Below are 572,648 nucleotides of genomic sequence, written 5' to 3'. Positions count from 1 at the left end.
CAAGGCCTCTCCCCAGCCTTGTTGCCCTTCTCTGGACACATTCAAGTGTCTCAATGTCCTTCTTAAACTGAAGGGCCCAGAACTGGACACAGGACTCAAGGTGTGCCCTAACCAGTGCAGAGTCCAGGGGCACAATGACTTCCCTGCTCCTGCTGGCCACACTGTTCCTGATGCAGGCCAGGATGCCCTTGGCCTTCTTGGCCACCCGGGCACACTGCTGGCTCATGTTTAGGCAGCTGTCAGTCAGCACTCCCAGGTCCCTTTCTGTTTGGCAGCTGTCCAGCCACTCTGACCCCAGCCTGTAGCTCTGCATGGGGTTGTTGTGGCCAAAGTGCAGCACCCAGCACTTGGATTTGTTGAATGGACTCTGCCCATCTGTCCAGTCGGTCGAGGTCCCCCTGCAGAGCCCTTCTACTCTCCAACTGATCAACAACTGCTCCAAACTTGGTGTCATCTGCAAATTTACTGATGACTGACTCAACCCCCTCATCCAGATCATCAATGAAGATGTTAAAGAGGACAGGGCCCAGCACTGATCCCTGGGGGACGCCACTGGTGACTGGCCGCCAGCTGGATGTGGCACCATTCACCACCACTCTCTGGGCTCGGCCATCCAGCCAGTTCCTAACCCAGCAGAGAGTGCTGCTTTCCAAGCCATGAGCTGACAGCTTAGACAGCAGTTTGCCATGGGGGATGGTGTCAAAGACCTTCCTGAAGTCCAGGTAGAGTACATGGTGGGTCACCACCCACCATGGGGGTGTCAAGAACCACTTTTGTTTACACAGCCATTATAGATTCTAACCAAAGAGTTCAGGTTCAGGAATTGCCACTGGGAAGGATCTGCTTCATTTACATAAGAGATTCTGTGTGCTTCTAGATGAAATGTACAATATTTTACCTTCTTCTTTGAAAAAAAAAAAAAAAGGTGTGCTGAAAGTGGCTCCAAGAAACATCTTTTGCTATTGTACAATTCATCTTACAATGAACATGCAGATTATTTTAGATTGCATGGTTGTGCTGGGTTTTAATCCACTGATGTTGCACAATAAAGTACTGCTGGGTCTAAGGAATTGTAACAGCTTTGTTGCAACCCCCTTTCTGGATGACAATACAAACATTTCCAAAAGAAAAACACATTTTCTAAGAGTCAACACTATTCAGCTGCCATTAAGCAACACAATAATTACCATAATAAAGCGTGTCTTACACCAAGTTTTCTTGTGGTTCTAATGTTTCAATCATTTTGCTTTAGCAGTTAAGGCCAAATTCTGCTTCCACACAAATCAAGGGGGAATTGTGCAGACTTCAAAGGTAACTCCCATGAGCTGCAGAAACTACTCCTTTGTCTATGGTAGCTCCTCAAGTATCAGCCCTTTCAATTACACTCATAGGTAAACTTGTAGTTTTCCTAAGCTTAGTCAAGCAGGGACCACTACCTTACAGGACTTAAAGATGTCCAGTCTATCTCTACTACATTTTCACAGGATCACAGGATGTTAGCACTTGGAAGAGACCTCTGGAGATCACTGAGTGCAGAGCAGGACCACAGAATCTAGCACAGGTCACACAGGAATGCATCCAGGTGGGGCTCGAAAAACTCCACAACCTCTCTGGGCAGCCTGTTCCAGGGCTCTGGGACCCTCCCAGTGAAGAAGTTCCTCCTCATGTTGAGGTGGGACCTCCTGTGCTGGAGTTTCTCTCCATCACCCCTTGTCCTATCCCAGGGTGCAAGTGAGCAGAGCCTGTCCCCTCCCTCCTGACAACCATCCCTCAGACATTTATAAACATTCATTACCTCCCCTCTCAGTCTTCTCTAGACTAAAAGGCTAAAGTAGATCTGAACCCCACCCACAGCTCTTCACTGGGTTTTGAGGCCTTCTCTTGTGTGTCAGCAGAAAGCACCAACAGCAGCCTGGCTTTTGGCTCCCAGGGGCTGTGCTCTGCCGGCTACATGGCCAGCAGTCAATTGTTCTTTGAAAGAGTTAAAACTTTTATAGTCTACCTGGTGTCAAAGAGGAGCCTTTGTGTCTGCAGAGATGGCCCACATTCAACTGTCTCAACAGCAGCCTCTGCTAGTCAGTGCTGAGTTACACAAGAGCACAGGAGCCGCTAAAGCTTTCTCTATGCATTAATGAGAGGGTGATGAGAAGCTGCTGTTACAACATGTGTGCAAGGCTGGGCACTGTTTGTAACAACAGCACTGACTACATTCATTAGGCACAATCTACCCTTCTCCTTAAGAGCAGAGCAAGCACTTAATTAGCACCATGTGCCCCACTATCAGTCACCACCTCGTAGGCTTACACAGCCTGATGCTTGTGCTGGTAGAGCAGTAATTAAAGAGCCAGGCTTGCAAGCTGGCTAATGTACCACAGCCATGCCACCATGTGCTGGCCAAGAAAAGGAAGTGGGGAGTACTAACTGACCAGAATTACTCAGAGGTCCACTTTTTTTCCCCCCATCATCTGGAAGTGAAGTTTGTCTGTCTGGCCTTTGAATTCGACAACAAAACAACTGGAATGCATTTCAGCTGCCTGTGTTGGCAGGCTAGAGAACGTCGTTGCTTTTTTTACTCTTCACAAGATCCAGCAGAAGGTTGGCAGCATCTGATCCTGCTGCACACTACTGTCCTTGGAGCTGGCTTATTCCAAACCCCAGTGCTTACCAACAGATACCTCCAACCAATCCTGAGCTATGCCAGACCTGTGATGATCAAGGTAGTTTTGTTTTCTCACTGTGATTAGCTTTGCCAAACATCTGACTCCTTAAAGCCAATCAGCATACTTAGACCATTTTCAGAGGGCTGATTAACCCTTTCATGGACACATTTGTCACCAGATAATCTAAGCAAAGTATCAGTACCTAGCCTACTGCACTCTTACCAGGCACTCTAAAGGCTCTTCCTTCTTTGGTTGAGGTATCTTAGAATCATGGAATTGTTAGCATTGGAAGGGACCTCAAGGATCATCTAGTTCCAGCACCTCACACTACAGCAGGTTGCTCACAGCCACATCCAGCCTGGTCTTCAAAAAAACCTCCAGGGATGAGGCTTCTACTACCTCCCTGGGCAACCTGTGCCAGTCTCTCACCACCTTCATGCTGAACAACTTCTTCCTAACATCCAATCTGAATCTACCCATTTCTAGTTTTGTTCCATTCCACTTAGTCCATTCAATCCCTGACACCCTAAAAAGTCCCTCCCCAGCTTTCTTGTAGGGCCCCTTAACATACTGGAAGGCCACAATAGGATCTCCTTGGAGCTTCTCTTTTCCACCCTGGGGCCATATGGTCTCATCAGAGAAACTGACATCTGCTCCTTCTGCAGGTGCATTGCTGGTGTTCATTGTAAACAAACAAGAAATGAAAGCTCTCTTGAGAATAAAAGGATTCTTGTAAGGATGAAGGACTAGACTCACTGCTGAGCCAAGAAGCTTGTGTAGAAGAGGAAGCAATGGAGGGGAGGGGCACCAAATCCAGACATTACCTCAGGCATTAGCGCCTAAGGTCTAGCTAGAGATATGTTAGCGTGTTTGTAGAGACAGATTAACAGCGGATTTCACACCTAGATATCTAGCACACCAAGGGTTATGAAAATCCTCCTTGACTGGTGAAAGCACAATAGCAGAGGCATTGGTTGCCCATCAAACTTGAGGAAGCTTGGCTCTGATTCATGCCAACAGACAATAAAGAAACCACACAATGAACAATTGCTTTTTTACCAGACTGAGATCTCTTTCCCTCTGAAGAAACCTGCTCAAGTGAAGCAGGACAAGATCTAAAGGGTAAACTGATAATGATACTAATCTAACCTGTCTTCTAAGTACACCTCAGTAAACTACTGCTCAGCCTGTGAAACCATGGGTTTACCTCTCACAGGATCACAGGATGTTAGGGGTTGGAAGGGACCTCCAGAGATCATCAAGCCCAGCTCCCCTCCCAGAGCAGGGCCACAGAATCTAGAGCAGCTCACACAGGAGCACATCCAGGTGGGTCTTGAAAGTCTCCAGAGGACTCCACAACCTTTCTGGGAAGCCTGTTCCAGCTGTCCCATGCTGAGGTGGAACTTCCTGTGTTGTAGTTTATATCCATTACCCCTTGCCTTCTCCACAGCAAGCCTTAGATAGCCAACCACTTCTTTAAGCCTTTGAGCAAGCTTTTCCTTCATGCCCTCACCTAACACAGTGGGAACGTCAACATGGCATTCAGTGTGCAGCCCAGAGCCAGGACTGCAGGCATCTTGAGCCACTGCCAGCCCAGCCTGCTCCTTCTCTGAGCTGCCCAGACCAGAAGCAGTCAGTGACAAGGTGAAGCGAATATAGCTATGCCAAAACTAATAACACTTCTCTTCCGGCTGAGCTTAGGAAGCTTTGTGATGCTCCTGGAATGACACAAGCAGAGCCCCATCAGCTTGGAAAATACCATGCAGGTAACTACAGTACAGCTTTCAAAGAAGGCAAGAGATGTATGTGCCTGCAGGCAGAAGAGTGAGGCCTCTGCGTGCTACCTGTACCTCCAAAGGATTTAGCACGTGTCATACAAACCAAGCAGCTCAGCTCCCTGAACTCAGTCACCCTGCAGCAGTAAGGTATTTCCTATTGCTGGCTGCACTACAGGCATGCTAACATGCAGCTCTGGGTACTCCCAGTGATCCAGTAACTTCTCTGCAGTCTGGATCTCAGCTCTTTATATTTAGCTTCTGATCTAAAAATCATGTGGGACCCTACTGAGACAAGATACTGGAAGGGCATTCTCACATGAAAAAAGGAAAGAAAGCAGCTTTAGTATCTCTCTTTGCTCCAATAGAACAGAATCACAGAATGTTAGGGGCTGGAAGGGACCTCAAGAGATCATCCAGCCCAACCCCCCTGCCAAAGCAGGATCACCTAGAACAGGTCACACAGGAACTCATCCAGGCAGGTCTTGAATATCTCCAGAGAGGGAGACTCCACAACCCCCTTGGGCAGCCTGTTCCAGTGTTCTGTCACCCTCACGGTGAAATAATTCTTCCTTCTGTTTCCATGGAACTTCCTTTGCCACAACTTCCACCACTGCCCCTTGTGCTGTCATTGGGCATCACCAAGCAGAGCCTGGCTCCAGCCTCTTGGCACTTGTCCTTCACATATTTATAAACATTGAAGAGGTCACCCCTCAGTCTCTTCCTCCCCAAGCTACAGAGCCCCAGCTCCTTCAGTCTCTCCTCATAAGGAGGATGTTCCACTCCATCATTTCCGTGGCTCTCTGCACTGGACTCTCTCAAGCAGTTCCCTGAGGTCCTTCTTGAACTGAAGGGCCCAGAACTGGACACAATATTCCAGATGTGGCCCAACCAGGGCAGAGTATAGAGGGAGGAGAACCTCTCTTGACCTACTGACCACAGGCCCTCTACACCCCTTCTAATACAACCCAGAAGTTGTGCACACTTCTTTTTCAATCCTATGCTTTATTAACAGAAGCAAGGCACTTCTATGCTGTCTCCCAAAGGGACACTCTTGGATGTTTTCCATTAAACAAAATGAAAAGGTAATATTTCTCCATTATGGTTTTATGTCATTCCAGCTCAAGGAAACTCATAATTGAGACTCTCTCTGGGGTCAAAAAGCAGGAATGACACAGGCTCAAGCTGCAGGGACAATACTCCTGCCTCATAGACAAGAGAAAGAGCTCCATGCCATCAAATTCATGAGTGTTAACAAATCCATGCGTGCATGGAGATGCACTTACAGAGTCACAGCACAGAGCTTAAGGCAGCTGAAGCTTATTGGGAGTATCAGTGAAGCCCAGGGAAGCACTCACATATGGCTGGGCAGTCAGAACTCTGCATTACCGCTATAAACTCTGACTAGGCTTTAGCCAAAGGTTTATTATTAAAACAGCATCTTAGCTGACTTCCCCTCCTGGTTTTGTGCTCTGGATATGCACATTTTTTAAAGTCATTCTCTACTGTCTTCAAGTAGACTGGGCCTTCTGCAAAGGAAATGCAAGGGAACTGTGCCTGCAAATCAGTGCAGCTCTGGCACCTTTCACTACCTGGGACCATTTTTGTAGGAAAATGGCCAGGGGATCACACTTCAAAACACTGGTAAAATCATACAAGCATAACCCTGGAAGGTGTCTCAGGGGGTCAGAGAGTCCAAAACAAGACCAACCAACTCAACCTTGACTTGAGGTGCCTCCAACCTGTTGTTGCAGAGTGTAACCACCACAAGCAATTCCTCTTAATAATGGAAAGATTTTCCCTAGTGTGCAGATGGAACGCTCCTCCCTCCAGCTTGGCCTCTTTTAGTCCTATCTGTCAGAGACAGAAGAAGTAATTCCCTTTGTCTTGCAGTAGCCTTTTTAAATACCTAGCTGAGCTACTTTGTTTGTTTCACGTAGACTGTTCATCCACAACTCAGTTTTCTGTATGTGACTTTTTTTGTCCAAATCATATTTGTCGAAGTCCTGTTGGCTTCCTCTGCTGTGCAAAGCCAAAGAGAGCAGGAGGTGCACACACAGGTTCACACAACTTTAGTGGGACCTTTGCCTTTGTGGTTTTGTTTCTTTGGGGGGTTTTTGTTTTGTTTTTGCAATTACAGTATCACAGTACAGTAGAGGTAGGAAGCAACCTCCAGAGATCACTGGTTCCAACCCACCTGCTAAAGCAGGATCACCCAGGGTAGTCCACACAGGAGTGCATCCAGGTGGGTTTTGAAAGTCTCCAGAGAAGGAGATTCCACAATCTCCCTGGGCAATCTGTTCCAGTGTTTCCTCACCCTCACCAGAAAGAAGTTTCTCCTCATGTTGAAGTGAAATCTTCTATGTTCTAGTTTGTACCTCTTGTTCCTTGTCTTACTATGGCTCACCACCAAAAGGGCTGGGCCCCCTCCACTTGACACCCACCCCTCAGATATTGATACACATTGATCAGACCCCCACTCAGTCTTCTCTTCTCAAGACTAAACAGCCCCAGGGTTCTCAGACTCTCTTCATAGGGGAGATGCTCAAGTCCCCTAAGCATCCTCATGGCTTTCCACTGGATTCTGTCCAGCAGGTCTCTGTCTCTTTTGAACTGGGGAGCTCAAAACTGGGCACAGTATTCCAGGTGTGGTCTCAGCAGGGCAGAGCAGAGAGGGAGAAGAACCTCCCTAGCCCTGCTGGCCACACTTTTCTTGATGCACCCCAGGAGACCATCAGATTGTTACTGACTTATTTTCAACCTGCAATCTATTATCTATAGTGCTTCTGTGTTCCTTTCAAATGCCAGCTTTATTTCATTCCTCAGCAAACACTGAAGTATGTTATCCTGGATCATGAAAGGTACTGCAGCAGGCTAATTTCAGCTGGATAATTGGCTCCCAACACACCAATCCATCTTCCTTAGTGTGGGAGATGGAAAACCACAAAAAATTCGGATATTCTTACAGGAGGCTCAACTTGGGCAAGGTTCTGAGGCAGGCCACAGCTTCTGTACCTACATGTACATAATCCATACACACAGAAACATTTAATTATCTTAAAGTTTGATAAATTAAAGCCCTCTGGGGTTAGATAAGGAAACTTTATCTTTTGGAAGAGGGAATTTCCCAGCATCCCAACACAACACACAACTGTTGCTTCTAGCCATGTAAGGGCCCAAAATAAAACTAATTAAAGATTAAGACCAATGTCAGTAAAATTCCTCTAAAAAGACCCCACTCCCTCCCCTCCCACATTCCCCCCCCCCCCCCCCCCCCAAAAAAAAAAAGCCCAGCCTGAAATACCTCAGCTATTTTATTCTGCTTAGGGAGTCCCTGCTCAACAAAAAGAATTCAAGGCTCTTCAAAAATGTCACTTTTGTAATTTGTGCACAGATTTGCAGTCTGGTTTTGGTTATTCAACTAGGATTATCTGCACATTTAATATAGCTTATCCCCCCTTGAGCCAGCCTTGGGTGTTCCCATGGACTTGACCATAGCATACAAGCAAAGACCTTACCTAGATATTCACACACAGAGAGCAGATGGATGCGCTGTGGGTGACCATTTCTGTGCTGAAACTTGAAACACACTATTTTGAAAACAACCCCCAAAAAGTTTCAACATGTGCAAACTCCAGAGGCATTTGTCTAGGGACTGAGTCATCTGGAAGCACTATAACTAAACAAAGATCATGTCCTGGGCTGCACCAAGAGGAGTGTGGGCAGCAGGGCAAGAAAGGAGATTCTGACTCTGCTCTGCTCAGACCCCACCTCCAATCCTGCCCCCAGCATAAGAATGACAGAGAGCTGTTGGAGTGAGTCCAGAGGAGGCCACAAAGATGATCCAAGGGCTGGAGCACCTCTGAGGACAGGCTGGGGGAGCTGGGGGTGCTCAGCCTGGAGAAGACTCCAGGGGGACCTTAGAGCTACCTTCCAATAGCTGAAGGGATCCTGCAGGAAGGCAGAAGAGGTTGAGAGGGTGTCAAGAAACAGGACAAGAGGGAATGGTGTGAAGCTGAGGGAGAGCAGGGTTAGACTGGAGCTTACAAAGAACTTCTTCAGTCCCAGGGTGGTGAGACACTGGAACAGGCTGTTCAGGGAGGCTGTGGCTGCCTCCTGCCTGGGGGTACTGAAGGCCAGGTTGGACGAAGCCTTGGGCAGCTGAGCCTAGTTGAGAGGTGTCCCTGCCCATGGTGGGGAGGTTGGAGTAGAGGAGCTTCGAGGTCCCTTTCAACCTGAGCCATTCTAAGGTTGTATGATTCTAAGAGTAGGGTTCTTCAAACAACAAAAGATTTCCTTAGAACAGTGCATCTCCAGCTTCTGGAAGTACAGAGCCTATCCAAGTATCTTTGTAGCTATTTCACTCTAACTAGTCAGTGCCCTCAGATTTCAGTGTGTAACTGGACATATTGCACAAACCTCCAAGAAACAGTCATGGGCTTCTTTACACTCCAAGTTGGAAAGCATGTGAGGGGAAAGTGAAAAAGTCGTGAGTAAAATCAGACCTTCAGTATGAGAAGAAAGTACTGGACCACTTGTGAGTTTTAGTGACAAAACAAACCTGAAGAATAAAGCAAAGAGCAGGATCATAGTGAGCATTCTCTAGGCTCTGATGGCTCCACTTCTTGTTCAGAGGAGCAAGACTAAAGGTAATAAAATACTTCTGTTCAGGACATCCTTTCAGAAATTGGGAAAACTGTTAGCCTAGCTCTTTTGTTCTGAGATTTATTTTTTCCAGAGAAATGTGAAAATGGGAGAAAAAACCACAAGGAAAATGGAAAAAGATCCTTGACAAACACCAGTGATTAAAGCTAATTGTTCTGTCTTTAAAAGTGTCTTAGTATGGTGCTGCTGAATGACTATCGTAAGAGTTTGCTCTTTTCAGTACAAAGACATTAGGGTCAACAAGAGAAAAAGTTATTTCTGGTACATGAGGTTTAGCAAACAGTTGCTCAAAGACATCTCCAGAAAGTTTTGGATGCAAAGGAAGCATACAAGAGGAATGTACTGCCTTACTTTTACCTACCCTGACATACACCGTGTTAGAGTAGGAGCCATGTGGTCCAAGGAGCCTCATCCTTCCAACCCTTTTTTCTATCCCTCTTTCAAATCCTAAGACTTTTTTTTTCCTCCCCTGACTCAGAACTGATGTAATTTCATGGAAAGATTAACTTCAGCAGATCAGCACTTTCCATAAACAACAAAATCAGTAGTTTCAGATGATTCTCTGCTGGCTCTCTTATGTATGTCTCCTGAAATCTCTTCTTGGATAAATGACATTCTCCCTGTGACTCCTTGGAGAGAAGCTTTGTGCCAACTTCAGTTAGTTGGAGTATGGGAGCAGAATCTGGCCCTTGCAGTTAAGGAAGGTTGGTGAATGACAACAGGTGGAGCTGCAAAACCTGTTTGCTCCTCAAGCTTACACAATGGCACAAGGAAATCTCCCTTCTTTTGTTCAGCATGCAAATTCCATGCAGGAACAAGCAGTGGACACACAGGTGAACAGGAGGGGGTTGTTTGGAGAAGCTTACAAGAGGCAGTGGTAGCATTAAAGGAGGAAGAAGAGCAGGAAATCTGGGAAGGACACCAAATCCTTGGGATTATATCCATCCATTCCAAGAAGGACTGACTTCATAGTAGAGGAAGTGTATCATCTACAAATCCCATTGATTGCACATACTGAAGTTGCCTTAGTTACAAAATTCCCTACACCATCATCCTGTGCTCATTCAGAAGAGCAACGACCTCACTCCTGTCTTAAATAGCCACTGTGAGGTTCAAAAACTGGAAAAAGATTTTGAAAGCTTGCTCCACAGGAGCAAATTTGAAAGGGAACTGGATTACTTCAAAACAGGCTAACTCTTCAACCTGGATTATAGCCCCCTTGAGCTGAGTAAGATGGAGAACAAAAACCATTTGCAAGCCTTTATTTACAGAGCGCTCTGATGCCTGGCCACAAGGTTATTATTCTCCTAAGTAGAATAGAATAGATTAAACCAGGTTGAAAGAGACCTCCAAGATCATGGCATCCAACCTATCATCCAACACCACCTAATCAACTAAACCATGCAACCAAGCACCCTATCAAGTCTCCTCCTAAACACCTCCAATGATGGTGACTCCACCACCTCCTCGGGCAGCCCATTCCAATGGGCAATCACTCTCTCTGTTACAAAGCTGCTCTGACTTTCACTTCCTACAGGTGGTTTCTTCCTTGCTTGAGGAAACTTTCTGTGAAGTACAGACCAATGTTGCTTCATTCCTCTAAGAAAATGGGCAGCTCCATCTACTCTGAGAGACTGAGTGAAACAGCTTCAGCCAACCCAGATTGCTCTGCTTGCTTCTTAAATGTGTGTGTGTGTGTGTGCGTGTTACAAAAGGGATAACAAACCTGCAATAATTCAGGATAGTTGTGAACTCTGGAGGAGGAACTTCTTCACTGTGAAGGGTCACAGAGCACTGGAACAGGCTGCCCAGAGAGGTTGTTGGAGTCTCCTTCTGTGGAGACTTTCAAGACTCATCTGGATGCATTCCTGTGTGATCTGTGCAAGATTCTGTGGTACTGCTCTGGCAGAGGGGTTGGACCCAATGATCTCCAGAGGTCCCTTCCAAACCCTAACATCCGGTGATCCTGTCATTCCAGTTGGAAAAGACCTTTGAGTCCAACCAGCAACCAACACCTCCATGGCCATTAAGTCATGCCCCAGAGTACCATGTCCACATGTTTCTTGAATACCTCCAGGGATGAGGATTCCACCAGACTTCCAGTCTGAGTTCACCTTGTACTGCATTGATGGAGGCTAAGCACTATTACTTTATCAATATATTCTCATATGGGAAAAAAAAAAAAAATAGATAAGGAGCATGAAGCAAAGGTAAGTTTTCTACCTGGTTTATTTATACCACACAGTGCAGTTAGGAAACCTCTTTTGCTTTAAGCAATTAAAAGGTTAAGCAAGATGCTCAAAGTGTAGGGAAATAACTCATTAGACTGAGCTCCCTTGAAATCTGAGAGGCTGCAATTAGATGCATTCTAGCCTACAGGATGATTTGTTTGATTCATTCTCTACCAAACAAACTGCAGAGCACAAAAGATCTGAAAGCAGACATTTCGCAGAGCTAGCACAATCCTACTGGAGCTAATCTTCCCTAACAACCTAACCATGCTATCCAAATGGCCCGAGGTGAAGGATGGCTCTAAAGGGAGAGTGCACCTCATGTTTCACTGAGGAGAATGTGTGCTCATTTAATTAAAGAAAAAGCCTCCATGGGGCTTTCAAAGGAACCACAAATGTAAACACATTTAATGCCTGCAAAAGTATCTGATAGAGGAGATGGTCCCACTCAGCTGCTGAAACTGCAATGGAGGCATGACTAGAGCCTTCAAGTGAAGTCATAGAATCATGGAGTTATTAGAGTTGGAAGGGACCTCAAGGATCATCCAGTTCCAACCCCCCTGCCACAGGCAGGGACACCTCACACTACAGCAGGTTGCTCAGAGACACATCCAGCCTGACCTTCAAAACTTCCAGGGATGAGGCTTCCACCACCTCCCTGGGCAATCTCTTCCAGTGTCTCACCACCCTCATGGGGAAGAAGTTCTTCCTAACATCTAATCTGAATCTACCCATTTCTAGTTTTGCTCCATTCCCTCTAGACCTATCACTACCTGACACCCTAAAAAGTCCCTTCCCAGCCTTCTTGAATCCTTCTTTGTGAAGTGAGACTTGTTAGGACCAGAACTTCTGGATTGTTAAATGACCACACTCATGTCTCTGCCAGACACTGGCTGTCCTGCACATACTGCTCCATGATGCCTCATGATTGTCACATGTTGGCTCACACACATTCAAGCACCTTTTCTGCAAGCCAGATGAATGACAGCAGAAGTCCTTGCTTACAAAAGCTTTGCTGCTGTATCTCCTGGGCTCAGATAGGAACTTTGGCGCAGAAGATACCTCTTGGCAGTTCATGTCTCTCCATGAGCTCTGAGACAGGCTGCAGATGAGCACTGGCAGACATTTTCTAGAAGCCAGGAAAACTGAGCAGGACACTTTTGCATCATCCTAAGTTTTGCACTTTATCGTGCTCTGAACTAAGTGAAACAACTTCCCCACCCTTGCCCCGAGACACAGAGTTAAATGCATCCTTTCATCAAGATTACTAATACATCTATGAGAACCACAGTGGGTGCTGTCACCTTCAGGGAAGGAGTCATGGCCCAGTCCTGAATTCTGATACTCAGTGCAGCACATGCACAAAGAATTACTAGTGGAAGGGGGAGTTAGCTACAGTTTCCTGAACTGGGCTATAGTCATGCTGGACATCAAAGAAGATGTGAAAAGCAAAAGAAAAAAACAGATGAAAAAAGGAAAATAATTACAGGGATCTGGAGGTGCTGGAATGTGTCCAGAGAAGGGCCACAAGGATGAGCAGAGGGCTGAAGCTACTCTGCTGTCGAGACAGACTGAGGGAGTTGGGGCTGTTCAGTCTGGAGAAGAAAAGGCTCCCAGGAGACCTCATTGTGGACTTCCCATAACTGAAGGGGGCTACAAGAAAGCTGGGGAGGGACATTTTATGCTGTCAGGGAGTGATAGAACTGGGGGGAATGGAGCAAAACTAGAAATGGGTAGATTCAGATTGGATGTTAGGAAGAAGTTCTTCCCCATGAAGGTGGTGAGAGACTGGCACAGGTTGCCCAGGGAGGTGGTGGAAGCCTCATGCCTGGAGGTTTTTGCAGCCAGGCTGGATGTGGCTGTGAGCAACCTGCTGTAGTGTGAGGTGTCCCTGGCCATGGCAGGGGGGTTGGAACTGGATGATCCTTGAGGTCCCTTCCAACCCAGACAATTCTGTGATTCTAAAAGGGAAAAAGGAGAAAGGTAGGGAAATGGGGAATAAAATGGGAAAAGGGATGAGGAAAAAGTGAGAAAAGGGGCAAAAGGAAAGGGGGGGGGGGGGGGGGAAGGAGAAGGGTGAAGCAAGAAAGGGAAAAGGAAGAAACTTGGAAGGGGAAAAGGAGAGGAAGGAAAAGGGAAAGTGGGAGAAAGACTGGGAAAGTAAAAGCTCCATGCAAGACAAGATGTATATCCATACAGCTTGGTCTCATTTGGGTTTATGTTTATATCTCTATGTAGATCCTGACTGCTCCTTTCTCTAGTGCAGCAGCTCCTTATCCTTGTAAGATCAGTGCACACACTAAGGCATTGCACATAGTCAGACTGCAACATAAAGCCCTTATCAGTCACCATGGGAAGGTAACTGCTACAAAAACAAGATGTCATTTTGATAGCAGAGCTTCTGCTGTCACGTAAGCACCATCTTTATTTCCCGTTAGTCACCTATCACACAGGGTTTTACCAGGGAAAAGTAGTCATAGGGACAAGTCCTTGTGCAGAAGAAAATTTCCTTCATCACATCCCCTACTAAGCCACAGCTTAGAATGTAACCTGACAGAAAATGTAGGCTTGTCAGCCCAGTATCACAGTACCACCAAGGTTGGAAGAGAGCTCAAAGATCATCAAGTCCAACCTGTCACCACAGACCTCATGACTAAACCATGGCACCAAGTGCCACGTCCAATCCCCTCTTGAATACCTCCAGGGACGGTGATTCCACCACCTCCCTGGGCAGCACATTCCAATGGTGAACGACTCTCTCAGTGAAGAACTTTCTCCTCACCTCAGCCTAAACTTCCCTTGGTGCAGCTTGAGACTGCGTCCTCTTGTTCTGGTGCTGGTTGCTAGAGAGAAGAGACCAACCTCTTCCTGGCTACAACCACCTTTCAGGTAGTTGTAGAGAGCAATGAGGTCACCCCTGAGTCTCCTCCTCTCCAGGCTAAACAATCCCAGCTCCCTCAGCCTCTCCTCACAGAGCTGTGCTCAAGGCCTCTCCCCAGCCTTGTTGCCCTTCTCTGGACACATTCAAGTGTCTCAATGTCCTTCTTAAACTGAGGGGCCCAGAACTGGACACAGGACTCAAGGTGCGGCCTAACCAATGCAGAGTCCAGGGGCACAATGACTTCCCTGCTCCTGCTGGCCACACTATTCCTAATGCAGGCCAGGATGCCATTGGCCTTCTTGGCCACCTGGCCACACTGCTGGCTCATGTTTAGGCATGTGTCAACCAGCACCCCCAGGTCCCTTTCTGTTTGGCAGCTCTCCAGCCACTCTGACCCCAGCCTGTAGCTCTGCATGGGGTTGCTGTGGCCAAGGTGCAGCACCTGGCACTTGGATTTGTTGAATGCCATCCTCTTGCACTCTGCCCATCTGTCCAGTCAGTCGAGGTCCCTCTGCAGAGCCCTTCTGCCCTCTAACAGATCAACATCTGCTCCCAACTTGGTGTATGGCTATCTGCAGGCAAAGAAATATTTCTGTGTTCTTATTATACCTTTCTATGGTGAAATCTCACTTTAAAATTCTACCTTGAGACTGTTTTTGAGGTTCAGATGTTTCATGAGCCTTACTCTGACTTTCGGCACAGGTATTCATTCCTTCCTTAGCACGAGCAGCTCCATTCACTCCATTTAGAGTAGAATGTTTATAAAATGGTTTCCTTCTGATGCTAATCTTCGTGCAGACATGGAAATGCACACACATTAATAACTTCAGCAAATGTCAGAATGTTTAAGGAAATATTCACTAGTTAATTCATAACAGCGGCCACAAAGCAGAGTTTCAAGAGCAATTAGTTGTTGCAAAGATTAAGACTCCAGAAGACAAAAAGCAGAAGAGGTGTGGCAAAAAAAAAGGAATAAATAAATTCTCCCAGCCTTTCATGTGGGTGGACCATGGCCAGAGGCAGCCCCTTTCCACCTCCTCAAAAAAACCCCACAATAAAATCCCTACTGAAAGCATATAAATGCCTTAACAGAAGTCAAGACTCGGCATGTATCCACTGACCTGGCCATGAGAGCTTTAGCAATAGCTTGGTTTAACAAAACTGTCACAGGCTGGGCTTCTTTCCCTCCTAATAAAGTTTGATGTGCTTTATTTTGATTGTGCAGATGACAGAAGTTGTAATTGCCGCTTCACAAGGATTCTCCACAGACTAACCGTATAAAGACGTGAGGAAGGAGGCAGGGCAGTGAGAGCTGTGCAGCTAAGACCTAGGATTTACTATATCCCTCTCCTAGCAATTTGCTTTTGTTCAAAGTCTGCAGAGCACTGAGCACACCAAAAGTGAATGAAGCTGGAAAGGGACAAGCATTCTGTGCTGGAATGGCCACAACAGCACCCACTGACTGCAGTCCTGTCATTCTCCTTTGTACTGGGAAGGCATAAAATAGCAGTGCAGCCCAGGGGTAATTATGGCAATTGTCTCCTCACTCAGGTATTGCTGCTCAGCCTTTTCAGAAGGCAGTGAGTAATGTCCCAGACCATACAAACCCTCTGTCTCCATCACCTCTTTAGATCAAGATTTCTGTTAGGACACTGTTTATATTTAGCAATAATGGTGGATACAGTCAGAGGAATCCATGAATGAGCATGGGCAGACAAAGTTTTCCCCTACAATCATGCTTGCCTGGGCAAAGATCTTCAGTGCAATAGAGCTACATAAAATTCTTGTGCTATGTGTTGCTCGATAGTAAATTCTTTTCAACATAGGGAAGATAGAATGTGTAGATAGATATTCTCAAACATATCCTCATTAAGGCTCCAGGAGTTAGTTGGAAATGGTGTCCCTCCCCTTCCTCATCATCTGTTATCGTAGCATTGCCATAACCTAAAAGCCAGAGTGAGGAGCACTGCCGGAAAATTCCCCTGGAAGGTGCAGATTTCACTCCTTGCCAAGTGAAACAAAACAAAGAAAGCAGCTTTGGACCTCACCCTGTACATGTGGATTGAGGATATTGGCAGGTACTTCATAGAGGTGCAGAGCACCAGCAGCCTGCTTTCACATTCCAAACAACTGGAATTGCAGACCTTAATTTGGAGTATACAATGTAATACCATAAAAGCAAATTACTGTTTGGGTTTGGTTACAACAGTTCAGCTTTCACAACAGCTGACCCCACCCACACAGACAGTTTCATCTTACAAGAATGGGGATAAGCCCTGCTAGCTCTAATTGTGTCTGTAGGCATCTGCATGGTTACAGTCCCAGGGTATGTTCTGGCCAACAGTCCTTCTGCACACAGCCCTGTCCCCTTCAAGGCTTAACTAACTTCACAGAATGCCAGGTTGGAAGAGACTCCAAGGCTCATATGGTCCAACCTTTCTAGATGATGTTGGAGCTGACCCAGCATCCCGCCAAGCTGAATCTTCAAACTGACCAACGTAGGGGAATCCACTGATTCCCTTAGGAGACGATTCAAATGTCCAGCTGTTCTGGGTTTGAGTGGGAATCCCCAGAGCATCTTGCTTGTCAGCACTCTTCTTAAACAGTCCACCCCTGAAGACCAGCTCATTTCTTTGGGATCCCTTCTTCATGATGGCCACAATCCCCCTTTGAAGTTTTGCTTTGCTACACTCCCCTATGGCCTCCATCCTTCCAGTACTAACTTACTCCACTGTAACAGCACACACACGCAGAATCACAGAATTACCAAGGTCAGGAGAGAGCTCAAAGATCATCAAGTCCAACCTGTCACCACAGACCTCATGACTAAACCATGGCACCAAGTGCCACGTCCAATCCCCTCTTGAACACCTCCAGGGATGGTGACTCCACCACCTCCCTGGGCAGCACATTCCAATGGCGAACGACTCTCTCAGTGAAGAACTTTCTCCTCACCTCCAGCCTAAACTACTCCTGGCACAGCTTGAGACTGTGCCCTCTTGTTCTGGTGCTGGTTGCTTGAGAGAAGAGACCAACCTCTTCCTGGCTACAACCACCCTTCAGGTAGTTGTAGAGAGCAATGAGGTCTCCCCTGAGCCTCCTCTTCTCCAGGCTAAGCCACCCCAGCTCCCTCAGCCTCTCCTCACAGGGCTGTGCTCAAGGCCTTTCCCCAGCCTTGTTGCCATTCTCTGGACACATTCAAGTGTCTCAATGTTCTTCTTAAACTGAGGGGCCCAGAACTGGACACAGGACTCAAGATGCGGCCTAACCAGTGCAGAGTACAGGGACACAATGACTTCCCTGCTCTTACTGGCAACACTATTCCTAATGTAGGCCAGAATGCCATTGGCCTTCTTGGCCACCTGGGCACACTGCTGGCTCATGTTTAGGCGGTTGTCAATCAGCACCCCCAGGTCCCTCTCTGTTTGGCAGCTCTCCAGACGCTCTGACCCCAGCCTGTAGCTCTGCATGGGGTTGTTGTGGCCAAAGTGCAGCACCTGGCACTTGGATTTGTTAAATGTCATCTTGTTGGACTCTGCCCATCTGTCCAGCTGGTTGAGGTCCCTCTGCAGAGCCCTTCTGCCCTCTAATTGATCAACATCTGCTCCCAACTTGGTATCACACAACAGAGTCCTTCATCATAGGGACCATATTTAATATGGCAAAGTGAACCTTTCTGACCTCACCATCACTTTCTTAACAAGGGGCCTTTTAGCACTTGAAAAACACCCTAACAAATGCAAACAAACAAACAAACATCTTCCTTGAAACGTTAATAGCTCACTTGATGGTGGGGGCTGAGGTCAGATTGACACTATTGGAGAAGAAAGCTTTCAGTGATGCATGTGCAGGTTCCAGTTAGACACTGATAGTCCTTTTTGCATCCTCTGCTATCCCTCAGACCTCCCCTCATGAATACAACATGGTGCTGAAGGCATCATCTGGAGAGACCACCTTGAAGCACAGTGTAATCCCCGTGCCAAATGAACACTGAGGTTCCCAGCTGACACTGCCAAGAGAGGTGCCAGTCCTGATGGTCTTTGCCATGTAGATACCTGCCACCCACTGAGACCCAGACTGAGACACCAGCAAATCATAAATTTATTCTATTTATTTTATGACATCACATCAATTAAACTTCTATTCCAAAACCCTGGGCTGTAGCTGGAAATATCTTCAGGCAATACCTTCACATTTAAATTAAAAAAAATATTTCACTTCATCTGGCTTCTTCTTTTCCTCCTTCCCCTTCATTGTGGCTCAGAAATGACATACAACAGATGAAGGAGGGTGGAAACAAACTTAAAATCACTATTTTAGACATTATCCCAGCAGGTGTGCCTGTTTCAATTGGAATTCATGAGAAGTAGTAAATATTGCTAATTCAACTCTGCCCATCATGCCACAGGCTCTTTCTGGCCAGCATCCCATTGCCACTGGTGGCAGTGGATGTGGCCACAAGGATGATCAGAGGGCTGGAGCACCTCTCCTATGAGGACAGACTGAAGGAGTTGGGGCTGTTCAGTCTGGAGAAGAGAAGGCTCCCAGGTGACCTAATTGTGGCCTTCTAGTATCTGAAGGGGCCTACAAGAAGGCTGGGGAGGGACTTCTCAGGATCTCAGGTAGTGATAGGACTAGGGGGAATGGAATGAAGCTGGAGGTGGGGAGATTCAGGATGGATGTGAAGAGGAAGTTTTTCACCATGAGAGTGGTGAAGCCCTGGAATGGGTTGTCCAGGGAGGTGGTTGGGGTGCTGTCCCTGGAGGTGTTTAAGCCCAGGCTGGATGAGGCTGTGGCCAGCCTGCTCTAGTGTGAGGTGTCCCTGCCCATGGCAGGGGGGTTGGAACTAGGTGATCCTTGTGGTCCCTTCCAACCCTGACTGATACTATGATGTAGCTATCAGATCCCACTGTTGTAGGCTCTACAGAGCCGAGGCTTTCTAGTATTGCTTCCCAGTAATATTCCAACATTGTCATTAACGATTTTATATTTCATCTGTTTGAATGTGTCACAGCATTCAGCAGAACAAATCTCTCAGTGAGGTTATGGTTTGGGCCTATTTCTGTTCAGCTGTCAACCATCTGGCCTAAGCAAGCAGCCTGTCACTGCTGCATTTCATTACTCATTTCCTGTCATTAAATGAGATTAATAAATAGAGACTGATAGGAGGCCAGACTCAGCCCTCCAGTGAAACTCATCCCAAAAAAAAAAAAACAGGAGAGAGGCTGGTCAGTGTGTGCTGTGATGATGCTCAAATACAGCTACCAGGATGATTGAGGGACTGGAGCACTGCCCTATGAGGAGAGGCTAAGAGATCTGGGGCTGTTTAGACTGGCAAAGAAAAGACTGAGAGGGGATTTAATAAATGTCTATAAATATCTGAGGGCTGGGGGTCAAGAGGGAGGGGACAGGCTCTGCTCAGTTGCACCCTGGGATAGGACAAGGGGCAATGCATAGAAACTACAGCACAGGAGATTCCACCTCAACATGAGGAGGAACTTCTTCACTGTGAGGGTCACAGAGCACTGGAACAGGCTGCCCAGAGAGGTTGTGGAGTCTCCTTCTGTAGAGACTTTCAAGTCCCATCTGGATGCATTCCTGTGCAACCTGCACCAGATTCTGTGATCTTGCTCTGGCAGGGGAGTTGGACTCAATCTCTAGAGGTCCCTTCCACCCCCTTACATCCTGGGATCCTAATCTCCTAACTCTATTTATCCTAGACAGGCATCCCATTTGTATACCTGGGAAAAAGCACTCCTAGACACCAGGCAGTTTTGAAATTCATGAGAAGAGAATGTAAGCACAGAGCCAAAGGAAGGCTCCACTGGAGCCACTGACACTCCAATGGAACACCACCAGTCACTCTTGTCCTAAGGAGGCCAGAGAGGAGAAAGCATTCAAAAAGAGTGGCACCAAGCAGCCTCACGAAGCTTTCAAAGTTTTTTTTCTCTGCCAGGGTATGTGGTAGTTTTAGGCTGGGAAAATTTTCCCTAGATTGAGCAGAAAGTGTAGAATGCAATTAATTACCATTGGATGTAAAAGGGAAAACAATCATAAGGCCTAAATAATCCCATTGTCTGATAACTAACATAAAGTCAGTTGTATAAGCTAACTCTAGCTCTTTTTGGTTTCTTTGCTCTAGCAGATACTAGCTGGTGCTTTTGCTTAGCTGTTGGCTGTGTTCTGTGTTGTGGCAAAGTACTAACAAGCTACATTCTGCCCTTTCTCTCTCTCTCTCTTCTACCTTATATAGGGTGGGGGAAGCTGTTGGTTTTGCCCAGGGGGGTTCTTGTGTGGTTTATAAATTGTAAATATGGGATATTTTGTACATATTCTTTGCTTTCCATATTTCTACATCGTAGCTGTGCTTGCAAATACAGCTTCATTTGCTTCCACTGAGCTAGCCTGGCAGTTTTATTTTGGGGTTTAATTCCAACCCACCACAGGGTATCCAATGCCACACAACCCACTAGTGCCCATTCTTCCAAGGTGCTGAAACAGTCCCTCACATCTCTGTCTCACCACTTTCCTCCCCAAGATTAGATCACTTGGTTAAGCAAAGTGAGCTATGAGAAATGCTGAAAGAGATGTAAAAAGCAGACTGCAGGTGAGTCTTTGCCCTGAATCTGAGCCTCTAGTGCCTGGGCATGGTGAGACAGAGGAGACTGTTATTATAGCAGGAGCTGGCAGCAGCCCCTCTGTGCGAGTCTCTTGGTGCTTTCCACTATAAGATTATTGCAATCAATTTTTGAGTGATGTTAACACCTCTTATTGTTTGCCTTTGAAACCTGGCAGCAGCAGAGACTGCCTTAGGGCCAATGTCATGCCTTTTGCTGGTACTGGTAATAAATTCAGATTTGGACAAGTAACAGAGGTGTTGAAAATCACCACTTTTTTTACTCTATTCTTCAGAACCCAGAGTTATGTTGGCAAGTAGCTCAAGCCCCCAGAAAGCAGATATAGGAAAGGACCTACAATGTCTCCACATATGGCTTTCTTGGCCTGGGACAGACAGAACAGCCCTACCAGTCCACCAAGGAGGCTGGTGGACTATAGGCACAACATTATAGTGGCCAGCATGAAGACACAGTAGACTAGCAGCTACAGAAGGAGACAAGAAAGAACAAGTCTCTGGGATGAGCTGTGGTGTGTGGGAGCAGCTGGTGAAGAAAAGAGCCTGAAAGGAAACAGGAGGGTAAGGGGCAAAGATGTGGCAAAGACTTCAATGCAAAGCTAACCCAAGGAAATAGAACTCACCATACACATCCCTCAAATGCCCATCTCACACCAGGAATAAAGTTTGTCTAATAAGCTGAGTAACCTGTCTGTTTGATATTGCTTTCATGGTTCAGGCCCAACCAACAGCCAGGCCCCACACAGCAGCTCACACAACTGCTCCACCACCACCCCACTTTGGTGGGATGGAAAGGAGAATCAGGCAAAGCCTAAGGAGAGTTTAACACAACAGCATAAGGCGATAAGGACAGTTAGGGAGAACAGTAGCACTAATGAAATAGTAAACACTGCAAAGGATAGAAAACAGAGCACTAACCTTGATGCTATGCCCCAGCCCAGCAGCCATCACACCACAATCACAAACACTTGTCACAGCCAGCCCTTCCCTTATATAGCAGGCAGTATAGGATCAAGTCTCCACTGCCTGGCCCAGCAGCCTGTCTTGGCTAGGGCTCCTCTCAGGAACAAAACAAAACAAAACAAAACAAACACACAAACAAAAAAACCCTTAACCCTATCCTACCCAGGACAGTTGTTCAGTCAGAAGTTGTTTATTTTTTCATGATTGGAGGTCAGATTTTTATCAATGGAGAGCAATAAAATGACTGTTAGAGGATAACTTTTTGTGTTCAATTTGCTAATTAAAAGCCCACAGTAAATCAAATGACTTGCATAACAATAGAAGGGTGTCCTATGTTCTCCCAGGAATCCTGTGTCAGCCTGGAAAACAACTTAGCTCTTTGTCACCCTGGAGGTGTGGCAACTGCAATCTGGTCCACCAAATGAATTTGGACCTAATGCACCAAATGCTGGGGAAGGGAAGGGATTAATTAAGGAAATACAACAAATCTCCTTAGGCCACATATGTGGTCATCATTTGCTTCTTTTGTATACATTTTTGTGCTTAAAGGTAGACCCCAAAGTAGCAACAGAAAGTGATGGAGAGAAGGAGAGGAGCTCATGTTCAAGAGAAAGCAGTGAACTGTGGAGCGGTCATATTGATGGTGGAAAGTGGAGGTGATGGCAAACCCTCAAAGCATCATGAATGAGGCACAATACCTATGCCTAAGAAAATGGGAAGCAGGGGTGAAACCTAGTCTCCTCTGAACTAGCCACAACTGCTGCTTTTAGCTCAATTAGCCCTGGGGACTCACATCCAGCTTCAGCCTACATGCAGTTCTTGCCCAAACCTGAACAAGCGGTGCTCCCCGGCCCAGCACTCTGGCACGCACTTCTTGTCTGCTACTGTCTTCAAAATCCAGGAGCCCCAGGACTTCAGCTGCATGTTTCCAACTGGGAAGCCAGTTATGGAGTTGCTCTAACAGAAGTTATAGTAATTGAGTACAGCTGGTTTAGCTGAGATTTCTACATACAACGATAGCCTGTAGTTACGTTTTGTAGTTGTTCGGCAGGGGTTGAATTCAAAACATTCCAATGAGGCAGAAGTAAGAGTGGCCTGCTTTGGCACAGGACAGGAAAACTCTGTTCCTGTGCTTTCCATCTCATTTCTAGATCAATGTGATTAAAATCTCACACTCAGCATGCTGTAAAAGCAGATTTACAAACAAGCCTTGCTAAAGCCTTCTGAACTTCCTTGGACTATCTAACAAAAGGGAAGAATTTGCAACTAAAAGTGTGGAAATAAGCAATTCCCATTCTGGCTGAGCCTATGAGAATTGCCTTTGGGATTACTGTTTAGTCTTTTCCAAACAATGCTTAAATATGAATTATTTCCCGGGAAGGTTGTGGCTGCCTTCTGCCTGGGGATGTTGGATGAGGCCTTGAGCAGCTGAGTGTAGTTGAGAGGTGTCCCTGGGCATGGTGGAGAGGTTGGAGTAGATGAGTCCTGAGGTCCCTTCCATCCTGAGCCGTTCTGGGGTTCTGTGAATATTCCAAACCATTTTCCCAAGGGGCTGTGCTAATGTAAGTTTTCTGAACTACTCCTTTGGTTAGCATGTGCCAACCAAAGGCAAAGGCAAACAAAGATTTGACCCCATACAGGTAAGCTCTTTATCCATGGCATGTGTAAGCAGACTAGGAGAACACAGTGTCCATGTTCCACTGAAATGTTCATGAGGGACTGTGCTTTAACTGCAGTGCAGCTTTTGATGAGTGTTAGATCATTTCTCTGTGTGCATTTTCTTGCAATGTTACTGAGTACTGCTAGGCAGAAATGTTTCTCTGTTGCATCCCAATTTAAACAATGAGTAAAGTTATGGTATCTAAGACAGAGCCATCCAAGCTAATGGAAGTCAAAAAAAATCCTTGGGCTCTAGATCAAAGTCACAGTAAGACTTCCAAGTTATGTTTTAAGTCTGCACAGTATTTTAACAGGTCCTGGAAGAAAGGTGCTCTGCAAAGAGCAAAAATCATGACAAGGTGTAGCTGCTCTTGAAGACTAGAATACAGAATGTAGTTTTCATAATGTTTAAAGTTTACATGATGAATTTTCATGGAATCCTAGAATGGCTCAGCTCGGAAGGGACCCTGGAGATCATCTACTCCAACCTTCCCACCATGGGCAGGGACGCCTCTCAACTGCAAAATAACAGCAGCCTCCAATCCATCAAATCCAACCTCCAAACCCACAGTTTCTTACAGTGCACATTAATCATCATTTCACAACACACACACACACACACACACAAAACCCCACTCCTTTTTATAATTCCAAATTAATTCTTTCCATCCAGCAGTTACAGCATAGCGGAGGAACCGGAGCAATTAGAGCATGGAAATAATGGTTCAATAGATATATTTAACTTTAGGGAAAGGGCTTGTTCAGCTCTGCATTAAATGGAGAATGATTAATACTTCAGCTATTGTTTTAATACCTAAAGGCAACAGCTCCTCTTTTCCCATTGAGTATTAGCAGTGACTCAGCGTGCGGTTATATGAGGTGTTTCTCCGCAGATGTGTCAGCTCCAAGGTGAGCCTACAGCAGCGCAGCTCCAAGGCACAGCCAGTGGAAAGAGGCACGTAGTCAGAACCTGACAATCAATCACAGAATCACAGAATTATTGAGGCTGGAAAAGACCTCTGAGATCATCAAGTCCAGCCCATGACCTAACACCACCACATCAGCTAAACCGTGCCACCAAGTGCCACATCCAACCTTGTCTTAAAGGCCTCCAGTGATGGTGACTCCACCACCTCCCTGGGCAGTCCATCCCAGTGCCCAATCAGCCTTTCTGTGAGGAAGTGCTTCCTAATATCCAGCCTAAATCTCCCCTGGCACAGCTTCATACCATGCCCTCTTGTCTGTCACTGGTTGCCTGGGAAAAGAGCCTGGTCCCCACCTGACTACAACTTCCTCTCAGGTTGTTATAGAGAGTGATGAGGTCCCCTCTAAACTTCCTCTTCTCCAGGCTGAACACCTTCAGCTCCCTCAGCCTTTCCTCATCAGACTTTCCCTCCAGCCCCCTCACCAGTCTCATCACTAGTAAAAACTGATTATTTATTTCTGTCAGTGAGGGAAAGTGAGGGAAAGGGGGAATAAGGTGGGGAAAGGGATGAAGGATGAGAAAAAGTGAGAGAGGGGGAAAGGAGAGGGGTGAAGCAAGAAAGAGGGAAAAGGAAGAAACATGAAAGAGGGAAAAGGAAGAAACATGGAAGGGGAAAAGAAAAGAAGAGGAAGGAAAAGGGAAAAGTCTACTATCACATTAAATGTCAGGTTTGCTTTAAGGATTTTTTATGTAACCACACAGAAGAGTCTACCAGTTGATCTTCTGGCTCACCAGTACTGCATACTGCTAGGTGTGTGATGTGCTGGGAGAAACCAGCACAAACTCCCAGTGGTTGCTGTCTAGAGGCAGATGTGCAATTTACAGCACAGATTAGCATTGTGGAGAGCAAAAGCTGAAGTCCATTTTAAGTGGATTTAGTGAGGGAAAGGAGGGAAGGGGAAAGGACTTGCAGCTCCCTCAAGGACACACTGGTTGGTGTGGTAAATATTTCCCTACCACAAGATGCAGTCTCAGACATGAGGTTTCATAACCCCTTGCCAACCCTTTCTCACTAACCATATCAACCCAGAGTTCTCTCCTTCTAGACACATTTTTAATCTTGGATCTTTGGTTGCTTAAAACTTTCCCAAGTCAATTCACTTTGGGATGAAATACCCTGTGCCAAATTTCTACCAGAAGCCAATCACTGTGGCTTAGTTTCAGTCTGAGCAAATCTCATTTCTGTACATGCAAATCTCATTTCTGTGTATCTGTTCTCTCAGCTCACATGCTTCCCTCATGTTCCAATTAAGGTCTTGCACTTTCATAGCTAAAAATCAGAGCGAAAGCTGTAACTTTGCATGTGGATGCAAGCAAAGGCTCCTGCATCTCCTGCTGACATGAAAAATGCCACCAAATAATGCTACAGATTTAATGGGACAGCTCAAGTAAATGGTATAACTGATATCACAGTACCACAGTGTCACAGTACATTAGAGGTTGGAAGAGACCACCAGAGATCACCAGGTCCAACTTCCCTGACAGAATAGGATCACTTTGGGTAGTCTACACAGGAATGCATCCAGGTGGGTTTTGAAAATCTCCAGAGAAGGAGACTCCACAACCTCTCTGGGCAGCCTGCTCCAGGGCTCCCTCACCAGAAAGAAGTTTCTCCTCATGTTGAGGTGAAATCTTCTCTGTTCAAGCTTGTACCTGTTGTTACTTGTCTCATTATTGCATACTACTGAAAAGTGCTTGGTCCCCTCCTCCTGACACCCACTCCTCAGATATTTTTACACATTGATCAGATCCACTCTCAGCCTTCTCTTCTCAAGACTAAACAGCCCCAGGGCTCTCAGTCTCTCTTCACAGGGGAGATGCTCAAGCCCCTTAATCATCCTTGTGGCTCTCTGTTGGATTCTCTCCAGCAGGTCTCTGTCTCTCAGGAGCTGGGAATAAAAGAATACCCTAAATGAGGGAAACTAACTAAAAAGAGAGTGAATGCAGCCTGGAACTGTAAGGCATTTAGCACTACCAAAGCACAGCTTTGGTGAGCAGTATGTGAATTTATGTCAGATCCTCAAAAGTGGAGTGAACACAAGTACTACAGCTCAGGTGCTTACCTCAAAGAGGGTCTCTCCACACAGAAAAGCTTCAGACGCTCCCAGACTCACTGCTCTCTGCAAAGCTCTTCATACCCACACAGCATGCGTGTGTCAAGGATGAGCACAGGTGTGTCTGTGCCACACACACTCCAAATGAAACACACTATTTTTCCTGTCACACCTAAAGCAAACCCTGTCTAGACACATAGATATGGGTTAGGAAAAATCACATTCTCTTTTTAGGCATTGGTTCCCATACAGTCAAAGGATCAGTGCTGAGCAACCTGAAGCACAGCACTCCATTCCATGAGAAATCTTTCTGTGCCAAGTTCCTCAATAAAGTTGAGCTTTTCCCCAGCAGGACACAGCTTAGAATGCTGGGCATGTTTTGGTTTTTTTTCTCTAGCCAGACCACAAAACCCTTTCTCAAGAAAGAATGACCTCATATCTTATTAACCAAGTGAATGAGCTCACACAGACACCAGCATACACACACATGGGCACACACATACACAACCAAACAGCCAAGCAAAACCCAAGAGACAGAGTTTTAGGAACAGGACTTATAGAATCACAAAACTGTTAGGGTTGGAAGGGACCTCAAGGATCATCTAGTCCAACCCCCCTGACATGGGCAGGGGCACCTTACACTAGATCAGGTCGCCCAGAGCCGCATCCAGCCTGGCCTTCAAAAACTCCAGGGATGAAGCTTTTACCACCTTCCTGGGTAAATTCCCTCATGATGAAGAAGGGAAATCAAACATGGATTTTGAAATCTCAGTGTTTCTCTAAAGGTAATGTCTGATGATGGCTCCCCAAGAGTTTTGAAAATAACAACAGATTGCAGACATTCACTTATTTATTCCTTCTCTTATTTGAATCTAACAGACATATAAACAATAATAATAATAATAAATCCCTATTTTCCATCCCTTTGGGTTGCTTAGAAGATACAATAGATTTGATATTTTCCTTGCAAATACTTCAGTAGCACAAAGTAGGCAGAAATCATTCAAGACAAGGATCACTGCAGCTGTATGCATGAGCTTCAGTAGAACAGGGAGGACCTGGACATTACTGTGGAGATGAAATGCTGTAAATGTGTGAGGGAAAAACAGTCTGACTTTTGCACATTCTTGCACTCTTTTGAATAATGTTTTAATTCTGAGTGTGCCTTGTTGATAATGATAGGGCCCAAGTGAATAGAATAGAATAAACCAGGTTGGAAGAGACCTTCAAGATCATCGCATCCAACCTATCAACTAATCCAACACCACCTCATCAACTAAACCATGCAACCAAGCACCCTATCAAGTCTCCTCCTGAACACCTCCAATGATGGTTACTCTACCACCTCCCCAGGCAGCCCATTCCAATGGGCAATCACTCTCTGTGTAGAACTTCCTCCTAGCATCCAGCCTAAACCTTCCCTGGCGCAGCTTGACACGGTGTCCTCTTGTTCTAGTGCTGGTTGCCTGGGAGTAGAGACCAACCTCTGCCTGTCTACAACCTCCCTGCAGGTAGTTGTAGAGAGCGATAAGGTCACCCCTGAGTCTCCTCTTCTCCAGGCTGAGCAACCCCAGCTCCCTCAGCCTCTCCTCATAGGGTTTGGGTTCCAAACCCCTCACAAACTTCATTGCCCTTCTCTGGACTCGTTCCAGCAAGTCAACATCCTGAGGGGCCCAGAACTGGACACAGTACTCGAGGTGTGGCCTAACCAGTGCAGTGTACAGGGGGAGAACGACCTCCCTGCTCTTGCTGGCCACACTGTTCCTGATGCAGGCCAGGAAAGCGGCAAAGACACAGAGCATAACAATTCTGAGAAAAATAAGGCAAGAGAAGATAAATCAGCTACAAGTTCCCAGCTGGGAAAGAAAAAAAGAGAAAAAAAAAAAAGAGATGACAGTGTAGAAATATAATAGGAACTCCAAAATGATGAATGGCAAAGAGAAGATGAGCAGAAAATGACTATTCCCTATTTCTCATAAAACAAAAAATAAGGAGAATTAAGTTCCCTCCACATTAAAAACAAACAAAAGGAAGTGCTTCTTCGCACAGCATCATAATTTAGCTGTGGAAGCCTACCACAGGATGTTGTGGAGGCCAGCACTGTAACCAAGGTCGGAAAAGGCTTTAGTAATGCTCAGAAAGTTTAGTGCAAGTCAGCCTGCTGGTGGCTGCTCAAAAGGTTAGTGCAGCGCAGCCGCAGTTGCTCTCTAAATCAGGGATTACTGAGAGGCAGGAGGATTTAATTGGGGTGATTCATTTTATATTAGCCTGTGTGTCTGCTGCTGGCCCCTGCCACAGGCAATCCAATGGGCAAGCTGCACCTTGATTCTGACCTAATATGGTTATTCTTGGCCTCTCTGAGCCCTTCAGGGCTGGCCACCCAACCAGTGACAGGCACTCTCTGCTTAACCCCTTCCCAAAGAGAAAGAGCAAGGGAAGGAGGGAGCCAGACTTTTGCACTGGAGAAGGAAACTAAAACTACTTGTGTGGAAAGAACAGCAACAAAATGAACTACATGCAGCCCTAAGACTGAATCCAGCCCCCTGATGGCAGACAGTCACCATCACCACTGGTGCTTTGGCAGAGGTACCTGACAAGAGTCAGGGACAGATAGGAATTGGATTCAGTAGCTGGATTCTGGGACTGGACTCAGGGAACTCATGGACCTTATACCGGTCTTCCAGTATCTTAAGGGGGCCTACAAGAATGATGGGGAGGGACTTTTTAGGGTGTCAGGTAGTGATTAGGGCTGGGGGGAATAGAGCAAAACTAGGAATGGGTAGATTCAGATTGGATGTTAGGGAAAAGTTCTTCCCCATAAGGGTGGTGAGAGACTGGAACAGGCTGCCCAGGGAGGTGGTAGAAGCTTCATCCCTGGAGGTTTTTAAGGCCATGCTGGATGTGGCTGTGAGCAACCTGAGCAACCTGATGTAGTATGAGCTGTCCCTGCTGATGGCAGGGGGCTTGGAACTAAATGATCCTTGAGGTCCCCTCCAACTCTAACAATTCTATGATTTTATGACTGGGATTGAAGGCAGAATGAACAGAATCCTTCTCAGATCTCAGATATGAGCCTTTGAAGAAGAGGCCTTGATCTTACAATCCCTCAGCTTTACACTGAATATGATGTGTATGGAATGCAATACCTGGGGGTCACCTGTCCTGTGCACACCTCCCCACATGTGTGGCTGTTTACTCTGAGCCCCAGTGTGGTACCCATGACTCAGCAGTGGCCTTGGCCTGCATACCAGTCCTAGGTACTAACTATAAACATCAAGCTTTATCACTACAAAAAGCAGGCACTGTCTGTGAAAACCACAGAATCAGAATCACTGAGGCTGGAAAAGGCCTCTAAGGTCATCAAGTCCAACCATGAACCCAACACCACTGTTACCACTGACCCACATCCCAATATGTCTTGCCAACATCTTTTTTGAACACCTTCAGGGATGGTGACTCCACTACCTCCCTGGGCAGCCTATTCCAATGCCTGACCACTCTTGCAGCAAATAAAATCTTTTCATGCTGTTAATTGCAGAAAGTGCAGCCACTGAGAAGAGACTGAGATGAAACGTAAAATCACCAAAGTTTGTTCTGTTCTGACTCAAACCAGGACAAAGACCTACGAAACAACACAGGTGACAAGAGAACTACAGCTTCTCCCTTTCCTTTCTGTTGCAGTGTAATATTCTCAAACTGGTTGTGGTGGATTGAAAATTCCCCCCAACATTAAATTGCCAGACCAGCTCAGTTGGAAGCAAATTAAGCTGTATTTACAAGCAAAACTACAGTCTAAAATGAAATTCAATGGGTAAGTATAACATATACAACATTTACAGATAGTTACAGGTATTTACAATTGATAAACAGCACAAGAACCCCCCTGGACAAAATCAGGGGAGCTACTAATAGCCTCCCCTTCCCTGCTCCCTTCCTCCCACACATACATAGTAAAGGAGAGAAAAGAGCAGAGAGTTATTTGTTAGCCAAAACTAGAAGGCATTCAAGGTCAGCAAAAAGCCAGCAGAAGCACAAGTTAGTATCTGCTGGAGTGAGGAAGCAAAAAGAGAGTGAGTTAGTTTACCTTACTGGTCTTATGCTTCTTATCTATCCAATGGGATTGTTTAGAACTTATCATTATTTTCCTTTTGACACCCAATGGTGATTTATTTACATTCTATCACTTCCTGTTCAAGATTCATGGGAAATTTTCAAGGCACAGCCTGAAACTACCACACTGATGAAGAGAGGCAGGTCCCACACATATTGACTGAACCAGCAAAAGCCTTCCCAAGATGTGGTAGAGGGTTATTTCTCCCTTGAGTCTGCAGTTCCACAGCTTGCTCACCTTGGCTAGGAGTGCATGTTTTGACGTGTGAATGCCAGTTAGAAAGAGTTATTTGCAGGCTTCGTGCTGGGCGTGGGCTCAGGCTGCTTTGTGTCCTTGGTTTTACAGCTGAATATCCTTCATGAGTTGCCTTCTTTATAAAATTGCCAAACACACAGCCTAGAGTGATGCAGGACACTTTGTGACTGTCACGGTCATGGAACAGGCTGATACTGTGTGAGGCCAGGTATGCACTGGAAGTTTTCCATGCAGCCCTGTAATGCTTCTCAACCTTGACAGAGCTTCCAGCCCTCTTAGTATTTTAGCCACTGTTGTGCTTGGTTCTGAACCAGAAAAGCTCAGCAGCCTTTCCTTGACTTCTTAGGCACTTGGGTAGTCTCTGTGAAGTCAGTTTGGCTATTTGTGCTTCCTATGTGCTTTGTTTTCTCACAGGTCTAACACAAAAACCTGGCTTTCAGCACACTTTCTGCTCCACTTCTCTGGACTGCCTCAATGTATGGATTTCATGGCAGCTGAATCTTTGTTATTCATTAGGTATCAAGATGAAGAAACCAAACTCATGTCAACTCATTCAGGATGTTAGCCCAGCTCTTAGGAGATGAAAACTCAGTCAGGGCATAACTAAAAGAGCGCTGAACTAAATAAAAGGTTCATAATTCATTCTTAACAAATCCCACTGCAGTTTCCTTAGGAACGCCACACATTTTCTAGGCTCAGCATTGCTTCTGGAGTGCAGAATGCCTAAGTTAGGAGCTTACGTGAAAACTGGGAGGGATAAGTGGGAATTTTTAAATTGCTTCCCTTTGAACTTCTGCGAGCACATTACTCTGTTAGCATCCTTCCCGTGGGCATTGTTGTGTGCAACGCTGGTGAGTTTTCTGCCAGCCCATAACCCCAGGAGCTGCTCAGATTTGAAACACGCCACGCTCCTGACACGCTGGGAAGTCTCACAGCCCGGTATAATATTTGGGCTTTGCATTTTTGTTTCGCAGCAAGAGGACCCACAGTCTAGATCAGCAAAAGTGACTTTGGTTATTATTGGTTATTAGAGTCTGGACATGAACTTGGCTTGCTAATGCCAGAGAAATACAAGAGCCTCCTTTCATGCTCTTAATGAAGTCATTAATTATGTCAGCAGCTCCAGCGATACATCTCCAAACACTTTACATTACTTTGCAAATGGGTAGGCACACAGCGAGCTCAGAGAAAATACTCTCCAGCTGCAGATCCGCCACTCCTCATCAGAAATAGATTTCTGGTGGCAGAGATCTGTACAGTCATTTTCTCTCATCCTCATATTCTGCCATGCTGTGCAATTGCTTCTGGGGAAAGGGAAACTGAACAATACATCTCTAGACTGTTGCCTTATTGCAACAAAAATAAACTTCCTGAGCCTGAAAACGTGCCATGCTTCTGATCAGCAAAGAAACCATTTCAACGGGCTTCTTTCTTTTTGGCTAAGAATTTTCTCTACATGTTAGCCTTGTTGCATTTCCTATTGTTACCAATAGGTCATTTGGCTTAAATAATCAACTTTTTGACAATACTATAAATAATAATTCAATTACTTCTCATTCCTGATTGAAGTATGCATAGCTTTATCTTTCAAAGCAGCCTCTATTACACTACTGAGCTTTTCTATATGACAAATAAAAACAGATTTCAACTCTTTGAAACAAAAGTGGTGCTGGGCAAATCTGTTTCTGATCATAAAGCTCAAATAATCTTGTCCATGGTTTACTCCGCAGCACACTTAGAGAGACAGAGAACTCATGGAGTAAAGCAAGGACAAACGTTCAGGGTGGTTTTGCTCATCTTTCACTTCAAATATAGGATCTAATTCTTTATCCAGAGAAGTGGTTCTATCACTTTACTCTGCTCTGGTGAGATTCCACCTGGTGTACTGTGTACAGGTCTGGAGCTCTCAGTATAGGAAGGACATAGACCTGATAGAGCAGATCCAGAGGAGGGCCACAAAAATGATCGGGGGTTGGAGCACCTCTGCTACAAGGACAAGCTGAGACAACTGGGGGTGTTCAGCCTAGAGAAGAAGAGGCTCCAGGGAGACCTAAGAGCAGGCTGTCAGTACCTGGAAGAGAGACTATTTGCAAAGGTCTGCAGTGACAGGACAGGGGGCAGTGGCTTCAGATTAGAGAAGGGCAGATTTAGATTGGATATCAGGAAGAAGTTCTTCACTATGAGGGTGGTGGAACACTGGAACAGGTTGTCCAGAGAGGTGGTTGAGGCCCATTCCCTCGTGATACTCAAGGTGAGTCTTGACAAGGCCCTGGGCAGCCTGATCTAGTTGGGGATGTCCCCAGTGACTGCAGGGAGTTCGGACTGGATGACCCTCGCAGGTCCCTTCCAGCCTGGACCATTCTATGATTCTGTGAAGGGCAGCTCCACTGCTACTGCTTGCTTCAGTAAACAGCAATCCATTGCCTTTTCCATATGACTGAAAGATGGGGTTTGTCTGTTGTGTGATGGCATAAAAAGAATCAAAACTATAACAGCATGATGAATAAGGCAAAAATAAAGAAGATTACATGACTCAATAATAATTAATACAATTCGTTCCAAAGGCTGCCCCTGTGTTTTATGGCCAAGAGTTGTATTCACAAGCCTTGTCTTAACATAATGAAACTTGGAATGGAACTTCTGCAAAAGCAACTGGAAAAGCCCTTCTAGGACTACTCCACACAGCAGTGTTTTCATGAAACTTTGTAGGTGGACTTCAAAGCGTCATTATGTAATTTATAAAAGTGATTCCAGCAAGACCCTGAAAATAATGACAGAAATGCAGAAAAAGACTTCAGCTGCGCCCCCTGGGCAATATTCATTCAGCAGAGAGGATAGGTTGGGCAAGGAGTTTAGGGCAGTGAACTGGCCAGCTTGGTTTGCTTCTTTGGAGCAACCTGGAAGACTCAGCATCACCCATACAAATTACTGAAGGTGGTAATTGGGGTGGTTTGAATCTTAACTGGGGCTTAAAAGCTCAGATGGGGGCAAGGCCAAGAATCCCCTCCCCCAACAGAGAGAGAGAAGGGAGGGGAGAAAATCCACCAAGAAATTATTTGGGTTTGGCTTGGAAGTCGAGAGGCAAAGAATTGTTCTTTAAACAGTGTGTGCATGTGTGTATATATATATATATATATATATATATATTTATGTAACAATGACAGGCAGGGTTCACAAGGGTAAGGAACAAGGATGGATGGGAGAAGGAAAAGGAAAGGAAAAAAAAAATATAAGATACAGAACCAGTCCTTTGCAAAGTGTGGAAGCAGCAGGAAAGAGGGCAATGGCGGCAATTCTCCTCCCTCTTATACCCCTGCTGGACAAGGAGGGGGTGAAGTGGAACAGACCAAGTCAGTTTCCCACGGGAGGAAACACACACACCCCCCAGGATGGGCATAGCCCCCCACAGTAGTGTAAAACTGAAGATGTTTCTAAAGCAGCTATGAGAGCAGAGGGGCATCATCAAACTGGCCACAAAACCAATTAAGCCCCAACAGAAAGCCTGGGGATAAACCAGCTGTAGGAGAAAAACTTGTTACAGAAGTGAGACATCCATCCACACAGGACAATGATGGACTTGAAGGGTTAGAAAAGGAGAGCAAAGACATACTTTTCATACCACAGAAAAAAGGTCAGGAACAGGAAGACAGAAATATGCTGTGTTGTAACCCAGCTGAAGCTGACTGAAGTTCATTGCAAGAATTACAGCTTACAAGCAAATTCATATACCTATGGACTTTGCATTTGGCAGAATACTCCTGCCCTACACTAATGGGATGAAATAAGACAAACAAAGCCACAGCACTATTTTAAACGTGCTGTTGTTTTTCTTGTCTTTAAAAACCTATACTGGACTATGTTCCCATTTTCTTTCTCACCTCAAAGGAGGAGGCCTGCCTTTTATTGGACATGGCACTTGGTGCCATGATCTAGTCATGAGGTCTGTGGTGACAGGCTGGACTTGATGATCTTTGAGGTCTCTTCCAACCTTGGTGATACTGTGATACTGTGAAATCCTACTCCTAGAATCCTTCACACTAATACTATTAAACAGCTGCCTCAGCTGTCACTCTCTAGTTTGGCTTCTAACCTTTTCTTTAGACTAATGCAGCTATCAGATAAGTTTCCAGCCTCTCACTTGGCTAAGGGATGTGATTTTCCTAAAGCTCCTCCCTAGGGAGCTGTTCACTCTGTTTAAATTCCACATTGCACCGGGCGCTTCTTTTTAATCGGCCATGAAGGACCTTATCCACAACATCTCTTTTCCCCATTTCCTTTGGGCTTTACACTGTGCTGTTGTTGAACCCTTCCTTTATGATCATGTGCTTGCTAAGTTTAACTGTGGATGAAGGCCCATGGTATGAGGCCTCCCTAACACAGAATCACAGAACCATTTGGCCACTTCTTTACACACTGCTAAATTCCACCTGAAGCTTTCCTTCTGCCCCCATGTCTAGTGGTTACTGCTCCCAGAAAGCAGGCTGGACCAACACAAAGACAACTGAGATGCATTTGGGTTTATTGCTATTGCTAATACAGAAACCTTATTGTGGCCTTCCAGTATCTGAAGGGGGCCTGTAAGAAAGCTGGGGAGGGACTTTCTAGGGTGTCAGGTAATGATAGGACTGGGGGCAATGGAGCAAAACTAGAAATGGGTATATTCATATTGGATGTTAGGAAGAAGTTATTTGCCATAAGGGTGGTGAGAGACTGGCACAGGTTGCCCAGGGAGGTGGTGGAAGCCTCATTCCTGGAGGTTTTGAAGGCCAGGCTGGATGTGGCTGTGAGCAACCTGCTGTAGTGTGAGGTGTCTCTGCCCATGGCAGGGGGGTTGGAACTGGCTGATCCTTGAGGTGCCTTCCAACCCTAACATTTCTGTGATTCTATGATTCTATTTGTCCTCTCCCTGCTTGTTGGTTTTGTTTCCCTGTCGCAACTCGTGCTTAAACCAGATTGTTAAGCAGAGCCCTAATGCTCCCCTGCAGCCTGCAAATGCTATCTCCTGTGCAAAGGCTCCATAGAGAAGGCCTGGGATCTTTAAGGCTCTAGTGCTTGGCAAAACTTGCCAAGGTCGCCTTATGTCAGCATTTGTGCATTTATGGGAAAAGGCCCTAAAATTTAACACAGAAGTTGTTCTGTGCATTTTTACATGCAAGGGTTGGGTTTGGTTTGGGTTTGGTGGGTGTGTTTTTGGGGTTTTTTTTTGGGTGGTTTTGTTTTTTATTTTTCAGCAAATGCATTTTGAGAACTAGCGAGTAAACAGCTCACACAAGCCTGGGCCTGAAGCTGAGCACCTGCAGCTTAAATAAGATCATCATTGTTTGAGTAGGGTTTAAATAATTTAGTACAAATTGGCTTTTCTATAGGTGCTGACAAGCACATCATCACTACTTACTAATGAGTACATGACTCCAGAGGACTGCACAGATCATGCGCTCCTCCCCACATGGCGCGCGTGTCCCTCCAAACAGAGTGTTTCATAAACAAGCACCTGGAGACCTTGATTAAAAGCCACCTGCTCTGGAAGCTGCACCGAGGACAGATTGCACAGTCTGCAGATGGCCTGCACAGAGTTCTGATAGCCACAGTCACTGAAATCAAGCTTGCCTCCTTCCCTCCCACACATGGACTCAGCCTCTGGTGCTGGCTGGTTTCATGGAAGGAGTTTATGAGTGAGCCCTCAAAAGAGGTGGTGGAGGGAGTTGGGCGTAGTCTGACAGTGACTGCCACCCCAGAAACAAGTCTAACAAACCCTGCCTTTGTGACAGCACTGTCCATTGTTGTCACTCATCGCCTTTTGGCCTGCTGCTGCAAAAAGAGCGATATTTGCTGAAAAGAGGCTAAAGGCATCCCAGGGGTAATTAGTGATAAGCCACCATCTGATAAGCTTCACCACCTGTTGCACAATTTTTCCCTATTCATGCCTGTGACTTCATGGATTGTTAATGAAAACCCAAACAGATTTAATCAGGGCTAACATTCTCCCTTGAGTCCTGCAAGCTCTTCCAAATGGGATCTCTCAATTTTAATGTCAGTGTTGCTGATCTGCTGGTCCTGGCACGAGGTTCTTGTAGGAGTTTCAGTGCTGTGCTTTCAAAGATGGGAAATAATAAAGTGAGGAAGAGCTCTGTCAGGTCTGGGCACATATAAGGAATTTCTGCAATAACTAGGGTCTGAAAGGATCTCTGAAAAGGACTTGAATAACCACATGCCCTGAATGACTTAACTCTTTGTGAGAAGCCCAGGAGCCTGTTCTGTCTGTGTGTGTGCATAACTTCACAATTAATTCAGCACTCAGACCTGGAAGTGAGAAGCTTGTCACGGTGCCACGCTCAGCACTTTCCAGAAAGCAACATTAAGCAGGCACATTTTGGCTACTTCAGGCATGCTTGTCATACTGCAGGGGCAGGGATTATTGAGAGGGTACAGTTAGCTAGACAGCAAGTGCAATACTCTGACAGGGTAAAGAAGGGAAAACCGGTAAAAGGTTTTGTTTCTAACCTGGTAGTCTGCAAAGCAATTGAGAAATTCAAATATTCCAGATAAAAGAGAAGCCAATCCCTCGCTGCTGTTCTGATTTACACAGGTTGAAACGATGCCTGCAGCCTCCTTTGGTCAAGGCGGTGTATTGCAACCTTGGATCTCGGTCCTTGCCAGCACAACAGCCTAGAGATCTTTCCTAGAGCTGCACTAAGTATAGCTTGCTTTGTTTTCACATGCCTTATGACTACAGAGGCCACCCCTGAGTCATACGGGTTGCTCTCAGAAAACCTTCTTGTGTGCCATTCCCTCATTTACCAGCTCAAGTTGTCTCCAGGGCTGGGAGCATGGAGCAAGCTTGACAAGGGTGAGTCCAGAGAAGGGCAACAAAGTTGGTGAGGGGTTTGGAACACAAGCCCTATGAGGAGAGGCTGAGGGAGCTGGGGCTGCTTAGCCTGGAGAAGAGGAGACTCAGGGGTGACCTTATCACTCTCTGCAACTACCTGAAGGGAGGTTGCAGACAGGCGGATATTGGTGTCTTCTCCCAGGCAGCCAGCACCAGAACAAGAGGACACAGTCTCAGGTTGCACCAGGGGAGGTTTAGGTTGGATGTTAGGAAGAAGTTCTATACAGAGAGAGTGATTGCCCATTGGAATGGGCTGCCTGGGGAGGTGGTGGAGTCACCATCATCGGAGGTGTTCAGGAGGAGACTTGATAGGGTGCTTGGTGGTTTAGTTGTCTAGGCGGGTTGGATTGGTTGATGGGTTGGACACAACGATCTTGAAGGTCTCTTCCAACCTGGTTTATTCTATTAAATTCTATTAAATTCTATTAAAACCCAAGAACTCTGACTGTCAATGTCCAGTCCTGTTCAGAGCCAAAACTAACTACTTTTTAATTCTTTTTTTAGCAGAAAATCAGACTTTGACATCTTGGCTTGCTAAAGCCAAGCATTGCTTTACCAACTCTTTGACACCTTTGCATTTCCATCTCCCGGTGAAATTTCTTCGAGCAGTTGGCAGAAATGATGCAGCCAATATTGCTACAAAAGAAAAAGATGGCTTTTAGAGAGCAACAGTGATGGGTCTGATCAAACACACAGAGTACTGCTTCTGTTTTCTAAGATGAGGTATTAGAATGATATACGAAAGTGTTTGATCATCTTAGGATAAACAAACAGCAGCCAATGTATAACTTTTATAGTTGGTCCTTATTTATTCCTTCAGGTTAATTGAATTTCATAAATGATTCCCTAGTAAATTGAAAACCCTAACCTCCCAGAGCTAATTGAAGCTCCTCTAAAAATGTGTTTGCTCACATTTCCTGCTGTGGAAGCTGATTAAGCAGCATGCCATGGGCAACTCTATGGGCTACACTTCACTATGCTCAGCCTCTTGAAAGCAAGTCAGGTGGTCACTCCCCTTTGACTGTTCCTGTTTAGGCTTCACACCCTAGGGGACATCATGTCTGAAAAAGTAACCACACTGCAAGATCAAAGAGCATTCAAAATCTGGAGAAGGGATGGTCATGTAAGATGCTGACCACCATCCAAATAAACAGAATGAAGAGAATCAGCTTGGGTTCAGCAAGAGCTGGACCAGATCCCATGGCTTCTGGGAAAAGTTTAGAGATGCAGTGTGTTGCACTGGGAATTAGAAATATGAAAAGGGATAATTGATGTGGTATGAAAAGGGAGAATGAAGGATCATTTTACTTGTAAAGGAGCAGAGGAAGGAGCAGAGCAGATGCAAGTCAAAGCAGAGGACACACATCACAGTTCCAGTCATCTGTGTTTTAAAACAAACAGCAAGAAGCAGCAGAGTTCCTGGAAGGCAGGTAGGATATTACAAGAATATCATTAAATGAATGCAAACAAAATGCATGAACCAAAGATATGTATGAAAGAAATGCTAGGAAATAAAGGCTGTGCTCATAGCAGAGCACATTACAGTACCCTGCTATCCAGATTCATGGGCAAGACCTCACACAAACAAGTTATTTCCATCAGCCAAGTGTGGAAAGGAAGTCTGCCTTCCAAGCTGGAAATTCAATCCTATCAATCCTGAGTGCTACTTTCTCTCCTGTTCCATTTGCCAAAGAAATAGCAAAAATGTAGCTGAACTGTATCTAAGGAAAGCATACCTAACCACAGAGCACCCTGTGGCCATGAGAAAGGACAGGGTCCTCCTTTTTCCAAGATAATCTGCAAACCCAAAGCTAAAGAAAGTATGTCTTAACTACATTAGCCCCATGTCTCACCAGAGGAGGAGTCACCTTCCTTTTGCCTAGAATACCACTTTTTTTTCCCCACAACTGGCAATTGTTGTACAATGCCAGTCTGGATTTCTCCTTGTTTAACCAAAAAAAACCCAACCAAACACAAAAATCTAATATTCATTTTTCAACCACTGGGAAATACCTAATTCATCACAAATGTCATTGGAAAGGATTTTAGGCCTGGGATGGAACTGAAAGAAGCCAACAGTCCATGGATTAGGGCACTGAGTCAGAGAAGTAAAGGACTTGAACTCTGGTGTCCTATATCTCAAACAAGTACACTAACCACTAAGCTACTCCAAGGCAGGAGGTGAGTCTGTCTCCTCTCAGAAAAATGTCTAAAGGGATGGATTTTTGTTCCAACATAGCACAAAAACAAATTGCAAAGCTTCTTTCTACCCCCAGTCCTCCCTCTTTAAATTGAATTCTTGTTCTCCAGCCAGCCCAGCTTGGTAACAGTTTTGTGTAAGTTAAATAGACCAGACGCATTTGTTCCTGTTGGTCATTAACAGATACTCAGTGAAAGAGATAGTTAAAGCTGAAGAACAGATCTAGGGAGAGGCAGCATAAAGTTTTGGAGCTCTGACTGAAAACACTGGCATGACTGAAAAATAGAATCACAGCATCACTAAGGTTAGAAAAGACCTCTAAGGTCACCAAGTCCAACTGTCGACCCATGGCCACTGAACCACGTCCCGAAGTGCCACATCTGTACACTTTTGAATATGCCCAGTGTTGATGACTCCACCACTTCCCGCTGCTTGGGAGCATTTGGAGAGGGTATGTTGGCAAGTCTCCCTTCCACAGGGGTTTGAGAGAGTTGCCTGTTTCTTTCAAGTCACCTCTCTGCAGGTTAGGGTTCAAGCCGGGGCCGAGCGGCAGCGCCCCGCCGGGGGTCAGCGGCGGGGGGCGCCCAGGGGCAAGGTGACCGGCGGCGGGGCCGGGGCGGGCGGAGAGGGGTAGGGAGGAGCGGGAAGCCGGTCTCGCCACCACCATGGACAGCTCACAGCTCCCTCAGACTCGCCAGCCCCGCTCCGCCAGCCCCGCGCTCCTCCGCTCTGAAATCAGAACTGACTCTTTGCCCTCAAATTTACAAATTGTTCTCTCCGGTGTCTACTGGATTCTAGGAACCAGACGGAAGATTTGGCAAAGCCCCTCTGCAGTTCCGCACAGCTTTGGTGGGTTTCCCCCCGCCCGCCTCTCCTGAGGCTTTAAATGAACTGCACATTGTGTAAATAAAGCCCGCATTGTGTCAATAGGCGAGCAGGGGGAGCCCCGGGTGGGAGAGGCAGCGCTGCTCCGCCGCTCTATCATTGTTTAATAGAGGAGTTGATTGTGTGCAGATGGGAGCGCCACGAAACGCCTGGGTCTCGCTGGTGGGGAGGCAAACAAGAAAAAGGACGGTTTGCTCCTTTTCCACAAGCTATCTGTCCACCCAGTTAGAAGACGACACCACGTCAGCGATGTGCTGAGTTTCCCATCCCTGGAAGTCCTGGGGGAGTCAAGAAGGGAGGATGGCAATGAGAGCAGGGGACAGCAGAGCACAGCAGGGCTAGGGTGCGGGCAGGAACCAGTATGTGCTAGAACGCCTGCCTCAGCCTGCAAGCAATCGCGTCTGCCGCTAGCTGCAGAAAAGCCTGGCCCTCAAGACCACCCTGGGAGCTTTGGTAAAAACAAAACAAACAGCAACCTCTGGGACTTCGCACCTCGCCTGCAGAGAGCTGCGCTCGCTGGCTTTCAACCTGGCAAGATCTGAGAGGCTGTGCACGTCCCAGGGGATTTCGGGTCCTCACAGGACGAGTCCAGCGCTCGCTGCTCTGCCGCTCCTTTCCCCGCCAAGCTCCCAAGCAGTCAGTACGCCTGTGTTTGATTGGTTATTTTTGCTGAACACCACTTTTTCCACCCTGTGAAGACTGGGGAGGTTAAACTCTCCGTCTGAACCGAAGCACTGAACGAGTGCAACTGAGGTTATAGAACTCCTGGAGGGGAAATGACGAAAACGTTTTATTGTGAATAAAACAAGAGGGAGGAGGGAGAAGCGGAACTTCACATAGGTGAAGGATGGGAAGTTTGAAGAGCTGAGGGTTTAGCCTGTTTCTGAGCACCGGGCGGGGGTTAGTTATGATTCCCCTCTGTCTCTCTAAGGCTGCGATGGCACCTCCTGTCCACTGGCTGGACTTGTACCACATTTCTCTCAGGGGAAGATTTCGCTCCTGAGCGGCTTTTGAGAAGGGCCCGCTTGCAGCCCCTGGCCCTATTCCTCGCTCGGGAATTATGTGCCAAACCTGGAGCAGGGACTTTTCTTCCTAGCCAAGCTCCCAGGTCAGCTTCCTCATAGGAAAGCTGATTTATGCCTGTTCATACATATGGAAAAAGGAGGCAGAAGCCAAGCGTGGCATCCCTCCAAAAGCTCATTGTTTTTGAGGCTGGAAGAGGGGAGAAAGGCGAGGCAGAAAACCTAAAATGATAAGGTTCGTCTTGTCGCGGCAGGGAGGGCTTGACCAGAAAGGCAAACACATGGCTTTGCCTCACAGGGAATGCCCCGTCGGCGGAGCGATGCTTTGGCACAGGTGCGGGGACGGGAACCGCGCCACGGCCGCTGCAAAAGCATCGCTCCGCTGGTCCTGTCTCTCGTTGAGCCTCAGACCCCCCTCACTCCGAGCTCAGAGGACACCTGGGGTTGGCAGGGGGGAGCGGCCGGGGCCGACCGGGTGAGATGCTACAGGTGGCGGCGGATCCCTCCCGGGAGCTTCCCCGGGTGCGCATTCCGCCGGTCAGGCTCCATCCTGCAGAGAAAGGGCGGGGGGTCGGGGCGGGGGAACGTTAAACGCCGGTAGAGGGGATTTTTTCACCCTGTCCTGCAAGGAGGAGGACTTAGGTTTGCGGAGAGGCGAGGTACCAGGAGGGGTTGGCTCACGGGTTAAGCATTTGTGTAGGTGGCACGAGAAAAAAAAGTGCTGCTCCGGTTGCTGGAGATGACAAGCGGTCTTCCGAGGGCCGCGGGGAGGGGTGGGGGTGGGAAGTGCACGGTATCCTGGTATGATAGTAAGCCTCCTAAACGGGTTTGGCGCTGCTCAATTCCTGCTGTATTAGCAAAGCCATGGTAGGGTTGTACCTTTTTTTTTTTTCAGGGATGAGGCAAACTCAGCCATAGGAAGGTGGTTAGTGATGTCACAAGTTTGGTCTTTTCAATAAAAGCAATAGAGAAGGGTCCCTCTCACTATATATATTAGGAGAATTTCTGTTCTTCGTTATGAAAAAGAGCAGCAAGGGAGGAAAGCACCTGCTTTTAAACCCTCTGTTTAGCACTAATCTGTTGCAGGCAGAATAAAAACTCCTAGGGCTGCATTTCCTTCGAAAAAGTATTACTTTAAACATTTTATTTCACTTTGTTTCTCTTTTCTTTCTTTCTTTCTTTTTTTTTTTTTTTTTTTAACATTTTTTTCCCCCCTTCCCTTCTTTTCTTCTCGAGGATAGAACATAGTTTTGGAAGCGATTGCTGAGAAGATCAACCACTGTTGGCCAGACTGATCTCTGAGAAGCACAGAGGGCTGTAATTCAAGGAAAAGGTGAAGTAATAAATTGCGAAGAAACTTCAGTACTCCAAGTTTATAAAGGCTATTTATTTTTCCTGAGCCTGTAAGGATTGAGGCATTGGAGGATTTTTTTTTGTTTGGGTTTGGTTTTTAGGTTGTGTGTTGGTGTTTTTGGGGGGGTGGGGGGGTGTGCTGGTGGGGTTTTTTATTATTATTTCATTTCTGGGGCAAAGGCAGTTCTAAAAATATTTGATGGACGTTTTACCTCTAACATGAGCAATAGACCTGTGAGTGTGTGGGGGCTATTTTCAGGGGATCTCACAATTATTTTTAATTGGTCGAAAGGGCAACGTAAATCAAAGAAGCCTATTAGCTACACATTTTAGTTTACAGCCTACCAGGTGTTCAGGGTATTTATTTACAGCATAAACGGTTTAATGTTTTCAGCATGATTTCTATTTCAGCTCCTATGTTTTCGTTTTTTATTTGCCTGTGTGGTATGAAATTTGGCCGAGGAGCTGGGCTTTTAAATTGTGGCAGCAAGTGTCGTGTAACGCAAAATAACCTGCAGGTAGAAAAAAGGTTTTGCTTTGCACCTAGAGACTTTCTGCAGAAAGCGTCTCTTAATACGAGGAGAGGATGAGAAGGAGCAACCAGCCGGCACACCTCGGTGTTTTGTTGCGGCTTGTGAGGGCGTTGGGAAAGAATTAGCTGTAAATCACGCTGTCAGGGGCAGAAACCAGCGACCCTCTGTACCCGGGGGCAGCGGATCTCTCCAAGGAGGCTCCAGCGAGACGCGGAGCGGAGCCTTGAGGAGGGTGAGCGGTCGCGGAGGGGCTGAGAAGGGGTCCCGGGATGCTACAGCCGGCATCCCCCAGGTCTTCTTTGCTGCCCGCCTGGGCAGGGCCACAGCGGGATAGCCCATCCCCTGGCACTAAACAAGAGATTGGCTTGCAAAGTGTCTACCTTGCGAAGAGCCGCCGGGGTGGGGTAAGAGGTGCACCCACCTCCCCCCCCTCCTCCCAGGCTTTCTCCCTTCCTAACAGCCGGGGGCAGTTTGTTGCGCAAGCAGGCTGTATAAGCGGCGGATTGTGTTGCCTTTGGTTTTTACATAAGTGTTTTCCCGTGATGGAAAAAAATTCTGGTACCTCCGTCAGGAGGGTGCGGGGCTGCCGGCGGGGCGTGGGGCTAGGGGGGACCAGACGCGCTTCTGCTGCTCCGGGCACTGCCGCCGCTGCCCGGCAGCGCAACCTGACACGGAGACGTTCAAGGCTCTGGTCAGGAGGACGCAGGGCGAAGTGGAAGGCGAAAGAGGGAGAGGAGGAGAAAACTTTCCACTAATTTACTTTTTTGGCCGGGAGCGCCTCTGATCATAGACCGCGAGTCCTGCCCCCAGCCCTCCCCCTTAGCGCCCCCTCTCCCCCCGTTACTAGCCTACAATTAACATCATTAGGAAGCAACCCTCCAATTAATAGGGCAGCTGCGACGAACAACGGTAGGTGTGCGAAAGGAAAGGCGGCAATGCTCCCAGGCTGGGCTTTTGGGCTCGATCTGAAAAGTGCTCCCAATGATGGGGCGATCGCCCTTGGCACGGCAGGGGCTGTGCTGACCTAGAAGGGTAAGGACAAAAAGGGAGAGGTGGAGCGGGAGAGAGCGAGAGGAGCTCGGCTGCAGAAGATGCGTAGAGCTTGGCCGGAGTCGTTAGGGTCTGCTGAGCGCTGCCGGGTGTTTCCCTTTGCTTCGCTCCTTTTTGACGCTGATGCTGGGAAGCGCTGATCTCTAGTCTCCTCTCTGGCTGTGGGTATCCAGCCCGGGCTCTGGCTCTCTCCGCACATGTTCCTAGGGCGCCATCTCTTTGCAAACCTCTCCGTCCTGCCGCAGCTCTCCCAGAAGGCTGCTTCGGGGCGTGTGAACATGGCAGGCTTCAGCCCAGTCCAACCTGCGGAGCCAAGCGTGATTCCCAGCCCCTCAGCCTCCCCGGGCTACCGCTCCCCTGAGCCATCTCGGGCTCTCCAGCCTGGCAGCGCTCTTTGCTGAGTTCCCTTTCCTTGTCACGGCTGTGGACCCAACTTTCCGGAAGCAGAGGACGTGAACTTGACCTTTTTTTTCTTTTTTTTTTTTTTTCTTTTTTTTTTTTTTTTGGTATTGCAGAGGTGTATTTAGAGAGAGATGTATAGAGACATCCTCCCTCCCCTCGCCTGAACCGCTCTGTATTTAGCGAGCAGAGGGTAGCTGAGATAACTTTCGGGAATCTTTCCCTGTCTGCACAGAAGGCTTCTCCTGTGACATAAAGCCCGGAGACAGAGGCTTAGCCGACTAGAACTGAGCAGGGCTCAGGGAGACAAACCGACGCGCTCTCTAATCCGGTTCAAATAGGAGCTAGATGGCTTTTCAGCTCATACTGAGAGAGAACTTGCCTCCGGGCACCGAGAGACAGAGAGGGGGGGGGAGAGAGAGAGAGAGAGGGAGGGAGGGAGGGAGGGTGGGAAGGAGGGAGGGAAAGAGGGAGAGACAGACAGCAAGGAAGAGAGAGAGAGAGAGAGACGGAGCGAAGTTTGGAAGAAGTGAGCCGCTGCCGAGAGCTCAGAAAGTTTGTTTTTCCTTCATAGCCTGGGAGCTGGGAGAGCTGAAAGCAGAGACTGCTTGAGGACGGCGCTGGCGCATGTGTCCCGCGGGACTGATCTCCCTTTCCTTGCAGGTTCTAAGCCCCGGAGGATACAATGTTCACTAAACTCTTCCAGCAGTGGAGTTTTGCAGTGTTTCTGCTGAGCTACTCCGTGCCCTCTTACGGCAGATCAGTAGAGGGAATCAGCCGCAGACTGTGAGTGCCTCTTTTCTTTCTTTCTTTCTTTTATTTTTCTTTCTTTTTAAACAATAATTTGTTTGTTTGTTTTAAATTATCGTTGTTTGTTTATTTGTGGTTTTGGTTTGGTTGGTTAGTTTTGGGAGTTTTAAGTCGCTTCGGAGACGGTGTGGGTGGGGAGGGAGGCGACCGGCACCCCCATAGGGAGCATCCTGAGAAGGTTTGCAGCTTTCAGCAGCGCTCCCGGCGCTGCTCTTGCAAGCCGAGCGACTCCGGGTTACCTGCCCCAGGTGCTCACTGGTGGGGTTTAGGCGCTAGGCAGAGGGCGTCTGGGGCAAGGGAACTTGACAGCTGGCTGACCTCATAACTCTGTTGGGAAGATATTAAAGGTGAGGTTCTCGCAGTCTTCTGAGGGTAGCAGCTGTGCATCTGTGCTCTCGTCCAGCATTTGCTGTTGCCCCTTTGCCCCTGCACCTTTCTGTGTCCTGGGAGGGTGCTGGTAGGGGACATCCCATTTTATCGGACAGCTATATACCAGACTAGATAACATATACTCCCTTGGCCCTGGCATGGAGCCAGGATTGATAAGGATGACACTCAGTAGCGAGGCTGTCATGAAAATGAAGTATTGGACAATTTCTTTGGATATCTGCCATCTCAGAAAAAATAAAAGAAAAAGAGAAGTCCGAGGGGATTCTGATATCTGGCTTGGAGGCAGAAGCATGGTTTTTTGATAAATGATAATGTAACTTAAGAGAGTCTGTTCAGGAAGTGACTCTTTTGCTCCTTCCAAAATAATCAGCATGGTTTATATTAATACCCCTACGCAAAGTGCAGAAGAGGAGCCACTGGGCTGATGTAGGAGCAGCTGTCTCACACATCTAACTCACTGGCTTTCACTGGACTTGCATCAGATTTTCTAAGGAAGAAACACCTCAGCCACACTGTGGAGGCTCTATTGTTACTAAGTCCATAAGGAAGTCAGGTTGGAGAAAGAGGGCTGGAAAATCCAATCACAGCAAATCATTTCAGATGCCTTTTCTTTGTAAACATTTTGATACATACCAAAGGACAAGATCTCCAAATATCACTTTCTCTGCCATTTAGGCAACCAAAAAAAGAAAAAATCCCCCAGGTGAAGTGACTTCTGACACACCTAAATTTTGGGAGCAGGCAGACAGTTATTACAAGTTTCCTAGAGCGATTTGTGTAGAACATGTTATTGCTGATAATGCTGTGGTGCATTCTTCCCACTCCATTAATGCTCAGCTCTTTTGTACTGCTGCAAAACTGTTGCTGAGCTACTTCCTTCATTTGAGACCATGTCAATCTCTTTGGATATAGAGGGACAAAACTTCAATTTCAGAAAAAAAAATAAAAGAAAAAATATATATATAAGTACACGCTCTGAACTGGATCTAAGGCAATCTGGGTTTCCTTTTATTTTCTTTTTCATTTTTCCTTTTCTTTTCTTTTCTTTTCTTTTCTTTTCTTTTCTTTTCTTTTCTTTTCTTTTCTTTTCTTTTTCTTTTCTTTTCTTTTCTTTTCTTTTCTTTTCTTTTCTTTTCTTTTCTTTTCTTTTCTTTTCTTTTCTTTTCTTTTCTTTTCTTTTTTCTTTTCTTTTTCTTTTTCCTTTTTTCTTTTCTTTTCTTTTCTCTTTCTTTTCTTTTTTCTTTTCTCTTCTTTTCTCTTCTTTCTCTTCTCTTTTCCTTTCTTCTCTTCTTTTCTTTCTTTTCTTTCTTTCTTTTCTTTCTTTCTTTCTTTCTTTCTTTCTTTCTTTCTTTCCTTTCTTTTCTTTCTTTCCTTTCTTTCTTCTTTCCTTTCTTTCTTTCTTTCTTTTCTTTCTTTCTTTCTTTCTTTCTTTTCTTTCTTTCTTTCTTTTCTTTCTTTCTTTCTTTCTTTCTTTCTTTCTTTCTTTCTTTCTTTCTTTCTTTCTTTCTTTCTTTTCTTTCTTTCTTTCTTTCCTTTCTTTCTTTTCTTCCTTTCTCTTTCCTTTCTTTCTTTTTCTTATCTTTCTTTCTTTCCTTTCTTTCTTTTTCTTCCTTTCCTTTCTTTCTTTCTTTCTTTTCTTTCTTTCTTCTTCTTCTTTCTCTCTTTCTTTCTCTCTCTTTCTTTCTCTCTTTCTCTTCTCTCTCTTTCTTTCTTCTCCTCTTTCTTTCCTCTCTTCTTTCTTTCTCTCTTTCTTTCTCTCTTTCTTTCTCTCTTTCTTTTCTCTCTTTCTTTCTCTCTTTCTTTCTCTCTTTCTTTCCTCTCTTTCTTTCTCTCTCTTCTTTCTCTCTTTCTTTCTCTCTCTTTCTTTCTCTCTTTCTCTTCTCTCTTTCTTTCTCTCTCTTTCTTTCTCTCTTTCTTTTCTTTCTCCCTTCCTCCCTTTTTCTCTTTTCTTTTAAGATAGCTTTGCTTTTTGAAGTTAGTGTTGTTCTAACACTTGTTTGTACAGGTCAGGATTAGAGGTCTTCCCAACACCTCTATTCCATCCCAACAGGGGGGGAGGGGAGGGGGTGGGGAGCAGAAGGGGAAAAGTGGAAACTAAACACTGAGAATGTATTTCTCAGCTCCCTCTTTGCTATGGTATGTAAAACACACACAAGAAACCAGCCAGTTGTCAGTTAGTGGCATTCACATAGTTTTGTTTGTGGGCAGAGCACAAACACAGACACCACACTCAAACATGTGTCTTGTTTTAATATCACCACAAACCATTTCTAGAGTTAATGGTTAATAACTCACTTAAGCCTAGTGTGACCTAGAGATTTCTTTTTCTTTTTTTTTTCAGTCAAAGGCTTAAACTAGTAGTGGCTGAAAATACTGATGCACATTATTATAGCCATGCAAAAATAATCAGAATGACAGAGGCCTGGCTCTACAGACTGTACTGAGGGAAATCTCCCACGGAGAGCAATAGCAAATTGTCCCCAGAAAAGACTGCCAGGCTGGTTATTTGTTACAGAAACACTTTAGCTGCTAATGAACCTCTGAGAAACCCAGCAATGCCTCAAAGTACAGCTGGATATTTTTATCAGTGTGCCCAGACACTGCAGCATCATGTCCCCAGATCTGTCCAAAATATTTTTCCTAACTCTGAGATAGGTTGAGCAGCTTTCACTCCTTTTGCAGCTAGTGGCAAGGGCACTCGGTCTTGAAGACTATGGGCAGAGAGATGACCGAGTCACTTTGCTTGTTTGCAGTTATTTTGCTGAACTTCTGGTGAGACCCAGTGTGAACAGTCAAGGATAACAACAGTTAAGTAAGAGAACTGCCTCTGACAGAGAGTTGTCAATTGAAGAATGCTGCCTCTCAGTGACGCTAGATATCTAGTGCAAAAGATTAAGAAAGAATGTGCTTGAAGAGAACAGCTTATCTGGAGGGACATGAAGTCATGATACCCCAAGTTAAGAGTTTCTACTATTTTGCCCATAATGAGACAGTGAGTCTCACAGATGCATAGTGTACTTGCATACAGCAATTAGTTATGACTCTCTGGTCACACACCAACACCAGCAACATCGTTCCCTCAGACGTGCCAAGCACATGCAAGCTTAGCCCTCACTGCACTCGGTTTGGGCACGGGCTCCTTTCCCTTGAACGAGAGGTACACTTACAGCAGGATGGAAGGGACCTCTAGTGGGTCGTCTTAACCCTAACAGCCTCATCTCATTGCCAACATGTGAATGCAATCAGTCCGGTTTCCATTGCCTTCCTGCTCTCTGTGTGTGGGTGAGATACTGTTGATATCTCCATTCTTCTTACATCAGCCTTCTTGAGCAAGTGTTTCCCCCAATTTACAAACACGGAAATGGTTTGAATAACCGTGGCAGAAGGTCAGAGAGATACACATCTAATACATCTTCTTAGTTTTAAGGGGATTTCTGATGCAAAGCACACAGAGGAAGCTAGTAGGCAGAATGTCATCCCCCAGCCCAGCTGAGTAATCGGAGTCATGTGAAACGTAACACTATGTAATGTTATACAATCATCTGGAACAGCAGTATGTTCTCTGGGGCCAGACCTGATGCTAAATATCAGACAGACATTTAAACAGCAACCCACCTTCCTTGGCACAGGAAACCCTCATGCGTCAGCCCTGGCACTAGCTGGGCAACGCATCCTTGCTCGAGATGCAGATCTTAGTCTGCTCCTGAACTGCCTTGTGCCTGCTGGAACCAAATCCTTAGGTTTCAGCTCTGTAACATGGAATAGCTTCTCAATCAAGAGAATTTTAATAACAGGCTTCAGAGATTCAAGATTTTGTCATGGTGGCTAAACTGACCAAATTCACGTTACAGTATCAAGGCAGATCTAGGTTGTCTGTGATAAAGGCAATTATCCTTGGTAGTTTACAAGGGGCAGTAGGAAAGCTTTGCTCATCATGTTTTAGACTCAGTAAAGCACTGAGATTTTGTATGCTTTTCATAAACTAGAAGAGTGAAAGGAAAACTGCATTTCCCATGCAGATATCCTGGGAAAAGAGATTACCAAAGCTAGGAATGTAACATGAGCCACAATGGAGAGCTTGACAAGCAGCACAGAAGCATGGCCACTCAGAGGAGCTCAAGGTGCTAGCTTTATTGGTCTACTTGCAAATCAGAGTGACCTTAGTGTGAAGGATGTTAGAGATGGCTCCTGGAGAGCTTCAGGGAGTGCGCTGACCAAAAAACATTCCCCTGAGCAGATCTTGAGCTTACGCCACAGCTGCACCGAAGAGAAAGAAACAATGTGGGTTCAGATCACATTATCACACTGCATTTTTGCTTAGGACCATTGATTTGAAGGACATAAAATACTTGCCCTAAAGCCTGAAGTAGCCCAAGCCTGATTTGGAGACACTTAGGATGTGGCCAACGTTTGGACAAATGTGAACTCACAAACCTGAGTATATCTAGGGCTGATGGGGAGCAAGTGTCAGCACTGTTTGACTTCATGCAAAAACAACAGTCACCTTTCAGTCTTATTGTGGAGTGCAGAAAAGCTTCTGTTTGAATTTTACACTGAGTAGCAGAGCTGTAGCATCACTTGAAGCCAATGCTTGAAGCCAATACTTCAAAAGCGCCACTCTACAATGACAGATGTGAAGGTGATGCTCTGAAACCAGTGCTGCTTAAAGCTGCCCATTTCAAATAGCTCCAGCACTGATCAAATCACAAATCTAGAGAGGTCAGCTGAAGGGAGTGAGAAAAAATGAGTTGCACAACACCCCCCAACCACTTAGCATGCTACGTTTTTCCTCCACACTTTGAAACCTGGTAGCAAAGCAGGACAACTAGGGCTGAGATTGAAGGAATATTCACTCAGACTTATGCCCTCTCCCACTTCACCCAGACGCAGATATAACTTCTCATCCAGCTAACTGCCCAAGTGACAGACAAGGCACTGAATCAATTTTCTTTGGCCAAGAAGAACTCAGTCCCATGCAGTACCCTGATGCAAGATGAGGGGATACATTGCCAGTCGCTGCACACTGAAGCAGGGCATTGGAAGGCTAAACTGGGTGATAGAATTCATGGGAACACAGCTAAAATCCCAGCTTTTACTCTTTCTGTGGTTCCCAGTGCAGCTCTGCATCCATCCCACATCAAGAAAAAAGCAGGAGTTTCCTCAGGGTTCTTTATTATCTAAGTGCCACTTGTATCTTCTTCTGGCAGAGCAGTGCAACCACTCTGAAAGACAGCCAGCCAACCACCTCCTGGTTCCTTGAAAATGAGACAGAGGTCACTGAACCCAAAGGTCAGGAGCTCTGGCAAAGCAACAGACACAAACCCAGGGACTGAAGACATCCCAGTCAAACAAGCCAGCATGCTCTTGAAGAAGATCAGTGCAGAGGGCTAGTGCAGAGCTCAGAGAGCAGAGCACACAAGCCCTTTGGCAGCAGCAGTAGCAGCTCACACTGAAAGGAACACTAGGAAGTTATGGAAAGCCATAATTAGACACAAGTGGCCAAGCAGTAAAACCCTCAGGGTGGCTGAGGGTCCTCTGCGCTGATGCTCAGGCTGCCTCTCTGGATAGCTCATCAGGGACTGAAGTGCCTGTGTTGCAAACACATGAATTGGAACAGCTTTCCATTACACTCCTGCAGTTGCCCTTGTTTAAATTTAGAAAAGGAGATGTACTTTTTGTTGCGTTTATTTATGCTTTTGAAGTACATGACTGAGCAGAAGAAAATTATTAGAATGATGCTGTATAAACACTGCTTCCGGCTTCAGCCCTGCTCATTCCCTCTCACTTGACTGCGGTGCTCCATCACCTGACCCTTTCAGTTTTCCTATCTCTGACAACTGCCTTCCTGCTTTCCCTGCCTGAAGGGTGATATATTAAGAGCTGTAATGCTTTCCTAGAACAGAGCAGTGACTAATCCAGCTCCAGGTCCAGTGGTGTGCAGCCAGTCAGCTGAGAATTATTACCCACTTAGGTCTTTCCCTTCTCTGTGGGGAGCAGCTACACTGAGAAGCAAGACTTGCTCCAGCAGCCTGACTTCAGCTGGATGTCTCCAAGCTGAAGAGCTGCTCCACAAGTCACTGTGGCTGCCACTGCCAGAGCAGAGAGGACCTCTGCCAAGTGCTTGGCAATAACCGAATCTAAAATGTGGTTTGTTTTCTTTCTTTCTTTCTTTCTTTCTTTCTTTCTTTCTTTCTTTTCTTTCCCCCCTTTCTCTTTTCCCTGTCTTTAGCAAACGAGCTGTCTCAGAGCACCAGCTATTGCATGACAAAGGCAAGTCGATCCAAGACCTACGGAGAAGAATATTCCTTCAGAATTTAATCGAAGGCGTCAACACCGCGGAAATCCGTGCGACCTCCGAGGTGTCACCTAACCCCAAGCCTGCCACCAACACAAAGAACTACCCTGTCCGCTTCGGCAGCGAAGACGAGGGCAGATACCTAACTCAGGAGACAAACAAATCCCAGACCTACAAGGAGCAGCCCTTGAAGGTGTCGGGGAAGAAGAAGAAAGCAAAGCCTGGGAAGCGCAAGGAGCAAGAGAAGAAGAAGAGGCGAGCCCGCTCAGCTCGGCTGAACCCCAGCACGCTGGGAAGAGCTGGGACTGTGAGCCTGCTCCTGGGCAGCTCTGCTCCTACACACAATCACACCTGGAGGTAATTTTCATATGTCATTCTGGGGGTCAGGCCAGGTGTTCACTGAAACTGTTCTCCTTTTGGTGTGAGAGGCTGAGGCCTCACTCAAACCAGGAGCAATAGCACAGCTTTTGCTCATGACTGGGCAGTGGCTTTTCAGGCAGCACACAGTCTCAAGGTGCTTTCTGGAGGTAGGTGAGTGCCCTTTCCACCAGACACTGCTGACCAAGTCTGTCCTTCCTATGACAAACAAGACAAGTAAACTGTTTACTGTCAAAAGGAGGCTGAGTGAAGAGCAAGTCAACCTATTTCTGCAAAAAGAGAGCCCACCATAGCCATTAAAACCTCCTTCCCCAATTTAAATGTGTTGTAAACAGGTAGGGGTTGGTCTCTTCTCCCAGGCAACCACCAACAGAACAAGAGGAGAAAGTCTCAAGCTGTGACAGGGGAAGTTTAGGCTCGAGGTAAGGAGAAAGTTCTTCATAGAAAGAGTAATTGGCCATTGGGATGTGCTGCCCAGGGAGGTGGTGGAGTCACCGTCCCTGCAGGTGTTAAAAAAAAAAAGAAGATTGGATGTGGCACTTGGAGCCATGGTTTAGTTGTCAGGAGGTGTTAGATAATAGGTTGATGGTCTTGATGATCTCTGAGGTCTTTTCCAACCTGGTTGATTCTGTGATTCTGTCTCTCACATCAGATCTTTGTCCCACACTTGGGCCTCAGACAATTGAAAGCTTTATTTAAGGCTCTGCATCTATAAACCGGTGAAATTTTCTTTCCTCCCTCTCAACACCTCCCCTTTTTGGCAGCTTTCCTACCCTTACTTTACAGTTTTTCATTTTACTGTTTAACCTTAGGGGAGAACATGGAAAAGTTCTCTCAGCAATGCCTGCAAGCAAGGCAGACCAGCCTCTCACCATCACACTTTCCCTGTCATTAGGACTTTTTAATTCAGATCCTTTTTTATTTGTCAGCTCATGACACAATGACGTTGCCACCGAAAAATGTTGAGCATTGCTGTAGGAGAGGATGTGCTTCCTTCCTCTGTGCCAATGAAAGGTTTGCAGGGCAGTAGTGAGTTGGAGGCTTCAGCCTAGCTTTCCCAAAAGACTCATCCACTTGCAGCCATCTTTGCTTGAGGGGAAGCCTGCACGCTTGCAGACAAAGACAAATGGTCTGCTCCTCAGTTCTCTTCAGATGTTTGCATTTTCTGCAGCAGAACCCCAGCTTTTTCTCTCCTTCTCCACTTCAGCAGAATAGAGACACAAATGCCACTTGCTCACAGTAAAGCCCTTAGCAAGAGACACCAGCTGTGGGATTTACTAAAACCAGGCTTGGCTTAGTCCTTGCACTGTGCTCCATCACCTCAGCTTCTGCTGGCATCCCACAGGAGTTATCAGCATTTGGGACCATAAAGCAGTCAGCATGGCTGACACAGTGAACTAAGAGAGGCTGCTTTGCCTCAGCACCTTAGGAAAGGTCAGGAGCTGCCTGCCTGCCACTGCCACTGATGTTAAGAAACTGTAGTGGCCAATAAATAACATCTGTCTTTGGCACACAGAAACCTCCAATGCAGGTTGTAGGGCATTTGAACATTTATTTCTTTTTCTCACTACACTGCCTTTGGTTGCACAGCCAAAGGATCACACAGAGGAATTACAGGTATAACTCTGATGATTTTCCTAGTTCACACTTTCTATTCCAAGTATGGTTGGATGACTGAAAGCAGGCAGCTTCACTGTGGAGTCCAGAATGCTGAAGCCAGCCCAGCTTTATGTCACTGATATTATTGCTTAAGGTGCAGAGTTTCTCCAGGGCAAGAAAGAGATTCCTAAAGAGGACCTACAGTTTAGATACTAAACTAAAGATGATTAAACAAAGAGAAGCCATGAAATAGGAAAATTCAATTCCTCCTTCACCAGTACAGAGCATGCCATGGACTTAGTATGCCATCTTGCAGTTAATCCATCAGGCTGGCAGAACATGCAGTTTCTAAACTTTAACTGACAGCAAAACCAGTTCCTTGACTTGGACTTTAAGTAGGGGGAGTTGCCTATGCAGTTATTAGCACAAGGTGGGCAAGCACATTTGAAATGGAGGGGTGACCACATCTGAATGAAGCTGATTCTTCTGAGCTGCATCAGGAGCTTCTACTCTACCTACTGGTGAGGGGCAAGGAAGGTGTGCAGACAGGATGTCCATGGGCCTGGACAGAAGGGGCTGCTTTTGTACACACCCCACCCCCACACACCCCCCAGGCTAGTTGCAGCTTAGAAGAAGCATTCTTGCCTTAGAGGGAAGTGGATGTGCATAATGCAGTAGGGTAAATGTCAGGGCAATGGAAGAGAAACTTCAAGCAAGTTTTTCACTGCAGCTTTGTGCTTCTTTTCTGCTCCACGCACTGAATCAAGGTCTTTGTGCCAATTCCCTCTGCCCAGTCTTGATCCCAAAATTTTGGGTTTAGGTCAGAAAACAACAGAACCAACCAAGACTAAAAATAATGTGCTGTCTAGATCTTTTGACTTACTACAGGAAGCATCTCATAGAAGAGACCAGTCTTGCAAAATCTGGGACCAAATCACAGAAAGCTGCTTGAAAGTTGTCATTAGTGCGGAGCCCAATGTCAAGATGTGGCTTAGCCCAGACTCTAAAACAAAAGCCTGAGGCTGAGGCCAAATTGAAAATGGCTCTCTCTTAAAAACAGGCCTGTGTGTGGCAGACACAGCTCTACAGTCATGCTGGAGGAGTTGTATGTCCTTATTACACCTATTGTAATAGAGACTGAGTACAACATCCTAATGCTACTAGTTAGTAATTACCTTCACCCTGGCATTTTCATCTGAGGTGCATAAAAAACTTCCTTCTTGTGGGTATTGCAGCTACACTTCCATTCCAATTCAATTAAGCTGGTATTACCTAATTCCCTAAGAAACCAAAACTCCCTAATCATAGAATCACAGAATGCACTGGGCTGGAGAGGACCACTAGAGATCACCTTGCCCACCCTCCCTGCAGTAAGCAGGGACATCCCCGGCTGGACCAGGCTGCTCAGAGACTCATCAAGCCTGACCTTGAGTGTCTCCAGGAACGGGGCCTCCACCACCTTCCCTGCGCAACCTGTTCCAGTGTTCCACCACCCTCATAGTAAAGAACTTCCTCCTAGTGTTCAATCTAAATTTACCCTTCTCCAGTTTAAAACCACTGCCTATCCCTGCAGGATTTGCAAATGGACTTCTAGTAGCCCCTTCAGGTCCTGGAAGGTTGCATGTCAAACATCGTCCTGCTTTCAATGCACTAACCCCTTCTCAAATTCTCAAGGAATTACTTTCTTTTGTGTCTCATGCCTACACACATCTGCCCTGTGGAGCACTGCCTGCAGTCTCCATGCAGTCTCTGTGTTCACTCCAGCAGCAGAGTGAATCCTGCTCCATTCTCTAGCTTTGCATTCCACTTACAGCTCTAGCCCAGGGAACCTGCATGCAGTAAAGTGTGCCATTCACAGGGGCAGAAGGAAAAAAAAAGCCCAACCCTTCAGCATTTCCTGCAGCACCCCTAAGAAGTAGCTTAAAATAATATTGCTGTGTAAGTATCACAGTATCAGAGTACATTAGAGGTTGGAAGGGACCTGAAGAGATCATCTCGTCTAACCCCCCCTGCCAAAGCAGGATCACTCAGGGCAGTCCACACAGGAATGCATCCAGATGGGTTTTGAAAGTCTTCAGCGAAGCAGACTTCACAAAGTGCACAAGGACAAGACAGGAGCAGGCTTTGCTTTTGTTTCCATGCCTTCATAGGGAAGGGAGGAGCAGAGAACTGCCTCCAGGCTGCCAGCATCCCTTAGAAAGCTCCCAAACCTCAGGGCTGTAGGCAGCTGACTGTGTCAGCTTGGTCTGAGCTCAACAGGCTGAAACGCTCCTTTTCTTTCAGGACCAAGCCCGGTGGCTCCCAGAGGGCAGTTTCAGGATTATAGTCTTTCCAAGCACTTAAAGAGACAGGCCACCAAGCAGCTGTTCACTGCCAGACCTGAGCAGCCTTTACTACACACCTCCTGTGGTACTCCTGTACATGGCATCACAGAAAGCTGTCACACCTCGGTGATGAACAGAGCCTTGTGAGGCAGGAGGTTTCCCAGGGGGAAAGACAGAACAAATAGCCCTGTGGGATTCAAGCTTGAACACAGATTTCACCTCAACATGAGGAGAAACTTCTTTACAGTGAGGGTGAGGGAGCACTGGAACAGGCTGCCCAGGGAGGTTGTGACATCTCCTTCTCTGGAGACTTTCAAATCCCAGCTGGATGCATTCCTGAGGGGACTACCTTGGATGATCCTGCTTTGGCAGAGGGTTGGACTGGATGATCTCTGGAGGTACCTTCCAACCTCTAATGTACTGGGATAGATACTGTGATACTGTGACTGTTGAAGTCAGAAGCCTGTCATTACACCCAGCAGGTGCATGATTGCCACAGCCTTCAAGGATCACCTTTTTTTCCTTCTCTTTCAACCAAATTTCTCCTTCCTCTGACCTGTGTCCGTTTTAAGGAATATTTTTAGCACTTGTATTTGGTAGAGGTTGACACTGTTTTGTTACCTGTAGCACTCGGGAATCTCCTTGCCCAAGGCTCTGAAGAAAACTAAAGCAAGCCCCTTCCTATCCCACTGGGTGTGCAGTGCAGTGGAGCTCAGCGTCAAGGCACACTGCAGGGCTCCACACTGCCAGCTGAGCTGTGCTGAAGGTCTTGCAGGGACGTCTAAAGCTGCAGCGCTCTTAAGCAGGCCCTGTGACTGCAGAGCACGCCCCTTGCAGCCTGTGACACTCTTGCCCTTCACTTTCTGTCTCCATATTTGAGATGAAATTTGATTTTTCTCATGGTTTATTTTTTTTCCCCCCCCTTTGCAGGAGGCGCTGACATTTCCAGCAAGAGATTCTTGGAAGACTTATTGCAGTATTCTGTAATAGTGAACATATGGGAAGTATTAAAATATTTATTACCTGTAAATACTGTAAATGCTCAGAATAAAACCTTCTCCTCCCCACTCCCCTCACCCCCTGCTCTCTGAAACTGCACATTTGGTTATTGTGAATTTTCTTCCCTCCTCCCCGCCCCCCCCCCCCCCCCGCCCCTTTTCTTTTTTGTTTGGGTTTTGGTTGGTTTTTTTTTGCTATGGCTGAGACAATTATCATTGTCACATCTACCATAATTTATTTTGTCGACTGGTGTATTTATTTTGTGACTGTATCTTGGTGCTGCTGACCTTCTCTGGTTTGGTTTCTGTTTTGTGTAACATAAATGCACTTTAGCTACCCATATGGAGTGTACATTGACTTAGGAAGTGTTTTGTGGTTGTCTCCTCCCATCGGTGCCTACAGACAGCTGTCCCAACTGCTTCTCCTTTGTGCATGTATAATAGCAGTATTTTAAAATTTGTAAAGAATGTCTAATAAAACATAATCTAATTAAATCAAGACTCAGAAAGTAAAATGCCTCCTTTAGGAATTTCAAGAGCAGGAACAGTTTCTTTCTCTTTTTTTTCTTTTTTCTTTACTGTATTTGAAAATGGTTTTCAATTTAATGTGTTTACATTGGTTCAAATTCCCCCATTTTCACATTAGTTTTTACTTAAAAGCCACTCAGAACAGATTTTCTTCCAGTGCTCTATTTCCAGTCAGCTAAGCTGCTGTACAACCTGAAGATCATAGAATCATAGAATGGTCCAGGCCAAAAGGAACCTCCAAAGCTCATCGGGTCTGATCTCCCTGCAGTCAGCAGGGACATCCCCAACTAGATCAGGTTGCCCAGGGCCTCCTCCAGCCTTACCCTGAATATCTTCAGGGAATGGGCCTCAACCACCAACCCTGGGTGACTTGTTCCAGTGTCCCACCACCCTCATAGTAAAGAACTTGTTCCTAACATCCAATCTAAATCTGCCCTTCTCTAGTCTGAAGCCACTGCCCCTTGCCTTTGCAAACAGATACTGTCCTACAGCTCAGACCCAGCCTGAAGGGCAGCACAATTCCAGCCTCCGTCCCTGCAAAGGCTGAAGCATTGCATACTGCGAGTGAGAGGATATGAAAAGCAGCCCCAGGGGATGCAGCACTCACTGCACACTTGGAAGGTGATCACATGTCACACCCCAAGTCCTGTGCAGATAAAGACAGATGTTCAGCATCCTGGGCTCCCACCAGCTTTACTCAAAGATGCAGTACATGAGTAGAATCTCAGCTCTTTGGACTCTGGGAGCACCTTGGGTTAATGTGAGGGGTGGAAACAAAATATAATAAAAAGAGTGACTACGCAAAGGGAAGAAAATGTAGAAAGGGCAGGAGGTGGCACATCACTAGAAGCTGTTGCATTGCTTAGGTAACTTCTCCCCTCTCTCATCATGAAGATGCTTCACATGGCTCTGTTTGTGAAAATCGTGCATTAATATTTCTTCAGCCTCATACCCTTAGTGAATTACAGTTAAGGAGAGGCCACTTTCATCACTTCACAGCCACAGCCACTGAAGAAAACAGAAAAAAAAATGATCACCTAACCTTTTGAAACCAGGCATGGGAGTCCTGCTTCATACCCCTCTCTCTGCCACCCACGTAAATCGCAGCAGCTGCTGTGGGGGCAACCTGAACAAAGGGGATTGTTCCAGGGAGCTATCTGTGCTTTGTCAAATCTTACTGGATTTCCTCTGTCTCACTGTAACATCAGCAACATCAGAAAAATGCAAGCGTGGAAAAAGAAATTACAAATCCTGGGAATTTTCAGATAGTTCTTGTAATAGTTGCTCCATTCCCTGCTTGCCAAGCTTTTCTCTTTGTGTGTGTGTGTGTGTGTGTTCTTCTTTCCTCTGTTTTAAAGTGCCATCTTTTTCCACTGCCAAACTACAGCCATCATATAATATAAACCAGATGTATTTCTGCTTTCTACCAACCTTGCAGAAAACTACCTCCAAGAAAGCACTAAAAGCAGGAAAACTTGAGAAAAACTTAGCTATCACACATCACCACTACCCTGCCCCCCAACCCTCCCCAGTCTGCTCCTCCACAGTGCAAAACCCAAGGCTTCACTGTTTCCAGTTCATCACTGCAGCCACAGAGCACATGGGCAGGTCTTTTCCCCTTTCCACTGAAAAATGTTATACACAATGAAATGTGGCACAACTTTGGGGCTGCATTAAAGCAAAAAAGGGCATAGCTCCTGCACATTTACAGACTGGCCTCCTTGCACATCCTCCTCCTTTGGGGCTGCATTAAAGCAATAAAGAGCATAGCTCCTGCACCTTTACAGACTGGCCCCCTTGCACATCCTCCTATTTATAGCATCTAATGCTTGGATTTATATAACTGAAGTTAACTGCAACGTACTCAGAATCCTAGAATGGCTCAGCTTGGAATGACTTCAGAGCTCATCTCCTCCAACATCCCCACCATGGGCAGGGACACCTCTCAACTAGACTCAGCTGCTCAAGGTCTCATCCAACCTGGCCTTTAACACTCCTAGGCAGGAGGAAGCCACAACCTCCCTGAGCAGCCTATTCCAGAGTCTCACCACCCTCTTACTGAAGAACTTCTTCCTCAGATCCAGTCTAACCCTGCTCTCCCTCATCTTCAAACCATTGCCCCTTGTCCTGTCTCTAGACACCCTCAGGGAAAGTCCCTCTGCAGCCTTCCTGGAGGGTCCCTTCAGGGATTGAAAGGCAGCTCTAAGGTCCCCTTGGAGCCTTCTCTTCTCCAGGCTGAATATCCCCAGCTCCCTCAGCCTGTCCTCATAGTAGAGGTGCTCCAGCCCTTGGATCACCTTTGTGTCCTTTTCTGGACTCTCTTCAACAGCTCTGTGTCCTTCTTATGCTGGGGACCCCAGAACTGAAGGCAGTATTGGAGATGGGTTCTCAGTAGAGCTGCACATGGCAGTGGCAGCTCACTACCAGTACAGCTGCACTCAGAGTTTGCTCCGTGCCCTTCGTAAGTGCAGACATTCACTTGGCGTTCAAGACAGACCAAAAGCCAAGGTAGTTTGCACCTAAGCTATGAAATGACTCTGTGCTCTCAAGGAAAGGATTTCAGGCACAGGAACTATTTGGCTTAGTTTTAGGTGCTTACCATCCCAATACAATGCCCCCACAGTGTAGTAAGCATGTGTGTTTGTTGATGAGTAAGTGCCTTTGATCTGCTGAGCTACCACAGAGAGTTTGGCTCCCTTGCAGTAATTCAGAAAGCAGGGAATGCTGGCTGTGTTCAGTTACAGCCTCTCAGAGTTTCAAACATTCTGCTACTTGGCCATCATTTGCTGCAGATAAAAGGTGCTGAGTAGTTTCTCTGGTGTCTAATGGTCTTGACTGGATCACAGAATCGATACAGGTAGAGGGTAGGCAGCACAAACTCCCTTTGGAGCACCTCATCACAATTCCTCCCACAATAAAATGGAAACCATCAGCAGGAGGAGGCAGGTCACCTGAGCAACATTTGTGCTCTGTGGAGGCCACCAGACCACTTTCTTCTAGTTCTCTAAAATGTTGTGATCTCTGCTGAGGTCTTGGTGCAGAGAGGCAAAATATTATCATACAGCTAGCCCTCCTCCTGCCCTCCCCTCAAAGCTTTTGCTGGCTGTTTCTGTGGAGGCTTTTTCCCCCTGGTTGGCTCTCCCAGTTCTTTCACTCATGCTATGAGCACAGACACCCGGTGGTAAGTCACAGGGCTCAGCACTCTCTCAGATGAAGGTGGCCACGCTTAAAGACAGTTTCTCATCACCCATCCATCACGATGCCCCTCTAGACATTGCCTGCAGTGGAAGTTATGCACACAACTTCCCACACAATTCTTAGAATATATACCCCCTAGAGTCCTCTCTTTTAATTGCTTTCCTGGACTCTTCTCCTCAGAAGTAATTTTTTCCTACAGCCAATGTTAACTAATTTACTGTGGAAAATATCCATGATCTAACCCTCTCCATGCCTCTCCTTCAGAACGGGTTAGTGAGAGTGGGGTGCAATGCACGTGCCACAGACTGTTCTGCTCCCACAGCTCCATCCTGTTCTCTGACAATGTAGGTGAGCATTCCCTGCCCCTCACTGGCTGCCCTGTGTCCCTGTGTGGACTTCAGAAAGCATGTGGAAGACCACTCTGTGTGTCATGGGCAAGCCTTCCTTAAGGAAAACTTTAGTAGAACATTCAAAGAGACTTTTTTTCCCCACCTGTGGAGCTACAAGGGAAGCTCTCCACATGCACTAATGGAAATCCCTTTTTGACAGCAAGATACTGGAGCAGCTTTGCTCACCATGACTGAGCATGCACAAGCATGTTAGAGGAGGGAGGGACTTTTGCGGATTAATGTCATTAGAACAACAGTTTATAAGACCTGGATTACTCAAACAGAAAACTAGGGCATGACTAGGGCAGATGTATCCTACTTTGAAACCTGAGTTTTATAGTATGTACCCAAACTTTCCATTTTGTGACTACTCTGTAGGAGTAAAGAGGACCTGAAGACCTGCTCTGATACATGGTCAAATCTTCACACTGTTAGTCACTGTACCTGTGGCTCAGGAACTCATTCTTGCCCTCTTTACCCTCCAATAGCTGAAATGACATGGAAACACAACAGCACGGAAGAGTAACTCACTGCTTGCCACTAAACTCTGGCCCAGATGAGATCATCCTTCTCCCAACAGGATGACAAAGTGGCTGCAGACTGCTTTGTCCATGCTTCAGCTGTGCAACCAGATCAACACATTATGAACTGCTGACTGCCCGAAGGCTCCTGCTGTTCAGGCTGGAGCTCATAGGAGCAGTGCCCCATCACACAGTATCACCGAGGTTGGAAGAGACCTCAAAGATCATCAAGTCCAACCTGTCACCACAGACCTCATGACTAGACCATGGCACCAAGTGCCACATCCAATCCCCTCTTGAACACCTCCAGGGATGGTGACTCCACCACCTCCCTGGGCAGCACATTCCAATAGCAAATGACTCTCTCAGTGAAGAACTTTCTCCTCACCTCGAGCCTAAACTTCCCCTGGCACAGCTTGAGACTGTGTCCCCTTCTTCAGCCTGAGAGCTTGGGGTGTTAGTAACCAACTCCTCAGTCAGGCTTTAAGCTCAATCTGCTTTTACAGCTATGAGACAAACCAGGGAAGATTTAGTGCTTTCTGAACCCACATGAAATGTCTGAAGCTTTCAATGCCAGCAGGCAAGAAGTGCCTGCAAATAGATTCTTTTCTTTCTACCTTTTGCATTGCTCCAGTTCTTGTTCCAATAATAATCAAGAGATTTACCAGGAAAGCACAGAGACTTCACACATTTCTTATAAGACAAAATGAGCTTATGGTGCTTTGGGGGACAATGATGAGTCTTATTGGGAGATGATGGCAATCCAGTCACACAGAAATCACATGAGATGAAGGACAAGCCTCCTTGTAACTCACTGAGAAGTTAGCTTAAGTGCACTTTGGGTTGACAGGCTTGCTGTGCAGTCACAAGGAGTCTGAGCCTCTTGCACCCATATGAATCCCACGGGATTGTTTACAGTCAGTAAATAAGGAAGGGTTGATGGTGCCCATGAGCACCAGATGAGCATGAGCCCATGAGCAAAGCCAGACACTCCTGAGAAGAGCCAGAAAAGAGCCACCAGCAGCAGCTGGGAAGATCTGAAGGCTCATCTCTCAGTGCAATGGGGCAGGGCAGGACAGCATCACTGACAGTCACTTGGGATGGCAGTTCCAAGCACTATGCAGTGAGGAGTTGGCACCAGTATCAAAAATTGACAGACTTCTGGGGTTTTAAACCATGAAAGACACAGAGAGGCTCTTTGAAGGCTTCTTCCCAAGTATGGAAGAGAAGATTTAGATTGGATATCAAGAAGAAGTTCTTCACTGAGAGGGTGGTGGAACACTGGCACAGGTTGCCCAGGGAGGTGGTTGAGGCTCCTTCCCTGGGGACATTCAAAGTGAGGCTGGAGGAGGCCCTGGGCAGCCTGATCTAGTTGGGGATATCCCTGCTGACTGCAGGGAGGTCAGACTGGATGAGCTTTGGGGGTCCTTTCTGGCCTGGACCATTCTATGATTCTGTGATTCTAAGTAGTCTAGCTGTTGTTGCAATGGACACAGGAAGCTCCTCACAGGACAGAGCAGATGTGTTTACATTTGAAACACCAGATCATGAAACAAGAGACAGCAAATGCTATCTGGATTACTAACGTGCAGCTGACATCCACTGATTCCGATTTCCTTTTTCATAGTTTCATAGTTTCATTCAGGGTTGGAAGGGACCACAAGGATCATCTAGTTCCAACCCCCCTGCCATGGGCAGGGACATCCCACACTAGATCAGGCTGGACAGAGCCTCATCCAGCCTGCTCTTAAACACCCCCAGGGACGGGGCCTCGACCACCTCCCTGGACAACCCATTCCAGGGTTTCACCACTCTCATGGTGAAGAACCTCCTCCTCACATCCAGCCTGAATCTCCCCACCTCCAGCTTCATTCCATTCCCCCTAGTCCTATCACTACCTGAGATCCTGTTTTTGTTTTCACAGAGCACTTACTCCCATGTCAGGACTTCACAGGGCTAAGAAGATCCAGAGCTCCCAGCTTTGTTCAGTTTCAGAGGCTCACTATTGGCAGGAGAATAAAGACAATGTCAATAAATCCCTGACAGACACCATCACGTTTGAGCTGTTCGGGTAACGATGAAGCGACACGGGGAGAACACTTGGAGTTGAGTTGATTGTAGCTCTAATGATGGAGAGATGTTTTTATCAGACAAAGATCAACCCATTTGGACTATTAATAGCTACACTTGTTAAAAAAAAAAAAAAAAAAGCCAGCAGCCAGAGACCAAGAGAGACAGACACAACAGGAGCTAGTGTCACAGTAAATTTAGCACACACAGGAGCAATTTGCTGTGCATGTTGTTATTTAACAGCACTGTAGTAAGAATGCACGCATGCAGAATGCACAACTACAGGGATCTGATTACAACTCTCTGACAAGGAAAAAAACAAGAATAAAAGAGCTCAGGAAAACGAGTGGCTCATCCTAGGTGGTTTAAACACATTAAGAGGAAAGAGAACACAAGGGCAAGTGGTCAGAAGCTGGTCAAGAGGAGCCTGTTCTGTGGTGTGATTCTGCAGAGCCTAGGTAGGGTTGTACGGAGCAATCTCTGGTGGTATAATCCAGTGTCTGCTAGGTGTACAAACACCCCCCAGAGCTTTTTGTGATGGCAGCAGGAGCTATGCCTGGGGCCAGCACACACGTCAGAATACAGAATTAAGCAGGTTGGAAAATAACTTTGAGATCCTCAAGTCCAACCTATCACCCAACACCATCTAATCAGCTAAACTATGGCACCAACTGCCTCATCCAGGCTCTTCTTAAACACTTCCAGATATGGTGACTCCCTGGGCAGCACATTCCAATGGCCAATCACATTCTGTGAAGAATTTCTTCCTAACATCCAGCCTAAACTTCCCCTGCACAGCTTGAGACTGTGTCCTCTTGTTCTGGTGCTGGTTGCTTGAGAGAAGAGACCAACTCCCTCCTGGCTATCACCACCCTTCAGGTAGTTGTAGACAGCAATAAGGTCTCCCCCGAGCCTCCTCCTCTCCAGGCTAAACAGCCCCAGCTCCCTCAGCCTCTCCTCACAGGGCTTGTACTCCAGACCCCTCACCAGCTTTGTTGCCCTTGTTGCCCATCAGATGCTGCACTGCAGGCTGCGGTCACCTACTCATCACCTGCCTCACCTGCACAGGTGGACTCAGCTTGTCTGAGGGCAGGCTCCTCATCCAGCTGGGAAAAAGCCTTCAGGAGCTAGCACATAAACCAGAGGCTGATCTCACAGTGGACTCTTAGGAGCCATCCTGCATTTCACCAATGCTTTTCCTTCTGCTGCTAGACAGGGCTAGCAAGAACAGATTCCACAGATGCACAGCTGCCTCAGGACAAAAGTGAGCACCCAAGGCACTTCTAGGCAATGACATCCCTGTGCAGATTTTCCCTGCTACTGATTTCAAGAGCAGACTACAAATTCATTCACAGTAATTGTCTTTAACATTCAGACTTCTGCTTCTCTTGTTTGGATTGGGCAGGCAGGGTAAGGGATGCTCCAGAGCTATATTCAGCTGCCCTTAATAAGCTGAATCTTCCAGTGAGTTCACTGCTAGTTTTGCCTGAATAAAAAATATTCTGGAGGGCCTCTCAGAGTTATTTGACTAATTTTCAACACAATTCCTCCTCCAGTCTGTAAGGATCTGTCTCTTCTCTGTGTACAGACTTGTCTCAGTCCCAGAGACTGATGCCCTTTCCTTTCATTCCTGTCCTCTGGGATTGTCCCATCAGCCCTCTCTAGAGTGCAGATTTATGTGCTGTAGTATAAGGTGAGCAGGCTGACAGCTTCAGAGCTCCTGGCACAAGCTACAAAGAGACAGCAACCAAAACACTGCCACAGGCAGCTGTGCCTTTAAATAAGGGAAGGCCAAGCAAGGTGACCGCTGCCAGCCAAGTCTGAATGTATAAAGAGAAGCACTTCCAGAAAGAAGGGCTCACAACGTTCTTGAAAGTGAGACCACCTCAGAGATGAAGTTAGTCCCTTCCCCTCCCCCAGTCTTCCCTGACCTGCTTCAAACTTGAGCAAATCAGATTTTCCAAGCCTCTCACCCCCTCCCTCCCCTCGAGCAGTCTGATTTTTCTCTGTGAGCATTTTGGCAGATCCCAGAACAGTTTTACTCATTCATGTAACAGTCACAAATAATGGGTCTGTTTCCCCAGCTAATTATTTCCCCAGCCTCACAGCTGCCTGCCTTTCCTGCACATCCAGCCAGGAGCAATCCGGTGCCCACACCAGCCACAACAACAGGCTAATTACAAATCCGATGCCTCCTGGTTGCTTCCTTTCAGCAGGTTTTCCCTATCTGGATGTTTGAAAGAAAAGAAAAGAATAAAAGCAAAGAACGAGCCTGTTGTCTTTCGGCCACAGCCGGCAGGAGATGAGTGCAAGGAACCGCTGGAGGTCACTGTGGCAGAAAAGGAGAAGGAGCTGGAACAAGACCCGCAGCGCCCCGGCCACCCGGCCGACAGCTAGCGGCAGAGACTGTGCTGGGACCCAGGGGCACCGGCTGCAGGAGCCAAGCAGCAGATGAGGCTCCTGTCCACATCAAATACCTGGATTCTGACTGGCTTTCCCTCCACAGAGTCTCAGACTTTTATCTCCTGTGTGTGTTTACCGTCTTCAGTTTGACTGTGAAGTGTCCCTCCCTGCTCACCCCTCCTAGCTCCACGATGCTCTCAACAGCAGCTTTTTGTGAGAAACAGCTTCCCATTGTACCCACGAGATCCATGACACCCTTCTGCTCTCAGAAATGCTTCTCTGCCCACCAACGAGGCAACCTGAACCAAGGGCTCCAGATACTCTGCCTCTGCCCTGGCTGGCAGTGAGGCTTTTGTGTCCCAGCCCTGCACACAGTACAAGGGACTCCCCTTCTGCTCTGCCCTGCTGGGGCCACATCTGGAATATTGTGTCCAGTTCTGGATTCCTCAATTCAAAAAAGACCTCAGGGAACTGCTTGAGAGAGTCCAACACAGAGCCACAAAGCTGCTGAAGGCAGTGGAACATCTCCCTGTGAGGACAGGCTGAGGGAGCTGGGGCTCTTGAGCTTGGAGCAGAGGAGCCTGAGGGGTGCCCTCATTCCTGGTGATAAAGATGTGCAGGGCAGTGTGGGGAGGATGGAACCAGGCTCTGCTCAGGGATGTCCAAGGACAGGACAAAGGGCACTGGGGGCAAGATGGAGTAGAGGAGGAACCATGGGAACAGAAGGGAAAACTTTTTCCCTGTGGGGTGCCAGAGCCCTGGAGCAGGCTGCCCAGAGAGGTTGTGGAGTCTCCTGCTCTGGAGACATTGCAAACCCTCCTGGATGTGTTCCTGTGTGACCTGCCCTGGGTGCTGCTGCTCTGGCAGGGGGGTTGGACTGGATGATCTCTGGAGGTCCCTTTGGTCCCCTAACATTCTGTGACTTAGCCCTCAAAGCAGAATCACAGATGGGTTACAGCCCCACCAGATCACCAACCTATTTCCAAGAGCTGCATAGCTCAAAATCCTTCTGCACTTTATTAACGTGTGTAGGAAGGAGGGAAGGAAGTGTGGTGGTGGCAAGGGGGTCAAGGCCTTTCAAATGTAAAAAGTCATTTTCTGCTCTTTCCACCCTTTCCCCCAAGCAGCTGCTAAATCCCACACTTCTGCAGTGATACCTGCTGCCCCTGTGACAAAGGTATGCACAGCAGTCATCACTTGCAACAGCTGAAAATCACTTGGCTGAACCCACAGGATAAGAGGTTTGCAAGTCCATGTGGATAAGAATGCAAAAAGCTATACAAAGACTTGGGGGTTTTGCCCTGCATAAGCCTCCCCTTTAGCTTGCAGCCTCCTTTCTACCCCACAGTCTCTTTCAAACCAGATTCTGCAGTGCCCTTAATCCACCCAATTGCACTCCACAATGGCAGCCAGTGGCAGCCTGGGCTGCATCAAGAGCAACATGGCAGAGATGGAGAGAGGAGATTCTGCCCCTCTGCTCTGGTGAGACCTCACCTGCAGTGCTGTGTTGAGCTCTGGAGCCCTCAGCACAGGAAGGACATGGACCTGATGGAGTAGGTCCAGAGGAGGCCACCAAAATGACCAGGAGGCTGGAACAGCTCTGCTAGAAGGACAGGCTGAGGGAGCTGGGGTTGTTCAGCCTGGAGAAGAGAAGGCTCCACACATAGAGCTGCATTTCAGTATCTGAAGGGGGCTACAGGAAGGCTGGGGAGGGGCTGTTCAGAAGGGCCTGTGGGGATAGGACAAGGGGCAACGGTTTGAAACCGGAACAGGGTAGATTTGGGTTGGACATAGGAAGAAGTGTGGTTAAGGCCCCATCCCTGGAGGCATTCAAGATCAGGCTTGATGTGGCCCTGGGCAGCCTGATTAGTGGAGGATGTCCCTGCTCAGTGGAGGGGGTTGAACAAGATGACCTTTGAGGTCTCTTCCAACCCAATGTAATCTGTGAAGCTGTGAACCTCATCCTCAGCACAGAATACTTTATCAGAGCAGAAGTGAAAGAACTGCTACCAAATAAAACAATGAAAAAGAAGCTACAGACAGTGCAGATTGCAAATGACAGCCCTTCAAGAGCAGCTTTCCTTTCTGCCTTGTTTTTTGTGCCTGCCTGCATGTATTTTTGCCTAATAACTCTGCATGCATGCACATGCACGTACGAGTGTGTGTGGGAGTGAGAGCCAGAGAGCATATAAAGGGTATTTGGGGATTCTTTGGTTTTGGACTCTCACACACAGCTGGGGGAGGCAAGTTATAAACATATAGGTAGATCCAAGAATGAATACTTTAATATTTGCAGATCTCTGTGGCTGCCAAGTGCTAGCATTTCAGGGATGCATATTCACATGCAGCTGGCGACACATGTTGGAGGGTACCCAGCACTCTGCCCGGTAGGGTCCAGGCTTGAAATGCCTCAGTGGCCCCCTTGCCTGTGTACCTTAAGATGGAGTAGAGAATCTTTCCCCTTATTCTCCATACTCATCAACTAATCTGCAAAGAAAGTAGTTTGCTAGGGACAGGAGAAGAGAAAAAAGTCCTGTACTAGAAACCCTGCCCTGTTAGAAGGAGCAAGTTTTCCTTCCCAGGGCCTCCAAGTCAACCTGACAGCTCCCTAACCTGGAGAAAGACACTGGAGCTTATTAGGCTCAATAAAAATCAGTCCACAGCCACCCCCCTTGGGACACTTCACCTTCTCGATACTTTCTAGGCATTTGTGCCGGAGGGCTCATTGCAGCTGGACTTCTTTAATTTTCTTAAGGCCATCACACGGCTCCAACATTCCCCAGCTTGTTTACTGCAAGCGAGCTGGGTGCCAGCTTTATTTAATTTGTTTTTCCAGTGGCAGCAACAATCTGTGTGGAAAGGATAAACAGAGGGAAAGAATCTGGAATCAGCAAATGGTGTGCACAGCTGCACACCGTAATTCTTGTGAGTGAAAGTTGTGATTCAGTGCATCAGGAGAGGAGCAGAAGAGTTGGAGGCAGAGAAGAAGTGGAGCAGTGGAAGAAACACAGCAAGAGGAAATAATAAAATCCAAGGCAGCTGGAGAATCCTGGAGTCATTATAATTAAGGCCCAACAGGTTATAGTTTCTCCCAAAAAGAGAAGTCAAAGCCAGAAAGCAGCTAACAGGTCTTTGGGAGGGATTGCTGGGAGGTGTGTGGTTCTACCACACACTGACATGGGAAGCAGAAAACTGCGTTCTGCCTTCACGTCTCCTGTGGAGAAGAACCTTCCACCGACACCCAGAATGAAGGGGAAAGAAAAGTCACAGGAGGAAGAAAACTACAGCAATACAAACAAGGAATGAGGAAATGTTACTCCTGGGGGTGAAATGCCCAAATGATATTTCAGACCCCTCTTTAATAAGAATATGGGACCTGGGGGTACTGGTCGATGGTAGGCTGAGCATGAGCCTGCAGTGTGCCCAGGCAGCCAAGAGGGCCAATGGCATCCTGGCCTGCATCAGGAACAGTGTGGCCAGCAGGAGTAGGGAGGTCATTCTGCCCCTGTATGCTGCACTGGTTAGGCCACACCTTGAGTACTGTGTCCAGTTCTGGGCCCCTCAGTTTAGGAAGGATGTTGACTTGCTGGAAGGTGTCCAGAGAAGGGCAACAAGGCTGGGGAGGGGTCTGGAGCACAGCCCTATGAGGAGAGGCTGAGGGAGCTGGGGTTGCTTAGCCTGGAGAGGAGGAGGCTCAGGGGAGACCTTATTGCTGTCTATAACTACCTGAAGGGAGGTTGTAGCCAGGAAGGGGTTGGTCTCTTCTCCCAGGCAACCAGCACCAGAACAAGAGGACACAGTCTCAAGCTGTGCCAGGGGAAGGTTAGGCTGGAGGTAAGGAAGAAGTTCTTCACAGAAAGAGAGATTGGCCATTGGAATGTGCTGCCTGGGGAGGTAGTGTAGTCACCATCCCTGGAGGTGTTTAGGAGGAGACTGGATGGGGTGCTTGGTGCCATGGGTTAGTTGATTAGGTGGTCTTTATATTTCAGTATCACTAAGGTTGGAAGAGACCTCAAAGATCATCGAGTCCAACCTGTCACGTTGGATGATAGGTTGGACGAGATGATCTTGAAGGACTCTTTCAACCTGGTTTATTCTATTCTGTTCTGTTCTAATATGCCAAGAAAATGGTCCAGTTGGAAATCATGGCAAAAAAAGCAGGTGAAAATCTAAAGGTGAGAAGAAAACAGAACCATCATCTGCTCCTCAAAGGCACCACCTAGCTGCTGGGAGTCACTGAAGTAGAAAGGGAGCTCCTTGAATAGCCTGAATTGCCAGTATCTGTACTTGGAAGTCATTAGGATACATAATGGAAAAAAATAGAACATCAACAGTGCTGCTTAAAAAGAGAGGGAGGGAGGATTTCGGAAGGAAGGAGTTTGGAAGGAATAGGGAGGGGAGGGGAGGGGAGGGGAGGGGAGGGGAGGGGAGGGGAGGGGAGGGGAGGGGAGGGGAGGGAAGGGGAGGGGAGGGAAGGGAAGGGAAGGGAAGGGAAGGGAAGGGAAGGGAAGGGAAGGGAAGGGAAGGGAAGGGAAGGGAAGGGAAGGGAAGGGAAGGGAAGGGAAGGGAAGGGAAGGGAAGGGAAGGGAAGGGAAGGGAAGGGAAGGGAAGGGAAGGGAAGGGAAGGGAAGGGAAGGGAAGGGAAGGGAAGGGAAGGGAAGGGAAGGGAAGGGAAGGGAAGGGAAGGGAAGGGAAGGGAAGGGAAGGGAAGGGAAGGGAAGGGAAGGGAAGGGAAGGGAAGGGAAGGGAAGGGAAGGGAAGGGAAGGGAAGGGAAGGGAAGGGAAGGGAAGGGAGTGATCTAAGTGCTTCATTGCCTGCAGATATCAGCAAATTGCTTGTTGTGGTGATGGCATCATGGATGTTCTCCAGATACCTGCTGTCTGTGGGGACAGCTGGAGACTTCAGCTTAACTTCAGTTTAGGGCAGGTACTATGAGGATTATTCCCATTCATTCCTGCCCTGTAGAGCCTTCCTCAGCTGAAACAGAAACTGCCCAGATAAATCACTCAGAGCCCAATGTCTGATGGCAGTGCCCAGGACCAATGCCCAGGCTCTACACCGGCTTTCATTAGACACTGGGGTTTGCTGAATCAGGGGAACTGTCCTGCCCACACTCATCCTTCTTCTACTGCTGGAGTTTGTGCAGCCATGGAGCAGAAAGATCAGGTTGAAGAGTAGTGCTAGAGCCAGCACAGATGCAACTGAAGAAAGCAGTAGCCAAAGGTGTGATGGAGGGGAGGCTGTTAGAAATCCCCCTTTTGGCTGCATAGACTCATGCTGAGTGAAAGTGGCCATTCCACAACTGTGTCAAAACCGTGACTGTTGAACTTGCTCATGAACCAGCACATTCTCAAGCCTTTGATCAATGCTGATAGCCCTTGCAATTTCCTTTTGATTCATAGACTCATAGAATTGTTAGGTTTGGAAGGGACCTCAATCATCATCATTTAGTTCCAACCCTCCTGCCATGGGCAGGGCCACCTCACTCTATCACAAGTATCACAGTATCACCAAGGTTGGAAGAGACCTCAAAGATCATTGAGTCCAACCTGTCACCACAGACCTCATGACTAGACTATGGCACCAAGTGCCACACCCAATCCCCTCTTGAACACCTCCAGGGACAGTGACTCCACCACCTCCCTGGGCAGCACATTCCAATGGCTAACAACTCTCTCAGGGAAGAACTTTCTCCTCACCTCCAGCCTAAACTCCTCCTGGTGCAGCTTGAGACTGTGTCCTCGTGTTCTGGTGCTGGTTGCTAGAGAGAAGAGACCAACCCCTTCCTGGCTACAACCACCTTTCAGGTAGTTGTAGAGAGCAATGAGGTCTCCTCTGAGCCTCCTCCTCTCCAGGCTAAACAATCCCAGCTCCCTCAGCCTCTCCTCATAGGCTGTGCTCAAGGCCTCTCCCCAGCCTTGTTGCCCTTCTCTAGATCAGGTTGCTCACAGCCACATCCAGCCTGGCCTTAAAGACCTACAGGAATGGGGCTTCCACCACCCTTCAAACAGCTGACTGAAGATTTCTCCCTTTTAGCAGCTGCTGACATTCATGTCAATGCATTTAGAGGAGGGTGTAATAAAAAGAAATCAAGATAAAATTTAAATCTCTGAGTAGCAGGTATTCACAAAGGCCTCTCCAACCCACAAATAAATACAATAAATCTAAAAATAAAGTATTTTTCAGGCAAATGTTTTGTTTTAACAAAAAACATTATTCTGTGCTTCAAAAGATCTGCAGTGCAGTCAGGGAGAGCTCTATCTTCGCTATAGCAAAGGTTTCAAGGTGTTGCCATTGAACTTAAGTGATTGATTTGAAAATTGACCTGAACTACTGCACTGTCAGCCTGCATTTTTGCCACAGCTGTCACATGAGTCAGGGGTTTTCATGGGCTTTCAAAGTATCCACAGCTTCTGATGTTTAGGGATTGTGCATGTGGGCTGCAAAATGGGATGGTTAAGGAGCTGAACCAATTGCTCTAAAAACCTTGAGTTCTGCCAAGTCAAACCCCAGCCTGCACAGGAGGCTAATAGAGAGCAGGAACTGAGAACAACACTGTGGTTACACAAAGGATCAAACCAGCGAAGTCGCACTGAGAGTTTTAATTCCTCCAGGGACAGAGAGATTCCTCTTTCTCCACAACATTTGCAGTTAGGCTGAAGTTGCAAAGACCAGCTCTGGCAAAACAAAGGTTGAAGCTAAATGGCTTTCCACAGCAAACTGCAGCTTATTAATTACTTGGGAAGAAAAAAATTAAAAACAAACAAAAAGAAATTAAAAGGAAAGGAAAAAAAAAACAACCACACAAAACCACTTCTCCACCTGCAGCTCTGCATCCATCATGTCTCTGTTGTGACACTTGTGTAGAGTGTAACAGCACTGAGTCAGACCAGAGCTCTGCCTGGCTCAGCACCCTGTCTCCAACAGCTGGCCAGAAGCAGATACCCAGGGAAAATTGTAAGCAAAAGTCACAGTGATACTTCCTTGGAACACTCTTCCAACTTACAGCAATTTGCAGTGTAGGGATGCTCTGGTTTTCCAGTTAATAGATTTTTCTGCCATGAATTTGCCCACACACTTTCTGGAGCTGTGGAGTTCTTTCCAGAAGCTACTGTCACTGAGGATTAATTAATCAGAGAATTCAGTACTGAACAGTGATAGTAAACATTCAGAAAGTATAGGCAAGCTCACCTAAGGAGTTGCCCTTGGTCCTGTAGTAAACATTCCTTTGAAAAAAGAAATGAGGAGAAAGAAATCCTTCTGTTGCTCCATCAACTGCCGAGTCACACAAGCAGCATGAAGAAGTGGTTGGGTATCTCAGGACACACCGCAGGCTCACAGGCTCATAGGATGTTAGGGGTTGGAAGGGACATCCAGAGATCATCAAGTCTAATCCCCATGCCAGAGCAGGACCATAGAATCTAGCACAGGTCACACAGGAGTGAATCCAGATGGCTTGAAAGTCTCCAGAGAAGGAGACTCCACAACCTCTCTGGGCAGCCTGTTCCAATGCTCTGGGACCCTAACAGTGAAGAAGTTCCTCCTCATGTTGAGGTGGAACCTCCTGTCCTGGAGTTTCTATCCATTACCCCTTGTCCTATCCAGGGTGCAAGTGAGCAGAGCCTGTGCCCTCCCTCTTGACCCCCAGCCCTTAGATATTTAGAAACATTTATTAAATACCTTCTCAGTCTTCTCCAGACTAAACAGCCCCAGATCTTTCAGCCTTGCATTCAAGACCCATCTGGATGCATTCCTGTGCAATCGGTGCTAGATTCTATGGTCCTGCTCTAGCAGGGGGGTTGGACTTGATGATCTCTGGAGGTCCCTTCCAACCCTTAACATCCTGCAAGCCTGGCATATACAAACTATGTGAAAGAGGAACAAAGATGGGGAAATAGTGTCTGCAGACAGAGCTGCTACTCATAGCTATGACAGCATGGAGAGAGACTTCAGACAAGACAGGTGAGGGTTGCCCTAGAAAGCACTGATCAGTCTGTTCATCCTCATTCTGCTTCATTTGCCCAACTAGAAGATGAGGTTTGTAAAGTCCCTGCATTTATTTTTTAAATTGTTTTATTTATCCATGACATTCAAGGCTTAAGTGATTCAACCAAAAGCCTCAGGATCTGCTGCTCTTCCTTTACCTCCTGTGCTATAAACAAATGAGCAGGCGATAATGCTTGATCAACCAGTAGACTCTTGAAAAACCCATCTCTGAAAGGCCTTCCCACACTAACAATTTATTCATGAACCACAAGACTGACAAGAAAGGCCCTGCATCTCCCTCACCAAGTTCTCATGCTTTGTTAGAAGCGGAGCCTTCTGCATATGCCCTTCACATTAGTGTCATGTTGGCTGCTCTGACATGCCAAGTTCCTTGCAGCAGAGATTATGTGCTCCCCTAGCAAAAGCCAACTCTGGTGTCAAGCCAGTCAGAAACAAAATCAGATTTCTTTTTTCTTAAGGTGACATTTGATTTTCATAAACACAGGTAAGGAGAAATCATGACAATCAGAAAACCCAGAGAATCAGGAAAGGTTATTATCAGCATTGCAGGAAATCTGGTTCATAGGCCTTTAAACCCAGATTGATGACACTGAGCAAATGAAAACTCTGCCTTGGAACTGAGTTTTCTTTAAGTGCCAGGGTAGTCAGCTGCCCGTGATCTGCATGCACAGTTCTAGCATTCATGCATGCAAGGGAATGTTTGTGAGGAGAATGCCACAGAATCACAGAATCAGCCAGGTTGGAAAAGAACTCCAAGATCATCAAGTCCAACCGATCACCCAACACCATCTAATCAACTAGACCATGGCACTAAGTGCCAGTCTCTTCTTAAACACCTCCAGGGACGCTGACCCCACCACCTCCCTGGGCAGCACATTGCAATGGCCAATCTCTCTGTAAAGAACTTCTTCTTAAGACCAAGCCTAAACTTCCCCCTGCACAGATTGACACTGTGTCGTGTAGTTTTGTTGCTGGTTGCCTGGGAGAAGAGACCAACCCCCACCTGGCTACAACCTCTCTTCAGGTAGTTGTAGAGAGCAAGAAGGTCTCCCTTGAACTTCCTCTTCTTCAGGCTAAATACCCCCAGCTCCTTCAGCCTCTCCTCACAGGGCTGTGCTCCAGACCCCTCCCCAGCCTTGTTGCCCTTCTCTGGACACATTCAAGTATCTCAATGTCCTTCTTTAATTGAGGGGCCCAGAACTGGACACAGTACTCAAGGTGCGGCCTAACCAGTGCTGAGTACAGGGGCACAATGACTTCCCTGTTCCTGCTGGCCACACTGTTCCTGAACAGAATCACAGAATCAAAAAGGCTGGAAGACACCTCCATGTGAGCAATGGCAGACCAAAGGAAGGCACTTGATGGAGCACTGGGTGTCCAGAAAAAGCTAACCTCACACAGCTCCCTTATTCCCTGCAATAAATCTCAGAAGTAATCTTGTGCAGTGAGCCAGGTGAGTGCTGTGAAAGGTGGCAGCTGGAATTGATGCAGTTCTATGCATCCAAAGCCCATTCACTGCAGGCTGTTACTCCAACAGGCAGTGCTGCCAGCTCTGTCTCAGCTACCTAAACCATACTTTTCTCACTGGGCTCTGGCAAGCCCTTCTGTCTCACAGATGATGTCCCCTGGGGCTCCAGAAGTCAGCAGGCCTGAGACTGCAGTGTTGTGGTGCAGTTGGAAACCTGTCATGGAGAAGCTTTGCTCAGCTTTCCCTGCCCCTGCAGTTCAAAACCCATCATTCAAAAACAAAGAAAGGGTTTGTTTTCTGAATGCTGCCTCCTGAAGCTATCATTTCTCTTTTGATCTGAACTGCACTAGATTACTTTTCTGTTCCTCACACAAACAGATGAGATCCACAAAGTGTCTTTGGTGCACACATGATAGACCTTAATGTAAAAACCAAGTGATATCCATCCAGTTCCTGCTTTGAAGGCTACTTCTCTTTAAGTTCTTCTGGACTGGTGTTTTTTGATGTTGTTTTGTTGGTTGGCTTTTTCTAAGTACTTATTTTCTATCAAATCTTATTAGGTTAGATTTTATTTCTAATGTCCTCGATGACATTCCTTGAAGAGAAAAAGAAAACCTTTTCAGTTACTCCTCCTTCAGTCTCCTAAGCCATGGTGGCCCATGGGAATTCCACAGTGCCATCTGCTGCAGAGTGCCAGGAAAATGTAGCTATTTTTTTCCCAGTTGATCTTGCCTTCCTGACTTGTTCCAGTTTCTTTTCCTTCTAGGCAGATCCCAGCACTTTTTGTACCTGTGCCAGCTCCTCCACCTCATTTTTGTGCTAGATTTGTGGTCACAGTATTGCACTGCTTATTTCCAAACCTAAATTTACCATCCAGGTAATGATTTGTTTGGTTGGGGTAGGTGTGGCAGAGTCGTGTAGGTTTCTGAGGCATGACTACTTCCCCTTGCCAGATCACTGGCACCATCTCTGCTTCAATAAGACCTCAAGAAAATTCCCTGCAGAGCTTACCCATGATGACTGTTCACTGGCTAGAGGGTGAGGTGAGAGACTCAAACCAAACAATGCACCAACATCCTTCCTGAGGGAGCCAAATGGGTTGTCTCTGCAGCTTCTGCTGGCCTTGGGAGCAAGAGATGAGGAGAGAGCAATGCGCCACTGCTCAGCCTGAGAGCAGCAGAGCAGAGCCTGGTGGATAAAAAGTTATCCATTGGGCAGCAATGTGCCCTTGCGGCTAAGAGGGCCGAAGGGATCCTGGGATGCATTAAGAGGAGTGTGTCCAGCAGATCCAGGCAGGTTGTCCTCCCCCTCTACTCTGCCCTGGTGAGACCTCAGCTGATATATTGTGTCCATTTCTGGTCTCCCCAGTTCAAGAAGGACAGGGATCTACTAGAGAGAGTCCAATGGAGAGCTACCAGGATGATTAAGGGACTGAAGCACTGCCCTGTGAGCAGAGGCTGAGAGCCCTGGGGCTGTTTAGTCTGGCAAAGAAAAGACTGAGAGGGGATTTAATAAATGTTTCTAAATATCTGAGGGCTGAATGTCAAGAGGGAGGGGACAGGCTCTGCTCACTTGCACCCTGTGATGGGACAAGGGGTAATGGATAGAAACTCCAGCACGGGAGGTTCCACCTCAACATGAGGAGGAACTTCTTCACTGTGAGGGTCCCAGAGCATTGGAACAGGCTGCCCAGAGAGGTTGTGGAGTCTCCTTCTCTGGAGACTTTCAAGACCCATCTGGATGCATTCCTTGTGACCTATTCTGGCATGGGGATTGGACTTGATGATCTCTGGAGGTCCCTTCTCACCCCTAATATCCTGTGGTCCTGTGAGCCAGTGCTGACTGACAGCCTAAGCTTCTGCTGGCCTTGGGAGCAAGAGATGAGGAGAGAGCAATGCACCACTACTCAGCCTGCAAGCAGCAGAGCAGAGCCAGTGCTGACTGACAGCCTAAGCGTGGCCTCACACAGCTCCTTGCTTAGCAGGGATCAGAGCAACCAAGATTCACAAGTGATGCTTTTTCCTCTGACACTGTTATTTGTGCCATTAGGGAAGAATTTGGATGCCAGTATTGAAGTGTGATGTAAGTTGGCTGTGGAGGCCTTGGGTTAATACTGTGTGATTAGCTGATTTTCCAGCTTTGTGTTTCAGGGAAAATGCAGGGCACAGTGAGACAGCACAAGGAATGTTTGTCAGTGAACATCATCACCAGCTGACAACACAACCCCATAGCTGGAATATAAGCTTCCTCAGGATCTCAGAAGTTTGTTAGCCTTAGAATGTGGAAGAAAAAAACAATTAAGAAATAAGTGGTTTATGTCATGAGATTCCACTACACTCAGGCCATTACTTTGTCCTTCATAGTTCTGATGGCAAGATCAAGGCAGCTTGATCTTTGACCATGGCATGTGCAGCCAGAGAGGCACTTACCTAGCCCTTGTCCAGCATCTGGCTCGACCGTGTCACTAGACTTGGCTGCTCAGAGCCTCATCCAGCCTGCCCTTCAACATCCCCAGGCAGGAAGAAGCCACAACCTCCCTGGACAGCCTGTTCCAGAGTCTCACCACCCTCTTACTGAAGAACTTCTTCCTCAGATCCAGTCTAATCCTACTCTCCCTCATCTTCAATCCATTCCCCCTTGTCCTGTCTCTAGACACCCTCAGGAAAAGTCCCTCTGCAGCCTTCCTGGAGGATCCCTTCAGGTACTGGAAGGCAGCTCTAAGGTCCTTCTGAAGCCTTCTCTTCTCCAGGCTGAACAAGCCCAGCTCCCTCAGCCTGTCCTTATAGCAGAGGTGCTCCAGCCCTTGGATCATCTTTGTGGCCCTGCTCTGGCCTCACTCCAGATGAGTGAGCAGAATGTAAAACAACAAAAAGTTAAAAGGAAGGATCAGAATGGGGACCATATCAGACTCCAGCAGTCAAAGCAAGGCACGGTCATTGCCCAGACCACTTCTCACTGCAGATCTGATTGATCACTGTTACATTCTGGCAGGAGGTGAGCAGTAACAGTGCATCAGGCACTCCATTCGATCTCAGCACAGAGCATTCAGCACAGTTACCTATTTCTATGCTTCTCTGGCTTCTAGGCTTTTGTGTACACTGACCACACACAGATGTTTGAACATCAGTGTACATCCCACAGTCCAAGGCAGGAAGATTTCCTTCCTGGCTGTCAGCAGACCTGCAGCCTGCAAGCACTGGCACAGTCATTAATGAGATATCTTTATGCTCTGATCAGAAATAGATCCACCCAGACATGCCACAAAGATGTTGGCAGTTCTAAAATTAAGCAGGGCAAATCAGGAATCTTAGAATAACACTGAGAAAAGTTTTCATCCTAATTAAGTTATGAATTACAAACCTCTTTCCAAGCTGCAGCTACTTGCCCAAGGACCAAACAGAAGTATGAGAAGTTCCTCATCAGCTCCCAATTCCTTTCCATCTAAGTAATGCCCAGGAATCTTGAGTATGGACTGATCCCAGCTATGTAAGCTGGTTAGCTGGCTCACAGGTAATATAAGGAAAGGATCATTCCAAGAGTGGCTTAGTTTCATTCCTGTGTATCTCTCTTGTTAATCTCAGAGGAAAAAGGCATCCATTCTTGGCTTTCACTTGGGTGGCTTTCGTTTGTTCCATGGAAAGGGCACTGGGGAAGTTCAGCAGAATTAGAGTATTTCTCAGCACGGGGGGCAGGACTGTGTCATGAGCAACGTTTCCAAGGAATCCTTGAAGTTACTGAGGAGGCAGAGAGGGGCTTCCTTGCTCAGCACAATGAGCTGAGTCTCGCAGTGGTGCTGTTCAGACCTGCTGTGGAAGTGGTGGCCTCACCATGCCTTCTGCACAGCCAGGAGGTGGCTTCAGCACTTGAGCCTTGTTTGTCACTCAGAGATTTCTAGCACACACAGGAAACTGGACAGTGTGACCCTGTTTACCACAGTCCTGAAACACTTTTTAAAGCACTAAAAAAAAACCAAACTATTAAATTACAGCTAAAACAAAGGCTGCAGAGGGCTGGTGGGGCACCCCTGCAACCCACTCCGTATGGCCAGAAAGGCTCCCCAAGGCACCCCTCTGCAGAGGAGTGCACCTCTTCCTTGGGTTAGGGCTATTTGTCCATGCAGGAATGACCCCCCTGGGCTTTACAAGATGTGCTCAGTTGATATTTGCCTTCTCTGTCAGAGGCAGTTCTGACAAGAGCAGCAATGACAAGAATGCAATGTTCGCTTCTACAGAAGGCACCGTGTCTGCACGGCTGAGGAGGGCCCAAGATGCTTACAGCATTTCTGTTTTCCATGCTGTGGTGAATTTGGAACCTTTACACAGCTTAAGACAGAATAAATTTCACTCCAGCACAAATCTCTTGATCATTTCTCCTTCAAATGTGGGAAAACAACACTGAGAATGTGGAAAGTGTAGAGCACATCATAAATCCATGGACACAGGAACTCAGAAAGCTGCATAAGGCACATAAGGTCTGCTATAAAGGAAGCACTGTGCTTTCATATTATTTTCTGTTTAAAATCTACATGTGTGGTTTGGGACAAAGGTCTTTTAGTGTGGAAGAAAGAAGGTTCAGTATTTTTTCTTTTTTTCCCCCCTTTTTCCTAAAGAGAGGCAGGTCTCTGGAGAGACAGTGGATAGATGTGCTCCAGTCTCAAGCAGGCACCGCTGCAGGAAAGGCAACACTTCTGAAGCCACAGAAAGAATACTGAGGAGAACTCAGCACCCAGGGTACAGCTTGTGTCTGGCTGCCATGAAACAGGTGTTTGAGCACAAGTAAAGGTTTGCATGCTGGCTGTCATTCGATGAGCCTCAGTATGGATTTCTGATCCTAAAAGTGAGGAAGTCTTCCTCCACCAGCTGATTCTCCCAGAAAGCAGACATTATATATCCCTCTCTCTTCTCACAAGGCAGAGTGATCCCAACAGACTCATTCTGTAGCTGCTTCTATCCCAAAAGCAGCTCCAGAAATCCCACCTGCCTATTCCTACTGCTGCTTTAGAAAACGGATCCCTGAGGTTGGACTGGATGACCTTCAGAAGTCCCTTCCAACCCCTAACATCCTGTGATCCTGTGACACCAGAGAAGATTTTCTGTCCCTGTGCCACTTGGTTTCTTAGGGCACCTGGCTGTGTTTCACAGAGCCTGGGAAAGCTCCAGGTTTCCTTTCTACATCTCCCTGTGCTCAGCACACCTGCCCTTTCTTTTGTCACAGAGGAAATGCAGAATTGCAACCCCCCAAAGGTCTTCAAGTACATGGAATCCAGACAAGCTAAAAACAAATTGTACATGAGTCATCTGTTTAATGGAAGAAGGCAAATCACCACCATCAGCTGTCCCAGCCAGTGCTAGCAGCTATTTTTTCTGCCACATGCTCTGTGTTAGGGACAGACATGGAAGCTGAATTTGCAGTTCACATTCACTGTGCCTGCCAATAGCAGCAGAGTTGAGGTGGGGCTCATCTCCCCTCACCTCCACAGCACTGCACATAGGAGATTTCATTCTACAGCCAAACCAGTCACTCTGAGCTCCCCTGATAAGCAGTGAGGAGAAAGCAGCACTTTTAGAGACCCATTTTAGTTACCTAGCTTTGGATGGGGTAGATTCTGTGCCAGGCACCATTAATTACATCAATTTGATCCTGACTGTTATGTGGAGCTCAGTGTGACCAGCTCAGATATGTTTTTCAATGCTGCAGCCAGGTACCCCAGAAGGAGCTTGCCCTGTCATACTTGTAGCAAGGGAGATGCAGCTCTCACACCACTGCTGGCTGCAGACTCTCACAGATTCTGTTCATTTGTTGTAAAGCTCAATGACAGGTAATGTCCTGCCCTCACTCCAAGGACACTGAGGAGCTAGACTGTGTCCAGAGGGCAACAAAGCTGGTGAAGGATCTGGAGAACAGGGCTGGTGAGGAGTGGTTGAAGGAAGTGAAGTTGTTCAGCCTGGAAAAAAGGAGGCTGAAGGGAGACCTCACTGCATTCTACAACTCCCTGAAAGGAGGCTGCATGAGGTGGGGTTGGTCTTTTCTCCCTAGTATCAGGTGACAGAACAAGAGGAAACAGCCTCAAGTTGCACAAGGGGAGGTTTAGATTGGGTGCTAGGAAAAATTTCTCTGCTGCAAGAATGGTCAGGCATTGGAACAGGCTGCCCAGGGAGGTCATCATCCCTGGAGGTGTTTAAGAAACCTGTGGCCACGGCACTTTGGGACATGGTTTAATGGCCATTGTGGTGCTAGACTGATGGTGGGACTAGATGCTGGAGGCCTTTTCCAACTGAAACAATTCTGTAGTGATTCTCTACCTGCAGAGGTAAGCGTAATGAGTCCTAAGTTCTACCCCCATTCACACCAACCAAACCTCAGAGATGGTTCCCAGCACAACTACAGAGCAATCACTGATGGAAAATAAGTGGTCATGCAGAGATCAGTGATATGCTAAGAGCTTTCTACCCCTGTTCTAGGGCTAGATGCAGGGCTAGTGCTAGGATGGGTTCTCACCTACCCTGTGAAACAATTGAAGTGCTGTCAGAAGGACAGTGACAACCACAGTCATAGTGACTGAGCTGGAACTTCTGAGACCCCACAGACCTCTGCAAAGACAAGAAAGCCTGGAGCTCAGGTCGAGTTAGGCACAACCTGGCCTGAGTTCTTTGAAAGAAATCACAAGCACCCATGGTAGTTTTAGGATGCACCTTTAAACATTTCTACAGACCTTGAACAAAAAGTGGTAATAAATCACCATTGGGTGTGAAAAGGAAAATAATGATAAGTTCTAAACAATCCCATTGGACACACTATCAATAAAGTGGGGTTGTATATGCTATCTGTTTCTCTTTTTGGCTTCCTCACTCTGGGAGACACTAATTTGCTTCTGGCTGGCTTTGCTGACCCTGGCTGTGCTCTTTGTTTTGGCTAAGTACTAAAAACCCCAATTCTCTGCTCTTTCTCTTGTCCCTTTGTGTCCAGGGTGGTAAGGAGGGGAGCAGAGAAGGGAAAGCTACTAACAGCTCCCCTGTTTTTTTTGGCCAGGGGGCTTCTTGTGCTGTTTATAAACTGTAAATACCTGTGACTATTGGAAATACTGGATATTTGGTACATATTCATTGCACTGCATTGTAGATCGTAGTTTTGCTTGTAAATACAACTTCATTTGCTTCCAACTGGGCTGGTCTGGCAATCTAATGTTGGGGGGAAGTATTCAACCCACCACAGCCCCTTCAAATGTTCTTCTTAGTTTAGCCTAACTTTCAGTCTATGCTATTTTTCTTCTTTCCTCAGCTACAAGCACTTTCTGCTCATTCAAGGAATGATTTTCAGAGCTGCAGGCCTGAGAAGAAGGGTTCCTAATCCAAAGAAATCTGTGCAGCACGCACACTTGTTTGTTAAACTGTGCATTGGAAAGGCAAAGAAAGACAACATTTTCCTAAGAGAAGGCTTGTTTAGGTGCAATGAATTTCAACAGTTATCATTATTGCTTTAGGATGAAATTTCTTTTGCTTGTGGCACAACCACACAGAAATTCCAGAGAGCAACCTGAACTAAAAGTACATGGAAGATGAATCCAATCCATGAACATCACCAAGACTGTTACACTGTTCTCCATGCCAATATTCTACAGCACTGAAAACTGCAGAGCAAGGAGGTAGCCTGTGTCTGACTGCACTGCAGAGCCCTGTGGGCAGCTGTGGGAGAACAATTGCCTATGGATCTCTGAATTGCTCTTCTCTGCTCCATAAATGTGGATTTTGACAAACTGGGGGACTGCAGAAGATCCAGGCTCCCTAGCCAAAGAGATTTTTCTGTGCTGTCTTTCATTCTTGAACATTTATGATTAGAGTTACAGCTCCCCCAACAGCATTTCCCATTGTGAGAAGCCAAGTCCTCAGTAGGATCCACAGAGGATTGATGAGAAGCTCTCACATACATGGGATTTGGACACCAGTAGTAGCCATTGTACTACCACATTCTGGGCACCCAGTTCCCCCAGGGTGGTGCTGCAGTTGCTGCTGGAGGTAAAGTCCTCCTTGCATCAGACTCAGAAGAAACCTGCACACTCATCTGTGCAAAGGCTCCAGGGACCTGACTACCTGAGCCAGTTCCAACCCTTCCCTAAAACTGCATGCTGAACTCTCTTCAATAACTCCATTTGACTTCTCAACAAGGGGATAAATCAAGCCTCTTGTGATGTGTGAGGCACCAGGCTTCAGAGAGACTTCTCATGAGGGTGCCTAGAGACAGGACAAGGGGGAATGGTTTGAAGCTGAGGGAGAGCAGGGTTAGACTGGATCTTAGGAAATAGTCTTTCAGTGTGAGGGGGGTGAGACTCCGGAATAGGCTGCCCAGGGAAGCTGTGGCTGCCTCTTCCCTGGGGGTGGTGAAGACCAGGCTGGATGAGGCCTTGAGCAGCTGAATCCAGTTGAGAGCTGTCCCTGCCCACGATGGGGAGGTTGGAGGAGATGAGCTCTGAGGTCCCTTCCAACCTGATTCTGTGAAAATTCTGTCCTCAACTCCTGGCACATTCCAGCAGGCACCACAAGCCTGTGTTAGCACTGCAAGTTGCAGGAGACAGGGGGTTGTATTGAGAAATGTTCTGCCATTCCATGTAATAAACAGCTCTTTAAAAAACCTCTCCTGGGTCCTGGCAGTGTAGGTAGGAGAGCTCACCTCCCACCCACTGGAACTCTCTCAAATCCATGGAAAGAGCATCAGTGATTTTGACTTTGGACCTGGCTTTCAAAGCCTGCATATCTTACAGAACATCAAAGTTGCCTTGCTGTGAAAGGGGAGCGTAGAAATTGCCCAACTGTTCCAAAGCTATTTGTTACAGGATCCCTGCCTGCCAGCTGTCTGCAGACACTTGTTCCCCTGATGAACTTTGGGAGAATTCCCAGTTAACCCCTAAAGAGATGAAGCCATATTTCCTAGAATTTTTTAGAAGTGAATACATGTATTTTTTTTTCCCCCTTAAACTGTTCCCAGGTTATCCTAGTCTACTGTCCACTGCGGTTTTCCAAGGAATCTTTGGGATCTGGTATGGAAAAGCAGGGCGTGTTACATATGGGAAACATGTTTGCAGTAGGTACCCGGGCTCGGAAACTTCCATGGCTTGGAAACTTTGTGACACTGAAGGATTTATTCTCTCATCAATAGCAGGATTTATTCTCTCATCGATAGAAATATTGGAGATCTTTCCAAGAACCTTCCATGGATGGAGGCCCTTTGGATCTATAAAAGGGAGGGAATTTTTGGTCTCAGACAAGCGGCAGCATTAACATCTCCATCTTGAAAGGCCGGAGTGATTTTTAATGGGCACGCCAGTGCCAAGCCATGTCAGTCAGATTATTATTGGCTCTAGCTGCGCTCTCACAAGCTGTTACATTCTTTACCTGCAGCAGAGTGGCACTCAAAAAGGTGCAAAATTCTTCTTTGCTTTTGAAAACACTAATGAAAGCTAAACTGGCCAAACAAACACCACCAACCCAACAACCCAACCCCTCCCACCTCATCCACACAACTGAAAGCTTCTCAGCTTCACACGAGAAGGGGAAGACCCACTGCCTTCAGGAGGAGTAGCCTCTGAGAGCTGCAAGGAAATCCACAGAGCCAAAATATCTAATATGGATTCATGTGAAATCCATAAAGCCATCTGTGGTGGGTTGAAATTACCCCCCAAAATAAAACTGCCAGACTAGCTCAGTGGAAGCAAATGAAGTTGTATTTACAAGCAAACTAAAACCTAGAAACATGAAATGCATTGAATATGTACAAAATACACAACATTTCCCTCTATTTACAATGTATAAACAAAACAAGAACCCCCCTGGAGAAATCCAGGGGGTTACGAAGAGCTTTCCCCTCTCCGCTCCCTTCCCCCCTGTACAAGGGAAAAAGAAGGAGGAGAAAAGCAGAGAGTAGCTTCTTGGTACTTAGCCACAACAAAGCAATGCAGAAAAAGTCAGCAAGCCATCAGAAGCCACCAGCTAGTATCTGCCAGAGCAGGGAAGCCAAAAGAAGTTAGTTTATGCACCTAACTTGATGTCAGTTACCAGACCAATGGGATTACTTAGACCTTATCATTATTTTCCCTTTTACATCCAATGGTCATTTATTTACATTCTACCACTCTCTACTCAATCTGTGGAAAATTTCTTAGGCATCAGCCTAAAACTACCCCACCATCCCACTCCTGACCTGACTTGAAGTGGGACGTGAGTCCCAGCCTGACCACTGCTGCTCCCGCACACGCATGTGTGCAGAGGTGCTGCAGGCTTGCAGGAAGCTGCAACAGTCTTGGGCTTGCTCTTAGCCTGTTCCCAACTGTTTCAAATCACTACTGCATCCTGCATGTCCAGCCAGCCTCACTGAAGTGACACAAGGGGCAGGGGAAAGGGGAGAGAAAGAGAGGGAAGAGGAAATCATCGTTGTTATTTTTAGCTCAGCCTGTTTTGAAACGTGATCTGCCCTTCAGTCTAAGATTTCCCAGCTGCCCTGCCTGTGTCTTTTCCTCTCTTAGTTTTTTTCTTCTTCTTCCCCCAGTCCTTTTTCTCCTTTTGTAAAGGAAGTGCAGATATGGGAGGGAGAAACATATACACACAAAAGAGCCTTGGCTAGGAATTCTAGCCATGTGTTTGGCCTTGCAGACAAGAAGTCCTGGAGGGATTTGGGGAGGGGAAGCTAGGGGGTGTTTGGTGGGGAATCACACTGCCATGTAATTACAGATCTTGTGTACATATAAACAATCTCCACCTCGAGATCAGCAGAGAAAAGACTTGCTTCCTTGTCTGATGGCCAAGAAAAATTAAACTACAGCAGGCTATAAATAGAATGAAGACATTTGAGGGGAGGGGGGGAGGGGGGAAAGCCCTGTTGGCTGACAAAAATAATGTTCTTCCTTGCAAAAGAGTTAAAGCTCTGCTTGCAAACTTTGCTAGGCCTGGTGCAAGCCTTTGTGTTCAGACCTCACAAGAGCTACAATGACAGAGATCTTCCTTGCAGGGCTTTCAGACCATCCTTTTGGCATGTCTCCAAATGAGCGTCCAAAAGTTTCACTTCAACATAAGGCTGGGAGTGCCTCTCAGATGACATGAAATGACAACAGAAACACAGAAACCCGCAGACATTCTTTGTCTGTGTCCTTTTGGTAGCCTGTTCTAGCTCCAGCCTTCCACAGCCCCACACTCGGCTCGCTGTGCTGGGACAGTCCCTGTGGGGTGTCTGCCACCTGAGAACTTCCAGATACAACTCTACCATCTGCTCGCAGCTCTCCTGCCTCCTGACATAGAGCTGGAGCTGGAGCCAGGCAGCAGGAAGCACCTGTAAGTATTTTACAGCCACCAGGGACACCACCTCCCACCTTGCACGCTTCTCATCTGCCCGAATACAGTCAGGGACCTATCCCCTTCTCCTCAGGTAGCCAGAACCCTAGCCAGGGTGCTCAAAAGCCTCCAGAGCCCCTGGGCTGAAGGCATTTCCTGCCTGCCATAAAATGCATGGTTTGCTGTCACAGCCTGGTTTCTCCAGCAGGAACGGCTGACAATGGAGAGTTGCTCCTCTCACTCGTCCTCCTCTCTCCCTCCCTTTTTTTTCCATCACCCCCGCACACGCTAAGCCCCAGGAGGTTTCAGAGGAAGGAAGCAGGAGGTTGTACGTTGTCTGAGCAGGGTTTATAAGCTGCCCTTCTGGCACATTACTAGAATCAGGATGTTGTTTAGCTACATGTCTGAAGCAGAGGAATAGGCACGGCTGCAGGATCGTGATAGATGGCTACAGGCTGTTTGGTAATGATGAGCAGAGTCGAAGAGGTGCTGGAACTGCACTATTAAATAGAGCCTTGGAATCATTGAAGTCAGCTACAGGAACTGTGGAAGCCCTATTGAATGCCTTTGGTCACTGTCAGAGGGGTGGTCTCCAAGGGAGACCTTAGAGTAGGTGCCTGTTACTGACCCCCAAACAAAGCTGACACAACCAGTGAGGAAACTCTTGAGTGCCTCAAGCGAGCTTCAGGTTAGCCAAACCTCGTTCTTATGGGAGCCTTGGACTGCCCAGACACTGTCTGGAAGAACACCACAGCAGTTCACCTGGGAGAGACACCCTCCAGGAAGACCTGGCCAGGCTGCCAGAGTGGGCTACCAAGAACCTTATGTAGTTCAGTGGGGACCAATGTAGGGTCTTGCACCTGTGAAGACATACTGCATGAGTGCAGCTCAGACTGGGATCCATCTGGCTGGAGAGCAGCCCTGTGGAGAAGAGCCTAGGGGGTGTTGATGGGTAACAAGCTCGGTACAAGTGAACAGGGAGGTGCGGGGGCAGAGAAAGCCAACAGGATGCTGGGTTGCATCAACAAGGGCATCGCCAGCAGCGATAAAGGAGTCACTGTCCCACTCTGTTCAGTGCTGGTCAGCACTGCCTCCAGTTTTGGTCCCTGCTATACAGAGAAGATGGGGACAGGCTCAAAAATGTCCAGAGAAGGGGCAGGAGAATGCTCAGAGGCCTGGCAGCCCTGCCATGGGAGGAGAGGCTGAGAACTGGGATTGTTCAGCCTGGAGAAGAGAAGGCTTAGGGGAGACCTTATCACCATGAACCAGGACATAAAGGGTGATTACCAGGAGGCTGGAGACTCCCTTTTTACAAGGAGTCACATGGAAAAGACAAGGGCTGATGGGGACAAGTCACTGCTGGGGAGACTCCCACCATGAGAAGAGTTGGACATTGGAATCACCTCCCAAGGGAAGCAGTGGATTCCCCTACGTTGGTCAGTTTTAAGACTCAGCTTGGCAGGATGCTGGGTCAGTTCCTTTCAACTCTACTATCACCTAGAGAGGTTGGACCAGATCATCCTTAGGGTCCCTTCCAACCTGGATTCTGTGACACAATGAAGCTGGAAGCCACTCAGTGGTTCAAAACAAGTCGGTCAGTCTACAGTACCTTAACCAGCACATCACCACAGCTGCAGTTCTCTCTCCCTTCCTCTCTGATTTTGTGCCAGGGAATCTCCTCACAGCTACAGCACAATGCCAAATGTGCTTTGGATTATCCCATGTTTACTGCCTAACAGGAGTCTCTGGAGACAGAGCTGGAGACAAGGCTACCTACATGGTCTGGGATGCATCCAGGAAATCATCTAGTCAAGACAGGAGACAGAGCCAGGGACAAGACTACCAATGGTGCAGCTCAGATCAGGCACAGGGTCAGAAACAGGACAGAGGCTTGGTGTCAGTCCTGGAATGCCAGTCAGTGGCTCAGGATAGTGAGAAGCAGGCACACATGCAACATCTCTCAGGCAGCCTGCACACCCAGGACTGAGCTTAAAGAAGCTTGTTGTGGTAGTTTCAGGCTGTGCCTTGAAAATTTTCAACAGATCTTGAACAGAAAATAGTAGAATATAAATAAATTAGAAAGCAAATGAAGCTGGTCTGGCACTTGGAGTCCACACTTGTGGACTGAAGGGCAGGGGCTCCATGGCTGCTTTTGGTGCACTCAGGTCCCTGACCTCTGTAGCTTGGCAACAGAGCTTGCAAAATGAGGGCATTACTGTCCTTCAGTGGTTCAGCAGTGCTCTGACCCATTGCTCAACTCACCTCAGCACGGTCTCAAAGGGATGATTCCTCAAGGTATTGGTAAGGTCAGCAGATCCACATCTGAAATCTCCAGACAGCAGCTGTCAGGCAGGTAGCTAGTGCTTTCCCATCTACCTCCCCCCAAGAATCAAGTGGTAAACATGGAGAACCCAGCATCTCTATGCAGACATTTAGATCAACAGAGAGATTTTGTGGCATCTCCTACACCTTCCTCTCCTGAAGAAGAAAGCTGTGAATGGAGGACAGCCATTTGCAGAAATATGAAAAGAAATGAAACATTTCCACTGAGTTTCTCAGCCCTTTAGCCTCATCTTCAAGATCAGCATATTTAAGGTCTTGGCTGGCTCCTTGAAGCCAAGTGGAGGAAAAGGATCATTTGCTTTTGTTTGGGTTCAGCCAGACCTCTTAGGAACACTGGTGATTATGGTGATCCTTCAAAGCAGGCAGAGTGTTCTCCTGGTTTCTAAATTCTATGAGATAAGAGCATGGGATGCTCCTGCAAGGCTATCTGAAGACATCATGTCTCTGCCTCAAGAGTCTCTCTTAACCCTGCCTTCTCAAGTACCGTTGTCACCAACAGGAAGCCTCTCTGCCTAAACACAGTTCTGCAGGCTACACTCAGAGTTCCAAGCCAGGCAGTGAAGGTTTTCATCTTCAAGTCTGGGAACAAAGTTCTCCATTTCCAGTGAGAAGCACCCTTGCTGTGAAGTGTTCCACTTTATAACCCCAGCCCCTGAGGGCAAGCAGCTAATCGTTCAAACGGTGGTGAGCAGAGGTGAGGGAGGCCCAGACACCTGCTGCTGCAGCCACTGCCTGTGCCTTCCCTTCTAGCCACAACATGCACAGTTATGCTCTCTGGCTGGGAGCAGAAGGCAGGAATGCTCAAGCTGCCTTCTTCTAGCTTTTATTTACCAGAGAGACAGAAAGAGCCTGTGCAGAGTGGTGTGACCTCAGAGCAAATGGAGAGAGGATCTGAGTTCCCTTTATTCCAGGCATGTGTCAGAAGACACACACACACACACAGACTGGAGGGCTGCTCCTTAGTATGGAGAAGTGGCCATGCAATGACTGGACAATAAATCACTTCCCAGCCTCGACAATTTTCTGCAAACAAAACTCAATATGAGGCAGCCCACTGGCTGCACTGCTGGCCTCCCACACGGGCCGTGGAATCCCTCAGAAGCAAGGGGATCAAAACCAGAGCAGCAGCCCCTGCTCCACAATAGGGCTATTGACCAGTCCAGTTTGCTGTCTTCCCCTCCAGCACCAACTTACTTGGGTGCCCCACACCCTGGGAAAACATCTCCCAAACAGCTTGGAGCAATAAGGCACAGCAGAAATGAGTTCTTTCACAAGCTGAGATGGCAGTTTACACCCAGAAGCAAAAAAAAGAAAAAGAAGGAAAAAAAAAAGATAAACCTCATAAGACTTTAACCTCACAAGTTAACTGCAGGTATTTTTCCTATTTAAGGGCTTAATCCTACTCTGACTCTCAAGCTATTTGCCTCCATGTCCCACAGCAACAAATTCCACAGGTTGATTAGATGTCTCAACAGTTACTGCCTTTCAAGTCATCATTTTACCACACTGATCCACCACGAAGAGATAAATGGAAGTGTCCAGTTAATTAAAATGCACCCAGCTCCCATCCTAGTAGAACAAGAGCTGGCCATGTAACTAAGAGCTCCTAATGGCAAAGAGGTTTTCAAGCTAAGGAGGCAAGGGTTGAAGTTCCAGCTATCTTAGATGGATGTGAGAAATTACAAGGAGTGATGGAGCTGTTGGAGCAAGCCCAGAGGAGGGCAAAAAGCTCCATACCATACAAATCCTCTTACTGTCTGTCAGGAGATTAGACTGCCTAGGAAGGAGGAAAATCAAGGACCACATTGGTCTGAGACAGGAAAGAGACCCAGAAGATGCTGACCACACTTCAGACTAGTTGATAGCCTACTGCTTGGGGCTGTCAGCTGGGGTGTAAAAAACTGGATTTTAAGCTCTGCTAGGCCACTCTGCACAAATCCACACAAGTGCTCTGAGTAGCTCTTAGCTGTCCCAAGGTGTCTTTGAACATGTTAGACTGGACATTAGGAAGAATTTTTTTCCCAGCAAGAGTGGTCAGGCATTGGAATGTGCTGCCCAGGGAGGTGGTGGAGTCATCAAGCCTGGATGTGTTTAAAGGTGGTCTGGATGTGGTGCTTGGGGGTATGGTTCAGGGGTGAACTTTGTAGAGCAGGGATCTGGGTTGGACTTGGTGATCCTGAGGCTATTTTCCAACCTGAATGTTTCTGTGATTCTGTGATGGATGTGAAAATATTTCATGAGATCTTTTAGTTTTCCTTGGGCTGTCCCAAGCACTTTCTGAGGTGAAGCACTCATCTTCCTGCTGTTGGAAGCCATTGCCCTCCCAAAGCTCAGCCTTTGGAAACAGTTGCCACAAGGAGCTGGCTGCGTTAGCTCTGTTGAGCATTCTGCTATGCAAATGGGCAGCAAGGCAATACAATCATCAGAGCAATGTGAGGTATTCAACAACGAGCTGCCTTTTCTTTTCCTCCTTTTTGCCAGAGACAGACTGTGTTGAGCGAAATGCATTTAGAAAAACATTGCTACAAAAGGGAGGAATGAGTAATCAACCTAAAGCAATGAGCCATGCAAGGCTGCTTTAGGAAACCTCTTCCGGACTGTCTCAAAGCATTAGACGTGCTGACAGAGATAGCAGAGAGCTCTTCTGTTAGCTCTTATGGAGATGGTTTCAGTTTTATGTTCAAAACACCACTCCCCTCCAAACTACACTGTCTTGCTCTACCTGTCATAGTAAGGTTTTGAATGGAAGAGACTGAAAGCGTGGATGTCATGAGAGAAGGTGAAGATCCCAATTGCATCCAGCTCTGGGTTCCCCAGTTCAAGAGGGACAGGGATCTACTGGAGAGAGTCCAATGGAGAGCTACCAGGATGATTGAGGGACTGGAGCACTGCCCTGTGAGCAGAGGCTGAGAGTCCTGGGGCTGTTTAGTCTAGAGAAGACTGAGAAGGTATTTAATAAACGTTTCTAAATATCTAAGGGCTGGGAGTCAAGAGGCAGGGCACAGGCTCTGCTTACTTGCACCCTGGGATAGGACAAGGGGTAATGGATAGAAATTCCAGGACAGGAATTTTCACCTCAACATGAGGAGGAACTTCTTCACTGTGAGGGTCACAGAGCCCTGGAACAGGCTGCCCAGAGAGGTTGTGGAGTCTCCTGTAGAGACTTTCAAGTCCCATCTGGATGAATTCCTGTGTGACCTGTGCTAGATTCTATGGTCCTGCTCTGGCAGGGGGGTTGGACTTGATGATCTTTGGAGGTCCCTTTCCACCCCTTACATCCTCTGATCTTGTGATCCTTCACTCCAACCAGCATGCTCACAGAAAGGCTGGCTATGTCTTTTTGGGTTGTGTGTGTGCCAATATCCTTCTCTAGTTCTCTACACTTGACTTCCTCCCCTTCCCTTGAAGACAGAGAATCAAATCTTACTACTTGTAGCGCACAATGAAGTAAAATAAAATCTCATATGAGCTGAAAAGGAAAACTACACATCAGGAATGTAAGCTGAGCTCTCCAACCTCGAAGCCTCTTGTTTTCTGAAATCCATAGATCTGACCTAGAACACAGCCTGGCTGAGTCATGCTGAACCAAGAATGCAGGCTGCAGACGTGCAGCTCTCATTACAGCATGCCACGTCCTGCATGGAGGGCTGTTGATAGTGTGGGCTAGCACCAAAGCAACACGTTCTGCACCTGCAGCAAGAAGGCAGCACCAGAGTAGCTGTGCCTCTCTAAAGCATCTGATTTTCCCCCTTGGGTGGCCCTGGAATCACACAGCTTTGGTTTTGCATAGGCTGAGAACATACCCAGGCAGTCCCATAGAAACACTCTGCAGGCCTCAACAGCCTGCTTGGGGAATTTAATAACCTGCAAATATTTGATTAGGAAAAAATGTTCTCCTTACACATGAAATTAGGGAGATACAGTGATACAATGGTCACATTGGCATCCCATGTATCAGCATACAGATGTGATTTTGGTCACCTGCAGAGAATATAGAAGTGCATTTGCCATATTTTCTGTCCTGGACAGGTAAGCAATGCCTGCAGTATCAACAGCAAGAGGCCAAGAGACATGGAAGCTCAACCCTGTTCCATTTGTCTTTTTTTGTTTCAAGGGCACAGGATGAGCTGTGAACTTAATAAAGGATATTTTCCATTAAAACATGGAGGGCAAAGAGAAATTACCAGTGGCTGTGAACACCCACCTGGACCTGGGGCTTTCTTGGATATCCAGTTAACAGACTGGGGAGGTAGAATAAAACAAACAAGTCCTAACCCTCTCACCCTTTGTATTGGCTGTGAACACACAGACTGCAAAACACATCAAATAAGAAAAACACTGACTCATAGCAATATTTTTTTTTTTCATTTTTCATTTTTTTCCATCTTGTTGCAAACCACCTTAGCTAATTTAGGTGTCAGGCTACCTTGTAGAAACCCTGTCAGCTTTAGGACACTATTTCCATCTGTGTGCACTTTGCCGTCCTGAGAACCTCCTCGAAAAGAAGTGCCCTCAGAATTGAAACACTCGAGGGCAGGATTATGTCTGAGTGTATCCATTATCTCAGCTGTTGTCCCTTGATAGGTCCTTAATCTGCTACAGCAGGAGCTTTTCATTTATTTTAGTTTTTTTCTGTTATTCTGCTTTTACTGTCTGATGCATATTCTCCTATGACACTTGCCTGGAGAATTTTCCCCCTCGCCATATGTGTTGATCATCAGCAAAGAAAATAACATTCCAGGCATGCAGCTGGTTCTAACACATTGCAGGCACAACATCTGAGTCCTTACCAGACCATCACATCTGTTCCATAGTGCCATCAGACCTCAAGAAACCTGCTCTACCTCCTCCAAGTAGCCCAGATGCAAACCCAGATAGCTCTGAGGACAGGTAAGCAGCCTGTCAAAAGGAAATGAAACCAAAAGACACATTCACCTGGTCAAACCTTACTGCCTAAACACTCTGAGTGAGAGCAAGCCAAAAGTCAAGCAGTTCCAGCCATGATCTTTCTCTTGGAGTGCATCTGTACAAAAGGTTTCAGTACAACCTTGCTGTTACTGCTCACCTAAGCTGAAGGCCACAGGGCAGGGAAAGGCTGTTTATAACATCTGGATGGGCCCACGGAGGGACATCAGCTAGAATCATAGATCAAAGGACAGAAGCAGGACAGGATGGAGATCTTCAGATCTTACAGATTCAGAGATTCATAGAATGGTTTGTGTTGGAAGAAACCTCCAAGATCACCCAGTTCCAACCTCCCAGGTTGCTCAAGGCCTCATCCAACTTGGCCTTCAACACTCCAGGGAGGAAGCATCCACAGCCTCCCTGGGCAACTTGTTCCAGTGTCTCCCCACCCTCCCTGTAAAGAATTTCTTCTTAATCTCCAGTTTAAATCTTCTCTCCTCAAGCTCTAATCCATTCCCTCTCATCCTATCACTCCAAGCCCTTGTCAAAAGTCCCTTCCCACCTTTCTTTTGCCCCCTTCAGGTACTGGAAGGCTGCTCTAAGGTCAGTCAAAATGACATAGAGCTTCAGTGGGGAAATCCTGATGCCGTTTAACCCCTCAATCCCCAGCTCCTGGCAGGATTCACTCTCTGAAAACCCCTTCATCAGAGTCCCCTTTGTGCTTATCAACGAGGCAGGAAGTTGCTGCTATCCCAACAGTCCACTGAAACCACTGTACTGAGTGCAGCCCAGCCTCACGTTCAGTGATTCCAGATGAAGCATTGTCTCCCAAGTGTTTCTGAATGGGTTGAGAGAGCTGAGGGAGAAGAACCATTCCAATGTTGTTGTTACATTCACGCATAGTTAGTGTCACACGGTCAGCCTCAGGCATCCAGAAGCTGTGAGTAAGCACTCTGCTGCCACACAGAATGGCAAGATTTAGTTTCTTTGAAAACAGAGAACACTAACTGTGGGTTTTGTCCACGTTCAGTTGTTAACTCCCACCAGCTCACTGGTGACATTTAGTTCTGCCAACTCCTGCAAATTTGTATAAAGTGATCTTTGGCCTCAGGATCCCCCTATGAGCTCATTATGCACTCCTGCAGCCCTGTGAGAATTCTTCAGTGCCCAAAGAAATCTGCCCTTTGTGTCCATTCCATTGCTGCTGCTGCTTCTGCATCTGCACTTTCAGACCAAACCTAGCAATAGTAATTTCCAGGAGATTTCTCTACATCCCTCTCAGTGCCAAGGCAGGAGTAATTCAATGAGAAGTATTTTGTCCCATTTATTTCCTGGAATGGAAATTGAAGGAGGATGGTGAGGATGGAAGAAAGAACCAGAGTGTAAACTGACTCTCTTTTTTTTTGTATAGTGATGGATCCAGCTCAGCTGTCCTAAAATAGTGGAGAGTTTCTGTTCCACTCCCATTCCAGGAAAATAACATCAGATGCTGTCTCTGCTTGAGATTCTCTGGTAGCCTGAGCAAAATGAACAGAGGAAGGGATGGCTTAGCCTCCTGTAGAGACCCTCACTGACTGCTACTCCCCACAAGACAGCCAGTCAGAAGTGTAAAAGCCAGCTGTAGACTGCTGCTTGGCACAGCTACCTGCCTGCTAGCAGCAGGGGTCAAAGACACACGATTAAGGTGAAAGGTTCAGCAGCTGGCACTGCTGCTAGAATGAGCTCAGAGAGCAGGGTGCCTCCAGATGGAAGCAGTTGCTGATGCTATTAATAAATTCTGTGCTTTCTGTCCAACCCTCCAACTCCATTCTACTCCCCAAATATTCAACTAGCCTAAAAAGTAGATTTGGGCTTCTTTGCACAACTCCAGCAATAGAAAGCGAGAGGAGCCAACCCTGCAGAGTATTCTTGGCCTGCAGAACTCTCCTGACTGGTCAAGGGAGGACATTGTGACCCAAGGCTTTCCCAGCCTTGGCATGACAGGCATGGCTGAGGAAGAGGCAAGCGCCCTGGGCTGAGGGAAACGGATTTTGTCTTCTGGCTGTTCAGGTCGAGCCTGAGCCAAGCAGGGATCTGGCCAAGCCGGGATGGTCAGTGCGTGGCACAGAGCCAGCCGTGCCATCCACTGCTGCCGGAGCTCCAAAGCTGGAATTCAGATGTCGTGAGGCTGGGCTGCCATGCTGCAGCATCCCCAGGCCAGACATCTTTTTTAGATCTTACATTTTCTATGGATGTTTTAAATAAATAGGCTGTATTTTAGGAGCACTTAGCCGTAAGTATATAAACTGCTCTGAGGTTTACCCCATCGGAATTAGAGTGAACCTAATTCATAATTCAGACATCAGCCTAGAAACAGCTCAGCTTTGCTCCATGAACCTATAGCTTGATGTCTGAACTGCCCACCAGACGCCCTCTAATCCCAATAGCTGTAACCTAACCTCAGAGTGGTTTCTAAACTTACTAAATAAATACACTTTAGAAAGAGGAATGCACCATATTTATTAGGGGTTTTGCTCCGTTCGGGCAGACTATCATTGCAGAGCTGTTCCTGTGAGACAGGCTCTGAAGAGACACAAGGAGAGGCAAGAAAAAAAGTCAGAGCATGCTTCTTTTTCTTCTATATTGGAAAAATCTAGTACAGAAGGTATCTGCAGATACAGCTCCTGAAGCTCTAGGGGGGCTGCTTCCCATGAGCACTTACCCATGCACAAGCTCTTCTTGTATGGGCAGTCATCCTGAGTTCACTATGATTGCCTCCTCCAGAGATTACCAAAGAATGGAGCTAAGCTGTCCAGCTGCCTAGTCTTGTGTCCATTCTTCATTCAACAGTTTTTTTGCATGCTCATAATGGTACTCTGGTAAACAAAAAAAAAAAAACTAAAATCCAAACCCTAACATCTTTCCAGTTCAGCTGGAGTGACCACATTTGGTGTTTTCATTGCAGTCTGCATTCAACTTTCACTCCCACTTTGTATCAAAGTCCTGTTGGCTACCGAGAATTACTTTACAAGCACCAGTGTGTGAAGACAGAAAAGCTGAATGTTCAAAACAGCATTGTTGAAAGAGGAAGGACTACATTAATGGCATGCAAGCCTGGCTGGCTGATCAGATCGTGGCCTTCAGATCTGATCTTCATTGACAATTTTTCAGCTTTCACTCAACACTTTGCATGCTGGCAAAGGGCTGTGCAGCAGGGACTTTTCTGAATGCCTCAACACCACAAACTGTATCTGGTCAGTCTGTCTGTTCTTTCTGTGTGCCTGGCTTCACAGCAAATAAATGCCAGAAATAGCATTCCTACAGGATTTCCAGTTCAAAAGCCACAAGAATGCTCTTTCTCATGGTATGGCACCATGCAATAAAATGGTGTCATCTGGAAAATTACAGTCTTGGAAACAAATGGTTTCCCCTCTTCACTGATTTAAATCAAGTGGAAATAGATGGGTTGTCACACCACTTTTATACTTGTCAGGGGAGCCCTTCATTTCATCCTGTGGCAGCACAAGAAATGGATCCCGTAACAAGATAGACAGATCTTCCTAGGGAATCCCCTGGGAACAGATTTTTTCCTTTGATTGGGCAAAGTCCTCAGAAAGAAAACCCGAAAGCAATTTATCAGAGGTTGAGAACCCACTCAAGGTCACTCCAAGCAATGATTTCTGGGAGTACTTACAGACTACAAATTTAGGGAGAGAAGGAAGGAAATGTCATGGACTAAGCTTCACTTCTTCTCTGTGTTTTCTTAAGTAAGACTTCTTCAAATTGACTCCATAGAAAAACAAACTGTCACATTTGTTGTCTGAGAGAGACATCATCTTAATCTGCTTCCCTGATCAGCAGAGCTGAGCCACTCTTGACTGCTGTTTTTCTCTTGACTTAAAAAAACCAGGAGAACCTTGCAGGTGAGAGAAGCCATGGGAAAATTTAACTTAAGAAACCAAGGCTTCTCAGTGCTTAACTGATCAAGGAAGAATCCTCTTGGTTTTGAACCAGGCTAACACCTCATGAGTGTTAGGATTGTTAGGATGGATTGTTTATTGTTCAAGGGAGGTCACCAAGCTCTCAAATCCACTGTTATGTTCTTTCCTATACATTATTAGTGATTTGCCTCTTCAACCTTCCTATAAAACAGCTTCTCAACGCTTCTGTCACCGTTTGAAGCCACTCTAAATGGCAGAGTCTCAAACCATCCCTTGCTCTCCCTAAAATCACAAGCCAGCGATGGTTCCAGTCTCCATGCACTCGCTGGCTTCTGCAGAAGCTTCAAGAAAAAGCATGATCCCTGTTTCAGGAGTGTCTTAGTCACATCTTTTTTTTCCAGATCATTTTTGCATAATCAGCAAAACAGCTTGAAGCATAAACTACTTCATTCCATGTCTGGCTCTTTATTTCCATCTGACAGGATTCAGGCTTTCACTGTGAGCAGCTGAGGGGTCAAGGCCATGCTGATGGTCTGATGCTGTGCAGACACAGACACTGTGACCTTTGCAGTTCTATATATAATCCATAGCACACCGAGGAGCAGGGATTCCTTATAAGCAAAGCAAGCATTAAACTGAAGTCTCCGAGTGTGTCTGCAGTTTCCAATGAGTCACTTCTGAGAAATGTTGATGATGGAGGAAAGAGCAACTTTACAAGTAGAGAGCAGAATGTCATGCCTGGCATGCTCAATTACAGGTAATTAAAAAGCAGCAATTAAAAGGAGCATGCACTGAGTTGTCTCTCCTTCCGTACCAACCCTGTGATTGCCTCTTTCTACCCTACCAAACAGATAGATGCAAGCAAAATTCCAATATACCTTAGGACATTTTCAGCCTCACTGTCTCTTCCCAAAGGCTGTTGCTTTCTTCCTTGGCACCAAGCCTTCTGATAGCAGCACTAATACGCACTACAAATTGCCCTATAAAACCCCAGGATGTGAGGGGCTGGAAGGGGCCTTCAAAGATCGAGTCCAAAATATAGAACTTGAAGACATACTAAACATTCATTTTTCTGCCTGGGAAAACCTGCCATTCCTCAGAGCAAAAGTCCTTCTCTGGAAGCACTTCCTTGCCCAGCCCCAATAATTGAGCTGGAAAGAAAACACCTCTGCTTGGCGCAGAGAGGAGAGATTTGCATGCAAGCTTTCCTGCACATACCTTAGTTGAACAGCTGGATGCAAGATCAGCCAGGACAGGCACATGACATGCTTTCACATGCAGTACACGTGCAGGCCAGGAGCCTGCTAGAAATTCCCAGATCCACCTTTCCCTTGTCGTGTTACTTGGCCTCATTCCTACACCCATGGAGTGTCAGCTTCAGAGGCCCCTAGGGAAAACAAGCACCTTAGGTTGGGTTTCAGCACCCACAGCAACAGCAATGCTGCAGCCGTGTTTTTACCGTCTACCATTAGAGTTCTTCATCTTTCCTTAAGCTTTCTGAAAGGTTATCTGGTAGTTATGAGCAGCAAACGCAGCCTCCTCTTACAGGTGACAGCAAAACAATGGCTGGGGACAGCTCTGACATAGCAAAAATTGCCCCCAGATCTGTGTGGAAAGCAAGCTCTGATGACCAGGTTTTAAGAAGCAATTAAGCACCTGAATAAGCAGCCAGGCGCCTACCAGGACTTGTAAATTACTGCATTTTAACAAACCAAAAGCCTTTAAAATGGAGTCCATTTTAATAAACTGGAGATGTCATTAAATAAGCTTCAGAGTTTGTCATTAAATAAGCTTCAGAGTTTGGCTGGGTTTGGGAAATATTCTTTCAGTTTGACTTTCCATCTTCTCTGCACATCCTCTGTAATGAACTTTGGGAAACGCCGAGGGCAATGATGTTACTAAAAGCTTGTGAAGATCAAAACACTTTAATGACAGCTTCCTACCATCCTGAGTCAAAAGCCAGGAGTTCTCATGCAGGAGGACAACACTATTTGCAAAAGAGTGGACTCAACACTTTGGGCTCTCAGAACAGAATCACAGAATCACAGAATCACAGAATCACAGAATGTTAGGGGCTGGAAGGGACCTTGAGAGATCATCCAGTCCAACACCCCTGCCAGAGCAGGATCACCTACAGCAGGTCACACAGGAACACATCCAGGCAGGTCTTGAATATCTCCAGAGAGGGAGACTCCACAACCCCCCTGGGCAGCCTCTTCCAGTGTTCTGTCGCCCTCACATTTCCCTCCTGTTTCCATGGAACTTTATTAGAATAAACCTTTATTAGAATAAACCAAACCAGGTTGGAAGAGACCTTCAAGATCATCGTGTCCAACCCATCAACCAATCCAACCCACCCAAACAGCTAACCCATGGCACCAAGCACCCTGTCAAGTCCCCTTCTGAACACCTTCAATGACAGTGACTCCACCACCTCCCTAGGCAGCCCATTCCAATGGGCAATCACTCTTTCTGTATAGAACTTCTTCCTAACATCCAACCTGAACCTCCCCTGGCGCAGCCTGAGACTGTGTCCTCTTGTTCTGGTACTGGCTGCCTGGGAGAAGAGACCATCATCCGCGTGTCTACAACCTCCCTTCAGGTAGTTGTAGAGAGTGATAAGGTCACCCCTGAGTCTCCCCTTCTCCAGGCTAACCAACCCCAGCTCCCTCAGTCTCTCCTCATAGGGCTTGTGTTCCAAACCCCTCACCAACTTTGTTGCTCTTCTCTGGACTCGTTCCAGCAAGTCAACATCCTTCCTAAACTGAGGGGCCCAGAACTGGACACAGTACTCGAGGTGTGGCCTAACCAGTGCTGTATACAGGGGCAGAATGACCTCCCTGCTCCTGCTGGCCACACTGTTCCTGATGCAGGCCAGGATGCCATTGGACCTCTTGGCTGCCTGGGCACACTGCAGCCTCATGTTCAGCCTACCATCGACCAGTACCCCCAGGTCCCTCTCTGCCTGGCTGCTCTCCAGCCACTCTGACCCCAGCCTGTAGCTCTGCATGGCGTTGTTTTGGCCAATGTGCAGAACCCGGCATTTGGATGTGTTAAATCTCATGCTGTTGGATTCTGCCCATCTGTCCAGCCTGTCGAGGTCCCTCTGCAGAGCCTCTCTACCCTCCAGCAGATCAACTCCTGCCCCCAGCTTGGTGTCCTATGCCTCAACTTCCACCATTGCCCCTTGTCCTGTCATCGGGCATCACCCAGCAGAGCCTGGCTCCAGCCTCTTGGCACTCATCCTTCACATATTTATAAACACAAATGAGGTCACCCCTCAGCCTCATCTTCTCCAAGCTGAAGAGCCCCAGGTCCCTCAATCTCTCCTCATATGGAAGATTCATAGGCTTGAAGTAGAGATTTAGGAATGACAGTGAGAAAAGACAAGGCTCTGACCCATGCTCTGCTTCTCGACAAATGTGAAACTATCAACAGAGTTTCATTGCCAGACCCTACCTCTTTCCTGAGCTCATGCAAGGTCACCTCTCCCCTGCCTGCCTTTCAGTCACTGTGATACAAGGGCTCAGCATTTGCACAAGGCTGAAGCAGCAGCAGGACTGAGGATTGATGGGAGGATGAAGCTCCAAGCTGATAGATAGCATCAGCATCTCCTAAAGGGCAAAAAGGAAGAAACTGTGAGAAAGAAGAGAAGGTGTCTGCCATTCTGAGATGTTTTCACCACTAGAAGGAAATACCTACAGTAGGGTAAACACATCAGGCTGCTTACATTTGTACCAAAGAAGTTCTGAATTCAGGTGGACCTCAAAGTGGATGGAGTGCCTTTGTAAGGGACCCTTCCATGCAGATCAAGAGATTCAGCTGAGATTTTTGTGTTCAGAGCATGGAAATATCTCAGCTGTGGATGTTACTCAGAGCCAGTCACAGAACAATGTTGTGCCAGTTGGAATGTGTGAGCATTTCTGAGAGCAGCCACATACAGCAGTGCTCCCAGCTGCAAACAGGTCCCTGCTAACAGTACTTAGCTTGAGAGCTTCCTGCAGAGGAAAAAAAAGAACCCAAGGTTTGTGTCTGCACTAGGAAGGAAGCTGCTGCTGTCTGGACAAATTATTTAAGAATGACATGGTTAGGATGAGCTTTTATCTTGACTTTTCTTCCAGAACCACCATGATCAGCAGAAGTCTCCCAGCACTGAACTGTCCCTTCGTTTCCTAGTGCAGGTCACTTTAATCATCGTGCCATGCTGCAATAGCATTCAGTATGGTCAAGGAGCTACCATGAATTGGAAGAAAATATATCCAAAATGTATTTTTATATGGGTCGAGGGTTTTTTTGCATCTCCTCCACAAGAAAGGCTGTACTCATAGCTTCATAGATCCATAGAATGGTTTGGGTTGGAAGGCACCTTAGAGGTCATCCAATTCCAACCCCCCTGCCATGGGCAGGGACGCCTTCCACTAGCCCAGCTTGCTCAAGGCCTCATCCAACCTGGCCTTCAACACCGCCATGGAGGGGGCATCCATAACCTCCCTGGGCAACCTCTTCCAGTGTCTCCCCACCCTCACTGGAAAGAATTTCTTCCTAATCTCCAGTCCAAATCTGCCCTTCCTAAGCTTCAATCCATTCCCTCTCATCCTATCACTACAAACCCTTGTCAAAAGTCCCTTCCCAGCTCTCCTGTAGCCCCCTAAAGGTACTGGAAGGCTGCTCTAAGGTCTCCCCAGGAGCCTTCTCTTCTACAGGATGAACAGCCCTCTCTCTCCCAGACTGTCCCTGCAGGGGAGGATCTCCAGCCCTCTGATCATCTTTGTGGCCTCCCCTGGATCTGCTCCAACACCTTCATGTTCTTCTTATGCTGGTGACACCAGAACAGGAATAAAAATTAAGTACAATTGGAACTACAGCATAGAGCTTGGACTGTCCTTTAGGATGCATGGTGAAGTTAAAAATCTGCCCCTTGACAGGCAGCCTGCATTTCATAACAACACAAAAAAACAACCCTCAGGACCTGAGCTGTGGATTCTCTGCAAACTAGGTGTTCACGTCACAAGTCTTGCTGCTTCAGAGGCCATGCTGGACCCATGCCCCTTTACTCAAGACAGTCAGTAACTACCTTATGCAAAGTCCCTGCTGCCTGGCATAGTTTTGTCTTCATGCAGACATAGTTGTTCAACAATTTAGTGCTTGCTAGTGAATTTAAGAGCAAAGATATATTCAGCTCATGTCCACACATGGCCTGCCAATGTGAAAACCCATATACTCTAGAAAAAAAAAAAAAGGCAGAAAGAGCAAGCATTAAGCAGCAGGAACAATCTTGTACCAAACTAAACATTTTGCTTGATAGATTGTGTTTTTGTTCAGGGTACTGAGAAATGGAGACAGCACAAAGCAGTTTGTTACAACACCTACAAGCTTTCTGGGCAGCCAGATCCCCTTGAACAGAGGTGTGCTGGTGAGAAAACAGCTGCAAGATTTAGAGCACCTTCAGAAATGTAGAGATATGTTTAAAGGAGCAGTGAAGCTCTCCAAAGAATCTGAATTGATCAGAAATGTCAATCAATAGCTTATGGCTATTTTAACAAATAACAGCTGCTGCCAGAGCCCGCTTCAGTTTTCACTAGTGACAGAGAAATGATTTGGTATCATTTAGTCTAGGCTGTAAGGACCACATTCAGGCCCAGAACCCACTTAAATTCCTGTGCTTACTCCATGGGGAAAGCCAAGCACCTCTGAAGGCCTCTGAAGCATGATTCAGAGGACTGAAGTAAGCTAAAGGTGAAGAGACTGAAAAACAGCTGATAGGAAAAACCAGGCACAGGCACTCATGAGACTTTGGTTGCCTGACTATGGCCTTGGTGCATGGACACCATGACATCTAGTCTGCACATGTGTTTCTCACTCCAAGAACGACATTGGGGTGCTGGAGAGTGTCCAGAGAAGGGCAACAAAGCTGGTGAAGGGTCTGGAGAATAGGGCTGGTGAAAAGCAGCTGAGAGACCTGGGGGACTGAGAGGAGACCATTGCTTTCCACTGCTCACTGAAAGCAGGTTGGAGTGAGGAGGGGGTTGGTCTCTTCTCCCTAGGAGCAAGTGATAGAACAAGAGGAAACAGCCTCAAGTTGCACCAGGGGAGGTTTAGATTGGATAGTAGAAAAAAATTCTTTACTGAAAGGGTGGTCAAGCACTGGAACAGGCTGCTCTGGGAGGTGGGGAGTCACCATCCCTGGAGGCATCCAAGAAATTGGTGGCCCAGGCTCTTTGGGCCATGGTTTAACAGCCATGGTGCCGTTGGGTTGATGGTTGGACTGAATGATGTCAGAGAGCTTTTCCAACCAAACAATTCCACAGTGGTATGATTCTGCAGACAGTGCTTGAGAGCAGCCTCCTTTCAATTATCTGATTTGTAGCATCAGGTAGCTGTTTGAGAGCTGCACCACCAAGCCGTGTGTCTGCTCTGCCAGGTGCCTGTGCTGCCAGTTCTCTCCTCACAGCTACAAAAGAGTTCATCATTTCCATCACCCATGAGCCAAGGCTGCATGCACTCCCACACTCAGTGCAATGCTACCAACCACTGCAGTGTTTGCTGAAGGTTTGCAATAGGCACTTTGGAAATGAAGAGTTCTTAAAATTGTTTTTCATAGATACTTGGACCTCTTCTTCTGTATATCTAATAAAGATCTTTTGGACTCAAAAACTGGGAACAAAGACAGAGCAGGGTGGTTTTTGAATGTAGAAAGCACGAAATGTAAACAAAATTTACATCACTGGAAAAAGAGAGAATTCTCTTAAGAACTGGAATGGAGACATTCATTGTTGGTCTCAGAACTGAACTGGCTAACCTTCAAGCAGCAAAAGAGACTCCAAATCTGGTAAAGCGACTCCTCATCCTGCGTTTCCCCAGCAAAATGCCCCCCTGAATTCAGAGGAATTTTCCAAAGGAAGGAGCAGAGGAAGAGAAAGTTTGCCAGAGGTTACAGAGGGAATTTGCAGCACAGCCAGCAGCAGAGCTAGCTGCTTGAGAAGGAGTTAGATGCAGGTCCTGTCCATTAGACCACACCAAGCTCCAAATTTAGTTAGACCACGAGTAAAAGCAGTCAAATAAGATACATCTCCTCCCTCTCCTGAGATTCCATGATGAGACTTACAACACATGCTTCAAACATCCCTGGCCATTGTTTTCAGAGAGGAAGCTGTGCAGGTTTCTGCCCCAGCTAGGGACTGAAAGCACAGAGCTCCAGGCTATTGCATTGACTCTCAGGCACACCTTGCTGCTGCATTAGGCACCCCTCTTGTCTCCTCCTCTCTTTGCCACACAGCTGGTATGGAAACCAGAAGCCATCATCAGACAGCCTCAAGCCTGCCTCGGCCTAATGATCCCCATTGGCTTGTACCACTAAACATTCACAGCCAGCCAAGAGTCAGTGCTAGAGAGAGGGATTGAGGTAGAATTTAAGGCTGTGTGAACATAGCCTCAAGTGATGCTCTGAAAGGAAAAGTGAGCAAGTATGGCTCCTGCTGTGGTGAAGGCAGCTGCTGAGTCCTGAAGCTATGCCAGGACTTCCAAACAAAGCTAAGCCAGGGGCAGCAACAGAAAAGGGTTAAAAAGAGCTTTGCTCTTCCAAACTTGTAACTATAAACCAAATATTAACAGAAAAAAGAAAAACAACAACAACAACAACAAAAAGCCCTGGCATTTAACTTGGCTCTTAACTGTAGTTAATGAGGAGTTCAGATTTCCATTCTAACCCTCTTTTTCTGTTGCTTGTAATTTTCTGAAACAAACTCCTTTTTGGGCTGAAATTTTCCATGCTTCAGATTTTTTTTGGAAAGTTTATGAAAAATCAGTTCAACAGTTTATTTATGTTAGCACTGGAAATGAAAAAACAAAAAAGAAGAAAAAGCCACAGGGGACAAAAAAATCCATGTATGCTCTGCTCTAATGAACTCAAAATCATCCATGATAAAGGATTTCCAAGTGTTAATTTTCTTGGGGGGGAAAAAAATCAACAATGACCAACCAACCAAACACAAAACCCCTCTACCCAAATCTGGCCATTACAGTATCACAGTATCACCAAGGTGGGAAGAGACCTCAAAGACCATCGAGTCCAACCTGTCACCACAGAACTCATGACTAGACCATGGCACCAAGTGCCACATCCAATCCCCTCTTGAACACCTCCAGGGATGGTGACTCCACCACCTCCCTGGGCAGCACATTCCAATGGTGAACGACTCTCTCAGTGAAGAACTTTCTCCTCACCTCCAGCCTAAACTTCCCCTGGTACAGCTTGAAACTGTGTCCTCTTGTTCTGGTGCTGGTTGCTTGAGAGAAGAGACCAACTCCCTCCTGGCTACAACCTCCCTTCAGGTAGTTGTAGAGAGCAATGAGGTCTCCTCTGAGCCTTCTCTTCTCCAGGCTAAGCAACCCCAGCTCCCTCAGCCTCTCCTCATAGGGCTGTGCTCAAGGCCTCTCACCAGCCTTGTTGCCTTTCTCTGGACATGTTCAAGTGTTTTGATGTCCTTCCTAAACTGAGGGGCCCAGAACTGGACACAGGACTCAAGGTGTGGCCTAACCAAAGCAGCGTACAGGGGCACAATGACTTCCCTGCTGCTGCTGGCCACACTATTCCTAATGCAGGCCAGGATGCCATTGGCCCTCTTGGCCACTGGGCACACTGTTGGCTCATGTTTAGGCAGCTGTCAATCAGCACCCCCAGGTCCCTTTCTGTTTGGCAGCTCTCCAGCCACTCCGACCCCAGCCTGTAGCTCTGCATGGGGTTGTTGTGGCCAAAGTGCAGCACCTGGCACTTGGATTTGTTGAATGCAGGAAGTTTTCATGTATTAAGGCTATTAAATTTTGATTTCAGGATGCAACTTCGACAATTTCTGCCTTTGAAGAGGTACTGGGGAAGTTTTTGTAATACTTATGTTGGCACAGAAGCACAGAATCACTCCAGTGGGAGGAGACTCTTTAGATCATCAGGTCCAGCCATTAGCCTAACGATGCTCAATGGCTGTGTTCACACAGATCTGAAAGGAAGTGTTAAAAGGTGTTAAAAGTATTGTTAAAAAGGAATCACAGGATATCAGAGGTTGGAAGGGACCTCCAGAGATCATCCAGGCCAGTCCAACCCACCCTCACCCTGCCACAGCTGCCCAGGGAGGTTGTGGCTGCTTCCTGCCTGGGGGTGTTGGAAGCCAGGCTGGATGAGGCCTTGAGCAGTTGAGTCTAGTTGAGAGGTGCCCCTGGGCATGGTGGGGAGGTTGGAGGAGATGAGCTCTGAGGTCCTTTCAAACCTGAGCCATGCTATGGTTCTGTGATTGTAGTTCATCAAAATCCCTCCAGACAGGCACAACCATCTACATCTTGACATGAAGTCTAAATGGTAACTGGCCAACCATACTGCATTGGTAGCTGCTTCCTTGCTGACCTGAGGTCAAGAAAAAGATGCCAGAATATTGTCTAGCAGAGATTTTGATATTGCAAAACACCACTCACTAGCTATGCAAAACACTTGGAATATGCGTGACATTTCTGAACACACACACACAGCCCAAGCAAGAGAAATCCATTTCCCTGCTGGCAATCTGTGATATCCTTTGTTTTATTCACCACTAAAAATTGCTTTATGAATGGCTGGGGATGTTCAGCATGCTTCTGAAGAATGCATTTCAGTCCCTCTGATGAAGGATCTATACACAGACTGAATAGCTTATTTCCACTGAGGAGACTTGCTAGTTGGTAACCAAAAAACCCCAAAACAACCCCCCACAAAAAAAACACAAACAACCCCCCTTCCCAAACAACAAAAAAACCCCACCTCCAAAACAACCACCCCACACCACAACAAAAACCACTAATAGAAAAGGGGGGGAGGGAGGGGAATAGAAAAGGGGGTGTGGAAGGTTGGAAAGAGGTCATTCCTTGCAACCAGCAACTTCAGCAGCCAGAAAGAGGTCACTTCCTTTGTGTTCTACTTTCTTACTGCAGGCATTTCTTTTCTGGGAGATAACAAACACACAAAAAAAATCACAAGCATCATTCCCATGAATGAGAATTGTGTACTCCATTGTTTACTTTTCTGTCATGTGCAACATGGTAAGAGCCTTGCTCCACCAGCAGAAATACAGAACAGAAATATCACACTGGACCAGCAAAGCTCCGGGTCCAGCAGCAGTATTTCTGCTGTATAAACTCCCAGCCCTGGCACCAGTTCAGCTAAGCACAAGCACAGGCATCCTTGCTCCCCTTTTCATGCTGATACTCTGCTGTTTGTAACCAGCAGCCTCATTACAGCTTGTCTCTGAGCAGCTTGGAAGAAGAGAAAACGCCAGGGAACGGTGCTGCCTTTGGGTAACCTGCTTGCACAGCCCTAGTAAGTAAATGATGTTTGGCAAGACCTGATGTGAGGGAAATGTATTAACTCACAACACAAAAACCTCCTGTAAAAAAACTCCCTATCAACATATTTTGCTGCCTTCAGAGAAAAAAGGAAAGAAAGAAAAAAGCAGGCAGACTGTCTGAACCACAGACTCCCCTCAGTCTCGGAAGCCCACAGACACACACTTTGTACAAATATATGATCTTATAGACAGACACACAGCTCCTTCCCCCTCCCCTGCTACTCTGCTGCCACACTCCCTCACAGAGCTGGTATGCAGGCTGCACACTGTAAATACAGACACAGAACCCATGTTGGCAGCGCCAGGCGAGAGCTGGCGCAGGCACACATGAGGATGTGCACACCAGAGACGAGGCCAAGCAGTGAATCACACAGTAAGTGTGAGCAACCCCCACCAGATTCCCTTTACATTAACACTGCTTGACACTTCCAATGGGACCTGGAATCCAAGAAACTGAAGCTTTCTCCAAACACCACAACTGGTCCAAGCCACTCCTGTTTTCTTGATAAGCACCACTAGCTCCATTGCACTCAGGAAAGCTGAGGAGCATGGAAGTCGCAGGAACTAATTTCCTCCTCCATGCAAACAAGACAGTGTCAGGGCTGGACACGGAAGGTTGGACTCCCAGTTCCTCACTCAACCTCATCCTCACAAGCCAGTCTCACGCACCCAGCTGAATGCCCACCTGAGGTGGTGCAATGGTTCTTCCTGTGTCACAAGGCATACCCAAACAGGTGGTAAACACCACAGGCAGTGGCAGGAGCAACGCGTAGGAGGGCAGAGGAATTTTGTAAATGCATTGGCCAGGCCCAGCTCCACAAAGCTTCCTTTATTCTGCAATTCCTCCCACTCAATTCCAGCTTTAACACAGGCTGAACTGGAAGAGGAAACACCTCTTAGAGGGCTGGGAGATGCTCAGAGGATCAGGAAGAGGGACAGGGAAGGAATGCAGCCGACACGCAGGGATTCTTGTACTCAGCTCAGCCCATCTAAACTGCACAGCTCTCCTGACAGCTCACAACTGTACCCTGCCCTTCTGCCTCACATGGCACAGGAAGTGCACAAGCCCTATGAGCAGAGGCTGAGGGAGCTGGGGTTGTTTAGCCTGGAGAAGAGGAGGCTCAGGGGAGACACTATTGCTCTCTAGGAGGTTGTAGCCAGCTGGGGATTGGTCTCTTCTCCCAGGCAAGCAGTGACAGAATAAGAGGACACAATCTCAAGCTGTGCCAGGGAAAGTTCAGGCTTGAAGTGAGGAGAAAGTTCTTCCCAGAAAAATAAATTGGCCATTAGAATGTGCTGCCCAGGGAGGTGGTGGAGTCACCATTTCTGGAGGTGTTTGAAAGAAGACTGGATGTGGCACTTGGGCCCATGGTTTAGTTGTCAGGTGGTGTTAGGTGATAGGTTGGACTTGATCTCTGAGGTCTTTTCCATCCTGGTTGATTCTATAAAGCATCAGCTCCTAGCCATCCCCACATGAAGTCTTAACACAGCAGAAGCTGCAGAGTCTGTGGTACCCAGGAGTTGACGTACACCTGACCATGATAAAACTGGGCAGTAGAAACAGCACCAAGAGTTCTAATAAGTTCCAGGAACACACTAGGAAGCATTTTCTTTCCCTTGTGATCAGTTTTCGTATGGATCACAATTTGCAGGTTGTAAGATACAGGAACATGTCTAAATGGGTGTTTAAAATTCTTTGCTGACCCACTGTGGTTGATAGCAATACCACCTTCCACCAGCCCAGCTTCCTCAAGGCCTTATCCAACCTGGCCTTCAACACTTCAGGGAGTGAGCATCCATTATAGCCTCCCTGGGCAACCTGTTCCAGTATCTCTCCACCCTCACTGGAAAGAATTTCTTCCTAATCTCCAGTCCAAATCTGCCCTCTTCAAGCTTCAATCCATTTCCCCTCATCCTGTCACTCCAAGCCCTTGCCAAAAGTCCCTCCCCAGTTCTCCTGTAGCCCCCTTCAGATACTGGAAGGCTGCTCTAAGGTCTCCCCATGAGCCTTCTCTTCTCTAGGATGAACAGCCCCCTCTCTCCCAGCCTGTCCCCACAGGGGAGGGTCTCCATCCTTCTGATCATCTTTGTAGCCTCCCCTGGATCTACTCCAGCGAGTCCATGCTCTTCTTATGCTGGGGCACCAGAACTGAAAGCAGTACTGCAGGTGGGGTCTCAACAGAGCTGAGCAAAGGGGCAGAATCCCCTCCCTGTCCTGCCACTCTCACTGCTGTGGATGCAGCCCAGCACACAGCTGCCTTCTGGGCTACCAGTGACCATTGCTGGCTCATGGGGAGTTTGTCACCAACTGACACCTACAAGTCCTTCTCTTCCAGGCTGCTCTCAAGCCACTCCTTGCTCATGAATGGTCTAGCATGAAGCAGGTGCTGCTGGTGGGCCACCAAGCTACAACACAACTCTGCCTGTACTGTGGTGGTTCCACTGAGATTAAGACTGGTCTCCACCCCTGGTCTACTTGAAAGGATTCCCTCTCTGCTTGGGTGTGAGACAAACCATAAATTGGTACTGAGGCACCAACTTACATAAGCAAAAAGAAATTGACTGCTCATGTTCAGCCTACTATCAACCAGTACCCCCAGGTCCCTCTCTGCCTGGCTGCTCTCCAGCCACTCTGACCCCAGCCTGTAGCACTGCATGGGGTTGCTGTGGCCAGTGTGTAGAACTCAGCACTTGGATGTGTTCAGTCTCATGCCCTTGGACTCTGCCCATCTGTCCAGCCTGACAAGGTCCCTCTGCAGAGCTCTCCTACCCTCTAACAGATCCACACCTGCCCCCAGCTTGGTGTCATCTGCAAAATTACTGATGATGGACTCAATGCCTTCATCCAGATCATCAATAAAGATATTAAAGAGCATGGGGCCCAGAACTGATCCCTGGGGGACACCACTAGTGACTGGCTGCCAGTTGGATGTAGCAGCTGGATGATCCTGTTCTGGCAGGGGGCTTGGACTCGATGATCTCCAGAGGTCCCTTCCAACCCCTAACATCCTATGATCCTATGATCAGGACTAGGCTCCTATACTTCAAACAGAACTGAGGGTCAGCATGGGCCACAGCAGTTACTGAGGTCCAAGGGCAATAAAGAGATCTGCTTCTTGGGAGCAGGATTCTGATGTCATCAGATGCAGATGTAGTACAAAATTGTCTGTTAAGCTGTTATTGCTCTTCATTTGGTCAGAGATGGAAATCTACTGTGTCACCAAAGTCCTTTGGTGAACCATAGAATCATAGAATCACAGAATTGTCAGGGTTGGAAGGGACCTCAAGGATCAGCCAGATCCCCCTGCCATGGGCAGGGACACCTCACACTACATCCAGTTGCTCAGAACCACATCCAGCCTGGCCTTCAAAACCTCCAGGGATGAGGCTTCTACCACCTCCTTGGGCAACCTGTGCCAGTCTCTCACCACCCTCATGGGGAACAACTTCTTCCTCACATCCAACCTCAATCTAACCATTTCTAATTTTTTTCCATTTCCCACCAGTCCTATCACTCCCTGACATGCTAAAAACTCTCTCCCCAGCTGTCTTGTAGGCCCCTTCAGATATGGGAAGGCCACAATAAGGTCTCCTTGGAGCTTTCTCTTCTCCAGACTGAACAGCCCCAACTCCCTCAGTCTGTCCTCATAGGAGAGGTGCTCCAGCCCTCTGATCATAATCGTGGCCCTTCTCTGGACACACTCAGCACGTCCAAACCTTCCTGTAATAGGGACTCCAGAACTGGACACAGTACTCCAGGTGGAGTCTCACCAGAGCAGACTAGAGGGGGAGAATCACCTCCCTCACCCTGTTGGCCACACTTCTCTTGATGCAGGCCAGAACGTGGTTGGCTTTCTGGGCTGCAAGCACTCACTGCTGGCTCCTGTTGAGCTTCTCCTCCACCAGCACCTCCATGTTCTTTTCTTCAGGGCTGCTCTCAAGCCAGTTACTGCCCAGCCTACATCAGTGCTTGGGACCAGGCAGTGAATTCCACATGACAAGAGGTCTGCTGGGAGAGCTGAGGTCAAAAGAGGTGCTGCAAGGATTTTGTCTCACCATGTTTTGATTAAGCCCTGTTTGCCCATTAACCCTGCAGTAAATAAGGCTGTGGCCTTGCCCTTGCAGGGGCAAGCATGGCAGCATGCTAATGAGGACTGAGAGGCTGGCAGGCTGCCCGAGCTGTGCTGCAGGGCAGGCTGAGTGGCACAGCCTGGTTATCAGTTCTGCTGGCGTGCACTGAGCGCTCTGTGGTTGTGCCGCACAGCTGGTGGGTCCCGCCCCAGCTCTCTGCTTATGAAAGGGCTGCTGTTGGAAAGGGTTGGCTCTCACTCAGGCTCTCTCAGTCTGAAGATCAAGAGTTGGTTGGGTTCTTGGTGGTTTTCCCTCCCCCTCCCCTCTCATTTCTATTAGTTTTTATAGATCCATTCCCACTTAGAGGGGGGTTGCAAAGGGAGGAACAGAGTGACTCATGTAACAGCAGTGCAGGAGGCAAGGCTGCGGGCAGGGGGAAAGAAAAAAGGGGGTAAAGATCTGACTTGCTGCTCTGCATCTATTTACACTTTTCTCACTCTTTCTAACCTCAGCCATTTAACAATTCTTGGAGCTTAGGCCTAAGATGGGACTTGAAACTTTCCCACGGGTTGAAACTCCTTGGATTCAAGAATCTGAACATGAGCCATTGCTAAACATTACAACAACTGTCTACTTGCAAGCTCCCAAGATGCTCCTAGAGCATTAAATTGAGATACAAGAAAGAGATGGATAGGGTGGATAATTAGGAAGTGTGAGGAGGAGAATGGTGAGGAAAAATAATATTTAGTTGTTCAAAGAAACACTCCTGCAAAAATGCTTCCTAGATAGAAGCCAGAAAATGAAAGGTTCCCATGTGAACTCTCTCATTTGCATCTCAAGTATCTACTACTCATTAAGTGTCTCTTCTTTGCACCTCCACAGCACATGGCTTTTGAATTTGTCAGCATGCTCACAGAGAAAATTCCTCTATTATAGCAGTAAGTCACTTTTTCAGTTCTACCTCACCAACCCAACTCAAACAAGCTCCACAACCCAAACCCAAGAAAACCCTGAAAGAAAAGGAAGAGCTGTCAGAAGCTGGTGGGCAGAAGAGGGTGGATCTTGAAATAATTCAATGCTTGCTTGCCCAGGTGTTTGTTTTTTTTTTCAGGTAGTGTAGAATCTTTTAAAAAGAAGCCAAAGCATCTGAGATATTCCAGTCCTACAAACAGAGCTCCGGACTACAACCCAGGAATTACAGATTCTCTCCTCTGATTCCTTCCTGCCTGCTGTCCCTCTATCTGTCTGTCAACAGTATTTGCTATATGAACAGTGAAGGTGTTGCCATGAGCTGTCTTGTCTGCAGCATGAACACAATGAAAACATTAAATCCTGCTACAGCAGAGAGTGATTACTCCATGCACACATGGGCTTTGTCAGAAAACACAGCTCCACCTTACATTTATTCTCTGCTCGCATCACAGTAACAGATTGGCTTTCTCATGAATTATCATCCTACACCTGCTGTCTGCAAAGCAATGAATCACAGAATCACTAAGGCTGGAAAAGCCCTTTAAGATCATCCAGTCCAACCATAACCCAACTCCCATGACCACTAAACCATGTCCTGAAGCACCATATCTACAGCTTCTTGAACACCTCCAGGGATGGCAACTCCACCACCTCCCTGGGCAGCCTGTTCCAACCTCTTACCACTCTCTCACTCCAGAAGTTTTTCTTCATGTCTAATCTAACCCTCCCCTGGCACAAATCAACCTCATTTCCTCTCATCCTGTTTCTGGTTCCTTGGGAGGAGAGACCAACACCAGCCTCACTCTAACCTCCTTGCAGGCAGCTGTAGAGAGCAATGAGGTCTCCCCTCAGCCTTCTCTTCTCCACACTGAACAGTCCCAACTCCCTCAGGCTCTCCTTGTATAATGTCCTCCAAACCCCTCCCCAGCCTTGTTGCTCTTCTCTGGACACCCTCCATCTCCTCAATGTCTTTCCTGTCTGTGGCACCCAGAACTGAACCCAGTGCTCAGGCTGTGGCCTCACCAGGGCCCAGTACAGAGGCACCATCACTGCCCTACTCCTGCTGGGCACACTGGGTTTGGTACAGGCTAAGATGCCCTCAGCCTTCTTGGCCAACTGGGCACTGCTGGCTCGTGTTCAGCTGCCCACCAGCACCCCCAGATTCTTTTCCACCAGACTGCTTTCCAGCCACTCTGCTCCAAGCCTGCAGCATTGCTTGGGGTTGTTGTGACCCAAGGGCAGGACTCAGCTCTTGGCTTTGTTAAGTCTCAGAATCAGATTCTACCCAGATGATTCTTCCTGCAACAAAAGGAATGGATGGTAACTGTTCAGTGTGAAAACCATCAGGTTACTTGCAGAGCTTGCATCCAAGCTGACTCTCCAGAAACCTACAAAACATCCACACTGGGTATGTGGTAACAGCAGCAGCACCAGAACAACACAGACATATTTCCAATCTACTAAAGTGGCAATCAATCCAATGGTGGTGAAACACCTTGCCTGGACAAACGGCAGGTCATGGGCATAGATGAAATCAGAACAGAATATTCTCTGATCCTTGCATTTGTCCTTAAGCCACTCAGTCCCAGTGGCCCAGCACCCACAAGCTAGATGCAAGGCAGCTACTTTCAGGTTTGCTACTTTTCACTCAGCTGTCATAGGGGCACTTTGGCCACTGTCAGAATAAAGCTTGAAATCAAGGCCAATCTCTTTGGCTGTTGTTTGTCTGTCAAGGATGTACTTTCTGGAGGACAAATTCCAAGGAGTGTTTTGACAGTGCAAATTACTGTAGGGTCCATGTAAATAATGAAAATCAATTTCTCATTCCCTGAGGGTTGCTCCACACAGGGGTATATTAAATTACAAGGCTTGAAGCAAAAGGTCCCTTTGGCTTCCTCTAGGTACAGCTCCTGTTACTTGCAAGAGATGTTTTGAAATACCCCATGTTTGCATGCAGTTATGCAGGAGGGCTGCAGACACAGCTTTAATTGGTCCCCAGGACCTTGCTTTGAAGTGGTGACTCACAAAGAGCATTTTGTCGAGCCAACTGTACCGTAAAAATATTAAGTGTGGCTTAAAACAGTAAAGGTTTTATTATCCTCTTCACTTCCTGTCATGAAGCATTGCATTAAATTGTACTTTTAAGGGATTAATGACCTATTTGCTCCATTCCACGCCACATTTGTGGTTCTAAAAGCTATTAAAAGCCGTGTTATCAACACCGGTGCTAATGAAGACAGTGGAAAATCAGCCAAGCACAAACAGATCCTAATCCATAGCATTAATCCAATTACCTTTCCCTGGGAGATGCTTTAGTGTTCCTTGGTGACCTTGCAGCACTGTCTCCATTTTGTGGGCACAATCAGGAGAGCTAAGTGAACGAAACGGACAAAAGAAGAAAGCAAAACCTGAACCTAAGTTATAGAAGTGTGAAGCCCTCCCTCTCAGGAAGGGGGAGGAGTGTGGAGAATACCCAGGGCACCACAGCCAGCAAAGTCTGCCATGACTGACAACAGGCTCCAAGCTATGAAAAACATCCAGGCCTTTTGCTCTGGTTACTCTGAGCAGACACAGAAAATTAACCCAACCTATGCAGCAACAAACAGCTCTAGAAAATGAGTTTTGTAGAACAATAATGAGTTCTCTGGGTGGTTGCTAAACAGAACCCAGCAGACTGATTTCCTTGCTTCTTGATCAATAGCTTGGTCACAGAACTGTGTAGCCCTGGGAAGACTGAAACCATTCATAAACGTTCTGCTGAATGTCACAAATACTTTTTACTAAGAAAGATTTAAACCCAGGAAAGCTGAAATGTTTTGCACTGATGCTAATTGAAACATGTCAGAGTTTTAGTTCAAAAGAAGCTTTTTCACTTGATTTAAAAGAAAAAAAAAAAAAAAAAAAAAAAGTAAAATGTAATAGAAAGGAGTTAAACTGTTTCAGACAGAGCCCAAAACAGATAACATTTTCAGTGTCACAATAACTCATGCAATCCTGGAATGGCTCAGGTTGGAAGGGACCTCAGAGCTCATCTCCTCCAATCTCCCTACCATGGGCAGGGACACCTCTCAACTAGACTCAGCTGCTCAAGGCCTCATCCAACCTGGCCTTCAACATCCCCAGGGAGGAAGCAGTCACAGCCTCCCTCGACAGCCTGTTCCAGAGTCTCACCACCCTCACACTGAAGAACTTCTTCCTCAGATCCAGTCTAACCCTTTTCTCCCTCAGCATCAAACCATTGCCCCTTATCCTGTCTCTAGACACCCTCAGGAAAAGTCCCTCTGCAGCCTTCCTGGAGGATCTCTTCAGCTATTGGAAGGTAGCTCAAAGGTTCCCCAGAGTCTTCTCCAGGCCAAACAAGCCCAGGTCCTTCAGCCTGTTCCCATAGCAGAAGTGCTCCTGATTATTTGTGTAGCTTGTACCTCTTTTTTAGCTACCAAACTGCCAATCATACCCGAACAGACTGCTGTGAATGAAGATACTGGAAAATCAGTCAAGCACAAATATCTTTTAATCTGTGGTATTAATCCAATTGCCTTTCCCTAGGGTCATTTCAGTGTTCCCTGGTGGCCTTGAAGCACTGTCGCCACTTTGTGGGCACAGGAAAGCAACCCTGAGAGACTGCTTTGGCCTGATACACTGACTGCCATAGCAGTGCATCTCATGCCAAGCTGCAACCAGCACAGTCATAAGGACACAGGCTGGACGTGAGGAGGAAGTTCTTCCCCATGAGAGTGGTGAAGCCCTGGAAGGGGTTGTCCAGGGAGGTGGTTGGGGCCCCTTCCCTGGAGGTGTTTAAGCCCAGGCTGGATGAGGCTCTGGCCAGCCTGATCTAGTGTGGGGTGTCCCTGCCCATGGCAGGGGGGTTGGAACTACGTGATCCTTGTGGTCCCTTCCAACCCTGACTGATACTATGATTCTATGAAATCAGTACAATAGACTGAGAAACCAAGAAACTGCTGAGCCGTCAATGAAGGCCATTCTGCATTCAACTCCAGAAGAAAATGCACAGCAGTGGGAAGGAGGCTTAGGAAAAGAAAAGAAAAAAAGAAAAGTGGAAGCCAAAAAATACCCAACCAGAACTCCTGCCTTATTTTCCTGTACAGCAACATGGGAAGATGGGTCCCTGTGTGGCGACTCTTAAATCTACACCCTCAAGTGCTTTTCTAGCAGAGAGGCTGCCACAGATGGAGGCTCCAATGCTCAGCAATTTCCTTACCCCCACAGAGCCACTTAGAGAGAGAACCTCCAGAAGAACCCAGCACAGCCATTTCCCAGCCTGGTCCTTCAGCAATGCACCTATCATCTGCACAATGCAGGGTTTAACATCTTCTGTGAAAGGCTCATACATACTGAGACACATGGCATGCCATTTATTCACCTCAGAAAGGAGAAGAGATTAAAAAAACATGACTAGGGAGCAAGTTGTGCCAAAGTAAGGAAATGAATGTGAGCTTCTCTTCCTAGAATCATAGAATGGTCCAGGCCGGAAGGGATCTCCAAAGCTCATCCAGTCCAACCTCCCTGCAGTCAGCAGGGACATCCCCAGCTAGATCAGGCTGTCCAGGGCCTCATCAAGACTCACCTTGAATATCTCCAAGGAAGGAGCCTCAACCACCTCTTTGGGCAACCTGTTCCAGTGTTCCACCACCCTCATAGTGAAGAACTTCTTCCTGATATCCAGTCTAAATCTGCCCTTCTCTAGTTTGAAGCCATTGCCCCTCATCCTGTCACTGCAGGCCTTTGTAAACAGTCTCTCCCCCTCTTTCCTGTATCTCTCTTCAGGTTGCTCTTAGGTCTCCCTGGAGCCTCCTCTTCTCCAGGCTGAACAACCCCAGCTCCATCAGCCTGTCCTTGCAACAGAGGTGCTCCAACCCCTGGGGTGATCTTATGCTTCCTGACAGCACTGACAAGAAAATGTGAATCTGACTCTGCACAGTATTGCAGACCACTTGAAGACGCTGCTCTTATGAGCTGAACTGTAAAAGGGACCTTCTCTACCACAACCTGTGGAGATCTTTGCTTATGCACTGTAAACCCAGTGAGTTCTTTCTTTACCATTCCATTGCAAGAGCACCAGGGCTGCAGGGAAGCTTGTGCTGAGAAAACAAGCAGGGGCCAGTGGTCATGGCTCTCTCTCTTGGGAATGAACAGGGCAGGAGTGTGGGAGCACCCAGGAAGGGCACCCTCTGCCCTCTGAGACATCAAACGTTGGAAGAAACAAAGGTTTCTCAGTCTCCATGCTTGCTGCTATGATCCCAAGAGGAGTATAAGCTGACCTAGAAGATGCAGTGGGAAATGAAAGCCTCTGCTCCTCTGCTCTGATTTCTTCTGTTCTTCACTGTTTCCTTTTGGGAGGTGTCCATGGGCTCCATCACCTCTGAGCAGAAGTGGCACTCCCCTCTCACAAGTGCAGAGCCACATGTGAGGCAGCTACACCCCCAGCAATCCTGTGTGTACAGGCTGGGGCTAGCCTCTTCTCCCAGGTAATTAGTGACAGAACAAGAGGGAATGGTCTCAAGCTGTGACTGGGTAGGTTTAGGCTGGATATTAGGAAACATTTTTTCATGGCAAGAGTGGTCAGGCATTGGAATGGGCTGCCCAGGAGATTTTGGAGTCACTAAGCCTGGATGCGTTTGGATGTGGTGCTTGGGTATAAGGTTTAGGGGTGAACCTTGTAGAGTAGGGTTCTGGGTTGGACTGGGTAATCCTGAGGGTCTTTTCCAACCTGAATGTTTCTCTGATTCTGTGAGTGGCTGCAGCAGACATGAGAGCTAGCAGCCAAATTAATTGCAGTGACCAGGAAAGACTGGTAAGCTCCTGGCTTGATGTAGCTGCTTGATTTCACTCTACAAGAAATGGTCCTAGGCTACTCCAAACTGCCTGCACAGGCTCCACACTTTGTTTAGCATTCCACTAGCATGAAAAAATAAGGAAGGGGGAAAAAAAGAGTGAGAAGCATTTTCAAAACTATTTCCACGGTTACAGTTTCCAGGGTGCTGCAACTGACTGTCAGCTGTGTGTGGCTTAAGGACATGTTGATACCTGAGTGGTATTAGAAGCACAGGAACTGAGCTGATTACTTGCATTTTGTTCCTTTTATTCATTCCTCTCTTTTAATCTCTTTTATTCCTCTCCCATTCTTTTTTTTTTTTTTTTTTTTTTTTTTCCCCTTTTTTCTCTCTAGTTACCTTGGTAATCAAAGAGCATTCCTCCATTCCTCATCTATTTCTTTCCCCTTTCAGGACTTCTTCCTCAGATGCAGTCTAACCCTGCTCTCCCTCAGCTTCCAACCATTCTCCCTTGTCCTGTCTCTACATACCCTCAGGAAAAGTCCCTCTACAGCCTTCCTGGAGGATCCCTTCAGCTATTGGAAGGCAGCTCTAGGGTCCCCCCAGAGCCTTCTCTTCTCCAGGCTGAACAAGCCCAGCTCCCTCAGCCTGTCCTTATAGCAGAGGTGCTCCAGCCCTTGGAGCATCTTTGTGGCCTCCTCTGGACTCTCTCCAACAGTTCTCTGTCCTTCTGCTGGGGACACCAGAACTGGAGGCAGGATTGAAGGTTGGTCTGAGCAGAGTCAAGGGGCAGAGTCCCCTCTCTTGCCCTGCTGCCCACACTCCTCTGGCTGCAGCCCAGCACACAGCTGCCTTCTGGGCTGCATGAGGCACTGCTGGCTCCTGGGGAGCTTCTCAGCAACCAACACCCCCAAGTCTCTTTCTTCAGAGCTACTCTGATACACAGCAGAAGCCACAGCACTAAAAAATCCATCCCAGACCAGCTCATGTCATGTCAGTGAAGCCAGTGTACATGGAGGTTCATTACATGATGAAAAGCAGCCAGGGAGCAAGTGCTGGTATCTGACATTAGAGCTCCCTGTGCCTCTGATGTGTTTGATCTTCATACACACAAAACTATTCTACAGAGAGGGAGAACAGGGAGAAACAGAGGCTAATACCATCCCAGCTGTCAGCTCTGATTGACAGCTGTGCAGTAAGGCCACAGATGGTGGTTGAAGGACTTGTAAATGAGAGGTGGGTGTGTGAGCCTGTGCTGAAAGCCCCTGCGGTCTGCCGCACCAGGAGCAGGCTGTCAGGGGGGTCCTCTGCTGCTCTCCCACCCAGCACAACGTCTTCACTGTTCAAACAGCTCCAAGCAGGCACCCCTGGAACTCGAGAGGAACTCTGCCCCCGGCTTTCATGGGAGCAGAACCTGTCCCCACAGGCAAACAATCAGCAGCATTTTCTCTCATCTGGCTGCTCCAAAGCACCATCGCAGCCGGACAGAACCCGCTCCCAGCGCTCAGACCTGGGGCCTCTCTGCCACAGAGCCTCCAAGGGTGTCCATCCCCAACGCCGTACCAGCTGCCAGGCGAAGGCTCTGAAATGCTGATTTCCATCGAGCCCTTTCCTTTCCACCACAGCTGACAGTTTGCTGCCGGCGCAGAAGTGCTCCTCAGCACCGGAATTCCAGGATGCGAGGCCCAGCCAAACGCTGCAGGCGCAGCTGGCTCCCGAGGCAGCCATCCTGCGGCCCACCCCGGAGGCTGCAATGGGGCTACTGTGCTCAGCCTCCCACCCTCGGCGAAGCCCGCTAACAACATCTGGTTTATAGCAGCCGCTCCTGCAACCTGCTAGCTCCTTGGCTCTGCCACTGTCGGAGAGAGGATGTGCTTTACTATGCTGCAGGTCTGGTGGAAAGTTGTTGGACTGGAAGCCAAACGTAAAAGCAGGCAGTGCTGAATAAATGACTTGAAGTGCTTTCTCCAGGGACCCCTTCCAGGTCCCAGATAGGCAGATTTGGCCGGTGTTTGTAGACAGTCTTGCTCAGAGGCAAATTAAAAATCAAAATACAGACAGCGTTTGAAAAACATCGCCAGCTAGACTCAAACATCCACCATGGACTAAGACCTTCTTACATAAAAATAACCACAGGGTTGCAAATTCAGACTTTCCTACTTGGGGAGACCAACTGCAACCAGGAATAAACCTGGAAACGTGTGGGGCAGCCTGCAGCCTGCAGCCCTGTCTTCAGAGAAAGCATAAAACTGGAGGTGGAAAAGCTGGAGCCAGAAACACAAGGCACTGTGAAGCGGGCAACTGAATGGAGCAGTGGGTGGCTCACAGGACAGGATCCTCACCTGTACCAGCACTGCCTGTGGCAGCTCCCCACTCACATGGATGGAAGCAAAGCATGCACTCAGCAGCTCAGTATCCAGGCTTCAACTGGGCAGGGCTATGGTATGATCAGGATCTGACTCACCCACACAGGCTCTTCGCCCTCGGCCCTGGCTCTGCTGGGACTGCAGCTCCCACTGCAGTCCAGGAGTCTGGACACCAACCCTGGGTACCTCAACAGCAGCAGGCTGTCTTGCTTCTGCTGTGTGAGGGTGAGATGCAGAAGGGGAAGGCTTGCCAGCAGACTGGCAGGACCTCAAGATTCAGGTCAGGAGAAGACACAAGGTCCCTTCTTGGCACAGAAATGACAGGACAAACATCTCCAATCACCAGGTGGTCTGATGGGAGAGACCATGCCTTTCTGTTCAGGAGAGGCCTTACACATGGCAGCTCTGCTATGGCATTATGAGGGTTTGTACATCCAGAGTATCACAGCCCAGCCGGCAGGCCTGGCTGCATGATGGCTTTGCTGACCTAGTGGAGGGGACAGGGCACCCCTGGAAGAACACAGAATATCTGCCATGTGGGCAAAGGGGAGAGGTGCATGACTTCAAGCCAGCTTTGCTGCCATACTATCTCTCAGACCTATGCCCTCAGACAAAACCAGCTAGCCATCTTGCAATCATCAGCACCTCCACATGCCCCTGCTTCTTGCCAGCTCCTTTCCCAGATTCTCTGAATGGGTTTGCAGGGTGGCTCTGTAAGTGATCCATTGGCACAGCCAAGTGGGTAGTGCTATGGAACAGCAGCAGCTCTGCTCAGTGTGCTGCCTTCCACAGCAGAACCAAGAGAAGCCTCTGCTTCCACTAAGACTGAGGCCACTCTTACAAGCATAGCACAGCAGAATCTCTGAAGCACTTCACACCTCCAGTTTCAAACCTTGAAGAGGTTATTGCAGGATGTGCTGCTTGCACAGCTAGCAGAAACGCTTTCATATTATCTGGAGCTGAGACTAACTTGAAATGTGTTAAAAATGCTAGTGAGGTTAAAAAAAAAGTCTCCTAAGCAGTGAGGAGAAAATCTGAATTTGGGGCACGGTTCTAAACTGATATTTACCATAGTCTGTGGTCAACTCAAATCCCCCTGTGAGACAATATTTGCCTGCTTTACAACGTTTGCTTATGCACCAAAAGGTGAATTCTGCCAAACATCACAGTTTCACTGCAATCTAGTGGGGGCAGGAGATGTTGCTTGCAGCAACTTTAATGATCATCTTCATGAGAAGACTGTGAAGACATAAGGAAGAAATATCCTGGTATTAACCACAGACTCCAGCTGCTTAAGCACCACAGAGGCACCTAGAGCAGGCAAACCCTCTGAGATGTGTAAGAGTCCATATTTCTACTGGAAAAGATGATAGCAATCTTGTTTCTTCTGAACTCATTATGTATTGACAGTGCTCTTCTTGTTGTACCTGAATGTCTTTGCCAGTGTCAGTTAAGAGCACATTTCTGTAGCCATCCTGGAAGGAGGTGGAAAGAAATAATCTCCTTCAAAACTGAAGCAAGAAAATGAAGGTATTTTTCTTGTGGTGCCCAGTTAACCACACACTGTTACTAGACATGAAATAAATACTCAGAGTGGTTCTATATTTATCTTTCTTGAAAGGTTTTCTAGATTTGAAAAAAAAAGAAAGCAAAGCTTCTCAAGCCCTTCTCAAGGAGAGTTTCTTAAGGTGTTCACGCATGGAGAAACTGCTTTCAAAGGCTAAACCTCCTTTCTTCAGGGAACTACTAGGAGCTGTGTCAGTTCCAGGATACCTCCCCTATTGCAAAGAGCTGCCAATGTTTATTATTTCACATCCAATTGGTTGTCATAAACAGTTCAGAAGAATGTGATTAGCTTCACATTCAAGAGACTCTGCTAATAAGCCAGCAAGGGAACAGAGAGTGCCAGGGATGCCAGAGTTTGGGGGTTTGCTCTTGGGCCCTTGGAAATGTTTCCAATCAGGCAGAAAAAGTGCTGGAGGCAAAAGCAGAATAAACTCAAAAACTAAAGCAGACTGTGACCATCCTTCTGTGTGTGATTATTGTGTCTTGCTGGGGTGCTGCTATCACAAGCCTGTGATGACATCATGGCAAAACTCAGGCAGACACATCGTGCTCTTGTCAGTGATCTCCAGCCTCTGGAATATTTTGACTAGAGGGGAAAGCAAATGTCATCTCCAGTCTCCCACAGCTACCAAGGACTAACCTCCCTGAACGTCCTTTGATGATTGTACAGCCCAGCAATAAACAAGTTCCAGGCAATAGGTGTATCGTTGCTTGAGGAAAGTCAGAGGCCCACCTTTAGAAACAAGAGGAGAAATTGAAGTGTAGGGCAGGGAGAACAGCCACAGTGCAGAGAACAGCCACACAGGGCAGAGAGAGCAGCCACACAGGGCCAAGAACAATCACACAGTTAAACCCAGGACACAGTCACCACACAAGTGCCAAAAATGCCAGTAAGATACCCCCTGGGAAGATGGCATTTGAGGCCATGTCCTGTTGAGCAAACCTGTGCCTTCCAACCCTACTGGTGTGCTTTAATACAGTTTGGCTCTTTCCTTGAGCAGGAGTTATTCTTTTTACTGAAAATCCTAAGAAAAGAGATTTCCACCAAGAGCTGCAGAAACACACAATTAAAATAGGCCTCCACTCACTGAAGCTTTTCATTTCATACAATGAATCTTGCCCCAGAGACAACCCCCCAATTATTTATTCTAGGTAATAAATGCTCTGCTATTGCAAAAGCAGGTTCTGCACTTGGGGTAGCAACACCTAGCAACATCTCCTCCCAACCATGGGGAAGTCTCCATCTGTGTTGGAATAGGTTAGATAGCTACTTAAATATTTACTAAAGGAAATGTATGCTATGATAAATGTTTACAGAATGCAGTCTATGCTTCTCAAAAGCAGCAGGCTCAAAGTGTGGAATAAATGAGTTGTGTTTACCCAAGCTGGGCAAGTTTTGCATTTGGGAATGTTCTTCAACAATGCAGAGCCTGACACTTTTGTAACGTCTGACAAATGGCAGTTTGTGTCAAAACCACAGCTGGAACTGCAAGCTTGTGTGGGGCAGGGATCACAGCCTCACAGTACATTAGAGGTTGGAAGGGACCTCCAGAGATCATCCAGACCAACTTCCCTGCCAGAGCAGGATCACTTAGGGTAGTCTGCACAGGAATGCTTCCAGGGGGGTTTTGAAAGTCTCCGGAGGAAACTTCACAACCTCTCTGGGCAGCCTGCTCCAGGGCTCTGTCACTCTTACCGTACAGAAGTTTCTCCTCATGTTGAGGTGAAATCTTCTATGTTCAAGCTTGTGCCCATTGTTCCTTGTCTTATTATTGTGCACTACCAAAGGGAGATTGGCCCCCTCCACTTGACACCCACCCCTCAGATATTGATAGACATCGATCAGATCCCCTCTCAGTCTTCTCTTGTGCCGTTGAGAAGCCACTAAATCCATCTCACTTAGGGTGTGGATCCTTATAAAATCTGAGAATTTCTAAGTTTTGCTATTTCAGATTATGAGTATCTTAGCTTCTCTGTACTTTGGTGTGCTGGAAGTGTGAAGTTTGCAATTAGGCATTAAAAGTCAGCTTGAGTGAGAGAGACTACGTGAAAGGGATCTCTTCTAGGTGAAACTGCCCAAAAAGTTAGAGGAAAAGCTTTGTGGAGATACCAGTCTAAGAAAGATCTTTGGAGCAAGGGCTTGAATGAATGTCTGATTCATCCATATACATTCACAGACACCAAATGCAATGAAACCATAATCTTCCTATAGACCCTCACTGACCAAACAGCCAAAGATATCACAGACTGACACAAAAGGTACTCTGGTGGCATGTTGGTCGAAACAGATGCAGGAAAGGGAGCTTTCACTCCTGATTTCACTGGGCTGCTTCCACCAAGGCAGATTCATTCCTGTCTGAGCCTGCCTAGTGATACTTCTGCATACCAAAACCCCCTGAACACTACACAACCTACTTGACCCAGCACAGATTTAACTGTAAGCTACCTGGAAAAAGTCCACTGTGAAACACTTCCAGGGCTATAGGAAAGGAAACACATCTTTGCAATCAACCCTTACTGCTTTAAAACAACTCTGCTGGGTTCAAATCAGTGTGATTTGGCCCCAGGTTTCTGCTGTTGGTACTCTTTGTTGGCTTCTTATCCATGTAACTCATCTGCAGACAGTGGACACCCATGAAGGCCTTTCTGAGGTCATCAAAGAAAACCTCTTTAACATCCCACAACCTTGGCAGGTCTTTCTAGCAAACTATCAGCTAAATAATTCTCACAGTTGTTGGCAGTTCTGGGATTCCATCAGCATTGCAACACACAACATCAGAATTGAACCTTATCCCGCAGATTTGAGTCACCCATCAAGAGGTCATTCCTTCCAAAAGAAGGGCAGCTTTAATTGAATACAGCTAGAAAGTGCAGTACATAACTTTGTTTGGGTCCTTAATATTCCCTAATGGGCTACTGCTGTATGAAAGTGCTGGTGAGACAGAAGTGCAAGGCTGCCCCCTCTTCCCAACACCACCCACATCATGGGAGGAAGGAACACAGGCCATGGAAGATGAAATGGAAGGGTCAAAGAAGAAAAGACAGTGTGCAGCATTTGACAGAATAAACTCTGTCTTAAAGGAAGTATGATAATGTGTGGCTGGGTAGCCAAACACCTGCACAAAAGCAGTGTGCAGCCATCCTCAGGTCTATTTAGCTGCACTGATAGAGACCCTTTACTTTCAGGCACTGCTGTCTTTGCTTTCCAGTGTGCACTCTGGTACTCAGCTTAATCCTTAACTAAATCAGTGCCAAGAGGTTTTCCTGTGTCATGCTCTTCTTGTTGACTGATCACTGCTCAGGAGGTCTCAATGGGCAGTGCAAACACAACGTATTTTCCAGTCCCTTCTCTGGAATACGTTGCACAGCCCCAGTGGAGATGTCGACTGGAGGAACCGGCCTTCCACCCTACAAGTGACGCAAGTGCCTCGCTCTTTCTCTGCAGATAACATGGCTTGAGGGAAGCCCACAAAGCTCAATTCGTTCCACTGAGCAAACAGGGCTTTCAAGTTTCAGGGCATTTGAAAGAGGAAGATCCAGAGAGCTGCTTTATACAGCAACAGCTCAGAGCAAGCAACTGCAGCTTCCAGGGGCCTGATTAGAAACAATTCCAGAAAGCACTGAAGTGCTAAACTTAGGAATCATCCGAGTTCAGTCAGAAGTGCCTGAGATTTAATGCCCCAATGCTTAAGGCAGTGTAGATGATGCTGAAAAACCTTTGCCCCTTTTTTATGAAGTCTGCATCTCCTGAGTTGCCATTGCTGTACATACCTGTGAGCAGCGATTGCCAGTGCACTCTGCACCCCAGTTCATGCCTTCATCGTACCGCAATGGTGTCTTGACCTTTGCCTTCATTTGGTTTAAAGTAGAAAAGCATTTCAAATCTGATAAAAAGGTAGCTGCATTTTATAGACTCACAGAATCTCAAATTGGAAAAGACCTTTAAGATCCTGGAGTCCACCCATGGATCATTGAGTCCAAGTGTGTATTGCTATGCACGGTCCATGCCAGGGGCTGGAACTCAAATCCCTCTGAAAAAATTCCTGAACTTCTGCTAAGACCTCCCACAGAAATCAGGAAAGAATTAATGGGCTGCTGAGTTCCTAATCTGTCCCACCTTGCAGCACCTGAAGGAAGTAGGTGTTACACTGACAGGGAAGAGCTTGACAGGCTGAGTCCCCAGCTAACCAAGCAGCTCGAAGGCAACGGAGGCTGTTGCCAGTGAAAGCCTTGCTGTGGTGAAGAAGGCTTGGCAGAAAAATCAGTGATCTTTCTGGCTGCCAGTGGCTCAGGGGTCTCTGATCCCAGGTTGGATGTGATTTTATTAATTTTTTTTTTCTATTGACCACTGCAGTGGTGAGGAGTCCACTGAGTACTGGGCCCAGGAAAGGTGAAAGGCTTTATGGTCCTGTATGTTTATTGCAGATTTTAGGGGCCACATAAGGAGTGGAACTTTTTGTGTAACCCAGCTGGCAGAAGATCTCTCTGACTGAAAGGTGTTGTAGGGTGAGTGGATTAACTAACAGTCCAGAAGGAAACAATGTCAGTTACTATTACATTATGCTGCTCGGAAAGGGGGTGCTCTTGGGGCACCACAGCCACACTGTTCAGCAACAATCACTCCTCAACATCACAGACAGTCTTTCCAGTTAGTCTTGAACAGCTGGTTCAACCCACTCTAACCAACTATACTAGTGAAGCCCACACCTGCTCCTCAGAGACAGGTACAACTGTACCAGGCTGGTGGGCAGAGAGACACTCTTGTTTTATCAGCTGCTTTGAAAGCACTCAGCAGACAGCATTCACGTGATTGATTTGAATACACTGGTGGCTGAAACACTTACAAGGTAAACAGCTAGATTAATAGATGGGAAATCAAGCTTGAACAGCCTGGTTTGGGGGTGTTGGATGCAAATAGCTTAAACACTTTTCTGACTATCACAAATAAAGCCTGACCAAAAAAAAAAAAAATGGCTTAAGCAAGTAACAAAACCTAGTTACAGTTACAAACTGAAGAGAGAAAGGACAGTGTTCAGTAAAGTTGCCAAGACTCAAGACATTTGGGACCAAGTCCATTCTCTTCCTCAAGGATTTCAACTCACTACTTGGGACACACCCTCATCTCTAGTGTAAAGCTGTATATCCCTGAGGTAGTTTGCTTTCAGACAGTTCCTGGAGCTGTTTCACCTTGCAGGGAATGTTAGCCAAAGCTGCAGTCCTCATGCAAACTAATCTCGGCAATGTCACGCAGGAATGATGCCTGCCTGTTCCACATGACCATACTCTGTGGCACTGCAATAGCACAGAAGGATCCAAATGCCAATAGGTTAAGATTCAAAATATTACTTTTTCTTTATGTTTTAAAGGAACACTGTGGAAACAAAGAAACAAACAAAAATCTCACAGCAACATCATCCAAAGTCAAACTCCTATAACACATTTCTTGGTGCAAGAGAACACAGCCTAGGAGCAGTGCTCTGGTGCTAAGAGTCATGAAGTATCAGCAATGTTTTCTCAGTGACTTCCCAAAACCATACCTGCAGAGATGCTCACCTTCTCCCCACACACTCCTAGGAAAACACCACTCTTCTGCCTACTTTAGACTTGTGTTAATAGACAGGGAGAGCTTCGCACTGAAATTCCCTGCGGAGAGCACAGGTGGGTCATGGCAGAGATCACTGTCACAAGATTCTGCAGGACATCTGCCTGTGCCTCTTCTTTCAGCAGCCAACTGTACAGTTACCATCTCTTCAGATTCCTTCAAAATTCTCTAATTCACTGAGGTATGTGCCTGGTTCAGAGCTGGTTCTTTTTCTTCACATCAAAAGGCTTTGAATGCAGCTCTGTTCTTTCCACAAGCCTATTATGCCTTTGCTGTTAGGTACAACAATGAGGCTTCTGTGATTCCTCTCTCTGCCTCACTGTCACTCTGCATATGCCAGCAGATAACCAACATGTCATTAAGGTCATTGCTGTCAGTCACAAAAGCTGCAGGAAGGCTTCTTGCAGTCCTGATAAGGGAACACCTGCCCAAGCAGTGCCTTCAGACCTCACCACTCACATTCTCCTCCAGGTGCACAGATGCCTTGCCACAAATTATTGTGGTTGAAAGGGTTTGAGTTGCAAGGGGAGAGATGGGAAGAGGGGGGAAAAGGAGCTGTTGTTTTAAACCCGTATCAAACTTCTGCCTGCTTCTGTGTTTGAAAATTGCTTGTGCCTGGAGGTTAGAGAATGGCTGCTCCTAAGCATCTGCTTTCTGACTTTATCTCCACCCCTGCCCCCCAAAATCATGTTTTTATGGGCTTCAGAACAGTTAGCACCCCTTTGATAATTTACAACTGCAAAATGCACACTCTCAAATGACACAGCTTTGGTCTTCACAGCAAATCAAGGCTCAGCCTGTGAAATGGCAACACTTCCCTTACAACCCCAGCAGAGAAAGAAAACTTTAATATCAATACCCAAAAAAGAACACAGAGCTTTTCTAACAGCAAACCCCCCCTTCCCCGCCCCCCAAAGCACTGCACAAGTTTTTTAACCTCAGTGAGCAGTGTGCATCTGGAAATTGGTCCAAATTCCAAAGGAGACTTAATAGTGTCACTTTTTATGTTTCAAACCTTGCAGAGCTGAAGTTGCATCCTTGAAGACTTACAGATAAGATTTCCCTGCCCTTGCACTGTATAAATCACTTATATTGTGAATTCTTGGTACAGGAAAGCATTAACAGTTCTACAGAAACATTTGTCAAAGCAGGAGCAGGAAAAGCAAACAGGAAAGCTTACAGCCTAAGGCATTTTGGAGATGCAAGAACTTAGAATAAGGAAGATTGCTGGAACAAGGATTTTAGGTTTCTCTGGTTATAGAAGGTGAATGGAGAAAAAGGTCTCTTTTCTTGGAAAACGTTATCTGAGGGGAAAAAACAGCAGACAGAAGACATGAATGGATCTGTGTGTCCATTGATAAGTCAAAGGGGTATCACAAAGGGGAGGGATGAGAAGATCAAAAACTATACAGCAGCTGATCCAAAGGCTGGAGCAGCTCTGCTATGAGGTCTGGTAGTTTCAGGCTATGCCTAGAAATTTTCCACAGATCTTGAATAGAAAGTAGTAGAATGTACATTAGGATAGGCTGAGGGAGCTGGGCTTGTTCAGCCTGGAGAGGAGAAGACTCTGGGGAGACCCTAGAGCTGCCTTCCAATCCTTGAAGGGACCCTCCAGGAAGGCTGCAGAGGGACTTTTCCTGAGGGTGTCTAGAGACAGGACAAGGGGCAATGGTTTGAAGCTGAGCGAGAGCAGGGTTAGACTGGAGCTGAGGAAGAAGTTCTTCAGACCGAGGGTGGTGAGACTCTGGAAGAGGCTGCCCAGGGAGGCTGTGGCTGCCTCCTGCCTGGGGGTGTTGAAGGCCAGACTGTATGAGGCCTTGAGCAGCCGAGCCTTGTTGAGGTGTCCCTGCCCATGGTGGGGAGGTTGGAGGAGATGAGCCCTGAGATCCCTTCCTGCCTGAGCCATTGTAGGATTCTGTGATTCTAATTTGAATTTTGAGTGTAGTATTCCCAGGAATTCCCTACAGAAGGAGTTTCTTACACTTGCCCTTGGTTACAGGAGTCTAGAACAAGAAAGGCTGGGTATGACTCCAAAAGAGACAAGCAGCTTCCAGCACAGAGGAGGAAGATGACAGCTGCATGAGAAGCCTGATTTCTACAGTGGTCTCTGGACTGCCAGTGGTTTATAAGTCCAGTTACTGTACAGTAGAAACAGTGCATTAAAGGTTTGTCTAGGGAAATTAATTGAGGACTTGCAGCAAAACAGAAGCTATTATCTAATCAACTTAGCCTCCTCCAAGAATGCTAGCAGTCTGAGGAACACATATTGGACATTATCATGATCAGAGCAAATGCAGCATAAGAGCAGCATGTTGGCAGACAAGTAAGAGAGCTGTGGCTAGGTAACATCTTCATAGTGAGTCACAAAGTAAACCACTTTAATTTCTCAGAATTATTTATAAATGGTGTCTTATCACAAGGTACACCCTTGGAAACATCTGGAACACATCACAGAGTGGAAAAATCATCAACAGATTGAATAACCATAAAATTCAGCTCAAAAAACACAGTGAGAGAAGCAAGGATTGGAGAGTTTGCATTAACTGCTGAATCTTAAATGATGTTCCAAGTACCAACAAACAGGAAATCTCCTTGTTCATGTGCTGAACATCTTTCTACCCTACTGAAGCATCCATGAGTTGCAGATGTGCATTGCTTCATACATCTCTACTCTGCCCTGGTGAGGCCAAATCTGGAATACAGTGTCCAATTCTGGGCCCCTCAATTCAAGAAGGACCTCAGGGAACTGCTTGAAAGAGACCAGCACAGAGCCACAAAAATTATGAAGGGAGTTGAACAACCTCCTTATGAGGAGAGACTGAGGGACCTGGGGCTCTTCAGCTTGGAGAGGAGGAGACTAAGGGGTGACCTCATTCGTGTTTATAAATACATAAATGGTGAGCACCAAGAGGCTGGAGCCAGGCTCTGCTCAGTGATGCCCAAGGACAGGACAAGGGGCAGTGGTGGAAGTTGAGGCATAGGAAGTTCCATGGAAACAGGAGGAAGGATTATTTCCCTGTGAGGGTGGCAGAACATTGGAAGAGGCTGCCCAGGGGGGTTGTGGAGTCTCCCTCTCTGAAGATATTCAAGACCTGCCTGGATGCGTTCTTGTGTGACTTGCTCTAGGTGATCTTGCTCTGGCACGGGGGCTGGACTGGAGGATCTCTCAAGGTCCCTTCCAGCCCCTAACATTCTGTAATTCTGTGATCTGCATTCATTCATTCTTCAAAAGTGAAATCTGTCTGATCTATCTTTCACTAGCAATGGACAGTAACTGCAGCAATTCCTGTTACACCAGACAACTCATATTGCAGAAATGAAACATTTCACTCTTCTAGCAATAAAGAGACTCAAACTTACTTCAGAAGGCACTGATATTCACAGGACACAGCAATATCTCTTCACCCATAGTTTCATAGAATGCATCTGGTTGGAACTGACTTTCAAGACCACCAGTCCAACTCTCAACTCCAACACTAAACCATGTCCCTAAGCACCAGGTCCACAGGCTGCTTGAACATTCCCAGGGATGGTGATGCCAGCACTGCCCTGGGCAGACCATTCTAATGTTTGTGAACCCTTCCAGTGAAGAAATATTTCCTAACATCCAGCCTGAACCTCCCCTGGAGCAGCTTGGAACCATTTCCTCTGATCCTGTCACTTGACACCATGGAGAAGAGGCTGCCTCCTCCTCACTCCATCCTCCTCTCAGGTAACTGTTGAGAGCAATGAGGTCCGCCCTCAGCCTCCTTTTTGTTCAGACTGAACAACCCCATGTCAATGCTTTCAAAAAACAAACAAACAAACAAAAATATCCACAAAACAGAGAGCTGGGACAGCAATTTTTAAGCCATGAGTGCAGGGTCACTAGCAGTTCACAAAATCCAGACTCCTTTTCCAGACTCCACTCTCCTTCGGGGGCAACAAAGACAGAGATGACACTAAAACAGGCTCTAAGTTTATCAGCTAGAAAACACAGCCCGAGCTTGGCACCGTTGATACCGCAGTAGAGGACTTGTAAACTTTCTGTACCACACAAGACCTGCTCTGGTTCTGCAGGCCTCCTGCGAGCATGGGGAGCCACCCTTTGGTCAGCGCTGTAAGTGCACCCGACACAACCAGTCACAGCTGCTGAGAGGTCTGGCGAGGGACCTTTGGAACCACCTTCAGTCTGCAGAAGAGAAGGCTCAGAGAAGACCTTCTTGTGGCCTTCCAGTATCTGAAGGGGACTTACAAAAAAGCTGGGGAGGGACTTTTGAGGGTGTCAGGTAGTGATAGGACTAGGAGGAATGGAGCAAAAATAGAAATGGGTAGATGCAAATTGGAAGTTATGAAGAAATTGTTCCCCATGAGGGTGGTGAGACACTGGCACAGGTTGCCCAGGGAGGTGGTAGAAGCCTCATCCCTGGAGGTTTTGAAGGCCAGGCTGGATGTGGCTCTGAGCAACCTGCTGTAGTGTGAGGTGTCCCTGCCCTTGGCAGGGGGGTTGGAACTAGATGATCCTTGCGGTCTCTTCCAACCCTAACAATTCTATGATTCTACACATTCATTAGTCTTACAGACAGTGCAAGGCTCATCTCTGCTTTCACCACCATCCACAGAGGGTATTTTATCTTTCAGGGCTGACAGGGCTGAGCAATCTCTGCTTGCACAGGGCTCTGAGCATCCCTCATGCTTGGTGCTGTCCCTGTGCTCTGTGCTTTCTGCTCTCTGTCACCTTCACGATGCAGATCAGCTTCCACACACAGAATGTCTGTAGCAGCATTCCTCACTAAAACTTGGATGAAATAAAAAAAAACCACTTTTGTAACTTCACAGACTTCTCTTCCAAGAGCCCAGAATTGAACAAATGAGAAGATTCAGCCTGAATGACGAGTGACTTTTTCATCATGGTGATTTGACAGTCACAGAGCAGCGTGAAAAGCAGACTAACAAATGGAAAAGGCCAACAAACTGCTACCAAATCATTCCATCAAAGCAGGCTGGACATTGATGCAGAAAGGCAAAGTCCTCAAAGAATGCAAAACACAAATATTAAGCCCCAAGAAGGTCAGCTGACTGAGCAGAAAGGGAAACTCATGGAACCTTGCCAGGGAGATAGAAGTGAAGCTTCTCAGGTTTCACAATGAAACCCACAGAGCAATCCCAGAAAGAAAGCAACTGCTGTGCTGCCTCTTAGCCTTGGTGAAAGCAACCTTCTTAAATGCTTCTCTGTTCTATGAGGAGGGACCAAGTTCCCACAGTTTTCCCTTTAATCATCCCTCAGGACTTTGGAGACTGTGGTTCCTTTGTCTTGGGATCATCCCCTACCACAGTCATCTTTTGCTGGTCTGTATCAAGTGGAATCACTCCAGGAGGCAGAGAAGGTGAAGGGTGGGTATGTGAGCACTGGGGAACTCAGACACAGCAGGAAAGCAGCACTTTTGAATTTGGATAGACTTGAGAACACAAAGACTGGGAAACTTGGATGAACTACAGGCTGTTAGGTAGCCTGGTGAAAAACAAGGAAGAAATAGGCTGGAGACAGCCATCAGTTCTGAATAAATGTAATCAGCAGAGACCACACTGAGGTAACCAGCTGCCTTCTGCCCTGCCATTTGCCAGGAAGCAGTTTGAACAACCCAGGAAGCAGTTACACCAAGAGTACCTCCTCACGTGTTCCGTGTGTCTTACAAACACAGCACTACCACACCAGACAAAGCAGATGTGTCCCCACCAGGCAAACATTCCTACTTACATGTTAGACACAAGAAGGTGCAGCATAATCTCCAAGCCCGCACAGCAAGGCAGAAGCAACATCAGGATAACAGAGGAATTTCCAGCTGATCAAACTGCCAGGCTCCTTGCTCTCTGCTTGCATCACTGTCAGTCAAAAGAAGCTTATTTGTCCTTAGGAATCCTTTTTTCCTCCCACCACTGAGCAAGGAAAGCACACCACCAAATCACTGACCAACAGCTCCACTGGCTAAAATCCAGATTTAATTATTAGCCAGTGGTGACTCTCAACCACTTTTCCTCGTTCCTAAGGGCAGAAGCTGCCCAACCAGCTCTTTAATGTGAAATATTGCAGTGACATAAAATGCAAAGGACATGGGACACTCATTACAGTGTTTGGGTGTTTCCCTGAGCTAGGGGACCACCCATGTTGCATACTTTAATGAATTTTGTTTTCAAAAAGAAGTATTTCTTTCAGCCTGCAGGAACACCGCTCCGGATTACAGCCTGCTGCTACCACTACATTCAACACCAGCTCTGATTTGAAGTTGGTGTCCTGTTATGTGTCAGTAGATGAGGAACTTGCACCTTGGGGTCTGACTAAATAGTCTGAGCCAATTTTCTCTTCTACATTTATGCAGGTTCTCCAGATTTTCAAGGTGGTCACTTGATCACTGGAAGCTGAAATCAACACCTAGACAAACCTGGTATGTAAAGGGCTCTTGTGAAAAAGAGCGACCATACTAAAAGATGAGACAGAGCTTTTGGAGTTATGACTGCACTGAGAAGTCAATGGGTTTGAAATTACTTCATTAAACACCATGCTGCAAATCTGCAGGGACAGGAACTCAGGGTTCATTTGCTAGGCCAGGGAATGTTGCAGCTCAGATCCCTCCATCCATACGGATCTGAGCTGCCCTAGGGGTGACTGTAAGGTGCTGAATCTGGAACTGGGAAGAAATTAAAGCAAGGGGCATCATGTGTCTGAGAGAAGTTTATCTCCAGAAGACAACACACTGTTTATATTTATTCTGAAACACTTGTAAGAGAAGAATGATAAGCCAGTCACCTTATTTCTTCATTGCAGAAGAGCCATTGTTTGCTTTGCTTCTGTCAGAACACAGCAGTTGCTCAGTGCATTGCTTAACACACAAACATGGACTTAGAGAATCACAGAATGGTCCAGGCTGGAAGGGACCTCCAAAGCTCATCCAGTCTGACCTCCCTGCTGACATCCCCAACTCCATCAGGCTGCCCAGGGCCTCGCCCAGCCTCACCTTGAATATCTCCAGGGAAGGAGCCTCAACCACCTCTTTGGGCAACCTGTCCCAGTGTTCCACCACCCTCATAGTGAAGAACTTCTTCCTGATACCCAATCTAAATCTGCTCTTCTCTAGTTTGAAGCCATTGCCCCTCATCCTGTCACCGCAGGCCCTTGCAATCAGTCTCTCTCCATCCTTCCCATAGGCCCCCTTCAGGTACTGGAAGGCTGATATTACTTTTCCCCAGAGCCTCCTCTTTTCCAGGCTGAACATCCCCAGCTCCCTCAGCCTGTCCTTCTAGCAGAGCTGCTCCAACCCCCTAATCATTTTTGTGGCCCTCCTCTGGACCCTATCAGGTCCATATCCTTCCTATATTGAGGGCTCCAGACCTTTACACTTCACCAAGCTGCAAAAATTCCACCCAAAAGGTAAATATTGGACATCCAGAATACCTTGCTTCATCTCCACCTGTATCCTAAAAGTTCAAAACCAAATGACCTTACTCTAAACAAGAGTCCTGATGTTTTCAGTTTGGGTTGTTGTGCATGACCAGAAGCATCACAATGCTGCACCTAAGCACCGAATGTGTGAGCAGTCGCTTCCGTTCTGGTGGTCTTTTAGTCAGCACTGATTTCATTCAAGACCATAGAAAAGGAGGCAGTCAAAAGGACCCAGAGGGAACCATTGCTGCTGCCTCCTCTGTACAACAGACTCCTGAATTCCAATAAAGAAAAAAACCAGCTAGGAATTTATTCAGATGAATTAAACCTCTTGTCTTTACACATGGAGAGAGAGCTGGTGCAGAACCAGCACCTCTGCAACGTGTTCAGCACATGCCTCTAGTTACATGTTCCTTAAAGGCAGATGCAGTGAAACCTTCCCATGATGACCAAGACCTCCTTTCCTTGCTGCAAGAACCTAGGCAGATGCCTTCAGGAGACACTCAGGAAGTTGCCAGCTAGAAAAAGGGGCATGTAACAATAACTATAATTCTCTCAAGCAATAGGCAGGAACTGGGGGAAGGTCCCAGACAACTCCTGAGTTCCCATAAAGGAGTATCCACAGTGACCATCTTACAGTGCTTTTTGTGGAGACTGACCACTTTGGGTGGCAGACCTCAGGGAACCTCAACCCAGCTCCTGGTACACAAGACAGAGGCAACACTCACATACCTTTGCTTTGGGTGCAGCTGGCAGAAAGCCCTTCACACAACTCTGCCCTGCCATTCCAAACCATGGATGTCCTGGGTGACTGTGGCCAAGCAGGATGTGCCTGCTGAAGAATCACCACTGCCTTTGCTCATGCCCGTGTTCCTGACATGCAGCTTGCTGCCAGCTGTAATTTCACCTTTGACACTCAGCACTGCAGAAAACAAGGTAATTAAAGCTTAACACCTTTCTGAAGGTGATCAGCCCTCTCCATTTGAACTTAGAGCCTTTTCACCTCTGCTTTAATGGTGCCAGTAAAGGTTGCCAACAGCCATTAAAGTAGCATCTAGCATCCAACCGTCGTGGGGTGCTCCAACCCCCCCTTCCCCCACCTCCATCAGCAGAGGTTTGAATTGGGGAAGAGAAAGGCATGAAATTGCCTTCCCCTCCTCCTCGGGCTTGAGCGGGCAAGGCAAAATGGGCGCCCACGCTTCCCGCCGGGAGCTGAAGCCCCTCACCTGTGGTCACCGGTGGGGAAGCCCGCGCTGCGATTCGGAGCTGTGATTGGCTGGGCTCTTCCCGCCCAGTATATACTGGCACTGAACACCCTGCCAAGGGAAATCTTAAACGCAGTGACCAGAAAGTGGTCTCCGGGTCATTTGGGGCGGGGGATCATTTTTGGACTCGCTCTGCTCTCACTCTAGATTTGGTTTCCTGGGATTCGTGCTACATTCGCGGCAAAACTGGGGAGATCGGCATCCGGACCTGGCTCCTCCACGGCCCTGCCTCCCCTGGGGCCCTGCTCCCTGCCCCGCGCTGGAGCGACCCTGCCTGCCGTAACACTGCGGCTGCGGAGGGCAACACGCCGGCAGCGTCCTCCTGCGTTGCTCTGATAGTGCTGCTACACGAGTTTTGCCTCGTGGGAGCTGTGTCTAAGGACACTATCTTTGGCGGGCCCCTTTTCCTTTGGATTTATGTCGGGTGATGCACAAATTGGATTATAAACTCTCAGTTCTGGAGCCTGCCCCCGAGGAGAGACCCTAGGGACCATCTCCAAATTCCTCCCGCGTGCTCGTGAGTAAAATCCGACCCATCGGCTTTCCCTGGGGGCCTGGCCCGCCTCTGATTTTATAAGGGGGATAAAGCTATTTTCTGAATTCCCCAAATTGTACAAAAGTTGCCCGTAAGCATCCTGGTAGAATTCGTGACCAAATAGAGAATTAAGCAGGCTGGACAAATCCTTCAAGATCACCAAGTCCAACCTATCACCCAACACCATCTAATCAACTAAACCATGGCACTAAGTGCTTCATCCGGACTCTTAAACACCTCCAGTGATGATGACTCCACCACCTATCTCCCTGGGCAGCACATTCCAATGGCAAACATCTCGTTCTGTGAATAGAGCCTGTAAATAAAATTTGACCAGTTTTGTACATCATTTTGGGCTGGGGTTTGGGGGGAAAATAAATATAACTCTGTAATTCCCACCTCGTTAATTTAATCCCAATCAAAACACAAACCAGCAACCATAAGCCTCTAGGCAACTCCTCCCAGCCCCTGGCAGAGCATTTAATTAGAACTAACTCAGGGTGAGCCCCTGTTTGTTGATGGTGCCCTCTCACCTGTTACCAGAGAAGAGATACAAATGTGACACAATTTTAAACAGTGTGCATTTGACAGGACATAGTTGGAGTAAAATTTGTGTTTTAAAAATAATCCTTCCTTTTGTGACCTTTAGTCTACTACTTCTTTACTTTATTGCATTATTTCCCCTTTTCCCATGCATCCTTCTTGCTCATCTCCTACACTGTTAAGATGAAGAGCAGTACTAGACTGACCAGTTTTGCCTTTGGAATCCCTTTATCAGTTACCCATAGAGTAGCTCTGTGCTTAAATTGCAAATAATCCTTGGGGAAATCTGAATCCAAACCAGGAACCCTTTTTAACTGCCCTCTCAGAATTGTTTCTGGAAGCATTTCTCTTAGTACTGAGTGTTGCAACTTCTCCACAGAACAGCAGCAGTGCTCTAAGCTTATGTTCTGCACATACTTTACATCCTGAACATGGAACAGCGCAAAGGGAAGCAATGTTTTTCCCTAAGAGTAATTAATGAGCTGCAAGGAGGAACTGGCTGGCATTACACATGGGGCACATCACGCAAGTACATAGAGCAGATCAGCATGTTCTGTCCAAAGGCTGGGAAGCGCCTCAGCGACTCCCAGCTGTCTGTAAAGATATTGTACTTGAGGAAAACACAGTGCTCCATGCTGGTGGATGGAGTGATATCCCTGCTGAGGATATAGACTCCATCATTGTGCAGAGTGCACGTCAAGTTCAGGCCTGATTTGGAGGTGTTCTCTTTGAGGTAGAGCCATTCTTTGGTAGCAGTGTTGTAAGACTGCACAGTTAAGGCGTCCTCGCTCCGGCTGGACTTCTGGTTTGGTCCAAGCTCATGGATGCAGCCCCCCACCAGGTAAATGGTTTCCTCAACAGACAGCATCTGCTGCTTGCGAACGTGCACGTCGCAAAGTTCAAAGGTGGTCCAGGAATCAGAGGTGGGGCAGTACTGCAAAATGTTCATGTTCCTATCTGAAACACAGGAGAAACCATTGCAAATGAATAAGAAAGTAAAGAAATAAGACAATAAGTATGAAAATCGGAAAATAAACAACCAAATAAGCAAGCTTCCTCCTACCTGTAACCAGCCATTATTACTGACTGCTGATGTAGCATTACAGTGCAAAAGCACAGAAGACCAGGGAAGAAATATTGATCATAGAGAACTTCAGGTCTTTGACATTCATGATAAGGTCTGAACGTTCTGCTCCTTTGCGGAGGGAAAAATGAAGCCACTTCTGGTACATTACGTGATGGAAGTGGTCTGGGGATGTGGATTTCAGCAGAACAATCCCTGCTTTTGATCTTATGGTTTTCATTTTTGTCTCCAATTGCAATAAGAATTTTTCTTCAAAGAATTATTCTGCTCTCCAATAGTGATCCCAAATGACTCAAAGTATCATGAAGACAGTGTGCTTCCTTAATGGCTGTGAAGCGATGGTTCACCCAGGCTTAACTTGGGCCCTTGGCATTTCCTTCCATATAAACCAAGAGTTTTAGGGAATAAAATGGATGAAGCTAGTTTACATTTCAGGAAGTGGCATGGATGAGCTAAGGATGCATATTCAGGACCTTATAAAGAGAGAGATCTAAGCTTAAATCCAAACTCAAGTGACAAGCTGCAACAGGTTTGCAGACTCCAGCCTGGTCTTTTAATAAAATCTACTCCCTGTTCTAAGTCTGTGCTGCATGATGATATCCAGATGAGCTTCCATGTGGAAGAGCAGAAGGTGACATACTGACATGTTTTCTAAGGGCACAGCTATAAATAGCCATAAATGTAACTGCATTGTCATGAACAAAACACCCCAGCAGTGTGACCAGGGAGTGCGTCTGCTTGCACTCTGGTGGTGTTCAGTCAGAGTTTATTACTTCACACTGTCTTCTGGAACACCTAATCCACTTCAAACCAGGGCAAAAGAGCGTGAAGATGTCATGACAATGCTCTACGAAATTGCCGATCAGAAGTCTGCAGAGACAATTCATGGTTCTCTGACTCTTTGGGTGGAGGGAAAGCACAACGAAGTTTCTAGGTCTACCTCTAGCAGTTATCTTCCCAGGTGGAAAGTGCTATGAAAACAGTCTCCAATGGGATGGCCCTCATTTACTCACTCCAGAGCCTGAGTCTCATATCCACTGAAACAACAACAAACCCCACAATACACCACATGAACGTCACAGTGTGTGGCATTGAGTTGCTATTAGGATGGAGGTTCACGAGTGAGAACTGAGAAGTGGCAGCGGGGCCTTTATTCAAGAGGTGCCAACATAATTTACAGAGGAAAATCCAGATCCTACCATCTTCAGGGAAGAGCAGTCTGAGGAGAAAACCCACATCCCACCTCCCACAAAGCCTGCCCAGACTGAGGCACATGCAGAACTCCTAAAAGCAGAACAACCAAGAACAGGCGTTCACAACTTCATTGCTGCATGTGATGTACTTCTGCAGTGAAGGCAGTGAAACAGCAAGTGAAGCTCAGCACCACGCAGAGAGTCAGCCCTCAATGCTCTCCCAACATTTATAAAACTGGGCAGCTCAATCACCTGTGTAATTCTGGTTCTGCAGTCAGACACCGACTGCAGACCCTTGTTTAGAAAAAGATCTTTATTTCTGTCAAGCGCAGGCCTTGTATTTAAACATATTTAGGGCTCATCTACTGCTCACAACATTTTCACTTTCCTGTTTCAATTTAAAATGGCTTTTAGGAAAAGACAGAGGCCTGAAGGTCAGTGGCAATCCCCTGAGGTGTGGAAGACAGCAAGTAACTCGCTGACTATCTTCCTTCATTCAAAAGCACAGGTAGTAAGTACTGAGTAAGAAGCTTGACACAGGGGAGCAATCCTGACAGCATGCTTTGTTGCTAAATTTTAATGGGAAAGCATCTGCATGAGCAACATCCTGGTCTTTATTCATGGTACTAGGAGCAGACAGCCTGAAGGAAGAACAGCACAAGCACTAGAACAGCAACATGCAAAGTGCAGGGGTGTAGGAGAAGACCTGGGACTCCCATCCTCCCAGCGCACTGGTAACCAAATCAGGGCTTTTGCTTCTTACCTCTTCTGTCTCTTTCCCTAGACAAAAATATGGTCTCTAGACTCCTATTACTCTATTCCAGCTCCCTCTCCTTGTTCTCTGCTCTTGTCCCACAGGATGTTTCCCCTTGGGTCTGACTTTTCGACTTTTCATCACAGCAAACATTGTATTCCAGACATCTTTCAGTCCTAATGCCAGCTACCAACAAGTCCTTTAGTGGGAATGATCAGAGGACTCGAACTGTGGAGCACACCAGAGCACAACCCTACCTATGGCCACAGGCTCACTAGTATCTTAAGCCATCAGGTTCTGGGTCAGAAGGGCCCAGACAAAAATGCTCTTGAAGGTTGACATTGCCACAGGGTTGTGAAGAGTAAAAGGGTGCTTTTCATAAACCCTATAATAGCAAAATCTGCTCAGAGACTCGAAGGACAGCTTGTTCTAATGGCAGTTTAGCTTTGCATGCAGCACTCTGTAAGAGCCAAACTCTATTTTTATTCTCCAGTTGGAAAACAAAAATGAAAACAACTGTGGGCAAATGCAGTGGGCAAAGGCCTAGAGACAGGAATTTAAGCTTAGTAAATCCTGGTAAATACTGAACATTTGACATTAGAGTGAAAAAAAAAACCAACTTCTAAAACTCTGAGCAAATGGTATTCCTCCCAAAGAAAGACACTGTGTGCTTAGGAAATGAACAAATGGGAGCTCCTTGTCTTTATGTAGGGCAAAAGCATGCCACTTAAAAAGTCATTGGCAGCAGGGAATGCAACTTCAAATTTTCCCCTTGGTACAGTATCTTCAGAAAATGCTACAGAAAGGAAGTAAAAATGTTGACTCTTGCTTAAGGTTTTGATTAATTATTCCATGAAGTTATTTCAGCACTGAGAAATCTCACCTATAGCTTGAATTTGCCTGTGAAACACTGGAATGCTCCAGTGAAAGGACCATCACATCTATTAATACATGAGAAACACTAAGCCAAGCGGGGATTTTCTTCATGTTTTTCCTTCTGACAGTCTAAGATGGGCATTCAAAAAGTAAACTCAGTGTATCTGTGGAGCCTTCTCTTTCTACTGTGTGATCAAAATCTAAAACCACCACAGGCCAGGCTGGGTGCTTGTCCCCTTCACAATAACAGAACCCTAGGCCCTGCCAAACCCACAAATTACCCCTGTGACAGAGCTCATTTTTTTTGTGTCACTTGGTAATTATTTTCTCCCAGTGTCTGTTTTTTTTTCCTACATGTTTTAGTAAGTATTATGCAGCTTTCTACATGAGTTCAAAAGATTTCCTGAAGAAGAGGAAGAAAAGGATGCAGGCCTTCAAGCAACCAGGTATCAAAGCCCAAGAGCAACAAGCAGGCTTCTACCTCGCGTGGTGTATCCTCCAATCACGTAGATCTTGCCCTTGCATTCGCAAGCTGAGAACTCTGCCAGAGGGTTTGGCAGGGATGCTACAAAATTCCACCAGTCGTTTTCTGGGTTATAGCACTCCACGTTGGAGAGGGACTGGCCACCGATGGCATAGAGCTTTCCATTGACAGCCAGGAGCTTGAAATTGGACCTGAAAGAAAAGGCTGCAGCGTTCAAATGGGTTGCATAGGCATAAACATACCAGGAAGAAAGTGCTTCCTACCTAGGCTCAAACATACTCATGGAACCACGGAATGATTTGGCTTGGAAGGGACCTCCAAAGGTCATCCAGTCCAAGCCCCCTGCAGTCAGCAGGGAAATCCTCCACTAGAGCAGGCTGCTCAGAGTCTTGTCCATCCTGACCATGAAGATCTCCAGGGATGGGGCCTCAACTGCCTCCCTGGGCAACCTGTGGCAGTGTTCCACCCCCTTCATGCTGAAGAACTTGTTCCTCACATCCAATCTAAATCTGCTTTTCTCTCTTTTCAAAGCATTGGCCCTCGTCCTGTCCCTGCAGGCCTTTGCAAACAGTCCCTCTGCAGCCTTCTTGTAGCCCCCTTCAGGTACTGGCAGGCTGCTCTTAGGTATGCCTGGAGCCTTCTCTTCAGCACTCACAACTTGCCCCATCACTTCATTCATACGCTGTGTCCTGTGAGCTCCTCTGTGTGAGGGCAGTGAACAGGGACATTCTGGATGCAAATGATGTTGATGCTGACATTGATGATTACTGTATTCTGGATTTTAAACTGGCCTACTTTGGGCTCTGATGTTTAGTTCACTCATGTTCAGCAGATGTCTCATTTTCACTTGGCTTTTAGTAAAGCAAAATGTACTATATATATACACAGTGAAGGATCCTCTGGAAGTTAGAACTGCAGAAATGTCAAACAAGCCTTGATGAATGCCCATGACTGTGCACTTGGCTTCGCCTCCAATCTCGAGCCACTTTAATAACCTCAATAACCAGAAATTTAAAGCTGTGCACATTGAACTGCATTCTGCAAAAGAAAGAAGAGAGAATCTTCTGTACCCTGCTAAACACATCCTTGGTCCCCATGGAGCAAGAGATCTCTGTCAATTGAAGTGGCACCCAGAACTGAGCAGAAGGCAGAGCAGTAATGCCTTGTGGCTCTGCTTCTTATTCTGCTCCACTCTGCTGTCGCACTCCATGTATGGCAAAGGACAGTTTTCTAATTGCTGCAGGGCAAGAAGCCTTTAGGCTTACATTTTTAAGAGAATACAGGCAGAAACAAATGGCTTGTGATACTGAAGGTGCAAGCTTGGAGGAAGAAACTGGAGGACCTGAAGATGGAGGGCTTGGATGCTCATCTAATCCTGCCAGCCACGAAAGTTGGACCAACAAAAGCTGAGCTCTTCCTCTCTTCAGAAACAGTTTCCTTGGCTAGAAAGATTCCTTCTCTGCTGCTGAATCAAACTGATTCTACTATCCCAACTAACTGGCTATGTGAAAGTCACTGGAGTGCTGCAACCCATCATAAAATCTGTAAAACTGGAGTGGGGCTTTGGACCTAGATTGGCCTACTGAGCAGCAAATGGAATGAACCCAAGATTCAAAACTTACCACTAAGTAAGGTTTGACTTGACAAAAAGAATCCTGCCTAGCAGCAGACTGCCCTGAAATTTCTTTTGATTAAATATATTTGGGAAAATCATTTGTTTCAAGGCAGAATAATTTTAGTTTTGTCAGCCCAAGACAGCTTTAGAAACTCATATCCTCCTTTGAAGGATTAACTGCTTTTAATTAGCTTTATTTCCTGATATTTATGATTAGGTCACCTGGCTCATCTCTTCTCTACAATAATTATAGTTTCCACCTCAGAGAATACAGAGCAGCATAATGGGTATGAAATGAAAATCGTTATTTGCAGAACATTCTGCTTTTCAGAGCAATTTACCTGTGCTAAAGGTTATGGTGGAAAAAAAAACACCAAAAAACCACTGACTAACAGACAGACAAAAAACACAGAACAGAAATGCATTTTCCAAATAGTCTTTTAAAACCTAAAGTATGTTACAAAGTCTTTAAATCTGTGGTTATGAAAGGAGATGGTGCAGGAGTTTTGGCCAACAAACTCAATTCACACATTGACAGCGTGTCCTAGAATGGCTCAGGGTGGAAGGGACCTCAGAGCTCATCTACTCCAGCCTCCCCACCATGGGCAGGGACACCTCTCAACTAGACTGAGATGCTCAAGGCCTTATCCAACCTGGCCTTCAACACCCCCAGGCAGGAGGCAGCCAGAGCCTCCCTGGGCTCCCTGACTCACTCCAACTCCTCTGTGGATACCAGAACTGGAGGCAATATTGGAGGTGGGGTCTCAGCAGAGACTGTAAGGTTCATTTGACTCAAAAGTAGCTGCAAGCATCCAGCAGCATACTTTGTATGGAACTTTGGACAATGGCTCAATAAATGATGAAAAACTTCTGCCATTTGCCTTTCAATGCCAGTAACAGCAGGTGTTTGGATGGGAAGTGAGCATGAGGAAATACTTAGTGTATTTTTTACACTCCTTTAATGAACATTAAAAGAGTGTAAAATTCACTAAATATTTCCTAATGTGCTGGAGCAGCTGGAAACAAGGAAAGCAAACAATGAGCAGGCAGCCAGCTCTCCACAACTAAAAACTATTCCATGGATTACAGCTTGGAAACAAGAGAGCTGAACAGTCAGTCCATCAGATTCATGCCATATAATTCCACTCACACCAGTGAGTTAGCTACACTCAAGGGATCAAAAGTACTCTCCAAGGGCCAGGCCCAGTGTGTACCCTTCTTGTTGGGACAAAGCCAGCTCTGAGCTGCCTTCTGATGTCCCATGTTTCCTCTCAAAGGAACCCCAGGAACACAAGGCAAGTGTGAGCTGCAGGGTCTGACCATAGTTCAAACTACTTTTTTCATTCAATGAGGACAAGCACAGAGCTCTACATGCACACAGGAAGAAAAATGTCAGGCAGAACTGCAAAGGAACTCGGGGTCAGAGTGCAGAGATGTCTGAATACACGACAGTGGTAAGCAGCTTGAATAAACCCCACCTATTTCTGGGCTGCATCAACATACAGAGAGGTATCTATAGAGGAGACTGCTGTGAAAGTGGCTATAGAGAGAACAGCAAGGGTTCTTCTGCTTCACTGACAGAATCCATTTAGCACACAACAAAAGTTAGCACAGAACTTAGAGAGGACTTCCTGATAAGGCAGGGAGACACTGGAACAGGTTGCCCAGGGAGGTTGTGGATGTCCCCTCCCTGAATGTATTGAAGGCATGGCTGGGTGAGGCCTTGAGTAACCTGGTCTAGTGGGAGGTGTTCCTACCCATGGTAGGGGGTGGAACTAGATGATCTTTAAGGTCCCTTCCAACCCAATCCATTCCATTAATCTGTGAATCAGAGGGTTGGCTAAACATGGGAATGAGTTACCTAGAGGAAGAAAATTGGAATCCACATTGCTGGAGGTTTCAATACCAAGTCAGAAATGCATTTGCAAGGCCTGGACTAACTAACCTGTGCTTCCAACCTGCCAAATGACCAGCTTCCACCTTAATGTTTCTCATCAATCAGACAGCTTCTTTATTCTAAAGCATTTACAGCAGACACAAAGGCTCATGAAAGCAAAGCTATGAAGGCAATTCTAAAGCATTTTACATTTTTTACATGAGCCACTTCTCTCACATTTGTGACATGACTCTGCACCCAGCCTTTAGTTTGGGAAGCATGTGATAAGTCTGTGACACTAATGTGGAGTTCAGCATTTCTGGAAATTCTAATTTCTCTTAACAAATAGGAATTTTAAGTGAAAAAAAAAAACACATTTAAAAATGTGGAAAAAAGAAAGTCTCATAAACCACCACTGCTCCTCGGGAGCATTCCCTCCTGTATTCATCTAAGAGTCCTGAGAATGGCACAGATTGCTCACAAAAACCATCTTGCATGTGTAGAATCCCAGCCAGGGGCTCACAAGGCTCTTCCAAGTCTGGAAGATTTACCTGCAATGAGTAGGAAGGTTCTGAAGGAAAAGAAAAGCAGAATACACAGCTGTAACTTGAGCAGCAGAAATCCTATGAGGATATTATTTTTAAATAGCAAACTTCAGCTGACAGCATCATAGAATCCTACAGTGGCTCAGGTTGGAAGGGACCTCAGAGCTCATCTCTTCCAACCTCCCCACTATGGGCAGGGACACCTCTCAACTAGACTCAGCTGATCAAGGCCTCACCCAGCCTGGCCTTCAACACCCCCAGGCAGGAGGCAGCCACAGCCTCCCTGGGTAGGCTATTCCAGAGCCCAACACCCTTGTACTGAAGAATTCCTCCTCAAATCCAGTCTGATTGAAAGATAAGTATGGATAAGTATTCAAGGGCCTTACTTGAACAGTCCCTAATGTGTTTTGCTACCTTCTAGTCCCCAAAGACCACAGGTGGTCTTGGGCAGCTCTTAGAGAAAGTTTCTCCCGTGAAAACACTATTCCAAGAACAGCAATATCTTTATTCTGAAGAAATCTGTTATGCACTGTTTGTGACCAGCACTAGATTTAACCCTCAGATAATGACAGATTCTGGGCTCAGTCACAAGGTTCCTATATGAGCTTGAGCAAATTATTTTATCTTCCTCCTGTATGGCTAAATAGGGAGCAACAGTTTCTCAGCTGATGTGGACATCACATAAATATTATAGACAGCAGTTACCTATGGTGAAGAGATCTGAAGATACAGTAGTGAGATCTTTACATCTAGAGAGAAAGTTAACACCTGTAACAGAGACCACAATGACTGCTGAGTGTCCAGCACACATCTGATGGCTTTTGCCTTCTACTTAGAAGTAAAGTGGGTTGGCTTCATCCGTGTGTGTGCAGAGCATCTCAGCATCCTGGATTCTGCATTATCAGAATGATCAGAGGGTTTCCTTCTGTGAGGAAGGGCTGAGAGGGTTGAGGTTGTACAGCCTGGAGAAGAGAAAGCTCCAGACAGACCTTCTGGCAGCCTTTTAGTGCTTAAAGGGGGCGTCTATGAAAGTTGGGGACAGCCATTTCAGCAGAGCATGTTGCCGCAGCACAAGGGGTAATGGTTTAAAACTAAATGAGGGTAGGTGTGAACTAGATAGAATTTTTTTACAGTGAGGATGGTGAAACACTGGCACAGGTTGCCCAGAGAGGTGATAGATGTCCCATCGCTGGAAACACAATGTTCTGATCTAGTTAAAGACGTTCCTGCTCATTGCAGGGTGGGATGGACTAGATGACCATTAGAAGTGCTTCTGTTGGCCTGGAGGAGTGATGAGGATAGAGTGGGGCATGCCAGGAAGGGCTGGGGAGTGCTGTGGGTGGGCTGCAGGGTGCTGGGTAGGCTCTGAGGGATGCTGGGGATGGATTGGAGGTGAGCTGGGGATGGACTGGGAGATGTTGAGGACAAGCTTCAAAAAGGGGTTGGATGTGGCACTTGGTGCCATGGTTTAGTAGTCATGAGGTGTTGGGTGACAGGTTGGACTTGATGATCTCTGAGGTCTTTTCCAACCTTGTTGATTCTATGATTCTAAGTCCCTTTCAACCCAAAGCGTTACATGATTCTGTGACTGAACAGGAACCAGAACGAGGGTAGGTAAGAGGGTATGTATGAATTTCATACAAGGTATGTATGAAATTCACCCCTGGGATGCTATTCTATCAGCTGACAGAGATTCACTGGCAGACAGTCACATGACTGTAATTCTGGAGCAGCATGCTGGCCAACCACCCTGCTTACTTTACTGCTGCATAACAAACTCAAAATACAATGCAGAGCTCTAGCTGCAGCACATCTGTGCAGCAGACAGGCACCAGTGCTGCTCGTGACCAATGCGAAAACCCCAATGCTAAAAATCTCCCTGTTTTTGACTCCTATGGCACAGGGCTGCACTCTGGCCACAAAATGGCAAGCAAGCCATGAGGGAGCCAAAATGTGATGTTCAGAAAAAAACCACCACCACCAAAACTTCAGAGTTGAGCCTCTGTGAAGAGGTGTCAGCAGAGTTCCCACCAAAAAAACCCAACCAAAAACCACCAAACAAACTTGCCTTGATTATCACTCAGGAAAAGCCACAGTCACTTGCCACAGCTACCTTGCAGTCTATGGGCAGGCACAACTCAAGATTCTTTCTGACTTGCAGTAACTACCATGAAATGTATGAATAGAAACTGTTCAAAAATAACAGAGACTGTTCAAAAATATCCATTCCCGTACTACTGTTCTGCAGTAAATGGCCAATGTGAAATTCCATGCTAAAAAAAGGTACCTTGTTGCCACCTACATATTGTCCCACAGTTGAGGCCTTAACCAGGGGCATTTAGGAAACCAAAAGCCACCCCTCTCACCCTTCTCTTTCCATGGCAGGCCTGGACCACACAGAACAGGCCCCTGTGCATGGGCAAAGCTGTGCTGTAGCAGGATGCCTGCTGCTGGCAAAGATGCACTTTGCTAGGCCTGTCCTGTGGCATCCTGCCCAGCCATCCCCAAGCACCCCAGCCCTTCCCACCACACCACGCAGGAGACACTGATGAAGCAGGTCTGAATCATTCCTGGTAGCACCGAGTCCAGGCAACAGCAGGTGACTCAAGGGAGTCTGTTTGGACACCACACAGGGACACAGGTGTGTATCAGAGAGCAAGGGTTACCTCTTCTGGTTCATTGAAGCCAGCTGACTCCACTCATTTAGGCAAGGATTGTAACAGTGGGCAGCTGAAATCTCCTGGCTGGTGATCCTGTAGCCTCCAACGATGAAAAGGTAGTTGTCCAGTATCGCTGACCCATAGCCTCGGACGTTGACCAGATCAGGAGGCAGGTTGTTGGCCAGGGGCAGCCACCGCTCGGCTTCCTCGTCATACCTCAGCATAGACCAGGGAGCTTCCACCTGAGGGTGACAGCCCCGACGCAGGCCCAGGGAGGAGGCACTCTTGAAGTCCCCGATGGCCACCAGAGTGGCGGTGCCCCTCATCCGCATCTCCTTCAAGTGCTGCTGGAGAGCCTGGGGCAGAAGCAGATGCGGCCGAGCATCGGGCCTCCGCAGCACCTGGTGGTAATGGGCAGCCATGAACTCCAGACAGGCGTCGTGCAAGTCCTGCAGCCCATAGACCTGAGCCAGGCGGTGCAGCTCGAAGCAGTTGCCCAGCCTCACCTGGGAGAGCAACAAGCGAAGCAGCGGCGTGACCTGCAGGTAGGAAGCAGCTTCCACCAGTTCCTCCAGCAACGGGGGGTCCTCATCGCTCCCCTCCTCCTGCTCCAGCCTGGCCAGGCAGGAGGTGTTGATAAAGTCCAGCACCAGCTCCAGCCCCAGAGCGCTCAGGCCCCCCCGCAGCAGCTGCTCCTCTTGACCCTGCCCTGCTTCCCGCATGCCCGAGCGGTAGAGGGCTCGGAAATAGTCGCTCTGCTCGATCAGCTTCCTCTTGCATACCGGGTAGCACTTGTCCCCCAGCCGGATCTGCACCACCTCCTCTCCTGCGCCAGCCTCATCCCCTTCTTCCCCTTCCCCCGCCTCTTCCTCGCGTCGCCGCCGCCGCTCCGCCAGGGACATAGCTCACCCCCTCCCCAAGCTGCGCCCCTCAGCCCGGCCGCTGCCGGCCGCCGGCAGACTCCTCCTCCCCGGCCGTCGCGGCCCGGCTGGGCTAGGCTGGGCGGAGCGGCACCGCGCGGGGCCGGGCCGCGCCGCGGGAGGCGGGCAGGGAGGTGGGGCAGGCGCTCCGGCAGGCTGGCAGGCTCTGTCCCTGCAAGGAGAGAAGACGGGGAAGGGAGGGGAAAACAAAACAAAACAAAAGACGGATGAGGGGAAAGAAAGAAAGAAAAGCCCTAAAAAGGCAATGCTGAGCGCTCGGGCGGCAGCCGGGCGTCTCCGCGCTGCCCGCCGCGGCCATCCGCGCCGAACGGCCCTTCGGGGCGCCCCTGCCCACCCGGGCTCAGTGCCGGAGAGGGAAGGGGTCAAGGGACACGATCGGGAAGCCCGCGCTGGGTTCGCTGACAGGCAAGACGTTGAAACCCTTCCGCTGTCTGGGCCAGCACCGGCAGCGCTCCCCTCCTCCCGTCGATCTGCGTGTGCTGCCCTATGCGCTCGAACCGGACCCGCAGGGGAGATCGAGATGGTCGGAGCACATAGCCAGGGAGGAGGAGGGAGTGATGCCATCGTCCTGATACCGCGGCATCTTGACACACACGAAAATAATCAAAATGGGTCACCTTGCAGCACCTCCAGCGCAGCTGTATACGCAACCCTGCAGTGATCTTCCTGACGCTTCCTGCACCAGGCCCTCCCTGCCTCAGCTCATGGTTTTGACATACAAAGGTACTATAACCGGTTCTGCTACACTTAGTTCTTAGATTTAAACTAAGTTCCTGGATTAGCATATCTCTGTTCCTCGTGGGAGGGATCTACATAGCAGGACCCCGAGTTTAACGTGCACAAGGAAAGAGCAAGTCAACTGAGCACCTTGGGCAGGGATAAAGGGACTGTTCTCTTTGCCTTGAAATGTAATGGCAGTCCTTTCTCAAAAAAACCCCACCCAAACCCAGCCAAACAAAAACAAACCCCACAAAAAAACCACAAACCACCAACAAACAAAAAAACCACCAAACACAATAAAAAAACCCAAAACATCACTAAAACTAGCAAAACCCAACCAAACAAAACACTGCTGAAACAAATGGTTGTCTGTCATCCTGTGTATTGCTAAATGAGGATTTTTACTTAATATCAAGATATCAAGACTTTAAAATATTAACCCCCAAACTTCATAAAGATATTTCCTCCCCCTTGTGTAAAGCTGACTGTAGAAAAGCTTTGCCTTTAACAGCCATGGGACTCATCTCCAAATATGGTAGACTCCTCAGTTTTCAGACAACTTCCTGTTCCCCCCAATGGATAATTGCCTCCAGTTACTAAAACTCTGCAGGTTTGGTTGCTTTTTAGCATTTTCTTTTCTGTGAAATGATCCTCTCTCACTGGGCTGGGTGATCTTCAGCTTCTTGTCTCCAAGCCCGTAGAAATGACACAAATGTCAGCTTCAGGGTCACAGGTGCTATTTTCTGCTGGGTTTTATAAAAGCATTTGTTGAGGTGAGAAAGATGTCTCTGCATTTTTGTTTTCTACCTCAACACCAAGCTGGGGGCAGGAGTTGATCTGCTGGAGGGTAGGAGAGCTCTGCAGAGGGACCTTGACAGGCTGGACAGATGGGCAGAGTCCAATGGCATGAGATTGAACACATCCAAGTGCTGGGTTCTGCACACTGGCCACAGCAACCCCATGCAGTGCTACAGGCTGGGATCAGAGTGGCTGGAGAGCAGCCAGGCAGAGAGGGACCTGGGGGTACTGGTCAATGGTAGGCTGAACATGAGGCTGCAGTGTGCCCAGGCAGCCAAGAGGGCCAATGGCATCCTGGCCTGCATCAGGAACAGTGTGGCCAGCAGGAGCAGGGAGGTCATTCTGCCCCTGTACACTGCACTGGTTAGGCCACACCTCGAGTACTGTGTCCAGTTCTGGGCCCCTCAGTTTAGGAAGGATGTTGACTTGCTGGAGCGTGTCCAGAGAAGGGCAACGAAGTTGGTGAGGGGTTTGGAACACAAGCCCTATGAGGAGAGACTGAGGGAGCTGGGGTTGCTTAGCCTGGAGAAGAGGAGACTCAGGGGTGACCTTATTGCTGTCTACAACTACCTTAAGGGAGGTTGTAGACAGGCAGATGTTGGTCTCTTCTCCCAGGCAGTCAGTACCAGAACAAGAGGACACAGTCTCAGGCTGTGCCAGTGGAGGTTCAGGTTGGATGTTAGGAAGAAGTTCCATACAGAGAAAGTGATTGCCCATTGGAATGGGCTGCCTGGGGAGGTCGGTCGAGTTGCCGTCATTGGAGGTGTTCAGGAGGAGACTTGATGGGGTGCTTGGTGCCATAGGTTAGTTGTTTAGGTGGGTTGGATTGGTTGATGGGTTGGATGCGATGATCTTGAAGGTCTCTTCCAACCTGGTTTATTCTATTCTATTTTCAGCATGTTGCTTTTGAGAGGCCCACTTCATGTTCTGAAGCTCTTTCATACAGGATTTCAATCAGTTCCAAAGAGCAGCATCCAGCAGCCTCAGTCCCTATGGGTCACTATTTCCTTTTGTTTTCTCTTTCCTGGTAATGCGTTCCTTGGGTTTGGAGATTGTTTTGGCTTTTTTGTGGTTTGGTTTTGTTTTGTTCCTTGTTTTGTGTTCCTCTTTCATTCTCCCTCAATTGTTAATTAATTTTCAGATTCCACTTTCTTGTCTTCTCTTCTCCATGAAGGATTGCATCATTTGAGCTTTTTGGGTTTCTTACAGCTAGAATTATAGAATCATAGAGTCCTAGAATCATCTGGGCTGGAAGGTCCTCCAAAGGTCATCCAGTCTGACCTCCCTACAGTCAGCAGGGACATCCCCAACTAGATCAGGCTGCCCAGGGCATCATCCGGCCTCACCTTGAATATCTCCAGGGATGGGGCCTCAACACCTCGCTGGGCAACCTGTTCCAGTGTTCCACCACCCTTGTAGTAAAGAAATTGTTCCTAACATCCAATCTAAATCTGCTCCAGCTTAAAGCCATTGCCCCTTGTCCTGTCACTGCAGACCTTTGTAAAGCGTCTCTCTCCATCCTTCTTGTAGCCCCCTTCAGGCACTGGAAGGCTGCTATTAGGTCTCCCTGGAGCCTTCTCTTCTCCAGGCTGAACAACCCCAGTTCCCTCAGCCTGTCTTCTATAGCAGAGGTGCTCCAACCCCCTTGATCAATCTCATGGCCCTCCTCTGGACCAGAGAGGGGCAACAAAGCTGGTGAGGGGTCTGGAGCATAGCCCTATGAGGAGAGGCTGAGGGAACTGGGGGTGTTTAGCCTGGAGAAGAGGAGGCTCAGGGGAGACCTTATTGCTGTCTACAACTACCTGAAGGGTGCTTGTAGCCAGGTGGGGGTTGGTCTCTTCTCCCAGGCAACCACCAACAGAAAAACAGGACAGTCTCAAGCTGTGCAGGGGGAAGTTTAGGCTGATCTTAGAAAGAAGTTCTTCATAGAAAGAGAGATTGGCCATTGGAATGGGCTGCCCGGGGAGGGGGTGGGGTCAACATCCTTGGAGATGTTTATGAAAAGATTGGATGAGGCACTTAGTGCCATGGTCTGGTTGATTAGTTAGGGTTGGGTGATCGGTTGGACTTGATGATGTTGGGGCTCTCTTCCATCCTGGTTGATTCTGTGATTCTGTGGACCTGCTCCATCATGTCCATGTCTTTCCTCTAGCTGAAGCCTGCTTTTGAGCACTGGCTGCTTTTTGCTCTGCCTCAGGTTCAGTCTTGAGAAGATAATCACACCTGAAGTGTTGTACCACTTCAGTGGGAGTCCAGTTTCCTTTGTGTACTTTAGTTCCTAGAGGCAGACATTTTGAGCTCTTGTAATCATTCATACTTCAGAGGTAAAAGAGAGCTGATGTTTGCCATGGCTGTTCCACTCCCCTGTTGGAACACAGTAGGGTTGCCAATGTAGTGCCATGATTGCCATCTTTAGACATTTGTTTTGAAGCATCTGGTGTTTGATATATTGATAACTTAGCTCCTAACTGGGGACTTCTTTTTTTTCCTCCATCTAGTCAGTATGGTCAGTCCTGCTCCCTCAAAGTGTTGACTCTGCAGCCTACCTAGATGCAATATTTCTTCTGTTCCCTATGCACCTCCACCTTCCACTCTGCCAAGGATTTCAAGCCCACCTTCCTCAGTCTGTGTCCTGTCATGTGCTAAGTGTTTTCTTCCTGCCAGCAAACCTCAGAGGGCACTGACTCTGGCTGTCACGGGGAGCTGCCACATGCACAGGGGGTCAGCAGCACTCTTTGTTGAATGGCCACCTCTGCAAAAGGCCTGAATCTATGCCCTTCACCAATCGAATTTGCTGGCCTGCTTGTCAGCTCTCTGTGCTTTATCCTGCCTTAGGACTGGGCAGTTGTGTGAAGTCAGAGCATGCTGACCGGGCAGTCCCTGTTTTTTTAGTGCACTAAGCAGGCAGGCTGTATGGTGTGCTTATGTAGTATTTGCCTGCAAATGCAGCAAGGGCAAGGACTGCAAATATACAGAACAAAGGGGGGGAAATGGACATTTCAGCATTTTGACATGATTTCTGGGCAACTCTCTCCAGGAAGGAGACTAGAGGAAAATATATTGATTTACCAGAGGGATGCAGAGAGCAAAATCTTGTATTCTCTCCCCTTAACAAGGGCCATACATTTGGGCTGGTGATGGTGGCACAGGTTGAGTAAGAGATGTTACAGAAGGGGCAAACGAGAGACAGTGGCTGGGAGGAGGATGTCTGAGATCTGGCTCAGGGCTGCCATTATGAGGTTTAAGCACTGTGGTGAACTTCAGTTTTATGGACACTGTGAGACTAAGGGAACATTGGGTCTGGAAGTGCCAGGTGCAGTTATTCTGCAGAGCTGCCTTATGGCTGTATTTTACAGCCTTTTTGCCCAGCTCCAGCTTGGGATGGTGTGTTCATAGGCACCAGCCTCTCTCAATGAACAGCACTCTTTTCACTGATGTAACAGAGATGAAGTTTCAAGCCTGGTCCCATAAAATAAGTAAGAGGTGGGGTTTTTTTGGGGTTGGTTTGTTTGTTCATTGTTTGTTTGTTTTGTTGTTGTTCTGTATTTGTAGAGATAATCTGGTCTGTCTCCCAGTCCACAGCTCTATTGTTTTATGCTAAGGTCACTAATGCATAATCATTGCACTGGGATAAGAGAAAAGCTCATGCTGTTTCACCAGCAATTGTGGTGGCCCTTCTGAAGAGAGTAGGAAATGGAATTCTAGTGCTAGAGCCACAAAGGCAAACTCTGTACTTAAGAGTAAGAAAATACTTGAATGATCTGTGAAACAAACATGAAAGGCACTCTTCAAGGAGGTGCTGACACATGAAACAGCAGGAAAACAAGTTAGCATGCTGGTGGGTATTACATCAGTGCCTGCTGCAAGAGCTTACCCTGAAGAATTTACACGGAAAGGAAGGCAAGGGTAGCTATGCTCAGCTTTTTAATACCTAGCTTTTAGAGTTTGGCTTGTGGAGCAACACCTTCAAGCTGTTTTAGGTAGTTCAGGTCTCTCTTTACAGTGCCTGAGAGACAAATTTAGCATAAGGAAAAGGATTCTCAAGTGCTGACAAATGGAGCGGGAAGGCACCAGGCTGTCCATAAAGGCTCTTTAGGATTGAGGTGGCCGTTTCTGCCTGGGATTCACAGGCCAGGCACTTTTTCCTGTGCTTGGTCCCTCAACTATTTTTGTGTAGTTAATGCCTGAATTCTTTCCAGGATGAAGAGAGATCCCTATTTCAAATAGGCTTGGAAATGGAAGAAGCTCTTTTATACAGCAGCACATTGTAATCGACCGTTCAACCATAATATGGAAAACCTAAGCTGCTGCCCCTTTCTCTGCTTGGTCACACATTTCTATAGCCCTCTGACTTTTCCAGCAGAGCAAAAGCAAGGAAATAAAGAAACCCAGGAGGAGCTACTGCCACAAAGCTAGGAGAAGCAAAGGCAGAGATATACTAGATAGCAGCAGCATTCTTCTGTTTTGTGTGGGACTTGGCTCATGCTTCCCACCTGGCACGGGATGAGTATAGGGCTGCTGCAAGCTGCTCTGTGTGCAAAGACCTGAAGCCCGCTTGCACTTTAGATTCATTTCAGCTGTTTCAAACTGCCTAATTTTACTGAAAAAAACATGGCCATGTTTTTAGTTCTCTGAATCACTGCATGGTAGTCTGGATGGGTCTCCAGGTTGGTAAGGTCATGAGATACGCAGCAAAGGAGGGTAACAGAAGTAGCAGCGACTGGAAGCTAGAATGACAAATGCTTTTCTTGGCAGGAAACCTGCTTTATGTACACATGAGAAGGCCTAAATTTCTTTGTGAGTCTAACACAAGATCACACAAAAAAATCTGCAGCAGGGGAGAACACAACCCTTAAACACCAGTACAGGAAGACTCAGGGGCTGGGGGTTTGTTTTAGGCAACCCTTTTCTTGATTCACCACAAAGACCCTGGGCAATACATGAGAACCATAAAAGGCCACACCAACCTGACAGCTCTAAGGCAAGGACCACATGGAGGGAAAAGATACTGAGGGAGGGAGCTGGGGTTGCTTAGCCTGGAGAGGAAGAGACTCAGGGGTTATTGCTGTCTACAACTACCTGAAGGGAAACAGTCTCAGGCTGTGCCAGGGGAGGTTTAGGCTGGATGTTAGGAAGAAGTTCTATACAGAGAGTGATTGCCCATTGGAATAGGCTGCCTGGGGAGGTGGTGGAGTCACCATCATTGGAGGTGTTCAGGAGGAGACTTGATGGGGTGCTTGGTGCCATGGTTTAGTTGTTTAGGTGGGTTGGATTGGTTGATGGGTTGGACACGATGATCTTGAAGGTCTCTTCCAACCTGGTCTATTCTATTCTATTCTATTCTATTCTATTCTATTCTATTCTATTCTATTCTATTCTATTCTATTCTATTCTAATTCCTTTCAGCCTTGTTAGCCTAAACTGTGCAGTGGAGCTGACTGAGGGGCTGTTTAAACTATACATGCTAGCTGAGAGAAAATCTAAAGGGCCACCTTCTTCCCTCTGAGACTCCGGGAGCTGGGTATTGGGTAACTGTGGAATTCCCCAGGAGAGGAATTAGACTCATCAGCTGCTGCCATTGTTTAGTATTCTCCAGGTCACAGGGTACAAAGCAAGCATCTGGGGAACATAGGAAACATCCTGCAGCATTTCAGCATTACAACTATCCGTGTCCTAGATCCTCTTGTCCTCTCTGACTGCTATATTCAGCTGCACTCACTCTGCTTGGTGCAGGATGAGCTGCTAGAGACTGTTCAGAGCTGCAGCCAGAGTACTTCTTACCCAATGCCATCAGCAAAGCTAGTAAGAAAACAAAATAAAACCCCAGTCCTACTTCTAGTAGCACTTGTTTAGACTTTATTCCCCTTATTTTGTACCCATTTTTTTTCTGCTTTTGATGCACCATTTAATAGTTATTCCTTGTAATTTCATGATTTTTTCAGATGTAACATGACTGAAAAGGGAAAAAAAGCCTTGGGAGTGGTATTTTTTTGAATAGTGATGATTTCTTATCTAGTACTTAACTGATCCTTAGTTTAGCCAAACTCAGTGGCTGATCAACACTAAAGTGTGTGCAGTTGAGCTTTATTTAAGCAGCAGACACACTGCTAGTAGGCATTCTCTGTGGATCATGAGAAAGCTGAGGCACTACACAGCAGAGTGGAGGCAGGACTGTGAAAATCATTACAATGGATTCCAGTCTGGTCCATTTTTTATGCCAAAGGCTCAGAAAGAAATTTTCTTGAAACTCTCTTGGGTGTAATAAGTGTTCTCTGACCCAGAGGGCAAATCATGTGCTGGGCTGCAGCCAGAGGAGTATGGGCAGCCAGGCAAGAGAGGGCATTCTGCCCCTTGACTCTGCTCTGCTCAGACCCCAGCTCCAATCCTGCCTCCAGTTCTGGTGTTCCTAGCAGAAGAAAGACACAGAGCTGTTGGGATGAGTCCAGAGGAGGCCACAAAGATGATCCATAGGCTGGAGCACCTCTGCTATGAGGACAGGCTGAGGGAGCTGGGTTTATTCGTCTTGGAGAAGAGGAGGCTCTGGGGAGACCGTAGAGCTGCCTTCCAATCCCTGAAGGGATCTTCCAGGAAGGCTGCAGAGGGACTTTTCCTGAGGGTGTCTAGAGACAAGACAAGGGGGAATGAGTTGAAGCTGAGGGAGAGCAGGGTTAGACTGGATCTGAGGAGGAAGTTCTTTGTGTGAGGATGGTGAGACTCTGGAACAGGCTGCCCAGGAATGCTGTGGCTGCCTCCTCCCTGGGGGTATTGAAGGGCCCGTTGGATGAGGCCTTGAGCATCTGAGTCTAGTTGAGAGGTGTCCCTGGGCATGGTGGGAGGTTGGAGGAGATGATCTCTGAGGTCCCTTCCAACCTGAGCCATTCTAGGATTCTGTGATTAAAACACAGGCACACAGCTAAGAAAATGGAGATAAAGGTGACCTCAGTGCAGACCTACAATTCATTCATATGGGGTGCAAGGAAGGCACAGAGCTCCCCTGACTTCAGAGAGCATTAGAGTCGTGCTCTGGGGGATTATGCTGCATATCGGATGAAATAATTTTGCTGATGCTCAGAGGACATAGGTGGGTTCATAACTCACCTGGGAAACTGCAGGCTTTGGTCTCACTGTTTAGCTGGTAGTTGTCATTTTCCAGCACAGATGATTTATGTTAGCATACCTGACTTCAACCGCAGCAGAGAAATGCTTTAAACAGTTGGCACTGGTCTCTCCCTACACCTCAGGCAGGCTGAGTCTGTGCTGGCAGCACTTCTGCATCAGCATGGCACCATCAAGGAGTGTTGAGCTGCTGCACCTGAGCCTCAGGGGGTGTCTCTCACTTCTGTTATCTGCTTGGAAAAGGGTAGGCACAGCCAAAAAGCCCAGCCGTCCTCTCTTGCCTACTCTGCCTTTCCGTGAGGGATATGTCTCTGATCATGCTGGCTTCACTACCACTGACAGAGCAAAGAGTGGAGAAACTGTCAGGGCACTACCCTGGGCTAGGCCATAGCAGCTAGTACCAATGTCTCCCAGAGCTGTTCAAAGAGTATAAATGCTCCAGCTTCAGCCTGGCTCAAGACACTCACTACCCTCCCCCACTAGACTGGGAGGAGTTTTCAAGGTATTCAAAGGAGAAGCACAGGACAGTAACGATGTGGACAACAAATGACCCATGAACTAATGTAGTTTTAGAGGCCCTGATCTGACTCCAGGATCAAAGCCTTGGCATTTCCAGACCTTTCCAGGAATGCCCTTTTGTACTGTAGAGATCCTCTTTCTTCTGCTCTTTGTGTCCTGAGTACTAGAGCCACATACTCCATGTAAGCTAAATAGAGTTCCAAGTACCGAGATAGATCTGTTACTCTATATGAAGAGAGGTTATGTTTAGCAAAGGAAGAGTTAATGCCTGATGACGAATTCTTTGTGCTAGGAGTGTCTTGGATGGTGCCATTGTCACTGCCAGCCCAGGTGGAAAACCCCAGGTACAGTTTCTGTTCCTAAGAAGAGTCATTAAAAGCTCCTTCTGGGGCAGGTACTGTTATATCCCTTTCACTGAAAGGGCTGCAGGGACACCCACGTCCTCAGAGAACAGGCAACTGCCTTTTTGTTTTCCAGGAGGGAATTTGAGAAGACTGATGAAAAGAATGACTGAGCACCATGAAGTGCTGCCCTGACTCTGGCTAGAGAGACTCCTTCCTCGCAGCAGAAGTCTCTTGGTCCCTCCTTGCAGAGCACTCGGAGCAGTCAGTCCCTGGTTTGCAGGTAAGATCTGGGTATTTCCTTCTTGATTTCAGACTTCAGCATTAAATGCTGTAGATGCAGTTCCCATTGAAAAGGCAAAGGGGAGTGATGGAGAAGCTGGCAGAAAATTCTGGTGTTTAACAGACAGACCTTTTTAGGTTTTAAAGGAAATTGCCCAAAGCAGCCATTTAGGGGCTTGTTTCAGTCTCTTTATATTGCATGAAATAAAACCTTTCTCTGCAGCTATTCCTGCACTTACAATTTAGTCAGAAACAGAGCAAGGAGAAAGAATGGCAAGTAATGGAAAGGAAAAAAAGGCTGCTTGTTTGAAGCACACAGCAGAACAGGATAAAACCACGAAGGTACTAAGACTAGGAAGGTGTCTGTTGCAAAGAGTGGCCACCAGCAAAAGAGGCTTTAACTACCCATTGCTAACACAACCCTCTGGAGTGTTGTTCCCCCTCTGCCTGGTTTTGCAGATGCATCATTAAGTGTTCTGCACAGTGAGTACTTTCACTCACCAAGGAAGTGATAATGACTTGTGTCATCTGCACAAACACTTCCCAAGGCATCAAACACAAACCCAGGGGAACCCCGGGAGCATAACCTTCCTGTGCCTGTAGACCCTGAAGCTCCCCAGGACATGAAATGTAATGCTCATGACAGTAATCCTATTTATTTACATGGACTAAAGACACACTCAGCTTTACCCAATACAGACACTTGCTTTGCATGCTTAAGCTCCTTGGGAAATGATTCCTCAGGTTATTCAGAATCTGGGTTTCCTTCCTTCCTGGGAAGATGGGAAGACTAAGAGTGAGGAGAGCAATTAGGAATCAGCATTTTTGCATGTAAGTGTTACAGCAAAAATCAGATCCCAGACTCATACTGAGTGCTGGAGGCAATGTAGGCATGCTGATGCCTTGGAAGAGTTGGGAAGCTGCAACAAACCTGTTAGAAAAACATCCTGTCACTAGTGCTGGTGTCAGTGACAGACTCATGCCTGCAAAGCTTCCTGGGCAACCTGCTGAGTGCAAACAAACAGCTGTGTTGCAACGTGCATGCGTAGAGGGAATTCACAGAGGTTAAAGCACAGCCAGGTACCAAAGCAAAGAAAATAGAAGAATGAAGAGCTGGTTTGCAAAAGAGGCTTAGAGCACTGCCCTCTCATGCTCTTCTCTACAGTTTAATTCCTGTATTTATCACCCCAGCCATGCAGACTGCACAATATCAGACAGTGTCTGGAAATCCTCCTAATTATTGCCAGGAGTTCCACTGTATACATAAATGCCTTGGTCTAGGTACTGGATCAACAGGAGTCAACCTGGTCTGAGCTTTAGCACCCTCCAAGGAGCTCTTTAAGGTACAGCATTGTAGACTTGCTGGCTCATTTCCAGAGTGGGGGCCTTGTTCTACAGGACAAACAGCAGGACAGGCTGAGGGACCTGGGCTTGTTCAGCTTGGAGAAGAGAAGGCTCCAGGGAGACCTAAGAGCATCCTGCCAGTACCTGAAGGGGGCTACAAGAATGCTGCAGAGGGACTGTTTACAAAGGCCCTCAGGGACAGGATGAGGGATAATGGTTTGAAATGAGAGAAGAGCAGATTTAGATTGGATGTGAGGAACAAGTTCTGCATCATGAGGGTGCTGGAACACAGGTTGCACAGGGAGGTGAGGCCCCATGCCTGAAGATCTTCAAGGTCAGGCTGGGCAAGACTCTGAGCAAGCTGCTCTAGTGGAGAATATCCCTGCTTACTGCAGGGGGGTTGGACTGAATGAGCTTTGGAATTCCCTGCCAACCCAAACCATTCTATGAAATGACTTTGAGGCCCCCCTCCATGTAACTCAGCTCTACTTCATATAGAACTGGGACAATTCTTTGGTTCTAATCTTGAAGAAGGAAAAACAAAGGCAGTCTAAAAGACTGTTTTCTGTTCAGCACTAAATTCTTCTTGCAGACAACCACATTCCCACCTCTACTGTACAGTCCACTGACTGTATATTGCAGTCCTTAAAGTCTTTCTGTAGGACAAGCTCACAGGAGTGGGACTCAGGGTTCAGCCTATGTTCTCCTAAGAAACAGAACATTTGAGAGCTTCAAGTTTCAGCACAGGTGCTTGATAAAAATGCCTCCTTATATGCCAGCTGTCTTGTGTTTCTTTCACTCACAGGCATTTTCCAAGCTTAAATGGGGACAGAAAAATCCATCCAGACTTTTCAATATCCTTAAAACTGCTCAGGGCAGAACTTTGCCCCTTTTGTCCAGAGATGAATTCAGGTCAGAGTTTTCTCTACCCAGACACATCAGTTCCAAGATTATTCTTGCAACCACTGCAGAACAGGGAAGGGGAAAACAATGTCCACCTGTAGCTGGTAGATAGAATTAGATAGCTCAGTTTGATAGTAGAGAAGGAAACTCTATTTGCAGCCACCAGAGACGTAGGGGTGTTGGTTGCTGAGAAGCTCCCCAGGAGCCAGCAGTGCCCTCAAGCAGCCCAGAAGGCAGCTGTGTGCTGGGCTGCAGCCAGAGGAGTGTGGGCAGCAGGGCAAGGGAGGGCATTCTACCCCTTGACTCTGCTCTGCTCAGACCTCACCTCCAATCCTGCCTCCAGTTCTGGTGTCCCCAGCAGAAGGAGGACAGAGAGCTGGTGGAGTGAGTCCAAAGGAGGCCACCAAGATGGTCCAAGAGCTGGAGCACCTCTGTTTTGAGGACAGGCTGAGGGAGCTGGGCTTGTTCAGCCTGGAGAAGAGAAGGCTCTGGGAGGACCTCTATGCTGCCTTCCAATTCCTGAAGGAATCCTCCAGGAAGGCTGCAGAGAGACTTTCCCTGAGGGTGTGTAGAGACAGGACAAGGGGGAATGGATTGAAGCTGAGGGAGAGCAGGGTTAGACTGGATCTGAGGAAGGAGTTCTTCAGTCTGAGGGTGGTGAGACTCTGGAACATGCTGCCCAGGGCAGCTGTGGCTCCTTGAAGTCCATGTTGGATGAGGCCTTGAGCATCTGAGTCTAGTTGAGAGGTGTCCCTGGGCATGGTGGGGAGGTTGGAGCAGATGATGTCTGAAATCCCTTCCAGCCTGAGCCACTCTAGAATTCTATGTTAAGGCACTCTTCCTGGTTTGGTCTTAGAATGACAGAAGACACAAACTTGGGACCAAGGCCCTCTGAATTCTCTGAATGACTAAAAATGACTTTTGCCTTTTGTGTCTCAAAAACTGTCTCCAAATAATAGAGAACAGTTATGATTATCATTATCTTATGTGGATCATAAAATGGCTGCTTCCTTCCAGCAGCTGCCCAAACAACACAATGGGAATTGTTTGGGAAAAGCATCCCCTGGCTCATGTCCCTGGCAGGACTGGTTGTACCCTCACCACTCAAGACATTGCCTCCTAAAATGCTGGTCCAAACTTTAGTGCCGCCCTGGGAGAGAAAGAGCCCCTTGCCTGGCAGACATGGTTCTGCTGGTGGCAGCAGCCCTGCTGGTTCTGGGCTTGGCTGTGAAGTCAGAAGCTCTCTGCTCACCCACAACCTTCTACAAGGACTGCTGGATCCGACGCTTCCCAGGCCTCCGGATCGACCTGCAGGAATCGCAGAGGAGGGGAGCCCGGGTGCTGAAGGTTTATGCAGAAGTCTCACCCCAGCAGTGCAGCAGAAGCTGCTGCCTCTTGAGCAATGGTGAGTGGGTACTGCCATGCTGATGGCACACAGGAACATTTATGGGACAGCATTCTGGGCATTTCCTGCACAAACCTTCCTTTATTGGAGGAGGAAATAGTGCAAAAGGACACAGAAAGGCTCCGAGTGTGGGTCTGAGGCAGGAAAGCAGAGGCATGCTGTAAATGGTCCCTCATCCTCACCCCATAGAAGGGAGTTTGAGAATCTGAATTTGCTAGAAGACTACTCTAGAAACACAAGAAAACTTTAGGGTCTGCTTTGAAATTTCAGATCTGTGACAAAGCTTATGGGCAATGCCAACCTTCCAACAATAACTCTCCAATACCCACCACACTCCTGTAGAGAAGGATCAGGGACAATGATTCCTCTTCATGAAGGAGGACACTAAAGCAGGACATGGTGAAGGGGCAGGGGGTGGGAACAGACAATTTGTCCTTCTCTGAGATACCAGAATCTTGTTCTGCTGCCACTCCATGGTTCTGCTGCAATCCAGATGAAGTTTTTCAGTCCAAGGGTGGTGAGACTCTGGAACCGGCTACCCAGGGAGGCTGTGGCTGCCTCCTGCCTGGGGGCCAGGCTGGATGAGGCCTTGAACAGCTGAGTCTAGTTGACAGGTGTCCCTGCCCATGGTGGGGAAGCTGGAGGAGGTGAGTTCTGAGGTCCCTTCCAGCCTGAGCTATTCTAGGATTCTGTGATTAACATGATCAATAAAGTTATAGCAATAAATAATAGCAGTTATTGAGAATAAAAATAAGGAAAGGAGGGGTCTGGATATGAGGATAAAAGTGAGATACCAGTTACTAAAAACGGCAGATCTAAATTCTGATGAAGTTGTGAATTACAATCAAAAAGATGACTTTGACATAACAAATATAACCATCAACAGCACTCCTGGAAAGAGTCCACTTCTGTCTTAAATACTGTGAGGAAAGAGCAGCTGCCTGCATTTCACACACAGAATGGCTCAGCCTATTCCAGAGTCTCACCACCCTCAGACTGAAGGACTTCTTCCTCAGATCCAGTCTAACCCTGCTCTCCCTCAGCTTCAAACCATTCCTCCTTGTCCTGTCTCTAGACACTCTCAGGGAAAGTCCCTCTGCAGCCTTCCTGGAAGATCCCTTCAGGTATTGGAAAGCAGCTCTAAGGTCCTCCGAGAGTCTTCTCCAGGCTGAACAAGCCCAGCTCCCTCAGCCTGTCCTCATAGCAGAGGTGCTTCAGCCCTTGGATCATCTCTGTGGCCCAGTATTAATGATGTGATGTCAACCCCATAATCCCATGGACCATGCAGTGGTGACCCTGCTGGTAAGCTCAGCTTTGTCCTTCCTGCATTGCAGCTTCCTGCAATCTGGCAGTGTTCTACCATGGAGCAGTTCATGAGCACATGAACTGCCTGCACCTGTCCTGCCCAGCACTGGAGAGCTGCATCGTGAAGGCTGGGATCAACGTGGTTCTCTACAACATCACCGCAGGTAATGAAGCATTTCCTGAAGAAAGCTGAACCCCAGCAGCTGCAGAAAACCTGCAGAATGATCCTGGGGCAGCTGCTGTGCTAGGAGATCTGCAGCAACATGCAATGCTAAGCCCCCAGTTTTCCCTGAGTCATGAGTGAACCTGCTTCTGAGAACACTTCTCCCTTCCCACCATGCAGTACGTGGCAAGGCCTACTTCCAAGATTGATGCTTCAAGTACCTCATCAGTACTGTGCTGGGGGAAGATGTCCCCTCAGATCTGAGAGACACAGAGAGGCAAGGCTGCCACTGCTCCATGGCCCCTGAGCCAACAAGCTACAAGGCACATTAGGTACCTGCACAGAGGACACTTCCATACACCAAATGTAGGTGCAACCAGGCACACAGGCAACACAGACAGCACCAAGAGCTTCCTCCTGCCTTTTCTGGCTGCAAAGGATGGAGATGGTACAAACCTATAAGCACAGCTATGTACCATGCCAGTCTCCTCAGCAGCTAGGCTCAGACACCAGTCTGCCCAGTCTGGACCCCTGTTGCTGTCACCAGAATGTACAAGCCCCTGAGGGTGAAGCCCCCCTCAAGCTGCTGGTGCAGACTATCACACACACAGCTGGCTGGGTCTCCCCTGCTCCCCAGCAACCTGGATCTCTTAATTTCCTACCCTTTGGTTCCTTCCCTAGGATCCCATAGTGAGTTCTCTAAATCCCTAAGTGCACAAAGTTTGCATCCCATAAGGTTTCTCCTAACCCTAGGCAGTGACAATCCAGTCCAGAAGATGCTGATGGGTGTTATTGTGTCCTTGTGTCCATATGCTCCTGGTGTGAGTGTACAGAGGAGCTATGATCACAGAACCTGACTCTCATTACAATTTAACAGGGGCTGATCCAGATCTTCTGCTCTTTGGAAAACTGGCATCCCCACAGGCCAGTCCTCACCTCTCCCCCAGTGAACATGAAAGGCAAAACAGCACAAAGGCCACCAAGCAGGAGAGATGCCAGCATCGTAACACCACCTCCAGTTCTCTTCTGATCCAAGCTCCATTTTCTACCAGTGTCTACAGCTTGCCAGCCTCCAGCACCAGCCTGAGGGTCACAACCCCTGCAGTTCCTGCTCACACCAGGGCAGAAACTCTTCCTACAGATGACTCTTTAGCTAGGAGAACAAGCACAGCTTCAGGAAGCAGCAGGTCAGTCCTCAGCTCAGTCAAAACTGTGCACTCAACTTTGACACCCAGTTCTGCCAATGTGTTGTCCCCCATGCCCACTCCTCCTGGCCTCAACAGCAGCAAGCAACACTCCAACGAAACCAAAGGATACAGCGGCAGGAATTACACCTCGGAGAACCAGGCACCTCCCTGGGAGCCTGCAGCCCTGGGGGTCTGGCTGATTCCTCTTGTGCTTTGCTCTTCTCTCATCTTCCTCTGCTGCTGCACTGCTGTTTTCACAGCAGGGCACTGCAGCAGCAAGAAAGGGCAGTACAAGCCCATCCGGAGAAAAAGAACCACCTCAAGGCAGATCATAAAATACAGCACTGCTAGGAGCAGCTGGTGAGCTACACTCACCAAGGGCAGCTGGTGACCAGTATAGGTTGGGGACTGACCTGCTGGAGAGTGGTGAAGGGGAAAAGGATCCTAGTGGACTGAGGGTTGACCTTGACCCAGCAATGTGCTCTTGTGACCAAGGAGGTCAGTGGTATCCTGGAGTGGATTAGGAGGGCTGTGGTCAGTAGGTAGAGAGAGGCTCTCCTCCCTCTCTACTCTGCCCTGGTGAGGCCGCATCTGGAATATTGTGTCCAGTTCTGGGCCTCTCAGTTCAAGAAGGACCTCAGGGAACTGCTTGAGAGAGTCCAGCACAGAGCCATGAAAATGATGGAGTGGAACATCTTCCTTACGAGGGGAGACTGAGGGAGCTGGGGCTCTGTAGCTTGGGGAGGAGACTAAGAGGTGATCTCATCCCTGTTGATAAATATGTGAAAGGTGAGTGCCAAGAGGATGGAGCCAGGCTCTGCTCTGCCCAATGGCAGCACAAGGGGCAATGGTGGAAGGTGAGGCATAGGAAGTTCCATGGAAACAGGAGGAATTATTTCACTATAAGGGTGACAGAACACTGGAACAGGATGCTCAGGGGGGTTGTGGGGTTGTTGAGTCTCTCTTTATGGAGATACTCAAGACCTGCCTGGAAGAACTCCTGAGTGATCTGGTATAGGTTATCCTGCTCTGGCAGGGGGGTTGGACTGGATGATCTCTTGTGGTCCCTTCCAGCCCCTAACATTCTGTGAGCTATGGTCACCATCCTTCTGCAACAAACACATCTTTCACATGACGGTTTCAGAACTCCTTAGTTGTAATTTTAACTGTCAGCATAGGAAATGCGATTCTCCTGTCTCTTTAAGGTAAGGAGCACACACTCAGACACAGCTGAGCAGGCTGGTTTCTGAGAAAAAGACCTCCCTGAAGTGAGCAGTGAGGCTGGGGAGATGTTTGCAGGGCATCATTTAAGGAAAGGCTGAGGGAGCTGGGGTTGTTCAGTCTAGAGAAGGCTGAGGGGAGCCCTCATTGCTCTCTACAGCTGCCTGAAAGGAGATTGGAGTGACACTGGTTTTGGTCTCTTCTCCCAGGTAACCAGCAACAGGATGAGAGGAAATGGATTTGAGTTGTGCCAGGGGAGGTTTAGGTTGGACATGAGGAAAAACTTCTTGAATGAGAGAGCAGTGAGGGGTTGGAACAAGCTGCCCAGGGAGGTGGTGGAGTTGCCATCCCTGGAGGTGTTCAAGAAGCTGTAGATATGGTGCTTCAGGACATGGTTTAATAGTCATAGGAACTGGGTTATGGCTGCACTCAATGATCTTAAAGGGCTTTTCCAGCCTTGGTGGTTCTATGAAAAGAAGCCACAGGAGCAGTAAGAATGTGGCTTAGCAGAGGACCAGGAACTCCCAAGCTAAGCAAGCACAGGTCACCAAGATAACTCAAAGCATACTTTATTCAAAGGGTAAGACAGATGGGCAGGAACATTCTATTCACAAGGAAATCCCATGGTGAAGACAGATCTGAGGAGTACTGCAATGTGCAGCCTCCCTTCTGTTGTCCTTGGCTGAGGTTGTAACTCTCCACATCACACATTGCTGCTGCAGAGCTGTTAGCCACTCCTGCAGTGCCCAGGCGTGGCTGCAGGCTCTGCTGTCACAGCACTGCTTGGATGTTCAGCAGTTTCTTCACGCATTCCTTGTACTGAGACATGTTCCTTTCTGTTTCACCTTCATTTTTAAGCGCAATCACAGAGTCTCTGTAGTTCTTGACCACCTCAGAGGCAAGCAGCTCTTCCTCAGTGCCAGGACTGAGGTTCTCTGAGGCTTTTATTCGCAGCAGCGTGTCCAAGGCGTTTCTCTGGGAGCGGCTGTTCTCCCAGACATACTCTTCCATGTCTTCCTCAGACTTCTCACTCTCCCACTGCTCAGTTTTCTGAAAGAACAAACACAGTCTGACAAACTCTTCCAGGAAGCCACAGCAATAACGTAAAGAAACAGAGTCTTGCTACAAGGGTAGGGTCTCACAGCTGGGAAAGAACGACCCCATGGACCAGCATAGATTGGGGGCTGACCTGCTGGAGAGCAGTGTAGGGAAAAAGGGACCTGGGATTCTGGTGGAGAGATCCAAGGATGCCCATGAGCCAGCAAGGGTGGGTTGTCATTGTGGTCTGTTAAAAGTATTCAGCCTAGAGAAAAGATGACTCTGGAAGGACCCTAGAACTGCCTTCCAATCCTTGAGGGGATCCTGCAGGAAGGCTGCAGAGGGACTTTTCCTGAGGGTGTCTAGAAACCGGACAAGGGGCAATGGTTTGAAGCTGAGGTAGAGCAGGGTTAGACTGGATCTTAGGCAGTTTTTCTTCAGTAGGAGTGTGGTGAGACTCTGGAACAGGCTGCCCAGGGAGGCTGTGGCTGCCTCCTGCCTGGGGGTGTTGAAGGCCAGGCTGGATGAGGCCTTGAGCAGCTGAGTCCAGTTGAGAGGTGTCCCTGCCCACGGTGGAGAGGTTGGAGGAGATAAGCTCCGAGATGCCTTTGAGAATGAGCCGTTCTGTGATTCTATCCACTACTCAACAAGATTGCTGCAGTTGGACCACAACATTTAATCATCTTTTTTTAAGACCTTTTTTCTTTTTAAAGACTTTTTTTAAGTTCTTGGGCTATTTGCATTTAAAAAACACTTCAACAAATGCTGCGTCCTGCACCTGGGCAATGAAATCTCTTGTCTTCTAAACCTCCCAGGCCACATGTTCAGTCAGAAACTGTGATGAGCACTGCTCAAAGGCTCACATGACTGACATTAAAACCTGGACAGTAGTAAAAGAGCCTCATTCAACCTGTAGAAGAGGAGCAGAAAAAGCCATCCTGTAGCCTGCATGGCTGAAAGAGTGGAACAAGTAGGGTATAGGGAAGTGCTCTTTGTGTGTCTGACAAACACTGCAAGTCAATATGGAGAGTCACAGAGTTTTAAATTAACATCACCCTATTCTATACCCCTTGTTCAGCTGCACAATGCCTGTCCAAGACACTTTCCCCCCCTACACTCTCAAAGAATTTCCAAGCAAAAGTTTCTCTCACAGGGATAGGGTTTCTCAAGAGTAAGACAATATGGATATCACTCCTAGTCATTTCCTGGACCAAACTCACCTTTGAAGTTCAAACAAAAGGCCACTGTGAGGCTTCTAGCTTTAAGTTATAGCCAAGGCAACAAGAACTAACTGCAGTTACTACATTTATCTCCTCAGCAAAACCCCTGTCTGCACACATTAACCTAGAGCATTTTGGAGATGCAGGCTGATAAACAGATTGAGATTCCCTTATCTCCCATGAGCAATGCACAGCAAAATTTTAGAGGAGGCCAAAGAGACTCAGGTATTCCTTTTATGGAATCCTGCTCAGCTGAATGGTTTTGTCAAAATGGGTTTAAAATAAGATCTAACTTGCAGGGGAGAGCAAGGCAAGAAGGGATGGGGAAGATTTCAGAATCCACTTCTTAGCCCTGTTACAAGAAGCCAGCACCCACTGCTGCATGCTGGTGGCCGTATCTCCAAGTGAAGTTACCCTGCTGTACATGTCCAGTTCTGGGCCAGTTTAAAAAGGACATTGAGACACTTGAATGTGTCTAGAGAAGGGCAACAAGGCTGGGGAGAGGCCTTGAGCACAGCCCTACAAGGAGAGGCTGAGGGAGCTGGGGTTGCTTAGCCTGGAGAAGAGGAGGCTCAGGGGTGACCTCATTGCTGTCTACAACTACCTGAAGGGGGGTTGTAGCCAGGTGGGGGTTGGTCTCTTCTCTCAAGCAACCAGCACCAGAACAAGAGGACACAGTCTCAAGCTGCACCAGGGGAAGTTCAGGCTGGAGGTGAGGAGAAAGTTCTTCACTGAGAGAGTTGTTCGCCATTGGAATGTGCTGCCCAGGGAGGTGGTGGAGTCACCATCCCTGGAGGTGTTCAAGAGGGGATTGGATGTGGCACTTGGTGCCATGGTCTAGTCATGAGGTCTGTGGTGACAGGTTGGACTCGATGATCTTTGAGGTCTCTTCCAACGTGGGTGATACTGTGATACTGAATACAAACAGTTTTGCCAACTGACTGTATTGAGGGAAACTCAAAATACCTTTCCAGCCAGATTCATTGCAAGGAAAAAAGGGAATCTGGACTTGTATTTTCTTGTGCACCCAGGAACTCAGGGTGGTAGCAATGGCACAAGCCTGGCAGCCTCACTTTGAATTGATAGAGTGGCTTTCAGAGTTATCCCCAGTTGTGATGCACAAACGTAACTCAGCTGTATGCACACACAAAGTCCCCACCCTAGGAGTGCCTTGCAGCTGAGTGCTCTGCTCAAAAAGAGATGCAAAAGCAACAGGGGATTCTCTCCTCAAATCCATTCAAACTACACAGCTTGGGGGTTCACAGCTAAGTTTTAGCTAGGGCTCTGGTGTCACCAGCTGTCTACTCTGCAGTGTTTTGCCTTCCCTCATCTTTCTGCTTCAGCTTCCCTGTCCTTTCTAGTATTATTAACATCTACAGGCACAATAAAAAGAGATGCCACTCAGGAGAGCCTTTGGCTGCTATTCAGTAGCCACTTTCCATTTGTATATTCCTCCTGCTTTATTTTGACACTTACAATATTTTTCATCAGACAGCCAGCACTACACTACCAGAACAAGCAACAGAGTTCAGAAGTGTGCACACCATTACTCTGCTGTTGTTCTGGAGAACAAGAAATGCAAGGGCAACCTCCCACCCTTCTTTCAAGACTGTGGCTGTGTCATGCAGAACAGCATCTTCCACTTCATCATTTTACATTTGTAGATATTGAAAATGTGGAACTGGAGCAAGGAAAATTGCTGCACTTTTTGTAGTCTTGACACCTTCCCTCCTCACTCCACCCTTTTCAGATTCCTCCCCATTGCAATGGCAAGGAATGCATTTTCTTACTGCAAAATTAACCTCCTGCTGCACTTGTGCCTTCTTCCTGCTCTGAACTCGTAACACAGCTTTACTGTGTAGTGCCAAATGACTACCCCAAACCAAGTGTGAGGAGATCAGTTGCCACCTTTTTTAACCACTTGAGGGCAGCAAACTCTTACACCATAAAAACCTCCAGGTTTGGAAAAGATGCTCCAGCATTCAAAAAGTATCACAGAATGACAAAGTGGTAGGGGTTGGAAGGAACTCCAGAGATCATCCAGTCCAACCTCCCTGTCAGAGTCAGGATCACCCAGGGCAGGACACACAGGAACACATCCAGGTGGGTCTGGAATGTCTCCAGAGAAGGAGACTCCACAATCTCTCTGGGCAGCCTGCTCCAGGGCTCTGGCACCCTCACCACAAAGAAGTGTCTCTTCTGCTGAGGTGGAACCTCCTGTGTTCTAGCTTGTACCCACTGTTCCTTGCCCTAGCACTGGGCACCATCAAAATGAGTCTGGCACCTTCATCCTGACACCAGCTCCACAGTCCAGGTGCAGGATCCTGCACTTGGCCTTGTTGAACCTCACATTTCAAGCCTGTTCAACATCCCGTAGATGGATCCCTGTCCTCCAGTGTGTCAGCCAGGACATGCAACTTGGTATCATGCACAAATTTGCTGAGGCTGCCTCAATCCCACTGCCCATGTCACTGGCAGAGATGTCAACCAGCATGAATCCCAGCACTGACCCCTGAAGGATGCCACTTTCCACTGGTCTTCATTTGGACATTGAGCCATAGACTCTCTAAGTGTGGCCATCCAGGCAGTTCTTATCCAGCCTGTCGGAACCACTCAAGTCCATGCAGTTCCACTTAGGTGACCAGGATGGCAGGTGGGACATGTCAAACAGTACACACAACTCCAGGTAGATGCCATCAGTTGCTCTTCTTTTATCCACTCTCAGATACTGGGCAGCTTTCAGGACTGGGAGCAAACTTCCCATGCAGCCAGTCTTCACCTGGCAAGAACAGAACACTGCCCTCATCCTCTCACTAAATTCCATCAGATGTGTGCTTGGAAAGCATAGCCCTACCCTGCTGGGATTGATGCTGCTGTCTACATTGAAGGGCAGCACTCATACCTTTCCCTCCAAGATGAAAGCTCCCGCAGCTGAAAACAAACCATGCATCATTTGCCTCTGGCTCACAACAGGTAGCCAAAGGAGCTTTCAAGAGTGTTATTCAAAGGCATTACCACCTATGATGGAAAAACACCAAACCAAGCACAACACAACACAAAAACCACAACAAACCTGGCTCAGGAGGCTATGAATTTTTCATGGAAATCAAAGACAAATACAATCGATTGATGAACTCATCAAATATTAACCTGGAAGCTGAAAGGTAATAAAAGGAGGAGGGAATTGTGCATATTCAACACACTGAACACTGCTGGGGTAGTATCAGGTAGCTCTGTTCTCCCATCACTCAGTAATGCAAGAGCAAAGGCCTGCTGTGGTGTTTGCCTGCAGCTGATCGAGTGAGCATTGTCTGCATCTCTTCTCATTGCTTACTACTGCAAAGTGATCTGCCAGGCAGTTCAGATTTGCAATGCAATGCTGTGGGGAGGAAAATACCCATGGACAGAGCACCTGAAATCTGCAGCAAGTATATCCTAGAAGATGTTAATATGAGCTGAATTTAATTTGATTGTATGTTGTAATTGTAGAATGCATCACAAAATGGTTCAGCCTGGAAGGACCCTCAGAGCTCATCTCCTCCAACCTCCCCACCGTGGGCAAGGACACCTCTCAACTAGACTCAGATGCTCAAGGCCTCATCCAGCCTGGCCTTCAACACCCCTAGGCAGGAGGCACCCACAGTCTCCCTGGGCAGCCTGTTCCAGAGCCCAGCATGCTTGTACTGAAGAACTTCCTTCCTCAGCTCCAGTCTAACCCTGCTCTCCCTCAGCTTCAAACCATTCCCCTTTGTCCTGTCTCTAGACACCCTCAGAAGCAGTCCCTCTGCAGCCTTCCTGGAGGATCCCTTCAGCTACTGGAAGGCAGCTCTAAGTTCCCCCCAGAGTCTTCTCTAGGGTATGTGACTAATAACATTGTTCATGTCTGTCATGTTAAGATATCCCAAATGTAACTCTAGGTTTTCATTTCAGACTGCTAACTCTTTTGTTCCCCGTTACAAAAACGGCTGTAAAATTGAAGGCAAGACTTCAACACAAGTAACCAAAACACAGGAGGCAAGCCTGAAGAATTCATTGCGAAAGATCTGTGATCTAAAGATACCTATTAGTTGGAGGACTATGTCAGGGCTGCAGAAAGTGAGGTGGAGGAGGAAAGAAATCTGCCATAATGTAAACTGCAATCATGGAACCTTCTCCCACGTTGACAGAGCATGTTAGAATGAGTGAGTTATGCACAAGTGCTTACCCAAGACTCATGGTACAGGACTGTGAGGAGGTGAATTCCATAATCATAGTTCTGTCTTCTCAGAGGACACCTGAAAAGTCACAAACACAGCCAGTCTGTTTGAAATACAGCCATGGGATACACTTTGTAACAGAACACTTGCAGTCAGGATTGCTAGTTGGTGATGCAGGGGATCTTAGGGGAGGGTTTGATTCACACATTGCTGAGTGAATGGAACCAGGAGGGCACGAGTGCTATAACATGGAAGAAAAGGCATCTGCAAGGCAGCAGGGACAAGGATTTGCAGATCTGCCAGACACATTCTTTTCCCTCTGTGACAAAGTGGAATCCAACTCCCTTAAACCCAGCTGGTGTTCTCCCCCAAGATGTGAAGGAAGGAGGATAGCTGGTGACAACAGCCAGGAAATACACTCAAGGACAGGAGTCAATGGTTTAGGAAGAAAAGCTTAAGATGACATAGCTCTAAGTCAAAACAGAATCATCAGTAAAATCTGCTGGAAAAAGACAGTTAGATTGGTCCTGAAAGCCTCCTGCTGACAATTTGGCATTATTACTCTTTTCCTCAGGGTGATCACCCAGAAACTCCTGCCTCTCTCACACCTCTGTGCAGGCTCCTTTTCAGAATAGAATAAACCAGGTTGGAAGAGACCTTCAAGATCATCATGTCCAACCCATCAACCAATCCAACCCACCTAAACAGCTAACCCATGGCACCAAGCACCCCATCAAGTCTCCTCCTGAACACCTCCAATGACGGCGACTCCACCACCTCCCCAGGCAGCCCATTCCAATGGGCAGTCACTCTGTATAGAACTTCTTCCTAACATCCAGCCTAAACCTCCCCTGGCGCAGCCTGAGACTGTGTCCTCGTGTTCTGGTACTGGCTGCCTGGGAGAAGAGACCAACATCTGCCTGTCGACAACCTCCCTTCAGGTAGTTGTAGAGAGCAGTAAGGTCACCCCTGAGTCTCCTCCTCTCCAGGCTAACCAACCCCAGCTCCCTCAGCCTCTCCTCATAGGGCTTGTGTTCCAAACCCCTCACCAACTTTGTTGCTCTTCTCTGGACTCGTTCCAGCAAGTCAACCTCCTTCCTAAACTGAGGGGCCCAGAACTGGACACAGTACTCAAGGTGTGGCCTAACCAGTGCAGTGTACAGGGGCAGAATGACCTCCCTGCTCCTGCTGGCCACACTGTTCCTGATGCAGGCCAGGATGCCATTGGCCCTCTTGGCTGCCTGGGCACACTGCAGGCTCATGTTCAGCCTACCATCGACCAGTACCCCTAGGTCCCTCTCTGCCTGGCTGCTCTCCAGCCACTCTGACCCGGAACAAACTGCATCACGCAAGACTACATCTGAGACTCTCTAAAAACCACTCCTCTGAGTGAATATAGATGGTGATTATTCTAGCAAATAAACTGTTCCAAGGACTCAAGCTTTCTGACTCCTGATTTCTTTCAGAGTGAACAGTAATCTGAATAGCAGCCTGGACAAGTCTGTATCAACAAAATGGCTGCTGCTCAGTTAGTGAAAATGAAGTGACACAGCCACAGGCACGTAAGAGTTTCTTCTGGAACACAGCATAAGACTCACATTCACAGATGCTCTGGAGGGTAAACTCTTTTCAGCTATCCTGATGTTTTAGCCACAAAAGGGAATATAAAACTGTTTGTGGCACAAGTGGTTCCAGTAAACCACAGAGATTTCCAAGTCCAGTCCAAAAAGAGCAGAACCATTTTATCCATTTCCTATTTACTGTATGTAGAATTAAACAGCAGTACTGGAGGACAGGGAACTGGAGAGGGGAAAAAGAACTCTTAACAAAAGCATGCAAACAGAAAAAACTGCCCAGGATGTTTTCCTAGTACTGAAGGCAGCTCTGAGTGAGTGTACTTTAGGAGCTCATGTGTTCTCTTAAAGGCTTCAGAATTCACCACAGTGCAGTCTGCAGTACTACAGGCACTGAGGGATTTGCTTATATGAAGAAAAATCCCTGGACATGAATGTCAATTTTTCTTGACTGAAACTCCTCAATCACTGTTAGAACTAAGAGAAACCATGGGCTTTTCCAGTGGGAAACATGACAACAACTTTAAAATAGCACTTGAGACTTCTAAACAGAGCTTTGATAACCAGCGATATTTACCAGAGATTCGATTTGACCTGAAGCAATTTGTCCAGCACACACAGAGAATCACACAGAATCAGCCAGGTTGGAAGAAACCTCCAAGATCATAAAGTCCAACCAATCACCCAACCCTAACTAATCAACTAGACCATGGCACTAAGTGCCACATCCAGTCTCTTTCTAAACACCTCCAAGTGATGGTGACTCCACCACCTCCCTGGGCAGCCCATTCCAATGGCCAATCTCTCTGTCTGGGAAGAACTTCTAAGATCAAGCCTAAACTTCCCCTTACACAGCTTGAGACTGTGTCATCTTGTTCTGGTGCTGGTGGCCTTGGAGAAGAGACCAACCCCCACTTGGCTACAACCTCCTTTCAGGTAGTTGTAGACAGCAATAAGGTCTCCCAGGCTCCTCTTCTCCAGGCTAAGCAACCCCAGCTCCCTCAGCCTCTCCTCACAGGGCTGTGCTCCAGACCCCTCCCCAGCCTTGCTGCCCTTCTCTGGACACGTTCCAGCATCTCAACTTCTTTCTTGAATTGAGGGGCCCAGAACTGGACACAGGACTCAAGGTGTGGCCTGACCAGTGCTGAGTACAGGGGCAGAAAAGGAGTATAGGGATGTTTGAGTCATTTTAGAGTGGAAAATGTAATAATCCACCAAGACACTAAGAGATAGGACGGGGAGACACCCAGGCCTTTCTAGCCTGTGAGCAGTGCTGGCCGTTTTCCCTCCTTGCAAGCCCACCTGTCTGTGGTGATGGTGAGCACATCTGTGTCAGCGCAGTACCGCTCCCCCACCAGCTTCACCAGCTTCTTCCTTGCGTGCTCGTCCAAATTCAGGTTAGAAAGCTTAACCTTTAAACACAAAACAAAACACCTTTAATTCCCTGGATAAAGCCTGGTCTCCGCACCCTGAAATTACCTTGAGCTCATCAGGCAGATGTCTCACCAAGAATTAAAAGAACAGCTTTTAAGGATGCATTTGCAGAATGCCTGACACATGGTGCCAGAAAGCCTACCAGCAGGCAAGCACCATCTGAATATCACAGTACATTAGAGGTTGGAAGGGACCTCCAGAGATCACTGGGTCCAACTCCCATGCCAAAGGAGGATCACATAGGGTAGTCTGCACAGGAATGCATCCAGGTGGGTTTGGAAAGTCTCCAGAGAAGGAGACTCCACAACCTCTCTGGGCAGCCTGCTCCAGGGCTCTGGCACCCTCACTGTAAAGAAGTTTCTCCCCGTGTTAAGGTGAAATCTTCTATGGTCAAGCTTGTACCTGTTGTTCCTTGGCTTATTATTGCTGTGCACCACCAGAAAGAGCTTGTCCCGCTCCACTTGACACCCAGCCCTCAGATATTTATACACATTGATGAGGTCCCCTCTCAGTCTTCTCAAAACTAACAGCCCCAGGACTCTCAGTTTCTCTTCATAGGGGAGATGCTCAAGTCCCCTAATCATCCTCATGGCTCTCTGTTGGATTCTCTCCAGCAGGTCTCTCTCTCTCTTGAACTGGGAAGCCCAAAACTAGACACCGTATTCCAGGTAGAGCAGAGGGGAAGAAGAACCTCCCTAGCTCTGCTGGCCACACTTTTCTTTCTGCCTCCCCAGGATCCCATTGGCTCTCTTGGCCACAAGGACACATTGCTGTCCCATGCAGAACTTGCTGTCCACCACCACTTCAAGGGCTTCCTCCATGGAGCTGCTCTCCAGCAGGGCAGCCTCTAACCTGTACTGGTACCTGTTGTTATTCCCCTCCAGATGCAGGACCCTGCACTTGTTCTTATTGAACTTCACAAGGTTTGCCTGCAGCCAGCTCTCAGCCTGTCCAGATCTCACTGGATGGCTGTACAGCCACACAAATTTATTTCCCACCAAATACCAGAGGGGTTGGTTGGAATATTTCTATTCAAACCTTTTTTCTCAGAGCAAAAATGAACTCTCAGTTAAGTTTGCAGCTGTGTTTTATATTCCCATGTTATTTTTCCATATGAACTACAGTGAAGGACTAAAAGAAAGTTGAAGCTTCAGTAAATACCAGGAAAGAAATTACTATCCATAAAGAAAAAAACCAACCTAATGCTAGAAATAGAAAACTGAAGGACTAAACCTTAGTAAAAGGAGAAATCTGGGTTTCAACAGTTAAACTTCTAACATTGATAAAGCCCTGTCTACATTTAGCCTGAACCTGGGGCTAAACTCCAGCACTTGCTCTGTCACATGATCACCCCTCCCCTGCAGAGAAGGGGACCAGAACAGGAGAGAAAATACAGAGTTTGAACTGAAGGTGGATTTAATGGGATAGCCAAGCTGGCACTGATGGCAATACAAAGCAGACAAAGCTCAGCCCAGAAAAGTGCAGCACTCACCCTGAAGACAGGCCTCAGTAGCAGGAAAGGGTGAGAAGAGGGGTGAGGAAGCGTCCGAAGCAGGACGCTCTTAGCATGGTGCAAAATGCCCATCAACAATGACCTCTGGAGGTACTACACTTCCCAAACCCCTTATGCACACAGCATTCCTTTTGAAGGGTCTGGCAGCTTGTGCTCAAGGCTACCTTGTACATGGTGTCCTTCCACACAGTGCAGCCACACAGCCTTCCATCAGTGCTTGCTGAACATGACAAGGTGGGCCTGGCTCACCTTGACTGAGGAGCTGCACCTAAGCCTCACTCTTGGGCTCTGAGCCACAGCACAGCTATGTCTGGACCTAGACATGGCCCACACTGAACTAAATCATCCTTGACTTCCTGGCTTGGCCTCACCCACTGCTACCACGTATGGATTGGCTTGACAATCACCAGACTGCTGCCTGATGCCAATTGCTGTCACCAGACGTACTACTGAACCACCACCTTGGCTTCACACTTGCCTTGTCCTGAGGAACCTGTCAGGTGATCAGCTGTTGGGAAACACACATATTTGGGGTTTTGAAACAAAGGCTGTTTACCAGAACTGCTACTTACTCTTAAAGTCACCACCCTGGCTTTGGGGTTACGAATAGATGTCCCTGCAGAAACATAATCCACTGTTTCCACTTCGATGGGAAAATGCCGCTCGCATTTCTCGTCGCTGTCCAGAGCGCTTGGCCATTCCGTGCAGAAATCTGCAGAGCAAAGACAAAAAGCACTCCCAGCTTGTATTTCTTGGGCTGTTTGGGTGTATCTATTTTAAAGTACTCTGTCTAGATCACGCACTCCTTCTATCCTTGCTGCAGTACTTCAATGTCTTTCTTTGTACGGGGTTTCCCAAAACAGGAGGCAGCACTCCACATGCCATCTCACAGTTGCCAAGTGGAATTATCAAGTGGTTTGGAGAGGACCTTCAAAGATATCCAGAAGATATTCCAACCTCTTTGCCACGGGCAAGGACATCTTTTACAAGATCAGGTTGCTCAAAGCCTTGTCCAACCTGACCCTGAATACATTCAGTGACTGGAATGATGTACAGCAATGATGTACAGCTCCTCTGGGCAAAATTTCCCAACAGCGCACCACCCTCAGCAGAGCAAATGCCTTCCTTAAGCCTAATCTGAGGATCTACCCTCTTCCAGTTCAAAACCATTACCCCTCTGCTGTCCCTACAGATCCTGGTAAGAAGTATCTCTCCACATTTCTTATAAGCCCCTATAGGTAAAAGTAAGGTCCTCCTGAAACCCCCTTTCTCCAGGCTGAATGACCCCAACTTTCTTAGACTTTGCTCACAGTAGAGGTATTCCAGCCCCCCTCTAGCAGATTCACATCTTTCTTCTTCCTCCAGACTAGATGCAATCCTCAGAGGTAAAAGAGTGCCCTTCCTGCCCATGGTGCCCATGCTCTGGTTCCTAGAGGTCTGTGTGTGGTGGCTTTCCCTGCCACAAGGGCATGCTGCCTACAGCCTGCAGCAGCAGCTCCACACTGCCTTTTCCTGCAGAATTCTGCAGCTGTTTGCTCCCTGCCATGTGCCTGTACTGTGCATAGCTTATTCCACTTCAGATCCAGGAATTCCCAGCCAATTTTTGCCTTCCTGTTGAATTGCTCTGTTGTCTCCCAATTCATTACTACCAACAAACTGGCTGAGGCTGTGCCCTCCGCCATCACCCACACTGTTATAGGGCAGGTTTTTGCATGCTTGCAAATGGCTTCCAGGAGTGTTTGCTTCACCATCTTCCAGGCAGTGAGGTGAGGCTGACTGACCCCCAACTCCCTGCATCTTCTTTCTTGCCTTTCTTGAAGGTCAGGCAAAAATCTCCTCTCCCTCCTGGGTAGTCTTTACCTGCTCTCCAGTACAAGCAGGGCATAATGGAAAGGTAAAATGAAAGCCTTAGTGGTATGCTGCAAACCTGCCAGGACACACCTGCCTAGCACCTATATGACTCAATGCAGCAGCAAGCAAGCACACAATACTAGCCAAAGCTTGACAAAGAAGCCTCTTCACAAGCTGACCAAGTCCCATCTGTTACTCCACCATACACAGTCACAAACCAAACAAACTCTCACCTCTAAGAGCTGCACAGTGTTTCTTAATTGCAGGAGGAGTAAGATGCAAAAAATTGGGAATCTGAAACAGACATATTAAGAGTTAAACAAGTAACAGCTTTTTGTTGGTTCACAGGTAACAGAGCATCACTGAAACATGGTTACAGTTAAAATAGTCAGGTAGGACTCCTCTCAAGTTCGATTTAGCAGAAGATTTAAGATAGCCCCACCACAAAAGTCACAGGCATGGCAATTTGTGGGTTCATTTGTGGCACTTCAGGATATCGTTCAGTGGTCATGGTAAGACTTCATGATCTTAAAGGTCACAAGTCCAAGTGCTGGGTGCTGCACTTTGGTCACAACAACCCCATGCAGCACTACAGGCTGGGTTGGAGTGGCTGGAAAGTAGCCAGACAGACAGGGACCTGGGGGCACTTGATTGACAGCCAGCTGAACATGAGCCAGCAGTGTGCCCAGGAGGCCAAGAAGGCCAATGCCATCTTGGCCTGCATCAGGAACAGAGTGGCCAGCAGGAGCAGGGAGGTCATTGTGCCCCTGTACTCAGCACTGGTTAGCCCACACCTTGAGTACTGTGTCCAGTTCTGGGCCCCTCAGTTTAGGAAGGACATCGAGACACTTGAACGTGTCCAGAGAAGGGCAACAAGGCTGGGGAGAGGCCTTGAGCACAGCCCTGTGAGGAGAGGCTGAGGAAGCTGGGGTTGGTTAGCCTGGAGAAGAAAAGGCTCAGGGGAGACCTCATTGCTGTCTACAACTACCTGAAGGGAGGTTGTAGCCAGGAGGGGGTTGGTCTCTTCTCCCAGGCAACCAGCACCAGAACAAGAGGACACAGTCTCAAGCTGTGCCAGGGGAGGTTTAGGCTGGATGTTAGGAAGAAGTTCTATACAGAGTGATTGCCCATTGGAATGGGCTGCCTGGGGAGGTGGTGGAGTCACCATCCCTGGAGGTGCTCAAGAGAGGATTGGAGGTGGCACTTGGTGCCATGGTTTAGTAGTCATGAGGTCTGTGGGGACAGGTTGGACTTGATGATCTTTGAGGTCTCTTCCAACCTTATTGATTCTACGATTCTATGTCTTTTCCAGCCTTCATGATTCTGTGAGTTGTGTAATTACTATTTAGTTTAGAAATTCAGTAGAGTTTCATCCTATTCAACAACTGCAAACAGTATCCAATATGCATATTCTGGTTAAAGCAGTGAAATCTTAGTGTATCACATCTGGAATATTGTGTCCAGTTCTGGGCCACTCAGTTCAAGGGCCTCAGGGAACTGCTTGGAAGAGTCCAGCACAGAGCCACAAAGATGCTTAAGGCAGTGGAACATCTCCCTGCTGAGGAACAGCTGAGGGAGCTGGGGCTCTTGAGCTTGGAGAAGAGGAGCCTGGGGGGTGCTCTCATTCTCCTGCCCTGGAGACTTTCAAAACCCACCTGGATGTGTTCCTTTGTGACCTGCCCTGGGTAACCCTGCTTTTGAGGTCCCTCCCAAGCCCTACTATTCTGTGACTCTGTGAATAATGACTTTCAAAGTAATCAGACACCAATGGCATGCATCTCACCTTCATAAGCTCTAAGTTTCCTTCTTTTGGTGGAGGTACTCCTCTCTTCACAGGGTAACCCATTCGAATTGGGAGTGGTACAGAGGCAGGTTTAAACACAGCTGCTGTGGGATAAACACTGCTCCAGTCCTGATCAACAGCCATCTTCTCAGTTCTGGGAGTTAAGTCCTAAGCAATTGAAAATGACACAAGTTTTATGGGAGAGGAGCTGTCTGGTGAGACAAAACATAACATCCTTCAGGAAGAAATTCCCACAGCTCCCTCCCAAAGCTTGTGCAGCAGGCCTTTCCCCATCTGCACGGTTACTTTATTTCAGAGGTGCTTAGAAAGAAAAACTTAAGTGTGTTGTTGCATCGTGATAGATCACCATCCCTGCAACCATTCCAGGTCAGGTTGTATGGAGCTCTGAGCAACCTGCTCTAGTTGCAGATTTCCCTCCTGAGTGCAGGGATTGGACTGGATGACCTTTAAAGGTCCCTTCCAACCCAAACCATTCCATGACTGAAGATACGAGGTGCTGGTTCTGGAATAGCTGCAGAACAAATTCCTCTACAAACTGCTAAGCTTACAAAACTGCTTCAAACACCTGTGAAGTTTCAGTACTTACTGGTCTTACAAACTGTGGTGTCCTGCCTCTTCTCCTCAGTGAAGCTGAAAGGAAAAGAAATACTTTCACTGCAGACTGTGGTATGGCTGTGTGAGCACACCCAGAACCACGCATGCTTTTTGCCCTTGTGCAGGGACGATGTGAGGCAAGACTTCCCAGTGCTCACAGGCAAACCGAGGAAGATCAGACACATGCTGCAGATTGCTCGTCCGTTATTTGAAACCTAACATAAAACATATATATATGCTTGGAAGACATTTGGCCCGGGGCATTCCTAGAAGCATGTTAACAAAAGCTCCTAGGCAAATACTTGCAGACGAAATATCTTTTTCAGAGCGGCCTGGAGAACGAAGGAGTGGAGGGGGCCTGAGCTCCGCGGAAGGCTGCGCCCCCCGCCACTACCACTACAAAGTGAACGAACCGCTCTCACCTTCCCTCTGCTGGCCTGCTCTGCTGCTCACCGCAGGTGCGGTAGAATACGCCGCGCTCCCGAAGAAAGGCGCGACCACGATCTTCCCACAGCGCCGGGAGAGCACGGCCCAGTACCCGGCAGCCGCCCGCTCCGCCACCCTGCCCAGCGCCATCTTGGCCGCTCGCCGCGCGCAGGCTCCCCCCACAAACAAGGTCCCGGAAGAACGGGAGCCGGCCCGGGCCAAACCAGTCGGAAAGGCGAAGTGTTGCCGTTTCCCGCCCTCAAGGAGGAGGGAACGGGGAGCGCCGAGGGTGGCGCGGAACGGACTGGGGTGCCCAGGGTAGGAAACATTTTTTCACTGTGAGGGTGACGCAGCACTGGAACCGTCTGCCCAGGGAGGCTGTGGAGTCTCCCTCTCTGGAGATACTCAAAACTCTCCTGAATGCGTCCCCCTGTGAACTGGTATAGATGATCCTGCAGGGGGTTGGATGAGATGATCTTTCGAGGTCCATTCCAGCCCCTGAAATTCTGTGATTCTGTGAAATCCCGACAGTAGTCTTTCTGCCTCTGAGAGGAAGGTGAGAGAGGAAGGGAGAGCGGCGTAGGGTTGTGCTCGAGAATTACCTTGGGCTTGCGATGCGCTTCCACCACCTCAGCGTCTGTAACTCCTGTGCGGTCTGGGGAGCGCCGCTGGCCTCTGGGTCTGGCCGGGGCTGCGGCCGGAGGGATGGGGTGGCAATTTGCGTGGGGCATTTGCCCGAAGTTGGTTTTTTTCCCCCTCTCAAGTTAAAAATACAGTTTCTTAGTCCTTGTGCATGCTAGATGTCCCCAAACCAAGGTCAGGCTCTTTCAGCAAGCGGCTGGGGTTGTTTAGCCTGGCGGAGAGGAGGCTCAAGGAAGACCTTATTGCTCTCTACAGCTACCTGAAGGAAAGCTGTAGCCAGGTGGGGGTTGGTCTCCTCTCCCAGGCAACCAGCACCAGAACAAGAAGACACAGTCTCAAGCTGCAGGGGAAAGCTTAGGCTGGATGTTAGCAAGAAGTTCTTCACAGAAAAGAGAGATTGGCCATTGGAATGTGCTGCCCAGGGAGCGGGTGTGGTCGACATCCCTGGAGGTGTTCAAGAAGAGACTGGATGAGGCAATTAGTGCCATGGTTTAGTTGATTACTTAGGACTGGCTGATTGGTTGGACTTGATGATCTTGGAGGTCTCTTCCAACCTGGTTGATTCTGTGTTCAAAACACAAATTGCTTCAGCCCTGCCACATGCAAACAAAAAGATCATGCAGTCATGTGTAAGTCTGGACTAGGTTATGCTACTTTTCTTAAATTTCAGCTTTTTTCTGCTTCTCAGAACCTGCTAGGTGCAGGTGTAAGGGGGTTCTGTAGTAGTACACTGGTACCTCCTGGATGTGAAGCCAGAATCCCAGAATCCCAGAATCACCCAGGTTGGAAGAGACCTCAAAGATCATCAAGTCCAACCTGTCACCACAGACCCCATGACAAAACCATGGCACCAAGTGCCACATCCAATCCCCTCTTGAACACCTCCAGGGATGGTGACTCCACCACCTCCCTGGGCAGCACATTCCAATGGCGAACAACTCTCTCAGTGAAGAACTTTCTCTTCACCTCCAGCCTAAACTTCCCCTGGTGCAGCTTGAGACTGTGTCCTCTTGTTCTGGTGCTGGTTGCTTGAGAGAAGAGACCAGCTCCCTCCTGGCTACAACCACCCTTCAGGTAGTTGTAGACAGCAATGAGGTCTCCCCTGAGCCTCCTCTTCTGCAGGCTAAACAACCCCAGCTCCCTCAGCCTCTCCTTGTAGGGCTTGTGCTCAAGGCCTCTCCCCAGCCTTGTTGCCCTTCTCTGGACACATTCAAGTGTCTCAATGTCATCTGAACTACTGAGTCCAGTTTTGGAGCCACTATAACAAGAAGGATCTGGAGGTGCTGAAACGTGTCCAGAGAGGGACCATGAGCATGATCAGAGGGCTGGAGCACCTCTGCTATGATGATAGACTGAGAGAGTTGGGGCTGTTCAGTCTGGAGAATAGAAGGCTCCAAGGACACCTTATTGTGGCCTTCCAGTATCTGAATGAGGGGCTACAAGAAAGCTGGGGAGGGACTATTTAGGGTGTCAGGTAGTGATAGGACTGGGGGGAATGGAGCAAAAGTAGAAATGGGTAGATTCAGATTGGATGTTAGGAAGAAATTCTTCATCATCAGGGTGGTGAGACACTGGAACAGGTTGCCCAGAGAGGTGGTGGCAGTCTCATCCCTGGAGGTTTTAAAGGCCAGGCTGGATGTGGCTCTGGGCAACCTGATCTAGTGTGAGGTCTTCCTGTCCATGACAAGGGGGTTGGAACTGGATGATCCTTGAGGTCCCTTCCAACCCTAACAATTCTATATTCTCTGTTTGGGGGAATGAGGAAAAGCATTTTAGAAGAACTACTGCCTCAGACTAGATTGGAACCAAAGAAGCAAGTCTTGTGGACCTGTTACATAGAGAATGTCAAGTTTACTTTACTTCTCTTTATTATCAGCTTGAAACTCTATTGAAGGGTATCTAAAACGGCCTACAGGAGGAAAAGCTTACTGGAAATCTTTAACTAAAATTAACAGAATACCTTTAGTGACCTTTTAAACTCATACATGCAATTGTGCTTATCCTTTGCAAACTCTTCAGTTACAGCACAGAGCTCCTGTGTCAAAAGCCACTCCTGAAGCACTCGTCGTGTATTGATCAATCTTTTCCATTTCAAATGATATTCTGTTACAGCCTTAGTACCGATAACAGGATCCTCCTTCTCCAGTGCATCACTAATGATTTAAACAAACCCAATAAAACAATGCTAGAACACTTAATATAATTGAAGATAGGAATCAAGTAACAGTTGAGTTTCACTGTACAAGATTTTATATTGCCTCTTACTATTTGAAGGTTCTCCATGACTGCTATCTGATACCTCTTCAGCATTAGAATAGGCATGAAAGTTCAAGCAGTACTTTTGCCTTTCTTTTATGCAACATAAGTGTATCAGCAGATCCTTTCCCTTAGGTGGTAGCACTTTAGTTCAGCTCATACATTTTGGTGGTTTTATTCTTTTTTTTAAGGCCATGATGTGTTGGGGATTGTTTTGAGCAAGAGGGGACATGGGTCCCAGGAACACCTGTGCAATTCAGGCCTTGAAGGATTCTCTATTATTAATATAGCAATGGAGTAGGAGCTGTGGGGAAGTGCTGATTGCTTGGTATGCTGAAGTCCAACTGCCCCTGAGAAGGGAGGCAAGCAAGATAAGGAGGAGGTGAGAGCTGGGAAAAAGAGCAATTAGACTGAGTAGAAAAATTCCACAGAGTTGTGAAAACAATGATGTAACCTTTTAGAGAGAAACCAATAGTATGTGTTAAATTAGAATAGAATTAACTATGCATAAGACTATAAATAATGAAGTGTGGAACAATAAAGTTGGATGATTACTATCACTCATATTGAGTGCTGTCATCCCTGTCTCCGTTCTCGTCAATGATGGATGTGTCTGTGAGCAACCTGCTGTAGTGTGAGGTGTCCCTGCCCATGGCAGGGGAGTTGGAACTGGATAATCCTTGAGGTCCCTTCCAACCCTAACAATTCTATGATTTTTATTCATCAAGGTATTAATACTATTATGGTTTTCTATGATGATATACAATGCTTAGGATTAGTTTAAAAATGCTGCTGACCTATTAAAGAGCACTAAACTTAAAGGCCAAGCACACCTTAAACAGCACACCAAGCTGTTCTCTTTTGTCCTGGTAGAATAACATGAGATTACCAGAATTTGAATTCAGGCCCATGGCAGCCTGGGCTGCATCAGAAGAAGCTTGGACAGCAAATCAAGAGAAGTGATTCTGCCACTTTAATCCGCTCCCCTGAGATCTCACCTGGAGTGCTGTGTCCAGCTCTGGGGGCCCCAACACAAGAGAGACAGGGATCTGATGGAGCTGGTCCAGAGTGGCACCCTGAAAATGATCAGGGGCCTGGAGCAGCTCTCTTGTGGGGACAGGTTGAGGGAACTGTGGTTGTTCAGCCTGGAGAAGAGAAAGCTCCAGGGAGACCTTATTGTGGCCTTCCAGTACCTGAGGGGATCTACAAGAAAGCTGAGGAGGGACTATTTACTAGGGCTTGTAGCATGAGAACAAGGGGCTGTGGTTTTAAACTGGACAAGGGTAGATTTAGATTGAGCTTTAGGAGAAAGCTCTTTATCATGAGGCTGGGATAACACTAGAACAGGTTGCCCGGGTGGGTGCTGGAGGCCCCATCCCTGGAGAGTTGGGCTTGATGGGGCTCTGAGCAGCCTGCTCTAGTGGAGGATGTCCTTTGGAGGTCCCTTCCAACCCAGACCATCCTGTGACTCTCTGATCCTTCAGATTCTCTCACCATGTGTAATGACACTCTGGACCGTAGCTTTTTAAGGTTGTAAGTCACTGATCTCAGAGTAAGGCTTCCTGGAGTTCAACACGGTGAAGGTCGCTCCGGGTTCAGTGCTGATGAGTCTGTGCAGCGCCAGGGGAACCGGGGGCGACGCTCTCCAGGGTGCTGAAGCTGGGCGCGCCGGTGAAATTAGACTAGACTAGGAATAGAATAGAATAGAATAGAATAGAATAGAATAGAATAGAATAGAATAGAATAGAATAGAATAGAATAGAATAGAATAGAATAGAATAGAATAGAATAGAATAGAATAGAAAGCTTGGCAATTGGGTTGTGACTATTTTGACTTGTCATTTAGAGCTTGAACCTTGTGTTGAGGGCAGGCTGGGAGTGAGGGCAACAAATTTTGCATTTGGGGAATCACTTTATAGAAAAGTTAGTAGAGCAGAGACACAAAAGTATTCATTGGTGCAGAGAGCAATTTCCAAGCCATTTTATTCCTTGAAAAGGAAGAAACCTAAGCAAAAAAATTGGGAGAAGGATCCAGTGGCTCCAGTGAGGTGTTAGTCCTTTTCACTTGCTCACCTGCAACACTGTATTCAGTTGTGTGAGCAGTGCAAACTGGGTCACACAGCACCCAAGAAATATTCTGAAGAGGTTGATTTTTAGAGGAGTAAAAACATAAGCCTGATAAGACTGTGTTATCAGAAGCAGAAAGGAACTAGCAATACTTTATTTTTTCCCCCAGTGGTATAGAAATATAACTGAGAAACTAAGAAAGGAACTTGCTGGAATAATCTTTTTGTGGCACTAGAGGTCTTGTCCCCATGAACAACAGGAATAAAAGTTAAAGACCATGTACAATGGCAACATTCCTCCACTGCCAGAATGAAAAAGGAAACAGCTACCTTGGTTTCCTTCTCAGCCACATGACTAGAAAAGTGAGAAGTCATGTTCAGAATGCTGCTAGTTTGGAAACCAGTCTGATTCCTACTACAAATGGGAAAAGAAGAGTGTTAAGAAGAGAATATTAGAAGAAGAAGAGAATATTATTCACTCTCTCCTTCCTAGCTGATAAGTTCAACAATAAATAAGAGGAGGCTAGTGTTTCAGTGCTTATGTTTGAGATTCTTTAGCTCCCAACTTAATTAAACAAACAAACAAAAAGCGTCATAGTTCAGGAAGGCAACAACCATAAAGAGCTCTGATTTTCCATTGCTTAATGTACTGTAATAAAGTGCTGGTTTTGGTTTTGCCAAAACTTTGATGGGTAAAAGCCAGCAACTGAAGCTGCCTGTTTAGATTTGCTCACTATAAAAGCCTGCTGCAGAGCCTCCATAGAGCTACAAGCAACACCTAATTCAGTTTGTTCAAGATGTGCAGTAAGGCAATGTCACTTGGAACCCACTACAATGAAGTGCATGCAGATAAGGGAAGGACTGGAAGCTTCTGCTTGCTGGCTTTGACAGCAGGAACAAGCAGAAATAACTCCTCTTGGAAATGGTCAGAACTGCTGCCCAGCTCTTTCTCTGCCTTTTGTGAGGGCTGCCGTATAAGGCAGCTAAAAGGGAGGGACCCTGCAGAAGGACTTGGAAGCTGGCAGCAGCATCAGGCAGCAGCTCCTCTCTCTGCAGCTATCCAAGGAATCCACTCTATGGAGGGAGCATCAGAGGAGGCGGTGTGACAGAAAGCAGGTACTGCTTGCCAGCTGGCTTCACCTCTTTCCTGTGCTTTGTGCCTGATTGTGCGGGGCTCCTCTGTTCTGACAGAGCAAGCTAGCGAATGTGTTTCAGGTAGCTTTCTTTGCACTGCAGGGCAGCCAGCCTTTGCTCCAACACTTGTCTGGGTGGCCTCAGCACCCTGCAATGCACAATACAGCAGATAGGTGGTTCTTAGGTTGTTGCTGTAGATTGACTTGGATAAAGGGCTTTGTGGTTTAGCTTTGAGTTTGAGTTTTTGTCCCTCCAGCTTTTCATCATTAAGCAAACTGAGGAGGGAAAGGAAGTATTTCTCTGTCTGCTACAAGACTAATGTAGAAATGCATCAGGCCACCTTCCTATGAGCAGTGGCAACAAATGAGCACATAGTATTAAGTCCACTGTTGCATGTAAATATTTTTGGGAATAACTTAGAGGGCTCTGTTCAGGAGTTCATCTTGTACACATGAGGATCTTTAAGCCACAACAAAACAAAAGCTTCATTTAAGGAGGTGATGAAGGGTGAAATTCACTCTCTCCAAATTATTCTACAGAGGCAAAGTGACTCAAACGTGGGTGTGAGTCTCTTCAGAGAGAGGAGCGGTCGGCAGCAGCTCCTAGGCATAGGGATGTTATTGTGTGGGTAACACAATACATCAAATTATAGTACTACAGACTTCATTTCAACTTGAACATCAGCACTGCCTTGAAGTTAGTCACCTCTCTTGATACTTCTATGGTTTTCATGTTTTCATTTTAGATAAACATTTGAAATAAGGCAGCTTCCCCTGACAGTGTGTGAGAAATAAGGCAATACAAACCCTGACATTTCAGACAGCTGCTCTCAGTCTCAAGCAATGCTGCTGCTAATACTTTGAGTTCTGTCCCACAAAATATACACTGATATGTAGCAGCCTGATTTTCTAGTCTGTTTTCTGTAGGTACTTACTTGAGAGGAGCAAAGTTAGCAGCAAACATTAAGTGCCCTGAAGAAAATCAAGAATCAGGTCAGAACTCTTTGATCTCTTCCCTTGTAACAATATTAACTTCCTAGTGACAGTTCTAGTTAATGCCATGCTCCTTTTTACACTTGAGGATAATTGTTCCTGAGTAGCATGGGCTGCAAAATCAGATCCCATGAGGTGATTGAAATAATTTATTCTAGTCTTAAAGTCTTTCTGTCATTGATAGTCTAGACAAGATTTCTTGCTACGTAGGTGTTGAAGTTTAAAACCTCAGTCAGGGGTGTTTCAGGTAGCAGCAAGTTTATAAATTGCAGGACATTTTCACAGTTCCACCTCTAATCAGGACACTTCAGGAACTTCTTCGATTAAAACAGTGTCATAGGCTCAGCTTACAGGACACTTCTGCTGCAGTACAAATGTGGCACTGCTTAACATTATTGTAAGCTTCCTGGTTAGCAGATGCAACTTCAGATCTCAATATTCTGTATTCCTCCAGAAGTCTTAAATTCTTTCTTTTCCCAGCCTCCTGTTATGTCTGATGTCCATCATGTGTCATTGTCAAAACGTTTTCTGCTGTAATTTCAGAGGCTGTGAATGACAGCAGGTGACAGGCTGACAGCTCACACTTGTGTTGCAGAGAAGCTCTGTGATAACAGCAGAAAGTCATCTTACCAGCTTCTGGAGAATACCCTGGCAGTGAGGACATACAATACCTTCTTCAGGATTTGAAATATTGATCAGGGTTAGTAATACCTCTGCCTTGTTATAGAATGTCTTCTGATAGTGGAGAAACTGTTGGGCACCCAATGTATAACCTCTGTGGGCAGATTCAAGGCTCCACTTCCCCGCTTAGCAGTCTGGATGGAAATAGGAAACCTGCAGCATTGCTGGAAGTCAGGGGGACCTTAAGCAGGATGCAGTATTCTGCTGTGGCTACAGATCCAGAAACCTCAGTGAACAATGGATCCAGAATTCCTCACAGCCCTGAGGAGGGCACAAAGGCTGCAGCCTCAACAGAGGGTGAAGTCTGCAGGGCCTGTGCGGCAAAGTGTTTCCATAGCCATCCGATAACTAAAACTGGCACCCAGAGAGATGTCTACAACTTCCTAGAGAGGCCCAGTGGATGGAAGTGTTTCACCTACCATTTTACTGTGTAAGTACCTACCCTTCCACGTAATCTGTGGTGTAAGAAAAACCTGAGGCTGTCCACTTCAGCAGCCCCACATCATAGTACTTGAGTTCCTGGGATGAAAACCTGTTAGCTGAGTTATCCCCCTGGAAACAGTGGTATGGGCACTTTCTCAATGAGCCAGCCACTATCTCCCTTACCATTCCTAGAGGAGGGCTTTTTGTTCTTCATGTGGTGCTTGTCTTCAAAGACTCTGCACAGCTGAGATTTCTGAGGGGAAGCCCTGTACACTCATGACAGTTTTTATTGCTGCCTTACATGATTCTAGCTTCAAGCACTGCATTTTTTAGCATGAGATGTGGAGGATTTCTCTGTAATCAGCTAAGCCACATTTTTATGAGTCCATTTTGCTTCTGCTGAAGTGCCAAAACAAACAATTGATTGGACAAACATTTATTAGTTTGAATCAATCTACAATCATGAGCACATAATGGGTACAAGTATAGCCAGTTTTCTTTATGCCATGCATGGAGGACACATAAGGATAAAATGAAGGCTTCCATTTGCTCTCTAAAATATGGGTAGATACACTAACACAGCTGCCCCTTTTTTCTGGGATCTGTCTGTGGTAGCTGCCAAGTTCAGTCCAACCTCAATTACTACACTGAATGGTGCTTAATAGAATGATGTTTTGTCAGTTGTAGAAAGGGTCCAACTACAGTGGGCTCAGAGCTCCCACTGAGGCAAGAGAAAGTTTTACTGCCTATAGTGAATGCAAATAGAGCCTAAAGTCCTTGCAGATGTCTTAAAGAGAAGCAGAATATTGAAGTGAATCTGCTTGTCTCAGATGAACTTTCTTATGGCCTGACTGCATTTTGGAAACGCCTTATCAGTTACCACAGCCAGGAACTGCTCAGAGCAGTGTAATGAGCCAGAATGCTTCTGTTTAGAATTAAATAGATCAATGTGGTGATATTTGCTTCCTTTCACCTCTCAAAATCATATGTGGGCTTTTTTAAAAGTCTTTTTGATTTGTGAACTTTTACCAAGTAGAAGGCTAGGACTTCTTTCAAGGGCTGTGCTTATACTAGGTAATAGTTGCTGAGGCTTAGACAGATGCCATTTGTGTGGATTTAAATGTGTGGATAGCCATGGATGAAGCCTCTTTGAAGTTAGGACTTGCTAATCTTGCTAAAATACATGTTGTGGGGGTGTTTTGTTTTTTTTTTCTTCACATCATCTTCATTGCTTTTATCTCAGACTGAGGCTGCCCTTCACTATGTGTGGGGATTCTGCAATGGACATTGAGAGATAATTATGGAGCACAAATACATACAGAGACACCCTCCCATAGCAGAAAATGGGAGAAAATATTTGTGTTACTAACAGAAAAGCTTTTTATCAAGAGTAGGATCCCTAACTTCACTGAAAGAATACAGGAACTGGCTTCTTGCAAAAGCTTTCTCTTTGAGGTGGCTTGAAAGGAAACCTTTCAAACCTAGCTTTTGGCCAGAGCTTTACTGTGAAGTATGTTTGATCTAATCGTTAACCCAATGGCTACAGAAGCAACATTAAATATCATTCAAGCTGAGCATCATTAAAACAATAAAGTGCTAATCTAAAGCACAGTTAATTTATAATGAGAACAACCTGTGATTTGTCTTTTAAAAGGTTTGCCATGTTGTATTTGTGGGCTTGAGGTGATTTACGTAGAGTTGCTAGGATGAGGAGGAAGATGATTTTCATGGCAAATCCATTCTTTCAACTATAGCTGATACTTGTGCAGCCCGGAGGAGCTGGGTGTGCAGTGTCCTTTTGCTGTCCTTTTTGTCTTTCATATGCCACAAAGGTCACATAACTCAAGTGCAGTTTCTATCCAAGAGGGACTGGAACCTGGCCTGGCCTGGAGCCAGTTCTGCTAGAAGGAACCTAACTGGCCAGAAACAGGCAAGGCAAGGGAACAACAAGTGCTCCAGGAGGTGACCTTCCTCTTTCTCATCTCCTGTAACATTTGGAGTGTGCCTGATGCTTGGAGTATCTCTTACAGGAGTAAACTCAGGCTTTTTCAGTAATTTTATAATATGCCTTAGAAAATGGAATTCTCTTTGCCTTACTAAGTCTGGAATTTGTGTTACTTTATTTAACTTATTAGAGGCTGAAATTACGATTTCAACCCAAAGCATCTGAAGAGGTGAGGGGGTTTGCCTGATGATTTCCCCTCCCAGTCCTCAAAACCTTCTCACTTGGGTGGTTTTCAGCTTCACTGGAAGTACTGTGAAATACTTAACTCCTGAACCCCCTAAGAACAGAGCAGAGGATCTCACTGGCAAGTCAGGAAGAGACAAGGGCTTGAGAAACACCTGTGGCATGCTGTTAGCATCACATTGATCCTAACCACCCAATTCTGGTAGCTAGCTAATAGCCTTCAAGGAATGGCTATCAATATATATTAGAGTCCAGCTGCTTATGGTGTAGTTCTCAGTCCAGAAGAAGTAGTGTGTGCCTGTTTTGAATTTGATTTCTCAGCTCAGCGATGCCCTTGTTTGAATCACATCCAAATGTCAAGATATTAGGGTATAACCTTCATATTCCACCTTTTGAGTATATAACTTTCATATTCCACCATTAGAGTATATAACCCAAAACCAGAATCCAGTGCAGGTCATCAAAGTACTAGAGAGGCAAATGTGGTGGGGGATGTTAAACTGCCAGGTCTTTGCAGGCCACCTTTGCCTTTGACAAAGCGGGGAGAAAGATGATCTAGCTTTTCTGTCACATTTATGGAGGCAAGAAGCAGGAAGATGTAACTCAAGCCTATGAAAAGAGATGATCACTGCACCCAGGCACTGAAGAGGTGACTGGTAACAACAGTTTGAACAGAATCACAGAAATATTCAGGCTGGAAAAGACCCTCAGGATCACAAAGTCCAGCCCAGAACCCTACTCTGCAAGGTTCACCCCTAAGCCATATCCCCAAGCACCACATCCAAACCACCTTTAAACACATCCAGGGCTGGTGACTCAACCACCTCCCTGGGCAGCACATTCCAATGCCTGACCACTCTTGCTGGGAAAAAATTCTTCCTAATGTCCAGTCTAAACCCAGTCACAGCTTGAGGCCATTCCCTCTTGTTCTATCACTAATTACCTGGGAGAAGAGATCAGCACCAGCCTCTCTATAACTTCTTTTCAGGTAGTTCTAGAGAACAATGAGGTCTCAGTTTGCTTTCAGTCGTTTTCACGGAGGAGAGGTGAAGGCTTGCTGGCATGCTGTTTTGTTCTGTGAGTGATGGAGGCCACCTTGTGTCAGCCTAAGGCTATGTCTCCATCACAGTGCAGCCCTGTGTTGCACAGCTTCTGGTTAAAATCTCCACAGAGTTTGCACAGGTTTGCACTGAGGTTAACTTGCCCTCGTAGCTCAGCATCAAGGTGAGTCTGTAGTAACTTTTCCCCTTGGATATGTCCTGTTGTTGATACTCACTGAAGTCCACCTCTTTGATCTTTTCCATTTCTCTGGAACATCCAGTGACTTCTCATTTTGATCTTTTCAGCTGCCCTTGGTTGAGTTGATGATTTTTTTTAGTTAGAAGCCAGATGTTTATAGGTAACTTGGGTGGGTAGCACTTGGACTAAGAAGTGATGAAGCAGAATAGATGACTGTACTGATTCTGATGAAACAGGGACAGAGGAGACTCTGGCAGGGGTTTGGACTAGATGATCTGCCTGTCATTCCGTGATTCTGTGAGAAGCTGGGACCAAGAGGCAGAAGGCTAGGCTGGATTGTCATAGAAGGTGAGACTGGGGGTAGTGATGCTGAAACTGGAGGAAAAGCAGTACCAGAACAGGCTAGCTCAAGAGTAAAGAAAAGAAGATGTAAGCAGGAAGGCTGCAGAAAAAGGAGCTAGCAGCTTTTGGAGATCAGAAGGCTGGATACGAGCACAAAAAGCTCCAACTGTGGGACTGCTGAAGGTGGTCAAAAAGCTTACAGACCCACTGGGAGAAAGGAACAGTAGGAGCTGACAGCTGGAAGCTAGGGAAAAGAGGGAGCATGGAATTCATGATGGGAGAAGGAACCTTTCACCTCTAGGCAACTGGTCTGAATCTTGTCCAAGTGACTAGTGAAGGAGAAGTAATGGCTGTGGGGAGATACCAAAGCAGCTGTTGGTCTCGCTCCAGTTCTAGCAAGCGGATGTCGGCGTCACCGCTGGACTTAGCACAGCTGGAAGGCTTGCTGGCAGGCAGCAGAGTAACCACAGGCTGGTTGAAAAGGGAGGCAAGTCTAAGGCAAGGAGGCCCATGAGAGGGACTCCTACGCTGTGGCCTGCCACTTCCTTGTCATGTAACACTGCCAAATCTGAAGTGAGAATCTGCAGCTGTTCCAGGTTGCTTTGTGCTGGTTTGGCCGTTTGCTTGGTGGATGTCTGCCCTTTCTCTTATTGCAGAGTTAGTGCAGGCTTTATATCCCATAACTTCCCATGGGCTGGAGTGAGCCAAGCTAACACTCCATTGTTAACAGACCACCTCCAGTTCGACTCCCCTCATCCACCTTAGCGAGTCAGCTTGTTCCCACCAGCTCTAGCTGTCCTTGGATATCCTTGGATAGCCAACTCAACTAATTACAGCAGCAGAAACCTAGCCCAGCAGGAAACAGTTGCTGGTGTTCTGTCAGGTTAGTAACACAGGCTCAGCATCTTGGAGTGCTGGCCACCATTGTTCACTCAGTGCTCCTAGGGTTCTCAATCACCTCTTGAATATCATGTAGAAATGGATGGAATATTGCAAAGTGACACTGCCAGTCATCTGGTGAGTCCTGCAGACCACCAGGTCTGACTGCCAAACATCACAGTATCACAGTATCATTAAGGTTGGAAGAGACCTCAAAGATCATCGAGTCCAACCTGATGACTAGACCATGACTAGACCAACATCTCACAGCTGCAGAGTTACCTAGCAACAAAGGCTGCTCTGCAGGCTGCCTTTGGATTTGGAGAGAACAACTCTCAGCGGGGAATGATGGCTGCTGCCCAGAACCCTTCCTGCCTCCCTGGGCAGCCTGTTTCGGAGTCTCACCACCCTTCTACTGAAGAACTTCTTCCTCAGATGCAGTCTAACCCTGCTCCCCCTCAGCTTCAAACCATTCCCCCTTGTCCTGTCTCTAGACACCCTGATGAAAAGTCTTTCCCAGCTGACATTTTTTTGCTACAAATGTTTTGCTCTCTAGACACATCTTTGTAGAGTTAAGTTTGGCCAGAGAGATGTTGTTTTGTGTGTGGTTGCCAAGGAGTATATCTCTGTCTACCAGTTTCTAAGTTTGTCCAGTTCCTAAGTTTGTCCCCTCCTCACTCATCCCTTCTGTGTTTTCAAGAGAGAGCATTCCCACAAGCATCTCATCTATCAGCACTTCAAGCACACTTATCTGCAGCAGATAAATACAAACCCCCACTTGAACAGATTTGCTAGAAATGGCTCTATTTGATGCAAATCTTGACAGGAGGAATGAGTAATCCTTCAACTTCAAGAGCATTCTTTAGGTTCATCTTCCCTGGAAAATGAGATTGTTGCAGCATGACTCCACAAGGGTTCAGCCTTGATAGTGAACTTGACATCATTATGCTCGTGTTGTGGTCAACCTCCTAGTTACAAGTGTTTGTAGGCTTCAGCAGAGCATGCTGTGGCTATTTAGCAACAGGATTTGTGCCTGGCTACAATGACAACAGAAAGATGTTTAGAGTTGCTCTAGCCACTCTCCAAAATGTAGCAATGTTTAGGAAGACGACAACAGAGAGGAACTCATTTTTGACCTTCAACCCTGGCTCATCAAGTGTTCAATGGACTAGCACTGCCTCTTTAGATTTGTTAGCAAAAGAAACAGTTTTAAAAACAATGGTTTAAAAACACTGAGGAAGGAGCAGTTTTCTGTTGGTCTGCATGAGGCTAAGGGAATTTAGGAGAAAGCAAGAAGTACAGAAAGGCAAAGCATGGCACAGTGCAATGTCCTGCATCTGGGTAGGCCAATCCCAGGCACAAATCCAGGCTGGGTGCAGAGTGGGTTGACAGCAGCTCTGAAGAAGGAGACCTGGGAGTGTCGGTTGCTGAGAATGTTCCCAGGAGCCAGCAGTGCCCTCATGCAGCCCAGAAGGCAGCTGTGTGCTGGGCTGCAGCCAGAGGAGTGTGGGCAGCAGGGCAAGAGAGGGGATTCTGCCCCTTGACTCTGCTCAGCTCAGACCCCACCTCCAATCCTGCCTCCAGTTCTGGTGTCCCGAGCAGAAGGAGGACACAGAGCTGTTGGAGGGACTCCAGAAGAGGCCACAAAGATGATCCAAGTGCTGGACCACCTCTGCTATGAGGACAGGCTGAGGGAGCTGGGCTTGTTCAGCCTGGAGAAGAGAAGACTCTGGGAGGACCTCTATGCTGCCTTCCAGTAGCTGAAGGGATCCTACAGGAAGGCTGCAGAGGGACTTTTCCTGAGGGTGTTTAGAGACAGGACAAGAGGGAATGGTTTGAAGCTGAGAGAGAGCAGGGTTAGACTGGATCTTAGGAAGAAGTTCTTCAGTCTGAGGGTGGTGAGACTAGAATAGGTTACCCAGAAAGCTGTGGCTGCCTCCTGCCTGGGGGTGCTGAAGGCCAGGTTGGATGAGGCCTTGAGCAGCTGAGTCTAGTTGAGAGGTGTCCCTGCCCATGGTGGGGAGGTTGGAGGGGATGAGCTTTGAGGTTCAGAGCTCTCAGACTGAAATCCTGAGCCATTCTAGGATTCTGTTGAAGCCATGAGTAGACCCCACAGCCTAAGCCAATTAAGAACCGGAGGACAATTGCTTCTGGGAAAGATTTAAGAAGGACTTTGAGACACCTGAACGTGTCCAGAGAAGGGCAACAAACTGGGGAGAGGTCTGGAGTACAACCCTGTGAGGAGAGGCTGAGGGAGCTGGGGTTGTTTAGCCTGGAGAAGAGGAGGCTCAGGGGAGACCTTATTGCTCTTTACAACTACCTGAAGGGAGGTTGTAGACAGGTGGGGGTTGGTCTCCTCTCCCCGGCAACCAGCACCAGAACAAGAGGACACAGTCTCAAGCTGTGCCAGGGGAAGTTTAGGATCGAGGTGAGGAGAAAGTTCTTCCCAGAAAGAGTAATTGGCCTTTGGATGTGCTGCCCAGGGAGGTGGTGGAGTCACTGTCACTGGAGGTGTTCAGGAGGGGATTGGATATGGCACTTGAAGCCATGGCTTATTTAGTCATGAGGTGTTGGGTGACAGGTTGGACTTGATGATCTCTGAGGTCTTTTCCAACCTTATTGATTCTATGATTCTATGAAACAACTGCTCAGAGAGTCAGCTGATATTTTCCAAGAGACAAAACCAAACACAAACATCTCAGAGAGAGCAAACTGAAAAGACAAGCTCATGGTGTCCTGAAGTGAAATCTGTGAATGGAGGGGAAGGTCATCCACAGGGGAAGAGCATCACAACCTAGAAATCCAAGTCCCAAGAGCTGTCTTCTCCTCCCAAACTCTTTAAACAGCCAAAGAATGTGCCAGTCAAATTCTACAGAAGTTTGCACCTGTGCTGTCAGAAACCTGTATGGAAGTGCAGGGAATTTCCTGCTTTGCTCTTGGAAATCCCATCATTTGTCATCTAAAAAGCACATGGGAGACCTCTTCCCTTCCCTCTGGTCTTATGTAGGATTTGGTTGAGGTATGTGCAAAATTTTCCAAGCCCTTTACACCATAAGTCTTTGACCAAGTTCCAGCTGACTCCCTTCACTTTAAATACTTCCCCTCCTGCAGCTTTTGTCTGAATTTGCTGAGGCTTTCCTGTAGCTGCCTCCTGTGCAGGGGTGTTGAAGGCCAGGCTGGATGAGGCCTTGAGCAGCCAAGACTAGTTGAGAGGTGTCTCTACCCATGGTGGGAAGGTTGGACTAGATGAGCTCTGAGGTCCCTTCCATCCTGAGCCATTCTGTGATTCTTAGAATGTAATGTTCTGCTAGCAGCACAGCTATTTCAATTTGCAGCTATTTTTAACTCTCACTGGTCTATCTGTAAGAAATCAACACTAAGAATAAAGGTAAAGAACACTCCAAGCGTTGGGAAGTGCTTGTGATTTGGATTTTTGTTTCAAAAAATTCAAGATATCAAATATTATTGAGAATTATTAACAGTAATTATTATTAATGGATGTTATTGTTAATAATTTAGCCCATAATCTTAACTTTTAAGTGTGGTGACCATTTGTGCTTATAACAAATCAAAGTGAGCTGCAGTTTTTATCTGTACAACAAGTTGCTCTGCTCTTGATTGCTTGCCTGCCTTGCTCTGGTCTTCACCTATACCTTCAGCTTCCATGTGTCTTGTAGGTGTCATTCTGTTGTATCATGCAGCTGACAGTGACAAGCATGATTGCTGGATGTAAGCACCTCAGTTCTTGAAGCTGCTGATCATGCACAGAGAGAAGTACTTGCTGCTTGATGCTACCAGGAGAGTTTTCCATCATGGGTTGGATCTGGGAAAGGAGAATGTTGAATCTGGAATATCACAGTGTCACAGTACATTACAGGTTGGAAGGGACCTCCAGAGAGCATCCAGTCCAACCCCCCTGCCACAGCACAGTCACCCAGGGCAGGTCACACAGGAACACATCCGGGTGGGTTTGCAATGTCTCCAGAGAAGACTCTGTAACCATTCTGGGCAGCCTGCTCCAGGGCTCTGACACCCTCACCATACAGAAGTGTCTCCTCCTGTTGAGGTGGAACCTCCTGTGTGCCAGCTTGTACCTGTTGTTCCTTGTTCTGTCACTGGGCACCACCAAAAAGAGCCTGGCACCTTCACCTGGACACCCACCCCTCAGAGACAGACATTGATCAGATGCCCTCTCAGCCTTCTCCTCTCCAGACTGAACAGCCCCAAGGCTCCCAGTCTTTCTTCACAGCTGAGATGTTCAAGTCCCCTAATCATCCTCCCAGCCTCCTCTGGACTCACTCCAGCAGATCTCTGTCTCTTGAACTGGGGAGCCCCAAACTGGACACAGTATTGCAGGTGTGATCCCAGCAGGGCAGGAGTCTACATTCTGAGACTTCTGAATTTTTTTCTGATCTGAATGGTGACAGTAGAAATGCTCTGGCAGTAGCTGTACCTGTGTTTTGAATTGATGGAATGCAGCTATGGAATATTTCTCCATGAAGTCCCTGTTTCTCATTCCATGCATATGTCTGATTCTGCTTTGGTTAATGCATTGTCATTTACTGTACCTTTCTGCTGCATCACAGAACCTACACAGCAATCAGGGAAATGTGACACATCTGCTCTGCAAAGCTTTGGCAGGAGGTTATGCTGATCATGTGAGTTGTACCTGCTGATGTAACTGTGCTCAGCCTTCCTGCCAGCTTGATTCCACATGGCTTAGAAGATGAAGTGGTGATACTCACTTGAGTATGAGGAATTACCTGATTAACCACAGAGTAGTTGGGATGGAAAAAGTTGTGTGAATTAGAGACCCAGGTTTCACAGTTCCACTTGATGAGTTATGAACCTTTGTTTTCTTTTCCCAGCTTTCTCCTGGTGCTGGTTTGTTTAGTCTTCAGTGTGCTGTCTACTATAGAGCACTACTCGGAATCTGCCACTGGAGCCCTTTTCTGGATGGTGAGTGAACTGTTGTGGGGAAAGCTAATTCAGCTTGACTAAATGGAAATTGCTTTAAATGAACAAGGCAGAGAACTGTTCCAAATCCTCATGCAAAGCTTGCTGTCAGGACATGCTTTCCTTAAAGTAAGGCCATAGTTTAATCATGGAATCCTAGAATGGCTCAGCTTGGAAGAACCAGCTTCCACCTTAATGTTTCTCATCAATCAGACAGCTTCTTTATTCTAAAGCATTTACAGCAGACACAAAGGCTCATGAAAGCAAAGCTATGAAGGCAATTCTAAAGCATTTTACATTTTTTACATGAGCCACTTCTCTCACATTTGTGACATGACTCTGCACCCAGCCTTTAGTTTGGGAAGCATGTGATAAGTCTGTGACACTAATGTGGAGTTCAACATTTCTGGAAATTCTATTTTCCCTTAACAAATAGGAATTTTAAGTGAAAAAAAAACCCACATTTAAAAATGTGGAAAAAAGAAAGTCTCATAAACCACCACTGCTCCTCGGGAGCATTCCCTCCTGTATTCATCTAAGAGTCCTGAGAATGGCACAGATTGCTCACAAAAACCGTCTTGCATGTGTAGAATCCCAGCCAGGGGCTCACAAGGCTCTTCCAAGCCTGGAAGATTTACCTGCAATGAGTAGGAAGGTTCTGTAGGAAAAGGAAAGCAGAATACACAGCTGTAACTTGAGCAGCAGAAATCCTATGAGGATATTATTTTTAAATAGCAAACTTCAGCTGACAGCATCATAGAATCCTACAGTGGCTCAGGTTGGAAGGGACCTCAGAGCTCATCTCCTCCAACCTCCCCACTATGGGCAGGGACACCTCTCAACTAGACTCAGCTGATCAAGGCCTCATCCAGTCTGGCCTTCAACATCCCAAGGCAGAAGGCAGTCACAGCCTCTCTGGGCAGCCTGTTCCAGAGTCTCACCACCCTCATACTGAAGAACTTCTTCCTGAGATCCAGTCTAATCCTGCTCTCCCTCAGCTCCAAACCATTCCCCCTTGTCCTGTCTCTAGACACCCTTAGGAAAAGTCCCTCTGCAGCCTTCCTGGAGGATCCCTTCAGGTGCTGGAAGGCAGCTCTAAGGTCCTGCTGGAGTCTTCTCCAGGATGAAGAGCCCCACCTCCCAGCAGAGGTGCTCCAGCCCCTGGATCATCTTTGTGGCCTCCTCTGGACTCTCTCCAGCAGCTCTGTGTCCTTAGTAATGGGGCTGATTGTTTTCTGGATATGTAAGCTGAGGGTAATTGCTGAGTGAACAGTTTCTGTGTACTAGGTTTTCCTAAGTCATTAAATGGTACCATGCAGACCTTAGAGCACACAGCTGGTGTTCAGCAGTCTTACTTGGTGTGGAACAGAATGTTCTGTAGGCAGGAATGTGCTTGTTGGGTGGCTGTTCAAAGTAAAAATGTGTTGAGCTATTCTCCAAGAGTTGCACAGATTCTGTAGGCACAGCCAGAGGCAAACCTTGAAGTTGTCTGAGCCCAAGATGCCAGCAGGTATGTGACTTGTGTGTCTGCCTTCAGAAGGATCCAGCAGCTTGTGTGCCAGGTGTGATTTTTAAATCACCTCTGGATCTTTAAGGATATGGCATTAAACTGGAAGGTGTAATTCCTCCTTGGAGGATCCAATCAGCATTTTCCTAGTGAGTGCTCATCTAGTTTTGCACCACGAGGGGTCCCCATGGTAGTTCACGAGCGGCAGGTTTGCATTCCTGTTGTAAATGACCTTGCAGAAAGGCTTCTTTGGCACCGTGGGAGTAATTCCACTGACTGGGATGTTCTAGAAACGAGAGCAAAATGTTACTTTTATCACACATGTTTTTACACACTGTGAGCAGCAGAGCACACTCAGTCATTACTGTGGGCAGTGACAGGGTGTTGTAGGTGAGAGAAGAATTTGTCACTGTTTCATTAGCTTTGTGGTCACTACTTTTAAATGTAAGAACACCAAAAGGGCTTCTGCCTGTGAAGAACCAGCCTGGGTATGCTGCAGAGTGCATTGATTTACCTGTGGTCGCTTAGTTTCTACTTGTATCACAGTATCACCAAGGTTGGAAGAGACCTCAAAGATCATCAAGTCCAACCTGTCACCACAGACCTCATGACTAAACCATGGCACCAAGTGCCACGTCCAATCCCCTCTTGAACACCTCCAGGGATGGTGACTCCACCACCTCCCTGGGCAGCACATTCCAATGGCTATCAACTCTCTCTGTGAAGAACTTTCTCCTCACCTCCAGCCTAAACTTCCCCTGGCACAGCTTGAGACTATGTCCCCTTGTTCTGGTGCTGGTTGCTTGAGAGAAGAGACCAACCCCTTCCTGGCTACAACCACCTTTTAGGTAGTTGTAAGAGAGCAATAAGGTCTCCCCTGAGCCTCCTCTTCTCCAGGCTAAACACTCCCAGCTTCCTCAGCCTCTCCTTGTAGGGCTTGTGCTCAAGGCCTCTCCCCAGCCTTGTTGCCCTTCTCTGGACATGTTCAACTGTCTCAATGTCCTTCCTTCCTTCCTTGTCTGCCTGTGTCCTAGTTTAGAGTGGGACAGATTGCTCTGTTGTTCCAAAGGGGCAAAAGAATAACACTCACACAAATGGGTAATATAGCAGTGGAAAGTTTAAATGGGAAAGCAATTTATGCACTACAGTAACTACAAAGCATGGTGGGGAGCATAGCAAAGCATATAAAGTTCAAAGAAATCCCCAGGCTAAACTTAACACACAACCCAAGACTTCCCTTCTCCCTACCTGGGGTCCACCAAAGACCCCAGGGCTCATTCTTCCCCACCCACATTGCTGGTTTCAGGCTGGCCAGGCCTGAACTGCCCCCACTTTTTATTCTGCCATTAGGCCTAAACTGGCCAAGATTGCACAGGGAAAAAAAGAGTTACTCAGGCCAAAGAGGCCTGGGATACTCCCCCATTGTTACCACATAAGAGAGGATCTCTCTCCCATGGGAGCAGAGAGGGAAGAAAGAGAAAGACAACAGCTTTGCAGCCAGATTTATATGGGTGCAGGATTTCTGCTTAGCAATACACTATTGCCTGTGTCCACCCACTGGGCTGGATACACTATTTCCTGTGTCCACCCACTGGGCTGGACACTCTAGACACTGGAGGTCTCAACTCTGTGGCTTCTTTTTTGGAGACACCCAGCCTAAAAGGCCACAGCCAGCTTGGAGCATGTCATCAAAATGTGACATCACTGCAATGCTTCCAGTCAGAGCTGTGCAGGAAGTGGTGCTCTGGGCTGGAGCAAAAGCTGGCTTCTCTCAGTGCTGCATCTCTGCTAATACTCTGTTTTGAGTGCACAATCAAAAGGCCTTCTGGCAGCGCTCTTGTGTGTTGTCATAGAATGCATTGGTGTCATCTATGAGATGAGCATCTGAATAAGCTAATGGTACCATAGGACACTTAGCTGTGATTGGCATCTTATCTTCCATATATTGGATATCATAGAATCATGGAATCATTCAGGTTGGCAAAACCCCTAGAGGTCATTAGGTCCAACCATGAACCCTAATCTCCCAAGGTCACCACTGAACCATAGTGCTAAGCACCACATCCAAATGATCTTTAAACACCTCCAGGGATGGTGACTCTACCACCTCCCCGGGCAGCCTCTTCCAATGCCTGACCACTCTTGCAGGGACAACATTTGTCCTCATGCCCATCCTAAACCTCCCCTGGTGCAGCTTGAGGCCATTCCCTCTTGTTCTGTCACTAATTCCCTGTGAGAAGAGACCAGTCCCTACCTCACTCTGTTGTCCATTCAGGTAGCTGTAGAGGGCCATAAGGTCTCCCCTCAGCCTCCTCTTCCTCACACTAAACAGTTCCAGTTCCCTCAGCCACTCTTCATCAGACTCATTCTCCAGGCCCTTCCCCACCTTAGCTGCTCCTCTTTGCACCTGCTCCAGCCCCTTGATGTCTCTCTCCTATGGAGGTGCCTAAAATCCAACCCAGCACCCAGGGGTGGCCTCAGCAGTGCTGAGTACAGGGGGACAATCCCTGCCCTGATCCTGCTGGTCACCCCATTGCTGATCCAAGCCAGGATGCCACTGGCTTCCTGTGCCACCTGGGCACACTGCTGGCTGATGTTCAACCTCTTGTGGATCAGCACCCCCAGGTCCCTTTCTGCTGGACACCTTTCCAGCCACGCTGTCCCAAGTCTGTAGTGCTGCACGGGGTTGTTGTGGCCCAAATGCAGGACCCAGCACTTGGCCTTGTTGAAGCTCATCCCATTGACCTCATCCCATTGATCCAATCTGTCTAAGTCTCTCTGTAGAGCCTCCCTACCCTCCAGCAGATCAATACAACCACCTAACTTGGTGTCATCTGCAAACTTACTGATGGTGCACTCTAACTCCTCAGCTAGATCATCAATAAAGATGCTAAACAGTAGTGGTCCCAACATTGAACCCTGAGAAACACCACTTGTGACTGGCCACCAGCTGCATTTGACTCCACTGGCCACCACTGTTCAGGCCTGGCCACCCAGCAGAGCATGTGCCCATCCAAGCTGCGAGCAGCCACTTTTGTCATGAGAATTCCATGGGAAAGAGTCTTGAAGGCATTATGGAAGTCCAGGTAGAAAACATCCACAGCCTTTCTCTCTTCCATTGGGCAGGTCACCTTGTCATAGAAAGAGATAAGAGTTGTTAAGCAGGACCTGCCCGTGCTGGCTGGGCCTGATGCCCTGGTTGTCCTCTGTAGGGTGCATAATGGCACTGGGGATGGTCTGTTCCATGACCTTCCCTAGCACTGAGTCCAGACTGACAGGTCTATTGTTCCCCAGATCTTCCTTGTCACATATGATGGCTCCCATCTTTGTAAGAGCAAGAGTGGTGGCAAGAAATGGGCATTTCAGGATCAGTGCATTTTCAGAGCCTTTGAGTAACTCTCAAGCTAAACAGGTCACTAAATGGACATCTTCAGCTCCAAGGGCTGGAGGACCTGGAAGCCAGGTTATCAGATGAACTTTTGGGCAGAAGTACACGTGTGCAAACATTTGGACTATTAGACCTTCATGCCTGCTTCTGAGGCTTCATTGTTCTGAGCTGCCATTCCTTGCTGGAGCCTTGGTTCACACACATCATCCATTGAGCCATCCCACTTCCTCCTGTGCCCCGGCACCTAAATACCCCAATAAAAAGAGTGAAGAGAGCCTTCTGTGTGCTCCCCACCTCAAACACAGCTGCAGCTGAGAAAATATCCTACGTTTCACGTGTGCACTGTAACCACTCCAGCCCAGCTTCCCTTCTCCTACTTCCCCTCACAGCTCTCCAGAACCATGCTGGGATGTACGGTGAATTCCAGGCTCTCTGTTTTGTTTGCTGATTAAAATGTTGATTTTCTGTGTTGATGTGAGTATTTTTAATTTAGTCATCAATGGCAGTTTTAGGTAAAAGCTGATGGCTTTTCCATGAGGATTTCTTATTTGACTGATTGACTTAGATACAGGTGGAAGTTATTTTGCAGACCAATTTCCCTTCAGGCTTATTTTCCCATATTTCAATAAAATTAATAAAATAGAATTATACTAAGAAGAGAATCACAGAATCCTAGAATGGCTCAGGTTGGAAGGGACCTCATTGTTTCGGAAAGCATGCACGGACTCCCTTGTTGGTGAGGCAGGTATCGTTTATTGGTACAGAACAAGCAGCTTACATAGGAAAAATTGAGCAGGGTAAGCAATTCCCTGACATTCTTGCACCACTGCTGATAATTGAGTTTTCTTCTTTGATATGCAGCTGTCCATTGTTATCTTCATCCCATATCAAGTTGATCTTCTTCAACATGGAGGCAAGTGTCCTTCTGTCTGGCACTTCAGGTTGTTTAGCAGGTCAGCTCTTCTTTATCATCAAGCTATCCTTCTAGTATCAGTGGCCTGTTGTTCTTTCTTCTCCTGAAACCTTCCATAGATACTTTCTGCTTTCCTACATCAGAGTTCATCCACTCCAACCTCCCCACCATGGGCAGGGGCACCTCTCAACTACACTCAGCTGCTCAAGGCCTCATCCAACCTGGCCTTCAATACCCGGAGGCAGGAGGCAGACACAGCCTCCCTGGGCAGCCTATTCCAGAGTCTCACCAGCCTCCTACTGAAGAACTTCTGCCTGAGATCCAGTCTAACCCTGCTCTCCCTCAGTTTCAAATCATTCCACCTTGTCTCTAGACACCCTCAGGGAAAAGTTCCTGCGCAGTTTTCCTGCAGGATTGGAAGGACCCTCTAGTGTCTTCTCCAGGTTGAACAAGCCCAGCTCCCTCAGCCTGTCCTCACAGCAGAGGCTCCAGCCCTTGGATCATCTTTGTGGCCTCTTCTGGACTCACTTCAACAGCTCTTTGTCCTCCTTCTGCTGAGGACACCAGAACTGGTGGCAGGATTGGAGGTGGGGTCTTAAGAGGCAGAATCCCCACTCTTGCCGTGCTGCCCACACTCCTCTGGCTGCGGCCCAGCACACAGCTGCCTTCTGGGCTGCTTGAGGGCACTGCTGGCTCCTGGAGAGCTTCTCAGCAACCGACACTCCCAAGTCTCTTTCTTCAGAGCTGCTGTCAACCCACTCTGCACCCAGCCTGGATTTGTGCCTGGGATTGGCCTACCCAGATGCAGCAAACCTTGCACTTTGCCTTGTTGAACCTCATGCAGTTTGCAGATAAGGACATGGAGCTGTTTGCTGCCAGTCTGCTGGGCCCATAGAAGCCAGCGTTCTGCCTCCTTTAGTAGCTATGAGAGATTTAGTATCGACTGTCATGGTTGAATACTTTTCCACTGAGATTTTAGCCAGCACAAATTGAAAGGTGTTTCTTGTAAAAGCTGTAGATAATATACTCATTCTAAAAAAAAATCAAACTACTGCAGCTAATTTGGTATCTATTTTCTTGGTTTTCTGCCTTGAGACTGTGCTGTAAAACTCTTTAGCTTTCTAATAAACTGTGGGTTTAGTCAGGCTGAAAGTGCCATGAAGGCAGAGGAAGACTGCAAATTTTCTTGGTTCTCCTTCCAGACAAAACAAGGAGGGAGAAGCAAGTACAGAAATGTTGACCTGACTTGGTTAAAAATCAAAGCCGACATCAATTTTGCTTGTTAGGGCAGAGGTTTTGAGCATGTTTTGCAGCTTTGAAATACTTTGGTCCCTTTTCAGCCACTCATAATGTCTGTTTTAAGGACATGTTGATATGGGGTGGAAATTGTGGTTGAAGTGTGTTCGCTCTTTGGGTGCTGCAGAATTCCCCAGGTGCAGATTTCAAGCGTGTTGAAGTTAAAAGACAAACCTTTTCCATAGCTGTCATTTAAGTGGTAGGTGTTGCATGACTGAGGTACTGGGTACAGTTTGGGTTGGAACAAAGCCTGGAAGCTGTATTTTGGTTGTGCTGGCATACTGAAGTGGTGGAGAAAGCAAGGGAGGAGCAAAGATCTCAACAGATCTGTCCATGTGATCTTCCCTGACCAGCTCTCTTTAGAAGTGCCTCAGAGTACTCTGATCCTTGGTTGTGCAGCAGTGCTTTACAGATGTTGGAAAAGACCTCAGAGATCATTAAGTCCAACCTATTACCTAACACCTCATGGCAACTAAACCATGGCTCCAAGTGCCACATTCAGTCCTTTTCTGAACACCTCCAGTGACCGTGACTCCACCACCTCCCTGGGCAGCACATTCCAATGGCCAATTACTCTTTCTGGGGAGAACTTTCTCCTCACCTTGATCCTAAACTTCCCCTGGTGCAGCTTGAGACTGTGTCCTCTTGTTCTGTTGCTGGTTCCCTGGGAGAAGAGACCGACCCCCACTTGGCTACAACCTCCCTTCAGGTAGTTGTAGAGAGCAATGAGGTCTCCCCTGAGCCTCCTCTTCTCCAGGCAGAGTGCAGCAGAGGAAATCCAGATCAGATCTCTTGTCCTTAGGGGTGACTTTAGCATCCCAGGCATCAACTGGAAACATCACACAGCTGCTGCAAACAGGTGCAGAAAACTGCTGAAGCATGTTGAAGATGGCTTTCTGGTCCAAGTAGCCAACTAGGAAACATGGCTTCCTAGATTTGGGGGTTGTAAACACCGAGAGATTTGTGGGTGAAGCGGTGACTGGTGACTGCCTTGGTCACAGTGGCTATCAAGTAGTTTGGTTTCAAAAGTAGGTGATAAGGGCAGCTAAGGGCATTCAGCTTGGAGAAGGTTCAGGGGTGACCTCACTGCAGTCCACAGTTTCCACAGGGGAGGGTGCTGATCTCCCCTGTCTGGTGAGCCACAGCAGGAGACAAGGAACTGGAACAAGTCTGCATCAGGGAAAGTTCAGATTGGATATTCAAAACAAATCTTCCCTGAGAGGGTGGGCTAGTCACTGGAGCAGGCTCCCCAGAAAGCACCAAGCCTCACAGGGTTCAAGGAGTATCAGAAGGATGCTCTTAGTGATATGCTGAGTTTTGGGTAGTGCTGTGAGGAGCAGGGGGTTGGGCTCTGAACCTTGGGAGTCCCTTCCAACATGAGATACTCTGTGACTGTGCAGTTCTGGCTGGAATGTGGAAAACTTGGTATCACACTTCCAGGTTTTATGCTTACAAATTCTGCTTCATGATCTAGAGCTGTTTCCTGCCCTCGTTAGCTTTAGGAATAGTGTTCTTGGAGCCTTCCTCCCATCCTTATATTTTACAGGATTAAGTTTGGATAGAAACAGAAGAGGAATATTGTGGGTTTCCCTGTGATACTCTGATTGTATGGAGCTTTAACCATTCTTTTCTTCTTGCCCTCAGGAACAGATTATCTCTTCCTTGTATGTACTGCATGGAACAAGTGACCAGATTAGGTAGAATCCTTTTTCTGCATCTTCCATCTCAGTTTATTTGTAGTAGTCCTAGAAATCAACTGGCTGTGCAAACTGTAGTCTGCATTCTAATTGTGGTGGATTGAAATTACCCCCAAAGTAAGATTGCCAGACCAGCTCAGATGGAAGCAAATGAAGCTGTATTTACAAGCAAACTAAAATCTAGGGATATGAAATGCAATGAATATGTACAAAATATACAATATTTGCATCTATTTACAAATCATAAACAACACAAGAACTGCCCTGGACAAAAGCAGGGGGTTACCAACAGTTTCCCCCTCCCTGCTCCCTTCTCTCACCTTATACAAGGTAGAAGAGAGAGAGAGAGAGAGAAGAGCAGAGAGTAGTTTGTTAGTACTTAGCCACAACAAAGAAATGCAGTCAAGGTCAGAAACAGCCAAGCAGAAGCAACCAGCCAATATGTGCCAGAGCAAAGAAACTGAAAAGAGAGTTAGTTTATGCAACTAACTTTATGTCAGCTATCAGCCCAATAGGATTATTTAGACCTTAGCATTGTTTTCCCTTTTACATCCAATGGTGATTTATTTACATTCTACCACTTTCTACTCAACCTGTGGAAAATTTTCCTAGGCTCAGCCTAAAACTGCCACACTAATAAAAACAGCTGACAGTCTGTCCTTGTAATTCTGGCAGGAAATAGTGCTGGTGGTGTTTTTTGGTGCTGAGTATGTGGTCCGGCTGTGGGCTGCAGGCTGCAGGAGCAAGTACGTCGGCTTGCGAGGGAGGCTGCTCTTCGCCCGGAAGCCCATAGCCATCATCGGTGAGACCTCGGTTCTCTTCCTTGCCATTATCCACCTCTTTTAAAGAAAAGGTGTTGTGGTGGGTTGAAAATTCCCCCCAGTATTAAATTTGCCAGACCAGCTCAGTTGGAAGCAAATAGAAGCTGTGTTTACAAGCCACAACTACAACGGAATACCATCAATACGTACAAAATATACACTGTTCACAATATTTACAGGTATTTACAATTAATAAACAGCACAAAACTCCCCCTGGTCAAAGACCTGGAGAAGCTGCTAGCTTCTCTATTTCTGCCCCCTCCCCCCCCCCCCCCCCCCCCCCTTACATCCCTGTACAAAAGAGAGAAGAGAAGTTACTACCAAAACAATGCAGCCAAGGTCAAGCAGAAGCGAGTTAGCATCTCTCCAGAGCAAAGAAGTGCAAAGAGAAATTGTTTTTGGGAACAAGATCTTATGTAGATATCTCTCCAATGGGATTGTTTAGAATTATCTCTATTTTTTTACACTCAATAGTGATTTATTTACATTTTGCTACTTTCTGCTTAAGATCTGTGAAAAATTTTAGAGGCATAGCCTAAAATTACCACACGTGTGTTGTGGTTTAAGCTTTCCCAGAGTCCAAAAGCCCCAGTTAGAGCAGATTTGGGTTGCCTCCCCTCTCCCTTTTTTTCCTGGTAGGGGAAAGCAAATTAGGCAGAAGAAAAGAGAGGTAAAATTATGAAAGAAATAGTCTTGAATTGATTTGGAAGTAAAAAGGTACGTTTAGTAAAATATAAAAGGCATTTGAGTAAAAGGAAGGTTACAAAGGTATGAGGAAAAAGGGTAAATAAAAATATCTACAAAACCAGACATAGCTGGCAAAGGATCCTCTGGATGCAAATGTGGATTCTCTAGATGCAGTCCTTAGGAGTTGGGTGCAGCACGGAACAGGCCCCACCAGGTGATCACAGCAGCAGCAGGAGCAGGAAAAGGTCTGTTGGGCAGATGGGGGGCAGGAGCAAGAGAGGAAAGACAGGAAATGGCTCTCCTTAAATAGGCTTGGTGGACAGGAAGTGGGAGTGGAATAGACTTTGACCAGGGGATCCCCCCAGGAGGGGGGAACAAGTCTCTGTGCCCACCTGGATCAGGTTTCTCTGCCCACCTGGGGGCTAGGTTCTCTTAAGCTCACCCTGTCCTGGACTGGGTGTAACCTGGCACAAGGTGTCAGCCGCTACAGTGACCATGGTGCATTCTGAGCTGTGTCTATCACTCAAAGCTTTGTGAAGCTGTGCAGTTGTTTCTTCTGGGTTGCTAGAGCTGACCATGTCAGATACATCTGTGAGACACAGGCAGACACCAGCTAAAGAAAGGCAAAATTGTCAAGTGGAGAGATCTTCACTAAATGTACTGGTGTAACTGGAGAGAACTGGCAGGGCTTGGAACTCCAACTCCTGCCCTAGGTCTGCTGTAGAAAGCAAACACTGAGGCTGAGGGAGCTGGGGTTGTTCAGTATAGAGAAGAGTATGCTCTGGGGGGATCTTAGAACTACCTTCCAGTAGCTGAAGGGAGCTTCCAGGAAGGCTGCAGAGGGACTTTTCCTGAGGGTGTCTAGAGACAGGACAAGGGGGAATGGTTTGAAGCTGAGGAAGGACAGGATTAGACTGGATCTGAGGAAGAAGTTCTTCAGTAGGAGGGTGGTGAGACTCTGGAACAGGCTGCCCAGGGAGGTTGTGGCTGCCTCCTGCCTGGGGGTGCTAAAGGCCAGGCTGGATGAGGCCTTGATCAGCTGAGTCTAGTTGAGAGGTGTCCCTGGGCATGGTGGGCAGATTGGAGGAGATGAGCTCTGAGGTCCTTTCCAAGCTAAGCATTTCTGTGATGGTCTAAAGAGGATTTCCACAGAAATGCTCATGCAGGAAATCAGAAAAAATATCTTCTCAGAGTAATTCTGGGTCAAGGTTCAAGAACTAGAAGCTGCAGCCTGGTTTGCTGAACTAGGATGGGAGCAAATCAGGGGTTCTGGCACTGAGGAGGCTTCCAGCATTTGCATTTTGTAATGCTGGAACTCTGTAAATTGTGGAGTTGTGGAAGTAAAAAATGAACTCTGGAAATACTTTTTTTTTCACCCTATTAAAGACCATATCACAAAGTAAACCAACAATTCTGAATGTGTTCTTTTTCTGATGCAGTTTTTAAGCCACATGCCTGTGTGGAGTATCAGTGCATGAGATTGGAGGTCATGCATCTCAGCAGGGACTGAAGCAAACTCCGAGTTTCACCCTTGAATCACCCTTTCAGCCTTGAACTGAAATGGGGATTCATTTCTGGGGGTACATGCCTTTGTCTTGTTGGTTTTGTGGCTGTCTGCTCTGTCAGGATCCTTTTTTCAATTATTAAACTCATCATGGAAGAAACTGTAGCCATTGCCTTCTTGATGTGAAACTATTACATTGATTTGCTACCCAAAGGCCTGCAGGGACAGAATGAGGGGCAATGGTTTGAAGAATGGTTGAAGAGCAGATTTAGATTGGATGTGAGGAACAAGGTCTGCACCATGAGGGTGCTGGAACACAGCAACAGGTTGCCTGGGGAGGTAGTTGAGGCCCCATCCCTGGAGATATTCAGGGTAAGGCTGGACAAGGATCTGAGCAATGTGCTCTAGTGGAGATGTCCCTGGTGTGTGCAAGGGGGGTTGGACTGGAAGAGCTTTGGAGGTCCCTTCCAACCCAAACCATTCTAGGATTCTATGAAACTGGATTTCTTGTGTTTCAGTGATGGAATCTGACAGTTAATACATTCTTCTTTATTCTTTTCTTTTTGACCAGATCTAATTGTGGTGGTAGCCTCAATCATTGTTCTGAGCATAGGATCCAATGGACAGGTGTTTGCCACCTCTGCAATCAGGTATGCTCTGATAGTGCCTCAGTGCCCCCTCTGCAGTAAGGTTTGCTCTTCAGATGCCTCAGCTCTTCACAACCACACATCTGGTTAGCTGTTTATCTGATTTCCCCATTCTCATGTCCCTAGTGTCAAATAAGTTCTTTCATTGAAACACTGGAGAGGGGCAGCCTGTGTATTACTGTGCTTGGTCACTGGGTGGGAATCAAGTGCAGAGCTCAGGCAGATGCTGAATGGCAGGGCTGTTGGGGGCCAGAGGAAGGAGCTGAAGGGACTCAAGCCCTGTTTCTCTTGCAGGGGGATCCGGTTTCTGCAGATCCTCCGCATGCTCCACGTGGATCGCCAGGGTGGCACCTGGCGGCTCCTGGGCTCCGTTGTTTTCATCCATCGGCAGGTACTGGAGCTGTAAAGGTCTGCTTTTGGTTTCCTTTTTCCTTCCGGTGGAGTTCAAACTGTGGCCTGGTTTACATAAACAATTACTGTTGCAAGAGAAAAAGTACTTTAAGAGTCCCTCATCATTTCCCCTCTGCTTTTAGACTGGGGACATTATTCTTCATTTCAAGTCAGCGGCTAACTGAGCAGCAGCAGGAGGTTTTGGGGTGGTTGGTTTTCCCCCCAGTTGTTTTATTCTTTGTTATCCTTAAAGATCTCTGAGATCCCTTCCAACCTAAGCCATTCTAGGATCCTATGAGCATTGCTTTTGAATTTTCTAGTCTGATACAAACAGAAACTGAACTTCCTGGTTTCTTGGAAGTAGATTCCACGCCTGAAATGTAGCTCACTGCTTTTTCTGCTACTGGAATGCAAAACCCTCCAGGTGTTTGCAATGCTGTACAGAGATGGAATTTGTACGCAACAAACTTCATGTTCTTCTTGGCTTTCTCTTTCAACAGGAACTCATAACCACATTGTACATTGGATTCCTGGGATTAATTTTCTCATCCTATTTTGTCTATCTTGCTGAGAAGGATGCAGTTGATGAGGATGGAAAGACAGACTTCTCCAGCTACGCCGATGCACTTTGGTGGGGCGTGGTAAGTGTTTGCCCACAAACTGGCTGTGCACACAGTGCCCCTCTGACAAAGGTGAGCTCTCCTCAAAAAATCTGCTATTTCATTCTTTGCAGAACCCATTTCTGTAGGGAAGGTGGGCAACTTTCTGAAAGGGTTGTCAGAAGAAATGTAATAAATGCATCCAAATTATTTTAGCATTTAACTTTATGGTGAAAAAAATTCCTTAGCAAAAGATGTTGAATGTTTACAGATACAAAAAGTCAGAATCACAGAATGGCTCAGGCTGGAAGGCTTCGCAGAGCTCATCCCCTCCAATCTCCCCACCATGGGCAGGGACACCTCTCAACTAGACTCAGCTGCTCAAGGCCTCATCCAACCTGGCCTTAAACACCCCCAAGCTGGAGGCAGCCACAACCTCTCTGGGCAGCCTGTTCCAGAGTTTCACCACCCTGGTAACTGGACAACTTCTTCCTCAGATCCAGTCTAACTCTGCTCTCCCTCAGCTTTAAACCGTTCCCCCTTGTCCTGGTGCTGGACATCCTTATCAAAGTGAGGGGATCAAGGAAGAGCTGAAAATAACAAAAGGATTTTCAGCAGTCAGGGAACTAGCAATAGAATAGAATAGAATAGAATAGAATAGAATAGAATAGAATAGAATAGAATAGAATAGAATAGAATAGAATAGAATAGAATAGAATAGAATAGACCAGGTTGGAAGAGACCTTCAAGATCATCGTGTCCCACCTATCATCCAACATCCAACACCACCTAATCAACTAAACCATGCAACCAAGCACCCTATCAAGTCTCCTCCTGAACACCTCCAATGATGGTGACTCCATCACCTCCCCAGGCAGCCCATTCCAATGGGCAATCACTCTCTCTGTGTAGAATTTCTTCCTAACCTCCAGCCTAAACCTCCCCTGGTGCAGCCTGAGACTGTGTTCTCTTGTTCTGGTGCTGGTTGGCTGGGAGAAGAGACCAACCTCCACCTGTCTGCAACCTCCCTTAAGGTAGTTGTAGAGAACAATAAGGTCTATGTTTCTTAGTATCCAGTTCTGCCCATGTGTATTCATGCCTGTGTTACTCCAGCATGCAGCAGAACTTCCATGTGAAGCCCATGTCCTTTTTCATACCTTCTTAGAAGTTATCTTTGTGTTCGTTTTTTTTTAGCTCTAGTTATGCAGGGCTTGCTTTATGAGTTGCACTGAATGTTGAACTATGAGTTACAGAATATTTCTCAATGCTAGAAACTAGCATTTGAATAAAGAGTTAAAAAAAAAAATGTGATGATCAAAAACCCTCAGAGTGTGTTTATAGATATTTTTCAATATTTTGGACTTCAGCAACTTAAAAGGTGTTTGGTTATTGAGACCAACAGGGAAGTTTAAGATGGGCACTACCTTGTTGAGTCGATGCCTTGCAATCTGCATTTCAAAGGGTGTCTTGCAAAGTGTGCAGTGGTTTTGGTGGTTGTTTTCCAGCATTTCTTGAGTAGATGCCTTGCAATCTGCATTTCAAAGGGTGTCTTATGCTTTGCAAAGTGTTCAGTGGGTTTGGTTGTTGTTTTCCAAAACTTGACTTTTCGTGTGTGATGGGCAGATCAAATCAGCTTTGTGTTTCGCAGGCTGTGGGAGGCACATGAACACTGTTCCAATTGTTGTTTGAGCTTTTCAGATGGCCAGGCTTCCTCAGCATTAGTGAGTCACGGTGCAGGTGCGCTTCACAGCTGGCAACAGTGACAAAGGGCAAAGTGAAGCAGTCTCTGGGTTTTTTTTCTTCTTTTCAAGTCTTCTGTAACACAGAAACACAGATGTGGAGCTACCAGGGAGTGAAATTTGATTTCACTTTTGGCTTTCAAAACTGAACCACAGGGAAAAAAAATCTTGGTACCAAGTATTTGAAAGTCTTCTGTGCCTGACAAGAGCCACAGAGAGTATTATGGGTAGCAGTTTGCTCTGAGTGGAAAGTGCAAGCTTGCTGAACTTGATACAAACGGCCTGAAAGGTTTAAATGTGAAGCAAAGGGAAAATAAAGAAAGAATGAGAGTTGGAAATGCTAACTACATTCACCTGCTGCAGTTCAGAGCAAGCATGGCTCACTTGCATTTGGCAGGCACACAGATTACATTGCAAAGCCCTCTCAAGGGCTGGTGGATCTTTTACATGAAGCTGCTTTCAGAGGCTGTGGTGTGTTTGGACACATGCAGAAGAATTTCCAAAAGCACTGTCGGTGCAGCTCAGGTCACAGCAGGTTTCCATCGATTCTTAAGGAAAGAAGGGCATGTAAGAGGCTTCTCTTTGTGGGCTTTCTGTGCTCATCTCTTGGTGTTGGGAATCACAGAATCACAGAAGCATTCAGGTTGGAAAAGACCCTCGGGACCACCAAGTCCAACCCAGAACCCTACTCTGCAAGGTTCACCCCTAAGCCATATCCCCAAGCACCACATCCAGACCACCTTTAAACACATCCAGGGCTGGTGACTCAGCCACCTCCCTGGGCAGCACATTCCAATGCCTGACCACTCTTGCTATGAAAGATTTTTTTCCTAATGTCCAGTCTAAACTTACCCAGTCACAGCTTGAGGCCCTTCCTTCTTGTTCTATCACTAATGTGAGAAACTGGTTATAATATTTGGCTTTCTCAAGGGGAATTACTGGGGACCGTGGGGCTCGATCGTTGGGCTGGATCGTTGGGCTGATTGATTGGTTATGGTCTGTATTGTGTGGGGTATTGGTAGAGAAAGGTGAGGCGCCAACAGGTCTAAAGACTGGCCAGGTCAAAAGTGCAGGTTTTGTCTCAGTCCTGATGGAGAGAGGTGGGAGCGTGCTGGGGAATATATGAATATGTACGTTTTAATACATGAATATGTATGTTTGCCCTCTCTATAAGTTCAACTCCTGTTGTTAGGGGGCGCCTCTAGCAAACTCGCTCTGCGCCCAGCGCTGTGTTGCCTTTGCTTTATAATAAACTGGCTGTAAATTTCAGCAGTGAGTTCGTTTCTCACACTAATTACCTGTGAGAAGAGACCAGCACCAGCCTCTCCACAACATCATTTCAGGTAGTTGTAGAGAGCAATGAGGTCTCCCCTCAGCCTCCTCTTTTCCAAACTAACCATCCCCAGCTCCTTCAGTTGCTCTTCGTAAGATTTATTCTCCAGACCCTTGTGCAGCTTTGTTGCCCTCCTCTGCACTGGCTCCAGCACCTCTCTCTCTTATTGAGGTAGTCAAAACTGGACGCAATACTCGAGGTGTGGCCTCACCAGAGCTGATTAGAAGGGGACAATCACCTCCCTACTCCTGCTGGACACAGCATTTCTAATACAGGCCAGGATGCCCTTGGCTTTCTTGGCCACTTGGGCACTCTGCTGGCTCATATTCAGTTGCTTTTCAATGTGAACACTCAGGTCCCTTTCTAATATTCATTAGTTTTGCTGCAAACTGGACTGTTCTATACCACTGGACCTGAGATAAAGAAATACTCTTGTAAACTGGTATTGAGTGGCAGAGGTACTTGCTCAGGATGTGCAGTGCATTTCCATGCAAGGGGTAGCAGTTATAACCCCTTTATATTTAATATCTTTTTGAGGTGTGCTGCTCTGACTCTCTAAACTCATGACACCTGCCTATCTTCAAACATCTGAGAAGCTCTGCTGACTTCAAGTATATGAGGTTTCTTCCTTTTCTGATGCTTCCATCTATTTATTCAGAGGCTGTGTTGCAGTGTGTGCAGACCAGCTGCAATGTGCCAGAATAAATCTGTGTTTCAGAGCAGGTGCCACTCACCAGAGGTAGTCATCAAGCATTCTCTGAGCAGACAGGCAATAACTTTTAGATATAGAAGTACAAAAAGGTTCTGATTGTGATTAAGCAAGCCAAGGAATGACATAGGTTACAATCCCTTCCACGTGCTTCAATGTACTAATTGGGTTACCAAAAAAGAGCCCTCTTAAGGTAGCCAGGGGGAAAAAAAACGTTCTGGGTTTGATGGATGGACCATTCAGTAGATAAAGAACTGGCTTGACAGCCACACCCTGCAAATGGCTGTCAATGTGCCCATGTCCAAGTGGAGGCCAAGTGGAGTGCCTCAGGCATCAGTACTGGGACCAGTCTTGTTTAACATCTTTGTTGGCAACATGGACAGTGGCACTGAGGCACCCTCAGTAAGTTGGCTGATGACACCAAGCTGTGTGGCGCAGCTGACAGGCTGGAGGGAAGGGATCCTTCCAGAGGGACCTTAAACAGGCTGCAGAGATGGGGCCAAGCCAACCTCATGAGGTTCAACAAGACCAAATGCAAGGTCCTGCGTCTGGGTCAGGGCAATCCCAAGCACTGATATAGTCTGGGCAGGAACTGGCTTGAGAACAGCCCTGAAGAAAAGGACTTTGGGGTGCTGGTGGATGAGAAGCTCAACATGATTCATGAGTCTGAGAGAGCTGGGGCTGTTCAGTCTGGAGAAGAGAAGACTCCAAGGAAACCATATTGTGGCCTTCCAGTATCTGAAGGGGGCTACAAGAAAGCTGGGGAGGGACTTTTTAGGGTGTCAGGGAGGGATAGGACTATGGGGGTGTTTAAAAAACTAGAAATGGGTAGATTCAGACTGGATGTCAGGAAGAAATTCTTCCCTATGAGGGTGGTGAGAGACTGGCACAGGTTGCCCAGGGAGGTGGTGGAAGCCTCATGCCTGGAGGTTTTGAAAGCCAGGCTGGATGTGGCTGTGAGCAACCTGCTGTAGTGTGAGGTGTCCCTGTCCATGGCAGGGGGGCTAGAACTACACGATCCTTGAGGTCCCTTCCAACCCTAACAATTCTGTGGTACTATGTTCATGCACCTGCAGAAATCTGCCAGCCAAATGCCTGCTGTAGAGATGGAAAATCATCTTTTCTGTGGTGATGATCTTTGAGGTCTTTTCCAACCTTATTGATTCTATGACAGATGTCAGGTTGCCTTCCACAGTAACACCAAGGCAGCTCAGCCTGCCTGCACTTTATGCTTGAGAGCTGCAGAACTAAAATAAACCCCAATAAACCAAATAACAAAACCACCACACAAAAAACTAAGAAGCCTTTCACATGGAAGAGAGGAAAAGGAAAGAAAACCCCCCAGCCTTTAAGGGGTTATCTGGGTGCACTGAGAAGCTGAAGTGCTGCTAAAGAAACACTGCTTCAGCTTTCTCCTCACCCCACTAACACAAACGCAGTTCAGAGTTGAATTCTGGGGAGGTCTGGTTTAATTTTGGGGACTGGCAAACTCATCTATTTGGGTTGATGGTTGTACACAACACTTGAGGCACCTGATGGGCCAGTCCAATTAAATCTGGAGAGGCACCTAGTAGGGCAGAGCTGGTGCTGACAGCAGTTTCTATATTACAGGATATAGATAGAGCTGACTTCATCAAAGTGGAGAATTAATAATGAATAAACACAAGGCTCATTTGTTTTGAAGTGGGAAAAACTGTTTGATACTAGTTGGTCATTTTTCCCATCCAAATCTTCCTTCCAGCACTCCATAGAACAACTCTGAGAGGAGGAGAACATAGAATCTTCCCATGCTATGGCTGCTGCTCACTTATTCTGCAAAGCCCATTCTTGTAGAATATCTAAGTATCTGTCAGCAACTTTTCCCATAAAAAGCAGAATTTCCATGTCCTCTTTTGTAGTCAGTGTAAATTCACATACTCACTTCACACAGGATCACACACACAGGATGTTAGGGGTTGGAAGGCGCCTCTGAAGACCTTGGAGTCCAATCCCCCCTGCCAGAGCAAAACCATAGAATCTAGCACAGGTCACACAGGAATGCATCCAGAAGAGCCTTGACAGTCTCCAGAGAAGGAGACTCCACAACCTCTCTGGGCAGCCTGCTCCAATGCTCTGTGACGCTTACAGTGAAGAAGTTCCTCCTCATGTTGAGGTGGAACCTCCCGTGCTGGAGTTTCTGGCCACTGCCCCTGTTCACAGGGGGCAAGTTAGCAGAGCCTGTCTCCTCCCTCTTGACCCCCAGCCCTCAGATATCTAGAAACATTTATTAAATCCCCTCTCAGTCTTCTCCTCTCCAGACTAAGCAGCCCCAGGACTCTCAGCCTCTCTTCATCAGGCAGTGCTCCAGTCCCTTCATCATCCTGGTAGCTCTCTGTTGGACTCTTTCCAGCAGATCCCTGTTCCTCTTGAACTGGGTAACCCAGAACTGGACACGATATTCCAGGTGAGGTCTCACCAGGGCAGAGTAGAGGAAGAGAAGAACGTCCCTGGATCTGGTGGACACACACCTCTTAATGCACCCCAGGATCCCCTTGGCCTTCTTGGCCACAAGGGCACATTGCTGACCCATGGAGAGCTTGCTGTCCACTAGGACTCCCAGGTCCTTCTCCATGGGGCTCCTCTCTAGCAGCTCTAGCAGATTTAAGTCTCTTTTAGCAGTTTTTCTGCTGCCACTGAAGGCAAAAGGAAAGGAGTGGGATTGGGGCTATTGCTCCCAAATACTATTTCTCCATTTGAAGTCCTCCCTGGTGGTTGGCATTGGTGAACAGAACTCCTCATTTTCTCCCCAGAAGCTTTCCGCTTCTCAGGGGTACAAATCTTTTTTTTATACCATTTGAGAGCACTGCCATGGCTTTGAGTACCATAAAAAGCCTTAATGACTCTAACCTGCCACACCTGGGGTTACTCAACCACCAGGTCCCAGGGCATCTCTTTAGGCTAAGCCCTCAGTACTTGTTTCCTGCTGGGCTGGGCATGAGCTGATCTCCAGCCATGATCTGGTGACCTGCAGCTCAACTTAGTGCAGCTGGCCCTTGTTATATAACAAACTCATCTGATGGAATGGCCTTCAGCTGTGACCTTCACCTGGACTCTGATTACACCTCAACACCACCCCTTTGCTGGTCACTGGGCTCCTCATGAGCTCTCTTCCAGTCTGCTAAGGCTTAGCAGGAACAAACCTCTGTCCCATTGAGGAACTGCTTGCCTCTAGCATTTTAGGTCTGGCTTAGCATCCCACCAGTGAGTTAGCCTCTCTACAGCAAGCCCTTGCTGAGCTCAGACTTGTGTTAGGAAATGTAAAGGAACCCCTGAGGAAAGGTGCTGTGCTGGACCTTGTCTTCACCAACAAGGAAGGACTGGTGAGTGATGTGAAACTTGAGGGCAGCCTTGGTTGCAGCGACAAAATGATAGAGTTTAAGCTCCTCAGGGCATCAAAGATGGTGTGAAGCAGGCCCACTGCTTTGGGATTAACTCTTGGCCTGCTGGCATATTTGTTTTGGGAGGGAATGTGTCCTGGATTGGCTGTGTTCTTCTTGCTGAGCTGGAACGGCTGGTTGAGTCTCTGTCCTGCCAGCACAGGGCATAGCTCACTCTGCTGCAGAGTCTGTCAGGTGTCTGTGCAGGGGCTGCATGCAGGACAGCTTTCTCAAGGCTTTGTTTTCAGCCTTTTGGAACTACACTTTCAGAAGCAGAAAAGCTGTAAGCTTTGCACTTTCAAGACCCCAGAGCCAGTCCTTGCAGTCTGAGGAGTGGGAAACAGTTAGCTGCAAACTGAGAGCAGCCATCCTGGGCCCAGACTGCTGCTGTACCCAAACTGGGCCAGGCATGAATGCCTGCTGAAGAACTAAACCCAGGACAGATGTGCAGTGCTGCTTGGTGAACTCCTGTGGCTTCCATGTGCCCAAAATCACACCACTGTTACCAGTATCTAGCTCCTGATGTTTCTCTGCTGTGTTTTCCTTTCTTTCCTGTGTGTCCTGGTAGAGGTGACCCTGCTTTGGCCAGTGGGTTGGACTAGATGATCTCTCAAGGTGCCTTCCAGCTCCTAACATTCTGTAATTCTGTGATGGTTCTTTTTCCCTACTGTTGGGGAGAAGAGGTTCTGCAGTGCAGTGATCCCAGGTGTTTGTTTCTGGCCTAGGTAACAGTTACAACAATTGGTTATGGAGACAAAGTTCCCCAGACGTGGATTGGGAAGACAATAGCTTCCTGTTTCTCAGTGTTTGCTATCTCTTTCTTCGCTCTTCCAGCGGTGAGTACCACTTGGAGCTTCTTTGTTAGAGTGTCTGCCTGACTTGGGCTCACAGAGGTTTCAATTGATGGCTTTGATAGGAAATAATGAGGTTGGATGTGGCCTCAAAACACGCCCGTGCACATCCTCAAGTGTGTGTTTGTGTCTGTGCATGCATCAGTGACCAAAGCTGCTCTGCTGTCTGCATCTTTACTGCAGCTGGTTCTAGAAAGCTATGGCCTAGAAACAGTAAGACTAGCTTTGGGTAGGTTGGAGGGGGGCAGCTTTGGGTGGCCAGGGAAGAGGAGCAGCTTTGGATGGCCAGGTGTGGTAGTTTCATTGTAGATTGTAGTTTTGCTTGTAAATACAGTTTCAATTGCTTCCAGCTGGGCTGGGCTGGCAAATTTAATGTTGGGGGGTGGTGGAATTTTTAACCCACCACACCAGGGGAGAGGAGCTTTGGGTGGCCAGGGAGCTGCAGCTACTCTGTAAGGTAAAGAGAGAAGTTTTGGGGTTTTTTGAGTCAGCATATTGGTGGTAAAGGTGGAACTTGCTTCATTTCTGCTGTTTTGTGACTATATAAGAACAATTTTGGGTCCTGCAAGGAGAAAGCTGGCATGAGGCAGAGGTCTAGGAAATTGCATCTGCTTTCCTCCATGGTACTACTGTAAATCATCTTCAAATAAATGAATGGAGGTGAAATAAAGACAAGAACATCAAAAGAAAGAGAGAAGACAAAGTATTTTTGCAGTACCTTTTAAGTTTTAACAGAAATGCTGAAGTTGTAAAGAATATCTTTGTCTCATCTGCTCAGTTTGCCTGGAAAATCAAGTGAGGTTCTGTCTCTAGTTGTGTTTTGTTGTGCGTGTGGTTGGTTGGTTGGTTAGTTGGTTTGTTTTCCTGGCAAGGAGTTGAAACTAAGTGCCAGGAAAGCTGTAGTTAAGTCTTGAGGCATTAGAACTTGCTTCTCCCACCACTGCATAGGGTTGCCTTTGAGACATGACCACCTCTGGTTACTGCTACCTGTAGATCAGAGCAATAAACACATACTGCTGGCTGAAGCTGCATGATGCCAGTCTCAACCTGCTTATTTCAGATTTCTCTATTGGAATAACCAAAATTCTGTCACTGTGGACACTGGGAGGTTCAGAAATTTATTGGAGAAAAATCTTCCCTAAATTGACTATTTCATATGCAGATCATTTGGGTTGAAAATGTGAAGCCACGCTGGAGTCTGGGTGGTGATTTTTGCTTATTTTTAGGGTATTCTGGGCTCTGGTTTTGCCTTGAAAGTACAACAGAAGCAGCGTCAGAAGCATTTCAACAGGCAAATCCCAGCTGCAGCTGCTTTAATTCAGGTAAGGCTTCTAACAGTCAAATGCTTAGCAGAGTGTTGGAGAGGGTGAGTGGCTTGGGAATTGAAGCAGTGAGAAGCAGAGTTAGTAGGCTTCAGTATAAATCTAGAACTTCTGTTGAACCACTTTATCTTTTTGATCTGCTTCAGCCACTAAAGAGAATAAGAGAACTGCTTGTCCCTCCTCTTTGGACTGAGCATAGGAGGTTTTACTAGCTGCATATTGGAGAGGATTTTACCTAAGGGTATCTGGAGACAGGACAAGGGGGAATGGTTTGAAGCTGAGGGGTTAGACTGGATCTGAGGAAGAAGTTCTTCAGTTCCAGGGTGGTGAGACTCTGGAAGAGGCTGCCCATGGAGGTTGTGGCTGCCTCCTGCCTGGGGTTGTTGAAGGCCAGGCTGGATGAGGCCTTGAGCAGCTGAGTCTAGTTGAGAGATGTCCCTGGGCGTGGTGGGGAGGTTGGAGGAAATGAGCTCCGAGGTCCCTTCCAAGCTGAGCTGTTCTGTGATTCTGCGGTATGTTGACACTAACTGGGATGCAATACACCTGGCCAGAGAGTAAAAAACCTTTGCTGTAACCTTTGACTCCTAGCTTGCTTTTTATATTCCCTTCAGTTGTGTGCATCTGCCAAATGCTGAGGTGTTGGTGTATGTACAGACCTATCTTTAGAGAGATGGCACAACATGGCATCCTGTATGGTACTGAGAGGAATGCAGTGGCACAGTGCACAAATCTTAACGTGGCACACCTCAGGAAAGGCAGACAGCAGTACTCTGGCTGTGGGCAATTGCTTTATGAGGGGTGTTTATTTTGATTTGGGTGTTCTTTTCCTTCTGTGGCTTTTTGGTTTTGTTGTGTTTGGGCTTTTGTGGGGTTGTTTTGTTGTTGTTAGTTTGGTTGGGGGGTTTTGCCTTGTTTTGTTTTGTTTGTGGGGTTTGGTTTTGCTTGTTTTGGTTTTGTGGCTGTTTTTTTTTTGTTGTTGTTGTTTGGGTTTGTTGGGGTTTTTTGGACCTCTGGCCAGGGTTAGACTCCAGCTTCTAAGGAGAATGATACATAGAGCATATTGAAGGTTCCCTGCGTGCTGAGCATGTGTGTCCTGGGGCAAACTACACTCAGGACAGTTGCACACAGGGTACAATGTATGTTTTTCAGGTTTGGTGTTGTGTGGCATAGCACAGTGATTGCAGCCAGCACCCTTTGCAGCGCGTTTGCTTTGAAGGTTTCACTGGCAGCTGGATTTGCAGCAGGATCTGCTTTAGCTGCCCCGCAGGACAGCAGTGACTGCTAGTGCATTGAGATTATCTCTCTGGGGGTTTGTTGCAGACTCTTTGGCGGTGCTATGCAGCAGAGAAACCCTGCAGCTCGGCAGCATCGTGGGACATCTGCGAGGCTCCCTCCAGGTGTGGTTCCCGAGTGCCGCCAGCGCCGTCTAGCCCCAGCCTGAGGAAGCAGGTGAGGAGTTGCTGGCAGAGCTGTGCTCAGGATTCTGCTGGCAGAGCTCTTTGTCATCCTGCTCACGATTAGAGGTCTCTGGGTAAAGCAGAGCTTTGAAGAGCTGTCACAGCTGAGCTGCTGTATCTTCGGATGCTTGGGATTTTGAGTGCCAGGAGTTTGCACCCAGTCTGAGGTAGATTCAGATTGGATGTTAGGAAGAAATTCTTCCCCATGAGGGTGGGGAGACACTGGAACAGGTTGCCCAGAGAGGTGGTGGATGCCTCATCCCTGGTGGTTTTGAAAGCCAGGCTGGATGTGTCTCTGAGCAAGCTGATGTAGTGTGAGGTGTCCCTGCCCATGGCAGGGGGGTTGGCGCTGGATGATCCTTGAGGTCCCTTCCAAGCCTAACAATTCTATGATACCTTTTCCTTGCAACCTGATTTTCAGGACATCCCAAACCCAAAATAACCTGACACCCAAACTCACTCTGGGATGCTCTCCTGTATACTGAAGTTCACATGTGTGCTCCCCTGGCTTTCATAGTCCCTTCACATATTCCTTTTCTACCACCACAGACCAGAAGATGCAAAAGCAAAGGGAAGCTGAATTGCGGGAACGGCTCTGCCCCTGCAGTGAAGCCAGCAGAGAATGCCCTGGCAGCTCCACAGGTCACTCTTCACATGCATGAAGACAAAAAAGCTGCATCCTTCTACAGTGATGACCCAGGAGGTAATTTACTGTTACATTTACTGTTACTTATCTTAATTTTTAAGAGACCTTCACAGTGAAGAAATTCCTCCTCATGTTAAGGTGGAACCTGTGGTGCTACAATTCCTATCCATTGCTCCTTGTCACAGGGAGCAAGTGAGCAGAGCCTGTCCCCTCCCTCTTGACACCCAGCCCTCAGATATTTATAAACATTTACAGAATCACAGTATCACCAAGGTTGGAAGAGACCTCAAAGATCATCAAGTCCAACCTGTCACCACAGACCTCATGACTAAACCATGGCACCAAGTGCCACATCCAATCCCTCTTGAACACCTCAGCAGATATCTGGCAGGTTAAAGTCACCTACAAGGACAAGAGCTGATGATCTTGAGACAGCCTCCAGTTGCTTATAGAACACTTCATCAGCCTTCTCATCCTGGTTGGGTGGTCTATAACAGACTCCAACCAGGATGTCAGACTTGTTAGGCTGCCCTCTGATTTTAACCCACAGGCTCTCAATCCTTTCATCCTCCACTTCAAGCTCTGTGGCATCGAGTGACTCCCTAATATACAAAGCCACCCCTCCTCCTCTTCTCCCTTACCTACATCTCCTAAAGAGCCTGTAACCCCCCAGTGTAGCACTCCAATTATGTGAATCATCCCACTATGTTTCTGAAATGGCAACTACATCATAGTCTTCCTGGTGGTCCTGGACTTCCAGTTCCTCTTGTTTGTTACCCAATACTGCTTGAGTTGGTGTACATGCACTTCAGCTGGGCTCTTGATTTCTCAATTAACCCTAATTTGTGTCACACTGTCTCCTCTCCAGCTAGACTGGTTTCCACACCCACTCCCTTCAGACCTAGTTTAAAACCCCCCTAAGGAACCCTGTGAACTCCAGTACTAGTACCCTCTTGCCCTTTCTAGATAAATTCACCCCATCTAGGTCCAGCAGGTCAGGTGCAGTAAAAGTAGCCCCTTGGTCAAAGAACCCAAAATTCCACTGCTGGCACCATCCCTTGAGCCAGTTGTTGATGGTGGGGGTTCTCCTGTTCCTCTCAGTGTACAGCCCTGCCACTGAGGGAACTGAGCAGAACACCACTTGTGCTCCTGCCCCATTTATTAAGTCTTCTCCTGACTAAACAGCCCCAGGTCTCTCAGGCTGTCATCATCAGGCAGTGCTCCAGTCCCTCAATCATGCTGGTAGCTCTCTGTTGGACTCTCTTCAGCAGATCCCTGTCCCTCTTGAAATAGGGAGTCCAGAACTGGATGCAGTATTCCAGGTGAGGTGTCACCAGGGCAGAGAAGAAGAGGAGAAGAACGTCCCTGGATCTGCTGGACACACTCTTCTTAATGCACCCCAGGATCCCATTTGCCCTCTTGGCCACAAGGGCACATTGCTGACCCATGGAGAACTTGCTGTCCACTAGGTCCTTCTCCATGGGGCTCCTCTCTGGCAGATCACCTCCTAAGCCAAAATGTGTGCCTCTTCTCTGTCCAAGTGGTTGGGAGAGGGAAGCCTTTTAAAGCCTGTGGATATGATCAAATTTAGGCTCTCTAATATGGATTTGTATGTGCAATGAAACCCATGTTTGTGTTGAAGAGTGCACAACCTAGAAAGTAAATCTTTGCTTGCTATAAACCACGGGCTCTTCAAACAGCCACTTGATAGCCTGAAAGGAAAACAGTTCCTGACTTACTGCTGCACCATGTGTGAGATTTCAGATGTGACTAACAGAATGCTCTGGAACCCTGAGAACTTGGCCATCGTTACAGGAAGGGAAAGGCCAAAACTATTCCACGCTAAGAGCTTCCTTGTGTGTTCTTGTACAATTCAAAGGAGGCACTTCAGAATCTATATGTTGGTAACTTATGAGAGCAGGAGTAAGGGCCGGGTCATAAAGGCTGAGCCAAATGGGAAGACAACATTTGAGTTACTCATGTGCAGCCTTCTGAAAAGAAGTGTCAGTGAGGTGGGTGTTTGTCTCTTCTCTCTAGTATCAGGTGATAGAATGAGGGGAAATGGCCTCACATTGCACCAGAGGAGGAAACCTCCGGAGGTTGAAAATTAGGGAACAAATTTCTTTGCTGCGAGAGTTGTCAGGGATTGGAACAGGCTGCCTGGGGAGGTGGTGGAGTCGTCATCCCTGGAGGTGTTCAAGAAATCTGTGGCCATGGGGCTTGGGGACATGGTTTAATGGTCATGGACTCCATGATCTTAGAGGGCTTTTCCAACCCAAACAAATCTATGATTGTGCTTTTTATTAGGGAGGGGAAAAAAAAAAAACCAAAACTGAAAGTGTGCAAGATTTTGGAGCTTGAAGGCCAGCCTCCTGGGACATCTCCAGCAGATGGCATCTGTTATGGGGTCAGTGGTTGCAGATTGTGCGCACAACTCATTGTTGTGAGATTTCTCAAAGCCACAAGACTGAGTGATAAATCTCTGCTGGGGCAAAGCTAAAATCCCATATTCATCACTGTGCTCTTCTGTTTGCTTTTTGGAGTTCCTGGCATGCTGATGTATTTCTCCCCCAAATCCCTCTCCCCCCTCCTTGTATTTAAGGCAGTGCTGCAGAGGAGTAGCTTTTCATCAGGACAGGAGAAAGAACTAATTTCCAGTGACCCTAGAATACATTCTTTGTAAGGCCTCTTGTCTGAAGTATAATAGTGTTAATGTCCATGCATTCTGTCTGTATGCTGGTTTGAATGCTGAGTACTTTTTGGATGCCTTGAGTACTGTGTACAGTTCTGAGCCCCTCAATTCAAGAAAGATGTTGAGTTGCTTGAACATGTCCAGAGAAGGGAAACAAAGCTGGGGAGGGGTCTGGAGCACAGCCCTGTGAGGAGAGGCTGAGGGAGCTGGGGTTGCTTAGCCTGGAGAAGAGGAGGCTCAGGGAAGACCTTATTGCTGTCTACAACTACCTGAAGGGAGGTTGTAGCCAGGTGGGGGTTGGTCTCTTCTCCCAGACAACCACCAGCAGAACAAGAGGACACAGTCTCAAGCTGTGCCAGGGGAAGTTCAGGCTTGAGGTGAGGAGAAAGTTCTTCACAGAAAGAGTAATTGGCTATTGGAATGTGCTGCCCAGGGAGGTAGTGGAGCCACCTGTGCAGCCTTCCTGGAGGATCCCTTCAGGAATTGGAAGGCAGCTCTAAGGTCCTCCCAGAGTCTTCTCTTCTCCAGGCTGAGCAACCCCAGCTTCCTCAGTCTGTCCTCATAGCAGAGCCCTTGGATCATCTTTATGGTCCTCCTTTGGACTCACTTCAACAGCTCTGTGCCCTTCTTATTCTGGGGACACCAGAAGTGGATGCAGTATTCAAGGTGGGGTTTCAGCAGAGCAGAGTAAAAGGGCAGAATCCCCTCTCTATTACCTTGTGAATCTTCACACTTGAACAATTCTGAATTTCTAGCTGTTGCTTCTGTAGCTGACTAAGGCTGTCTGAGTAAGATTCTTTCTGCTGTTCTCAGGTGTGGAGAACCTGAAAGCAAAACACTTTGTAGGCCTGTTAGAAAAGGTGTGATGGATTATTAGAGTGATGTCAAAACTGCCCTGAGTCATGCTCTGGTCTAGTGGCACTTTACTATTTTTCTGGTTTATTTCTACTTACTCCAACAGAAAGCAGTGCATACAATGGGAGTGGCTGTGCCTTAGGTATGCCCCTAACTGAGGCATTCCAAAGAGATTTGTTTGTTTTTTAAATTGGTGAGCTTCTTCCTGTGAATTCTGATCTGCATCAGATCTGATAGCCTGGAGGTGAAAAGAATCAGCTGCTCTGAAGGCTGTCCACATCATGAAAAGCTGGGGAAGTCGTTGCTACACTGTTTGTCTGCCAATTAGCATAGAATAAACCAGGTTGGAAGAGACCTTTGAGAAGTGAGAACTCCAAGAGGATTTTTTCATAACTGCAGAAAAAAAAAAAAAAAAAAAAAAAAGACAGACAAAGCAAAGCAGCTGCTTGTCATTTGTTTAACCTTGCTTGGGCTGAATTTGATCAGTGGGAAACATCTGGAGCTGATTCTCTTTGAGAGGGAAGTGTCCGGTAATCCCATGTGTGCATCCACTTGGTGCACCTTCAGCATTAGACTGCTAGGCTCAACAATCTTCTGCAATATTGTTGTCTTTTGGAAAGAAAAGAGGAAGCTGCAGTGGTGTCCTCAGGAGCAAACATTTGCAGTGTTCTACGTGGGCTGCTTTTGTGCTGCCGTTGTATGAAATCTGTCGATCAAAGTCAGTATACATTTCCAAGTGCGAGGCTTCATACTTGTGCTGGTTACAACTGCACCAAATTCTGAACTCTCTGGCATTGCCTGACTGCAACTGATGAGAGTTTGACCCTGACACTGCTTGATTCTTATTTTTTTTTTCCTTAGTATTTCTTGCAAAACTGGGGTGTTGGACTTTTGTAATGAGCTATTGTTACCTGCTTTCCAATTGCCTGTTCTGTTAGATAAAGGTATTACTGAACTGGACAAGGAACAGTGGATAAAGTGCTAACCATCATTAAAAAGCCACTCAGTGGGAGAGAGATGGATAAAGAAGTGCTGCATTTAAAGAGTGTTTGGTGTGACCAGTACCTTATTCCAGTTCTGGCACCTTCCTTTTTCAGTATAAACCCTGTGCCCTTGCAGGAGAACATCTATATTTAAATGAACCCCTTTGGGAAACAACAAGTGAGGATATGTACCTATAGGAAAAGCTGTTCCTTCTCAGTGTGCTGCAGAAAAAGTCGTAACCACTTGGCAATATCTTATATGGGAATTCCTCTGGGGTGAACAGGTTGAATTACTTTGGACATCCCTTCCTTCCTGCTGAGCCCTCTCAGGGAGTTATCCTCATTTCCTTCTCTGCTGATGTAGGTAAGACTCCTCTATGGCACTCTCCTGTCTTTTATTATCACAGAACCATTCAGGTTGGAAAAGACCCTCAGGATCACCAAGTCCAACCGAGAACCCTACTCTACAAGATTCACCCCTAAATCCTATTCCTAAGCTCTACATCCAAACCACCTTTAAACACATCCAGGGCTGGTGACTCTCCCATCTCTCTGGGCAGCACATTCCACTGCCTAAAAAAACATGCAGATGTGAGCAGTGTTGCCCAACACAGCAGAGAAAGACCTCACTTGGAAATAGAAAGCAGCACTGATGGGTTTCTAAATTAGGTTACTATTTTGATGTATTGCTTTTGTACTGAGCATCTTCCAGTAGCTGCAATCCGCCATCAAGGAAAAAGCCTCCTGGTTTTCCTCATTTTCATTCCTGCTATGGCCTCACCACCAAGAGAATTGTGTGTGGCTGGTATGGACTTAGAATATTTTCCTTTTTACAGAGGGTTTTTTTTTTTTAACTATCTGTATTTTTCATCTTTGAGGTGAACTATGGGGAGAACATCTGTAATACAGTTGTGACAGCTTATCCCAGCAGTTCCAGCTTGCACACAAGCTGGTCCTGAGTCTGCCTTCCCGGGATGCAAAGTGCCCCTTTGGCTCCATCTGTGTGCTTTTTGGTATTATATTGTGCTGAGCTCTCAGAACTTGACTCCAATTTGCAAAAATGTCTTGAGAAGCATAATGCCAGTGTTTGTTGCTCATGGCTTGTTCATTCTGTTTTTAATGGAGTGAATCAGACCATGGCAATAATATACTCTAGACCTGGTTGTACTAACTCAATTAAGATCCATTTCAGGTCAGCTTGCCCCGAGTCTATCCTAGATGAGTTTGTGCTGAGTGAGCCATCGTGAAACAAGTGTGTGCTGGCATCCCTAGATGGAAGCCTACAAGTTTCTTTTGCTGTTTATTTGAAGGGCTCAGGCTGGCTGCTATTTCTGTAACCTTCTACAAGTGAGGGCAGACAGGCACACACCAGAGTTCGGTGTACACAGGAACCCAGCAGCTTGCAGTTCACAGGGATGAACACAGTCACCCTGATAAGCAGAAAGTACGTGCAAGCTGGCCTTAGAGTAACATAGTGTCACTAGTAAATGGGATTTTACATTTTCTTGCTGAAGAAATGGTATCTCTGGAAGTTCACAGGATCACAGTACCTTAGGGGTTGGAAGAGACCTCCAGACATGATCAGGTCCAACCCCCCCTGCCAAAGCAGGATCACCCAGGGCAGTCTACACAGGAATGCATTCAGGTGGGTTTTGAATGTGTCCAGAGAAGGAGACTCCACAACCTCCCTGGGCAGCCTATTCCAGGGCTCTGTCACACTCACTGTAAAGAAGTTTCTCTTCATGTTGAGGTGAAATCTTTTATGTCCAAGCTTGTACCTGTTGTTTCTTGTCTTGTTATTGCACACCACCAAGAAGAGCTTGGCCCCCTCCACTTGACACCCACCCCTCAGATATTTATAGATGATCAGATCCCCTCTCAGCTTTCTCTTCTCAAGACTAAACAGCCCTAGGGCTCTGTCTCTCTTCATAGGGGAGATGCTCAAGTCCCCTAATCATCCTCCTGACTCTCTGTTGGAGTCTCCAGCAGTCTCTGTCTCTCTTGAACTGGGGAGCCCAAAACTGGATGCAGCATTCCAAGTTCTGTGGTTACACTGCTTCTAATAAGGGAAAACCACATTCATGAACCAGTAGGGGCCAGCCGTGTGTGATATGGATGGCATCAATTTTAGCTGACAGACTACTTGAAGAAGATAACGATGGCTTTTGCAAGAAATCATTTTGTTAAACATCTAGGGTCTTCACATTATTCTCTCCAAAGAAGTAATTTGCCTTTTGGACTATCCCTTTGTTATTCCCAGAGTCTTTGATACTTCTGAAAGTTAATTTCCCTTACAGCCCTCCACTCTAGGACTGTGAGGTGGTGCTCCACTGGCACTGCATGTTTTTCCCATTGCAGCATTCAAAATTTGAAGCCACTGCATGAATTTTCCGTTCACTGGGCAGCGCACATTCAGATCTGTCCTAAAAGCCAGTGTAGAAAGATTTTGGTGTATTCTCAGCTCTGTGTGAACAAATCCCCTGAATCTGAAGAGCCATACTACCTCCAGCTTGGAAATTCTCTGGGGAGCTAGCAGTGTGTTTGTACTGTCCTTTCTGCTCCTCACTTCTGGAGATGAGGCAGCGCATAATAGAGTTCTTTGTCCTGATCTGCTCTTATCTGATGTTAGGAAAAATCCAGCTGCTTTTTTCTGTTTCTGAAGTTACTCAAAGTGCAAACCGCTCCAGGGTGGTGTGTGTGTCTGCATGGGAATGACCAGGGAATCTCTGTGATAACCCGGTCCCCTCTTGTCTCAAAATCATGCATGAGGCAGGGCTGGTAGCCCGTAATGACTCTGTTGTCTCAAGCAGATGTGACAATGCCTGGGCTTGAATAGACAAAGTAGTAGCTTTTATAGCTCTGGAGGAGAGCTGCTGGCTGGGCAGCTGCCTTGAAATGAAAGGAGGTGATTCCTGTGGAGGTGGGAATTCCCTCTTGAAAACCACTGCAACAGCACCAGGGGAAGGCCAATGGTGACACTGCCTTGGTAGCTGTGGTGAGTTGAAAATTCCCCCCAGCATAAAATTGCCAGACCCGCACGGCTGAAAGCAAATAAAGCTGTGTTTACAAGCAAAGCTACAATCTAAAATGTGGAATGCAATGAATATGCACAAAATATACAATATTTACATATATGTACAATTTATGAACAGCAGAAGAGCCCCCCCTGGACAAAGCAGGGCCTTACTACTAGCTTCCCTGCTCCCTTCCCTCCCTCCTGTACACAAGGGACAAGAGAAAGAGCAGAGAGCTACTGTTAGTTGCTTAACCACAACAAGAATAGATTCAAGGTCAGCAAAGCCAGCAAGAGCCAGAAGTTAGTATCTGCCAGAGTGAGGAAGCCAAAAAGAGAGAAAGTTAGTTGATCCAAACCAAGTTTGTTAGTAGTCTGCCCAATGGGATTATTTAGGCCATATCATTATTTTCCTTTTTACATCCAATAGGGATTGATGTACATTCTACTACTTTCTGTTCAAGATCTGTGGAAATTTCTTCAAGGCACAGCCTAAAACTACCACAGCAGCACACCTCGCTCTGCACACCCCACCTACAGGAAGCTATAAATGCAACACAACTTCCTAATCACATTTGCAGTTTCCATCCTCCTGACAAGGTGTCTTGAAACAATTTGCTGTGCCTAGGAAACAACTTGTCTTGCCTTTTGTGTGTGTGGGTTTAAAAGAAAATATTTGGTAGGGGATCAAGAGAGTGTCATGGAAGTCATTTCCCCCTGCTGCCTCTGTTAAAGTTCATCTGTAGATGTGGGTATATGGCCCTGATCAGTCATGAGATCTCTGAATTGTTAGGGTTGGAAGGACCTCAAGGATCATCCAGTTCCAACCCCCTCTGCCATGGGCAGGGACATATCACACCAGATCAGGTTCTTCACAGCCACATCCAGCCTGGCCTTCAAAACCTCCAGGGATGAGGTTTCCATCACCTCCCTGGGCAACCTGTGCCAGTCTCTCACCACCCTCATAGGGAAGAATTTTTTTCCTAACATCCAATCTGAATCTACCCATTTTCAGTTTTTTTCCACATTCCCCTAGTCCTATCACTACCTGACTTCCTAAAAAGTTTCTCCCCAGCTTTCTTGTAGCCCCCTTCAGATACTGGAAGGCCACAATTAGGTCTCCTTGGAGCCTTCTCTTCTCTAGAGTGAATCACAGGATCACCAAGGTTGGAAGAGACCTCAAAGATCATCAAGTCCAACCTAACACCACAGACTTCATGACTAAACCATGGCACCAAGTGCCACATCCAATCCCCTCTTGAGCCTCTCCAGGGATGGTGACTCCACCACCTCCCTGGGCAGCACATTCCAGTGGCGAATGACTCTCTCAGTGAAGAACTTTCTCCTCACCTCCAGCCTAAACTTCTCCTGGTGCAGCTTGAGACTATGTCCTCTTGTTCTGGTGCTGGTTGCCTGAGAGAAGAGACCAACCCCTTCCTGGCTACAACCACCCTTCAGGTAGCTGTAGGGAGCAATGAGGTCTCCCCTGAGCCTCCTCTTCTCCAGACTAAGCAATCCCAGCTCTCTCAGTCTTTCCTCCTAGGGCTTGTGTTCCAAACCCCTCACCAACTTTGTTGCCCTTCTCTGGACACCTTCCAGCAAGTCAACCTCCTTCCTAAACTGAGGGGCCCAGAACTGGACACAGGACTCAAGGTGTGGCCTAACCAGTGCAGAGTACAGGGGCACAATGACTTCCCTGCTCCTGCTGGCCAGACTATTCTTGATGCAGGCCAGGATGCCATTGGCCTTCTTGGCCACCTGGGCATACTGCTGGCTCATGTTTAGGCAGCTGTCTATCAGCACCCTCAGGTCCCTCTCTGTTTGCCAGCCCTCCAGCCACTCTGACCCCAGCCTGTAGCTCTGCATGGGGTTGTTGTGGCCAAAGCGCAGCACCTGGCACTTGGATTTGTTGAATGCCATCCTGTTGGACTCTGCCCATCTGTCCAGCTGGTCGAGGTCCCTCTGCAGAGCCCTTCTGTCCTCCAGCTGACCAACATCTGCTCCCAACTTGGTGTTATCTGCGAATTTGCTGATGACTGACTCAATCCCCTCATCCAGATCATCAATGAAGATATTAAAGAGCATGGGGAGCCTCAACTCTCTCAGTCTGTCCTCACAGGTGTGTTGCTCTAGCCTTCTGATCATCCTCGTGGTCCTTCTCTGGGTATGCTCCAGCATGTCCAGATCCTTCCTGTAACAGGGGCTCCAGAACTGGATGCATTGAGATTTAGAATTGAGTCATCTTCCCAAATACCAAAGCTGAATTTGTGTCTCAGGCCTCAGTAATGCAGATGAAAGAAGCCAGAATGAACCAAAGCCTTATAGGGTAGGAGTAGTCATAGCTGTTGTTATTTGTGCAATGTCTGCTTCCTCTTAAAAATGCTGCCCTCAGCCCATTCACTTCTCAGGTTCAGCTTTCATCCAGACTGTTCTTTGGGTCTGGCAGCAGCCACAGCCAGGTCACAAGGTACTGACCCTTGTAGCCAGCAGTCTCAGTACCTGGAGCTCTCTCTCAGCTGCATAGCTCTTCAAGAAGAACACTCCCTACTCCATGGAGATGTATTTTATGGGTGGAATGGCTCAGTTGAAGTGAGAAGTGCAAGGTGCGCTTAGGGATGTGCTCAGGAGTGAGCTCCTTCTCCTTCCTGCATACGGGTGCTTTGGTGGAGGGAAAGAGAGGCTGCTGGGCTAGCTTAACCTGTCAGTGTGCTTCTCACTCTCACTGCCATTGTTCAAGCACAGTTGTGGCCTGCTGCCAGAGGAGAATCAAGGTCACACTAAGCCTCAAGAGCTACACATTCACTTACATTTCCATGATGTCATCAGTAACGTAAGACTTGAGGCCTCTGACTGAGGACAGGTCTCAACTGAAAGTTAGATCTCAGTTCCAAAAGTCATCATTCCCTTATGCTAGAACTTCTGGTTTCTGTAAGGAGTGTAGAGTACTAACTAGGCTGAGTCTTCTAAGCTAGGATTTGGAATCTCAAAAAAAAATGGGTTAAAGTTGTGCTTTATTTGTAGCAGCAAAAGCTCAGCAGCTTCTTTGTAATGAAAAGAGAACCTTCAAAAATATTTCCTAATGGAAGTTCTGAGTGAGCAGGATGAGGAAGTGGGAAGGTAGCGTTACTAATGAGGGCAGATACTGAGCCAGCTCTGAAGTATGTGGCTGAAGACTCCCGGAACTGAAATAAAATGTGATGAGTTGATCTGCAGCATTTCTAGGAAGATAACTTCTTCCAAGGAGGATCTGTGCTCATAAGGTGTTAGCAGTTCAGATTCTATCATCTGAAGATCTGTCAGTCAATTGGATACTGGGTAAAAATAATAATGGCTATTTTTAATTCCTTTATTAATAGCTGTAACCTAGACTTTTACTTAAATTCCTGCTCTGCTTAAAATACCTTCACATTCAGCATTTAGCAAGTGTCCCCTAAAGAAGAGATGGCTTTGGGGGAACCATAGAGCTACCCTTCCAATAGCCAAAGGGAACCTCCAGGAAGGCTGCAGAGGGACTTTTCCTGAGGATGTCTAGAGATGAGACAAGAGGGAATGGTTTGAAGCTGAGGGAGAGCAGGGTTAGACTGGATCTGAGGAAGAAGTTCTTCAGTGTAAGGGTGGTGAGACTCTGGAATAGGCTGCCCAGGGAGACTGTGGGTGCCTCCTGCCTGGGGGTGTTGAAGGCCAGGCTGGATGAGGCCTTGAGCAGCTCAGCCTTGTTGTAAGGAGTGGGGAGGTTGAAGGAGATGATCTCTGAGGTCCCTTCCAACCTGAGCCATTCTAGGATTTCGTGCAGTCAATAGCTACAGATTATTTTGCTGTTTGCTATGATTCCTAGGACAAATCTGACAATTATTTCCTCTGGTAGTAAGATTTATTTTCATTTACAGCATTTTTGTGGTCAGTTTGTTGTGTCTCGAATTCATGGTTAATTGCTAATGAGTGGGAAATTACTCTATAAGGATTTAATTGTGTGATGCAAAGAACTGCAGCAGAGCATCAAATAATGGTGGCATATTTCACTGCAATTCCAGTAACTGAGGTTTTGTATTCTGGTGAGTCAAAACACTGGAAGAACTCAGAAGCTGTTTCTAATTTTACTGTCACTGCAATTGGTGTGCTTTGACTGTTGAGTCATGAAAAATAAAAATGTTTTCAGAGTGCTTTATTTTCTCTGATAGCCACACTAGAACTGAACTTCCTTTTTACAATAAACAGTTTTACTGCAGTGGCAGCTCTGAATCCCCTAATGGAAAGGAACTTGGTGTATTTACATTACATGACGTGCTCCCTCTGGGTGATTCTAAGTGTTTGTGTGTGTTAAGAGATCTCACAGCAGAGCTAACAAGCTGCCAAATTACATTTCTCTGGCAATTAATTGTTTCATTTGAAGGTCAGGTCCTTCTTGTCCTTAAGAGAAGAGGCAAGCAGTGGAGAAGGTTTCCTATCCAAGCTATTTTTTTGTCTTTTTTTCCTTGATAGTTCTTCCTGTGTGTTTCTTTCTCCAGAATACCTGAAGTAGCAGTCAAATGTTGCTATCCTTAAAAAGACAAATGCATTAGTAGCAGTGACTCAATTTAATCTGGAATTTAAACTTGTGTCTGAATATAATCACAAAGTGCAGATGTTGTCTCCAACTTGGAAAATGTGATCAAAATATCTGTGGGCTCAAGGATGGAAGGGACCTCAGAGTTCATCTCCTCCAACCTCCCCACCAGGGGCAGGAACACTTCTCAACTGCACTCAGCTGCTCAAGGCCTCATACAACCTGACTTTCAACATGCTAAGGGAGGAGGCAGCCACAGCCTCCCTGGGCAGCCTGTTCCAGAGTCTCACCACCCTCCTGCTGAAGAACTTCTTCCTCAGATCCAGTCTAACCCTGCTCTCCCTCAACTTCAAACCATTCCCCCTTGTCCTGTCTCTAGACACCTCCAGGAAAAATCCCTCTGCAGCCTTCCTGGAGGATCCCTTTGGGGATTGGAAGGCAGCTCTTAGGTCCCTTGCATCAATGCTTTTATCACAACACAATCAATAGATGTTTAAAAGTAATTAATTTACTCAGATTAAATTGGCCAAGGAAAATCCTTCCTTAACTTATTGCTTCTGAAGGGGTCTGTGCTGAGAGCAGAGGAAATCACAGCTCCTTATCTGAGCAGATATGAGTGGCACCAGCGCTGCATGCTCCTCTACTATGCTTCATTAATCTCCAGTTGTCTCCTGACAGGTCCTATCTGTGCATGAGGAGGTACTTAGAGCTCAGTGTGCAATTGGTCCCTGGCCACTTTTCTGAGGCTATCAACAATCCTGCCTGTCACTTAATGCCAAACATTGCACAGGTTCAGTGGGTGCTTGCTCACTCCACAAGTTATTTCATACAAATTATTGTGCTCAATATTCTAAGCCTATGTATTCCCTTTAGAGTTGCTTTTGTGCTGAATGGACTTTTTCTTAAGCAGACCTGCATGATGCTGTAGAGAATTTTTGGTGGCTTGCCTGCTGCTGTTTGTTGTGTTCTTTAAATATGTACATCTTTCTATTTGCTTGCTCTTAGAAGCATGTTCAGGTAATTGGGTAGGTAACAGCATCTTCAGATGCATTCAAAAGAAAGTATCTTTCATTGTTCTTTCCTTGCATCCAAAATGTGGGCAGCAGAGCAAGAAGGGATTCTGCACCTTGACTCTGCTCTGCTGAGACCCCACCTCCAATCCTGCCTACAGTTATGGTATCTCCAGCATAAGAAGGACATAGAGCTTGTGGAGAGAGTCCAGAGGAGGCCACAAAGATACTCCAAGGGCTGGAGTACTTCTGCTATGAAGATAGGTATGGTGTGAAGCTGAGGGAGAGCAAAGTTAGGCTGGACCTAAGGAAAAAGTTAAGTACCAGGGTGGTGAGACTCTGGAACAGGATGCCCAGGGAAGCTGTGGCTGCCTCCTACCTGGGGATATCACAGCATAACTAAGGTTGGAAGAGACCTCGAGGATCATTGAGTCCAACCTGTCACCACAGACCTCATGAGTAGAAGGGGTGTTGAAGGCCAGGTTGGATGAGGCCTTGAGCAGCTGAGTCTAATTGACAGGTGTCCTTGGGCATTGTGGTGAGGTTTGAACAGATGAGCTCTGAGGTCCCTTCCAGCCTGAGGCATTCTACGAAGTTTTCCAGGACTGTCTGCCTTTGTGAGTTTGAGTTATGTACTGATATGCATCTCCATTTCCCTGTTGTCCCATTGGGTGTGCAGTGAGTGCCTGGGTTCCATGGGGTGCAGGTCAGTATGTGAGTTGGCCTGCAGGCTTAGCTAAACAAAAGCATGTACAAGAAATCAAGGCATGTGGAGTGCTGATTGCTTACATCAGATACACAGCAAAGCAGATGTTGAAGTTCATCTACAACCCATGCAGCTGAATGTGTGGCTAAATGCAGCAGCAGCAGTGCATGACACTTCTAGTGTGTGCTTAGCAATAAGTTTGCAGCCCATACAAATTCATTCCAATCTGTCAGTTACCCTTTGCAGATGCTTTTGTATTTCTGTTCTGCTAGTAAACCAGCATTTTCTTGATTTGTGGTCTGATGCTTCAGATCTTCTGGGAACAAAATCACATCGAAGGGGAATGTACAAGAAGTGCAGTATCATCAGTGTGTCTAATGACAAGAAATTTAGATACCTACAAATAGATACATGGAATGGTATTAAATACTTTGTGTTTACACCTTGTTGCTTCCAAGTGTCTATGCTCAGAAAATATTCCCTAACTGAATAGGTGCAACTTCTTCTTGAGTAGTAGCATGTACAAATCATAGAATCAATAAGGTTGAAAGAGACCTCAAAGATCATCATGTCCAACCTGTCACCACAGACCTCATGACTACTAAACCATGGCACCAAGTGCCACCTCCAATCCCCTCTTGAACACCTCCAGGGATGGTGACTCCACCACCTCTCTGAACAGTACATTCCAATGGCAAATGACTCTGTGAGAACTTTCTCCTCACCTCCAACCTAAACTTCCCTTGGTACAGCTTGAGACTGTGTCCTCTTGTTCTGGTGCTGTTTGCCTGGGAGAAGAGACCAACCCCCACCTTTCAGGTAGTTGTAGAGGGCAATGAGATCTCCCCTGAGCCTCCTCCAGGCTAAACAATCCCAGCTCCCTCAGCCTCTCCTCATAGGGCTTGCGTTCAAGGCCTCTCCCCAGCCTTGTTGCCCTTCTCTGGACACGTTCAAGCGTCTCGATGTCCTTCTTAAACTGAGGGGCCCAGAACTGGACACAGGACTCAAGGTGTGGGCTAACCAGTGCTGAGTACAGGGGCACAATGACTTCCCTGCTCCTGCTGGCCACACTATTCCTGATGCAGGCCAGGATGCCGCCAACCTTCTTGGCCACCTGGGCACACTGCTGGCTCATGTTTAGGCAGCTGTCAATCAGCACCCCCAGGTCCCTATCTGTTTGGCATCTCTCCAGCCACTCCAACCCCAGCCTGTAGTGCTGCCTGGGGTTGTTGTGGCCAAAGTGCAGCACAAAGGAAGGATGACTTCTCTTTCCCCTTCCTAATTTCTTTACCTCCTATCTTTGCTACTCTGCAACAACAAAAATCAGGCACTCATTCCCACAGAAATCAGTTTGGAAAAAGGCAAGCTTATTAAAATAAATATGGAGAGGGAAGATAGTTCTGGCCTGAGCTCAAGTGTTAAAAACTTCTCCTATCTAGTAGCTGGGCCTTGCAGCCTTATGTTTGACTTCTGACAAGCATCACTGCCATGTGTTGAATGTATTTTAAGGGTCCAGATTTCCTCAGAATGAAAACATTATCATTAATTACTTCAGTGCTCAGTTTGTGGCTTCTTGGCATTAAAAAAGTATTGTTCCTTTTTGTGTGGCTTTTTGGGAAGTTTGATTTCTGACTGCACACTGCTGTCCAAGTGAGTTCTGGAAGTTCACTTGGGGAGTGCAAGCTTGGACTTCAGAAGCTGGCAGAAAGCTGTGCCTGATATTGGAACCATGTCTTCAGCTGCTGTGCAGTACCTGAAGCAAGGGGAAGGGGTTGTGGAAGTCCTGTCTTAACCCATTGTGGCTTCTTTCCCTTTTTTTGTACAGTGAAGGGACGTTTACAAGGGAACACCCAAGAAATGTGCAGGGACAACAGCTTTGCTGATGACATTGCCCTTGTATCAGAAGAGTCACCACTGCCAGCTGTATCTGATGTGGCACAGTAAGTGGAACAACTCTTTTGTAATTGAAAATTTAATGGTGAGGGACAGTTGTATACAAGTACTACTTCTGGGGTGTCTGCACTTGAAGCCATGATGAGTTTGAATTTGTTGAACTGTGTGTCCATGTTCCTCCAAAATGCAAGTTTGGTTTCAAGCTGAAGGCAAGCAGTCAGAGGTATGGAAAGAGAAGCACTACTGTGCCATGGGTGGCTCACAGTCTGGGTCTCTTTGTTCCCCTTTGGAAGGCAGCTGGCAGCTCCTGGGAATGATTTTTGCAGATTGATTCAGAATTGTACAAATTCTAAACCTGTCTGAGCTGTAAAACTCTCCTAATGTGAATGATTCTAATTGGATAGATCCACTGCTGCTAGGTGAACCTCATGAAGTTCAACAAGAGCAAGTGCAAGGTTCTGCACCTGGACTGGAACAATCCTCGCTATCAATACAGACTGGGGCATGAGGTGTTAGAAAGCAGCCCTGTGGAAAAGGATTTGAGGGTGATGATGGACGAGAAGCTGGACATGAGCAGGGAGTGTGAGCTTGCAGCCCAGAAGACCTATCACATCCTGGGCTGCATCAAAAGATGTCTTGCTAGCAGATCCAGAGAGGCAATTCTATCACTTTGCTCTGCTCTGGTGAGACCTCACCTGGAGCACTGTGTGCAGGTCTGAAGCCCTCAATATAGGAAGGACATGGACATGATGGAGAGGGTCTAGAGGAGGGCCACAAAAATGATCATGTGTTGGAACACTTCTGCTATGAGGACAGGCTGAGGGAGCTGGCGGTGTTGAGCCTGGAGAAGAGGAGGCTCCAGAGAGACCTGATAGCAGTCTGCCAGTACCTGAAAGGGGGCTACAGGAAGGATGGAGAGATACTGTTTACAAAAGCCTGCAGGGACAGGACAAGGGACAATGGCTTCAAACTAGAGAAGAGCAGATTTAGATGGGATGTTAAGAAGAAGTTCTTTACTATGAGAGTGGTGGAACACTGGAACAGATTGCCCAGGGAGGTGGTTAAGGCTCCTTCCCTGGAGATATTCTAGGTGAGGCTGGACGAGGCCCTGGGCAACCTGATCTAGTTGTCCCTCCTGACTGTGGGGAGGTTGGACTAGATGACCTTTGGAGGTCCTTTCCAGCCTGGGCTATTCTATGTGCTTAGCATGGTCTGTGATGTCTTTGAGCAGACGGACAAGCAGGTAAGTCTTCACGTGTGCTCTGCTTGCAGTGCGTGAGCTTTCCAGACCAACATGGCTTTGGCTTTGCACTTACTCCTTGTGCTTCCTGCCCTAGTGTGCCTTGGAATTTGTGATGGGAATTATCTAGCTTTTCTTGTTATAAGTTTCATTTGTGTTTCACTTGTTTACCTTGCTGGAATAAGCAATTAATCTGTCTGTTCGTGTAGACATTGTTCCATGCCCTGGTGTTACATACCAGTTAGATTTCCCCATCCCTCACCCTCTGCTTTTGAGTGAACTACACCATGGAAAGTGGTTTTATCTCCTTGGGGAATAAGATACACTTGATAACTAGTGTGACTAATCTTCTTCCAAGAGTCACAATGTGTCTGTGAATTAGACAAAAAGTCTTCCTAGAGCAGAATTCAGCCACGGGGTGTGTGTGTGTTTGCAGGGAACCCTCTCAGTCTGCAAGGTGGACTAAAAGGCTTTCAGGTATCTGTTATTGACAGCTTCACAGGGAGCACTTCATTGTGAAGTCAAGCTTGACTTTGTCAGGCTGCCAAAAGGCAAAGCTTTCCTTGTCTTCAACAAGTGCTGTGAGTTACAAAGTCATTCTCACAGTGCACCTGTATTTCAAAGTCAGGAGCTGGGCACTCCTTGAACTTTGCAAGGTGATGTGTTGATGATTAACCATGAAATGTCAGGTCTACAGCTATAGGGTTTTGAGGTTTTTTTGTTCTGTAACACAGTGGGTTCTGAAATTGTCTGTGCTGGACAGGTGATAGGAGAGATGTTCTTTGATGACAATAAGCTTTATTATTGGCCATACTCTGTTCAGAACTTCCTTCCTGCACAGTAACTGGAGTGGTTGCTCCACAACCCATGGCTTGCTGATTGGAAACTAGTGGTGCTACCATTTAAGAACACATCTGGAGTGAAGGCAAGCCAGTTCAGGAGGCTGCAGCTCCCCCCAGGTTTCAGTGGTTGATATATGCAGTATAGGATTTCTGATCTCAGTGATCCATACCAGCTGAGGAGAAGGCATGCTGTCCTGCTAGCAAGTGTAAGCTACCAGTAGCTCCAAAACCAAATGACAAACTTGGTTGATAAGATCACATTACAAGCTCAAAAATCAAGCTGAGCATAAGAGAGCTTTCTGTAGAAATGGAGCTGCTTTAAAAGTAGGACTGAAGTGCAGTGTCCTGAGCTAAGCAACAACAAGCATCATTTCCAGTACATAGAATTATGTGGCTGGCTGAAATTCTCACTGAATATCTCTGGCTCTCAGAAGTAAAAATCCTGTGTGGTTGCTGCCCTGGTTGGAGCTGTTCTGGCTGCTTCTGAGTTGTCCAAAGCTGCAGAAGAACAATGTTGTTAGAGATTAATCAACCCCAGCAGATGAAATAAATGAGTGAGTTTCATGCAGTTGATGAGTAGTTCTGTTGTTAACAGGAAATACTTGGACCACCTCATTGCCTGATGTATTTACCCACCCAATCATTCCAGTTCTGTGCTGGGCAGTGAGGAGATGGCTTCAGCAGCACACAGACTGCAGAATGGAACTTTGTGCTTTGAAACCCATCAAAACACAAGCAATAATACTTGTTTCTTTGTGGCACAGTGGCTTGGTTCCTAGGGTTAATGTCATAGAGGGTAGCTATCTAAATGAAATGACACAGTAGGAAAGGTCCAAATGTTGAGAATTACTTCTAGGACTGGAAAATAAACTATTTTTTATCACTTTGCTCTTTGCTGCTGAGTTTAGCACTTTCTTTATATCACATGGTATAAAATCAAACAACTTGAAGTTGGCTTCATCATCCAACTTGATCCAATATAATGCATAGTGCTACTTCTTTCTCCATGATGTTATGCCTTGAAGCCTTTCTTTTTCCCCCTGATTTCTTACTTCATGTACACAGATGTTCTGATGGAAGGGCAGAAGACTTGATTGTGACTTGTGGCTGGAGAGCTGCCAAACAGAAAGGGACCTGGGGGTGCTGATTGACAGCTGCCTAAACACAAGCCAGCAGTGTGCCCAGGTGGCCAAGAAGGTTGGCAGCATCCTGGCCTGCATCAGGAACAGTGTGGCCAGCAGGAGCAGGGAAGTCATTGTGCCCTCAGCACTGGTTAGGCCACACCTTGAGTCCTGTGTCCAGTTCTGGGCCCCTTAGTTTAAGAAGGACATTGAGACTCTTGAACGTGTCCAGAGAAGGGCAACAAGGCTGGGGAGAGGCCTTGAGCACAGCCCTGTGAGGAGAGGCTGAGGGAGCTGGGGTTGTTCAGCATGGAGAGGAGGAGGCTCAGGGGAGACCTCATTACTCTCTACAACTCCCTGAAGGGTGGTTGTAGCCAGGAAGGGATTGGTCTCTTCTCCCAGGCAACCAACACCAGAACAAGAGGACACAGTCTCATGCTGCACCAGGGGAAGTTTAGGCTGGAGGTGAGGAGAAAGTTCTTCATCGAGAGAGTCGTTCGCCACTGGAATGGGCTGCCCAGGGAGGTGTTGGAGTCACCATCCCTGGAGGTGTTCAAGAGGGGATTGGATGTGGCACTTGGTGCCATGGTTTAGTCATGGGTTCTGTGGTGACAGGTTGGACTCGATGATCTTTGAGGTCTCTTCCAACCTTGGTGATTCTGTGATTCTGTGAGTGTGAATGATGCCTATTTGTAAATACAACACATGGCAAATCCCTCTATTTGTAACAGCTATTTATGATGGAAGGGGCCAGAGATTGCTCCAAATGGCACTGCTTAAGCAAATGGCAGGCTGGGATTTACCTTTTTCCTGGTTTTTTTTGTGAAGTTTTGTGTCCTTTCTGTTGCTGGCAGGTCTGGTGGATGTCTCATGCAGCCTGTGATGCATGTCACAAGGTGTCTAAGGAAGCCAGCTGATCCTATTGAGCTCTGTAAAATCAGTAAGCTCCAAGCTTGCTGATTCTTGATCTGTGTCCATAAAGAACAAAAATAAAACCTCTCCCCCAAATGTGTGTGATTTGGGAAAGTGACAGAAGGAAGAGAGAAGAAGAAATACAGATCAGCATGAGAGCAGGCACACACCTCTGGGAAGTTGTGAGCCCTTTTCCCAGACCCAATATTAAAGGCCAGGCACTGCCAGTAACCGGTTCAGCCCAGAAGCTATGGTTGTGCTTTGCCTGTGTTAGGTGCCTTTGGGCGTGGGTAGGTGCTTTGATTGACAAGCAGGTATGTGAGGATCCTTGAATGTGTCCAGAGGAGGACAACAAAGCTGGTGAAGGGGCTGGAAATAACGTGCTGTCTGGAGAGACTGAGGACTTCGGGCTTTGCTAGTTTGGAGAAGAGGAGGCTGAGAGTTGACCTCCTTGCTTTCTACAGCTTTCTGAGGAGGTGAACTGGAGAGTGCTGAACTCTTCTTCCTGGTATCCACTGATATGGCATGTAGCAATGATTCAAAGCTGTGTCAGGGGAGACTCAGAACTGACAGCAGGAAGCATTTCTTTACTGTGAGGATCAAACACTTGGACAGGCTTCCTAGAACAGTGATCAATGCCATAGGCCTGTCACTGTTGGAGGAACTGGAACAAGGTCCTTTAACATGCTTTAGCTTGGGCAACCCTGAAGTGGTCAGGCAGATGGGACTGGATGATAGTTGTAGGCCCCTTCCAACTGAAGGGGGCCTACAAGAAGGCTGGGGAGGGACTTCTCAGGATAACAGGATAGGACTAGGGGGAATGGAATGAAGCTGGAGGTGGGGAGATTCAGGCTGGAGGTGAGGAGGAAGTTCTTCCCCATGAGAGTGGTGAAGCCCACCCTGGAATGGGTTGTCCAGGGAGGTGGTTGAGGCCCCATCCCTGGAGGTGTTTAAGACCAGGTTGGATGAGGCTGTGGCCAGAATGACCTAGTGTGGGGTGTCCCTGCCCATGGCAGGGGGGTTGGAACTAGATGATCCTTGTGGTCCCTTCCAACCCTGACTGATACTATGATACTATGAAATAGTCTGTTCAGCTCTAAGTTCTGTAGATCTACACTAACATACCCCTGAAAAAAATGAAACAATGGCATTGCCACTTGTTGAACTCTACAGGTGGTGTTTGGCTCTCCCTGGATTCTTCCAGGCTTCACTGGAGCTTTGCAAGGGTAAAGGAGACCACTGAACATAACTGTGAGCTTTAATGTGTTGTTTTGTCTCCAGCTGGTCCTGTTGTTGCACAGACTGTGATGACAACAGCCATTAACCATGAACATGTTTTGTGCTGTACACACTGGAGTTAACCTACAAGCAGGAAGGAGAGAATCTGGCCAACGTTCTGTATTGAAAGATTCCACCAGCCTGTTCCCAGAGCAGCTTCACAGGCAGCCTTCCTGTTTTTGTTTTTCAGAGTGCTGTGGTATAAAGCTGTGGTGTTCAAAGCAAAAGATAGAAATTCTGTGTGTCAGCGCGGTTAGGCAAGTGTGGTTGAGTCTGCACTTTGGAGTTTACAGATGTCACCTAAAGGTAAATGTCAGATGGTCTCTTAGCACAGAGCAGTGTGGTGCTGCAGCTCAGCAGCCATCGTGTCAGCTCTCTTGGGAGGAAACTTTGAGAAGGTGAGATCCACATACAGTGACACAGTCTCAAGCTGTGCCAGGGGAAGTTTAGGCTCAAGGTGAGGAGAAACTTCTTCACTGAGTCGTTTGCCATTGGAATGTGCTGCCCAGGGAGGTGGTGGAGTCACCATCCCTGGAGGTGTTCAAGAGGGGATTGGACGTGGCACTTGGTGCCATGGTCTAGTCATGAGGTCTGTGGTGACAGGTTGGACTCGATGATCTTTGATGTTTCTTCCAACCTTGGTGATACTGTGGTACCATCCTCAGTGGTGACTGTTGTCCACTGAACAACTGGAGCGGGCTGCCAGGGAAGTGATAGCTACAGCTGCTCCCCGTAGGAAAGTGGGTTGTGGATGACTTTTCATGGACTGAGAGCAACACCAACAGTTGCTCTGATTTGTGAGGACCTGTCCACTATAGAGTCAAATCATGTTAAGGAACTGTGAGTTGAATACAACCCTATGCAAATGTTTAGAAAGCATTTGTGTCCCTCTGCTTGCTGCATCCCCATGGACTCATCTGTGTTGTGTGGCTGTGGAAATGATTCACTAGTGCAGTCTGAGGGCTTAAAACAGCGTCATAGAAGCACAAAGACCTGAACATAGAAGTACACACAGTATGGGAAGAAGCTTTTGGATTGTAGGAAATGATCAGCAAAATGATCAGCAGAACAGCTTGGCATTAGTGTGTGATGGCTGCAGAAGCCAAGGAAGCGGGACTGCAGCTCACTGCCATGAGCTGTGCAAGAACCCGCAAGAGAGCAGAGAAGAGACAGGAGGCAAGGCAATGGCTGCATGGCTACAAAAGCTCAAGGCCTGCAATGTAGCACTCCCTGCTAGCAGGGGAAACTGAGAGTGAGCATGACAGAAGGCCTTGCTTTGTGCCATTGCTGGTGACTCACAAACTGAACTGTAGTGAGGAATGGAACCTTCTGTCGGGACTGAAGCTTAATGGGGCAAAGAAGTGATTGTGGTCTGCTGGTGTTTGTGCTTGCTTTGTGCTGCCTGCAAGAATAAAAGCACCAGAGCTGCTCTCCACTGCAGCAGAGCTGGGGTCTGCAGAGACTGGGGAGGAGGACACAGCACTGCTGCTCACTGGGGTGGAAAAGCTGATAGGAATCCATGCAAAGATCTTTAAAGGAAGATGCCTCATTATTGGTCTTGGCATCTGGCTTTGCTCCTTGAAAACAAGTTAAGGAACAGTGTTGGCATTTCTTTTTTCTTTGGTTTTTTTTTGTGTTGAAAGTAGTTGACCTGGCATTGGCATCTATGAAATTGATCTGGTTTCCTCCACCACCCACTAACACCAACTTCACAAAAAGTGAGGGGAACAAACTAAAACTTTTGCTAGGTCTGAAAGCTTACACAAGATGTGCTCGAACCAAATGATGCTGTCTGTTCCTTTTGAAGTTACTGGACAGCACTTGATAAAGAGGGATGTTAAATCTTTCAGCTTTATTTCAGCCTCCTGCTTTCTCCTTCCATCTGTAGATGGCAGTGGAGGTTTAACAGGGATTTAGGAATATTTTTGTGTGATTCTTCTTTGGCTCTGCTGGAAAATCCAGTGGTGTGTAGCTCTTGACACAAATCATATTTTCAGTCCTTCTCTTCTTGTGGCCTATCTCTGCAAACACCATTCATCTTTGTATATTTGATCACTTCCTTCTACAACTTCTTTCTTCTACTCTTATTACAGAAACAGTGCACCTTATCCCCAGCAAATCTATCACATTGAAAATCCTTAGATCTAACAGTCAGTAAGTAATCTTATGTAGGGTAATTGAATCTAAAAGCTCATTAATAACACTGCTAAGTTTGCTAAGTATCTGAAGGGTCCTCCAAGAAGGCTGCAGAGGGACTGTTTTCAAAGGCCTGGAGTGATAGGACAGGGGCAATGGTTTGAAATGAGGGAAGAGCAGATTTAGATTGGATGTGAGGAGCAAGTTCTTTAGAATGAGGGTGCTGGAACACTGCAACAGATTGCCCAGGGAGGTAGTTGAGGCCCCATCCCTGAAGATATTCAAGGTGAGACTGGACAAGGCTCTGAGCAACCTGATCTAGTGGAGGATGTCCCTGCTGACTGCAGGGGGGTTGGACTGGAAGAGCTTTGGAGGTCCCTTCCAATCCAAACTATTCAATGAAAAAGGCTTCTGAGGCATCTCTTTCAGCACCCAAAGTATTTTTATTACCATTACCATATAAAAGCCAGGCTGGTGTCAGTACAAACTGGTGCCATTCTGCAGTAACCTTTTGAAGCACTTGACATGACCGTTGAGGCCCTTCAGAGCTTGCTTTGGGCTTAAGTCTGAGGTGAAACTGTTGAAACGGTTTGCTCTCTCATTTTCACATGAGGATGTTTGGCCAGCGGAGGGCACTGCACCATCACACACTGAGGGACAAGAGCACCCCCACCCCCCCACCCCCTTGCAATGCTTCCAAATCCAATTTGTCATTTCAACAAACATATCAACTTAATTTATAAGCATCTGAATTTCCCCAATGTTAAACTGGCAAGTTGCCATGCTGAGGGAAAAAATACTGCATGTGTTTGGCCATCAGCTTAATGAGAAACTTACCCAAGCCCTTGGCACTGTGGGTGTACTTTATCTGCTGCAACACAGGCAGCTGAAACAGCCCTCTGAAAGCTGGCATAGAATCATAGAATCAGAGAATTGTTAGGCTTGGAAGGGACCTCAAGGGTCATCCAGTTCCAAGCCCCTGCTATGGACAGGGACCCCCTCACACTAGATCAGGTTGCTCAGAGCCACATCCAGCCTGGCCTTCAAAACCTCCAGGGATGAGGCTTCCACCACCTCCCTGGGCAACCTGTGCCAGTGTCTCACCACCCTCACAGGGAGGAATTTTTTCCTGACATCCAATCTGAATCTACCCATTTCTAGTTTTGCTCCATTCCCCTTTGTCCTATCACTACCTGACACCCTCAAAAGTCCCTCCCCTGCTTTCTTGTAGGCCCTTAAGATACTGGAAAGCCACAATAAAGTCTCCTCAGAGCCTTCTCTTCTCCAGACTGAACAGCCCCAATTCCCTCAGGCTGTCTCCATAGGAGAGGAGCTCCAGCCCTCTGCTCATCCTCAGGGCCCTTCTCTGGACACCTTCCAGCACCTCCAGATCCTTCCTGTAACAGGGGCTCCAGAACTGGATGCAATACTCCAGGTGGGGTCTCACCAGAGTGAAGCAGAGGGGGAGAATTCCCTCCCTTGACCTGCTGCCTGTGCTTCTGTTGATGCAGCCCAGGATGTGATTGGCTTTCTGGGCGGCAAGTACACTCTGGTGGCTCCTGTTGAGCTTCTCATCCACCAGCACCAGCATCCTCAAGCTGTGCATGCAAGTGCATGCAAGCCTCTATGCAATGGTGCTTCAGGAGTCTGAACTCCAAGGTTGTTCTGGGAACAGAAGCTTCTGTGAACACACACATGACATCTCATATAATGTCTTAATAATAATCTGCCTAATTTCACAGATTTTAGAGCAGGGATAAAGTTTTTCATGCAAGAGGTGAGATGCCCCTGGGATGTATGGCTGCAAATATCTGTCTTGCATAAGAACTGTCTCTGTTTTCAGGTCAAAGTAGACTCATATTTATGGCTTGTTTAACTCAGAAATTGTTTTTGGTCTCAGTAGCAAGATGAGAATGACAATAAAGCAACTCTTTCATTCATTACTGAAAAGCTAGACTGGAACCCTAGTCTTCAGTACTGATACATTTTGCCTGTATGTGTGAGGATGAAGCTAGTACAGGGTGAAATAATTTCATGAAGGCTTTGTTTGGGTCTCCTAACTCATTGAGGTTTTCAGTTATAATGCACATAATTGTTTCCATCAAGCTCCATATCACTTAACAGTATTGACAACTGCATTATTATGCATCTGTGCTGAAAGTCTGAAAGGTGTAGCAATGAGGGATGTTCTCTGCTGACAGTGGCACTACAACCCTGCTTAGCAGACCACTCACACAAACCAAAGGGCCAAGTGTGGTACTCCTGTTTCTGCAGTAAAAACAATAGATGTTGAAAAACCATGACTGCAACACACAGAGGAGTGTAGCTCTGTCCTTCACCATGGTACAGGGAGAGAGAAACCACTGTATGGACATGGAAGGACATGGACTTGATGGAGAGGGTCCAGAGGAGGGCCACGGAAATGATCAGGGGATTGGAACAGCTCTGCTATGAAAACAGGCTGAGGGAGCTGAGGGTGTTCAGCCTGGAAAAGAGAAGGCTCTGGGGAGACCTGATAGCAGCCTGCTAGTAGCTGAAAGCAGCCTGCAGGAAGGATGGTGAGAGACTGTTTACAAAGGCCTGCAGGGGCAGGACAAGGGGTAATGGCTTCAAACTAGAGAAGGGCAGATTTAGATTGGATATCAGGAAGAAGTTCTTCACTATAAGGGTGGTGGAACACTGAAACAGGTTACCCATGGAGGTGTTTGAGACTCCTTCCCTGGAGATATTCAAGGTGGATCTTCACGAGGCCCTGGGCAGCCTGATCTAGTTGGGGATGACCCTGCTTGAAGGCATGAAAAGCCCATTTGTTTTCCTGGGAGGTGAAGTTGTGGCAAGGGAAAGGAGATGTGGGATCAAAACCTGACATTCTCCTTGAGGCAGGGAGTATAAATTTTACCTTAATAATACCTGAGCAGTTCTGCTGTGGTCCTGCTGAGCATTGTAATAACATCCCTGCAAGTCAAATCCCTGCCTTCTTTGTGGGAGTGGACTGCCTCTCTGTAGCCTGCTTTAAGAAATGATGTTGACTGTTCCTATTAAAGAGTTTATCCAGGGCAGTATCAAGCAGAGAAAAATGCAGAAACTTGCTGTGTACCTTAGGGAAGCTCGGTGTTGTTAGTTGATAGATTGTACTGAATGTGTTAGAGGAAGGAAACAGAAAATATGACTGCAGATGTGGAGAAGAGTTGAGTAGTCTGGGAATCTAATACATGGGTGGTGATGAAAATCTATTTTAATACTCTCAAAATAACCTGCAAAATAATGTATCAACCATCAATTAAAATGACATCATTTGGTAATGATGCTTGATAGTTAGAAGCAAAACCAAAATTAACTATAGAATCCTAGAAAGGCTTTAGTGACCTGGTTCATGTTGATAAAGATGTGCAGGGCAGTGTCAGGAGGACAGAGCCAGGCTGCTCAGGGATGTCCAGTGACAGAACAAGGGGCAGTGGGGGCAAGCTGGAGCAGAGGAGGTGCCATAGGAAAATTTTCCCTGTGAGGGTGCCAGAGCCCTGGAGCAGGTTGCCCAAAGAAGTTGTGGAGTCTCCTTCTCTGGAGACAGTGCAAACCCACCTGGATGTGTCCCTGTGTGACCTGCCCTGGGTGATCCTGCTTTGGTAGGGGGATTTGGACTGGATGTTCTCTGGAGGTCCCTTCCACCTCCTACCATTCTGTGATTGTGTGAAATTACTCTGGAGTTGAGAGTTCTTTGAGCTACTTCTGTGAGCTACTTCTGTTCTATAGAAATAGAGATAAAGTATGGATCACTTATGACAGCTCCAGACCCACCTCTTTTATAAATGTTTGAATTGTGCACCTTTCCACATGTCCTATGGGCCTTTTACAAATACATTTCGAAGAAAAATCTTGTGAGAAAAAATAAGTTCTGTATAGATCCGGTACCTGAAGGTGGCTACAGGAAGGATGGAGAGAGACTGTTTACAAAGGCCTGCAGTGACAGGATGAGGGGCAATGGCTTCAAACCAGAGAAGAGCAGATTTAGATTGGATATCAGGAAGAAGTTCTTTACTATGAGGCTGGTGGAACAATGGAACAGGTTGCCCAGGGAAGTATATGAGACTCCTTCTCTGGAGATATTCAAGGTGATGCTGGACGAGGCCCTGGGCAGCCTGATCTGGTTGGGGATGTCCCTGCTGACTGTGGGGAAGTCAAACTGGATGAGCTACGCAGGTCCCTTCCAGCCTGGGCTATTCTGTGATCTTCATGTCATTATGTACTGAAATCCCAAACTGTTTTCCTTCCCTAGGTGACCAGGCTGTGCCCAGCTGCAGCAAAAATACACTGTAATTTTTTCTCTTCCATACTGCAATTTTTTCCCCCCACTAAAACCACATTTATTTTGCAACAAGCAGTGTCTCCCCACCCTCACTGGGAAAGAATTTCTTCCTCATGTGCAGCCTAAATCTGCCCTTCTCAAGCTCCAATCCATTCCTTCTCATCCTGTCACTACAAGCCCTTGTCTGAAGGCACTTCCCAGCTTTCTTGCAGGCCCTTTCATGTACTGGAAGGCTGCTCTAAGGTGTCCTGGATAGATAACATTTTGAGCAAAGCTTTGAACCAGTAACCAAATAAATACTCATTGCTAAACCAACACACAGAATCACAGTATCACCAAGGTTGGAAGAGACCTGAAAGATCATCAAGTCCAACCTGTCACCACAGACCTCATGACTAAACCATGGCACCAAGTGCCACATCCAATCCCCTCTTGAACACCTCCAGGGATGGTGACTCCACCACCTCTCTGGACAGCACATTCCAATGACAAACAACTCTCTCGATGAAGAACTTTCTCCTCACCTTGAGCCTAAACTTCCCCTGGTGCAGCTTGAGACTGTGTCCTTGAGACTGTTGCCTGGGAGAAGAGACCAACCCCTTCCTGGCTGCAACCACCTTTCAGGTAGTTGTAGACAGCAATGAGGTCTCCCCTGAGCCTCCTCTTCTCCAGGCTAAACAACCTCAGCTCCCTCAGCCTCTCCTCACAGGCTGTGCTCAAGGCCTCTCACCAGCCTTGTTGCCCTTCTCTGGACATGTTCAAATGTCTCGATGTCCTTCTTAAACTGCGGGTCCCAGAACTGGACACAGGACTCAAGGTGTGGCCTAACCAATGCAGAGTCCAGGGGCACAATGACTTCCCTGCTCCTGCTGGCCACACTATTCCTAATGCAGGCCAGGATGGCATTGTCCTTCTTGGCCACCTGGGCACACTGCTGGCTCATGTTTAGGCAGCTGTCAATCAGCATCCCCAGTTCCCTTTCTGTTTGGCAGCTCTCCAGCCACTCTGACTCCAGCCTGTGGCTCTGCATGGGGTTGCTGTGGCCAAAGTGCAGCACTTGGCACTTGGACTTGTTAAATGCCATCCCATTGGATTCTGCCAATCTGTCCAGTTGGTGGAGGTCCCTCTGCAGAGCCTTTCTACCCTCTAACTGACCAGCGTCTGCTCCCAAAGCGATTTGGATTAACTGCAGTTGCCTCTGTGGCTGTGTCTGGGAGACTTTGTTACAACTGCAACTTCTGCATTGCGACAGTGTCTGATCCTCTGAAGAGGGCTGAGGAAGGACTGAGACAATAAAAGCTGATGGGTGTTGTCGCTTTGGGCATTTGACCGCTGTGTTAACTTCAGTGCCTGCAATCTTTAAGAAGCTACTTTAAGGAAATGTAAATGTTATAAATTCTTTGACACCCTGGTGCTTCCTCATGGATTTGTCAGCTCTGACGCTTTTACAACTGCCACGTGTGAAATCTTTCTGTGGCAGGCAAAACTTTATAACCTCCATGTGGGACACGGAGAGTTACTTTTGAGGTTGGATATACAGAAATAGATGCCAGACAAATACCAGCGCCAGTCTGCCTTTTGTTTTTTCCCTTTTCAGTGCACTGTCATTTGGAGAAGCAATTACACTCTCTCTTTTTTTCCCTAAATTCAAGCCCCTCTATCTCCAGGGCCGTTTTCCCCCCATCACCCAACAATGCTTTTAGATGTTATCACTGTGTTCTCCAAAAACTTTGCCCTAATTGCTTAGCTGTTTGTTTGTATTGCTAAGACAATTTATCTCTGGTCTCTGGGTCAAAATGAATGTATCAGAGCATTACAGTACAGAAAGCTTAGTACGTGGGCACTGGAGCTTGCAGTCATTGCACGCTGTATTGAGCTCTGTTCCTCTCGTTTCTCATGGCCCTTTTGCTGCTCGCAGGCTGTAATGGCATTTTTCGTCAGTTACTGATACTTATCTGCTCTGGTTTACGTTGGCTAGTCTGCCTGCACCCGAGGACTGGCGAGAATGGATTATCTCGATGGCCTTTGTGATTGAGTCATCTGGCTATGACATACAGTGGTGCTCATTAGCATTGAAAGATGTTTGAAAACAAAGTTCAGAGAACTACCAGCACCGTTCTTGTGTTGATTCCTCTCACTGCAGCCGTTGCTGCTGAAGGATCCCCTCCAGCGTGCTCTGTGACTTGTCCCTGCAATGGGAGTTCAATAATACGATGTAATTGGTATTTGATTGCTTGGATACAACTTTGCTGGAGGTTTCCACCTGTTGCTGTGCTGAACTAGTTTGTTATTTTTTAACACATCTGAACTGAAACCTGTGGAACCTGCAGCGTTCAGCCGGCATTTCAGATAAACAAAGCAGGAGCTCTTCCTGTATTTCTTACCTTTTCTAAGCTGTAGCTGCAGTAGATGTTGTAAATCTTCACCTTGGAGTATCATTATTTGGGACAATCACAGGCTGTCTCATCCTGGCAATGAATTGTGTTGGGTGGGGGGTGGTTTTGGTGTGGTTTGTTGTTTGTTTGTTGTGGGTTTGGTGTGGTTGTTGGGGTTTTTTGTTGTTGTTGTTTGTTTGGGGGTTTTATTGTAGTTTTTTGTTTGTTTGTTTAATGTAGAAGTTGTTTCAGTGTGATTTGTATGTATAATCTTTTGTGTCTAACTGTGAGTGAAAGTTTTCTGTTAATCTCATGTTAGCTACCTGACAAGCTCTACTTTGGAAAATGACCCTGTTAGTGTCCAAGTTAAACTAGCACTGGCCAAGGAGAACTTGCCAGCCAAGGAACTGCTCTTGAGGGTTTTGACTGCAAGCCCTTAGTTTGGCCCCCATTGCAGTGAACCCAAGGTGAGCTCTAAATGAAGTACAGTTTGTGAAGCTGGTTTCCCCTGCTGCCACACTGTACTGCTGCTGTTACCGAGAAAGAATTGCTTTGGGACATGAACTTTGATGTTTCAGCAGCAGGAATGGGCTGAGCCTGTGCCCTCTCCTCCCGTCTCCCCCTGTTACACCAGAGGCAAAGGAATAATGGCTGTTCCTGAGGATGAGGAATGGAGAAGGTGCAGCATTAGGTGACAAGTGCAGGTCCTGTTGATTGTGTTGGAGAAGTGAACATGCCTGAAAAGAGAATAGAGGCAAGGGGAACACCACCAGTCTGGATTCAAGGGACCCTTGTTCTTTCCTAGAGCTCCTTTGCACATCTTGATGGCCACTTCAGAGCTTGCTCTGGCTCCTCTCAGCTCCCTTTATCATCCACAACCTCCTCAACATCTGCTTAATCCTTCCAGTTTCCCCTTCACTTCCACATGGGATGGGAGTAATGTGTGTGTGTGTCTGGGGAAAGCCCTAGACAACAACATTTGGTTTTGCTCACTCTCCTGGGAAGCCTTGCTTGAGATCTGACTTCTGTTTAAACGATCAAGCATCTGAGTTTTATCCCTCTAGCTGCTCAAGAATGAGAGTTTATGCATCCTCAGAGGGCCTTCAGCTTTTCCCAGGATGAATGTCTTTCATCTGGAAAAGTGGGAGAGAAGTCTTTCTCACAGGTCCCTATGTGCAGGTGTAATTGGCGCTGGGGTTTCCCCATTCCCTTCAGATTTACTCCTCTGCTACACAGAGCAGTCAGCCCTGCACGTAGTTGATTAAACACAGGTTTAGAGGCATCATCAAGTAAGCAGCTATTGAATTCCTGTGCAAGAGTCTCTGCCTCACAGAGCTCTCTCTCTTCTATGTTATGTTACACCTTTTCAGATTCCTTTTGTTGTTTGTTTGCCTGGTGGTGAAAGCTCTTAGCCAGCCTGGGTGCCTGAACCCCTGCCTATTTATTTGCAGTCTAAATTTAATTTTATCACTCATGCATGGTATTAAACCTGAACATTAAGCCAGAATTATCCTCCTGCTTACTTTACAGCAAGGCTGTGTGTGTGATGAGTAAACACACTGTGGGTGGCCTAGGGGAAAATAAAATGGCAGTTCTTGCTCACTAGGGCAGCTTTCTTTGCCTTTGAGAGATAAACACCTAGCCATGGCTTAGTTGGTTTATTTGACATGGGGGGAGGGGGAGAATCCCACAGATTAATTTAAAACTTGAAAAAGTGATGTTGCTATTTTCATAAGCATATTTGTTAGGTTTTCTGAGTCTTCTAGAACTCAAAACTAAGCCTTATTTTGGATGTTTGGGTTGTGGACTTTACCACAGCCTGTATCTCAGATCTCTGTAACTGAACTGCCACTAAAAAACCCAAAAGTTATGCCCTTACCTTACCCAGTCTTTAGCTAAGTATTACACAATCAAATGATAGCAATTAAGAGAACAAAAAAATCATCCTAGTGTCACACAGCAGCCCTCTTTTGTCATTGTAGCATTTGAGCACCATTGAAGAGCATCTCTCAAATCTCTTATGAGCAGAGGAATTGTGATGCCTCAGTGCAAGTGCTAATGAAAACCTGGAGCTGAGGCCAAGGCTATTTAGTCTTCTCTTTGCCAGTTCCTTGCTCAGCAAATGCTTATCTCTTTCACAAACAGCAGAGGCCTGAGCTCATTACAGAATTTGTTGTTCAAGACAATACCTTTCCTCTCACTGCTTCTTGTCTGAGGTGGCTTTTCTTCTTCTAGTACTACCTGAGCAAGGTTAATAAGTGTCAAAGCCTGACAACAGTTATACCTCTCCCTGGGCAAGGAGCTTCTGCTTGTTCATTGGTTTCACTCTTCTTGCTTGCTAACAAAGAACCAGCTGGGGAGGGACTTTTTAGGGTGTCAGGTAATGATAGAACTAGAGGGAATGGAACAAAACTAGAAATGGGTAGATTCAGATTGGATGTAAGGAAGAGATTCTTCCCCATGAGGGTGGGGAGACACTGGAACAGGTTGCCCAGGGAGGTGGTAGATGCCTTATCCCTGGAGGTTTTGAAAGCCAGGTTGGATGTGGCTGTGAGCAAGCTGATGTAGTGTGAGGTGTCCCTGCCCATGGCAAGGGGGTTGGAACTACATGATCCTTGAGGTCCCTTCCAACCCTATAAATTCTATGATTCTGTGACTGTCTGCCAGTTGAGGTGTGTGCATTTATCTGGCTTGCAGAAATGCCCTTAGAATCATGGAACAGTTTCAGTTGGAAGAGAGCTTCAAAATCATTGAGTCCAAGCATTATCTAACTAAACATGCTGAACTATGTGTCTCAGCACATCTCTGTGTCCTTTAAACACTTCCAGGAATGGTGATTCAGCCACCTTCCTGGGGATAGTTGCCAGCCTCTTTATCTACCTGTTTTAAAATGCTTTGTTTTACTGGGGGGTAGGAAAGTGAAGGAAGCAATCTGGGCCTTTTGGTTTACACTATTAGGTCTCATTGAAGCTCATTTGTTTAAACACAGCTGGCCTGTCGTGGGCTAGCAACCAGCTGTGTTCTGATTTCACCAGGAGGTGAAATCTGTAGCTGTGCTGCTGAAACCACCAACAAAAGTCTATGGAGTCAGGGAGAAATCTGAGGAGCTCCATGACAGACGAAATTAGATTGGCTTATTGTCAAAGTGCAGTGGAGTAACTTCTCTGTGCAGGCTCTGCACCCAAATCATGAAATGGCATTTACACATGAGCTGTGCTGAGTGACTGTCACCTACAGTCCATGAGCTATGTCATTGCTGGCAACCTGGAAGCAGGCTCCAAGGGTCAGGTGTTTGCCTCTATCTGCTACAAAGCTTTGACTTCACAGAGAACTTGCTCTGCAGAGGGGTTGTGACTGCTTCACAGGAACCTGTGCAAATACAGCTTTTGTACAAATACAACCCACAAAGTCCAGGTCACAAACAGGAAGCAGATTTTTTGGTCATGTAGCTTCTCCTTTTGTATCATTAGAGAGTATCAGTGTTGTCATCCTCAGTAACACTGCCTAAGAGATCTGTAAGCAGATATTTTCCTATCAGGGAGATATTCTGGGAGTCAAATTTCATTTTCCCTGTCTTTAACTCCACTGGTTAGCTTTGAATAACAAGCTAACAGATCTTATCTTCATTTCCTTCAGATGGTTCTGGACACAGAGCACAGTGTTTGATCGCTGCTTAGCCATGTAATGCTTCCCATGTCTGTTGGAATGTTCTGTCAGCTTCCATTTTCTGCAGCTCTTTTGCACAAGCTGGTTTGTGTCATTTCTGTGAACCAAAGGGAAAGGCCATTTCTAGTTTTAACAGCAAAAGATGGGGAAAGTTACCCTGCTATTAATCATAGCCATAGAAGCCTCCACGTTTAATTGTTTAGCTTTAGTTACCTGCCTTGATGGCAATCATCCTCAAAAAATGTTTGGCATAGACAGCAAGGTTAAATTTTGGATGAAGGAATTATTAACTTAAGAATAAAAGAAAACTGCCACAAAGGGTTATAAAAAGAGGTTTCTGTCTGTAGGTCAAAGCCAAAAGAACTTTAAACACTGATTTACCAAGAAGTTTTTCAGGGCTAGGAGTTGCAAAGCTTAGATGACTGAGGGTTTACTGAGACTTAGACCTATAAATAGTACCTGTGATTGAACAGAGAAGAAATGGGCATTATCTTGAGGAAGGCTCTTTTTTGTGTGTCTGTCTGTTGTTAGGCAGTAGTAGGCATTGAAACCAGTATCTCTCTGACATGAAAAAGCTTTTAATGTCTCACTGCTCCAGAGAATGATGGCTTCCAAAAGCAGCATTGTCAAAGTATGCAGGCAATGCTATGCTGGGAGTGTTTTCAGGGGGAGCAGTAAGTGATGTTGTGTTTTCTTTGTGGGGAATGAAATGGTTTCACATGTTGGCAACAATTCAAGTGAATGAAGGATTGAAGTTTGTGTCCATTTGCCAACACAAATGAGAGGTGAGCTATGGGAGCTGGAGCAGCATGTGACCACCTGACCAAAACATGGCACTTGGGTTTTGGTTGTGCCTCAGCACAGCAGAGGTGCTCTAGAACTTGAATCACCTCTGTGGCCTCCTCTGGACTCTTTCCAGCAGCTCTGTGTCCTTCTCGTGCAGAACTGGAGGCAGAATTAGAGGTGGAGTCTCTGCAGAGCAGAGTCAAGGGGCAGAATCCCTTCTCTTGCCCTGCTGCCCACACTCCTCTGGCTGCAGCCCAGCACACAGCTGCCTTCTGGGCTGCATGAGGGCACTGCTGGCTCCTGGGGAGCTTCTCAGCAACCAACACACCTAAGTCTCTTTCTTCAGAATTGCTCTCAACCCACCCTTCACCCAGCCTGTAAATATGGATGCCTGCTGACAAATAACTAAACTATCGTGTCATGTGAAGTTCAAGGAGCTTGCAGATCACATCTGAGTGTTTTGAAAGAACACTTCTGAGCATCAGCCTTTCTGCCTTGGCTTTTGGCAATAAAAATGGGCGACTCCTGCGTTGTACTGTTAACAGGTTGGGCAGAGTAGGTTTGCAGGTCATTGTTGTTAATGATTCAGAAAGGGAAAGTCAGATCATATTCAGTGATGCAGCAGCAAATTCTTTTTTTCTTCCAAAGGAGGAATGCCTGAAAAAAAAAGTGGGATGAGAAATTGTGTCTAGTTCCTGTGTTGTTAAACAAGTATACTTGAAACCTTCCTGCTGTGTAAATGCATTGACCTGCCCGTGGGGATTCAAATTAGAGTTTTCAGCAGTGTTTAGCTACTTCTGCCTCTCCAAGGTAACACTTTGTTCTTCCTTTTACTCTGCTGTTCATTTTGATCTTTGAGGTCTCTTCCAACCTTAGGAATACTGAATACTGAATCTTGAAAAGCAAGATGACTTGCAGCTGGACAATCATAACTCAGCAAGGCTGAAGCACAAAGGAACCATTTGAAGAAGCTGCTGCTTCGCACACTGTAAGATGCAGGCTGCTGGGAGCTGGCAGGAACAAGCTATTCCTTCTCCAGGAGAAGTGCACGTTCCCTTCAAGGTTAGCTTGGGAACAGTGTGAACAGCACAGCGTGGCCCCAGTCAGAGTCTAGTTCTAGGAGTGGCTATGAGAGGCTGGAGTTCATCAACTTGTCCAGCTCAGTTCATGTCAGAAGCCTGGAATGCGGTGATATCATTGGGCAGTTGTGCCAAGGGACTTCTAGAAGTAATGTTTTGTTGTTTGGTCAATATTGCTTTCAGAGATCCCTTCGTCCTATGTGACACTGCCTTTGGATTCATTCAGCAGAGAGCTCTCAAGAGGTGATTTGTAGCAAGTGCAAATGCTGCTTCTTTCCCTTTCCCCAGTAATCTTTCCTGAGGTCTAAGCTGTTGTTCTTGGTTTGCTCTTGTCTCCTCCTTACACCTTTCAGTCTGAAGTTTTTGAAAGATGTGTAAACAGAGGGAAAAAAACCTGACAAGGGCCAGGAATGTTATAACTGAAGTATAACTTTCAAAACCACCTTCTGTTTATAAATGCTGCCTATGAATGGTCCCTAAAGACATGCCCCTTTATCTATGGACAGTTCTGGTGCTAGGCAGTCAGTATTTCCTGCTGGATTCCTGAGAGCTGATCTGCTTGCTTTTGGCAAATGGCTGTATGTGTCACGCTTACTGATCTTGTTAATCATAGAATCATAAAGTTGTTAGGGTTGGAAGGAGACCTCAAGGAACACCCAGTTCCAACCCCCCTGCCATGGGCAGGGACACCTCCCACTACATCAGGTTGCTCACAGCCACATCCAGCCTGGCCTTTAAAACCTCCAGGGATGAGGCTTCTACCACCTTCTTGGGCAACCTTTTCCAGTGTCTCACCACCCTCATGGGGAAGAATTTCTTCCTGACATCCAATCTGAATCCACCCATTTCTAGTTGTTTTTTTTTTTCCATTTCCCCTAGTCCTATCACTGCCTGACACCCTCAAAAGTCTCTCCCCAGCTTTCTTGTAGGCCCCCTTCAGATATGGGAAGGCCACAAATAGGTCTCTTTGGAGCCATCTCCTCTCCAGACTGAATAATCCCAACTCTCTCAGTTTGTCTCCATAGGAGAGGAGCTCCAGCCCTCTGCTCATCCTCATGACCCTTCTCTGGACACCTTCCAGCACCTCCAGATCCTTCCTGTAATAGGGGCTCCAGAACTGGACACAGTACTCCAGGTGGGGTCTCACCAGAGTGGAGTAGAGGGGGAGAATCACCTCCCTTGACCTGCTGGCTATGCTTCTGTTGATGCAGCCCAGGATGTGATTGGCTTTCTGGTCTGCAAGTGCACACTGGTGACTCCTGTTGAGGTTCTCATCCACCAAGACCCCTAAGTCCTTTTTTCAAGGCTGCTCTCAAGCCAGTCCCTGCCCAGCCTGTATCTTGAAAACAGAAATGCAACACCATTTTTTTTTCTCTTTCTTTTCAACCTACATCTTTTGCATTCTTAAAGTACATTTACAAATTCAATTGAGGTTTTTATTTTCAGAAAATTTCTCCTTCAACAGCAAGCTTGGCAGCAGTTGTGCTTTGAATTTTGTTTTGAGATCATTTGCAAGGAGAAGCCTGTGTACTTGCCAGCAGTGCTTCAGTGGTATAGAATCATAGAATTGTTAGGGTTGGAATGGACCTCGAGGATCATTTAGTTCCAACCCCCCTGCCTAGGATTTTTTACAAGATGTGGTAGCAGAGCTCAGCCTTTCCTGGTGCATGTGATGTGTATTTTGTTTTCAGAAGGGCTGAGCAAACAAGCTCAGGTTTCCAAGAACCTGACGTTTCAGAACACCTTCATGCAGAGTAAAGGGCTTGAAGTGCTTCTCCCTTGGCACACCAGGTGCTGGGAGATTTTGCAAAATCCAAGTTTTGGGTTTAAGTGCCATGTGGTGCTCTGAAAAATCTGCCTGCAGCTCAGCTGTTGTATCAGCAGGTAACCCAGCAATTAATATCTTAGGTTAGAATTACGTGGAGTAAATTAATGAAAGGCAATACTGACTTGACCTTTCCCTCTGCACACTTACTGGGCTTAGCCCAAGACCTTCCCAGTGTCCAGGACTGGGAAGAACTCCCACTGCACTACGAGGAACAAGCCACAGACATCAAAATACTTCTTGTAGAGCTGTCTTCACGGTGAGCTAGTCAAGTGTGTCCAACACAAATGGGAGGAGGAAGCACTGGAGAGCACAGAAAGAAATGTCAGCCAGATTGCCAGCATAGCCCAGACTAAAGACCTTCCACTCTCCAGGGCTCATTATTGGCTGCAATGTATTTGCAATTTAGTCACTGGTTGTATAGAGAGTCTTTCAAAGTAGGAAGGAGACCCTACCTGTTCAGCACAAAGCCTACAGCCTGATAGAGACTCTGCATTTCATTGGTCACTACAGGGGATGTCAGAGCTCTCTAGAGAGAGAAGCTCCCATTTTCCAAAGCATTCCTCTAGCAGCAACTTGCAGGTTGAAGTTTTCATTTGCCACAGACATTGACAAATTTTAGCCAACCTGGAATTTTCTGCACACTTTAGAAGAAACTTTTCTTTTCATCATGTTTTTTTCCTCCTTTTGTAACATGGTTCTGGTTAAATCAACCCTGGCAGAGATGAAGCAAAACATTGACGCATGAACTTGGAATGAGCTTGTTCAGTCCCTTCTCTTTCAAAACCCACCAGAAACCCCAAACCAGTGATTTTTTAGCTTTTGTTTTCTCCTGGGACAGATAAATGGAATCAGCTGTGACAGAGACAGGATTCACCAGCACGAAAAAGAGGCTGATAAAATCCAGAACAAACAAACAAAAGCAGAACAGGGATTCAGAGGAGAGGGAGAAATGGGTTTATTTTTCCACAGAACTGCTTGGAGTCCGTAGGGTTTGCAGCGCTGGGATTCCTCTTTCTCCCACATCTGCCCTCAGAGCTGAACAGCTTTTAGACTAAGAAGCAATAGGCAGAAGCAAGCCCTGTTTGTGCCTGTGGAAGTCTGTAACATACCAGAGCCCTTGTTATTTCTCAGCCCTTAGAAACATAATTCCAGGCACAGCAGTTTTCCAATGGTATCTAGCTGACAATGATTTAGTATTTTCTAATGGCTGCAGAAAATGGTTTCCTTTTTTGTACCAGCAATCAAAATGCTACAGTTTCAGTGTCTTTCCAGTAACAGTAACTTTTGTTTCTTGTAAGGCAGAAAGGACCCTGAGCTGCTAAGTAGTTCCATCTTTCATTTCTTCCTGTATCTCCAAGATGTGCAGCTCTGATACATGCAGACATTAGCACAGAAGGTTGGTATTTAAACCAGAGATACTGCAGGAGGCTTGAACCAGAAGCCAACAGAAAATGATGTGCAGTGGTAACTTCTCTTTACAGTACAAATCCCTCCAGCTCCTATGTTTCAGCAGGCATTCAACCACCAGCACTGGGGTCTGTTGCTGTAGTTCTGTGTGGAAGCTCCATCTGATGCTTTGTTTTGTAGTTCCTGTGCATATTCCTGACAGGCTGGAGAGGTGGGCACAAGCCAACCTCATGAGGTTCAACAAGACCGAGTGCAGGGTCCTGCATCTGGGTCGAGGCAACCCCAGGCACAAATCCAGACTGGGCAGTGACTGGCTGGAAAGCAGCCCTGAGGAGAGAGACTTGGGGGTGCTGGTGGACAAGAAGCTCAACATGATCTCACAGTGTGCACTTGCAGCCTGGAAAGCCAATCAGATCCTGGGCTGCATCAGGAGAATTGTGGCCAGCTGTGGACGACGGAGACGGGAATCAATACGGCTGATCAATCTGATCTAGTATTGTTCCTTTATTGCTTCAGCGTTGTTCCGTTATAAGGCAAGCATAGTACAGAGCAGACAGTAGAGCTGACAGGCCAGTAAGAAGTGCACAGAAGAAGTGCGTATTAAGAAAAACTTTACAACTTATATAAGCTCGGGGGGCATTGCTGGCATGGCTTCATTGGCCCCTCACGAGTGACCACACACTGTACTACTGTGGATTATTGGTTAACAGGCGGGATTGTTGATATTCGTGTGTGTCCTGTCATTCCAAGATAACTCTCTATGTTTATGGCTACCAGTGCCCTGCTGTGGTTACACAGTGTGGGCACAGCACAGTTCTGCTGTACTGCTAGACACTTCCGCACTCGTGCTGGGCACGGCCTACCACCATGTCAGACTCTAGGCCTACACTGCCAGATTGCTCACACTGCTTATTACAACCATTACCACAGCCAGCAGGTCGAGGGAGGTGATCCTCCCCCTCTACTCAGCACTGGTGAGACCCCACCTGGAGTACTGTGTCCAGTTCTGGAGCCCCTATTACAAGAGGGATCTGGAGGTGCTGGAAGGTGTCCAGAGAAGGGTCATGGGGATGATCAGAGGGCTGGAGCACCTCTCCTATGAGGACAGACTGAAGGAGTTGAGGCTGTTCAGTCTGGAGAAGAGAAGGCTCCAAGGTGACCTAATTGCGGCCTTCCAGTATCTGAAGGGGGCCTACAAGAAGGCTGGGGAGGGACTGCTCAGGATCTCAGGGAGTGATAGGACTAGAATTAATGGAATGAAGCTGGAGGTGGGGAGATTCAGGCTGGCTGTGAGGAGGAAGTTCTTCACTATGAGAGTGGTGAAGCCCTGGAATGGGTTGTCCAGGGAGGTGGTTGAGGCCCTGTCCCTGGAGGTGTTTAAGCCCAGGCTGGATGAGGCTCTGTCCAGCCTGATCTAGTGTGAGGTGTCCCTGCCCATGGCAGGGGGGTTGGAACTAGATGATCCTTGTGGTCCCTTCCAACCCTGACTGATACTATGATACTATGATATTTCTTATTTCTTCTTTTTTCTGTTTCTTTTCCAAATGAAACTATTCTGATTCTGTCATTTAAAGTTGTCCCTGAGATGTTTTTTTACCAGTAGATGGCTGTAACCCCTGGTCAAGAGCCCTCTTGTTCCTTCCCCCCCCCCCAAACAATAGCTGTTTTATTTGTAAATATCCATATTCTGACTGCAAATCAATGCAAGAAAAAAGGACACTGGAATTTGTCTTCCAATCTAGTGCACTTGGCTTCCCTGCTGTCTTCTTCAATTAGAGGAGCATGTAAAATTTCTACTCTCACTACTATTGTGATTTCACAATAGTACACAGCACAAAGCACAAAGTCCTACTAGACTGTCATAGCCCTTGCAAGATAGCAAATATAAGAAGAGTTTCCCTTCTGCTCAGCAGAATAAAATGAATCACAGCACAGTATCACAGTACATTAGAGGTTAGAAGGGACCTCCAGAGATCATTTGGTCCAAAGGAGTTTAAGGGAGTCAAGTTTAAGGGAGAACTTTAAGGTATAAAGTAGCTCATAAGAGGCTATATAATGGGACTAGTGGTGCTATACTGACAGTAGTGGGGGTTTAGGAAAGAGACTTGGGGTTTTGGTTGCTGAAAAGTTCCCCAGGAGCCAGCAGTGCCCTCATGCAGCCCAGAAGGCAGCTATGTGCTGGGCTGCAGCCAGAGGAGTGTGGGCAGCAGGGCAAGAGAAGGGATTCTGCCCCTTGACTCTGCTCTGCAGAGACTCCACCTCTAATTCTGCCTCCAGGTCTGGTGTCCCTAGGAGAAGGAGGACACAGAGATATTGGAGTGAGTCCAGAGGAGGCCACAAAGATAATCCAAGGGCTGGAGCACCTCTGCTGTGAGGACAGACTGAGGGAGTTGGGGTTGTTCAGCCTGGAGAAGAGAAGACTCTGGGGGGACCTTAGAGCTGCCCTTCCAATAGCCAAAGGGAACCTCCAGGAAGGCTGCAGAGGGACTTTTCCTGAGGGTGTCTAGAGTCAGGACAAAGGAGAATGGTTTGAAGCTGAGGGAGAGCAGGGTTAGACTGGATCTGAGGAAGGAAGTTCTTCAGTACAAGCATGTTGGGCTCTGGAATAGGCTGCCCAGGGAGACTGTGGCTGCCTCCTGCCTGAGGGTGTTGAAGGCCAGGTTGGATGAGGCCTTGAGCAGCTCAGTCTTATTGAGAGGTGTCCTTGGGCATTGTGGAGAGGTTGGAGGAGATGAGCTCTGAGTTCCCTTCCAGCCTGAGCCAATTTGTGCCTCTATGATACAAGGTGTGTAGCTTTTCCCCTAGCTATCATAAATATTACTGAAGTAAATTATACTTGAGAACTGAATCAGGCTTTTTAAATGCTCATCCTTGTTGACACAAATGCATGAGAACAAACCATTTCATAGTGTTTAAAGACTGAGCCAAGCTGTCTCTTAACTGTGAAAAGAACCTAGACAATAAATTTGGGACCAAAGTATGGGTTTCAATTCTTGTGTTCAGTCAGATCCATTTGTTAAATGTCAGATCTGCAGTTATTGACAAAAGAATCATCACAGGACTTGTTTTTCTGGGCAGAAAGCGTTAGCCTGGATGTATCGAATCACAGAATCAAGCAGGTTGGAAAAGATTTCACAGATCAAGTCCAACTTGTTACCTAACACCACCAGACAACTCAACCAGGGCTCCAAGTGCCACATCCAATCCTTTTTTGAACACCTCCAGGGACAAGGACTCCACCATCTCCCTGGGCAGCACATTCCAGTGGCCAATAACTCTTTCTGGGAAGAACTTTCTTCTCACCTTGAGCCTAAACTTCCCCTGGCACGGCTTGAGACTGTGTCCTCTTGTTCTCTCACTGGTTGCCTGGGAGAAGAGACCAACCCCCTCCTGGCTACAATCTCCTTTCAGGAAACTGTAGAGAACAATAAGATCTCCCCTGCATCTCCTCTTCTCCAGACTAAACCCCAGCTCCTTCAGCCTCTCCTCATGGGGCTTGTGCTCCAGACCTCTCAGCAGCCTTGTTGCCCTTCTGTGGCTGCGTTCAAGTATCTCAATGTCCTTCTTAAATTGAGGAGCCCACACCTGGACACAGTACTCAAGGTGTGGCCTAACCAGTGCTGAGTACAGGGGATTGAATAACATCTGGCAGTGACCTGCACTTTGTGAGCCACGTTTCTGGAATCAGCTTAACGTCTTTGTCTAAACAACCCAAGCAATCCAGAGGCAGAGGAAAGCCTAGCATTCCTCCTGCAGATAAAAATAATTACTGAAGTGCTATCAGGAGCCTCTGAGTAATTGCAGAAGCCTGATGGAGTGGAGGCAGCAAGCATCTTTTTTTATAGCTGTAAACCAGGACATCAGGAAAGCAAACAGAAGGTCTTTACCATGGTGCTATCATTACAAGGGGTGCAGTTGAGCAAGGATATTGTCCCCAGAAAAGGGCTGTGTTTGTTACATGTGTGTGGTAGGAACTGAGGATAATTAGTCTTATAATAGAAGTTTCTGGCTCTGGTTCTGCTCTGTCTCAAAGCCTCAACTCTTCTTGAATCCTTAATAAGTTAAGGAATGAGTGCAGCAGAGGAGAGAGCAGACAGAATGTGTCGTAGCAGCTTACCCACATCAGCTTGCCAAAATCTAAGTAGCCCTTTAAAAAGGCCTTGGGGTTTTGCTGATGACATCATTCCTGCCACTGTCAAAGCATGACAAGCCTTGGCTTGCCTAAAGAAGAAGAAGAAGAAAAAAAATCTTTCTAACTTTGACACTGCCCAGATTTAGAACAGAGAAAAGGGCTAGGGTAGCTGCAAGGTATTTATATCCCTTTCCATGCTAGCAGCTTTCATTCAAGAAGAGTTTTGTTTTGTTTCCAAGCATTATGACTTTGTGCATCTTTGAACAATGCATTCTAAACAGCCAGATTGTTGGTGATTTTGTTGTGGCTGCCTTTACTTAAGACGAGGACTGTTTTGGTATCAGTGACAAGAACCTGCCCTTTTCCCATTGTAGTTAGTTTGGACACAACTCCTATGAGGAGAGGCTGAGACCCTTGGGGCTTTTTAGTGTGGAGAGAAGACTGAGGGGATTTAATAAATGTTGATAAATATCTGAGGGCTGGGTGTCAAGAGGGAGGGGACAGGCTCTGCTCACTTCCACCCTGTGATAAGACAAGGGGCAATGGACAGAAACTACAGCACGGAAGGTTCCACCTCAACACAAGGGGGAATTTCTTTACTGTAAGAGTCCCAGAGCACTGCAACAGGCTCCCCAAAGAGGTTGTGGAGTCTCCTTCTCTGCAGAGTTGTGGCAATTTAACACATCCAAGTGCCGGGTTCTGCACATTGGCCACAACAACCCCATGCAGTGCTACAGGCTGGGGTCAGAGTGGCTGGGGTCAGAGTGGCTGGAGAGTGGCCAGGCAGAGAGGGACCTGGGGGTAGTGGTCGATGGTAGGCTGAACATGAGCCTGCAGTGTGCCCAGGTGGCCAAGAAGGCCAATGGCATCCTGGCCTGCATCAGGAACAGTGTGGCCAGCAGGAGCAGGGAAGTCATTCTGCCCCTGTACACTGCACTGGTTAGGCCACACCTCGAGTACTGTGTCCAGTTCTGGGCCCCTCAGTTTAGGAAGGATGTTGACTTGCTGGAGCGTGTCCAGAGAAAGGCAACGAAGTTGGTGAGGGGTTTGGAACACAAGCCCTATGAGGAGAGACTGAGGGAGCTGGGATTGCTTAGCCTGGAGAGGAGGAGACTCAGGGGTGACCTTCTTGCTCTCTACAACTACCTGAAGGGAGGTTGTAGACAAGCAGAGGTTGGTCTCTTCTCCCAAGCAAACAGCACCAGAACAAGAGGGGAGGTTTAGGCTGGATGTTAGGAAGAAGTTCTACACAGAGAGAGTGATTGCCAATTGGAATGGGCTGCCCGGGGAGGTGGTGGAGTCACCATCACTGGAGGCGTTCTGGAGGAGACTTGATAGGGTGCTTGGTGCCATGGGTTAGTTGATTAGGTTTTGTTGGATGATAGGTTGGACACAATGATCTTGAAGGTCTCTTCCAACCTGGTCTGGTCTGGTCTGGTCTGGTCTGGTCTGGTCTGGTCTGGTCTGGTCTATTCTATTCTATTCTATTCTATTCTATTCTGTTCTGTTCTGTTCTGTCCTGTTCCATTCCGTTCCATTCAGTTCCATCATAGCAATAAGTGGTGTGAGCAATCTGGCAATATAAGCTTAGAGCTTGACATAGTGGTAGGCCATGCTTAGCATAAGTGTAGAAGTAGTGAGCAGTTTAGCAAAATAGTGCTGTGCTTGCTGTGTGTAACTAAAGCAAGGTGCTGGTAGCTATAAACACAGACAATTATTTGGGAACAACAGGATGGACACATCGATCAACAGCCTGGCGTGGTATTAGTAGTTTAACCAATGATGTATAGCAGTACAATTTGGGGTCAGTTGTGGGGAACCAATGAAGCTACGCCAACGATGCTCTGTGAGTCTGTATAAGCTGTAGAGGTTCCTTAGTAAACAAACAATACTTAGATCATACTGATCGTCCCTATTGATTCCGTACTCTGTCATCAATAGGGAGTTTCAAGGCCCATCTGGATGCCTTCCTCTGTGACCTGAGCTAGATTCTATGGTCCTGCTCTGGCAGGGGGGTTGGACTTGATGATCTCTGGAAGTTCCTTCCAACCTCTAACATCCTCTGAGCCTGTGAACTGGCTTTATCTATATGAAGCCAGGCGTATCTTCAGCTGATCTTAGTACATGCTTTCCATAGCACCACCCTAACCTTACATCTTTTCCTCTGATTTCTTCTGATCTGAAGCTTTGTGAGGATGATGCTTTATGTGAGTGTTTTTTAACATGCCTCTTATTTGCCTTTTTTTTTTTTTTTTGGGGGGGGGGGCTGTTGTTGTTTGTGTGGGGGGTTCTTTTTTGGTAAGCATCCTTACCAGCTGTGAACTGTACAATGAATAATTAATGTCGAATGGTGACCTTGAACCTCATAAAGCTGATTAGTAAGACAATGCATCTGGGAGAACTGCTTTAAGACTCTGCTTGTAAAAGAATATCAAAACAGCTTAACACAGTAGGGAAAAGCCCCCTGGAGTCCTTTTAAAGCCAATTGCCTACAAACACTTCTGAAAAAGAACAACTCCACAGTGGAAAAAAACAGAGGGGAAAAAAAAAGGCATGTATCAAACCCCTATGAAGTTCAGAAAAGAAAACAGCCTTTATACTTCATTGTAACAGAGATACTGGCAGTGAAACTCTGCCTGGCATTACTGAGAGGCTATGACCAGCAACATAGAGCATATTTGTCTGCTGCCTGTTTCAGATTGTTACGGCACAGTTGTTTTCTAGTTCACTGCTTGCTAAACTCATTCATAAACAGGGACAGTGCATGGCTTCACAGGCACTCCAGAGCAGAAAGCATTTGCCCTGAATCCCTGTTGCAAGAGGCTGGTGATAAACTGCGTGTAAGTGCATCAAGAAAACTGTATCCAGCAGGTCTAGGGAGGTTCTTCTCCCTGTCTACTCTGCCCTGATGAGACCAAACCTGGAATACTGTGTCCAGTTTTGGGCTCTCCACTTCAAGAGAGACAGAGACCTGCTGGAGAGAATCCAACAGAGAGCCATGAGGGTGATTAAGGGACTCAAGTATCTCCCCTATGAAGAGAGACTGAGAGCCCTGGGGCTGTTTAGTCTTGAGAAGATAAGACTGAGAGGGGATCTGATCAATATCTGAGGGGTGGGTGTCAAGCAGATGGGGCCAAGCTCTTTTCGGTGGTGCACAGCAATAATAAGCCAAGGAACAACAGGTACAAGCTTGAACATAGAAGATTTCACGTCAACATGAGGAAAAACTTCTTTACAGTGAGGGTGAGAGAGCACTGGAGCAGGCTGCCCAGAGAGGTTGTGGAATCTCATTCTCCAGAGACTTTCCAAACCCAGCTGGATGCATTCCTGTGTGGACTACCCTAAGTGATCCTGCTCTGGCACTGGTTGGACCTGATGGTCTCTGGAAGTCCCTTCCAACCTCTAATGTACTGTGACAAGTGATAAGCAGTCTAAACTGTTGTGATTGCTCACTGGCAAAGCTACATGACTCTCTGATTTTGATAAGCAGATTGGTTTTGTGTAAAAGATCTCTGCACGTTCACTTCCGTGGTGCCTGTTCCCTTCTGGTAGCCCCAGTGCTGCCACTGGCAGAGAGCAATGAGTCCTCCCCTCAGGGTCCGCAGGGTCTGAATGAAAGGACTTGATTTCAAAGGGTGTGAGGAAGAGGGCACCGAGAGATGTAGTTCAAAGCCTGAGATGCTAAGGATCTTGCCCAAGATTATGAAGGAGCTGTGGATAACAAGCCTGGATTTACCCAGAACTGAAGGATTTAGGCTTTTGAATTAGCCCGTCAGGCATGGAATGAGCCCCTGTGTTACATGGCAGAGCAGCAAGTGTCTGCAGCTCCTTTAGCTGACCAGAAATGCAGTGTGTGTGAAAAGGCTGGGCCAGCCTCTGATGACAAGATCAGTCCTTCCTCTGAGTACCTGTGTTCAGTGAGTGAATGCAAGGAGAATATTCTCCTTTTCTTATGGTTGAATTTCATATCAGAAATAATATTTTGGTTTTTTTTAATGGTTGGATTTAATCCGTAATGGCATTTATGAAAACATGGCACGTTGCAGTTGTGACTGACAGCAGCTTTAAATCAAGCAAATCTCCTCTTCTCTTGGCTCCACTAAAATGTGTTATAAGATCTAAACTATGGACTACATCATTCATCCATTAGCTTTGGTTTCCTTCACAGGTTGTTAAAGTTAATCTGAAAAGGATGCAAAATTTAGGTTGGAGTCAGTCTCAGTAAAATCCTGGTGATGCTGCAGCCTGTAACAGTGTGAGCTTGCAGCCCAGAGGACAAATGGCAGCCTGGGCTGCAGCAAAAGTGGTATGGCCAGTATGGAGAGAAGGGATTCTGCCCCTCTGCTCTGTTGAGACCTCACCTGCAGTGCTGTGTCCAGCTCTGGAGCCTGCAACATGGGAAGGACATGGACCTGATGGAACAGGTCCAGAGGGGACCATGAAAATGATCAGGGGCTGGAGCAGCTCTGCTATGAGGACAGCTGCAGCACAGGAGTTTTCACCTCAACACAAGGAGGAACTTCTTTACTGTAAGGGTCACAGGGCCCTGGAACAGGCTGCCCAGGGAGGTTGTGGTGTCTCCCTCTCTGGAGACTTTCAAGGCCCATCTGGATGTACTCCTCTGTAACCTCATCTAGATTCTATGGTCCTCTGGCAGAGGGGTTTGACTTGATGATCTCTTTGGGTCCCTTCCAACCTCTGACATCCTGTGATCCTGTGAGGACAGGCTGAGGGAGCTGGGGGTGTTCAGCCTAGAGAAGGCTCCAGGGAGACCAAAGAGCAGCCTTCCAGTACCTGAAGGGGGCTACAAGAAGGCTGCAGAGGGACTGTTTGCAAAGGCCTGCAGTGATAGGACAAGGGACAATGATTTGAAATGAGAGAGGAGCAGATTTAGATTGGATGTGAGGAAAAGTTCTTTACCATGAGGATGCTGGAAGACTGGAACAGGTTACCCAGGGAGGTGATTGAGGCCCCATCCCTGGAGATATTCAAGGTGAGGCTGGACAAGGCTCTGAGAAACCTGCTTTAGTGGAGGATGTCCCTGCTGACTGCAGGGGGGTTGGACTAGATGAGCTTTGGAGGTCCCTACCAACCTAAACCATTCTATGATAACTTTGAATCACTTTCAGGTAATGTTCTTTATTTTTACCAAATTGATCTCATTATGGAAGTAAAAGCAGGTCATGGTCACTAAAACCACAGGAGTTCTGCACTACAGATTGAACAAGGCTTTAAAATCTTGGTATGATGTTCACACCTGCTGGGTAATTTTTTTTGTGAGCTCATTTTCCATACATCAAGCTAAAATATTTTTATATCCTAATTTAAATCCAAAGCACAAATAATAATTCTGAATCTGCCATTCAGTCTCAATTGAGTTTTCAAAGGTAATTGAGAGCAGCCAGGTGGAGAGGGACCTGGGGGTACTGGTCGATGGTAGGCTGAATATGAGCCTGCAGTGTGCCCAGGCAGCCAAGAGGGCCAATGGCATCCTGGCCTGCATCAAGAACAATGTGGCCAGCAGGAGCAGGAAGGTCGTGTACACTGCACTGGTTAGGCCACACCTTGAGTCCTGTGTCCAGTTCTGGGCCCCTCAGTTTAGGAAGGATGTTGACTTGCTGGGGTGTGTCCAGAGAAGGGCAACGAAGTTGGTGAGGGGTTTGGAACACAAGCCCTATAAGGAAAGACTGAGAGAGCTGGGATTGCTTAGTCTGGAGAAGAGGAGGCTCAGGGGAGACCTCATTGCTCTCTACAACTACCTGAAGGATGGTTGTAGCCAGGAGGGAGTTGGTCTCTTCTCTCAAGCAACTAACACCAGAACAAGGGAACACAGTCTCAAGCTGTGCCAGGGGAAGTTTAGGCTCCAGGTGAGGAAGAAGTTCTTCACAGAGAGAGTTGATAGCCATTGGAATGGACTGCCTGGGGAGGTGGTGGAGTCACCATCATTGGAGGTGTTCAGGAGGAGACTTGATGGAGTGCTTGGTGCCATGGGTTAGTTGATTAGGTGGGTTGGATTGGTTGATGGGTTGGACATGATGATCTTGAAGGTCTCTTCCAACCTGGTCTATCTATTCTATTCTATTCTAATTCTATTCTATTCTATTCTATTCTATTCTATTCTATTCTATTCTATTCTATTCTATTCTATTCTATTCTATTCTATTCTATTCTATTCTATTCTATTCTATTCTAATTAGCTCGTGGAGTCTCTTGGGTATATGCTTCTAGAGAAAAGCCATTCAATTATTTATTTTTTTTTAACCAGCCTCTGAGTCCTTTGGAGGTTGGTTTGTCAAATCTTTGAGTGCAAAGCATATTAAATTCTACTGAAGCTATTTATTTAAACTAGGAGTGGAGGGGTCTGTGGAAGGATGCACAAGGAATTCTCTCCTTTTCAATAAGTGATTTGCCAGTCTTCGGAGAGTGGAACTAGAAGGGTCCCTCAGATCTGTGCAATCTGCACTTGGTTTTTGCCTCATGTTGCTGGACCAAACCTGAGCCCTTTTCCAGGGCTCAGTTCTGTTAGCTTGCTGTGGCACCAGAGCTTGCTTGAAACTTACAGCTGTATGCTTGGCACGTGCTGAGTGCCTGACCTCTTCATGTCTTCTGTGCTGAATATAGGAGCGATTAGTTTGTAGTAGGTAGGATGAATTACCCATGTGATGCTCTGGGTTTGGTTTGAGGGCTTGAGTGAGGGTTAGAGGAGGTCAGGAGCCATCTTACCCCACATAGGAAGGTTTCATTCTGCTTGAATTTTAGCTGGCTTAGCTGCACACCTCTTTTATTGTGTTGTTTGGTGGTTTGCATTCCCCCCCTCCCAAATACTGTACTCCCAGCCAAGAATGACTGGTGACTGATTGCAGGGCTGCTTTTTAATGCTTTCAAAACATTACAGGAATGTATCTGATGCTTTCTTATACCAGATCCAGTAGTTTTTCTCTCTTTTTTTTCAAAGGCACTTAGTAAAGCCAACAACTCCCTGAAAGCAGCAGCATGCTCATGTTGGAAGTGCACAGAACAAAGGTTCTGAACCCCAAACTGAAATGCTGGGCTACAGGAAAGGCTGCCTGGCAACTCTCCAGCTTCAGGCCTGTCACCATTCAAAAAGTTATTTGTGTCAATCTAGGCAATTTTTGTTCCACTTGTGCTGCCAACAATCTTCTCAATATCAGAGCACTTTGGCTTTTCCTGCCCTGACCTTGCTGTGTGTTTATGAAAGCTCTTCATCTTCCTTTTCTTATTTGGCTTCCTTTCTGATACATGGACTTTTTATCACTGACAACATCTTGTGTATGTGAGAAGGGCTAACAGTGTTCTTTTTGGGTGAAGATGGCATGTATTTTTGCATTAGTTCTGCTAGTGCTCTTTCTTATGCATTAGGCAATATTTTATGAGCTGATTTCAGCTGGGTTGAGGACAGGGATCTACTGGAGAGACAAGTATAATTAAGGGACTGGAGCACTGCCCTGTGGGGGGAGGCTGAGAGCCCTGGGGCTGTTTAGTCTGGAGAAGACTGAGAGGGGATTTAATAAATGTTTCTAAATATCTGAGGGCTGGGGGTCAAGAGGGAGGGGACAGGCTCTGCTCACTTGCACCCTGGGATAGGACAAGGGGCAATGGATAGAAACTCCAGCACAGGAGGTTCCACCTCAACACGAGGAGGAACTTCTTCACTGTGAGGGTCCCAGAGCACTGGAACAGGCTGCCCAGAGAGGTTGTGGAGTCTCCTTCTCTGGAGATTTTCAAGACCCATTTGGATGCATTCCTGTGTGACCTGTGCTAGATGTCTATGGTCCTGCTCTGGCAGGGGGTTTGGACTCAATGATCTTTTTGGGTCCCTTCCAACCCTTAGCATCCTGTGAGCCTGTGAAAAGGGACAGCCCCTAGGCTAATAGCTCAGTTTCACCCTGGCTCTTAGGCTTACTCTGTTCCCACAGGTCGTCACAGCATGGGCTGAGAGAAGACTCTTTGGACACTCCTCAGATTACAGTGACATTAAATTATATTCATGGCCTTCCAGATCTTGTGGTTAATACCTATCGTCATGATGCAGCAGGCACATCTTGCAGGGATGTTTATCCAGGGAAGGCTTTGCATTCAGTGTACAGCTCAGGCAGGGCTGTGCATGGCTGCCAATTTTCCTTTATGTGGTGCCATTTGCTCCCTGTGCTGTGTGACCACTGTTTCTCTGCACAGTACAAGACATTGTCCTGGAGCATTTCCTGGCAGGAGCAGGGAGGTCATTGTGCCCCTGTACTCTGCATTGGTTAGGCTGCACCTTGAGTACTGTGTCCAGTTCTGGGCCCCTCAGTTTAGCAAGGACATCGAAACACTTGAACGTGTCCAGAGAAGGGCAACAAGGCTGGGGAGAGGCCTTGAGCACAGCCCTATGAGGAGAGGCTGAGGGAGCTGGGGTTGTTTAGCCTGGAGGAGAGGAGGCTCAGGGGAGACCTCATTGCCCTCTACAACTACCTGAAAGGTGGTTGTAGCCAGGAAGGGGTTGGTCTCTTCTCCCAGGCAACCAGCACCAGAACAAGAGGACACAGTCTCAAGCTGCACCAGGGGAAGTTTAGGCTGGAGGTGAGGAGAAAGTTCTTCCCTGAGAGAGTTGTTAGCCATTGGAATGTGCTGCCCAGGGAGGTGGTGGAGTCACTGTCCCTGGAGGCGTTCAAGAGGGGATTGGATGTGGCACTTGGTGCCATGGTCTAGTCATGAGATCTGTGGTGACAGGTTGGACTTGATGATCTTTGAGATCTCTTTCAACATCGGTGATACTGTGATACTGTAATATCTGTCGTACCTGGTTGGAGTAGAGGTGTGGGCAAACTCTATGAAAATAAACCTACATGCTAGATTCCCATGCTATTTAAAAGCATCCTACAGTTAACTGGGCGTGAAAGTTGAACACCTATAAAGTCAGAGAATAAAACAGGCAAGAAAACCTCCTGCAAATAGGACTATAAATGTGGTTTGTTTTTTTTTTTTTCCCAAAGATTGTTAAAGCCACAACAGAATTTATAATTCAAAATAGATTCTGGGGACAGAAAACCCACCAGAATGCTTTCTTTTCAGATTTTATGTTGCATGTTTTCTAATGAGTTCACACTAGACATAGTCTAACCCTTCACTCCCTCAGCTTCAAACCACTTCCCTTTGTCCTATTATAGAATCATAGAATTGTTAGGGCTGGAAGGGACCTCGGGGATCATCCAGTTCCAACCTCCCTGCTATGGACAGGGACCCCCTCACACTAGATCAGGTTGCTCAGAGCCACATCCAGCCTGGCCTTCAAAACCTCCAGGAATGGGGTTTCTACCACCTCCCTGGGCAACAGGTCCAGTGTCTCACCACCTTCATGCTGAAGAATTTCTTCTTAACATCCAATTGGAATCTACCCATTTCTAGTTTTGCTCCATTCCCCCCAGTCCTGTCACTACATTTCAGATACTGTAAGGTCACAATAAGGTCTCCTGGGAGCCTTCTCTTCTATAGACTGAACAGCCCAAATTCTCTTAGTCTGTCCTCATAGCAGAGGAGCTCCAGCCCTCTGATCATCATAGTATCATAGTATCAGTCAGGGTTGGAAGGGACCACAAGGATCATCTAGTTCCAACCCCCCTGCCATGGGCAGGGACACCCCACACTACATCAGGCTGGCCACAGCCTCATCCAGCCTGGGCTTAAACACCTCCAGGGACAGCGCCCCAACCACCTCCCCGGACAACCCATTCCAGGGCTTCACCACTCTCATGGAGAAGAACTTCCTCCTCACCTCCAGCCTGAATCTCCCCACCTCCAGCTTCATTCCATTCCCCCTAGTCCTATCACTCCCTGATATCCTGAGAAGTCCCTCCCCAGCCTTCTTGTAGGCCCCCTTCAGATACTGGAAGGCCACAATTAGGTCACCTTGAGGCCTTCTCTTCTCCAGCCTGAACAGCCCCAACTCCTTCAGTCTGTCCTCACAGCAGAGCAGCTCCAGCCCTCTGATCATCCTCGTGGCCCTTCTCTGGAGACCCTCCAGTACCTCCAGATCCTTCCTGTAACAGGGGCTCCAGATGCAGTACTCCAGGAGGGGTCTCACCAGAGTGGAGTAGAGGGGGGAAATGAAAAGTCTCTCTCCAGCCTTGCTGTGGGATCCCTTCAGGCACTGAGAGGATCCCTTGGGATTAATGCTGTTCGGACAGGGCAAACATTCAGTGTGTTTCTCTGCTGCTAGTCCCTGTTTCCCCCCTCAGCAGTGCTGAGTGTAGAGGTGTCAGGGAAGCATGCAGGGAGGTGCTGGAACTACAGAACAGTTTTTGTACTCCAAATTAAAATGCAAGTGGGCTCTTTTCACTGCCCAGCCTGATGTATATGCTGGCAAAACCAACCCAGTGCTGGCCAGATACAGATAGCTGGAATACTTTCCAGAGTGCTCCATCGACCGGGAGTTCTGGAGCTATCTGGGTTATCCAAAGAGGGATTTCCCCTGGAACTGCTTGTGCCATGGGAGCAAACAGCCCTGTGGTTTATTGAGAAGGACTCTCCGATCCTGAATGTTAGCATCTGATTTGCTGTTCTGAAAGTTGCTGCCCACTGAGTGAAAACTGTCAGATCAGGTTGGCAAGGGCTGCCTTGTGAGCATGAATGAAGTGAGCATGTGCCAGGCACGGGGGGATGGAATGCACCACTTAACAAACACTTCTATTTTTAGCACCCCAACCTTCCTCATATGCTTTCCATCAGGGGACAAGCCCTCGCTCATGGGAGGCGGCCAAAAACAGCTGCCAGTTGCAGACTTTCCATGAGTTTTCCATGGTTTTAGTTTGCAGCATGAAGGGCTGAGGAGGGCTGCAGCAGCTGGCTGGGGAGCAGCAGCCGCGGTGTGGAATTCCTCTCAGCTGAGTCTATTTAGACAGCAGCACACTTACAAACCAGTCCTCACACTGGACGCCTGCCGGGGAGCCGGGGGCCTCCTCGCTCTGCTTGCTAAGCCCATGTTTCAATGGGGAAGCAAATTTGATTTCCACCCCCTTCCCCTCCCTCCCCTCCTGCCTCCCTTTTTCTTTTTCTTTTGCCTCCTCCCCCACCCCTCCTGTGCTAAAAAAGGCATCGGTGACTGGTGAGAAGAACTGACCAACTTGACCTTCTCTCCCACTGGTGGTCATGAGAATAATACAAGAGGGAGGTCAGAGGTTAGCTTTTGAATACTCTTAGGAGCTAATTTATTACAAGGAGGGAGTTTCACATTGGCTGAATTATTTTCTTGAAGAGAAGACCACACTTGAGTTTGTTTATGCCTTGTGTTGGTTGGGAGCTCTCCTTAGGAGCCTCTCTATGCACCTGTGCGCAGCACAATAAGAGCCTTTTCTCCAGGCTGGAAGAGCTGACAGCCAGCGAGAAAAATGGGTCAGCCTGCAGCAGAACCTGAGGGTTATTTGATTAGAAAACGTAGTCTGGGGGGATTTTTTTCACTGACACTCCTTTTTTATTTCCCCACCCCGCCTCATCCCCTCCACCCTCTATTTTTTTGACCTTATCCTGTTGCTGGATATTTTTTGGCTGGTGGAACATGGAGCTGGGGGAGGAGGGAGGAAGGAGAGCACATTTGCACAAGGCTCTTGCTGAGAAATAAAGGCATGGATTCTTCAGGAAATAAGGAGTGACATAGGTGGAAGCCAGTGATAGTAAGAGCCGCTCACTTATCAGTTCCATTAGCTGTTGGGATTTAGGAAAGTTCTGTGTTCTGCTCGCATTTCTAGCTGCCCGGGACACTGCCATACCTCAGGACTTTGGACATGATTTGCCTAGCTGTAAGTGTCCTGGCTGCTCTTGGTCTACCTGTTGCTCAGCTACAGCCCAGCAACCTGCTGCCTTAGCCATGCCTCCTGCTTTTGTACAGTGTCTTTTGCTGTCTCGCTTAGAGGCAAACAAGGCAGCTGTGGCTGCAGATTCTGTTGAGACTCCTGATCCCGAAGGTCTTGATGTTTCTTTTTACAAAACAGCCTCCAGCCTTGGTCTGCAGTTTAAGGGAGTTCTGCTGTGTGTTAGCAGGTGCTGCACATCAGCTCCTCTGTGCACTGCAATCTGTGGTTTGCCTGATTGAAAGTTGTCCAGACCGTTGGTGAAAGATTCTGAAAGCTCTCTTTATCTAAAGGAAGCAGCTTTCTTTTGAACATACTGGGATTAGGAGGCTGAGCTTGCTCAGCCCTGGAACCTGGGTTTGTTGGGGGAGTTTACAAATTCCACATGTCCAAGCACTAGGGCTAGGTAAGGCTCAAGCTTTAAATGTGTTCAGCAGCTTTGGCTGTGCCAGCAAGGAGGCCAAAGCCAGACTGCAGAGCTTGAGAAGAATGATGTAGTTCCTGGAGCTGTAGTCCAATTTCAAAAGAGCAGACTTCCCACCCTCAACATCTCCTCCTTTAAGCTCTGCAGTTTACATCTTGTCTTAAATATTGAGGCACCCACCTGCTAAAATTTTGGAGGGATATTTATAGCCATCTAACAGATGTGGAAGTCCTTTACTGTGAGGGTGGTGGAACACTGGAACAGGCTGCCCAGGGAGGTGCTGGAGTTGCCATCCCTGCAGTTCAAGAAGCTGTAGATGTGGTGCTTCAGGACATGGTTTAGTGGTCATGGGAGCTAGGCTGTGGTTGGACAAAGGTCTTTTGCAGCCTAAGTGATTCTATGATTCTGTGATTAGCCAGTGTGAAGCTAGAGTAGCCAGAGAGGAGGCTGGGGAAGCAAGGTAGAGGCCAGAGTTCTGTGAGCTGGCAACTGTAGAGGTTAAAGTGTTTATGACAAAGCCCACAGGGCTTGAGGGTTGAATGTATGCATGTGTGCCTTTCCAGGTGAGACAACTGCAGGTGATGTATTTGTTCACAGAATCACAGAGTGTTAGGGGCTGGAGGACCTCAAAAGATCATCCAGTCCAATCCCCCTGCCAGAGCAGGATCACCTAGAGCAGATCACAGAGGAACACATCCAGGCACATCTTGGATATCTCCAAATACATGGGTGTGTGCCTGAACCGGCTGGAATGGAGCAGCAGCAGCCTTGCCTGTCTCAGCATTCTGGATGCAGCAGCAGAGGTGTTTGTTTAACATCCCCTGAAGCAGAAGTGAATTGCACTGCTGGGTGCCTGGTGCTGGCACTATTAAGAAGTCCTGGTTTAGACAGAACATTATCACAGTCTCAGCTGTGATCTGAAACATAGACCACAGTGATGAGACTGAAAGGAGACAAGGACCTTTTTCTTCAGATCTAAGAAGAAAGGGGGAAAGATGATATTTTTCTATGCTTTTTGGACATGTGGACTCACTGAAAAGGCTGGTGAGAGGTCTTGGGCACAAGCCCACTGAGGACAGGCTGAGGGAGCTGGGGTTGTCTAGTCTGGGGAAGAGAAGGCTCAGCGGTGACCTCATTGCTGTCTACAACTGCCTGAAAGGAGGTTGTAGCCAGGTGGGGGTTGGTCTCTTCTCCCAGGCAACCAGCACCAGAACAAGAGGACATGGTCTCAAGCTGTGCCAGGGGAGGTTTAGGCTGGAGGTTAGGAAGAAGTTCTACTCAGAGAGAGTGATTGCCCATTGGAATGGGCTGCCCGGGGAGGTGGTGGAGTCACCATCATTGAAGGTGTTTAGGAAGAGACTTGACAGGGTGCTTGGTTGCATGGTTTAGTTGATTAGATGGTGTTGGTTGATAGGTTGGACATGATGATCTTCAAAGTCTCTTCCAACCTGGTCTATCCTATCCTATCCTATCCTATCCTATCCTATCCTATCCTATCCTATCCTATCCTATCCTATCCTATCCTATCCTATCCTATCCTATCCTATCCCATCCCATCCCATCCCATCCCATCCCATCCCATCCCATCCCATCCCATCCCATCCCATCCTATCCTATCCTATCCTAGATGCAGTCACCAAGGCAGAGTAGAGGGGGAGGAGAACCTCTCTTGACCTACTAAGCACAGCCTTTTAATTCACCCAGTCACCAGTCCTGAAATCAAGGCTTGGAGAGGCTGTAGGCTGCTTGCAAGATCTCTGGTTGAGCCTTCCCAAGACACACACTGTGGGGTAATTTCTGGAGTTTTACCACTTGCAGACAGGGAGCCCCCAGCAAGCCTGTGAGATAGGGATGAAGCTGGAATGCTGTACTTTGCTGCACTCAGTTTTCCACCATCCCTGCTGTGCTGCTGACAGAGTGAACATAAATTAGAGGCCTTTAGGTTTTTTTTTTTCCCCACTGTGATGTCTGCCATCCTTTATTACATGCTGCATTTCACAAAGGGTTCACCTGAGTATTTGTTTTGGTTTATTGTTGTTGTTTTTAAAACTTATGAACAAGGAATATTTTGCCACTGACCTTGCTCCTTGTATCTGCAAGTAGGAGGATGCCCACTGAATTTTGTTATGAAGCTATAGATCTTTATTGGCCTTTTGCTGATGTAATTGAGGAAGGTTAGATCTTTTTAATGGTTTTAAGAATGCTGTCCTCAGAAAGTCCTGTCACTCTGACTAATTTATGGCTCAGTAAAGTGCTGTCTCTTGTTTGCCTCAGCTACCTGTCACAAGACCAATTTTGATGTGCTGCTGTATGGTGGAATGTGTGGGGTATGGCAGGGTTGTTGCCTTGTGATTGGGAGAGCCTGCTACTGACTTGCCATAATACTGCCTGCCAGTGAGGGATTGGGGAGTTTGGGTGTGGGGGTTCAATATGGAGGTTTTCTAAAGAGAATAGTAGAATCCTGGAATGACTCAGGCTGGAAGGGACCTCAGAGCTCATCTCCAAGCTCCCCACCATGGGCAGGGACACCTCTCAACTACACTCAGCTGCTCAAGGCCTCATCCAGCCTGGCCTTCAACACCCCCAGGCAGGAGGCAGCCACAGCCTCCCTGGGCAGTCTATTCCAGAGTCTCACCACACTTGTACTGAAGAACTTCTTCCTCAGATGCAGTCTAACCCTGCTCTCCCTCAGCTTCAAACCATTTCCCCTAGTCCTGTCTCTACACACCCTCAAGAAAAGGTCCTTCTGGAGCCATCCAGGAGGATTCCTTCAGGGATTGGAAGGCAGCTTTGTTTTCTGGAGTAATAATCTTGGCATTATTCAAGGAGTAACTTCATAGATCTAAAGCAGCTCCTTGCAAGACAGCATAAAGCATGAAATGCAGAGGTTTGGGAAGGGCTCTTATGTGTGTGTGTAGAGGCTGTTCATCTTGGAATCTTTCAACATCAGGGTACTCTGCTGCACACAGATGTGGTTTCACACATGAGCTGAACAGCCTTTGTGCTCTTTTCTTCAAGCTTTCAGAACTAGATTTTATAGTTTTTGGCAGTCAGTCCCTAGAAGTTTCAGAACTCTTCTATGAGCAATATCTTGTGGCCATAAATTATCACCAGCATTGTAGGTTTGTAAAACTCCTGCATAAATCTCCCTGTAAGCACAACAATAAAAAGTGCAAATGTGTTCGGCAATGTTTCTTGGGCCACCATTGCTCTGAGCAGCACCCTGAAACCTCCAGCTGAAGCCCATTTGTTACCTGTGTGTTAACTCCCAGTGTAGCACAGTGCAGCAGTAACACACCCACACCCCGCCCCCCCTCCCAGCTCTGCTGTTTATTGCCCTTCTGACATGTGGCAACACAAGTGGACTGCAGGCACTCTGGGAGCAACTAGGAGGGGGCTTTGCTCAGTATTCGCACTGCAGATGTTTCCCATCTTTGCCTCCTTGGAGCCAGCAAACCAAACCCTGCAGAGGGATCTTGCCAGGCAGGACAGATGGGCAGAGTTCAAGGGCATGAGATTTAACACATCCAAGTGCCAGGTTCTACACATTGACTACAGCAACCCCATGCAGTGCTACAGGCTGGGGACAGAGTGGCTGGAGAGCAGCCAGGCAGAAAGGGACCAGGGGGTACTGGTTGATAGTAGCGGAATATGAGGCAGCAGTGTGCCCAGGTGGCCAAGAAGGCCAATGGCATCCTGGCCTGGAGCAGCAATAGTGTGGCCAGCAGGAGCAGGGAAGTCATTGTGCCCCTGTACTCAGCACTGGTTAAGTCACACTTTGAGTACTGTGTCCAGCGTTGGCCCCCTCAATTCAAGAAGGGCACTGAGACTCTTGAATGGGTCCAGAGAAGGGCAACGAGGCTGGGGAAGGGTCTGGAGCACAGCCCTGTGAGGAGAGGCTGAGGGAGCTGGGGGTGCTTAGCCTGGAGAAGAGGAGGCTCAGGGGAGACCTCATTGCTGTCTACAACTACCTGAAAGGGGGTTGTAGCCAGGTGGAGGTTGGTCTCTTCTCCCAGGTAACCAGTGACAGAACAAGAGGACATAGTCTCAAGCTGCTCCAAGGGAGGTTTGGGCTGGATATTAGGAAGAAATTGTTCACAGACAGAGTTATTGGCCATTGGAATGTGCTTCCCAGGGAGGTGGTGGAGTCACCATCCCTTGCAGTGTTTAAAAAGAGACTGGATGAGGCACTTAGTGCCATGGTTTAGTTGATTAGATGGTGTTGGGTGATAGGTTGGACTTGATGATCTCAAAGGTCTTTTCCAACCCGGTTAGTTCTGTATTCTGTATTCTGATTGTTGTGGGCTTTCATGCAGGCTCGGGGTTTCTTATTTACTGGTAGAGGCAGCATTGCTCAGCACATGGCTGGCATCATTCTCAGGCTCTTTGGAAGAAGACTATCCAAGTCACTGAGCTGTTATTGGAAACAGCCCTGACAGTTCAGCTCTGCTGTGTGCTTTAGAAACTTCCAGGAAAACATGGGTCTTGCTTCAAAGAGTTTATAATGAGGTTGAAAATGAGGCCCACCACATCAAAAGAGGGATATAGCATAGGAGGGGAGAAAGACTGAAGGAACTGAGGTGCTTTTGTCCAGTGGCACAGCAGAGTCATGCCTTTAGTTCCTAACTGGTTTAAGCAGCTCTGTTCAAGAGTTTTTTTGTGATTGCTCCAGCCAGCCACCCTTCCCATGGAAGTGCCCAAGAACTTGATCTGAATCCAAAACCTGCTCTGCTTTCCCCAGCAGAACTGTGACCCAGATACATTAGCAGCTCAACAGCTGCAGAGCACCAGGCTGCTGCTGAAGGAGGGCTCTAAGCAACCCATCTGGAAGTGCAAGCAGCTGGATCAGATTTCTGCTGTGCACCTGATCTGCTGCTGCAATTCCTATTGGAGCTGCAAATCAGTTGATAATGGCAACGACTGTCTGTCCACAGGCATGTTCCACACAGTTCTCTGGCCACACTTCAAATTGACATAAATATTATTTTGGGAGGAGCATGGCAAGGGTTACTAAAGGCTTTTCTGTTTCCAGGCAGTTAGTGAAACCAAATGTATCTTTGTGTTCTTCAGGTGGTAGTGGGGCCATGATCTTCTTGCAGCGAATGAACTACGATCTGCAGAGGAGGTAGGGCTGATGATGACAGGATGTGTATAGAAGGACACAGACATGCTAGAGTGAGACTAGAGGTGGCCACAAAGATGATCCGAGGGCTGGAGCACCTCTGCTATGAGGACAGGCTGAGGGAGCTGGGGGTGTTCAGCCTGCAGAAGAGAAGACTCTGGGGGGACCTTAGAGCTGCCTTCCAGTAGATGAAGGGATCTCACAGGATGGCTGAACATCCTAGAATAGAAGATGGAGTTAGGAATTGGTGTAAAGTGAAATGTACAGAGACAGGTCAAAATCATCCAGCTGTCCATTTTGCTCTGCTGTTGACATTGGGCAACTCTGTTGCTCTATGATCCCAACACTCTCATATTTCTTACTGCTTGAACTCTGGTGATACCGAGCCTGCTTCAAGGCTTACACTAGCAGTGGCCCTCTGAGGCTAGCAAAAACCTGGTTAAGAGTAACTGAGCCTGTTCCTGCTGGATCTGCTGTGCCCTCACTGGCAGCTGATTTTTCTTGCTTGTCTGAGTGTCAGTGCTTCTGAAACTGCAAGTACTGTGATACTGTTTAGGACAACAAGGCCTGCAGTGGAACTATTCAGATACCACTAAAACCCCTCCTCCTCTTATGTCAACATTTCACTGCTGAAATCTCTTGCAGGCAACGTACATTCTAAGCACTGAGTTACTCCTCTAGCTAATTATCTTGCAAACAAATCAAATACCATTGTCAAACCTTGCAGCTAATACTGATAGTAGTTCTCTCCCACAGTTTGGTTGGAAACAGGACCCAGGAGAGAAAAACAGACAGCAACTTGACTGTATGGTCAGCTCCTGGTCATGTGCTGAGGTGAAAGCTATGGTTGCCCTGTGCCCCTGTCCTGCCCAGTTCAGAGCTTGACTGTGTGGGTTAAGTTCAGCCATTTCCATACAAAGGTGTGACAACCCCTGCCAGGTCACTTTAAAGACATCACTCTGCTTAGAAGGACTGAAGAGAGAAGCAAAAGTCACCCTTCCATTTTCATACCTCATGCACTGCCTGACCTCTTTCATTCCCAGATAAAGCAAGCAGTGCCTTCCACTGCTCTTCAAAAGACAGGAAGGAAAATTACATCAGGGAGTGGCTGGTGATAAGAAATAATAATTTTGAAAGTACCATGGAACATGTTTAAAGCGGGAATGGATTCAGGTTGCACCTTAGAGGATGCAGAGGGCGCTCAGACACCAACAGAAGGTGTGCTGCATCGGACTGCTGTGCATCAGATCCACAGCACTCTGTGAACTCTCCTGTAGTTTACTATAAAAATTGCTAACAGGAGGTAGCACCTCCAAGAGAAGGAGCATATCTGAGACAGGGAGAGGTGCAGTAACGGAGCCAGCAGTGCCCTCATGCAGCCCAGAAGGTGCCTAGAGGAGTGTGGGCAGCAGGGCAGGAGGGGGGATTCTGCCCCTTGACTCTGTCCTGCTCATACTCCACCTCCAGTCCTGCCTCCAGGTCTGGTGTCCCCAGCAGAAGAAGGACACAGAGATATTGGAGTGAGTCCAGAGGAGGCCACAAAGATAATCCAAAGGCTGGGTCACCTCTGCTATGAGGACAGGCTGAGGGAGCTGGGCTTGTTCAGCCTGGAGAAGAGAAGACTCTGGGGGGGCCTTAGAGCTGCCTTCCAGTAGTGAAGGGCTCCTCCAGGAAGGCTGCAGAGGGACTTTTCCTGAGGGTGTCTAGAGACAGGACAAAGGGGAATGGGTTGAAGCTGAGGGAGAGCAGGGTTAGACTGGATCTGAGGAAGAAGTTCTGCAGTATGAGGGTGGTGAGACTTTGGAACAGGATGCCCAGGGAGGCTGTGGCTGCCTCCTGACTGGGGTTGTTGAAGGCCAGGTTGGATGAGGCCTTAAGCATCCAAGTCTGGTTGGGAGGTGTCCTTGGGCATTGTGGAGAGGTTGGAGGAGATGAGTTCTGAAGTTCCTTCCAGCCTGAGGCATTCTGGTATTTTAGGTTACTATCTGGGGTTTTTTGTTGGTTTGGGTTTGGGTTGGTTTGGTTGTTTGATTTGGGTTTTTTGTTTGTTTGGTTTTTAACCTGGACAAACCAAACCAAACTGAAACCAAACCCTGTGCATATTTTGAATCTCTCTCTCCCCATAGAATTGTTGTGCTTTGGAAAGTTCACAATCACAAGTGACACACCCAAAGCAAATCTGTTTCACCATTCTATGATTCTCTTGTACAGGATATTGATGGTAACATTTTGCAGTTGGACATCTGTTTATTTCCTTTACTTATTGGCACAGTTACTGTGCCTGTAACATCCAAATGACTGTAGATGTGCATACACAATTCATCAGCCATTCAAGCTAAGCTTCATGAGGTCAGCTCCTGACTGCTTCACACACAATCACAAGGAGGCAGAGGCTGGAAGGGGCCTCTGGAGGTCATTGAGTCCATCCCCCCCTGCTGAAGCAGGTACCCCTGGAGCCGGTTGCACAGCAACTTCTGTCTCTATTTATAAACAAGCAGTAAGGCATTAAGGTGAGAAGCAGAAACATTTTACAAAGCTGGGTAGCAGGATGCGTTCAGAAAGTGAAACAGTTTCACTATGAATGCCTCTTACTGCTCAGAATCTAGCCGTGGTGCTGGACAGTCCTGCAGCACAAAACCATCCTCTGCAGGTGTGGCACATTTGCTTCTTTGCCTTTTTTGCCTCTTTCCTCTTGTGCTACATTTTCCTCTTTCAGATGGTAGCAGAACTTGCCTTTTTTTCTTTGTAAGTCATTGATATTACTCCAGGTGATTCTCTGATGGCAAGCACAGAGAGAGGGTGAATGTTTTCCAGCTTGTTAATGCCATTGTCTCCAGGAATCAATGGATGTGTCCAGAGTGGCTCCAGAAACAGCACTGCAGAGTGGCTCAGGCTGTATGCAGCAGCTGTTTGCTGCCTTTTGATACTGTGACAGTTTTAGGCTGTGCCTCTAAGAAAAGACAAGCTACAGAATTCTCTAGCTGAAATGTTTAGGTGTAAAAAGGAAAACAAAGATAATTCTAAACTAATTTCATCAGCAGATCAGTAGAATGTGACTTTAAGAGCTTAGTCTGAGCTCAGTCTGTTCTGCTTTTTCTCTTCTGTTCTGGGATGGGGTGCATGCTGCTGACCTTGGACTGATGAGATAAGAAAACTAACTTCTCTAACACCTGCTTTGAACTAACGTTTGTAGCATTTCAAGTTGTGGAGGGCTAAAATTAACCCCCACAACCCCCCAAAAATAAAATTTGTCACACCAGCTCCTTTGGAAAACAGATGAAGCTACATTTACAAGCAGACTAAAACCTAGAAATATGAAATGCAATGAATAGGTACAGAATACACAATATTTGCATGTATTTACATTTTATAAACAACCCAAGAACCACCCCCCCCCCCCAACAAAACCAGGGGGTTACCAACAGATTCCCCCTCCCTGCTCCCTTCCCCCACCCCCACCTAGTGTAAAAGAGAGAGAGAAGAGCAGAGAGTAGCTTGTTAGTACTTAGCTACAACACAGAACACAGCAAAGGTCAACAACAGCCAAGCAAAAGCTACCAGCTAGTATATGCTAGAGTGAAGAAAGCAACAAAGAACATGAGTTAGCTTATGCAACTAACTTTATTTTACTATCAGCCCAAGGGGATTACTTAGACTTTATCATTATTTTCCCTTTTACATCCAACAGTAATTTATTTACATTCTACCACTTTCTACTCAATCTGTGGAAAATTTTCCTAGGCATCAGCCTAAAACTGCCACAGAAGTGATGTAGGAGAAGTGAGAGACTTGAATCAGGACAACATCAGAGATATTTGCATAGCTTTCAAAGACCCATATTCAGGGTTTCTTCCCAGCTAGGATGAAACAGTCACAAGTGCATGTGTGTTGATTCTGACTGTGTATGAGATAGTATGAATAGTGTGGCCAGCAGGAGCAGGGAAGTCATTGTGCCCCTGTACTCAGCACTGGTTAGGCCACACCTTGAGTACTGTGTCCAGTTCTGGGCCCCTCAATTCAAGAAGGATGTTGAGACACTTGAACGTGTCCAGAGAAGGGCAACAAGGATGGGGAGGGGTCTGGAGCACAAGCCCTGTGAGGAGAGGCTGAGGGAGCTGGGATTGTTTAGCCTGGAGAAGAGGAGGCCTTATTGCTCTCTACAACTACCTGAAGGGAGGTTGTAGTCAGGTGGGGGTCGGTCTCTTCTCCCGGGCTACCACCAACAGAACAAGAGGACACAGTCTCAAGCTATGCCAGGGGAAGTTTGGGCTTAATCTTAGAGAGAAGTTCTTCACAAAAAGAGAGATTGGCCCTTGGAATGTGCTGCCCAGGGAGGTGGTGGGGTCAACATCCCAGAAGGTGTTTAAGAAAAGCCAGGATGAGACACTTAGTGCCATGATCTAGTTGATTAGTTAGGGTTGGGTGATCAGTTGGACTTGGAGGTCTCTTCCAACCTGGTTGATTCTGTGAAACACCACCACGTGTGTGTGTGTGTTCCCATTGTTATTGTACTGAACAAGCTGCACAGAACACTCTCATTGTCACTTTCCAGTGTTAAAGTTTCCTCTTTTCTCCTGTTGCCTGTGCAGCACAAGACTAACAAAAGGGCCTGGCTATGTGGTCATGACTTGCTAGCAGCTGATGTCAGCAACTGTGCAGTCTGGTTTTTATCTCAGAGTTAAATGAGGAGTTTTATGGACAGATCTGTACTTTTTGATATTTAATATTTCAGGTCTCATTCCCACTGACAGTCTGGAGCAGACAGGGGTCATGACTTAACTTGTCCATGAAGTAAATGGAACACTATTGATGCTATAAAGATAAGCAATACTCATTACAAAGCCCACATTAAAGTCCTGTACTTGAAGAGGCAAGTATTTGAAATCAGAGCATGTCAGATCTCTCCTTGTCTTTGTGATATTAACTCAGTCACTGCACACACAGAGAGCTGGTTAATAGTTCACTAACAGATGTTTTGTTTCCGCTTCTGAATGCATCTAAGGGTTTAGAGCTCTGTAGTGACTTATTTAATGAAATGTAAAATAGCAAACATGCTGCAAAGAGACAGCTGTTTTGGGGTCAGAATGATACTTTGGCAAGCCTGTACCAACACTGTTGGTTTCAGCAAGCTGCTTGTTTCAAATGAGTGGAAATTAGGGGATGCATTTTTAATTGTCTGGCTACAGTTCCCTCAGTGTGTATGCAGTAGATGCACAAGAAAGCAGTCTGCACATTGGACGTCTGCAGTTCTCTCATTGGGGTGGGATTTGGTTACCCAAGTGTAAGTATCAGCTGTCATCTGAGACACTAAGGTGTCCCACCTGGCTCCCAGCTGCTGTTTCTGAGGGGCTGCATGTCCCTCATCGACTTTTTCTGCTGTCTGTGAGGCCTGTGCAAGCTTTGCAGATGTCACATGGCACTGATGCTTACACGCAGAGAGCTCCTGCCACAATTATTTGCCTTTGCAAGCTGGAAAATCTATTCTAGGTGTAGTTGTGTAGTGCTAACATGCAGATTTCCTCCCACTGACGCTCATGCAAAGAAGAAGGCAGGACACTTGCACAGCAGATGCTGGCAGTTTCAGATAGTTTCATAGTTTCATAGTTTCATTCAGGGTTGGAAGGGACCACAAGGATCATCTAGTTCCAACACCCCTGCCATGGGCAGGGACACCCCACACTAGATCAGGCTGGACAGAGCCTCATCCAGCCTGCTCTTAAACACCCCCAGGGACGGGGCCTCGACCACCTCCCTGGACAACCCATTCCAGGGTTTCACCACTCTCATGGTGAAGAACCTCCTCCTCACATCCAGCCTGAATCTCCCCACCTCCAGCTTCATTCCATTCCCCCTAGTCCTATCACTACCTGAGATCCTGACAAGTCCTTCCCCAGCCTTCCTGTAGGCCCCCTTCAGATACTGGAAGGCCACAATTAGGTCTCCTCGGAGCCTTCTCTTCTGCAGACTGAACAGCCCCAACTCCTTCAGTCTGTCCTCATAGGAGAGGTGCTCCAGCCCTCTGATCATCCTCGTGGCCCTTCTCTGGACACGTTCCAGCACCTCCACATCCCTCTTGTAATAGGGGCTCCAGAACTGGACACAGTACTCCAGGTGGGGTCTCACCAGGGCTGAGTAGAGGGGGAGGATCACCTCCCTCGACCTGCTAGCCACACTTCTCCTGATGCAGCCCAGGATCTGATTGGCTTTGCGGGCTGCAAGTGCACACTGAGAGTTCATGTTGAGCTTTTTGTCCACCAGCACCCCCAAGTCTCTCTCCTCAGGGCTACCCTCCAGCCAGTCACTGCCCAGCCTGTATTTGTGCCTGGGATTGCCTCGACCCAGATGCAGGACCCTGCACTTGCTCTTATTGAACTTCATGAGGTTGGCCTGTGCCCACCTCTCCAGCCTGTCAAGGTCCCTCTGGATGGCCTCCCTTCCCTCCAGCGTGTCTGCTGCACCACACAGCTTGGTGTCATCAGCAAACTTGCTGAGGGTGCACTCAATGCCAAGGTTGGCACTGCAGAACTGTGTTCAACGGCACAGGTGCAGCAGTCAGAGGAGAAGGCAGCAAATGAAGCCATGTAACTGGACAGTTCTGGGCTCCCCAGTCAAGGGCAGGGAACTGCTTCCGAGGATACAGCAAAGGGCTATGAAGATGATGAGGGGACTGGGACATCTCTTTTGTGAAGACAGGCTGAGGGTACTTGGTGCTCTTTAGTCTAGAGAAGAGAAGGCTGAGGAGGGGATCTTCTCAGTGCTTCAAGGGTGCACATCAGGAGGATGGGACCAGGCTTTTTTCAGTGGTGTCCAGTGACAGGACAAGAAGTAATGGACACAAACTCGAACAGGGGATGTTCCATCTAAACATGAGGAGGAGCTGCTTTACTCTGAGCATGGCAGATTGCTGGAAAAGTCTGCCCAGAGAGGTGGCGGAGTCTCCATCTCTGGAGCAAGGCAGCCTGGGTGCCATCCTGTGCAGCCTGCCTGGGTGAACTTGCTCTAGCAGGGATGTTGGACTAGATGATCTCCAGAAAGCTCTTCCATCTCCTGTTATTCTGTGAATCGGTGCCTTTCCTCCCAGGGGTGTGTGTGGGCCGATAATGAGATAACGCAGGGCAACGCCCTTATGAACACAACGGTGGCAATACTCTGGAGACACCAAAGGACTGTCCAGCTTCTGTATCCATCTCTGGTCAGCAGCAAAGGCTTAGAGATCATTCTCAAAACAGGACAAGTGTGCAGCACTTTGTAATCCAAAGCCCTCACTGGGATCCTGAATCCTGCCAGAATCTGTCCAGTTGCGTTCAATTCGGGCAGTCGCTTTTAAAATCACTGCCCCACTTACTCACCCGAGACCACTGTCTACTTTGCACTATCGAATTCATGATCATTTGCCCCAAACTGTTTGGCACAACATTTCCTGGTTTATGATCGGATGTGGAGCTCATATGATTCTTTAACACTGAGAAAAAAAAAACAAAAACAAACAAAACCAACAGGCAATGCTGTGCTTGGTGAAAGGAAAAGTCACTTAAAAAAAGCTTCCAAAGCTTTCTTTCCAGGTTGTTGGTTTGTTTGAGGTGTTTTGGCTTAGTTTGATTTGGTTTTGACAGTATCTACTCACCCTTCAATTCCTAAGAATGACACAAAATGCTACCTCAAAATCTCTGGGTCTGTCAAAACAGATTCCTTGGTGTGTTACTACTTGAGGTGCATTTATTGCAGAGTGATAACCTGAGTGCAGATTTAGTTGAAATCTATGAATCAGAATTGTTGAGATATTGAATAAAGGGTGAGTTAAGTTTGCATGTTCCTAGTCTTCTTGGGCTTGCCCTTCTAACTTGAAGGCAAGGAGTTGCAGCGTCTCCAGTTTGTTTAGCTGGTGTTTAGGAGGGGAGGGTTTCACACCACTTCATCACCTTCCTCCTTCTGGGCAAGTTTTCTGTTAGATCTGCTTTTCCTTACTCTCTAAGCTCTTCACTTTCTAAACCACTGGGCTTTGGGAGGTGACCAGTCAGCAGGGTGTAAAAGATAAGTACAGCAAGCCATGGACTTTTGGGAGACCTTCCACTCATAAGCATTATATTGGGTCTCAAGGCTTCTTGAAACTCATAATTGCAGCAGCACCAGCAGCCAGCACTGAGGCTGAGGCACAGAAAACTCTTCATTACTGGGGACAGAACTCTGTCTTCCCTGCAGGGACAAGCTGCTCTGAGCTAGCTGCTTACACAGCCTTATCTCTTCAGACTTCAGGTATAGATGTCTGCATGGTGATGTGAAGCTGAGGAGTTGAACTGGGTTAGTTCAGCTAATTAGTTCCAAGCACTTGAAACAGTTTCAGTAGCAGAGGCCATATACAGGAGAGCTGGGAGTTCATCCTTATTAGGTATAAGAGGATGCTACTGTTCAATTAAATTATTGTTTTGCAACCATTCAGGCTGCCTCAGGTCATTGCAAGAGAGAAAAAAACCCGAAGTTTTCAAAAGTCAGTGCCTGGAAAGAGGGACAGAGAGAACCCATGAAGTTCTTCAAAGAGTTTTATATCTAGCCAGAGAGGTACATACAAAATCAATTGCTTAAGATCTAAACATTTTGTAGAATACTTTAACATTTAGTTGCTGTCCAGACATGAATGTGTAGATTCCCTGCAAGGAAGTACAAGTAGGCAGCTGTGGAGATGGCTCCTTTTGCTCTGTCTTCTCCTTGTCTTTCTCCATCTTCCATGCTCTTGAGGAGCAAGATTCTCCAAAGCTGTTCTGAATCCCACACTCTGTAATTGTGGAAGTCTGAACACCTTCAGGGTTGTGGCTAGGTGATTCAGCTGTTGCTCCTGTGCTGTCCAGCAGAGATTGCTTTCTGAAGGCGCAGAGGCAGCTGATGGGTTGCAGGAGCAGAAGAGCAGGTGCAGGCTGGTTTTGCACAAGCTCTGCAGATGTTCTCAGCACATATGTTGGGGAAAAGGAAGGGATGGGATGTGACTGCAACTATAGCTGCACTTCTCAGCTCTGCTACAGGCTTCCTACTATCAGGTCATTTAGAACCATGCTGAGTCTGTGGGGTGTCTTACCTCAAGACCATGGCCCACAGCTGCCATGGGCTGGAATCTCTTATGTGGTATCACAGAATCATCAAGGTTGGAAGAGACCTCAAAGATCATCGAGTCCAACCTGTCAACACAGACCTCATGACTAAACCATGGCACCAAGTGCCACGTCCAATCCCCTCTTGAATACCTCCAGGGATGGTGACTCCACCGCCTCCCTGGGCAGCACATTCCAATGGTGAACGACTGTCTCAGTGAAGAACTTTCTCCTCACCTCCAGCCTAAACTTCCCCTGGTGCAGTTTGAGACTGTGTCCTCTTGTTCTGGTGCTGGGTGCCTGGGAGAAGAGACCAACCCCTTCCTGGCTACAACCTCCCTTCAGGTAGTTGTAGAGGGCAATGAGGTCTCCTCTGAGCCTCCTCTTCTCCAGGCTAAACAACCCCAGCTCCCTCAGCCTCTCCTCATAGAGCTTGTGCTCAAGGCCTCTCCCCAGCCTTGTTGCCCTTCTCTGGACATGTTCAAGTGGCTCAATGTCCTTCCTAAACTGAGGGGCCCAGAACTGGACACAGTACTCAAGGTGCAGCCTAACCAATGCAGAGTCCAGGGGCACAATGACTTCCCTGCTGCTGCTGGCCACACTATTCCTAATGCAGGCCAGGATGCCATTGGCCTTCTTGGCCACCTGGGCACACTGCTGGCTCATGTTTAGATGGCTGTCAATCAGCACCCCCAGGTCCCTCTCTGTTTGGCAGCTCTCCAGCCACTCTGACCCCAGCCTCTAGCTCTGCATGGGGTTGCTGTGGCCAAAGTGCAGCACCTGGCACTTGGACTTGTTGAATGCCATCCCATTGGACTCTGCCCGTCTGTCCAGCAGGTCAAGGTCCCTCTGCAGAGCCCTTCTGCCCTCTAACTGACCAACATCTGCTCCCAACTTGGTGTCATCTGACTGACTCAATCCCCTCATCCAGATCATCAATGAAGATATTAAAGAGGATGGGGCCCAGCACTGATCCCTGGGGGACACCACTGGTGACTGGCTGCCAGCTGGATGTGGCACCATTCGCCACCACCACCATTCTTGATTTACTTCTTGGTAAATCAAGAGAGGTAATGATGGCCCTAGACCACTGCTTTTCATCAGCCACCTTAAGAGCTTTGCAGTCTGCATAGCATGCTGGGTTGATGATTGCTTCCCTGTGAGTGAGCACACCGGCAGAGTCTATAGATAATGGAATGAGTATCTATCCTCTATCTCATGTCATGATTTCATTGCTCAGTGGGAACAGAACTGCTCTAGGGCTTACTTTTGTCCTTTTCAGCCATCTCTGTGCAGCAGGATTGGACCAGGCCTGCTTTCATCTGGCTTGCATGCACATCAAACCACAGGCTTGGCTCAGAGGGGCTTGCTTTGTTTGTTTGATGGGGGAGACCTCTTTTTTGTTTTACATTCCTGTGTGCATATTTATTTGTTTCTTAAACTCTGGAATCTTTATTACTTTATTACTAGTGCAACAACCAGAGGTACATTAAATCCCAACTTGTGTACAGCTGGCTGTGGTGTGAACCTTCAAGGCATCAGAGAATTATTTTGTAAACAAACTGACAGAATGGAAATGTAAATTCCACTGGGAAAGTTACAAATCTACTCAAATAATGCTGGTTTGCCTCAGTTTTCCTGAGACAGAATCTGTGTCTGTGTGGCATGGCTTTCTCAACCTAGTTTCAAATGTAATGCCATAGAAAACGTTCATAGACATTGTTCTGAAGTGATTTATCCTTTAAATCCTGTCTGTCCTACTGCCTGCCTTCATCTGATCCTAGAAGTATAAATGAACTCCAAGGCTTTGATCTGGAAGGTTCAAAACTCAAAGGAGATTTTCAAGGGCTTTGAAGTTGAGCTCCAGAAGGGACAATGCACTGTGCACTTATTCACTGGGGGAGTGCTGTCATCAGCCAACCAAGCCTTTGCCAGTGTAGATTCATCACAGTGTTTGATGTAGCATTATGACATTAGCATTCATTTTGATTTAGGGTTAGAATACGAGGGGGGCGTGGGGGAAAGAAAAAAAGAGAGTGGCTTCTGTTGCTGTTTGCCTCCATTTGTTAACTGAGATAAATAGACATTAAAAAGAATTAAAAAGAAGCCTCTCCTAGTATCACCCTTTCCTGAGAAACTGTTCAGAGGGATTCTTATTCCTGTCAGCAGTTTTCACTGGATAACAGCAGGCAAGCAAAGAATGATGTTGACTTTAAAAAAAACGCCACTTGAAGGCCTCTTCCTGATTTAGAAGACGCCCTCTGCCCCTCACTTCTGCTCAAGCAGTCAAAATCCCGTGCCTAAAAAGCTGTGATTAATGTCATGGGGGATGTGTAGTTCCATGAAGTTGTGGGGTGTCATCTGTGGGGTCACTGTGGAGCAGCTGATGCCTGAAATGCCAGTCAGAGCTCTATGAGTTTCTGCTGCCAAACTTCTGCATTAGAAACGTGGGCTACAGCCCATGGAGGTACAAAGCAACTCCTGTGGCTGAGTGTGGTGGGTTAAAAATCCATCCCCCCACCCCCCGCCAACATGAAATTGCCAGACCAGCTCAGCTGGAAACAAATGCAGCTACATTTACAAGCAAAACTACAATCTAAAATGGAATGCAATGGATATGTACAAAATACAATATTTACAGATATTTACAGGTATTCAAAATTGATAAACAGCACAAGAATCCCCCTGGACAAAACCAGGGGAGCTACTAATAATAGCCTCCCCTTCCCTGCCCCCTTCCCTACCCCCCTGGACACGGGACAAGAGAAAGAGAAGAGAGTTTTTCTGTTAGATACTCAGGGGCAACAAGGAACACAGCCAAGGTCAGCAAAGCCAAGCAGAAGCCAGAGCTAGTATCTGCTAGAGCAAGGAAGCCAAAAAGAGAGAGAGAAAGTTAGTTTACCTTACTAGACTTATCACAGAATCAACCAGGTTGGAAAAGACCTCAGAGATCAAGTCCAACCTATTACCTAATACCTCCTGACAACTAAACCATGGCTTCAAGTGCCACATCCAATCCTTCTTTGAACACCTCCAGGGATGGTGACTCCACCACCTCCCTGGGCAACACATTCCAATGGCCAATTGCTCTTTCTGGGAAGAACTTTCTCTTCACCTTGAGCTTTCCCTGGCACAGCTTGAGACTGTGTCCTTATGTTCTGTTGCTGGTTGCCTTGGAGAAGAGACCAACCACCACCTGGCTACAACTTCCTTTCAGGAAACTGTAGAGAGCTATAATGTCTCCCCTGAGGCTTCTCTTCTCCAGGCTAAACACCTCTAGCTCTTTCAGCCTCTCCCCAGCCTTGTTGCCTTGCTTTGGACACGTTCAAGTGTCTCAATGTCCTTCTTGAATTGAGGAGCCCAGAACTGGACACAGTACTCAAGGTGTGGCCTAACCAGTGCTGAGTACAGGGGCACAATGACTTCCCTGCTCCTGCTGGCCACACTACTCATACTATTTCATACATAGTCAGAATCAACACACTTGCACTTGTGACTGTTTCATCCTAGCTGGGAAGAAACCCTAAATATGTGCCTTTGAAAGCTATGCAAATGTCTCTGATGTCCTGATTCAAGTCTCTCACATCTCCTACATCACTTCTGTGGCAGGATACCTATTCCTGATCCAGGCCAGGATGCCATTGGCATTCTTGGCCACCTGGGCACACTGCTGGCTCATGTTCAGCCAGCTGTCAACCAAGTACCCCCAGGTCCCTTTCTGCCTGGCTGCTCTCCACATTTATTATCTATCCAATGGGATTGTTTAGAGTTTGTCAGTATTTTCCTTTTTACATCCAATGGTGATTTGTTTACATTCTACTCCTCTCTGTTCAAGATCTGTGGAAAATTTTTTGAGGCACAGCCTAAAACTACCACACTGAGCTCACCTTCACCATCACATCTGCAGCTCCCAAAGGTGTCTCTGCATCCTAAGCTGCTGTCAGCAGCACAGAGTGGTATACAGAAGCACTGAATTTCCCCAAATGACTTGATTAAAATGTTTTGGTTATGCTGTCAAAAACTTTGATGTTTCAGTTCTTGGTCTTGAGCTTTTTAGGTCGATACCTCATTGCTAAGGACATTTGATTGAATCCACTAAGCTCATCTCTTCCATGAGGTGAAGGAGATTAAGACAGGAGCTTTAGTAAGATGAAAGCCTTGTTGGTTTATCTCTTCTTCTACCTACCCCAAGAGAGCTGCACATTTCTCTCTGTACTTTTCTGGTCCTTTTGTTGAAAATGAGAATCAGAGGGCTGGGGTCAGGGCATGCTGTGACTGACTGCTTCAATAAAGACAGGATTATTGTGATGAGGCTTTTTACCTCCCCTTCCCCCTTGTCAATTGGAATGATAAGCAAAAGTGAGCTGGCATGTTCATCTTCAGCTGATGCTGTCTTTTTCTCACTCCTTGCTCTGAAATGAATTATTCTCCAGAATTTGCAGCTGGGGCTGGAGCATGTCCAGAGAGGGGCCATGAGGATGATCAAAGTGCTGGAGCTCCTCTGCTATGAGGACAGACTGAGAGAGTTGGGGCTGTTCAGTCTGGAGAGGAGAAGGCTCTGAATCTCATTGTGGCCTTCCAGTATCTGAAGGGGGCCTACAAGAAAGCTGAGGAGGGACTTTTTAGGGTGTCAGGGAGTGATAGGACAAGGGGGAATGGGAGAAAACTAGAAATGGGTAGATTCAGATTGGATGTTAGGAAGACATTCTTCAGCATGAGGGTGGTGAGAGACTGGCACAGGTTGCCCAGGGAGGTGGTGGAAGCCTCATCCCTGGAGGTTTTAAAGGGCAGGCTGGATGTGGCTGTGAGCAACCTGCTGTAGTGTGAGGTCTCCCTGCCCATGGCAGGGGGGTTGGAACTGGCTGATCCTTGAGGTCCCTTCCAAGTCTAACAATTCTGTGATTCTATGAAAATCACAGATTTTGTTCTCAGCTTGTTGAACAAAACCTTTGCCCAGGCTAACTCAGCAATCAGTTGTTCCTTATTACAAAACCATTTGCCTACAATTCTTTCCTGGGCTTTTAGATTCTTTCTTTCAGCACTTCTGCTTGCTCACAGGTGTGTCACAGCCTCACACGTTAAATATCACCATTTACATCCCACTGTAGAAAGACCTCTGTTGTAGCTACCCTCTGCCTTCCTGCCGTGTGGGCTGGATCTCGGGCTTGCTTCTCTGCTTCTGAACTGAATTGGTGCAGTGGGGTTGTCAGCCCTCAGGGGACAGTGAGAGCTTCTGGACATTTTCCTGGCATTTCAGGGAGACATGAAATTCAAGGAGGAAGAACATTTCACACCTGGCATTTCATTCCCCCTTTTCAGCTTTCCTTTACCTGTCACACAGAGGGAGTGGATTTGAAGCTCAGGGCCATTACCTTAGCTGCAGTCTCCTTTACACCCAGTCAGTGTGTGTGGATGGACTTGGTGATCCTGAGGGTATTTTCCAACCTGAATGTTTCTGTGATTCTGTGATGTAACCTGTGGAGCCAGACCAAGGAACCCTCTTCAGGGTAGGGATACTTAACAAAGATGACAGCATTGTTTGGGGTCCCCAGAAACATGCTGACCCAGGGAGAATGCAATCACTGATATTACAGATCTGACCAGTCCTGTGCCTCTGAGGCCCATGGGATCCTCTGCCTGCAAGAGAAGGTCTTTGTGAGCAACAGTAAGGCAGTGTGGTCTGAATGATCAGGCAGTGGGAACTGGTTGAAGGAGACGAGTCAGAGACTTGTGGTCAATGGGACAGAGTCTAGCTGGAGGCCTGTGTCTAGTGGAGTCCTTCAAGGGTCAGTGCTGGGACCAGTAGTAGTCCATATATTCATCACCAGCCTGGCTGAGGGCACTGTCAGCGAGCTTGCTGTGGTCACCACATTGGGAGGAGTGGCTGACATCTCCTCAGAGGAGGTTCCACAGGAGCATAAGGAAAAACTTTTACCTTGTGAGGGTGCCAGAGCCTGGAGCAGGCTACCCAGAGAGATTGTGGAGTCTCCTTCTCTGGAGACATTGCAAACCCTCCTGGATGTGTTCCTGTGTGACCTGGCCTGGGTGCTGCTGCTCTGGCAGGGGGGTTGGAGTGGGTGATCTCTGGAGGTCCCTTCCAACTCCTAACGTGCTGTGATTTTGTGATAGGGGTTGCTTGATTTGGTTTGGGGGTTGGTTTGTTTGTTTTTGTGGTTGTTTTGTTTTCTGTAAAGAAGAAAAAGGTAACTGCAAAGCTTGCAGCTAATCACAGCAGTTTTCCTTACACAAATGCAAGGAGCCCTTTCCCCAGAGCTTTCCTTTGAACCTATCCCTGGAGTCTGCTGTAGCAGTGGCACAAACCTCACAGATCTGTTATGAATAGAGAGTGCTGTATAACCTCATTGCCTCTGAATGAGAAACAGAGCTTAGGCTGCAGTGTGGATCAGTCAAGTGGCATCATTTCGTGCCAAGTTTCAGTCCAGTGTGAATATTTATGGCCTTGGAAAATTCTGTTGTGATGTAAAGGCTGCCAGATTCTGAAGTTCAGCAGTATGGTTGGGCTCCTACTATCATACAAATGTTTTCTTTCTTCATATGATTTATGGGCCTGTCTCTCCATCTTTTCTTTTTCTGGGATCTTGGGTAGTGAATCAGAGTATGAAGCATGCCAAACCTCTAACTGACAGCTATCTCGCTGGTGCGAGGGGAGAGATTTGTTGGCCAGCTGACCAAAGAAATCAGCTCACAGTTGGCCTCGAGCAAGTGCAGTGAAATTATGAGGAGTCCAGATATGCAAACCACAAACAACTGAAGCCAAACCTGGGACATGGTGCAACCATTTGAACCACAGCACTTTTCCAAGAGGGTAAAAGAATTTATATACTGCAGAGCCGATAATTTGATTTTTATGCTCTTTAAAAGTACCCAGTCTTGGAAATCTAAGGTTTCTTAACTTTTTTTGAGGTGGAGTCTTTGCCAGAATGGACTGCCTGTTGCTAAAGAAATACATGCCAGGAGTTCTTCCTGTTGATCCAACCAAGACACAAAGAGATCGAAGCCATTAGGTAAGGTAGGGATTTGTAATGCCGTAACTAACAGTGTGTGCCAGGAGGCTGGAAGCAGGCTGCTGTTTGCATTCTTAGCTTACAAACTCAGAGATGCAGTTCTGCTTTAACACTTGCAGTCCTGAGGAAGAGCTGTTCTGTTAAAACACAGCTGCTGTGTGTGTCCAGGATCCCTGGGAATGCAGAGGATTTTCACGCTGCAGTCAAGCGCTATCATGGGTTTGTGTCCAAGTGATCATTATCAACTTTGATCCTTACAGAAAGCACTTTTACACGTTGTACAACTCCTCTTTCATGCCAGCTTAAACCTAGCCTGACCTGGCATTGTTTCAGGACACACATTTTTGTTCTCTGAGTTCTTGCTGCTGAGGCTGTTCAATATTGGAATTGCCAGCATAGTGTCTGCTCACCAATCACTGACCCATATGGTAGTTTTCACAGAGTCACAGAATGTCAGTCAGGGGTTGGAAGGATCCTCCAGAGATTATTTAGCCCAACGTCCCTGCCAGAGCAGCAGCACCCAGGGCAGGTCACACAGGAACACATCCAGATGGGTTTGCAGTGTCTCCAGAGAAGGAGACTCCACAACCTCTCTGGGCAGCCTGCTCTAGGGCTCTGCACCCTCCAGGGAAAAAGTTTTCCCTTCTGTTCCTATGGCACCTCCTCTGCTCCAGCTTGCCCCCAGTACCCCTTGTCCTGTCCTTGGACATCCCTGAGCAGAGCCTGGCTCCATCCTCCCCACACTGCCCTGCACATCTTTATCACCAGGAATGAGAGCACCCCTCAGGCTCCTCTGCTCCAAGCTCAAGAGCCCCAGCTCCCTCAGCCTGTTCCTCACAGGGAGATCTTTCACTGCCTTCAGGAGCTTGGTGGCTCTGTGCTGGACTCTTTCAAACAGTTCCCTGAGGTCCTTCATGAACTGCTCACACAGAACCCAGGGAAGTTAGAAGAACTTCTCATAACTGTGAGATCTAAACCACTAATAATGAGCAGCCCAAGCATTTTGAATGCTCTGAGTTCTCACTGCTGGAGCTGTTCAGGATTGGAGCTCCCAGTTCCATGTCTGTTCACTAATCACTTTGAGCCAAGGCTGACCCATATGGTAGTCTTCTTTCCTCTCAGAACTGCAACTTAATTGGTTGAGGAAGAGGAGCTGTGTCAGGTCAGGGTCTTTGAAAGCCTGTGAAAATGTATGCACCATCCATGGGACTTCTGAACCCAGAGCAGTTTGCAGAACCATGTGTCACAGTTCTGAGTTTTACCACTTTGCTCTGGTGAGACCTCACCTGGAGTACTGCATGCAGGCCTGGAGCCCTCAATATAGGAAGGACATGGAGCTGATGGAGAGGGTCCAGAGGAGGGCCATGAAAATGATCAGGGGGTTGGAGCAGTCCTGATGTGAGGACATGCTGAGGGAGCTGGGGTTGCTCAGCCTGGAGAAGAGAAGGCTCTGTGGAGACCTAATATCAGCCTTCCAGTACCTGAAGGGGCTACAGGAAGGATGGAGATAGAATGTTTACAAAGGCCTGCACTGACAGGATGAGGGGCAATGGCTTCAAACTACAGAAGGGCAGATTTAGATTGGATATCAGGAACAAGTTCTTTATTACTAGGGTGGTGGAACACTGGAACAGGTTGCCCAGGGAAGTGTTTGAGGCTCCTTCCCTGAAGATATTCAAGGTGAGGCTGGATGAGGCCCTGGGCAGCCTGATCTAGCTGGGGATGTCCCTGCTGACTGTGGAGAGATCAGACTGGATGAGCTTTGGAGGTCCCTTCTGGCCTGGACTGTTCTATGATTCTAAGTGTCACAATACCAAAAGCATGGAAGCACTGCTCTGAGTACCAGGGGCAAGCAGAGTGGAATGAAGCTGTCAGATGGAGAGGCAGGAATGCAGCCTCCATTCTGCAGGAGGTGTGCTGCAGAACAGAGAGGAGATATTCTCATGCCATGTGATTGGATAGAAGGAATCCTTTCTGATAGTTATTTTACTGACAAAACTTTAAGGCAGGTGTAATGTTAAGTCTGCTTGCAGTTTGTGATCTATTTAAGTGACATCATAACAGCACTTTCACCCATTTGGAATGAAGCTGACTGTGCCATGCTGCTGACAAAATAACCCCCTCACAAAACAACAAACAAAACCAAAAAAACCAAACTTGCTTTCAGTTGGTAATGTTTCACAGCTGCTCTTGGTTACCTACTTAGGTGAGCAGAAAGCAGCACTTTATAGAATGCCTGAGAGAAGCAGAGAAACAGAGCTGTGTAACACCATCCCCTCTCCCTGCCCAGCTGACAGACCACCTCTGCTGTTCTGCAAGCACTACTCCAGTGAACAGTAAGGGCTTGCTGGTGGTTTCCAGGCTTCTGCCACCCTTGCATGTTGTCCCTATTGTCCATGCTTGTGTAGAGGTTGGTGTGGGAACGCACAGAGCAGTTGCAAGTCCAAAACTGCAGCAGAGAAGCAGCCAAATGGAGTGCAGGTGCATGGGGCTCACCTTCAAGAGGTCAGCCCTGAGATCCATAAGGAAAAGTCTTGTCTTTCTAATCCATCAGTTCACAAAGCAAGCTCTTTAAGTTTTCTCTCAGTGATGGACTTCTGCAAGCTAAGCCAGTGGCTGATGGTCAACTTTCTCATGCCTTCTGAGAAATTTCTTTCTCAAGTGCTGTTGGTAAAGACACTAAGAAAAGCCAAGTCCCCTGTCAGTGCTGAACCTGACACCAGTGCCAGCAGCTTCCTCAACTTCATAGGTCCTGACTAGTACAAAGAATTCAAACTGGTCTTCTTTCTGGATCAGTATATTTCACTGGCTTTAAATGATGTTTGTTTGCTGGTCAAGGAATTGGTTGGATGATCACATCCAAAGGATCAACAGCTCAGTGTCCAGAGGGAGATGAGTGCAACTGGGACCAGTGCTGTTCAGTATCTCTATCAATGATATCAACAGTGAGACTGAGGCACCCTCAGTAAGTCTGCAGATGATACCAAGCTGAATGGTGTGGTTGATAAGACTGAAGGATGGGATGGTGCCATCCAGAGGGACCTGGACAGGCTGGAGAGCTGGGCTGAGAAGAACATCATGAGGTTCAGTAAGGCAAAGTGCAAGGTCCTGCACCTAGGTTGGGGCAATCCTAGATTTCAATCTGGGCTGGGGGATGATGAGATTGAGAGCAGCTCTGCTTGAGGGTGCTGGTGGGTGAGATGCTGGACGGGAACCAGCAATGAGCACTTTCAGGCCAGAAGGCCAGTGGCAGCCCTGGCTGCATCCAAGCCCTCAGCGCAGGAAGGACATGGAGCTGATGGAGCAGGTCAAGAGGATGGCCATGAAGATGATCAGGGGGCTGGAGCACTGGAAACTGCACCAGAGAGTTTTATTTTTACAAGTGTATTTCTCTTTTCAATCCATGCTTTAAATACCTCTCTTCTTAGCAGCTTTGTCCTTGCTGTTTAAAACAGTTACAGGGGTTTCAATCTCTTGTCCAGCTGTGCTGTTGCATTAATGTCAATGGATAGGCTTTAGAAAACATCCTGACGGTGCAGATCCAAAGGGAATGATGTGGAGCTAAGAGCATGTGGTTGCTGTAAGGAGCACACTCATCCTCTTTTGACTCTGCAGCCTTTCTTTTCCCTCAGTCTTATACTAAGATTGATGTGGTGAGTTGAAACTCTGCTGGGATCCAGCTGAAAACTCCCTGTGAGTCTTTTTCCCTTTTCTTCTGTACAGCTACTTTTTTATAGTGCCAGGAATGCTGCCATGCTTGCTCTTTAGCTGCCTGCCTGGCACCAACTTGCATTTTAAAACCAGCAGGTAGGAATCAGTTCCAGGCATCAAGCTGAGGCTGATGGTACCCAAATCCAGCCCAAATTAGTCTTTTCAGCTCTTTCCAATTTATAGCCATCTAGAACAGGGGCAATGATGAGCAGGACATAAACATAGGAGAAATATGTTAAAGTTGTTTTAATTTCAGTTGTTTGAGGTTGAGGGGAGACCTCATTGCTCTCCACAGCTCCCTGAAAGGAGGTTGGAGTGAGGTGGGGGTTGGTCTCTTCTCCCTAATATCAAGTGATAGAAGGAGAGGAAGTGGCTTTAAGTTTTACCAGGGATGGGTTAGATTGGCTGTTAGGAAACATGTCTTCACCAAAAGGGTCACTGGGCACTATAACAGGCTGCCCACGGCAGTGGTGAAGTCACCTTCCCTGGAGGCATTTAGAAACCCTTTGTCTGAGGTGCTTAGGGACATGGTCTAACAGTTGTGTGCAGGGAGATGTGAGGTTCTGGTTGGACTCAGTGATCTTAAGGTCTTTCCCAACCAGGTGATTCTGTTCCTTTTTAGAATCCCCTGGGGCAGAGTAAACTTTGCAACAGGATTTTAGGGGGGAAAAAGATGAGTGAAAAGTTTGTGATAAGTGAAAAGTAACTTGGGGACTGAGCAAGTCTCATAGCTGGGGCTCAAGACTTCACAGACCGAGTCTTGGATAGTGAAAATAGTTTTGCCTTCTTGTTCATTCTAAGCCACCTCTTTGAAGGAAGCAGATGTTCAGAACCAAACAGTACTGCAGCTGCAACACTCACTGCAGTGAGAAATGTCTGAGTCCTTCTCCCTGCAGTGGAACTTAAGCTCCCTAGTCCTGGCAAAGAGAACACTAGGGGTGTCCTCAGAGTCTGCAACTACCTGAAGGGAGGTTGTAGCCAGATGGGGGTTGGTCTCTTCTCCCAGGCAACCAGCACCAGAACAAGAGGACACCATCTCAAGCTGTGCCAGGGGAGGTTTAGGCTGGATGTCCTATACAGGGAGAGTGATTGCCCATTGGAATGGGCTGTCTGGGGAGGTGATGTAGTCACCGTCATTGGAGGTGTTCAGGAGGAGCCTTGATGGGGTACTTGGTTGCATGGTTTAGTTGATTAGGTGATGTTGGATGATAGGTTGGACACAATGATCTCGAAGGTCTTTTCCAGCCTGATTTATTCTATTCTATTCATTTTCATTGGAATCACAAATTCCTAAGGTGCAGTGTGTCAGGGAATGATCTTTTTGTTTCATCTGCATGACTCCTTTTGTGCCATGTTTCTAGGAATGGATGAAGGAGGTGTGGAGTTCCTCTTTTGCTAGGAAATGCCCAGAGAATGGGAAAGCTGACTCGTGCTGAGCACTAGATCAAAGCAGCATCCAGTGACTTGATGTCTTCCTGGCTTTTCTCTCCAATGTGAAGCATCAGCTACCTGCAGGTGAATGTTGCAAACAGCTGCACCGTTCCTGTGCTTGGGCTTTAATCTGTGCTCATGCTTTCCAGGGTGTTTTTTAAGGCAATACCCATTTTCTCTTGCATTTTCTTTTATCCATGGCATCTGCATTAAAGCTGATGAGGAAAGAGCAAGATACAAAGTCCTCCTCGAATTTTAGTCATGCAACAAGGCTTGAAGGAACATGGAGGTGATCCTCAGAACTCACCACTGCAGCATGGGAACAGCTCACAATAAATAAAATAACCTGCTCATTAGTTTCTGCTGTGCAGGAACTCTCTTGCCAGCTCTTTTTCCCACTGTCTAATTGCATTAACAAAGCACACAGCATTGGAGGAAGCAGAGTGCATGTCCTGGATGTGAGCTGCAGAATCTCTAACAGTTTTCAGCATTGTTTTGGGCTGTGCGTGTGAGCCTTGCCACAAAGTGCAGCCCCACTGGCATAAATTGAGCAGTCATTGTGTGCTGTCAGCAGAGCATGGGGAGAGCAATAATTCCCTGTGAGCACTCAGCTAGCACTTCTCCCATTGCCCCTGGTATTGGTGTGAAAAGAGGAACCAGCACAGTAGCTGTAGTGCTTCGCTCACCCTGCATGGATCGTGGAGCTCTTGCCCTGAGAACACAGCACAGTCAGTTCCTGTTTGCTTGGGATAAAGATAGCAAAAACAGCTACCCAGCTTCCCAGGAACAATTCTGCTGGCAGTGCTCTGCCTAAAACAGCAGTGCCTCAGCACTTTTTTCCCTTCATCAGCAGCCTCTCTGTTTCCCATGTGTGCCCTGATTCATCCCTAAGTGTGAGACTTCATCTGCATCCATGTGGTAGAATTTAAGGGGCAGAAATTCCCAGTGCTGCTTCTGCTGCTTCAGCAAAAGGGATCTTTGGTCAGGTAGTTTCCAGCATTTCTGCTGCTATTGGCTGTGTCACCTCTTCCACCACTAATATATACACTTAAAAGTCATTTTATATTGGAACAGACACTTGGAGGTCACAGCTTCAAGTCAGCTTTGCTGTCACCTTCTGCATTCAAACTATGGAAGGGCAGATTTAGGTTGGACATCAGGAAGAAGTTCTTCACTGTGAGGGTGGTGGAAGATCGGAACAGTTTGCCCAGGGAGGTGGTTGAGGTTCCTTCCCTGGAGGTTTTCAAGGTGAGGCTTGATGAGGCCCTGGGCAGCCTGATCTAGTTGAGGATGTTCCTGCTGGAGGTCAGACTGGATGAGCTTTGGAGGTCCCTTCTGGCCTGGACCATTCTATGATTCTATGCTGTTTGTTCGGTTCTCTCATCTGTGTACCTGCACGGACAGCAGGAATAACTTCACAGGTTTTGCCTCCTGATTGTGTTGCTTTTGGTTCTTTTTCTATCAAGGCAATAGTCCCACACACTGCATTCTTTCTGCTGACTGCTTTATCTGATGTCTTGCTCCATGGAATTCAGTGGCAACCAAATGGTTAGATTCAGCAGCCTTTCTGTGGGACCCCTGTGACTTTTATCTGTTTCAGCAAGACATTTTCATCTAAAAATACTACATCTCTTAAAAAAAAAAAAAATAAGGTCATATGGCTATTCTTTGCCTTTAATGCACTATATCATAAAAGATCCTACCATTTTCATATCATAAAATAGCCTCAACTGGAAGAGACCTCAGAGCTCATCTCCTCCAACCTTCCCACCATGGGCAGGGACACCTCTCAACTACACTCAGCTGCTCAAGGCCTCATCCAGGCTGGCCTTCAACATCCCCAGGCAGGAGGCAGCCACAACCTCCTGGGCAGCCTGTTCCAGACTCTCACCACCCTGGTACTGAAGAATTTGTCCCTAATATTCAGTCTAACCCTGCTCTCCCTCAGCTTCAAACCATTCCCCCTTGTTCTGTCTCTAGACACCCTCAGGAAAAGTCTCTCTGCAGCCTTCCTGGAGGATCCCTTCAGGTACTGGAAGGTAACTCTAAGGTCTCCCTGGTGTCTTCTCTCTTCCAGGCTGAACAACCCCAGCTCCCTCAGCCTATCCTCATAGCAGAGGTGCACCAGCCTTTGCATCATCTTTGTAAATAAATAAGATAAATGTTTAGACATTTGGGACTGAACATGACATGACTGAGTCGATAAAGAGGGAAAAAAACACTAGGAACAGCAATGCTACAACTGTTAGATGACTTTGTTAATGTTATTAATCAATAAGATACAGAACTGAGTTATCAAGGTACCTGCAGTCTGACATACTTTCTTTTGTCTTCTAAAAGATAAAACCCTTCCTAAACCTCTTCTCAAGGAATTTGTGATGTTGTTTATGGAAGGTAGCAGAAGAAAACAAAGAAGAAAGACTGGGTGTTTTAATTAATATCCTGGGCTATTATGAATCTGTTCTGGTTCAGCCTGCCTTCCACGTACAGTAAGCCTTTGGTGAGACCACTGCCATTTATATAGTGGAATTTTCTTCTTAAAACTTGAACTCCTGGGAGACCTTATTGCCATGAAGGGAGGTTGTAGCCAGGTGGGGATTGGTCTCTTCTCTGAGGCTACCTGTGACAGAACAAGAAGACACAGTCTCAAGCTGCACCAGGGGAGGTTTAGACTGGATGTTAGGAAGAAGTTCTTCACAGAAAGAGAGACTGGCCATTGGAATGTGCTGCCTGGTGGAGTCACCATCCCTGGAAGTGTTTAAAAAGAGACTGGATGAGGCACTTGGTGCCATGGTTTAGTTAATTAGATGGTGTTGGTTGATAGGTTGGACTTGATGATCTCTAAGGTATTTTTCAACCTGCGTAATTCTGTATTCTGTATATATTCAACAGAAACTCCTAGACACACAGCTCTGAGCTTGCATCTTCTGTGCACATCTGCCACTGTTGAAAAAGGGACCTTGAAGTTCAGGCCTGTACTGAACCAAGTGCCAATTGTGGCTACTAAGCAATCTGTTTGATAGAAGCCAGCCATACAAGTCAATGTTGACATATGGTCCCTCAAGAACCATCTGTAGATCCATCCCAGCCACAATGGTGATGCCTTTGCTGATAGAAAGCCCCCAGAACTGTTACAATGGTAAGGAGAATGTGGCACACAGGAGACAGGAACTGGAGACTGTCCATGAAACAGGTGCTTTCCATGGAGCTGCAGGTAAGCTCCAGGGTACAGGGAGCAGGTTCCCTGCTTTACAGACAGCTGATATACGAAGAGCTCATTTGTCTTTTCCTCTCCTCATTTGCAATGATCTCAGAACAGATGCAGCACCTCACTGTGCCTCTTCAGTGAAATCAGATGCTCCACAGGCAAAAGAAGTTGGAGAAATGCAGTGGTGATTAAATTCTAATGATTCACTATGACCGAGGTAGGAGGTTGTCATTCCCTTGTTGTAGAGGCAGCTGAGAGAGCAGTTGAGGGTTCACTGGTTTAAGACTTATCTTTCTGGCACTAACCCACACATTTTATTCCTTTCTCTGTTCACACTGCAATCCAAATGCAAGCAGCATAGTGTGGCAGAGTCTGTTAAATCCTTGTGATACAAGCAGCTGGGGGACATGGGTGCTGCACTGTGAGAGAGGTGAATCAGCTTTAGCCCTAGTGCAAGTGAATGGGAGAAGAGGAAGGCAAGTAACTTAATATTGCAGTGGTAGTCTTTCAGGTTCAATAGGTTACTTTTGTTAGGACATGTTCAGAGGGATACCATATGGTGAGTTATAATAAAAAAATCACCTCTCCTAGCTCTGCATATGGTACCCAGCATGTATAATAGATGTTGCTAAATGTTCAGCAAGCATAATTAAAAGGCTAACTGTACAGCATCCCTTCGGAGATGCCAAAAGCCAGAGTGAGCTTACAGAGATGGCAGGATCCAGCTGACAGAGATCACAGAATCATAGAACAGTCCAGGCCAGAAGAGACCTCCAAAGCTCATCCAGTCTGACCTCCCTGCAATCAGTAGGGACATCCCCAACCAGACCAGGCTGCCCAGGGCCTCGCCCAACCTCACCTTGAATATCTCAGGGAAGGAGCCTCAACCACCTCCCTGGGCAACCTGTTCCAGTGTTCCACCACCCTCATAGTAAAGAACTTGTTCCTAACATCCAATCCAATTCTGCCCTTCTGTAGTTTGAAGCCAATCCCCCTTGTCCTGTCCCTGCAGGCCTTTGTAAACAGTCTCTCCCCATCCTTCTTATAGGCCCCCTTCAGATACTGGAAGGCTACAATAAGATCTCCTCAAAGCCTTTTCTCCTCCAGACTGAACAGCCCCAACTCTCTCAGTCTGTCCTCATAGGAGAGGAGCTCCAGCCCTCTGATCATCCTCATGGCCCTTCTCTGGACACCTTCCAGCACCTCCAGATCCCTCTTGTAATAGGGGCTCCAGAACTGGAGGCAGTACTGCAGGTGGGGTCTCACCAGAGCTGAGTAGAGGGGGAGAATTGCCTCCCTTGACCTGCTGGCCACACTTTCAGTATCACTAAGGTTGGAAGAGACCTCAAAGATCATCGAGTCCAACCTGTCACCGTAGACCTCATGACTAGAGTAGGGAGGACACTACTGCCCACTGCAGGCTTGAACTCACAACCTTCATATTAAGGGTCTTATGCACTACCAACTGAGCCATTATGGTATCACTTCTCTTGATGCAGCCCAGGATCTGATTGGCTTTGCGGGCTGCAAGTGCACACTGAAAGCTCATGTTGAGCTTCTTGTCCACCAGCACCCCCAAGTCTCTCTCCTCAGGGCTGCTTTCCAGCCAGTCACTGCCCAGCCTGGATTTGTGCCTGGGGTTGCCTTGACCCAGATGCAGGACCCTGCACTTGGTCTTGTTGAACCTCATAAGGTTGGCTTGTGCCCACCTCTCCAGCCTGTCAAGGTCCCTCTGGATGGCCTCCCTTCCCTCCAGCGTGTCTGCTGCACCACACAGCTTGGTGTCATCAGCAAACTTGCTGAGGGTGCACTCAATGCCATTGTCCATGGCACCCACAAAGATGTTGAACAAGACTGGAGAACTGGGCCGTGCTGATTAAAATGCTAAGTGCCATGAACGGTTAAGGTCAGCCTGGCATCATCTTGCAGTGTTTGTATTGTTGTGTTGCCTTCTGGGGATAGAGTCTGCTGGCATTGTCCTTTAACACACCATGGCAAGTCCAAGGAACTGGCTTTCCAAGAGAAGGAGAATCATCCTGGACTCTGAGCTACCTCAGCAATTTTGGGCTCTGGACTTCAATTCAGCTTCATCCTGCTTTCTCATTTTCCCAGCCTGTATTCATTTCTGTCTCCTAAGAACAAAAGGAGGAGCTCTGTGCTTGCAAGGAGGAAGCAGATTTTTGTCCCTTTTCTCCTGCCTCATTCTTTATGCTCCTCCCATGTCTTTCCAGGAAAGCCAGTGCCTTTCTGAAAGAGGATTCTCACTTCCCAAGAGCTGCCAGAGAATTACATCATCAGCCATGGTTTTCAACAGCTTTAGTTTAGCTCCTTTAGATCCTAAACGTTTTCTAGTGGGTATGCAGAGCCCTTTGGGAATGTCTCAGATATGCACAGCATAGCTGGATTTGTTTTCCTTTGTGACATTTCCTTATGGCCTCTTCTGAGTAGGTTTCTGCAGGCTACAGCTGGAACATGAAGGAGCCATTCCAACACACACGTGTTTCAGCCTGGACATGAGTACCTATGGATTTGAGTGGGATTGCTTGATTGAACTAAATCACCTTTTGCTTAAAACAGTTTGGAAACCAAGCTTCAGAGCTGCTGATTTGTCGTGGCTGCAGCTAAAAACTTCCTCAGAAGTTGGATTTGAACAGGTTGTCCAGGGAGGTGGCAGAACTCCCATCCCTGGAGATTTTGAAGGCCCGGCTGCATGTGGTTGTGAGTAACCTGCTGTAGTGTGAGGTGTCCCTGCCCATGGCAGGGGGGTTGGAACCAAATGATCCTTGAGGTCCCTTCCAACCCTAACAGTTCTCTGATTCTGTGATTTCAGGGCTGTCAGTTTGTAGCAGCAATCTAGGCAGTAGGTTTTGACACACCTTAGATTTTCAGCAGTTTTCACTAGCTCAGGTTACAGAACCTCTTGTCATACATGCAGCAATGTAAATGCACACACTCACAATGTTTTTGGCAGGGGGGGTTTGCCTCCATGAGGTCTGGAGGTCCCTTCCAACCTCTGACATTCTGTGATTCACCTCACTCATGGCACTCTGAGATGGAGAAGCTCTAAATTGTCCTAAAGGAGCTGTGCTGCATTTCAACAGGAGATAACTACTAAAGACTTGCTCTGCTGTGTTTTCCCAGAGTCTCTGTTGTGAAAGAGACAGAAATGCTTGATAGCCTGACTTGGGATTTGAATGTTGTAGCCCCTGACATTAGAAGCAAAGGTGAAGGTATTAGTGAACAGAGCTGGTGCTGGTAGGGGAGCAAAGGGCAATGTATCAAGACATTACCTAACAAATAAAAATGGAACCTTGCACCTTATTTGTAAAAGGAAAGGATGAAGATTTACTCTTTAGAATGATTGTAACACACGTGTAGGGCTGGTTTCTGTCTCCAGCAAAGTAAAACAGATGGAGTGTGGGTTTCGTGGGGGGGAAAAAACGTGCTGAAAGATTTTTATTATGTGAGAAAGAGAGAACAAAACCCAAGGAAACATCTGGACAATTAATCTCTCCAATCTTGGTATATACCACGAAGAGAATTACTCAAATCTTTCAGAAGTCTTGCTCAGAAACAAATTAACTATTGTTAGCAGAGCACAATAATTGACCATCCCACTCGTAAATAAAAACCCCAAAACCAACCAACACACCCCAGCTTTGTGATTAATAATTGATGGATCTCATTTGGTTCTTCACCCACAGAAAAATAAAAGAGCAGGGAAAGCAGCCTGGTCCTCCTGAGGCTTCTGCTCTGTCATTAGAAAGTGACCAATCGCTTTCCCCGGGGCTGAACTGCTCTGTCACCTTTGAAAGGAAGCCTATGTCACCATGGGGACCACAGTTCTTTACCTGTTATTCAAGTCAGCGTGGTGTCTGATTACTGAGATGGACCTCAACATCTGGTACTCATGCCACCGCTTCCTGACCTGTGTGCAACGTGCAGCTCTATCTGGTGGGGTTTCCTCCTCTGGAGGGTTTTGTTCTGTTACTTTCAAGCCACCCAGTGACAGGTGAGCAGAGAAAGGAGCACTCCTGGCGGAGGGGCTAGTGAAACAGTAGCTTTTTTCAGAGAGTAGGTGACTGTTTTTCTGGTGTTTCTCAAAGCTGCTGTGCTATTAAGCTGTTCTAAATGAAGAAGTTGAGGGCTCCCATCAAAGCCTGCTGGCTCTTCCTCCATTTTCCCCTCAGGAAGTGCCTTTTCTGTGGCAGGAGAAGTGGTACCCTGCAGAGAACAGCCAGAGACCAAGCAATTCATATAATAATAATAATAAACCAAACCAGGTTGGAAGAGACCTTCAAGATCATCGTGTCCAACCCATCAACCAGTCCAACCCACCTAAACAACTAATCCATAGCACCAAGCACCCCATCAAGTCTCCTCCTGAACACCTCCAATGATGGTGACTCCACCACCTCCCTGGGCAGCCCATTCCGATGGGCAATCACTCTCTCTGTGTAGAACTTCTTCCTAACATCCAATCTGAACCTCCCCTGGCACAGCCTGAGACTGTGTCCTCTTGTTCTGGTACTGGCTGCCTGGGAGAAGAGACCAACATCTGCCTGTCTGCAACCTCCCTTCAGGTAGTTGTAGAGAGCAATAAGGTCACCCCGAGTCTCCTCTTCTCCAGGCTAAGCAACCCCAGCTCCCTCAGCCTCTCCTCATAGGGCTTGTGTTCCAAACCCCTCACCAACTTCGTTGCCCTTCTCTGGACTCGTTCCAGCAAGTCAACATCCTTCCTAAACTGAGGGGCCCAGAACTGGACACAGTACTCGAGGTGTGGCCTAACCAGTGCAGTGTACAGGGGCAGAATGACCTCCCTGCTCCTGCTGGCCACACTGTTCCTGATGCAGGCCAGGATGCCGTTGGTCCTCTTGGTCACCTGGGCACACTGCAGGCTCATGTTCAGCCTACCATCGACCAGTACCCCCAGGTCCCTCTCTGCCTGGCCACTCTCCAGCCACTCTGACCCCAGCCTGTAGCACTGCATGGGGTTGTTGTGGCCAATGTGCAGAACCCAGCACTTGGAAGCGTTCAGTCTCATGCCCTTGGACTCTGCCCATCTGTCCAGCCTGTCGAGGTCTCTCTGCAGAGCCTCTCTACCCTCCAGCAGATCAACTCCTGTCCCCAGCTTGGTGTTGTCAGCAAATTTACTGATGGTGGACTCAATGCCCTCATCCAGATCATCAATAAAGATGTTAAAGAGCATGGGACCCAGCACTGATCCTTGGGGCACACCACTAGTGACTGACTGCCAGCTGGATGTGGCACCATTCATCACCACTCTCTGGGCTCGGCCCTCCAGCCAGTCCCTAACCCATCACAGTGTGCTCCCATCCAAGCCATGGGCTGACAGCTTGACCAGGAGTTTGCTATGGGGGACGGTGTCAAAGCCTTGCTGAGGTCCAGGTAGACGACATCCACAGGCCTCCCCACATCCACCAGGCAGGTCACCTGCTCGTAAAAGGAGATCAGGTTGGTCAGGCAGGACCTGCCCTTCCTAAATCCATGCTGGCTAGGCCTGATCCCTTGGCCATCCTCTAAGTGCTGTGTGATTGCACTCAAGATGACCTGTTAATATGCTCACTTCTTTCTCTTATTTGTACTTGTAGCATGTTGATTTCCTCCCCATCAACTTACCATGGTTTAGGAAGTGGGAAAGAGTTCATTACATTGGTTTCCCCACCTCTGTGCTTGCAATTCTGGCTTTGGCTTACCCTCCTAGCAGCCCCACTGTGTATTTTTCTGTCCATATTCAGATGCTGTTAAAGATGTGTGCTTTGGCCTCTCTTCCCTTCTCCCAGCCAAGTCAGAGGACAGAGGTTTTGCTACACAGTTTCAAAGCAGTGGTCTCTCTGGGCTAGTGTCCCATTTCTGGGGACACACAGTAACGCCTTGCCAAGCAGAAGCACCAAGGAAGGCAGGCTGTGTGATAATCAAAGCCACGAAGAGATCATTCTCAGTGCACACTCTGAGTTACTATGAAAGCTGGAAAATCAGTATTTTGTGTGGCTGGAAAACTGTCTGGTAGAAAGGGACCTGGGAGTTCTAAGCAACAAGCAGCTGAATATGAGGCAGCAGTGTGCCCAGGTGGCCAAGAAAGCCAAGGGCATCCTGGCTGGGATTAGAAATGCTGTGTCCAGCAGTAGTAGGGAGGTAATTGTCCCCTTGTACTCAGCTCTGGTGAGGCCACACCTTGAGTATTGTGTCCAGTTTTGGGCCTCTCAATGCAGGAGAGATGTGGAGGTGCTGGAGCCAGGGCAGAGGAGGGCAAGGAAGCTGGGAAAGGGTCTGGAAAATAAATCTGTTGAGGAGTGACTGAAGGAGCTGGGAATGGTTAGTTTGAAATAGAGGAAGCTGAGGGGAAACCTCATTGCTCTCTACAACCACCTGGAAGGACATTGTAGAGAGGCTGGTGCTGGTCTCTTCTCACAGGTAATTAGTGACAGAACAAAAGAGAATGACCTCAAGCTGTGACTGGGTAGGTTTAGACTGGATATTAGGAAATTTTTTTCCCAGCAAGACTGGTGAGGTATTGGAATGTGCTGCCCAGGGAGGTGGTGGAGTCACCAAGCCTGGATGTGTTTAAAGGTGGTTTGGATGTGGTGCTTGGGGATATGGTTTATGGGTGAACCTTGAAGAGTGGAGTTCTGGGTTGGACTTGGTGATCCTGAGGGTCTTTTCCACCCTGAATGTTCCTGTGATTCTGTGAGTATCCTTCCTGAAGTTCAGGCTCGTTGCTTCTGTCTGACCTGTCATACTGGATGCCTGGGTGCTTAGAAACATGGCATTTGCCTTTAAATCTCCTTTGAAATTCATTAAACTCCTCAATCAGCTTTTATCATTTCAGTGATGAATAAAGACAATTGCTTCCTCATAGACCTAATAAAGAAAACTGCCTCCTTATGGATTGAAGGAGGAATGGAGGCTTCATTTTCATTCTCTTCAGTCAGTCTGACAGATAGGAAAATCCCCAAATGCACAGACTTTTGAAATAGCAGAGTTCAGTGCAGGCTCTTTAAAAAAAAATCTCAGTATTTCTGATGTCTAGAGTTTAAGTGCCCAGTATCATAGTATCAGTCAGGGTTGGAAGGGACCACAAGGATCATCTAGTTCCAACCCCCCTGCCATGGGCAGGGACACCCCACACTAGAGCAGGCTGGCCAGAGCCTCATCCAGCCTGGGCTTAAACACCTCCAGGGACGGGGCCTCAACCACCTCTCTGGACAGCCCATTGCAGGGCTTCGCCACTCTCATGCTGAAGTGTGTTGGGCAGAGTCCAAGGGCATGAGATTTAACACATCCAAGTGCCGGATTCTGCACATTGGCCACAACAACCCCATGCAGTGCTACAGGCTGGGGTCAGAGTGGCTGGAGAGCAGCCAGGCAGAGAGGGACCTGGGGGTACTGGTCGATGGTAGGCTGAACATGAGGCTGCAGTGTGCCCAGGCAGCCAAGAGGGCCAATGGCATCCTGGCCTGCATCAGGAACAGTGTGGCCAGCAGGAGCAGGGAGGTCATTCTGCCCCTGTACACTGCACTGGTTAGGCCACACCTTGAGTACTGTGTCCAGTTCTGGGCCCCTCAGTTTAGGAAGGAGGTTGACTTGCTGGAACGAGTCCAGAGAAGAGCAACAAAGTTGGTGAGGGGTTTGGAACACAAGCCCTATGAGGAGAGGCTGAGGGAGCTGGGGTTGGTTAGCCTGGAGAAGAGGAGACTCAGGGGTGACCTTATCACTCTCTACAACTACCTGAAGGGAGGTTGTAGACAGGCGGATGATGGTCTCTTCTCCCAGGCAGCCAGCACCAGAACAAGAGGACACAGTCTCAAGCTGTGCCAGGGGAGGTTCAGGTTGGATGTTAGGAAGAAGTTCTATACAGAAAGAGTGATTGCCCATTGGAATGGGCTGCCTAGGAAGGTGGTGGAGTCACTGTCACTGGACGTGTTCAGGAGGAGACTTGATGGGGTGCTTGGTGCCATGGGTTAGCTGTTTGGGTGGGTTGGATTGGTTGATGGGTTGGACGCGATGATCTTGAAGGTCTCTTCCAACCTGGTTTGGTTTATTCTAATAAAGGTTCTAAAGAACTTCCTCCTCACATCCAGCTTGAATCTCCCCACCTCCAGCTTCATTCCATTCCCCCTAGTCCTATCACTGCCTGAGATCCTGAGAATTCCCTCCCCAGCCTTCTTGTAGGCCCCCTTCAGATACTGGAAGGCAGCAATTAGGTCACCTGGGAGCCTTCTCTTCTGCAGACTGAACAGCCCCAACTCCTTCAGTCTGTCCTCATAGGAGAGGTGCTCCAGCCCTCTGATCATCCTCGTGGCCCTTCTCTGGAGACCTTCCAGCACCTCCAGATCCCTCTTGTATTTATATGGATCTTACCCGCCCTGTATCTCTGAGGCCAAATAGAGGTAAAAGGTATTGAAAACTGAGTGGCTTGATGGCAAAAGACTTTTGTACAGACAATTTAAAATCTGTTTTTGGTGTAACACCTCTTTCTTTTCAGCTCCAACACCACTAGACATGAGATTGCTGTTTGAGGTTGATCTGCAATCAGATGATGGCAGTTCTATGTTGGCATAACATCCAGAGTCTGAGGCTAGCAAAGAGGCTGAAACTTAACTAAAGGGTAACAGTTGTTGAAACATCTTGGTGAAACTTCTGTCAGCGTATTTAGTAATATCTTTTGCTTTGGTGTTGTCTTATGTGAATAGACTACGAGGGCAGTCTGAGGGAGCTCAGGATCCCTCAGGAGGGAAGGCTCCAGAGAGACCCAAGAGCAGCATGCCAGTACCTGAAGGGGGCTACAAAAAGGCTGCAGAGGGACTGTTTGCAAAGGCTTGCAGGGGCAGGATGAGGGGCAGTGGTTTGAAATGAGAGCAGAACAGATTTAGCTTGAATGTGAGGAACAGGTTCTTTACTGTGAGGGTGGTGAGACTCTGGAATAGGCTGCCCAGGGACATTGTGGCTGCCTCCTGCCTGGGGGTGTTGAAGGTCAGGTTCGATGAGGCCTTGAGCAGCCAAGTCTAGTTCAGAGGTGTCCCTGCCTATGGTGGGGAGGTTGGAGGAGATGAGCACTGAGGTCCCTTCCAACCTGAGCCATTCTAGGATTCTATGATTTATATATTATGGCAAAAAATTCTGCCTATCTCTTGGCACTGTGCAGTAAAATCCATTGAAGGGCTTTGGGAAAGTTTCAACAGGTCAGTTACCAGTCTTGTACCAAGAGCTATCAGCAGGCAGGGTCTTCACTCATTATACTGGGAAGAGTTTGGCTTTTGTTCACACAGCCACAACACAGCCCACAACACAAAGTCATAACATCATCTGGATCTCAGCAGATCTGTTACCACTGCCAGAAAGAATCACTGTGATGAACTGCTGGAGTCGTTATTCAGTTCCACTCCTCTGTCACAACATCCATTCAGCCCATGTCTGGGTTGTGTTTGGGTTGTTGTTCTAACTTGGGTAGTGCAAGTCAGCTGCAGTGGAACCTTTGTCAATAAAAGACCAACACAAACAGTTGGATTTTGTATGTTATTGGCTGTGTTGTTGAGGCCTTTTTTTTTTCCTCTCTGGTGGCTGCTGAGGTCAGGCATCAGTCTCAGGGCAAACAGAACAGCTCTGCCATGCTGCAGGGATGACCTCACTCAGTGGCTATGTGCTGTGTTAGTGGTGGCTTTGCAATGTTGCTTTAGGTAAATCCTTGCTGTTTCTGTCACAGCCACAACACTGCAACACTTCCTGTTCATTGAGAGCTTCCATCCACACTCCCTGCAGAGCAGGCAGAAACAGTGGACATTTAGTGTCTCCTTGTATAATGTAGGTTATAAATTGGTGTTCACAGAACCACAGAATGTGAGGGGCTGGAAGGGACTTCCAGAGATCATCCAGTCTAAGCCCCCTGCTAGAGCAAGGTCACCCAGGGCAGGTCACACAGGAGCACATCCAAGTGGGTTTGGAATGTTTCCAGAGAAGGAGACTCCACAACCTCTCTGGGCAACCTGTTCCAGGGCTCTGGCACCCTCTCCATAGAGAAGTATCACCTCCTGTTGAGGTGGCATCTCAGCTTAAACCTATTGTTCTTTGTCCTGTCACTGGGCACCGCCAAAAAGAGCCTGGCACCTTCATCCTGACACCCACCCCCCAGATATTTATTGACATTGATCAGACGCCCTCTCAACCTTCTCCTCTCCAGACTAAGCAGTTCCAAGGCTCTCAGTATTTCTTCACAGCAGAGATCTTCAAGTCCCCTAATCATCCTTGTAGCTCTCTGTTGGATTCTCTCCAGCAGATCCCCAACTCTCTTGAACTGGGGAGCCCAAAACTGAACACAATATTGCAGGTGTTGTCATGATAGTGGAATAGTGCATAACTGATCAAGAGAGATGTGGGAATTGAAAGGACAGAGGAGGAGAACTAGGAGCAAGTTGGCTGTCTTCTCTTCCTGCCTCTTCCCACATCTGAAGGGTGATGCTGAGCAGGAATGAGCTAACTGCACAATCATGGTTATCCTTGCCCACACCCTTCTCATGGAAAACTCTGTCAGTGCTGCAGAAATCCCTCTTCCAGCTGTTTGCAGGGACTTCACCCCTGTGTATCCTGGGATGACCTCTCAAAGGCGGCAGATGTGTCCCAGGGACCACAAGACACCCTCAATTCTTTCTTAGTTGTGCTTGCAGCCTGTCTCCACCACTGTGCTGGAGAGAGCTGAGAACACACACCCAGCTCGCTGGGTTAGGGAGCTGGGATCAAATCCTACCTGCTTTATGTTGGCTCCCTAATGGAAAAAAAAAAGAACCAAAAAAACACCAACTAGGGCATTTATTTTAAAATTGGCCTTTTAGGAAAGAGTCCTTAGCACAGAGAGCTGTGTACAGATCTCCAAGGGTTGTGGCTTTTTAGATGGGGTTCATTCGGAGACTGGCAGGGTAAAACCTTTGCTGAGTGATTCCTGAGACGCAGAATTTGTTCCTCTTGGACAGCTGCCTCAGCAGATCCTTTAAGAAAACAATTCTGGAAAAGCCTATTTTCACCTGGCTCTATTTAATTTATTTTCACCTGGTTCTCTATAATCTTCTGCCTTTACAATAAAAGTTGTCTCTGTGGCTTTGAATCTGTTGTTACACTTTTACAGTCTGCTAAACTGGGAGGGTCTCCTCCCTGGGCTTGGGAAGATTGGTAAAAAAAGGCACTCCAGACATAAAATGATTTAGCTTTGTAAACCTCTTCTCCTCACATTGTGACTCTTTGAAAGGATCCCTTGCCAAAAAAACTTCAATATGCCCCCTGCTGGGATTACCTTGCTTGCTTGAAGGTACACAGAGAAGAGTTTTCATTCTATGCCCTGGGAGTCTGCACCTGGAATATTGTGTCCAGTTCTGGGCTCCTCAGTTCAGGAAGGACCTCAGGGAACTGCTTGAAAGAGTCCAGGGCAGAAGCCTCAAAAATGATGGAGTGGAACATCTTCCTTATGAGTTGAAACTGGGGGAGTTGGGGCTCTTCAGCTTGGAGAAGAGGAGACTAAGGGGAGACCTCATTCATGTTTATAAAGATGTAAAGGGTGAGTGCCAAGAGGAGGGAGACAGGCTCTGCTCGGTGATGCCCAGTGACAGCACAAGAGGCAATAGTGGAAGTTCCATGGAAACAAGAGGGAAATTTTTTTTCCCTATGAGGGTGACAGGAGTGGAACAGGCTGCTCAGGGGGGCTGTAGAGTCTCCCTCTCTGGAGATACTCAAAACCCACCTGGATGCGTTCCTGTGGGATTCGGTATAGGTGACCCAGGTATGGCAGGGTGGTTGACTGGATGATATTTCAAGGTCCCTTCCAGCCCCTAACATTCTGTGATTCTGTGATGCTTTGATCTGGATTATTGTTCTCCTGTTGGTCATACACATTTCAACATTCAGGCAATTGAAAATTATTTCCTTCTCTAATAATCAGAGTCTTCATTGTACAAAAATGGCAAACAAATAACAAACAAAGGGGGGGGGGGGGGGAAAAAGCATGTTTTTATTATCAATTCTTATTTAAAGATTACTCTTCAGCCTTTCTCAGAGTGAACACAGAGCCAGTTCTTTTACTCTAAAGCCTCTTGTTAATTGATGTTTTCACCCAGGGCAGGGAGGATGTGAAACAGTGGAGATCAGTGCAACTGCAGCTAATGGCCATAACATAGTGGTGGACAAAACTGAGTAGGAAGCATCCTGGGGTTCAGATATTCTGGCATAGAGGTCAGCCAAGAGGGAAACCTGAAAGGAGAAGCTTTGAGTAGGAAAGAGGTTGTGGTGTTGTTCTTGCTGTGGTTGTGTTGTTACTGATGTTTTGAGGTTTGTTGGTTTATTTGTTTGAGATTTTGGGTGGGTTTGGTTGGTTTGGGCTTGGGGTATTTTGGGGGTTTAGTTTTTGTTTGCTTGGTTTTTTTGTTGTTTTGTTCTGTATCTGAGAGGGGCCTTCTATAGCTGAAAAGGTTAGGGCCTGCCCTGCTGGAAAGCAGCTCCACGGAGAAAAACCTTGGAATGCTGGTGGACAGCAAGTTCTGTATGGGGCAGCAATGTGCCCTTGTGGCCAAGAGAGCCAATGGGATCCTGGGGTGCAGCAAGAAAAGTGTCACCAGCAGATATAGGGAGGTTCTTCTTTCCCTCTACTCTGCCACAGTAAGACCACAGCTGCAATCCTGTGTCCAATTTTGGGCTCTCCACTTCAAGAGAGACAGAGACCTGCTGGAGAGAATCCAACAGAGAGCCATGAGGATGATTAGGGGATTTGAGCATCTCCCCTGTGAAGAGAGACTGAGAGCCCTGGGGCTGTTTAGTCTGGAGAAGAGAAGACTGAGAGGGGATCTGATCAATGTGTATCAATATCTGGGGGGTGGGTGTCAAGTGGAGGGGGCCAAGCTCTTTTCAGTGGTGCACAGTAATACAGAACAACAGGTACAAGCTTGAAGGTTTCACCTCAGCATGAGGAGAAACTTCTTTACAGTGAGGGTGATGGAGCACTGGAGAGACTCCAGAGAAGTTGTGAAGTCTCCTTCTCTGGAGACTTTCCAAATCCACCTGGATGCATTTCTGTGTGACCTGCCCTAGGTGATCCTGCTCTGGCAGAGGGGTTGGACTGGATGTTCTCTGAAAGTCCCTTCCAACCCCTAATGTACTGTGATACTGTGAGTTACTGTAGAACTAACAATGGCAGTTGTCGTGCAGACATCTGAGAGTCAGGTGTCTTGGGAAGGAAGCAGTGGCATATTGGCAGCACTCCCAAGCTTCCTCTCCTCCCTGGAACACCTTACAGCCAGGAATCAGATAGTATCTTGCAAACACACACAGCTAGAGACCCATGGGAATATTTGACTTGTTCCCTGAGGTCACACATTGAAGGATGGTGAAAGAATCAGGAAGAGTGACAGAGTTTCCTAATTTGTGGTGCTGTGTTCTTGCAAGCCTGTCTCCCACAGGCTGTGTGTGCTGATGGCACTCTTTGACATTTGTACCAACACAGGAGTCAGGATAAACCAAAATGAAATCTCTGTTTGTGAAGATATTGTCTGTGAGTCAGGCAGCTAATGAAGCCTGCTTGTCTGGGAACCTGAGCTTCAAGGCTGGTGTCCAGTAAAATCTAAGTTCCAAGTGAAGACTGGGATATTTAGAGAGCCCCCTGTGTGCCTGGGTTCTCTAGAGGCTAATAAAAAATGAGCTTGTGCTGCAGGCTTTCCTGTTTGTGGGGCACAACTGATAGGGGCTCACGTTTTTCGTCTTCTTTGCCTCTCATTTTCAATCAGTTTATTAGAACAAAACACAATTGTGATCATTACTCCCCTATCAAACTGGTTTGAAAAGGTCCATCTCAGGCACATTAAGTTGGAAAGCCTTCAGAGATGTGGAATTATGCAGAGTGAGTGAGCACTTCTTCCTTAGGACACAAGGGTAAAAATGGGATTTGCCTTCCATGGACCATCCTGTGTCCTTTCCAAGTAAAACAGGAGTAAGCACTGGTGTTTCTGGGAGAGCCACAGTGGAGATAAGGCTTTAGTATGACAAGCAAGGTTACCATCAAAGCCAGAAAAAATTATTGTACTGGCTGCTGTTAATTGATTTGGGTCAGCAATGTGCCTTTATGGCCAAGAGGGCAATGACGTCCTGGAATATGTCCAGCAGGGCTAGGGAGGTTCTCGGGCCCCTCTGCTCTGCCCTGCCCTGCTGAGACCACACCTGCAATACTGTGTCCAGTTATGGGCTCCCCAGTGTGAGAGACGTGGTTCTGCTGGAGGGAGTCCGAGGGAGTCTATGAGGATGAGTAGGGGACTTTAACATCTCTGCTGTGAAGAGAGGCTGAGAGCCCTGTGGCTGTTTATTCTGGAGAGGAGAAGGCTGAGAGGGGATCTGATCAAAGTCTATAAATAGCAGGGGGTGGGTGTCAAGGTGTAGGTGCCAGGCTCTTTGTGGCGGTGCCCAATGACATGACACGGAGCAACAGGTACAAGCTGGCACACAGGAGGTTCCACCTCAACAGGAGGAGACACTTAGAATCATAGAATCAATAAGGTTGGAAAAGACCTCAAACATCATCAAGTCCAACCTGTCACCACAGACCTCACGACTAGACCATGGCACCAAGTGCCACGTCCAATCTCCTCTTGAACCCCTCCAGGAACAGTGAATCCACCACCTCCCTGGGCAGCACACTTCAATAACAAATGGCTCTCTCAGTGAAGAACTTTCTCCTCACCTCAAGCCTAAATCTCCCCTGGTGCAGTCTGAGACTGTGTCCTCTTGCTCTGGTGCTGGGTGCCTGGGAGAAGAGACCACCCCCTCCTGTCTACAACCACCCTTCAGGTAGTTGTAGAGAGCAATGAGGTCTCCCCTGAGCCTCCTCTTCTCCAGGCTAAACAATCCCAGCTCCTTCAGCCTCTCCTCATAGGGCTGTGCTCAAGGCCTCTCCCCAGCCTTGTTGCCCTTCTCTGGACATGTTCAAGTGTCTCAATGTCCTTCTTAAACTGAGGGGCCCAGAACTGGACACAGGACTCAAGGTGTGGTCTAACCAGTGCAGAGTCCAGGGGCACAATGACTTCCCTGTTCCTGCTGGCCACACTATTCCTGATCCAGGCCAGGATGCCATTGGCCATCTTGGCTTTCCTGTAAGTGCTTTCTATTATCTTTCACAGAAGTGGCCAGCTTAACTTCTAACTGGGCTTTTGCATCTCCAATTTTTCTCCAACATGATCTAACAACATCCTTAAATGTATCACAAGTTGCCTCCCCACCTTTCCAAAGGTGATATAGCCTCTTTTTTCCTCTAAATTCCTTCCGGAGCTGCTTGCTCATCCAGGCCGGTCACCTTCCCCACTGGCTCATCTTTCGACACATGGGTCCAGCATGGGCTGCTCAGACAGATTGTGGATTCTCCTGCTCTGGAGACATTGCAAACCTACGTGGATGTGTTCCTGTGTGACCTGCCCTGGGTGACCTTGCTCTGGCAGGGGAGTTGGACTGGATGATCTCTGGAGGTCCCTTCCATCCCCTCACATTCTCTGATACAAAGGCCTCAGGAGCAGGAGAAGATCAAATCTAGTATCAGCAGGGTCTGCAAAGCTAGGCAGAAATAGTGGGAATGACGGAGTTGATCTTATCCAGAAGCCAAAGCAATTGAGCAGTCAATTGCTGCTAGAAGTTGTTTGTTTAAACATTTGGGGTAAGTGCCCTGGCTGCCCATCTGTGAACAAATAACAACTGCTGCTGTGTGGCCCTTAGCCATTAACTACAACCCCTTAGGACCAATTCCATTTTTATTTTCTTGAATCCACATCTTTCTGACGAAATAGCAGCAATAATGTGGGTTGTAAATTGCACTTGGTTTGAAAAAGACAAGCACAAATGAAACTGCAATTGAGCACAACCAATGGAAACAGTTTCATGAGTTTAACTGATCCCATGGGAAGGCCAGAGCCACCCTTCTGATCTCTGTGTGTGTTTAGCCAAAAGAGTCACAGGACTGGTTTGTCAAAGAGACCTTCCAGATCATCAAGGCCAACCATTAACCCAACACTGCCAGCTCACCACTAACCCATGTCTCTCAGCACCACACCTACAAGGCTCTTCAATCCCACCAGGGATGGGCACTCCACCACTGCCTTGGGCAGCCTGTTCCATGGCTTAACAACCCTTTAGAGGAGTTCTTCATAATATCCATCCTAAACCATCCTAAACCTCTCCCAGCACAATGTGAGGCCATTTTCCCATTCAACCAGATATCAAACTTCTGGATGACTCTAAAGTTGACAGATGACCCTTGCCTGGTCTGTCTGGAAAACTGTACAGCCACTCCACAGGCTGATCATGGACTCAAAAGCATCATTTCAACAACCTTTTATGATCTGCAAAGACCAAGACTGCTGCCAGAGTATCTGTTTTGTAGAATTATAGAATCATAGAATTGTTAGGGTTGGAAGGGGCCTCAAGGATCATATAGTTCCAACCCCCCTGCCATAGGCAGGGACTCCTTACACTACATCAGGTTGCTTAGAGCCACATTCAACCTGGCCTTCAAAACCTCCAGGGATGGGACTTGTTACATCTGAACCCATCCTTGCTCATTCAGAAGCCTAAAAATCCCCAAATATCAGGCCAGGTTTTGCCAGCGTTGTCTTCTGCAATCACCCATTCAAAAATAATGGTTGGTAGAAGAGGACTGGAGTCTCTAGACATAAAGAGTTTCAAGCAATGGTGTGTTCTGGTATTGTTAGAGGCAAGAAGCTTCAGGGATCAAGCAAATAAAAGAATGGGCAAAATAATCAAAAGCTCTCACAACCCTGCAAAATTCAGTGGTAGCTCCTTGCACATCTTTACAATACAGATGCTGGGGCATAGATCACAGGATCACAGGATGTTGGGGGCTGGAAGGGACCTCCAAAGATCATCAAGTCCAAGCCCCCTGCCAGGGCAGGACCATAGAATCTAGCACAGGTCACACAGGAATGAATCCAGATGGGTCTTGAAAGTCTCCAGAGAAGGAGACTTCACAACCTCTCTGGCAGCCTGTTACAATGATCTGTGACTCTCACAGTGAAGAAATTCCTCCTCATATTGAGGTGGAGCCTCCTGTCTTGTATATCTAGATTGGATGTAAGGAACAAGTTCTGCACCATGAGGGTGCTGGAACACTGCAACAGGTTGCCCAGGGAGGTAGTTGAGGCTCCATCCCTGGAGATATTTAAGGACAAGGCTCTGGGCAACCTGCTTTAGTGGAAGATGCTCCTGCTGACTGCAGGGGTTAGGACTAGATGAGCTTTGGAGGTCCCTTCCAACCCAGATAATTCTATGATTCTGTGCTAATGTTTTACTAACAAGTCCATAGTCTTGTATATCTATTTCTCTTAGTTTGAGAAAAAACCCTATCAGTCTAAGAAGGTCCATGAGAAAAGTCAAGACATGAGGTATCTCAGAGGATGTTGGAGGTGTCTGTGGCAGTGGATAGACATCCCAGCCAGAACCCTTGACGTACAGTATTGTTCCTGGGCTATCTCTCTGCTACGAGTCCTGGAAGATAATGTGTATTTACAAGCACCTTCTTGGGTGCCTACTCCTGAGAGCAGGACACAGAGGTATGGGTGATGTGATGTGTGTTGTTCAGGTCTGCAGTGCCCACCTTGATGTTGTCGTTTTAATTGTTTTTGTAATCTGCACAGACAGAACAGATATGAGGATTTGGGTTGGTTGTTTTAGGGCAGGGTTGTCCATCTGGCTCTTTCTAGGGGACTACCGTTAAAACACTCAGGCTAAGCTCCCCCTGTTGCTCTTCTCTTGCACTTGAGTGAAGGAGCTCTTTCATATCATGCTTGTTGGTGAAGGTCTACAGTTTTCAAGAGCCTTTTTCTTTATCCCTCTTTTCCCTGAATTAAGGACAGTCTGTTTTGTCCTCAGGAGCAGATGCCATTCACATAACCCTATCCTCCCAGAAATCAAAGGGCAAATTTCCAGCAAGGGAGAAGTTGTTTACAGCTTACTAAACATCTGTTTAGATAGAACTTCTCTCCTTTGGTATTTTTATTGAGATGGTTGTCATGGAACTGTAGCAAATTAGAACTCCCTACTGCTGATGACCCACACCACTGGCAGTGTGGCTGACATCTAACAGCTTGGTCTGTGATCTGCTGTTTTCTGTGTGTTTTGTCCCAATGGACTCGCAATACAGTGATAATAATAATGAAATTGGGAGCAGATGTTAGTCAGAGGGCAGAAGGGCTCTGCACAGGGACCTTGACTGACTGGACAGATGGGCAGAGTCCAACAGGATGGCATTCAACAAGTCCAAGTGCCAGGTGCTGCACTTTGGCCACAACAACCCCATGCAGAGCTACAGGCTGGGGTCAGAGTGGCTAGAGAATGGCCAGGCAGAGAGGGACCTGGGGGTGCTGATTGACAGCCATCTAAACATGAGCCAGCAGTGTGCCCAGGTGGCCAAGAAGGCCAATGCCATCCTGGCCTGCATTAGGAATAGTGCGGCCAGCAGGAGCAGGGAAGTCATTGTGCCCCTGTGCTCTGCATTGGTTAGGCTGCACCTTGAGTCCTGTGTCCAGTTCTGGGCCCCTCAGTTTAGGAAGGTCATTGAGACACTTGAACGTGTCCAGAGAAGGGCAACGAGGCTGGGGAGAGGCCTTGAGCACAGCCCTATGAGGAGAGGCTGAGGGAGCTGGGATTGTTTAGCCTGGAGAAGAGGAGGATCAGGGGAGACCTCATTGCTCTCTACAACTACCTGAAGGGAGGTTGTAGCCAGGAAGGGGTTGGTCTCTTCACCCAGGCAACCAGCACCAGAACAAGAGGACAGTCTCAAGCTGCACCAGGGGAGGTTTAGGCTTGAGGTGAGGAGAAAGTTCTTCACTGAGAGAGTCGTTCGCCACTGGAATGTGCTGCCCAGGGAGGTGGTGGAGTCACCATCCCTGGAGGTGTTCAAGAGGGGATTGGATGTGGCACTTGGTGCCATGGTTTAGTCATGAGGTCTGTGGTGACAGGTTGGACTTGATGATCTTTGAGGTCTCTTCCAACCTTGGTGATACTGTGATACTGTGAAATTTACTGCAATTAACGAAATGTGCTTCTGTGATTTCTCTCCCTGTAAAAGAGTGACTTTTTGCTCTTTCTACTTTTCTTCTTACTGTAATCTTTTTAGTTTAGAAATCTGAAACTAGAAGCTCTTTGCCTTTTATTTTTTTTCTCCTGGAATACATTATCAGAGCTATTTGAAGTCTCCCATAGTCATTCATTTCCTCCAGTGCCTTTCTCTGTGGTCCCTCATTTGGGCCTTAGAGTATTATTTGGTGTGTGGGTTGGAGGAAGAAATGGGGTTTTCCCTTGAATGTCAGTGTGAGGTGGCTGGCAGCTCTGCCTCTGCCCCACTTAAACCAGAATATTTATTGTCCTAGCATTTCATCCTCAGAGGATGTTTTTATTTGTGGGAGAGCCCAATATTGCCTTCAATGAGGACACCTAAAGCCCAGAGCAATTTAGTATGCTAACTGTTTTTCTTCCTGCCTTGCCAATTGCAGCCTTGTTGGTGTTTTTCACTGGGGAGAGGGAATGATGGAAGTTCAGTTACAGGGTTGGGTTTTTTTGTTTTGGTTTTGCCCCTTAGGAAAATTCTGGGCTGAAAAAGTCATTGCTTTCATACAGCAAACCCAATAGGTGTTGCTTGGAAAAAAAAACCCTCCTCTTATGTCAGCATCTCTAAGATGAATTGGTGAATTTCCCTAAGAACCTCCATTCCCACAACATTTCCCACTTGACTGATGTAGTACGTGCAGATGGACAGCTCAGCACTTGGAGCAGGCTCCGTAATGTTGAAAGCATTACCAGCCACCGTTTGGAAGGCAGCTAGGGGCAAGCTTTGGCTTTGCAGAGCACAGGCAGGCTCCTCCTGAGCACCCTGCTTGCACTGCAGTGTGGCAGCCTGTGATGGGTTGAAAATTCCCCACCCCCCCCAGCATTAAATTTGCCAGACCAGCTCAGTTGGAAGCAAATGAAAGCTGTGTTTACAAGCAAAACTGCAATCTACAATGGAATGCAATGAATGTGTACAAAATAAACAGTGTTTACAATATTTACAGGTAGTTACAGTTAATAAACAGCACAAGGATCCCCCTGGCAAAGGACCAGGGGAAACTACTAGCATCTCCCTTCCTGCCTCCCCCTCAACCCCCTGTACAAAAAAAGGGACAACAGAAAGGAGCAGAGGGATGTTAGACTTAGCCAAAACAATGCAGCCAAGGTCAAGCAGAAGCAAGGTAGAATCTCTCCCAAGAGCAAAGAAGCCAGAAAAGAGAGAAATTAGTCTGGGAACTCAATCTTATGGTAGATATCTCTCCAATGGGATTGTTTGGAATTATCTTGATTTTCCTTTTTACACCCAATAGTGATTTATTTACATTTACTACTTTCTGCTCAAGATCTGTGAAAACATTTTAAAAGCATAGCCTATAACTATCACACTGCAGCAGCAGTAGCAGGGCTGAGAGCCTCGGGCACCTCAGACTGTTGGCATGTGGTTTGTGCAGCCTGCTCTGCTGGCTCCCTTGGCTTTGTGCTGCCTGCAAAGGTGTAGGGTAGGTGGAATCTGTCAGGCACGAAGCCAGCAGGCAGTGTGGAAGTGGAGACTGCTGGCATTAGATTGGTGAAGACTGTGCACATGTCTGTGGAAAGGAGACATTAGGTGTACTGGCTCTGCCTGCATCTCCGTCTGTTCCTGTCTCCTGTGAATTAATGTCTTATGCAATGTCTTGCGCATGTCACAGTGGCCAGGAAACTAAGCAAGGAGAAAAACTTCTTACCTTTGTTATCGGTAGAGGTGTGTGAAGGGTGTACACACCTGCAGATATTCAAGGTGAGGCTTGATGGAGCTCTGGTGACCTGATATAGTTGAGGATGCCCCTGCTAACTGCAGGGGGGTTGGACGAGATGACCTTTAGAGGTCCTTTCCAACCCAGATGATTCTATGTTTATTTTGGTTATAAGCTCTTCTGAGAGCAACTGGATCCTTTTGTAAATGCACATCTGTTTGTCTTTATTGGTTTGCAAGTGCAGAGTGATTCCCAAGCCTGCAAAGCTTTGAGGCTGCAGTGGAAACGTCAATGCAATCTTCATTGTGCAAGCTGCCAGGGAGCTCCCTGGTGCTGCATTTGATGCACCTTTTGCTGTTTACACCCTTCGGCTGACTTGGCTGAGGAGAAACATGAGGGGGACAGAACATCACATTGACAGAAATTGTTTCCCTTCCCTGTAGCAAAAAAGAGCTCCCAAACACAGGAGTCACTCAGTATTTCTGATCTCATTTTTGAACGGGTATCAGAACCCCATACATTTGTTATTTAAAGTAAGGGAATGAAACAGCATAAAACAAAATAAACCAAAACAAAGGCTAAATTGACCCTTTCAGTCCCATGCTCTGGGCTGTGTTCAGGCAGACAGAACAGAATGATCACAGGATGTTAGGGGTTGGAAGGGACCTCTGGAGATCATCAAGTCCAACCTCCCTGCCAGAGCAGGACCATGGAATCTAGCACAGGTCACACAGGAACACATCCAGATGGGGCTTGAAAGTCTCCAGAGAAGGAGACTCCACAACCTCCCTGGGCAGCCTGTTCCAGTGCTTTGGGACCTTCACAATGAAGAAGTTCCTCCTCATGTTGAGATGGAACCTCCTGTGCTGGAGTATCTATCCATTGCCCCTTGTCCTATGCCAGGGTGCAAGTGAGCAGAGCCTGTCCCCTCCCTCTTGACTCCCAGCCCTTAGATATTGATAAACATTTATTAAATCCCCTCTCAGTCTTCTCTCCTCCAGAAGAGCCCCAGGGCTCTCAGCCTCTCCATTGGACACTCTCCAGCAGATCCCTGTCCCTCTTGAACTGGGGAGCCCAGAGCTGGACACAGTATTCCAGGTGTGGCCTCACCAGGGCAGAGTACAGGGGTAGGAGAACCTTCCTGTATCTGCTGGACACACTCCTCTTAATGCACCCCAGGATCCCATGACTTCCCTCTGTCTCCCAGGATCTCCATGCCTGTTGAGCTTGTCCATTTTCCCCTTTTTTTTTTTTTTGCCTGTAAGTTATTTGGAGACCTAAAAGCCAAGATAACTATTCCCAAATAGCTATACTACAGCATCTTTAGAACTTTAGTCTCAAGCTAAAGGGGACCAAGAGACTAAATAGAGGCTCTGTCAGCAGCAGTAATATTGGAGGGGTTCACCCCAAGAGGAAATGTGGGGATAAGAACTGGAGGAGACAGGCATGCAGGATTTGAATTTTCACTTGCAGATCCCATGAGGTCACAACTCTCTGGCTGAATGTCAAAAGTTGCAAATTAAAAGGATTGAAGTGAACTGGAAGTCCTTTGGGAACATTAAGGGTTAACTATTGCAGGTCTTATTTATTGGTCCTCTAGAAGACAGCGCAGGTGAAGTTGATTCATTCCAAACTCTTCTGGTGGCTGACAAAGGAGGATGTTTGCCCAAGAGATGGAAAGAAAGCACCCAGCAGTTGTGACTCTTGCAGTTCCTGTGGTGTATTTGCAGAGGCTGAAGTCATCACTGAGTTTGTGCTGTGTTGCTTTGCTCATTGTTCTCCCTCTATTCAAGGCTCAGATACTCCCCCTTGGACCTGTAGATGTGGCATAGTAACTGTTCATTTGTAGCCTTCCAGCATCTGAAGGAGGCCTACAAGAAGGCTGGGGAGGGACTTTTTAGGGTCTCAGGGAATGATAGGAGCAGGGGGAGTTAAAGAAAACTAGAAATGGGTAGATTCAGATTGGATGTTAGGAAGAAATTCTTCCTCATGAAGGTGGTGAGAGACTGGCACAGGTTGCCCAGGGAGGTGGTGGAAGCCTCATCCCTGGAGGTTTTGAAGGCCAGGCTGGATGTGGCTGTGAGCAACCTGATGTAGTGTGAGGTGTCCCTGCCCATGGCAGGGGGGTTGGAACCAGATGATCCTTGAGGTCCCTTCCAACTCTAACAACTCTGTGATTCTATGATTCATCCATACTTTACTAGTGGTGCTTCAGCAGGACTCTTGCTGGGCTTGCCTTCTGTTCTTTGAGGGGATCTTCATGTGCCACATCTAAAGCTCTTAACACTTGGCAGTGTTGCAAATACTATCAACTGTATTTAAGTTCTGTGTAGACAGACCCTCCAGTCCCAGAGAATCTCTCCTGTGCCTGGAGACTCACTCACTGTGCGGGACTTGATGCTGAAGAAGGATTTTCCTCTCTCCTGCGACTGGAATTTTCAATCCTGTTTAGCTGAGCAATTCAGTGTGCTTTGCTTAGAATGCAGTGACTGAACTTGGGGACATTTTTTCAGCTCTGTTTCCAAGAATTTGTTGTAGCAGTGAGTTACCTCAGTACACAACTGGAATAACAGGGGGCCAGCCTCTTCCTCTTGGTGGCAAGAGACAAGATGGTTCCAAGCTGCACCAGGGAAAATTCAGGCTGAATATTAGGAAATATTTGTTCAGTGAAAGGGTTCTCAAACACTGGAATGGTCTGCACAGGGCAGTGCAGCAGTCACCATCCCTGGAGGTATTCAAGTGCTGTGTGGACCTGGTGCTTAGGGACACAGTTTAGTGTTGACTCTGCAGTGCTGGGCCAAAGGTTGGACTGGATGATCTTGGAGGTTCCAACCAGGTGTGTTGTGTGATGCTCTGATTGCAGATGGGTAGTGATGGCTTTTTTGAAGGCTGGTTTGAAACTTGTGCAGTTCAGTCAGAGGTTTAGTTTGCTCAGAGGTGGGGGAAGAAGGGGGTTGTTTTTTCTTCTTATGCCCCATTCAAGACTTGAAACCATGGCTTTAAGTTTTGTCATTCCCCTTAGGAAGCCCTGTGCTTCCAAGAGGTAATCAGGTTGTAGCCCATCTGTAATTACTGCAGAATATCAGCCTCTGCAGCCCTGCTCAAGTATTTTGATTATTTCCCCCCTTCCCTCCCTCATTTGGCTTCCTGGCTGCGCCACATTGTGTGACAAACAGCCTGTTGTTATAAACACTACAGGAGCAGTGCTGCACACAGACAGCCTATTGACAACTCAGGGGTGACCCAGAAGATAATTGCTAACATTGCCTGGAACAAACCCAGCATGGCCAGACAAGGAAGGATATGTTTTTATGAAAGCAGACAGTCTTAATTCCAAAATTAATTGTGTCTGCAGCCACTGATCATTAAAAGGGGGAGTGAGGGCTGAAGCAGTGCATTTCTCTTTGTTCTGTAATTTACCTTATCAGAAAAATGTGCTGCCATGCAACAAGGCAGGTTTAGAACCAAGTGACTGCAAGGAGATTTGTTTCCTCCAAGCTTTAAATGGCTGTAGGTGACAAAAAAGCATCTTCCTGCATCCATTCAAAGTCACACTGAGTGTGCTCATACCTCCAGAGGAACAGAGTCAAGTGCCTCAAACCAGCTCCAAACCAGCATAAGCAGACAGGGCAAACCATACCTCCTTAGGTCTGTCAGCACCTGGCCTCCAGGCTGGGAAGCAGGTGCTGGGGACACAGAGCCCATGCTGTCAAAGTGCAGAGCAGGCTGACACAGGTTTTCCAGCTTTGCTGAACAGACTCCTCAGGTGGAGAGCTGATAGCCCAAAGGGGCACACTTGGGAGTTTGCTCCTTGACAGGTTGGGAAAATGCAGCCCTAAGGATAGAACCTGGGGGTTCTAATCCACAGGCAACTGAATATGAGGCAGCAGTGTGCCCAGGTGGCCAAGAAAGCCAAGGGCATCCTGGCTTGTATCAGAAATGCTGTTTCCAGCAGGAGTAAGGAGGTGATTGTGCCTTGTACTCAGCTCTGCTGAGGCCACACCTCGAGTATTGTGGACAGTTTTGGGCACCTCAATACGAGAGAGAGGTGCTGGAGCCAATGCAGAGGAGGGCAACAAAGCTGGGAAAGGGTCTGGAAAATAAGTCTTATGAGGAGTGACTGAAGGAGCTGGGGATGGTTAGTTTGGAGAAGAGGAGGCTGAGGGGAGACCTCATTGCTCTCTACAACTACCTGAAAGAATGTTTTAGAGAGGCTGGTGCTGGTCTCTTCTCACAGGTGATTAGTGATAGAACAAAAGGGAATGGCCTCAAACTGTGTTTGCATAGGGTTAGACTGGACATTAGGAAAATTTTTCCCAGCAAGAGTGGTCAGGCATTGGAATGTGCTACCCAGGGAGGTGGTGGCATGGTCACTCCAGTGCTGAACTCTCCTGTGGGGACAGGCTGCAAGAGCTGGAGCTGTTCAGCCTGGAGAAAAGAAGGCTCTGCGGAGACCTTAGAGCAGCCTTCTAGTACCTGAAGGGGCCTACAAGAAAGCCAGGAAGAGACTTTTGACAAGGGCTTGTAGTGATAGGAAGAGATGGAATGGATTGAAGCTTGAGGAGGGCAGATTTAGACTGGAGATTAGGAAGAAATTTTTTCCAGTGAGGGTGGTGAGATACTGGAACAGGTTGCCCAGGGAGGTTGTGGATGACCCCTCCTTGGAGGTATTCATTGCCAGGCTGGATGAGGCCTTGAGCATCCTGGGCTAGTGGAAGGTTGGAACTGGACGGTCTCTAAGGTCCTTTCCAAACCAACCCACTCTATGTATCTATGAAATGAGCTACTGTGTGCACAGAGTGACCGTGCCACTGGGGCTCATTTTCTGGGCTACAATTACCTGGAGCTGTGGTTTATGCAACCGCTGTAGATTTCCAGATAAATTCTTTACATGAATTGGCAGAGGTAGGACACCTTAGTTCCTGGAGAAAAACGTTTCAGTTGTTTTTAACTGCCTTGGATGCTTTAAATCCAGAAAGAAAAGGGCTATGACCAATGCTGTTATGAAAAAGAGTGGGTACTGAAGCTGCAGATTCCCAAGGGATCCTGTGGCTTTCAGCTGCTCTACCCTGGCCTGAGGACCTGCATTTCAGGCCTGTGCTTTGGAAGGAACACTGGCTGGGAAAAGTCCCACTTGCTCTGCACGTGCCTTGTGCTCTGAACCCTTAGCCTGGATGTTCTGGTAGCTTTGTTTCCACGTTTGCCAGCAGAAGGAGACAACTGCATGAAACACAGAATGTTATGAAAGGAGAAAGTAAGAAAGCTGTGCAGCTTTGTGGGGTTGGTTTGCCTTCATTTTGGTGTTTTGTTTTGTTTTCATTAAAGAGAGGAGCAGGAAGGAACAAAATAATACCATCTGGAACAGGAAATCCCATCTGAAGTATGAGTGAAAAACAACCTCTTCTTTCCCCCTCAGCCAAGAGAGGTTTGTCAGTGGCTGACGTCACTGAAGAAAGCAGAGTCAGCACTTTAGCAGAACAGCCTGCACCAACCCATTAAGTCCCAGAGCAAGCTGCCCCAGAGCCTTGGAGGGCAAAGGTCACCCAGGTCATGGGCCTAATATGGCAGTGTTTTAATTGGTTTCTACTTTTTCTCCACTGACATCCCTTCCTTTCCCTCCCTTCTTCCCTCCACCAGCCTCCAAACCTTTGATCCCTCAGCTGCAGTGGTTCTGCAACTGTCTGGAGAGAACTGTAATGACAGCAATGCCACCTTCGCTGTGACACGTTGCAGAGAGGGCCAGCACAAGGCCTTCACTCCTAAGTAATCCTGCAAATTGGTTACAATAACAACCAAGATCACTGTGCCCTGCTCTCATCCATTGTCAGGCTGAAAGAAATGGCTCTTTCTTTAACGTGCCTAATCCTGCTAAACAGCACAAAATCCTATTACTCAATGAATTTTAAACCCTGCTTCAGCACCTCATTTGTCCTGGAGTGTTTCATTGTGAAAACTAGAAATTCAATACCTTAGTTTAGTCACACAACCTCGAGCAGGTCAGATTTTCCCCTTCCCTTCCCCCCAGCCTCTCCTCCAGTGTTGGTTGTGCTCAGTGAGGTTTGCAGAACTCTGGTGAGGAAAGCAAGGACAGCCCTTGGCCTGCTAAAAGACCAGGTGCAGGTTTCCAGCCTACATCCTCCCTGTGCACTTGTGGAAGGGAACTCAGGACAGTTTGGAGAGTTTGTGAAGTGAATGTTGTGATGAACCTCTGTCAGATCACACGTCTTCAAATCACTGAGTTGGAGAATTGTTTGGGGTGGAAACACCACTGAGGTTCATCCAACCACCCACCTAACACCACCATGGATGGCAAACCGCATCCTAGAGTACCAAGGCCACGGGTTCACCTTGAACACCTCCAGGATGGTTACTCCACCAGCTCCCTGGGCAGCCTATTCCAGTGCCTGACCACTCTTGTAGGAATCATAGATTTCAAATCACTGCAGGCCTCTGCTAACAGTCCCTCTGCAGCCTTCTTATAGCCCACTTCAGGTACTGCAGGCTGCTCTTAGGTCTGCCTGGAGCCTTCTACAGGCAGAACACCACCATTTCCCTCAGCCTGTCCTTGTAGCAGAGCTGCTCCAGCCCCTGATCACTTTTGTGGCCCTCCTCTGGACCCACTCCATCAGGTCCATGTCCTTCCTGTACTGAGGGGTCCGGAGCTGGAGACAGCACTGCAGGTGAGGTCTCAGCAGAGCAGAGCAGCAGCATGTTGAGTTATTTCAATGATATCTCCACATACTAGAATAGAATAGAATAGAATAGAATAGAATAGAATAGAATAGAATAGAATAGAATAGAATAGAATAGACCAGACCAGGTTGGAAGAGACCTTCAAGATCATCGCGTCCAACCCATCAACCAATCCAACCCACCCAAACAGCTAACCCATGGCACCAAGCACCCCATCAAGTCTCCTCCTGAACACCTCCAATGATGGTGACTCCACCACCTCCCCAGGCAGCCCATTCCAATTGGCAATCACTCTCTCTGTATAGAACTTCTTCCTAACATCCAGCCTAAACCTCCCCTGGCGCAGCCTGAGACTGTGTCCTCTTGTTCTGGTACTGGCTGCCTGGGAGAAGAGACCAACATCCGCCTGTCTACAACCTCCCTTCAGGTAGTTGTAGACAGCAATAAGGTCACCCCTGAGTCTCCTCCTCTCCAGGCTAAGCAACCCCAGTAGTGAACTCAAATTTAGATACTTCATGGTTTGGATCCTCAAAATTTGCTGGTCCTTTCAGAATTCTGGTTACCCAGGGAGGCTGTGGCTGCCTCCTGCCTGAGGGTGTTGAAGGCCAGGCTGGATGAGGCCTTGAGCAGAAGAGTCTAGTTGAGAGGTGTCCCTGTGCATGGTTGGAGGAGATGAGCTCTGAGGTCCCTTCCAGCTTGAGCTATTCTAGGATTCTATGGTGATTCTGTACTTGAACCAATCCTGCTGTACTCAGTGACTCAGCACACATCAGCTTGTGCTGGGTTACAGCCTACAGGAGCAAGGATATGAAAAGATTGGGGGAGAGGAAGATGTGCTGAGTACTGCAGCTGGCAGTGACAGCTGAGCAGTGCTGAGCTGTGCAGGACTGCACCTCCAATGGCACATGAGGAAGTGTAGGTTTTTCTTTTGCCCGTCAGGATATTTGATTGCTCCTGACTAATCCTTTCCTATGTGCTCTTTGCCTCTATTTCAGTCCACACTGTTCCCACAAGTAGAAAGGTGTCATTTCATGTGCTCCTGCTGCAGTGAGGCCGAGCAAAGCCTTTGTTTTCACAGCATGTTAAACTGTATTCTTTAAATTCTTCACTGAGCCAGGTTTGGTGGTGGTGTGATTTTAAAACAAAACAAAGCTGTTTGTTCAAAGGATCTTGGGAGGTTTGGGTTTACCAAACTCCCAGGCTAAAGAGACTCCACAAAGTCTGCAGATGCCAGGAGAAGAAGTCAGTGTGCAGATTCCCTCTGGGCTCCGAGCAATGGCTCAGTGACCACGCTGCCTTGAGCAGCTAAGTCTAGCTGGGAGGCATCCCTTCCTGTGGCACGGTGGTTGGAGCAGATGAGCTCTGAGGTCACTCCCACCCTGAGCCTAGCCTGGGCCTTCCCACCAAGGGGGAGGAGCCCAAGTGTATTGACTCCGGAAATCCTCCAACATCTATTCCTATCCCTGCATCTCCTCCAGTGCCACAGAGATCTGATTATCATTATGCTTCACAGCATCCTGGTTATTTTTTCTCTTCACAAGCAGTCCCTGACTGTCCATCACAGAATGCTTCCTTATACAGCAAGTGGAAGTGAGTGTTAGCATCTCTCTTGGTTGGGAGCATCTTAAAATCTAATTTATGCCTTTTGAATTTCTGGTCTTGGGCTCAGGTCTGGCAAGAGCAACATGTGGGCAGACTTCTCTTGTAATTAATTGTTTGCCTGCTCTGGCTGTTCTGAGGATCTGTTCTTTGTCTTGCATATCTGATAATGTCATGACTCTAAGGTTCTTTATGGCTACAGTAGCTAATGTACCTTAATGCATTTCTATTTGAGAGTCTTCAGATGTGGTCTCATTAACAGAAAGCAGAGCAGGGTTGAAGCAGCCTTCCTGATAAGGACACGTTGGAGGCCTCTCATTCTGCCTCTTCTCTCTTGCTTTTTGTGTGACCTCTCCCATTGCACTCACAACCCAGCTGCAGTCTAATCATCCCTCTCACAGTAACAAGCATCTTACATTCTCTAATCTATTGTTTCTAATCTCAGTTTGCCCTGTCTAGAATGTCACATTTCTAAACACAGAGTCCAGCCCCTTCTGTCCCCAAAGCAGAGCCATCCACCATGCCAGTGACTGAGGAGTCCTCTTGCACTAGGAGATTTAGGGTTCCTGAGCAGGGTAACAATGACTTGCAGGTGTGAGGTGCTGGGTTTATATGTGGAACAAGAGAGTGGTAAAATGCATGTAGTACACAGAGAGGAACAGCAGAGGAGGTTATTTTTGCCCTTTTGAAAAGCTTGGTTTGAAAACAAACAGCAATAGGCTCCTTGCATAGAGCCATGGTTAACAAAAAGCACAGAATCACAGAAACATTCAGGCTGGTAAAGACCCTCAGGATCACTAAGTCCAACCCAGAACTCTACAAGGGTCACCCCTAAACCATATCCCCAAGCACCACATCCAAATGACCTTTAAACACATCCAGGGTTGGTGACTCCACCACCTCCCTGGGTAGCCTCTTCCAATGCCTGACCACTCTTGCTGGGAAAAAATTCTTTCTAATGTCCTGTCTAAACCCAGTCACAGCTTGAGACCCTTCCCTCTTGTTCTATCACTAATTACCTGTGAGAATAGACCAGCACCAACCTCTCCACAATGTCCTTTCAGGTAGTTGTAGATAGCAATGAGGTCCACACTCGGGAGTGAGAAAAGGCTCCAAGAGGTGCATTTTCCCTCTGCTCATTTCAAAGCAGTTCTGTTTTGACTTGTAAGGAGCCAAGTGCAGTTCATGTGCTTAGTTCCCCCCCAGCCGTGCTGCAGATGCAAGCAGAAAAAGGCAGGCTGTGGGCTGTGCTGCTCTGTATTGTTGGTGTTTGACGTTTGCTATTGCACTTCACAGCGGGGAGCCGCTCTCTGCCTCAGAAAACCAGTTGGCCCATTGTTAGGCAAGAAAGCTGCAATTTCCCCAGGAGGAAGTCAAGTGTTTTGCATTGTTGTAGAAAGACCTTCTGTAGCTGAAGGCAGCACATGCTGGTGACAGTAGAGTGTGCGGGCAGCAGTAGTGCTCCAGGCTGTGATTGCACCAAGCCAGGTTCCCCCTGCACAGGTCAGGGAGCAGTGTGTGCACTGCAGGCAAGAGCAGATCCACAGAATCACAGAATTAACCAGGTTGGAAGAGACCTCCAAGATCATCAAGTCCAACCAATCACCCAACACCACCTAATCAACCAGACCGAGGTACCAAGTGCCTCATCCAGGCTTATTTTAAATATTTCCAGTGATGCTGACTCCACCACCTCCCTGGGCAGCACATTCCAGTGGGCAATCACTCTATGAAGAATTTCTTCCTAGCATCCAGCCTAAACCTCCCCTGGTGCAGCTTGAGATTGTGTCCCCTTGTTCTGGTGCTGGTCACTTCAGGTAGTTGTAGAAAGCAATAAGGTCTCATCTGAGCCTCTTCCAGGCTAAGCAACCCCAGCTCCCTCAGCCACTCCTCATAGGGCTGTGCTCCAGACCCCTCACCAGCTTTGTTCCAGCACCAGCCCTCTTCCTAGCCCTGGGAGCTGCAGCAGGTTTTGGTCACAATGCCTTTTGTGTAGCATTAACCCAGCAGGTGCTGTGGGTACAGGCTGAGAAAGCTGGGGCTGTTCAGCCTGGGGAGGAGAAGGCACAGAGGAGGCCTTAGAGCAGCCATCCTGTGCCTGAACAGGCTACAAGAAAGCTGGGAATGGACTTCTGTTAAGGGCTTGGAGTGATAGGAAGAGTGGAATGGGTTGAAGCTGGAAAAGGGGAGATTGAGACAGGAGATTAGGAAGAAATTCTTTCCAGTGAGGGTGGTGAGACACTGGAACAGACTACGCAGGGAGGTTGTGCATGCCCCCTCCCTGGAAATGTTCAAGGCCAGGCTGGATGAGGCCTTGAGCATCCTGGGCATGTGTGAGATGTCCCTGCCCATGGCCCAGTGTTGGATCTGGATGATCTCTAATGTCCCTTCCAACCCAAACCATTCTATGGGTCTATGAATACATTCTTTCTTTTCCTGATGTTAGTTAGTTTGAGAAACTAGCTCTGGGGAATGTTGGCTGTTTTCCTTTTTAAAAATGCAAATACTGCTCCTTAGGCTTTGTATACTTCATCTTTTTTCTTTATAGCAGTAAGAAATAAAATACTGCCTTCTGTAGTATTCATATTCTGGGGGTTGCACACAATACAGACCATCAGCCCAACGATCCAACCCAATGGTCCCCAGTAATTCCCCTTGCGAAAGCCAAATATTAAAAACAATTTCTCACAGTTTGAAAACCTACTTTGCTGTTTGGTGTTGGGGTTTTGGTTTCTTTGTTTGTTCCTTCTTTCTTTCTTTCCCCCCTCCCCCAAATTCTGATAAGTTCCCTGAGCAACCTGCTCTAGTGGAGGATGTCCCTGTTGATTGCAGGGGGGTTGGACTAGATGACCTTTGGAGGTCCCTTCCAACCCAAACCATTCTGTGATCCTCTGGTTTGTCTATATAAAACAATACAATATCTATTTTAAAGACCATCCAAATAATTTCCCAAGGACAGAAAGCTCAAGCTGTGTGATGGTTCAAAATGGGCTTCAGACAGAGCTCAGCATCTGCTCTTTTCTGCACAGTTCAGAGCAGAAGTCAGATTCCATGTTTGCATAATGCTGTTCTCAGAATCTGAACCAAGAACAGGGCAAGTCAGCTCTCCATCTGGATGTATATTGTATGACTCAGTCATACATCCAGTAGTGTTTAAAATGCATCATTTAGTTGTTCTGCTCTCTTTTCAAGCCATTATTCAGAGTGTTGGCTAGTTATAGTTTGTATTTATTGGCTTAATCAAATGATGGTGTAATCCTGTGCTTATTTCCATTCATGTTTCTCTTGGAGGAGTATTTGTTATTCTACATGAGTTACAAGCTAATAATAATGGCTTTAAGACTAGAAAGCTAAACAAAAACTAAGAGACAGATGAATTCTCACCTTTTAAACTGCTGGTACAATGACTGGGTTTAGGCACTTGCCTTTTGGGTTCAGTTTGGCCTTTATAAACTAGATATAAAGTAGGAGACCAGCCTCAGGAGTTCATTTTCTAGCATCTGCTTTGCGTGCTGCAGTTTTTCTTCCCGCACTCTGATTTTCACTTGCTCTTCAGTGGATACAAAGCAATTGTGTTAGTGCAAGGTAATTAACGGGCTGTTAATTGCCTGGGAAATTTGCATTGCTCCTCATTGCTGTCACTCTTTTGCTGAGTCCTCAAAACATTTAGCATGCTAGACTAGATCTCTGGGAAAAGTCTCTCTAGCAAGAGATCTGACAGAGATAAAGAGCTCACTGAATATAGCTCATCAGCTCTGCCTGTCATTAGCATGGAGAAGATACTAATACAAGAAAAAGAATTGATTCTGATGGAAGGATACAAAGCAAGCAAATTCCAAATATTTTGGAGTTTGTTTACCTGAGATTTTAGAATTCCTTATAGCAAGAAACCTAAATTTCCTCATCAAAAAAAAAAACAAACCCCAAAGTCCAGAGTTACATTCCAGTTATTGTGATCTGAAATTATGCAGGACTTTGTCCATAGGTAAATCACAGTCACAGGATGGTAGGGATTGGAATGGACCTCCAGAGATCATCCAGTCCAACCCCCCTGCCAGAGGAGGGTCACCCAGGGCAGGTCACACGGGAACACATCCAGGTGGGCTTGCAATGTCTCCAGAGAAGGAGACTCCACAACCTCTCTGGGCAGCCTGCTCCAGGGCTCTGGCATCCTCACCACAAAGAAGTGCCTCCTGGTATTGAGATGGAACCTCCTGTATTCCAGCTTGTACCTGTTGCTCCCTGTCCTATCACTGGGCACCACTGACATAGGAACTAGAAGAAAACAGTGTTCAGTCTGAAAAGAAGAATAAGAATATGCTCCCCTCTCCAATGTTATAAAATTGACATGAGCCAAATATGCACAGAGCCCTTGCTTGTTGCTGACACAAATGAAAGGAAGGAAAAGCTATTTCCATCTGCTGGGCAACCTGCTGAGGCTGTGAGGGGATAAAATATTTGGACACATCTAAAAGTTTTGTGAGCATTAGTAAACTGCTGCTGTAAATGCTTAACCTTGAGTCTATGCTCACAAACCAGGAGCTTCTCTGTGTTGTTGCTTCCGCACCTATTTTGCCACTGGGCAGCTACTGAACATCTCTACCACCCACACCTTTGAAGGGAAGGAAATTAGCAACCAGATGTGAGGGATTTCTGCAGACCAGACCTGCAGAGGAGACTATGGAACAAGCTTTGGCAACTCCACTAAGAGGCAGGCAAGGCCAGCCCAGGTGAAAAGGGTAGGAAGCAGGGGATGCAGATGCTGTGATGAGGAAGGCACTCACCTGGGAGACAGAATCTGGCCAAGTGGAACAAAATCCTGCAATTTAGGTGTGAGGTTTGCTGAAGAGGTGTCTGCAGGCATGCTCAGCATGTGGTAAAACTAATTGTGAGCTGGTAGTGATTCCAGCTCACCTGACCATAGGTCTTTTGGTGGTGATTTAGAGAAGGAAGAGGAGGAAAAAACAGCTTTTCATGAAGACACACAGGATCTCCCCCTGTGCACCACCTAGGAAGACTGTTGATACTGTGCATATGATTTGAGGGCTGTTTGAAACCTTCCTGAGGAAAGATTACTGACATTAAAGGGGCTTTTGTGCAAGCAGAAATTGTGGTGCAGAACAAGGCTCTTACTCAGCTATCCAGGAGGCTTCCACGGTGGGTGGTAAGCCATTGGGAGTCGCCAGATGGCTGCTGAGTTTGTGATTAAGGTGTTGGGACACCCCAGAGATTAAGTTTTTGGACCACACATCATTCTGAGCGCAGCATTAACTTGCTGTTTTGTGAGGAGGCAGGTTTAGTAGCAATTTGTGTACTTGAACCTTGGACAACACCCCCTGCTCTCAGGACTGTTAGTGGCAAGAGGAAATAAGCACAGAACCCCCCACGCACAGCCCAGGCAATTTGCCTCTCACCCTGGAAGTTTCTCTAGGAAACAAACTTGAATCATGTACATCAGAAAAGAAAATACTGGCATCTTGGCTTGCCTTCTTAAACCTCCTTGGTATGAATCAAATCAAGCTGGTCCAATTTGCCTTTTAGGGGTCTGCAATGGAACTCTGTTGTGTACCTTGAAATATTGTTTCTTAGGAAGACAAAGCTGTGAGAACCTTTCCCTGATCTGCAGTAAAACATTTTCCTGCAATTTCATTTCCCTGAACAAATATTTTTAGAACATTGGCAGAGAAGTTTGACATAAATTTCAAAGCCTATGGTATAATTTCATGTACAAATATTTATATACATGGTCCCAGGGAGGCTAAAAATGTCATGTTTTTCTGGCAAATATACTGTACAAGGTGAATTCCTCACACAGTGTTAGTGTTTAAAATGGGAGAACAGAGAAACTTGTTTCAGCAACTGCAGGAAAAGAGTGTTCACCTACAACACAGCTCAGAGATGTTACCAAACAGAAATTTTGTTTTGTGTCATAAAAGGGCCTAGGCGGGAAGGGACCTCAGAGCTCATCTCCTCCAACCTCCCCACCATGCCCAGGGACACCTCTCAACTAGACTCAGATGCTCAAGGCCTCATCCAGCCTGGCCTTCAACACCCCCAGAGAGGAGGCAGCCACAGCCTCCATGGGCAGCCTATTCCACAGTCTCACCACCCTCATACTGAACTACTTCTTCCTCAGATGCAGTCTAACCCTGCTCTCCCTCAGCTTCAAACCATTCCCCCTTGTCCTGTCTCTAGGCACCCTCAGAAAAAGTTCCTCTGCAGCCTTCTTGGAGGATCCCTTGAGGGGTTGGGAGGCAGCTCTAAGGTGGTCCCCCCAGAGTCTTCTCCAGGCTGAGGGAATGTTTGCAGTGGAAGTTAAACCCAGTCAGTTCACCCATCTCCTGCTGATCTTGTTAAACCCTAAACCTGATTCATTCCCTCTGACCCGCAATGAGAAGCTTGTCAGCAGCCTTGCATTCAGCAGCAGGAGTTGCGACCTGTCCTCCATTGACATCACTGTCAATGACACTCAGAGCATAGAGCTTACAGCCAGCCATTCTCAAATCAGTGCAGACTCTTCTCACTGCTCCTTGCCCTCCTTCCCTGCCACATGCAGTTACCACACTTGGTTCTCAAGCCTGCCAGGCTTCACTTGCTCTTTCAGCAGTTGTCAGGAGCCTGTTGCAGATGATCTCTTCTCCCAGGCAACCTGTGACAGAAGGAGAGGACATAGTCTCAAGCTATCCCAGGAGAGGTTTGAGCTGGATGTTAGGAAGAAATTCTTTACAGAAAGAGAGATTGGCCATTGGAATGGGCTGTTCAGGGAGGTGGTAGAGTCACCATCAATGGAAGTGTTTAAAAAGAGACTGGATGAGGCACTTGGTGCCATGGTTTAGTTGATTAGATGGTGTGGGGTGATAGGTTAGACTCGACGATCTCTAAGACCTTTTCCAACCTGGTTAATTCTGTGATTCTGTGAGATGCAGAGGCACCAAGCTGAAGTCAGCCTGACACTGAGCTGACAGAACAGCTCACAGCTGCTGGCAGGGGCAGGTCCTGTTCCAGCTGCACATCCCTTCCCTCTCTCTCCTGTACTGACCGTGGTGTGATACTGCTATGAGTCCCTTCAGGCAGCACATCAGGTCGAATAAAGCAAATTGGCTCAATGAGACTGAGGAGGGGAGAGGCAACCACCTTTCTTAAAGGAAATGCAAAGAGTTTGGGCAGAGTTATAACTAGAAGCATAGCTTATAGGCTAGATATTAAGAAGAAATTCTTCATGGTGAGGGTGGTGAGATGCTGGAACAGGTTGCCCAGGGTGGCTGTGGATGCCCCCTCCCTGGAGGTGTTCAAGGCCACGTTGGATGAGTCCTTGAGCAACCTGGGCTAGTGGAAGATGTCCCTGCTCATGGCATTGCGGTTGGAACTGGATGATCTTTAAGGTCCCTTCCAGCCCAACCCATTCTATGAATCTATGACTATATGAATGAGCAGGAGCTTGGCTATACACAAAAAGAGTGAGCACGATATGTTAACAGAGCCAAGCACCAGAATTTGTTATCCTTCCATCTTCTGCTCTCATCTGCCCTGCAAAGGTGGCTCAGGGAACTTATCAAGTAGAAAATGTTGATTTCTCTTCTCTTCAATGTTTTTTTTACTGATGCACCTATGGCCTGACCAGAGTCTGTGTAGCTGTGAGGCCCTGAGTGTGAGCAGGCAGTGAGACCTACTGACCATGCAGGCAGTAAGACTGCCTCTTCTCAGGAGGCATGGGCAAAACTTGACCTAAGCTGCTCATGAAACACCTGTCTGAATTTTGTCTTGTGTATTTAATGTCCATTCAAAACCTTGAATGAATTAAAACACTTGAGTGCATTCTGTGATGTTGGATTTCCCTTGGGTACATCCCTGGGTTGTGTTATTTAACAGACAGCTGTGATTCCTTCTTTGCAAGCTGGTTCCTGCTGTGGGACCAGGTCAGATGCTGTCATCCCTTATGGGAAGAGCTGTGAAGGGTTTCATTGTGCTGCTGTTATTTCTTGAGTCTGGTTGTTTGTTTCTTGGTCATTAAGGTAAACAGCTGTTGGACCTTTAGACAGGAATGGATGTCAGGGTAAAAGCATACAGCAAAGGTAGGGCCCTTGCTAGGCATTAGAAAGCAGTGGGAAGGAGATAGCCAACGCTGTCCAGGACAAACATCTTCTGATACTCCATAGATACCAGCAGGTGGTCATACTCCCATGAAATCTGCAACCTTGCAAGTGGGGGGAACCTGCTTCTCAGTTTTCACAGGACTTCTCCAGGGCGACTCTAGGTTATTCCTAACATTGTCAAGATTTCAGATGGAGATTACTGCAGAGTTTCTTTTACATCAGAGCTGAGCAGGCCATTCTGAATATACCTCCCACTAATGAGCCGAGGGCTGTGACACTGGGCAAAACAAATAACCCTAAATACCTTGAGGATCATTAAGTTTAATGGTTACCTGGTGACCAGGCTGTGTGTCTGCGCTCTCCAGTGTGGTTTTTTTAGTGGCTTTCAGCTGAGAATACTGAAAGGTTCAGAATTAGCAAGTCCATGCACACTTCAGTCCTGCATGCAAAACATCTTAGTTTGCATCTCAGTTTTTCAGTGATCACAGAATCACAGAAACATTCAGGTTGGAAAAGACCTTTAGGATCACCAAGTCCAACCCAGAACTCTACTCCACAAGATTCACCCCTAAACCATATCCCCAAGCACCACATCCAAACCACCTTTAAACACATCCAGGGTTGCTGGTTTCTTTTTCTCCCCATACAAGATCTAGAGGTAACAGATTTTGCTTCACAAATCCAGGATTATCCCAACCAATGTTCTTGATGAGGTCTGATTTTGTTCCTGAAGTCAGATATCTGCACTTTTTAACTTTCAGAGAATCATAGCATAGCAGGAGTTGGAAAGGACCTCTAGAGATCATCCAGCCAAGAGCAGCAGCACCCAGGTCAGGTCACACAGCAACACATCCAGGTGTGTTTGCAATGTCTCCAGAGAAGGAGACTCCACAACCTCTCTGGGCAGCCTGCTTCAGGGCTCTGGCACCCTCACAGTGCTGAAGTTTTCCTTCATGTTGAGGTGGAATTTCCTAGGTTCCAGTTTGTGTCCATTGCCCCTTTTTCTATCACTGGGCACCACTGAAAAGAGCCTGGCCCCTTCTTCTTGGCAACCAACCTTCACATATTTGTAAATATGAATGAGATCCCCTCTCAGTCTTGTCTTCTCCAGACTAAACAACCCCAGGTCTCTCACCCTTTCCATATCACATAGATGCTCCAGTCCCTTCAGCATCTGTGTAGCCTTCTGTTGGACTCTCTCCAGTAGTTCCCTGTTCTTCTTGAACTGGGGAGCCCAGAACTGTATATCATACTCCAGATCTGGTCTCACCAGGGCAGAGATGATGTTAAGGACAACCTCCATAAACCTGCCGGCCACTCTCTTCTCGATGCACCCCAGGATCCTATTGGCTCTCTTGGCCACAAGGGCACATTGCTGGCCCATGGAGAACTTGCTGTCCACCAGGACTCCAAGGTCCTTCTCCATGGAGCTACTTTCCAGCAGGCCAGTCCCTTAACTGTACTGGTGCACGCTGGTGTTCCTCCCCAGGTGCAGGACTCTACACTTGTTGAACCTCAGTAGGTTCCCCTTTGCCTGGCTTTCCAGTCTGTCCAGAGCTTGTTGCATGGCTGCACAGTCTTCTGGTGTATCAGCCACTCTTTCCACTTTGGTATCACCAGTACCTTGCTGAGGGTGCACTCCATCCCTCATCCAAGCTGTTGATGAAGTTGTTGAGTGAGATTGGGCCCAGCCCTGACCCTTGGGGAGCACCCCTGATCCCAGTCTCCAGCTGCACTCTGCAGTGTTGATCACAACCCTCTGAGCTCTGTCGTTCAACCAGTTCTCAAACCATCTCACCATCCCCTCTTCTAAGCCCACATTTCCTACAAGGATGCTATGGGAGACAGTGCCAAAGCCTTGCTAAGGTCAAGGTGGACACCATCCACTGCTGTCCCTGCATCTCCCCATTCAGTCACACCATCACAGAAGGCTCTCAGATTTGTCAAATGTGACTTCCTCTTGGTAAATCCATGCTGGCTGCTACTCATCCCCTTCTTTTCTTCCACGTGCTGAGAGATGACCTCCAGACTGAGCTCGTCCATCACTTTTCCAGGGATGGAGGTGAGGCTGCCTGGCCTGTAGTTTGCCTGGGTCTTCCTTCTTGCCCTCTTTTGAAGACTGGAGTGGCACTGGCTGCCATTTATTTCAGTGCTCTGCAGACACTTGGCTTCTTGCAGATGTATTTCCATCCCTCATTTAACAGTCCTGCATTTGAGCAGACTCCTATTTGAAAGGGTTAATTTCTCCCTCTGCTCTATTATATGACTCTATTAGTTATTAATGCACTTAGCTCATAAACACAGTTTAGGGGGCACTGGCCTTGGAAGAACTTTCCAGGACACCAATACATCAATTCAGTTCTAAGTCCCTTGACCTCAGGATAGAATTACAGGTTTATGATTTACTCAGCACTTACGTGACCCAGAGAACAAAGGATTGACAAGTCAGTCAAAACTTAATTACTCTTGACCTTAAATTAGTCATTTTCATGCTTTTCAAACTCTAGCTAAATCACTGGGAAGAGTATCCTGAGCTTCTAAATCGGGACTGTAATTTTTTCCATATTTATGCTCACAGCCAGAAACTTTAATGCATGCTTCACTGTTTGCTCAAAGTTACCAAACTGCTTCCTTCATGGAAGTGTATTCAGTGTGTTTGTTTATATTGTATGGCTCTCCAAAGTGTCCAGATCCCTTGTGAATAAGATTAATGTGTGTAGTAGAGGTGAGCAAGTTGTATCTTGTAAGGTGGAGCAGTAAAGAGTCTTACAACGGCCTGCCAGGACAGGACGAGGGGCAGTGGTTTGAAATGAGAGCAGAGCAAACAGACTGGAAGTAAGGAACGAGTTCTGTACCATGAGGGTGCTGGCACACTGCAACAGGTTGCCCAGGGAGGTACTTGAGGCCCCATCCCTGGAGATATTCAAGGTGAGGCTGGACAAGGCTCTGAGCAACCTGCTCTAGTGGAGGATCCCCCTGCTGACTGCAGGGGGCTTGGACTGGATGATCTTTGGAGGTCCCTTCCAACCCAAACCATTCTATGATTCTAGCCCCTCCTTCTATTAGAAGCTTCCATTAAAAAGCTAATTTTTTTAATTAGGAGGGGTGCCTGGGTGCATAAATGCCTTCAGGGTATGATGCTATGGCTGCCAGGAATGGCCACAGTGTGGCCTGAGATCTTTGCAAAGCAAAATGCAGGGATAGGATATTTTGAAAAACTTTTCACTACCTTGTTAATGTCAAAAGAGTTTTCAGGAGTCTCCATGGTCTGCAATGGCTGTGTCCCCAGGATGCCTCTTACAGAAACACAAGCTGATGAGAGCTGCTTTGGACAGAAGGCATGTTTTCACTGCTGCTTTCTGAAAACCTTCATTTCTGAAAGATTCCTTGGGGTCCCCAGGCCAGAAGGAAGCATCTTCACAGTGTGTTCAGAAGCTCAACATCTGAATGCATTTCTTTAGTGTAGATTAGACCACCTTAGGTCTTGACATAAGGGCCTTGGGCAGCTGAGTTGAGGCCTTGGTCAGCTGAGTCTGGTTGAGAGGTGTCCTTGCCCATGGTGGGGAGGCTGGAGGAGATGAGCTCTGAGGTCCCTTCCAATCTGAGCTGTCTATTGATTCTACGCTAACACAGACTGGAGCTGCACTCTGGTCAGCCGGGACGAGTCTTGCCTCCCAAAACCACCAAAATGAGTTTCTAGATTTGTTGGTTTTGAATCATCAGGTTATACTTAGGTGGTATTTTCAGGCTTTTCATCACAACATTAGAGTCAAAAACCTTCTTCAAGCACTCTCCACTTCCTCTCCAAAGAAAAACACAAGACAATGAAAGAGAAAGAAATTGCCTTCTTGCTCACGTACCTACAGGGCAGCTGAGGTTGAAATTAAATATGGAAGGACTGGGAAGGACTAAAGACTGCTGCTAACATTTTGAGAACTGACAGTGCACATTTTCCAGAGTCTCCATCCCAACGCTGAGGCTGTGGCAGTGCTGTGTTTGAAATGGGTAACGCTTTATTGTGCTATGCTTCAATTCGCTCATGCTGCTCTCCTCTCCTTGTTAAAGACATTCATGGGGAAAACCTCTGGATGCTCTTTGTATAGGAGGGAACAAAGTGTCCTCTCCCATGGAGAGAGAATACAGTGTTACTGAAGCTAAAAGGTCTGTGTCCAGTTCTGGGCTCCTCAGTTTAAGAAGGACATTGAGACACTTGAGCGTGTCCAGAGAAGGGCAACAAGGCTGGTGAGAGGCCTTGAACACAAGCCCTATGAGGAGAGGCTGAGGGAGCTGGGATTGTTTAGCCTGGAGAAGAGGAGGCTCAGGGGTGACCTTATTGCCCTCTACAACTACCTGAAGGGTGGTTGTAGCCAGGAGGGAGTTGGCCTCTTCTCCCAGGCAACCAGCACCAGAACAAGGGGACACAGTCTCAAGCTGCGCCAGGGGAGGTTCAGACTCGAGGTGAGGAGGAAGTTCTTCACCGAGCGAGTCATTCGGCATTGGAATGGGTTGCCCAGGGAGGTGGTTGAGTCATCGACCCTGGAGGCGTTCAAGGGGAGATTGGACGTGGCACTTGGTGCCATGGTCTAGTCATGGGGTCTGCGGTGTCAGGTTGGACTCGATGATCCTCGAGGTCCTTTCCAACCTAAGTGATACTGTGATACTGTGATACTGTGACTATAGACCAAGATGCTGCAGTCTTGACTTAAAGACTGCCATGGGCATTTTAGAAGCTAATCTAGAGGAACGTTTAATTTGCAGTTGCTCAGTAGAGCCCAGGTTTGGGGATACTCATTAACTTTGCACACCAGAGATCAGGTGAAGATTGATTATTATTTTTTTCCCCACTGCAGTTTCCAATCCAAATATTTGAAATTAAATATTGGGTTTGGTTTGACATGGGCATCGACATTTTGCAACAGAAATGTGTTTCCTGTTGGATTCAGTTCACAGGATCACAGGACGTTAGGGGTTGGAAGGGACCTCTGGAGATCATCTAGCCCAACCCCCCTGCCAGAGCAGGACCATAGAATCCAGCACAGGTCACACGGGAACACATCCAGATAGGGCTTGAAAGTCTCCAGAGAAGGAGACTCCACAACCTCTCTGGGCAGCCTGCTCCAGTGCTCTGGGACACTCACAGTGAAGAAGTTCCTCCTCATGTTGAGGTGGAACCTCCTGTGCTGTAGTTTCTATCCATTGCCCCTTGTCCTATCTCAGGGCACAACTGAGCAGAGCCTGTCCCCTCCCTCTTGACACCCAGCCCTCAGATACTTAGAAACATTTATTAAATCCCCTCTCAGTCTTCTCCACACTAAAGAGCCCCAGGGCTCTCAGCCTCTCCTCAAAGGGCAGTGCTCCAGTCCCTTCATCAGACTGGTAGCTCTCTGTTGGATTCTGTCTAGCAGAACCCTGTCCCTCTTGAACTGGGGAGCCCAAAACTGGATGCAATATTCCAGGTGAGGTCTCCCCAGGGCAGAGTAGAGGGGGAGGAGAACCTCCCTTGATCTGCTGGACACACTCTTCTTAATGCACCCAGGATCCCATTGGCCTTCCTGGCCCCAAGGGCACATTGCTGTCCCACGCAGAACTTGTAATCCACCAAGACTCCCAGGTCCTTCTCCACAGTGCTGCTCTCTAGCAGATCACCTCCCAGCCCGTACTGGTGCAGTTTATTATTCCTTCCCACACGCACTTATCCTTGTTGAACCTCATTAGGTTCCTCTTTGTGCAGCTCTCAGTCTGTCCAGGTCTTTGACTCAAAAAGAAAACTGTTTATTTCTCCTGCAGAACTGCAGAAATAGCAGAGGATTAGGATTAGGAAGCTCCTAGAAAAGATTATGTCCTCCTGTCATTTTTATATCATGATGGACCCACGTCATGCGAGGTTTAGCTTAAATCCTTTCTTCAGTTTGAAGGTATCTGAGCATGTTGCTCCCCAGAAGCAGGCCCTGCTATTAGATCACAGAATGTTCTGGGTTTGGAGGCCAAGACCCAGGGTCCATTTCATTCTCTTCCACTCTGAAATGAAACACCCACAGAGACAGGGACTTAAAGAACCTTATGTTACCGGTAGAACAAGAGGGAAAGACCTCAGAGCCTTCTCTTCTCCAGACTGAATAGCCCAAACTCTCTCAGTCTGTCCTCATTGCTTTTATTTTCCATGAATCCTTGAGTTCTGGGGAGAGGAGCTTAAAACTTGAGATTAGTGGGTCTTCCTTGCTGGGAAAGCTGGCAGTAGGAGAGATGAACAATATGAGCAGGAAGGGGTTTCTCGATGAGCAATGAAACAAGAGCACCAGAGCAAGGGGACACAGTCTCAAGCTGTGCCAGGGGAAGTTTAGGCTCAAGGTGAGGAGAAAGTTCTTCACTGAGAGAGTCGTTCACCATTAGAATGTGCTGCCCGGGGAGGTGGTGGAGTCACCATCCCTGGAGGTGTTCAAGAGGGGATTGGACGTGGCACTTGGTGCCATGGTCTAGTCATGAGGTCTGTGGTGACAGGTTGGACTTGATGATCTTTGAGGTCTCTTCCAACCTTTGCGATACTGTGATACTGTGATACTGTAATCAGCAAAAGTTCTGCTTTCAGTGATAGTTTTGCTTATGGTGCTCTGTCTCCTTGCTGGGATGTCCCAACACTACAGCCTTGCTTGGTATTTTTGCTCCATCACTTCTTACTGGATGGAGTCTTTTCTTAGCCTGGGTGGAGGCAGTTCCTCACTGTACCTGATGCTTCCAAAGCGAAGTGATGTGTATGGTTTAGGACACACAGGCACCTTCCATCCTCACAGGACTTTTTGTTCTGATTTTCCCTTTCTGATGTTTCCACATGCAGACCTTGCCATTCATTCTTCATTCCTGCCAGTCTTAGCAGTCCCATTTTGACTCTCTCTAATTACTGATAGCATGACTTAGAATAGAATAGAATAGAATAGAATAGAATAGAATAGAATTAACCAGGCTGGAAAAGACCTTCGAGATCACTGAGTGCAACCTATCACCCAACACCATCTAATTAGCTAAACCATGGCACTAAGAGCCTCATCCAGTCTCCTCTTAAACACCTCCAGACTTAAAACAAGGGAAGAGAAATAATGGTAAAAAATGGTTTAGGATTTCAGTCTCTCCTTGCAGCTTCAGAGAAAACAGTGATCTCTCTTCCCTGCACACCAGAATGTGGTCTCCCTGCCAGGCCAGAGGAAGTGCATCTGGCACTGCTGAAGGTCCCTAGGAGAAAGACAGAAATTGCTGCTACTCCAGTTGGAGAGAGGAGCCTAGAAGCTGAATACTGACAAATCCATATAAAAAATAAGGCACTTTTTAACAGTATCTAAAGGTCTTTATATCAGGGCCAGATGCCTTTCTGGAAAGTCACTTTTGTTCTACACAAGGGTTTTGGCTCAGGGCAAGGGCAGCTTTGTGAAATGCAGTTCCCTGCTCTGATCAGGTAACAGTCAAGACCTGATGGTCCTGGATTCAGATGCTATGGATATCTTGCACTGCAGAGTATCTGGGGAGCTCACTCCCAAACAGATCATTTCAGGTGCTCAGGAGAGGATGAGCAGAGGTTGTAAAGATGGAGAGGGAAGAATGCTTTGGGAAACAGCTTCTGCTTAGGGGGCAGAGGCAGGGCAGTTTACCAAAGCCTGAAGACCAGGCTCCCTTGTTCCTTCTCATCATTACCAGAAAATATATCATTATTGTCACTACCCCTTTTGCTGCTGAGTTGTTCTGCAAATACATACTCCTTCACTTGGTACCACTTAAACTCCTCTGAAGTGAGCCTCAAGACACCTCCATGACTTTGATAGGTATTACACTTGCTTAATAGTCCTGAAGATAAAAGGACTTGCACAACATCACCCAGAGAGACAGAGGCTGCTTAAATCTGTTCATGCAAGAACCCAGAAGTTGTGTTTCCATAGCCCCTGCTGTAACTACTCCAGCAGAAGAGCCCTAAGGAAAGATACTGCTAAAAGACACTAGAGTTTTGGGGTTTAGAACCACAAGAAACATTTTACGCAGTTCCCCAGGGTCTCTCCCTAGTACTTAGTGCAAATTAATTGATTACTTACTTGTTAAAAAAAATGTAAAGCCTTAGGCAGCCCAAAAGCCACTGAGGTTTTAATGCTCAGAACTACTTAGAATAGAATAAACCTTTATTTAGAATAAACCAAACCAGGTTGGAAGAGACCTTCAAGATCATCGTGTCCAACCCATCAACCAATCCAACCCACCCAAACAGCTAACCCATGGCACCAAGCACCCCATCAAGTCTCCTCCTGAACACCTCCAATGACAGTGACTCCACCACCTCCTTGGGCAGCCCATTCCAATGGGCAATCACTCTTTCTGTATAGAACTTCTTCCTAACATCCAACCTGAATCTCCCCTGGCGCAGCTTGAGACTGTGTCCTCTTGTTCTGGTACTGGTTGCCTGGGAGAAGAGACCAACCCCCACCTGTCTACAACCTCCCTTCAGGTAGTTGTAGAGAGCAAGAAGGTCTCCCCTCAGCCTCCTCTTCTCCAGGCTAAGCAACCCCAGCTCCCTCAGTCTTTCCTCATAGGACTTGTGTTCCAAACTCCTCACTAACTTCATTGCCCTTCTCTCGACACGCTCCAGCAAGTCAACATCCTTCCTAAACTGAGGGGCCCAGAACGGGACACAGGACTCGAGGTGTGGCCTAACCAGTGCAGTGTACAGGGGCAGAATGACCTCCCTGCTCCTGCTGGCCACACTGTTCCTGATGCAGGCCAGGATGCCATTGGCCCTCTTGGCTGCCTGGGCACACTGCAGGCTCATGTTCAGCCTACCATCGACCAATACCCCCAGGTCCCTCTCTGCCTGGCCGCTCTCCAGCCACTCTGACCCCAGCCTATAGCTCTGCATGGCGTTGCTGTGGCCAATGTGCAGAACCCAGCACATGGATGTGTTAAATCTCATGCTGTTGGACTCTGCCCATCTGTCCAGCCTGTCGAGGTCCCTCTGTAAAGCCTCTCTACCCTCCAGCAGATCAACTCCTGCCCCCAGCTTGGTGTTGTCAGCAAATTTACTGATGATGGATTCAATGCCCTCATCCAGATCATCAGTAGAGATGTTAAAGAGCACAGGGCCCAGCACTGATCCTTGGGGCACACCACTAGTGCCTGGCTGCCAGCTGGCTGTGGCACCATTCACCACCACTCTCTGGGCTCGGCCCTCCATTATTCCCTGACTTGACTGTTATTCAGTTGCTATTCAGGCAAGATAGGAATTAAGATTAATGACCCCAAACAAACTGGTATTTGAGGGAATCAGTCTTTGGCAGGGATTATATTCTCCTGACAGAAAATCATTGAGGCATAAATGCAGCGCTCAGTCCTCAGTGGATATCAACAACAGCACGTTGTTCCAGAAATGCTGGACACAGTCAAGAGGAAAATGAAGTCTCAAAGTTCATTAATTTAGGTTGTGGTGTCTTCTACAGAGAGCAAACCAGAGACTGTTGAATAACACTGTACCATTGCAGTTCCCCCTGCACCACTGTGTAGGCATCTCTGCTGCTGGGAGATTGTTTGGGCCTCATAATCAAGGAAGAGAATCACAGAATCATGAAGGCTGGAAAAGACCTTCTTTGATCATCCAGTCCAACCACAACCCAACTCCCATGACCACTAAACCATGTCCTGAAGCACCACATCTACAGCTTCTTGAACACCTACAGGGATGGTGACTCCACCACCTCCCTGGGCAGCCTGCCAACCCCTCACCACTCTCTCACTCAAAAAGCTTTTCCTCATGTCCAACCTAACCCTCCCCTGGCACAACTCAAACCCATTTCCTCTCATCCTGTTGCTGGTTCCTTGGGAGAAGAGACCAACAGCAGCCTCACTCCAACCTCCTTTCAGGCAGCTGTAGAGAGCAATGAGGTCTCCCCTCAGCCTTCTCTTCTCCAGACTGAGCAACCCCAGCTCCTTCAGCCTCTCCTTGTATGACACCCTCCAAACCCCTCTGCAGCCTCACTGCTCTTATCTGGACACCCTCCAGCCCCTCAATATCTTTTCTGTCCTGTGGCAACCGGAACTGAACCCAGTGCTCAGTCTGTGGCCTGCCCAGGACCCAATACAGGAGCACCATCACTGCTCCATCACTGCTCTTCATTGGGTTTGGTACAGGCCAGGATGCCCTTGGCCTTCTTGGCCAGCTGGGCACTGCTGGCTCATGTTCAGCCACCCACCAGCACCCCCAGATCCTTTTCCACCAGACTGCTTTCCAGCCACTCTGCTTCAAGCCTGCAGCATTGCTTGAGGTTGTTGTGACCCAAGTGCACGACCCAGCACTTGGCCTTGTTAAACCACTGACTTCAGCCCGATGGATGTAACCTGTCAAAATCTTTCTGTAGGGCCCTTCCTCTCCTCCAGCAGCTCAACACCCCTGTCTCTGCAGTGCCTAGCAAGGGCATTGCCCCTGCCTTGCTGCAGAGGGGGGTTGGACTAAATGAGCTTTGGATTGTCCCTTCCAACCCAGACCATTCTATGATTCTGTGCTTCTATGATTCAGTTCAGCTGGCATTTTTTTAAAGGCAAACAGGTAAAGACCAGGACAATTGGTCTCTATGAGGAGAGGGAAGTGGAAAAAATACCTTTACCTGCTAGCATCAGCAGCTGTTGTAATATGTAGAATAAAAACACCTCCTTGTCTCAGTGTTTGTCCACCTCCCAAGAAGCTGTTTGTATCTAGCAGCATTCCAGGCCAATGAGAAGTGGCTTGGAGATGAGCATTTCACCTCTCCTGGCACCAGAAGCAGTCAAGGCACAGTGCTGATACAGGAGGTTATTTTGGCAATTTGTAGAAGCTTTTTGCTCAGGGGAAGGAAGGAAGGAAGGAAGGAAGGAAGGAAGGAAGGAAGGAAGGAAGGAAGGAAGGAAGGAAGGAAGGAAGGAAGGAAGGAAGGAAGGAAGGAAGGAAGGGAGGGAGGGATGGGGGGAGGGAGGGAGGGAAAGAAAAGAAGAAAGAAAGAGAAGAAAAGAAAGAAAAGGAAAGAGAAGAAAGAAAGAAAGAAAGAAAGGAAAGAAGAAAGAAAGAAAGAAAGAAAGAAAGAAAGAAAGAAAGAAAGAAAGAAAGAAAGAAAAGAAAGAAAGAAAGAAAGAAAGAAAGAAAAGAAAGAAAGAAAAGAAAGAAAAGAAAGAAGAAAAGAAAGAAAGAAAGAAGAAGAAGAAAGGAAAGAAAAGAAAGAAAGAAAGGAAAGAAAGAAAGAAAGGAAGGAAGAAAGAAAAGGAAGAAAGAAAGGAAGAAAGAAAGGAAGAAAGAAAGAAAGAAAGAATGAAAGAAAGAGAAAGAAAGAAAGAAAGAAAGAAAGAAAGAAAGAAAGAAAGAAAGAAGAAGGAAAGAAAGAAAGAAAGAAAGAAAGAAAGAAAGAAAGAAAGAAAGAAAGAAGAAAGAAAGAAAGAAAAGAAAGAAAGAAAGAAAGAAAGAAAGAAAGAAAGGAAGAAAGAAAGGAAGAAAGAAAGGAAGAAAGAAAGGAAGAAAGAAAGGAAGAAAGAAAGGAAGAAAGAATGAAAGAAAGAGAAAGAAAGAAAGAAAGAAAGAAAGAAAGAAAGAAAGAAAGAAAGAAAGAAAGAAAGAAAGAAAGAAAGAAAGAAAGAAAGAAAGAAAGAAAGAAAGAAAGAAAGAAAGAAAGAAAGAAAGAAGAAAGAAAGAAAGAAAGGAAGAAAGAAAGAAAGAAAAGAGAAGAAAGAAAGAAGAAAAACCCTTCCATGTTTGTATTTCCACACTGAAAAGACAACTCTGTGACATCATCCTGTTTGTTCTGACAGTACAGGAAGAATGGAAGAAGTGAAATGGAGGGAAAGAGAGCAGGCACTTTTATTTTGCTGCCAGTAAACTCTAGAGGAAAGATGTAACCAAAGCATCAAGTGATCACTCTGGTTCTCAGAGACAGCTCAGCAGATGAATTGTTGTTCAAGGGCAGTTGGGCTCCCAAACACAAGAGCATTATGTAGTAACTTAATTACTCATTTTAATTATGCATTTCAATTAGCAAGGAACTAACACAGAGCTTTTCTCCCAATTTCTCAATATTACAGAACAAACTTGTAACTGAAAATTACAACTGCCTGGGGCTAAGAAAAACAACCCCAAAGTTCAAGGGGTCTTCTTCCTCCTTCAGCAGGTTACATCTACCTCTGACTATTTTCAGGAGCCCTCTATGTGTTTATTCTGTTCATGGACAGCATCAAGAAAACACAGAATCACAGAATTATTGAGGCTGGAAAAGAACTCTGAGGTCATCAAGTCCAGCCTATGACCTAACACCACCACATCAGCTAAACCGTGCCACCAAGTGCCACATCCAATCTTGTCTTAAAGACCTCCAGTGATGGTGACCCCACCACCTCCCTGGGCAGTCCCACCCCTGCAAGTAAGCCTCCTGCGCTATGTGCATCTGGAGGCAGGAAGTACCCTATGAGGAGAGGCTGAGGGAGCTGGGGTTGCTTAGCCTGGAGAAGAGGAGGCTCAGGGGTGACCTTATTGCTCTCTACAGCTACCTTAAGGGAGGTTGTAGACAGGTGGGGGTTGGTCTCTTCTCCCAGGCAGCCAGTACCAGAACAAGAGGACACAGTCTCAAGCTGTGCCAGGGGAGGTTTAGGCTGGATGTTAGGAAGAAGTTCTACACAGAGAGAGTGATTGCCCATCGGAATGGGCTGCCTGGGGTGGTGGTAGAGTCACCATCATTGGAGGTGTTCAGAAGGAGACTTGATAGAGTGCTTGGTTGCATGGTTTAGTTGGTTGGGTGGTGTTGGATGATAGGTTGGATGCCGTGATCTTGAAGGTCTCTTCCAACCTGGTCTGGTCTATTCTATTCTATTCTATTCTATTCTATTCTATTCTATTCTATTCTATTCTATTCTATTCTATTCTATTCTATTCTATTCTATTTCCTGGTTTGAATTGATTTGGGGAACGCTTTTGGTGCCAGAAAGCCTTGTGTTATGTTCGACCTATTAAAATGTCAGCCCAGTTGAAATAGTTGTACAGGAGCAAAGTTAATGTTATGAGTGAGGATCCAACTTCATTCCCAGATACAGAGCCAGAAAGTGAATGCTCCTCATCTAGTGTGATGGGAAAACAAAAGGGCAGATGGAAGCTTCTCAGATAGGTCCTTTACATTTTGGTTCCATCACTGACTTAGTCAGTGTTTGTGCTGGCTGAGAAACTGCTGTCAAGTGAGCTCCAGAACAGATACTGTTGTGTGTTACTCTGGGAAGGGCTTACAGGAATAAAACAGAGTCCATGTGGCTTCATGTGCATTTTCCTGCCCAGAAATTAAAGTGTAATGAGTGAATGAAGCTCAGCAGCAGTCCAAGTGCTATCCTCAAGCCAGTTCTTCCAGTGGAACAGAGAGATATGACTGGCCTTGCTGAAGGGGCCTTTCTGTTACAGAATCACAGTATCACCAAGGTTGGAAGAGACCTCAAAGATCATCAAGTCCAACCTGTCCCCACAGACCCCATGACTAAACCATGGCACCAAGTGCCACGTCCAATCCCCTCTTGAACACCTCCAGGGATGGTGACTCCACCACCTCCCTGGGCAGCACATTCCAATGGCTAACAACTCTCTCAGTGAAGAACTTTCTGCTCACCTCCAGCCTAAACTTCCCCTGGCACAGCTTGAGACTGTGTCCTCTTGTTCTGGTGCTGGTTGCCTGGGAGAAGTGACCAACCCCCTCCTGGCTACAATCTCCTTTCAGGAAACTGTAGAGAGCAATAAGATCTCCCCTGCATCTCCTCTTCTCCAGGCTAAACAACTCCAGCTCCTCAACCTCTCCTCATAGGGCTGTGCTCAAGGCCTCTCCCCAGCCTCGTTGCCCTTCTCTGGACACGTTCAAGTGGCTCAATGTCCTTCTTAAACTGAGGGGCCCAGAACTGGACACAGTACAGCTCCTGCTCAAAGCAGAGCAACTTCTAACTCATGACACCTGAACACACAGCAGGAACACTAGCCTGGAGTGCCAGTTCCACTACTTGCAGCAATCCCACAGCTCAGCCTGAATGAAGTCCTTCCCACCATTATAGAATGCTTCTGCACTAAGAGCTGCATCCCACTGGGAGCAGGCTTGTTAGGAGTCCTGAGCCGTGCCCCAGCATGGTCTTCAATGGCTCTCCTTTTCCCTGCATTTGGGCATAGTTTTGTATCTGGTTCTCACTTAAAATATTCCTTGGCTATTTCAAAGGACATTAAACTGAAAGTTATCAGACTCCAAAAAAACAGGGGAAGAAAAGAGTAGGTCTGCATGGGCCAAAACAAGCTTTTTACAAACAGAATGGAGTATAAAAATAAAGGGGGAAAAAAATCCCTGTGGATAGCATTGCTTTGAATTTGATCAGCTCTCTCTCCTCCTCTGATTCAAGTTCCTTTCAACTGAAAATGCTGAGTTCTTTGGCTTAGGCCACCACCTTTCTGCAGCTAAAAATAAAAGCTCTTAAATGCATCCAAGTGTTTTGAGCTAAAAGTAGTGACTCCTCACAGTGAGCTATGAGCAGAGGACCAGAGCTGGAGCTGTGGTGCTTTCTTGGCACACAGCTGTCCCACTGGGCCCTGCAGCCACATGGGCACAGGGAAAATCTGCAGAGGGCAAGGGCAAGGCAGCCAGCAAAGAGAGGTGCCTCCTCCCTTTATCCTCTAGAAGATTTCCCAGAGAGTTACTTAATATTGGATCAGGGTGGGGACTGCTTAAGACACAGGTTACAGGCCCTCCACCTGCTCCTTTTTAACCCTGCCCCCTACAACAATGATACAGCGGAGATATTGAAAGAAGGTCTTAGAAATACATCCAAATATCTGAAGGGTGGAGGTCAAGAGGAACAGGCTGGGCTCCTTTCACTGGTGCCCAGTGACAGAACAAAGGGCAATGGATATAAACCAGAAAAGAGGAGACTTCACCTGAACTTAAAAGACAGCTTCTTTACTTTGAGTGTGCTGGAGCAGGCTGCCCAGAGAAGTTGTGGAATCTCCTTCCCTAGAGGCTTTCAAAAGCCACCTGGACATGTTCCTGTGCAACCTGATCTAGGTGTACCTGCTTTAGCAGGGGAGGCTGAACACTGATGGCTCATGTTCAGCCAGTAAGTAAATGCTCAGCTCTGTGGGAGTTAGGCACCACAATACCTGTGAAGATCTGTCCATTTCTGTCTTGTTTTGGTAGAAAATGCCATGAGTTAAAGTGGTTGCAATGGGCTGTCCAGCACACCCCCATGGGCTGTTGTTTCATGAGGTACACATCTAAAGATAATAGGAGATTCACTGCAAGCAGTCCTGTGTTTCTGATGACCAAGCATCATCTACAGCACCTCTGGCCTTTTGTTCTCTCCTCTTGTGTGCTTCTGCCATGTCACAGACACACACTCGAAGGCTGAAAGAATTTTGCCTCATCCAAAGGTTTGGACTGAAATCTAAGCAGGGTTAGCAGGATGAGTGTATTGGGCTAAAAAGAGGTTTAAGCTCTCCCTGGAGTCTTCTGTTCTCCAGTCTGAACACCCCCAGCTCACTCAGCCTGTCATCACAGCAGAGGTGCTCCAACCCTTGGGTCATCTTTGTGGCCTCCTCTGGACTCACTCCAACAGCTCTGTGTCCTTCTGCTGGGGACACCAGACCTGGAGGCAGGATTGGAGGTGGGGTCTGAGCAGAGCAGAGTCAAGGGGCAGCATCCCCTCTCTTGCCCTGCTGCCCACACTCCTCTGGCTGCAGCCCAGCACACAGCTGCCTTCTGGGCTGCATGAGGGCACTGCTGGCTCTTGGGAAGCTTCAGGTACACTCTGTCCAACTCTGCTTTTGCACACCCACACAGGAGGGTTCATTTTGTGTTTGTTGTTTTTTCTAGGTGTGAAAGGCATGAAACAATGTCTTTTTCCTTCCTAGAAAATCCAAAGTACTTTTGAGAGGTTTCTGTGCAGCAGAGCTCATAGGCAAGCACTCAACAGCTGCCAAACGAGGAAGGCAGTCATGGGTCTAGAACATCTCACATCCTTGGAAGTGATGCCAGTTATGTGGATTGACAGTAATCGTGGCTAATCCCCTCTACATGGATGATCTCTGTTCACCTGCTCCCATGCCCCATCAGTATTTTATCCTTAGGACCACAAAGTTCTAAGGATAAAAAAGAGTTACAAGAGAGTATGGCAACCACACAGGTTCCACATGCACAGACACAGTTCTTCTGCAGTTTGGCATTGCAGACATAAAGCAAAAAATGTAGCTCCTGGTGCTTAGAGTCAACATCTACCAGGAAGATGCTTTTCCTGCATCTTTTCCTGCATTTTATTGTCCCCTCACTGGTGTAAGACTGTGTTTGTCTCTCTCGGCAGATTAAGTGAAGCGCATGGAACAGCTGTGAAAGTCATCAGGAGAATGCAGTACTTTGTAGCCAGAAGAAAGTTTCAGGTAAGCAGCATCAGTAACCATGACTACAGCTCCTGAGCTTAACCATAGGATGCTAGAAGTGCTCTGGAAGGGACCTGCTCTTCGTGCATGAGGTTGGAGTCACTCAAAGGCACTGTTTAGGCTCTCAGTCTCATACTGGCCTTATGCGGAGGTTTTCATCCTGTGGGCAGAACTCTGAACAGTCCATGGAGATGTGAAACCTTCTGAGTCTGTGCAGTCAGCATGGTTCTGTCTCATTGTTTTACTGCATTGGGTTTGTTTGGGTTCTGGTTTTTTGTTTGTTTTACCTTATAGACCTGGGTGGGATTAGAAGGGGTGTGGTGAGTAGGACAAGAGGTCCTCCTGCCCGCTCTACTCTGCCTTGGTGAGGCTGAATCTGGAATATTGTGTCCAGTTCTGGGCTGCTCAGCTCAAGAAGGACTTTAGGGAACTGCTTGGAAGAGTCCAGCACAGAGCCACAAAGCTGCTGGAGGCAGTGGAACATCTCCCTGTGAGGACAGGCTGAGGGAGCTGGGGCTCTTGAGCTTGGAGCAGAGGAGCCTGAGGGGTGCTCTCATTCCTGGTGATAAAGATGTGCAGGGCAGTGTGGGGAGCCAGAGTCTGCTCAGGGATGTCTAAGGACAGGACAAGGGGAACTGGGAGCAAGCTGGAGCAGAGGAGGTGCCACAGGAGCAGAAGGGAAAACTTTTTCCCTGTGAGGGTGCCAGAGCCCTGGAGCAGGCTGCCCAGAGAGGTTGTGGAGTCTTCTTCTCTGGAGACATTGCAAACCCACCTGGATGTGTTCCTGTGTGACCTACTCTGGGTGCTGCTGCTCTGGCAGGGGGGTTGGACTGGATGATCTCTGGAGGTCCCTTCCAACACCTAACATTCTGTGACTCTGTTGGAATGTCTGCTAAGACACCATTATTGGTGGTTTATGCTGACCATCTACCAACTCATTAGGGAATGTTCAGCTCCAGGTGTGCTGTGGGTGGCTGACAGCTCAACAGACCTGACAGATGAATTCTCTGCTGTGTAAAGTTGCTTTCACATTTGTGGCCTACACTTCCAAATTTGCTCCCCAGAAAGTCCCAGAGAGGCCATATTTTGTAGAACCCCGGAGCATCTCCCCTCTGGAATTTTGTGTCTTTGTGAAGTCTTTAATGAAATTTCTCAGGCAGGTTACTGAGTGCTCAATCCAAATGTGCTGCTTTGGAAAATCTAACTTCTATTATGACAAAACTAGTTTGGAGTGTGATTCTGTTGTCATCATTCTCATCAGTCCTGTGCCAGTGATGCCATGGCAATGAATAATTAACTTCTGGCCTGACTTTCAAAGACCCTGCAAATTCCATCTGAAGGTCCAGGCTTTCTTCGTTCAAAGGCTCTGCTACCAGGGAGAGACCTTTCCTGAGGATATCTAGAGACAGGACAAGGGGCAATGTTTTGAAGCTGAGGGAGAGCAGGGTTAGACTGCATCTGAGGAAGAAGTTCTTCAGTAAGAGGGTGGTGAATCTGTAATAGGCTTCCCACGGAGGCTGTGGCTGCCTGCTGCCTGGAGGTGTTGAAGGCCAGGTTGGATGAGGCCTTGAGCAGCTGAGTCTAGTTGAGAGGTGTCCCTGCAAGTGGTGGGGAGGTTGGAGTGGATGAGCTCTGAGGTCCCTTCCAACATGAGCCATTCTATGACTCTGTAATGATTCTAATGTTATTTCAAGTTTTATAGTAAAGCTCTGGAAACACTGAATGTAGAAAATGTAGAAAATTGAAGCCAAATGGCCAGGATGAAAGAAATGGACAGAATGAAAGCTAAAGTAGTTATGTTCTACATTTATCAAACTTCTCTGGAAGCCCATTACCTCCCACCTTAACTTGCATTGTATTAACATTTCCCTATAAAAAACATGACAGGAGATTGTGCCAAAGTTTGGCAGGAGATATGATGCTCAGATTTAAAGATCTGTAGGAAAAGCAGAGAGGAGGAGAGAAAAACAGTGAAAGGTCTTTAGAGAGGATTTAGGCAGCCTGCACTAAACTGTACTTTGCAGCCATAGGAGTCAGAACTGATGATAAAAGGGATACCAGACAGAGAAATTCTTTGGAGGGGGAGAAGAAATTTCATTTGGTATGAGCAGAATTAATTATGCACATAGTAGCCCATGGGGGAGAAGGGGGAGAGGCAGAGAAAAATCCCCAATCTCTCTAGGCTGTGCACCATGCAGCGTTTAAATAGAGAGTGTCCAAAGGACAGGACAGAGGATTTAGCCAAACTGCTCTCAAAGCACCCCTGCTAGGCCATCTAAAGACTGATGCTGGCACTGCTTCCCTGGTTGAAGACAATAGGCTGCTTTCCTGGCCAGAAATAGTGATGCGTCAGCGTCTGCAAAACGTGAAGCTGGGGAAGGCAATAAACTGAAAGCTGAAACCTGCCTCCCCTGCAGAGCATCTCACAAATGCAGGCTCACAGAGCCAGGAACTCCTCTGACAGTAATAACCCAGGTAAATGCTGATGGCATTTGGTCAGAAGAGCTTTTTTATTCATTTTGCTTCTCCATTCACTTCTCAGGATTTGTTTCCATTCCAGCTCCACGCTTTCACTTGAAATTTCTAGGATCCTGTGGATGCCTTCCAAGCGTGACTGCAGCACATGCTGTAGGTGCTCAATGCATGTGTGCAGTGGTGCATGCTAATGACTCTGGCTGGAGCTGTGGCAGAGTGGAAACAGACAACAACATGACTGAGCTGTTTTAATGCTTTCAAGTTCCTAGATTTGCAGTTTACCTTCCTTTTAGTTTTCCTCTTTTCTTGAGCCAGAGCCAAAAAGGAGCCATCTCACCCCACATTTCTCGTTGGCTTTGGTGCAGCTCTGCAAAAAGCTGGTGTTGTAAAAAAGGACACAATTTCCCTTGATTGCACCACACACATTAATTTCACTTGATAAGATGTTACTGAGCTGCACTTCCCATCAGCACATCCCTTGATGCAAATTCTCTGCCCTGGTTTCAAAGCTCTGCCTTAGCAGTTAGAGCAAGAAAGCAGAGCTTGGCAGAAGCATCTAGATTCTCATCAGAATGGCAGGAAAGCTGGGCAGGTGGCAGGGGTATAGCTCTCTTGCATTCTTTTTGGCTGTCCTTTTTTATTAATTTGAACTGCACCCTTTTTATCTGACCCTCTAAGCATCATTACAGCACAGATGCCCAAATTAAAACCTGCATGCAGGAATCTTCAGGCTTATGCAAAGCATCTGCCCTTACCAGTTAGTTAAGCAAAGACATTCCTGTCACCAGGCATCTTTAGTCTTTAGAGGTATTGGATTCTGGGTCTAAATGTTATGAGCTGTGCTTATCTCTGTAGTTCAGTGCCCTGACATTGTGATTAACATGGGTCTGGAATGAGCCAAGAGATAGTGCACATGATAGTCTTAGATGAATTACGTAATTTGGGCTCAGATAAATCACACAGCTTGGGCTTAAATAAGTCATATATCTTGCCTTTAGATAAATCATCTATCTTGGTTTTAAAATAAGACATCTATCTTGGTTTAAAATAAGTAATCTATCTTGGGTTTAAATGAATCATATCTCTTGGCTGTAGATAAATCAGATGCCTTGGGTTTGTGGTTTTTAAATACTCTGCAACAGTCTGATAGTTTGTGCAGTATGAAAGAACATGACTCCAGCTGACAGTAATGGGAGTCATTTGGCTTCATCTCTACAACAGATATGCACTCCTACAATCACAGAGTCACACAATGCCAGGGGTTGGAAGGGACCTCCAGAGATCATCCAGTCCAACCCACCCTGCCAGAGCAGGAGCACCCAGGGCAGGTCACACAGGAACATATCCAAGTGGGTTTGCAATGTCTTCAGAGAAGGAGACTCCACAACCTCTCTGGGCAGCCTGCTGCAGGGCTCTGGCACCCTCTCCATAAAGTGTCTCCTGTGTCGAGGTTGACCCTCCTGTCTTCCAACTTGTGCCTGCTGTTCCTTGTCTGATCCCTGGGCACCACTACAAAGCACCTGGCACCTTCACCTTGACACCCACCCCTCAGATGCCCACATATTTCTTTTATTCAATGCACCAACCATTGTGAAATGAGCAGTAAATAACCTGTGGAAGATCAAACCAGAGAGCAGGGCTGTCCGAAGTGCAGCTGAAGTCTGCCTGGCGCTTACCTTCCCTCTCCTGGGTGATTCCTTCTGCAGCAAGCTCGCAAGCCCTGCGACGTGCGCGATGTCATCGAGCAGTACTCCCAGGGACACCTCAACATGATGCTCCGGGTGAAAGAGCTTCAGAGAAGGTAGGGCCCTGTCTGTCTGCTGCAGGAGAGAGAGGTTTGTTTCTCTGGTGCCGGCTGGCTTTGGGAAAGATTTGTTCTTAATGAACAGTAATTGTCCGAAATTGCGTGCACGACAGGGAGCACAATATCCAGAGGGTTTAACCTGGAGTCGGTTTTAACCCTTCAGATGACCAAGTTTACAATTATCCTTTATTCTCCTCCCCTCCTCCTCCAAGTGACAATGAAAGAAATGAAGGTGCATGCTGTGTGAAGTTTCTCTTGTGAAGTGGGCTTCTCTGCGCTCTCCTTATGGAACAAAAACTTCTCAAACAATGATTTACTTTCCTGTCCCCTCTCCGGGGATCACCACGACTGAGAGCAGTCTGCTCTGGTCCGTTTGTGCTCCCTCTTTTATAGGGGATTCTCCCCTTCCCACATTCCTCCCTGCACAGGCTCCCTCCAAGTTTGGGGGTAGCAGCTGAAACATTTTGCCACAAACCTACACTCTTCTGTTTCAGCATAGAGAGCTCTTCTCTTTACAAATTAATACTGCGGGCTGGGACAGCAGAATGAACTCCTCTGGCCCTTAAATGAAACAAAAACCAAAACAAAACCTCCTGGAATCTCCTGTGTCAACACTGTAGATATTAACTCCACCTGCATGGCGTGCAAGGAAGGTTTCCAAACGTTGCTATGAAGCCATTCTGTTTGCAGAGGCTTTGTTATTAGATTAAAGTGTCACAGAAGAGCTGTATTTTAGTTACAACATGAAAGTCTCAGAAATAAAATGTTAGTGCTTATGAAAATAATAATCATAGTATGGTTTGGGTTTGCAAAAAAAACCCACAACAAACCCACCAAAGAGCTAAACAGCTCACTGCAAAGTCCTCCTAGGCTCCTGATTTGACTTCCATTGCTTTAGCTTTAAAGCCACTGTGAATTCTCATGTAAATTGTGCTGCTCTGTTTTCCTAGCAAGAGAATTTAAGTTGCTTGGTAATTGCAGTGCTAGTAATTCTCTGTTTGCTTTTCAGACTGGACCATTCCTTGGGAAAGCCAGGCCTGTTCCTCTCAGGTACAGTGAAAACTTATTAACTCCATACCTTTGTGAAAATACCCACAGCCTGCAGAGGCTGCATCTGGAATGTTGTGTCCAGTTCTGGGCTGCTCAGCTCAAGAGGGACCTCAAGAAACTGCTTGGGAGAGTCCAGCACAGAGCCACAAAGCTGCTGGAGGCAGTGGAACATCTCCCTGTGAGGACAGGCTGAGGGAGCTGGGGCTCTTAAGCTTGGGGCAGAGGAGCCTGAGGGGTGCTCTCATTCCTGGTGATAAAGATATGCAGAGCAGTGTGGGGAGCCAGAGTCTGCTCAGGGATGTCTAAGGACAGGACAAGGGGAACTGGGAGCAAGCTGGAGCAGAGGAGGTGCCACAGGAGCAGAAGGGAAAATTTTTTCCTTGTGAGGGTGCCAGAGCCCTGGAACAGGCTGTCCAGAGAGGTTGTGGAGTCTTCTTCTCTGGAGACATTGCAAACCCACCTGGATGTGTTCCTGTGTGACCTACTCTGGGTGCTGCTGCTCTGGCAGGGGAGTTGGACTGGATGATCTCTGGAGGTCCCTTCCAACCCCTAACATTCTGTGTTTCCATATGATTCTGTGATCGTAATCCAGCCAATCGTTCATGAATACATCATCCTGTGAATAAGCCCCAAAATGCTTGTGGAAAGATGAAATCCTTGCATTCAGGTGGTAGCAGAGCAAATGGAAGGAGAGAGTCGATGTCAAAAACGTGTCAGTGCAGAAGGAGTTAGAAATGCAGTGCTACAAGCTTTTCCACAGAACTGTTCTTTCCGAATCCTTTGCACTGGGCTTAGAAGATCTGGTGCTTCTACCTAAAGGACTTCTTCATTTCTGAACAACCTGTGGATTTCAGCTTCATAAAGCTCAAAGGAAGATCAAGGGTATTCCAGTACCTCAAGGGGGCTACAGGAAGGCTGCAGAGGGACTGTTTGCAAAGGCCTGCAGGGACAGGATGAGGGGCAATGGTTTGAAGTTAGAGCAGATTTAGATTGGATGTGAGGAATAAGTTCTGCACCATGAGGGTGGTGGAAAACTGCAGCAGCTTGCCCAGGGAGGTAGTTGAGGCCCCAACCTTGGAGATATTCAAGGTGAAGCTGGACAAGGCTCTGAGCAACCTGATCTAGTGGAGGATGTCCCTGCTGTCTTCAGCAACCTTTGGAGGTCCCTTCCAACCCAAACCATTCTATGATCCTATGGTACCTCAGACACTGTGTTTATGTCCACAGACCACCTCTTACCAAGGACCAGGTTGCCCTTTAGCCTGCAGTCTTGTCAGTTAGACAAACTCATTCCTTTCTCTCCAACCTCCCCCTCTTTCACTCTGTACCCCATGGACAAGTTCTTTATTGCTGTGTTCATGTTGTTTATCCTCCCCTCTTATTAGCAGCTTCTCTTTCTGGTTGTTTTGTGGTGTTTTTTTTTCTTCTTTAAATACTGTAAATAAAACTCTTAGCTTATTACACAGCCAGTGAATGTCCTATTTTTATTATTCTTTATTTAGAAAAAGGGACAGACAAAGGATACTGCACTGTAGGAGCCAGACTGATCCGGCTGGAGGATAAGGTAAGTGCCTGAAAGCTTTTTTTCCCCTCCTGTGTAATGATATCTGATCTACAGCCGTGCAAGATAATATCTTGGCATGATTTACTTTAGAATTACAGGGCACCATAATAAAGAATAATATCCTCATTTTTGCAAGGGGCTTGATGAAGTATCCCGTGGCTGTTGTTCAGAATTAACCCTTTACCTGCCACCTGGACGTGATTCTTGGGTTTTGAAGGGATTACTTTCGCGATAGAGCCAAATCACACAGCCTGTGCACAAGGCCTGGCAGCTGACAAGGTGTTTGTCACGCTGGAATTACTGAGTGAAGCTGAAAAGGGAGTAGCCAGGAGGCTTTGTAAATAGCTACAGTTGATACATCCACTAATGATTGTGAGGTTCTTTACTGCTTATTTTTGTCTCCTGTGCAGTCATCTTTGCCTTGATTCTGCCCTTCCTCCCCTGTCTTCTCTCCAAAAATATGTCCATCTTTGTAACTATTTAGACTTACTCAGAAGTATGTCCATGGGCCAAAGCTCAGTAAGGCTCTATTGGTTTACACCTCTTCCAAACATCCTCAAGAGCATTTCTCAATTCCAAGCTTGCTTAAACCTAGGAACCTATTTTTCAGTCATTTCTGTTACCCACCCCTAAAAGCTGGTGTCCCTAGAACAGTGATGCCTTCTGTAGGCAGCAGCATGGCAGCAGCTTTGGTGTGTGGTAGGATGTAACAGCTGAGACAAAAGTCTGTTTGAGTTTAACATATTCATTGCCCCTTTCCTCCTTGTCTTACTCAAATTTTCATGCAAATTTTATTTTCACTTTTTTTTCTGGGGAAGTGAGGCAAGGAGGAAACAGGAAGGAAGCTTTTCATTGCTCTTCAGAACTGTGCCTCTTGCCAAAAGACAGAAACTGAAATGAAACCAATACAATTCCTCCCTCTCTTGCCTCATATCTGATGACCATTGCTAGGACGACACTGGAAACAGGTGACCCCGTGACGGCAAAGGACAGATTTTGGCTGATTTTTAACTTTCTTGGACAGCATCACAGAATCAACTTCATAGATAAATACAAATCATGAGAGAGAAGTTTTCAAGTGGATTGTCCATTCAAAGAAGTGAAAATGCCTTTTGTTTCAAATACCTCAATTCATCAAAGTGAAAATGAGTTTTGTTTCGAGTACCTTAATTCACTTCAGAGCAGACCTGTTCCTGCCTGGCCTCTGTACATCCTTTAGATTCACACCACTACTGCATTCTGATTTCTTGAAGATGCAGATACAGAGAAAGCCACAGTGCAGACTTGAAAGGTTAGTAATGAAAGTATGTCTGATAAGAGCTAGGTTACTGTGGGTGAGAAATGTTGCTAGTCTTGTAAATACTTCTAGAAGCAGTTGTTCATGAATCACAGAATGGTTTGGGTTGGAAGGGACCTCCAAAGGTCATCCAGTCCAACCCTTCTGCATGCAGCAGGGACACCAGGTTTCTCAGAGCCTTGTCCAGCCTCACCTTGAATATCTCCAGGGATGGGGCCTCAACTACCTCCCTGGATGACCTGTTGCAGTCTTCCAGCTCCCTCATGGTGCGGATCTTGTTCCTCACATCCAATCTAAATGTGCTCTGTTCTCATTTCAAAGCATTGCCCCTTGTCCTGCCCCTACAGGCCTTTGCAAACAGTCCCTCTGCAGCCTTCTTGTAGTCCCCATCAGGTACTGCCAGGCTGCTCTCAGGGTTCCCTGGAGTCTTCTCTTCTCCAAGCTAAACAACCACAGCTCGCTCAGCCTGTGCATGTGCTGTGGATTTGACAGCTCTTTATTTCAAAGCTTTCATTAGAGTCCTGCCCAGGTAGTGTGGTGTGAGCAGAGCGATAGAACAGGAGTTGCCAGTGGGTGCAGTAAGTGCTGCAGCCACTGCGCTCTGGTGCAGATGGCTGCCTATGCTCTGTCTTTCCAGCTTCAACCTGCTGCAAAATGGAACTCCAGCTGATTCACAAAGCTTATCTTTGCATCAGTGCTGCCTCACTGCCAGTACTCAGAGGGGATGAAGCCACACAATTTCCTCTTGCCATGTTCTGTCTGTTGTAAGCCACGTGGTACCCAGTCTGCAGCAGGATTTCATGAAGACATTCTCAGGACAACAGTCATGCAGGTTAAAAAAGCCCTGATGGTATGGGGCCATCTTATATAGATCTAAATACAGTTGGCACAAACTCAAATCATTGAGTGTGGGCAAGTCTCAGCTGCTGTTTTGTCTGAAGAATCAAAGCATGGTACTTTAGCTGCCTGAATGTTGTGTGGGAACTGGTGATTCCTATCTCCTATTGTTTTGGAGAAAACAAACACAACAGGAGCAAAATATGGCAAAGGGTCCTCCTAAGATGACTGCATAAAAACGTTCAGTCACGGCAGCTTCTTTTTTGTTCTCAGGATCACAGGATGTTAGGGGTTGCCAGGGGCTTCCAAAGATCATCGAGTCCAAGCCCCCCTGCCAGAGCAGGACCATAGAATTTAGCACAGGTCACATCCAGATAGATCTTGAAAGTCTCCAGAGAAGGAAACTCCACAACCTCGCTGGGGAGCCTGTTCCAGCACTCTGGGACCCTCACAGCAAAGAAGTTCCTCCTTATGTTGAGGTGGAACCTCCTGTGCCCCTTGTCCTATCACAAGGTGCAAGTGAGCAGAGCCTATCCCCTCCCTCTTGACACCCAATCCTCAGATATGTATAGACATCTATTAAATCTCCTCTCAGTCTTCTCTTCTCCAAACTACACAGCCCCAGGTCTCTCAGGCTCTCCTCATAAGCCATTGCTCCAGTCCCTTCATCATCCTGGTAGCCCTCCCTTGGACTCTCTCCAGCATACCCCTTTCCCCAGACCAAACCAGAAATGTGAAACAGAAGACCAGAGAGTAAGGGAACCCAGGGTGTTTGTTCTTTCAACACCAATGAACCTTCTTCTGCATGCACAGGGCTCTGCTCTCCTATTCATGCAAAAGAAGCAGTTGCAATGTACAAAAAGAGCAAACAGCTGGAGTGTTGGTTTTGGTGGTGTGGGGTTGGGGTGGTTATTTTCTGTATTTGCATCTTTTGGGCACATCAGGCTAAAATACGTATGTTTACATAGGGAAAACAAAGTGAAGCTTCCCAGATATCTCTGTTGTAATAAGACAATAGAAATGACCACATCCTGCTGTAAAAACAGCTTCCCCTAAACTATTTTCCCATGCCTCCTGGGCTCCCCTGCTTTCATAGTTCCCTGTGTAGTAGCTGCTCTCTGCCCAAATGTGACACAATATTGAAGTCAGGAAGGACAAGCTGGGGTTGTCAGTAGGCTGACAAGCTGGGATTGACAGTAGGCTGAACATGAGCCAGCAGTGTGCCCAGGTGGCCAAGAAGGCCAATGGCATCCTGGCCTGGATCAGGAATAGTGTGGCCAGCAGGAGCAGGGAAGTCATTGTGCCCCTGTACTCAGCACTGGTTAGGCCACACCTTGAATCCTGTGTCCAGTTCTGGGCCCCTCAGTTTAAGAAAGATGTTGAGATGCTGGAACATGTCCCGAGAAGGGCAACAAGGCTGTAGAGGGGTCTGGAGCATAAGCCCTGTGAGGAGAGAATGAGGGAGCTGGGATTGTTAAGCCTGGAGAGGAGGAGGCTAGGGGGAGACCTTATTGCTGTCTTCTACAGCTACCTGAAGGGAGGTTGTAACCAGGTGGGGGTTGGTCTCTTCTCCCAAGCAACCAGCACCAGAACAAGAGGACACAGTCTCAAGCTGTGCCAGGGGAGGTTTAGGCTGCATGTTAGGAAGAAGTTCTTCATAGAAAGAGAGATTTGCCATTGGAATGTGCTGCCTGGGGAGGTGGTGGAGTCACCATCCTTGGAGGTGTTTAAGAAGACACTGGATGAGGCACTCGGTGCCATGGTTTAGTTGATCAGATGGTGTTGGATGATAGGTTGGACTTGAGGGTCTTTAAGGTCTTTTTCAACCTGCTTAATTCTGTATTCTGAGTTCTGGGTTCAACCTCTGAGGAGAATAAATGAAGCAAGGGCATGTCTGACACCAGGCTCCAGCTGGTGGGGACAAAAACGATCTTCCCCTTGGAACTAGAAAACCTTTAGGATCTGCCTCTTCCCTTTTGCCATTCAGTCAGGTGGCAGAGTGGTGGCAGCCTCGCAGCTGACTGCCACACCTGATAAAAGGGCAGATATTTGGGCAAAGGCCAGGTGCTGCAGGCTGGATAAAAATACAGCTTCATGTGCTTAAAAACCTGTACCAAAGAGCTCCTGGTGCACCTCCAGCCCAGGATGAGCTTTCCCACCAACATCTTACACTTCATTTTGGTTTAGCTGCTTCTCCAAAAGAGAGGCAGAATGGAATTCACTTTAGAGCTGTGGGGTGTTTTGCATAAAGTCATAATTACTCTTTTTTATCAATTTAGGGAAAGAGAGAGAGAGAAGTGTCCATGGCTGATGGTTAAGATGCACTCCATTCCCTTGAGAGGTTTGCTGCTCTTTGAGTTTCAGTGTGGGATTTACTGTTGAGAAGGGCATAGGCACAGATTTCTGAAGAGGTTGCTTAGTGATAGATAAAAGCCTTGAGGCAAAAAACTGTTTCCAAGATTCAAAGATAGCAGCCTTCCATTCATGTGGCGTGAGCAGCGTTGTCTGCAGCCTCTCTGTTGTGCCCATCCCAGTTCCATGTGGAAGTTTAAGGTAAAGAGGCAGAGGGGAGAAGAGGCTTGTGTAGGACCAAGCACCCTGTGGGTCCAGCATGAAGCATGCACTTGGATGACTTTGTTTTGAGCACTGCAAAGCCGACTAGAAAGGGATAAAAAAGCATGGCTGCAGTTAGGGGACACAGTTTAGGGGACACAGTCTCAAGCTGTGCCAGGGGAAGTTTAGGCTGGAGGTGAGGAGAAAGTTCTTCACTGAGAGAGTCGTTCACCTTTGGAATGTGCTGCCCAGGGAGGTGGTGGAGTCACCATCCCTGGAGGTGTTCAAGAGGGGATTGGATGTGGCACTTGGTACCATGGTTTAGTCATGGGGTCTGTGGTGACAGGTTGCACTTGATGATCTTTGAGGTCTCTTCCAACCTTGGTGATACTGTGATACTGTGATACAGTTCCCAAACTAGCCTGGTTGTAGTTTCCAGACAACAGACAAACCCTTCCTGGCAACCCCACTACTGGGTAAGGCTTTGCTCCTTTCCCTAGCCTGCCTGCACTGCCTAGCGTAGCTTCACCCACTGTGCTTTTCAACCTGCTTTGCTCCCAGGAGGGTATCAAAAAATCTGATCTTGTGTTGGCCAGAGGAATAAACCAGTGTGGTCCTTTTCATGGCAGCAGTGAGATGCTCACAGAAGGAATGAGGTTTCTTTCCCGACGTGTGATGTGTGCCACTTGGCCGACCCCTGCTTTAGTTCCGTGGCAGGGTTTCATCTGAAATTGTGGTGTGCAGCCATCGACAGACTCTTTTGAAATGCATGAAGAGGGAGACTGCTTCCAAGATGATGTTCTAGAGCTGGCCTTAGTTTCTCTTCAGCATTGGAAAGTGATGCTTCTTGCTGGGGAGCTGAGCATTCCTGCTGGCTTTTCCTTTGCAAAATTAGAAACAAAACTCCTGGTGTGCTGCGCCAAACTGCACAGCAACCTATAAACCGAAACAGGAGAGAAAAGAATCTGCAAGTGAAAGGTTAGAAGAGACAGCTGTGTTGTCTTGGGGGGGAAGAAAAAAAAAAAGCAAGCCATTAAGTATTTTTATAATTAGATGGCAGCCTGCTTTATGTGGGATTTGCAGTTACTATTTACCTCCACATTACCATAACTCTTTCCATACTTAGAGGCACCATGTGGTGATGCTGGCAGCCAAAAGCACCCATTTGGTAGCATTAAAAAAAACAAAAAAGGCAGGGGGCAGGGACACAAGCCCTATGAGGAGAGGCTGAGGGAGCTGGGATTGTTAAGCCTGGAGAGGAGGAGGCTCAGAGGTGACCTCATTGCTCTCTACAACTACCTGAAAGGTGATTGTAGCCAGGTGGGGGTTGGTCTATTCTCCCAGGCAACCAGCACCAGAACAAGAGGACACAGTCTCAAGCTGTGCCAGGGGAAGTTTAGGCTGGAGGTGAGGAGAAAGTTCTTCACTGAGAGAGTCGTTCACCATTGGAATGTGCTGCCCAGGGAGGTGGTGGAGCCACCATCCGTGGAGGTGTTCAAGAGGGGATTGGATGTGGCACTTGATGCCATGGTTCTAGTCGTGAGGTCTGTGGTGACAGGTTGGACTTGATGATCTTTGAGGTCTCTTCCAGCCTTAGTGGCACTGTGATACTGTGATACTAAAGAGAAAGCAGGGAAGCAAAGCAGAACCCTTCTGAGCCTGAGCCATCTGAGTAATGCAAGCCAAGACAAAAGCCTTGTCCATCATAAACAGCTGCAGAGGATGGGTGGTGGTGGTGGTGGTGAGCTCTCTCTTTACCAATCTGAACACTCCTTGTAAAGTTGGTGGCTAACAAGGTGGAATCAGAGCAGAGGGACATTTCCCTAGCATCTCATTCCTGCTGGGTAACAATGGAGAGCTGGCTGGTAATAAATCTGACTCCTGCTGTGATTACATCAGGAGTCATTAAATAGTAAATTATTTATCATGGCAGTGACTGCAAGCAGCACCATAGTGAAAACCCTGCCAGAATTTCCCTCATAAACCCCTAATTTGTGGGTGGGGTGATGGACAGAAATGAGCTACATTGAATTAAAAAGAAAAAATAGGGGGGAAGCTGAAAAATTGGTGCACAGTGAGCTGGTTGCAAAATGAGTCTGCTGCATTTTGAGGGTTTCAAGAATCAGTCTGAAATAAACCAAACAAATGCATTTGCCAATAGAAAACCTGCTTTGGCACTAAGGTGTTTGTGGGCTGTTGCCCCCAGCTCCTTAAGGACTGAGGCTTTCCATAGCATCAGACTTCTCAGAAGGCTTTTTGGAAATAGGCATTTGGGTGGATTTTCTCAGGTACTAAACCAGGCTGATAGCTCTGTAAAGTAGCTGTTCCAGCTGCACTGCCATTCCCTCTTGTAAACAGAAAATGTATTTCACAGAATCACAGAATCATGAAGCTTTGAAAAGACCTCTAAGATCATCCAGTCCAACTATAACCCAGCACACAAGAGCAATGAACCATCTCCTAAGAAACCACATCTACAGCTTCTTGAACACCTCCCAGGGATGGTGACTCCACCACCTCCCTGGGCAGCCTGTTCCAACCCCTCACCACTCTCTCACTCAATTTTTTTCTCATGTCCAACCTAACCCTGCCCTGGCACAACTCAAACCCATTTCCTCTCGTCCTGTCGCTGGTTACTTGGGAGAAGAGACCAACACCAGCCTCACTCCAACCTCCTTTCAGGCAGTTGTAGAGAGCAATGAGGTCTCCCCTCAGCCTTCTCTTCTCCAGACTGAGTAATCCCAGCTCCCTCAGCCTCTCCTTGTATGACACCCTTCAAACCCCTCCCTAGCCTCATGTCTCTTCTCTGGACGCCCTCCAGCTCCTCGATGTCTTTCCTGTCCTGTGGCACCCAGAACTGAACCCAGTGCTCAAGCTGTGGCCTCACCAAGGCCCAGTACAGGGGCACCATCAATTCTGAAGCATATCTGAAAGAATCCAACCTGAATTCCTCCCTCCTAGTTCATGTTATGTAGCCTTATCATGTGTGGTATGTGGTAGCACTCTCCTGTCATGAGGTTGTCCACCACTTTCCACTCTGGAGCTCTGTTTTACCTGCTTACATCTTTGCCAAACTCCAGCCATCTGGGCTGCAATTCTCCTAGGCAGATAGCTGCCTCAGGCTGAGTTTTGTTTGAAGATGGATGTATCAGTGTGGGTCCCCCCCACTGGTTATCACAGTTACCTGGCCCACTGTAAGGATTCTCTCACAAGAAGCAAAGATAAAAATTTTGATGGAAAACATCTGAGCTTCTTCTAAATTAGAGCAGGAAAATTGGACAGCAATGGAATATTATCTGCCAGTCTTCAAACCCAGAGGCTTGATGCAGACACAGTGAACTCAGCAGGAGGCTTTCCCCTGGCTCAGGCCCTGGTGTTTGACATGTGATGGAGCAGAGTTTGGCACAGGGAATGTTTGTCAGGACACAATTCACTGCCATAAATCAGATATTCAATAATTCCAAAGCCCAAGAGCTGAGCATGCAGATGGCAGTGGCTGCTCCCCACTGAGTGGCTGCTCCCCACTGACTGCACTGCCTCTTGGGTGCAATCCATCCCGAATACCTTGAGCTCATTTGTAGCAGTGGCAGGGATTGCTGTAACCAGGCAATTGCTGCAATCTGGTTGCTTTTCTACTCTCTGTTGGCTGAAACTCTTTTGATGGAACCAAAACCACCCAGCAAAGGCTGGCCATGACACCTTGGAACATACTGGTGTGACTGGAGACAGGGGCTCACAGCCAAATGCTGTATAGCAGCCTGAAATCAATTTCCAGAAACCTTAGCTTTGGTAAGAAGCAAGGAGAGTGGCTTGCAGAAGGTGTAGTACTCCACTAATCACAGAATCACAGAATATGAGGGGTTGGAAGGGACCTCCAGAGAGCATCCAGTCCAACTCCTCTGCCAGAGCAGGATCACCCAGGGCAGGTCCCACAGGAGCACATCAAGGAAGGGTTGCAGTGTCTCCAGAGAAGGAGAGAAGGAGACTTATTTATATTGCTACACACTGCCCAAGTGAGGCAGCAAAGCAGCTGAAAGTCCAAGGAAATGCTCAGAACTAGAGTACCCTGAGCTCTGCCACTGCAAGTGCATTGTCAGCTGTCCTGCAGATGGAAAGGTTCCTGTGAGTGCAGGTATCAGGCAAGCAGCAGACACTGCCATGCCAACATACCCTAGGAGGCAGCAGCAGTCCACGTTCTTCTGCAGCAGCTCCAAACAGCAACCCTCTGCAGATGTCCTGCTCTGCCATCAGCTGCCTCTTAATGGTAGGTTTCTTGCTGACATTCAAAGTGCTCAGCAGGTGCAGCCTGATCATGCTTTGCACACTTTTGTCACCCTATGTGTCTGAATGGGCACCATGCAAAGAGCACCAACATCTCGGTGCAGTGGTCACTTGCACAGAACCACAGAATTTTAGGGGTGGAAGGGACCTCCAGAGAGCATCCAGTCCAACCCCCATGCCAGGGCAGCAGCACCCAGGGCAGATCACACAGGAACACATCCAGGAGGGTTTGCAATGTCTCCCAGAGAAGAAGACTCCACAACCTCTCTGGGCAGCCTGTTCCAGGGCTCTGGCACCTCACAGGGAAAAAGTTTTCCCTTCTCTGCACCTGGGCACCTCCTCTGCTCCAGCTTGCCCCCATTGTCCCTTGTCCTGTCCTTGGACATCCCTGAGCAGAGCCTGGCTCCATCCTCCCCATACTGCCCTGCACATCTTTATCACTAGGAATGAGAGCACCCCTCAGGCTCCTCTGCTCCAAGCTCAAGAGCCCCAGCTCCCTCAGCCTGTCCTCACAGGGAGATGTTCCACTGCCTTCATCTTCTCTGTGGCTCTGTGCTGGACTCTTTCAAACAGTTTCCTGAGGTCCTTTTTGACCTGAGGGATGTAGTAGTAGTAGTAGTAGTAGTTCTACTATAGAACTGGATCCAGTATTTGTAATCAAACAGAAGAAACAGATGTTTTATCTGTTCTTGTTTCAAACATGTAGTACCAGAGGAGGAATATGGTCCTTGATGAGTACCCAGAACCTGAAGTGCAGCAGTCTTGTCCTCGCACCACCACAGATACCTGACATTAATCTGGGCAAGCCAGTTAGAAACCACTTTTTGAAGGGCAGGACTGCATCCAAAGAGCATAAAGCCAAATACCTAAATATGGTTCCCATGGAAGTGGAATATCCATCTTCAGAGGCGAAGGACTAGGTAAGCAGGACCAGAGCAGTGCCCTGAGGGTGTGCATTTCTGAGCCTCCCCTTAACTGTCCTGTCCCTTCACCCTCCTTAAAACAGTGGGCAACTGCCACAGCATAGCAGCACGTGTGCAGGATGGGGGCAGACAGCTGTGAGGCTGGGGAGATGGCTGGAAGATGAAGCCCAGGCTTGGGAAACAGTGGTTTGACAGAGGAGAAGGATGGAGGATAAACTTGGAATCACTCCTCCTGGAGGCAGAAACTGCAAACAAATCAGATTTTTTTCTCAGACATTTGGAGCCTGACCTCCAAATCATGCTTCAGGTGGGGGGAGCTGGGATTGTTTAGCCTGGAGAAGAGGAGGCTCAGGGGAGACCTCACTGCTCTCTACAACTGCCTGAAAGGTGGTTGTAGCCAGGAAGGGGTTGGTCTCTTCTCCCAGGCAACCAGCACCAGAACAAGAGGACACAGTCTCAAGCTGTGCCAGGGGAAGTTTAGGCTGGAAGTGAGGAGAAAGTTCTTCACTGAGAGAGTCGTTCACCATTGGAATGTGCTGCCCAGGGAGGTGGTGGAGTCACCGTCCGTGGAGGTGCTCAAGAGGGGATTGGATGTGGCACTTGGTGCCATGGTCTAATCATGAGGTCTGTGGTGACAGGTTGGACTTGATGATCTTTGAGGTCTCTTCCTTGGTGATACTGGGATCTTGCTTGAGCTGGGTGCTGAAGCCTGGCCTGGCTCTACCTCAGTAAGCAGTGTTTGGGTGCACTGTATCTGGTACCTGGCTGGGCAGCTGTACCAAGGGGTGTGCCTGTGGATGGTTCTGGTGGAGACTTTGTATTTTTATCTCCATTGTGTTTTATCTCCATTTTGTATTTTGTCTCCATTGACTTTTTCCTGAGTCTCTTGTAGATTTTATCCATTTTTGCAGAGCCTAGAGAGCACTTCCAGCACTTAGTGAATACTGGATATATTGTTATGATTTCTGACTGGAGCTTTCCCCAGCTGCTCTCACCTTTCCTCCTCAACTCACTGTCCAGAGGGAAAGAACCATGAATCAAACCAGTTCTTCTTCCAACCCAAGCTGCATGGTGACTCTTAACTGTGGAGTCACTTGCAAGTGGGTCAGATCCTAGAGTCCCAGTGAAATTTTACCCTGCCTGGCATAACAAATGTAGACTTCATTATCATCCTAGAATGGCTCAGGTTCAGAGGAAACTCAGAGCTGATCTACTCTAACCTCCCCACCATGGGCAGGGACACCTCTCAACTAGGGTCAGATGCTCAAGGTCTCATCCAACCTGGCCTTCAACACCCCCAGGCAAGAGGCAGCCACAACCTCCCTGAGCAGCCTATTCCAGAGTCTCACCACCCTGGGACTGAAGAACTTCTTCCTCAGATCCAGTCTATCCCTGCTCTCCCTCAGCTTCAAACCATTGCCCCTTGTCCAGTCTCTAGACACCCTCAGTAAAAGTCCCTCTCCATCAAAAGTTTTCTCCATCAAAAGTCCCTCTCCAGACTTTTGGTCCTGTGGTAAAATATCTGCTTGGGGAGTATGATACTGAATGGTGACAGGAACTACTCTAAAGCTAACACAACTTCAGTCTGTAGGGATTCGAGTACTCCCTGCGCTGCTCTATGATTTCCTTCCTTGGCATGTGAGGCACAAATGAACTGCTTGTATTTGGAAGGGCATTTTTCATCCCCAAAGTAGCTTTTCTGTGTTTACTTAATTTGGCTGGGCAGGCTGAGCATAGCCCGAGCTAAGGGCAGCAGTGGTTATGTCATTCAGCAGAAAACTCCCTTGAGTGAGCAGAGTCCCTTTTAGGTTTTGTTTTGATTTTTCCTCCATCTCCCCTTCTCCACCAAGGCTACACACACAGAATAGCAGTGAGGCTGAGGAGAGGTTGAGTGAGAAGCAGCTGAGGGAGCTGGGGTTGCTCAGTCTGGAGAAGAGAAGGCTGAGAAGAGATCTTATTGCTCTCTACACCTGCCTGTGGGGAGGCTGGAGTAAGGCTGGTCTTGGTCACTTTTCCCAAGTAACCAGCATCTGGATGAGAGGAAATGGGTTTGAGTTGTGCCAGAGGAGGGTTAGGTTGGACATGGGGAAAAACTTGAGTGAGAGAGTGGTGAGGGGTTAGAACAGACTGAACGGAGAGGTGGTGGAGTCACCATCCCTGGAGGTGTTCAAGAAGCTGTAGATGTGGTGCTTCAGGAGATGGTTTAGTGCTCTTGGGTGCTGGGTTATGGTTGAACTGGATGATCTTAAAGGTCTTTTCCAGCCTTCATGATTCTGTGGTTCTGTAATTCTTTGATTCTGTGAGTCTATGATTCTTTGCTTCTGTGATCCTATGATTCTGTGGTTCTTTGGTTCTAATGGTTCTATGATGCAGAGGGAGGTCACAAAACAGAAGTAAGCTGTAACCAGAGAAGTTCATATTTTGAAATAACACCCTCCCCCAATCCTCTGTATACTCATTAGAATTTCTTGTTGCTGAGGTCACTGATGTCAGGGCAGGAAATGTACAAAATAGCAGAGGACAGAAAAATGGAGACACTGGAGAACACCCCAGCAGATCTGGCACAGAGATTCCTGCCTTGATATGCCCCCAGTGCCAGCTATGGATCCCACAAGTGCCCATGTTCTGTCTGTGTGTAACACCTCTGCGTGTAACACCCCTGAGAGCAGCAGCTTCACCAGTGGGAACAGACTATGGTGGTCTGTTTTATACAGCAGAGAGCTTTCCTTAGAATGAGTCCTTGTAGAGGAATGCAGAGCCATGGCAAAGCTGTTAAAATGTCATGATTATATTGATTTCATATTTAAAGGGCTCATTCCCTTTAAGTTATGGCTCAGAAATTACACTGCTCATTCATGATTTGATTTTTTTTTCCCTTCATGTATAATTGGCTGCCTCCAAAAATGTCACAGTAGGGGGAGGGGGAAGTTCATTTTCCTTGGCACTGCTTCCTGTTGCTATTCCTGTGTTCATTTGGCTTGGCTCAGGCAGGGAAATGCTGCAGTCTGAAATAGCTTTTTCTCTGTTGACATGAGTATGGAATGAGAGGGAGCAGGCAGAGCACAGCAAGCTGGACTCAGCAGTGAGGGAAATGGATCCTCTATGGCACCTTCTCATCTCTTAGCCTGCAGCTGTGATTCTGCTTCATTTCTTCATTGTAATGGCACAGTACAAAGGTGTGAAGGATGCTAGGCAGTAAGGTATGAATAACGAGAGGAGGAGGAGGAGAGTGTAAGAAGACAGGAATCCTAGAATGACTCAGGTTCGAAGGAACCTCAGAGATCATCTCCTCCTACCTCCCCACCATGGGCAGGGACACCTCTCAACCAGACTCAGTTGATCAAGGCCTTAGCCAGCCTGGCCTTCAACATCCCCAGGCAGGAGGCAGCCACAGCCTCCCTGGGCAGCCTATTCCAGAGTCTCACCACACTGGTACTGAGGAACTTCTTCCTCAGATCCAGTCAAACCCTTCTCTCCCTCAGCTTCAAACCATGCCCCTTGTCCTGTCTCTAGACACCCTTATGATAAGTCCCTCTACAGTCTTCCTGGAGGATCCCTCCAGGTATTGGAAGGCAGCTCTGAGGTCCCCTGGAGTCTTCTTTTCTCCAGGCTGAACAAGCCCGGCTGCCTCAGCCTGTTCTTACAGCAGAGGTGCTCCAGCCCTTGGATCCTCTTTGTGGCCCTCCACAAGGAAGGGGGGAAACTGAAGGACACAATTTAATCTCTGGAAAATGGAGTTGAAAGGAGATCAATGTTAATCTGTTGAGATCTATTTAGCAAAAATACCCCAGCCTGTTGTTTTCCAGACCAGACTGATCGTTGCTCCCTCACTGACTATCCCTCGTTCTGGACTGAGGAAGGACCTCTCAGTTCTCACACATGTTGAGCTGGGCCCTTCAACCTTCACCTCATGTTTTCCCCTAGCTTGGTCTGAGTCTTGTTCACTTCTGGGACTATGCTGAGGCTTCCACTGAGCCCCAGGTCTCTAAATCAGTGACCATTGACACCAAGCAGCAGAAGAATAGCCCGTTTAGAACAGAACAGTTCACTGGCACTGCCAGGATGCTGCTCCATGGAGCCATACCAGGCAACACTTTCCCCTCTCCGTGTCATATCTGCTCCCCACTTGATGCCCAGCACACAGCTTGGCATGCAGGTCTTACCTCCCAGAAGGCAGCTAACTAACAGCAGCTCTGAAACAGGGTGATGCTAATGTTCACACATTTGTGTGGCTGGTGTCTTGCCACAGCCAGTGCCTGAGTTCTGGCTGTGCACAGGTGACAGCTCTGCTGCAAAGCCCTCCATGGCTGGGCCTTTCATCCAGAAACCCTTCTCAGAGGGTTGTCCTGTAGTCTGATTTGTGTTTGTGTGACTGCATCTGGAGCTTACAGAGAGGAAATGCTGAGAGCTTACAGTTGTTTAGCACGAATACTTGAAGACAAGGGGAAAATGAGGAGCATCTCAATGACAGTTTGTAGGCAGTGCCCTGATTCTGAAGGTCTGCTTTGCTGTCTTAGCCACTGTGGTCTCGTACTTTGCTTTATTTTCTGCATTTCCACTGGACATTATTTCTGGAGGAAAAAAAAAAGTGATTCTTTACCTGCCTCTTTACACTCCCATGGGACTGACAACCACAGGGGAGCAGAGAGCTGTGCAGTGCAAGAAAGGTGCCTGGAAAGAGACCAGCAGCAGGAGGCTCTCTGCTTGTTTTGCAAACCAGGGCACCTTGATCAGTCATAAACAGGAAACCTAGGCCAGGTTTGCAGACCTTCATGCCCAGAGCCACTCCTCACAGAAGCTAAAGCTGGGTGTGCTTGTCAAGATGAAAATCACAACATACCCCATGACTGCACATTGTTGGGACCTGCTGCTAACCACATCGCTCAGTAGGGCTTTCTGCTTCTCCTCTGGTGAAATTGGGTGTGCAAAGAACTGGGGGTCAGTAGGAATAAAAGAAATCCAGGTCAAAAGGTGAGCATAAAGGAAACTTCAAAATGTGTTGTTCAAAGCCTACTGCATTGAAGTCTGCTGGACTGATCTGACAGTCCAACCCTCCTCCAGTCAGCAAGGACATCCTCCACTAGAGCAGGTTGCTCAGAGCCTTGTCCAGCCTCACCAGGCACAGCACCTTAAGTACCAACCTGGGCAACCTATTGGAGTGTACCACCACCCTCATACCTTCTCTTCTCCAGGCTGAACACCCCCTCAGCCTGTCCTCAGAGCAGAGCTGCTCCAACCCCCTGATCATTTTTGTGGCCCTCCTCTGGACCCTCTCCATCCTCTCCTGTGTTGAGGGCTCCAGAGCTGGACACAGCACTGCAGGTGAGGTCTCCCCAGAGCAGAGGGGCAGGATCCCCTCTCTCCATCTCTGGCCACACTGCTTTTGATTCAGCCCAGGCTGCCATTTCCCTTCTGGGCTGCAAGCAGCCATTGCTGGCTCCTGTCCAGCTTCTCAACCCCAAGTCCTTCTCTCCAGGTATGGTCTCAATCTCATCATCCCCAGCCAGGATTGATATCTAGGATTGCCCTGACTCCTAGGTGCAGGACCTTGAACTTTGCCCTACTGAACCTCACGAGGCTCTCCTCAGCCCAGCTTTCCCAAGGAGATGTTTGTGCCACACTTCATTCTTTGTCATTTCCTTCGGTGGAAATCAAGATGCAGGTCTGAACTGTTTGCTGATACCTACAGGTTCTGATGGTTTGCCCCTGTGATATACCTGATACTGGGGGGAATGGGAGGAGGAAACCAAACAAACCAGCCCCACATTTGCTAAAAAAAACCAATGAATTAAAAAGTAATTCAAATGAGCCTTGAACTGAAAATGCTCAGGATGCATAATTCTGAGGTCTTTTATTCTTACTTCCCTCTGTGCTCAAAACTGCCATCAGGACTTGAGGGAGTGATGCCCAGTTTTAGAATTCATTACCTTTTTTTTTTTCTCTTTTATTTTGCCAAAGTTTTCTCTGCCCCATGAGGAGGGCAAATGCCAGCAGCATGAGCCAGAACTTGTAAAACAGCTTTGTAGCTGACAGCGAAACAGCTTTTTACTTCTCTGTCCTTTGGAAGGGGTGTTCAGCTGTAGGATTGACAGGTATTTAAATGACCACACCTGGAATACTGTGTCCAGTTTTGGGCTCCCCAGTTCAAGAAAGACAGAGAACTGCTGGAGAGAATCCAACAGAGAGCCACAAGGATGATTAGGGGACTTAATCATCTCCCCTATGAAGAGAGGCAGAGAGCCCTGAAGCTGCTTCATCTAGAGAAGAGTGAGAGGGGATCTGATCAATGTCTATCAATATCTGAGGGGTGAGTGTCAAGTGGAGGGGGCCAAGCTCTTTTCAGTGATGCACAGTAATAAGACAAGGAACAACAGGTACAAGCTTGAACAGCTACAAGATTTCACCTCAGTATGAGGAGAAACTTCTTTACAGTGAGGGAGCCCTGGAATAGGTTGGACTCGATGATCTTTCAATCAATCTTCCAATCTTTGTGATACTGTGAATAGGCTGCCCAGGGAGGTTGTGGAGTCTCCTTCTCTGGTGATTTTCAAAACCCACCTGGATGCTTCCTGTGACAACTACCCTGGGTGATCCTGCTCTGGCAGTGGGGTTGGACTGCATGATCTCTGTAGGTCCCTTCCAACCGCTAATGTACTCTGGTACCGTGACCTGAATTTGACACCTTTGTCTGCACACAGGCAGCTCACTGCTAAACCCTCCCCACCCTGCTCTCCAAACCCTTAATGAAGTTTGTTGTCCTTAAAATAGCAGCTCCCTTTGGAACACCTAATTGCTGGGTTCTTCCTGTCGCTCCTGCCTCGGGCTGTCGGTCAAAACAAGCGCTGCAAAGAGAGCAGTCCAAGTGTCCCTGCGCTCAATGGGGACCTGTGTCTGCCCTCTTCTAGGCTCACAGCCTTCACCACCCTGTGGCAGAGCAGCTCGGCTCCCTGTTTTAACCACGCAGCTCCCTCACAAGCAGAAGAGCCTCAGCTGATGGGGCCTGTGAGCTGACTGCCTTTCTGTTTGAGCAGAGTGATACCTGCACTGATTTTTGCTTCTGTGTTTATTTATTGCCAGTGTCAAAGTTTGCAGATGACACCGACCTGGGGGCACGTGTCGATCTTTCAGAGGGTAGGAGGGCACTGCAGAGGGACCTTGACAGGCTGGACAGATGGGCAGAGTCCAACATGATGGCATTTAACAAGTCCAAGTTCTACACATTGGCCACAACAATCCCATGCAGAGCTACAGGCTGGGGTCAGAGTGGCTGGAGAGCAGCCAGGCAGAAAGAGACCTGGGGGTACTGGTTGACAGTAGCTGAACATGGCCAGCAGTGTGCCCAGGTGGCCAAGAGGGCCAGTGGCATCCTGACCTGGATCAGGAATAGTGTGGCCAGCAGGAGCAGAGAAGTCATTGTGCTCTTGTGCTCAGCACTGGTCAGGCCACACCTTGAGTACTGTGTTCAGTTGTGGGCCCCTCAATTCAAGAACGATGTTGAGATGCTGGAAAGTGTCCAGAGAAGGGCAACAAAGCTGGGGAGGGGTCTGGAGCACAGCCCTGTGAGGAGAGGCTGAGGGAGCTGGGGTTGTTTAGCCTGGAGAAGAGGAGGCTCAGGGGAGACCTTATCATCTACAACTACCTGAAAGGTGGATGTAGCCAGGTGGGGGTTGGTCTTTTCTCCCTGGCAACCAGGACACAGTCTCAACCAGGACACAGTCTCAAGCTGAGCCAGGGGAATTTTAGGCTCTAAGATAGGTATTATGTTAGGTATTAGGTAATAGGTTGGACTTGAGGATCTCTGAGGTCTTTTCCAACCTGGTTGATTCTGTAAAGGGAAGGCTGCACTTTGGCTGCCTTTTCTTCTTCTCCCAAGTGCTGCCTGCAAACTTTGCTGGCCCTGCATGGAAATATTTCCCCCTTTCTAAGTGTACTTGCTGGTAACTAAATCCTCACAGGCAAATTGCAAAGCTACTGGTACAATGTCATAATATTTCATAGCTTATTTATAAATATTATTGTAGGGCAAATACATTTCTGCAGAGTACTTAGTCTGTTTCTAATAAATAGTTTATTTAAGCTTGTAAGAACAGTGACATTTCACTGTGAATATCTTTGGCCTTTTAAAAACTCTTAGAGCAAAGAGGAAAGAAGTGAAAAATAAACTGGAAACAACCCATGCATGGTTTTTCCTTCCCATACATTTTGGCTCTCTTAAATGGGCTCTCTTCTCAGGCTGCCTGTCTGTGTGAAGCTGCTTGCAGTGTTTATTTAATGTGTATTATTTGACATCTCATTTAGAATTCCTAGAATGGCTCAGGCTTGAAGGGACCTCAGAGCTCATCTCCTCCAACCTCCCTGCCACGCCCAGGAACACCTCTCAACTAGACTCACATGCTCAAGGTCTTCTCCAACTTGGCCTTCAACACCCCCAGGCAGGAGGCAACCACAGCCTCCCTGGGCAGCCTATTCCAGAGTCTCACCACCCTGGGACTGAAGAACTTCTTCCTCAGATCCAGCCTAAGCCTGCTGTCCCTCAGCTTCAAACCATTCCCCCTTGTCCTGTCCTCAGGAAAAGTCTCTCTGCAGCATTCCTGGAGGATCCTTTCAGTTACTGCAAGGCAGCTCTAAGGTTCCCCCAGAGTTTTCTCTTCTCCAGGCTGAACAAGCCCAGCTCCCTCAGCTTGTCCTCACAGCAGAGGTGCTCTGGCCCTTGGATCATCTTTGTGGCCTCCTCTGGACTTACTCCACCAGCTCTGTGTCCTCCTGCTGCTGGGGACACCAGAGCTGGACACAGTATTTAGCACATCATTCTCTCTTCTTTTCTTTTTCATAGCTGCAGACAACTGAAGTAGTGTTTGAGCAGGTTGCTTCTCATGTCAGTAGTGGTAATTATATCACTTTTGGGGTAAGAATTCTGAATGTGGTGATGGTGATGTTTGCTCATTTTTTGATGTTTTGGGGTGGGCTTAGATTTGCCATTATTAATTTCCTTGTTCTCCATTTTAAAAGGTGGAGTTCAGTTGGATTTTTTAATAGCCATATGAAGACAGAGACCAGAATGGAACAAAATGCTTATTCCATGTCAAACTTGTGAGAAATGCTACAGAAAAGAGGCATCAAACAGACCTTGTGGAAAAATCCAATCCAGTAGCAGTGACTGGCAGGGGCATGTGGCTGCCAGCACTGCCTTTGGGAGCAGGCAGGGAGCTCTTTTTGCGTCCTTACTGTTGGGATTATTTGGATTAGATTTTGGCAGCTTAGAGAAAGTTGTTAACTCATAGTTCTTTTCATAGAAAAAAACCAACAAAACAACCAGAATTAGGGTGCAGAATAAATGCCAAACTCTTCTTTCCTTTGCTTCCCATAAAGTGTGTCCTTTTGGGAAAGCTCACGAGGAGCTGCAAGGTAGCTGAGTTTAGCTGGGCATATTTGGGTGCCAACTAGATTGCATGAGGGAAGAAAGAAATGTTCAAGTGAACTCTCCAGTGAGGTTTTAAAACAACCTTTCTCTGAAATAGCGTTCCCTGCAACTCTAAAGATGGTCAATACCTGTCTGGCAGATGACTCCACACCAACCTCTGCCAAATGACAAGCCCTGGCCAGGCACTCCCCAGGAGCTCTGGGAACAGGCAGAGAAAAGCCTCAGCAAATTCAGACAAAAGCTGCAGGAGGGGAAGTATTTAAAGTGAAGGGAGTCAGCTGGAACTTGGTCAAAGACTTATGGTGTAAAGGGCTTGGAAAATTTTGCACATACCTCAACCAAATCCTACATAAGACCAGAGGGAAGGGAAGAGGCCTCCCATGTGCTTTTTAGATGACAAATGATGGGATTTCCAAGAGCAAAGCAGGAAATTCCCTGCACTTCCATACAGGTTTCTGACAGCACAGGTGCACACTTCTGCAGAATTTGACTGGCACATTCTTTGGCTGTTTAAAGAGTTTGGGAGGAGAAGACAGCTCTTGGGACTTGGATTTCTTGGTTGTGATGCTCTTCCCCTGTGGATGAACTTCCCCTCCAATCACAGATTTCACTTCAGGACACCATGAGCTTGTCTTTTCAGTTTGCTCTCTCTGAGATGGTTGTGTTTGGTTTTGTCTCTTGGAAAATATCAGCTGACTCTCTGAGCAGTTGTTTTGGTCACTTGCTTCCCAGAAGCAATTGTTCTCAGGGTCGTAATTGGCTTAGGCTGTGGAGTCTACCCATGGCTTCAATAGAATCCTGGAGTGTGTCAGGTTGGAAGGGACCTCAGAGCTCATCCCCTACAATCTGCCCACCATGGGCAGGGACACCTCTTAACTCAAGGCCTCATCCAACACAATGATTGGTTTATTCTAATAAAGGTTTATTCTATTCTAACCTGGCCTTCAACACCCTCAGGCAGGAGCAGTGTATTCCAGGGTCTTCAGACCACCCTGGGTCTGAAGAATTTCTTTCTCAGATCCAGTCTAACCCTGCTCTCCCTCAGCATCATACCATTCCCCCTTGTTCTGTCTCTAGACACCCCCAGGAAAAGTCCCTCTGCAGCCTTCCTGGAGGATCCCTTCAGGGATTGGAAGGTAGCTCTAAGGTGCTCCCAGAGTCTTCTCGTGGCTGAACAAGCCCAGCTCCCTCAGCCTGTCCTCACAGCAGAGGTGCTCCAACCCTTGGATCATCTTTGTGGCCTCCTCTGGACTCTGTCCACCAGCTCTGTGTCCTCCTGCTGCTGGGGACACCAGCCCTGGAGGCAGGATTGGAGGTGGGGTGAATGTTCATTCTGATCCCCAATGAGCAACAAGAATGGCAAAAGAGGAAGATTCCCTGGTCTGACAGTGTCTGCAGTAAAAGCCAATCAAAAGACCACTGACTTGCAGCCAGATTAATCAGATGCTCCAGAAGCTCAGAGTCTTGCTGTGCAGCAGTCAGTAAGATTGTGGCAGTGTTCTGGGTCTGTAGAAGTCTGGCAGAACTTGCACTGGTTGCTTACAATGAGATCCTCAGCTTTCACCCAGCTGACATCACACAGGATGCATGGTAGCCACCTTGTCTGTAACCAAGCTCCAAAGAGCATTTGATTCCTTGTTTCTTCCTGTGTCCTAGCATGATGTCATTTTCTGGCAGAGACAAGGTCTGGGAAATACAGAGCTGGATGTTTCCAGCCTGGGGCACGTCCAGCAGCACGTGTAGTGTGCAAATTGTCTAACACAGCTCTTCACCTTCTTGGGTTTCACATTCCAGTACTGCTGCAGTCAGTGGAGCTGAGAGGTGTTAGAAGCTTTTGCTGCTGAGGAAAAGAAAGAAGACTGAGGCAGGACAGGGTCATGGGCAGTAAATACAAAGAAAGAACAATCATTGAATGGTATGGGCTGGAAGGGCCCTCCAAAGTTCATCTAGTCCAAGCCCCCAGCAGTCATCAGGAACATCCTCCACTAGAACAGCTTGCTCTGAGCCTTGTCCAGCCTCACCTTGAATATCTCCAGGGATGGGGCCTCAAGCACCTCCCTGGGCAACCTGTTGCAGTGTTCCAGCATTCTCATGCTAAAGAACTTGTTCCTCTCATCCAATCTAAATCTGCTCTGCTCTCATTTCAAACCATTGCCCCTCGTCCTGTCACTGCAGGCCTTTGCAAACAGTCCCTCTGCAGCCTTCTTGTAGCCCCCTTCAAGTACTGGCAGGCTGCTCTTAGGTCTCCCTGGAGCCTTCTCCAGGCTGAATAACCCCAGCTCCCTCAGCCTGTCCTCACAGCAGATCATATTCTTGGCCCTTCTCTGGACCTGCTCCATCAGGTCCATGTCCTTCCTGTGTTGAGGGCTCCAGACTTGGATGCAACACTCCAGGTGAGGTCTCACCAGAGCATCTCTCTCTGAACAGGCTGCAGGAAACCCCAAAGCCAATATGTTTGATGAGAACTTAGGAAGAAGTTCTATACAGAAAGAGTGATTGCACTATGGAATGGGTTGCCCGGGGAGGTGGTGGAGTCGCCGTCATTGAAGGTGTTCAGGAGGAGACTTGATGGGGTGCTTGGTGTCATGGGTTAGCTGTTTGGGTGGGTTGGATTGGTTGATGGGTTGGACACGATGATCTTGAAGGTCTCTTCCAACCTGGTTTGGTTTATTCTAGTTTATTCTAACTGCATGGAGCTGAAGTTCCCCAGCTCACCTTTTCTCTCTTTTTTTGTTTGGTTTAATGTTTTTTGTTTGTTTGTTTGTTAGCTGTCTGTACCTGTGGCTTGGTGTCAGTGAAAAATGTTCTGTTCACCCAGAGAAGGGGAACATTTTTCCTGATAGTAAACCATCCCTCTATAAATATCTGGAATCCCAGGATCTTAACCTCAGGGACAGCATGGAAAAGGCAGTTCAGAAATCTTATGCTCAGTCCTGCAGCAGAACAGAGCTTCCTTTCTCTACCTCTGAGTTTTTAATAGACACCTCCAGTTGAGATGACTGTCAGCACTTTCTTCTGGTAAGACACAATTTGGCTAAATATATTTTCTCTGTGTGTGTATCTATAAATATCTGTAGATACAGAGGGGACACTTTCTGTAGCAAGGCAGGTTCAATTTCTGGCTCATTTTTGGGTTTACTCAGTCTTACATTGCTGTAAATGTTGCCTTATTTTTGTTCTCCCGTGTCCAGTTGTGGGACACTTTGTGTCATGATTTTAGACATGAAGCTTTTTCAGTTCCTACTCCTCTGGAGCTGGAGAGGTGATTTTTAGATCTTGGATCTCCAGCTTGCTGAGAGCACAGCAGCAGGGCTGCATTTAGTAGTTTAGAGAAGCAGACTCTTGTGCCTGGACTTGATGGATGGACCACCTGATGGGTAATGAACTGGCAAGATGGATGGACTCAAAGGGTTATGATGACTGGCGTAATGACCAGGTGGAGACCAGTGAGAAGTGGAGTTCCTTAGGGATCTGCACTGGGTCCAGCACTGTTTAATATCCTTGTTAGTGACGTGGGCAGTGGCATCAGGTGCATCCTCAGCAGGTGTGCAGATGACACCAAGCTGTGTGGTGTGTTGGACTCACCTGAAGGCAGCCATCCATTCAAAAGGATCTTGACAGGCTTGAGAAGTGGGTCAGTGCCACCTGCATAAGGCTCAACACATCAAAAGTGCATGGTCTTGCAGCTGGGTTGGGCCAATCCCAGGCACAAATCCAGGCTGGGTGCAGAGTGGGTTGAGAGTAGCTCTGAAGAAAGAGACTTGGAGGTGTTGGATGCTGAGAAGCTCCCCAGGAGCCAGTAGTGCCCTCATGCAGCCCAGAAGGCAGCTGTGTGCTGGGCTGCAGCTAGAGGAGTGTGGGCAGCACCACAAAAGAGGGCGTTCTGCCCCTTGACTCTGCTCTACTCAGCCCCCACCTCCAATCCTGCCTCCAGGTCTGGTGTCCCCAGCATGAGAAGGACACAGAACTGGTGGAGTGAGTCCAGAGGAGGCCACAAAGATGATCCAAGGGCTGGAGCACCTTTGCTATGAGGCCAGGCAGAGGGAGCTGAGCTTGTTCAGCCTGGAGAAGACTCTGGGGGAACCTTAGAGCTTCCTTGCAGTACCTGAAGGGATCCTCCAGGAAGGCTGCAGAGGGACTTTTCCTGAGGGTGTCTAGAGACAGGACAAGGGGAAATGGTTTGAAGCAATACTGTTGATGCTGGGTTTCAATTCAGAATATTGAACTGTTCACACACTCTGATGAAGGAATGCTTTAAAGTACCCTCAGCAGGTACCTCAGTAGGAGCAGAGGTGTGAAAGGCTTTGCAAAATCAGGCAATTTCCTGGACAAAAATGCAGAAGTCTTTAAGAAAACTCTGTTTTACCTCATCCTCTTGCCTGTGGAACTGCACAAGGAGCACTGTTCTTTGACACCTTCGTGAGGGCTCTCCCAGGAAGTGTCCAGCGCAAGCTCTTTAGTTCCAAACCGGAGCATTGCCTCATCCTTGAGTTCCAGTGCTGCTGTTGGTTAATACTGTACAGCTTTGGGCTAACCACTCAGGTACGAATGTATGGGTTAGACAGAAAACAGACAGAAATTGATTCAAAGGTAGACTCCCAAATAGTTGTGCTCTTGTTGCAGGCTTTCAGCCTGAAATGTGAGCTGAGTGCCCTTTTGATGTGCACCAGAGATTGAAGGTTCATTACAGTGTTTCCCCTGATTGCATCTTTGTGCTTCAGTAGCTGCTAGGTGAGGAGGAAAGCTGGAACAACTTGAGGGCTGGTTGTTACCAATAGATAGACACTCAGATATGTCAGCATGAGCCCTTCCTTATTCCTTGTAGAGGAGAACAGATGACAAAACCTGTGCAGCACTGCCAAGCTGGCAGCAGGATTGCTTCCAGCTTGGTTATTGCTTCCACTGCTCCTGTCCTTCCCTGTTTCTTCCACAAGCAATTTGTCCTGCATCCCCATCTGGAAAATGGCAGCAGGGCCTCTAGGGCCAGCAGTGAGCTCACCTTGAGCCCCTGAGTGCTGCAGAGGTAAGTCTCTGATCATGAAGCTGCAGGCAGGTGCTGGGAGTCCTGCTGCTGTGTGCACTAGACACCTGGGCTGCCTTCTAAGCTGAGCAGCCAGGCAGCAGGGGCTGAAATCACCTGGCGCTCAGGGAGCTGCCAGGCTCAGGAACCTTCCTGATCCAAATCATATAATGGACCACTCCTCTTTTGATGCAGAAAGCACTTAGACACTGGAACAGGTTTCCCAGGGAGGTGGTAGCAGCCTCATTCCTGGAGGATTTACAGCCAGGATGGATGTGGCTCTGAGCAACCTGATCTAGTGTGATGGGAGTTGGAACTGGATGATCCTTGAGGTCCCTTCCAACCCTAACAATTCTGTGATTCTAAATAGCACATAGATTAGTGCATATAGCACATAGATCAATACCTATAGCACACCACTTAGTGCATATAGCACATATGTGAGTGCATGCAGTACATGTTTTAGTACATCCCTGGCAGAAAGGGACATGGGTGTTCTAATCAACAAGCAGCTGAATATGAGGCAGCAGTGTGCCCAGGTGCCCAAGAAAGGCAAGGGCATCCTGGTTGGGATTAGAAATACTGTGTCCAGCAGGAGTAAGGAAGTGATTGTCCCCTTGTACTCAGCTCTGCTGAGGCCACACCTCATTGTGTCTGGCTTTGGGCACCCCAATACAAGAGAGATGTGGAGGTGCTGGAGCCAGTGCAGAGGAAGGGAACAAAGCTGGGAAAGGGTTTGGAGAATAAATCTTTTGAAGAGTGACTGAAGGAGCTGGGGATGGTTAGTTTGGAGAAGAGGAGGCTGAGGGGAGACCTCATTGCTCTCTACAACTACCTGAAATGATGTTGTGGAGAGGCTGGTGCTGGTCTCTTCTCACAGGCAATTAGTGATAGAACAAGAGGGAAGGGCCTCAAGCTGTGACTGGGTAGGTTTAGACTGGACATTAGGAAGAAGTTTTTTCCCAGCAAGAGTGGTCAGGCATTGGAATGTGCTGCCCAGGGAGGTGGTGGAGTCACCAACCCTGGATGCGTTTAAAGGTGGTTTGGATGTGGTGCACGGAGTGTGGTTTAGGGGTGACCCTTGTAGAGTAGGATTCTGGGTTGGACTTGGTGATCCTGAGGGACTTTTCCAGCCTGAATGTTTCTGTGATATAGCACGCAGATCAGCACCTATAGCACACAGATCTGTAGGTACATCTAAGCAAAGATGTTTCGCAGGTTTGTCAGACATTCTCATTTTTCTTACACTGTGAAATTGTTGCTTTAAAACAAAACAAAACAAAACAACCAACAACCTGCAATTTGCACAAGTTTCCTTTTCCTCTTGACCTCACAGGCACTCCACCACAACAGGGGAGTCTGTGTGCCTCACCTGCTCATGCACTTACTCTCTCCAAAGTATCCTTAGAGTCATTGCTCTATCTCTAGTACAGCCAGAGCTACACTTGGTTAACCCACATCTGAAATCTGATGTGTTCTTTAGTGTTCATTAAGGTTCACTTTGGCTTTTCCACTGAAACAAAAGCAGTTTCCACACTCATAAAAAGCAGTAGGTGGGGGGAGAGAAAGCCTTTAAACATTTGGCACAGTGGTTTGATTTTTAATCTTCTCCTTGTGTGTGAATTTAAAAGAGAATGACGCTGTTTATAGCAGACTTCAGCTAGGAGAGTAAACAAAGCCTCTTTCGAATCTGGCTCCTCAGGCAACTCTAACACAGATTATGAATCAAGGATGGGAGTTTACTGGCATGATACTGTGCCACATGCAGGCACTCACACTCTGCTACAAGGACAGGCTGAGGGAGCTGGGGGTGGTCAGCCTGGAGAAGAGAAGGCTCGGGGGGAGTCCTTAGAGCAGTCCAGGTGCAGGACAGCCAGTGCAGTGCCTAGGCTAGGCTGTGACAGTTAAACCAGGACAGGTGTGACTTCCTGTATGCTCTGAGCACCTAAGACACAGAGGTGATTTAATACATTCTGGTGATCTTGTAGGTGCATCCTTCCTTGAAAGGAGACAGAGAACTGGCCAAGCTAGGCTAGAATTTGTCAAATGTCAATTTAAATCTAAGGCAGCTCCCTGTATTGTCAGCAGAGGAAAAAGGTCTGCTTGAGGTCTAGTTCATCCTCAAGCACATGACACAGGTCAGATGAGTCTTTATCTGGAAACTCTTGTGTTTCTCCATCAACTGCTAGGGAGCTCTGGATGTGTAGCTCAGGTATAAAGGGGATGATAATGGTCCCATGTCTCACAAAGTCCCATTCCACCCCAAAGATGGTCCACGGGCTGGACCACTTCTGCTGTGAGGACAGACTGATGGAGCTGGGATTGTTCAGCCTGGAGAAGGATCCAGGGGAAATTAGAAATACCTTCCAATCCCTGAAGGGATCCTCCAGGAAGGCTACAGAGGGACTTTTCCTGAGGGTGTCTAGAAACAGGACAAGGGGGAATAGTTTGAAGCTGAGGGAGAGAAGGGTTAGGCTGGATCTGAGGAAGAAGTGGTGAGACGAGACTCTGGCACAGGCTGCCCAGGGAGGCTGTGGTTGCCTCCTGCCTGGAGGTGTTGAAGGCCGGGTTGGAACAGGCCTTGAGCACATGAGTCTAGTTGAGAGGTGTCTCTGCCCATGGTGGGGAGGTTGGAGGGGATGAGCTCTGAGGTCCCTTCCAGCCTGAGCCATTCTGGGATTCTCATGCCTGGTGAAGAAAGAGACAGAATTTCTGTCTCTTCCTAGCAGAAGATGATGTCTTCCCAGTGATAGCTGAGACCTGGAGAGCAGTGGAGCCTGGGGGGGTAGCAGTGTTTAACCAGACAGACAGGATTCAGAGCCTGCTCTCAGCTTATCCTGGACAAGTTACTACTGTGACAAAATAAAGCACAATAATTAACCCTTCTTTCTGTCTTGGCTGCTCAGGACATTTGGTGCATCAAAGTCTCAGTGTGAGGTGTAGGCACTCCTCACAGACTGGAGTTCTGCTCTTGACGCGGTCCTTCCTTCATAGTCCTATTGGATGATGCTCCACAACATGCTGGGGACTCAGACCACAGTCTGCATGATGGCTGCTAAAAGATTGCTGGGCACTTTCATCTGAAATTGCAAAACAGGATGCAAAAGGCAAAGAGAATTATTTTAAGAGGACTTTAAAAAGACCCAAGTGCTATTTTTAGTGTGTTTACTACTTGTCAAGGGATTTTCTGTCGTCTAAAGCCCAGACCACTGAGGTTTACCACTGCTTGTACAACATTTTTGCAGTACTGCTGTTCCTTTTTAAATAACTGCTGTGGCTTCATATGGCTTTAGAAACCCTCCTCTATCCTTGCAGCCTGAGAAGCAGGATTTACCCCATGGTGGAGGTGGGAGACGATGCAGTTTCTGGGTCTGGCTTTGAGCTCAGTGGGGCAGGTGGAGCTGCCCTTGATTCAAGCAACTGAATATGAGCCAGCAGTGTGCCCAGGTGGCCAAGAAAACCAAGGGCATCCTGGCTGGGATTAGAAATGCTGTGTCCAGCAGGAGTAAGGAGGTGATTGTCCCCTTGTACTCAGCTCTGGAGAGGCCACACCTTGAGTATTGAGTCCAGTTTGGGGCACCTCAATACAAGAGAGATGTGGAGGTGCTGGAGCCAGGGCAGAGGAGGGCAAGGAAGCTGCAGAAGGGTCTGGAGAATAAATCTTATGAGGAGCAACTGAAGGAGTTGGGGATGGCTAGTTTGGAAAAGTTTGGAGAAGAGGAGGCTGAGGGGAGACCTCATTGCTCTCTACAACTACCTGAAAGGATGTTGTAGAGAGGCTGGTGCTGGTCTCTTCTCACAGGCAATTAGTGATAGAACAAGAGGGAAGGGCCTCAAGCTGTGACTGGGTAAGTTTAGACTGGATATTAGGAAAAAAATCTTTCATGGCAAGAGTGGTCAGGCATTGGAATGTGCTGCCCAGGGAGGTGGCTGAGTCACCAGCCCTGGATGTGTTTAAAGGTGGTTTGGATGTGGTGCTTGGGGATATGGCTTAGGGGTGAACCTTGTAGAGTAGGGTTCTGGGTTGGACTTGGTGATCCTGAAGGTCTTTTCCAACCTGAATGTTTCTGTGATTCTGCCCTCTTGCTGATGCCAGTGCTAAGCCCAGGACTGTTGTGGTTTCCTGGTAAGGATACAACTCTAAATATAGCTCCCTACCCTGGATGTAGAAATATTTACCCATGGAAAGGCAGGCAAGGGAAACAGTTTCTTATTTTATTTTGGTAAGCATCTTTTAAATGGAAATGAGCTTTGAAGCATATTTGACATCCTCTTGGCAGGCTGCAGATAAACACAGGCACTGTCTTCCTTTGTTGTTATCTGTTATTTCTAACTTTATTGTCACTTGCAAAGGGGTGATTTATGGACCCTGTAGTGTGTCAGTCAGAGTGGGCACTACAAGTTTCCAGCTTTTCCATAGCACAGACCTGAATGAATCTGTTGACAGAAGCTGAGCAATTTCAAAATACATTTGAAAATATGCAGGGGGATTATGAGAGAGCTGTGCCAGGAAAAATACAGCCTTTTACTATGTCCTTGGAGTTGCTTAAGCACAGTGCTCCCTCCATCATTGACTGATAAAATGGCTTGGGTTGGAAGTGACCTCCAAAACTCATCTAGTCCAACCCTCCTGCAGTAATCCCTGCACAAGCCCTATGAGGAGAGGCTGAGGGAGCTGGGGTTGCTTAGCCTGGAGAAGAGGAGGCTCAGGGGAGACCTCATTGCCCTCTACAACTACCTGAAGGGAGGTTGTAGCCAGGTGGGGGTTGGTCTCTTCTCCCAGGCAAGCAGCACCAGAACAAGAGGACACAGTCTCAAGCTGTGCCAGGGGAGGTTTAGGCTTGATCTTAGAAAAAAGGTCTTCACAGAAAGAGACATTGCCCATTGGAGTGGGCTGCCCAGGGAGGTGGTGGAGTCACCATCACTGGAGGTGTTTAGGAAGAGATAGTGTTGGATGATAGGTTGGACTTGATGAGGTCTCTTTCAACCTGGCTGATTCTGTGACCATGCCTGTCTCGTGTTGACATACAGAGTGGAAGCCCAGGCAGATTGGAGCTATTTTAGGCTCCCGTGCTTGGCTCAGGCTGTGTGTTTGAGTCACCCTCGGCTGCTGTCTCCCCTGGGGGAGCAGCCGTGGCTTTGGCAGCAGCCTCCCTCCCCAGGGAGAGCAGGCAGTTTGTCCCATGGCAGTGACCAGAGACAGCCACAGAACATTAGGCAGGCTCCTGACTGTCGAGAAGTTGAAGCTGCTTGAAAACAGCAGGGTCAGCCTGCTCCCAAACACGGTGATATTATCTCATTAGTGGTGGCATTTACTGCACAGAACTCCGAGCTGAAAGGGGACCTGTTAGGGGAGGAGGGGGAAGAAAGCAAACAAATAGAGCACTTGGGCTCGTTAGGCAGAGGCAAGGTTATGCACATGGGGGGGGATTACTTTGTTAAAGAAGGGGGTTGGCTCCCAGGGATCTTAGAGAATCAAAGAGTCATAGAATTGTTAGGATTGGAAGGGACCTCAAGGATCATCCAGTTCCAACCCCCTTGCCATGGGCAGGGACACCTCACACTACAGCAGGTTGCTCACAGCCACATCCAGCCTGGCCTTCAAAACCTCCAGGCATGATGCTTCCACCACCTCCCTGGGCAACCTGTGCCAGTCTCTCACCACCCTCATGGGGAAGAATTTCTTCCTAACATCCAACCTGAATCTACCCATTTCTAGTTTTGTTCCTTCTCATCTTCCCTCCAGATAACATTCTGCTTCCAGCTGGCAGGGAACAAGGACATTTTACCTGAAACCATCTTTCTGCAGGTGACCTCATCCATGTTTATAAAGATGTGCAGGGTGAGTGCCAAGAGGATGCAGCCAGGCTTTGCTCAGTGATGCCCAATGACAGCACAAGGGGCAATGGTGGAAGTTCCATGGAAACAGGAGGAAGAATTATTTCCCTGTGAGGGTGACAGAACACTGGAAGAGGCTGCCCAGGGGTGTTGTGGAGTCTCCCTCTCTGGAGATATTCAAGACCTGCCTGGATGAGTTCCTGTATGACCTGCTTTAAGTGTGTCCTGGCCTGGGTACTCCTGCTTTGGCAGGGGGGTTGGACTGGATGATCTCTCGAGGTCCCTTCCAGCCAGATATTCTGTGAAGCTCAGTCCCTTCAATCCTTGTTTGTGAAATTCCTTCCTTTTTTCCCCCCCCTGGCCAAGCCAAGGAATACAGTATTGTTCCCAATGAATGAGAGGCAAGTCCCGCTGGGGAGCTCTGTCTTCACCTTCTCTTTATTCCCATCAGACAGTTCTGATGTCAGCTCTCCTACTGTCAGCTTTAGGGTCACAAACTTAGCTTTGACTTTACTGTGGCCTTGCAGTATGAAGACTCAAGAGGAGAGGATAAAAATCCTAGGCAATAGTGATTAAAAATTGCATTTTTTGTTTCTTTCTCTGTTCTTTATCTGCACCCAGTGGGTGCAGGACCGGTTCCCCCCACCCCCAGCCACAGGCATGGCACATGAGCAATAAGCAGGCAATCCTCAGGAGCCAGGAGGAGTGCTGAGAGGTGTGGGAAGTGCACAGGAAGCTGCTGTCTCCAGCAGCACTCTGCTATGTCCGGCAGATGCACTTCCAGCAGCCTCTAAACAGCCTCACAAACACATCAACGTCTGAGGTGTTTTCACAGCAGGACCTCAAAATAGAGCTGTTTAACACCAGCCCTGCTGAGTGCTTTGGGGTGGACATTGACTTGCAGCAGCCCCGAGCCAGGAGTGGCCACAGGCATGCCTGGCCCTGGGAGCTGTTGGGTTCTCATAGGCTTGGGGGAGCTTTTGTCTCATGAAGGCTTGGCAGAGTCAGATTTTTTTCATTCCAGAAGTGTGTATTGGGGTCTCAGGACCACAGGATGCTAAGGGCTGCAAGGCATCTCAGAAGATCATCAACTCTAACCCCCTGCCAGGGCAGGACCATAGAATCTAACACAGGTCACACAGGAATGCATCCAGATGGGTCTTGAAAGTCTCCAGAGAAGAAGACTCCACAACCTCTCTGGGCAGCCTGCTCCACTGCTCTGGGACCCTCACAGTGAAGAAGTTCCTCCTCATGTTGAAGTGGAATGTCCTGTGCTGTAGTTTTTATCCATTGATTCTTGTCCTATCACAGGGTGCAACTGAGCAGAGCCTGTGCCCTCCCTCTTGACACCCATTTAGAAACATTTATTAAATCCCCTCTCAGTCTTCTCCAGACTAAACTGCCCCAGGGCTCTCAGCCTCTCCTCACAGGTCAGTGCTCCATTCCCTCAATCATCCTGGTAGCTCTCTGTTGGACTCTTTCAATCAATTTCTTAGAAATAGATCCTTCTTTTAGTCAGTGATACAAACTCTCTGCTGTCAGGGTGCTCTCTGTTCTGACCAGCAAATCAATGAGTCACACAAAAAATGTGTTAGGGAAGTTATTAAAGGAACTCTCCTGTTAGAATCACAGAGTGGTAGGGGTTGGTAGGGACCTCCAGAGAGCATCCAGTCCAACCCCTCTGCCAAAGCAGGAGTACCAAGGGCAAGTCACAGAGGAACACATCCAGGTGGGTTTGCAATGTCTCCAGAGAAGGAGACTCCACAACCTCTCTGGGCAGCCTGCTCCAGGGCTGTGGCACCCTCACCATACAGAAGTGTCTCCTCCTGTTGATGTGGAACCTCCTGTGTTCCAGTGTGTCCATTTGATATCAGAGGCAGAGGAGCTTCGGAGAGAGAAAGCAGCTGATGAAATCAGAATCCAGGAGTGCATACTGCAAGGGGAAGCCAGGCAGCAGGCTCTGAACTTCCCTTGGTAAGCCATTTCCTACATTGCAGCCATATCAGGAGGGATTTTCTTTAAACCAAGAGATGCATGTGAAGATGAAATTTCTTGGGTCTCCAGAACACAAAATAGTTCTCAGTTCTGATTTCCTAAGATATGTGTGTCACTGAAGCAGGATCAGGGCAGGGATTGTCCCCCTGTACTCAGCACTACTGAGGCCACCCCTGGGTGCTGGGTTCAGTTTTGGGCACCTCCATAGGAGAGAGACATTGAGGGGCTGGAGGAGCAGCTAAGGTGGGGAAGGGCCTGGAGAATGAGTCTGATAAAGAGTGGCTGAGGGAACTGGAACCGTTTAGTGTGAGGAAGAAGAGGCTGAGGGGAGACCTTATGGCCCTCTACAGCTACCTGAAAGGACAACAGAGAGAGGTAGGGGCTGGTCACTTCTCACAGGGAATTCGTGACAGAACAAGAGGGAACAGCCTCAAGCTGCACCAGGGGAGGTTTAGGCTGCGCATTAGGGGAAATGTTGTCCCTGCAAGAGTGGTCAGGCATTAGAAGAGGCTGCCCAGGGAGGTGGTGGAGTCACCACCCCTGCAGGTGTTTGAAGAAATGTGTGGTCATGGCAGTCTGGGATATGGTTTAATGGCCAGGGTGGTGTTGGGTTGATGGTTGGACTCAATGACCTCAGAGGACTTTTCCAGCCCAAATAGTTCTTTGATTCTGTGAGCCACTTGTCAAAAACATTTAGCCATGCAGGTGCAGGCAGACATGCAAGGGTGTGAGGGACGTGGGGCCTCCTGTCCTTGAATGTTCATCTCTTCCTTTTACAGAGTTCATTTGTCATCATCTGCCTGTTGAGCTCACTGATAAATTCACTGACTCTACTCAGCTGTCCTGGGTGAATGGAGGTGCAGCCTGGCACAGAGAGCAGCAGAGCTCACCACACATGTCTGTGCATTAAGCTGCCCTCAGACAGGCTGTAAGGACATTGAGATACTTAGATGTGTCAAGAGAAGGGCAACGAGGCTGGGGAGGGGTCTGGAGCACAGCCCTGTGAGGAGAGGCTGAGGGAGCTGGGATTGTTTAGCCTGGAGGAGAGGAGGCTCAGGGGAGACCTTATTGCTCTCTACAACTACCTGAAAGGAGGTTGTAGCCAGGTGGGGGTTGGTCTCTTCTCCCAGGCAACCAGCACCAGAACAAGAGGACACAGTCTCAAGCTGTGCCAGGGGAAGCTTAGGTTTGACGTGAGGAGAAAGTTCTTCCCAGAAAGAGAGATTGGCCATTGGAATGTGCTGCCCGGGGAGGTGGTGGAGTCACCATCCCTGGAGGTGTTCAAAAAAAGGCTTGGATGTGGCACTTGGAGCCATGGTTTAGTTGTCAGGAGGTGCTAGGTATTAGGCAATAGGTTAGACTTGATGATCTCTAAGGTCTTTTCCAACCTGGTAGATTCTGTGATTCTGTGTGACAGAATTCATTGTTTGTAGGTGAAGCCAAGAGTGACTTGATTGATCTTGCTTCTCAGTACTGCAAAGGAGTACTGTCTGGAGTGATGAAAGAGCCTCAGCCTGTCTGGCAAATATCCTGCAATTTAATTGTACTCAGGCAGGCAAAAACACAAGGCACAGGCTGCAGCTGAGTGAGCAACCCGAAGTGGACAACATATTTAACACATTTAGGTTAGGAGTCTGGGCTGCATCATGCCTTAAGAGCTCTATTCAGGACAGCTCCAAGAAGGGAGACAAAAGTGGTACTCAGCAGCCCACAGCAGCCCTTCCCTCAGCACTTAAGCGATCTGTGGCACTGCCTTTGTTCACACTGCACAGCAGCCTGGCTCTGCTTTTTGCAAAAGCAACAGGGATGGAGGTAAGGTACAGAGACAGGCATGCAGCATGCAGGCTGCCTGGGAATGCTCCAAAAGTCTTTGTAAACTGAATCCTCCAGCCCATAGTTCCTCTGTAGCATTGTGGTGAACTTCTCTGACCTCCTTTTATTTGTGCAATACCTCTAAGTCACAGAATCACAGAATGGTAGGGGTTGGAAGTGACCTCCAGAGATCATCCAGTCCAAACCCCCTGCCAGAGCAGCAGCACCCAGGGCAGGTCACACAGGAGCACATCCAGGTAGGTTTGCAATGTCACCAGAGCAGGAGACTCCACAACCTCTCTGGGCAGCTTGCTCCAGGGCTCTGGCACCCTCACAGGGAAAAAGTTTTCCCTTCTGTTCCTGTGACACCTCCTCTGCTCCAGCTTGCCCCCAGTGCCCCTTGTCCTGTCCTTGGACATCCCTGAGCAGAGCCTGGCTCCATCCTCCCCACACTGCCCTGCACATCTCTATTACCAGGAATGAGGGCACCTCTCAGGCTCCTCTGCTCCTATCCCCAGTGTTGTGTGCCATTAATAATAATTAAAAGTGCTTCAGAGTTAGAAAAGGTACAAAACAGGGTGTCCAAAACAGAGTGTCCAAAACAGCCTCTGATAGGCAGATGGGAAATTAATTATCAAGAAAATACCTGAAGGGATCCTCCAGGAAGGCTGCAGAGGAACTTTTCCTAAGGGTGTCTAGAGACAGGACAAGGGGAAATGGTCTGAAGCTGAAGGAGAGCAGGGATCGACTGGATCTGAGGAAGAAGTTCTTCAGCATGAGGGTGGTGAGACACTGGAACAGGCTGCTCAGGGAGGCTGTGGCTGCCTCCTGCCTGGGGGTGTTGAAGGCCAGGCTGGATGAGCAGCTGAGTCTAGTTGAGAGGTGTCCCTAGGCATGGTGGGGAGATTGGAGGGGATGAGCTCTGGGGTCCCTTCCAGCCTGAACCATTCCAGGGTTCTATGAAAGATTAGCCAGAATTAGGGAACCTTGATAATTTGAGACTCTCAAGAGATTCATCACTAAGGACAACACTGAAATGAGAGAAGCAAAGGGAATGAATCACATCAATCTTTTGGGAATAGTCACTGATTCAGAAAGCCTGGGACTGAAGATAGCAAAATGCCTCAGCAGTGGGAAGTGTTTCTGGTACATTTATTTAGTGTTGTTGAAATCATGAACAAATAGATGAAGTCAAGAGCACCAAGGCAGAGGCTGGGAAGGCGTTGGTTTGTTTTCTCTTTTTGTGAAGGATTTCTGAGGTGACATTAGGCACATATTTGAACTTCCAACTAGATGTTCTGGGGTAATTTGTGTTTATTGGGGTTATAAGGGCAAGCCTCAGTGGACCATATGGTATTTTTACAGGGCTGTTTCCATAACAAAAATGGTGCAAAACTGTATTAACTTTTCACAGATTGATAGAGAGACAAACTGTCTGAATAGGTGTTTGTTTACAGAGGGGTTTGAGAAGGAGCTTGGAAAGGGGAATTCCTGCATGTTTTCTATTCAAATGTGCATTTGCAGGTCTGAAGTTTTAATCTGGGGCTGTATTTCCATTCTCCTAAGAGTCACAGAGTGGAAAGGGTTGGAAGGGTCCTCCAGAGAGCATCCAGTCCAACCCCCCTGCCACAGCACAGTCACCCAGGGCAGGTCCCACAGGAACACATCCAGGTGGGTTTGCAATGTCTCCAGAGAAGATTCCACAACCTCTCTGTTCAGCCTGCTCCAGGCCTCTGGCACCCTCACCATACAGAAGTGTCTTCTCCTGTTGAGGTGGAACTTCCTGTGGTCCACCTTGTGCCTGCTGTTCCTTGTCCTATCCCTGGGTACCAGCACAAAGAGCCTGGCACCTTCATCCTGACACCCACCCCTCAGAGATTTACAGACATTGATCAGATGCCCTCTCAGCCTTACCCTCTCTGGACTCAACAGCCCCAGGTCTCTTAGTGTGACTCTCTTGTAAAGCTTCCTGCATGTTCTTAAGTGCATCTGGAAAGAGGGTGGATGAAATTTGGAAGAGGCTGTGGGTGAGTAGGTTACCTTTTTCAGGTCTGCTTTGTGCCTAAGACATTCAGCAAAGCACAGGGTATCTGTCTTCACTAACCCCAGCAGCAGCTTTTACCTCCAGGTCTGTCTGACCTGTGTGTTAGTTTGCAAAAGGCCTCAGCACCTCACAAGCCTTGCCAGTCTCCACTTAAATGTGTGTGAGCCTGAGGAGGAGTCCTCTGCTGTAAGGAAAAGCAGGTACCTGATTGAGGCACCAAACTGGTGCTGAGTAGAAATTAGTTCAGTTTCCAGATGAGAAAGACAGTATCACAGTATCACAGTATGACAAGGTTGGAAGAGACCTCAAGGATCATCGAGTCAAACCTATCACCACAGACCCCATGACTAAACCATGGCACCAAGTGCCACGTCCAATCCCCTCTTGAACGCCTCCAGGGATGGTGACTCCACCACCTCCCTGGGCAGCACATTCCAATGGCAAATGACTCTCTCAGTGAAGAACTTTCTCCTCACCTCGAGTCTAAACCTCCCATGGCGCACCTCTAAAACCTGTTTATTCCGTCTGCACATCAAATACACATCATTAATTTGGGCTATACTACATCACTTCTGCCAGCCATGGGCTCTGAGTTTTTAACTGACTGCTAGTTCCCTGAGTGAGCATCTAGCCCCCACTACATGCAGTCATGTAATCCACTGAGATGGAGGTGAGAAATTAGTCCAAAACATTCTTCTAGGTGGAGAAGGAAGCTGACACTCACAGCCCACCACATCCATCTCCTGGTGCAGCCTTCCAGTAGCTGAAGGGATCCTACAGGAAGGCTGCTGAGGATCTTTCCACGAGGGTATCTGGAGACAGGACAAGGGGCAATGGTTTGAAGCTGAAGGAGAGCAGGGATAGACTGGATCTGAGGAAGAAGTTCTTCAGCAGGAGGGCGCGGAGACTCTGGAGCAGGCTGCCCAGGGAGACTGTGGCTGCCTCCTGCCTGGGGGTGTTGAAGGCCAGGTTGGTTGAGGCCTTGATCAGCTGAGTCTAGCTGAGAGGTGTCCCTGCCCATGGTGGGGAGGCTGGAGTGGATGAGCTCTGAGGTCCCTTCCAACCTGAGCCATTCTAGGATTCTATGCCACTATGCTCTTGGAGGGGAACTATGACTGCCCTCAGGCAGTGCAGCTGCTGGCATGGGGCAGTCCAGTGCTGGAAGGAGTTCATGCATGTGTGTCCATGCCTTTCCAGCACAAGGCACCTCAGTGATGCTGGAAGCAGGTGATTGTTTCTTCCTCTGACACAAACCAGGCAGCAGGCTTGGAGACCACATGGCAGAGCAAATTCTTGTGCCCGAGAATGACCAGCAGGCAAACTGCAGGGTGGGAGGGGAGCTGAGGCAGGAGCAGGCTTTCTGGGCAGAAGCCATTCATTCAAAATCCCTTGACAGATGTAGAAGAAACAGCCCTGCACCCAACTCACCTCCTCATAATCCCATGTCTGTGTTGGCAGCTAGGAGGCTCCCCCCCCCCTTAATTTCACAAGCAAAGGAAGGTAGGATTTTAGCAGAATCCTCTTGCAAAGCATGCAGTTCTCATTTTTTCTTTCCCTCTTCCCATCCCCACTCCCCTCCAACAAATCCCTGAGATCCACATTGTAATGAACAGCAGGAGAGGACTCATTTTCTGCACCTGTGCCCCTGTTTGTCTGTTGTATTTCTGTAGGTGAATGGGCACTGGGAACACGGAAGGGAAGTGAATTGAATGGATTGGGTTAAAACACTCAGCATGCCAATCAGCAGTACGCAGGTGAACCAGCTTTAAAACTCTGGTAAAACAGAGGCAGGGTCAGACAGGGTCTGTAGCTGCAGTGCAGGCAGCTCAGGGTTGTTTGTTGGTTTGAGGGTTTTGGTACAAGAATGTGGCATCATTAAAAATCAGCCCCCAGTCAAGCAGCTCATTAGCTGGGACACAGACCCCTGCACCTGACTGACATCTCTTACACAGAGAAAAATGTATCTGGGTTAAATCTCTGTTTTCAGCCCATGAAAATCCAGTGATGGCCAACAGCTTCTGGACTAGCAGCCACAGAAAACAGGACTGGCTCAGGCACTGTCACCTTCCCCACCACCTCTTCTCCCTGGGAAGTGTCCAGCACCAGGCCTCAATAGTGAGAGAGCCATTAGGGTGCTGTGCTAGAGCCATCAGGGTGTTGTGCTATTTCCAGCATGGTGCTGTGCTAGTTCCAGCAGCATCAGAAGTGTTAGGTACCCACAGGGTGGGTGATGTCACTAGAGCTGAACTCCTGCCCATTACACACAGCCTGCTGTCCTGCAGCACAGGAGAGCCACCCTCTGCCTCTGCCCCTGCCCAGCTGCTGGCTGTAAGCTAGAGCTGTGGTGAGCAGTAGGAGGTTGTTTTGGTGCTAGTCAAACCAGGAGGGTAAAAGCTTCCTGAGGAGATCATGGAAAAATCCACCAGAAGACACTAAATATTGCTTGCTGACAAACTAGACTGGACCCCAAGTGGGGTCGGAGGCTATGATGGAGATGCAGGCACAGAAGTCACAGAAACACAGAATCAACCAGGTTGGAAGAAACCTCCAAGATCATCAAATCACCCAACCCTAACTTAATCAACTAGACTATGGCACTAAGTGCCTCCTCCAGTCTCTTCTTAAACATCTCCAGGGATGTTGACCCCACCACCTCCCTGGGCAGCCCTTTCCAATGTCCGATCCCTCTTTATGTGAAGACCTTCTTCCTAAAATCAAGCCTAAAGATCCCCTGGCACAGCTTAAAACTGTGTCCTCTTGTTCTGGTACTGGTTGCCTGCGAGAAATGATCAACCCCCACCCAGCTACAACCTCCCTTCAGGTAGTTGTAGAGAGCCATAAGGTCTCCCCTCAGCCTCCTCCTCTCCAGGCTAAGCAACCCCAGCTCCCTCAGCCTCTCCCCCTAGGGCTGTGCTCCAGACCCCTCCCCAGCGTTGTTGCCCTTCTCTGGACACATTCAAGCAACTCAACATCTTTCAAAGAGCCCCACAAGGGCGCTTTGCTCCTTGCCCAACAGACAGAGGCAGATGGCAGGTGGGCATTGCCTCTCCATAGTATTCCTGTATACCACATAGCCACTGCAACTTGGGAACAGAGATCAACATCTGCCCAACTAACCCCCTTGTGAGCTCACTGTTTGCTCACAAGAACCCCAAGCAATCCCACAGGCTTGGAGCAGAGTGGCTGGAAAGCAGCCTGGTGGAAAAGGATCTGGGGGTGCTGGTGGGTAGCTGAACATGAGCCAGCAGTGCCCAGCTGGCCAAGAAGGCCAAGGACATGTACCAAACCCAGTGTGCCCACCAGGAGTAGGGCAGTGATGGTATCCCTGTACTGGGTCCCAGTGAGGCCACAGCCTGAGCACTGGGTTCAGTTCTGGGTGCCACAGGACAGGAAAGACATTAAGGGGCTGGAGGGTGTCCAGAGAAGAGCAGTGAGGCTGGGGAGGGGTTTGGAGGGTGTCATACAAGGAGAGGCTGAGGGAGCTGGGATTATTCAGTCTGGAGAAGAGAAGGCTGAGGGGAGACCTCATTGCTCTCCACAGCTGCCTGAAAGGAGATTTCATAAAATCATAGAATCACCAAAGCTGGAAAAGACTTTTAAGATCATTGAGTCCAACCATCAACCCAACACCACCATGGCCATTAAACCACGTGCCATTGCCACACATTTCCTGAACACCCCCAGGGATGGAGACTCCACCACCTCCCTGGGCAGCCTGTTCCCACCCCTCACCACTCTCTAACTCAAGAATTTTTTCCTCATGTCCAACCTAACCCTCCCCGGCACAACTCAACCCCATTTCCTCTCGTCCTGTCGCTGGTTCCTTGGGAGGAGAGACCAACAGCAGCCTCACTCCAACCTCCTTGCAGGCAGCTGTAGAGAGCAATGAGGTCTCCCCTCAGCCTTCTCTTACAAACACAGGGAATACAGAATACAGAATGAACCAGGTTGGAAAAGACCTTCCAGATCATCAAGTCCAACCTATCTCCCAACACCATCTAACCAACTAAACCATGGCACTAAGTGCCTCATTCAGCCTCTTTTTAAACACTTCCAGTGATGGTGACTCCACCACCTCCCTGGGCATTGAAAAATGCTCAGGTGAAGGCTCACTGTAAAGTATTGACAAGAATGCCAAGTGTTTAGATTGGACTGAAAGAGTTGAGGAGAGGCAGGAGCTGGTTGCATGAACAGTTTGCTTTCTTGCCATAATGCCATTCAATGCAGTGCCTGATGGCTCTTCATCCTGAGCCTCCCTAGTCTGGCTGAAAAAAAAGGAGCTCCCAGTTGTATATGTGTACTTAATCTCAAATACAAATACTTGGCCACGGATATGTTTATTCAACCCTGTGTTGACTCTGGTGATCAATGGTGCAACCTCAATGCTGGTTAACAGCACTGTAAATAACTCAGAGGCAGCTGTTTATTTGCTCATGACATTTGTCCAGCATTTTTCTCCCAAGAGGAGTGTGGGATGAGCTTGCTGTTGCTGCCTGGAGAGCAGCAAGAGAGAGCACCCACCTGAGAATGTGCTCAGCAAGAGCTGGTCCTGTCTGCTCTGGTTGGCTACTCAAACCCTTCTCAGGGTGAGCAGCACCTGTGTGCTGAGTAAAGCCTCTTTCCCAAACTCAGTGTGTAACCCTGGACAAATTGCTTCATCGAGAGATGAAGCAATGGTCAGTTGGTCAACACCTCAGTCTGCCAAACTGCAGGTGGAGAATGACTCTTAGCTACAAGCCAGGCGTGGGCACTAGCCTTAAAACTTGCAAAACAGATGACTACATGCACAGGTGTGGTGTGTGAGAGCAGACTGAGTGGGTTGGAGTCATTCAGCTGATCAGCAAAAATAAGATTTAAAAAACCCCAAAACCAATCTGATGAGAGACATCTCTCTTGATAGAGCATCTTCCTGTGAGACCTCCACCTCCAACACTCCCTCCAGTTTTGGTGTCCCCAGCATACAAACAACACAGCTGTCAGAGAGAGTCCAGGGGAGGCCACGAAGATGACCCAAGGGCTGGAGCACCTCTGCTGTGAGGACAGGCTGAGGGAGCTGGGCTTGTTCAGCCTGGAGGAGAGAAGGCTCTGGGGGCACCTTAGAGCTGCCTTGCAGTAACTGAAGGGGTCCTCCAGGAAGGCTGCAGAGAGACTTTTCCTGAGGGTGTCTAGAGACAGGACAAGGGGGAATGGTTTGAAGCTGACTGAGAGCAGGGCTAGACTGGATCTGAGGAAGAAGTTCTTCAGTGTGAGCATGGTGAGACTCTGGAATAGGCTGCCCAGTGAGGCTGTGTTTTAGTTTACACAGATTTATTGGCTGGAAATATGATAAAATATGATTTACTAAATATCAAAATTGTTTTCCCGAGCCAATTTGATTGAGGCTCATTTGCCTGGCCAATGATAGGTTGATTACACATGATAGGAGGCTGACAAACAGTAGAGTAACAGTCCAGAACAATCAGAATTTGGAATACAGAGGAACAAAGTGGAATCTCCCTATGCGCGCAAAACCAAACAGCGGCGCTGCCTCAGGTGGTGTAGACAAACCACCTCGAGTTCACAACGGAGCTAACCGACAGGTGACAAGATATAAACCTCAGAAATAACCAGGTAAAATAGAATCACAGAATCACCAAGGTTGGAAGAGATCTCAAAGATCATCAAGTCCAACCTGTCCCCACAGACCTCATGACTAGACCATGGCACCAAGTGCCACATCCAATCCCCTCTTGAACACCTCCAGGGAGGGTGACTCCACCACCTCCCTGGGCAGCACATTCCAATGGCAAACGACTCTCTCAATGAAGAACTTTCTCCTCACCTCCAGCCTAAACTTCCCCTGGCACAGCTTGAGACTGTGTCCTCTTGTTCTGGTGCTGGTTGCTTGAGAGAAGAGACCAACCCCCTCCTGGCTACAATCCCCCTTCAGGTAGTTGTAGAGAGCAATGAGGTCTCCCCTGAGCCTCCTCTTCTCCAGGCTAAACAACCCCAGCTCCCTCAGCCTCTCCTCACAGGGTTTGTGCTTGAGGCCTCTCCCCAGCCTTGTTGCCCTTCCCTGGACACACTCAAGTGTCTCAATGTCCTTCTTAAACCGAGGGGCCCAGAACTGGACACAGGACTCAAGGTGTGGCCTAACCAGTGCAGAGTACAGGCATCATTTGCTCACAAACCGCCAAGCTGCTAACTACCAAAACCTTTGCTGAATGAAGAGATGTTTTGAGTTCGTAGTTATAGTGCAAAAGGCAGCATCCACAAATTTAGAGGAAATGAGAGAGCAGGCTGCTGTAGTGGAGGCCCAACTCCAGCACTATGCTGCTAAAACAAAAGCAGCTAATTGCCCTGAAGACAGGGGCAAGTAGGGTGCTTGTCGCCGCCTTGAATCCCATTAAGGAACAGGGGGGAGAGATAAGAGAGTGAGGAGCAGGCAAGCTATGAGTGTAACCAGCAATGAGCATAGGAGGTCATCCCCTATAAATTCCCTTTGTGAAAACTGAACAGCCCAATGGCACATTGGCCATGCACATCCCGCCAATCAATTCGAAGTGTTTATGTGGTGAGTAACCTGCACAGGCCTTCTCCCATGGCCTCCGACACGTGCAGTCGCCTCTCTGAAACGTGAGGCTCGGGGATCGGCTTCAGCTTCCACCCCGCTCCAGGCAGCATTAACGGGGCCTGCCAATTAGGCTCCTCGACCTCAATCCGGACCCTGGAACAGAGAGGGAGGAGAGAGGGGCAGTGGCCCGAAACAGATTTAGCTGTCTTGTTAATGTCTCTTCCAGGACAGGCTGCCTCCTGCCTGATGGTGTTGAGGGCCAGGTTGGATGAGGCCTTGAGCAGCTGAGTGTAGTTGAGAGGTGTCCCTGCCCATGGTGAGGAGGTTGGAGGGGATGAGCTCTGGGGCCCCTTCCAACCTGAGCCATTCTAGGATTCCACTGAAGCCATAGGTAGACTCCACAGCCTAAGCCAATTAAGACCCTGAGAACAATTGCTTCTGGGAAGCAAGTGACCAAAACAACTGCTCAGAGAGTCAGCTGATATTTTCCAAGAGACAAAACCAAACACAAACATCTCAGAGAGAGCAAACTGAAAAGACAAGCTCATGATGTCCTGAAGTGAAATCTGTGAATGGAGGGGAAGTTCATCCACAGGGGAAGAGCATCACAACCAAGAAATCCAAGTCCCAAGAGCTGTCTTCTCCTCCCAAACTCTTTAAACAGCCAAAGAATATGCCAGTCAAATTCTGCAGAAGTGTGCACCTGTGCTGTCAGAAACCTGTGTGGAAGTGCAGGGAATTTCCTGCTTTGCTCTTGGAAATCCCTGCCCATGGTGGGGAATAGATGAGCACTGAGGTCCTTTCCAACCTGAGCCATTCTGTGATATCCTCATGCTGGGCTTCTTCCAGACTTTTCTCTAGCACACTCAGCTTGACCAACACACATCACCTGTATCATCTCCAGCACTTCAGCAACAGCCAACAACAGCAGTCAACAGCTGGATGTCAGAAAAGCCCAAATGCCTCCTGCCATGACACTGTGTTGTCTTTACAGCAGTAAGATCACTGTGGGGCAGCAGAAATAGCACCCAGAGCTGGTTGAACCTCCTGTGGCAGACACTGGAGATTACTTTGCAATTGCAACCTTTATTATCATTAGTTATGGCTTTGGTTCTTAATGAATAATTCTGCTGGCAAATTAGCTTCCAGTACATGGTGTGGCTGTTCTGTCATCATGCTCCTGGAGAGTTCTTAACAAGCTGTTCACCTTGCTCTCAAGCATTAACTAACTCTCTGTCATAGTGGGGAAGCTGTGGGGACCAGTGGAGTGACTCCACAGAGCTGATTGGCAGCACATAGCAGCACTAATCTATACCTGAACAGAAAATATTGGGGCACTTCTTCCACCTGCTGAAAAGAGAAGGTGCTGGGGTTTAGCACATTCATGGGTTTGGGGAAAGGGGATTTTATGGTTTGGGGTTGTTTTTTTTGTTTTTTATCAACATACTTTAGAAAGAGTGCTGGGGCCACATCTGGAATTTTATGTCCAGTTCTGGTCCCTTCAGTTCAAGAAGGACCGCAGGGAATTGCTTGAGAGAGTCCAGCACAGAGCCACAAAGCTGCTGGAGGCAGTGGAACATCTCCCTGTGTGGACAGGCTGAGGGAGCTGGGGCTCTTGAGCTTGGAGCAGAGGAGCCTGAGGGGTGCCCTCATTCCTGCTGATAAAGATGTGCAGGGCAGTGTGGGGAGGATGGAACCAGGCTCTGCTCAGGGATGTCCAAGGACAGGACAAGGGGCAATAAGGGCAAGCTGGAGCAGAGGAGGTGCCACAGGAACAGAAGGGAAAACTTTTTCCCTGTGAGGGTGCCAGAGCCCTGGAGCAGGCTGCCCAGAGAGGTTGTGGAGTCTCCTTCTCTGGAGACATTGCAAACCCACCTGGATGTGTTCCTGTGTGACCTGCCCTGGGTGCTGCTGCTCTGGCAGAGGGGTTGGACTGGATGATCTCTGGAGGTCCCTTCTAACCCCTAGCATTCTGTCATCCTGTGAAGAGGTAACCTCAAAGTTTCTGAAGTCAGGAGTTTTCAAGCCATCTCCCATTCCCTATGACATCTATGGAGATCAAGGCTATTGGTCTAACACTGAGTATCATAGCATGATTTAAGTTGGAAGGGACTTTAAAGATCATTTAATTCCATCCCCAATGCCATGGGCATGGATGTCTCCTAGTAGACCAGGCTGCTCAAACCAGCCTGGCCCTGAACATTTCCAGGATTGGAGCCTACACAACCTCCCTGGGCACCTCTGGAGGAAAATCACAACACAAACTTGCTCCCACTAAAGTAGTAGTTCTTCATTCATGGAAATAGAATAACCACACATCTGAAATTCTGCTCTGGCTTCAAAGTCTCTCTTAGGCTTAAAGACACTGGTGTGCCAAGGTTTCATTCCTGAAATGGAAAAGCCCTCTAAGATCATCGAGTTCGACCTTCAACCCAACATCACCATGGTGACTAAACCATGTCCCAAAGTGCCATCTCCACATGAGTCTTGAAATCCCTCCAGGGATGGTGACTCCACCTAGTTTAGCACCAAATTTAGTAGAGTTAGATTATGGTTAGAGGTCTTTTCCAACCAAAACCATTCTATGGTTTTAGGAAACCAATAACTTCACCCAAATCTAATTTGATAGCAGTCAGTTTGGGAGGGAGGGAGGGCTGGAGTTTGGGGTTGGTTTTATTTTGCAACACTGTATTCAGATCCTGAAAAAAAAACCTGGGGAAGAAGAGTAGTAATTTAAAAGCATAAATTCCAGACTGCTGCTGCAGTATCTTTAGAGCTTAGCTTAGAAGAGCCGAGGTGAAGAAATTGGAGTGCTACAAAGAACGACTGCAGTAGGTGGCAGCCTTTGCTCTGTGTCACTCCCGAGTCCCCTCCATGGAGATGCAGAGCCGAGAGCTCGGGGGGGTGGTGGCGATTACTGAGGACCCCTCCTTGCCCCTCCCAGCAGCTGCAGTTGTTGGTTCTTACAGGGTGCTCACAGACCAAACCGCAGCCTTCCTGCCCTGTCTCTTTAAATGGATGAGGAGTTCTCACTTGCCAGGTTGGGTTTGTTTAAGGGGGGGATTCCTGAGGCTCTCCCCTCAACGGATCACGGATTTATGTGGTGCTATTTTAATAGCTGCTGTGTTCCAGCCTGGAAAGGCTGCAAAATGATAGCTCAGGTATCTCCCTCATACATAGAACAAGTTATCCTTCATCTCTAGCTTGCACAAGGCATTGTTTAACTTAGTGCAGTAGTAATTACAGTGATTTAAAAGCAAGTTCAGGAAAGGCTCCATCTTACCATGCAACAAATAACATTCTGTTAGAAACACACACCCTGGTAGTCAGAAAAAGCTCTACAGCAGTGCATAAATACCTGCCAGCCATTCCCAAAATCCAGCTGGACTTTGGTTACCTCTCCTGGCTGTCAGAGCAATGCAAATTAATACATGGTTGTAGTGATTATTGCCATGTGGCTTCACTTCACACTGTCGTCCAACATGGGATTAGCTCTTGAAGATAGCTGCAGAAGTAGGTTTTGTATTTCACAGAATTACAGAATGTTAGGGGTTGGAAGGGACCTTAAAGGATCATTTGGTTTTGTTTTGGTGGTGGTGTTTGGGTTTTTTTTCTCTTCAATAGCATATTTATTTTGCTTTGCTAAGCTTCTCTCTTGCTTTGGCAATAACAAGCAAGCACAACTGTAGGGCAAGATTTGTAGAGGATTCATGTTTTCACTGAGCATATTTGAAAGGAGAAGCCTCCAAGCCGGGTGGCTACAGAACATGGCTGCAATTCTAAAGCATCTTTGTGGCATCCAGGGCATCTGTGCCAGCCACCAACAGCACTTGCACTAGGTAAGTTGTGTTTCCTATAAAGCAATTAAAGAGGAAGGATATTGCTTGGGAAATGTCTAGAGAGTTTCTCAGTTGGGGAATTCCCAGCTAAAGAGATCCAGCCTGATTTAAACCTGGCCAGATCCTGGGCTTCAACCCAGTTGCATAGGCTTTAACTGAAATGCCTCTTGCTTTTAATTCCCTGTTTAGAGAGTTTCTCAGTTGGGGAATTCCCAGCTAAAAAGATCTAGCCTGATTTAAACCTGGCAAGATCCTGGACTTCAACCCAGTTCCATAGGCTTTAACTGAAATGCCTCTTGCTTTTAATTCCCTGTCTAGAGAGTTTCTCAACTGGGGAATTCCCAGCTGAAGAGATCCAGTCTGATTTAAACCTGGCCAGATCCTGGGCTTCAACCCAGTTCCATAGGCTTTAAGTTGCTTTGAATTCCTTGTCATTCATCTGGAATGCAAACTTAACGCTAAATTTGTATGCTGGGGCAGCAGCAGAAGCAGTTAAGAGTCAGCAGCATCAAAGCAGATTTTCCCTTTGCCAAGCACTGTTAGGGCCATCTTCTGTCCTTAATATTCTGCCCATGAACATTCCTGGGTATTGACCACATAAGGCTAAGAATAGTTCAGCCATGTAAGGACCTAAGCTTCCACACAGAGGCTGGGTGAGCAAAGGAGCACTGGGCTGGGTCACTCTCAACCACCCTGGCAGTCCATGCTCATCAGTAAGAAGGTGATCATCCAGCACTGTCAGCTGGCTTACCTTCTCTGCCAGGCTGAGGCTGGGTTCCTATGCACAAAGCAGCAGAGGTTTGTGTTCCTCCCAGAAAGAGTAATTGGCCATTGGAATGTGCTGCCCAGGGAGGTGGTGGAGTCACCATCCCTGGAGGTGTTCAAAAAAAGATTGGATGTGGCACTTGGAGCCATGGTTCAGTTGTCATGAGCTGTTAGGTATTAGGTAATAGGTTGGACTTGATGATCTCTGAGCTCTCTTCCAACCTGGTTGATTCTGTGATTCTGTAATCAGCAGCTCTCTGTTCAACTTGGTGATGACATGAATCTAATATTTGTGTGTTGTCCTCAGGTAGCTTCTCCATGTCCAGACACTGCATGAGCACGCAGTACAATGGGATAGAACCAACAAAAAAAATCAACAAAAGGAGAAATGAATTTATCACCCCCCACCCCCAAAGCTCTAAAGAGAATTTATCAATCCATTTGCAAGTCCAAACCTCCAGCAACATCTTCATGTGTCCTTTAAATCAGTCCTCGGTGTTTTCCTGCCAGATGTCTGTATTCAGGTCAGGAAGCACTTGAGGAATGGATGTCTGTTGTCTGCCTGCACTGTCACCTCTGCTGTGTCTTTTCCTTGCTCCCGTGTAGCTCCAGCCTGGTTTCCCAGCAGCTGACAGACCATTTGTAACACCTGAATCATGGTGGTGACACTGAAACTGTTTTCTCCTTCACTGTTGTGGAGATTAACCCTCTCCAAAAGCATTCCATTTCCAAATGAACATGCTGAGAGGAGGCTGGATGAGGGGACAGGGAAGAGGAATTGCTCTGCTTTCTACCAAGTCTTCTGGTGTTAAAGCGTGCAGAGTTCCTGCTAGGGAAGCTCCTCAGCACTCATGTTTGTTTTGAAGAGAATAGATTCTTGCACTGCCACCAGGATTCTGGAGCAAAGATGTTGAAAGTTAAGAATATTTTTAAGGCTGCAGCCTGATTCTCTGAGTTTCCCTAGATCTGCACCATTGCCATCACTAAGTATAGACAGAAGAAGCTAAGTACCACAGAACACTGGTTTGCAGCTTGTGATTTGTGGCTACACAGATGACTTAGAAGGTTAGTGGTGAATACTAAGTACGTAGTCAGGACACTTAAATTCTTCACACAGAAGTCCACACCCATACCAAAAGAAAAATAATCATAAAAGTAGTGATCCAAATATTGGCAAAGTTCTTAAAGCTTTAACCATGGAAAGAGCAGAGCAGGGAGGTGCATTCAAGGGGATTGCAAGAGACTGGGTGGTGAAGAGACCATGGAGATATCTCTGCAGATTGACATACGCTGCAGGCTTGAAATGAGCAAGCCCCTGATCAGGATCACAGAATCACAAAAGAGTAGGGGTGGAAGTGACCTCCAGAGATCATCCAGACCAACCCCCCTGCCAGGGCAGCAGCACCCAGGGCAGGTCATACAGGAACACAGTACCAGAACAAGAGGACACAGTCTCAGGCTGCACCAGGGGAGGTTCAGGTTGGATGTTAGAAAGAAGTTCTATACAGAGAGAGTGATTGCCCATTGGAATGGGCTGCCCAGGGAGGTGGTGGAGTCGCCGTCATTGAAGGTGTTCAGAAGGAGACTTGATGGGGTGCTTGGTGCCATGGGTTAGTTGTTTGGGTGGATTGGATTGGTTGATGGGTTGGACGCCATGATCTTGAAGGTCTCTTCCAACCTGGTTGTTTTTATTATTATTATTATCATTATCATTATCATTATCATTATCATTATCATTATAATTATCATTATCATTATCATTATCATTACTACATCCAGGAGGGTTTGCAATGTCTCCCAGAGAAGGAGACTCCACAACCTCTCTGGGCAGCCTGCTCCAGGGCTCTGGCACCCTCACAGGGAAAAAGTTTTCCCTTCTGTTCCTGTGGCACCTCCTCTGCTCCAGCTTGCCCTTATTGCCCCTTGTCCTGTCCTTAGACATCCCTGGGCAGAGCCTGGTTCCATCCTCCCCACACTGCCCTGCACATCTTTATCAGCAGGAATGAGGGCACCCCTCAGGCTCCTCTGCTCCAAGCTCAAGAGCCCCAGCTCCCTCAGCCTGTTCCTCACAGGGAGATGCTCCCCTGCCTCCAGCAGCTTTGTGGCTCTGTGCTGGACTCTCTCAAGCAGTTCCCTGAGGTCTTTTTTGTCCTGAGGGGCCCAGAACTGGACACAATATTCCAGATGGATGCTTTCTAAGTAGCAGCCACATTTACAAACTTTGTGTGGGCTTGTTGGTGTTGCTAACACAGACAACTCCTTGGTCAGGCTTTGCTGCTGGCACAAATGGACAGAAGCTGCAGGCTTGCCATGCAGATTTCCCTCCAAGGGGCAGGGGGAACAAACTGCTAATGTGCACAGGATCCAGGCGAGGTAAACATGAGGAAAGGAAGGACGCAGAAAGGTGTTCAAGAGTTCCAGCACAGGTAAGAAGCAGAGTGGGGAGCAGGGAGTGAGGCCAGATAAAATTGCAAATTAAAATGGCCCAGCTGACATCATCTGACCAGCTCCCCCCACCCTAAAGCTCTGTTTTGATCTGCGTCTCAGCCTTACTTGGTACGTCAAATGGGGCAAGAAAAGGAGCTGAAATACTTGCCTCGGCATGGCAGGCTGAAGCTTGCTTCAGAGAAAATGCCTCAAAATGAACTTGATGAACTATTTTTAATGACATGTTCTGGTAAATTATTCTTACTAGCATGAAAGAATGAAAAAAGGAAAGACAAATCAACCCCCAGTTGGTAAGAAATTACTTTCACAAGCGTAGCATTTGACTATTTTCATTTTTTAATGCAGTATCTTACTGTTGCTTTTGAAGTCAGCCCTTTTTAAGCTTTCCTCTTTGGGTGAGAACAGAGCTATTCACATGACCAGAGGTCCAGCTAAATGCTTCCAGCAGACTGTGCTGCTCACTGCGTGGGGTTCCCACAGTGAAGCAGCTCTCCGTGCCTTCCCCAGTCCATGGAGGAAAGCAAGCACTCTCTGTGTCTGTCTGCAATAGCATCCAGGCTGTTAGCAGGGGACAGCTGCTGCAGCAGTTCAGGGTTTTTGTGACAGCAGTGACTCTCTGGCCTTCTCTCTTCACTGAAAACAAAGCAAATTGGTCACCTAATAGCTTTTAAGTTATCAATCAAAAGCAGCGTGGCCAGCAGTTCAAGAGAGGTGATTCTGCTGCTCTGCTCTGTTCTGGTGAGACCTCACCTGCAGTGCTGTGTCCAGCTCTGGAGCCCTGAGCAGGAAGGTGCTAGGAGACTAGGCTGGAGAGTAGTACCAAGAAATGTGTAGTGGTTTCTTGGTGGCATTAATGTCCTGCCCGTGCTGTGGCACAAGGGATTTTGGGGCTATCACCCCGTTCTTGTGCTTATCTCAGTTTGCACAATTGTTGCCCAACGTTCTTCCAGTCCCACTGTAAGCTTCTTGCAGCCATTGTCCTCTACCTGCCTTTCACCCCACAGCATGCCCTGCCCCAGAGGGTGGGCAGGGTGGGTTTGTGGCAGGACAGGGCAGCATTTGCCAGAGGTGACAGTGTCTGTGACAAGCACTGCAAGAGGGGTGCCCCAACGAGGGGGGCTGTTTACAGAGTGATAGCTCAGCAGCTGCTTGGGTCACAGCTGGGAGCTGTCAGTGCTTGTGGCTTTGTGGCACTTTCATCACCATCTGTCACTCCTTTCATGGTATGCTATGTGCACCCTGCTACCTTCCCCCTGCCACCCCCCTTCCCCCCACCACACACACAAACACAATTTGAGGAGCTCAGTCCCAGCATGTCCTCGTCTTCTGGGTCCATCTTAAGGGATTGCAGGAGACAATGGCTAGTTCCACCCCAATATGAGGAGGAACTTCTTCACTGTGAGGGTCAGAGAGCGCTGGAACAGGAACCCCAGAGAGGTTGTAGAATCTCCTTCTCTGGAGACTTTCAAAACCCACCTGGATGTGTTCCTGTGTGACCTGCCGTGGGTGACTGTGCTGTGGCAGGGGGGTTGGACTGGATGCTCTGTGGAGGTCCCTTCCAACCCCTAACATTCTGTGATTCTGTGATCCTGACGTGGGCTGTTGGGGAGTGGTGGATGCTTGGCCTGATCTACTGCAAGGCAAAGTAGCCTGAAGGTTCCTCTTTGTTTGTGCTTTGTGCTAAACTGAGGAAGACACACAGAGAGCTTTTGGAAATTAAGCATTTGTTTATGTACAAAAAGGCAGCCCCAAGGCTCATTGCAGGCCCTGGCTAAGGCTTATCTATTACTTCAGCTTGACACATTTTAATTGCAAAGTCCAGGGTGTTCTTTGCATTGGTTCAAAACAGGAGGGAACTCCAAGGGAGCCGCAGCGCTCACAAATCCCACGGCTTCCATCACTGCTGTGTCCACACCTCAGGCACACATGGTTTGAAATCAAAGCTTTCTCAAGCCTTGGAGAAGCCCCCCCAGAGAGTAATGAGACCTGGTTGTCCATGCAAGGTTGGACTTGATGACCTTAGAGGTCTTTTCCAACCTTGTTGATTCTATGATTCTATGCTGTGGGCACACAATGGCATCCTGGCCCGGATTAGAATGCTGTGTCCAGCAGGAGCAGGGAGGTGATTGTCCCCTTGTACTCATTGTCTCCAGCCACTGATCATTAAAAGGGGGAGTGAGGACTGAAGCAGTGCATTTCTCTTTGTTCTGTAATTTACCTTATCAGAAAAATGTGCTGCCATGTGTGGTGGTTCAGGCTGGGTGCCCCCCTGCTGTGCCACATAAGACACTCCTCTGGTGTCCCGAGGGTCCAGCCCCATGGGTGGACACAGGAAGCTGCGTATTTCATTCCATAATGCCCTGCTCCCTATAAAACAACCAGCAGGGTTTCTGCACTTCCTCTTCCTTCCCTCACCACTCCTATGGAGACGGTCCCTATCTGGTAATGGAGGGGGAGTCATCTCACAGCCTCTTGGGGCCTGGCCAGGCCTTATGCCTGGAGGAGAAGGGGGAAGGGCAGTCTCAGATCTGGCCAGCTGAGATTAGCCTAACAGTGATGGGAGGGGGGAGAAAGAGCCCTGGGGGGTTTGGGTGTACCCTGAGGTGGGGAGAGGGAAGTGTTAGGATGCTTCTGGGTATGCTATGGGATCTCCTTTTGTCACTGTGCTTGTGGTTCTCTAAAATATTCACTGCTTTTCCATTTAAACTTTCCACCACTTCTGCAATCCATTTGTCTGAGTTTCATTTTTTTCTGCCCGTGGTGGCAGGGAAGGAGGGATCAGCCCTTCAACCCACCACACCATGCAACAAGGCAGGTTTAGAGGATGGTTCATTTGGCTTTGTTTTGGAGATGTAAGCAGCAGTGAAGAAAGTGACTGCAAGGAGTGACCAAGTGACTGCAAGGAGATTTGTTTCCTCCAAGCTTTAAATGGCTGTAGGTGACAAAAAAGCATCTTCCTGCATCCATTCAAAGTCACACTGAGTGTGCTCATACCTCCAGAAGAACAGAGTCAAGTGCCTCAAACCAGCTCCAAACCAGCATAAGCAGACAGGGCAAACCATACCTCCTTAGGTCTGTCAGCACCTGGCCTCCAGGCTGGGAAGCAGGTGCTGGGGACACAGAGCCCATGCTGTCAAAGTGCAGAGCAGGCTGACACAGGCTTTCCAGCTTTGCTGAACAGACTCCTCAGGTGGAGAGCTGATAGCCCAAAGGGGCACACTTGGGAGTTTGCTCCTTGACAGGTTGGGAAAATGCAGCCCTAAGGATAGAACCTGGGGGTTCTAATCCACAGGCAACTGAATATGAGGCAGCAGTGTGCCCAGGTGGCCAAGAAAGCCAAGGGCATCCTGGCTTGTATCAGAAATGCTGTTTCCAGCAGGAGTAAGGAGGTGATTGTGCCTTGTACTCAGCTCTGCTGAGGCCACACCTCGAGTATTGTGGACAGTTTTGGGCAACTCAATACGAGAGAGAGGTGCTGGAGCCAGGGCAGAGGAGGGCAACAAAGCTGCAGAAGGGTCTGGAGAATAAATCTTATGAAGAGCAACTGAAGGAGCTGGGGATGGTTAGTTTGGAAAAGAGAAGGCTGAGGGGAGAGCTCATTGCTCTCTACAACTACCTGAAAGGATGTTGTAGAGAGGCTGGTGCTGGTCTCTTCTCACAGGCAATTAGTGATAGAACAAGAGGGAAGGGCCTCAAGCTGTGACTGGGTAAGTTTAGACTGGATATTAGGAAAAAAATCTTTCATGGCAAGAGTGGTCAGGCATTGGAATGTGCTGCCCAGGGTGGTGGCTGAGTCACCAGCCCTGGATGTGTTTAAAGGTGGTTTGGATGTAGTGCTTGGGGATATGGTTTAGGGGTGAACTTTGTAGAGTAGGGTTCTGGGTTGGACTTGGTGATCCTGAAGGTCTTTTCCAACCTGAAAGTTTCTGTGATTCTGTGAAGTCAAAGCCATCTCAAGCGTTGGAGAAGCACTTCCAGAAATCTGTTTGTCCATGCCTTAACTTCCAACTGTTGGGTTTCTAAAGCCTGTAAGCTTAATTCTGTGTACTATGCTGTTATCTGAGGTGGGAGGGAAAGAAACACTGATAAGAGACAACATTGTCTGCACTGAAGGGACTTCCTACAGGTCAATCAAAATCTTGAGCTTCTCCTACTGTTAATTTTACAATGCATGGAATTTAATTTAATGGAAATAATAACAATTACAATTCTCTTCCAATTTTGTCCTTCAAAAACAGGACAAGGAAAAGCAAAGCCATCAAGACAAGTCATTGCAAATCTGAAGGTCTGATGGTTGTGGTTGCTTCCTTTGGTGAGAGAAGCTTTTAAGTGTCCAGCTGCTGCACAACCAATTTGACTCTGTAGTGCATCTTTGTCACCCCTGGAACAGACTCTCATTTGTCTCACACTGGCTGTGTGCTTTAGATAAAAATAGAGATAGTTTTAATAAGATGCCTAGTTAATATAATAATATTAATTCATATCTAATTAACAAGAGGCCTTATTAAAATAATTTCAATGAGAGGCCTTGAGAGTCCAATGATGCCAGGGTGATCAATAGACTAGAGCACTGCCCTCTGAGGAGAGGCTGAGAGACCTGGGGCTGCTTAGTCTGGTAAAGAGAAGACTGAGAGGAGATTTAATAAATGTTTCTAAATAACTGAGGGCTGGGGGTCAAGTGGGAGGGGACAGGCTCTGCTCATTTGCCCCCTGTGAACAGGGTGCAAGGACAAGAATCAGTGGATAGAAACTCCAGCACAGGAGGTTCCACCTCAACAGGAAGAGGAAATTTTTCACTGTGACGGTCACGGAGGATTGGAACAGGCTTCTCAGAGAGGTTGTGGAGTCTCCTTCTCTGGAGACTTTCAAGACTCCTCTGGATGCATTCCTGTGTGACCTGTGCTAGATTCTATGGTCCTGCTCTGGGAGGGGGCTTGGACTTGATGATCTTCAGAGGTCACTTCCAACCCCTGACATCCTGTGATTCTGCAATCCTGGTCTAGTGGAAGGTGTCCCTGGCCATGGAACTAGATGATCTTCAAGGCCCCTTCCATCCCAATCTCTGAATTCCCTTACCTGTAGGGTGTTGAGGGAGAATTTGTGGCTGAGAGCAAACTTGATTGCATCAACCTCTTTTTTTTTCCTCTTACGTGTGGCTGCGATTGGTCACTTGGCTATGGCGAATCCCCAAGGGCCGATGGATTAAAGACAAAGGGTGGTTTGTAAGCGAGCTGGCTGTTGATGGATTAGGGCAGCGTGCCGGCTGTAACCAGATCCCCAGCACAAGTTCATTCACTCGGAGAGCAGCTCCCGGCTCGCCTTACAGCCTCCGCGGCTCGCCCCGCACCAGCCGGCCCGGGAAACTTTACACCTCGGTGATTTTTATCGCAGCCTCAGCTCACCAGCCAGCTGTGTCACACTGGCAAAAATAGAACCACAAATCAATGTCTTGCCTATGGCAGAGCAGCGACCCTGCCAGAGACCCTGCTTTGGAGGTTTGGGGGGGGGGGTGATGCGCACCCACACCCCCCACGAGAGCCAAAGGCTGCCACGGCGCTGTGCTCATATTTGCTGAGCTGGCATCTCCCGGTGCGAGCCAGCGAAGCTTCCTTTGGAGCACAGTGCAATGTTTGTGACGCTAGTATCAATGGGTGCCTGTTGGGTTTTTGATCTGAAGCCAGCTGAGGTTGAGGATGAGACATTTTTCTGTCATTAGCTGGGAGGCAAAGCAAGGCCTGCCCACATTTCTGAGTGATGCAGAAGTGAACTCTCACCCCTGGGTCAGTTTGGGTTGTTTTTATCTCCCTGGCTCTCTTTGGCTCACGTGCCGTGCAGAGCATTCCCCATCCTTGCAGAGGGCGAGCTTTAAGAGCTGTCATTACACTTCTCAAGTCTGACAGAAGATAAGAAGGAGAACAACTGGTTTTAATCATGACAGATTCCAACTTCTGGAAACCTTTCCAGAAGTTACTCCCAAGAGCTGATGTTTTCCGAAGCCCCTTCCCCTTCCAGTGCACGTCTGCATATTCACACACTCCAGAGAGCCTCACCTCTACCTCCTCCTGCTTGCCAAACACTATCCCTAGCAGGCAAGAAGCCTAAGGCATGATGGACTTTCTGCAAATTGTGCATGATCAACTCTTTCTGTTATGGAAGAGAGCCAGGCCCAGCAACGCAAAGCCCCAAAGAGAAGCAGTAATGCTGCAGCTGACGCTGTGCTCCTGGTAGTTCTGCCTGCAGAAGAAAGCCTTCTCCAAGGCCTATTTCTGTTTGGTGAGCCTAATGACTGGTGCAAGTCTGATCTGTTTTTCTTGCCTAGAACTAGGCAGTGTCAGAAATCTTACAGAGAGGCTTTCCCTGGGTTTCTTTCCCTAGCTCTTCTAGGAGCTAGAATATCCTCTGCGTACTTCAAAGGGAACAGCAAGGCAGAGAAGGCTTAGTTGACTTAGCAGACTGGAAATCTGGGGCTGAGTAGTTGTGAAACAAGATTTATGCAGGTTTGGCTTTTTTACTTTTTCTGCTGCAAGAGTTGGACTCTGCCAGGAGGCTAAAGTGATGTTTGCTCTTCCCTTGAGGAAGTGATTTACACCAGCTATGGGTTTAGCTATCCAAGAAAAAAACAGCCAAAGTTCAGGGAAGCTCTTAAGTTCTTTCTGGCTGCTGCTTCTAGACTTCCCCAGTGCTGCCTCAGTTTCCTCTTCTGCTAGCTGTCAGTTCTGTCTTGAAATAAATAAGATTAGTTCTGCATTCTGTCCTGCACAATCATGACACAGCCCTTTCTTGGCTTGAATTCTCTGAACCTTTCCAACACTATTCCTCATTAAGTTTCTAGCAGACATAGAAATTAGAGACAAACAAGAGCAGCTTATGAAATAACCTTAGTGAACAACCAACTCCTCTGTGGGTTTTATACTTAGCATTTGTGAAAATTCTCTGGGAGAACCTTTTCCTGGTTTTGCCACCCACAAATTAGACATTGGGAGGCTGACAGATTGGACCTAAAGAAAAGCTTCTTGAGGGAGTGAGTGGTGAGGGGTTGGAACAGGCAGCCCAGGGAGGTGGTGGAGTCACCATCCCTGGGGGTGTTGAAGAAGCTGTAGATGTGGTGTTTCAGGAGATGGTTTAGTGGTCATGGGAGTTGGGTTATGTATGATTGGACTCAATGATCTTGAAGGTCTATTCCAGCCAAAGTGATTCTGTCTGGGCCCCTCAGTTTAGGAAGGAGGTTGACTTGCTGGAACGAGTCCAGAGAAGGGCAACAAAGTTGGTGAGGGGTTTGGAACATAAGCCCTATGAGGAGAGACTGAGGGAGCTGGGGTTGCTTAGCCTGGAGAAGAAGAGGCTCAGGGGAGACCTTATTGCTCTCTACAACTACCTGAAGAGTGGCTATAGCCAGGTGGGGGTTGGTCTCTTCTCCCAGGCAGCCAGCACCAGAACAAGAAGACACAGTCTCAGGCTGTGCCAGGGGAAGTTTGGGCTGGATGTTAGGAAGAAATTCTTCACAGAAAGAGTGACTGGCCATTGGAATGTGCTGCCCAGGGAGGTGGTGGAGTCACCATCACTGGAAATGTTTAAAAAGAAACTGGATGAGGCACTTAGTGCCATGGTTTAGTCGATTAGATGGTATGGGTGATAGGTTGGACTTGAGGATCTCAAAGGTCTTTTCCAACCTGGTTCATTCTGTATTCTGTATGTGCTGGTGTGGGTAAGTGCACAGCGGACAGCTGCTTCAGATACAGCACTCCGGACACGGTTCAGTTGCTGTAGGTGTTGGTTACAGAGTTGCAGCACAAGGGTAGTAACGGGTTTGTATAAAATCACACAGTGAACACCCTGGGCATGGCTCTGTTTGTGAGAAACCTGCTGAGGTCAGCAAGCTGAGCCAATTGAAATCATAATACCTGGCACTGAGCTCTTCAGAATTAGGCATCAGAAATGTTTATGCAATATGGATTTCATGTGTGCTTCCAAAAACCCTGGCATGCCCAGGAAAATTGTCACTGGTTTTCACACAGAGTCACAGAGTGGTAGGGGTTGGAAGGGACCTCCAGAAATCATCCAGTTCAACCCCGCTGCCAGAGCAGGAGCACCCAAGGAATGTCATGCAGGAACACATCCAGGTGGGTTTTGAAAGTCTCTAGAGAAGAAGACTCCACAGCCTCTCTGGGCAGCCTGCTCCAGGACTCTGGCACCCTCACAGGCAAAAAGTTTTCCCTGTGCTAGATTCTATGGTCCTGCTCTGGCAGGGGAGTTGGACTCAATGATCTCCGGAGGTCCCTTCCAACACCTAACGTCCTGTGATTGGCCTAGATGATCTTTAAGGTCCTTTCAAACCCAAACCATTCTATGGTTCTAAGGCAATGATCTGCACCTCTGGAGTTTCCTTTTGCTGTAGCTGCAGATTCCTGAGTGCCAGTGGTGTGCAGCTAACACCATATCTCTTACAGAGGCAGAGAGCATGGAGTGCTATGAGCTCAGTGTTGCTTCTTTTAGTCCCTGCAATCTCTGTATTCCTGTGCTGTGCTTTTCCCTGTCTCGACTTCCTGGGGTTGATATGTAACAGAAACTTTGAACCTGAGCTTACCCACACTCCCCCTGCTAGGGGAGGAGTGCAGCTCAGAGGATTCTGCTGAAGAGCTGCCACATTTAAGTACCTGTGATGTATATATAGAGAGATATAAATACATCAAATGATAGAGTTATAAACACACATATCTGTATACACACACCTTATGAATACCTTTCCAGAACAAAACATAACAAAACTATTTGCTACAACTCAGCTTTAAGTCTTTTTCAAACACCTGGCTCTTGATATTACACATTCTAAACAAACTCTCACAGTTAAAAAAATCCAGATCTTGGAAAATGCAGAGTTGAGAGGTCTAAGTTGTTTCTCTCTTGCTAGGCAAGCCTCTGGTACTTGCCATCTCCATTCTTGCAGCTGCTGCTGTGGAGTGCCCTAAAGGTTGTTTGGAAATGTGCACACACACACACACACACACAAGGAGCTGCAGTAAGGAAAGGAAGAACCATTACGCTGCTTCATTCTCTTATTTACAAATCAGCAGAAAAAACAAACCCCTAATGAAAAATGCCTGTGGGATTCAGGTACCCCAGAAATGAGGGTTGGTGGTGTGCCATTTGAGAGGCCCTAAGGCACCTCAGCTGGTGTCTAACCTCTGTCCAGAAGGACACAGGTCTTCAGTACATCCTGGGTCATAGCACTCTCTGGGTTGGAAAGCACCTCCAAAGTTCATCCAGTCCAACCCCCTGCAGACAGCAGGGACATCCCCAACTAGAATAGAATAGAATAGAATAGAATAGAATAGAATAGAATAGAATAGAATAGAATAGAATAGAATAGAATAGAATAGACCAGGTTGGAAGAGAACTTCAAGATCATCGCGTCCAACCTATCATGCAACACCACCTAATCAACTAACCCATGTAACCAAGCACCCTGTCAAGTCTCCTCCTGAACACCTCCAGTGATGGCGATTCCACCACCTCCCCGGGCAGCACATTCCAACGGGCAATCACTCTCTCTGTGTAAAACTTCCTCCTGACCTCCAGCCTGAACTTCCCCTGGCACAGCTTGAGACTGTGTCCTCTTGTTCTGGTGCTGGCTGCCTGGGAGAAGAGACCAACCTCTGCCTGTTTACAACCCCCCTTCAGGTAGTTGTAGACAGCAATAAGGTCACCCCTGAGTCTCCTCCTCTCCAGGCTAAGCAGCCCCAGCTCCCTCAGCCTCAGGTTGCTCAGAGCCTTGTCCAGCCTCACCTTGAAGATCTCCATGCATGGGGTCTCAACCGCCTCCCTGGGCAACCTGTTGCAGTGTTCCAGCACCCTCCTGGTGCAGAACGTGTTCCTCACATCCAATCTAAATCACATCTTCTCTCACCTCAAAGCATTACCCCTCATCCTGTCCCTGCAGACCTTTGCAAACAGTCCCTCTGCAGCCTTCTCATAGCCCCCTTCAGGTACTGGCAGGCTGCCGTTAGGTCCCCCCAGAGTCTTTTCCTTTCCAGGCTGAACAACCCCAGGTCCCTCAGCCTGTCCTCATAGCAGAGGTGCTCCAGCCCTTGGATCATCTTTGTGGCCTCCTCTGGACTCACTCCAACAGCTCTGTGTCCTTCTGCTGGGGACACCAGACCTGGAGGTGGGATTGGAAGTGGGGTCTCAGCAAAGCAGAGTCAAGGGAAGAATATAAGGAAATAATGCAAGTAGGAAAGTACAGGGAGTGCAGATAGCAAGGAAATACTGAAGGTAGAAAACTCTCAGCTATGAACTGAGGTAGCCAGTTTATCCCAGGATAGCTGAAGCAATGATGTGAAAGTAATAAGGGACCTTTTCCCAGCCAACAAATCCATCTGTACTGGGTGAGGCCCAGTTCTTATCTTTGCAAGCAAACAGGATCATGCCAGCAGCTGGGGTGATGAACTAGTGCCAAACATCAGCCAATTGAAAGCATCTTGACTTGTAAAATATCATCAGTGCAGGCTCATTCTGGTGCTGGTGAGTCCTTGCTCCACGGGTCTGTGGTCATGGTGAGCTGATTCCCTATGGATAAGGCTTGCTGCCATTGCAGCATGCTCAGGGGCAGAAATGCTGCTAGAAGATGCTTTGCCTTCTTGTATACAAAATCTGTGCTGCAGGTCTTGCTCTGGGTTGCACACACATCGAAGAATCACAGAATCACAGAATTTCAGGCTTTGGAAGGGACCTCGAAAGATCATCCAGTCCAACCCCTCTGCCAGAGCAGGAGCACCTAGAGCAGGTCACACAGGAACACATCCAGGCAGGGTTTGAATATCTCCAGAGAGAGAGAGACTCCACGTCGCCCTGGGCAGCCTGTTCCAGTGTTCTGTCACCCTTACAGGGAAATAACTCTTTGTCCTGTTTCCATTGCCCCTTGTGGTGCCATTGGGCATCACTGAGCAGAGCCTGGCTCCATCCTCTTGGCACTCACCCTGCACATATTTATAAACATTGATGAGGTCACCTCTTAGTCTTCATAGGCCATACCAGAGCTCCTCACAAGCCCCCCTTGGTCTCACTGCTGTGAAATGGCTTCCCAACGTGGCCTGGTGTCCCACACCACCTCAGTTCCCACACTTCAACCTACCTCAGGCCAGCACAAGCTGTAGCAGCTGGCAGAGAGGCTGCAGAGTAGCCCAGGTGGGGAAGAGCTTTGGGGGTTTCACCACTGTTGGTGTGTTGGTAGGAACCACAACATCTCTGGTGACATTTGTTTGATGCCATCCCGCTCCTGCAGGACAGAAAGCAGCCAACAAATCTGATCTTTTCACACAAGTATGGGCAAGACTTTACAGCTCTTCCCTTTAGGGACCACATCATATTGGCACATCATTATCTGTGGCTGTATCTGCAGTATTTGTGTAAGCTGGAAAAAACACAACAAATTCAGTCATTGGATTAATCCCTCTCACACCTTTCATGACCCAGAGGTCTGTTGCAATGCTCCTGTAATTGCACAACTCTAATTACAGAGGTGCTGGTGATAGCTGTGTGATTGGAAACGCCTCATTTCAGGGCTGAGCACAAAAGAGTCCTGAGGCAAGGGCATTTGCTTCATTAGTAGCTCAGTTTGGGACTCGGCTTTCAACTCTGCCACGAAACTTCTGCATGACATTGAGCAAGTCACCTAGCCAGGTTCTGCTCTAGAAAATGTGGACACTGAAAAGCTCCTTTTGCTCTACTAAAAGTAGAACACAGAATTAACCAGGTTGGAAAAGACTTTTGAGGCCATAGAGTCCAACCTATCACCCAACACAATCTAATCGACTAGACTGTGGCACTAAGTGCTTCATCCAGTCTCTTTTTAAACACTTCCAGGATATGAATGCTTCCACTGTTTAATGATAGAATCCTAGAATGGCTCAGGTTGGAAGGGACCTCAGAGCTCATCTACTCCAACCTCCCCACCATGCCCAGGGGCACCTCTCAACTACACTCAGCTGCTCAAGGCCTCATCCAACCTGGCCTTCAGCACCTCCAGGCAGGAGGCAGACACAGCTGCCCTTGGCAGCCTGTTCCAGAGTGTCACCACCCTCCTACTGAAGAACTTCTTCCTAAGATCCAGCTTAACCCTGCTGTCCCTCAGCTTCAAACCATTCCCCCTTGTCCTGTCTTTAGACACCCTCAGGAAAAGTCCCTCTGCAGCCTTCCTGGAGGATCCCTTCAGGTACTGCAAGGCAGCTCTACGGTCTCCCTGGAGTCTTCTCCAGACTGAACAAGCTCAGCCCTCAGCCTGTCCTCATAGCAGAGGTGCTCCAGCCCTTGGATCATCCTTGTGGCCTCCTGTGGACTCTCTCCAGCAGCTCTGTGTTCTTCTCATGCTGGGGACACCAAAACTGGAGGCAGAATTGGAGAGGGGGTCTTGGAAAAAGAAAAAAAAAAAATAGAGAAGATACAATTTGAAATCAAAATAAAGGCCAAAGAGCTACCAGCATCAGCAGGATTTGGTTTTGAACAGGTTAGAATTTTCTCTCAGGAAAGAAATTAAAAGCTGCAATCCATCTGTGTTTGCAGATTATGAGAGTCTCTAACAGAGGGAATTGAGTCAGGAATTCAATCCTCTTTGTTAGGGGAGCATGTCTGGTAAATCATGTTTTATAGCTGGTGCTGGATTAGACAAGCCATAACTAATTTGTCAGATTGGGACTCAATGCCAGTATTTTTGTTCCATGTAGAGCCTTTTAATCAACTTCCTCTTTGAACCAAGGGCCTGCAGTAGGAGGAATTTCCATCTGATCTGTCACTGGGTTTAAAAGGGAAAAGTGAAAAAGAAGAATAAAGTGATCTAGAAGCAAATTGCTCAGTTAGACAAAGTGTGGTGAAACATAATAAAATCATCAAATTGGATGTTGAGAAGGAAATGAAAACATTTCTCACGCAGCTGGCTGGGCTCCCTCTGCTCTGCTGTGGGGTAAGCAAACTGCTTCCCCACCTTCCCCTCACTGCTGCAGAACACACGGTGGGGACAGGCTGCTGGTGATTCCCCCTGGAAAAGGAAGGGTCGATGACAAATGCTTCAGCTCTGCCTTGTTAACCTTGTTAGTGCTCAGCAAATGGCATGCCGCTGAGAAAGAGCAGAGCTTACTTTGCAGACACCCTGAGCTAGAGATTTCCCCCCCAACCCAGGACCCTCTCTTTGGAAGGCTTCTTGCAGGCATTGGACCGTAAGTCTCTAATCACTCTGTCCTTTGTTAATAGCCCATTTGTTACTGTCTCGGGCTGAGTACTGGGTGTGCAAAACTCCACCTGTGAAAGTGCTTAATGGAATCAGGTAATGCATTAGTGAGGTGCTGCTCAGGTGTCAGGCTGCTGGAATGTCAGGGGGTGCCAAGAAAAGCATTACAAGTACAAAAAAAAAAAAAGAAGAGAAGGTGGGAGGGAGAATGGTAAGGGTTGGGGTAAGATTTTCTCTAGACCTGGCCAATACAGGGCTGCCTCTCCAGCTAGAAGTGCTCAGGCTCACCCCCTGAAATTTCACTGCGCTGCCTTCTGTCTCTGTGACGTGACTTTCCCCTGAAGCACTCCTGTGTGCTGCTGACTGTACAAAGAGCAAATCAGAAACAGCAAAGCATGAGCAAAGGAGAAACACCTGAAGGGATCCTCCAGGAAGGCTGCAGAGGGACTTTTCAGGAGGGTGTCTAGAAACAGGACAAGGAGGAATGGTTTGAAGAGAGAGAGGGCTAGACTGGATTTGAGGAAGAAGATCTTCAGTAGGAGGGTGGTGAGATTCTGGAACAGGCTGCCCAGGGAGGCTGCGGCTGGCTCCTGCCTGGGGGTGTTGAAGGCCACATTGGATGAAGCCTTGAGCAGCTGAGTGTAGTTGAGAGGTGTCCCTGGGCAGGGTGGGGAGGTTGGAGGTGATCTCTGAGGTCCCTTCTTACCTGAGCCATCCTAGGATTATATGAAAAATTAGCCAGAACTAGCGAACCTTGATAACTGGGGACTCTCAAGGTACGTAAATCTGATCTCCAGAGTTTTGGAGTATTACACAGAATGTTCTCCATAATATTCCTTTCAGTGCCACTGAAGAGAGCAGGGTTAGACCGGATCTTCGGAAGAAGTTCTTCAGTATGAGGGTGGTGAGGTTCCATGGGAACATAAGGAAAAACTTTTCCCCTATGAGGGTGCCAGAGCCCCAGAGCAGGCTGCCCAGAGAGGTTGTGGAGTCTCCTCTGAGACATTGCAAACCCTCCTGGATGTGTTCCTGTGTGACCTGCCCTGGGTGACTGTGCTGTGGCAAGGGGGCTGGACTGGATGCTCTCTGGAGGTCCCTTCCAACCCCTAGCATTGTGTGACCGTTTTGTGATTGTGTCATTCTGTGTGAAGAAAAACAAACAGCATGAGGAGAGGTCTGGGGATAAGAGGAGCAAGAGACAACCTAGGCTCCTAACAGGGAAGAAGGTGTAAGCTCCTGGTAAAGGCAGAAAGGAGAAATAGCGACTGAAGTCTCTCCTTTGGTGTTCAGTTACTGTCACTGTTGCTGATAATGTCTCTGGCTCTGCAGAAGAGGTGGCACAGTGAGAGAGTCCCCAACAGAGCCAGCCAAGGAGAAAAGGAGAGAACAGGTTAGAAGGCAGGGAAATGGAGGAGGGTTCTGTCTGATGTGGACCACTTCCATCCTTCCCTGCTGCTTGAATAATGCATTCTGATGTGACATGACTGTGCTGGTCACCCAGTTCATCCTCAGGTTATATCATCACAATCTGATCATTTTTCTCCAGTGCTGCTCAGCACAGAATCCTTTTATGTGGCTAAAGGCAAGCAGCTATTCTTTTCCTTGTGATTTTTGGCTTGGGTTGAGAGAGGTGTCAGCCAAGAATAAAAATACCTTTGTAATCTTCAGCCTTTCTCCCTGCATGCCTTGTGAGCTGTTATTGTTTTTTCATTGTCCTTCTATCAGCTGGAACAGTGATGAGTGCCCCTCTTGGTTTAACAGTAAATGGCTTTTGTTCAGGTTTATCAAAGCATCATCCAGAACAGAAGGGTGGGCTTCAGACTGTGCCCAGTGGCCATACAGAAATGGCTTCAGGTTTCATATTTGACCCCTCTCCCCTCAGAGGTACTAAGCTGGAACTCAGCTCCATCTTGGTGCCCTACCTCCATGTCATGTGTCTTCTGTCTCTGACAAGGTCTGGTTTTCCTTGGAAGGTTGCAAATACCTGCAAACTGTGCAAAATGCCTGAACTTCAGGAACAGCCTTTCTGACAAAATCAGGAGCACTGTGTGCCAGTTACCCATCTGCTCTGCTGCCCAGCTCTTAGCTTGTCTCTCTGGAAGGAGCTGTAGGAATTCTTAGAGAGGTGTGTGAGAAGAGCTCAGGGCACTGAGGGATTGTATTGCTGTGTAGAGTAATCCTTTTTCAGTATTGGAATCATAGCATCATGAAGGCTGCAAAAGCCCTTTAAGATCATTCAGTCTAACCATAAGCCAAATCCCATGAACCCCAAAGCATGTCATGAAGCACCTACAGCTTCTTGAACACCTCCCAGGGATGGAGACTCCACCACCTCCCTGGGCAGCTTGTTCCCACCCCTCACCACTCTCTCATTCAAGAAATTTTTCCTCATGTCCTCGCTAGGACCCATTACAGGGAGAACATCACTGCCCTACTCCTGCTGGGCATACTGAGTTTGGTATAGACCAGGATGCCCTTGGCCTTCTCGGCCACTTGGGCACTGCTGGCTCATGTTCAGCTACCCACCAGCACCCCCAGATCCTTTTCCACCAGGCTGCTTTCCAGCCACTCTGCTCCAAGCCTGTGGGATTGCTTGGGCTTGTTGTGACCCAAGTGCAGGACACTACACTTGGCCTTGTGAAACTTCATTCATAAACATGTTAAGCAGAGCTGAACTAATTGTGTTAGGTGGTTTGGGGGTCATGCAATGCCATCACCCCTGTGGCAAGGAAGGCCTCAGTTACTCATGAAATCCTTGCCAGTCCTTTCTTTGCTGTGAAAAGAATAAGGTAGCAATGCATGCTTCATGTTACACTTGCAACCTCTTCTCACAATTCAAGTGTGCCAGGCTCTGCATTTGGTGGTAGACTGAAGGTAAATGATGCCTTCAACAAGTAGCCTTGGTGCTGCCACTCTCTTTGTTAATGGAATTGCTCTGGTAGGAGACCTAAACTCACCTAAACTCTCCTGGATTATTCACAGTTTAGCAGTCACTACTCTGTGGTTTGAAGAAAGGCAGCAAACACTTTTCAGATCCTAATTTAATTGACTGTGGTCAGCTTGTACAGGCTCTGCTGCAGGTAGTTTGGCTGCTCATAGTCTAGCAGGTGGGAGGAAGCCTTGCTGGCAGATGCCATGGTCACTGTTGGTGGTGGGAATCTGAAAGGATCCCAGGATGTTAGGGGTTGGAAGGGACCACAGGAGATTGAGTCCAACCCCCCTGTCAGAGCAGCCTCTAGAGAATGAGACTCCACAACCTCTCTGGGGAGCCTGTTCCAGTGCTCTGTGACCCCCACAGTGAAGAAGTTCCTCCTCATGTTGAGGTGGAACTTTCTGGGCTGTAGTTTCTACCCATGGACTTGATGATCTCTGAGGTCTTTTCCAACCTGGTTGATTCTATGATTCATTACCCCTTGTCCTATCACAGGGTGCAACTGAGCAGGGCCTCAATGCAACAGGGTTGGACCAGATTGTTCACAGAGCAGTCCAGTGCTAGGTCTATGTATTATTTAAGAAAACCCAACCAACCAACCAAAACACCAAGCCAAAGAAGCCAACACAAAGCACTGCTGAGGAAATGAATAACTTCTTGTTTAGTGCTGGCTGTGGATGATGTGCAGTAAATAAAGGCACACAGCAATTTGCTGAAGAGAAATGGTGTGGTAGTTTTAGGCTATGCCTTTAAAATTTAACCCACCACAAATGGTAAATAGGTTCCCCTGCAGTGAACTTCTGCCCTGAATGAGGCAGGGTTCCTGCGGATTAGTGAGTGTATGATCATGTAATTAAGGACTCTTTCATAATTAATACCCACAAGGAAGCTGGATTCAGGCTGTGGTCAACATTAACTCTGGCACTGCCAAGCTTTTTGAATGCCTGACTTTGCCTGTATGCTCTTCAGGAGTTATTTCAGTTTGTCAGTGTAAGAGATGATTCAGACTAATGATCCAGTCCTCTTAGCCTGGTAGGGGAGAAAAAGGTAGCTGGGATCAATGTACCTGGCTGTTCCTGAAAGATTGAGGATATCTGGCAATTTCAGGAGGATTTACTACATGGTTATAAATGGAGATACTGTAAGGTGACCAAAAGTTGTTAGCCTTCAGCAAGAGTTAAACCAGAGAGTACCTGAAGCCTCAACTAAGAGTCTGGTTAACTCCTATACAATGTTTTAGTCCCTTGTGTCTGAAGTGCCTGCCTCTTTCTGATGCCTGTTTCCTTTAATGTGTGGTCTGGAACAAGACTGGAAGAGAAAGTCAGGCTGCCTGTGAAGCTGAGAATGGCTGCTTAGCATCCAAATATGTAATTAGAGAGCTTTTCATGCCTTTTTAATAAGTTGTAGTCATTAGTAAATTGCCAGTCTCATACCCCTCAAATGATTCAGTCACTTTAAACTTGACTGGACTGGCCCAATTCCATGCAGAGCAGATGGTTTTTTTGTCTCACTTCATTCTTTCCCTTTTGTTAGGGGCTTCAGCTGCAAGGAGAGGAAACAAGGAAAAAGTGCTAGTTGTAAAGAAAAGGCAGAACTGTGAAAATATAGAGCCTGTTCTGTGCCAAAACCGGACACAGAGATGTCCCTCTGCCATTCTCTGGCTTGAGAGGAAGACAAGTCCTAGATCCTGTATTTAGGCTGTACCTACATGGCCCCTGAGGAGAAATAATGCAAAATTAGCAAGTGTAAAAGTGGATTAAAATGCCCTAAATCTAAACTGCATGATCTCATGCAGATGCTGTTATTCAAAATGACAGTGACTTTGGTTTCACCAGAATTCATTGTCCTCTGGTGTTAAGTTCAGGCAAACAGAATAAAAACCTGCTGGCTCTGAGTTACAAGGGTTATAAATCAGGAATCACACTTAAATCCATTGCTGAGATTCATAGATGGGTTTGGGTTGGAAGGGACCTTGAAGGTCATCCAGTTCCCACCCCACTGCCATGGGCAGGGACACCTCACACTAGCCCAGGTTGCTCAAGGCTTTATCCAGCCTGCCCTTGAACACCTCCAGGGAGGGGGCATCCACAACCTCCCTGGGCAACCCGTTCTAGTGTCTCCTCACCCCCACTGGAAGGAATTTCTTCCTAACATCCAATCTAAATCTGACCTCCTCAAGCTTCAAACCATTGCACCTTGTCCTATCCCTGCAGGCCTTTGCAAACAGTCCCTCTGCAGCCTTCTTGTAGCCCCCTTCAGCTACTAGAGGGTTGTTCATAGGTCTCCCTGGAGCTTTCTTCATGTTCTTCTCACATGTTCCCAATTATTTCCTTCTTCTGTCTCTTCTCCCCTTCAAGACCAGTGTTGGTGTGTTGAACAGGCTTTGAATTGTGCAGTGCCACTGTTTCTACCCTCCCCACTTGTAACTGATCTTGCTGTGTGCAAGGTGTACGTCACATCACCAAATCAGAAATGACCTAGTCTGGTCAAGGAACTTTTCCTTGTTCTGCATCCACCCCAGTTTCTGTAATGGCAAACCAAGGGATGAATTCAGGTGGGTCTGTGGTGGGTTGATCCCCATTGAGTACTTCAGGGAAGTTTTCTGAAGCTGCTGCCTGCAGTGTGCTGGCACAGTCACCTCTTGGGCAGCTGGGTCATGCTTTTATCCTCTTTCTTCATTTTTTTAACTTTCAAAGAGGAACTTTGTTTTTTCATTTAAGTCAGCACAGAAGGCAAGACTGTGGACACTTGGACTCCTTTGTAGGTGCTAAGGCAGGCCTTGACTCAATGAAGTGCCAGCACCCCAAAATCAGTGTAATGAGAAGATGCTAATTCTGTTGCATCTCTATTTCAAAAGGTAGTAACGGGCAGCTCAGAAAGCCTCCTGTTTAGACAGAAAACAGACTTCACAGTCACAGTGCAGGGTCCTGTAGCTGGGTCAGGCCTGTCCCAGGCACAAATCCAGGATGGGTGCAGAATGGGTTGAGAGCGGCACTGAAGAAAGAGACTTGGGGGTGTTGGTTGCTGAGAAGCTCCCCAGGAGCCAGCAGGAGCTGCATCCAGAGGAGTTGTGGGCAGCAGGGCAAGAGAGGGGATTCTGCCACTTGACTCTGCTCTGCTCAGACCCCACCTCCAATCCTGCCTCCAGGTCTGGGGTCCCCAGCATGAGAAGGACACAGAGCTGGTGGAGAGAGTCCAGAGGAGGCCACAAAGATGATCCAAGGGCTGGAGCACCTCTGCTATGAGGACAGGCTGAGGGAGCTGGGCTTGTTCAGTCTGGAGAAGAGAAGACTCTGGGGGGACCTTAGAGCTTCCTTGCAGTACCTGAAGGGATCCTCCAGGAAGGCTGCAGAGGGACTTTTCCTGAGGGTGTTCCTGTCAGAGAAGGGGGAATAGGATGTTCAAAGCCAGGTTGGATGAGGCCTTGATCAGCTGAATCTAGTTGAGAGGTTTCCTTGCCCATGGTGGGGATGTTGGATGAGATGAGCTCTGAGGTCCCTTCCAGCCTGAGCCATTCTAGATTTCTGTGTTATTAAACTTTTCCTACTGGAGCAGCAGCAGGCAAGTTGAGTGCTGCTACACAGGTTCCTTGACTCAGGTTTAAGTAGTTTCGGCTTTTAACTGGTATAAAGAGACACAGCTGCAGTTGTTGCTGTGTATGCAGATCCATGTCTGCTGAGGGCACAGCTTTACTTGCATGCTGTTGATCTGTTCCAGCTGGATTTTGGGTTCTGTTGCTCAAAAACAGGTCCTGCAAAAAATGCCAGGGAAGAATCCTTGCCATGTTAGCAAGGGATCATCTGTCTAGGGTCCACAGTGCCCCTTTCTGCTATCCGGGGGACAAACCCCTCCTTTTGTTTGCTGATGACTCTCAAAGCTCTTGGAAAAGACTTCTCCTGTCCCCAGTGCTGTAATCCAGATGGGGATCAGCAGCCCAGGCAGCCCTGGTTCTCAACAACCACTTCCTCTCTGTTCCCAGTAGTGTGAGGTGTCCCTGCCCATGGCAGGAGGATTGGAACTGGATGATCCTTGAGGTCCCTTCCACCCCTAACAATTCTATGATTCTAAGAGCCATTTGAGACACAGGTTTTCTGCCTCTTGAGCAGAAGGACCTTGCTTTCTCCTGCAAAGAATGGAAGGAGGAAAGGCTACAATTTCAGAAGGTTCACATAACAGACTTTTTGTTGCATGTCTTAGAAGCTGTGGGGCTAACTTTGGGGTTCTCACTTTATTCTTTAAGGTGTGTTTTTTTTCCCCTCACATGTTACTTCACCAGTGAAATCTTTTGGTGGGTTTGGCTATGTGCCTTGTACTTCCTTGGAAATGTGGAATGACTAGGACATGCAATTCACCCCTAGCCTGCAGAATGTTACTCTACCCTCTAACATGACAGAGACACTACAAGGTCCTCAAACCCATCCATGTCAGTCACAGAATCACAGAATGTTAGGGGTTGGAAGGGACCTCCAGAGATCATCCAGTCCAACCCTCCTGCCAGAGCAGGATCACCCAGGGCAGATCACACAGGAACACATCCAGGTGAGTTTTGAATGTCTCCAGAGAAGGAGACTCCACAACCTCTCTGGACAGCCTGCTCCAGTGCTCTGGCACCCTCATTATACAGAAGTGTCTCCTCCTGTTGATGTGGAACCTCCTGTGTGCCATCTTATATCTGTTGTTCCTTGTCCTATCCCTGAGCACCAGCACAAAGAGCCTGGCACCTTCATCCTGACACCCACCCCTCAGAGATGTACAGACATTGATCAGATCCCCTCTCAGACTTCTCCTCTGCAGATTCAACAGCCTCAGGTCTCTCAGTTTCTCTTCACAGCAGAGATGTTCAAGTCCCCCAGCCATCCTTGTAGCTCTCTGTTGGACTCTCCAGCAGATCCCTGTTTCTCTTGAACTGGGGAGCCCAAAACTGGACACAGGAGCCCCAAACTGGTCTCCTCTGGGTGTAATGTTGGCAACTACAAAATAAATGAAGAGGCCTCCATAGAAACGTGTTTGTTTTCATGAGCCACCTAAGCCTGCCAAAAGCCTGAGAAAGGTTCCTTTTCTCTCCTGTATTTGTCTGGCATCTATTTTTCCCTGAAGTTCATATCCAGGCATATGAGTAGTGGTTACGCTATGTAACCATTTGTGCAATTCAAGGTAACTTACAGGCTTGCTGGCTTGTTTTCTCTTGAGCTGATTTGTAATACAGTGGAGAGCTGAGAAGGCAAAATCCAGGGATTTTCCCCATGGGCTGGCTAGCAGAGCTGTGCCACTCTGGCAGCTCAGAGTCATTCAGCAGTGCCTGTGATGATAAGAAAGCAATTTGGTGAAGGTGAGGTAAAACAGCTCATGCACAGCCAGATAAAACTGCAGTTAATTCATCCAACAGGAAACTGGCCACTGAAAAAAATGCTCCTGATATGTCATTTTGAGCCAGTCCAGGTGGTGATTTTGCTCAATCCACTCCTTGTGTAGGTTTCAGTGCTTAAAAGCCTGTTTGTCAGGCTGTCACTCAAACAAACTTTGTGCAGCAGACACAAAGCAACCCCAGCAGATTGCTGTGCTGCAGCAAGGCTGAGGCCCTTGCCAGTAAAGTTTTTCTTACACTGTTTATATTTCATCAACCTTTCCAAAAGATAAAGATTTGATGATGGTGGGAAACAAAACCCAGTAGCTCAGTGGTGTTTCTCAAGTGCTTAGTGGCAGAATGGTGTGAGAAGGCAGATGCTGTAGATGTGGTGCTTCAGGACATGGTTTAGTGGTCATGGGAGTTGGATTATGGTTGGACTCAATGACCTTAAACGTCTTTTCCAGATTGGTGATTCTATGGTTCTATGCTGAGCAGAGTGATGGCTGCAATGGCACCTATTGCAGGTTGTTGCAAGTCAACAGGTCTTCATAACACAGATGGTAGGCTTGGCAAAATGAACTTCTCTTTGGAAGTGCTGTGAGAGCTATGCCATGAGCTCATTGCTCTAAGAGAAGAGCCTCATTAATGTGAAGCAGGTGGCTTCAACACTGACTTCAGGTTAGAAGCCTCTCTTCACATGACATGTTCAGAGCTGTCATGGAATCATAGAATTGTAAGGGTTGGAAGGGACCTCAAGGATCATCCAGTTCCAACCCCCCTGCCATGGGTAGGGACACCTCACACACATCAGGTTGCTCACAGCCACGTCCAGCCTGACCTTAAAAACCTGCAGGGTTGGGGCCTCCAGGAATCCTACCCGTTGAGATGCAGCCATTGCAAGTAATGGCAGCTTGGAGATGGTCTGTGAAATTTAGGGCAAGTCCACACTTAGAGTTTTTAATGATAGATTAATATGCTTCAGAGGTAGGAGGTAATTTCTGACAGCACTTAACCCTGGCAGAAGTCTTCATGTAAGCAAACATTACCTGGCACAAAGAATGAGGGTTGGGGTTTGGTTTAGCCTGGAGAAGAGGAGGCTCAGGGGAGACCTTCCTGCTCTCTACAACTACCTGAAGGGAGGTTGTAGCCAGGTGGGGGTTGGTCTCTTCTCCCAGGCAACCAGCACCAGAACAAGAGGACACAGTCTCAAGCTGCACCAGGGGAGGTTCAGGCTGGATGTTAGGAAGAAATTCTTCACAGAAAGAGAGATTGGCCATTGGAATGGGCTGCCCAGGGAAGATGTGGGGTCACCATCCGTGGAAGTGTTTAAGAAGAGACTGGATGAGGCACTTTGTGCCATAGTTTAGTTAATTAGCTGGTGTTTGGTGATAGGTTGGATTTGATGATCTCAAAGGTCTTTTCCAACCTGGTTAATTCTGTTCTGTTTTTTCCTGTTTTACTCTGGAGATGGATGTAGGTTTGGGCACCCTTTCCAAGAAATGTCTCTTCAGTGTAGGAGAAAGTAACAGCTTTACTGATATGATGGGAAACCCAGCAGCATGCCAATCATGTCCTGGAGTTAGTGCTGCTCTGGGCTAGGAGTACCCAGCAGTGGGACAGGCTCTCCTTTGCATAGCATTTCCTTGGCCTCATGCCCTCTTAATACTGTGCAGATCATGGCCTCTTCCCTGCTTCACCAAACTGCCACCGTGATGCATCTGGGCAGTGATTGCTAAATCAGGGCAGCCTGCTGTATCACAGTGTCACAGTACATTAGGGGTTGGAAAGGACATCCAGACATCATCCAGTCCAACCCCTTGCCACAGCAGGATCACCTAGGGGCCAAGCTCTTTCCAGTGGTGCACATTAATAAGCCAAGGAACAACAGGTACAAGCTTGAACATAGAAGATTTCACCTCAACATGAGGAGAAACTTCTTTACAGTGAAGGTGACAGAGCCCTGGAGCAGGCTGCCCAGAGAGGTTGTGGAGTCTCCTTCTCTGGAGACTTTCCAAACCCACCTGGATGCATTCCTGGGTGACCTGCCCTGGGTGACTGTGGTGTGGCAGGGAGGATTGAACTGGATGATCTCTGGAGGTCCCTTCCAACCTCTAATGTACTGTGATACTGTGACCAAGTCTCTCTTTCAGTCTGATATCCCCATGTGCTGTCTGTACACGCTGGTATTTCACAGAGGTGCCACAGTGATCAGCTTTCTATTTGCTTACTAAATGTTTGCAAAATGAATTGCAATGTTTAAAAGGTGTCCATTGTGACCTGGCAACTATGAGGCTTGCAGGATGGGCCAGTCTGTGTCCCTCTGTGAAGAACAAACCCCCTTTGATACTGGAAATTGCTCCTTCAGAATGATTAGTATGATTTCTTTATAAACCAGTTCTAGAGTCATGTGGAAAGTGTAACCCCTCCGTGTTCCCCTTACTCCTGGCACATCAAAGCAGCAGCCACGGGGGGAGACATCTGTCAGTGGTTAATGTGATGGTTATGGAGGGAGAACCTCCTCTTCTGTTTGGGCCAGGGTGGTCAGCCTTTTGATGGATGTGTTCAGCCTTCATCCAGTTTGATCACCCCGTGCAGCCCCTCGTTCAGATCTGCGTGTGAACAAGAATGTCCTGACTTGAGATCCTTTCTAATACAGCAGGGATCCGTGATGTAAACCATCAAAGGAAACCTTTGATCTTTTCACTATCTCTTAGTCATCTGCTGCATAATGCAAATAAGAATGAAAACAAAGCTGAGGAGCAGGGCAGCTACATTAAAGCATCGGGCTGGTGGCCGGCAACGAAGCTAATCACTGAGGCTTTATCCCTTCCTCAGGCTCAAAAGGAAAGAGGGGGAGGGGAGGGAGAAAAGACAAGGGACGGCAGGAGGGGGGGAATCTGTGCTCAGCAGTGAAACCTCTTCAGGATACTGAAATATTCCAGGAACACTTGAGAGGTTGTGTCAGAGCAGGCTGAGAGACACAAAGGTGCAGCCACTCAGGGGAGTCTGAAACACACAAAGCTAGAGCCTCTCTTCCCAGCAGAATGCATCAAATGATCCTTATTCTGGAGTGTTTACTGGGTTTGGGGTTTGTGTGGGGTTTGTTTCAGTTTGGTTTGGGGGCTTGTGTGATTTGCACAGAAATCTGTATGAACATCACAGTTTGAGCATTGCTCAGTTTCAGGTTAGTTAGTAGGGCTGGAGTCATCACTGTCTGTCCTCCACCTTTGGGGTTTTATCTCCCTTCTCTTACCCCCTCCTCTCATAAGGAGGGGATGGCAGCATGTTGGTGCCTTGGGATGGCAGCATGTTGGTGCAGAAAGGGATCAAAGCACTTCAGGAAAATCAGAGCTGAAAAATGTGAACCCTGCGCTGGACTCTCATTTTCTTTGTACCATTCTGTGACCCCTCTAAGACATCAAACACGTGTATGGCAGCAGTGGATGTGTGCCTGTGGACGGCCTTCTGTCTGTGTGGAGGATTCTTTCAGCCCTAGTGCCAAGCTTGTCTGGTTATAGATGTTCTCTCCCTTATACTCCTGCCTCCTGTCATTATTTGGCTCAGGTGAAATTCTGATCTGACAAAAAGCCTCATTTGTTAAGTGAACAGAAACAGCCTAGGGACAATAGGAAATATTCCCTTTTGGTGGGAGCTACTGCATCCAGCTCTGGAGACCTAAACACAGGTAGGACATGAACCTGGTGGAGCAGGTCCTAAGGAGGGCTACAAAAATGATCAGGGGGCTGGAGCATCTCCATTCTAAGGTTCTGTGATTATAAAGTAATGAGTTTGTAGCAGTTAGGTTTCTCACCTAGATTCCCTCTTTAGGGACAGTGCCAAAAGGAAGTGGAGGTAGAGGACACAGGGTGAATAACTGATTGTGAAGCATATTCACAAGTAGGAAATGACAGCAAAAAATCTTCCCTGACTACAGGGAATGCTGACTGTGGAACAGCTAAGGATGAGCAGAGGGCTGGAGCTCCTCTGCTACGAAGCCAGACTAAGAGAGTTGGGGCTGTTCAGTCTGGAGAAGAGAAGGCTCCCAGGAGACCTAATTGTGGCCTTCCAGTATATGAAGGGGGCTACAAGAAAGCTGGGGAGGGACTTTTGAGGGTGTCAGGGAGTGATAGGAGTGTGGGGGGGGATGGAGCAGAACTAGAAATGGGTAGATTGAGATTAGATGTCAGGAAGAAGTTCTTCAGCATGAGGGTGGTGAGAGACTGGCACAGGTTGCCCAGGGAGGTGGTGGAAGCCTCATCCCTGGAGGTTTTGAAGGCCAGGCTGGATGTGGCTGTGAGCAACCTGCTGTAGTGTAAGGTGTCCCTGCCCATGGCAGGGGGTTTAGGACTGGATGATCCTTGAGGTCCCTTCCAACCCTAACAATTCTATGATTCTATGATCAGGGCTGGATATTGGAGCCTTTCATGGTAAATTCAGGGTGGGTTACTTGGCATTAACTCAGTTGGAAGGTCAAAAAAATGACAAAGGTCTCTTCAGGAAATAACACAAGGAATTGGTTTTCTCTTCATGTTTTCATAGAATCACAGAATCAATAAGGTTGGAAAAGACCTCAAAGATCATCAAGTCCAACCGGTCACCCAAGACCTCATGGCTACTAAACCATGGCTTCAAGTCCCATATGTTACTTAAATGTGAAGCAGAGAGCACGTGATCTGTAGAGATTCACTTGGCTCTTCATTTATACTCTTCTCACTCTTTTGTTTTGTCAAATCAGTTACACTCAGGCACTGCCCCTTTGCCCTGTGATTCAAGCATGTGTGTGTGTGTGTGTGTGTGTGTGCACGAAGGAGAGGTCCAGGCCCTCCACAACCATTCCAACAGGAAGGCAGATGGCAGCTTCTCTTCATCAGCTGCTCTTATCAGAGCTGCTGCCTGGGAAATCAGTGTGTTCTTTGCAGAGCAGAGATACACAAGCTGCTCTTTTGGGAATGGGCTGCTGGCTGGCACATGCACAACACCCATCTCTATGTAAGCAAAACAGAAAGGGAAATGACCTGAAAACATTTAGCATATATTAGGTACCTTTATCAGAAATGCTTTGCCTAAAGATAGACAAATCCAGGGCCTTAATTTTGCTCTCTTTGAGGGCTGGAGCACCTCTCCTATGAGGACAGACTGAAGGAGTTGGGGCTGTTCAGTCTGGAGAAGAGAAGGCTCCGAGGTGACCTAATTGTGGCCTTCTGGTATCTAAAGGGGGCCTACAAGAAGGCTGGGGAGGGACTTTTTAGGGTGTCAGGGAGAGATAGGACTAGGGGGAATGGAATGAAGCTGGATGTGGGGAGATTCAGGCTGGCTGTGAGGAGGAAGTTCTTCACTATGAGAGTGGTGAAGCCCTGGAATGGGTTGTCCAGGGAGGTGGTTGAGGCCCCATCCCTGGAGGTGTTTAAGCCCAGGCTGGATGAGGCTCTGTCCAGCCTGATCTAGTGTGGGGTGTCCCTGCCCATGGCAGGGGGGTTGGAACTAGATGATCCTTGTGGTCCCTTCCAACCCTGACTGATTCTATGATTCTATGAAAATGCCAGTGGAGTAACCCTGGTGTAGGGGGCGAAGAACCAAATCTCTTCTGCGTGAATTAGTGAAGTCTCAAAATAAATTAAGAGGCCACAGCTTGAGCACTGGGTTCAGTTCTTGGTGCCACAGGACAGGAAAGACATTGAGGGGCTGGAGGGCGTCCAGAGAAGAGCAGTGAGGTTGGGGAGGGGTTTAGAGGGCATCATGCAAGGAGAGGCTGAGGGAGCTGGGGTTGTTCAGTCTGGAGAAGTCTGAGGGGAGACCTCATTGCTCTCTACAGCTGCCTGCAAGGAAGTTGGAGTGAGGCTGCTGTTGGTCTCTCCTCCCAAGTAATCAGGAACAGGATGAGAGGAAATGGGGTTGAGTTGTGCTAGGGGAGGGTTAGGTTGGACATGAGGAAAAACTTCTTGAGTGAGGGAGTGGTGAGGGGTGGGAACAAGCTGCACAGGGAGGTGGTGGAGTCACTATCTCTGGGAGATGTTCAGGAAGCTGTAGGTGCTTCGTGACTTGCTTTAGTGTTCATGGGAGTTGGGTTATGGTTGGACTTGATGATCTTCAAGGTCTTTTCAAGCCGTGGTGGTTCTATGGTTCTATGAAAGCTGGGGGGAAAGAGAGGGAAGGGGAGCAGCATTTATGTATCCATTCTTACCAGTCCAGCAGCTCACTACCAAAAAGAAAGAAAAGAAGGAATGAATGAAAAGAGAGGGGGAAATAAAAAAGCAATGAAAGAGCAATGGCTGGCAGACTGGACACTGTCACAGTGGGTTTCTGAAGTTAATTTACCTAGTTTGAGGCATGTATTTTAATAAGATTTAATGAGCTGTTGAAAAGAGGAGTGCTGCTTCTTTTCAACTGATGGCAGTACAATGACAACAAGCAGCTCAGAGTGAGCTGAACTGCCACTGTAAAAGCCAGTAGAGCTTCTCTGAACCTGTGTTGGCAGCACCTGGGAGAAGCAGGTGGGAATTCCATTGAGATAAACAGCAAGGCAGGAGCAAAACTAAGTAGTGAAGTCTTATTTGCAAGATCTGGATACAACCTCAGTCCTTTTGGAAATATCTTTGTCAAAATCACAGGGTCACAGAATGGTAGGGGTTGGAAGGGACCTCAAAAGATCATCCAGTCCCTTTGTGGGTCTGCTGGACTCTCTCAAGAAGTTCCCTGAAGTCTTTCTTAAACTGAGTGGCCCAGAACTGGACACAATATTCCATATGTGGCCTCAGAAGGCCAGAGCAGAGGGGAAAGAGAACCTCTCTAGACCTGCTAACCACTGCCCTTCTAATCCACCCCAGGATGCCAGTGGCCTTCTTGGCCCCAAGGGCACATTGGTGGCTCGTGGGCATCCTGTTGTCCACCAGGACCCCCAGGTCCTCTCCCCCAGAGCTGCTCTCTACCAGCTCATTCCCCAGCCTCTCCTGGTCCATGGGGTTCTTTCCCAGATGCCAGGCTCTACTCTTGTCCTTGTTGGTTTTCAATCAAATTCCCCCCACTCAACTCTCCAGCCTGTCCAGGCCTCAGTAGAAGTCCTACCTGAAGTGGTGGTGGTGGGAAGTAGTACTATTTTGGATAAAATCTGGGCCTAGTAAAATGTCTGTAGTATTCCAACTGCAAACAGGTCTCTCAGGACAGTGCCTCTTGATGATAACAAGTGTTATAGGTGGAACCTGCAAACCCACCACAGAAACAGCTGCAGCTCAGTGGCCACAGATGTTAGGTAATGAGTCTTGCAGGATCATATCAGTTCTCTGCATCACAGAGCTCAAGAGAAAGGAAGCCAAATTCAGTCCAAATTCAGCCCTGAAATGCTTGCATGCGTCTCCCCAACCAGTGCCAGTGGGAAATACACACCACTGGCTGCTGAGGGCTGAACATTGGACCCTTGCTTGCAAGCCAAACCCAGCGAAAAGGTAGAAACTCTTTCCTCTGAGACTTATTTTAAAACATAAAGGCTCTGCTTTCCTGATTTGGCTGAACACCTTAAAGGGCAACATGCAGAGGGAGTATAGCAGCAGCCATGGTTTACAGACCCCTGTGTTACCTTCTGGGGGGATGATGGCAGCTGTGGCACTGTGTGCACAGAGGACAAGAAGCTGATAAGAAAAGTCCTTTCACTCTGTCCCACATGTTGTTCTCATCAACGTGGAAAAGAGATGGCTAGGATGGGGATGATGGAAATCTAGGTGAAAAGCTATGTGCAGTGAAAGATTATCTGGGGAGCTCCAAAGAGATCTCTCACTCTGCAATGCTTACAGTAAAGGGAAAATGTGGAAAAACCTCTTCACTTTGAGGGCAGCAAGGCAGGAAGGTGCTGGGGGTGTGACATCCCCCTAAGGGCAGTGCTTCTGTTAAACTTGGGCAGGATTGGTTAAAGCTGAGCTACTAGCACTGGTTGGGATGGAGAAGAACAGGCACAGCACCTTCCCCTTCCCTGGACTGGTTACTCATCCTGCTTCTGCACCACAGCTGAGAGAGGGAAGTGCAGAGCAGGAGGGGAAGGAAACCCAGGTGGCTCCTGGAGGCACAGTCACAAAGGTGCTGAAGGCAGTGGAACATCTCCCTACTGAGGTCTCTTGAGCTTGGAGCAGAGGAGCCTGAGGGGTGCCCTCATTCCTGCTGATAAAGATGTGCAGGGCAGTGTGGGGAGGATGGAGCCAGGTTCTGCTCAAGGATGTCCAAGGACAGGACAAGGGCCAGTGGGGGCAAGCTGGAGCAGAGGAGGTGCCACAGGAGCAGAAGGGAAAACTTTTTCCCTGTGAGGGTGCCAGAGCCCTGCAGCAGACTGCCCAGAGAGGCTGTGGAGTCCCCTTCTCTGGGAGACATGGCAAACCCACCTGGATGTGTTCCTGTGTGACCTGCCCTGGGTGCTGCTGCTTTGGCAGGGGGGTTGGACTGGGTGATCTCTGGAGGTCACTTCCAACCCCTAGCATTCTGTGATGCTGTGATGATGATCTTGGTGTAGGAAGAGGAGGACACATTTCTTGCATTTGCAGCTGACACTTTGGGAGGCACTGTAAGTATGCTGAAGGACAGGACTGGAATTTAAATTGCATATGCAGAAATGAGCTGAAAATATAGGATGCATTTCAGGGCCTACACTCAGCAGCGATCAGCTACAGACATGAGGAATGAGAATACCTTAGCAAGACAGCAGCTCTGCAGAGAAAAGGTTTCCAGGGGTATGCTGGATGCAGGCTGAGTACAATCCCTGCACTTGCATGGTTTTCAACCCAGAGAAATCTGAGAATCATAGAATTACCTCGGTTGGAAAAGACCTCTAAGACCATCAGCTCCGACTACCAACTTAAGACCACCATGGCCCTGCCAATCCAGGATCTGTGATGAGCAGCAGGGGTTGATTGACATGAAGTAATTCTTCCATTCTGTGTTTTCTACCACTCATAAGACTTGGCTACTGTAGTGTGGGTTATTGGAGAAAGCAGAGGAGAGCAGAGAATCACAGGATGTCAGGGGTTGGAAGGAACCTCTGGAGATCATGGAGTCTAACCCCCCCTGCCAGAACAGGACCATAGACTCTAGCACAGGTCACACAGGAACACATCCAGATGGGTCTTGAAAGTCTCCAGAGAAGGAGACTCCACAACCTCTCTGGGGAGCCTGTTCCAGTGCTATGTGACCCTCACAGTGAAGAAGTTCCTCCTCATGTTGAGGTGGAACCTCCTGTGCTGCAGTTTCTATCCATTGCCCCTTGTCCTACCCCAGGGTGCAAGTGAGCAGAGCCTGTGCCCTCCCTCTTGACCCCCAGCCCTCAGATATTTACAAACATTTATTAAGCCCCCTTTTATGACCAAAGGTTGGAGAGAAGTGGCCCACAAATGACTCACTGCCAGTAATTAGTCTGAAGAAGGGGAGATTGAAGGTGAAGCATGATGCCAGATGCCGTAAGAACATAAAAGAGAGCTGTGAGGAAGCAAAGGATGCTTTGTTTTCCCCTTGCCTGCTACCTAAGCTAAGGTGCAGTGGGTAACATGCAGCTAAAACACCCTTTGCTTTCTAGCAACAGTGAAAATGAAGACCTGGACTAGATTTAGAATCATGAAATTGTTAGCATTGGAAGGGACCTAAAGGATCATCCAGTCCCATGGGCAGGGACACCTCACACTACAGCAGATTGCCACACCACATCCAGCCTGGCCTTCAATACCTTCAGGCTTCCACCACCTCCCTGGGCAACCTGTGCCAGTCTCATACCACCTTCATGGGGAACAACTTCTTCCTAACATCCAACCTGAATCTACCCATTTCTAGATTTGTTCCATTCCACCCAGTCCTATCACTCCCTGACACCCTAAAAAGTCCCTCCCCAGCTTTCTTAGAGCCCCCTTCAGATACTGGAAGGACACAATTAGGTCTCCTTGAAGCCTTCTCTTCTCCAGACTGAACAGCCCCAATTCTCTCAGTCTGTCTCCATAGGAGAGCAGCTCCAGCCCTCTGATCATCCTTGTGGCCCTTCTCTGGACATGTTCCAGCACCTCCAGATCCTTCTTGGAACAAGGGCTTCATAACTGGATGCAGCACTCAAGGTGGCCTCTCACCAGAGTGGAGCAGAGGGGAAGAATCACCTCCCTCGACCTGCTGGCTGCGCTTCTCATGATACAGCCCAGGCTCTGGTTGGCTTTCTGGGCTGCACACTGGTGGCTCCTGTTGAGCTTCTCATCCACCAGCACCCCAAGTCCTTTTCTTCAGGTCTGCTCTCAAGCCAGTCTCTGCCCAGCTGACCTGGAGTCTTGTAGGGATCTTCAAGTATAAGCTTAATAAACACATAGCAGGAAGAACAGAGGTGCAGGAAACCTGTCTTGGGCAAAGGATGGGCTGGGTGACCTTCCAGTTCCTGCCACTGAGGCTGTTAGAGAGTGCAGCCCCACTCCAGCACTCATCCAGCCTACGAGGGCTGATAGGGATTTGCTTGGCAGGAGAAGCTGTGTCCTCAGGCACACTGGGGCTTCTCAGCGCTACCATGAAACAGACAGGAGTCAGCCGGCAGTGGCAGTAATGGAACAAAGAGGTTAAAAGTAGAAGAGCTCGGATGACTGTCTGCAGGGTGAGGTGCCAGAGCCCGATGTAGGGCAAAGCTTTGCTCTGTCTCTTTCAGCCTGCCTTATCTTCATCTTCATTCAGCTGGCTCTCTCTTGCTCTTTTATCCCATAGGAGGGATTAATTGTGAATGTTTTTGTGAGCAAATAAAGATCAGTGGCTTGTGGTTTTCATAGCACATGGCTTTGTGGTCTGGCTTTGTCTGCACGTCACAAATGCCAGGAGATAAGAGAACTGAATGAATATTTTGATGTAAGGAAGAGAGCACCACAGAAAAGAGCTAATTAGCTGGATTGATAATGAGTTGTTCTGTGACCCATGGAAATATGTTAGTGGATAAACTCCATGCAAATTCATGCAGACAAGCTGTCAAGCTGGGAAAGGGAAATGAGAGCAAGGAGAGGCTCTCAAGGTGATAGTAAAAGACAAGTCAGAAGAGCGAGCCTTGTCTAAGTTGGTTCTCCCCAAAGCTGCTGCCCTGCACCGTAGCCAAAGAGGATAAATGGCCTCACAGAATTATGAAACTGGAGTGGTGTGATTTGTTCTGCAGAGGGTGGAGTAAGAATGAGGGCAAGGCTCGAGGTGTGGTTTTTAAAGGGTGCACTTAAGGTCGTGGAGTGGCTGGCTCCAGGCAGATTATTGCCCTGCTGTCTGCACACAAGCCGCTTAATGGTACACCCTGCACTGAGGGGAACTGCCCAGCTCCAGCCTGATGGAAAAGGTTCAGCTGTCCATCCCCCTCACCAGAGGGGACTCAGCATTTTTGCCTCAGAATAGGATTCTTTATTGAGGTCACTAAAATGAGGACTTCTCTGCAATGGAAAGGTGAGGAGTGGAAATGTGTTGTTAGAGGAAAGCAGAGGAGTGCGTCAAGGCTCCCTGCCTGTTTGTGTATTCCACTTCATTTAGCAACCAGCAAAGTCAGGCTGTGCACAACATTTCCACTCTGGAAATCTCCTTTTAAGGCCAGGCCATCTGCCTTCCCTTAGCTCCTGCTCTCCTCCTTCTGCAGCTCCTTTTTCCTTGAGGCAGAGCACAGAGCAGCCACTGTCACTCCTTTGGTAGTGCCTTGTTGTGGCATCCCCTGCAGGGGAGAAACCTGCTTCTCTCAACAGCCTCTCCTGGGGAACTGAGCTGCCTTAAAGAAGCAACAGTGTCCCAGATTTGAAAGGAAGCAACTAAGCCACCATCTGCTCCCTTTATTGTCTCAGGCAAAGCCTTGTGTCTTGGCAATGAGACCTCTGCCATGGAAGCCCTGTCCATGCTCCTCCACATCTTTTCAGAATCATCTCTCTTGGCTCCAGCAGGGTTGGATTTGGTCTTTACTGTTTGACATGGGTGCCATAGGTGTAGTGGGCTAATTGCAACCACAAGACTCCTTAAACCTTCTTGACTACTGAATTATACCCCACAGACTTCACATCTATGAGAGATGTTCTTTCACTCTGCACTTTAAAGTGATTTGGGTCAGATTGATGATCTTTGAGGTATCTTCCAACCTAGTTGATTCTGTTATCAAGGCGGTGGTGTCCTGAGCTTGTGATGGATTAGAGACCCTGCTTCTGTTGTCAGTGACAGATAGAGTCATATTGTCTGCCAGTAGTGAATAGTTTCTGGATGTCATTTGCTTTAACATGGTTACTTGCACCTGCATGTAGAGAATTAGACACAGAAGGACCTCTTTAAAAGCTTGGACTTGAGCTTCCTCTTTATTTCAGTAAAGAGGTGACAGTTGCTGAGGAAAGGCCTTGAGCAGATGAAGAGAGGAGGAGTGAAGTCCTCCAGCTGTTTTCTGTGATATATACTAGAGTTTTGTCTTCCATGGGATTAGGTTCCTCAGTCTGCCTTTAGATCCAGTGTCCCTATAAAGCATATGACATTATGAAGCTGGACATCTGGGGAGGCATAAAGCTGGGAGCTTCTAATGGAAAGAAAAGGTCCTTTATAAATACTGGAATCGTGGAATGGCTCAGGCTGGAAGGGACCTCAGAGCTCATCTCCTCCAACTTCCCCACCATGGGCAAGGAAACCTCTCAACTACACTCAGCTGATCAAGGTCTCTTCCTACATGGCCTTCAGCACCCCCAAGCAGGAGGCAGCCACAATCTCCCTGGGCAGCCTATGCCACATACTGAAGAACTTCTTCCTAAGCTCCAGTCTAGCCCTGCTCTCCCTCAGCTTCCAACCATTCCCCCTTGTCCTGTCTCTAGACACCCTCAGGAAAAGTCCCTCTGCAGCCTTCCTGGAGGATCCCTTCAGTTACTGCAAGGAAGCTCTAAGGTCCCCCTAGAGTCTTCTCTTCTCCAGTCTGAGCAAGCTGAGCTCCCTCAGCCTGTCCTCATAGCAGAGGTGCTCCAGCCCTTGGATCATCTTTGTGGCCTCCTCTGAACTCACTCCAACAGCTCTGTGTCCTTCTTCTGCTGGGGACACCAGACCTGGAGGCAGGATTGGAGGTGAGGCCTGAGCAGAGCAGGGGCAAGGGGCAGAATCCCCTCTCTTGCCCTGCTGCCCACACTCCTCTGGCTGCAGCCCAGCACACAGCTGCCTTCTGGGCTGCATGAGGGCACTGCTGGCTCCTGGGGAGCTTCTCAGCATCCAACACCCCCAAGTCTCTTTCTTTAGAGCTGCTCTCATCCCACTCTGAACCCAGCCTGGATTTGTGCCTGGGCTTGGCCTGACCCAGCTGCATGACTTTGACTTGTTGAGCCTCATGCAATTGACAATGTTCCATTTCTCAAGTCTGTCAAGATCCAAGTTCATTTGATATTGCCACTCAGCAGCACCCAAAGTTTCCCCAAAGCCACTCACTGAGTCACCATTCCCCTCACTCAGGCAGGAGCTTGGTTTAATGCACAGAGAAGTTTTCCAGTCACTGCTGGTTCTGGATAGCATCATGTTGTAGATGGCACCTCAATCTGCTTGTCCTTTAAAGAGTGTTATTCCAGTAAAAGTCGAGTCCAAAGAACCCCTAATTAATAGCAGTAATTGACTAATGAGTACAAATGAATCCTGAATGGTGCAGTTAATGGATTTAATTAGCCACAGGTAGAGGGAATGTCAGCACCTTGCTGTGGAACATGGCCAGCCCACAAGAGTTTTGAAAGCACAACTGCAGGCCCAGATTTTCACCCTGCTTATTTCAGATGCCTGTTTAGGGGGTCCCAACCTCAGTATGAAGTAGTGCAGAGCACTTTTTTGTTTGTTTTTGCAGGACAATGGTGCTCTGTGGTTTCTAAGTCACAAGCCAGCATGGTATCCTGAATTATTCATTCCAGAAGGAAGGGTCAGCAGGTCACCTTTGGGAATCTTAAGGGTATGTTGAAGCAGTGCCCAGCTACTGGAGTGTGAAGATGAGGGGGGAGGGTTAGACATAGAATAGAATCATAGAATCTTTTTGGTTGGAAAAGACCTTTGAGATCATCCAGTCCAACTGTTCTTTACTGAGTCTAGTGCTGAACTCTATCCCTCAGCCCCACATCTCTGCCTCTTTCAAACACCTCCAGGGATGGAGATTCAGACACTTCTTGGACAGTGCCAGGCTTTCAGTCAAGAAGTTTCTTTCAATGTCCAATTAGTGCACCTCTCCTGGTGCAGGTTGAGGCCATTTCCTCTCATCCTATCACTTGTTACCTGGGAGATGAGACCAACTCCTTCCTGGCTCCAACCTCCTTGCAGGCAATTGTAGAGAGCCAGAAGGTCTCCCCTTCTTTAGTCTCTCCAGACTAAAACAACCCCATGTCCCTCAGCTGCTCCTCTCCAGACCCCTCATCACCTTCATTGCCCTACTCTGAACATGCTCCAGCATCCCAATGTCTTCCTTAGAGTTAAGGCCCCAAAACTGAAGCCAAGACTTTCAGAATCACAGAATATATGTGGTTGGAAGAGACCTCAAAGATAATCCAGACATAGACATGTTAAGAGTCTCCTTTAAGTTTGTGAGACACATCCACCCCATTTTAAGTACAAAGAGTAGTACACACAGAGCCACAGAGAGTAAGTGCCTGTGTTTGTAGGTTTGAAACTCTTCTTGTGGTTAATTCCTGCCTTAGAAGTCAAAGCTCTAAAAGTGCTGGGTGGATCATTGTGGGTTCTCAAAATTAAGGTGTTTCATTCTCTGGAGTTTCTCCTCCTTTGTGTGTCATCATTTTCAAAGCTTTTTATGACAGGCTTACATTTAGAGTCCATGTGCTTTCCTGGGAGCACCACCTTTACCCTGTGTGGTCACAATTTTGTGCTTCCTGTCTTAAGAAGGTGGTGCCAAGGTGGGTGGGAAGTATCTCAGTGAGGCACGCAAGGATGAGCAACAGAGCAGGGAGGCATCCAAAGATGAGCAAAAGAGCAGGGAGTCACCCAAAGATGAGCAAAAGAAAGAGCAGGGAGGCACCCAAAGATGAGCAAAAGAAAGAGCAGAGTGGCACCCAAAGATGAGCAAAAGAGCACCACAGCTGATTTTCCATTTTCAGAGCAGGTGGGTAGGCCAGAAGCATGCTTAGGTAGCTCACTTCATTCAGAGAAACCGGGCCAGGTGTAAGCACGGACAGCTGCATTTCATGGTCCCAGTGCTGATTTCATGTGCTGGGGGGAGTAATCCAGGGTAATAGAATGGTTTGGGTTGGAAGAGACCTTCAAAGCTCATCCAGTCCAATCTCTCTGCAGTCAGCAGAGACATCCTCCACTAGATAAGGTTTCACCTCAACTTGAGGAGGAACTTCTTCACTGTGAGGGTCCCAGAGCACTGGAACAGGGCCCCCCAAGAGCCTGTGGAGTCTCCTTCTCTGGAGACTTTCAAGCCCCATCTGGATGCATTCCTGTGTAACCTGTGCTAGATTCTATGGCCCTGTTCTGGCAGGGGGCTAGACTTGATGATCTTCACACTCTTCCAATCCCTAGCATCCTGTGATGGTTTAGTGGTGACCTTGGTAGAGTAGGGTCAACGGTGGACCTAATGATCCCAAGGATCTTTGCCAACCTGGATGACTGCAGGATTCTATGGCTGTCTGAACAGGCCTATGATCTGTATTGTGCCTTTCTAAAATCCCAAGGGCTCTTTGGTGCTGAAATAGCTCTTGATTTTCCCCAGGAAGCCTCCCCTTGCTTTAGGGAAGTGTTTTCAACAGTGCTTCCCACCACAATGGCCACTGTCTCAGTGTGGAGGGCTGGGCATTCAGTCTCCTTCAGAAATACCAAAACCAGTGCTGTATGCTTCACCTCACTCCAGGCTGGTGCAGACTCTTTCCTTAGCACAGCAATTTAGCAATCTTTCTGCTGTCTAAATGTACTGGCACGGAGGAGTCATCCAGGCAGTGGAGTGCAGTTGTGGTACCAGGCACTTCTGCTTGCCTGGGATAAATACTGGCTCCTCTCCAGGGCTTGGAGAATTTGTACTTAGGCTCCAGCAAAAGACCTGCTCACCACCATTCTCAGAGTTAATAGGAAGAAACTTTTCAACTGGTTAATCAGACATAGAATCATAGAATGGTTTGGGAAAGAAGAAAGGCTGAGAGCCCTGGGGCTGTCTGGTCTGGAGACGAGAAGGCTGAGAGGGGATCTGATCAATGTCTGTAAAAATCTGAGGGGTGGGTCAAGGTAAAGGTGCCAGGCTCTTTATGCTGGTGCCCAGGGATAGGACAAGGCACAACTGATTTCAGTTTCTGAAGCAGCAGGATAAAAATGGACAATCCCACTATGTCAAATCAACACTCATGGGCTGTATGCAGTCACCAAGACAATTAATCCATCCCATGCCTTGTTTCTGGCTTCATGATGGCACCAAAGAGCCCCCCTAACTTTCCACACACCCAGCAAGACATTGCAGGGTCTTTGGGAATGTTGGCAGGACTCCAGCCTATTTCCTAGGTGCTTCCAAGCATCCCTAAGAACACAGGCTGGCCAAATAAACTGCTCTGGATGTGATGACCTATTTTGACTGTTCTCTTTCCTAAAGAGTAGAGTTAGACTGGATCTTAGGAGAAGTTCTTTAGTATGAGCATGGTGAGACTCTGGAACAGGCTGCCCAGGGAGGCTGTGGCTGCCTCCTGCCTGGGGGTGTTGAAGGCCAGGTTGGATGAGGACTTGAGCAGCCGAATCTAGTTGAGAGGTGTCCCTGCAAATGATGGGGAGGTTGGAGGAGATGAGCTGTGAGGTCCCTTCCACAGGATCACAGGATGCTAGGGGTTGGAAGGGACCTCCAGAGACCATTGAGTCCAATCCCCCTGCCAGAACAGGACCATAAAATCTAGCACAGGTCACACAGGAACACATCCAGATGGGTCTTGAAAGTCTCTAGAGAAGGAAACTCCACAGCCTCTCTGGGCAGCCTGTTCCAGTGCTCTGTGACCCTCACAGGGAAGAACCTCTTCATGTTGAGGTGGAACCTCCTGTGCTTTAGTTTATATCGATTGCCCCTTGTGCTAAGCACCACATCTAAACACCTTCAAACACCTGAAGATGTTTAGTTCTTCAGGCACAGAGGTGGTTTCATCCATATATTGCACAGCTCTAAGAAATGCCCTCAGCCACAGAAAGCCTTTTGGTGGCATTTGAGTCCCAGCAGTTAGCTGGGTTTTGTCCAGCCTCTCTTGCCCAGCCCAGTGGCTCCAGCCTGCATCATCTCCAGATGCTGTAGGTTGCACATGTCCCAGCACGGGGCATGCAGCCCTGCCACTCTGCAGCTGCCCGCAGCTGCTCAGTGTGATGTTCCCTCACCAGCCAGCTGCAGCCAGAGCTGTCTTTTGGCCAGGAGTGGGGGTAGGGGGGGCAGGTCAAGAGAGAAGCAGGGCTGTAGTAGATCTAGGCTGTGCCTGGCAAATTTTCCACAGATCTTGAACAGAAAGTAGTAGAATGCAAATAAATGACTATTGGGTGTAAAAAGGCAACTAATGATAGGCTCTAAACAATCCCATTGGACAGATAACAAACACAAAAGTTAGATCTGTGAATTAACTTTCTCTCTTTCTGGCTTTCTCCCTCTGGAAGATACTAACTTGTGCTTCTGCTTGGCTTTGCTGACCTTTCTTCTTGTGGTTAAATGACAGCAACTCTCTCCTCTTTCTCTTGTCCCATGTACAGGGGGGAGAGAAGGGAGCAGGGAGAGGGAAGCTATCAGTAGCCCCCTGGTTTGTCCAGGGGGGTTCTTGTGGTGTTTATAAAGTGTAGATACATGCAAATATTGTATAATTTGTACATATCCATTGCATTCCATTTCTACATTGTAGTTTTGCTTGTAGACACAGCTTTGCTTGCTTCCACTGAGCTAGTCTGGCAATTTTATGTTGGGGGGGAATTTTCAACCCTCCTCAAGGGACAAAGTCACTCTGCCATTCATGCTGCCCTCCAGGGAGCTCAGCCCCTGAGCAGGCAGCAGTGTCACAAGGGAGGCTCTGTGCCCCATGGCACTTCTGCACCTGTCCCAGAGGGTGAGTGATGACTTTGTGGGCACAGGTGCCACTGAGATCTTCCCCACAGAACACCTGCTGCAGGCCCCCCAGGGCTCAGTGATACATCTTGCAAACATGAATCTCATTGACCAAGGTCTGAACTCCGCTAAAAATCACTTTATGGTCTTCGTCATGGACACTGCAATGAATCCAAATCTCTTCTGCTTTCTGGGTTTGGTTTCTTGGTTTGGGGTTGGTTTGTTTGTTTGGGGTTTGTTGTTGTTGCGGGTTGTTTTTTTTTTTGGCTCCTCAGGCTAACAGGTCCCAAACAGCAAAGCAAAGATTCTTCTCTCCTCCTGAAACCCAGTTCTCAGCTCACACAGTGTGGTAAACCAGGCTAAGGAAAATCATGAAGAAGTTGACCACTGGTGTTACCAGGCCTGTATCTGAGAAGAGCTTGTTGTGGTAATAGGCATGGAAAACGTGCATTGAAGAGAGCTCCAATGCAAGGCTGGATGCAAACTTGAGACAGGCAAAACCAATTCCCAAACTGTTATTTCCAGTGCACCTAAACTTCTGCTTTAATCCAGGACGGTTCTGTGATGGAGGAGGGCATTGAGTCTATCATCAGGAAATCTGCAGCTGACACCAAGCTGGGGGCAGGAGTTGATCTGCTGGAGGGTAGAGAGGCTCTGCAGAGGGACCTCGACAGGCTGGGCAGATGGGCAGAGTCCAAGGGCATGAGATTGAACACATCCAAGTGCTGGGTTCTGCACATTGGCCACAACAACCCCATGCAGTGCTACAGGCTGGGGTCAGAGTGGCTGGAGAGCAGCCAGGCAGAGAGGGACCTGGGGGTGCTGGTTGATGGTAGGCTGAACATGAGCCTGCAGTGTGCCCAGGCAGGCAGGAGGGCCAATGGCATCCTGGTCTGCATCAGGAACAGTGTGGCCAGCAGGAGCAGAGAGGTCATTCTGCCCCTGTATACTGCACTGGTTAGGCCACACCTCGAGTACTGTGCCCAGTTCTGGGCCCCTCAGTTTAGGAAGGATGTTGACTTGCTGGAGTGTGTCCAGAGAAGGGCAACAAAGTTGGTGAGGGGTTTGGAACACAAGCCCTGTGAGGAGAGATTGAGGGAGCTGGGGTTGCTTAGCCTGGAGAGGAGGAGACTCAGGGGTGACCTTATTGCTCTCTACAGCTGCCTGAAGGGGGGTTGTAGACAGGTGGGGGTTGGTCTCTTCTCCCAGGCAACCAGCACCAGAACAAGAGGACTCAGTCTCAAGCTGTGCCAGGGGAGGTTTAGGCTGGAGGTTAGGAAGAAGTTCTACACAGAGAGAGTCTTCCCAGGGAGGTGGTAGAGTCACCATCATTGGAGATGGTCAGGAGGAGACTTGACAGGGTGCTTGATGCCATGGTTTAGTTGATTAGATGGTGTTGGATGATAGGTTGGACACGATGATCTTGAAGGTCTCTTCCAACCTGGTCTGGTCTGGTCTGGTCTAGTCTAGTCTATCCACTACTATTTTGTCACCCCTAGTGCCTACCATTTAAGCAAGGAAGGATGCTTCAAATAGATGTGCTTTTTTCCTATTCTCTGTTTTCAGGGACCAAATCCTAAGGCAAACAAACTTTGTAAACAAGTTTCCCCAAACACCACTCACCTCTTGCCTCACCTCTCTAATTAAAACCCAGCTAACCTTGCCAGCCTTTCCCCCTGTCAGAGTTAAAGCCTTTATGAATTTAGATGAAATGTTAAGTGCTGGTTACCACTAAATGGTTGTGTTGTTATCCAAGTCTTTATCCCCATCAAAAGATGGTTTTAATGAGGGCACCAAAGTTCCCACAGTGGTTTTGGTTTTTTTTTGGAAGGGTGTTTTGTCTCCATGCAGCTCTGCTTGTCTGTCAGCTCTGTGTTTTGTACTTGCAGCCTAGATCCTGACCTGCTGCATCCATCAATAAACAGGCAGGCACACACTTGTAAAACCACCAGGGCAAGTTGATGCACAAACAACCCTGGGGCTTGCACCTCCCATTTCCAAAACCAGCAGTGTCTGCTAATTGTTATTGTGCACAGGAAGATGATTCCTTAGCATTTGGAGTCTTTTATTTCTACTCACCTTTTTCTCTGAACTGCTTTTGGACTTGAAAAATCACAGAATCCTAGAATGGCTCAGGCTGGAAGGGACCTCAGAGATCATCTCCAACCTCCCCACCATGCCCAGGGACACCTCTCAACTACACTCAGCTGATCAAGGCCTCATCCAACCTGGCCTTCAGCCCCCCCCAGGCAGGAGGCAGCCACAGCCTCCCTGGGCAGCCTATTCCAGAGTCTCATCACCCTCAGACTGAAGAACTTCTTCCTCAGAACCAATCTAGCCCTGCTCTCCCTCAGCTTCAAATCATTCCCCCTTGTCCTGTTTCTAGACACCCTCAGGAAAAGTCCCTCTGCAGCCTTCCTGGAGGATCCCTTCAGGTACTGCACAGGGCTAAGGTCCCCCCAGAGTCTTCTCTTCTCCAGGCTGAACAAGCCCAGCTCCCTCAGTCTGTCCTCATAGCAGAGGAGCTCCAGCCCTTGGATCATCTTTGTGACTTCCTCTGGACTCACTCCAACAGCTCCGTGTCCTCCTTCTGCTGGGGACCCCAGACCTGGAGGCAGGATTGGAGGTGGGGTCTGAGCAGAGCAGAGTCAAGGGGCAGAATTCCCTCTCTTGCCCAGCTGCCTTCTGGCCTGCATGAGGGCACTGCTGGCTCCTGGGGAGCTTCTCTTCTCTTTCTTCAGAGCAGATTCAAGTCAGATAAAACGTTTACATTTTCCTGCCACTGTTACACTGCCTCCTTTCCCTTCTAGCAGGTTTGCAACTGTAGCCCAGGCTCAATATCATCCTTCCTTCCTTTCTTCTTTGACAAGCACTTCCATTTGGCATTCTTGAGGGGTGTAATAAGCCTGCAGCAAAGTTTGTTCTTGGGGACTGCAGGTTTTGAGAGCAAAAAGTGGAGAATATCTCCATGGAAATTCCTGGTGGAGCTCAGTTACTTTGGAGAGGCTGCTCCTAAATGTACTCTGATTCAGAAAGCATAAAGAAAGTGCTTGGGTTTTGGAAACCAGGCCTTAGGTGTTTTTTACAGCACTATTAGCTTCCAGCTTCCTGTGTCATCAGCTACAGCATGGGAAAGATGCTGGCTTCCAGTGCTGTAAATTACAGCCTAGAAAACCCTTGTGTTTACTGACAAAGTAAGGCTGCCTGCCAAGAGGGAAAACACTGAACGTCTTAAAGTACATCTTTATGTCATGAGAAGGGGAAAATGAGAATGGAACACAAATGCTTTTGCTTTGTCATGTCATGTCAGGCTCTGGGAGATCTTTGGACTGTTTACAGGTGTAAGAATGGAGGCTGGCAACTTAAAGAGTAGGATGTCTGCCTGCCTGGAGACAAGCTGGGTTTTCTTCCACTGCAGCATGAAGGTACTTCTTGATTGAAGGACTAGCAGCAAGTGCTGTAAACCAGGACATTCTCCCCTCAGACTGCTTATGGTGGGTTTCAATTACTCCCCAACTAATTTGGAGAAAAAGACCCCCAAAATAAAATTGCCAGGCTAGCTCAGAAGGTTTTTGGGAGCAAATGAAGCTCTATTTACAAGCAAGCTACAATCTAGAAATATGAAATGCAATGAGTATGTACAAAATATGCAATAGATGTACAATGTAACGTACATGGTCTAGTCATGAGGTCTGTGGTGACAGGTTGGACTCCATCTTTGAGGTCTCTTCCAACCTTGGTGATATTGTGATATACAATTTATAAACAACACAGAAACTCCTCAGCCCCCTGGATGGCTCCAGGGGACCTACTGACCTTCCTCCCCCACTCCCCCCATCCTTCCCATTACCTCACACAGCAGTCAAAACAGAGATACCCCTGGCAAGGCCACTGAAGAAAGAGAGAAGTTGCAAGTAGAAGTGACAGAAGGAGAAAAAGAACTGTTGGTGCCCCTGCTCTATATTCCCATTAGCAAGCCAATGAATTATATAGACCTTGTCATTAGTTTTCCTTTTGTACCCAATGGTAATTTATTTTACTTTCAGGCTTTGCAGTCAGGGAGTAGGCTGAAGTTCCCCCTTCAAACTGTAATACTGCTGGAAATCTGAGCAGAGCAGCTCAGGCTCCGGTGAGAGCATTCTGCCCTCGAAAAGCAGGGCGGGGGTTTTGTGTGAGCCCTGCTCTCCCACAAACCAACCCATTTCACACCGAGCAAGGGAATGTTTGCTGGGCTTTCCTAACCGAGCAGGAGGAGGCATTTGTGCAGCTGGGAGGATTACTTCCATACACCAGCATTCCCTGCTGGCTGCGAAGGAAACAGCAGCTGCAAAGGGCAAACGATGGAGCTGCCAGGAAACAGGCAGCTGGAAATCCTATCTGCAAGGCAGGTATGGGGAATGGTTGAATGCAAAACCGATCTCACTGCATATGAGGGAAGTTAATTATTCTCTTGCTGGCCTGACGTGTTTGGCCATGCCAGATTCAAGATGTGCTGAAGGCCCAGCAGCAGATATTTGGAAGCAGGGCTTGAGTGTCCAAAGCTCCTCCCAAGTGGTTTAAGCTGGGATTTCATAGAATTGTTAGGGTTGGAAGGGACCTTAAGGATCATCCAGTTCCAACCCTCCTGCCATGGGCAGGGACACCTCACACTAGATCAGGTTGCTCACAGCCACATCCAGCCTGGCCTTTGTACCACTTGTCAAACTCACAGCTAGGTTTGGGCTTTGCTCTTTCCTCAGCAGTCTTCCAGGTTTTCAGCTACAATTATAGATTTAAGCATATTCCTTTTTAGAGCTCCTGATTTCCCTCCTCTATCAGGGTTACATTGAATGCAGCTGGAAGTGTTTAAAAAGAGACTGGATGAGGCACTTAGTGCCATGGTTTAGTTGATATTATGGTGTTGGGTGATAGGCTGGACTTAGAATCATAGAATCAACAAGGTTGGAAAATACCTCAAAGATCAAGTCCAATCTGTCACCCAAGACCTCATGACTACTAGACCATGGCACCAAGTCCAATCCCCTCTTGAACACCTGGGTGATCTGGAAGGTCTTTCCCAACCTGGTTAATTCTGTGATTGTGACTTCTAGCTGATGTTGTTAGTATCAGAGAGTGAACTCCTTGGCTGGGCTAGGAAGGTGATCCTCCCTCTCTACTCTGCTCTGGTGAGGCCCCACACGGAATACTCTGCCCAGTTCTGGAGCTCCTGTTACAGGAAGGATTGGGAGGTGATGGAACATGTCCAGAGAAGGGCCACAAGGATGATCAGAGGGCTGGAGCTCCTCTCCTATGGAGACAGACTGAGAGAGTTGGGGCTGTTCAGTCTGGAGAAGAGAAGGTTCCAAGGAGACCTTATTGTGGTCTTCCAATATCTGAAGGGAGCTGCAAGAAAGCTGGGGAGGGACTTTTGAGGGTGTCAGGGAATGATAGGACTGGGGGGAATGGAGCAAAACTAGAAATGGGTAAATTCAGATTAGATGTTAGGAGGAAATTCTTCCCCATGAGGGTGATGAGAGACTGGCACAGGTTGCCCAGGGAGGTGGTGGAAGCCTCATGCCTGGAGGCTTTGAAGGCCAGGCTGTATGTGGCTGTGAGCAACCTGATGTAGTGTGAGGTGTCCCTGCCCATGGCAGGGGGGTTGGAACTGGATGATTCTTGAGGTCCCTTCCAACCCTAACAATTCTGTGATTCTTTGACTTGTGTCCTTTCTTTTGAGCAAGCTGGGGAAGAACCATCAAATGCATCCAGTCTCTTCCCACAGGTAATTAGTGCCAGAACAGGAGGGAATGGCCTCAAGCTGCACCAGGAGAGGTTTAGGCTGGGCATTAGGACAAATGTTGTCCCTGCAAGAGTGCTCAGGCATTGGAAGAGGCTGCCCAGGGAGGTAGACAGTATCACAGTATAACTAAGGTTGGAAGAAACCTTGAGGATCCAACCTATCACCACAGACCTCATGACTAGACCATGGCACCAAGTGCCACGTCCAATCCCCTCTTGAACACCTCCAGGGATGGTGACTCCACCACCTCCCTGGGCAGCACATTCCAATGATGAATGACTCTCTCAGTGAAGAACTTCCTCCTCACCTCGAGTCTAAACTTCCCCTGGCGCAGCTTGAGACTGTGTCCCCTTGTTCCTGGTGCTGGTTGCCTGGGAGGTGGTAGAGTCACCATCCCTGCAGGTGTTTGAAGGTTAGTGCTCAGCCCTGTAGTTTAGTGGTGACCTTAGTGCTTGGACCTGATGGTCTGAAGGGGCTTTTCTAACCTGAGTGATTCTATGGTGGATTCTATAAGCCAGAATATATTCTCTTATTTACTGTGCTAGACCTTGGCTGGTGTTGAGCATGTAAAGAGGAGAAACGTGCAGGAAACAGAAACTTGAGTGTCTAATGCATGACCCCAAGCTGATCATCTGCCTGGTCCCATCTGTTTTAACCCTTGAACACCTTACCTGAATCAGCCTTGCAGCATGCAGTCTGTCCAGCACAGTGCACCCACATGCTTAGCACTTGGCCTTCAGAGTGAAGAGAGTGTCCTGTCCTTTGAAAGTGACACTGTCTGAGGTCTTCTGTACACGCACAGTACATGTAACACTTTGTCCATTCCCTGAGCCCTTGGCAGGAGTCTTGCACCTTCATTCCACTCTGACTGGGTGTTCTGTGAAACACATTAAAGCCTTTTGAAGAGTCTTTCTTTAATATCATTTTTTTTAATATCCATGTGAAAGAGCCTAGAAACTTTTGGATGAACTATAAAATAACAGGAACCTGGATATTGTATTTGGGTTACCCCAGGCAGCTGCTCACTGTTACAGAAACTTTATGCACACACACCCCCCCTTCCCCTCTTCCCCCCTGCCCAAGAAGGCCTGCGAGGGCTGGAGGCACAGAAGTATTTCTTTTTGATTTTACTGCAGATGATGTCCTCCAGGTGCACAAGTCTGAAGGTCAGCAGCAAACCCAAACCGTGCTGCCAGTCCTTGGGTATGCTTCATAGGAGGCTTCCAAGTGTTGTCATGGCATTTGGGAAGCAACAAAGGCTGAGGCTGTTTTCAGTTTGCTCAGCGCTGTATGTTCATCTTTCTAGCTGCTGAGTAAACTTGCTCTGAAGACTCTGCTGCTTTACTGCTGTAGCTGTGGCATCATTATTGCACACCCAGGTCAGGGTACTCACAGCAGCCTTTGTCTGGAAGGTGCTAGAGCTGCACACAGAACTTCATGTGTACACCTGTGTGCTGTCTGCTGTTAGAGCACAGGGGCAGGATCCCCTCTCTCCCTCTCTGGCCACGCGGCTTTGGATGCAGCCCAGGCTGCCATTGTCCTTCTGTGCTGCAAGCTCACATAGCTGGCTCCTGTCCAGCTTCTCACCCACCAGCACCCTCAAGTCCTTTTCTGCAGGGCTGCTCTCAATCTCCTCATCCCCCAGCCTGGACTGATACCTAGGATTCCTCCAACACTGCATTTTGCCTACTGAACCTCACGAGGTTCTCCTCAGCCCAGCTCTCCAGCCTTTCCAGGTCACAGAATCATCAAGGTTGGAAGAGACCTCAAAGATCATCAAGTCCAACCTGTTACCACAGACCCCATGACTACTAAACCATGGCACCAAGTGCCACGTCCAATCCCCTCTGGAACACCTCCAGGGATGGTGACTCCACCACCTCCCTGGGCAGCACGTTCCAATGGCAAACAACTCTCTCAGTGAAGAACTTTCTCTTCACATGCAGCCTAAACTTCCCTCATCCAGTCTCTTCTTAAACACTTCCATGGATGGTGACCCCACCCCTTCCCTGGGCAGCACATTCCAATGGCCAATCTCTCTTTCTGTGAAGAATTTCTTCCTAACGGCCAGCCTGAACCTCCCCTGGCGCAGCTTGAGACTGTGTCCTCTTGTTCTGGTGCTGGTTGCTAGAGAGAAGAGACCAACTCCCTCCTGGCTACAACCATCCTTCAGGCAGTTGTAGAGAGGTTCCTCTGGATGGCACCATCCCATCCTTCAGTCTTATGAACCAAACCACTCTTGGTGTCATCAGCAAACTTGCAGAGGGTGTCTCAATCTCACTTGGTTTCACTGATGAAGAGTTTGAACAGCATTGGTCCCATCTCCCTCATCTGGACACTGAGCTGTTGACCACTACCCTTTGGATGCAGTCATCCATCCATCAGTTTGGGCTGTCTACAGGCCAGAGCAACTTTGCCCTGGACAAAAGTGGAGAAATACTTGATTTTTTTAAAGTTTGGGTTTAGTTTACCCAAACCAGTTTGCCACCAGAACTGTTCATAGATTCACAGAATGGTTTGGGTTGGAAGGGACCTTCAAGGGACCTTCAAGGGACCTTCAAGGGACTTCAATTGAGTGCACCCTCAGCAAGTTTGCTGATGACACCAAGCTGTGTGGTGCAGCAGACACGCTGGAGGGAAGGGAGGCCATCCAGAGGGACCTTGACAGGCTGGAGAGGTGGGCACAAGCCAACCTCATGAAGTTCAATAAGAGCAAGTGCAGGGTCCTGCATCTGGGTCGAGGCAATCCCAGGCACAAATACAGGCTGGGCAGTGACTGGCTGGAGGGTAGCCCTGAGGAGAGAGACTTGGGGGTGCTGGTGGACAAAAAGCTCAACATGAGCTCTCAATGTGCACTTGCAGCCCGCAAAGCCAATCAGATCCTGGGCTGCATCAGGAGAAGTGTGGCTAGCAGGTCGAGGGAGGTGATCCTCCCCCTCTACTCAGCCCTGGTGAGACCCCACCTGGAGTACTGTGTCCAGTTCTGGAGCCCCTATTACAAGAGGGATGTGGAGGTGCTGGAACATGTCCAGAGAAGGGCCACGAGGATGATCAGAGGGCTGGAGCACCTCTCCTATGAGGACAGACTGAAGGAGTTGGGGCTGTACAGTCTGCAGAAGAGAAGGCTCCGAGGAGACCTAATTGTCGCCTTCCAGTATCTGAAGGGGGCCTACAGGAAGGCTGGGGAAGGACTTCTCAGGATATCAGGTAGTGATAGGACTAGGGGGAATGGAATGAAGCTGGAGGTGGGGAGATTCAGGCTGGATGTGAGGAGGAGGTTCTTCACCATGAGAGTGGTGAAACCCTGGAATGCGCTGTCCAGGGAGGTGGTCGAGGCCCCGTCCCTGGGGGTGTTTAAGAGCAGGCTGGATGAGGCTCTGTCCAGCCTGATCTAGTGTGGGGTGTCCCTGCCCATGGCAGGGGGGTTGGAACTAGATGATCCTTGTGGTCCCTTCCAACCCTGAATGAAACTATGAAACTATGATAAACTATAAGATCATCTAGTTCCAACCCCCTGCCCATGGGTAGGGACACCTTCCACTAGATCAGGTTGCTCAAGGCCTCATCTGACCTGGTCTTGAATATCTCCAGAGAGGGCACATCCACAGCCTCCCTGGGAAGCCTATTGCAGAGTCTCACCACCCTCATTGGAAAGAATTTCTTCTTTATCTAAAGTCTAAATCTGTTCTCCTCAAGCCATTGCCCCTCTTCACATCACTACAAGCTGTTGTATAAAGTCCCTTCCCAGCTTTCTTGTAGGCCACTTCAGGTACTGGAAGGCTGCTCTAAGGTCTCTCTGGAGACTTCTCTTCTCCAGGCTGAACAGCCCCAACTCTCAGCCTGCCCCATAGGGGAGGTTCTCCAGCCCTCTGCTCAGCTTCATGGCCCTGCTCTGGGCTCACTTTTATTCAGGCCTGTGGAGATAAATGCTGTTATCTACAAAGCTGGAAAAGCTGAAGCTCAATCAAACAGCTCAGCAGTCAGAGCATCCCTTTGCTGCAGGGAAGGCGTGGGGCTGATCCTTGTGTGATCCTCAATTGAGAAGTGCAACAAAGCTGGGAAGGGGTCTGGAGTACAGCTCTATAAGGAGAGGCTGAGGGAGCTGGGGGTATTTAGCCTGGAGAAGAGGAGGCTCAGGGGAGACCTTATTGCTGTCTACAACTATCTGAAGGGAGGTTGTAGCCAGGTGTGGGTTGGCCATTTCTCCCAGGCAACCAGCACCAGAACAAGAGGACACAGTCTCAAGCTGTGCCAGGGGAAGTTTAGGCTCAAGGTGAGGAGAAAGTTCTTCACAGAAAGTAATTTGCTGCCCAGGGAGGTGGTGGAATCACTGTTCCTGGAGGTGTTCAAAAAAGATTGGATGTGGCACTTGGAGCCATGGTTCAGTTGTCAGGAGGTGTTAGGTATTAGGTAATAGGTTGGGCTTGATGATCTCTGAGGTCTTTTCCAACCTGATTGATTCTGTGATGCTATGATTCTGTAAGGCTCATCACAGGCAGCATCTCCCTCTGCAGATGGCAGCTGTCAAAGAGAAGGAGGAGTTTGTGACATTGGTGTCAGTGACAATGATACACAAATGGATATGGTTTAAGACAGCTGCTGTGTCAGTTTCTCAGCTCTTGACCTTCCTGGGGCTTTTGTTTGACTCTTTGTTTGTTTATTTCCCAAGTTTAGGGTAAGATGAACCTCCCTCCTGTCCCTATATTTTCAAGCTCAGTTGCAGAACTATGTTCTTCTTATGGCACACATGCTCATTTAGACTAAAAATAGGAAGCACCCTTATGCCCAGGTCAGAGCTACCCAGTTTGATTTCTCAGGGACCCTCAGAGAGCAGCACAGCATTCTGCCTTCCCTGTCCATGCGAACAGTCAAACCAGCTGCAAAGAGCAGCCTCAGTAACAGCTGTTTGGGAGCCCTTCTCTCAGTGCCCAGCAGTCTTTGCCTTGCAGGATCATAGAATCATGGAACTGTTAGGGTTGGAAGGGACCTCAAGGATCATGTAGTTCCAACCCCAGTGCAGGCAGGGACACCTCACACTACAGCGGGTTGTTCACAGCCACATACAACCTGGCCTTCAAAGCCTCCAGGCATGAGGCTTCCACCACCTCCCTGGGCAACCTGTGCCAGTCTCTCACCACCCTCATGGGGAACAACTTCCTAACATCCAATCTGAATCTATCCATTTCTAGATTTGTTCCATCCCCCCCAGTCCTATCACTCCCTGACACCCTAAAATGTCCCTCCCCAGCTTTCTTGCAGCCCCCTTCAGATACTGGAAGACCACAAGAAGGTCTCCTTGGAACCTTCTCTTCTCCAGACTGAACAGCCCCAACTCCCTCAGTCTGTCTCCATAGCAGAGGTGTTCCAGCCCTCTGATCATCCTCATGATCCTTCTCTGGACACGTTCCAGCAGCTCCTGATCCTTCCTGTAACAGGGGCTCCAGAGCTGGGCAGAGTATTCTGTGTGGGGTCTCGCCAGGGCGGAGTAGAGAGGGAGAATCACCTCCCTTGACCTGCTGGCCACACTTCTCTTGATGCAGCCCAGGCTCTGGTTGGCTTCAGCAAGGAGAAGAATTTGTGGCAATGAATGAGCTGCTGAAACACCAAACCCAGTTCCTGGGTGCTGTGAATGTGACCTCTTTCACCCCACAGGGGACATGTCAGAACACCAAAACACACAGCACTGAGTCATCTAATCTGTCTCCATACTATGGTGTAGTCGATCTGTTGGAAGGGGTGGTAGGGATGGATGATTATGGAGCCTTGGGATTTCTTTTTGGCCTTGGTGTTGGTTATGGTTTCTCTGAGGGCAGTATTGGTGGGGTTTGTTTATTCTGTAGCTTTGGCAGTGGATCCTTTTCCAGAGATTAGGGGCATCCTTGAGTATCCTTCCTTCCTTCCCAATTCCTGCCTTCTTTCCTGCTTTCAGAATCACAGTATCACCAAGGTTGGAAGAGACCTCAAAGATCATCAAGTCCAACCTGTCACCACAGACCCCATGACTAGACCAATGGTGAACGACTCTCTCAGTGAAGAACTTTCTCCTCACCTCCAGCCTAAACTTCCCCTGGTGCAGCTTGAGACTGTGTCCTCTTGTTCTGGTGCTGGTTGCCTGGGAGAAATGACCAACCCTCGCCTGGCTACAACCACCCTTCAGGTAGTTGTAGACAGCAATAAGGTCTCCCCTGAGCCTCCTCTTCTCCAGGCCTGCCTTCCTCCCTTCCTGCCTGCCTCCTTTCCTTCCTGATTTCCTGCCTTCCTGTGAGAGAGGTGCAGAGTTCCTATAGGTTGTAATGCTGAACCTAAACTGCATCTTCTGAGCACCTTCCCTACCTTAGGTTAGTCCCTCCTGAAGACAGAAGGGAGAGCTTGGTTTCCTCAGGTTCCTTCTTGGGGAAGGTTTTCAGCCCAGTCAGTTTTGCCAAGGCACCCAACAGGGCTGTTGCATGTTTCTTTTTTAACCCATGCTAAGGAATTTGAGGGCAGGCAAATGAACAAATGCACAGCCTGGCACCATCCCCTGTCCTCTGAGTGAGCCATGTGCCATGGGAGCATTCAAGGGAGAAGCACTCTGTTGGTTTTGGATCCTTGGTGCTTAGATAGATGCCTTGTGGGCTGTGTGGGCCGGAAGAGAAGGCAGTGACCTGAATAGCCAGGCATGAATCTCAGTTCAAACATTTACACAGCTGAGATCAGGAATCTTTCCTGTGCATGGAGAAAACAGCTGAAGCTGTGAAATGCCTTCCAAAGGCTGCCTGCAAGAGCAGCATGAGGGGAAGCTGCTCTGCAGATTACATTTGGAAGCAGCAGAGAGATGTTTCTATTCCCATCACTGCCTGGTGCTAGGCTTTGGTATTTCTTCCTCCGTTTTGTTGAAGTTGCCACTAACCAAAGCAGAGCAAAAGATCCTGATAAAATACTCTGGGTAAGAGCCTGAGGTTTAAACTTCTTACAGGGGGAGAATTGCTCTCTAAGTAACAACTTGTCCCTCCTCTCTTGCCAGAAGAGTCCATGTTTGTGCATGGATCCCCTGCATGCCTGTCTCCACAGACAGGCACCTGAGTGAAGAGGAGCATCACTGGTGACACCACACAGGGGGGTGGCTGGCACCCCCTCAGGCTGTGCAAGGAGAGCTGGGCAGGGTGCAGAGCAGGGCAAAGGGGAGCCTCAGGAAGTTCAACAAGGACAAGTGCAGAGCCCTGCATCTGGGGAGGAACAACACCGGGCACCAGTATAGACTGGGGGTCATCCTGCTGGAAAGCAGCTCCTTGGAGAAAGAGCTTGGAGCCCCAGGGTAATTTACTGCTCTCCTGGTTGTGCACTGCAGACAGTGCACTGTGTTGCATTATTGCAGATGGCAGGAGTTTCTGCTCCAAGTATAAAGAGGTGCTGCTCTACAGATCTTCTTACACTAACAGGAGAAAGAAAACACAACAAACAAACAAAACCAAGCAACAAACAAACCAAAACATTAGGGGGGAAAAAAAGGAAAAGAAAAAGGAAAAAATTCTGCAGAGGCTTCTACCTGTGACAAACAGAGACACAAGGGGAAAAAAAGGAAATGGTAAGGCCACATCTGGAATATTGTGTCCAGCTCTGGGCCCCACAGCTCAAGAGGGACCTCAGGGAACTGCTTGAGAGAGTCCAGCACAGAGCCACAAAGCTGCTAGAGGACAGGCTGAGGGAGCTGGGGCTCTTGAGCTTGGAGCAGAGGAGCCTGAGGGGTGCCCTCATTCCTGCTGATAAAGATGTGCAGGGCAGTGTGGGGAGGATGGAGCCAGGCTCTGCTCAGGGATGTCCAAGAACAGGACAGGGGCAATGGGGGCAAGCTTCCCTTCTGTGCCACAGGAAGAGAAGGGAAAACTTTTTTCCTGTGAGGGTGCCAGAGCCCTGGAGCAGGCTGCCCAGAGAGGTTGTGGAGTCTCCTGCTCTGGAGACATTGCAAACCCACCTGGATGTGTTCCTGTGTGACCTGCCCTGGGTGCTGCTGCCCTGGCAGGGGGGTTGGACTGGATGATCTCTGGAGGTCCTTTCCCACCCCTAATATTCTGTGACTCTGTGATAAGGAAAAAAAAGAAAATACCTCTCAGACAACAGTCATGTTGCTTCATCAACTACTGAAAGTCTTTGAGATTCACTTTACCAGCTGACCTTTACTCTTTCCTAGGAACTTGAATAAGAAAAAATACCTAGAAATAGCCTCTCTGTGTCATTTCTATTAGTCAAGATTTAACTGTGAGTTCATCAGGCCTTATAGTCTATTTAGTCATAGAATCATAGAAGGGTTTGGGTTGGAAGAGGTCATGCAGTCCAGCCCCCCTGCAGTCAGCAGGGACATCTTCCACTGGAGCAGGTTGCTCAGAGCCTTGTCCTGCCTCTCCAGGCATGGGGCCTCAACCACCTCTCTGGGCAAACTGTGGTAGTGTTCCAACACCCTCATGGTGCAGAACTTGTTCCTCACATCCAATCTAAATCTGCTCTGCTCTCATTTCAAACCATTGTCCCTGGTCCTGTCCCTGCAGGCCTTTGCAAACAGTCCCTCTGCAGCCTTCTTGTAGCCCTCTTCAGGTACTGGAGGCCTACTGGAGAGGGACTGTCATGTTGATGTAGCCTGGACTGAATGTAACTAATAGGTCTTCCCAAAGAGGTAGCATCACCTAGGCACTGGCCAGAAGACTGCCTGGCAGAAGCACAGCAGCAGTGCTTGAGGGCACTGGATGAGGCACTTGGTGCCATGGTTTACTTGATCATATGGTGTTGGGTGATAGGTTGGACCTGATGATCTCAAAGGTCTTTCCCAGCCTGGTTAATTCTGTATTCTGTATTCATTGGATGTGGCCATTCCCAGCCTCTGTTTGGCACATTTCCCTTTACCTGGAGAGTTCCTACTGAGGCAGAAATGGTTATGAGCAGTGAGTCAGCTCTGCTGCTGCTGTGGCTGCAGCATCAAAGGAGCAGAAGAGCTGGAGGAAGCTCACATGCTGCTGTGACACAACCCAAGGCAAAGGCTCCTCAGCTTCATCTGATGACCCACTAAAAACACTCTGGTGGTGTAACAACCCCAGCAGATCACTGGTGTACACAAAGCTAAAAATACTGGTGCTGTTCCCTTCCACAGGATACCACCAACGTCACTGGGAGCCCACTTAAAGATACTGGGAAGTCTGTGGGAGTTACTCACATCCTGCATGAGTCCATGTCTCCTTGAAATCCTTCTGGACTGCTCCTTGTTGGTATTTACCAGCCTGTAACATTCAACTTGTGGATGCTTTCTCATTCTCTTTTAACTCCTGCTTTGCCTTCAAGGAAACCACCTGAGAATGATTCAAGCTTTAGTTACAATAAAATCACAAGTTTGGGAGCCCATGGAGATAAAGCCCTGGGAGTGATGATCTTTGTCACCTCTCCCTTCTAGATGGAGGCAGTGCTGCTGTGGAGCATGGGGTCAAGACTGGGTTCCACAGAATCACAGACTGTTAGGGGTGGAATGGACCTCCAGAGATCATCCAGTCCAACCCCCCTGCCAGAGCAGCAGCACCCAGGGCAGGTCACACAGGAACACATCCAGGTGGGTTTGCAATGTCTCCAGAGAAGGAGACTCCACAACCTCTCTGGGCAGCCTGCTCCAGGGCTCTGGCACCCTCACAGGGAAAAAGTTTTCCCTTCTGCTCCTGTGGCACCTCCTCTGCTCCAGCTTGCCCCCAGTGCCCCTTGTCCTGTCCTGGGACATCCCTGAGCAGAGCCTGGCTCTGTCCTCCCCACACCACCCTGCACATCTTTATCACCATTAACTCATTTATAAACATTTTCATGGATTTGTTTTTTTCTTTTCCTGAAGAGCTCTCAAGAGCTTGGTCCTGAGTCAGCTGACCTCAAAAGGAGTTTGGGGTTCAGCAGGCATAGTTTTGTCTTCTCTTTAAGAATTCCTCAGTGCTGTGGCTGCCTGCATGCAGAACATTGCCTCATTTGCTTCTGCGTGTGCATGCCCTCTTGTCCGCTGCTTTGCTTTCTGCAGGCCGGGAAGGCAAACTAGTTTCTGTGTCCTCAATTCTGAAAGCTTGCAGTATATCAGGAGCTGGAAAATTAAATCACAGTAGATATTATCCCCATTTGGCATGCCAAAAAAGCACAGCAACCGTCCAAGGAAGGTGACAGCACGATATGGAAAGTCCCATGTCCTGGGTAACAGAATCAGAATCACAGAATCAGCCAGGCTGGAAGAGATCTCCAACAGCGTCAAGTCCAGCTGATCACCCAACCCTAACTAATCAACTAGACCATGGCACTAAGTGCCTCATCCAGTCTCTTCTTAAACACTTCCAGGGATGTTGACCCCACCACCTCCCTGGGCAGCACATTGCAATGGCCAATCTCTCTTTCTGGGAAGAATTTCTTCCTAAGCATCCAGCCTAAACCTCCCCTGGAGCAGCTTGAGACTGTGTCCTCTTCTGTCACTGCTTGCCTGGGAGAAGAGACCAACCCCCACCTGGCTACAACCTGCTTTCAGGAAGCTGTAGAGAGCCATAAGCTCTCCCCTGAGCCTCCTCTTCTCTCAGCTAAACACCCCCAGCTCCCTCAGCCTCTCCTCACAGGGCTGTGCTCCAGACCCTTCCCCAGTTTTGTTGCCCTTCCATTGCTCCTGATCAGATATCAATAACTGCTCCATACTAAGGAAGCACTTCTGTACAGAGGTTACTCTGTTGGCTTCAGCAGAGTCACTTATGGTCATCACCAAGACACAAAAGCCCACAGCTGGGACTCAGTGGAACAATAAGAAGCCATCCAGGTTCTGGTGCATCATCTTTATGAAGAGAAAATGTCCCCTTAAGACTCATTTGCACGGCCTGAGTGCCCTGCAGTTTCATACTTCTTTGGTGCTCTCCATTCCTAGGCAGGCTGCTGGGACACAGTTGCACAGCCTGCAAGTTCACAGAATCACAGAATGTTAGGGGCTGGAAGGGACCTTGAGAGATCATCCAGTTCAACCTCCCTGCCAAAGCAGGATCACCTATGAAGATCACACAGAACTCATCCAGGCAGGTCTTGAATATCTCCAGAAAGAGACTCCACAACCCCCTGGGCAGCCTGTTCCAGTGTTCTGTTACCCTCACAGGGAAATAATCCTTCCTCCTGTTTCCATGGAACTTCCTATGCCTTAGCTTCCACCATTGCCCCTTGTGCTGCCATTGGGCATCACTGCCTGGCTCCATCCTCTTGGCACTCACCCTGCACATATTTATAAACATTAAAGAGGTCACCCCTCAGTCTGCTCTCCAAGCTACAGAGCCCCAGCTCCCTCAGTCTCTTCTAAGGAAGATGTTCCACTCCCATAATTACTTTCATGGTTCTGCACTGGACTCTCTCCAGCAGTTCCCTGAGGTCCTCCTTGAACTGAGAGGCCCAGAACTGGACACAATATTCCAGATGTGGCCTCACCAGGGCAGAGTAGAGAGGGAGGAGAGCCTCTCTCAGCCTGCTTGTCACACTCCTCCTAATCCACTCTGGAATGGCCTTTGGCTTCCTGGCCAGAAGAGCACATTGCTGGCTCATGGTCAACCTTCCATCCACCAGGACCCTCAGGGCCTTTCATCCTTCACTACTCTCCAACAGGTCAGTCCCAACCTATACTGGTCCATGGGATTGCTCTTTCCCAAGTGCAAGACTCTACACTTTGTTGAACTTCGTTAAATTTCTCCCTGCCCAGCTCTCAGCCTGTCCAAGTCTCTCTGAATGGCAGCACAACCCTCTGGTGTGTCAGCCACTCCTCTCAGTTTGGTGTCATCAGCAAACTTGCTGACAGTGCACTCAGTGCCCTCATCCATATCATTGATGAATATATTGAACAGTACTGGTCCCAGTACCGACCCCTGCGGGACTCCACTAGACACAGGCCTCCAACTAGGCTCCATCCCATTGACCACAACTCTTGGGTGATATTGTCCTTCCCATCAACACTGGCTCAGCTTCTGCCCTCAGGCAGCTGTTGCTGAAGCAAGCAAGGTTACAAGGCTGGCCCAAAGGAGCTGGCATCTCTTTGATTAGGCTGTCCAGAGAGCAGCAGTGCTCTTTAGAGGCCAGTGCTTTTGTTATACCTCATCAGTGTGTCTGCTGACTTCATCTGCATGTTGCAAAACCATGCCAGTGGAATCTGCCTCAGAATGGTTTGCATATTGCCAGGACTTCCTGTTTGGAATAAGGCTTAGTAGGTAATAAACCTCCTGCTCAGTGATTCCTATTGGTCTGAAATGATGAACAGAGAGTGAAAAAACAAAGGTTGGATAATGCTGATAAAATTCTGGGCAGCAGTGAAGGAAGCTTTGTTTCCAGGGTTCTACTCTGTTTGTTTTAAGGGAAAACTAAAACAAATGATTGCAAAAAAAAAAAGAAAAAATTGAAAAAAAAATGAAGAAGGCATCTGAGAAGCAGCCTGGCCCTCTGGATGGGACTGCCAGTGACATAAGTGCCCAAGGATCAGGTCTGCTGCTACTCCCCAACTCACAACCTGGCTGTGTCCTTCAGCGGAGCAGCCATATGCTCAGGTACAACATCCAGTTAAAGCTGGGCACTACAGAGGAAGCATTAGGTGCCATCACAGTCCCTGACAATGGGCAAACTCACTGGGACATGGCTAGCATGAGGAGATCTGGAGGTGCTGGAACATGTCCAGAGAAGGGCCACGAGGATGCCTCACACTACACTAGGTTGCTCACAGCCACATCCAGCCTGGCCTTCAAAGACTCCAGGGAGGAGGCTTCCACCACCTCCCTGAGCAACCTGTGCCAGTCTCTCGCCACCCTCATGGGGAAGAAATTCTTCCTAGCATCTAATCTGAATCCACCCATTTCTAGTTTTGTTCCATTCCCCCCAGTCCTATCACTCCCTGACACCCTCAAAAGTCCCTCCCCTGCTTTCTTGTAGCCCCCTTCAGATGCTGGAAGGCCACAATAAGTTCTTCTCAGAGCCTTCTCTTCCCCAGACTGAACAGCCCCAACTCCCTCAGTCTGTCCTCATAGGAGAGGTGCTTCAGCCCTCTGATCATCCTCATGGCCCTTCTCTGGACATGTTCCAGCACCTCCAGATCCTTATTGTGTTAGGAACTCCAGAACTGGCCACACTACTACAGGTGAGATCTCACCAGAGTGGAGTACAGGGGGAGAATCACCTCCCTTGACCTGCTGGCTATGCTTCTCTTGATGCAGCCTGGGTTATGGTTGGCTTTCAGGACTGCAAGTGCACACTGGTGGCTCCTGTTGAGCTGCTCATACACCAGCACCCTCAAGTCCTTTTCTGCTGTCAAGCCAGTCCCTGCCCAGCCTGTGCCTGGGATTGCCCCAACCCAGATGCAGGACCTTGCATTTGGGCTTGTTGAACAAATGCCCTATTCCCCTGCCAGCCCTCCAAAGACCTCTGTCTCTGAAGGTCCTTCTGAGGTTTACATGCTGACATGAGCACCTGGCTCCTTCTCCTCCCTCCTGCAATCTCTCCACTTCCCCAAGTGCTTGCCCTCTACAGAAGAATTCCAGGCAAATGGCTCTAACCAGCAATTGCCTCTTTCATCTTCATGAGCCTTGTACAAGCCAAAGGGAGGCACCCAAACCTATTCCTAGGCAGAAGCACTAGTGCCAGTGACATTATAGGGCCTGCTCCAAGTCCCACACAGGTCACAGGGAGCCTCCAAACTGACTTCAGTGGGAGTGAAGCCTCAGCAGCTGGCAACCTTGTGCCCACTGCCAGTGTATGCCCTAAAAACCAGTGTGGGAGACAGACTGGGTCTGAAGGAGGGGCCCTCAGTGCTGCCATGTTGAAAATAACAACTACAATGCCTTGCAAATCTGTTTGTTATTCCTGGTGTAAAAATAGATCTCTGCAGCCAATGGGATCAACCCCTCCATTATTTCTTGGCTGCTTGCTTTGTTGTTGTTGTTATTGTTTTTAAATAGTTTCCCTGCTCTGTTGTTACAGATGAACTCTGGTAAATATTTATCCTTACACTTGCCATAAACATCTTCCTTTCCTGGTGTGGCACTGCACAGCTCCAGATGTGCAGAACTGAAGCTTTGCAGAAACAAATGGGGCCCCAAGTGCAGCCACACCACAGACAGAGGGCAAAAGCCTTGTTGAATCTTTAAGAATTTGCTGCCTGTGCCTTTGCTGAATGCAGCCCTCTCAGAGCTTAGGGATGTTTGACTTGGCCACGGCTGAAAAGAGTCAGGATGAAGAATTACAGACAGGAAAAGGGCAAAAATCTTGCCTCTCAAATAGCCTGAGTGCATTTTTACAGAGGAGACTCCAGAGGAGGCCACTAAAATGATCCAAGGGCTGGAGTACCTCTGCTGTGAGGGCAGGCTGAGGGAGCTGGGCTTGTTCAGCCTGCAGAAGAGAAGGCTCCATGGAGACCTTAGAGCTGCCTTCCAATCACTGAAGGGATCCTCCAGAAAGGCTGCAGAGGGACTTTACCTGAAGGTGTCTAGAGACAGGACAAGGGGGAATGGTTGGAAGCTGAGGGAGAGCAGGGCTAGACTGGATCTGAGGAAGTTCTTCAGCATGAGGGTGGTGAGACTCTGGAATAGGTTGCCTGGAAGTATTCAAAGCCAGGCTGGATAAGGTCTTGTGCAACCTGCTCTGGTGGAAGGTGTCCCTGCCCATGACAGGGTGTTAGAACTGAATGATCTTTAAGGTCTCTTCCAACCCAAACCATCCTATGAATCTGTGAAGCTATAATGGGATAAAAATAATGTTCACCTGTTGTCCAGGTGCTGCCTGTCAGTTCTGCAGATATTTTCTGCTTATCCCTTGGCTGAGGATTTTGGAGCTGATCTGACTGTATAAATAAGTTGTGTTTTATGATATCAGTGAAATCAGGATTCAGTGCAAAGAATGTGGGAGTTCTTAGAATCATTCAGGTTGGTAAAGACCCTTGGGCTCATCAGGGCCAACCATGATCCCTACTCCACCAAGGTCACCACTAAACCACATCACTAAGCACCACATCTAAAGAACCTTCAACCTCCAGGGATGGCGACTCCACCTCCCCCCTGGGTAGCATCTTCCAATGCCTGACCACTCTTGCAGGGACAACATTTGTCCTCATGCCCAGCCTAAACCTCCCCTGGTGCAGCTTGAGGCTGTTCCCTCTTGTTCTGTCACGAATTCCCTGTGAGAAGAGACCAGCCCCTACCTCTCTCTGTTGTCCTTTCAGGTAGCTGTAGAGGGCCATAAGGTCTCCCCTCAGCCTCCTCTTCCTCACACTAAACAGTTCCAGTTCCCTCAGCCACTCTTTATCAGACTCATTCTCCAGGCCCTTCCCCACCTTAGCTGCTCCTCTTTGCACCTGCTCCAGCCCCTCAATGTCTCTCTCCTATGGAGGTGCCCAAAACTGAACCCAGCACCCGGGGTGGCCTCAGCAGTGCTGAGTACAGGGGGACAATCCCTGTCCTGCTCCTGCTGGTCACCCCATTGCTGATCTAAGCCAGGATGCCACTGGCTTCCTGTGCCACCTGGGCACACTGCTGGCTGATGTTCAACCTCTTGTGGATCAGCACCCCCAGGTCCCTTTCTGCTGGACACCTTTCCAGCCACACTGTCCCAAGCCTGTAGTGCTGCACGGGGCTGTTGTGGCCCAAGTGATTGCTCTGCAAGTGTGGATTTTTCCCCAGGTACTCACCAGCTAAAACCTTTCAGAGAAGCCAGCAATTAAATGCTATGATTGTCACTGAATAACTCTGGGGTTTAGGAGGAGGCCAGTTGGTGCCCTGTCAGGCTGGGCTGGTTTCAAGTATTTTGTTTGCTGATGTTGAAAGTTGTAGTCTTTCAGATATTAGTTGGTATGGATCATCCAGAGCTTAATTTCAGCTGAGATGGAGGAAGATGGGTGGGAAGTGCAGAAAAACTGAAAAGGAAAAGAGAAGTAAACAACTTGATGAATATTTGATTGTTTTAAATGTGAGAACATTCAAATTAATCTGAGAAGATCTACAAAGGAGAGATCTGCCAGCTCCAGCCCTAGACATAATCACCTGTAAATGCACCAAAATAGTCCCAGCAGCCAAGTTTTACCTTCAGACTCTTTGCTCAGCTGAGTTCCCACCCTTCCAATATTTCTCTTTTTAAATATTATTTCCACTAAAAAGGCTAAAACCACTTTGGGCTGCACTGGTTCCACCAAGGTGATGGCGTGGTGGGTTTTGATGGTGCCTTTTCAGTATTCCTGGCACACAGCCCCAGCCTCTAGGCTGCCATTCCCTTTGATTTCAGGTGAGCTTTTTTGCCTCCTGATCAGCCCCTCGGGGGGGTTGGCTCCTCTGTTGCAACATAATCAGCTAAGGAGAATTTGAATTGATAAAAAGCAGGAATAATGGCCCAGACTGCTGGCACAGCAAATGCATTTCAGAGGGGATGTGGAAGAAAAAGTGCAGCCTCAAAACAAAAAAGAGAGAAATAAATAGAAAGGCAGTCAGAGTGGCATCCAGTCAGACTGAAACACACAAGGAGGGGTCCAGACACTGCTGTCAAATGCCAACCCAGTTCAGAGACCATTTCAAACTGCTAAAAGAAGGTAAATTCCATCTTTCTGTGGGACTGAGTCCTCCACGCAGGAAATGTATCACAAATCTAGCACACCTAGCACAAAGCTTCGAAAATAGGCTCCCTGTGCCTGGACATCTGCATCCCCGCATCAGCAGCCACCTGAAAGGGCCTGACAGTGATCACACAGTCCTAGGATGGCTCAGGTTGGAAGGGACCTCAGCACTTCTCTCCTCCAACCACCCCACCATGGGCAGGACATCTCTCAACTACACTCAGCTGCTCATCCAGCCTGGCCTTAAACACCCCCAGGCAGGAGGCAGCCACAACCTCCCTGGGCAGCCTATTCCAGAGTCTCACCACCCTGGTACTGAAGAACCCCACAAGGACACACTGCCAGCTCATGGCCATCCTTCTGAGCACCAGGACCCCCAGATCCTTTCAAGCTTCTCTTCTCCTGTAGGAAGCTCATGCAGCATCAGAGCCTGGTTCTCCCTTTTGTAATCCAAGGTTTCATGTCTGAATGCTGGACAAAAGGCATCCAGCCTCTGAGGCTGTTTTAAGGTGGCTTTTAGCTACCAAAGCTCCTGGGGTTTTCCTCAGAGCATTTCCATCCTCTGAAGAGCACAAACGATGTCACTTATCAATTGCCAAACCTATTTCATAACTTCAATAACCTCCAGGGCACTGATTAAATCTGAAATACTTTGGCCTATTTGAAAGGGAGTCTAATTGTGTTTTTAAGTCAGCCTTGGAACACATGATTCTTTATTAACCTAATAAGCCTCCATTATCCCATTCCCAAAGTCCTATTCAAGCCCTGTATTTAGTGTAAAGCACCATGCACTGCTTAATTAGAGGATATTATCTAGGATGAAAATGCTGAATCTTATTCTGCAGAGTCAGTGCTTGGAGAATTTGCTAATACACTGCCTGGACCCAGCTTGGTTCATATCTGAGCCTTGGCATGTGTCAGCAGAGCAATTACCTCCTTGCCATCACTGCCTGCTGCTTGGCAAAAGGGGACTGCTGAACAGAGGCTTGTTTCACTAAAGATAGAAAGTGACTCATTTGGATTACTCAGTCATGGCCTCTCCTGCTTCTGCATGCACAATGGGAAAGGCTGATGGTAGCAGAGTAAAGAAAAGCAGCATGTGCTGAAGTCACTGCTCTTATTCACCTTGGCTTGGAGCAAAACTGAAAAGCCAATAATTATAACATAACCAGAGCCAGAAGCAAGGCATTGAACCTTTGCACGTTTAGAAGGCAAATCTGAATTTAAAGGGAAAGGACAACTAAAGGAGGAGGACAGGCTGAGGGAGCTGGGGTTGTTCAGCCTGGAGAAGAGAAGACTCCAGGGGCATCTTAGAGCTGCCTCCCAGTACCTGAAAGGATCCTCCAGGAAGGCTGCAGAGGGAATTCTTCTGAGGGTGTCTAGAGACAGGACAAGGGAGAATGGTTTGAAGTTGAGGGAGAGCAGGGTTAGACTGGATCTGAGGATGTAGTTCTTCAGTACCAGGGTGGTGAGACCCTGGAACAGGCTTCCCAGGGAGGCTGTGGCTCCCTCCTACCTGGGGGTGTTGAAGACCAGGCTGGATGAGGCCTTGAGCAGCTGAGTGTAGTTGAGAGGTGTCCCTGCAAATGGTGGGGTGGTTGGAGGAGATAAGTCCTGAGGTCCCTTCCAGCCTGAGCTATTCTATGATTCTAAGGAGATGACAAGAAGCAAAGGATGTAGACCACTCACTTTTGTGTTAGTTCACCACAGTTTGCATTTCTCTTGTTTCTCCTGTCAGTGTCACAGAGAGGAGCAGTGCTTTTGCCCTCCTTTAAGTTAGTGCTCATGTATTTTACATTTTAAGTGCATTTATGAAATCCTCTTTTCCTAATGTGGTCTGGGAAGATGGAATAGGCTGTGTGTGCCAGCTAACCTTTAAAAAGTCCTCTAGTGACTTCATGGAATCACAGAATGCCAGGGGTTGGAAGGGACCTTGAAAGATCATCCAGTCTGTTCAAGAAGGACCCCAGGGTACTGCTTGAGAGAGTCCAGCACAGAGCCACAAAGCTGCTGAAGGCAGTGGAACATCTCCCTGTGAGGACAGGCTGAGGGAGCTGGGGCTCTTGAGCTTGGAGCAGAGCAGCCTGAGGGGTGCCCTCATTCCTGGTGATAAAGATGTGCAGGGCAGTGTGGGGAGGATAGAGCCAGGCTCTGCTCAGGGATGTCCCAGGACCAGACAAGGGACAGTAGGGGCAAGTTGGAGGTGCCACAGGAACAGAAGGGAAAATGTTACCCTGTGAGGGTGCCAGAGCCCTGGAGCAGGCTGCCCAGAGAGGTTGTGGAGTCTCCTTCTCTGGAGACATTGCAAACCCTCCTGGATGTGTTCCTGTGTGACCTGCCCTGGGTGCTGCTGCTCTGGCAGGGGACTTGGACTGGATGATCTCTGGAGGTCCCTTCCCCTGTTTCTAACATTCTGTGATTTCCAGGAAAACAATAATCAGAAAAGCTTGTGGATTTCTTCTTTCAACTGAAAAGAGACTTGTTTTAGGAAACAAAAGTTGTTGACCAGCAACCTGTCCACTCTGTTATTTTTTCTGCTAAACACAACCTCTGAGCAGTGCTTCAAGGATGTTTTAAATTGCCATTGCTTTACATTTCCTCTTAGTACTCTATGAACAGCTACTTCTCAGGGGGCAAGTGCACTGTTTCTCTGCAAATGGCAACACTGAAACATGATTTCAATAAAAAGAATGCATAAAATTCAGCCCAAGTGGATCTGTTTGAACCTTTCAGAATGAAAATCACTTCAATAATTCAGATTTATTTTTTCCCCACCAAAATATTTCCCCTCTTTTTGAGCCATCTCTAATTATAACAATAACTTGCAGGTGTTTCCTCTTAACTTGGTAATAACTGTGTCCTGGGATAATAAAACTCTTGAGCTGGGCTCATTTATCATATTTAAATTATAACTTAAAGGTGCATCCTGTTTACAAGGTAATAATTCTATGTGGGACTAAACAACTCCTCTGGAGCCAGTCCAGCCCATTGTGTTGTGTTGGAGTGGAGCTTGTGATCGAAGAGCCCTTGGATGGTTAAAGCTACAGGTAGTAAAAGTTGACTCTGCCCTCCTCACAAAACATGCAAAGCAAAGCAAACCAAAACTAAAAGCTGGTGTTGTGCTTACAGTAGGAAGTGAAATTTGATTAACTAAACAAGCTCCAAAATGAGGGATCATAGAGTCACAGAATCCTAGAATGGCTCAGGCTGGAAGGGACCTCAGAGCTCAACTCTTCCAACCTCCCCACCACACCCAGGGACACCTCTCAACTACACTCAGCTGCTCAAGGCCTCATTCAACCTAGCCTTCAACACCCCCAGGCAGGAGGCAGCTACAGCCTCCCTGGGCAGCCTATTCCAGAGTCTCACCACTCTCATACTGAAGAACTACATCCTCATATCCAGTCTATTCCTGCTCTCCCTCAGCTTCAAACCATTCCCCCTTGTCCTGTCTCTACACACCCTCAGGAGAATTCCCTCTGCAGCTTTCCTGCAGGATCTCTTCAGCCGTTGGAAGGCAGCTCTAAGGTCCCCCTAGAGCCTTCTCTTCTCCAGGCTGAACAAGCCCAGCTCCCTCAGTCTGTCCTCATAGCAGAGGTGCTCCAGCCTTTGTGGCATCCTCTGAACTCTCTCTGACAGCTCTGTGTCCTTCTGCTGGGGACACCAGACCTGGAGGCAGAACTGCAGGTGGGGTCTGAGCAGAGCAGAATCAAGGGGCAGAATCCCCTCTCATGCCCTGCTGGCTTCTGGATGCAGCCTAGGACACAATTTGCCATCTGGTCTGCATCAAATGATCGTAAAAGACAATGGCCAAACAACTCAATCAAAACAAACCCACCTGAGTGGACGTCTGCAGGAGATGTGCATGCTCAGGCACACACCTTCCCCTTTGTCTTCTGTGTCCTTCCAGCAGGTCTCATGTCCATTTTGAACTTGGTCCCCTGACTGTGAGGCAGCAACACCATAGCCTCATTCGAAGGCCACAGTAAGATGTCAGAGAGGATCTGAAGACCTTGGAGACCACAAGGAGTCATGGACTTGAGCTGGAAGAGAGAAGATTTAGACTGGAGATTAGGAATAAGGATCAAGGGGGAATTGTTTCAAGCTGAGGGAGAGCAGGGTTAGACTGGATCTGAGGAAGAAGTTGTTCAGTAGGAGGGTGGTGAGACTCTGAACAGGTTGCTCAGGGAGGTTGTGGATGCCTCCTCCTTGGGGGTGTTCAAGGCCATGTTAGATGGGGCCTTGAGCAACCTGGGATAGCATGAGGTATCCCTGTCCATGGCAGGGTGTTGGAACTACATGATCTTGAAGGTCCCTTCCAACCCAAGCCATTCTGTGATTCTCTGAACTCAGCCTCCCATATTTCCCCTCACTCTGTGTGGTGGCCAGGATTTTAAAACCTGTCCTTGTTGTTTTTTCTCAGGAGTGAAGACCTAGAAGGTTTAGAACAAAACCCTAGGAAAGGAGGTCAACTCTTGAGATTGTGAATTGTGTGCTGGTGCATTGCATTCAAGGCCACAGTTAAGGTTCCCAGGAGACCTTATTGTGGCCTTCCAGTATCTGCAGGGGGGTACAAGAAAGCTGGGGAGGGACTTTTGAGGGTGTCAGGGAGTGATAGGACTGGGGGGATGGGGAAAAAAAAAAAACTAGAAATGGGTAGATTGAGATTGGATGTTATGAAGAAATTCTTCCCCATGAGGGTGGTGAGAGACTGGCACAGGTTGCCCAGGGAGGTGGTGGAAGCCTCATGCCTGGAGGTTTTGAAGGCCAGGCTGGATGTGGCTGTGAGCAACCTGCTGTAGTGTGAGGTGTCCCTGTCCATGGCAGGGGGGTTAGAACTGAATGATCCTTGAGGTCCCTTCCAACCCTGACAATTCTATGATTCTATGATTCCCATGAGGTCTGTCCTTTCATGCAGAGCTCTCCACCTTGCCCCAGTCCCTCAGGGGGACACAGGAGCTCCTTCCCCAGTGTCAGCCCCCAGACCCTGGTGCAGAGAGACAGCACTCCCCGCTTTGTGGAGGTCAAGACTCAGGGGAAGGAATTTACCTTCTCCTATGTACATAGGAGAGCACCAACTGCAGCCTGCAGCACAGGAGGAGATGCTGGCATTCCAAAACAGCAACAACAAAAAAAAAACCCACTACAAAAATAAACTCCAGAAGGGCCCAGTGGACTCCCTCCCCTTGGAGCTTTGCCTCAGCCTTTCACTGTTATTTCTGAAGAGCAAAATAAGCCCCAAACTTTTTTTCTCTTCTTCTTTTCTTTTTTTTTTTTTTTTTTTCTTTTTTTGGCTACATACTACACAGTATGAGTAATTGAAGAGGAGAAGAAAGGCTGGCATTGTACAGCACGCTTTCTCTTGCACACAAACCTCCTTGCAGCTCACTGAAGGAATCAAAGGCTGGAGGGAGTGTCTCCAGCGGTTCATGGCAGTGATGCTTTTTCTTCTCCCTTTTTAATGCCACCATAAACCCACTGTGATGCAGCACTGATGAATAATGAGCCCATGGCCCTGGGCTGCATCAAGAGAAGTGTGGCCAGCAGGTTGAGGGAGAAGATTTTCCCCCTCTACTCCTCTCTGGTGAGACCCCACCTGGAGTACTGCATCTACTTCTGGAGCTTCTGTTCCAAGAAGGATCTGGAGGTGCTGGATGGTGTCCAGAGAAGGGCCACGAGGATGATCAGAGGGCTGGAGCTGCTCTGCTATGAGGACAGACTGAGGGAGTTGGGGCTGTTCAGTCTGGAGAAGAGAAGGCTCCAAGGAGACCTTATTGTGGCTTTCCAGGATCTGAAGGGGGCTACAAGAAAGCTGGGGAGGGACTTTTTAGGGTGTCAGGGAGTGATAGGACTGGGGGAGATGGAGCAAAACTAGAAATGAGTGGATTCAGATTGGATGTCAGGAGGAAATTCTTCCCCATGAGGGTGGTGAGACACTGGCACAGGTTGACCAGGGAGGTGGTGGAAGCCTCATGTCTGGGGGTTTTGAAGGCCAGGCTGGATGTGGCTGTGAGCAACCTGCTGTAGTGTGAGGTGTCCCTCTGGGAATTAATTTCTTCTGGCAAAACCAACAGTTCCTGTATTTTTTATCACTCATTACATGACAACAACTTGTATTTTAAAACTTATCAAAAGGTGAGGTTATGCCTGAGGCTAATTATTTGCTTCTAGAAACAGACGAAGCTAAAAGCATGATTATAATCTGCTTCTAATCTCTGTAGCAACCTCCTATGGCTCCATATATATCTTCTGGTCAATGATGAATTTGGCAGCTCTCTTTTCATTATTGGCTCCACCTCAGCTGATCGGAATGCTCTTTTTGCAACCAAACTTAGCCCCAAGTCCTCCTCTACAAGATACAGGGTCACTGTTCACTCCAGGCTGCAAACTCCAGGGGTTAAAAGCCAGGTCTGCATGCTCACATGGAGCACACCTTATTTTCTTTGCCTCCTTGGGTTTATGTCACACAAATGCCTGTGGTGAAGCTACAGTGCAGCCAGTGCCAATGCATCTGTGACAAAGATGAAGCTTTCAGCCCTGTTCTTTGTGATCCTCTTCAGTGTCTAAATGATTTTTAGCAGATAAAGGCATGGCTTGGGATTGCTGCAGAATGACCCAGGACTTACCATCACACAGCTTTGAGGGTTTTTTTGGGATCCAGGTCCTGACTGTTGCTCCAAGGGGATTGGTGTTTTCTCAGGGAGGTTTCCAGTGCCTGGCATGGGAAATACAATAACAATGAGCAAAGTTGTTATCTTCACCCTGGTGGTACATATTCATTGCATTTCATTGTAGACTGTAGTTCTGCTTGTAAATACAGCTTGCATTTGCTTCCAACCGAGCTGGTCTGGCAAAGTTAATGTTGGGGGGGGAAATTTCAACCCACCACACCCAGGAACAGGATTTTCAGAGAGGCAGCAGTCAAGGGGAAGAAACATTGATTTGATCACATCAGCCAGAGCATGTAAGGCTTCAGCTCAGCATGGTGAGAGAACAGTGACACCATCCCCTGCCACCTGCAGAGCTCTGCCAGAGCAGTTGGCTTCATTCACCACACACATCAAGCTTTGTCTGGATCTGAATACAGACTAGAGAAATCACTTCTCCACCTTGTTTCTTACAACCCTTTTTGCAAGGAGCTCCTCCTAGAGCTGTCTTCAAGTCTAAAAGAGCATGGCAGAGAGATTTTTATCTGCTCCCGCACTGCAACACTGCTTCTAAACAGTTTAAATCAGAGGAACTTTGAGCTTCTTTTTCACACAAGACTGGAGCACCTCTGCTATGAGGACAGGCTGAGGGAGCTGGGCTTGTTCGGCCTGCGGAAGAGAAGGCTCTGGGGAGACCTTAGAGCTGCCTTCCAATCCCTGAAGGGATCTTCCAGGAAGGCTGCAGAGGGACTTTTCCTGAGGATGTCTAGAGACAGGACAAGGGGGAATGGAATGAAGCTGAAGGACAGCAGGGTTAGACTGGATCTGAGGAAGAAGTTCTTCAGCATGAGGGTGGTGAGACACTGGAATAGGCTGCCCAGGGAGGCTTCAACACTCCTGCCTGGAGGTGTTGAAGGCCAGGCTGGATGAGGCCTTAAGCATCTGAATCTAGTTGAGAGGTGTCCCTGGGCATGGTGAGGAGGTTGGAGAAGTTGAGCTCTGAGGTCCCTTCCTACCCAAGCCAATTGTGGCAGTTTCAGGCTATGCCTTTAAAAGTTAGCTGCAGATTTTGGAGCAGAAGAGTGAAGAAGTATAAACAATTCACAGTTGGGTGTAAAAAGGAAAACAAAAGATTATTAGAAATGCATTTCACTGGTCAGATGTGTGAGGTACCCTAGCAATCTCTCCCACCCCACCCCACCCCATCCCATCCCTTTCTTCCCTCTCCAGTGGCTGCTTCTGCTCTGCTCAGCTGGGAGAATTTTATCACCACTGACCCTGAGATGAGAACACTAACACAACCTCCTTCCCCTCATATTATCAGGCATGGAATGGGTCTGAAATGATCCTCATTCATAGGGCTGGCAGAAGTAGCCTCAGAACTTGCCTTTGGTTTACAGTGCAAACTTACGGTTTTCCCCCAAGATGAAGGAATTCATCCAGATTGAGAACTTGCTGTTGTCATTAGCATGAAGATTTGAAGCTGAATTAGTAACTGACTGATCCAAAGTCCACAGAGGCCAGAAAGAATCAAAGGCAATAAAGGTACAAAAGAGAACTGACAGCCAAGATATCCTTATCCCTTTATTCTCATAGAACAGATCAATGAACTCTTCCCTTTAGTACCCTCAGCAATTTCACTGATGATACAAAACTGGAGGGGTGGCTGACACCTGTCAGGCTGTGCTGCTATCCAATGAGATCTGGACAGGCTGAAAGCTGGGGGAAGGCAAACCTCGTGAAGTTCAGTAAGGACAAGTGCAGGGTCCTGCACTGGGGGAGGAGTAACAGCAGGCACCAGTACAGGTTAGAGGCTGCCCTGCTGGAGAGCAGCTCCGCAGAGAAAGACCTTGGAGTGCTGGTGGACAGCAAGTTCTGTATGGGACAGCAATGTGTCCTTATAGCCAAGAGAGCCAATGGGATCCTGGGGTGCAGCAAGAAAAGTGTCCCCAGCAGCTCTAGGGAGGTTCTTCTTTCCCTCTGCTCTGCCCTGCTGAGACCACACCTGGAATACTGTGTGCAGTTTTGGGATCCCCAATTCAAGAGGGACAGAGACCTGCTGGAGAGAGTCTAAGGGAGAGCCATGAGGATGATTAGGGGACTTGAGCATCTCCCCTATGAAAAGAGACTGAGAGCCCTGGGGCTATTTAGTCTTGAGAAGAGAAGGCTGAGAGGGGATCTGATCAATGTCTATCAATATCTGAAGGGTGAGTTCAAGGTGGAGGGGGCCAAGCTCTTTCCAGTAGTGCACAGTGATAAGCCAAGGAACAACAGGTACAAGCTTGAACGTAGAAGATTTCACTTCAACATGAGGAGAAACTCCTTCACAGTGAGGGTGCCAGAGCCCTGGAGCAGGCTGCCCAGAGAGGTTGTGGAGTCTCCTTCTCTGGAGACTTTCCAAACCCATCTGGATGCATTCCTGTGCAGACTGCCCTGGGTGATCCTGCTTTGTCAGAGGGGTTGGACTGAATGATCTCTTGAGGTCCCTTTCAAACTCTAAGGTGCTGTGGTACTGTGACAACCATGACACATTTTGCTGTCCTTGCAAAAACCAAACAGTTGGACAGAGCAACATCCAATCATCAGTACCAATCAATCAATCCATTAATTTCCACTCAGTTAGGTAAGGAATTCATTTGGTCCTCAAAGACTTAGTGATGTGAGACTGCCAAACAGTGCCCTGTTACTAAACCACAGCTACAGAGGGAGAGGTTGGGCAAAGTAAAGAGCTGCAGTTTTGAGCTGCCCAGTGTGTGATGAACTGACTTGGACTTCATCTCCTTGCACTGCCTCCACAGAAGCCCCTGAAGAGCTTAGGCAGCCCTTACAGGTGCAACTCAGCCAAGATTATCAGGCAGCCACCAGTACCTGCAGGCAAAGGGTGTTCAACCAACAGGAGATTGTTTCAGTCCAGCTTTTCTGCCCAGAAATCTTGCTCAGTTGAAGAAAAGAAAAATCTGGCCATTTGTCTGGGATAAGATTGTAACTCTTAGAACCAAGGCAGAGCTACTGCCACAGCCCATCCAGGGACCTTCCCAGTGCCCAGAGAGGTCTGGCCATACACAGGCTGAAGTCACTGCATAAGTCATGCATGCTTACATTCCTCTAGGAAACCCCAGAGAGAGATCACAGGATCACAGAATCACCAAGGTTGGAAAAGACCTCAAAGATCATCAAGTCCAACCTGTCACCACAGACCTCATGACTAGACCATGGCACCAAGTGCCACATCCAATCCCCGCTTGAACACCTCCAGGGATGGTGACTCCACCACCTCCCTGGGCAGCACATTCCAATGACTCTCAGTGAAGAACTTTCTCCTCACCTCAAGCCTAAACTTCTCCTGGCAGTCTTGCCCTCAGCTCTGTCCAAAAAGCTTGATTTTAGCTCTCCTCCAAAGCCTAACAGATAGATGGCCTCTGTCTGATGCCCTGGAGAACAAAATGCAAGCTAATAAAAGCTAGAATCTGCACTGCTACTGTGTAATTCTGACTGGTCTGTGGGTCCTGGCTTTCCAGGCTACCTCATTATTCTCTTGGAACAGCCTTTGAGTGATGTTGTCCCAGTTTCAGCTAGAAATTGAAGCAATGGCTTTGCAGCATTAGGAAACTAAGAAGGAGTAGTTAGAATGAATGTTCACTGGGATTTCATCATTCATCTTTAACCTTGAAGCCATCACTCAGACACTAAAACCATTTTTACCCTCTTCCTGTTTTCTTTCTCCAGTCATTTTCTTTCATTCTGCTTCCTCGGCCACTTGCTTCTGGTTTGTTCCTGAATGACTAAACCGGGCTGGGACCATGCTGCATTTCCTTGACTTCTTTCATCACAGGATCACAGTATATTAGAGGTTGGAAGGGACCTCCAGAGATCATTGGGTCCAAGCCCCCTGCCAAAGCAAGATCACTTAGGGTAATCCACACAGGAATTGGTGATGAGGATAAAGTTAACATCTTCCTTGTGGTGAGGACACAACCAAAGTGTTGTTCTGCCTGTTCTATTCTTGATGGTGTTTTGAATCCATTTTAATGGCCTTTAGTGAAACTACTGTTACAGAGTCATCAAATGGTTTGGATTGGAAAGGACCTTAAAGATTATCCAGTTACAACCCCCTGCCATGGGGAACACATCCAGGTGGTTTTATAAGCTTCCAGGGAAGGAGATTCCCCAACCTCTCTGGGCAGCCTGCTCCAGCACCCTGCACACAAGCGTCCCCTCATGTTAAGATGGAACCTGCTGTGTTCCAGCTTGTACCTGTTGTTCTTTGTCCTATCACTGGGCACCAGCACCAAGAGCCTGGGTCCTTCAACTTGACACCCACCCCTCAGATATTTACAGACACTGATCAGATCCCCTGTCGGCCCTCTCTCCAGACTCAACAGCCCCAGGGCTATCAGTTTCTCTTCACAGCAGAGACACACAAGTCCCCCAGTCATCCTCATAGCCTCTGTTGGAATCCCTCCAGCAGGTCCCTGTCACTCTCCACTGGGACAACTCATACCTGCAGTCAGGTGAATTGTCACATCTGAAAGGCTTTTCTGTGGCATTGGCAGACAGCTGCAACCCAGTGAGAGCTACCAAACCACCTCAGCCTGAAACCTACCTCTAGAATGTTCTTCCAGACCATCTTTGTGCCAGAAGCTGTAAGACAGCTGCAGGGACTGGCAGGGCTCATGCCTAACTTGGGGGGCAAACACAGCATACCTGAAGGACAGCCAAGGGATCAGGCCTAGCCAACATGGATTTAGGAAGAGCACCTGTGGCAGGAAAGGTGAAACCAGGGTGGCTATGTCCTCCTCACCAGCACCACTTTTCCTCCTCCCTCTTTATGATTCTTCAGTAACTTAAGGGAGAATTCAGGGGTGATACTCAGCAAGCCCTGAGAGAGCTGAAATCTTGGGGCTGTTTGGTAGATTTCAACTTGGCTTCCCTTTACTCCTCTTAGTTGTTTTCCTCCTCAGTATTGATTTGAAAAAGGGTTTGGGTGGTGTTGTGTTTTTTTTGGGGGGGAGGCTGTTGGGTGGTTGGTTTGGAGTTTTTTGTTTGTTTAGTTTTTTATTGTGGGTGGGGTTTTGTTTGGTTTGGGGGGTTGTGTTGTGGAGCTGGTGGAGGGGCTGTTTGTTTTGGGTTAGCTTTTTTGGGGCAGAATTTACAATCCACAAAGCCCCAGAGTCTGGGAGAGAGGGGAAAAAAAGAGAGAGAGGAGGGGGGAAAAAAAAAAGTCATCTCAGGTGCTACTTAAGAAATTCCTCATTTCTAAACCTCAGTGGATTAAAGTCTCTGCCCTAATGATGTGTGTGAGTGCTTTTGTGCCCAAGTTTGAATAACTTTATTGATTACGGTCTGTACAGCACAAATCTCTGCACCTTTTTCCCCTTGTTTTTCTTTTCTCAAAAAGCTTCTCTAAAGACATACAGTACCAGAATGGATTAGGGCATTAGCCTTTGCCTGTGCAGAATTACTTGCAATCCAGACAGGATTTGGATGAAGGAAAGCCTTACCAGGCAGGATCATGCTTCTCAATGGGGGGAAAAAAAAGTTCCCTACTGGAAAATGACAAAGAGGGAGCTGGGGTTGCTTAGCCTGGAGAAGAGGAGACCCAGGGGAGACCTTATTGCTGTCTACAACTACCTGAAGGGAGGTTGTACACAGGTGGAGGTTGGTCTCTTCTCCCAGGCAGCCAGTACCAGAACAAGAGGACACAGTCTCAAGCTGTGCCAGGGGAGGTTAAGGCTGGAGGTCAGGAGGAAGTTTTACACAGAGAGAGTGATTGCCCGTTGGAATGTGCTGCCCGGGGAGCTGGTGGAGTCACCACAGCTGGAGGTGTTCAGGAGACCTGACAGGGTGCTTGGTTGCATGGTTGAGTTGGTTGGGTGGTGTTGGACGATAGGTTGGATGCCATGATCTTGAAGTTCACTTCCAACCTGGTATATTCTATTCTATTCAGCACAGCTCAACCCATTTGATAGCCTCTGCTGTGCTAAAAGGCATAGGGGTGGCTGCAGAACCAGCACCACTGCTCAGCTCTGAGATGCTGCTTTGGCAGGGCTGTCTCAGAACCAGGGTAGTTCTCAGCAAGAGCTTTCTGAGAGCAAGAGAAAAGGAAGCACTTATGGGAGAGCTGAATGGGAGCCTCCCAGCTGGCAGAACAAAAGCTACAGGTGAAGAATGCAGTTTGGTTGGCAGAATGGCCGCAGCAAATTTGCAGATGACACCAAGTTGGGAGCAGATGTTGATCAACAGATCAACATCAGATCAGAGGGCAGAAGGGCTCTGCAGAGGGACCTCGACCAATTGGACAGATGGGCAGAGTGCAACAGGATGGCATTCAACAAGTCCAAGTGCCAGGTGCTGCACTTTGGCCACAACAACCCCATGCAGAGCTACAGGCCGGGGTCAGAGTGGCTGGAGAGCTGCCTAACAGAGAGGGACCTGGGGGTGCTGGTTGACAGTCACCTAACATGAGCCAGCAGTGTGCCCAGGTGGCCAAGAGGGCCAATGGCATTCTGGCCTACATTAGGAATAGTGTGGCCAGCAGGAGCAGGGAAGTCATTGTGCCCCTGTACTCTGCATTGGTTAGGCCACACCTTGAGTCCTGTGTCCAGTTCTGGGCCCCTCAGTTTAGGAAGGACATTGAGACACTTGAACGTGTCCCAGGGAAGGGCAACGAGGCTGGGGAGAGGCCTTGAGCACAGCCCTGTGAGGAGAGGCTAAGAGAACTGGTATTGTTTATCCTGGAGAAGAGGAGGCTCAGGGGAGACCTCACTGCTCTCTAAAACTACCTGAAGGGTGGTTGTAGCCAGGTGGGGGTTGGTCTCTTCTCTCAAGCAACCAGCACCAGAACAAGAGGACACAGTCTCAAGCTGTGCCAGGGGTAGTTTAGGCTCAAGGTGAGGAGAAAGTTCTTCACAGAGAGAGTCGTTTGCCATTGGAATGTGCTGCCCAGGGAGGTGGTGGAGTCACCATCCCTGGAGATGCTCAAGAGGGGATTGGATGTGGCACTTGGTGCCATGGTTTAGTCATGGGGTCTGTGGTGACAGGTTGGACTTGATGATCTTTGAGGTCTCTTCCAACCTTGGTGATTCTGTGATTCTCACTCAAACAGCAGCTTGGTGCTGAGGATTTTCCCTTCCCTCTGACAGTGTCTCCATAATTATGTCCTTCCTGATGTCTCCCAGCACAGAACTCTTTCACAAGGGCAAACAGATGAGGATGGGAACACAAATCCCAGTTTTAAAATAACCCAGGGGACCTTCACTCTGTTTTCAGAAAGGAAACAGGATTTCTGTCTCAAAGCAGACTCTTTGCCTTCCCTTTCTCCCCTCCCTTGTCCTTTCCACCTGTTGGGATGTTTTCACAGTGGGATAAGGCATTCATTCCCTACAGAGTCGGGTTCAGCTGTTCGGGATGGAAAATAAACCCGAAGCTTGCGGAGTATTTTTAGCCCAAAGCAAACAGAGCAGCCGGGAGCGGCGTGCACCCACCGGCTCCTCCTGCTCCTGGAGATCCCTGCCCAGAAAGGAAACTGCCAGACCAGCCTGAGCCCATTGATCTGATGGCAACGGCCAAGCATTCTGCAGTGACTCACCCAACAATCCCCACCCCTTCTTTTTCTGCCTGCTGAAAGGTGGCCTCCCCAGCAGTCCCATCAGCTGGGCTGTCCCGCTGTGGTGGCACTGCTGCTTCCACTACCATATATGCACTTCGCTGCCCTCAGCCCCTCACCCTTAGCCCCTTTGTAGGAGATAATCTGCTGCTGACTGGCAAATCGGGAGGTTGCAGATGGGTCTCCTCTTTCCCTCTGATCTGACAGATCTCCAGGGAGTGGCCTTCTCAGAAGAGACAGAGGGTAAGAGGATACACTACCAAACAGATGACACATAGTTTAGATCCACCTAATGGCACCTTCCAGCCTCCCTAAATGCCATTTGTTTTAACACATGGCCACACAAGCTGTGGAGATGACGGGTTTGAAATGTCTTTGAAAGGGCTGACTTGCCTCCAGCGGCATTTGCATCACGTGTGCCCCTGACAGGAGACCTCTGTGTTGTTCAAGCTGCTCCCACTGAGGGTGAAAATTGAGTATTCTGAAAAAGGACTTACAAACTGACAATAAAATGCAGTTAGAGAAGGCCTGTCCAGAACAGAAGAGCCAGAGGATCTGGATATGTTGGAACATGTCCAGAGAAGGGCCACAAGGACGATCAGAGGGCTGGAGCTGCTCTGCTATGGAGACAGACTGAGAGAGTTGGGGCTGTTCAGTCTGGAGAAGAGAAGGCTCCAAGGTGACCTAATTGTGGCCTTCCAGTATCTGAAGGGGGCTACAAGAAGGCTGGGGAGGGACTTTTTATGGTGTCAGGGAGTGATAGGACTGGGGGGAATGGAACAAAACTACAAATGGGTAGATTCAGATTGGATGTCAGGAAGTTCTTCCCTATGAGGGTGGTGAGAGACTGGCACAGGTTGCCCAGGGAGGTGGTGGAAGCCTCATGCCTGGAGGTTTTGAAGGCCAGGCTGGATGTGGCTGTGAACAACCTGCTGTAGTGTGAGGTGTCCCTGCCCATGGCAGGGGGGTTGGAACTGGATGATCCTTGAGGTCCCTTCCAATCCTAACAATTCTAAGATTCTATTTCCAGTTCTGCTTTGAAATCAAACACATCATGGCACCTTCTGCAACCTACTGAGCTTTCAAAACCAGCTCTGCAACACAGCCCAGAGAAACCTGATGTGGTGTGAGGTGTCCCTGCCCATGGCAGACGGTTGGAACTGGATGATCCCTGAGGTGCTTTCCAACCCTGACAATTCTATGATCTCACAATCATCCATGGTTAGGTCTGAACATCCTTGGACTGCGAGCTGTAAATTGCAGCAAAGCAGTGATTCTTTCTTGCTGTTGACTGTGCAGCATCTTGTATGCAAGAGCAACACAGGATGCTGGCAGAGCCATCATGAAAGACTGCTGAGAGGAAGTCATAAATCCTGAAATATCCTTTATGCAAATCCTGCCCATTTTCTGTTTCTGTCCCAGGGAAATCTGAAGGTTTTTATACAACTGCTCAGGACATGCCCCAGTGCACCACTCAGGACAGGAGCCCTGCAGAGCAGCAAAAAGCATCCTAGCTCAGCTTGGCAAGTTGTACACACTGGCCATGCTTTTATTGCACTACTCAGGCAGGAGCCCTGCAGAGCAGCAAAAAGCATCCTAGCTCAGCTTGGCAGCTTGTACACACTGGCCATGATTGTACCATGAAACAAGACAGCACAGGACCACTCTGCCCTTACACAAATGAGCCCAGCACAGGTCCCACCCATCCTATTCCACTTTCCAACACAAGGGCAAGGGTTTCCATGCCCTTTCCATATAGTCTGGAAGGGCAACAACTGGCCCAAGCAGAGCCAATTTACCAGCATGCATGTTCAGCTGGCAGGGCTTAGCCCTGTGTGAGAAGCAGAGGTGCAGCCACTAAGACTGACTTGTGTGGGCCATGGCTTCAACACACTTAACACTGGAGCAATGCATGCATGCTAGGTCTCACAAGAGCCATAGTTATTATGAAGGCCTCACAGACAGCTCAGACAAACAATTCTGTCCAAAAATCCAGAAATCCTGGAAAGGAATATGGCAACTCCTTTGGGAACCATTGAACTCTCCCCCCCCCCCCCCCCCCCCCCCCCATCCCCATTTACTTAGTCATCCTCAACATGTTGCTCTGGGTTCACTTAGCTGTAAGAGAATTCCCAGCAGCCCTCCTTAAAAAGCACTTTCTGTTTCAGACTGCAAAGCAGCTGCTGATAATGCTGCCTTAAGCTGGCCATGTTGCTCCTGGCTTCTGTAGGTTGCACGTTTTTCCTCCCCAGCCAGCATAAGGAGCATTTCAGCTGCCATTGTCTGGGACTCCCAAAATGCTCAGCACTGACCTGACAGATCTCACTGCAACCCACACTGGGTGGGTTTGGTTTTCCCCTTCTTTTTGTTCCTGCAAAGATGCAGTTTCCTCCAGGAAAACATCATCATCCAGGCCGGTGCCAGCATGCAGTTAATCAAGTAGCAGACACACAGCTGCCTGCATGCTGACTGCTCACACAACAAACACCTCTGGAGTTTAGCTGCTGCTGAACCTTCAGCGCATAATTTCTGGGAGTTCAGTCAGAACTGCTGGGGTTTGTCAGCAAGCAACCCAAGGAAACAGCTCTGATAATCCATCCAGCTTTGGGGGTAGAGGAAAAATATCACAGAATCTGAAAACAGCTCAGGCTGGAAGTAACCTCAGAACTCATCTACTCCAACCTCCCCACCATGCCCAGGGACACCTCTCAACCACACTCAGCTGATCAAGGCCTCATTCAGCCTGGCCTCCAACACCTCTAGGCAGGAGGCAGCAAGAACATCCCTGGGCAGCCTGCTCCAGAGCCTCACCACCCTCACACTGAAGAACTTCTTCCTCAGATCCAGTCTAACCCTGCTCTCCCTCAGCTTCAAACCATTGCCCTTTGTCCCTTCAGGAATTGGAATGCAGCTCTAAGGTCCCCCTGGAGTCAACAGCTCTGTGTCCTCCTTCTTATGCTGGAGATCCCAGACCTGGAGGCAGGATTGGAGGTGGGGTCTGAGCAGAGCAGAGTCAAGGGGCAGCATCCCCTCTCTTGCCCTGCTGCCCATACTCCTCTGGCTGCAGCCCAGCACACAGCTGCCTTCTGGGCTGCTTGAGGGCACTGCTGGCTCCTGGGGAGCTTCTCAGCAGCCAACACCCCCAAGTCTCTTTCTTCAGATGCTCTCAGCCCACTCTGAACTCAGCCTGGATTCCTGCCTAGCACTGGCCTGACTCAGGACCACATTCTCTTCATAGTGACTTCAACTGGACCAGACTTCAGCAGACTCCAAGTGCCTCTGGAGAGTCCAACCTTCATACCAGGAAAACTGGAGGTGAAACTTCCAGACAGCAGCCAGAGTGCTCTTGTCTGAGCTCAGACCTCAGCATTTGTGTCACACAACACAAGGAGGATACCCTTCAGAGGTGAGCTTGAGCAATCTCCACACATTATTCAGCAAGCTGTACACTTATGTTCTCTCTTACAGCTGCTAAAAATCTCATTTTCCAGGAGCTCTCAGAAGAAGTTTAAAGGCTACTTGGCCGTGACTTGGATGTCAAAATGGTATTAAGAGGCATCTCAGTTGCTCTGTGATGGAGACAGAGTTTTATTGACTTACCCTAGACAGACAGTTGAACCAGACAGCTGCAATTGGACTTCTGCTTTCTTGCTAGCCATGCATTTCCCTCAGCTCTGGGTACCTGGTCTCACATGCAAGTAGGTAAATAACTGACAGATGGTTCTCTTTATGCAGCTAAGTAACAACTTTCAACAGCATGTCAGAGGAGATTAGGAAGGAGGGGGAAAAATGCATGGAAGGAAGTCTGGGCTTCAGCTGACAGTGCTGTTCTTACCCAGCACCCCTGCCAGGCCCACTGCAGCCAGCAGGCTCCATGGGTGCCCAAGGGTGCTCATTACAGAGGGTGTTTACAGGTGTGCCATTAGCAGGCACTCAGAAAATACCACCCTGGAAGACCACATTTAATAAGCTCCAGCTGCCTGCTAAATGGAACCACAGCTCCTTCATCAAGGAGTCCCTGTGCAAAACAAGCAGCAGTAGGACTGAAACAAAGGAGCTGAGCATGAAGAGAGCCTGACTGGGTCAAGCTGCAGCTTAGAAAGAATGTCAAAAGGTTGCCTTCCTTGGTTTGCTTTCTGCAGGTACCTCCTCCTGCCAGCACAAGTAGCTGCTGAGCCCACAGCCTGTCTTCTTTTGCCTTTGTGCTCCTACCTGTGCCCCTAGACTTTGTTTCTGCAGGACTCTGGGCTGTGTTGCAGAGCTGGCTTTGAAAGCTCAGTAGGTTGCAGAAGGTGCCATGATGTGTTTGATTTCAAAGCAGAACTGGAAATAGAATCTTAGAATTGTTAGGATTGGAAGGGACCTCAAGGATCATCCAGTTCCAATCCCACTGCCATGGGCAGGGACACCTCACACTACAGCAGGTTGCTCACAGCCACATCCAGCCTGGCCCTCAAACCCTCCAGGCATGAGGCTTCCACCACCTCCCTGGGTAACCTGTGCCAGTCTCTCACCACCCTCATGGGGAAGAACTTCTTCCTGACATCTAATCTCAATCTACCCATTTCTAGTTTTGTTCCATTCCCCCCACTCCTATCACTCCCTGACACCCTCAAAAGTCCCTCCCCAGCTTTCTTGTACCCCCCTTCAGATACTGGAAGGCCACATTAAGGTCTCCTCAGAGCCTTCTCCAGACTGACAGCCCCAACTCTCTCAGTCTGTCCTCATAGCAGAGCAGCTCCAGCCCTCTGATCATCCTTGTGGCCCTTCTCTGGACATGGTCCAGCACCTCCAGATCCTTCTTGGAACAGAAACTCCAGAACTGGCCACAGTACTCCAGGTGGGGTCTCACCAGAATGGAGTATAGGGGGAGAATCACCTCCCTTGACCTGCTGGCTATGCTTCTCTTGATGCAGCCTGGGTTCTGCTTGGCTTTCTGGGCTGCAAGTGCACACGAGTGGCTCCTGTTGAGCTGCTCATCCACCAGCACCTCCAAGTCCTTTTCTTCAGGGCTGTTCTCAAACCACTCCTTTCCCAGCCTGTATCAGTGCCTGGGAGTGCCCCAACCCAAATGCAGGACCTTGTATTTGGTCTTGTTGAACTTCATGAGGTTGGCTTGAGAATAGAAACACAATGAGCCAGGCCTGACAGCCTCTTTTCCCTCCCACCCTCAAGAGCTGCTTGTCCTGGCTGTCCTGCTTCCTAGCCCAATTTTCTGTTGGCAAAACCCAGGGCAATTAACCCTTTCTTCCTTAGGCTAAAGGCTAACAAGCCCTAGCTGGCTTTCTTGGAAGGAATGTAAGAGCATTAATCAGCAGGGCTGTGCACTTCCCCATCACCCTGCAGCAGGCAGCTGTGCCTTCCTGCTCTGCTTGCACAGCACCTACCCCAGCATCTGCCACTCTGTACCAGCTCCCCTTCAATAAAATCAAAGAGCACAACAAATACAGCCTGGGTAACCTGAACAGACCCTCAGCTTTCACCTCAGGGAAGGGAAATCTGGACTGAAAACCTGCAAGCTGATTTTCTCATTCGTTTAAGGAAGGACTGGATGGTCTTCTGAGGTCCCTGCCATTCCCTAACACTCTGTGGTGCTGTGACCCAAAAGGTCTATCAGCTACAGAAGGCAGAATCCCACACTGGCTTTAAGTAGACTGCTTTAGGCCCAGGAAGCAGCACAGTTCTGTCCTGGGGAATTAACTGTTTTCTCCTGCCTAGGGGGAAGCTGGGAGTGATGAAATTGACAAGAAGGGCACCAGGGCGATTAAAAAAGAATTCAAGGCCCTCAGACAATTGATTGATAGGGCAGGAGCTCAAGTGGTGTTCTGCTCGGTTCCCTCAGTGGCAGGGCTGTACACTGAGAGGAACAGGAGAACCCATGCCATCAACAATTGGCTCAGGGGATGGTGCCAGCAGCAGAATTTTGGTTTCTTTGATCATGGGGCAACTTTCACGGCACCTGACCTCCTGGGTCCTGATGGGGTGCATTTATCTAGAAGGGGTAAGAGAGTCCTGGCACTGGAGTTGGCAGGGCTTGTTAGGAGGGCTTTAAACTAGGTCTGAAGGGGGGGCGGTGAGGCAATCGGTCCCTCTGCAGAGGAAAGTGTAGGGCACAAGGCAGGGTCAATTGAGAAGTCAGGAACCCAGCTGCGATGCATGTACACCAATGCACGCAGCCTGGGCAATAAGCAAGAGGAGCTGGAAGTCCTGGTCCACCAGGGTGACTATGATGTAGTCGCCATCTCAGAAACATGGTGGGACAACACGCACAATTGGAGTGCTGCACTGGGGGGGATACAGGCCCTTTAGGAGAGACAGGCGAGGGAGAAGAGGAGGAGGGGTGGCTCTGTATATTAGGGAGTCACTCTCTGCCACAGAACTTGAGGTGGAGAAAGAAGGGATTGAGACCCTGTGGGTTAAAATCAGAGGGCAGCCTAACAAATCTGACATCCTGGTTGGAGTCTGTTACAGACCACCCAACCAGGATGAGGAGGCTGATGAATTGTTCTACAAGCAGCTGGAGGCTGTCTCAAGATTATTAGATCTTGTCCTTGTTGGTGACTTCAACCTGACAGATATCTGCTGGGAACTTAATTCAGCAGAGAGGAGGCAGTCCAGAAGATTCCTGGAGCGAATGGAGGACTGCTTCCTGACACAGCTGTTAAGCGAGCCTACCAGGGGACAGGCTCTGCTTGACCTGCTGTTCTCCAGTACGGAAGGGCTGGTGGGAGACGTGATCGTGGGAGGCTGCCTAGGGTGCAGTGACCACGAGATAGTGAAGTTTTCAATATGCAGGGAGATAGGGAGGAGCACCAACAGAACCTTCACCTTGGACTGCAGGAGGGCAAACTTCAGCCTGTTTAAGAAACTTGTTTGTAAAGTCCCCTGGGTACCAGCCCTCATGAACCAAGGGGTCCAGGAGGGTTGGACCTACTTCAAACAAGAGCTCTTGAAGGCACAGGAACTGGCAGTTCCCATGTGCCGAAAGGCAAGCCGGCGGGGAAGGCGACCGGCCTGGATGAGCAAGCAGCTCCTGGAGGATTTAAGGGGGAAAAAGAGGCTGTATCACCTTTGGAAGGAAGGGAAGGCTTCTCGAGGTATGTTCAAGGAAGCTCTTAGGTTATGTAGGAAAAAAATTAGGGAGGCAAAGGCCCAGCTGGAACTGAAGCTGGCCACCTCAGTCAAAGATAATAAAAAGCATTTTTACAAATATATTAACACTAAAAAGAAGGGCAAGAAGAACCTCCACTCCTTATTGGACCTGGAGGGGAATACTGTGACTGAAGATGAGGAAAAGGCTGAGATCCTGAACTCCTGCCTTGCTGTTAAACATTGAGGCAAAGAAGGTGTTCAGGATGAGTGGCCTCCTGAGCTGGGCGATGGGGTCGGGGAGCAGTGTAGTGCCCCAGAAATCCATGAGGAATTAGTTCGGGACCTGCTGAGCCACTTGGATATTCACAAGTCCATGGAATCAGATGGGATCCATCCTAGGGTGCTGAGAGAGCTGGCAGATGTGCTGGCCAAGCTGCTCTCCATCATTTTCCTCCAGTCCTGGCTCACAGATGAGGTCCCAGATGACTGGAAACTGGCCAATGTGGTCCCCATCCACAAGAAGGGTCGGATGGAGGAACCTGGAAACTCCAGGCCAGTCAGCCTGACCTCAGTGCCAGGGAAAGCGATGGAGCAGATTATCCTGGCGGCAATAACTGCGCACCTGAAGGATGGCCAAGGGCTCAGGTCCAGCCAGCATGGATTTAGGAAGGGCAGATCCTGCCTCTCCAACCTGATCTCCTTCTATGATCAGGTGACCCGCCTGGTGGATGTGGGGAGGCCTGTGGATGTGGTCTACCTGGACTTCAGCAAGGCCTTTGACACCGTCCCCCACAGCAAACTGCTGGCTAAACTGTCAGCTCGTGGCTTGGACAGCAGCACTCTGAGCTGGGTTAGGAACTGGCTGGAGGGCCGAGCCCAGAGAGTGGTGGTGAATGGTGCCACATCCAGCTGGCAGCCAGTCACTAGTGGTGTCCCCCAGGGATCAGTGCTGGGCCCTGTCCTCTTTAACAATCTTCATTGATGATCTGGATGAGGGGGTCAAGTCAGTCATCAGCAAGTTTGCAGATGACACCAAGTTAGGAGCAGATGTTAGTCAGTTAGAGGGTAGAAAGGCTCTGCAGAGGGATCTTGACCAACTGGACAGATGGGTGGAGTCCAACAGGATGGCATTCAACAAGTCCAAGTGCCAGGTGCTGCACTTTGGCCACAACAACCCCATGCAGAGCTACAGGCTGGGGTCAGAGTGGCTGGAGAGCTCCCAAACAGAAAGGGACCTGGGGGTGCTGATTGACAGCTGCTTAAACATGAGCCAGCAGTGTGCCCAGGTGGCCAAGAGGGCCAAGGGCATCCTGGCCTGCATTAGGAATAGTGTGGCCAGCAGGAGCAGGGAAGTCATTGTGCCCATGTACTCTGCATTGGTTAGGCTGCACCTTGAGTCCTGTGTCCAGTTCTGGGCCCCTCAGTTTAAGAAGGACATTGAGACACTTGAGCGTGTCCAGAGAAGGGCAACGAGGCTGGGGAGAGGCCTTGAGCACAGCCCTGTGAGGAGAGGCTGAGGGAGCTGGGGTTGTTTAGCCTGGAGAAGAGGAGGCTCAGGGGTGACCTCATTGCCCTCTACAACTACCTGAAGGGAGGTTGTAGCCAGGTGGGGGTTGGTCTCTTCTCCCAGGCAACCAGCACCAGAACAAGAGGACACAGTCTCAAGCTGCACCAGGGGAAGTTTAGGCTCCAGGTGAGAAGAAAGTTCTTCACTGAGAGAGTCGTTCACCATTGGAATGTGCTGCCCAGGGAGGTGGTGGAGTCCCCATCCCTGGAGGTGTTCAAGAGTGGATTGGACGTGGCACTTGGTGCCATGGTCTAGTCATGGGGTCTGTGGTGACAGGTTGGACTCGATGATCCTCGAGGTCTCTTCCAACCTTGGCAATACTGTGATACTGTGAAATATAAGCTGCTCTCTCTCTCTCATTTTCTTTTCAGGAGGCCTGGCACATCCAGGACTACCACAATCCCAGATGTCATTTAGTTTACAGCAGGATTCCACTAGGTGCTGGCCACAGGTGCTGAGGTATTGCAAAATGCTCAAGCAGGGCATGACAGGATTTTTGGCCATGCACCTTCATTGTCACTATTTCTGTGGCTGCACCAAAGATTTTAGACTAGAGGTGTGCTTAGTTCAGAGGGGCAGTGCTGTTCAGAAGGTGTGCTTGGGACCCTTCCACATTTGAGACAAAGGCTGGCAAGGTACTGCCACAGAGGAACCAACTGGCATCTTTCATCAAAGCTTACTGATGATGACTCATTATGTTGTCCACCACCAAACCTCAGCAATGAAGACAGAATGCAATGTCACAGAGTCACAGAATGTCAGGGGTAGTAAGGGACCTCCAGAGGGCATCCAGTCCAAACACCCTGCCAGAGCAGCAGCACCCAGGGCAGGTCACACAGGAACAAATCCATGTAGGTTTGGAATGTCTCCAGAAAAGGAGACTTCACAACCTCTTGGACAGCCTGGCCCAGGGCTCTAACACCATCACACCCTTCCTTCTGTTCCTGTGGCACCTCCAGCTTGCCCCCATTGCCCCTTGTCCTGTCCCTGGTCACCCCTGAGCAAAGTATGGCTCCATCCTCCCCACACTGCCCTGCACATCACCAGGAATGAGAGCACCCCTCAGGCTCCTCTGCTCCAAGCTCAAGAGTCCCAGCTCCCTCACAGGGAGATGCTCCACTGCCTCCAGCAGCTTTGTGGCTCTGTGCTGGACTCTCTCAAGCAGTTCCCTGGGGTCCTTCTTGACCTGAGGGACCTACAGCTGGACACAATATTTCAGATGCAGCCCCATCAGGGCAGAGCAGAGAGGCAGCACCACCTCTCTTGACCTGCTTACCACAGCCCTTCTAGTCCCTCCAGGATGCCATTGGCCTTCTTGGCCAGAAGGCCACAATGCTGTCTCATGGGCATCCTGCTCTCCACCAGGGCTCCCAGGCCCTTTTCCCCAGAGCTGCTCTCTAAAAGATCTGCCTTCAGCCTCTACTGGTTCACATGGCATCATAACTCTCTCCATTAAATCTTACTGGAACAAAGGTGTCCACTTTCCTTCTGTTCAAGTATCAGGAAAACTGGCATCTCCCCCTGGGCTTCAAACAAGCAAATGCAGAGTTGTGCCATGGATGCCAACACAACCTGTGCCTGTTTATGGTACCAAGAGGACACACTGCCAACATACTTGGAGTATCCTACTGCAAAGTGAAAAGCAGATGAAGCCTGCAGCAGGCTAGCCGAGGAGCTTTGCAGCTGTGACAATAACTGTGTTCAGACACAGGGAAAACATCCATTACCTTGCTTGGCTTGCTCTAAACTCAGGAGGCTGCTGCTGCACCCTTGGCAGAACTTGCTAAGCAGTTTTTGCTGCTCTGTCTAAAGAACTTTTCACTGTGGAGGCAATTCTGAGCAAAACAGAAACAGAAAAGCACTCTTTAAAGACACTTAAGGCAGGCAGGAAGAATCAGCTCCTAGGGGCAGGATTGTCCCGAGACATGACCAGAGCTGCCCCTTTTGTTTCCCTCTGTCTTCACCAGGCCTTAACTGTCATGTTTCAAGGTGACTCATCATCAAATCCAACTGGATGGGAAGCTTAGATGTTTACTAGGTCTGTGTGAGGTGTTCAAGAGACATCACTAAAATTCCCTACACCATTCATGACCATAGCTGGGAAGCCCAGCAGAGGCAGGGGGGCAGGGACTACATTGGTCAACTTTCATTTGGTAGGTTGCTTCTTTTCAGTTCACTTCAACAGTTTGCAAACTGAGAGAGCTGAGGGTTTCCATAAAATTCTGCTGAATTGAGTCCCATCAAATTTTGGTAATTAATTGATGAGAAGCTCTGTCTAGGGTAAGTCAATAAAACTCTGTCTCCATCACAGAGCAACTGAGATGCCTCCTAATACCATTTTGACATCCAAGTCACGGCCGAATAGCCTTTAAACTTCTTCTGAGAGCTCCTGGAAAATGAGATTTTTAGCAGCTGTAAGAGAGAACATAAGTGTACAGCTTGCTGAATAATGTGTGGAGATTGCTCAAGCTCACCTCTGAAGGGTATCCTCCTTGTGTTGTGTGACACAAATGCTGAGGTCTGAGCTCAGACAAGAGCACTCTGGCTGCTGTCTGGAAGTTTCACCTCCAGTTTTCCTGGTATGAAGGTTGGGCTCTCCAGAGGCACTTGGAGTCTGCTGAAGTCTGGTCCAGTTGAAGTCACTATGAAGAGAATGTGGTCCTGAGTCAGGCCAATGCTAGGCAGGAATCCAGGCTGGGTTCAGAGTGGGCTGAGAGCATCTGAAGAAAGAGACTTGGGGGTGTTGGCTGCTGAGAAGCTCCCCAGGAGCCAGCAGTGCCCTCAAGCAGCCCAGAAGGCAGCTGTGTGCTGGGCTGCAGCCAGAGGAGTATGGGCAGCAGGGCAAGAGAGGGGATGCTGCCCCTTGACTCTGCTCTGCTCAGACCCCACCTCCAATCCTGCCTCCAGGTCTGGGGTCCCCAGCAGAAGGAGACCACAGAGCTGGTGGAGTGAGTCCAGAGGAGGACACAAAGATGATCCAAGGACTGGAGCACCTCTGCTGTGAGGACAGGCTGAGGGAGCTGGGCTTGTTCAGCCTGGAAAAGAGAAGACACTGAGGGGACCTTAGAGCTGCCTTCCAGTACCTGAAGGGATCCTCCAGGAAGGCTGCAGAGGGACTTCTCCTGAGGGTGTGTAGAGACAGGACAAGGGGCAATGGTTTGAAGCTGAGGGAGAGCAGGGTTAGACTGGATCTGAGGATTTTCAATGTGAGGGTGGTGAGACTCTGGAACAGGCTGCCCAGGGAGGCTGTGGCTGCCTCCTACCTGAGGGTGTTGAAGGCCAGGTTGGATGAGGCCTTGAGCAGCTGAGTCTAGCTGAGAGGTGTCCCTGCCCACGGTGAGGTGGCTGGAGTAGATGATCTCTGAGGTCCCTTCCAGCCTGAGCCATTCTAGGATTCTGTGATAACAGTCTCAGATTGTAAATCATAGTTTATAAAGATAAATGTCTCAATCTCAGGTTGCAAATCTTAATTGTATTTCAGAATCTTCCACCCAGACTTCTGAATTTCTTTTCTGATGCTGCTGACCTAATCTGTGTTCCAAGAGGCACCTGGCAGTTGCAATAAGTTCTTCAGAGGAATGCAAAAAGAAATCTTAGTTTGCTGTAGTCATTACAGCAAAAAGTGCCACTAGGGTACCCCTTGTGATGAGTGGAAATCAAAGGTAGCCCTGTTCCTTTAAAGTCTATTTGTCCTGCTTTTAAGGAGCAAGTTCAAAGAGAGATGAAATTACCCTGGGAGTGCAGATTTTCCTGGAGAAATGGATAATTTGGATTTTTTTCTTCTGCAGACTGAATCTGAAGCCCATTTGAAACTGGTCAGGAGCCATCTGGCTGGAATCTCGAAGGTGTATTAAGGCTGCCAGGCATAAATGTCTGTCTCTCAGAGGTTCTAGAGATGCAGACAGGCTAAATCATCTCCAGCCTTTTAAAACCTGGATGCATGGAGAAGAGAGCCTCAATGAGTCTTTAGTACCTGTTGTGTTGTTCAGCAGCACATCTTGAGCTGGATGTAATTTGTGAGGATCTAAACCTACAGCAGCAGCGTTTGCCCTCATTTGCACTGATTCAAAGGCTTCCTGTATAGCCTTGAAGATCAAGGAACAGGGAAAGATCAAGGAGAAAGGAATGAACCAGATCAATCTGACCTGCCCTTTGACCAGGCTGTCTGGGGAGGTGGCATATGGGGGCTTTATGCCATTTTGCTATCAAACCCAGCAAGGCAGTATGAGGTCCACGGACCTCGAGTTTGGATGATGCTGCTTCTGTCAGCCTCATCAGCTGTACCATCACAGAGACCAGAGAATTCCATAGAACCACTGAATAGCTCAGGCTGGAAGGCACCTCAGAGCTCATCTCCTCCAAACTCCCCACCATGCCCAAGAACACCTCTCAACTACACTCAGCTGCTGCAGGCCTCATCCAGCCTGGCTTTCAACATCTCCAGGGAAGCGGCAGCCACAGCCTCCCTGGGCAGCCTGTTCCAGAGTCTCACCACCCTCACACTGAAGAACTTCTTCCTCAGATGCAGTCTAACCCAGCTCTCCCTCAACTTCAAACCATTTCTCCTTGTCCTGTCTCTAGACACCCTCAGGAAAAGTCCCTCTGCAGCCTTCCTGGAGGATCCCTTCAGCTATCAGAAGGCAGCTCTAAGGTCCCCCCAGAGTCTTCTCCTCTGTAAGCTGAACAACCCCAGCTCCCTCAGCCTGTCAGAAGGCACACAGCTGCCTTCTGGGCTGCATGAGGGCACTGCTGGCTCCTGGGGAGCTTCTCAGCTCCCCCAAGTCTCTTTCTTCAGAGCTACTCTCAACCCACTCTGCACCCAGCCTGGATTTGTGCCTGGGAAGTGGCCTAACCCTGCTGCAGAACCTTGCATTTTGCTGTTGCAAGACATCTTAATGCAACACAAATCCAGAGCATCCCTTTCCATTCTGGTTTGTATCCTCAATGAGAACCTTAGCAGCTGTAAACACACCTTTCAGTCTGGGCTCCATGCTAAAGACTGTTTTGCCTCCCATTTCAGCCACAGTTATTAGCAGAGCTGGGACTCGTGGCAGTGACACTGCACAGCTCTCTCAGCTAATGCCATACACAAATTTAAAAGTGATTAATTAACAAACAAGCTGGGAGGGGGTTTGAGTACACTGAAACTATTTGAGACTGGATATGCTTTTCATTGCTGTCTGCTTTACAACGTGATGCTTCACCAGAAGGAAAGCAAGTGGAATGCTAACAGGGGGTAGGATGTTAATTAATGACATCTGAATTCCCCCAAGCTCAGTTACAAGCTGCAAGCATCTGGAAGTGACAAAACAGCTTCTTACAAGGCATCACACCAAATTTATCCACTCTTAATAGCTGGGTGTATCACCCTCTATCAATCAGCTCCTTCTTTTCAGATGAGCACTGTGCTGCTCTTCAGTGACTGTCTAGTACTCCTGGGTGGGTCTTGCTGAACACTGTTGGACAGCTGGCACCAGCTCATCCTGGGGGTGATTTTACCATTTAGCACTGGGAGTCCCATCCTGAGGTTGCCATCTCACTAATGAGGGCAGAAACCACTTCTTAAGGCTGTGGTAGGGAAGGGCAGCAAACACTCCTAGCTCTGCTGATTTGCAACTTTTAGGGGAACACACAAATACAGAATGGCTGCTAGCATCTGAGCACCTAGGAAAGAAAGCTGAGGGCAGACATCCTTGCTTCAGGGCTACAGGGATGATTGAGGGACTGGAGCACTGCCTGGTGAGGAGAGGCTGAGAGCCCTGGGGCTTTTCAGCCTGTAGAAGAGAAGACTGAGGGGGGATTTAATAAATGTTTCTAAGTATCTGAGGGCTGAGTGTCAAGAGGGAAGAGACAGGCTCTGCTCAGTTGCACCCTGTGATAGGACAAGGGGTAATGGATAGAAACTCCAGCACAGGAGGTTCCACCTCAATATGAAGAGGTTCTTCACTGTTAGGGTCACAGAACACTGGAACAGGGAGGTTGTGGAGGCTCCTTCTCTGGAGACTTTCATGCCTTGTCTGGATGCATTCCTATGTGACCTGTACTAGAGTCTATGATCCTGCTCTGGCATGGGGGTTGGACTCCATCTCCTGGTGTACCTCCCAACCCCCAACATCCTATGATCCTCACTAGGACCTGAAGGGAGGCTGTTGTGAGGTGGGTGTTGATCTATTCTCCCAAATAACTGGGGGACAAACAAGAGGGAATGCCCTCAAGCTGCACCAGGGGAGGTTTAGGCTGGACAATATGAACACAGTTTTCACTGAAACAGGATAGAATAAACCAGGTTGGAAGAGACCAAGATCATCGTGTCCAACCTATCATCCAACACCACCCAATCAACTAAACCATGCAACCAAGCACCCCATCAAGTTTCCTCCTGAACACCTCCAATGATGGTGACTCCACCACCTCCCCAGGCAGCCCATTCCAATGGGCAATCACTCTCTGTGTAGGACTTCCTCCTAACCTCCAGCTAAAACCTCCCCTGGCACAGCTTGAGATTGTGTCCTCTTGTTCTGGTGCTGGTTGCCTGGGAGAAGAGACCAACCTCCACCTGGCTACAACCTCCCTTCAGGTAGTTGTAGAGGGCAATAAGGTCTCCCCTGAGGAGGGGCTTGTCAGGCATCAGGACAGGCTGGCTTGGTGGAGGCACCATGGCTGGGTGTGTTTTAAAGCTGTGTAGATGGGTTGCTTGGCCCTGTGGCTTAGTGGTGGACTTGCTAGAGAAGGGTTAATGGTTGGTCTCAATGACCTTCTTCCTGAAATCCAGGAGCTACTGTGCAGGCATTTCCAATGAAATGGGAATCCCTGATGAAGCCCTTCAGAACAAAATGGGTAGGCATCCAAGGAAGCTTTTATTTTTAACTCTGGGCATTAATAAAACAAGATCACTCTGCCAGGAGCACTTCCAAACCTATGCAGCATTTCTGTGCCATTAAATCTGCTGTGTCACAGAATGGATCTGAGGAAGAAGTTCTTCAGTGCCAGAGTGGTGAGACTCTGGAATAGGCTGCCCAGGGAGGTTGTGGCTGCCTCCTGCCTGGGGGTGTTGAAGGCCAGGTTGAATAAGGCCTTGAGCAGCTGGGTGTAGTTGAGAGGTGTCCCTGGGCATGGTGGGGAGGTTGGAGGAGATGAGTTCTGAGGTCTCCTCCAGCCTGAGCCATTCTGGGACTCTTGAGAGTCTTGAACTTGGGATCAGTTTGATTTCAGATGAGCAAACTGAGAACAAACACATTTCACCAAAACCCCACCTCTTGATTCCATGGAGTTGGTTATACTGCCTGCAACTGCTGTGCTCCCTGCAAGTCCATCTCTGAACACAAGGACATTAGGATATACTTCGCAGACTCATTTGCCTGAGTTCAGAGATAGCTTCCTCCTGTGGGACTCTTGTTCAGTTTTCTTCATTCCCTGAGAGCACAATCTGCAGCAAATGCTGAAAACCTGACAACCTGGTGACATTAAAATGCTGAGATTCATTGACTTCCCTGGATGTCATGTGGTGGGTAGAGGAGACAGATTGCCTTGCCTCTGGGCCCGTTCTCCCTTTCTGATCTAGAGATGTCTGCATCCCTGCAGCATCTTTGGCTTGGCATTTACTTTATCTCTTGCTTGAAAAGAGCCTGTTCTGAATAGCACTTTATGTTGTGTGCTACCAAATGTCTGGATATTAAACAAAACTCCCCTCAACCACTAGTGGGAGAGACATTTGTCTCTTCTGAAGAACAATAAACAAAACTGTTGGCCTACAGCCTCCAGCTACCTGGCAGACAAGCAGTCCCAGGCTGTAGAAGAACTGCCATTTCTGTAGCCACCACCTTAACCTTTCCATGCTGTCATACCAAGCAGCCTTGTTCAGCTCACTGCTGATTCTGCAGATTACTCAGAAGTGCCCAGTGCAAATTAATGCAAACAGGGACAAGATTTGCAGCCCTTGATTGAAGTATTTCAGGTCCTTCTGCTGAGATTTACAAATTCTCATACTGGTCATAGAATCCTGAAATGGCTCAGGCTGGAAGGGACCTCAGAGATCATCTCCTCCAACCTCCCCACCATGCCCAAGGACACCTCTCAACTACACTCAGCTGATCAAAGCCTCATCCAACCTGGCCTTCAACACCCTCAGGCAGGAGGCAGCCACAGCCTCCCTGGGCAGCCAGTTCCAGAGTCTCACCACCCTGGTACTGAAGAACTTCATCCTCAGACCCAGCCTAACCCTGCTCTCCCTCAACTTCAAATCATTCCCCATTGTCCTGTCTCTAGAGACCCTCAAGAAAAGTCCTACAGCACAGGAGGTTCCACTTCAACATGGGGAGGAACTTCTTCACTGTAAGGGTCACAGACCACTGGAACAGGCTGCCCAGAGAGGTTGTGGAGTCTCCTTCTCTGGAGACTTTCAAGACCCATCTGGCTGTGTTCCTGTGTGACCTGTGCTACATTCTGTGGTCCTGCTCTGGCAGGGGGGTTGGAACATCTCCAGAGGTCCCTTCCAGCCCCTAACATCCTATGATCCATACTTTGAGGGACTCCAGGGAAGAAGGTGGATATATAGGCGAGCTTTGCAATGAAGCTTTTGAGGTGTTGGCTTAGCCTCCACGTGGGATTCATGTTCTATAAATGCTGTAAGCAGTTCCTATCCATCATCTCAAAGGCCTTTTCCAACCAAAACAATTCTGTAATTCTGTGATCACAGAAGATGCTAATGAAAGAAGATCACAGAAGATGCTAATGAGCCCAGGAAGGTTGGACAGTCTTCAAGAAGGAAGTCCTGGAGGGACAAGAACAGGCCATCCCCATGCGTTGGAAGATAAGCCAGAGGGGAAGAAAAGCAGCCTGGCTGAACACAGAACTTGGGCTGGATCACCAGAGAAAGAGGAAAATCCATGGGCTTTGGAAGGAGGAGGGGCAGGCAGCGTGGGAGCACAAAGAGCATAAAGAGGGAGATCATGCAGGGAGAAAAATGAGAAGGGCTAAAAGCCCAACTTTAAAATTTGGCCAATTCTGTGAGAGAATACCAAAGGTTTCTATAAATAGATCAACAATGAAAGGACCACAGGATGTTAAGGGTTGGAAGGCACCTCCAGAGACCTTCAAGTCCAATCCCCCTCCCCCTGCCAGAGCAGGGCCATAGAATCTAGCACAGGTCACACAGGAATGCATCCAGATAGGTCTTGAAAGTCTCCAGAGAAGGAGACTCACACAACTTTTCTGGGGAGCCTGCTCCAGTGCTGTGTGACCCTCCCCATGTTGAGGTGGAACCTCCTGTGCTGTAGTTTCTATTACCCCTTGTCTTATCACAGGGTGCAAGTGAGCAGAACCTGTCCCCACCCAGCCCTCAGATATTTATAACCATTTATTAAATCCCTTTATTTAGAATAAACCAAATCAGGTTGGAAGAGACCTTCAAGATCATCGCGTCCATCCCCTTACAGTCTTCTCATTTCCTGGGTGCAGAGAAACTATAATGGCAAAGTATCAGCTTCTTAACAGCTTTTTCACCTTGGTTTTTAATTGTAGTATCAGCTGTGCCCTGGGCACCCAGCCCCCTGTGCCAGGAGGAGGAGCTGGGGAGCAGAACCAAACTCCCATGATTGAAGAAGAAATGGTTAGGGAGCTGCTCTGACACACACAAGTCAATGGGGCAGGACGGATCCACACAAGGGTGCTGAGGTTGTTCAGCCTGGAGAAGAGGAAGCTGAGGGGAGACCTGAAACAAGATTTGAGTGAGGTGGATGCCAGTCTCTTCTCACTAGTGTCAAGTGATAGAACAAGAGGAAATGGCTAAAATTGTGCCGGGGAGGGTTAGATTGGATGTTAGGAAAAATATCTTCAGCAAAAGGGTCACTGGGCACTGGAACAGGCTGCCCAGGGCAGTGGTGAAATCACCTTCCCTGGAGGTATTTAAAACATGTTTGGCTGAGGTGCTTAGGGACAGGGTCTACCAGTTGTGTGCAGAGATGTGAAGCTATGGTTGGTCTCAAAGATATTAAACCCTTTCCAAACCAAGTGATTCTATGTAGAGAGCTGTAGATTCTGGAAATGTAGCCTGGGAGTGCTGGACTCCACATCCACTTTCATTGCTCAAAATGACCCCAGGACTTGTGGTAATCAATGACAGCAGGTCTTGGTGACACTGCCAATAGATAGCTTCACTAGATTCAATCCTTTGACTGCAGGCAAGTGGAGCAAAGCAGCATATTTAGTGTGTGTGTAGAACAAAGATGCTAGTGAGGTGCTAGACTCTTCTGCAGGCAGCATACTCAAGTACAGTTGCCCTGCTGGAAAGCAGCTCCACGAAGAAAGACCTTGAAGTAGTGGTGGACAGCAAGTTCTGCATGGAACAGCAATGTGCCCTTGTGGCCAAGAGCCAATGGGATCCTGGGGTGCAGCAAGCAAAGTGTGGCCAGCAGGGCTAGGGAGGCTCTTCTTCCCCTCTACTATACCCTGCTGAGACCACACCTGGAACACTGTGTCCAGTGTTGGGCTCTCCAGTTCAAGAGGCACAAAGACCTGCTGGAGAGAGTCCAAGGGAGAGCCATGAGGATGATTAGGGGACTTGAGCATCTCTCCTGTGAAGAGAGACTGAGAGCCCTGGGGCTGTTTAGTCTGGAGAAGGCTGAGAGGGGATCTGCTCAATGTCTATCAATATCTGAGGGGTGGGTGTCAAGTGGAGGGGGGCAAGCTCTTTTTGGTGGTGCACAGTGATAAGACAAGGAACAAGAGGTACAAGCTTGAACGTAGAAGACTTCACCTCAACATGAGGAGAAACTTCTTCACAGTGAAGTGAATCTGCTGTGTCACAGAATGGATCTGAGGAAGAAGTTCTTCAGTGCCAGAGTGGTGAGACTCTGGAGCAGGCTGCCCAGAGAGGTTGTGGAGTCTCCTTCTCTGGAGACTTTCCAAACTCACCTGGATGCATTCCTGTGCAGACTGCCCTGGGTGATCCTGCTTTGTCAGGGGGGGTTGGACTGGATGACCTCTTGAGATCCCTTCCAACCTCTAATATACTGTGGTACTGGGAAGTCCTTCATCCAAACGAGTGGGAAGCACAAGTAGAAAAGGGCAGCAACAAAGAGAAGCTGTCAGCATCCAGCAGTGACCTGTAGCAGCTGTGACAGCTTGTAGTCAGTTCTCATCACTGCATGAAGAGCTGCACTTCATGGGACAGAGCAACAGAAACCTGTAACTCTCTCCTGCCACCTTTCTGTAGAGGCAACAGACAACTGCTCACAGCACTTGCACCCAGCCCAGCTTGCTGTGCCAAATGCCAGTCCATGCCCAAAGTCAAACGATACTGTTGAAAAAACTACAAGCAGCCCATTGTCCCCTTAGGCCACTTCGCCTGCGGCAACTGAACAGGCTCTGCCATGCCTAGGAGTCATGAGCAGAGCAAGCCCAAGCAGGACAGTTTCACAGCAGGTGGTGCCACCTGTGGCTGCCTAATCCTGTCCCAAGCAGGCAGTCACCACCCGGTGGCAGAGGCACTTGGACACTGCATGCAGTGAGTCACAGCCCAGAAGGAAACAGCTTGGAGCCCTGGTTTAAAGCAGAAAGGTCACAGACTGGAGCTGTGCCTATGACAGGGGTGTTCCTGCCAGGGTAGAGCAGATTAGAAGATCCCATCCTGCTAAATTGCTCTCTTTGTGGGGCACAGTTACGATTCTTCACCATGAGGTTAGTAAGACACTGAAACAGGTTGCCCAGGGAGGTGCTAGGAGCCTCATCCCAGGAGGTTTTGAAGGCCAAGTTGGATGTGGCTGTGAGCAACCTGATGCAGTGTGAGGTGTACCCTGCCAATGGCACTAGGGTTGGAACTAGATGATCCTTGAGGTCCCTCCCAACCCTAATAATTCTATGATTTTGTGCTGCCTGGCAGACTGGCTCACTAGCAAGCCACCCAGGATGGTTTGCAGAGATGCAAAGCACATATTTGTGCACACTCCTGGTGAGTCACCTGCACTGAGAACTCCACTCCAGCTGCCATGCATAGGCTGAGCCTGAAAGAGGTTGGCTTTGAGACAGTCCACACTGCAAACTGGCTAGCGAAGATGGGCACCAAGCACAGCTGCCTTCAACAGGAAGCACTTTTTAGCACCATTATGACTGTTCAGTTCAGTCTAACTAGTCTGAACTATCCAGTTCAGATTCACCAGCAGCCACAAATCCAGGCTGGGTACATAAGGGGTTGAGAGCAGCTCTGAAGAGAGAGACTGGGGGGTGTTGGTTACTGAGAAGCTCCCTAGGAGCCAGCAGTGCTCTCAGGCAGCCCAGAAGGCAGCTGTGTGCTGGGCAGCAGGGCAAGAGAGGGGATTCTGACCCTTGACTCTGCTCTGCTCAGACCCCACCTCCAATCCTGGCTCCAGGTCTGGGGTCCCCAGCAGAAGAAAGACACAGAGCTGGTGGAGTGAGTCCAGAGGAGGACACAAAGATAATGCAAGGGCTGGAGCGCCTCTGCTGTGAGGACAGGCTGAGGGAGCTGGGCTTGTTCAGCCTGCAGAAGAGAAGACTTTGAGGGGACCTTAGAGCTGCCTTCCAGTATCTGAAGGGATCCTCCAGGAAGGCTGCAGAGGGACTTTTCCTGAGGGTGTCTAGAGACAGGACAAGGGGGAATGGTTTGAAGCTGAGGAAGAGCAGGGTTAGGCTGGATCTGAGGAAGAAGTTCTTCAGTGCGAGGGCGGTGAGACTCTGGAACTGGCTGCCCAGGGAGGCTGTGGCTGCCTCCTGCCTGGCGGTGTTGAAGGCCAGATTGGATGGGGCCTTGATCAGCTGAGAGATGTCCCTGGGCATGGTGGGGAGGTTGGAGGAGATGAGCCCTGATGTCCCTTCCAGCCTGAGCCATTCCAGGATTCTGTGATTCTCTAACAGCTTCCTGCACTATGACCTGACCACTGAAAACTGTAGTGGAGCCCAGCTGCCAAACAGTTTGGGCAGCACTGCTCTTCTGTTTAATCATAGGATTAGGAATGAACAGAGAAGATGGTCTTATTTAGCAGATAGTAAGAATCAGTGGGAGTGTGGACATCAGCATCTCAGATAATGAGTGTCTTCAGTAGTGCTACAGATTCTCCTGGGAGTGGTAGATGCCCTGATTCATTAAGGCCCAAACCAGGAAAGCTGTATTTTAAATAGCTGCCAATAACATTGCACAGAAATTGAAGAGCACAGCAAGAGAGTCCCTCTGGAGGAGCTGAACATAGGAGTCCTCATGCTGGATATGAGAAGTTATCCCTTTTCTTCAACAGCAACCAGCCTAGGGAAGTCTGTGTACAACTTCTGAAGGCTCAACAACTGATAAGTGAGAAAAGCAAACTGCTCTAATGACCTCACTGTGCAGGAGCCTCCACTTCCACTGGGGACAATCTAGATAAGCTTGAAAACCACTACTGACATCCAGGAGAAAACAGAAGAAGATGGGTGAAGAAGAGCTTTCCCATCCTCCCAGACTGGATTGTGGTTTTTTGTTTGTTTGCTTTCTCAACCTAAATGAGTATAGGAGGTTGAGTGGAAACTGAGACACTTTTTGAACTGTGGTATCTCAAAGAAAGCCAGACCACCCCCCTCAGAATAATCAGCAGGCCTGAAATGAAGGTTGTCAGCTGGCACATGGGAGGCCCAGTTCAGCTCCCCTTGTTCCCACCACACTTGAAAGGCAAGGTTCCCCAGTAGCTCTTGGCTGGCAACCTTGGAGGAGAGCTTGCTATTTTTCAAAGCCATGAATGCCCTCTCAGAGCTGGCCTCTAGGTCCCCAGCTGCCCTGAAAAACTGACCCAAAACCTAGAGATTTCAGGGCATCTGTCTGTGCCAAGTGGGGCTGCAAGGAAATGGCAGCCTTTGCACCCAACTGTGTGAGAGAAATGTGGTTATAAATCAAGGCTACTCTGAGACCTGAATCCATCTCCGATTCCTGGAGTAGAAAAGGGTGTGTCCAGAAGAGAAGACAGCAAAAAATGTCCTGAACATTAGGAAAGGATTGCTGTGTTTAAGACAGAGGAGGTTGGAGAGGATTGGTCTCTCAGGGACTCTATTGCTTGCCTCTCACTTCAAGGTAGCAAATATTGATGGGGTCCAAGTGATTACAGGGGAATTAGTAGAGTCTAAATTCATGTGACAGTGAGAAAAGGAGAAACCCATGTAGGTGTTTGTGTAATAGGATTTCATAGAATCCTAGAATGGCTCCGGCTGAAAGGCACCTCAGAGCTCATCTCCTCCAACCTCCCCACCACAGGCAGGGACACCTCTCCGCTAGACTCAGCTGCTCAACGCCTCATCCAACCTGGCCTTCAACACCTCCAGGCAGGAGGCAGCCACAGCCTCCCTGGGCAGCCTGTTCCAGAGTCTCACCACCCTCACACTGAAGAACTTCTTCCTCAGGTGCAGTCTAACCCTGCTCTCCCTCAGCTTCATACCATTCCCCCTTACCCTGTCTCTAGACACCCTCAGGAAAAAGCCTTCCTGGAGGATCCCTTCAGCAATTGGAAGGTAGCTCTAAGGTCCCCCTGGAGTCTTCTCTTCTCCAGGCTGAACAACCCCAGCTCCCTCTACTCTGTACTGGGACATGCATCTGCAAGGAGGGCTCTCAGGGATGCAGGTGTCATGGATGAGGGGTTGGGATGTTGCTTGCCCACGGTCTGGCACATCTTCACAATCATGCCACTGCCTAGGCCGTCAGATGTCACTGTGAGTGAGAGCACAGCATTCACCAGGGCCAAGCAGGCTTAGAAGGAAGACAGAGGAAAGCCTTTGATATTCAAAGTATTCAGGAATAAATAAAATAGATTTGGTTAAATTAACAATGAGTTACAGATGGAAACAATAAGAGTTGGCTCCTCTCAAGGCCTGTGCTAGTAGCAAAACCAGTACCACAGAAGGATACAAATTCATATGGGCAAACTTGCTCCTCCAAGACATCACAGGGTTGAGAGGGGCCATTAACATGGCCTGCAAGCAGAGACCATTCTGCCAAGCCTTGCCATAACCAAAGTAGCAGATCCCCTGAGCAAAGTGAGCATTTGCTTAACAAACAGCCATGCAAAGTGGATTGCTGTATTTGGGCATTGTTTCCTTGCTAAGCCTCCCCCTGTCTGCCCTGCCTGCCTTCAAAGTACCACAAGCAGAGGCAACTCACAGGATGTCAGGCATTGCAAGACACCTCAGGAGATCATCAAGTCCAACCCCTCTGCCAGAGCAGGGCCATAGAATCTAGCACAGGTCACACAGGAATGCATCCAGATGGGGCTTGAAAGTCTCCAGAGAAGGAGACTCCACAACCTCTCTGGGCAGCCTGTTCCAGTGCTCTGGAACCCTCACAGTGAAGAATTAGAATAGAATTAACCAGGTTGGAAAAGACCTCAGAGATCCTCAAATCCAACCTATCAGCCAACACTATCTAATCAACTAAACCATGGCACCAAGTGCCTCTTCCAGTCTCTCCTTAAAAACCTCCAGTGATGATGACTCCACCACCTCCCTGGGCAGCCCATTCCAATGGCCAATTACTTTTTCTGGGAAGAACTTCTTCCTAACCTCCAGCCTAAACCTGCCCTGGTGCAGCTTGAGACTGTGTCCTCTTGTACTGGTGCTGGTTACCTGGGAGAAGAGACCAACCCCCACCTGGCTACAACCTCCCTTCAGGTAGTTGTAGAGAGCAATAAGGATTCCTCTGAGCAAGAAGCTCCTCCTCACATTGAGGTAGAACCTCCTGTGCTGGAGTTTCTATCCAATGCCCCTTGTCCTGTCACAGGATGCAACAGAGCAGAGCCTGTCCCCTCCCTCTTCACACCCAACCCTCAGATATTTGTAAACATTTGTTAAATATCCTCTCATATATTTATAAACATTTATTAAATCTCCTCTCAGTCTTCTCCAGGCTAAGCAGCCCCAGGTCTCTCAGCCTCTCTTCACCAGGCAGTGCTCCAGTCCCTCAGTCATCCTGATAGCCCTCTGTTGGACTCTCTCCAGCAGATCCCTGTTCCTCTTGAACTGGGAAGCCCAAAACTGGATGGAATATTCCAGTACTCTGTTGGCTTGGGTAGGTGTTCCTGCCATCAGCCCTTGCTTTAGCCTGGGAGGCCAGGCCAGGCCAAGCACTAGTGTGAGCTGTGGTGGTACCACAGGATGAGAAACCTCTGGACAGCTCTGGCATTGCCACTCTCTATTCCCCTCCCTCTGACTTGATAAGGTATCAAAGCTGAAGGTTCTCCAGAGCCTCATGATTTTAAAACATTGACTTTTAGACCCATAGTGCACCCTTTGCAGAGCACAACCATCACCCCCTGGCATTGGTTGATTGGTTGCTGCTCCCTCTCCTTGGCCAGGCAGAAGTTTCTGGGATCTGGGCACCCATCAGTGAGTTCAAGGCAAGTTCATCCCCTTCAAGCCTTCACCCTGTCAGTGAGTCAGGGCTTCATTCGGCCCTAATCCATTCCAGCCCCACATATGGCTAGGAGGACTTTTAGATTTCAGTGTCTGGGTTTGGATGTTGCCACATGACTTTTCCATTAAGGAGCCAGGGAGAAAGTCCAGCTCTGTCTGCTGGGAGGGCTCATCCCCTTCGCTGGCCACTCCCTGGCAGAGCAGGGCATGTGGTGGCTTGCCTGCTTCGGAAGCTCCAGCCATCCCCAGGCACAACAGGGTGAAACAAGGACACTCTGCTTTATCTTTAAATTTCCTTGTTTCCTTGGGCACCAGCCAGACCCTTTGTTTTTTTGAATATAGTTGTTTGTGGTTTAATTTCCTCTGGGGTTTGGCTTTAGTATTATTATACCAGTAGAAAAAAATCCCTCAGCTTCTCACTGGAATTGTATAAGAGAAGGGACAAAGCAGAGTGTAAGAGCTCACTGAAACTAAATGGTTTGGCCAGGAGACCTTGCAAGGTTGTCTAGCACATCTCACACCACAGCTGGGATACCACCCCAGGACAACCTGTCCTGAATGACATCATTGGGCTAGCGAGAGCCAGAGAACATGGGCTGCCATGGGATCTTCACCTCCCTTCTGCCACTGCTGAGGGTCCCAAATAGGCCATGATCCTGAAGACTGCCTGAGCTGCAGCCCTCAGATATGTCTAAGTATGTCAGTGCCTGCTTCTGAGACTCTGTTAAGTCATGGGGAGTGAGATCTTTCCTCAGAAAAGACCCTGCAAACAGACCAGCAGGAATAAAACATGGCAACATCCAAGCAGCAGCTCAGGCTGCATTTTCCCTAGGCAGCAGAAGAGGAAGCCTCAGGAACCTTGTCCCACCCTTGCACCATCTTCTGCACTGTGCCAGCACAGCTGTTGATGGGACTGAGCAGTGAGCTTGGTCAGAGAATTGCTCCTGCTGAAAAAAAATAACTATTTTCTGACTCAGTTTCCTCTACCAGTGTCCTGTGTAACCACAGAGACAGCTACATAAGCCCATAAGGTGGCAAGCAGAAATGAGTCCACAGGTGCAGGGGGCAAAGAGCTGCCAAAGTTGGTTTCTAAAGTTTGTATGCTGAATGTTAGCTTCAGCCCTGGAAAGGATCTGATACTACATTGCACTCAGTGGCACACCTAATTAGCAGGCAAAGTCATTATTGATTACACAAGACCCTGCAGCTGGGCCAAGCCCAGGCACAAATCCAGGCTGAGAGCAGCTCTGAAGAAAGACACTTGGGGGTGTTGGCTGCTGAGAAGCTCCCCAGGATCCAGCAGTGCCCTCAAGCAGCCCAGAAGGCAGCTGTGTGCTGGGCTGCAGCCAGAGGAGTGTGGGCAGCAGGGCAAGAGAGGGGATTCTGCCCCTTGACTCCGCTCTGCTCATACCCCACCTCCAATCCTGCCTCCAAGTCTGGGGTTCCCAGCAGAAGGACACAGAGCTGTTGGAGTGAGTCCAGAGGAGGCCACAAAGATAATGCAAGGGCTGGAGCACCTCTGCTATGAGGACAGGCTGAGGGAGCTGGGCTTGTTCAGCCTGGAGAAGAGAAGACACTGAGGGGACCTTAGAGCTGCCTTCCAATCCCTGAAGGGATCCTCCAGGAAGGCTGCAGACGGACTTTTCCTGAGGGTGTCTAGAGACAGGACAAGGGGCAATGGTTTGAAGCTGAGGGAGAGCAGGGTTAGACTGGATCTGAGGAAGAAGTTCTTCAGTGTGAGGGTGGTGAGACTCTGGAACAGGCTGCCCAGGGAGGCTGTGGCTGCCTCCTGCCTGGAGGTGTTGAAGGCCAGGTTGGATGAGCCTTGAGCAGCTGAGTGTAGTTGAGAGGTGTCCCTGCCCCTGGTGAGGAGGCTGGAGTGGATGAGCTCTGAGGTCCCTTCCAACCTGAGCCATTCTGTGGTTCTATGAAGACAGTCATCATGGAATAACCATTTGCACAGGCAATTGTCTCAACCATACACATCAGTGGCATGAAGGAGTTGTCTTGCCTCAAGCACAAGTTATTTTGATAACTACTCAAGTGTGAGCTGCAGAAGTCAGCTTTGATTAGCTCAAGGGAAACTCAAACTTAAGGACAAAACAAAGTCATCTGTGATGACCAACCCTCCTTCTAGCATTCCTCTCAGCCACTCTTTCAGTGTTTTACCAACTGGTGGCCCTGTATTGCAGGCTCCAAGAGGTCAAAACTCCCATGGATCACAAAGAGAAACGTTACAGAAGTTCAGTTGACAAGACCTATGCCAGAGCAATAGGAAAATCACTTCTCCCACTGCTGAAATGTGGCTGCCTCTAGCATGGGATGTGTCAGACTTTGAACACTTCACAACTCAGACCAGAAAAGACATTTCCAGTCCCCAACTGAGATTGCAGCACAAATTATTGTACAAAGGAGAAACTTGATGCTCCCTGCATCAGTTCAGATGTGAAACAGAGAGGGAGCCCAAATCCTTCAGTTACAGGAGTGGAAGCTCCTCCAGTGACACTGGGTTGCCAACCATCACAGTTACATTGCCAACAGACTTAACTGCAAGCCTGGGAGGTTCTGGGTGGAATGGGGCTGGAGGTGGGGGCTAGGGCCCAAGCTCCTGGGGGGAAAACTGTTGTGCAGCAGTCTCAGCTTTCTTTCCAAACAAGAAGCCCCTTCTTTGTCCATATGAGTGCAGAGAAAAGTCTAAAAGCTCTATGGCCTGAGTGCTCCTAAACCAGGAGCTGAAACCCTTCACGGTTTGAGAGACCTTAATGAAAAACTGTTAACATTTGGGTTGCGCACTGACTGGTGTGGTTTCAGTGACAGCAAACTGTTTATTCACTCCCAGCACAGAGTTCTCATTGTCTGCCCTGCAAAGGGAGGGGACAGCTGAGCTTGCCCACCATCTTCACACAATCCCTCTCCTGTATAATGACAAATGCCAGTCCCCCCCCCCCGACCCCAGCATGTGGGCTTGGAAAGGTTTGCTCCCTGTGCTGAGCCAAGGTGTGGCCACTGTGCAGCCCCTTCCCCAGCAGCCTGCTCCTTCTAGGAAGGAAGCCAAGCTACAGGTAGAGGTGTTAAGACTTGAAGCCTGGGGGAAAACTTGAGAGCAGAGAAGGGGACCAGCTTTTGTGGAAGGACAGCATCTGGACAGAAAGAAAACCTTGCCAGGTATTGCTGGCAAAGGCTCCCCTGAGCAGCCTCTCTGCTCTCTGGGTGGCTGTGCCTCTTGGTGAATACAGATGGGTTTCTGCAGCAGGCCAGCAGGTTGCTTCGGCCATGTTTTCCCCAGCCTGTTCTGTATGTTGATTTAACAAATTAATCCTTTTAATTTATTTTTAACTTTCTGACCCTGGATCAGTGCAAGTCACAGAATCCTAGAAGGGCCAAGAAGGGACCTCAGAGCTCATCCCCTCCAACCTCCCCATCACCTCTCAACTACACTTAGCTGCTCAAGGTCCCATCCAACCTGGCCTTCAGCACCCCTAGGAATGAGGCAGCCATAGCCTCCCTGAGTCTTAGACAGCAGAAAACAAAGAGGCAAACATTACTTTTATCAAACAGTTCCAGTGAGAGCCCTGGACTCTAAGGCAGACATCAGCATCAAAGCCACCAGTACTGAGTAGTCCCTGTGTCAGAGATGGATCTGATCCCGGAGCTCTGAGGGCCCCACAGTCCCTCATGGGACACACTCCCACCACCACCCATCTTCTGACAAGCACTGGCCCCCCAAACCAAAGCTGCCTACCTTGTTGAGACAGATTCCATGCCAGCAGTTCCAGCTCCAGTGAAACAGCACCAAGTCCCCTGAAGAGACATCAGAAACAAACAACACTTCCTCCTGCTTCTCTGCTTCTCCTCTCCCTCCTCCTGGTGCTTCTTCAATTATTAGACGCAGCTGCTTGTTTCACGGGAAAGCATAAAAGGAATCACCTGCTTGTGAGTTTCAAAAGGCAGCATAACTGCCCTGGCTTCACAGATAAAAACTCCACTGGCCCAACCATTTTCTCTGTCCAGCCATGATACTGTTTCTCATAACATCCTAATAGAAAAGCTCATGAAATGTGGCACAGATGGTTGGTCTCCGAGGTGGACTGCAAACTGCCTCAACAACAGAGTTCAGAGGGTTGTCACCAGTGACACAGAGTTAGCTTGGAGGCCTGTGGCCAGTGGTGTTCCACAGGGAATAGTAGTGGGTCTAGTGTTGTTCAATATCTTCATTGATGACCTGGAAGAGAGGATTGAGAGTAGCCTCAGCAATTTCACTGATGATACAAAACTGGAGGGGTGGCTGACACCTGTCAGGCTGTGCTGCCATCCAATGAGATCCGGACAGGTTGAGAGCTGGGTGCAGGCAAACCTCACGAAGTTCAATAAGGACAAGTGCAGGGTCCTGCATCTGGGGAGGAGTAACAACAGGCACGAATACAGGTTAGGGGCTGCCCTGCTGGAGAGCAGCTCCACAGAGAAAGAGCTTGGAGAGTTGATGGACAGCAAGTTCTGCATGGGACAGCAATGTGCCCTTGTGGCCAAGAGAGCCAATGGGATCCTGGGGTGCAGCAAGCAAAGTGTGGCCAGCAGGGCTAGGGAGGTTCTTCTTCCCCTCTACTCTGCCCTGCTGAGACCACACCTGGAATACTGTGTCCAGTTATGGGTTCCCCAGTTCAAGAGGGACAGAGACCTGCTGGGAAGAATCCAAGGGAGAGCCATGAGGATGATTAGGTGATTTGAGCATCTCCCCTATGAAGAGAGACTGAGAGCCCTGGGGCTGTTTAGTCTTGAGAAGAGAAGGCTGAAAAGGGATCTGATTAATATCTATCAATATCTGAGGGCTGGGTGTCAAGTGGAGGGGGCCAAGCTCTTTTTGGTGGTGCACAGTGATAAGACAAGGAACAAGAGGTACAAGCTTGAACATAGACGATTTCATCTCAACATGAGAAGAAACTTCTTTGCAATGAGTGTGACAGAGCCCTGGAGCAGGCTGCCCAGAGAGGTTGTGGAGTCTCCTTCTCTGGAGACTTTCCAAACCCACCTGGATGCATTCCTGTGCAGACTACCCTGGGTGATCCTGCTCTGGCAGAGGCGTTGGACTGAATGATCTCTTGAGATCCCTTTCAAACCCTAAGGTACTGTGACAACCATGACACATTTTGCTGTCCTTGCAAAAACCAAACAGTTGGACAGAACAACATCATCAGTATCAATCAATCAATCCCTTAATTTCCACTCAGTTAGGTAAGGAATTCATTTGGTCCTCAAAGATTTAGTGATGTGAGACTGCCAAACAGTGCCCTGTTACTAAACCACAGCTGTTAGACTGGATGATCTCTGGAGGTTCCTTCCAACCTCTGATGTACTGTGACACTGTGATACATGGTGATTGTGCACTTCCTGATAACTGCCTGCACACAGGCAGATGCCATTTAGAAGCCTAACCCCATCCTGGCTGGTTGGCAGGGACACCCAGAGAATCTGCATGTTCCTTCACTGCAGCCATCTCAGCTGCATGAGAACCCACAGAATCACCACAGAGCTGTTTGGACTGGAAAAGCCCTCCCAGATCATCCAGTCCAACCATTAACCCAGCACTACCGTGGCCATTAAACCACATCCCAAAGTACCATGGCCACACATTTCTTGGACACCTCCAGGGTCGAGGGGAAGCTACTTCTCTAAGCAGAAGGCCAGACACTGTGCAAACTAACTGTTGAGGCTGGAAGACAGGACATACTGAGAGTGGTGTTTGGTTTTTTTTTGTGATGAGAAAACACCTGCTTCCCAAGTCTCCCAGCCCTGAGACACTGGAAGAGTTGTTCAGAGCACTGAAAAGCCATCATCCCCTTGCAGGAAATGTGAGGGATTTTATGCTGGGGGAAAGGGAAAGGGAAAGTGGTGCTTGCTCAGGATTAACCCTTCCTGCTCTGCCCCAAGCTCTGTGGGATGCTGGGTTTGGCAGGTCCCCTGGTATCCCTTAATCACATAATGGTAGGGGTTGGAATGGACCTCCAGTGATCATCCAGTCCAATGCCTCTGCCACAGCACAGTCACCCAGGGCAGGTCACACAGGAACACATCCAGGTGGGTTTGGAAAATCTCCAGACAAAGAGACTCCACAGCCTCTCTGGGCAGCCTGCTCTAGGGCTCTGGCATCCTCACAGGGAAAAAGTTTTCCCTTCTGTTCCTGTGGCACCTCCTCTGCTCCAGCTTGCCCCCAGTGCCCCTTGTCCTGTCCTGGGACATCCCTGAGCAGAGCCTGGCTCCATCCTCCCCACACTGCCCTGCACATCTTTATCACCAGGAATGAGGGCACCCCTCAGGCTCCTCTGCTCCAAGCTCAAGAGACCTCAGCAGGGATATGTTCCACTGCCTTCAGCACCTTTGTGACTGTGCCTCCAGGAGCCACCTGGGTTTCCTTCCCCTCCTGCTCTGCACTTCCCTCTCTCAGCTGTGGTGCAGAAGCAGGATGAGTAACCAGAGTCTTAGAAAAGAGTCATTTTAAGGGAAGGGGAAGGTGCTGTGCCTGTGCCTCTCCATCCCAACCATTGCTTGTAGTTCAGATTTAACCAATCCCTCCCAAGTTTAACAGAAACACTGCCCTTAGGTAGATGTCACACCCCCAGCACCTTCCTGCCTTGCAGTTTGGAAGAGGAGAGACATATTCAGAAAACCCCAGCTAGTGCAGCCTGAGATGGACAGAGGCTCTCAGTTCCTGCTCTTACAGCCTCTAAGCAGAACTGCAAAGCTGGGGATTGCTCCGGGGCAAAGAGCCCCCCAGCAGCAGAGTGCTTAGGACTCTGCAGTGTCATTTGCACAGTTGAAGTCACCTCTGCAGTCCGTGGCATCCTTTCATGCAGTCAGGCTCTCTGACAGGGTGACAGTAGCTGGCCCTGAGTCCTTTTGCCCAGTATTTGCTTCCCCACACCTCCCAGCCTTCTTTGTTTTAAACCAAAGGTTCGGATGAGTCAAAGTTAATATTTGCCCAGCACTTGCGCTGTGTGAAGGGCCTGGGTAAAGCCCAGCAGGATGATCATGACAAGCAGCGTGCTCTTGCCTTGTCTAAACGCCATATAACTGCTCACAGGGAAGGTGGGGGAAGAAAAGTGACAGATGGGAAGTTCCTGCTCTAGTGGAGGATGCCCCTTGCTCACTGCAGAGGGCCTGGACTAGAGGAAAGAAGTTCTTCACAGAAAGAGAGAGTGCCGATTGGAATGCGCTGCCCAGGGAGGGGGTGGGGTCCACGCCGCTGGAGGTGTTTAAGAAGAGACTGGATGAGGCACTTAGTGCCACGGTCAGGTTGATTAGATAGGGTTCAGTGATAGGTTGGAGGTCTCTTCCAATCTGGCTGATTCTGTGACTTTTGGAGGTCCCTTCCAACCCAACCCACTCCCTGATTGCATGGCACAGTTAACCCACTTTTCCCCAAGCTTCTCTATTTCATCCCTTTTGCCTCCCCTCTAGCTTTTTAAATATTGTTTTTAATCCTCCACTAACGCTTAACTACAGTGGTAAACACTGGGCCAGCTGCAAAGCTACTAGGAAAGGTGGAAACTAGCTTCACTGCCTCATTAATCATCTCCAGCAAGTTGAAGCTATACCCTGTGCTGTTGTTTCTGCTTAGGAAGCTGGCAAGTGGGTTTCAGGTTTGCAGAGATGTTCAATTTCCTTCAAGAGAAAGCAGCCAGTAGGGAAGCAGCAGAGATGAGTCCTTGCTTGGATGTAATTATGGAGGAAACCATATCCCAACACTGGCACAGGCAGGGAGCCTGTTTGTTTTTTCTCATCCCCACAATCCTGACTAAGCCCTGCTTTGTGGGCAGCCTCCCCGCCTAGGGTTTGTTTTCTTTTGGCAGCCCTGATCCTGCTGGCTGCCCAGGGAGCCTGGGCCCCTTTATTTGGCCTAAAATGGAGGAGAGAGGGAAAGGGAAGGCAGGGGAGGAGGGGGAGATTTTGCATCCATGGTAAATCACAATACACCCTCTCTGATAGTGCTTGCTATTGTTGCTTTATGTCCTGCAAAACCTTACGGGGGGGAGAACACACCAAACCTCCAGAAGTCACCAGGCTCCAGAAAGCCCCGAGCAGACCCAGGCTTTTCAAAGCTACCACCCCGAGCCCTGCCTGCTGCCACAGGTGGCTGCTCTCTGCTTTAGCTGATGGGCAGGCAACTCCCAGGAGTTGAGCCTGAGATACTTGAACATGTCCAGAGAATGGAAACAAAGCTGGTAAGAGGTCTCAAGCAGAAGCCCTGAGAGGAGAGGCTGAGGGAGCTGGGGTTTTTTAGCCTGGAGAAGAGGAGGCTTGGGGGAGACCTTATTGCTCTCTACAACTACCTGAAGGGAGGTTGTAGACAGCTGTGGGTTGGTCTCTTCTTCCAGGCAAGCAGTGACAGAACAAGAGTACACAGTCTCAAGCTGTGCCAGGGGAAGTTTAGGGTCGAGGTGAGGAGAAAGTTCTTCCCAGAAGGAGTAATTGGCCATTGGAATGTGCTGCCCAGGGAGGTGGTGGAGTCCCCATCCCATCCCTGGAGGTGTTCAAAAAGGGCTTGGATGTGGCACTTGGAGCCATGGTTTAGTTGTCAGGAGGTGTTAGGTGATAGGTTGGACTTGATGATCTCTGAGGTATTTTCCAACCTGGTTGCTTCTGTGATTCCGTGAGTTGGCAGAACGACCAAGTGCTGATCACCGCCCCTCACCCCCCACCATTTTTGGTCAGTCCTAATTCTGAAGCCATAAAGCAGAGCTCAGTGCCTGGCAGGATCAGGCCTAGCTGTACAAAAGCAGGGTGTTTGCCAGCGTTTTGTGGTCAGGGTGTAGAGAGAAGAGAAACAAAAAAGCAGGGAAAACCTGCAGTGGGGTGAAGTGCAGAGAGAGAGAGAGAGGCTGTTGCCATAACATGTAGTAGCTTGGGGTTTTTAGGGGGGTTGATTTTTGTTTTGAGCGTTGGAAGAAATAGCCTGAGCAAGCTGTTTACCACATGAAACAAAGCTGGGCTGGGATATTTTCAGGCCACTAAACTTGGATTTCAGACAACCAGCTTGGATTGACGTCCTGGATGAGCTACAGCCGATTGGCATGGAGAAGGGCGCAAAATATGCATCTGTCCTGCTGCCAACTTAGGCTAGGCTGCCGTTTTGTTTGGTGTCTAGAGAGCTGGTTTTCCTAATTAAACCAGCCTTCAAACTCCTTTTAAATACAGCTGAAGAAAAGAGGAACTGAAAGGGATTCCTCTAGAGCATATGCACACTGCTCTAGCAACTCTTGCACCGGATTCTCTGTGCTCCCTGGAAATGTTCCCTTTTCTTTTTTCTCTCTCTTGTGTTCAATACTTCCCTGGTAATGCACACCCCACGCCCCCCCACACCCCCCAGCATGCACTGACACACAGCACCACAACCAGCCAGGGGCAGAGCTGGCCCCCTGGGCTGAACCCAGGAGAGGTCTCCATCCACTCTTCCCAGGGAATTTTTATCCCCCAGATGGCTGAGGGCTCCCTTAAAGTGTTTAGCAGCAGCAGGTCGCGGTACCTGCACACAAAGCCACTGCCAGCACTGCAGCCAGCCCCACTGAGTGGAGCACGAAACACTGTGTTCTGTCCAAGGGCAGGGCAGGGGGCAGGCTGGGGAGAGCTTTCTTTTGCTTTTTGTTTTGGTTTTTTCCTTTATTTTGTTTCCCCACCTGACTCCAGTATCATTTGGATTGTATTTGTCTGAACTGAATTATTAACATTATTGCTGTTACACAGAAGGCAGGTCTGGGATGGGGGAGGATTAATCCCTACTCAAATGTTGCTGGGCAAATACAAATGTAATTTTAAATGTGAACAGAAGTGTAATAACTGCAGCTCATTACATTGTTAAACCAGGAAATACACAGAATCACAGAATTGTCAGGGTTGGAAGGAACCTCAAGGATCATCCAGTTCCAACCCTCCTGCCATGGGCAGGGACACCTCACACTACAGCAGGTTTCTCTCAGCCACATCCAGCCTGGCCTTCAAAATCTCCAGGGATGAGGCTTCCACTACCTCCCTGGGCAACCTGTGCCAGGCTCTCACCACCCTCATGGGGAAGAACTTCTTCCTGACATCCAATCTGAATCTACCCATTTCTAGCTTTGTTCCATTCCCCCCAGTCCTATCACTCCCTGACACCCTAAAAAGTCCCTCCCCAGCTTTCTTGTAGCCCCCTTCAGATACTGGAAGACCACAATAAGGTCTCCTCAGAGCCTTCTCTTCTCCAGACTGAACAGCCCCAACACTATCAGTCTGTCCTCATAGGATAATATATGTAAGTGTGTGTGTGTTTATATGTGTAAGCATATAGCTGTGTGTATATAGGTATAGATATAGACATAGAGTTATATAGAATCATAGAATGGTTTGGGTTGGAAAGGACCTCCTAAGGTCTTCCAGTCCAACCCCCTGCAGTCAGCAAGAACATCCTCCACAAGAGCAGGTTGCTCAGAGCTTTGTCCAGCCTCACCTTGAAAATCTCCAGGGATGGAGCCTCAACCAGCTCCTTGGGCAACCTGTTGCAGTGTTCCAACACCCTCCTGGTGCAGAACTTGTTCCTTACATCCAATCTAAATCTCCTCTTCCCTCATTTCAAAACATTGCTCCTCATCCTGTCCATGCAGGCCTTTGCAAACAGTCCCTCTGCAGCCTTCTTGTAGCCCCCTTCAGGTACTGGCAGGCTGCTATTAGGTGTCCCTGGAGCCTTCTCTTCTCCAGGCTGAACAGCCCCAGCTCCCTCAGCCTGTCCTTGTAGCAGAGCTGCTCAAACCCCCTGATCATTTACAGCCACAACCATTTACAGAAACACTCTTAAACCTTCTGTTATTCCAGTACCACACAGCCAGGGCTGGGTAATTTACCATTTCAAATTACTGATGTATGTGAAAAAAAATTAATTGGGCAGCAAAATAGAATCTCATTAAGAACCTTGCAAATGCTTTATTTGCATAGGAAATGGCTTGGTGAAAATCACTGGCAGAATTTCTCCCTGGTGTTTGCTGCTTTCCCAGGAATTTGGTCCTGAGGAATGCAGGTTGACTGAATGAGGGTGAACTAGAGCTAGAATCAGGTTTGAGGGGCAGCATTTACAGCAGCCTGCATGCTCTACTCTGGAAGCTGGAATTTGCTTCTTGTCTTTTACAAAACTCCCTGCCCTGCCTAAGAGAAGGAACCACTGGGAGCTGGCTGTCATTCCAAGCAAGCTAACCTCCCAGCACATCACAGAGTCACAAACTTACAGAATGTCAGGGGTTGGAAGGGACCTCCAGAGAGCATCCAGTCTAAGCCCCCTGCCACAGCACAGTCACCCAGGGCAGGTCACACAGGAACACATCCAGGTGGGTTTGCAATGTCTCCCAGAGAAGGAGACTCCACAAGCTCCCTGGGCAGCTTGTTCCTGGGCTCTGGCACCCTCACAGGGAAACATTTTCCCTTCTGTTCTTGTGGCACCTCCAACTTGCCCCCACTGTCCCTTGTCCTGTCCTTGGACATCCCTGAGCAGAGCCTGGCTCCATCCTCCCCACACTCCCCTGCACATCTTTATCACCAGGAAGGAGGCTCCTCTGCTCCAAGCTCAAGAGCCCCAGCTTCCTGAGCCTGTCCTCACAGGGAGATGTTCCACTGCCTCCAGCAGCTTTGTGGCTCTGTGCTGGACTCTCTCAAGCAGTTTCCTGAGGTCTTTTTTGACCTGAAGGGCCCAGAACTGGACACAATATTCCAAATACAGCCTCAACAGGGCAGAGCAGATCATCCACCTTTCCCTTCCTCTCATAAGGGCAGACAGCTGAGAAGGGCTTTGCCTGCTTGCTTCCGTGTGCTGTGCCCCACCACTTTCTCAGTGCTGTGTAACTTTTCCTCCTGGCACATTTCCACCTAGGGATTTGTATTTGTTTATTTATTTATTACACTCCCAGCTCACACAGATCTGCTGCCAAACTCTGGCTCCTATCTGAAACAGCATGGGCTTCCTCCTGCTGCAGCAAAAATGGCAGCACTCTTTCTGACAGATGACAGAGGCATTTGCTCTTCAGAGGATGACAGAGCAGCCATGGTGGAGGAGCTTTGCAAAAATAATCACTCATCCAATTGCTGGCAGTGTTTCAAGCAAGCCTTGCCTGTTGCCAAGAGCAGGCCTTTGCTGAAGTCTCCTCTCTCCTGAAGTGAGGTGAGCTGCAGCCCATAACATTTATAGGTACATGACTGTGAAGTGCCAGGGTTTGAATGTTGGAATCTCCAGGACTTTGGGACATTTTTTGAGGCAGGCTGTACCAGCGGGTGGCTGGGAAGCCCAGAGTGCACCAAGTGCCAGGTTCTGCACATTGGCCACAGCAACCCCATGCAGTGCTACAGGCTGGGGTCAGAGTGACTGAAGAGCAACCAGGCAGAGAGGGACCTGGGGGTGCTGGTTGATGGTAGGCTGAACATGAGCCTGCAGTGTGCCCAGGCAGCCAAGAAGGCAAATGGCATCCTGGCCTGCATCAGGAATAGAGTGGCCAGCAGGAACAAGGAAGTCATTCTACCTTATACTCAGCACTGGTTAGGCCACACCGTGAGTACTGTGTCCAGTTCTGGGCCCCCCAATTCAAGAAAGATGTTGAGACGATGGAAGGTGTCCAGAGAAGGGCAACAAAGCTGGGAAGGGGTCTGGAGCACAGCCCTGTGAGGAGAGGCTGAGGGAAGTGGGGGTGTTTAGCCTGGAGAAGAGGAGGCTCAGGGGAGACCTTATTGCTCTCTACAACTACCTGAAGGGAGGTTGTAGCCAGGTGGGGGTTGGTCTCTTCTCCCAGGCAACCAGCACCAGAACAAGAGGACACAAGCTGTGCCAGGGGAGGTTTGGGCTGGATGTTAGGAAGAAATTCTTCACAGAAAGCGAGATTGGACATTGGAATGGGCTGCCTGGGGAGCTGGTGGAGTCACCATCACTGGAAGTGTTTAAGAAGAGCCTGGATGAGGCACTTAGTGCCTTGGTTTAGTTGATTAGATGATGCTGGGTGATAGGTTGGACTTGAGGATCTCAAAGGTCTTTTCCAACCTGGTTGATTCTGTATTCTGTGAGCAGCTGTGAGTCCTTCTGGGTGACTGGGCCAGTGGCACTGGGGAGCCCCTCCCATGGGCTTGGCCCATGCATCTGTGCTGGTTTTTGCTCATGCCCAGCTAAAGCAGTGCAGGAGTCCAAACAGCCAGCTATCATCAGCACTTCCAGCTCAGGAGGGACAAGGACCGGGACTAAGGTCTGTGGGGATCAGACAGAAAGGCAACATTCACCCTGCAACAGCAGGGAGTGTGCTGCAGTCAGCCTGGGTGTTAAGGTCAGTCCAGGAGCTCTGCAAAGTCTTGTGCAAGATTCAGCCTGCATTTGGTGTTTCATGAGCGGTGCCAAGACAGCCTTTGCTGCATGCTGCTGGGAGCCCAGGTGCTCCCTTCATGGCTTGTGGGAGGGTCAGAGAGAGGGAGAGGTTGTGAGAATCATAGAATCACAGAATTGTTAGGTTTGGAAGGGACCTCAAGGATCATCCACTTCTAACCCCCCTGCCATGGTCAGGGACACCTCACACTACAGCAGGTTGCTCACAGCCACATCCAGCCTGCCCTTCAAATCCTCCAGGGATGAGGCTTCCACCACCTCCCTGGGCAACCTGTGCCAGTGTCTCACCACCCTCATGGGGAACAACTTCTTCCTAACATCCAATCTCAATCTACCCATTTCTAGTTATGTTCCATTCCTCCTCTAGTCCTAGCACTACCTGACATCCTAAAAAGTCCCTCCCCAGCTTTCTTGTAGCCCACTTCAGACACTGGAAGACCAAAATTAGGTCTCCTTTGGAGTCTTCTCTTCTCCAGACTGAACAGCCCCAACTCTCTCAGTCTGTCCTCATAGGAGAGGTGCTCATAGGAAGGATCTACACCCTTCCTGACCAGGACATTTTCAGTGTTCAAGTGACCATTTTGGTCATCTCAGAGAAGCAGACACATGCCAACCTATGTGGGCCACAGAGTGCCTCAGCTTACATGGCAAGGCTGTGTGTGAAGAGGGACATGGCCCTACAGCACCATCTGAGGTAAAGCCTAAGCTGACTTCAAGGAAGATCTGTCCCAATGCCTGCCAGGGACACTCTGCTTCCCTCAGACAGGAGTGCTCCTCAGCAGAGAGCCCTCTCCAGCCCTCCTGCACAGCCCTGGCTGTGGCTGATGGTTTCCCAGCCACAGATTGACCTCATGACTGTCCAGGAGATCTGAAGCATTTGCAGCTGACCTTCCACATAAAGGTTTGATTTAGAGCCCAAAGTCTCCTTCCTGCTTTTGGTCTCTTTCCTTTGACTCCCCACACAGCTTGGAAGCCCAGCTCCTAGCACACATGATGGAGTTTCACATTTGTCCCTCACTGCTGGTGACTCAGCACAGGGAGCAGAGCAGAACTGCTCTCCTGCAGCTGTCCCTCAGCCACTGCTGTTCAATCAGCCCTTTGTAGTTGGCCAGCACATGGTAGAGCAAGGGGTATAAGAGATGGGAACAGAGGGGAGAACAGATACAGCTATCAGTGGCACAGGAGAGCTGGCTTCCTTAGTTTCTCATGTCCTAGAACTACAGGCACAAACAGTTCACAGAATGCTAAAATGACCCAGGTTGGAAGGGGCCTCAGAGATTGTCTACTGCAACCACTCATGAGCAGGGGCACATCTCAAACAGACTCAGTTGCTCAAGGCATCATCCAACCTGGCCTCCAACACCCCCAGGCAGGAGGCAGCCACAGCTTCCCTGGGCAGCCTGTTCCAGAGTCTCACCGCCCTCATAACTGAAGAATTTCTTCCTCAGATGCAGTCTAACCCTGCTCTACCTCAGCCTCAAACCATTCCCTCTTGACTTGTCTATAGACACCCTCAGGAAATCTCTCTCTGCAGCCTTCCTGTAGGATCCCTTCAGGTACTGGAAGGCAGTTCTAAGGTCTCCCTGGATTCTTCTCTTCTGCAGGCTGAACAAGCCCAGTTCCCTCAGCCTGTCCTCATAGCAGAGGTGCTCCAGCCCTTGGACCACTGTTTTCCTCACCACACTGGTGTTTTTCTCAGTGATGCATTTCCAGCCAGGGTGCTTTCTAGGACAGCTACAAATTTAGAGGCACCAAGTGATGTCACTAATGTTTCAGAGGCTTCACTAGTAACAGTGCAGGGCTTTTTTACCTGCCTTTGTCTCTGCTGTATGGGATTAGAAACCAAAGATTATAATCCTGGCTTCTAGATCCCTACAGAGTTAAGCCTCAAACTCTCTCTCTGCCACTGAATCTCTCATTACAGAATATAGAATTAAACAGGTTGGGAAAGACCTTCAAGACCATCAAGTCCAACCTATCAACCAACACCATCTAATCAACTAAACCATGGCACTAAGCACCCTATCCAGTCTCCTCTTAAACACATCCAGTGACGGTGACTCCACCACCTCTCTGGGCAGCCCATTCCAAGGACAAATTTATTTCCCTCCCTTAAAAAGTGTGAAGATGAACCATTGCCATGTGTTCATGGTGAGCACAGCAGCAATTAATGGACTCACAGGAAATCTCTTTATGCTCTCTTTTTGGGTGTATGATGGTATGTGCAAATAGAAGCTTGAGGCCTCGACTAGCAGAGTCCAGCTGAGAGGTGTCCCTGCCTGTGGTGGGGAGGTTGAAGGAGATGAGCTCTGAGGTCCCTTCCAATCCATTCTAGGATTCTATGAAGCTTCTGTGTGCCTGCACTGGGCACACCAAGTATTTTGCTCACAGAAAGATCAGAGAGAAAGATCAGAAAGATGGAGAGCAGCCTGGCAGAGAGGGACCTGGCAGTGCAGGTTAACAGCAGCTGAACATGAGCCAGCAGCATGCCCAGGGGGCGTGGAAGGCCAAGGGCATCCCAGCCTGGATCAGGAATAGTGTGGCCAGCAGCAGTAGGGATGGAATTCTGCCCTGTACTCAGCACTGGTGAGGCCTCACCTTGAGCACTGTGTGCAGCTCTGGGCCCCTCACTTCAGGAAGGATATGAGGTGGTGGAGCAGGTCCAGAGGAGGGCAACCAGACTGGGGAGGGGGCTGGAGGGAAAGTCTGATGAGGAAAGGCTGAGGGAGCTGGGGGTGTTCAGCCTGGAGAAGAAGAGATTTGGAGGGGACCTCATCATTCTCTACAACTACCTGAAAGAAAGTTGTAGTCAGGTGGGGGTCAGGCTCTTCTCCCAGGAAACTTGTGACAGAAGAGGGCATAGTAGGAAGCTGTACCAGGAGAGGTTTAGGTTGAATATTAGGAAGCACTTCCTCACAGAAAGGCTGATTGGGCACTGGGGTCACTGGAGGTCACCATCACTAGAGGTCTTTAGGAGGGGATTGGATGTGGCACTTGGTGGCATGGTTTAGCTGATGTCATGGTTTTAGCTCAAAGGCTTGACTTGATGATCTCAGAGGCCTTTTCCAGCCTCAATAATGCTGTGTTTCTGAGTTTATGCATCAAGTAGCCCAGAGAGGACACATTTCACATAGTAAGGACCATTTCTGTTCCCTCACCAGTCCTTCAGCTGGCCAACTTGAAAACACCAGGAGGCTTACAATCAGGAACACCTCCTGGCACTGAAAAGTCCTGAATCCAACAAAACCTTTTTTCTTTGATGATCAGAAAACTTGTGGGAAATGTTCTGATGTCCTGCCAGGAACAGATAGTTTTTCTTTAGTGGCTGATCTCTTTGAGATTGTATTGGGATCTCAAGAACTCTTTTTTTTCTCTCTCTCTAGAGGGCTTTGAGAAAAACAGGTCTTGGACTCTCACAATATGTCCTGCAGGGATTAAAATAAAACTTGTTTGTAATCTATTGCTTCCTGCATTGAAGGAGCTTGCAGAGGCTGCCAGAAATCACTGTGCTTTGTTGCTATTGCCACTGTGTTGTTTTTTTGCTTTGTAATTTCACCTAAGGCCAGGCAGCAGAATCAATAACCATGGCTAATGGCAAATTATTGAGAGAGTTACCTCAGCATTAACTCATTCCTGTGTACAGGACTAGTTCTCGTGAGTAATGTATAAGATGTGCTGGCTGTAGACAAAAAGAGTATTTTACTGCTCTGATTTTCATGAACCACAGAATCACAAAGTGTTAGGGGTTGGAAGGGACTTCCAGAGATCATCCAGTCCACCCCCCCTGCCAGAGCAAGATCACCCAGAGTAGATCACACAGGAACGCATCCAAGTGAGTTTTGAAAGTCTCCAGAGAAGGAGACTCCACAACCTCTCTGAGCAACCTGCTCCAGGGCTCTGGCATCCTCACCATACAGAAGTGTCTCCTGGTGTTGAGATGGAACATTCTGTGTGTCAGCTTGTGCCTGTTGTTCCTTGTCCTATCATTGGGCACCACTGAAAAGAGCCTGGCACCTTCATCCTGACACCCACCCCCCAGATATTTACAGACATCAACCAGATGCCCTCTCAGCCTTCTCTCCAGACTCAACAGCCAGAGGGCTCTCAGTCTCTCATCACAGCAGAGATGTTCAAATCCCCCAGTCATCCTCATGGCCTCCCTTGGACTCTCTCCAGCAGGTCTCTGTCTCTCTTGAACTGGGGAGCCCCAAACTGGACACAGCACTCCAGAGCAGAGGGGCAGGAGAACCTCCTTAGCCCTGCTGGACGCGGTTTCCTTGGTGCACCCCAGGATGCTGTTGCCCCTCTCACCTTTCCCTAAGCACACAACCCCAAGAAGTAGAACTGCTCCATTTTAGGCATGTGAAGTAAATCAGCTGATGGCAGCAGACAGCACACTTATTTGCAGGCTTCCTGGTCCCTTGTCTGGGAGAATAATAAGAGTAGCCCAAACCCATCAGTTGAAGCAGCAATAGCAAATCAGCCTGGCTAGAACCAGCAACAAGGCAGCAATTCACAGCTGACCAGTGTGGATAAGCCCAGAGGCTTTGAAACTAAACAAATAATTTCTTTTAGTTAAAAATCTCCCATTTTTGCTATCACCCCAGGATGCCCACCTCCTTTTTTCCCTTTTCTATGAAGGAGTAGTGCTGGAATCAGTTTTGGATGATGTGATCCATAACCCATCAGATCTGTATGGCTTCTCTTCACTTGAAAGGGCTGGAAATGCAAATGAATCCATTTGCGGGATGAGCCTGATGGATAAAAATGTTGTTTATTGCATTATGTTTTGAACAGCCCATGATTACTCTCTGATTTGAGGGAGAAGGGAAAAGGAAAACAAAGAAAACAACTGGCAAAAGCCATATGACACCGGGAGGGGGAAAAATGAAGTCCTTTTAGCAGCTACTGCAACTGACCTGATGAACCCAGCTCTTGCCACAGGCAAGGTAAACAAATGGACCCTATGACTTACCCTGAGCTCTGCTGTGCTTGGGAGTGGAGGATCACTGGCATCAGGAGCACCAGCAAGAAAACTGAAGCTCTGTTTGCTGGCACAAGAGTCCTCTTGAGAAGGGCAGAGACGAAATCAAATGGCACAAGCACACCATTCCTGATACAAATGGCACAAGCACAGCGCAGACAGTTCCATTTTCACCTGCACAGCTGCCTGAGCAGAGTTTGTCTTGAGCTGAAGCCTCCAAAGTCTTCAGCGGTGCTCAAGTTTAACGGCACAGTTGTGTGATGAACTTTGCTTTGAAGGCACATCCACAGCCCTGAGCACTGCCCTGAGGTATTTGCCAAGCTGCTGTGAGCTGCTTGCCTTTTCTCCTTCATCTCTCTGTAAAGGAGTAATAAACCAGAAAGATCAAGTGTATCCTTCCTTTCAGTGAATACCCAGTTGGGTCAGGCTGTTTACCTTCATACATCTCTCTGGACATCAGCACAGGGCGTGTAATGATTTGGCTGGAGGTCACCTCAGCCTTACATTTTCAAGCTTGAGAAGACCATGGTGGGCCTTGCCTAACAGCTGACACAAGCTGAGACATGGCAGAGAGAAGACCTTTGGCACAGGCTGGTTTCACCAGCTGTGGACATCCCAGGCCTGACTCATGCACAGGGACAAGGACTTGTTCAGAGAAGCACTGCCTGTATCAGCCTTCGTCCCTGCTTGGTCACCTGTGGCTCCACAAGCATGGGAAACAAAGAATCCCAGAATGGCTCAGGTTGGAAGGGACCTCAGAGATCATCTCCTCCAACCCCTCCACCATGCCCAAGCACACCTCTCAACTACACTCAGCTGGTCAAGGCCTCATCCAACCTGGCCCTCTACACCACCAGGCAGGAGGCAGCCACAGCCTCTGTGGGCAGCCTGTTCCAGAGTCTCACCACCCTGGGACTGAAGAACTTCTTCCTCCCTCAGCTTCAAACCATTCCCCCTTGTCCTTTCTCTAGACACCCTCAGGAGAAGTCTCTCTGCAGCCTTTCTGGAGGATCTCTTCAGCTATTAGGAGGTAGCTCTAATGTCCCCCTGGAGTCTTCTCTTCTCCAGGCTGAACAACCCCAGCTCCCTCAGGCTGTCCTCATAGCAGAGCTGCTCCAAACCCTGATCATTTTTGTGGCCTCCTCTGGATCTTCTCCATCAAGTCCATGTACTTCCTGTGCTGAGGGTTCCAGAGCTGGACAGAGCACTGCAGATGAGGCCTTGCCAGAGCAGAGGGGCAGGATCCCCTCTCTCCATCTCTGGCCATGCTGCTTTTGATGCAGCCCCGGCTGCCATTGACCTTCTGGACTGCAAGCTCACACAGCTAGCTCCTGTCCAGCTTCTCACCCACCAGCACCCCCAAGTCCATTTCTGCAGAGCTGCTCTCAATCTCATCCTCCCCCAGCCTGTGTTGGTATCTAAACTTGCCCCAACCTAGGAGCAGGACCTTGTACTTTGCCGTATTGAACCTCGTGAGTTTCTCCTCAGCCCAGCTCTCCAGCCTGTCCAGGTCCCTCTGGATGAGAGCAGACTCATCTAACTGCTAAGGAAACAGGGCTTTCAAAAAATGCATGTAATGACAGACTGTTTACATTTGCTTTACCTTGTGATGGCCTTGCTGGCTGCTTGGCAGCTGAGACTTCTTAACAGTTCTGGTTTCTTCTCTTTTTATTTGTGAACAGCAAAGGGATTCTGTCACATTTGGAAGGGCCAGGACTGGGCTGCTGTCTCTCTTTGCCAAGTCCATGTAATTTCTTGCAGAGGATGTTTTCATACATGAATGCCTCAGGAAAGTTGCTCTAAAGGAAAAGAAAAATAAATGAAATTAAATTAAAATGCAAGTGGCAGGACCCCAACACCCAGTGACAAGGAACACGTGGAGGGTGAGAAACCTCCAGGCAGCTCTAGAGCCGTGAGTAACCCCTGCCATGGCCTTGTCTTGGCAGGCAAAAGCCATGAGTCAGACCCTCCTCCCCCCTTCCAAATTATGAGGGGGAGGTTTGAAAAATAATAATAATCATCATCATCATCCATGTGGAGGTTTCCTTTTTTGACTGATGTCTGGCCCCTTGACCAGACATTCTGCTCATGCTTTCCCCTTTCTCTCACCCACCCTGTGGCCCAGCACAGAGCTACATCTCTTTAACTGCAAGCCAAGGTTCTCATCTGATCATTTTTGCTTCAGGAACTGGGGCTTAACAAACAATAACTATGACAAGGCTGGCAAGGAGCTCTGAGAGCTCGTGCTGCTGATTGCTGCAATAACAAACTGGGATGTTTACACAGCCTGAAAAATAGAGGCTGTGAGAAAACAGGCTTCAGCTTCAAGATAGAAATCTTCCCCGTTGTGAGAAATAGCTTCAGAGAGCTGTGTTTTAATTAATAGCTGCAGAATGGTGAATAATTGGGGGGAAAAGAACTGCTCCAAACCTTCACCTAAATTCTAGAGGAAAAGAAGAAAAGAAGAAAAAAAATCCGAAGTAGAGATTACAAACTTCTGTTAAGAGATGAAGTTTCCAGCCAGCTTGTGGTCAAATATTTTCAAATAAGAACTTGGAGCTAGACTCATGAAGCCAGTTTCAAAGAAGTCAGTGCCCTGATTTGAAATCATACAATCACAGAATGGGTTGTAAGGGATCATAGTATAGTATCATAGTATCAGTCAGAGTTTCATAGTTTCATAGTTTCATTCAGGGTTGGAAGGGACCACAAGGATCATCCAGTTCCAACCCCCCTGCCATGGGCAGGGACACCCCACACTAGATCAGGCTGGACAGAGCCTCATCCAGCCTGCTCTTAAACACCCCCAGGGACGGGGCCTCGACCACCTCCCTGGACAACCCATTCCAGGGTTTCACCACTCTCATGGTGAAGAACCTCCTCCTCAGATCCAGCCTGAATCTCCCCACCTCCAGCTTCATTCCATTCCCCCTAGTCCTATCACTACCTGAGATCCTGAGAAGTCCTTCCCCAGCCTTCCTGTAGGCCCCCTTCAGATACTGGAAGGCCACAATTAGGTCACCTCAGAGCCTTCTCTTCTGCAGACTGTACAGCCCCAACTCCTTCAGTCTGTCCTCATAGGAGAGGTGCTCCAGCCCTCTGATCATCCTCGTGGCCCTTCTCTGGACACGTTCCAGCACCTCCACATCCCTCTTGTAATAGGGGCTCCAGAACTGGACACAGTACTCCAGGTGGGGTCTCACCAGGGCTGAGTAGAGGGGGAGGATCACCTCCCTTGACCTGCTAGCCACACTTCTCCTGATGCAGCCCAGGATCTGATTGGCTTTGCGGGCTGCAAGTGCACACTGAGAGCTCATGTTGAGCTTTTTGTCCACCAGCACCCCCAAGTCTCTCTCCTCAGGGCTATCCTCCAGCCAGTCACTGCCCAGCCTGTATTTGTGCCTGGGATTGCCTCGACCCAGATGCAGGACCCTGCACTTGCTCTTATTGAACTTCATGAGGTTGGCCTGTGCCCACCTCTCCAGCCTGTCAAGGTCCCTCTGGATGGCCTCCCTTCCCTCCAGCCTGTCTGCTGCACCACACAGCTTGGTGTCATCAGCAAACTTGCTGAGGGTGCACTCAATGCCACTGTCCATGGCACCCACAAAGATGTTGAATAAGACAGGTCCCAGGACTGATCCCTGAGGGACTCTGCTTGTCACTGGCCTCCACTGGGACATGGACCCATTGACAGCCACTCTTTGGGTGCGGCCATCAAGCCAGTTCCTTATCCATCTAGTGGTCCACCAATCAAACCCATGTGTCACCAGTTTGGACACCAGGATGTGGTGTGGGACAGTGTCAAAGGCTTTGCTCAGGTCCAGGTAAACGACATCAGTTGCTTGCCCCTCATCTATTAATTTTGTCACCTGCTCATAGAAGGCCACCAGGTTGGTCAGGCAGGATTTGCCCTTGGCAAAGCCATGCTGACTGTTCCCAATCACCTCTTCACTATTCTTTTGAGCGAGTAGTGACTCCAGGAGGATCTGTTCCATGATCTTTCCAGGCACAGAGGTGAGACTGACTGGCCTGTAGTTCCCTGGTTCCTCCTTCTTGCCCTTTTTGAAGATGGGGTCAATGTTTCCCCTTTTCCAGTCTGTGGGGACTTCACCAGACTGCCAGGACTTTTGAAATATAATAGAGAGGGGTTTAGCAACCTCATCTGCCAGTTCTCTCAGTACCCGTGGGTGTAACCCGTCGGGTCCCATGGACTTGAACACTTTCAGGTTCTTCAGATGATCACGAACCTGATCTGCACTTACAATGGGCAGTTCTTCCTCCCGTCCCTGGCTTTGACTTCCCATTCCAGGGCTTCACCACTCTCATGGGGAAGAACTTCCTCCTCACATCCAGCCTGAATCTCCCTACCTCCAGCTTCATTCCATTCCCCCTAGTCCTATCACTACCTGATATCCTGAGAAGTCCCTCCCCAGCTTTCTTGTAGGCCCCTTCAGATACTGGAAGGCCACAATTAAGTCACCTCAGAGCCTTCTCTTCTCCAGACTGAATCTTGAAGATTACCTAGTTCCGAGCCCCTGCCATGGGCAGGGAGACCTTCCACTGAACCAGGTCGCTCAAGGTCCCATCTAACCTGGCCTTGAACATCCACAGCCTCCCTGGGCAGCCTGTTCCGGTGTCTCCCCACCCTCACTGTCAAGAATTTCTTCCTAATCTCCAGTCTCAGTGTCCCCTCTTACAGCCCAAATCCATTCCCTCTCATCCCAGCACTGCAAGCTCTTGTCAAAAGTCCCTCCCCAGCTTTCCTGTAGGCTCCCTTCAGGTACTGGTTTGGGTAAAACAGGCCTGGCTGTTCATTTAAGCTCCCACAAATAGATTTAGGACATCTAACTTAAAGTTTGGTTTCTAAAAACTATCCCTTGGCCTCTTCCATAAACATATTTCTGTATTCATATATATGGTGAGAGGGACCTGTGCATCTCTAAAATCCCTGGCTTTAAGCCATGACTTGGCAGTGAAAAGAATCTGTGAAGAGCTCTATGAAAAAAAATCAGATTTTGGGTTCCTCTAGCACCTTTCACCTGAGCCTCTCACGCAGCTCACATGGAGGAAGGACTATGCCAGATAGGGAAATATTCTTAGCCCTGCTCAGTCATGGAGGAACCTGCAGCACAGAGCAGGCTGGTGACTTCTCCCAGGCTCTTGTGGTGCAGGTTTCCTGCCCTGACCAAACTAAGGAGTGATGTCTGTCTCTTCCACCTCCCTTGCTGCTCTCTCTCCATCACCCACTTCCTGCTCCCACCTTCTGAAATCCTAGAATGGTTTAAGTTGGAAGGGACATTAAAGATCATCCAATTCCAATCCCAGGGACATGTTCCACTAGATCAGGATGCTCAAGGCAAAATCATCATAGAATTGTTAGGGTTGGAAGGGACCTCAAAAATCATCTAGGTTCTAGTTTGGTGGGGCTGCCAGTCCTGCTGCAGTCCCCCAGCACTTTTGTTTGCTGCATTCATTTCCTGCATCCCATCACCTCCTGCTGCACTTTGGAAGAACATGGCCCTGACCCTAAAGAGTTTATGAGTTGAGCAGATTTGACTTTCTGTGGGGGTGAGAGAGACACTCAGAAAAGCAGCTGCCTTGCCAACACCCCCTAATCACTTTACTTACGTGTTTTAGGGCTTTCCCTCAATCTTTATCTTGTTTTCCTTCCTTCCTTCCTTCCTTCCTTCCTTCCTTCCTTCCTTCCTTCCTTCCTTCCTTCCTTCCTTCCTTCCTTCCTTCCTTCCTTCCTTCCTTCCTTCCTTCCTTCCTTCCTTCCTTCCTTCCTTCCTTCCTTCCTTCCTTCCTTCCTTCCTTCCTTCCTTCCTTCCTTCCTTCCTTCCTTCCTTCCTTCCTTCCTTCCTTCCTTCCTTCCTTCCTTCCTTCCTTCCTTCCTTCCTTCCTTCCTTCCTTCCTTCCTTCCTTCCTTTTTCTTTCTCTCTTTCTTTCTCCCCTTTCTTTCTCTCTTTTTTCTCTCATTCTTTCTTTCTCTCATTTTCTTGCTTTCTCTCTTTCTTTTTTCTCTCATTCTTTCTCTCTCTCTTTCTTTGTTTTTTTTCTCATTCTTTCTCTCTCTCTTTCTTTCTTTCTCTCTTTCTTTTTTGTTTTGTTTTGTCTTGTTTTGTTTATTTGGATTATAAACTCTCCAGGCCAGGGTTCTTGCCTCCTTCTGCCGTTACAACACCTACCACAGCGTGGCCCTGGGAGCCCGTTGGAGCCCCGTGCTGCTACCACAGCCAAACAATAATAAATAAAACCAGGACTGTGAAGAGATTATAATTAGAGCTGTGCAAAACTCAGCACTTTTGGTTTGTATTGGTTCCTCCCTGCTGAGCCTACATTGTGTTTTGGATTTCTGTGAAAAAAAAAAAAAAACAAAAAAAGAAGACCAAAAAAAACCCCAAAACCCAACCACCACCAACCCCACACAACCAACCAAACCCAAACCAAAAACCCCAACCCAAAGCAAACCTCCCCAAATGCCAAACATGGCAAGCTTTGGGCTTACAAAGCTCTGCACAAACCAGAGGGGTTGCAATGGTTCCTCTTCCAAATTACCAACCTGGCAAGGCTCAGTCCAGGTTTACTGAGAGGTTCTGGAGAGAATCTGAAAGAATTTGGAGGCCAACCAAGTTTTGGATTTCATCTCCCTCAGCTCTGCTTAACATACTAATTGCATAATAATAATAATAATCAATAAACAACAACCAGGTTGGAAGAGACCTTCAAGATCATCATGTCCAACCCATCAACCAATCCAACCCACCTAAACAACTAACCCATGGCACCAAGCACCCTATCAAGTCTCCTCCTGAACACCTCCAATGATGGTGACTCCACCACCTCCCCAGGCAGCCCCATGCTGCCCTGTAGCTAACACGAGGTTCTGATCTTCCCTGCCTGCCTGTGCAGATCTACCACTGAGTGCCACAGACAGCTTTAAAACCATGCTTCAGATTGCTGCAGCCCTGGCAGTGCCCGGTGACTGTGGGCAAACAGAACTATGTCTGAGATCCTCCACTGCTCACATGCAGCTGAGCAGTCCCTCACCCTTGCTCACCAGAGTCCCTGGGGGAGGCCATCAGGAGGGAAACAATGAGCAGGAGGCTGGGAGGAGGCACCATGACTGGGCTGACAGCATGGATGTGCAAGATTTCACTGTCAGACCCTTCTGCACAGGGGTCCTGCTCCCCTCTGTCACTCTTGTAGGAGTTGGAGATAGAGGTGAAGGGCTTCAGCCTCAAAATAACGATGGTGGCTATGCAGCCCAGGGTTCGTATGTGGGGCAACACCATGCACCACAGCCAAGACAAACAGGCAGGGAGAGTAACAACCTCCTGAGATGGGAGAACACCCTGCACCCAGGGCAAGTACCTGGATGAGGCCTTGAGCAGCTGAGTCTAGTTGAGAGGTGTCCCTGCCTGTAGTGGGGAGGGCAGGTTGGAGGAGATGAGCTCTGAGGTCCCTTCCAACCTAAGCCATTCTAGGATTCATGATGTCACTTTCCTTCTCACTGATAACTTGTTCAATGTGGAGTTAAACCAGCCCCTTCTAAAGGAGCAAGAAAACAACCAAGAACCCAGGCTTAGACATAACAGAGATTCTGCTGAGGAAAGGGATCAAAGTCACAGGATCACAGGATGTAAGGGGTTGAAAGGGACCTCCAGAGATCATTGAGTCCAACCCTGCTGCCAGAGCAGGACCATAGAATCTAGCACAGGTCACACAGGAACACATCCAGATGGGACTTGAAAGTCTCCAGAGAAGGAGACTCCACAACCTCTCTGGACAGCTTGTTCCAGTCCTCTGGGACCCTCACAGTGAAGAAGTTCCTCCTCCTGTTGAGGTGGAACCTCCTGTGCTGGAGTTTCTATCCATTACCCCTTGTCCTATCACACGGTGCAAGTGAGCAGAGCCTGTGCCCTCCCTCTTGACACCCAGCCCTCAGATATTTGCAAACATTTATTAAATCCCCTCTCAGTCTTCTCTTCTGTAGACTAAAGAGCCCCAGGGCTCTCAGCCTCTCCTCATGGGGCAGTGCTCCAGTCCCTCAATCCTCTTGGCAGCTCTCTGTTGGACTCTCTCCAGCAGGTCCCTGCTCCTCTTGAACTGGGGAGGCCAAAAATGGATGCAATATTCCAGGTGAGGTCTCACCAAGACAGAATAGAGAGGGAGGAGAACCTACTTACCATAGTACTTGGTGAGTAAAGTCAAAAAGGAGTAAGCAGATGTGAAGGCAGGCAATGATACCTGTGGGGTTCTGAGCACTCCCAACAGGTACCTATTTTACTACTGAATTTTAGCTCACTGACCTGAAAAAGATCTGCATTTCCCCTCTGCCCAGGCAGAAAAACTCCACAAAGACCTCCATGCCTTCCCAGTTCTAGCTCTAGTACCTCCATAAAGCCAGGAACCCAAACTCTGAATTAAAACTGCAGCACCACTTTGCATGATTCTACTGACTGCTGGGACAGTGAAATCTCACCAGGCCATTCTCCCATCCCTGCACCTCACTATTCATGTTCGTACACGTCCCCTTTCAGTGCTCTGCTTTTTCTCTGCCATTAGATGAATAAAAAAAAAAGGGGGGGAAAAAAAGGGAGAAAAAAAAAGAAAAATGTTTGCTTCTCCAAGCAAGACCTAAAATATTCTTCTCCCCAGCAGTATTCCCTGCAGGACGAGGCTAAAGAGCTGTAAGAGCAATAGGAGGCACGACGGAGTCTTTTCTGTCTTAATTAACAGTGCAGTGCCTTGCAACAGCAAACTGAAGCAGATTTCTGCTGACTTAGCAGAAGCCTCAGGAGGAAGAAATCTATCTGACAGTTATGGCTTTGCATCTCCAGCCCTGGCTCCTGTTGTTTGTATAAGACACCAGTACTCCTGCCACGGGCTCCTTCACACAGCTGGCCTCTGAGTGCCAGCTCTCATAGGTAATCCACCCAGCTCAGCAGAGTTCACAGAAAGACAACTCCCTCTCTTAACTTTAATTAATGCTTTAGTGGAGTCTCCCCTGGGGATGCAGCCATGCTGATTTTTCAAAATTCAGAAAGGCAACTGTTCACCATTGGGATTCTGGAGCTGGAAAAATCTGCTGCTCTCAGTCAGGGTTTTAAATGCCCATCGACATCTCTTCAGCTACAGAAGGCGTTATGCAATTCATTCTCTAGCTTGGGAGGAGAGTAGGGGAAAAACAAAAAGACACATTCAGCCAAATTAATTCTCCCTGCAACCTCTTCCAATGGCCTACATCCACAGTTAGTGTAGCTACAGCCAGTTTGTGCACTGATTTAGGCTGTCACATCCCACATAGTGCTCAAACCTTCCAGGTGCTGAGCAATCTCAGCTCAAGTCGCGAACTGTTTCTTGCTGTCTGGTTGTTTTTCCTGCACAGCTCCTACCTCTGGCTTTTGCTGATCTGGGACCAAGTGCTGTGGCTTAGCATGGCTGAACACACAGGCACAGAATCACAGAATCACAGAATGTCAGGGGTTGGAAGGGAACTCCAGAAGGCATCCAGTTCAAGCCCCCTGCCAGAGCAGCAGCACCCAGGGCAGATCACACAGGAACACATCCAGGCAGGTTTGGATAATCTCCAGAGGAGACTCCACAACCTCTCTGGACAGCGTGCTCCAGGGCTCTGGCATTCTCACAGGGAAAAAGTTTTCCCTTCTGTTCCTGTGGCACCTCCTCTGCTCCAGCTTGCCCCCACTGCCTCTTGTTCTGTCCTGGGACATCCCTGAGCAGAGCCTGGTTCCATCCTCCCCACACTGCCCTGCACATCTTTATCAGCAGGAATGAGGGCACCCCTCAGGCTCCTCTGCTCCAAGCTCCAGACACCAGTTGAGAGGTGTCCCTGCCCATGGTGGGGAGGTTGGAGTAGGTGATCTCTGGAATCCCTTCCAGTCTGAGCCATTCTAAGACTCAAAGAAACTGCTACACTACCAGTCAATGCTCTCTGATCGTATTTTCCTTGCTTTGGACTTCTGTGTTGTAATTAGTGGTGCTTTGTAATTCTCCTCATTTAAATATGCAACACAAAGTTGTTCTTCTGAAGCTTCTTCCTCAAACTGTGTAGTGTCCCTGAAGCAAGGCCTGCAGCACCTTTCAAAGAGTGTGAGAGCTCTAGTCAACTAGTTGCAGGAAGGTGACCCTGGGGACAGTGTCCTCCACCTGATCTCCAGGCAATCAACTTTCTGCTTCCTGATTAACGTTTTTTTTTCTTCTTCCTAGCATGACCACTAAGCCACATGTCCAGCATAGCTCTGCCATGACCATTACAACCCTCAAACAGCCAACAGTAGGAAAGACAAAAGGGCATCATCATCTTACCTACTCCTGTCCTCTTCCAACAGGGACTGAGCTTCTCTTTTCTAATACAATTGACTTCCTACAGCCAACATCTCAGTCCCCATTTGAGATTCCTGCCTGTCCGTTGCATGTGTTTTGTACCAAGACTCAGCTCCATCCAATTTCATGTCAGAAAGATAAGAAGTGGTAGAATTTCTGATCCACAGGGGTTACAAATATTTATGAGGCTCCTCCAGGAAGATGCGAGAAGGCTATGCCAAAGAGCAGGCTGGAGCATGGGTTTTTAAGGTCGTGGTCTAGTCCTACAACAACTGGCTGGAACTTTTCTAGTACCTACATGTTTTGCTATCTAGATCACCATCACCGTAATGCTTTTGCTCCTCCCAGTAATGACACTCCCTCTCTTTCTGTCTCTTTGCCTTTCTTGCCAGCCTAGCAGAAAAGATTGCCTGGTAATTTGAAGCAAAGCTTTGTGCAGGTGAGCGTCAGTGGAGGGCACCTGTGCATCAATACTGCTGAAGAAGTTGTTCTTCACTTTAAGAAGAAGTTCCTCAGTACAAAAGTGAGACTCTGAAATAGGCTGCCCAGGGAGGTTGTGGCTGCCTCCTCCCTGGGAGTGTTAAAGGCCAGGTTGGATGAGGCCTTAAGCAGCTGAGTCTAGTTGAAAGGTGACCCTGCCCATGGTGGGGAGGTTGGAGGAGATAAGTTCTGAGATCCCTTCCAACTTGAGCCATTCCATGGTTCTATGGTAAGGCATATTTATGGTACCTTGTCAAACATAAGTCTGTCAGCTGTGACAAGTAGGTGCTACCTTAGCCAGATATTAGGTCAGTAGGCCTTAAGAGAATTCACCCACTGTTCTTGGCATCTGCAAGCAATCTGTGCAACTAAGCTGAGAAGAAACACGCCAGCTGCAGCATGGTCCAAAGAGGCCTTCCCACTGCAGGAACTTGTGGAGACTATCTGGCCATAGAATCAATCATAGAATTGTTAGGACTGGAAGGGGCCTCAAGGATCATCCAGTTCCAACGCCCCTGCCTTGGGCAGGGACACCTCACACTACATCAAGTTGCTCACAGCCACATCCAGCCTGGCCTTCAAAACCTCCAGGGATGAGGCTTCCACTACCTCCCTGGGCAACCTGTGCCAGTCTCTCACCACCTTCATGGGGAAGAATTTCTTCCTAACATAAGGCTGGTGGGGTTAGATTCCATTCTCCTGAAGGAGACCTAATAGAGATCCAATATGCAAAAGTAAAGGCAAAGCACTCAGAGCGTGGAGGTCTTGATACCACCTCTCCGAAGGCTGAGGTGAGGAACGAACACCTTCACCACGCTCAGCCAAAACGCTGAGCTTATCACCCTCCACCCAACGAAAGGCTCAGGTAACTTCCTTCTCAGTGCTCCTTCAGCACCGTTGAAACTCTCACTGCTGCCTTTTCTTGTTTCTCTCTGTCCAGCATTGTTTAGAGATTAAAAAAAAGAGAATTACATGAATCAGCATCTTGGAGCGTAAGTTCCAAGGCTGCTTCATTGTGAAATTTAGGTGTGACTCACAGGAGCTGCAGATCCACCTGTGAATCTGGACCAGCTTTGTTATTTGTGTGTGCTGCTGCTGCTGCTGCTGCTGCTGCTGCTGCTTTCCAGGCCGGTCTTGCAGCAGGACTTGCTTGCAGCCACACAATGGAAGGGAGCTGAGAACCAGCAGTGCCTCATCCAGGGTGTGGCTGGAGAGCGATGTCGCAAAAGGAGATGACGGCAAGATTACAGGGAGCAGGATCTGGGGGAGGGTAAAGAATGAACGGGGGGGCAGCGGGGAAAGAGCCATTTATGTCCTGAAAGCGAGAGAAAGGTCAGCTCTGCAAAGTCTGATTTACCTGCCAGGGGGGAAAATAGAGGGGGCAAAAGCCAAGCACTAGCTGCAGACAAACACAGAGGTGCAGGGTGAGACAAGCTCCAGCAGCAGCTACATCACAGCCACCAGCAGAGTGCTACTGCTTCTGCACGCCGAAGGCTGTGGAAAGTTACTGCTGTGGCCATTCCAAGAGTGGCACCACCTGAATTTCTTCAGCCACAAATCAATACATCTGGGAGCACCAGAAACTATACTGTCTGGTTTCCTCTGGATCTGCATTTTGTAGCTGATTGTCTGAGGGCTAATGAAAGGCTAGAGCTGGAGGAAGACTTTTTCTGAAACCGGGGTATCCTGTGGATCCTGTGTGGATTCTCTGGGGTCTAATAACACAAGTTCACCTTCCTCTTCTTCCCTTCTTTCAATGAGGCACTACCTTGGATGTCTGTCTTCTGCCCAAGTGCTGGACTTTTAGAAAGCTGTCCAAACAAACATTTTATCTGGAATGACTTTGTCTCTCTGGCCAAGGTGTCTGAAGCTCACTAACTGCCTCCAAAGCTGCTGTAGCAACATAGACACAAAGCCATCATCAGCCAGAAAAAAACCCACATCATCATCCATACATAAAGGCATCATCAGCCAAACCTCATTTGCTCAGGAAGCCAGGGTTCATTTTAAAGAATAAATAAATCATACATTTACTGGAGCAGAAGCACTACTCACTTCATCTGTGTGACGATCACAGAATCACAGAATGGTTTGAGTTGGAAAGAATCTCCAAAGCTCATCCAGTCCAGCCCCCTACAGTCAGGAAGGACATCCTCCACTAGAGTAGGTTGCTCAGAGCCTTGGCCAGCCTCACCTTGAAAATCTCCACAGACAGGGCCCCAACCGCCTCCCTGGGCAACCTGTTGCAGTGTTCCACCATCCTCATGGTGCAGAACTTGTTCCTTACACCCAATCTAAATCTGCTCTGCTCTCATTTCAAACCATTGCCCCTTGTCCCATCCCTGCAGCTCTTTGGAGACAGTCCCTCTCCAGGCCTGCTTCAGAAACCCAGGGCTGAACTCTTGAGAGTTTGTGGTGGGTTGAAAATTCCTCCCCCCCCCCCATTACATTTGCCAGACCATCCCAATTGGAAGCAAATGAAGCTGTATTTATAAGCAAAACTACAATCTACAATGAAATGCAATGAACATATACAAAACATACAGTATTTACAACATTTACAGGTATTTACAATTGATAAACAGCACAAGAAGCCCCCTGGCCAAAACCCTGCCCCCTTCCCTCTTCCCTCCTGCTTAGTGGTTAAGCAAACAACATCTTACACCAGAAGCAGCAGCCACAGACCAGAGTCTTGCTGCAGAGCTTCAGCGGTGCAACTGTGGCATAGGAAAGATAAAAATATAATCCTCACCAAAAAGGGTCCTGACAGGAAATACCCCTGGAACAAAGTGCAGGGGGATAGACCTTTGTGTTTTCATTTAAACAGGAAAGGTAGATGGAAACCAAAATAAATTAAGCTATGCTTAAAATAAAGGTTACTATATTCTAGGCCACCAAAGGTTACAACACCTGACCTAAGAATGGGTGGGGATGTTTGGGATAAAGGAAGGGAGGCCTGGAAAATTGTGGGCTTATCTAGATAAGTTTCATGGAATGAAAACAAACAGCTTCTATCTGCTGAGGGGTACAATGGAATGAGTCAAACAAGACAGTCTGGTGGTTTCTGTGTTTGTTGGTGTTCATGGAGGACTGGGTCTGCTGTCCTGGAAGGAGGCTTTGTGGAGCTTCTACTCCTGTAGCTGTTTACCTGACCTTAGAGGCTCCCATTGACTGGAGCTACTCATTCTGTGCTTTTTGCACCCTCAGCAGAATGGGGCTGGATGCTGCACAGCTCATTGCTGGGGCAGGAAGTGCTGGCAGCTGGCTGAGAGAGACACTGAGACAGCACAGCGAGATGTTCCCTGTGTACATCCCACCTGGCAACATTCCTTTGGGATTCAGCACCGTTTTAGGATTCAGGACCATTGCAAATCTGTTACAACTCATCCCAAAAGCAGTCAGTAATGGGAGCCTGTCCATCAAAGCCCTCTAGTTGCTGTAGGTTTAAGAGGAGAGGCAAGCTGAGTGCAATCTCAGCAAGTTTGCTGATGACACCAAGCTGTGTGGTGCAGCAGACACGCTGGAGGGAAGAGATCCATCCAGAGGGACCTTGACAGGCTGGAGAGGTGAGCCCATGACAACCTCAAGAGGTAAACAAGACCAAATGCAAGGCCCTACATCTGGGTTGGGGCAATCCCAGGCACCGATATAGGCTGGGTAGGGACTGGCTTGAGAGCAGCCCTGAAGAATAGGCCTTGGGGGTGCTGGGGCATGAGAAGCTCAACAGGAGCCACCAGTGTGCACTTGCAGCCCAGAAAGCCAATCACATCCTGGGATGAATCAAGAGAAGCATAGCCAGCAGGTCAAGGGAGGTGATTCTCCCCCTCTACTCTACTCTGGTGAGACCTCACCTGGAGTACTGTGTCCAGTTCTGGAGCCCCTATTACAAGAAGGATCTGGAGGTGCTAGAACATGTCCAGAGAAGAGCCACAAGGATGATCAGAGGGCTGGAGCTCCCCTCCTATGAGGACAGACTGAGGGAGTTGGGGCTGTTCAGTCTGGAGGAGAAAAGGCTTTGAGGAGACCTTATTGTAGCCTTCCAGTATCTGAAGGCTGGGGAGGGACTTTTTAGGGCGTCAGGGTGTGATAGGACTAGGGAGAATGGGAAAAAATAGAAATAGGTAGATTCAGATTAGATGTTAGGAGGAAATTCTTCCCCATGAGGGTGGTGAGAGACTGGCACAGGTTGCCCAGGGAGGTGGTGGAAGCCTCGTCCGTGGAGCTTTTAAGGCCAGGCTGGATGTGGCTGTGAGCAACCTGCTGTAGTGTGAGGTGTCCCTGCCCATGGCAGGGGGGGTGGAACTGGATGATCCTTGAGGTCACTTCCAAGCCTAACAATTCTGTGATTCTGTGGGTCTATGATTCTAAGCTGCTAACATGAATGCCAAAACCATTTCATGAAGGATGCCAAATATCCCTCCTCAGACTCCTGAGAAGGTGGTGGCAGGGAGATATTTCTGTGCATAAGTGTGTATGAGCACCTTAGAACACTCCAAAAGCTTCTCCTAAGAGTCTTGCAGGCTGTTGAGCATTCTGGCTCCAGTCCTGCAAAGCACTTAAATATTTGTTGGACTCAGCAAAACCCTTCACATGCTTCAAGCTAACCCATCTAGAAGCACTCTGTTGGACCAGGCTCAGAGAGGCTGCACCAGAGCCACACCTTGCACAAGAGAAATCTCCCCAAGCTAGTCGTGGCCTCTATGGCTTGTGTGGCCATTTGCTTCCTCACAGGCAACTCCCAACAAGCTGCATCAATGTTTGCATTGCCTGGTCATGTTAAAAAGGCCAACAAAACAACAACAACAACAACAAAACTGTTTCAGTGGCTCCAGCATTTCATCTCAGGGAAATTTCTCTAACAGGGGACAGGCAAGGTGAGAGGCGGAGAGCTTTGCAGGCAGTGCTGAAGAGAAAAGACTTCCCTTCCCAGATTCAGCAGTCCCTGGACAGCAATAAATCCACTCAGAGACATGTGGGGAAAAAAAATAATAAAGCGGTTCCTAAACCAAGCCATTTAGCCTTCCAACCCTACCATAGGCAATCAGCATGTTTGAATGATTGGGTGGGACTGTCAGCATGTAAAGCTAAACACAGGCTTTACAGGGGCTGATCTCTGGTAGGAGATGAGAACTCCTGTGACAACCCTGGCCAACAGGACAAAATGGCATGAATTTGGAAATTGGAACACTGCAACAGGTTGCCCAAGGAGAAGGTTGGAGCCCCATCCCTGGAGATATTCAAGGTGAGGCTCAACAGGGCTCTGGGCAACCGGAGCTAGTGGAGGATGTCCGTGCTGACTGCAGGGGGTTGGACTGGGTGACCTTTGAAGGTCCTTTCCAACCCAAACCATTCTGTGATTCTGCCTGACTGGGGATCAAAGCCTGAGAAGTTTGCTGCATGTTCAGTGCTGAATTAAAATGGAAAATCACCAGGAGGGGAAGTTTAGGCTGGAGGTGGGGAGAAAGTTCTTCACCAAGAGAGTTGTTCGCCATTGGAATGTGCTGCCCAGGGAGGTGGTGGAGTCACTGTCCCTGGAGGTGTTCAAGAGGGGCTTGGATGCGGCACTTGGTGCCATGGTTTAGTCATGAAGTCTGTGGTGACAGGTTGGACTTGATGATCTTTGAGGTCTCTTCCAATCTTGGTGATACTGTGAAAAAGGTGGCAATCATCATCAGGTGGAAGGAAAGCTCCCAAATTATCTGGGTCTTGCCTATGAACCCATCTAGAGGAAATAAGCCTAACCCAAACCATTCTGTGATTCTACGAATTTCTGGACAAACAGTTTAAGCTAAATCACTCTGTGACACAAGTGAGAAATGGAAGCGTCCATAACATGGGACAGCTCTGGCCCAACTCAACCACAACGGATTTTGCTACATTAATACCAGTTTCTGCTGTGAGCTAAATCTTAGATGACAAGTGGTGTCCCTCAAGGCTCTGTATTTGGACCAGTGCTGCCCAGTCTCTTCATCAGTGATATCAACAGCAAGATTGAAGCACCCTCAGCATTTTTGCAGATGATACCAAGCTGAACGGTGTGACTGATAAGACTGAAGGATGGGATGGTGCCATCCAGAGGGACCTGGACAGGCTGGAGAGCTGGGCTGAAGAGAATCCCATGGGGTTCAGTAAGGCAAAGTGCAAGGTCCTGCACCTAGGTCAGGGCAATTCTAGATCTCAGTCTAGGCTGGGGGAGAATGAGATTGAGAGCAGCCCTGCAGAAAAGGACTTGGGGGTCCTGGGCAGGAGCCAGCAATGGGCACTTGCAGCCCAGAAGGCCAATGGCAGCCTATGCTGCATCGAAAGCAGTGTGGCCAGAGATGAAGAGAGGGGATCCTGCCCCTCTGCTCTGGCGAGACCTCACCTGCAGTGCTGTGTCCAGGTCTGCAGCCCTCAACACAGGAAGGATATGGACCTGATTGAGAGGGTCCAGAGGAGGCCACAAAAATGATCAGGGGTTGGAGCACCTCTGCTGTGAGGACAGGCTGAGGAAGCTGAGGCTGTTCAGCCTGGAGAAGAGAAGGCTCTGGGGAAACCTAAGAGCAGCCTGCCAGTACCTGAAGTGGGCTACAAGGAGGCTGCAGAGGGACTGTTTGCAAAGGCCTGCCAGGGACAGGACGAGGGGCAATGAGGGAAGAGCAGATTTGGATTGGATGTGAGGAACAAGTTCTGCACCATGAGGGTGCTGGAACACTGCAACAGGTTGCCCATGGAGGTAGTTGAGACCCTCTTCCTGAAGGTATTCAAGGTGAGACTGGACAAGGCTCTGAACAACCTGCTCTAGTGCAGGATGTCCCTGCTGACTGCAGGGCAGGTTGGACTGGATGAGGTTTGAAGGTCCCTTGCAACACAAACCATTCCATGATTCTATGATACTCAGTACCATGTAGCAGGCAACTGCACAAATACTGCAGAGCTCAGCTCATTGTGATCAGTTCATGCAGGACTGCTACAGGCAGGGAGAGACCAGAGCCTGTTGGAGGTGACAGCAACTCTATTTGATTTGTGGGGTTTAGCTTTTGACACAAAGCTCCACCTCCTTAGCAACGTGTGAGCACATTTGTGGGTTTGCAGATTGACTTCAGTGCCCCAGCAGAGAATCCTCCCCTTCTGCTACTCCTCTGCAGGCAGTGCAGGCCAGTGTGTGGTCAACATTGTCGAAACTGCCTTGCCCAGCCTCCAGAAATCATACTTAAAAGATAGGCAAAACCTGGGGAGAGGAATTTTTCTGGCTTCTAGTGAGAGGAATTTTGGGGAGACAATAATGTGGCTCCTCCAGCTAAGTTTCCCACGTAGGCATTTTGTCTATGCTGTGCACATGCAAAACATGTCAGGAAAAAAGCTCCCAGGAATCTGCCCAGCATGTGGCAAATCCCCTGCACAGACCAACCCTCCTCCTGCACGCTGCTGCCATTCCTCGGGTCCCTTTCTCTAGAGGGAGGGGAACAACTTCCTTGCGAGGAGAGACTGAGGGAGCTGGGGCTCCTCAGCTTGGAGAGGAGGAGACTGAGGGGTGACCTCATTCGTGTTTATAAAGATGTGCAGGGTGAGTGCCAAAAGGATGGAGCCAGGCTCTGCTCAGTGATGCCCAATGACAGGACAAGGGGCAGTGGTGGAAGCTGAGGCAGAGGAAGTTCCATGGGAACAGGAGGAAGAATTATTTCCCTGTGAGGGTGACAGAACACTGGAAGAGGCTGCCCAGGGGGGTTGTGGAGTCTCCCTCTCTGGAGATATTCAAGACCTGCCTGGATGAGTTCCTGTGTGACCTGCTCTAGGTGATCCTTCTCTGGCAGGGGGGTTGTACTGGATTTCAGTGACACACTAAGTACTTCTCCTGCCACTCCCCTCCACTGAAAGCCCCCCGGGGGCCATCAGGCCCACAGCGCCCTCCCGCAGCCCAGCTGCCTCGGCAGCCCCCACTCACCTTCATGAGCTTCCTTCTCGAGGGACCCTCTCGAGGTCCCTTCCAGCCCCAAACATTCTGTGATTCTCTGATTTCTGCAGCAGGTGCCCACCAGGGTGAAAAGAGGCTATTTAGAGACACCAGCTCTCACAAAGAGAACCTCCAAAGCAACTTCCAAGTGATGCTCCGTGTGAAAGGCAGGGGACAGGGGTGTCAGGTAGTGATAGGACTGGGGGGAATGGAACAAAACTACAAATGAGTAGATTCAGATTGGATGTCAGGAAGAAATTCTTCCCCATGAGGGTGGTGAGACACTGGAACAGGTTGCCCAGGGAGGTGGTAGAAGCCTCATCCCTGGAGGTTTTGAAGGCCAGGCTGGATGTGGCTGTGAGCAACCTGCTGTAGTGTGAGGTGTCCCTGCCCATGGCAGTGGGATTGGAACTGGATGCTCCTTGAGGTCCCTTCAAACCCTAACAATTCTATGATTCTATGACACCGTGCATCTCACAAGCTGAATGACCCAGATTGCTTCCATGGCTCGCTGTGACTCACTGGAGCTGACTGAGAGACCTTTCCTTTGTCTAGCAGCCCTGAATGTCACCATGGAGTCCAGCCCCCTTTCACAGGGGGATGTTAAAATGAATACACATTTCAACACTCCCTCAGCTCACCTCACAGCACCAATAACAACAGGGCAATATTTTAAACTGCTTTTGCAAGCCTCCTTTCTACAGAGCAGTTGAAAGGGCTATAAAAGCATTTTAACAATTTTATAGATGGTCTCCAGAGCACTTTTGTGCTGTGGGAGAACAGAAGTTTTGTTGCCATTTGCCCGTGGACAGCTGCCAAACTCACCTGTCTCCACCGAGCCTGCAAGGGCCATATCACATCTCTCTGGAAACTCTGCAGCCAGCCCCTGGATGGCTTCTCACTTTACTCAGCTGAAAAACATCTTGTACGACTTAACCCTTTGCCTGCATGCTGGGCTGGCTGTGGAACTCAAAAACCAACTTGTTCCCTTTGGTCTTAAGGAAAGGAAAAGCCTCTAGGTGGATTTGGAGAAACCTAAAGCCAAGACTTGTGTGGAAAACCTTCACCTATGTAAAAAGGCTTCTAACCCTTCAGGACATCCTGCTGACTTTAGTCAAGCCTTGAAGTGTGTCCACAGCTCTCCTTTGGGGCACTCTTTCCTCACAGGTAACCAGCCTCCAAACCCAGTTTAAAGGCTCTGTTTCAAGCAGGTCACTTCACAATTTGGTTTTCTCTCTGAAGTTTTACCACAGTTTAGGTGTTTGTGCAAAGCAAGGCATATTTTAGAGCACCTCAAGTCAGAAAGTGGGTCCTTCCTTCCTTCCTTTCCTCCCTCCCTCCTTCCTTCCTTCCTTCCTTCCTTCCTCTCTTCCTCTCTTCCTTCCTTCCTCTCTTCCTTCCTTCCTCTTTATCTTCCTTCCTTCTTTGCTTCCTTGCCTCCTTGCTCCCTTCCTTCCTCTCTTCCTTCTATTCTTTCTCCTTCTTTCTTTTCCTTCCTTCCTCTTTCTTTTCCTTCTTTGCTTCCACTCTTTCTTTCATTTCCTTCCTTCCCCTCTTTCTTCCTTCTCCCCCTCTTTCTTCCTTCCTCTCCCTCTTTCTTCCTTCCTCCCTTCCTCCTTCCCTCTCTCTCTTCCTTCTTCCCTCCCTTCCTTCCTCCCTCCTTCTCTTTCTTCTTTGCTCCCTCCCTCTTCCTTCTTCCTTCCCTCTCTTCCTTGCTTCCTCCCTCCCTCCCTCCCTTCCTTCCTTCTCCCCTCCCTCCCTCTCTTCCTTCCTGCTTTCCTTCTTTCCTTCCTTCTTTCTTTCTTCCTGACTGAAGTGTTACCAGTTTAGGTGCAGGTGCAAAGCAAGACACCCCAAGTCAGAAAGCAGGGGTGGGGGAGGGGGTGGGATTTGTGTTTTCCTGACTAACATTCTACCAGTTCAGGTGCATGTTCAAAGCAAGGCACATTTTAGACCATCTGGAGTCAGGAAGTGGCATCTTGAGCCCATGTATAAAAATACAAAGCCAAGGGTTCCAAGAGATCTGCTACAGACCACATCTTATGGGTAGCTTAATTTGCAGGCTCCTGCTTCTGGTCTCAAAAATCATCATGAAAGCCCTCCTGTGCAGAGGGCTGACAGGAGAACTGAGCAGCTTCATTTGTTAATGTCCAGGAGAGCTTTGCAGGACCTTGTGTGGAAGGCGTGACAGGAATGGAGTGTAACCTACTCCCATGTGTACCAATTTCTCATTTTCTCTCCCTGAAGATGAATATTTATATTCTCCACCCTCTTCTTCTGCAAAGAAAGGAGTACAAAGCTATTCCCCATCACCTTCTTTCACTGAGTTGGCAAAACACAGAGAAACACAGCGAGTTTAAATGATATGGAATATGCAGGCATAGCTTATCTGAGATTAAGCGTTCAGATCAAAATCAACAAAGCTTCACAAAAGAAAGCCCCAAACGATCTTTCATCTGCCTGATCCCATTTCCCAGCCTACACCTCCTCTTTTTACCCTCCTGCAATGTGTTAGCTCTGCTTTAGTTGCTGCTCTGTGCAACGTTCCTGCTGCAGAGAGATTCTGTTGAGTCACGACCGGCATCAGCCAAACAGGCTTTTCAAGAACGGGGGAGAAAATAGAGGCTGTGGTTTGAAAATTAATTCCATGCTGCTTAACCCTTCAACTCCTAGTGACTTCCAGAGTTCCAGCCAAGTTAAGGCTGAGCAGAAGATGTAGCTCTTGCACCCGAGAGGAGAGCACTGGCAGTGCTTCTGTCAGTGATCACAGAGGAGAGCGAGCCCTGCCACAAGCACCACTGGCTCCTCTCAGCTAGCAGCTCATTAATTAGGAGACAAGGCAGAGATGCTACTTGTGGTGTAGGGCCAGGCTGTCCAAGAGGTAGCTGCACCTCTTCCAGACACAGACTCTGCCCTGAGCTCCCTTCCCTTCAACCAAAGAGTGTCAATAGCTAATGGCTGCTCAGGCTTGGCACCAACTGCCCCTCACTCAGGGGGGCTACAGTAAGCATGTCCCATCCTCCCATGACCATACACTTTGCCCTGCCCACCCTAGTCACTGCTCAGGTAGTGCTGGACATGCACCTGAAAGCAACTGGGCAGACATCATCATGAAGGGCTAAACTGTCTAACCCATGCCCTAAATACTCCTTCCTTGGTGCTTGAAAATACTGCCTCAGCTAACTGGCACCCACAACAAATCCGAGGCTGGGAGAAGGCCTTTGCTACCAGAAGACAGCAGTCACGAAAGCAGAAATCACAGAATCATAGAATTGTCAGGGTTGGAAGGGACCTCAAGCATCATCTAGTTCCAACTCCCTGCCATGGGCAGGGACACCTCACACTACATCAGGTTGCTCACAGCCACATCCAGCCTGGGCTCCAAGGATGAGGCTTCTACTACCTCCCTGAGCAACCTGTGCCAGTGTCTCAACACCCTCAGGGTGAAGAATTTCTTCCTGACATCAAATCTAAATCTACCCATTTCTAATTTTGCTTCATTCCCCCTAGTCCTATCATTACCTGACACTCTACCCTACCTGGTCCCTCCCCCAGCTTTCTTGTAGGCCCCCTTCAGATACTGGAAGGCCACAATAAAGTCTCCTCAGAGCCTTCTCTCCCAGACTGAACAGTCCCAATTCTCAGTCTGTCCTCACAGGAGAAATGAAAGAAAGAATAGCACATCTCTCCTTCCTCCAGGGATACTTCCCCTAGCAGGTTGTATAGAGGAGAGAAGAGTGGTTGCCAAAATGATAGCACTTGAATAAGCTCCTGGTACCTTGAGGTTTGAGGGGCCCCCAGGGGAGCCAACACTTGCAGTGAGAAAAGGCAGAGGGGAGGGCAAGTGGCTTAGGTGATTTTTCCTTGCCTCAGTTTTTAAAGCAGTCTCAGCCTGCTAAACTTTCAGTCAATGCTGCCAATGGCTGTTTCCAAAGTTATCTTTGCATAGAAACAGGCTCAGAACCCTTCCCTCTCTCCTTCTCTCTGTCTCTCTTGTTGATGAAAGCTCAGCTTAGATCTGATATTGCTTTAAAAGGTTTGCTATCAAAGTTTGTTGGACCCACTGGGACAGATCACAGTTTGCAGAGGCTCAGAGTTTCACAGCAGATAACTGTAAAGTGAACCATCCAATGTTCTTCAAAATGCTCATTCTTCTTGGGCTGGTCTGTTACACAAAGATGCACTGTGTTCAGGCATCATTAGAGGCAATCCCAGCTGCTTACATGATGCTGGACACAGTTTTGCCTTTAGAGCAAAGTAGAGCAATCAACAGACCCAAGCCTGTCCCATCTGCTGATGCTAAGATGAGTGAGATGCCGTTACAGAGAAGGCAAACCCTGTCAGAGCAGTGGGGTAATGCCTGCTTGGCACTCCTGGGATGCAAAAAAAAACCCAGTAGAAAGTATAAAAGAACATCCCTTAAAAAACCCAGAGTGGCCTTTCCCTGCTCAAAAATCACAGAATCCTAGAATAGCTCAGGTTGGAAGGGACCTCAGAGGTCATCTCCTCCAACCTCCCCACCATGCCCAAGGACACCTCTCAACTACACTCAGCTGATCAAGGCCTCATCCAACCTGGCCTTCAACACCCTCAAGCAGGAGGCAGCCACAGCCTCCCTGGGCAGCCTGTTCCAGAGTCTCACCACCCTCACACTGAAGAACTTCCTCAGATGCAGTCTAACCCTGCTCTCCCTCAGCTTCAAACCATTCCTCCTTGTCCTGTCTCTAGACACCCTCAGGAGAAGTCTCTCTGCAGCCTTCCTGGAGGATCCTTTCAGCTATTGGAAGGCAGCTCTAAGGTCCCCCCCCAGAGTCTTCTCTTCTCCTGGCTGAACAAGCCCAGCTCACTCAGCCTGTCCTTATATCAGAGGTGCTCCAGCACTTGCATTATCTTTGTGGCCTTCTCTGCACTCTCTTCACCAGCTCTGTGTCCTTCTTCTGCTGGGGACACCAGACCTGGAGGCAGGATTGGAGGTGGGGTCTGAGCAGAGCAGAGTCAAGGGACAGAATCCCCTCTCTTGCCCTGCTGCCCACACTCCTCTGGCTGCAGCCCAGCACACAGCTGCCTTCTGGGCTGCATGAGGGCACTGCTGGCTCCTGGGGAGCTTCTCATGCTCAATAACAGTAATAACTAGAAGAGAATCCTCTGCCTAGGGACTATGCCTGAGAAATTCCAGCTGAGAGGAGGACTGAGCATGTCAGGATTCCTATAGAAAAGTTGTTTCTTTTTCACTGAAGTCCTTGGTGCTGTGCTGTGGTTTTCAGCAGGTCAGGCTCTAATAATGGCCATAAACACCCTATCTGCTGGGATCTCTGACTGTGAGGTACACAGAGGCAGCTGCTTACAGCCTGAAAGGGAGGGGAGCTGCTTCATTTCCCACGGCAGTAATGGAAAGCATGATGGATGTCCTATAACTAAGGGTGGTGAAGCACTGGGAGAGGTAATGGGGAAAAAAACATTCATGATGAACCAAGGAATGAAAGAGAGTTTCAGGGCAGATGTTTCCAGGATGCATCATCACCAAAAGGAGTTGGCAAAGCCTGGGAAAAGGCAGAGAGACCAATGGCTGACTCAAGTGGTCAAGTTCTCATGCCAGCAATGTCCTGTCTTGCTGCTGCCACTTTGCATTGGTCTACACCCTTCCCTGTGCCTTTGCAGCATCCTCCAACCTTTCTAGAATAAGAGGCTAGACAAAACTCAGAGGTGCTGGTGGTTCTCAGATGCTCAAGCTCACTGCCAGGCTTTATCCATCCAAGCACTTGTGGTCAGTGGATGTCTCTCACCAGAAGCATGTGCAACCGTTTCACAGTTGTCTGCTTTCTGATTCCTTAACAGGTCATGCAGATGGACCAGAAGCTAGATGACATCCTGAACATGCTCCAGGCTCAGTATGAGGATCAGCCACAGGCACAGATGGCAGGGCCAGCCTCCCCACCTGTCAGACAGCTGTAAACAACCTCGGATTCCCTCCCAGTTAACCACGACATTTGAAAGGCAGAGGACAGCCACCCACGTCCCCCTCTCATTCTTTTCTCTGGGGTCAATTTTAAGTCTTGGTGTCTCAGAATTTGGCTTTCATGGGTGAGATGAATATTTAGTAGTTTACATATAAAAAGGAGAAGCAGTAGCAGCAAGAAGCCAGTCACACAACCCTAGGAAGGCACACAAGATTTGCACCTGTTCTATTAACCACCATTAGCTAACCTCTGACAGCTTCGAGTGGTCCCTTGCAGCTAGCCCCTCTTAGGCTCACTGCCTATGCTCAGGGACATTGTTGAGGTAAGTATCCCAGCCAGGCTTAGCATGACCCACTGGTGGAAGGGGAATGGGAGTGGGGGGTTGGCTTTTGGTTGAGGAGGTCATTCTCCCCCTCTACTCCACTCTGGTGAGACCCCACCTGGAGTACTGTGGCCAGTTCTTCAGCCACTATTACAGGAAGGATCTGGAGGTGCTGGAATGTGTCCAGAGAAGGGCCACAAGGATGATCAGAGGGCTGAAGCACCTCTGCTATGAGGACAGACTGAGAGAGTTGGGGCTGTTCAGTCTGGAGAAGAGAAGGCTCCCAGGAGACCTTATTGTGGTCTTCCAGTATCTGAAGGGGGCTCCAAGAAGGCTGGGGAGGGACTTTTTATGGTGTCAGGGAGTGATAGGACTGGGGGGAATGGAACAAAACTAGAAATGGGTAAATTCAGGTTGGATGTCAGGAAGAAGTTCTTCCCCATGAGGGTGGTGAGAGACTGGCACAGGTTGCCCAGGGAGGTGGTGGAAGCCTCATCCCTGGAGGCCAGGCTGGATGTGGCTGTGAGCAACCTGCTGTAGTGTGAGGTGTCCCTGCCCATGGCAAGGGGGTTGGAACTGGTTGATCCTTGAGGTCCCTTCCAACCCTGACAATTCCATGATTCTGTGATTTAATTAGGGAATGCAATGCTCCCAGCATTTGAACATGGAACAAATGGAAATCAGTGAAGATTAAAATTAAACAGCAGTGCTTCGACTTCCAACAAGCAGTGAGGATCATAAGGAGGGCAAGGTTTATGTGCTGGTGCGAATGACAAAGTAAAGACAACAAACTGCCTCTGAGGTGTACCGAGGCTGCTTGACATATGAAAGAGTGGAGCAAAGACCAGCTAATTAAAGCAAAGGGCTGCAAATGAGATGAGCTGAGCTGCGTGTTGGAACAGACAGGCAGGAGAGATAGCATCTGCGTGGGCTCCCAGCACAAGAACAGGGTAATAGCTATCACCTACACTGATGACTGGTATGCAAAACGTTCTCAAGCTCCTACTACCTCAATTCAGCAGCGTTGGTTGACTCCAGTTGCCTGCATTTTACCTTAAGAAAGCTGCATGGGCATTGGCTGCAAAATACCTGTAAAGCTGGGCTCCAGTCAGTAAAAGCTTGGCTCAGCTGTGACCGGGAATGGAAGCAATGCTTAAAGGAAGCAGGGCTGCACAAGCTGCTGATGGAGGATTAATGACTGCTAAATAAATTGTTGGGGAGCATTTTAAATGCCACGTTATCCAGGGATTGTCCTTGGAATGTGGGGGTTGCAACTCCAGTGCCTCTGTGGGCTGTTTTAGTCACTGTGAAATTGGATCTTACCTACTCTGCTGAGACCCCACCTCCAATCCTGCCTCCAGGTCTGGTGTCCCCAGCAGAAGGAGGACACAGAGCTGGTGAAGAAAGTGCAGAGAAGGCCACAAAGATAATGCAAATGCTGGAGCACCTCTGATATAAGGACAGGCTGAGTGAGCTGGGCTTGCTCAGCCTGCAGAAGAGAAGGCTCTGAGGGGACCTTAGAGCTGCCTTCCAATAGCTGAAAGGATCCTCCAGGAAGGCTGCAGAGGGACTTTTCCTGAGGGTGTGTAGAGACAGGACAAGGGGGAATGGTTTGAAGCTGAGGGAGAGCAGGGTTAGACTGGATCTGAGGAAGAAGTTCTTCAGTGTGAGGGTGGTGAGATTCTGGAACAGGCTGCCCAGGGAGGCTGTGGCTGCCTCCTGCCTGGGGGTATTGAAGGCCAGGTTGGATGAGGCCTTGATCAGCTGAGTGTAGTTGAGAGGTGTCCTTGGGCATGGTGAGGAGGTTGGAGGAGATGACCTCTGAGGTCCCTTCCAATCTCTGAGGTCCCTTCCAATCTCTGAGGTCCCTTCCAACCTGAGCCATTCCAATGCACTCCAGAAGAGGGATGATAACAGCACTGCTGTTGCTAAATATGTAGACAATGAGCCAAGCAGAAAGGGTGCAGTGTTATTTACTCACATCTTTTTAACATATTTACATAACCAACCACTTGGATGAGCAGCAGTCTGCAGAGGCAAGACCTGATCTGCTGGGAAATCCTATATATATTCTATTCCCACTCCTAGTCATGGAAGCAAAGCTTGCACTGCATTTCAAAGCAACCTGAAAGACTGGTCCCTTAATAAGCACTTATTTGGACCAATGACTGGTCCACTCCAGTGCAATCAAATTAGCTTCTAACTCTTACCTGTCCCTTTAAATCTCTTTCCCAGGTTTGTAGGTCTGGGAATTCAAACTTGGAAAGAGCACAGTGAGACTGATTCCAATCTTTAGATTGCAGGCACCTCTTAGAATATTAATGATGTGTGAGAGGCAATAAACCAAACCAAACCAAACCAAAACCAAAAAAAAGGCAATCTGGTTTTAATTAAATCAGCTGACAAGCTGCAGTTGCATCTTGTCTGATCACTACAGTTACTGAATGTGACCAGACACAGAACCCAGCAGGGGGGAATGGGAAACAGTCATTGTGAGGAGCATTGAGCTGCTCCTGGCTTCCAGTCTGGGGCATGAGCTTCTGCAGTGCTCTTTCACAGAATCACAGCAAGCACAGAATGTATCTAGCTGGAAGAGTCCTCTGAGATCACCCAGTCCAATGTCTGACCCAGCACTGCAGGGTCAATGCACCAGATCCACAGGCTGTTTGAACACCCCCAGGGATGGTGACTGGGCAGCCTGTTCCAATGCTTTAGAATCCTTTCAGTGAAGAAATATTTCCTGATATCCAGCCTGAACCTCCCCTGGTGCAGCTTGAAACCACCTCCTGCGGTCCTGTCGCTTCACAACATGGAGAAGAGGCTGCCCCCTCCTCACTCCAAACTCCTTTCAGGTAGCTGTAGAGAGTGCAAAGTTCTCCCCCTCCTATAACCTGCCTGACGCAGAGCTGAGTGGTCACCTGTGCCTCTTCACTGTTCCTTCTGTGTCATTGTTGATACACACAAAATGGTGCCTGAATGTCACTATTGCACCAGCCACAGCTGCCTGGAGGGCCCTTAGCCACAAAGATTCAGATGATGAGCAGTGCAGATTTCGGCAGAGAGGTCCAAGGATTTCTGTGGCCAGCACAAGGTGAAACATCCTTTTGGAGCACTGCAGATGTTTGTGTGAGGGCTATGTGCGGTCACTGCTTGGTGGACCAAGAACTGCAAGAGTATTTTACTTTCCAATGAGTCTTAATAGAAGTATTAAGACCCTATACCTACAGCAACACCTACAGTTCAGCAGTGCCTGGAGGACACATTGGATGCCACAGCTCCCCAGAGAATTCAGTCAGCAACAGGACAAGGGGGAATGTTTTGAAGCTGAGGGAGAATAGGGTTAGACTGGACCTGGGCTGAAGCACCTGTGCTGTGAGGGCAGGCTGAGGGAGCTGGGCTTGTTCAGCCTGGAGAAGAGAAGACTCCAGGGAGACCTCTAGGAAGGCTGCAGAGGGACTTTTCCTGAGGGTGTGTGGAGACAGGACAAGGGGGAATGGTTTGAAGCTGAGGGAGAGCTGGTGACACATGGGTTTGATGGGTGTGCCACTAGATGGATAAGGAACTGGCTTGATGGCCGCACCCAAAGAGTGGCTGTCAATGGCTCCGTGTCCCAGTGGAGGCCAGTGACAAGCAGAGTCCCTCAGGGATCAGTCCTGGGACCTGTCTTATTCAACATCTTTGTGGGTGCCATGGACAGTGGCATTGAGTGCACCCTCAGCAAGTTTGCTGATGACACCAAGCTGTGTGGTGCAGCAGACAGGCTGGAGGGAAGGGAGGCCATCCAGAGGGATCTTGACAGGCTGGAGAGGTGGGCACAAGCCAACATCATGAGGTTCAACAAGACCAAGTGCAGGGTCCTTCATCTGGGTCGAGGCAACCCCAGGCACAAATCCAGGCTGGGCAGTGACTGGCTGGAAAGCAGCCCTGAGGAGAGAGACTTGGGGGTGCTGGTGGACAAAAAGCTCAACATGAGCTCTCAGTGTGCACTTGCAGCCCGCAAAGCCAATCAGATCCTGGGCTGCATCAGGACAAGTGTGGCCAGCAGGTCAAGGGAGGTGATCCTCCCCCTCTACTCAGCCCTGGTGAGACCCCACCTGCAGTACTGTGTCCAGTTCTGGAGCCCCTATTACAAGAGGGATGTGGAGGTTCTGGAAGGTGTCCAGAGAAGGGCCACAAGGATGATCAGAGGGCTGGAGCACCTCTCCTATGAGGACAGACTGAAGGAGTTGGGACTGTTCAGTCTGCAGAAGAGAAGGCTCTGAGGTGACCTAATTGTGGCCTTCCAGTATCTGAAGGGGGCCTACAGGAAGGCTGGGGAAGGACTTCTCAGGATCTCAGGTAGTGATAGGACTAGGGGGAATGGAATGAAGCTGGAGGTGGGGAGATTCAGGCTAGATGTGAGGAGGAGGTTCTTCACCATGAGAGTGGTGAAACCCTGGAATGTGTTGTCCAGGGAGGTGGTTGGGGTGCTGTCCCTGGAGGTGTTTAAGAGCAGGCTGGATGAGGCTCTGTCCAGCCTGATCTAGTGTGGGGTGTCCCTGCCCATGGCAGGGAGGTTGGAACTAGATGATTCTTGTGGTCCCTTCCAACCCTGAATGAAACTATGAAACCTTAGAGCTGCCTTCCAATAGCTGAAGGGATGCTACAGAGAGGCTGCAGAGGGACTTTCCCTGAGGGTGACTAGAGACAGAACAAGGGGGAATGGATTGAAGCTGAGGGAGAGCAGGGTTAGACTGCATCTGAGGAAGAAGTTCTTCAGTAGGAGGGTGGTGACTCTGGAATAGGCTGCCCAGGGAGGTTGTAGCTACCTCCTCCCTTGGGATGTTGAAGGCCAGGTTGGATGAGACCTTGAGTAGCTGAGTTCATTTGAGAGGTGGCCCTGGCCCTGGTGGAGAGGTTGGAGGAGATGATCTCTGGGGTACCCTTCAGCCTGAGTCAATCTAAGACTCTATGGGTTTGTCAGGCTAAGCAGGCAGTGACAGCACCAGTCAAGGTCACTGTGTGTGGATCAACAATGACACAGAAAGAACAGTGAAGAAGAACAGGTATGAGCTTCAGGAAACTCCAGACCCTGAAAAGTCCTCTATGGTCACAAGTCTTATGAAGCCAACACATGACCTAGTCCCTTGGTATAAAGATATTACCAGAAGACCATCAGGTCCTACAGCAACTCTCCTCACATCAGTAAATTAATAACAAAACCAACAACACTACTATTAATTAACACAGTCCAATTAAGTAACGTCTATCAATATCTGAGGGGTGGGTGTCAAGTGGAGGGGGCCAAGTTCTTTTTGGTGGTGCTCAATAGTAAGACAAAGAATAAGGGGTACAAGCTTGAACATAGAAGGCTTCATCTCAACATGAGGAGAAACTTATTTGCAGTGAGGGTGACAGAGCCCTGGAGCAGGCTGCCCAGAGAGGTTGTGGAGTCTCCTTCTCTGGAGACTTTCCAAACCCACCTGGATGCATTCCTGTGCAGACTACCCTATGTGAATCTGCTCTGGCACAGGAGTTGGACTGGATGATCTCTGGAGGTCCCTTCCAACCCCTAATGCTCTGTGCTTCTGGAATCTGCACTGTGCAGCCAGGGCTACAATGGTCTCCTGTTGTCTTTGGATTCCAAACTGGGGGCACAGAGCAGACTGCCGAGGTCTCTCCCAGCAGGGGTGGCTGACAGGAATGCAGTTTACCAGTGCAACAGAAGACAAGTGCACAGGAGATCAAGGGAAGATCAGCTTTGATTTTCCAAAAGATCACGTTTTTCTACCTGATCCAATTTCACTGGGAAGACACAGGGTGTCCTCCCTTCCTGGAAACATCAACACCAACCCAAACAAGACTTTCCACATTCCTCTTGCTGATGCCTGGCATCCTGAAGCCTGCTGTCTGCCTGTGATGATGCAAGATGCTCAGAAGTCATTACAACAAAGCCTGAAGGGATTCTTTTCTCATTTCCATAATTATGCTGTCGGTAATCTTATCACCAACCAATCTTATCTCCAAATGTATCCCCAGATCTTTGATGATGATATTTCTGAAGTGATGTGTGGGATTAAAGCACTGTG

General features: G+C 48.0%; 5 protein-coding genes and 1 long non-coding RNA gene across 9 annotated transcripts; 3 read left to right on the top strand and 3 right to left on the bottom strand.

The window, feature by feature from the left end:
- The first annotated feature begins 42,892 nt into the window (after positions 1-42,892).
- PTHLH (parathyroid hormone like hormone) lies at positions 42,893-58,490 on the top strand. 3 transcript variants are annotated; one of them, XM_068162398.1, is made up of 5 exons: positions 42,893-43,199; positions 43,769-43,984; positions 45,865-45,987; positions 52,631-53,053; positions 57,928-58,490. In XM_068162398.1, exons 3-5 carry the CDS (start codon positions 45,887-45,889, stop codon positions 57,935-57,937), a joined length of 534 nt encoding a protein of 177 aa, XP_068018499.1. In that variant the 5' UTR covers positions 42,893-43,199; positions 43,769-43,984; positions 45,865-45,886; the 3' UTR covers positions 57,938-58,490. The 3 variants fall into 3 exon arrangements, with proteins under 3 accessions (XP_068018499.1, XP_068018498.1, XP_068018500.1); XM_068162397.1 differs by lacking the exon at positions 43,769-43,984; XM_068162399.1 differs by lacking the exons at positions 42,893-43,199; positions 43,769-43,984 and adding an exon at positions 44,476-44,661.
- Positions 58,491-139,408: 80,918 nt separating this feature from the next.
- KLHL42 (kelch like family member 42) lies at positions 139,409-151,588 on the bottom strand. Its single transcript, XM_068162400.1, has 3 exons — positions 150,653-151,588; positions 143,948-144,141; positions 139,409-140,516 (listed from the first exon to the last, which is right to left on the bottom strand). The coding sequence occupies exons 1-3, from the start codon at positions 151,546-151,548 to the stop codon at positions 140,065-140,067; spliced, it is 1,542 nt and encodes a 513-aa protein (XP_068018501.1). The 5' UTR covers positions 151,549-151,588; the 3' UTR covers positions 139,409-140,064.
- Positions 151,589-151,708: 120 nt separating this feature from the next.
- Positions 151,709-169,454, top strand: MANSC4 (MANSC domain containing 4). 2 transcript variants are annotated; one of them, XM_068162393.1, is made up of 5 exons: positions 151,709-152,310; positions 161,218-161,364; positions 164,631-165,015; positions 166,350-166,484; positions 167,361-169,454. In XM_068162393.1, the coding sequence occupies exons 3-5, from the start codon at positions 164,793-164,795 to the stop codon at positions 168,032-168,034; spliced, it is 1,032 nt and encodes a 343-aa protein (XP_068018494.1). In that variant the 5' UTR covers positions 151,709-152,310; positions 161,218-161,364; positions 164,631-164,792; the 3' UTR covers positions 168,035-169,454. The 2 variants fall into 2 exon arrangements, with proteins under 2 accessions (XP_068018494.1, XP_068018496.1); XM_068162395.1 differs by having other exon boundaries at positions 164,628-165,015.
- On the bottom strand, positions 169,445-184,718 carry MRPS35 (mitochondrial ribosomal protein S35). Its single transcript, XM_068162396.1, has 8 exons — positions 184,538-184,718; positions 184,108-184,151; positions 183,501-183,668; positions 181,951-182,011; positions 180,439-180,578; positions 178,222-178,331; positions 175,354-175,423; positions 169,445-169,941 (listed from the first exon to the last, which is right to left on the bottom strand). Exons 1-8 carry the CDS (start codon positions 184,689-184,691, stop codon positions 169,663-169,665), a joined length of 1,026 nt encoding a protein of 341 aa, XP_068018497.1. The 5' UTR covers positions 184,692-184,718; the 3' UTR covers positions 169,445-169,662.
- A 7,641-nt stretch (positions 184,719-192,359) lies between these two features.
- LOC137453274 (potassium voltage-gated channel subfamily KQT member 1-like) lies at positions 192,360-566,936 on the top strand. The gene is made up of 16 exons (XM_068162391.1): positions 192,360-192,742; positions 202,252-202,342; positions 211,816-211,942; positions 214,724-214,802; positions 215,094-215,190; positions 215,690-215,830; positions 223,711-223,821; positions 225,063-225,158; positions 226,479-226,607; positions 227,165-227,318; positions 242,889-243,003; positions 365,457-365,532; positions 369,714-369,808; positions 370,821-370,861; positions 372,364-372,425; positions 566,137-566,936. The coding sequence occupies exons 1-16, from the start codon at positions 192,360-192,362 to the stop codon at positions 566,251-566,253; spliced, it is 1,914 nt and encodes a 637-aa protein (XP_068018492.1). The 3' UTR covers positions 566,254-566,936.
- Positions 475,298-477,377, bottom strand: LOC137453298 (uncharacterized). The gene is made up of 3 exons (XR_010990316.1): positions 477,195-477,377; positions 476,505-476,637; positions 475,298-475,379 (listed from the first exon to the last, which is right to left on the bottom strand). It is a non-coding gene; the product is annotated as an uncharacterized lncRNA (long non-coding RNA).
- Positions 566,937-572,648: the final 5,712 nt, after the last annotated feature.

This window comes from Melanerpes formicivorus, unplaced genomic scaffold (assembly GCF_026170545.1).
Source record: "Melanerpes formicivorus ecotype bairdi unplaced genomic scaffold, bMelFor1.0.p_v2 SCAF_64, whole genome shotgun sequence".
NCBI classification, from domain to species: Eukaryota; Metazoa; Chordata; class Aves; order Piciformes; family Picidae; genus Melanerpes; species Melanerpes formicivorus.
This window is presented reverse-complemented; position numbering and strand designations above follow the sequence as displayed.

Excerpts from the sequence above, each read along its gene's own strand:
- MANSC4 (XM_068162393.1), top strand. The coding sequence starts at position 164,793 with ATGGTTCTGCTGGTGGCAGCAGCCCTGCTGGTTCTGGGCTTGGCTGTG. Across the intron at positions 165,016-166,349 it reads CTGCTGCCTCTTGAGCAATG|CTTCCTGCAATCTGGCAGTG; the intron begins GTGAGTGGGTAC and ends CCTGCATTGCAG. Across the intron at positions 166,485-167,360 it reads TCTCTACAACATCACCGCAG|GGGCTGATCCAGATCTTCTG; the intron begins GTAATGAAGCAT and ends ACAATTTAACAG.
- KLHL42 (XM_068162400.1), bottom strand. The coding sequence starts at position 151,548 with ATGTCCCTGGCGGAGCGGCGGCGGCGACGCGAGGAAGAGGCGGGGGAA. Across the intron at positions 144,142-150,652 it reads GCTTCAATGAACCAGAAGAG|GTCCAATTTCAAGCTCCTGG; the intron begins GTAACCCTTGCT and ends CTTTTCTTTCAG. Across the intron at positions 140,517-143,947 it reads TGGAGGATACACCACGCGAG|ATAGGAACATGAACATTTTG; the intron begins GTAGAAGCCTGC and ends CCTGTGTTTCAG.
- MRPS35 (XM_068162396.1), bottom strand. The coding sequence starts at position 184,691 with ATGGCGCTGGGCAGGGTGGCGGAGCGGGCGGCTGCCGGGTACTGGGCC. Across the intron at positions 184,152-184,537 it reads AGCAGGCCAGCAGAGGGAAG|CTTCACTGAGGAGAAGAGGC; the intron begins GTGAGAGCGGTT and ends TTTTCCTTTCAG. Across the intron at positions 178,332-180,438 it reads CCAGGGTGGTGACTTTAAGA|GTTAAGCTTTCTAACCTGAA; the intron begins GTAAGTAGCAGT and ends TTGTGTTTAAAG.
- PTHLH (XM_068162397.1), top strand. The coding sequence starts at position 45,887 with ATGTTCACTAAACTCTTCCAGCAGTGGAGTTTTGCAGTGTTTCTGCTG. Across the intron at positions 45,988-52,630 it reads GAGGGAATCAGCCGCAGACT|CAAACGAGCTGTCTCAGAGC; the intron begins GTGAGTGCCTCT and ends CCCTGTCTTTAG.
- LOC137453274 (XM_068162391.1), top strand. The coding sequence starts at position 192,360 with ATGTCTTCTGATAGTGGAGAAACTGTTGGGCACCCAATGTATAACCTC. Across the intron at positions 223,822-225,062 it reads CTTTCTTCGCTCTTCCAGCG|GGTATTCTGGGCTCTGGTTT; the intron begins GTGAGTACCACT and ends GCTTATTTTTAG. Across the intron at positions 225,159-226,478 it reads CTGCAGCTGCTTTAATTCAG|ACTCTTTGGCGGTGCTATGC; the intron begins GTAAGGCTTCTA and ends GGTTTGTTGCAG.